Source organism: Heptranchias perlo, chromosome 7 (assembly GCF_035084215.1).
Source record: "Heptranchias perlo isolate sHepPer1 chromosome 7, sHepPer1.hap1, whole genome shotgun sequence".
NCBI classification, from domain to species: domain Eukaryota; kingdom Metazoa; phylum Chordata; class Chondrichthyes; order Hexanchiformes; family Hexanchidae; genus Heptranchias; species Heptranchias perlo.
Genome location: NC_090331.1, coordinates 46,568,179 through 47,144,894, shown reverse-complemented (window position 1 = coordinate 47,144,894; position 576,716 = coordinate 46,568,179). Strand labels below are relative to the sequence as shown.

The window sequence follows — 576,716 nt, the reverse complement described above, 5'->3', positions numbered from 1 at the left end:
GAAATAGATTTTACACTTTAGCACTGGGACCGTAAGAGCTCGGTGAGCAAAAATCCCTTATTGCAAAATCGGGCGCAACTGCTCATCCTGTGTGTCATTGGTTGTCCTGCATCTTGTAGCTAGGTTGTGATACAATGATTTGTTGTGTGAAGCACATAAAAGATATATATGTCCCAAGGTTTTCAGTACTAAGTTGTAAGTTGCAGCTGAATGGGAACCGCTGAAGTATCAGTAAACAGGGGGGGGGGGGGGGAGTAAAAGAGCTCAGTGAGGCTTTAGCATATGTCTGCAGTAAATGTTAGCCAGTTAACAGCTAACACTTTGTGACATGCATAATTGCACATTCCTTTGGTATATAACACTGTTGTGGACCCATATTCTGCAATGTGGGAACAGGCGAGGAAGAATATGGCAACCTTCAGATTTGACCTTGGCCACAATCTTCCGCTGGCCATTTGTACTGCTGTTTTCTGTGGAGGGTGCCTGGATTGTCAAACACCCACCTCATGCATTGTAGCACGTGCACTTCTCAGAGCTTATGATTTAATGCCTAAAGCGTACAGACAAAAATTTCAGAAGCAGTGGAGTACACCCTGAGCATATTTCCAGCCCAGATCCACCAGAAAACCAATGGATTGGTGTTGGAATTCAGAGGGCATAGTGAAGAAGGGAGCATTTTAGATTCCTAGGATGTTGCAACAGGTTGTAGGAGGAAGCTGTTCAGGTGGGATGGGCTTCACATAAACCAGATTGGTACCAAGTTCCTGGGGCAAAGGATAAATAAAGCAGTGGGGAGGATTTAAATGAGTAAGGCGGGGGAAGGGATAAACAAAACAGACCAAAACGCAAATCAAACAAGAAGATTTATCAAAAATACTATCGATTACACATTATGGCTACAATACTCAACACGAAACACTGCAACTTCATCTATATGCACTCGGATGTATTTCATAGTAGAACATAAAGACACTGAATATTTTTCAGAGTCATAAAGTATCCCTGATTTCCAAAAACTCAGCCTTTTGAAATTTTTGAGAAATTCTGTATCTGCTACTAACATTTTGTTCAGTTTGGTACATGTCAGATGTTGAAAAGGACAAATGTGGGAATCACTGAAACACAATTTCCAGTAACCTGGAACTGAAAATCACAAGAAGCTAAATTATTCATTGGGAGCCTAACAGAACTGTGGCCAAAACAAGGGTATTATAAAAACAGGCCATATGTCTCAGCTTGGTCATAAATTGGCCCAATTAGTTATCTGATGTGCGGCTTTCTGCTGTGCCATTTCTCAACTCTTCTTTTACGAGGACACCTTCTGACTTATGGGCAATAAAATAGAATGAAAGACAAAACAGAGTTGAGGGAAGACATAACTTCTCCATTGTTTCAACAAGGAAAAAATAACACTATCAGAAAAGCCTAGGGCAGTTACTTTTCTCCTGACAAAGTCCAACCAACCCCAGAGGGTAGTCTTGATGCCACAGACCATATCTGTGACCAACACCTGACCGCTAGCAATTGCCTCATCTTTTAGTAGCATTGGTAGGAAGCCTTTAAATTCAGAGCAGTTGCAGGTGCATGGTCTTTAATAGTCATCTTAACTCTTTAAATAGCACAATTTTACATGTATTCCCTCAACAAAATATTTACTGATGCAGTATCCCATTGATGTGGAATTGAATGTATTTATCAATATGAAATCTGAAACAAATGTATTTTGATTGATATTCTATGTGAAAATTAGAGATTGACACTGTTAAGGGACTAGAGATCAATGAATCGATACAAACCTTAAATGGCTTTCAAAAATTCAATTCCTTTTGATAGGAAACATTCCAGCTAGATAATATGTCCGAAAGATAATTATTTTTGCATTAGCCAAATAAATCACAAAGTTCAGTAAAAAGACATCTTTTTACTGAACATAAGGGAAATAGATTTGGAGCAATAAATCACACCGTCGACATGTCACTAGAGTCATTCTGATACAGTCTAAGTGACAGTGACAATATAAGCAGCGTTAACCCAGAAAATTAGACATCACCATTGAGGTCATGGTTGGGGGCGGGGAGGGAGCTATGAGAATGGAATACTCTGTTTTGGCGAGGTGCATGGTGGAGTGGCGCAGAGGGTCCCAGGAAATTTTAGCGCGGCGTATGTAATGGCCTGAGTCACTCACACCATCATTTCCTGGAAAATTAGGAATTTGAGCAAGTAAGTTAGCTGGCACGAAGGGTAGCTGTGGTACTAAGAATGAGTTGTGGGACCTCTGACCCTTTTGGTAAATATTGTTCTGTAAAGCTTTTGGGGGTTGGGATGATTACAGGAGAATGTAGACTTCTGTCTTATGAACAAAATCTTCAACAGTGAGGGAATTTGTGAGAGTGTGGTGGAGGGAACAGGTAGACGTGAAGTGATTTTATTTGATGAGTCAACATTTGTTTAAAAAGCAGTGGGCTTTCGGATGTGGCCTCTTTTCTCTGATTGTAAGCTGCCTTGTCCCATTACCTATCCTGTACATCCCCTTCATTCCGTGGGGTGGTGGGTCTTTTCACACCCTCTTCATCATCATTGCCTTCACCCTCTGGAAGCAGCAAGCCTTTCTTCATTGCTGTAAACAGCAAATTGACAATGATTTCTGAGACTCTTGCTGGGCTGAGTTTTTAAAATAGAACTTGAGAATTCCTATAGTCTGCTCTATGACATTTCTTGTAGTTGCATGGGCCTCATTATATCTATTGTCCCCTCTGTCTGCCAGGACTGCAGGGGAGAACTCTGATCACCAATTAACCATCTTGATACACGACTCAGAGTCATGAGGGCTGGTGTGGTGGATTGTCGTACAATGAAAGCATTATGGCAGCTTCCCGGGTATTTCGGAACATAGGAACAGGAGTAGGCCATTCAGCCCCTCGTGCATGCTCCACCATTTGATAAGATCATGGCTGATCTGTGATCTAACTCTATATACCTGCCTTTGGCCCATATCCCTTAATACCTTTGGTCCTCCCCATTCATAAAATTGAGGGAGTTGTCGTATAGGGCTATGAGTGGCATGTGTTCCATCAATTGCTCCTTGCACCGTGGAAACCCTGCCCATCTTTAGAACTGGATAGCTTTCTCTCTCTTTGTTTGCCTGCTTCCATTGGGAAGGTTATGAATTGTGCAGCCCTTCTGAATAAAGCACCTGTGACCTTCTTGATGCACTGGTGAATAACTGCCTGACTAATGTGGCAAAGGTCACCTGATGCTGCCTGGAAGGATCCAGTGACAAAGGAATTCAAGGTAGTGGTAACCTTGACTAATACAAGTGCAGTGGTTATGTTACTGGACTAGTTATCGGGAGACCTGAACTAATAATCCAGAGAACGTGAGTTCAAATCCCATCATCGTGAGAATTTGAATTCAGTTTTTAAAAATCTGGAAATAAAAAGCTGGTATCAGCAAAAGTGACCATGAAGCTGTCAGATTGTGTAAAAACCCAACTGGTTCACTGCTGTCCTTTAGGAAAGGAAACCTGCTGTCCTTACTTGGTCTAGCCCATATGTGGCTCCAGTCTCACAACAACATGGTTGACGCTTAACTGCTCGCCACTCAGTTGTCTCAAACTTTCTCAACTAGGGATGAGCGATAAATGCCAGCCTTGCTAGCGACACCCACATCCCAAGAATGAACAATAAAAAGATACAGACGGTACTGTTCTCCTGGTGGAAGTGGGCTACAGATCTTCAGTCAGCAGTTGACATATTTCCTCAATGACCCTTGGTGGGGTGGGGGGGGGGGTAGTATGGGGGGAAGCACAGCTTGTAAAGTATTGATGGACTGAAAAGTCTAAGGAAGACCTTCTTGGTCCGTCGCGTTAATTTAATGTCAATTACTGTTAAATTATGGGTAATTTTGTATTATGGCTCCATCAGAAAATGGGTTGAAACCACTGACAGCTAATGTCAGTGACAAAATGAGGGCAGAAATCCCATGGAACCGTTGCAGCAGGCAGCAGAGTAGAACTTCCACTAATGACCCTGTCCCAATAATCAGGTGGACATCTGTGCCTGTAGGAGCACAACAGGGGTGCCAGCCCCACTGAGGCAGATGAATGGCAGAGCAGCCCCTTGCCACTCCAACATGGAGAGCCTCAGGCTCTTGGGCGGGAGACAAAGAGGCTAGATATTAATTTTAAATTTATGGGAGTGCTGCACGGCCTCTTTGGGAATTTCAAACAATCCTTTTAGGATTGATTACCATTTTCCTTTGTCGATTCAGGCCCCACTTTTGGCCTGCAATGCTCCCAGTAAATGCAGGTCCCACTGGGCCTGTTAGGGGTGCTTCAGCTGGAATTCCTGGGGAAGCCTACACACGCCTTCCAGTACATCCCAAACTGATGGAGCAACATAATGGGGGTGGGTAGAAGAAACAGCCTCTCCTCTTGGAGCACAGTTTCTTTGACTTTTATCAATGGGATGGAAACCCAGTGGGTTTGCATTCTGCCCTGATTTATGCCCCTCCTCCACTGGAATCACACCCAATTGCAACACCCTCCCCTTTGATTTGTGCAATTTATTTCATCTGATTTTACCTTATCACTCTAGGCTGGATTAAAATTCAGGTCTTAGCAGTGAAATATATTTTCTGTTTTAATGCATCTTTGTGAACAAAAAACAGATGCTTGTTGCATTTCACAATGTGTTCACAGTACACACGTGATATATTTTTTATATCCTTTCGCGCTGCTTATTTTTTATGGTGTTCAGCTACTTCCAGCACTGATGATTTATCTAATTTGGTGAATGTATCAATTTAGGTTTTCCATTATCAGCCCAAAAATGACATCATTGTTTAAATCGGTCGCTGCGATGAGACTGCTGCTCAGTCTCCTGTTTGACCTAATTTGGGGCCATTTTTTAGCAAACCAGGGACTAGTTTTAAATTACTTGGTTCCCCGCCTGATCCAAAACTGAAGTTGGGGGGAGGCATAGCAAAACTGAAGGAACCTTATTTCAACCTACAATAAAAAAAATAAATGACTTGAGTAATAAGTTATATAGAAATTAATATAGTAAGACAGACAGAGAGCAAAGAGAAAAAACGGAATGGAGAAAAACCAAAGCAGCAGTAGAGCTTTGCAACATTTTCTTTTTATTTAAAATTCTTAACAATAGTTTGTTTCAGTATTATAAGATTTATATTATAGTACTGAAACTAATTTCTAACATCTGAGTAGCAATATTACTGTAACATTCTGATTTGTTTCAGTGTTAAAGTATGTGAGCTGACATAAATAAAAAATGATCAGCATTAAATTCCATGAATCTCTGACAATCTTAGAATTAATATTTTTTTTCTCTCCAGTGCAAGTTTATCATTAAGAATAAATTGAATTTTGATTCAAGTGATGAAGCATAACTAATAGTTAGAAGCCACATTAATCACAATTGCTGCAAAACACATTTTTTAGATTTTTACGGTTCTTGTGATAAAAGTGCGATTTGGAGCTTTAAAGGAAATGCAAAAAGATAAGAAAATATGTCGAGCATGATTTCACTGATGAAACTGACATTTTAAAAAGAGAAGGGATTCTCCACAAAGCAACCAGCTACAACATCTCCCCCATTAACACAAAGCTGGAACTCTTAACTGCAGCAGCAATAGAGGTTGTTTTCACTCCCTTAAGTAGATTATTTTAAAAGAATTTAAAGCACAATTTTAAACTGTTTACATTCTTCAATATTTGATTTATTTTGCTATTTACAAGACAGTACACAGGCTGGAGTGTGTTACAAGTCAGCAACATATTGAAAGTTCAGATAACATCACCTTAACATAGACATGTGTTGAGTCATTGAAATAACTTCAATTTGTGTTTTAAAATTTACAGCTTGAGCAGTTTTTCTCTTCTGGTGGAAACTAACAGAAACAGGCTCCCATGATTAAAACACATGATTTTAACTTCTGGTAATGGGGCCGCATTTTAGGTAAACAGTGAGCTTACTATCCTATCAGTGCCTTCAACCATTTGTTTTGCTTGTTTTTCACAGGGCTTAATCTTCTTATTACCAGCCCCTCAAATACACAGCAGATAACAGTAGGGAACTTCAAAAAATATACTTTTTGTCAAACCTTTCACAGCACTCCACAATCCTTTCTTCCTCGACCTTCGTGCTGTTTCTAAGTTATGCACCTTATTGTCTATCAAAAGTAATCTAAAATGAACCATTTTGGGTTAATTTCCTCAATCACCAAATGTAACCTGATTTGGATCATTCAGATTCACATGTCCTATCCATTTTTAACAAAGTGCCTGACTGCTACTTTTCTTATCTCAAATTTCCATATTGCCATGAGCTTGTAGGTGAGTGCCTATGGTCTGTGGTTGGACAAAGTTGTTATACTGAAAATAAAAGTGGACCCAGCACTGACTCTTGAAATATATCACTTACTGCCCTTCTCCAAATCAGTCAATACCCATTTACTCTAACCCTTTGTTTCCTATCTATCAACCAGCTTTCTATCCATGTTGCTATATTTTCTCTTATGAAATAACTCTCAATTCTTTTTAACAAGTCTCCTGTGAGATATCTTATTGAATGCCTTCTGAAAATCCATACATGCTACATCTACTGTGTTCCTTTATCTATACAATCAGTCATTTGTTCAAAAAACCATTAAATTTGTCAAACACGACTTGCCTTTAACAAATTTATGCTGGCTATCCTTAATTATCCCATGCATTTCTAAATTCTCACTAATTTGGCCTTGACTTATGGATTCTAAGAGTTTGCCCACAACAGAAATTAGACTAACTAGTCTATAGTGACCCGATTTATCATTCTTTCCCTTCTTGAAAAAGTTGTTAAGTTTCCTACTCTCCCGTCTCCCGGCACAAATTGCATATGTAAGGAAGTTTGAACATTTCTGGTCAGAGGTTTTGCTACCTTCTTTCTGATTTCCTTCAACAGTCTAGGGTACATGATATCTCTTATCCTGGAACCCGGAAGGCAACACACCATTTAGGACTTTTGGTTGCAGTTGGTTACAAGTGCCTATCTTTTCCCCTCACTATGGAATCCTCTATTGCCACTGTATTCCTGCAATTCACTTTCCCACTTTGGCATCCATTTGCTCCATGGGTGACATAGTTTTGCTCTTGGTTGCCCTTCTCCGGGTTGTTGTAATTGTCACAGGCATTCAGTATTGAATATTTGTTTGTCAATTTAACACTCTCTGGGACCCTGCACTGCCTCCCGTCTCTTCTTCCTACCCCAAAAGATGGTCTCCCGCTTGCCTTCCTTACTAATTTGCTCTGCCTTTTAGTTAATGAGGAAAGGAAGTAGGTAGGAAGAAGAGACATGAACTAGTGGAAAGGATGTGCATTACAAGACCTTGAATTTGAGCACAAGCAGTTAGATATAATTCCCGCATGTGTGGTCATTCTGGACACCAAGCATCCACGCCTCACACATTTCACAGGTACCACACATCACAGGCTTCAGCTGTATACTAAACTAAACTGTTATCTCTTAAGAGTTTCATAAAATCAAAGACAACAATTTAGTTAGCTCTTTAAATTTAATTGTAGGCCAACTGCATTTCAAAGCTGAACTCCTGGTAAGACTAAACTCTATGCTCTTTTGACCTTGAGTACTCCACTGGTCTCTTGCTGCTGAAGTGTAAGCTGAAGAATAAACTCAAATTTATACTTTCTTAGTTCACATAACAGCTCAACTGTCAGAACAAAATGGCCAATCAGCGAACAGCTAATCACATATTCAGGGAAATTCTTAATTAACTCATTACTGGCATAACCCAGCCCACAGGTAGGGTACAAAATAAAAAAGTTTAAGCAGTTTCTAATACTGAATAGCTAAAATGAAGTAAATTAAATAAATTAAAGTCAAAATACAATAAAATAAATCATCTTCTTACCTGTCATTGTCAAAGTCACCACTGCCCTCAACAACTTCTCCTTCGCATCCTTCCAGGGTGCCACTGGGGACATCGCCGACATCTCTCAGTCGTCTGCACAAGAGCCCTGCAAATACACCTACACCCACTCTGCAGTGACACAATGGGTGGCATCAGTTGTGGGTCTTCATAGTGATCCTCAGGAAAGAGCATTATTGCACAAACCAGACAAGATTCGCAAAGACATGGCAGTAGTGGTGCCAATATAATATGTAATGTGAGTTGATCAGAAATTAAATATAAGTAAACACCATGACAAACCCTAGGTAAGTACCTTCAATCAAGCTGCAATCGCGTGCAGAGCACCCCGATTTCACTGGGCGCATTACCCACGCGCCCAGTCGACCCCCTGCTGCCAACCCGCCGCCCTCCTAATATCAGGCCCCTGGTCTTTCACATTCCACTGGTCTCTCGCTGCTCAGTATGTAACTGGAATAAGTCCCTTTTGCATAAACAAAATCCATCACTGATTTGTTGTATCTTTGTAATAATAAATTATTCCAAAAGACAAATTACTTTTGGAAAAAATGTAAATAGTAAGACAAAAAATGTTGTTCTGGCTAATACATTCTTAGGTCAAAATAAAGTGCATAAAATATACCTCAGATTACATCTTTAAAAGGCACACTGGAAAAGTTCCAAAGTAATTCATCCACTAAAAGCATATGAGAATGACTTTGCCCCTCTCATATAAGACATTGTAGACAGAGGCTGTTTAGAAAGTGTTCCAAAATGAATTATTCTAAGCCTTCTGTCCAATTACTTATTCCAATTTTTAAAAAAGCTCAGTAGAAATGTATCTTTTGAGTCAGTGTTTTCTCCCAATTTGTTCAGTAAATCAGTAGTAACAAAACTGAAATGAATGAATTTGTAAAAAGTTTAGCAACTTTGTCTTTTCACAAACCTACAGCTTGTTCTTTGCCCTGTTGGCTGTGTTTGTGTGGTTAGGCTGATATGATACTAAAAATGAAAGCTTTGATGATACTGGTAGACTTCTATGGTGCCACTCACAGTAGTTCAGAGGAAATGCTATTTTGTAAGGACAGAAATATTATTCAATGTGATGCATAACATATTACTCTGCTGCTAAAGGGTATCTGTGTGCAAGTTAGTGTGTCCTTTAAAACTACACATTGTAATTGATGTGCCTTAGTCAATTAGAGGTTGATTTGTCTTAAGCTGCTTGGTCTTAGCAGATACTTGGGTCAATTAGAAGTCATATTGGATTGCTTTCCTTTTTATTACATTTTAAGTGTGACATAGAAATATGCATGTGTTACATCTGAAGTGTGATGAACATAGACATTTGCTAGATGCAACATTGTTACACATATATCAGTTATATATCAGTTCTCTTGTGACATTGCTCAAGGCGAGTCAGAGATTATGCAGTTGCAAGGGGAATGCTGGGGTGTGGAAGTGGAGAAGGATGGACAGCACCAATTCTGAGTGACAGCGAAGCAAATGTGTTTTTGATTGGTTCCTGGAAAATAAATAATTACTATTGTACTTAGATAAATAAGTAAATACGTACAATAGCTGCATAAATAAATCTGTTTGTGGTTTCTTAATTTTCAGAATAAATAAATAAGGCAGATGCTGTAAAACATTTAAAGGATATTAAAGAATATATAAAGGATCAACTCCATATGTGTCTCCCTTTCTCTGTGTCCTTGAGACAAAGATAATACAATGTAAACCCTTCACTAATTCTCTCACTGATATTGGACCTGGATCAGAGTCTGTAACATAAATTATACATTGGGTTTTGTAGGATTCAAAAGGAGTCTCCAGCCTCTATCTTGATGGCCACTGAAAAACGGCTGCAAGGCTGTCCAATCTTTGAGGTTCAACTAGGAACAAAAGAAACCAAATATGTACCTTTTAAAATCAAATAAAGCTGCCAATCATACATAGAATTAAAGACAAAGAGACTGTCTGCAGACATGGGGACTAGTCCCTGGATTATCAACAGATTCCACCTGATCTGTGTTAGACACTGACCCTATTGCTTTGACTTAACTGATTTTTGCAGAAAAAGCAAGCAGTTATCAGGAAGTACTTCTGGGAAATTCAACCAAAATTACTGGTAGGCATTAAGATTTCAAATTCAACGGGGTACAAATTGAACCGTGTTGCACCCGTTTTAGGGCGTAAAACAGGTGCAATGAGGGCCAATTTTGGGGACCAACATCCTGTGCCTCAAGGACGCCCGAAAGATGTTCACCCCACCCTCATTAACATATACAAGGTGCCAATGCCTGTTTTAGGTGGCTTCCAGGGATGAGTGCTCCCCTGACTCCACAATACTCACCATCGCCCCCCACCTCATTGCCGCTGCAAACCCCTCCCCTGCAAAACTTACCTTAGGGCCACTGTTGGTGAGGCAAGCAGCCCGACATTCATCTTTTTAAAATGAGTGACCTGCCTGGAGGAGGCGTGAGAGGCACCGGCAGCTCACCCAAATAATGTAAATGAGGCCCAAGGCCCAATTTTGGGCCAGCCTTGGGCCTTCCAGTTGGAGCACATGCTGACAACGCACTGCTGTTTATGTGCCTGAACATAGGAACATGAGGCCTTTCAGCTCCTTTAGCCTGCTCCGCCATTCAATTGGATGATCTGTACCTCAACTCCATTTACCCACCTTTGTTCCATATCCCTCGATAGCCTTACCTAACAAAAATCTATCTATCTCAGTCTTAAATACACCAATTGTACTAGCGTTCACAGCCTTTTGGGGGAGAAAGTTACAGATTTCTACTACCCTTTCCGTGAAAAAGTGCTTCCTAATTTTGCTCCTGGATGGCCAAGCTCTAATTTTAAGATTATATCCCCTTGTTCTTGATTCCCCACCAGTGCTCCTTCTTACTCCACAGCAATACAGCGGGCTGCTGCCGACCCAAGCTCAACCCCATCCCCCCTCCCATGTGTCTCCCCACCCCACTCCAGGACCTACCTGAGGGCTGCCGCCAGCATCTGTTCCGGCCAATCTGCCCGATTGGAGTCCGCATCTTTTCAATTTTATGGTAATGAGGCCAGAGGACCAATTAGGCCTGGTAATGAGGACTGTGGCGATCATCAAGCCTACCTCTTCGGGCGAGCGTTGCAGTCCCTCTGTCTGTTTAAGCTTGTAATTGGGCACTAACGCATTTCTCCCCTGTTATGTCTCACTTAGAGGCAGTTCTAAAATAAAATGGGGCAGTCTGTGTTCCAATTTGCCACGTATATCTTAAGGGTTCGATTCAGTAATTGGCAGTAACAATAGAACAACTGTGCATGCAGAAGATTTTGCTCATGTGTAGTTGGCCAAAAGGCATGAATGCTTCCTAATTCATGACATGGGGTATGTGCATTGTGCCATTTGACTGCCACTCATATCTGGTAGTTATTAATTTGAAGCACATTTAAATGTTACAACTCTGATTGTTAATTATTTTTCCCTTACTTATGGCTTTGCTTAGGAACAGTTCCCAAATATCACTGAGCTGAACTTAAAAAAAAAGACACTGCAGCAGTAATGGGAATTATTTTTAGTCTGAAATTCTGTTTTTCTTTGTTAATATATTCACTTATAAAGGGAATGAACTGAGGTTTAAAATGTTTATACCATTTGCAATGAATTTGATTGAATGTTCATATACTGCCAACGTATCAACACAAGGGAATTTAGAAATTAAGTTATTTGATTCATTACTTCTGACTGCATTGTGAAACATTCATAATTCACTTTCTAATTGAGCACCAATGATGTCTCCTCTTCAGCAATACTCAATATATTTAATGAATAGCCTTTCAACTTTATACAATGATATTACTATACAAACATAATGAATAGTATGCATGTAGACTATTTTTACTTGCCTGATTTACATAGCCACTGGAATGTTATTAAAATGCAGATAAGGTTACCTTTTATACTCCTTGGGTGGGTTATGGAATATATTTTCTCTTTTGGGAATACAGAATAATTTCAATGACTGAAACGTTAGTATAGCTCAAAGAAAATTAAATCTGATATTTTACATCAAATCAAAAGCAAAATACTGCAGATGCTGGAAATCGTAAATAAAAACAGAAGGGTGATCGAAGGGTCATCGACCTGAAACGTTAACTCTTTCTTTCTCCACAGATGCTGCCTGACTTGCTGAGTATTTTCAGCCTTTTCCAATATTTTACATATTTTGTATCTTTTCTATGGTCTACAATACAAAGAGGAATTGTTACTGAAAGAAATTATATGCTAACTTTGAACACGATGACCATTGTTACTGGACTGACATTATGGTTTCTGCCCCTATTCCGGGAAGTTATGCAGTATGAACAGAAGATGGAATGGTTCAATGGTGGCTCAGTGGAGTCCATGGGGTAAAAATTCATCTGAGCCCTTTATCAGGCCCAGATTCGGCATTGCGCCCCAAACAAGAGGCCCAAGGCCGGCCTGAAATTGGGCTTCGGGCCTCATTAACATTTAATGCGTGAACTGCCGGTGCCTGTCATATATCCTCAGGCAGTTTGCGCATTTGAACAGCACGGATTTCAGGTTGCTTGCCTTGCCGGCAGAGGCCCAAAGGTAAGTCGGGGGAAGGGGGATCGGTGGGAGAAGCCAGGGTGGGGTGGGGTGGGGGGTGGGGGATGGGTGGGGGTCGACCGCGATGACTGGAGTCAGGGGAAGCACTCCTGCTCCTCCTGCCTCCACAGGAAGGCTTTTACAAAAAAATTCTTTTAACAATAGTTACCTTTTGTTGGCAGCCGCTGCTTATGTCGCAATGGCTGCTGAAGAATCCGAGCAGAGCAGGCCACTATTATTAACCATTTTACCAAACATAACCAAAATGTTTGGTGAAATGGTTGATCATTTTACCACTTATACTAAACAGGATGTGGAGATGCCGGTGATGGACTGGGGTTGACAATTGTAAACAATTTTACAACACCAAGTTGTTCCATCGTTCACCTGAGGAAGGAGAAAGCCTCCGAAAGCTTGTGAATTTAAAATAAAATTGCTGGACTATAACTTGGTGTTGTAAAATTGTTTACAATTATACTAAACAGAGCAAACATATTATTATGTGACCTTCTAAATATTGCATCATTCCTGGACCCACAATGATATTGTAAAACACAATGCCAAATTTTATTATATAAATCTGGACTGTACACTTGGTGCAATAAACATTTTGAAAACATTTTAAATTCATTATTCTCATTTCCTATATTACAACAGTGACTACACTGCAAAAAGTACTTCATTGGCTGTAAAGTGCTTTGGGACGTCCTGAGATCATGAAAGGCGCTATATAAATGCAAGTCTTTCTTTCTTTCATTATCACCTCACCAATGTCTCTATACACTATGAATTATGACTTCTTGTGATCAGATAGCTTTACAGTACAAAGAATTTTATTGGACCTATAATGTTTTTGTAATGTTGATTGCATTTATATAAACCATGAAAAGGAAATAGAACTGAAGAAAAAGGAACAGCGTTCAATGAAATTTTCTTATAATCAACATAATTATGATGCAACTGCACATAGACCAGTGGTGCTGTTCTTATATCTTTGGAATCTGGGGTGAATCCACCCGAGTCGTAAGGCTTGAAAGGTTCCTGTAAGCCTGTTTCTGCCAGCTGTAAATGTATCGCCAGTCTCAACCTAGTTCCTAGCAAATAGGAGGCTGGTATAAATTACAACTCAATTCACAATCTCACCTAAAAATGGAAATGGTAGTCTCGTTTGGTTTTACTCTTGTGAGGTTTGAATAAGAGTACATTATTGGAGCACAGCAAAGGGACCTTTAATCTACATTTAACTCACGTGACCTGTAATTGCTTGATGCAGACACTGAATGCAAAAGATTGGAAACATATTTACTTCCCCGGGACTTATCTCTTTTACTTGTATGACCACAAAAATGCATATCTACAAAATGGATCATTTGGTTAATCTTCTAAAATTATTAAATAAAACTTGCACAAGACAAACGTCTATGGAAGGTAATGGGGTCTGAACACTTAACACCAGGACTGTAGACAGCAAATTTATAATTGTACATGTTCCTTTTGAATGTGAAGGAAGAAACTTCATACTCATGAGTTAAGAACTGGTAAGCTGTTATCTCACAATGTATTTTCAAGCCTATGAAATTTCTCGTGGAAATCAAAGGTAATCAAGCAAAACCTCCACTTTATTGATCTAACATTACGATGAACATTATTTAATCTTGCCTGGTTGCACTCCACAGATTATATTTTCATTATCCTTTCAGTGCAAGAACCATTGTACACAACACTGTGTTTAATCATATATGAGGGCAATTATACTGCACATTTCATGCCACTGCACAACAGTTTTGGTTTCACAGTGATGCAAAATAAGCAATATAATTACAGCTGAGCACCAGCTCAGGATTCCATGTTTGGTGTAAGACTACTTCCTTACTGCAACTGATACAAAGCTAGCCTTTTAACTTCAGCTTGCTGGGCTCCCATCCTGCACCTTTTGGCCACTAAATAACCTCCTACCACTGCTTCCCCATCATCATTACTGTGCCTCAGTCCATGATCTCTCCTTAACTTTAAAATGGTTAATGGGGGTAAACTTTAACCCCCAAGAACGGGTAGATTGGGGGCGGGTGGGGAGTAAAAATCCTCCATTTTAAGAGCAGGACTGCATCCCGGCACCAACACGCCTGCTTCTAGTTTAACCCAGGCAGGTTTGTCTGCGTGTGGAGAGCAAACACCAGGAAGTCCCACCCACCCCCCCCCCCCACTTAAATCTGGCAGGCCAATACTTAAAAGGGCAATGTACCTCATTGAGATGCTTGAGGTACATTGCCCTTTTGTGTATTGTAATGATAAAATAAATTTAACCTTACCTGTTCAGGTTTCCTATCGCTGGTGGAATGGGTGGACACATGGCAGATGAAATTTAACGCAGAGAAGTGCGAAGTGATACATTTTGTTAGGAAAAACGAGGAGAGGCAATATAAACTAAAGGGTACAATTCTAAAGGGGGTGCAGGAAAAGAGGACCTGGGGGTATATGTACACAGGTCATTGAAGGTGGCAGGGCAGGTTGAGAAAGCGGTTAAAACAGCATATGGGATCCTGGGCTTTATAAATAGAGGCACAGTGTACGAAAGCAAGGAGGTTACGGTGAACCTTTATAAAACACTGGTTCGACCACAATTGGAGTATTGTGTCCAATTCTGGGCACCGCACTTTAGGAAGGATGTGAAGGCCTTAGAGAGGGTGCAGAAAAGATTTACTAGAATGGTTCCAGGGATGAGGGATTTCAGTTACTTGGGTAGACCGGAGAAGCTGGGGTTGTTCTCCTTAGAGCAGAGAAGGTTAAGAGGAGATTTGATAGAGGTGTAGAAAATCATGAGTGGCCTAGATAGACTAGATAGAGAGAAACTCTTCCCATTGGCAGAAGGGTCGAGAACCAGAGGACACAGATTTAAGGTGATTGGCAAAAGAACCAAAGGCAACATGAGGGAAAACTTTTTTACGCAGTGAGTGGTTATGATCTGGAATGCACTGCCTGAGGGGGTGGTGGAGGCAGATTCAATCACGGCTTTCAATAGGAAACTGGATAAGTACTTGAAGGGAAAAAATTTGCAGGGCTATGGGGAAAGGGCAAGGAAGTGGGATTAACTGGATTGCTTTTGCAGAGAGCTGGCATGGACTCAACAGGTCAAATGGCCTCCTTCTATGCTGTAACCATTCTTTGATTCTATTCTATGATTCCCATTCACGTCAGGTGAAAGCAGGCCGGAAGGGCCGGATCATGTGGTAAGTGCCTTTATTGCACTGCTTGTGGACCCGGAGGATCAGGAGTGCTTCATCCAGGCCCAACAAGCTCACCTGGCTGACAGGACCACTGCGATCGGCCGACAGGACCCCCAATGACACCCCTGCCCCCGGCGGACCCCACCTACCTCCAACTCTTCATCCAACTTCCAGCGACCTCCGATCTTCTTCTCAGCCTCCCGATCTCTTCCTCAGCCCCCCGATCTTTTCCTCAGCCCCCCGATCTCCTTCTCAGCCCCCCGATCTCCTTCTCAGCCCCCCGATCTCCTTCTCAGCCCCCCGATCACCTTCTCAGCCCCCCCGATCACCTTCTCAGCCCCCCCGATCTCCTCCCCAGCCCCCCCGATCTCCTCCCCAGCCCCCCCGATCTCCTCCCTGGTTACCCCCCTGCCCACGATCTTCTCCCTGGCCTATGATCCCTCCCTCCCTCTGGTCCCCGGCTGCAGTCTGCTGCAGCAGGCCTTCCTGGCCGACAGCCAACTGCCTATCAATCAGGCTGGCTGCCGGGCACGAAACCCAGAAGTGCTATTGATGGGCCTCATTAAGATTGCAACCCACCCACTTACCGTCCGGGTTTCGCACCTGGAAAACTCCCCCCCCCCCCCACTCCCTTCCCAGCTTTCAGTTAAAATTTACCTCATGGAGTTGAAATTGATATGCGATGTGCCTGTTTTTCAGGCATAGAACAGGTGTAAAGCATACCAATTTAGTAATCGGATGGCCTGCACCCAATCTGTGCAGGCATTGGACCCCCTACTAAATTTGACGTTCCCATTTTTTAGGTGTCCCAGGCACATGTTAATTTTTTTTTATTCGTTCATGGGATGTGGGCGTCGCTGGCAAGGCCAGCATTTATTGCCGATCCCTAATTGCCCTTGAGATGGGATGAGGAGGAGGGGGAGGACAGAGATCTTCCCCCCGGCGGGCGGGAGGAAGCGGCCTCCCTCAGCCACCAAGAAGGCCTGGCTCGAGGTGGCAGAGAAGGTCACTTGTACCACCAACATATCGCCCACCTGCATACAGTGCAGGAGGCGCTGCAATGACCTAAGTAGGTCAGCCACAGTGAGTACACTTACTCATTCCCCTACACTCCGTCTGCCACATCACCGCCCCCACCCCACATCTCCTTCTGCACTGCCAACACTACTCTATCACATCACCCCTCACACCCACTAAAAGCTCATCCTCATCTTACCTGCACTTACTCACCTCGCCAGTACTCATCCCACCACTACCACTCAACCCAATCCTCATACAATCTCATGGCTCTATCACATACTCACCCTCTCCTGCATCTCTTTCACGGTCAGCCTCACCCACCCTGCCACTACCTGTGCTGCAGCCACAGGGCATGCATCACATATGTGCAGTAGGAAGCGTAAGGCAAATGTGTCGTGAGCATGAAGGGGTTGCACAAGGGTGTTTGAGGGTTTGTCATGGTGTTTACTTATATTTAATTTCTGATCAACTCACATAACATATTATATTGTCACCACTACTGTCACGTCTTTGCGAATCTTGTCTGGTTTGTGCAATAATGCTCTTTCCTGAGGATCTGGACACCGGGGTAAGTGTGCAAGTTGGTGAATTTTATTGTTAGGAGGAGGGTGGTGGAGGCCAAACTTTGTCCAAAGTGACAGAGTGGCCTCCTGCAATGAGTGAGGTCTCCCCCCCCCACACCTGTCAAATGGACCTTTGCAGCTGCCACAGGCTGATGGCTGCAACACGTCCATTTGAACTGGGAGTGTTTCCCCCAGTACGGGAAACAGTCCCAGTCAGTTGCAAAATCCCATCCCTGCTAAAATAACAGGTCAATCAGGTCTGTAAACAACCTGAAGTACCTGTTCAATTACTTTAAGTGGCACCCCGCCGGCTTTAATTGCGGGCGGGAGTCCCACATGTAGGGGCTGCGCGCGCACGTCAGCGCGTCAGTGGGGAGCCCGGAAATGGGGCGGGTTGGAGCCAGGCTCCCGACCCGCCCCAGGAATCCCCAATTTTCGCAGCCCCCCCGTCACCAACGCACCCAATCGCGGGTGCAAAAATCGAGCCCATAGAGTACAAAAGTATGGAAGTCATGATGAACCTTTATAAAACACTGGTTCGGGCCACAATTGGAGTATTGTGTCCAGTTCTGGGCACCGCACTTCAGGAAAGATGTGAAGGCCTTAGGGAGGGTGCAGAAGAGATTTACTAGAATGATTCCAGGGATGAGGGACTTTAGTTATGGGGATAGACTGGAGAAGCTGGGGTTGTTTTCCTTGGATCAGAGACAGTTGCGAGGAGATTTGATAGAGGTATTTAAAATCATGAAAGGTCTAGACAGAGTAGATAGAGAGAAACTGTTCCCATTGGCGGAAGGGTCAAGGACCAGAGGAGATAGATCTAAGGTGATTGGCAAAAGAACCAAAGGTGACAAGAGGAAAACCTTTTTTTTTTACACAGAGTGGTTAGGATCTGGAATGCACTGCTCGAGGAGGTGGTGGAGGCAGATTCAATCGTGGCTTTCAAAAAGGAACTGGATAAGTACTTGAAAGGAAGAAATTTGCAGGGCTACAGGGATAGGGTGGGGGAGTGGGACTAGCTGGATTGCTCTTGCATTGAGTTGACGCAGACTCAATAGGCCGAATGGCCTCCTTCCGTGCTGTAACCTTTCTATGATTTTATGATTCTATGTATTATAATGTAATAACTTGACTCAATAATATTCATTTTTAAAATGTATATAAATCAATAATAATGGAGTACATAACTCCTGAACCTTTTAAATTCATGGATTTTGATTGTCGCCTTCTTCCCCTCTCCCCCTTCCTCCTTCCCATCTCCCCTGTTCCTCCTTCCCCACCCCTCCCCTCCACACAATCCCTTACCTGTCTCACTCTCCTTCCTTCTTCCCTCTCCCAACTTCCTCTCCGTTCCCCTTCCCCATCTCCTCTCCTTCCCGCTCTATTCCTATTTTCTCCCTTTACTCCCTCCTCTTGCCTCCTCATCCCCTCCTTTCTTCTTCCCTCTTCCCTCATCCCCAACCCCTTAAACATCAGAAACTTCCTAAAATATTTGGAAGGCTGTGCAGGTGTTAAGATCCCATAGGATAAATTTTCCATTATGGGTATAGTTTACACCCAAGTGGTTAGAAATACATTTTGCAGTGACGTGTATGGAAGTGTGCTATTTTCATGCAATTTTCTGAGGTCAGCTCATTATCACTATTATTCATAGCTCCAGGTGTAGATTTAAACATGTGCAGGGAATAAACTAATGGTGGAAGTGCAAAACTACTTGTAAGTAAAACGGGATGGGGACAATTAAAGGGAAGTTTCACCATAGGATGACTAAAAAACTGAAAGTCTTTGGAAAGGCTCAAAATGCATCTCATCCCATTAGCAGCATTTACCAAGACCAAAAGGGGAAGGGATTAGGAAGTGACAGGCAAAATTAAAAGGAAAGGAAACTGAAGGGTACATATGTTAATCTGCAGGCAAGTGACAGAGCAGCCCAGCACTTGATGCCCTGCTTGCTGAAGTGAAGGTAGTACTGCATAAGGTGTTTGTAAAGAGGTTTCCTCTCTGTGGCACTCCTTGGCACCATCCCCATAGGTCAGCATTGCAGCATACCTGCAGGGAGGTGGGCCTAAGTTTCAGACCACAGTTGACTGTTACTGCCACTATATGTGCCAGCTCTATGCCTCATGATAGCTGTAGGTATCCTTGCTGCACATGGCACAGCTCTGCATCTGGCTCTCTGATGACCCAGACCCAATGGAGACAGTTCCTCATGGTTGTTGCCAGTTGCCACAGCCTCAAATATAGTTGGTAGAACTTTGATGGGTGTGGCCAATAAGGATTTGCTGCTAATCGACCATCTTCTTTCTTGCAGTGATGCTGAAAGCATAATATACTGATTGAGGTACTTCTGAGGAAGCATCCAATATTTTGATTAGTCATATCTCAGTGATGCACTCAGGTCTGTTTGGAAGAGGAGCCTCCATCAGCATTTATTGTCTGCCAAAGCGAGGTCTGTTCACCTCTGTTTGTAGGTGTGCAGGTACTGGTAGGTGGGCACAGAGTACCTCTCGTGCAATCTGACTTGCCTGACATCCCTTTGGTGGTCCTTCACTTCTTCTTCCAGATCCTTTGGTGGCAGTAGTGGTACTGAGGGCAAAGAAAATCAGAACAATTTGCACAAAGGCTCTTGAGAACTTTAATGCTAGCAGGAAAAAAACACAAAAACAGAAGAAATGCCTGAGAAACACTTAACATTGCTGTCTCCTTTCCATGGCCTTCCATATGTGCGGAATGTAGCAACCTTGGATGTTCATTTTTGAACATTGGGAAATAGTGTGCAGGATGTCCCCTCCCCCAAATGAATATTTAAAGTAAACTCCTGCTTGTTTGAGGCGGGTATTTCTAATGTCAGTTATTCACCTTGCCACAAGCGAGCTGAGATCCAGCATATCTGGATTGACTGTTCTGCCCGTGCACACAAGTCAGGTGTTCCTGATTGGAAAATCCCCACTTACATCTGAGAGGAACAAACTAACCATCGAAGTTAACAAAAATCAAATTTTTGATGTTTGTTAACAGCAAATAAGATGCCCTTTAAGTTTCCACCAGGATTTACATTTAATAAAATTATAATTAAGCAGCTTATTCCTCTGATTCTTTGTCTCTTCCTCCAATTTATTCCCTCGTCAGCTACTCATCTGACTGCAGTGATTCACACTGAGTGTGGTCCCAATGGTGCCAACAGCCCTCTCATACGTCACCCACATCATCATTCTTTACATCTAACTTGGACCAGTACTGTACTTGTGTATTTTCTGGCACAATTTATTTGACTACCATGCAATGCCTTTCATTTATGTTTGGTGAATCATTTCTGTTTTCATCTTTTTAATTGTTGTTAATATGTAAAGCTAAGAAATAAGCAGTTAGAATAAAAAGCAAACAACAAGTGCAATGAACCGATCCATGACAAAGGTTGTGAGATTATATCTGATCCAATTCAGCAGACACATAATAAATAAAATTACTTTTGAAATGCCAGTTTTATATAAATCTTTTTAAACCCACACGTAGAGTTACAGGAAAAATGAAACTGAAATGATACAACCCAGGAAAGCAGCATTAGTGACATGACACCTTGCTGGAGTCAGTCAAAGAGGCAGGTGAACAAGATTACTAACAGACACTGGGGGCAATTTTCAGGTAGTGCCCGAAATGGGCGTGAAGTTGGCGGAACGACTGCTCTGTCTACCCGTTCGTGCCGGCATGAGGCCTGAGCCATTTTGAGACCCAGTCCTCATTAGCATGCCACCAGCACTAAGTGGGTGCGGACTGTAGCTCGCCAGTTCTTGGAGCGTAGGAAATTGGCCAGCTCCCATACTGAGCCAGCCGGCAGGTGAGGCCTGGGAGGGGGTGGGGAGGCGATCCCAGGGATTTGGGTGGAGACTAGAATGGGCCAACACATTTGCTCGTTTCGGGCCCACCAAAGAAATAATTGAAAGTTTCCTGAGCTATTTTGTGGGTAGGATCTGATTTGTATAAACACATAGCCTTCCGTTTGTTTCAGGCAGGTAGGCTTCTCTCCCATTTAAAGGCTCACCTGAAAATCAGGCCGCATCAGACAGTCCCTGGGCATCAATGGGATGGCTGAGTTGGACTCACAATTTTCAATTGCTGGGCAACCACTTTTTAGGCAAGAAGCAGGTGGTTAGCCGTTGAAAATTGCTCCATTGCTTTCTTTCGAGATTTACTGCAGACCCTACTAGTGCAATCAGATAGTATATAGTGAGTTCTTTACACCATTAACTTCTTTTTGTAAATTAAGAAGAACGTTTTGTTCATATTTCCTCCCCTCAAAACAATCATCCTACTTGGGGCAGTATGCAGATTTTCTCATTAACATGTCAGTCATTGCCCTTTGATGAAAGGCAGTGGCTGAAATAACAACAACAACTTACATTTATATAGTACCTTTCATAGTATCATAGTAGGTACAGCACAGGAGGAGGCCATTTGGCCCAATGTGCCTGTGCTGGCTCTTTGAAAGCTATACAATTAGTCCTATTCCCCTGCTCTTTCTCCATAGCCCTGTAAATTTTTTCCCTTCAAGTATTTATCCAATTCCCTTTTGAAAGTTACCATTGAATCTGCTTCCACCACCCTTTCAGGCAGTGCATTCCAGATCATAACAACTTGTTGCGTAAAAAAAATGTTTCCTCATGTCGCCTCTGCCTCTTTTGCCGATCACCTTATATCTGTGTCCTCTGGTTACCAACTCTTCTGCCACTGGAAACAGTATCTCCTCATTTACTTTGCCAAAACCCTTCATGATTTTGAACACCTCTATCAAATCTCCCTTAACCTTCTCTGTTCTAAGGAACTTCTCCAGTCTTTCCACATAACTGAAGTGCCTCATCCCTGGTACCATTCTAGTAAATCTCTTCTACACCCTCTCTAAGGCCTTGACATCCTTCCTAAAGTGTGGTGCCCAGAATTGAACACAATACTCCAGCTGAGGCCTAACTAGTGTTTTATAAAGGTTTAGCATACCTTTCTTGCTTTTGTACTCTATGCCTCTATTAATAAAGCCCAGGATTCCATATGCTTTTTTAACAGCCTTCTCAACTTGTCCTGCCACCTTCAAAGATTTGTGTATGTGCATCCCAAGGTCTCTCTGTTCCTGCACCCCCTTTAAATTGTACCATTTAGTTTATATTGCCTCTCCTCATTCTTCCTACCAAAATGCATCACTTCACACTTTCTGCGTTGAATTTCACTTGCCATGTGCCTGCCCATTTCACCAGTCTGTCTATGTCCTCCTGAAGTCTGTTACTATCCTCCACATTGTTTACTACATTTCTGAGTTTCGTGTCATCTGCAAACTTTGAAATTCTACCCTCTATACCCAAGTCTAGGTCATTAAAATATATCAAAAAGCACATTGGTCCTAATACTGACCCCTGGGGAACACCACTGTATACTTCCCTCCAGTCTGAAAAACAACCGTTCACCACAACTCTGCTTTCTGTCCCCTAGCCAATTTTGTATCCACATTGCCACTGTCTCTTTAATTTTGCTAACAAGTCTATTATGTGGTACTTTATCAAATGCTTTTTGAAAGTCCACATACACAACATCAACCGCACTACCCTCACCAACCCTCTCTGTTACTTCATCAAAGAACTCAATCAAATTAGTCAAACATGATTTTCCTTTAACAAATCCGTGTTGACTTTTATTTAATAGCCCATGCTTTTCCAAGTACCAATTAATTTTGTCCCGGATTATTGTCGCTAAAAGTTTCCACACCACTGACGTTTGGGTTTATCGCTCTCCCCTTTTTTGAACAGGGGTGTAACATTTGCAATCCTCCAGTCCTCCGGCACCATCCCCATATCTAAGGAGGATTGGAAGATTGTGGCCAGAGCCCCCGCAATTTCCACCCTTACTTCCCTTAGTAACCTAGGATGCATCCCATCTGAACCCGATAACTTTTCTACTTTGAGTAGTGCCAATCTTTTAAGTACCTCTTCTTTACCTATTTTTATCTTATCCAATATCGCTACTACCTCCTCCTTTACTGCTACAATGGCAACATCCTCTTCTCTAGTGAAGAGGGATGCAAAGTATTCATTTAGTACCTCAGCCATGCCCTCTGCCTCCACAAGAAGATCTCCTTTTTTGTGCCTAATTGGTCCCATGCTTCCTTTGACTATCCTTTCACTTTTTATATGTTTATAAAGTCTTTAGGGTTCCCTTTTATGTTAGCTGCTAATCTATTCTCATACTCTCCCTTTGCCCCTCTTATTCCCTTTTTTAGATCTCCTCTGTACTTTCCGTATTCAGCCTGGTTCTCTACTGTATTATGAACCTTACATTCGTCATAGGCCTCCTTTTTCTGTTTTATTTTAATCCCTGTATCATTAGTCATCCATGGAGCTCTATAATGTAGTAAAAATGTCCAAAGGTGCTTCACAGAAGCATTATCAGACAAAATTTGACACCGAGCCACATAAGGAGGTATTAAGACAGGTGACTAAAAGGTAGGTTTTAAGGAGTGTTTTAAAGGAGGGGAGAGAGGTAGAGAGGCAGAGAGGTTTAGGGAAGGAATTACGGAGCTTAGGGCTTGGACAGCTGAAGGCACGGCCGCCAATGGTGGGGCGAAAGAAATCGGGGATGCACAATAGGCCAGAATTGGAGGAACGCAGAGTTCTCGGAGGGTTTTAGGACTGGAGGAGATTACTGAGATGGGAGTGTTAATTTATGACTTCTCTCCATAGATGCTGCCAGATTTGCTGACTGTTTCAAGCATTTTCTGTTTTTATTTCAGATGTCCAGCATCTGCAGTTTTTTTTTGTAGTTTTCTTACTTTTTTGGAAAACAATGGGAGAACACCAATGGCTACATTATAACAAAATTATAAGCAATATTTTCTATTATTCTATTTTTTCCTTACATTATTTACAAAAGTGTTGCTAGTGTAATATTTAAAATAGCAACATTGATTACAAATACAATACTCCAAGGACTAATTGACATATGCTCAAGATCTTTTATAACATTAAGCTGGAAGAGAAACCATTATCTATTCTAATGAATTTCACTGACTCACTTAAACAGCAAATCACTTTTATCCTGCCTGCTTAATTTGTTCCGGGATGCAAAGATTAAAGCCTGGCCCATTGCACATCACAACACAATGTGCGATGTGTGTCTCAGCTTGATAAGAAGCGACAGTCTGCTGACAGTGCTAATGAACGTGGCAATAGAGAGGAGGTTCGGGAAGGTCAGTGTACAATCTGTTTGTCAGAGAAGCTGACTTAGATCAGTGGAATGGTTTCCCATATAGAAAATATCTATATGGACACACCTTTTTTTTATTAATCTCCTATGAGATCTGGCAGACTAGCATAGGAGAATTTGTGACAATTACTTGAAATTAACATTCCTAACAAGCATAGAAGGTTGTGCAATGCAAACGTATTTACTCCATATTGCAATTTAAATAAGTCAAAATTAGTACTTTTTAAATCATATTGATTTTCAGGTTGATTTTCAGATTCCTTGGGCCGGACACCCCAAGGAAAGTAATTTTGAATCAGGAATGGGGACTCACCATAATTAACAAAAGCAAATTAATGGCACTAAAGAATGACAAATCCACAGGACCAAATGGTTTCCATCCCAGGTTTTTAAAGGAAGCAGATGAGCGAATTCCAGATGCCCTAACTATAATCTTCCAAAGTTCTCTCGATTCAGAGATCCTTCCTTTAGATTGGAAAATTGCACGTCACTCCGCTATTTAAAAAAGGTGAGAGGGGGAATCCAGGGAATTATAGAGCAGTTAGCCCAACGTCTGTTGTCAGGAAATTACTAGAGTCTATAATTAAGGATAGAATGACTGAACACTTTGAAAATGTTCAGCTGATCAGAGAGAGCCAGCATGGATTTGTAAAGGGTAGGTCATGCCTGATGAACTCGATTGAATGTTTTGAAGATGTGATTAAAGTAGTGGACAGGGGAATGTCTATGGATGTTGTTCATACGGACTTTCAGAAGGCATTCGATAATGTCCCTCATAAGAGATGGTTAGCTAAAGTTGAAGCTCATGGAATTGAAGGCAAATTATTGACCTCTTTAGGAAATTGGCTGAGTGGCAGGAGACAGAGAGTAGGGAAAATGGGCAGGTACTCAAATCGGCAGGATGTGACTAGTGGTGTCCCACAGGGATCTGTGTTGGGGCCTCAACTATTCACTGCATTTATTAACAACTTAGGTGACGGGATAGACAGCCCCATATCCAAGTTTGCTGATGACACAAAGATGGGCAGCATTGTAAGCAGTGTAGATGGAAGGATAAAATTACAGAGAGATATTAATAGATTAGGTGGATGGGTAAAACTGTGGCAAATGGATTTCAATGTAGGCAAGTGTGAGGTCATCCACTTTGGACCTAAAAAGGATAGATCAGAGTACTTTCTAAATGGTGAAAAGCTCGAAACTGTGGAGGTCCAAAGAGACTTAGAGCTCCATGTACATAGATCATTAAAATATCATGGACAGGTACAGAACATAATCAAAAAGGCTAATGGAATGCTGGCCTTTATATCTAGAGGACTAGAATACAAAGGGGGTAGAAGTTATGCTACAGCTATACAAATCCCTGATTAGAACACACCTGGAATACTGTGTTCAATTCTGGGCACTGCACCTTAGGAAGAATATATTGGCCTTGGAAGGAGTGCAGCGTAGACTTACTAGAATGATACCTGGACCCCAAGGGTTAAATTACGAGGAGCGATTACACAAACTAGGGTTGTATTCCCTGGAACTTAGAAGATTAAGGGGTGATTTGATGGAAGTTGTAAAGCTATTAAGGGGAATTGATAGGGTAGATAGAGAGAAACTATTTCCGCTGGTTGGGGAGTCTAGGACTAGGGTACATAGCCTAAAAATTAGAGCCCAGACTTTCAGGAGTGAAGTTAGGAAATACATCTACACACAAAGCGTTGTAGAATTTTGGAACTCTCTTGCACAAACAGCAGTTGATGCTAGCTCAATTGTTAATTTTAAATCTGAGATGGATAGACTTTTGTTAATCAAAGGTTTAAGGGATATGGGGCTATGGCAGGTATATGGAATTAGGTCACAGATCAGTCATGATCTCATTGAATGGCGGAACAGACTCAAGGGGCTAAATAAAATATAATGTAAATTTTAGAAAGCAAATGAAGATCGGGCAGTTGGGTGGCACAATGCATTTGAACCCCTTTGTGTAGCTCCACGGAATGGCGGGTCAGAATCGTGAGCCTGTGATTCCCAACAAGGATTACTTCTTGATTTCAACTCCACGATTGTGGGAGACAGGAAGCAGGGGCCAATTGCTTTCCCACAGGGCAAGGAAATTAGATGGCACCTACGCTGGGACCATATCGCAAACTCCCAAGTAGTCTTCTATAGGACAGCGTTGTTGGATGTCTGGGAGCAGGTTTACGGCCTGTGTTTGCCTGAAAAAGTTTCCAGGTGCTTGTGAACCATTCAGTGAGAATTTATTGAACAATACTGATATAGCAATGTATAAATATTTATATTATGTAGTTCATCCCAAGTAGTGGTGCTGATGGCAGAGAATTACAAAAATCTGGTCAAAGGCTTATGAGAACCTAAGCACAGGAGGAAAAAACAAACAAAATAAGAAAAGCAGGTTAAAAATGGCCTAAAAACTGCTGAATGACTCTACACTCTTTAAAACGACTCTGGTGAACTCTTCAGCTCCATCAGCCCTGGGCACCCATTTATATAGGAGGCATCATAACTGCACTTCTGTGTCATTGTGTATGGTAACTAAGCTCCTGTCTTTTTCAGGTGGGAGCTTCCTTCGAATGACCCCAGCCTGCAGAAATGAACATCATTCACATGATGGGTGGAAATCCAACATCACAGATGTCTGCCCCTTTTTCTGGTCCAGAATGCACACAGAGGCCCATGCAGACATGAAATTTGTCCCTAAAGTGTTTCAGACGTCCCTTGAGATCCTAACAAGTACTATATAATAACTCTGTAGCAGACTGTCTGCACTACCAGTAGAATATTCGACAGGGAAAAGACTTAAATAGATATAGTCAAAGCAGTAGACCAGTTTTTTCAGTGATTGAACTGACAGATTAATGCACGTATGAGATACGGTTTACTTTCCTACTGGGTATTAGTGCTTCAGGGAAGACTGTAGAATTTACAACAATGTTTTAACTGTCAGACAGAACATCGATTTGATGCAGAGAAATACAATTTTAAATTTGTGGATTACTGCAAGTTGTACAGTGGTACGAATTAAGACAAATCATTCTGGGAATCATGTAGAACTTAGAAATAGAGCTTTGCTTAATCATTCTGCTTCATATTTCAATTGCTTCTGCCAATCTTAACCAAAGGCATTTCTGGCCATAAAATCGTCACCAGTGCACCCTAATATGGGGCAAATCAAAACGCCTTTAATACCTGCCTTAAAGGGTGGAGTAGAGGCAGGGTGAGACTTCTGCCTTCCCTAACCCATTCCCCGGGGTATGTGGTTTATTAACAATTCATGGCAGTCTCCAAGAGGGAGTCCTGCCACCAAGAGGGATCCCACCAGTGATCTCATTGGGAAATGCCGGCACAGTTGCACCACGAGGGACAACAGCAGTGACAAAGGGGCAGAAGATCCCTGAAGATTGGAAGAAATGTCCCACCGAAGGACTCGGCCGACATCGCGGCCTTCAACCAGTGAGTCCTGGGAGCCTCCATAAGACCCTCTTTCTCCATCAGAGTACTTTGGCCATACTCCTGCCATTTCCTGAGGCTTACCGACAGCTTCCAGATGGCAGCTCTAGGATGTGGATGTGACATGGGCGGATGGGAAGGAAACCTGCCAGGGCCCTGCCCTCTCATTGACATTAGCATGTGGTGAGTAGGGAAGGAGTGACCAGCCAAGGTCCCGGCAAGGGTGGGGGGACGCAAATCCAGGTCAGGCGGCAAAGCGATGGTAGGCCTCACCACCCAAATTTTGGATGGCACTGCCGGGGAAAATTCAACCCCCAGTGTCAGTATTGAACACACCCAGGCTAGGTGTACCCCAAAAGAAATATATGGCAACGTTTCTTTCACTCAGTCCTAATCTCAGAAGAGCCCCTCTTATGCATTTGTTCCATTTCTCACACCTGTAGTCTCTCTAAGTGAAATTGCCATTTTGTGCATCTTTGTACTGTAGGACATGCCTATGGGAAACTGAGTCAAGATACCTCACACCCATTTCATGTAGGGGCTTTACAACCATCAGATATGTGAGCCTTTCATCCTATCAATCTGGGCTTAATTCAAAACCCAGGTCTCAGAGGCAATAGATAGGCAAGCTGACCCACTACAGCAACAAGACCCCTATGTGTAGTACATATATATATAAACAAAACACTGCTTTCTTGTTTAACTGAGAAATTATTTAAACTTTAAGTGTGATCTTGGTACAGTTTTCCTATTCCATCTCCCGTAGTTTTGTGGAAAAATGGGGTTTTTTGAAGAATTCGAGCATGTTATCTCAAGCTGTGGAAACTGAATTTGATAATTTTGCAATAAACTAAGGCATTCCAGGCTTGATGTATATTTGACAATTTGAGATTTCACTGATGACAGTATTTCATAATCCATTGGTGCCATTTTCATGAAACTATAGCTGATGAAATAGATAAAACATACTGGACCAGAAATCACAAAGAGCGGCGAGGCAATGCTCACCGCATCACCTACAAATTAAATTAACGAAAACACTTACTGTGGGCTCTGTGGCATTGAATTACTTGAATTTGAACTTTAAACAAAATGTGCGCTATCAACCCAGCCTCTGAGCAGCGTGAGTTGCTGCACAGCTGGAAAAGTCGGGGGGTGGGGGAGAGACACGCCCACTTAATCTGTCTGGAAGAGAAGTCACACCCACAGATTCAGGCTGTATTGCTCAAACGGCAAGCAGACTTCATTCATTTAAAGTTAGTATTCTGTATGTCATTTTAAATTTTAAAAAATATATTTTTTTATAAAAAGCCAAATAAATAATTGAATTAAATTAAAGAGATAGAAGGCGAAAGTAAAAAAAGTAATTTTTTGATATTTAAATTTTTTTATATGACCAAAAACTATTAAAATAATGTAATATGAAACTCCACATTTTTCAAAGTTAATTTTTAGTTGTTTGGCAGTCATTAAGACTAACTGCGCTGTTAAAACTTAGTTTGGACCTGGTATTTTTAAGCATACCTGTTTGGTGGTGTAATTAATTACTTTCCAGCTGGGCAGATAAGCAAGTTTGCACTTTTTCAATGATTTCTCTGATTGCAGCTTGCGATGGTCCTTTAATTTGAAACTGTCATATCGCTGGTGAACCACTAGGAGCAAGTTCCAGATTTCTGCTTTTCACTGCGCATGTGCAAACGCAGGAACTTGCTTCTTCAATTCACCATGAAAAACTGAGAGCACTGTTGAGCTCCCACGTTATTTTGGCAGCAATTTCTGGGCCATTATTATCTGAACACATGCATCATATCTTGTCCTGCATTTGTCCAAGGCAGCCATAGTTGAGGCATCATGATAATTTTACACTATACATCTCTCTCCTGTATAGTCTGCTGCTTCAGCTGTCCTTCATTTGCTGTTTGTCTGATACATTGTCTTCTGGTGCTACTGATGCAAGTATCAGTTGCACATATAGGCAATCGATCTGTAGCCATTTGTTGAACATGTCTCAACTACAATAGCTGCCTTGGCCCAATTCTGTTAACCAGAGTCATTTCCATATTGATTTGTTGTCTGCTGTCAATCATCATTGCAGTCTGCTTTTACTAAATTTCTTCCACAAACTGAACATTTTAAAACTGGGGATCTTATAGTTATCTTTTGCTTATAATGTCCATGCTTCACTGTAATAAAGAGTCACTGAGACAATGAGACATTGATAAGGCCTTGACTTCAATTGTACTATCCTTGCTTTTGGTTTCCAGGTGATAGCCATCTTTTTCAATTGTCCTCACCGATTGAAATTCTCAACTTGATATCTCCTGAGCTTCCATCCATCTCTATAATGAGCCCGTCCATAGACACATGCAAGCTCGTAGTTAACAATTACTTCAGTCTCTTTTTAACATTGGTTGTGTTATAATGAGATGTGAACTAGAGTGACCGTTCCATAACTACATTAAAATGAGCGTGTCAAAGAGAAGTTTCAGGAGCCTGATAAAAGATACAGTTGTATAACTGAAAAATTCATATTGAAACCAGAATACATAATATATGAAGTTAATTTCCTATTTATCTGAGAACTAATTTATGATTTCAGCAAAAACAATGATCATCAGAATGAAGATTTTGAAACTGTTGGTATATGAGCTTTATTTTTGAAAAAAACAATATGGTGAACTACATTTCAATTTGAATACCTGGTGCTAAACATGCAGTGATGCTATAGTTTATGATTCTATTGAATTTTCATTAATCTGGAACTAGCATTCAGAGATGTTGCCACAGCTACATATTCCCAGTAGCATTTATTCTCTCTGTAAAATTACTCATTGCACACAAACAATACATGTTGTTTTATTCTTTCCAGAAAATCTGGTGACACATGCTGGGACTGGTGGTGGGATGAAATAAGTAAAAATCTTTACTTGTTATGAGGAGATCACCATAAAGGTAACACCGAGGTCTAAATTCAACATCGTCGCGCCCGTTTTACAAGCGTTAAACGATGAGAAATCTACCAATGAGAAGTCCTGCGCCTGATTTGGCACTACCAGCCGATTATGAGGTCAACGTCAAAGCCTGGATGACATCTGATATTTTTACCAGATGGATCCAAAATTCAACTGAAAGATGACACTGCTTGGTCAAAAAAATAGCGTAATCAGTCAATAACTGCTCTGCTACCCTCATGTCAATGGGATACAAGTCATTCTTTTTTATTCCTCCAAATACCATTCCTTAATCCAGCCAATGGATCAAGGGATGATTCAGAATCTTAAGGACCACTACCGAAAACATTTGGCTCATAAACGTTGGCAGCCATCGACGCCAATGAAGAATTTACGAGAAAACCTACTGAGGCAATGCAAATTTTTTTTTAAAAAGGCCTCAGCATTGGTAAAACAAGAGATAATTTTAAATTGCTTTGAATGCTTTTTCTGTAACCTCCATGATAATGACCTTTGTGGATTCACAGCTGATAGTAATGAAGAAGACGCCGGTGATCAGCTTTTGTACGAAGCTCTTGGCTTGCAAAAAGAACAGTTCATAAATCTTGCTGTTAATGTGGATGCAAATGAGCAGTGTACTGTGCCACTGGCAGATGAAGATACCATCGTCTCAGTAAAGAAGGGGCAAGACGACTGCCAAGAAGAAGCCGAGGAACTTGAAAACAATGATGAAGAGTCCAACGATGCCAATATTTGGTGCGTGACGTGCAAAGAAGCATTTAGCTGGTGTGAAGGATTGCAGGCATTTATTTCTCAATCAAAAGAAATAGAAGCAGCAGCTAAGTATTTGGACAGGCTACAAGCACTAACCGAAAAGAACAAGTGTTGTGTTTGAAACAGGATACTCTTAAATTATTATTTTTGTAGTTAAGCTAAGGAAAATACATGTAAATAAATGTATTATATCTGTTAGTTACTTATGGGCATATTTCTCAAAGAATTAACTATTCTTTTTTTGCTTGTGTTGATAAAAGTGTGGGTGATCCCAAATTTATTTTGCCCAATTTCTTGGAACACAAAATCGATAACACGAACAATTGAAAAACAGAAAATCAATATATACCTGTAGTAATGCTCATTTTACACTTCTCAAGCAGTTAACAAGCAGTTTAACTACTATAAAAGACAAAAATGTAGTTAATACAGCTGTGTAGTGTGCAAAACATAAATGGCTGCATGTAAAGTTTGGAAAGCATGGTTACAGACTGGGATTTTGAAAAATGGGATCAGCTCCTTGGGCTGAGGAGACAGCCCACAGATGATGTTAGAAGGTATGCTGCAGGCCAATGCATAAGAGAATGGGTGAGCTCTGAATTAACTGCTCTGAGGACATGGAAGGAGAACTGACTTCCATGATTTGAAGATCAGCTCCAAGGTAAAGCAAGAATCTTACCGCAATATTATGAAGAGCAAATCTGATTATGAAAGTAAAAGTCTTGCTAATTATGAATGGTTGCATCAAACAGTGGGGGGGAGGGGAGTTGAAGTCTATGCCTTCAGTCTTCCCAGTGTTTAATTTGAGGAAATTATGGCTCATCCAGGACTGGATGTCGGACAACACAGAGGCAGTGGAGGGGTCAGTGTACATGTAGAATCTGATGTCATGGGGGGAATTTTAACCCCCAAGATTGGGTGGTTTGGGGGCAGGTGGGAAGGCAAAAATTGCAAAAATGTAAAACCCAACTAAAACCCGCCTCCAACCCACCCACTTCTGTTTTTAAGGAGGCGGGTCAGTCACTGAAATCTTTTAAGGAGGCTGCGGTTCTCCATTTTAATAGCTTTTTTATTTTTAACTCCTAGGGGCCGGGATTCCCAGAGCTCATGATTCTCACCAGGTTAAAGGAGGCGAGAAGGGCCGGATTATGAGGTGAGTGCCTTTGTTGCACTGCTTATAGGCCAGGAGGAGCAGGAGTGTTTCCTCCAGGCCAAACAAGTTTCACTGCCGCGATTGGACCCCTTCCCCATGTGCGATCCCTACCCCCCATGTCCGACCCCCATCTCCCGATGCCACCGACCCCCCAATGCCGCCAACCCCCCCCCCCCCACCCCGGTGTCTCCAACTCCCCCATGATGTCCAACCCTCCCCCGATGTCTGACCCCATCCCACGATGACTGACCCCCTCTACAATGACCATCCCCTCCCTCACTATGACCGCCAAAACCCCCGATTTCCGATTTACCTGGCATCCGCACCCCGGCTGCTTTCCTGCCCGACCGGCAGCCAGCCTGTCAATCTGGCTGGCTGTCGCACAAGAAACCTGCTGAAAAGAATTAAAAGACGTCCTGATGTCAAAATCGTCAGGATGTCCAGGAAACCCATACTTTCAGGTTTCCTGTCCGGAAATCCTCCCCCCAGCGCTGTCTACGGCTCACAGTAAAAATCCAGGCACAGGTCTTCAGATGATGTTGCCGAGAGCCAGCATTTAGATGAGAATTAGGAAAGAGTCAAGGATAGATCCTTTGGGAACTTCAGAAGTAACGGTGTAATACTTCAGGTGGTGCAGCACCCAGACTAGAATTTCTTGGCTGGGATCTTTTATGTGGGTGGGGGGAGGGAAGGAACATGCCACTAAAGTGAAATTGGTCCCATTGATCCTTTCTTTGGCAGTGGTGTGCCTCAGTGGTTGCAGGCTCCCTCTCCTCCATCTCTTACTGTATTAGGTATTAACCTATAATGCCCAGTGCTCCCTTACTTTTGGGCTCAAAATTCTATTGTACCAGTCACTTCTGTCAGTGCTCAGATGAAACTTCCAAATATTGCCCTTCATTCCGTTGACTAATGTTAGGTCTGAGTGGGAGTTTAAATCTCACTCCGTGTTTATATTCCCCCTGCCCCGCACAATTCTACCTGAGTTTCTCTTCAGTAGCCTTTAATGAGATATTATCAGACAAGGAATTACCCCCCCCTTTTTATAATGAACTCCCTTTCAGTTGATTTATAATGTGAGTAGAACATGGATTAGCGTTAGAATTTGATTATTTCTGCTTACTGCCAGTTTTGCTCACCTGTTTATGCCCAGAGGAAAATATAGCCCCTGCTGCCAACCTATATTGGGGCCATGAGCTGTTGCTATGCAAAAGGCTAGCACGTCATTGTAGTTAATTGCTCCCTCAAGACACAATGATGTATTCTAAAGAACAAACAACATTCAATGAAAGTGCCTTAGCCTTAATTAGCTATGTATGATACAAACTACCCATAAGGATGTATTATGGTAAAGTTGTTTGCAGGCATTCTTTGTGAATTCTTATATGAGGCCAAAACAATTGCTGCACTGCAAGGTTGCAGTAAACATTTACCTTTCTTTTCTCATTGATTTTTTTCCCCTCTCCTGAAGGACTTGATCTTTTTATAGTTCCATTTGGGCAATGTGCGTCCTCCAGTACCTTGCCATTATTCAGATGGGTGCCTAGGCAAAGTGCGTTCTAGCAAGTTATTCAGTCGGGGTATCGCAATTCAGTCCATTTTTTGATCTCGCCTGATATCCATCAAGACTTCAAGCAGGAGTCACTGGGTTACGGGAACCCTGCTTTATTTTTCCTTCTCTAACCCATGTGTGCTGAAGCTAATTGTAGTTCTGCTACAGCTGCCTGCCTGACAGCAGCTAAGCCAAAACTGAGGATCAAACCTGAGACTTGCCTCCTGTCCTAAAAGTGGTGACTAAAACTGGAGCAAGGTTTCACAGGTAGTCGCAATCCTTCACTACATGTACTAATGGCCAATAATGGCAAGTATCAGCAAACTATTCAATCATGGGGGCCATCATGTGTAAGCCCAACCTATTCTCACCTGGACATTTAAAAAGTGCACTTCCATCAAGAGTCACTGGATAGCAGTAAGGAGCAGGAGTCTCAGCTGATTTTATTTCTTTCCCAGCCAGGTGATCAAACCTGTGACTTCCTTGATGTTTTGGGCTTAGTATCACTGAGCTGTCAGAAGAACTTTAATAGGCAGATTTGTCTGAAAATTGTATCTGAATTTTGTTTGTTTCGAGAAGATTCTGTCAGTAGATCCATGTAGGGCATTATGACTGTAACTGAAGTAAATCACGTGTGTATGGATAGGGTACGCCACTGGCATAATGGGACCTTTCCGATCTAGCTAAAAAAAGTTACAAAAACAACAACTGAAAACTATCCTCGTTAAAAAGAGGAATAAAAGGGTAGGTTAATTGGGGTAAGTAAATTAATAATAGAGTATCTAAAGGGAGTTTAGAAAAAAAATGATTTCTAAATATAATGGACAGGCAGCTGAGACCCATTGCCTGTAATTCCTGCGCCATGTGGGAACTTCAGGATGCTTCATGTGTCCGGGAGGGCCACATGTGCAGGAAATGCCTCCAGTTGCTTGAGCTCAAGCTGAGGGTTTCTGAGCTTGAGGAGCAGCTGGAGTCACTGCAGAGCATAAGGAAGGCTGAAGATTTCCTGGATCGTACATTCCAGGAGGTGATCACCCTGCAGCCACAGAGAGTTCAGGATAGCAAGTGGGTGGCTATCTGAAAGGGTAGGAAGAGGCAGGCAGTGCAGGAATCTTCAGTGTGTGTGGCAGGTATTCAGCATTGAATAACAGTGAGGGTGACGACACCTCGAAGGACTGCGGTCCTGAGCATGACACCATGGGGCCAAGAACTGCACAAGGGAGTACAGTGAAGTGTAGAAATGCAGTAGGCATAGGGGTTTCAATAGTCAGGGGGACAGACAGACGTTTCTGTGATTGCCATAGTGAGTCCTGCATGGTGTGTTGCCTCCCTGGTGCCAGGGTAAAGGAGATCATGAAAAGGGTGCAGAAGATTCTGTGGGGGCAAGGGGAACATCCAGAAGTCCATGTGGGTACCAATGAGACACGAAAGAAAAGGGATAAGATCCTGCGGTTAGAGTTTCCAGAGCTAGGGAGGAAGTTTAAAAAGCAGGACCTCAAAGGTAGTGATCTCTGGCTTACTCTCAGTGTCACGTGCTAGTGAGTATAGAAATAAGAAGATAAGGCAGGTTAACGTGTGGCTAGAGACATGGTGCAAGAGGGAGGGCTTCAGATTCTTGGGGCATTGGGACCAGTTCAGGGGCAGGAGGGACCTGTTCAAGATGGATGCGTTGCACCTCAACAGAGCTGAGACCAATGTACTCGCGGGGAGGTTCACTAGTGGTGTGGGGGAGGGTTTAAACTAATTTGGCAGGGAGATGGACACCAGGATGTAGCATTAGAAAGGAGAAACAAGGTGCCCAAAGGATTGGGAGAGACAGATAGCACTAGAGTAAGAAATAATATAGTATTAGGTGGAATCAGACTAAGAGAGAATATGAGAAGATCTAAGATAGGTTTAGAGTGCATATGTATAAATGCAGGAAGCATAGTAAATAAGGTTGGTGAGCTGCAGGTGCAAATAGCCACATGGGAATATGATGTAGTGGCAATAAAGGAGACCTAGCTCAAAAAAGGGCAGTATTGGGTACTAAATATTCCTGGATACAAGGTGTTCAGGAAAGATAGGAGGAAAGAAAGGGGGTGGTGGTGGTGGCAGTATTGATTAAGGAGAATATTGCAGTGCTGGAGAGAGAGGATGTCCTGGAGGGATCAAGGATGGAATCTATTTGGTTACAGTTAAGAAACAATAGAGGTGGTTACACTATTGGGTATATTCTATAGGCCACCAACTGGTGGGATGGAGATAGAGGAGCAAATCAGTAGGGAAATTGCAAAGAGGTGCAAGGAGTACAGAGTGGTGATAATGGGGGACTTCAATTATCCTAATATAGACAGGGATAGTAATAGTGTAAAGGGCAAAGAGGGGGAGGAATTTCTGAAGTGTCTTCAGGAGAACTTTCTTGATGTGCCTGGCCCAATGAGGAAGGGGGCATTGCTGGATCTAATTCTGGGGAATGAGGTGGAGCAAGTGTCAGCGGGGGTACATTTAGCGAACAGTGATCATAGTATCATAAGGTTTAGATTAGTTATGGAAAAGGATAAGGAGCAATCTTGAGTAAAAATACTTAATTGGAGGAGGGCCAATTCCAGTGGGTTGAGAACGGACCTGGCCCGGGTAAATTGGAATCAAAGATTGGCAGGACAAACTGTAATCGAACAATGGATGGCCTTTAAAGAGGAGATGGTTCGGATACAGTCTAGCTACATTGAGGGGGAAAGGTAGGGCAACCAAAGCCAGAGCTCCCTGAATGACAAAAGAGATAGAGAGTAAGATGAAGCAGAAAAAGGGTGTATGACACATGTCGGGTTGATAATACAAGTGAGAACCAGGCTGAATATAGAAAGTTCAAGGAACAAAGGAGAAGTGAAAAAGGAAATAAGAGGTGTGAAGAGAGAGTATGAGAATAGAGTGCCAGCTAACATGAAAGGGAATCCAATAGTCTTCTATAAGCATATAAATAGTAAATGGGTAGTAAGAGGAGGCATGGGGTCGATTAGGGACCAAAAAGGAGATCTATGCATGGAGGCAGAGGGCATAGCTGAGGTACTAATGAGTACCAAAGAAGAAGATGCTGCCAAAGTCACAGTAAAAGAGGAGGTAGTTGAGATACTGGATGAGCAGAAAATTGATAGAGGAGGTACTTGAAAGGCTGGCTGTACTTAAAGTAGATAAGTCACCAGGTCCGGATGGGATGCATCCTAGGTTGCTGAAGGGTGGAAATTGCAGAGGTGCTGGCCATAATCTTCCAATCTTCCTTAGATATGGAGGTGGTGCCAGAGGACTGGAGAATTGCAAATGTTACACCCTTGTTCAAAAAAGGGTGTAAGGATAAACCCGGCAACTACAGGCCAGTCAGTTTAACCTTGGTGGTGGGGGAGCTTTTAGAAACGATAACCTAGGACCAAATTAATAGTCACTTGGACGAGTATGGATTAATAAAGGAAAGCCAGCACAGATTTGTTTAAGGCAAATCGTGTTTAACTAACTTGATTGAGCTTGTGGATGAGGTAACAGAGAGGGTCGATGAGGGCAATGCGGTTGATGTTGTGTATATGTACTTTTAAAAGGCATTTGATAAAGTGCCACATAATAGGCTTGTCAGCAACATTGAAGCCCATGGAATAAAAGGGACAGTGGCAACATGGATACGAAATTGGCTAAGTGATGGAAACAGAGAGTAGTGGACTGGAGGAAGGTATAAAGTGGTGTTCCCCAGGGGCTGGTACTTGGACCACTGCTTTTTTTGATAGATATTAATGATTTGGACTTGGGTGTAAAGGGCACAATTTCAAAATTTGCAGATGACACAAAACTTGGAAGTGTAGTAAACAGTGAGGAGGATAGTAATAGACTCCAAGAGGACATAGACAGGCTGGTGGAATGGGTGGACACATGGCAGATGAAATTTAACACAGGGAAGTACGAAGTGATACATTTTGGCAGGAAGAATGAGGAGAGGCAATAAAAACTAAAATGGTACAATTCTAAAGTGGGTGCAGGAACAGAGAGACCTGGGGGTATATGTGCACAAGTCTTTGAGAGTGGCAGGACAGGTTGAGAAAGCAGTTTTTTTTTTAAAAAAGCATATGGGATCCTGGGCTTTATAAGTAGAGGCATAAAGTACAAAAGCAAGGAAGTTATGTTGAACCTTTATAAAACACTGTTTCGGCCACAACCGGAATATTGTGTCCAATTCTGGGCACCGCACTTTAGGAAGAATGTGAAGGCCTTAGAGAGGGTATAGAAAAGATTTACTGGAATGTTTCCAGGGATGAGGGACTTCAGTTACGTGGATAGACTGGAGAAGCTTAGAGCAGAGAAGGTTGAGAGGAGATTTGATAGAAGTGTTCAAAATCATGAAGGGTTTAGATAAAGTAAATAAAGAGAAACTGTTCAGAACTAGAGGCCACAGATTTAAGGTGATTGGCAAAAGAACCAAAGGTGACATGAAGAAAAACTTTTTTACGCAGCAAGTAGTTATGATCTGGAATGTGCTGCCTGAAAGGGTGGTGGAAGCAGATTCAATTGCATCTTTGAAAAAGGATTGGATAAATACTTGAAGGGAAAATACGGGGAAGGGCAGGAGAATGGGACTAACTTGATTGCACTTACAAAGAGCTGGCATGGGCTCGATAGGCTGAATGGCCTTTCTGTTCTGTAACCATTCTATGATTCTATGAAATACAAGGAGAAAAATATAATCTAAAGTGAAAAGAAAATTAATATTTCTTTTTAAAATCACCAATAAGTAACCAGGCAGCTAAATTACAGGAAAGTAAATTGTATTGAAAGCATCTATTAACAGGGAAAGAAACACAAGTCCTTAAGCTAAATAATTAATTGTAGGATCCATTTCCCCATTCTTTGCACCATTGTGCATGCACATCGAGGTTTAGGTGAAATTACCAAAACCATTGTATAGGAAAATAATGAAAGAATAAAGAAACATTTTAATGATAGCAGAGCAGTAAAAGTAAAATGTACGAATCTGTCAGCTGATTTCACAAAACAGCGAATACATCAGAATCTGCAGAAACATTCATTGAGAATGACAATGATTTATGATTTTCTTCCCAGCCCTCCAGGGAACATATTTATTAGACAGATGAGTAGAAGAAGTAAGAAGCAAAAGCAAATAACACCAAACTGACACATAGGAAATAAATTACATTTAGGTTGATAAATGTCTTCATATTAAAAATCCACAGTACAACTAACAAGTCCAAAGTTTGCAAATAATATGTTGTGTACAGTGATAGGTTAAAAATCAGATGTGCCTTGCAGCCAATAGGGAGGTGTACCAGCTACGGCACTAGCAACATAGGGCTTGTACATGTCCAATGTAAAAGCACTGCAGCCATATCTTATATTTGTTAACACTCACAGTGCTTCTCAATTTAGCAGATTTTTATGGGTCGGTTCACTTCATATTCATTGGATGAGTGATTGGTGTAAATCCCTTATAGAAGGGGTGTAATGATGCTGGGTTGCTTGGAAATTAGATTGCAGCATTTCAAAAGCTGGTTCTGGCTGAGGATTGCAGCAGGTAAGTAAGGAACAGTGCTTGGCTCAGTGAGTTGACAGTCAGCTAGCTTGAATGGATGTCTAACCCTTTTTGTATGGTGAAGTTCTGCAGGACACAGCAGGCTACAACTAGTTATGACAGACAAGCTGGAAAATGGGCAGCAAAAATGATCTTTTAAGTCTTTCGATAGTCACTCTTGTAGAGGCACTTACCTTATTGTAGCAGTCGTCTGCTGCTGTTCGAGCCACTCTTGGTGGGGTCATTATCCATGGGAGAAGGAGGTAGGCTTTCTCACCCGAAAACCATGGCTTGATTTTCTTTCCTGAAAAGGATAAAGAGGGCTGAATTTTGAAGTATGAATGAATTGTGAGAACTTCCAGTATGTTGAGTTGTAATATCCTTTGCTTGTGTAAGATAAAAATGTAAAAAAATAAAAGTTAGCTAGCTTATACTAAAAAGTGCCCTGTGCACAAAGGGTAAAATAGAAGAATGGAATGTAAAAAACAAGAACTGGCAGTTCTGCTGATAAGAGATCTCTATTGATCAGGGAACAGATGTCGCCGAGACGGTCAGACTGTACAAAACAATTGTTAGCAATGTGTGTCCTGTACAAGGTAATTGTCAAATCAAAGAAACCAAAATATGTCTGTGCCTAGCAATTGACTTTCTATTATGTAGCTCGGGACTATGTGTTTACCCAGGAAAAAGTATAAGATAAGAAGTTTCACCAGCTCTGTCTTATCAAACAAAGGAAACAAAGATAATCCCATCAACTGTTAAAGGGGCCTTTGACCTTATTACTTGAAAAACAACAAACAAAGACAATCAGTCTGGGAAAGATCAATCAAGTACAGGGAAGTCACACTTCACTCTAAACAAGCAAACAGTAATCTGCATAAGATCTGTGGATGGGAGGAAATTCACACTAATTGAGGCAAACAAAGACATAGCAATCTTTGTAAGAAACAAGCAGTTTGAAGCCAAATCAAGCAAAGTCTCTCAATCTGTACATATTAGATGATTGTAAACAATTTTACAACACCAAGTTATAGTCCAACAATTTTATTTGAAATTCACAAGCTTTCGGAGGCTTCCTCCTTCCTCAGGTGAATGTGGAAATGAAATCCTCGAACCCTTCGCATTTATAATTCACAGAACAATACCTGGTGATTACAGATAGTCTTTCCAACTGCCCATTGCCAAGGCAATCACTGTGTGCAGACAGAGAGGTGTTACCTACATGGCCACCGAATATACAAACAACCAAAAAAAAACAGAGAGAGAGAGAGAGGCAGAAACATAGAAACATCCGGAAGGAAGAGAAAGACTGCAAATGACCCGTTATATTAAAAACAGATAACTTTTGTTCGCTGGTGGGGTTACGTGTAGCGTGACATGAACCCAAGATCCCGGTTGAGGCCGTCCTCATGGGTGCGGAACTTGGCTATCAATTTCTGCTCGACGATTTTGCGTTGTCGTGTGTCTCGAAGGCCGCCTTGGAGTACGCTTACCCGAAGGTCGGTGGCTGAATGTCCTTGACTGCTGAAGTGTTCCCCGACTGGGAGGGAACCCTCCTGTCCGGCGATTGTTGCGCGGTGTCCGTTCATCCGTTGTCGCAGCGTCTGCATGGTCTCGCCAATGTACCATGCTCTGGGGCATCCTTTCCTGCAACGTATGAGGTAGACAACGTTGGCCGAGTCACAGGAGTATGAACCATGCACCTGGTGGGTGGTGTCCTCTCGTGTGATGGTGGTATCTGTGTCGATGATCTGGCATGTCTTGCAGAGGTTGCCGTGGCAGGGTTGTGTGGTGTCGTGGACGCTGTTCTCCTGAAGGCTGGGTAATTTGCTGCGAACGATGGTCTGTTTGAGGTTGGGTGGCTGTATGAAGGCGAGTAGTGGAGGTGTGGGGATGGCCATAGCGAGGTGTTCGTCGTCATTGATGACATGTTGAAGGCTGCGAAGAACATGGTGTAGTTTCTCCGCTCCGGGGAAGTACTGGACGACGAAGGGTACTCTGTTGGTTGCGTCCCGTGTTAGTCTTCTGAGGAGGTCTATGCGATTTTTCACTGTGGCCCGTCGGAACTGTCGATTGATGAGTCGAGCGTCATATCCCGTTCTTACTAGGGCGTCTTTCAGCGTCTGTAGGTGTCCATCGCGTTCCTCCTCGTCTGAGCAGACCCTGTGTATTCGCAGGGCCTGTCCATAGGGGATGGCCTCTTTGACGTGGTTAGGGTGGAAGCTGGAAAAGTGGAGCATCGTGAGGTTGTCCGTGGGCTTGCGGTAGAGTGAGGTGCTGAGGTGCCCGTCTTTGATGGAGATTCGTGTGTCCAAGAAAGAAACTGATTCTGAGGAGTAGTCCATGGTGAGCTTGATGGTGGGATGGAACTTGTTGATGTTATCGTGTAGTCTCTTTAGTGATTCTTCGCTGTGGGTCCATAGAAAGAAAATGTCGTCGATGTATCTGGTGTATAGCGTTGGTTGGAGGTCCTGTGCAGTGAAGAAGTCCTGCTCGAACTTGTGCATGAAAATGTTGGCGTATTGGGGTGCGAATTTGGTCCCCATGGCTGTTCCGTGTGTTTGGGTAAAGAACTGGTTATCGAAGGTGAAGACATTGTGATCCAGGATGAAGCGGATGAGTTGTAGGATGGCATCTGGAGATTGGCTGTTGTTGGTGTTGAGTATTGATGCTGTCGCAGAATTGCCGTCGTCGTGGGGGATACTGGTGTAGAGTGCTGAGACGTCCATCGTGGTGAGAAGTGTTCCTGGTTCAACTGGTCCGTGGGTACTGAGTTTTTGTAGGAAGTCTGTAGTGTCGCGACAGAAGCTGGGGGTTCCCTGTACGATGGGTTTCAGGATGCCCTCGATGTATCCAAAGAGGTTCTCACACAGGGTTCCGTTGCCTGATACGATAGGACGTCCGGGTGTGTTGGCTTTGTGTATCTTTGGGAGGCAGTAGAAGTCTCCCACGCGGGGAGTACATGGGATGAGAGCGCGTAGGATGCTTTGAAGGTCTGGATCGAAGGTCTTGATCAGTTTGTTGAGCTGGTGGGTGTGTTCTTTGGTTGGATCTGCGAGTAACCGTCTGTAGTGTTCCTGGTTGTCCAGTTGTCGGTATGCTTCTTTGCAATCGTCCATTCTGTTCTGTATGACGATGGCTCCTCCTTTGTCCGCTGGTTTGATGACGATGTTGCGGTTGGTCTTGAGAGCGTTGATGGCGTTGCGTTGTGCTCGGGTGACATTCTGGACTGTCTTCTGAGTGCGGCTGATGAATCTGGCATTGACGCATTTCCTGACAGCTTGAGCATACATGTCAAGCTGAGGGCAACGACCCTCCGGAGGAGTCCAGTTTGACTCTTTCCTCTTCGGTTGCTGTACCGCGGATCCCTCTGTCTGCTGTTCCGGATCGTTGGTTGTCTCATTGGGTTCGCTGCTGAAATCTTTGGGCCTGTGGAAGAATTCCCGGAGCCTCATTCTCCTGATGAATTCCTCTGTGTCCGCCGCGAGACTAATGGGGTCCATTTTGGTGGTGGGGCAGAAATTGAGCCCTCGGCTGAGAACTTCGATTTCGTCTGGTTGAAGGGTGTGGTCGGACAAATTGACGATAGACTTCCCTGTGATTGCAACCGTGGTACCAGGGGAAGCTTGGTCGATGCTGGTGGTGATGCCGAGTTTCTCAAGCTTCCTGCTCTTGGTTTTCATGTAGGCAGCGTAGTTCCATTGCCTCGTCTGTTTGGCGGTATCTCGTAGCTAGTCTGCTGTGTCCTGAGTACAGGTTGAGAGTCTGGACTCTATCTTAGTTTCGAGGTTGCGGCGTCTGCTGTAGAGTTGGTGTACGAGATGGTTGCGGAGTGTGCGAGAGGTACGACGGCAGAGTCTCTCAGCGTAATCCGAGTTGTATGTGGACACAGTGGAAAGGATAGCCAAGAAGATCGCGCATATAGACACAGACATCAAGTTTTTACAGAGCTGCAAGAAAGCAGACAAGATCCCGAAAGGACTACAGATCACGAACCCACTCAAGTCAACCCCAGTCCATCACCGGCATCTCCATATCATATTAGATGAGTATCAGCTAATATAAAAAGTAAGCGTACCAAACAAAAGTATAGGAAACGGATAAATGAAAAAGCAAAAAAAATGTAATCAGAGCAGAGAAGAAGGTCTACCATGCTGCGCTGCTGTCCAGGGGACTCGGAACCAGGTAATACCAACCTTGTATTCTGTTATTGTCACTTAAATACTGTGTGTATTGATGATTCTGTTGATGTTACAATAAAGCCTTGTTACACTCAATTGGGACTGTCAAGTGAATTATTGGAAGGGTAATCTAGGGCTGAGTGCCCACAAAATGGGAACCCTGTCTCAAGCATAATCGGTATATTCATTCAAGAGGGAGCCCCTCTTGTTGAGGATGTTTCCTGTAGGAGGTCGCAATGCAATGTGGGTGCTGTCTATTGCATTCTGGACCTTGGAAAAGCCAGCAACTTTGTAAAACTGGATGGCCCTATCTCACTGCAGCCTTCCTGTGATGCCAAAGATGATAAACTTCCCAGTAAGCAACCTGGCTGATATTACAGAGAGCCACTGAGGTTGCCTAAAAGGACCTTGTGCCATAAAGGTTGAGTGTGGTTATCATCTTCATGGCTAAAATGTGGACAGATAGCCAAGGCTTCAGCTTTCCATGCAATAGGTGCCAAAGTTCCCGATTCACCTTTTTGGTGAAGTGCACTCTTCTTTTATACATTTTATTAAAGCGTTCACATGATCTGTCTACTCTATAAGTAGGGGTATCATGGAATCATAGAAAGGTTACAGCACGGAAGGAGGCCATTCGGCCCATCGAGTCCTCGCCGGCTCTATGCAAGAGCAATCCAGCTAGTCCCACTCCCCTGCCCTAGCCCTGCAATTTTTTTCCTTTTAAATGCTTATCCAGTTCCCCCTTGAAGGCCATGATTGAACCTGCCTCCGTCACCCCCCCCCCCTATCTGATGGGGTCCATCCTCCTTAAATGCTGCTTGACTCTCCTTTGCTCTTTCCTATGCTGCTCCTTTTCATCTATGATAATGGCATACAAGGATATGACCAAATCTTCCAGTGGTCTCACTCTCAGAAGTAGTCAGAAGCAAGTCCAGATCTGTGTAGGCAGAATGCCAGAAAAGCACTGCAAAAAAGTCTTTCCCAACTCCTGAAACTCTCCACTCTCTTCAGCCTCACAAACTCCTCACTTCAGCTGATCCTGACAACAGCTGCACCATATAATTCTCAGTCTAACATACTCCAAATGCAGTGTGGGTGTAAAAGCAGGAAATTCTGAGCTGCAGTACTAACGGCCCTCAATATATGTGAATCAGCTCACTTGGTACCTGGTGAGTGGATTGCAGGCGGGAAGGGCTAAAAAGCACTAGGGAACTTAGGGGATAGATTTTGGGGGGAACCCAGTGGGAGCGGCTTCTGCTCCATTTTGATGCAAAAAAAAAAATCCAAATTACTTGCCCCATTTATACACTGAAACTATGCCAAAAATGGATGGAATTTCAGGACATATTTGCCCAAAGTATTTCAAAGTTATTACTGCAAGAAAATCACAGTTTAAATGTAAAAAAAAATCAATTTCAAAGTAATTTGATAGACCACCACAATAGCTAGTCGCAATACATCATCTGTGTTTTTTCAGTATTACATTATTTAAGAGCCATTATAGCAACAGTCTCAGCATGAACATTACCAAGCCCATTACCAACTTAATTTCCAGACAGTCTTTTTACCATAGAATTCAGTCCACAGGTACCAGTGCAACAAAACATTAGCCTTCTCGAGACTGTTGCGTGTGAATATGTCTCAATCAAATGTCTTTATTAATCTACTGATCATTTGATGCTCTAGCTAAAAATGAGTAGTTACGTCTAATAGATTATTTCCTCCTGTAAATTTGAGCTAAAAGTCAAGGATCTGTAAAAAAAAATCTTTTCATTGCTTGAATAGAAAAAAGGAGAAAACATGGATAAAATCCAGATTTCCTGCCAGCAACAGATGGAGAAGGCTTTCAGACCTGGCATGTTACCAGAAAATGCAGATTCCTTGATGCTGTACAAAGATTCCAGCCCAAGTCTTTTGATGAGCATTGAATTCCACTGAATTCCAAGTCTTGGCAGAAGTTTGTTTTATCCAATTAAGATCTAACACATCCCAAATCACAGGGAACACTATAAATACTTCTGACGTCTGTACCACCATTTGAGCAGTTATTATAAATGTTAAATAAAAGTTATGAAAATTCTACACTCAAAATATCTATATTTCCAGACTCCCCCTCATGATTGACTTTCAGAGGTTTGTCTGGGCAACATCTTTGAAGAACAGAAAGAATCTGCGTGTTATGCAGTTTATTTGACCTTGACCTCTGACGACTTAAAAGAAAGATAACTTGGGATCATACACAAAAATGATTAGTCCTCTACTTAGCTTTACAGGTGGGACTGACAATGTTAGTAGGGACATTCAAAAAGCAGTTGGTGCCGAGAAGAAAGAATTTACAGGAATTACCTTTAATGGGCCAAATGGCCATTTCTCATTTTGGGCTTTTCTTATGCTCTTATGTTCTTAAAAAGAGGAGTCAATGTGGTTGATTTTTGTCTTCATGTGTAAGCCAGTTATAATTAGGTTAGCAATGCTTTGGGGACAATTAAAAGGGATTATTACAATGGGAGCCAAAAATTCAGAAAGCCTTTGGAGAGCCTTAAAAGACACCTCAATCCATCAGTCCCCTTTGCCAAGGTTGCAGAGGGTGAGGATTAAGAAGTGGCAGGTCAAAATTTAGGCAAAGGCAACCCTAGGTGCAGGCATGCAGACAAGTGATGGACCAACCCAGCAACCAGCTTTCTGTTCGAGCGCTGCTGAAGAAGTTGTGTTGCATGAGATACTTGCGAGGAGGGTTGCCCTCTGTGTCACTGCACAGCACCATCCCATAGAACAGCACTGCACATGCCTGAAAAAAGGTGCAGATAAGTTTCAGGCCACAGCTGTGTCACTGTCTCTGTGCATGTGCAAGCATTTTGCTGCATAGTAGCTGCAAGGGTCCTAGCAGCAGATGGCACAGCTTGGCATTTGTTTCTCTGCTGACCTGGAACCTGAGAAGATGGGTTCCTATGGTGACAGCTTGGACTTACAAGGACCTTCAGAAATGGTTGTGGCTTCTTTGTCAAAGAATGTTCTCCTTTAGATTCTGTTGGGGATGAGGGGATGAGGGTTGGAGGGGGTTAAGGGCATGTGTGAGGATGGTTTATCCTATGCCCTGGCCTAGGCTAGCATGTTATAAACAGGCATATTATAAAGGGACTGCTAAACACATCATATCATTGTATGGTATAGCACAGAAGGAGGCCATTCGGCCCATCATGCCAGTGATGGGCCATTTGGCCCATCTACCATATATCATGATATTCATCAAGGGATCGACATCAGATTTACTTGACTATTGTTAATTTAGCTATTATCTGATTGAAATAGTGCTGCACTAGAATATTATTATGAAATTAAAAATGGAACAAAATAAAACAATAACACTCCTATGCTTCACCATCTACTTGAACATAACAGCCTTTAGGACAATATTTTTTATAGTGAGGAAAGATGCCATTTGCTTGATCAAAAAGTGGGATTTAAGGAGGGTCTTGAAGGAGAGAAGGGTGGTGGAGAGGCAGAAGGGCACAGGTAGGTCATTACAGAGCATGGAGCCTGGTGGTACAAAGGGATTCACAGTCAGGTTCAGCCAAAAACAATGGCCAGGGAGGGGGATGGAGTCGATGGCTAGGGAACAGAGTTTGTGGCAGCTGTCAAAGATGATGGCTTTGCCATTCCCAAAGTTTAACTGGAGAAAATTGTGGCTCATCCAAGACTGGAGGGACGATTTTAATCCTGTCCGCCCAGCAGAAGCCTTTGACATCCTGTTCTCTCTCCGCAGGTTCTGATTTTAACTTGCTCTTCTGAGTAAGGAAGCGGCGGGGTCCTTTTTTTAGATATGCAGATAGAGCTCCGATGGCATAATTGCGGCCTGACTGCTATTTTAACCAAAGGACTGAGTGGGGAAGCCGTTGTAGCTTTCCCACTTCACCAACCTAGCGGGAAGAGGAGTCGGGGCCAGAAGAGGCCCAAAAGGTAAGTGTTTTCACTTTTTTTGACTTTCCTTGGGGGGCCAGGAGGAGCAGTCCTCCAGGTCCCATAAGGAAAGTTTGGGCCTCCCATGCCCCAGGCACCCCCCACTCCCCCAACTGTGAGGCCATTTACCTGAGTGCCAGGCACCATTCTGTCAGTCTCCAACAGTGGCCTCCTGCTGAACAACATTTCAGTCCTGTCTGCTGGCCAGCTGCTAGAAGCTGGTCCCTCTGGGATAGCTGCATCTCTGAGACGAGAAGAACAATCCCATCCACCCATCCCTCAACCTCCTTTCACTCAGAGAGCACCTTGTAGAAGTAGTAGACTGAGAACTCGAGCAAGTAATTAGCTGGCCCAATGGGTGGACATAGTGTTAAGAAGTAGTTGTAGTTAGGGTGAATGGATTTTCTGGAACCTTTGGGTGAATCTTATTATGAAAAGTAAACATGGCTTGAACACATAGAGATCTGAGTTTATTGTATGCTTACAATGTTTGGGAATAGAATGCTGGGAAAAGACATTTGGACTTCAGTCATGAAGGAAATTGGCAGAAGTCTTTGACAATGGGGGACTTGATGATGGAGTTGGGGGGTGGTGCGGAGAATGAGCAGATCTAAAATGCCTTTATTTGGTATATCAGCCTTTATTAATTGAAAACACTGAGCTGTAAGTTGTGCCCTTCTTTCTCTGGCTGCTTGTTGTCCTGATCCAGAGACTCCCTTTCCAGTGCACTCTCCTCATGCTCCGGAGATGGAAGCTCTTCTCCCCCATATTCATCATCATCCTTTCAGCTTCTGGAAGCAGAAAATCTTTCTTCATAACAATGCTATGTAGCATTCAGCAATCTACAATGCTTCTGGACTGCATTGTAGGGTTCCATCTGATTTATCCAGATACCTAAGATGAGACTTCAGAATGTAGTCTGTTCATTAGCATTTCTTGTAGTTCCATGGGCCTCATTATATCTGATGCCTCCCTCTGTCTGTGTAAGCATTACTGGTGCCATTAGCCATGACTGCGGGGGATAGCGCTGATCACCAAGCAACCATCCTGATACATGGCTTTTTGTTCTATTTCAGATTTCTACCATTTGCAGTTATTCTCTTTTTATCTAAACAAGTGTATTTATTTGTTGAGCTATAATGTGATTAAACACAAAGATACTCAGGTTCATTATTGATATCACAGCACACATCACCACAAATGCATTCCTCCATTTTAATGAGCAATTGCATTCTAAAACATAAAATATACTGACTTGTGAGACTTTAAGAGAAAACTCTCGAATGGTTACTAATATGGTACGGTCACTCTCTTCAAGATCACTGCACCTGTGAATCTGCACTGAAGTGACGCTGATGTTTAAAATGACTTTGCCCCACAAAAGAAGTTTCGTACAGCCTTCACATTAAGTTAGCACCAAATGCAGAACGTTTTCCCAACCCAATGTGCTGCTTCAAAGCCCTTGAAAATGTGGTATCCATGGAAACGTGATATAACGTATGTTTTAACTTTACTTTTGATTTTCCTGATCTTTCCGAAATCTTCATGAGTATATCAATTATTCCTTCCTTTATTCTTTCATACAGACAATTTGAAACTTGCCACTTAAATTTATTTTCATTTTAGTTTGATAAGTGACCAGTAAAAGGTCGCATCAAGTTGTATTTTGTCTCACTCTATAGATAGAATCAGTTTGTGAATTATCTTCTGTAGTTATTACATCTAGCAGTGGGTTACTTTGAAATGGAAATGCTTGATAATAGGTACATTTAATCTATTTTGTTTTATCTGAGTTTTTAATTGTTAACAAATAGGTTAGCATTGGTGTCTCATTTGCATAATACAAGTTGGTTAACGCTTTTTTTCAGCTTTCATTTACTTTGCCCGAAGATAAAGGGGCAATTTTCATGTCCCTACTACCCCGTTTGTACTTAGAAATGGGGTGGTACTGAGGCCAACATAGCACACTTACCAAAAATGCCTACTTACCATAGTGTTCCTGCCTGTGACGATTTTCAGGCAGATCCATATTAAGGCAGTCAGATTTCTTGTGAGAAACAGGAGGGAGCAACATTAATATATGCTAATCGGGGTCAAATTATCATCTCTGCCCATGTTGCTACCACCAGTTCCTACTCCTACCCACAAACCATGGGCGGTACAAGTCAGGAGGCGGTCATTTCCAGCAATATATAAAGAGATCCTCAGCCGTTCTCAGATAAAACTGTAGAAAGTTTTGGGCGACATTTTGCTTGCATTAGACAGTGATTTTTTTGTTGCTACTTAGATGATTTCAGAATGCTTATAGTTGCTGGTGGACCTTCTTAAATCTTAAGGAGCTTCTGGCGGTATATTTATTTCTTCATGGGGTCGTTATGGAATCCTACTATGGCAAGAGATGGAAGAGAAGCAGGAGCAAGAGGAAGGAACAAACAGAGCTGTAGTTGGAGGGAGAATAAATATTAGGAGGTGTGCTCACAGGAATCCTAACCTTCCCAACAGAGTTTATAGGAGCAGGACAATGTACCTGTAGTTTTCTATGGAACAAGGCACAAGGAGGCTTAACTCCTCATGGGAGAATGTGACAGAGTTGTGTCGCCTCCTGCAACAAGACCTGCACCCAATTGCAACTGTTAGCACAGCATTGCCTGTTACAGACAAGGATACTAATACTTGTGCCAAACACTCTTGCAGGGAGTGGTCAGCTGCAGCACCCCTTGTGGTGACCACATGCTCCACGGTTGACTGCTGAGTGCCGATGCTATGTGCCAGAACCCCACACAGGTTGGTGACTTCTCCATGCTCCTTGCTATGTTGCGCAAGCAATTGCTGGTGCACTGAAATCATCTTTCTGTTAAAGGCTGGGCCCACAAATATCTGTCCTCTTTAGCAGAGCTAGGATCTGAGCTGGCCCTCTGGTGAGCTGTTTCCTTTGTTGTACTTTCCATTTGCACCTGCTCATGTTCAGTGAATCCCCCAGTGCAGATCCCTCTAACTCACTATCTATGCTGCATCTGTGCCAGTTTCTGTACTTATTCTTGGAAGGTTAAGAGCAAATGATGGTGCATCTACTGAAAGGTTCTCCTCCTTGATATGTGTGACTGAAATGCCCAAGTCATCTGATGGTCTTGGAAAAAGGAGAGATGACCAAGGTTTAGCATGTAACGGCAAGGGTAAGCACCAGCAGATGAGTGGCAATGCAGTGCACCACCAGGATGTCATGCTGAATGTGAGTGCGTGACTGAGAGAGTTAAGTAGAAATATAAAAGGAAGGGAAGATGCCCAAACACCCTGCTGAGCCTGGCCTCCAACCTGGCCATCCTGATGCCAATAATGTTGTCAACAGCCTCTTTCATTGGTGTCAGTGTCTGTAGAGGGCCAGGACTTTCTCCTGTTCTGATAGTCTATCTCCTGTTGTGTGCCAGCTTCTCTTGCAAGAAGAGTTGTAGTGGGTTAATGTGTGCCCTGGGCAAGGACTTTCAACATGTATGAGACAGCATAGCATAGTGTGCATGATGACAGGAAGAAGCAGCTAGTGAGGCAAAGAGGGAGGAGTATTTGTGAGGATATAGCTGTGCATGCCCCACCAAACCGCCCACCCAATTTACGCTCCATTTGAAAATTGTCCCAAGGAAGTGGTAATGTTGTTTAAAATACTGTTTTTTTTTGATACAATGAAGAGACAGTAATTCTCTAAAACTGTCCAAATGTAACTGACCATGTTTGGTCCTTAAGTCTTAATAAATCTCGGCTGCACTCACCTATAGCATAGGCACATCTGCATTAGCAGTTAAGAGGGCTGGCCTTACTAAATTTTGCAAGGATAGCCCCTCCCCTCAATTGGTGTGAGGACAATTTTTTTTGACTGAAAATCTGTGCAATAAGGCATTGGTAAGCCCTCTCATTTTCAGAGAACTAATTGGAGGTTCTGCTGCAAGATGTGCAGGAAAACAGGATGGCCCTCTTTGGATCAATGGTACCCCACCCACATTATCAAAGCACAGGTGCAACTACATGGGTGGAGTTAGTGGAACAAGTTAATGGAGTCCCAAGTCCATTGGATCTGGGACCAAATGCAAAAGATGTTCAGTTGTATCAGAAGTACCAAGGTGGGTGTATGCATTTTTACAATGGGAGCATAAAAAGCATGTACACATGTAAAAATTGAGCTGTTGCAGCCTCAGGGAGATAGCATGCAAAGCACAGAAATAACCCTCCCTCCTTTTCTCCACACTCTTTTACTGCACAAAAGTTATTGGGTACATTTCATTTGGAGCACCCTAATACATTGCTCATAACAGTTCCAATTCTGCTCAGAGGGAGTGCTGCCACAACAGACAGCATGCATATTGTTTTGCAATGCCCTTGCACAGGAAGGAAGGTGGACTGGACACAATGGTGGTGTTTGGGATTCTCAGGCAGTTACTAATATCTTCATCAATTATGTGTGCCTCCAGGCCAAGACTGCCCACAACCAAAGAGAAAGGACCAGGACAGACTGTAGGCCTGCTATGTTAAAAGAACTGTTACAATTTGTGGATTATAATGCTTCTACCTTTTCTCTTCATATAGGTTCTTCCCATGATGATAATTGAAGACCAAGTGGCATCACAGATCCAGGCATGTCTCAGGAGTTTGCATCAAGCACTTCACATACCAACCACCAGCAAAGATGCTAGTGGTCCGGGGAATCTAGTATTGAGTTTGAGAAAGGAACATCAAGTGACGCACCACTCACAAGTGGAGGGGGAGCAAGTGGAGGTGGGAGGAGAGGAACAGGAAAGTCCAGGCCAAGCTGAGAGCCCAGCACATTTCTCTCCTGTATGCTCAAGGGTTTGGCACTCTTCTGGATCTGTCTTCAGATGGAAATTAATAGAAGAGCAAAAGGCCTCATGACATCCTTGAGTCCATCACAAGTGGCCTGCAGAAGATGTGTCAGAGCATTTCTGATGTTACTACAGTCAAGTCTGAGGGATTTAGTGAAATGCAACACAGAATGAGTGGCATTTTCACCTCCATTTACACAGGAGCCCCAAAGTCATCTCATGACTACATACCTAAAAGTTTAAAGCCACCACCATTCTTCAAGGGCTGCAATACCCAACAGAAATCTGCTTCCCACTCAGGGCACACTTAGATAGTAAATTACTTACTATGAGAAGCACATCTTATAGGGTTAGCAAGGGGAAGAATGGTACTAGTATTGAGAGAACTTCATGAATGTAAATAACACAAAACAAATTCTGATCACTTTACTACCATTTAGCGGCAGGCAGTATTTATTAGGAAGGGCCATGTAAGATAACAAATGATGGGAAGGGCTGTGGAGGAGATACAGGGTGGTGGGAGGGAGTTGCTGCTGCAAACAGTGAATGGCCTCCTGCTGAGAAAAACACTACAGTTACTTTTGCAGTTTGACCTGGGAACTGGTTGTAAGTTTTTCAAAGTGCTGACTGCACTTTTACTATTTTAGTCACAATGTAGTAAGCACTTTCAAGGACTTAAATTAGTTTAAGCATCAAGGTTGGGATTGTAGTGACAGGGATTTTTTACCAGGAGAGGTCAATAGTGGGCAATGGGGAAAATGTGTACTTGGGTCAGGGGCAGGAGGGAAGAGAGAAACAGAAAGGAGTGGGGAGGGAAGAAGGCATGAATGCTCGGGTGGGAATAGGAGACTGAAGGTGATTTAAAACTGTAAACTTTCCTCAATTCCTCTGCCCTAGAAGTCCTACAAAAGGGCTCGCCCAGCACTTAGCTTTTGTAAGTCGACAATTATAGTATAAGCATAGTTTACTGACAGAGGCTTCCCCAGCTCAGTGTTGGGGAAGGCTTTTAGGAATTATACCCCTACAATAAAGGAAGCTGAAAACCTATGTACCCAGCTGTGACCAGGAACCAGCTTTAAGTTGTTTAAAGTGTTTATTGTACTTTTACTATGATAGGAAAAAAACAGTAAACACTGGTTTAGCTTAAAGTCAGTTCCTGGTCATGTTCAGGGAATGTGGCTTTTCTCACTGCAAGGCATGGGAAGAAAGGGACTAACCGTCAGGGTCCCCAGGTTAAATCGGATCAGGGCACATGGGTAGCAACATGTGAAGAGGGGAGAGAGTCAAATCTGGACTCTAGGCAGCTGGAGTGGCAGCAGGTGCTGACATCAGATGCCAGGCCTAATTCGTACAGGCCTGAGGCAGGCAGTGTTCCATAAAACAGTACGACATTGCCATCTGTCTTGGTGTTAGAGCTGAGAGGATTCAATGGTAGGTAAGTACAAGATACAGGTACATTTAAACGTGACAGGCAAGCATAACGTACAGAAATAGTGAGTCAGAAATAGCATGACAGAATGGTGTTACAGGATATAAGTATGAAACGTAAAGAAAATATGTGCTATGTGCAAAGCTTTTAATATATCGTGAGCAAATCTCCCACAATGTCGTTCATGGTAAGTTGGAAGATATGTTATTTTATAACAGTAGTGTTTTATCAACAAAGTGTAATGAGGAAATTGTGATGGGAATATATGGTGGGGAAAGTGTGACAGGAAGTAAGTTTGACACTTACTTCCTGGAAAGTCAGGAAATACCTGACTTTTAATCATTACTAAGGCGTCTACTGTGGCACTGCTTACAGCAAATCAAATCATGGTGTTTTTTTTATTCGTTCGTGGGATGTGGGTGTCGCTGGCGAGGCCAGCATTTATTGCCCATCCCTAATTGCCCTTGAGAAGGTGGTGGTGAGCCACCTTCTTGAACCATTGCAGTCCGTGTGGTGAAGGTTCTCCCACAGTGCTGTTAGGTAGGGAGTTCCAGGATTTTGACCCAGCAATGATGAAGGAACGGCGATATATTTCCAAGTCAAGATGGTGTGTGATTTGGAGGGGAACGTGCAGCTGGCTTTGCTCCCATGTGCCTGCTGCCCTTGTCCTTCTAAGTGGTAGAGGTTGCGGGTTTGGGAGGTGCTGTCGAAGAAGCCTTGGCGAGTTGCTGCAGTGCATCCTGTGGACGGTACACATTGCAGCCACAGTGCACCAGTGGAGTGAATGTTTAGGGTGGTGGAAGGGGTGCCAATCAAGCGGTCTGCTTTGTCCTGGATGGTGTCGAGCTTCTTGAGTGTTGTTGGAGCTGCACTCATCCAAGCAAGTGGAGAGTATTCCATCACACTCCTGACTTGTGCCTTGTAGATGGTGGAAAGGCTTTGGGGAGTCAGGAGGTGAGTCACTCGTCGCAGAATACCCAGCCTCTGACCTGCTCTTGTAGCCTCGTGGCTGGTCCAGTTAAGTTTCTGGTCAATGGTGACCCCCATGATGGAATTAATATGACAATATTGGAATAAATTGGGTTCATTATAATAAATTGGGCTGAAATATTACATTTGATTATGATTAAGAGTGAGAGGAAGGGAATTGAAAGTGTGACAGAAATGTATAACAGGAAAGAAGTGTTATACCTACAGGAAGTGTATCATGTTTATTTATGATACATTTAAAAAAAAACATTTTTGAATTGCTAAAAGATTCTTTCACGCTAAAATAAAAATCAAGTTTTATGCTTCTGACAACTACTTTTAAAAAGAAAATTTCATTTTGTACTGAAATTAGACTGAATTTAGAAGTTATTAAAATTCTAACACATTTATTTGAATATATCATCTAATCCCAAAAGAAAGTTGATATGTGAAATAAACTGCCATAAGATGCAATAATAGTAAATCTGTTACATTTTATTATTTCAGTAGGATATAAGGGAATGGGATAGATGATTATGATATGGTTAGACAAATTGTGAGACTAGAGTTGAAAATGCTAACATGGTGAAGGAGAGGTAAATTGATTAAAATGTGTATTTATAACATTTCCCCACTGGACTGGATTACAGAAGAATTAAAGGGGAGAATTTTTTTTTTAGAAAAGGAATGAAGGCAAAATTAAAAAATAAATCTTCCCTATTTTGAATCTTAATAAAATTCTGGTTACACAAACTTATTTACAACTACAGCAAAATTTACCACCTTTAAAATGGAAAATGTCCCATGATATTTCACAGAGATATAAGGAAAAAATTAAGTGAAGGCAGACCCACTGAGATGAATAATGGAAGAGAGGCATTGTAGGAAGCAAAGTGATCAGTGGTGCCTGAAGCATTGTAGTAGCCCTCATATTATGAGGCATAGAGACCAAGGCCTAAATTCTTACTAGGAGCCAGGAAGATGGTGGGACGGGGGGGGGGGCGGAATTCCTGATGGGAAACCCGGAAGTGCGGGCTTCCCAGACGACGGTACAATTTTGACGTAAGGACATCTTTTATTTTTTTTGTGGTTGGTTTCCCGCCACTCAGGCCAGCCTGATTGAGAGGCAAGTCTCAGTTGGACAGGAGAAAAGGAAGGAAGTGGATGCGAGAAGGTAAGTCTTAGATGGGGAGAGGGTGGGGTTTGGTCATGGGGGGGGGATGGGATGGGGGTTGAGGATCATTGGGGGTCATTGAGGGATCCAGGTTGGGAGTCATCGGGGCCGTGGGTCATCGGGGGGGTCGAGGTCAGGAGTCATCGGGAGTCATCGGAGTCAGGTTCAGGAGTCATCGGGGGGTCAGGTCGGGGGTCATTGTGGGGTCGGTCGGAGATCGTGGGAGTGTCAGAGATCACGGGGGGGTCGGGAGATCGTGAGGGGATCAGAGATCATGGAGGGGGGTTGTAGATTGTTGGGGGGGGGTCACTGCAGGTAGGCTTGTTGGGCCTGGGGGAACCAATCCTGATCCTCTGGGCCCACAAGTTGTGCCATAAAGGCACTTACCTGCAGTTTTGGGCCTTCTCGCCTCCTCTCACATGACACGAAGCAGAAGGCCCGGGAATGCATCTGCCCATGACAGTATTGGTAGGAGTGACCACCGCACAGTCCTCGTGGAGATGAAGTCCCGTCTTCGCACTGAGGACACCATCCAACGTGTTGTGTGGCACTACCACCATGCTAAATGGGATAGATTCAGAACAGATCTAGCAGCTCAAAATTGGGCATCCATGAGGCACTGTGGGCAATCAGCAGCAGCAGAATTGTATTCCAGCACAATCTGTAACCTCATGGCCTGGCATATTCCTTACTCTACCATTAACAACAAGCCAGGGGATCAACCCTGGTTCAATGAGGAGTGTAGAAGAGCATGCCAGGAGCAGCACCAGGCGTACCTAAAAATGAGGTGCCAACCTGGTGAAGCTACAATACTGGACAAAATGCATGCTAAGCAGCGGAAGCAACATGCTATAGACAGAGCTAAGCGATTCCACAAACAACGGATCAGATCAAAGCTCTGCTGTCCTGCCACATCCAGTCGTGAATGGTGGTGGACAATTAAACAACTAACGGGAGGAGGAGACTCTGCAAACATCCCCATCCTCAATGATGGCGGAGTCCAGCATGTGAGTGCAAAAGACAAGGCTGAAGCGTTTGCAACCATCTTCAGCCAGAAGTGCCGAGTGGATGATCCATCTCCGCCTTCTCCCGATATCCCCACCATCACAGAAGCCAGTCTTCAGCCAATTCGATTCACTCCACGTGATATCAAGAAATGGCCGAGTGCACTGGATACAGCAAAGGCTATGGGCCCCAACAACATCCCAGCTGTAGTGCTGAAGACTTGTGCTCCAGAACTAGCTGCGCCTCTAGCCAAGCTGTTCCAGTACAGCTACCACACTGGCATCTACCCGACAATGTGGAAAATTGCCCAGGTATGTCCTGTCCACAAAAAGCAGGACAAATCCAATCCGGCCAATTACCGCCCCATCAGTCTACTCTCAATCATCAGCAAAGTGATGGAAGGTGTCGTCGACAGTGCTATTAAGCGACACTTACTCACCAATAACCTGCTCAGCGATGCTCAGTTTGGGTTCTGCCAGGACCACTAGGCTCCAGAACACATTACAGCCTTGGTCCAAACGTGGACAAAAAAGCTGAATTGCAGAGGTGAGGTGAGAGTGACTGCCCTTGACATCAAGGCAGCATTTGACCAAATGTGGCACCAAGGAGCCCTAGTAAAATTGAAGTCAATGGGAATCAGGGGGAAAACTCTCCAGTGGCTGGAGTCATACCTAGCACAAAGGAAGATGGTAGTGGTTATTGGAGGCCAATCATCTCAGCCCCAGGACATTGCTGCAGGAGATCCTCAAGGCAGTGTCCTAGGCCCAACCATCTTCAGCTGCTTCAACAATGACCTTCCCTCCTTCATAAGGTCAGAAATGGGGATGTTCGCTGATGATTGCACAGTGTTCAGTTCCATTCACAACCCCTCAAATAATGAAGCAGTCTGAGCCCGCATGCAGCAAGACCTGGACAACATCCAGGCTTGGGCTCATAAGTGGCAAGTAACATTCGCGCCAGATAAGTGCCAGGCAATGACCATCTCCAACAAGAGAGAGTCTAACCACCTCCCCTTGACATTCAACGGCATTACCATCGCCGAATCCCCACCATCAACATCCTGGGGGTCACCATTGACCAGAAACTTAACTGGACCAGCCATATAAATAGAGTGGCTACAAGAGCAGGTCAGAGGCTGGGTATTCTGCGGTGAGTGACTCACCTCCTGACTCCCCAAAGCCTTTCCACCATCTACAAGGCACAAGTCAGGAGTGTGATAGAATACTCTCCACTTGCTTGGATGAGTGCAGTTCCAACAACACTCAAGAAGCTCGACACCATCCAAGATAAAGCAGCCCGCTTGATTGGCACCCCATCCACCACCCTAAACATTCACTCCCTTCACCATTGGCGCACAGTGGCTGCAGTGTGTACCATCCACAGGATGCACTGCAGCAACTCGCCAAGGCTTTTTCGACAGCACCTCCCAAACCCGCGACCTCTACCACCTAGAAGGACAAGAGCAGCAGGCACATGGGAACAACACCACCTGCATGTTCCCCTCCGAGTCACACACCATCCCGACTTGGAAATATATCGCCGTTCCTTCATTGTCACTGGGTCAAAATCCTGGAACTCCCTTCCTAACAGCACTGTGGGAGAACCGTCACCACACGGACTGCAGCGGTTCAAGAAGACGGCTCACCACCACCTTCTCAAGGGCAATTAGGGATGGGCAATAAATGCCGGCCTCGCCAGCCAATCCCATATCCCATGAAAGAATTTTTAAAAATTCCGGCCCCAAGGGGTTAAAAACGAAAAAGTTGTAAAAATGAATGCCCTCAGCCTCCTTGAAAGCTTTTGGTGACCAACCCGCCTCCGAGAGCGAGTTGAGCACCCGCCCCTCGTCCTGCCTCCATTAAAACTGGAAGTGGGCGGGTCGGAGGTTGGGGACGAGTTCTAGATTTAAAAATTTTTTACTGCCCCACCCACCACTAACCCACCCGTTTTTTCAAGTTAAAATTTAGGCCCAAAGGCCTACTCTGTGCCTGCTGGAATAAACACAGGGCAATGCAGCTGGGAAGAAGTTAGGGCACTAATAGCCTATGTACCAATTGTGCATAACCCAAGAAGACCCCAAATACCATGCTAATTAGGCAGTGTCCCACGATGTGGCTGCAACTCCTGAGCAGCACTTGCTGAAGGACACTGAAGGGGAGGCCTGCTTAAAAAAAATCAGATTAGCGTCCTGGGTGACTCTTTGCTTCTTATATGTACATGTAGGTGAGGAATAGAGTTGGGCCAAGGAAGTAATCTTGGGGCACATTGTAAGTGACTGTGTGACACGAGAAGAGGAGCACTCACAAGTGACATGTTGGCTACATTGGAATAAGTAGGATTGGGAGCATGAGAGGGCATTGCCATTAGTGGATCATGCAGCACAGGTCTTGGAAGAGGATGGAGTAACATTCCTATGCACAATGATACATTGTGTATTACGTGGTATGTTGCTCATTATAAACCAGCATGTTCTATGATTCATCATGAGCAACAACATGGGAGATCCACCAGAATTCAATAATAAACAAATTATCTGGTAATATTAAAAAGTAGACATATAAATAGAGTAGATAAGATAAGATAAGAATACAAAGATGGCTCTGGATTAGATATGCTGTATAGTAGACTGAAGATAACGTCCTGGAAATATTAGGATAGTGGTTTAGTCTCTACATGTGATTCCTAAATTTTTAACGGGCATTTAATGTACAACACAAAGGTCTGATAAAATTCAAAAGTATTTCAAAGAAAAAGGAAATTTGATAGAGATGATATCAACTTTAGTTCTATGTACCTGAAACCATTACTTTCAACATCTTCTGTAAAAGCGTCAGAATTTAGAAAAATCATCTATTGCTAAACTAATTAATTTTGTCTGCAAGGCATTCATTTTAATAAGTGAAGAACAATCAAATTCAAAGATGTTGCTGATTGCATCTTCACATATTTTGGAATTTATTTCAATGTTTTATATACTTTAATTTTGTGTATATATATATATATATATATATACAAATTAAAATGATCAGCATTAATATTACACTGTAAAAAATATTATGAAAAGGACAAACCATTGCACTGGACTGGAATGAATTCACTTGAGAGCATCATTTTTGTTGGAATCTGCTTTCAATACAGAAGGCTAGCCCTGAGCATATGTCATTAATCCGAATGTCACAGGAAAAACAGTGATTTAAATTGTGGTAAATACAATACTAACCACAATGTGAACACTGGCATAGCTCCAGACCTTAAACGTACAGAAATAGTTTATGTAATTCATCATGTATGTTGTGTTTTTTATCAAATAGCTACAGCTTCTTTTAAATTATTTCAGATTTGAACCTAAATTCCATACACTAAGTTTTGTGGTATGCAGAACTGTGAAAATGCAGTTGAATAATTTGACATGTCATCTCGTAACTTGGAGCTGTCTTTTGTTGTAAACATCACAAGTTTCCTGCTTTAAACAGTACAGTGTGCATCCAGTGTTGAGATAGGAAAACCTATACATTCAGGTGCTGATTTGTTTGGAGTCAATGGTCCCAATTTTCAAAGGAAATTGCGGGTGCGTTTGGGGCAGGGGGGTTGTGAAAATTGGGGAAATCCTGAGCAGGTGAGGAAATCGGCTCCAACCCGCTGGCTTCCAGGTTCCCCACAGACGCATTGTGCGCGCGGGCCTCACGAATGCGGAAGTCCTGCCGGCAATTAAAGCCAGCGGGATGATAATTAAAGAACCAAATGTATCTCATTGAGGTACTTAAGGTACTTTATTTCTGACATAGTAGACGGTTAAAACAATTTAAAACTTACCTGGGCGGCTTTCCCACGGCTTCTGATTTACACCTGGTGAAACGCCAGGCAAAAATAAACAAAATAAATTAAATTAAAAACCATTGCACAAAGTTAAAAAACAAAATAAACCTACCTTTACACCCTGCTCCAATGTCTCCCTCTCTGTGTCTCCCTCTCCCCCCGATCCTCCCTTTCCAATGTCCCTCTCAGCCCCCCCACGATGTTCCTCTCCGATCTCCCTCTCCCCCACCCGATCTTCCACTCTCCCCTCCCCTGATCTCCCCCTCTCTGCCCCACCCCGATCTTCAGCGCCCTCCACTCTCTGTTCCAGCATTGGATGACGTCTCTTTCTCTCTCCCCCCACTTCGGCGTTGCAGCTCCTGTCGGCAGCCAGCCTGTCAATCAGGCTGGCTGCTGGGCGCGAAACCTGAAAACAAATTTAATCACCATCAATTACATCGCGATCGCGTCGGAAAGGGTAAGTTTTTTTTACTCGGGTTTGCCACGCGTACCTTCACCTCCACCCCCCCCCCCCTCACTGCTGCCAACCAGCCACCATTTCAAAATTGAGCCCAATTCCTTGGAGAGACCTGAGTCCACAAATACTAAATGGTGTCATCAGATTTTTGGTAAAGAGACCTTTTTCCAGAATATTGCATTTAATTTCAAACTGTCACCTTCTTGCAAGAAGGCAACCCCTTTGTACGTAATATATCATGCCATGTATCCTGAGGTTAAAAGTTCATCAGAAATCAAGGTTCTGACTTTTCCTGCAAGCTGCATAACAAGACTAAAATGTGACCATTAAAGTCTGAAATTTGTGCACTGAAAATGGAGAAAATTTCAGGTCAATAAACCGGGGCTGCCACTTGGCTGTTCTTTAACCCAATTTTTTTTTTTCAAATTAAAGCTGGTTACTGGTCAAAAGTTTTAACCTATAATACAATGAACGTTTTTTTGAGATTAATGTTTTCAACCATTTCATCCCAGGGATTTGTTTGCTGAACTTTCTCTGTTTCTTCACTCAGAGGGTGGTGAACCTGTGGAATTCTCTACCACAGAAGGCTGTGGAGGCCAAGTCACTGAATATATTTAAGAAGGAGCTAGATAGATTTCTAGACACAAAAGGAGTCAAGGGGTATGGGGAGAGAGCGGGAATATGGTATCGAGATAAAGGATCAGCCATGATCATATTGAATGGCGGAGCAGGCTCGAAGGGCCGAATGGCCTACTTCTGCTTCTATTTTCTATGTTTCTATGCCATTGTTTCTTTTCTTGCAATCGAACCCCTACATCTGCCCAATTACACTGACCTAAACCATGTTCCATCAAGCACGCACCCAAACTGTACCGCAGTCAATTGGAATTCAGGAATGGTTTGAGCACGATATCCTATGGTAAATAGATGGAGGCTTACAGGCCACTGTGAGCTGCCATTGCAAATAGCTAATTATAGGTGATCTTCCCATGTGGATGTTATTAAATACTAGTTATAGTTCGAAGCAGCTCATCTGGTGCCTGGTGTGTAGCTCAATTATATTTTTTATTTCAAAAAATTTTTATTTTCTTGGACAAAAGTACAAATTCAAGGCTGTGAAATCACAAATGGCTTGTGATGTAATGTGTTCATTACTTGCTTTGGTCAACAAAAAATAATTGTTTTGCACCAAAGAAAAGAAAGTGCAAAATCTTCTGGCCTTCAGCTATGGACCCTGCACCTCCTTTAAGGCCAGTTTCTTTCATTGCAGAAAGTGGTCACCTTACAGCAAATAGATTTGATGCCATCACCTTTTAGGTATATCGCTCAAGCTAAACAATGGTTGACAAAGTAAATACTTTATGGGTAGATTTTCTAATGTATTGAAGTAAATAAAAGAGATTAGGGGTACAAAACTTAAATGAAATTAATACAGATGTTAAAATTAATACGAAACAGGAGTTTATGTATATATGTATGCATTTAAAATGGCAATGTGTTACTCAATTCAATTACTGCTGCCATTTTCTAGGTGCATTCTGAGTTGAAGTAAATGATAATAGAAAAGATGAGTGCAAAACTGAACATGCAATTGAGGAAAAACAATAAAAAGAAATTGGAAGAAAGGACATTATTGTGCAGCCTTGAAAGCAGCAGGATAAAGACTGAAACACATTTTCCTACATAACCAATTAATTTCACCTTGTCTTTGAAGTGAAAAATCCCTCCCTGCAGATTTTGTCATTCTTGTACAATTTTGGGCCAATAATGCAACTTGGCATTCAGCACTATTACACATCTGGTGCCAGCTCCCTTTAGTATGGGGCTCTGAGGCCTGAGGCCAACAGAGGACCGAATGCGTGTTGTACAAACTAACCCAACTGAAAAACGTGTAAAAGGTTTACATAGAAATACATAAAAGTTACAATACAGAAACAGGACAATCAGCCCAACCAGTCTTTGTTGGTGTTTACCCCCGTGCGAGCAAATAGTTCGAGTCACATTTACCAACCCTGTTCCTATATACCCTTCAACCCCTTTTCCTTCATCCACCTATCCAATTTAATCTTGAATGTTGACATAAGAGGCAATTTTAAGCCTGCCGCTCTGTAGAAACCAGGTAGTGGGTAGTTAAAATTGTCCACGGGACTCACCCACCGACTTCCTACACCCATCCCAAAGCCTTCAATTTTAACCTGCCCTGAGCAGGAGAGAGAGACAACCGCTGGTGGGGGTCCTTCTACTATGACATCAGTTACTTCATCAGGGCCTGACTGCTATTTTAACAGTGGGCCTGATCGGGGAAGCAGTCGTAGCTTTCCCGCCAGGTCTACTTAGCAGGAAGAGAAGTCCAGGCCAGAAGAGTCCCAAAATGTTAAGTCTTTTTACTTTTTTTGACTCTCCCTGTGAGGCCAGAAGGAGCAGGATTGTTCCTCCAGCCCCCAAAAGGACAATTTAGGCCTCCATTGCCCCAGGCTACAACTCCCGATCGTGAGGCTCTCTCAAAAACTCCACCCCTGATCGACTTAGATGGATGTCGGGGACCATTCCTTTGGTCCCCCGAAGTGGACTTCTGCCATCCGACATTGCGCTCCCAACTGCTCACTAGCTGCCGCTTCCCACTGGTTTCAGGCGAGAAACTGGCCAGGGGCATGCAGATGAGGCCTGGGAGTTAAAATCTCCTAGGTCTTTTTATTTATTCATTCATGGCATGTGGACGTCGCTGGCAAGGCCAGCATTTATTACCCATCCCTAACTGCCCTTGAGAAGGTGGTGGTGAGCCGTCTTCTTGAACCACTGCAGTCCGTGTGATGAAGGTTCTCCCACAGTGCTGTTAGGTAGGGAGTTCCAGGATTTTGACCCAACGAGGATGAAGGAACGGCCTTAACACTGCCAAGATCAGGACGGGAGATTACGGGGCAGAAATTGTTCCTCGTTGCGTCCACAATTTGTGGGGGCAATACCTGAAAGACGTCCAACCCCATATAGAATCAGGCAATTTTTCAGGCGCACCTGGCGGCTGCCTGAAACAAGTGTTTGGCCCCTTACAGATGTAAATGAGGGGCTTAATGCCTGATTTGGACCCTCTGCTAAATTGGTTGACGCTAAGCGAAACAGATCCCGATACCAATAGGGCGGGTGGTGCACTTCCGGCATGGAATGTGCGTGCACGTGCCACCTGCCATATTTGACACTTTGGCACCCATTTTACACCTGTAAAATAGGCACAGCATCATCAAATTTCTGGCCTATATTTTTGCTTGCTGTCGCCTTAGATTTTGTGGTGGAGAGGGAATCCACAATCCTCATGCATAGCTGTGAATGTTGTTCTGACTTTTGTTAGGGCACGTAATCACCTTAGTTGTTCTGATTGTTTCAGACCTCTAAGAGACCCGAGCAGGACCGGGACCGATGTCCTCGCGGGGGTGTTTGCTAGTGCTGTTGGGGAAGGTTTAAACTAGAATGGCAGGGGGATGGGAACCTGAGCAGGGAGACAAAGAAGGGGGAAACAAGGATAGAAACAAAAGACAGAAAGGGAAGAAGCAATAGTGGAAGGCAGAGAAAACAAGGGCGAAAAACAAATAGGGCCATAGTGCAAAATAAAACTAAGATGACTAGCAATCTTAAAAAGACAAGTCTAAAGGCATTGTGTCGAAATGCGCGGAGCATTCGCAATAAGGTAGATGAATTAACAGCGCAGATAGATATTAACGGTTATGATATAGTTGCAATTACGGAGATATAGCTGCAGGGTGACCAAGGATGGGAACTGAACATCCAGGGGTATTCAATATTTAGGAAGGACAGGTAAAAAGGGAAAGGAGATGGGGTAGCGTTGTTAGTAAAGGAGGAAATCAATGCAATAGTGAGGAAGGATATTGGCTCGGAAAATCACAATGGGTGGAGCTAAGAAACACCAAGGGGCAGAAAACGTTGGTGGGGGTTGTCTATAAGCCCCCAAACAGTAGTGGAGATGTAAGGGAGGGCATTAAACAGGAAATTAGAGACTCGTGCAAGAAGGGTACAACAATGGGTGACTTTAATCTACGTATAGATTGGTCAAACCAAATTAGCAATAATACTGTGGGGGAGGAATTCCTGGAGTGTGTACGTGATGGTTTTCTAGACCAATATGTTGAGGAACCAACCAGAGAACAGGCGATCCTAGATTGGGTATTGTGCAATGAGAAAGGATTAATTAACAATCTTGTTGTGCGGGGTCCCTTAGGGAAGAGTGACCATAACATGGTAGAATTCCTCATTAAGATGGAGAGTGAAATAGTTGAATCCGAAACTAAGGTCCTGAATCTAAATAAAGGAAATTATGAAAGTATGAGGTACGAGTTGGCCATGATAGATTGGGGAACTTTACTAAAAGGGATGACGATGGATAGGCAATGGTTAATATTTAAAGAATGTGTGCAGGAATTACAACAATTATTCATTCCTGTCTGGCGCAAAAATAAAACAGGAAAGGTGGCTCAACCGTGGCTTACAAAAGAAATTAGGGATAGTATTAGATCCAGAGAGGAGACATATAAAATTGCCAGAAAAAGCGGCAAGCGTGAAGATTGGGAGCAGTTCAAAATTCAGCAAAGGAGGACAAAGAGATTGATTAAGAGGGGAAAAATAGAGTATGAGAGTAAACTAGCAGGGAACATAAAAACTGACTGTAAAAGCTTCTATAAATATGTCAAGAGAAAAAGATTAGTGAAGACAAATGTACGTCCCTTACAGTCAGAAATGGGGGAAATTATAATGGGAAACAAAGAAATGGCAGAACAATTAAACACATACTTTGGTTCTGTCTTCACAAAGGAAGACACAAATAACCTGCCAGAAATGTTAGGGAACCAAGGGTCTAGTGAGAGGGAGGAACTGAAGGAAACCAGTATTAGTAAGAAAATAGTGCTAGGGAAATTAATGGGGCTAAAGGCTGACAAATCCCCAGGGCCTGATAATCTACATCCCAGAGTACTAAAGGAAGTGGCCCTGGAAATAGTGGATACATTGGTGATCATCTTCCAAAATTCTATAGACTCTGGAACAGTTCCTACAGATTGGAGGGTGGCAAATGTAACCCCACTATTTAAAAAAGGAGGGAGAGAAAAAACAGGGAATTACAGACCAGTTAGCCCAGCGTCAGTAGTGGGGAAAATGCTAGAGTCAATTATAAAAGATGTGATAACAGAACACTTGGAGGACATTAACGGGATAGGACAAAGTCAGCATGGGTTTATGAAAGGGAAATCATGCTTAACAAATCTAATGGAGTTTTTTGAGGATGTAACGAGTAGAATAGATGGGGAGAACCAGTGGATGTGGTGTATTTGGATTTTCAGAAGGCTTTTGATAAGGTCCCACACAAGAGGTTAGTGTGCAAAATTAAAGCACATAGGATTGGGGGGAATATATTGGCATGGATTGAGAATTGGTTGACAGACAGGAAACAGAGAGTAGGAATAAACGGGTCTTTTTCCGGGTGGCAGGCAGTGACTAGTGGGGTACCGCAGGGATCAGTGCTTGGGCCCCAGCTATTCACAATATATATCAATGATTTGGATGAGGGAAATAAATGTAACATTTGCAGACGACACTAAGCTGGGGTGGAATGTGAGCTGTGAGGAGGATGCAAAAAGGCTTCAATCTGATTTAGACAAGTTGGGTGAGTGGGCAAGAACATGGCAGATGCAGTATAACGTGGATAAATGTGAGGTTACCCACTTTGGTTGTAAAAACAGAAAGGCAGATTATTATCTGAATGGTGATAGATTGGGAAAAGGGGAAGTGCAACGAGACCTGGGTGTCCTTGTACACCAGTCACTGAAAGCGAGCATTCAGGTACAGCAAGCAGTTAGGAAGGCGAATAGTATGTTGGCCTTCATTGCAAGAGGATTTGAGTACAGGAGCAGGGATGTCTTACTGCAGTTATACAGGGCCTGGGTGAGACCACATCTGGAGTATTGTGTGCAGTTTTGGTCTCCTTATCTGAGGAAGGATGTCCTTGCCATGGAGGGAGTGCAACAAAGGTTTACCAGACTGATTCCTGGGACGGCAGGACTGACGTATGAGGAGAGATTGGGTCGACTAGGCCTATATTCACTAGAGTTTAGAAGAATGGGAGGTGATCTCATCGAAACATAAAATTCTAACAGGACTAGACAGACTAGATGCAGGGAGGATGTTCCCGATGGCTGGGGAGTCCAGAACCAGGAGTCACAGTCTCAGGATATGGGGTATGCCATTTAGAACCGAGATGAGGAGAGATTTCTTCACTCAGAGGGTGGTGAAGCTGTGGAATCCTCTACCACAAAAGGCAGTGGAGGCCAAATCATTAGATCTATTCAAGAAGGAGATAGATATATTTCTTAATGCTAAAGGGATCAAGGGATATGGGGAAAAAGCGGGAACAGGGTACTGAGTGAGAAGATCAGCCATGATCATTTTTAATGGCGGAGCAGGCCCGAAGGGCCAAATGGCCTACTCTTGCTCCTATTTTCCATGTCTCTATGTTTCTATGTCACTGGTTTGACTGTTTCAAACGGATATTGCCATTCCTAATTGGAAAGACTATCAGAGTCAACTTTAGTCACCACAAAAGTCAGCTAGATGCTATTGTATCTTTTATTTGTCGATTGACATTCCTGAAGGGCTGCTTTGATCTTATGTAAGCAGGATGTGTTGGTGAGGAAGATCCCACAGGCTCTCTCTGTGGATGATAGACAGTTCCTTGTTCAGGCAGAGACATACTTTTGACTGTTTTCTCCAGTTCTTCAGTTCCAGTAGATTAATTGAGATAGGGACAAATGCTTAAACACTCTATGGCGGTTTGATGAAAACTCACATATAAGTTTTATGTTATGGACATTGGTGCAGGTTTATAATTACTGAAAGAGTTAACATTATGTCACGTTCTTTTTTTTTGTATTTGAGATGGTATAAATTAATAATTCTGTACCAAAGTGTTTTTAAATATTTAACCTTTACTTTGACTCAATCTGATTCATTGTTTACATCTTGTATCACACTGCCTGATTTGTTCTTCCACTACAAAGACAAGGAGAACATGAAAGGGCTTTGTCAACTCAGTGACCTAATTATTGTAAGGGTTTCTGTTCAACCCTTCAGTAATGCTACATTACCAGTACCTTGAAAAGAAGTATTCCCCCTAGACTTGCCTTCCTCTTCCGCTGGATGGAGAATGTCAGTGTGGTGGTGCAGTGCATTAGAACAATAAAGCATTGTGCCACAAGAGTGGGCTGCTGGTGCCTTCTGGCTGCTGGCTTACAAGCACCATTGATGGAGGCCTAGGAATAGGTCGAGTCACATCGAGTTACATTGAAACTACAGCACAGAAGCAGGTCATTCGGCCCAACTGGCTATGCTGGTATTTATGCTCCACACGAGCCTCTTTCCTCCCTACTTCATCTAACCCTATCAGTATATCCTTTTATTCTTTTCTCCCTCATGTGCTTATCTAGCTTCCTCTTAAATGCTTCTACGCTATTTGCCTCAACTACTCCCTGTGGTAGCGTGTTCCACATTCTTACCGCTTTTGGGGGTAAAGAAGTTTCTCCTGAATTTCCTGTTGGATTTATTAGCGACTCTTTTATATTTATGACCTCTGGTTTTAGACTCCTCCACAAGTGGAAACATTTTCTCTACGTCTACCCTATCAAAACCTTTCATTAACTTAAAGACCTTTATCAGGTCACTCCTCAGCCTTCTCTTTTCTAGAGAGAAGAGCCCCATCCTGTTCAGCCTTTCCCGATAAGGATATCCTCTCAGTTCCGGTATCATCTTTGTGAATCTTTTTTGCACCCTCTCCAATGCCTCCATATCCGTTCTATAATATGGAGACCAGAACTGTGCACAGTACTCCAAGTGGGGTCTAACCAAGGTTCTATACAAGTTTTTTTTTATTCGTTCACGGGATGTGGGCGTCACTGGCGAGGCCAGCATTTATTGCCCATCGAAAAGGTGGTGGTGAGCCGCCGTCTTGAACCGCTGCAGTCCATGTGGTGACGGTTCTCCCACAGTGCTGTTAGGTAGGGAGTTCCAGGATTTTGACCCAGCGACGATGAAGGAACGGCGATATATTTCCAAGTCGGGATGGTGTGTGACTTGGAGGGGAACGTGCTGGTGGTGTTGTTCCCATGTGCCTGCTGCTCTTGTCCTTCTAGATGGTAGAGGTCATGGGTTTGAGAGGTGCTGTCGAAGAAGCCTTGGCGAGTTGCTGCAGTGCATCCTGTGGATGGTACACACTGCAGCCACAGTGCGCCGGTGGTGAAGGGAGTGAATGTTTAGGGTGGTGAATGGGGTGCCAATCAAGCGGGCTGCTTTATCTTGGATGGTATCGAGCTTCTTGAGTGTTGTTGGAGCTGCACTCATCCAAGCAAGTGGAGAGTATTCCATCACACTCCTGACTTGTGCCTTGTAGATGGTGGAAAGGCTTTGGGGAGTCAGGGGGTGAGTCACTCGCCGCAGAATACACAGCCTCTGACCTGCTCGCGTAGCCACAGTATTTATATGGCTGGTCCAGTTCAGTTTCTGGTCAATGGTGACCCCCAGGATGTTGATGGTGGGGGATTCGGCGATGATAATGCTGTTGAATGTCAAGGGGAGGTGGTTAGACTCTCTCATGTTGGAGATGGTCATTGCCTGGCATTTATCTGGCGCGAATGTTACTTGCCACTTATGAGCCCAAGCCTGGATGTTGTCCAGGTCTTGCTGCATGCGGGCTCGGACTGCTTCATTATTTGAGGGGTGTATTTAACATAACTTCTCTGCTTTTCAATTCTATCCCTTTAGAAATGGACCCCAATTTGCCTTTTTTATAGCCTTATTAACCTGCGTCACTACTTTTAGTGATTTGTGTATCTGTACCCCCTAGATCCCTTTGCTCCTCTATCCCATTTACACTTGTTATCCAAGCAGTATGCGGCCTCCTTATTCTTCTTACCAAAATGCACCACCTCACACTTACCGAAATTGAAGTTCATTTGCCAATTACATGCTCATTCTGCAAGTTTATTGAAGTCCTCTTTCATTTTGATGCATTCTTCCTTTGTATTAACTACACCTCCCAATTCGGTGTCGTCCGCAAATTTTGAAATTGTACTTCTAATTCCTGAATCCAAATCGTTAATGTAAATTGTGAACAACAGTGGTCCCAGCACCGATCCCTGTGAAACGCCACTTCCCACCTTTTGCCAGTCTGAGTAGCTACCCTTAACCCCTACTCCCTGAGTAGCTACCCTTAACCACATTCTCAACTGCAGATGGTGCATGGTCCTGTCAGTCCTACACAGAGAGATAAAGGACTGGAAACTGGAGCAATTTTATACTCTTAATATCAAAACTGAGACATAGAGCTAGGTATCATGAAAATGAGTAGAAAGTGATTTGGTATATTGAAATTCTATGCTTGGACAAATCAACTGTGTAAATAATTCATCCCACATTTACATTGCAGAATGTTTGTTCAGCAGGTGTCAGATCTTCAAGGCACATATACAATCTACAAGATTGTGTTCCGGCATCTGAATTTTACACTTTGAACGATAGTGTAAAACGGGTGATAGCGAGTCAGCAGCCCGTTTTACATCTCTCCCGATTTTTATTTCCACTGAAGCCAATGAGTGAACATATTTACAAGTGTGTTGATGTAGCATTCCAAACATTACTAAATTCATCTACCAGATTATCAAGTCACAACCCAACACATTTCTGATCCATGACCTGATGCACTTTCATTGCATCAAACCAGGAGGAGCTGCTACAGGATTAGTTATGTTGTTGGAGCAAATGGAAACCTGATTGTGTTGGGGGTAGGTGGAGGGATAGTTAAAAATGTTAAAATAAGGTTGGAAGGTTTGCTTGTTTTACCTTTTGAAACCAGCCGGGATCCTTACCTCCATTAAAGTATGTCTGTGGTTAATCTTTTCAGGCTGCTGGGGTGCTTGTTGGGGTGGTTTTGGCTGGTTTGGCTGCAATTTCAATTTTTAAAAATATCTTTAATCTATGTTTTGGAGTTAAAGCAGTTAAATTGGCCCTGATTTTAACTCCCCCAACCTTGCAGATACCAGTTAAAATAAGGACAGGGACATATCTGCTGTGATCCTGCTGCCTTCCCGTTGTGTCCTGATATTGAACAGAGCAGGACAACTGCAGGAATTGGGCAGGAATATTGGGCACCCCGATACTGGGCCTCAGGCCTCATTGAGATGGCAAGCTCCCGAGAGCAACATGTAGCTCACAGGCAAGGTACTATTGAACATTGGACCACTGCTGGTGGCCCTCAGCTAAGTGAGGAAGGCAGTGTAAACAGAAAGCACTCCTGCTCCTTCCGGCTCTCCATTCAGGTAAGCATTTTTTAAAAGCTTACCTTGTTGGTTACCTTAAAGGGACTGCCTGTTGGGCCGCAGCTGGGGGCCTCAAACAGGCATTTGGTCCCTTATTTGCATATGCCAAGGGCCTAACACCTGTTTCAGCACAGAGGTTGGGAAAGACTGAGAGTGAACCTCCAATGGAATTTGGTGAGCGTGGGAATTAGATGCGGCGGGGAAGGGGGTGCTAAGTGATTTAAACCAAAGAACTATCGACTAAAACTGTGCAGAGCATCAAGGGAGCTACGTGAGGAATCAAAACAAGGAAAGGAGTGCCGACGGTAAGTCAGTAAGAATTTGGTTCATTGGTTAGTGTTTTTATATTTTAGTGGTTATTGGGGATAAAGTGAACGGAAGCGAAGGCCCGAGAGCAGAAGGAGTGGGACCAGCAACCGAGAGCAGTGCACATAAAGCTGAGACCAACTCAAACACAGGCAGAAGTTTGAAACAGTGATATCAGCGGACAGCAGGATGGTGAGAAATACATTTTTTGCTCTCTTAGCTAGGGGAGTGGTTTAAACTAGGAATCTATAACCTGCATAAACTAGATAAATTAATGAAAAAATAACTAAAAATAAACCATATGAATTAATTACATAAAAACTTTAAGTAGATAAATAAAACAAAGTTAGATTGGGGTGGCAGGGCAGGTGGTGTGCCGTAACTGCAGCATGTGGGAGTTTGTGAAGAACAGCATGATGCCAGGCAACCACATCTGCGTAAGTGTCTGTAACACAAGGAACTTTAGCTCAGAGTTGTTGAGCTGGAGTCCGAGGTGCAGACATTGCGATGCATCAGGGAGGGGGAGAATTACCTGGACACTTTGAGCCAGGAGGCAGTCACACCCCTTAGGTTAGGTAGTGGTTTAGATTTGGGTAGTGGTCAGGGACAGGAGGATGTGACTGCGAGTCAGGCAGGTAAGGGGACCCCAGATGCAGTGGTGGAGGAGCCTCAGCCTTTGCCCTTGTCGAATAGATATGAGGCACTTGCTACCTGTGTGGATGAAAACAAAGACTGCAGGGAGGATGGGCAAATTGGCCAAGGCATTGCGATACAGGAGGCCATTCAGGTGGGGGAAGCGAAAAGGAATGTGATAGTGTTAGGGGATAGTATAGTCAGGGGGATAGACACTGTTCTCTGCAGCCACGACCGGGTATCCTGAAGGCTGTGTTGCCTGCTCGGTGCCAGAGTTAAGGACATCTCCTCGCAGCTGGAGAAGAACTTGATGCAGGAGGGGGATGATCCAGTTGTCGTGGTCCACATAGGAACCAACGACAAGGTAGAACTAGGAATGAGGTTCTGCTGAGGGAGTTTGAGGAGCCTGGGTCCAAATTAAAAAGCAAAACCTCAAAGTTAATAATCTCTGGATTGCTACCTGAGCCACATGCAAATTGGCATAGGGACAAACAGATTAGATGGTTAAATGTGTGGCTGAAAGAGTGGTGTGGGAAGTAAGGGTTTCAATTCATGGGGGACTGGTACCAGTACTGGGGGAAAAGGGAGCTGTTCCATTGGGACGGGCTCCTCTTAAACCGGGCTAAGTTATTTGATTTGCCAGTGTACTTGACTTTTAGAAAAGATAGGCAAAATGGAAAAGATGAGGGTAGCCCTGATAATAAAGGATGAGATAAAGGCAGTAATGAGAAAGGATCTTAGCTCAAAAAATCAGGATGTAGAATCAGTATAGGTGGAGCTAAGAAATAACAAGGTGCAGAAAACACTGGTGGGCGTAGTTTATAGGCCCCCTAACAGTAGTTATAGTGTTCGATAGAGTGTAAAGCAGGAAATTAGAGGAGCATGTAACAAGGGTACTGCAATAATCGTGTGGGACTTTAATCTTCATATAGACTGGGCAAACCAAATTGGCAAAAGTATTTTGGAGGACGAGTTCATGGAATGCATCCAAGACAGTTTTCTAGAACAATATGTTGAGGAACCAATTAGGGAACAGGCTATTTTAGATCTGGTATTGTGTAATGAGACAGGATTAATTAGTAACCTTATAATAAAGGATCCGCTGGGGAAGAGTGATCATGATATGATAGAATTTCATATTGAGTTTGAGAGTGATGTAGTTAAATCCAAAACTAGGGTCTTAAATTTAAACAAAACCAATTGTGTAGGTATGAGGGCAAGTTGGCTAAGGTAGATTGGGAAATTAGATTAAAAGATATGATGGTAGATAAGGACTGGTGAACATTTAAAGAAATAATTCATAATTCTCAATGAATATATATTCCCTTGAGGAATAAAAACTCCATGGGAAAAATTATCCAACTGTGGCTAACTAGAGAAGTTAAGGACAGCATTAGTTTAAAAGAAGAGGTTTACAATGTTGCCAAAAAGAGGAGTAAGCCTGAGGATTGGGAGGGTTTTAGAAATCAGCAAAGGATGACCAAGAAATTGATAAAGAGGGAGAAAATTGAATATGAGAGTAAACTAGCACGAAATATAAAAACAGATTGTATGAGCTTCTACAAGTATGTAAAAAGGAAGAGATTAGTGAAAGTAAATGTGGGTCCCTTAGAGGCAAAGAGAGACAGGAGAAATTATAATGTGGAATAAGGAAATGGCAGAGACGTTAAAAAAATATTTTGTATCTATCTTCACAGTAGGAGACACAAAAAATATACCAGAAATAATGGGAAACCAAGGGTCCAATGAGAGTGAGGAACTTAAAGCAATTAAGATTAGTAAAGAAAAAGTACTGGAGAAATTAATGGGACTAAAAGCCAACAAATTGCCTGGACCTGACGGCTTACATCGTAGGGTTTTAAAAGAGGTGGCTACAGAGATAGTGAATGCATTGTTTTTGATCTTCCAGAATTCCTTTGATTCCAGAACGGTCCCCATGGATTTGAAGGTAGCAGATGTAACCCCACTATTCAAGAAAGGAGGGAAAAAGAAAACAGGGATCTATAGGCCAGTTAGCCTGACATCAGTAGTAGCGAAAATGCTAGAAGCTATTATTAAGGACGTAATAACAGGGCACTTAGAAAATCATAATATGATTAGGCAGAGTCAACACGGTTTTGTGAAAGGGAAATCATGTTTGACAAATCTATTAGAATTTTTTGAGGGTGTAACCAACAGGGTAGATAAGAGGGACCAGTGGATGCAGCATATTTGGATTTTCAAAAGGCATTCGATAAGGTGCTACATAGAGGTTGTTACACAATATTAGGACTCATGGGATTGGGGGTAATATATTAGAGTGGATTAAGGATTGGTTAACGGACAGGAAACAGAGAGCAGGAATAAATGGGTCATTCTTGGGATGGCAGCTTGTAACTAGTGGGGTGCCGCAAGGATCAGTGCTTGGGCCTCAGCTGTTTACAATATATATCAATTACTTAGATGAGGGGACCGCTTGTAATGTATCCAAGTTTGCTGACGATACAAAGCTAGGTGGGAAAGTAAGCTGTGAGGAGGAGGCAAAGAGGCTGCAAAGGGATATAGACAGGTTAAGTGAGTGGATGAGAAGGTGGCAGATGGAGTATAATGTGGGGAAATGTGAAATTATCCACTTTGGTAGGAAGAATAGAAAAGCTGAATATTTGTTAAAAGGTGAGAGGCTAAGAAATGTTGGTGTTCAGAGGGATTTAGGTATCCTTGTACATGAATCACAGAAAGTTAACATGTAAGTACAGCAAGCAATTAGGAAGGCAAATGGTATGTTAGCCTTTATTGCAAGGGGGTTGGAGTATAAGAGTAAGGAGGTCTTGCTGCAATGATATAGGGCTCTGGTGAGACCACACCTGGAGTACTGAGTACAGTTTTGGTCTCCTTACTTAAGGAAGGATATACTCACCTGAGATGGGATGCAACGAAGGTTCACTAGATAGATGAGAGGGTTGTCCTATAAGGAGAGATTTAGTAAACTGAGCCTATATTCTCTGGAGTTTAGAAGAACATAAGAACATAAGAAATAGGAGCAGGAGTAGGCCATTTGGCCCCTCGAGCCTGCTCCGCCATTCAATCAGATCATGGCTGATCTTCGACCTCAACACCACTTTCCTGCTCGATCCCCATATCCCTTGATTCCCCTAGAGTCCAAAAATCTATCTATCTCAGCCTTTAATATTCTCAACGACTCAGCATCCACAGCCCTCTGAGGTAGAGAATTCCAAAAATTCACAACCCACTGACTAAAGCATGAGGGGTGATCTCATTGAAACATATAAAATTCTTAGAGGGCTTGACAGAGTAGATGCTGAGAGGCTGTTTCCGCTGGCTGGAGAGCCTAGAACTAGAGGTGATAATCTCAAGATAAGGGGTCAGCCATTTAGGACTGAGATGAGGAAAAATTTCTTCACTCCGAGGGTTGTGAATCTTTGGAATTCTCTACCCCAGAGGGCTGTGGATGCTCAGTCGTTGAGTATATTCAAGATTGAGATGAATAGATTTTTAGACACTAAGGGAATGAAGGGATACGGGGATTGGGCGGGAAAGTGGAGTTGAGGTCGAAGATCAGCCATGATCTGATTGAATGGCGGAGCAGGCTCAAGGACGCCGATTTTTGGGCCATTACCAATATGGCAGGCAGCACACGTCCGGCTTGTAACGTGTATGCATTTCCTGCCAGCTATTTTGGAGGCTTATGAGACCGTTTAGCACTTGATAAACAGATGCTGTGCAACTGAATTTCTAGGCCATTGTTTTAATCTCGCTTAAGTCGTGGAAGCAATAGGCATGTTGAAACAGATTTCTCCAGTGAGTTTGACTTTCTCCTATAACATGAACAGTATTAATTTCCTGCTGATTGTAGCAGTAACTCTGTTTTTCCTTTTTCAGTGTACTGTCTGTAGAGAGCTATTATTAGGCTTGTGGTTTTTTTCTCTATTATAGGCAATTTGCTGGTGGTCAGCCAATGGTTTTCTCTTACCACAGTTTGTGACAGCTCCTTGACACATCTTGATGAAAACATAACACATTCTTGTCTTTGACAATCATCGTCCATTGGCAGCCATAGTGGGGGAAGGTCCAGAGAAAGAAACCCTAATACTTAAGTGATCTAGACAGACAGTAAAATATCTGGAGCGGAAGATTCTCATTTTGAGCAATAAGTGATTTTTTGCTGGCATTACTAGAAATAAATCTGCTAATAAGTCTGTCCACCCATGAAATAATCACATCAAAATATTCAGTTCCAGCAAACAAAGCTTCAGTTTAAAAACAGGTTTTAGGAAATTACAATATGGTCATTTTATTTCACAGTATATTCAGGGATGTTTTCTTTTCTACTCTCAAAAAGTGACAGGCCTTCACTCTGCTTGTCCTTTCAGTTTAATCTGTATTCAGCCTTAATTTTCTGTCAGTGCTTCTTGCTTATGGTTTCAGAATATAGAAAGCATACTTTATATAATTTAGAATACATTATTTGTTCATGAATAATAAAATAGCTTGTCATTAATAATTCAACACAATATCATTACAGGTACTTTCAACATCCATTTGAGCTTTATAAAAGTATAAAGCAAACATAATAAAGAGTTTATTTTCCAATGTACTTGCATTTTCATAAAACCAGGACTAGCATGTGCAAATTATAAACAGACGGTACAATATGAGCCAGAGATGTTAAAACGGGAGTTGGCTGTTAAAAAATGATGCCATTCATTTACTTTGGGAGATTAACTGGTATTCTATATGAATTCAGATAACTATTAATTTTCTGTTAATATATGCACAATGCTGCAAAATTAGCAGAGGAATTTAAACATTTTAAGATTCTATTTGAGCAAATTAAGAAAGTAAAAAAAACTATGTATTGCAAAGTTTCTTTACATAATAGCCCAAAATTGCGATTTTGTCAATTTCGGGTTCACACTCACCTGAGTGTGGGTGCACTCACATCAACAGTGGGGAGGCCTAGCCTTACCAAAAATAGAAGGCAAGAAATCAAATGGTCTCTACCAATATTTCCATATTAAAATAAACACGATGGCCTCGTAATTCCTTGGGGGTAATTCTGGTGGAAGCCCCGGGAAAAGAGCAGAGACTCACATGTGCTAGATCGCCACTGTTTCTGGGAGTTTCTTGCTGCCTTGTAAGGGGCAAGAACTCCATCCACCCAAAGCCGTGTGTTCCCCTTCCTCAGTCTGGGAAGGGACCCAGCATAGTAGTGGCAGCCCATGAGTGAACGGAGGTGACCAGCCTCCACAAGGATGTAGACTTCGACATTTAAAAAAAATGCAAAATTGTCCTTTTGCTCAGGGAGCTAATAGGACCATTGGTGCGGTTGGGGGATGCCATGGGTAACCCTTCCCTCTAGGACAGGTAAACAGGTGACTTTACATGGGCATTGGCCAGATTGGCACCAGAGATGCTTTCGCCTTCCCCATGCTAATGAGATGGCCTCTCAGTGAACTCTAGCAGGTTCAGCGCTGAAGTGCATCATCAGTTGATATCCCGATGTAACTATTGGGATTGCAATTGAATGAATTTTAGGGTTTGTTTCAAGTAAACCGGTTGGCAGTCCTATTTTGTAAGAACATAAGAACATAAGAAATAGGAGCAGGAGTAGGCCATATGACTCCTCGAACCTGCTCCACCATTCAATAAGATCATGTCTGATCTTCGACCTCAACTCTACTTTCCTGTCCTATCCCCATATCCCTGGATTCCCTTAGTGTCCAAAAATCTATCGACCTCACCCTTGAATGTGCTCAATTGCTGAGCATCCACAGTCCTCTGGGGTAGAGTATTCCAAAAATTCACAACTCTCTGAATGAAGAAATTTTCCCTCATCTCAGTCCTAAATGGCCAACCTCTTATCTTGAGACAATGACCCCTTGTTCTAAACTCTCCAGCCAGTGGAAACAGCCTCTCAGCTTCTACCCTGTCAAGCCCTCTAAGAATTTTATACGTTTCAATGAGATCACCTCTCATTCTTCTAAACTCCAGAGAATATAGGTCCATTTTACTCAATCTCTCATCGTGGAACAACCCTCTCATCCCTATGTTATGATTAGCAAAGGGCTGCCCTGTTGTAAATTTGCACCCAAGGTATAGTCAGTACCCAACATATTGGGTCTACCATCCCAGACATAACTACCAGGGAATGAATGAAGATAGTACCTCAGAAGCCTGGGGAGCTTCATAAAACTGTGGCAGAGCTGTGCCATCTCCTTAATAAAAGTTCACAAACATTATAAACGATTTGTATGATAGCTCCGGTGGCCAAATTTACCTCAGCACTCAATGTTTATCCATTTGGCTACTTAGAGCTGAGCAACGTCTGCAGTGTCACCAAGTTGACTGTCCACAGATGTATCAAATAGGTGCCTTCCACATTATACTGCAGACCAACAACTTCATCACTTTGGCCTATAACTAACAACTGAAACATAATAGAGCAACACAATTTTCTCTCTGTTTTTTCACTACCTGGCATTCCTTCCATGTTCTCACAACTTAGAATCGTAGAATCATAGAATGGTTACAGCACAGAAGGAGGCCATTTGGCCCATTGAACCCATTCCAGATCATAACTACTCACTGCGTAAAAAGGTTTTTCCACACGTCACCTTTGGTTCTTTTGCCAATCACCTTAAATCTGTGTCCTTTGGTTCTCGATCCTTCCGCCAATGGGAACAGTTTCTCATTATTTACTTTATCTAAACCCTTCATGATTTTGAACACTTCTATCAAATCTCCTCTCAACCTTCTCTGCTCTAAGGAGAGCAACCCCAGCTTCTCCAGTCCATCTGCGTAACTGAAGTCCCTCATTCCTGGAACCATTCTAGTAAATCTTTTCTGCTCCCTCTCTAAGGCCTTCACATCCTTTCTAAAGTGTGGTGCCCAGAATTGGACACAATACTCCACTTGTGGCCAACCAATGTTTTATAAAGGTTTAACATAACTTCCTTGATTTTGTACTCTATGCCTCTATTTATAAAGGCCAGGATCTTATATGCTTTTTTAACCACTTTCTCAACCTGTCCTACCACCTTCAAAGATTTGTGCACCTGTACCCCCAGGTCTCTCTGTTTCTGCACCCCCTTTAGAATTGTACCATTTAGTTTATATTGCCTCTCCTCATTCTTCCTGCCAAAATATGTCACTTGACAGTTCTCTGCGTTAAATTTTAATCTGCCATGTGTTCGCCCATTTCACCGGCCTGACTATGTCCTCTTGAAATCTATCCTCCACACTGTTTACTACACTTCCAAGTTTTATGTCATCTGCAAATTTTGAAATTGTGCCCTATACACCCAAGTCCAAGTCATTAATATATATCAAAAAAAAGCAGTGGTCCAAGTACCCGACCCCTGGGGAACACCCTGGGGAACTTCCCATATAACTTCTTTTATGCCCTCCATCTAGTAGATACATGATCCATATATGTTTTTTGGAGATCTAAATAATCCTTCTGATAGAAATCCACACAACAATATCAACATATGACATTGTCAGAATAGAAGATTTGAAACATGTGTGGATACATTCTGTTTAGTGCATATGAGGCGGGGTGGATGATTTGAGCTAACTGAGAATCAACCAAACCTAGATTTCTGCCCAAAACAGCTGATGGAAAATTGACCAAACCAGTAAAATAACCCTTAGAATGTTACAGTGCTGGAAGGGCACAGTCCACTTATTATTCATGAGAGTGTAAATTTGTTTCTGGGTAGAAGTAACGTTGGGGATTTAACTCTTAAAACTCTTAAGCAATGGAAAACATCAAAATAGGCTCAATATAGTGAACAGATAACATAAAGTCGAAATTGAAATTACATGATAAAGAGAAACTAAATCATTATAAATCTGAGAATGCTGGAATGTTGTGGATATGAATAAGTGAAATTCAATAAAATACAAATTGGAAAAATTGGAAGGATTTTGGACTTTTCAATATGGACTTTTGATACTTGTTTTAATGAAGACTAAAATAATGGACCTCTAACCCTCGATTTCATGGTAAAAGGACACAGAACTCTCAGCTGGACCAAAATCATGATGGTCTTTGCTTATTGTTTAGGATGTTTGGAGAGAGAAATGTACATGTCAGCAAGACTGAATGAAACCTTCGTAAGCTATAAAGCCTGAGCAACTGATAAGAGGAAACAACGCTGACAGTTGCAGCAATATGGAAGGAAGGCCTTCAAACTGATATGAGAATCTTTAATGTTTAAAACACCCCATATATGATATGATGGTCAAACAGCAGATTTGAAAGAAAACCATATAAAACTTCCCATTCTACAAGGGTTTTCGGGAGAGCTACATGTGGTGTCAGGACAAGATAGCGTAGGAAATGAACCTTCTTTTTCTCCTAAGACAAAGAGCTTGATCAGTTATTTGACTTGAGTTGGACTATCTAGAAAAAAGGTTGTATGAGAAACTACTACTTTCTTTCTGTAAAACCCGTCATGCTTGTATGTCAGATTAAATTCTTTAAAGTTAGAAAATAACTACAGTGTCTCGCTTGATCCTTGGCCTTTAGTAATCTGATCAAGAGATAAAAGAAATCCTACAGATTGGATCCCGTATTAGTGGTACCACTCATTACGGGAGAGGAGAATGAATATAGAGTCAAGCAACATGAAAGGGGTTCTCCGGCTAGCGATATACCAGAGACGGGGTTTCTGGATAGTGGTACAACGGAAGATGTATCTAGATTACGAATAACGTACATTTATCTCTCTCCATGATCAGTGGTCCCTACAGGTTGAACTTATGCTAAGGGATGGATAGAAGTAACCTTTTATCCCACAGATGCACCAGCTTTATCTACAAGAATATGGTAACATATGAAGCAACATATTTTTAATAATAAAACATATATAACCAATAATTTACAAATGGATTTATTGAAAATAAAATCAGCAGTGACCTAATGAAGCCTCACCTACTCCATTGTCTCCAAATAATGTTTTCTTAGCATCATAAGCTGTGTTTGTATGTCTAACATGGATTAAGGTTACACTATGAGAGTTCTTAATCTGGATTTACCAGAATTGCCTGGTTGACTGATAACACTGGAAAAATTCAGACAAGCTACTCCTATTCTTATTGATGACATTGCTGAAATGGAATTTCAAATTATCACTGAATGGGAAATTCTATTTTAAAAATGTGTATGCCATTGCCATTGCCGTTGATCAGCCATTTTAAATCACACAATGGAAATAAAGGGAGACTGTGAGACACCATTGACTGTACAGATATATTTCTTTATAAATTACCCCTTAATCCTATGTGTTATATTTTCTTTTAAATTAAAGGAAACCTTTATTCAAATTTGAGATGTCTTGGACTTATTGGCATATCTCTCTTGGAATGGTGGGGAAGGGGAAAACAAATGAAAAAGGAAAAGAAGACTACACTGTATCAATCATCTTCTAAGTCAGCAAAACTGGGTCCCAGAATTGTAGTCAGAATATTGGTGATGGCACAAGTTAATACCCAGACTTTCATTCCATAAGAGAAGCAATCATTGCTGCAACACAAGTTTGGGAGTTATTACCTTTTGATAATTATAATAGGATTGTCTCTATATAGTAATAAATACATCATCAAGAATTTTAAATAAATTGACCTTTGAGTGTAATTATCTGAGAACAAGGATTTCTCATTGTTGAAGTCATTTTTAAAGCCTACAGTGCCTGAGGTGTTTAAAGCACTGCAAACCATCTATTTTCTTATATCAAGTTGTTGTAGCATTTGATGAGTTTAAAGATTTGGAAGATGATGACATATTGTAATTTACTCTAATGAATAATTGCACATTATATAGCACAGTTCAATCTAATTTGATCCCCATCCATTTGCAAAACATGAATTTTCTAACCATTTTATCCCAGGGGCCCTTCAATGCAAAGCAATGGTCTTGGAATGTACAATACGTAACAGGCTGTGAAAAGCAGGTCGTGTTAATTTCAGCATTTACTGATTGGCATATTTATTTAGAAATTAATTATTATTAATCATAGAATCATAAAATCATAAAATGGTTACAGCACAGGAGGAGGCCATTCGGCTCATCAAACCCGTACCAGCTCTTTGTAAGAGCAATTCAGTTAGTCCCATTCCCCCGCCCTTTCCCCGTAGCCCTGCAAATTTTTTCCCTTAAAGTATTTATCCAATTCCTTTTTGAAAGCCATGATTGAATCTGCCCCCACCACCCCCTCAGTCAGCGCATTCCAGATCATAACTACTTGTTGCGTAAAAAAGTTTTTCCTCATGTCACCTTGGGTTCTTTTGCCAATCACCTTAAATCTGAGTCCTCTGATTCTCGACCCTTCCGCTAATGGGAATAGTTTCTCTTTATTTTAGAAGTTTTATCAGAAGGAAAGATATTTTAACAAAATATAGTTTTGAATTAAGGTTAAGTATGCCTTTCTATAGTGAAGAAAAGAGAGTACATATACCTTCACTGCTGCTTTGGATTTATACATCCCTGGGAAATGTGTTTGCTATATTAATCAGACCATGCATGGTGCTTGGCACACACCTTAATAACTGTGCAAAATATTGGTACTCACACAGCAACCGTCTTTTAAATGTCAGGAGCCCATGGCTCTGTGGCTGAGGATGGACATGAGCTGGCCCTCTGGCCAGCAGGTTCCTGCTCCTCCTCCCACCTGCTCACTAGTGCTCTGTGTTTCACCCAATAAACTCAGCTCATACTGCCTACCTAAATCCCCCAGCATGAATGCAGCTACACTGGTGTTTGCTATGGGTGGAGTGGGTATCGCTGAGTACTGTGGGGTGTTAGTTCAGGCCTGCAGCTTCTTCTTCAGGGTCCCCATAGAAACATAATAGCCATATGATACAATGGTAGCAGAGAAGCAGCCCATGAAACAGAGTTTACATAGCTAATATTCTGTGCATGGTATTTTGTTGCAATGTATGTACATTAATGAGAGAAAATGTCAGGGAGAAGAAAAGAACCAAGAAAAGGATAGTAACAGCATTAACTATTTTGCAGTCTTCCAGCCTTTTTTGGTGTCAGTCTTGGCTCAGTGGTAGCACTCTCACCTCTGTGTCAGAAGGTTGTGGGTTCAAATTCCACTTCAGTGACTTGAACACAAAAATTTAGACTGACACTCCAGTGTAGTACTGAGGGAGTGCTGCACTGTCAGAGGTGCCATCTTTCGGATGAGATGTTAAACCGAGGCCCCGTCTGTCCTCTCAGGTGGACATAAAAGATCCGATGGTACTATTTTGTAGAAGACCAAGGGAGTCCAACATTTCGCTGGATCCTTGGAAACATCATCTGTTGTCTGAGTACGATGTTGTGGAGTATTCTTTAACTACCTTTTGTTAAAAGGGAGAAATTTTAAGAACTTTCTTTCAAGTAATTAAATACATGGGATAGAATTAATAATAGGCCAGATTGAACATCTGCTAAAGAAGCAACAGGGCTTCATTCATTTCATACATTCTTATGTTCTTATTTTGATATCACCTTGTTGCAACATGAGATGGTTCTGGACCACTCTGATAAACTTTCTACATTAATCTTTGGTATAACATATCTCATCAAAATAGAATTGGCACATGCATATCACTAGCCTATCTGATACAACAATGTTCTCTTCTTTTTCAGAAGGAAGTGACCCCCAGCAGATAAGGGAAAGGCAAAGTATCTTAATAATAATCTGTTTTTGGGGAGAAATTCTGACAGATTTGTTTGTTGATTGATAGTCATATCACAAAACAGTTAATTATGTTTACCTACCTAACTTCAGTCACTGCACTCCAAGGTAATTCACTCTATGAAGTGCTTTGGGACTTTTCTAAAACATATGACACGATTTTATATAAATGTAAGTCTTTGTATTTTTCCTTTATACTATGACATTCACATTTTTAATAATATCTGTGTAAATGAAAGATATATAAGACATTGACATTTATTAAATTAATTTGTAATTATTTTATGTTTTGAAGATCTTCAGATATAAATCTATAGACCCTGAGGTGCCAATGGTTGGCACAAGGTCTAAAATCAGGATTTGCTGCCTGCCACATTTTGCAGTGTACAGTTTAGGGGGAGAAACTAGAAGCATGTGTGCTCCTGGATTAAATAGAATCATAGAATCATAGAATGGTTACAGCACAGAAGGAGGCCATTCGGCCCGTCAAGCCCATGCCGGCTCTCTGCAGGTGCAATCCAGCTAGTCCCACTCCCCTGCCCTTTCCCCGTAGCCCTGCAAATTTTTTCCCTTAAAGTACATATCCAATTCCTTTTTGAAAGCCACGATTGAATCTGCCCCCACCACCCACTCAGGCAGCGCATTCCAGATCATAACCACTCGCTACATAAAAAAGTTTTTCCTCATATCGCCTTTGGTTCTTTTGCCAATCACCTTAAATCTGAATCCTCTGGTTCTTGACCCTTCTGCCAATGGGAACAGTTTCTCTCTATCTACTCTGTCTAAACCCCTAGTCAAATTACTAAAATTAGTTCCCACACAAATCTCATGATTTGGACAGGACCTCATCCAGATAGAATGGGACCTGGCCTGTTCAAATAGGCTTCTTAAAGGGAGGTGACAACTTCTGTTGCTGGTAAAAGTGTTTGATTTGCTTGTGTTTTCAATTACATTTTGCTGTATTTTGTATTTGTTGGTTGGTATTCCATTTTTGCATTTTTGAGTTTTTTCCTGTTAGTGCTTTCCTTCATTATTCTTGGTTGTTGCTGGCATTTACGTTGCACCTCACAAACTGGTAAGAATGGGAATTCCATTGGGAATTCCAAATGCACTGCATGATTTAGATGAGGAAGAGAATTTATGAAGGGTCAACAAATCAAGGTGCAACGATACCAGAGACTTTGTCCACGCCTATTACTACCCCAGAAACCATGTTTATAGACCCCTCCACACATACATGGATGTGTCAGGGAACACCCGTCTACACTGCCTCTGCTTCACATGACAGGCTGTAATAAAATTATGCCATCTGCTGGCAGGATGACCTGCAGACAACATCTGGAACAGGGATGGTATTTCCTGTAGAAGTGAAGGTTGCCAGAGCATAAGTTTTCAAACTAACAGCTCCTTGCAAGTCATCAGGGAGACACATGCCACATCAGGCAGTTCGCAGTGCAAGTGTCAAACATTATACTTTCAAGGGACGACACCATCAAACACTTTACCTCTGGCAAGGAATCATCAGCTATACAGAGCATAAGGCTTACTCGGGTGGAAGGGTTCCCTTAAGTGTAAGGCTTGAAGATGTGAGCATTTGGATTCTTCATAAATCATAAATCCCATAGCCTACGTGAAAAGTAAAGATTTTGTGCTCAGTTATTTGTGGGGTCTGACCACAGAAATATATGCACATGAATGCCGATATAATAAAAGCAGCCATGATTTTGCAGCAGTCCCCTGTGGCCACAGTTTTTGAAGCAGAAGAAAGTCTGGGAAGATGGCTCTTTGGAGACTAGAATTAACCTCTGCATCCATCACAGTTTCCCTGCTGAAAACCTCCTAACAGCAGAGGAAAGCTTTGGGTTGGAAATCTGAGCATCTGTTTGCTGTTCTTCAGCTGCCATCTCATCCTCCAAGAAAAGTATATCATCCAGCTTTGGCTTAATGAAAGAGTGTATGCAAAGTGGCAGTGGTTGTGTACAATGCTTGAAATGGTGCCTTCCAGAGGGTGCAGGAGTTCCAAACTTTTGGTTAGTGCCACACTTAATGGACTCCACAAGAAATGTGGCAAAAATGCAGAGCGCATTCACTTTTATCTTTTTTCTGATACCAGCAAGTATTTGTTGCTAGATACAAGGGAGCTGTGTAGATGCGTTGATACAGTTGATGATCTCCCTGCTTGCAGCTTACATCTGAGCTTTTATTGGAGAATGGCGTTCGTAGGGCCACCCTCCTATGGTGCACCTCATGCAGCAGGACCACCAACTCTTGAGTAGAAAAGGAAGCAGTGTTGCTTAAATGTCAGCACTGGTCCACTTTTCTGTCACCATCATAACCTATCCTTTCTAAAGATTTTTTGTTTTGGGATTTTTGACTATTTGACCTAGGTAGGATATTGGATCAATTGAATGATGCTATTAAGTTAATTTTAGATCACAAGAGGTTAAATCCAAAAAATACAGCTTTTGGGAATGTGGATACAGGATTAGATCCAGACACACTTGCTAGAGAAAAGATATTTCCCACATATCACATCAGCTTGAGCCAATGACGTTTCTTTAAAACGTACCAGTGAACAATCACACATAATATGTTGGAATGGCTTCATTCGTGTGAGCTCAGTGGGAGTTACTTGCCAGGAAGCCATTCTTAGGAGGAGGATAGCTTACTTACTGGCCAAGCCTGGGCATGGAGAGCTGCAGAAAGGTCAGAGGTCACGCCTTTAGGTTGAAGCCCAGCTAAGAAAAAAAGGGAGATCCTGCAGAAATCTGGTAAGGATGTCAGACTTAGTAAGAGCTCCTGGTTCAAGTTTAGTGCTGACTACTAAATTAATTACTGAAACTTTGGGCCATGCTTTTGTTACTCTAAACATGGCTCTCCTGGCTGGCCTCCCATATTCCACCCTCCATAATCTTAAGCTCATGAAAACTCTGCTGCCCATATCCTAATTCACACCAAGTCCCATTCACTCATCACATCCCGAAAAATTGCGACCCTATATCCTCTCTATCATAAAGATCGCCTACTTCCACCTCCTTAACATTGCCAGCTTCTGCTCCTACCTCAGTCCATCTTTCACTGAAATCCTCATTCATGTGTTCGTCACCTTCAGACTCAATTACTCCAATAATCTCCTAGCTGGCCTCCCATCTATCACACTCCATAAACTCGAGCTCATCCAAAACTCTGCTGCCTGTATCCTAAACCGCACCAAATAGGAACATAGGAACATAGGAACAGGAGTAGGCCATTTAGTCCCTCGAGCCTGCTCCACCATTCAATGAGATCATGGCTGATCTGTGACCTAACTCCATATACCCGCCTTAGCCCCATATCCCTTCATACCTTGGGTTAACAAAATGTATCAATCTCAGATTTAAAATTAACAGTTGAGCTAGCATCAACTGCCGTTTGCAAAAGAGCGTTCCAAAATTCTACCACCCTTTACGGTGTAGAAGTGTTCCCTAATTTCACTCCTGAAAGTCCTGATTTTTAGGCTATGTCCCCTAGTCCGAGACTCCCAACCAACGTAAATAGTTTCTCTCTATCTACCCTACCAGTTCCCCTTAATATCTTGAAAACTCCCACGCACCCATCATCTCTGTGTTCACAGACTTACATTTGCTCCTGGTCGACCAACACCTTTAAAATTCTAATTTTTGTGTTCAAATCCCTCCATGGCCTCACTCCTTTCTATCTCTGTAACCTCCTCCAGCCCTACAATCCTCCGAGAACACTGCTTTCCTCTAACTTTGGCCTCTTATGCACCCCAATCCCTCCACCTTGCCATTAGTGGCTGTGCCTTCAGCCATTTAGGTCTTAACCTCCAAAATTCCTCCCCTAAATCTCTCTACCTCTCACTCCTCCTTTAAGACCCTCCTTAAAACCTACCTCTTTGACCAAGCTTTTAGTCACCCCTCTTACTATCTCCTTCTTTGGCTTGGTGTCAATTTTTGTTCGATTTACATTCCTCTGAAGCTTGGGATGTTTTCCTACATTAAAGGCACTATATAAATGCTAATATTGTTGATGTTATAGTGTTCTTAAACTATTACTATCTGCAACATGATACAAAGTGCCATTCCTGAGGTGTTATTAATTAGAGAAAAATCCTGCAAATTGCCCTTCTAAGGGGGTGATTTAACTATTAATGAAATTTATCAATGACCTGCAACTAGAAACTGTTGATAATTAGACTTTTCCAATATAAAGGCAAGAAAAGGTATTGATGTCACTGTTGAAAAGAAAAGCAAAAAAATATTTTAGCATATTGTATATAATGGAACATGTGTGTTTTCAAAGTCGCAAAGCAGATTTCGTATTTATAGAGTCAAAAGGAAAGCACACTTAATTGAAACATTTTAATTTTGTTCTTTAGCTGAAAGCCTAGCAGTTTAATCAAGTGAAAAACTATTAGATTATTTGGATTAGATATTTAATTTGTGCTGACTGAAGTTAAATTACTCAAGACTTATTTTGAAGTAGTATTTAGGTTCCGAATCCGTGAGTGCAATGTCTATAAAAAGTGAATTTCTGGTGACCTTTATGGTAGGGTACATTGATATATATAGTTTCAATTAGGCGCACATTTAATAATATCCCTACTATACTTTTTGATGTTAATAAATTATTGTTACAATGTTATTACAATTTTTGAATCTCAAGAGCTGTTATTAATGTTCCATATTTTCCAGTGGTTCTATTATGTTAGCAAAATGTTGAAGGATATCCAAATGTTCATGCATTATTTTTTCTGTATAGAGAAAAGAGTTTTATTGATAAGTGAAGAAAAATGACAATTTCCTTCCTAATCTGCTGGACATCCAATCAAACCATAATCTTTACAATATTTTTGATGGTTGCCACTGAAGCATGAAATTTCTCTGCTCTACCTCAACTCACAGACTCAATAAAAGCAATCAGCAGTGGGTGAGATGTTTCTGGACGAGAAACAGTGTGAAGAAAGACAACCATTTTGATTTTAATTTTTAATTAACTACTTATAAATAATTTAAAAGGGGCAAGTGTTTTGGAACATTTCTGTAGAAGGACTTCAATCTGGAGCCCTTTCCTCTTTCGGGTCTCCTACTGTAATGTCCACCAGATTGTAATGTTGCTTTAAGGATGTTGCGGCCTACGTATCTGTTACATCCGTCCTCTACTTGCTTTGCTTAAATCCATAACCAGCAAGCACAGGTTCAAACCGGTAGTTCTAAAATGAATCCAGAAAAGCATAGAGTGAAACATCCAAGCCCCCAAAAATGAAGCCTCTTGCAGTTTCTATATTGTTTGTATAAAAGACACATTAGGGGCGATTTTAATCCGGCCCGCCTGGTGACAACTGGGCAGTCTGGCAGTCAAATAATGCATGAACATTTGGACATCCTTCAGAAAGTACCCACCAACATCCAGCAGGTTTCAATTTTAACCTGTTCTTCTGAGCAGGCAGGAAGCACTCTTGCTGGAAACCAGGGGGCCCTTCTTTAAATATGCAGATCAGGCTCCGATGTCATCATCAGAACCCGACTGCTATTTTAACCATGGGCTTGAGCGGGGAAGGGGTTATGGCTTTTTCATCAGGGCAACCTAGTGGGAGCCGGGGCAGGGCGGAACTGGGGCGGGGCCGGGGGCGGGGCCAGGGCTGAAGCTGGGGGCGGGCCATGGCCGGGTTGGTGAGGGGGGGGTGCCGGGGCCAGGACTGGGGCCAGGGCTGTGGCTGGAAAGGTAAGTCTTTTTAAAAATTTTGTTTATGGGGCCAGGACGAGCAGGAGTGCTCCTCCGGGCCCCACGAGCAAAGTTTAAGCCTCCCTTGACCAGGGCTGCCCGCCCGAACCCCACCCCACCTCACCTCATCCCTCAACGCGAAGCCCTCCCAAAACCCCTGCCCCTCAACTTGCCTAAGTGCCGGAGACCATTCCTTCAGCCCACTGCGACTGTCTCCTGACATTGCGCTCTCACCGACCGGCCAGCTGCTGTTCTCGTCTGTTTCGGGCAGGCAACTGACCAGGGGCGTGCAGATGAGGCCCAGGTGTTAAAACCGCCTGGCCCTCCGCTGCCCAGGTCAGGACTATTTTCCACTCACTTCAGCTCCTATTCACCTGATTCCTGCCCCAAGTTAAAATCAGGACATTAGACACAGACAGCGCATCATCAGTGGAGAGCTGGACTTCAGTTCAGACAGCCACAAACATAGTGTTCAGCTAACATGAACCATAGGATTAGACAGCAACCACATCCAATAGAATCGTTTTCATTCAGAGAAATTAATTTTTCACACAGTAGTATCTTCAGGAAACATGTTACAACTCAAGTGAGAGGCTTAAAAGAGGTTCATAACAGTGAAAGTTACTTCTTACAGTAAAGTTCACCTTGAATAGATAGTACCATGCATCAAGTTACATCGAAACTACAGCACAGAAACAGGCCATTCGACCCAACTGGCCTATGCCGGTGTTTATGCTCCACATGAGCCTCCTCCTTCTATAATATAAAGGCATCGTTAAATGCATGTTATGTTCCTTAACATTGACACCAAAACAGCATGATTACAATTATAGGATTGTTCACCATCTGTTAAAATGTATTATTTTTTTTTGGTCAGCTGGGTGTCTGACATGCACAGAAACCTATCACCATGTTTAAAAGTCTTCAAACCAAGCTGCTGAGAAATCTATGTCTTTTGAATTTCTGTTTGCTTGATACGGAAGGTACACATTCTCCCCATAGAGACACATCCAACTTAGCTAAGCCTAGAGATCTGAGGCTCAAGTTGGCAGGTCTGAGGTTAATAACAAATAGTAAAAGTAAATTCTGGTTCTTATCCCTTACAGTGTCTTTGTACACATTAAGCCCCAGTTGTAATCAGCTGATATTCTGTGCTGCATTTCAGTATTGTTAGCCATGATTTATTGTGTTCTACAGCAGCTGAATTATTGTACAAATTACAAGTGAAAGCCTAATGGCATAAGTCGGCTGCAATTTGAGACTGCAGTTATGTTGATAAACTAATGGCTCATTCTGATTGATCAACCATTGAGCTCACACTTCCCTGGTAATGGTGCCTCTATAGACTCTACCTGCACTTGTTAAAATAGGATAAATTCTTTTAAGATTTCCATCTCAAGACGCCATGTGTATTAATGGGATTGTGTGCGCGCAAGAAGATGAGTGCAATGGTCTACTGCTGGAAGAAACAATACAGGGCCAGCTAATCAATCACTGAAATTATTCTATACCAAAAATGATAAAAATCTACTTGCTGAAAGCATTTCAATGACAGAGGCACTTCTAAAGGTCTAGGTTCCTGACACAGCTACAACCTGTTAGCTGCCAGTGAAAGTTTGTGCTGCAGCTGACGATGTAACTGCTTTATTGGGAACTACTGTAATGCAGCTATCTGATTCTCATTTTGTAAATTAAAAGTTTGATTGCTAATAATTAGTAACTAATAATTAGTAATGTAATTGACTACACAAATCCATCATTAATGTCCCAATGTATAATTGCATAGAATTACTATAGAAGCAGCAAATCCATACACACCCTTTTACAAAATTCAGAAAAGCTGACAAGCAGCATCAAAAATTTTAACATTGCCCCAAAAAGGCCAACAGCTCAAAAAATGATGTATAACTGAAAAACAGTCCTGAATAAAGGCCTACGGCCAAGGCCACTGCTTCAAGGTAACTTTTTATTACTTTGGATTTCAGGATCTTTATTAGTATTTTGGGATCAAATTCCACAATTGAGTTTGTGCTTCAGTGAAATACCGCTATTTATTCACTCCAACGTATACAATCTCTCAATCTCCCCATTATTACTCAGTAGCAGCTAAATTTCTCCATGATTGAAAGCTGAATGCTAGAGAAGAAGTTAGAGTAACAGCCCTCAACATCACGACAGCAAGTGTAGCATCAAACTGAGGTCAATGGGGGTCAAAGCGATAACCCTCCAATGGTTGGAGTCATATCTGACACAAAGGAAAGTGGTTATGGTTGTTCAAGGCCAATTATTATGCCTCCAGGACATCATTGCAGGAGTTCCTCAGGTAAGTATCCTTATCCCAACTATCTTGAGCTGCTACATCAATGACCTTCCTTCCATCATAAGGTCAGGAAAGGGGCTATTATTTTAAATGTTTTAATGCTTTTGCTAAAATAGCAGACAATGGAATCCCATATGAACATGTTAACCGTCTGTCTCCTAATATAGCCACCAGTAATTTCTAAACTTGTGGCTTTTAAAGTACGGACATTAAATAGAATTCAATGAAAAATTTAAAAACAAAAATGAAAGGACAAGAAAACTAAATCAATGAATTTTATTGTACAGTCAGGGTTTATTCTAAGGATATTTTAGAACTGCATAGACAGATGTCAGATTTCATTCATGCATTTTCTGAGATCTTTAATCATAAAGCTGGAGAAAACAGATAAGTTAATATTTCAGGTGTGGACCCTTTGTCAGAAATGCTAGGTTTTCTATTTCCGTTCCATTCCTGACAGGGCTAGTTACACCCTTTCAAAAACAAAAGGAGAAGAACACAATACTTGCTGAAACTGGAATTAAGGAAGAGAATTACATACTGTGGAAAAATGCTTAGATCAGATTTGGAATCCTGAAATCAGATTAAGTAGATTTTATAATACGAAATGCCATCGAAAGCCCACCAAGGCAATTACCTCAGAAGAGAGGGATGTATTCTGATTGCTTTGGCTGATGTGCAAGGTTTAAAATCTTCATCTGATGAACTCGGGGAGGTTATCTGTGGGATTAAGGCGGAGGTCTGGACTTTTAAACTTTAGCAATTAGTTTTCCTTATACAAAGGCAAGATCAGCAGGAAAGGTATTCCACATAGCTTGAGGTCTGGATATAAAAAGTGGAAGGCGAGTCAAGTACAGCAACAAAACAAGACAGTAAGATTGATGACCTGCAGAACCATTATCTGTGGAACAAGTTGATTAGAGTGTCTAAAACTATCAGCAATTCTCAGGTTGAAGTCCACCTTTATGGCTTTGTGGCAACCTTTATCAATGTATCCTCAAGGATATTTTTAAAAATGGAACAAAAAAGGGCCATTGAGCCCAACAGGTCTGCTCATTCTAAAGATCATGTACAATTTACCCTATCATGCAGTCAATTCCCCTAGCAACTATATCATTTTTCCTTTCCTCTTTCTAAAGATAATCCAGCAAAATTCCAGAATAACTTTTCCACATCTCCACTAAATAACCATGCCTTCTACAGATAGCATTTCCCTGGTTCCAGAAGCACAGGAACACTTTGACATGGAGGGAGCCTACAGGGAGTTAACTTGGAGGCCTAAAAATTTAATGGGCTCCATTCATCATTATCTGGACTATTTTTGGTATCAGCAAATCGTATCATAACACATTATAATGTAACACATGATAACAAAACAAAGTCTTTCATCTTATAATGTACCAAAATTAATCAAAAACTCTTGGAACTGCAACAAACTCCAGCCTTTAACCTCTTTGGGGTTAATCCTCTGCACCTCAATAATTCTTTTGAACAATATTCCATTCATATTGATAGTTGGCAATGCATCAAACAAATATATAGATAAATATGTTACGCAAGTGTGGAGCTACATAGAATTCACACTATATATTGAGAACAAACTATTTCTGTCTGTGGAGATCCAAACACAATTAACCAGTTCCAATCAACCAATGAAACAAACTACTTTGGTCCTTGGATCATAACACCCTATCTACTCTTTAGTTAAAATTTGTGACATCACTTTCCTTCCCAAGGAACTTTCTCAAGGGAGCAACTCATGTGACATCAACATTACCTGATCTTGAGTGCTATACAAGTGATACTCCAGTGAAGCAAATGCATATTTTTGTTGTGAGTTGAATTTAGCCATACTGAGGATTATGGTCAGAATATAAAATGTGTCCCTTGTAAGTATTATTGGTACCTCTATAATGTCCACACAACACCGATGCATTCTTGATTAGTGGCTGAACTTACTATTTCTTGTGTCAATAGCTTGTGGTTCAGGTAAATGACAAGGAACTCTTCCTTCACCTGTCATTCACCTGAATTGGCATCGTTGGAGGTAAAGACCAAAATCCCAATCACACTGACTGAAATGGGAACTGTGCACAGAGACTTTCCTTCAGCCATTTATAAGCATCCCTGTAGGTCTGTGAACAAACCACACATTCAGAAGTTGTTTTCTGGTGAAGCCTGTTTATTGGTGCAGGTTTGTTGCTCTACTTCACTTTCTGATAATAGATAGCTGAAGGGCATCACCATTATAAGATAGCATCCACTTTTATCTGATCAGGTTTATGTTTCACCCTCACCAATAGAGTTACTTGTTATGAATTCAGGTCTGCTATAGATACCTTATCCGGTTCAATAGTGTTCATCACCCCCATACGTGGTCCAAACACCTTATTTTTATGGGGGTTACCTCATTCTGCCCATTACCCAGGGACAGAACTAGAGCACCCCCTTGTATTATGGATTGGATAGTCCTGTCTTTTACTTCAGTGCCTTTCTGAAGGCAGGTCGAGTTAACACTTGGTGAGGTCAAGCTTGACATGAAAAAGTTAAGCTGCTTTACTCCACAGTAAGGTGAACATACAGAGCCACAGTTATGATCAAATTCACTCAATTTAACAACAACAACTTGCATTTATATAGCGCCTTTAATATACTACAACGTCCCAAGGCACACAGGACGGTTATCAAACAAAATTTGACACTGAGCCAAATAAGGAGATATTAGGACAGGTGACCAAAAGCTTGGTCAAAGAGGTAAGTTTTAAGGAGCATCTTAAAGGAGGAGAAGTAAAGAGGTGGAGATGCTTAGGGAGGGAATTCCAGAGCTTAGGGCCTAGTCAGCTGAAGGTAAGGCCGCCAATGGTGGAGAGATTAAAATCAGGGATACGAAAGAGGCAAGAATTGGAGGAGCACAGAGATCTCAGAGGTTTGTAGGGCTGGAGGAGGTTGTAGAGATAGGGAGGGGCGAGGCCAATGAAGGTCAACGAGTTCAGGGGTGAAGGGAGAACAGGACTTGGTGTGAGTTAGGATATGGGTGGCAGAGTTTTGGATGATCTCAAATTTATGGAGGGTGGAAGATGGGAGACCAGGCAGGACAGCATTGGAATAGTTGAGTCTAGAGGTAGTAAAGGCATGGACGAGGGTCTCAGCAGCAGACGAGCTGAGGTGGGGCGGAGACGGGCGATGTTACGGAGGTGGAAGTAGGCAGTCTTGGTGATGGAGTGGATATGTGGACAGAAGCTCTTCTCAGGGTTAAATAGGATGCTAAGGCTGCCAACAGTCTGGTTCAGCCTCAGACAGTGGCCAGGGAGAGGGATGGAGTTGGTGGCTAGGGAACAAAGTTTGTGGTAGGGACCAAAGACAATGGCTTCAGCCTTCCCAATATTTAGTTGGAGGAAATTTTTCCTCATCGGGTACTGGATGTCGGACAAGCAGTGTGACAAATCAGAGATGGTGGAGGGGTCGAGAGAGGTGGTGGTGAGCTAGAGCTGGGTGACGTCGGCATGCATGTGGAACCTGGTGTGTTTTCGGATGATGTCACCTAGGGGCAGCATGTAGATGAGAAATAGGAGGGGGCCAAGGTAGATCTTTGGGGGACTCCAGAGGTAACGATGCGGGAGTGGGAAGAGAAGCTATTGCAGGTGATTCTCTGGCTGCAACTGGTTGGATAAGAATGGAACCAGGCGAACACAGTCCCACCCAGCTAGACGATGGAGGAAAGATGATGGAGGATGATGGTGTGGTCAAAGGCTGCAGACAGGTCGAGAAGGATGAGGAAGGATAGTTTATCAGGGTCACAGTCACATAGGATATCATTTGTGACTTTGACGAGGGCCGTTTCAGTACCGTGGCGGGGCAGAAACCTGATTGGAGGGACTCAAACATGGAGTTGCGGGAAAGATGGGCACAGATTTGGGAGTCGGCAACACATTCATGGACTTTGGAGAGGAAAGGGAGGTTGAAGGTGGGGCGGTAGATTGCAAGGACAGAGGGGTCAAGGGTGGTTTTTTTGGGGGGGGTGGTGACAGCAAATTTAAAGGGGAGGGGGACAGTACCTGAGAGGGAACTGTTAACAATATCAGCTAAAATGGGGGCCAGGAAAGGAAGTTGGGTGGTCAGCAGTTTGGTGGGAATAGGGTCGAGGGAACAGGAGGTGGGTTTCCTGGTCAAGATGAGCTTTGAGAGGGCATGAGGGGAGATAGGAGAGAAACTAGAGAAAGATGTGAGTTCAGGACTAGGACAGGAGGGAACTTTAGGGGAAGTTTGGCTTGGTGGGCTAGGGGAAGGGAGGGACGCGGCAGAGGCAGCTGAACAGATGGTACGGTACGGGTACGGTAGCATAGTGGTTATATTACTGGACTAATAACCCAGAGGCCTGGACTAATAATCTGGAGTCATGAGTTCAAATCCCGCCACGGCAGCTGGGGAATTTAAATTCAAATAAATAAAATCTGGAATAAAAAAAACTAGTATCAGTAATGGTGGCCATGAAACTACTGGATTATCGTAAAAACCCATCTGGTTCCCTAATGCCCTTTAGGGAAGGAAACCTGCCGTCTATTACCCGGTCTGGCCTATATATGACTCCAGACCCACAGCAATGTGTTGATTCTTAATTGCCCACTGAAATGGCCTAGCAAGCACTCAGTTGTACAATCTTGCTAAGAAAGTCACAATAACCACCCGGCATCGGACCACTAGGCACCGGACACGACAATGGCAAACCAAGCCCAGTCAACCCTGCAAAGTCCTCCTCACTAACATCTGGGGACTTGTGCCAAAATTGGGAGAGCTGTCCCACAGACTAGTCAAGCAACAGCCTGACATAGCGATACTCACAGAATCACACCTTTCAGCAAACGTTCCAGACTCTTCCACCACTATACCTGGGTATGTCCTGTACCATCGGCAGGACAGACCCACCAGAGGTGGCGGTACAGTGATATACAGTCAGGAGGGAGTGGCCCTGGGAGTCCTCAACATTGATTCTGGACCCCATGAAATCTCATGGCATCAGGTCAAACATGGGCAAGGAAACCTTCTGCTGATTATCGCCTACCGCCCTCCCTCAGCTGATGAATCAGTCCTCCTCCATGTTGAGCACCACTTGGAGGAAGCACTGAGGGTAGCAAGGGCACAGAATGGACTCCAGATGGGGGACTTCAATGTCCATCACCAAGAGTAGCTCAGGAGCACCACTACTGATGGAGCTGGCCGAGTCCTGAAGGACATAGCTGCCAAACTGGGCCTGCGGCAGGTGGTGAGCGAACCAACACGAGGGAAAAACCTACTTGACCTCGTCCTCACCAGTCTACCTGTCGCAGATGCATCTGTCCATGACAGTATTGGTAGGAGTGACCACCGCACAGTCTTCGTGGAGACGAAGTCCCGTCTTCGCACTGAGGATACTATCCAACGTGTTGTGTGGCACTACCACCGTGCTAAATGGGATAGATTCAGAACAGATCTAGCAGCTCAAAACTGGGCATGCATGAGGCACTGTGGGCTATCAGCAGCAGCAGAATTGTATTCCAGCACAATCTGTAACCTCATGGCCCAGCATATTCCTCACTCTACCACTACCGAAAAGCTTGGGGATCAACCCTGGTTCAATGAGGAGTGTAGAAGAGCATGCCAGGAGCAGCACCAGGCTACAGCACTGGCATCTACCCGAACAATGTGGAAAATTGCCCAGTTATGTCCTGTCCACAAAAAGCAGGACAAATCCAATTCGGAAATTATCCCCCATCAATCTACTCTTGATCATCAGCATAGTGATAGAAGGTGCCATCGAAGTGCTATCAAGCGGCACTTACTCACCAATAACCTGCTCACCGATGCTCAGTTTGGGTTCCGCCAGGACCACTCGGCTCCAGGCTTGATTACAGCCTTGGTCCAAACATGGACAGAAGAGCTGAATTCCAGAGGCGAGGTGAGTGTGACTGCCCTTGACATCAAGGCAGCATTTGATCGAGTGTGGCACCAAGGAGCCCTAATAAAATTGAAGTCATTGGGAATCAGGGGGAAAACTCTCCAGTGGCTGGAGTCATACCTAGCACAAAGGAAGATGGTAGTGGTTGTTGGAGGCCAATCATCTCAGCCCCAGGACATTGCTGCAGGAGTCCCTCAGGGCAGTGTTCTCGGCCCAACCATCTTCAGCTGTTTCATCAATGACCCTCCCTCCATCATAAGGTCGGAAATGGGGATGTTCGCTGATGATTGCACAGTGTTCAGTTCCATTCGCAACCCCTCAGATAATGGAGCAGTCTGTGCCCGCATGCAGCAAGAACTGGACAACATCCAGACTTGGGCTGATAAGTGGCAAGTAATATTCGCGCCAGACAAGTGCCAGGTATCTCCAACAAGAAAGAGTCTAACCATTTCCCCTTGACATTCAACGGCATTACCATTGCCGAATCCCCCACCATCAACACCCTGGGGGTCACCATTGACCAGAAACATAACTGGACCAGCCACATAAATACTGTGGCTACAAGAGCAGGTCAGAGGCTGGGTATTCTGCGGCGAGTGACTCACCTCATGACTCCCCAAAGCCTTTCCACCATCTTCAAGGCACAAGTCAGGAGTGTGACGGAATACTCTCCACTTGCCTGGATGAGTGCAGCTCCAACAACACTCAAGAAGCTCGACACCATCCAGGACAAAGCAGCCCACTTGATTGGCACCCCATCCACCACCTTAAAAATTCACTCCCTTCACCACCGGCGAACCGTGGCTACAGTGTTTACCATCTATTGGATGCACTTCAGCAACTCGCCAAGGCTTCTTTGACAGCACCTCCCAAACACTCGACCTCTACCACCTAGAAGGACAAGGGCAGTAGGCATGGGAACACTACCACCTGCACGTTCCCCTCCAAGTCACACACCATTCCGACTTGGAAATATATCACCTGCCTTTCATCATCGCTGGGTCAAAATCCTGGAACTCCCTACCTAGCAGCATTGTGGGGGAACCTTCACCACATGGACTGCAGCGGTTCAAGAAGGCGGCTCACCACCACCTTCTCAAGGGTAATTAGGGATGGGCAATAAATGCTGGCCTTGCCAGCGACGTCCACATCCCATGAACAAATAAAAAAAATCTTAGAGACGAAGAAGTCCATAAGCTCCTCACACTTTTTGTTGGAGGTAAGGGTGGAGGCAGCTAGGGGAGGGTTTTAAGAGGACGGTTTGTAGTGAAGAAGAGAAGCCGGGGGTTATCTTTGCATTCCAGTATGACCCTGGAATAGCAAGCAGTTTTGACAGAGGAAAGCAGGACCCAATAGTGTTTATGTGGTTGAGCCAGGTCTGGCAATGAATGGCTAAACCAGTGGCCCGCCATAAACGTTCAAGTCTGTATCCCTTGGACTTAAGAGAGCAGAGATGAGGGCCATACCAAGGGAAATGACCACGGTGAGAGAGAGTAATGATTAATGGTAATCGTTTTAATGGGAGCAAGAGCATCAAAGGTGGAGGTGAGGGTGTGATTGAGCAGATCGGTAGCTGCAGAAATGTCGTGGTGAATGGAGGGCCAAAGGCTAGACAGTTGGGAATTTGAAAGTGCAGTTGTAAGTGACTTGGGGGAGAGCTTTTCCCAGGGGCGAACACAGAAGGAAGTGGGGTTGGGACGGGGGAGTGTGATGTGGATGGAGAGGGATACAAGGAAGTGATCAGAGGTGGCCTTACCCGTGACTGACACAATGGGAGTAGAGAGCCACATGAGATAGCAAGGTCGAGGGGGTGGCCATGAATATGGGTGGGGGAGTTTATATGGAGGGAGAGATTAAGGGAGGATTGGAGGGCACTGAAATTGGTAATTGGTAAAAATATTTTCATGCAATGATATAAAATGGACACGCCATGCCACCCCACTTCTGTGGGTTGTTATGCTTGATAATTTACTTTCCTAACACCTCTGCAATATTCCAACTGCCTCACAGCACTTGGTTGCCTAACTTTCATAACTCTCATTTTTAACAAAATCTTGCTGCTCATGTGTGGTTTATGTTCACTTCTTTCTTGACCTCAGAGGAAGTTGGGGCTGGATTTCTGACCCCTCGCTTTGAAACTAGCAGCTTATGAAGCTTAACAGGATGAGACATTCCATACTTCCCATGATTAGAATGTTTGTTGAGAGCCCCTGGGATGAGGTAATAAGTCCTGTATTGTTTCCGATTGCTTGGGCAATGGTGACAATGTCTGGCTTTAATATACTTTTGGTAAATGCCTGCAGCCTGTGGCCTTTCTTTTTAAACCTGTGTATGTTCACTTTATTTTTCAAACTCAACACTTCAAAGTAACTCCAAGTCATTTTCTGTGGGAAAATGGTAAAAAAAATCCTGAAACATGAGAGTGACCGTGATACAATCGGGCTGATATTAACTGCAGGTGGGCAGGGCAATCGGGCCGCCCACCCGATCTCATCAGTCTGAGGCTTGCGCCGTTTTGACAGTCAGGCCTCATTTAAATGTCAGTGGTGGGCTGCCCACGCGTTTCCAGCTGTGACTGGCAGCCTGTCCAATTGGTGGGTGGGATTTCCAGCAGGTTCGCCGACCACTTAAAGAGAGAATGCACCTCTTACAGCAAAATATCATCCAACTCAGTCCATTTCAGTGCTGGTACTCAGAGGCTTTTGCACATCAACATCACAGACAAGAACACCTCGCTTCTCAGATACATCAGTGGAGATGCTAATGGAGCAGGTGAGGGCACGCAGGCAGGTCCTGTACGCACCCCAGATAACAGGAAGGTGCCTAAACAGATGCTGTAGCAAGCCTGGAGGGAGATGGCAGACAATGTCAGCTCCTGCACTATGACTTCCAGGTTAGAACCATGGAACCATAGAACCATAGAAAAGATACAGCACAGAAGGGGGCTATTTGGCCCATCGTGTCCGCGCTGGCTCGAAGAACAACCAGATGCCCATTCTAATCCCACCTTCCAGCACCTGGTCCGTAGCCCTGCAGCTTACAGCACTATAGGTGCAGGTCCAGGTACTTTTTAAAAGAGTTGAGGATCCCTGCCTCTCCCACCAATTCGGGCAGCGAATTCCATACACCCACCACCCTCTGGGTAAAAAAGATTTTCCTCATGTCCCCTCTAATTCTTTCGCCAATCAGCTTAAATCTATGTCCTCTAGTTCTTGAACTCCCCGCTAGGGGAAACAGGTACTTCCTGTCTATTTTATCTAGGCCCCTCATAATTTTGTACATCTCAATCAAGTCACCCCTCAGCCTCCTCTGCTCCAAGGAAAACAACCCCAGCCTATCCAATCTCTCCTCGTAGCTGCAATTTTCAAGCCCTGGCAACATTCTTGTAAATCTTCTCTGCACTGTCTCCAGAGCAATTACGTCCTTCCTGTAATGTGGTGACCAGAACTGCGCACAATACTCCAGCTGTGGCCTTACCAGCGTTTTATGCAGTTCCATCATTACATCCCTGCTTTTGTATTCTATACCTCGGCTAATAATGGAGAGCATTCCGTATGCCTTCTTCACAACCTTATCTACCTGTACTGCCACCTTCAGGGACCTGTGCACATGCACTCCAAGGTCTCTCACTTCCTCTACCCCTCTCAATATATTCCCGTTTACTGCGTCTTCCCTTTTACTGTTTGCCCTCCCAAAGTGCATCACCTCACACTCCTCCGGGTTGAACTCCATTTGCCACTTTTCCGCCCACTCCACCAACCCATTGATATCTTCTTGGAGTCTACAGCTATCCTCTTCACTATCAACTGCATGGCCAATTTTTGTGTCGTCTGCAAATTTGTCAATCATGCTCTCTACATTCAAGTCCAAATCATTAATATATACCACAAACAGCAAGGGACCCAACACTGAGCCCTGTGGCACACCACTGGAAACGGATTTCCATTCGCAAAAACATCCATTGACTTTTACCCTTTGTTTCCTGTTACTGAGCCAATTTTGGATCCAATTCATCACATTTCCCTGTATCCCATGGGCTTTTACCTTTCTGACCAGTCTGCCATGTGGGACCTTGTCAAATGCCTTACTAAAATCCATGTAGACAACATCCACTGCACTACCCTCATTAATCCTCCTTGTCACTTCCTCAAAGAATTTAATCAGATTTGTAAGGCATGACCTTCCCTGAACAAATCCATGCTGACTATCAATCAGGTTGTGGGTTCAGTGCTGGAAGTGCATCAACAACCTGACCCAGGGAGCAAGGGTGAGTATGATTTCTCCTTATCTCTATTTCTTTACATTAGACCTGGCCTCAACATCCCTCCCACTCCTACCAGCACTCTAAACACTTTCTTCCCCCACTGCACATGCTTCTCCACCTATCACAAGAGGACACTGTACCTCCCACGTTCACATTCCAATCACCTGCTCACCTGTTGCTGCTGCCCTCACAACAGGCACCAACAGCACTCTGCTTTTGCCTGGTAGCAACTGCTCATCATTTCACTCTTCTGCTGACTGCTTTCACGTTTCACACTGGGGCCACTTCCTCGTACATGACCACCTCCCCATCCTGCTCATGACTTGCTGCTTCTCCCTCTCAGCCTGCACACTATATGAATCTGCTTCGTCCATCTGCACAACCATTTACAATAACTACTCACAAACCCACTCTCTATTTCTGCAGGAGAGTCTGGTTCACAATAACTGGCAGAGGACCAGAACCGGGTAGGGGCTAGCCTCCAACCAGGCCCTCACCGAGATGGAGGAGGAAGCCACAGACACCTTTGAGGCAGGCAGAGCAAGGAGCATTTATGCTGGCCAGGCTGGAGGCCATGTTCAGCACGGTGTCTGCTTATTACTTGTACCTTTCCTCTTTCCACAAGCAATCACACATTCAGGCAATTTAGCTGTATGGTGCCACATAGTACGGCCAAACATTCTGCTACTGCCCAGCCTTTCTGTGCCATGTTCCGCCTTGTCTCTCTGCCCTTTTTCTAGATCCATCTGAAGATCTGGGATCTGCAGAACATCACAGAGGAGAACAATCCTCCTGAAGAAGCACCAGCACTCAGTCCCATTTCTTCACTCAGAGGGTGGTGAACATGTGGAATTCTCTACCGCAGAAGGCTGTGGAGGCCAAGTCACTGAATATATTTAAGAAGGAGCTAGATAGATTTCTAGACACATAAGGCATCAAGGGGTATGGGGAGAGCACGGGAATATGGTATTGAGATAGAGGATCAGCCATGATCATATTGAATGGTGGAGCAGGCTCGAAGGACCAAATGGCCTACTCCTGCTCCTAAGTACATCCCTCCCAAGCACCAGCACATAAACTGGCATGCTGAGTTGGATGGATAACAAGTTAGAGGGATTGGAAAGCCTGCCTAGGAGCTGCCACACCTTGTCTGAGAGTATGGAGGAATCTGCTTCCAGCTGGTGTGGCATTCAGTTGCAAGGTATCAGCACTCTGAAGTCTACCATGGAGAATGTGGTCATCTCTATGGATGCTGCAGCTGGGTCCTCACAACTGGAGTTAGTGTCACCAGCCTTTGCAGCTTTGTTGGAAGCTCAAATTGGTGTCATTCAGGATTTGGGCTCCACCATCTCAACGGCCTTTGAAAGGCAGGGGGAACTCATCGATAGGGGCTTCAACCATGTCACAGATCTCCTAGAGTCCGCTCACCTGCAGATAAGCGGGAGCAGTTAGCCACAGACGCAAGGGAGTGGCAGTGGTGCAACAGGAATGGCACATGCTGCCCTCTCTCAGGATGACAGCCTGTCCTTCATTGCAAGAGGATTTGAGTACAGGAGCAAGGATGTTTTACTGCAGTTATACAGGGCCTTGGTGACACCACACCTGGAGTATTGTGTGCAATTTTGGTCTCCTTACCTAAGAAAGGATATACTTGCCATAGAGGGAGTGCAGCGCAGGTTCATCAGACTGATTCCTGGGATGGCAGGACTGTCAGATGAGGAGAGATTGGGTTGACTTGGCCTGTATTCACTAGAGTTTAGAAGAATGAGAGGGGATCTCATTGAAACGTATAAAATTCTGACAGGGTTAGACAGACTGGTTGCAGGGAGGATGTTTCCCCTGGCTGGGGGGTCTAGAACGAGGGGTCACAGTCTCAGGATATGGGGTAGGACATTTAGGACTGAGATGAGGAGAAATTCCTTCACTCAAAGGGTGGTGAGCCTGTGGAATTCTCTACCACAGAAGGCTGTGGAGGCCAAGTCACTGAATATTTTTAAGAAGGAGGTAGATAGATTTCAAGACACAAAAGGCATCAAGGGGTATGGGGAGAGAGCGGGAATATGTTATTGAGATAGAGGATCAGCCATGATCATATTGAATGGCGAAGCAGGCTTGAAGGGCCGAATGGCCTACTCCTGCTCCTATTTTCTATGTTTTTATATTTCTGATCCCTCCCTAACCCCCTCAACCAATGACCATCATGGTGCCAGAAAGCAACCTGGGCCGGACTGCCCCTGCAGCAGCTGAGGGCTACAGTCTGCAAACGAGATGATGCAATCTGCAGCCAGCTCCTCTTAGGCCTGAGCTCCTAAAGGTTGCCAACCACATGTCTCAAGGACCCTCATCTGATCATCAGCAGCCTTCCTTTACCTGTACTGAAGCCAGTGGGGAGCATCTCATAGGAGTGGTAAGATTGTCAAGAAGTTATTTACGAAAAGCACTATTGGCTAACACATAGATGAAAATATGATGTAATGGCTCTTCTGTCATCCATTTAAAAAAATCACAGCTTTTGACTGTGTGAGTTTGTCTACAGTGTGGTTCATGGTGGCTGCTGAGCAGGTGTGGTGTATATGAAAGGTGGTCAGAGGTTGGAAGTTCTTTATTGCAGGGTGAAAGAACTGGTAGAAGAAGTATTGAGGAGTATTTATGCAGCGGTGAGCAGGTGGGGGAAGCAGTAGATCAGCTAAAGCATTTGGTCAATCAACTGTTGGTGAAGAGCTCTGGCTGCAAATTTAAATAGAGAGCACATCAATGGTGAATTTTAGTTTCTGCAGCATCGGGAAGAGCTTGCTCCAAAAACTCATCGAGTGCATTTTGATGTTGGACAGAAGAAAATATTTTTGATGCATTAAATATTATTTATTCTGTAATATAAATTTTGGTATTACAGTTTTCAGGTAATCTCCAGTTTTTTTCAATTATCAGGCTATTCATATAGTTTCACTCCTCTACTTATTAACCTTCAGCATTTATGTATCATTTTAACGCTTTTGTGGTTTGTAACAATCCTATGATTGAAATGAATCAAGAATGTGATGAATATGATAATTACTCATTAACTTTGGTAAAAATCCAATAATACATTTTCATGTTGTTGAGATAGTAAAAACTACTGTAAACATAGTCATGGTCACACCTACTGACAGGCCACAGGAAGCCAAATCCAAAAATACCTATGGCCAGATGGGATACAATTACTGACCACATTTTTGATATCCAATAAAGATATTTAAGTTTATTGATCTCCCAGTGTTTACAGATACATCAGAATACATGGATTGTTTACAACATTCCAAAAGCAATGTATCAAACAAGGGGGAAATTGTTCAAAAACTTATATAGTGATTGGTTAACAGAAAATAACAATCTCAGATTATTATTAGTCGTAGTATTAGTATTTAAAAAGCTTGCTATGATAACCAGAATTGTTAAACTTTCAGTGATGATAATTACAGGCACCAACTAAGAGGATTATCGGCCACCAACAAAATAAAACCGTCCGTCGCTTCTGAAATAAATGTATAAAGATTAAAAATGCTAAATATATAGCAGCAGTTTAAAGGCAGTAATCTCATTTTGGGATTCAGATGATAGTTATAAAGTGATTGAAACTGGTTTTGATCATTTATGATATCACCCAAAACCTTTGATAAGATTACTGTCTGGATCCCAGATACCCATTATTGTTTATATAAAAATCTGACAAAATATTGTTGCAGATCCTAAACTAGAAGAAATGGAGAGTCAGCAGTGAAGTATGAATATCTTCTAATACCTAATGAATATATCACTCCTTTGTATAAAGATGATACAATTATCATCATTTATAAAATTAATTTAGTCTTTGTATTGTTGACAAAATAATTAGTTAGTGTTTTGGAATTCAAATAATCAGAAATGACCTATCAATTATTATTTTGTTAGGTAGTATATGGAGTATAGCTAACTACGGGGCCAGAAGTTACTGTCAAAATAATGGTGAGGCTAACAGCATTCACCGTTATTTATGCACAAATTGGACAGCAACTTCAGGAGAGGGCAGAAGCGCAGTTAATCGCGAAAATCCAGAAGTTGCTGTCAGATATGCGCCGTTTGCCAGTCAGCTTCGCGAAAACGGCATTTCGCTGTCTGACTCACCGTTCAGTGAAGTTCTTGTATTTGCATGGTATATACGAACTAAACTCGCCACAGAAAAGTATGGGCTTGTCCTTCAGTCTAAGTTCGCTTTTTAACGGCGTGATAAGTCTTAATTACTGCCAAACAACCACTCTGGCACTGAAAATTAACTATTACAAGTGGGGAGTCTCATTCCTTCAGCTTTTAATTGTTGTTGGAGATTGTGTGTCCTATATTTCTTAATCCAATTGTTCTTTCCCTCTCTTTATTGCACTTTCTGTACCTTTGACATTGAATTCACGATTCTAACTTACACTGCTCATTAATGATTCTTCAATCTGATTGGTTCAGGAGATACACAGTTGTTTGCCCTGTTCAGACAAGTCCCAGATGCCTTGTAGAGGGCGAGGCACCGTTTGGTTCTCTAACTTACAGCAACGTCCAGTGCAAAAGCACATGGAAAGTATATGGGTAAGGGAAAGGTTCGTTGACCGGCTACAGTAAATTCCGGCCCTATGTTTAGCCATTGGAATATATGCATGCAAACATAGCTGAACATTACCCAGTGTTGTTTGTAGACTTGGGTGAAGAACAATACAATAGTGAATAGTGCCAGTTATCGTCCTCTGGAAGCTCAGCCTGCTGTAGTGGATTCGAAATGTACTCTATGGTTTATAGGGTAAACTAACATGCTCATGCCATTTCAAACTACGTTTACAGTCGCTATGTTATAAACACTTTGCCCAATAACTAAAGTAGAATCTGCCGTGTGAGAACCTTACTACACTGAGAACTCATTTTAAAACCGCATAGAGTTTGCATTTATATAATAATAATCAGGACATCCCCAAACACTTCACAATGAATTATTTTTTGTAGTCATTTGTTTTGCAGGCAAATTCCGCAGCTAATTTGTGCAATGTTTTATTACAAACAATAAATAAGTAACCAATTAATCTTATTTAATGGTGTTGGTGAGATCAATACCGGCCAGAACATTAGGAGAACTTCCCCAACATTTCTTGGAACTATGCCATCTGAATAGGCAGACCTATATCTGTATTCACCCAGGAGTATAATATTACGATTATTATACAATTAACCGTTATTAATCTTACTCGTATTTGACCTACTGATGATCAATATTAGTGGAATGGGTGATCAATGCTGATTTACGGGAGCTGCTGAAAGGGATGACACCGGCTCCGGACTATTACTGTAGTTCGGATTGATGTCCTGGAGATCATTCCGGTCTGTTAAGGAATAGCCATTTAACAAAGTTTCCATTCAGGAAAGTGTTACAATGTTAACTTGTAAAAAAACTCCTGCACTCATCACTTGCCTGGGTTGGGCAAATAATACGACAGATTCAAAATCATGCAACGCTGACTTTAAAAGTAAAATAACACGTGATTTTAGACGAAGTGCAGCATTTAAGTCAATTTCGCCACTTAAAAACAGCCAACTTCCGGCTGTCATCAATTAAAATATGGAAGGATCCCGGTAGCAATCTTAATCCGTTTAATTGTTCCCCTTTGGTTTAAATACATACTGTTAAAAGTGCGAGATCGCTAGCTGAAATCATATTGAAATTTCCATATAAAGCGCCTGCCTTTGTTTCTGTACACAACGAAGTTTCTCCCTTCTATTGCAGCTGAGAGATTATTTCATTAGTATTACGTACTAGTGAATTGTGTATATATTCACCTAATATTTCCCCGACATTGATTTATATAAAAAAATAATTTGCAACACCTAAACTACTATACACACATATAGAGAAATAGTAATTTAGATTGTGCAAATGAGTTTTGCAGCATCCGCACCTCTGCCGCTGTGATTTCCTCGTCTTTGCCACATGAAACGTACCATGAAGTACTTACACTGCGCGTAGGAAGCGAAACTGGAAAAGCGAAGCAACAGCTGCGGGAAGAAACGAACGAAAATGCTTTCGCGAAGGTCCCGACTGTACATTTTATTGTATAACTGATCTTGTGTTTAATAGGAGAGGACGTTAACGGTTCGGTTCTAAGGACTGTTATATCCCTCTGTCGAGAACACCCCACTATAATTATTTATCGATTGAAGGGGGTTATTGGGAACTCAACGATCACTCTTAATTTTACAGCAATCTGCAATTTCCAACACGACAAACGTAAATCCAACGGTAAAGAAGCTCAGGAAATCAAAACCTTCACATAGTTACGCACTCTCTCTGCTGAGGCTTGATTCTATTTTTATAGCAATTTTATTCGAATGAGCTGCTTTCAGATAGCTGGAGAAATAGACTTTTACTCGATCAGCGCGCGATTAGTATCGGTATAGGCAACTGATTGTTTAATTCTTCCCTGTACAACTGTAGAAGTGATTTTCTAGATCAATATACTATAAGCAGCTCACGGCAAAATCTTTAAAAGGAGTTAACTTTATATAAATATTTCTCGTCATTATTTAAAATAATCATACTAAACCAAAGAATAAATGCATACATTTGAATAATATTTTAAAATACAAAACAGAATCGTTTTTGATTTTTCATAACACGTTTGGTACCCGTGTAATAATCAATGTTAAGGCTCAGTGACTGCAATGACAACCTGCCGTTCTTAAATAGAGGTTTCGTATTAAATTGTAGTTTATACAAAGAACATTAAAAAGACAATTTAACATTCACACGCTTTTGCAAAAAAAAAATGAAATGTTTAGTAGAAACATTGTAAGCAAGGGACTTCAAGATGCAGTTCTGTTTTCCAATAAAAGGGTAAGGACAAATATTTTAGAAAAATGTCAAAAGCGCAATAAACAAGACAATTATATTTACAACTAAACAGTCGGGAAAGTCGTGTCATGTAGCAAGTTTTGATCGGCTCTTATTTGACTTGTGCAATGATTCCTATACATTCTTTAATGATCTGCTTTGGCAACGAAAAGGAATTGGCAAATCGTTTCAGACAGGATCCAGTCAATGTCTAGTCATTACCATCAAAAGGGCCAACATCTCGCCGTCACGTTTCTGACCAAAGTCCAGTGTTGACCAGACAACAGATAGGGCAATCCCCACACCTTGGCTTCCTCGTTCCATTTCTAAAATACTGAGCTGCACAAAGGTCCCTTCATTTCTCTGGGGTTGGTGCAGGTCACGTCTACAGGAGTTAATGGCGAAGCCGTTATCAGGAACCTGAAACGCTACCATGACTTTTGGTGGTCGCTGCTAATAAGGACCGACCATAACCGCTTCTACCTCTTTGGACGGCCTCCTATCCTTCACCAAAAAGTTGATCATCCCTTCTGATTTGATGAGCAAATTGCAGCCGAGGAAAAATATCCCAAAGACGACAGTGAGAGATAAGACACACATCACAGCGATTTGGACCACTCTCATGATGTAAAGGTTTCTCTCATCGGGAGCGGTCAGCACGAAGCCGTCGTCTGTCACCACCGAGGAATAGTTATCGTTACAGCATCTGATCATCGTGTCCAGAGAATCGGTCCGGTTAAAGTACACCGCGCTCTCAGTCTGATTCACGAGTGTCGAATTCATTGCTGCCAACTTCTTGATATCGAGTCCCAAGTTGTGATTGAACAGGTGGCTTCTGCTGGCGCATTCGCCAATGTTCAATCCGACTGCTTGAAGTGGCAATCCCCCGACTCTCGATGGGAAAACAGACGCTCGGTCGGAAAGGCCGGTTCTCGTTTATCTGGTTTCATTCGGATAATGACATTTGCTTCATAGTGTTCGGCGTTTGCTCGACCCAAGTGGAAGCCAGTAAAGACTGCGTTTGCTTTGCTCTGGTTATTATACCTGTTTGGATGAAACCATTGTGAAAGAGGAGGGAATCACTCTCATCGTCACTACGACCAAAACCAAGTGCGCCCCTATCTTGGGTAGAGAGATCTGCTGAATCCAGGAAATGGACAGGAGCTGGAGAACATAGCGGGGGCTGGCAGCGGATTGGAACAAGTCACGGAGACAGTAGCATGAAATCAGTCATGTTTTTAAATGTTTTTTTTAGGTCTGTCTTTCATTATAAGGATGATGGCGGAAACATTTATCTTTTTATGTGAAACCGTCCAGCTGTATAGTTCGAATTGCAAAACAAGTGAAGAATTACTGGAATTTATACGGAATAATTTTGTTTCTTTGTTTAAAATGTATTCCTTGTTGTTTATCTTTACAAAAGAGGCAGAAATTATTAAAACGGGAGGACAGTGTGAATGCAGCGTGCCCAATTATTCTCCCCAATTAATACTGAACCCATAGAAGCAGATATTTATCATTTTTAAAGCTGGAAATACTCCTTGGTTATATGTTGACGTAGCTTACATATACAGTAAACAATGTACACGGCATAGTATGCATGATGTAGTGCGATAGTGGGGGATCCTTACTGCCTATATTTCTTTGAATGATTATTTCCTTCAGTTTCTCATCTTGCACACATGAATGAACGATGTGCTTTTCAATTAATCACTCAGCCGGTCAGGTCGGCATGGCTAGAGATTCAAATAAACTTAAAATTAAAAAAAATCTTCAACTTCTGCCGATGCTGCTGACCACACTACACTGCAGCAAGCGCTGCAGCCGTTTCCCTCCCCCAGCCGACAACTTGGCAGAGCCGGAAACATAATCAGGAACCCGTCAAATGTATTGAAATGACCCTGACCATGGGAATGTGCTGGGTCAGGGCAGAGGCGTACAGTGGGCAATAGTTTGCCGCACTTGAGAACAAATCAGAACATCGAAAACTATTAAGAAAACAGTTCCACTGTAGTTATGGATTTGTATTGAAACATAAGCGTTAGTTTTTAAAAAAACAAGTTACTTTATGTATAAAGTTTTGAAATTCATCCATCACACTTCAAGCGATACATATAAATTTCTATGTCACACTTTAATAATGTATAAAAAGGTAAGAAAGCTAATCATTTCTAATGCCCGGGAAACTTGTCTAACAAAAAGCACCATCTAATTGACTTCAGAAACCACAGTTCAGAACACAACATTTTTAAAAAGGAAAGGCCTTTGGACTTTTAATTGACTGAAGGAGCTGCCTAGAGACAATCAACCAGTAATTGACCTAAGGAAGGCACAACAATTACATTTCGTGGCATTAAAAGAACTCACTAAAATACACATAGCTGCATTTTAGCATCAGAGTAATACTTTGGGGCCGATTGTCATCCCCTCCGCCAGGTGGAAACGAGGTGGTAGCATGATGGAAATAGCAGAGCAGCTCTAAGCCCCCTTCCCATGATGTCCAGGTCTCTGCCATTTTGGTAGGGGCATTCAAACGGCACCACCAGAAACAGACAGGAGCTTCATTAGCCCATACAGATTGGGTTCCAATAGGACCTCGATTCAAATTTAAATTATCAGTAGGCAGTGTGGGCGCCACACATGCCCCACCTACTTGGCATTGACCAGCGATTCTTAAAGGGCTGTTTAAAAAATAGGGGACAGAAAGGTTTGTGAATTATTTTTGTACGACCAGTATTAATGGTCTTCTTGGCCTCACAAAAATTGAACCCCCATCAGTGCCTGGACCTCCACGGGCCTCCATCAGGATCGCTTCCACCTGATCTTTAACTTACCTGGACTGGCTGGGCTCCATCTACCCCATTGTGCATTACATAACATAAACTTCTGGTCCTTATAAAATAGCTTAAATTCTGAATTATTTGCAAATAGAGCCATGGGATCTGCTAGTATAAGACGGAATGACTGGTTCCTTCACGATGAGATCAAAAACGGCTAAAAATGTTTTTAGTTTTTATTTTGGACCTCACAGATGATATATTTTGCTGCAGTTTTTGTAGATAGAACAGGTTTTGCACTACTGTGCATATAAGGTGCATTTCTACAGCAACTAGCATCACTGCAAAATGGTTTCCACCTTTTAATGGCATTCATGTGACAGTATGGGCTATTCTTCTTTTCAGGATGGACCATAAGAAATAGGAGCAGGAGTAGCCATACGGTCCCTCGAGCCTGCTCCGCCATTCAATAAGATCATGGCTGACCTTCAACCTCAACTCCACTTTCTCGCCCAATCCCCATATCCCTTGATTCCCCTAGAGCCTAAAAAGCTGGTGCAGCTGGACTTCCACCTGATCCTCCATTTCCACCCCAACCCCAACCCATTTTCCCAGGACAAGGCTCATTACATATGCATGGCAGGCTCCTAGTGGGATCCCCACTGTCAAGAGCAAGCTCTCCGCTGCGCGCAAGGAAACTCTAGCAGTTTTAAATATTTTGAGAATGCGGGCATTTCCACCCACATATTGTAAACATTTACATTTTAACCATAGGGAGTGGACTTCTGTGAATACCTACAACTACACATGTGCAGAGTTGCCTCCTGGACAGAAGAATTGCAGTTTGAGATAGGCAGTGTAAATGGGGTACTGTCCCTGTTCAGTATCAATGCACCATAAATCCTTAATGTGCTTTTGGGATTATCGAGCATTATGGATTTATAGTGCATTTAGGGAAAACAAAAACAGAAAACGCCGGAAGCACACAGCAGGGCAGGCAACATCTATGGAAAGAATAGAAGAGTTAATGTTTAGGATGTGAATCCATTGTCAAAACTGAAGGATGTCGTAGATGAATATTATTTTAAATGGAACAGAACAAACGGAAGAGGGAAGGAAAAAACACACAAAAAAAAATAGAATGACCGGCAAAGTGCTTATGTGGAATGCAGGCAATGGTTAACCGGCAGTGATCATGTTAGCATGAGACAATAGAATCATAGAATGGTTACAGCACAGAAGGAGGCCATTTGGCCCATCGAACCCATGCCGGCTCTTTGTAAGAGCAATCCAGTTAGTCCTATTCCCCAGCTCTTTCCCTGTAGCCTTGCAAATTTTTTCCCTTCAAGTATTTATCAAATTCCTTTTTGAAAGCCACAATTGAATCTGCTTCCACCACTCTTTCAGGCAGTGCATTCCAGATCATAAATACTCGCTGCATAAAAATTTTTTTGCTCATATCGCCTTTGGTTCTTTTGCCAATCACCTTAAATCTGTGTCCTTTGGTTCTCGATCCTTACGCCAATGGAACAGTTTCTCTTCATTTACTGTATCTAAACCCTTCATGATTTTGAACACTTCTATCAAATCTCCTCTCAAACCTCCTCTGCTCTAGGGAGAACTACCCAAGTTTCTCCAGTCTATCCACATAACTGAAGTCCCTCATCCCTGGAACCATTCTAATAAATCTTTTCTGCATCCTCTCTAAGGCCTTCACATCCTTCCTAAAGTGCGGTGTCCAGAATTGGGGCACAATACTTCAGTTATGACCGAACAAGTGTTTAATAAAGATTCATCGTAACCTCCTTGCTTTTGTACTCTATGCCTCTATTTATAAAGCCCAGGATCTAGTAAGCTTTTTTAACTGCTTTCTCAACCTTCAAAGATTTGTGCACATAAACCCCGAGGTCTCTCTGTTCCTGCACGCCCTTTAGAACTGTATCATTTAGTTTATATTGCCTCTTCTCGCTCTTCCTGCCAAAATGTATTACTTCACACTCCTCTGCATTAAATTTCATCTGCCATGTGTCCGCCCATTTCACCAGCCTGTCTATGTCCCCTTGAAGTCTATTAATATCCTCCTCACTGTTCAATACACTTGCAAGTTTTGTGTCATCTGCAAATTTTGAAATTGCGCTCTGTACACTCAAGTCCAAGTCATTAATATATATCAAAAAAAGCAGTGGTCCTAGTACCGACCCCTGGGGAACACCATTGAATACCTTCCTCCAGTCTGAAAAACAACTGTTCAGCACTACTCTCTGTTTCCTGTCACTTAGCCAATTTCATATCCACACTGCCACTGTCCCTTTTATTCCATGGGCTTCAATGTTGCTGACAAGCCTATTATGTGGCACTTTATCAACTGTCTTTTGAAAGTCCATATACACAACATCAACTGTATTGCCCTCATCAACCCTCTCTGTTACTCATCAAAAAACCAAAAAACTCAATCAAGTTAGTTAAACACGATTTGCCTTTAACAAATCCATGCTGGCTTTCCCTAATCAATCCACACTTGTCCAAGTGACTATTAATTTTTTCTCGGATTATCGTTTCTAAAAGTTTCCCCACCACCGAGGTTAAACTGACTGGTCTGTATTTGCCGGGTTTATCTTTACACCCTTTTTTGAACAAAGGTGTAACATTTGCAATTCTCCAGTCCTCTGGCACCACCCCCATATCTAAGGAGGATTGGAAGATTATGGCCAGTACCTCCATAATTTCCACCCTAACTTCCCTCAGCAACCCAGGATGCATCCCATCCAGACTGGGTGGCTTATCTACTTTAAGTATAGCCAACCTTTCCAGTACCTCCTCTTTATCAATTTTTAGCCCATCCAGTATGTCAACTACCTCCTCTTCTACTGTGACTTTGGCAGCATCTTCCTCCTTGGTAAAGACAGATGTAAAGTAATCATTTAGTACCACAGCCATGCCCTCTACCTCCATGCGTAGATTTCCTTTTTGGTCCCCAATCGGCCCCACCCCTCCTCTTACTAACTGTTTACTATTTACTATATGCCTGCAGAAGACGTTTGGATTCCCTTTCATGTTAGCTGCCAGTCTATTCTCATACTCTCTCTTTGTTCCTCTTATTTCCTTTTTCACTTCTCCTATGTACTTTCTATATTCAGCCTGGTTCTCACTTGTACTATCAACCTGACATCTGTCATACACCCCCTTTTTCTGCTTCATTTTAATCACTATCTTTTTTGTCATCCAGGGAGCTCGGGCTTTTGTTGCCCTACCTTTCCCCTTCGTGGGAATGTACCTAGGCTGTACCCAAACCATCTTCTCTTTAAAAGCCGCCCATTGTTCAATTACAGTTTTGCCTGCCAATCTTTGATTCCAATTTACCCAGGCCAGATCTATTCTCAACCCACTGAAATTGGCCTTCCTCTAATTAAGTATTTTTACTCTAGATTGCTCCTTGTTCTTTTCCTAAATAATCTAACCTTATGATACTATGATCACTGTTCCCTAATTGTTACCCCACTGACACTTGCTCCACATGACCCACCTCATTCCCCAGAAACAGATCCAGCAATGCCTCCTTCCTTGTTGGGCCAGAAACATACTGGTCAAGAAAGTTCTCCTGCCCTTTACACTATTACTATCACACTCTACCTTAGGATAGTTGAAGTCCCCCATAGGGGGAATAGGAGACATAATGAGAGAAATCAAAGAAACAAAAGACATTAAAGACATTTACAAGACACAGCAAACACGTGAATAGCTGAAGGATGTGGGGGATGAGGGAGCTGGAAATGAAAGCACGAAAAACTGACAAAGTAGCCCACGAGCCTTGGAGGAGAGAAAAAGCAAGTTAACACCAAGGATGCAGACCATCCTGCCAGCCTTGTGTTCTGACAGAGGGACCTCCATCCTAAGTACCAACCTGCTCCCCCCCCCTCCTTTTTAAGTACTGTTTATCTGTAATATTCTCCAGTTTTGACAAAGGGTCCACACCCTAAATATTAACTCATCTGTTCTCTCCACAGATGCTGCCTGAGCATTTCCAGCATTTTTTGTTTTTGTTTCAGATTTTAGCATATGCAGTTTTTGCTTTTTGTGCATTATTGTGGCTGAAGACATGGTCAAAGAGGTAAGTTTAGTTGGGATGTTGAAGATGGAGAGACAAATTTCAAAGTAGTAGGATTGAGGAAAAGAGTTCCAGAATCTAGGGCCCCCCCAGTACAAGCTGACTCATTCAAAACTATCAAAACATCTTCAGCTGAGGTCTGTGGAATGGTCATCAGGATTGTTGTAGCAGCACAAGAAATTTCAACAAAAAATAATTCTAGTGTGAATAATTGGCATAAGCCAATAGAAATGTTATACTGCTCTAAAAACACAACACTACTTGTCTCAGCGGTTAGTAAAACAATGCAGCAGGCATTGCCTGTGAGTGTGCAGAGGTAGCATAGCATACCTATGTGGAGATTTACTGACGTTCCTTAATATCAGCGAGAGCAGCCAGCATAAGTAGCCCAATCTTCTAAGATTTGTTTTTTTAAGTGCCTTGGGGCGTTTTACAGCATTGAAGGCATTATATAAATGCAAGTTGTTGCTGTTGTTGTTGAAAGCAGAGCCCAGATGCAGTATTTTAGTGACATGATGAGTATAGCAGCAGCACATGAACCACATTATTATGTTTTGCCCCCAGACTTCAGTATGAGAAGAGCTCACATTTGGTAATCACAGTAAATGATAAGTTTCATAGTGACCCCTGTTCAACAGAGGCTATATCAAGAGTCTTTCGCTGAATCTTTCGATTTACTAATCTACTACTCCGCCTACTGGCGACATCATGAATAGTTGTCAGTGCTTCAAACAATTGATTTCCAGCCTTTCCTGAAATGAAGCTGCTTGTGGCACAATGAGCTTGAGTATAGTCATGCTGGCGTTTAGGTTCATTTGAAATAAAATTTGTGCAAATAGTACAATTCCCTTAAACAAAAAGCAAAAAAACTGCAGATTCTGGAAAATCTGAAACAAAAACAGAAAATACTGGAAACACTCAACAGGTCAGGCAACATCTGTGGAGAGAACAGACCATCCAAAACAGTTCCAAAAGAATTGAACCTGCAGAAATAGTCGACCTGTCACCAGGTTTTGTTGAAAACAGCTTGCAGATTACATTTTTAAAGTAACACAATTTAGAAATAATTGGATTGGGATATAAGATTTGTTCCCAGGGTTTTTATATGGGATGGCTAATTTATCTCTTAAATTATCCTGTATTGACAGACACCAATGATATGCTATGTCTCACTCGCCAACAGGAGCAAACTTATGGCTTAGTGGTAGCATTTCCATCTCTGAGTCAGAAGTTGCAAGGTTCAAACCCAACTCAGTCAGTCACAGCGAGTAGAGACTGGAGCTCTGGCTTTGAATTCTGGGTTGACATCCAGTGGGATACTTGCATCGAGTGAGTATGGGTGACCCACCCCCTCATTGTATGGGTTATGGGATCCCATAAAACTCTCCTGCTGCTTTGGTCTAGACACCCTATTGGTATAAAGATGGTTCTGGCCATGGAAGGAGCATTTACATTGTAGCCTGACAGACTGTTAATCAGCCTGTGATTCCTTCCAATACATCACATTATTGCCCAAGAGAAGAGTGTGAAGATACAAAAACAACAACAAATCACTAGCAGGAACAAAACATAAATCTGGTTAGATCTATTTAACTTTTATCTCAAAAATATCAAGAACTGAACATAATACTAATGTATTAGAAACAGCTATTTTATATCACTATTTCTACATAGTCAATGATAACATGATTGTCAATTTTATTATCACAAATAGAACAAGATCTTAATTTTACCATTTCAGTACAGATAGAATACAGGAAATATCTTCCCCCAAGGTGATGTAGAATCAGAAATGGCCAATGTAGCAGAGGGCACCTAAGCTGTCACACTGAGCTAGAATCACTGCAGTGAGTACACAATTATCTATGGGTAGCAGACACCCAATGTAATGCATTTGGAAAACAATGCTATCAGTAGGAAACTGGACTTTTGAGGGTTGTGGTAAGGTGTGGAAGGACATTATTTACTAACATAGCAAGTTCTTAATCTCAGTCATGCCATCAAGATAAATTGATGAATGAAACCCAGTCACTTCCCAGAAGGACAGGGGAAAAAAATCAAAGTGTAGATCACCCCACGAAGCTTCAGCAGAGGTCCAACAGCCAGTTACAGATTAATATTAGCAGAAGTCTAAGACAGGTCTCTGGTCCATCACCTCAACCAGTCAGATGTGTGGCTTCAGAGATAGTTAGAAGGAGGGGCTGCTGGAAAAAATAAATGATCTATTAAAAAAGTGGAGTGTGAAATTCAACTCTTTGTACAAGAGGAGCTCCAATTTTGGCTGCATCCAAAGAACACGTCAACAGAGAGGGTGACCATAGTGGTCTATTAAAGTAAATGTACAAAACCCAGACTGGTACTCCATCAACAACCCACCCATTTCACAGAGTTAACTAATTGGAGACATTCAAGAACAATGGAGTTTCCACTCAGAATTCTCTTGTTCCTTTGCTACGAGGAGGAGAAATTTGCGGAGAAGGAGGAAGAATGGATGCAGGCCAGGCTAACCCAACACCTTAGATGCCATCTAGCCCTTAGGCACAGATATCTGCCCACACCAGAGAGTGTATAGACAAAGATAATCTTTCTTGGATTTGTCTGCAAGGCAGTGTCTGAAATGGCTGTGTTTTCACTCCCTCTCAGTGGTGGTCAGCCACTTAGAAATGGGGATATTGCTCTCAGCCTGCTCCGAATATTAAATTAACTCTGTGCCAGGTAAATGGGGTGCAGTTACTGCAGCATCAAACTAGCAGGTGGATGTCCCTCTCCCATCGCACTTGTTGCAGGAAAACAGTCAAAGGAAAATCTAGGCCACAGCTTCACTGAACGGCATGGATCAGAATTATATCTGAACCCTTTGTTTTATGTCAAACTGGACATTTGACTATAAGTAAAGTTATTCTCACTATTCTTTTTCTATGGCACAGCATGGGATTGTAAGAATTAGACAATTTTGATCAAAAATTAATTTGCATTCAATCTATACTGCAAAGCCAGCTGCTGAGGCACAGTTGATGTTCTTTCTGGTAGACTGAAAAGCTAGTCACTTCATTTACTTCTTTTTAAACATGGTTGATACTCCCCAAAAATATTCCTTAAACCTGAATTAGGTTGGGTTGTTAAAATCTAACAATATTGAAAGCAGTAACTTAGTTTACATTAATCATTTTTTCAGCATTCCTACCGTTAAGAAGAGATGAACAATATACTGCCATGAATTGAGAGCTCTGTTTAACAAACACGGGCAGTTGTAAATTTAACTGGGTGGTATACTACATTGGTTGTATCTATTTTTCATGGGCATCATTCAGTTATTTCTTGTGGTATACGTTGATTTGCCCGTACAGAGGCTGGCACTCTGTTCCAAATGTAATTTGATGCTGCATGTACAGCAGGGGGCATTATTGGACCTGTTTGCATGAATATATTTCATTTCAAACATAGTCTGGAATCATATAGCAGCAACTCATCTTCGGTGAAAATGTGAGGCAAAATATTTTGGTGAAAGTATATAACATACATTAACATCCTGCAGTTTGGAGAAAACGGATGAAAACCTTTCATTATTACGATCAGTCTTACAGATATTTTAAACCAGCATTCGTAACATGTCCAGTTTACATCATGGCCATCCTCCAAAAGTAAATTGGTTGTGCCTATCTTAATAAGTCAATAAAGTAGTCTCTACAGATGAGAAATAGTACCTGAATAGAAACACATTTTGAAGGTTTCCTCCAGAATGCATTTTTATTAAATTCACTCAAAAAGATTTTGCATTTTGGACCACAAATTAATATTCTCGATTAACCAGTTATGGTATAGGATTGTAACATGGGTTTCAATAAAATAGTAACATGCTTCTACAATAGCTAAGTGAGTGAATGTCCTCTCCAGTATGGTACTGAGCCATACAATATGAGCCTGGGTTTGATTCCTGCTCTGTGCAAGTTAGCTGATCTCATTTGAGGCAACTGAAGTGGTGCCTCAATTGCCCCAGTCGGGTGGGGGTGCGTTTGCAAATGCCAAATGCGCCCTACATCATTAGTTTGAAGCCTGGGCTATTTTAACTCCTCTGTCTCCTTTACATTTGATTGACGGGCCGCACATGTGATCATGTCAGGATTCTTGGGGCAGGATTTCCGGCAGGCCTCCAGAGGCCTATTCAAAGCATGACTGCACTTCTTAAAAGGAAGGTTGCATTCTCTGCTGCCAGATTAATCTGATACTGCTGGAAAATGAAGATTCTTACCAATATCCACACCTGAGTGTCCCTTTAAATCATGCTTCCAGGGGTCCTCTGAAACCAGTACTGCTAGGTTTTATTCAGCAGGTTGGGCACTGGGCAGAACTTCTGTTTTTTTTAAGTTAAAAATGCCTTGGGGCCCTAAAGATATCATTGGACTTTGATTTGCATGTATTCATGAGGTGACTGCCTGATTTTGGAGGGCACCTAGGCCACCTCAAAAAAATGTATGGTTAAAGCGGAGGCAGGCAGGAACAGAGCCATGTGTTTTTGGAAGCAATTTTAACTGCAAGGACACCCCATTCCCACTGGGTGGGGTGGGTTAAAATCGCCCCATGGCTACAACACTGTAGGGTTGGTGAACTTATCCTGATGTGTAGAAAATACTGGAATTTAATGACTTACCAGATTTCACATTAAATATGATCCAGCAAAAATTACCAAGTATTGCTAAAGTGGCTGAATTTACAGTGCACAACACGAGCTAACAGTTAATGATTCATCGGTAATTAGGCTGATCAGCACCAAGATAACAATACAAGTTTTTTACAAAAGACACATGAATAGTACAGCAGGATATAAAAACAGAACATGCTGGAAACACTCAGCAGGTCAGACAGCATCTGTGGAGAGAGAAACAGAGTTAACATTTCAGGTCGATGACCTTTCGTAAGTAGGCAAATCTTTTTGACCACTGTGCCTACTGTTCTTTCAGTTGTGGACTTGAGAATGAATCTTGTTCATGTAGATCCATAGGTCCCATGAGATAAAATGATAACCTCTGGAGTCATCAGACACTATGGGATAGAAATTGGCATGTGTTGTGCCTGGATTTCGGGCATAAAATGGGCGCAAAGCATACCAATTTAGCAGTTGGACAGCTTACGCCCAATCTAAGCAGGTGTTGGTCCCACTGCTAAATTCGTGGGGCCTATTATTTCAGGTGTCCCTGGAAGGAATATGTTAATTGGGGCCTAATACGTGTAGAGGACTCCTTGGATAAATTAGTTTTCGATGAAGCCTGCCCTTCTCAGGATTCTTTGCTGGCCCCAGTTAAATGCAAGTATGGAATTTATTTTTTAAAAGCCTTCCTATGGAGTAGGTGTGCTCCACAACTCCATAGGCATCACAATCGTTCCTAAGCCCCTCATTACCCCACTCCAACCCCCCTCCCTCCTGGGACTAGCCTGAGGGCTGCTGCTGCTGGTGAGGCAGGTGGCCCTAAATTGAATTCTCCCATTGGGTGAGCTGCCTGTGGAGGTGCGACCAACGCCTGCAGCTTGCCCTGAGTATGCAGATGTGGCTCAAAGACCAATTCCTATCGATCCTTGGGCGTTTTGCTTCAGCTATCCGTTCGGGCCCAGATGAATTTTTACCCATATTATTTCTGTGGATGGTGGATCTATTGAAAGCTAAAGCCTTGAAATTACTGTTTGTGATATTACTGCATGAACATTAATCAACTTTAAATGCCATTCCTATCTATGCCATTTAAACAGAGTTGATAACCCATTAAAATAAATCGGTTAACACCTCTGTTTAAATAGCATACATAGGAATAAAATAAGTGGGTTGATGCTTTGTTTAAATAGCAGAGTAATGTCATACAAACACATTAAGTGTTAATATGTTAACACTGCAATAATTTCTAGCCTTATATATTTGTCCTAGACAAGCATATAATAAAAAGAAGAATTTTACCTAGTGATGGCTGTTAAGAGCTTTAAATTAAGTAATTTTGGTTGTAAACCTTGTGGACACGAGTTAAAAACAAAACTGTCCTCGGGAATGGCAGAATTGGCATTGGTTTAAAATATATCACACCAAGGAGCAGAGATGAATAATATGGAAAACATCCAATTCATATTGATCCAGTGGTGATTTAAAGACATTCTGGCCCATTGCAAATGGAATGCTACGTCACATGTGATTTATGCCATGGTTTGCTTTAAAAGTGCATGTTGGTGCTACAGGGTAAAATAGAGCAAAATACAGTATTTGAACTCTTTCTTCACCTTTATTGGTAACTGTACTCAAAAAGTACATTTAAAAACAGCAGTTACTAAAGACAAGTGAAAACAAATACGTTATCTTTCGCCTTTAAAGGAAACAAATGCTGGGCTCAGCAGATGGTGCTGTTCTATCAAACATTTTTTCCAAGTTACTATTCATAGCAAAACATCACCATTTGCTGACAAGAAAACAGTAGTGTATTAACAACAATCAGTTTTGGACTAAACAAGCATGACAACGATAATGATATGTCTTAAGAGAGGAAAAAAAATCACCAAATGCACAATTCTACATTAAATCTATGCCCAAAGAAATATAATGGAGCTCATGACTTGAGTAATGTCTGGCCCTCTGGGTATGTGTTATTAAAATTAAAAAATATAGGGCGCTAAATTGGGCCCTGTAGCGCCCGTTGTTTCGGCGCTACACGGCCTCTCCAAAATCCAAGATGACATCTTGGATGCGCACCTATGTTTCCTACGTGACGTGCACCAGGTGCCATCTTGGTATAGGAATTAGTACATGCGCAAATACTGGACGCTGGAAGCATGTAAAGTAGGGAGAAAATGCATGCAATCAGTGTGCAATGCTGATTAAAGTGATACACACCAGTTTCGACCTTAACGCTCAACTCAACGCACAGCCTTATCCCCGACCATCAAAATGTTTCTTAGAGTGCCTGACGGACCCCCCCACCAGCGCTATTTAAAGGGGCCGTGCAGGTGATGCTGGTTAGTTGCTGGATTATTACTTCTGGCTGCTGGAGGAGTAGGAAGTGTTTTTTGAAGCTCCCTGTTCTTATTCAGAGTTCCTACACTACTTTTGAGAGTGCTTTGGCAGGTACTGCCTTACGGGTTGGAAAGTTACAACCCTGGTGAAACAACATTTGTGCCAACCATGGGCGGTCTGCTAGGGCTCTCGCTGGGTATTGAGCATGACTGGGAGCATGCAGAGAGGCCACACTCAATAGGTCAAGCTGTGAGGAGACGGAGGACGAGGAGATGCAGGGCACTGAGCAGGAGGCCCTACCCAATGAGGGCCTTTCGGGACCAATTCTCTTACCTCAACATGACCAAGGAGGATTGCATCCAATGCCTGAGGTTCACCAAGGAAGCCGTCACCGAGATCTGTCAACTGGTGAGGCCAGAACTGCAGCCTCAGAGCAGGGCGAGGACAGCATTGCCTGTGGCTGTGAAGGTCACCATGGCGCTGAATTTCTATGGCTCAGGATCATTTCAGGCCTCTGCTAGCGACATGTACAACATCTCGCAGTATGCAGTGCACTGCTGCATAAGGGAGGTCACATACACACTGAACCACATGAGGAACAGGTTCATCACCTTCCCTCTCGACAGAGACAATCAGAATGAGCGAGCACGGGGGTTCGCCCGCATTGCTGGCTTCCCCATGGTGCAGGGTTCCATTGACTGCGCACATATTGCCCTGCGTGCCCTGCACATCAACTTAGCTGTCTTCGTCAACCAAAAGAGCTTCTACTCCCTCAACGTGCAGCTGGTGTGCGACCACACGCATCGCATCATGGAGTTTGATGCCCGCTACCCTGGGAGCGGTCACGACGCCTTCGTCATGCAGCAGTCCAACATGTCAGCTATCTTTCACCCGACTCGACAAGTCAAAGGCTGGCTCCTGGGCGACAACGGCTACCCCCTCATGCCGTGGATCATGATACCTGTCAGGAACCCATGCACACGCGCTCAGCAGGCCTATAATGAGAGCCATGCTACCACATGCAACATCGTGGAGCACACCATAGCCCTCCTCAAACAACGCTTCCGCTGCCTGGACCGGTCTGGAGGAGCCCTGCAGTACTCCCCTGAGCGGGTGGGCAGATTCGTGGTGGTCTGCTGCATGCTGCACAACCTCGCCATCATGAGGGACCAGTCTTTGCCACCAATGATTGCAGAAGATCCTGAGCCAGAGGTGGAGGTGGAGGAGGCTGAGGAGGAAGAGGCGGAGGAGCAGGAGGTGGAAGAGGCTGAGAAGGAGTAGGAGGAGGGGGTGAAGCCGGAACAGGAAGTGGAGGAAGACGCAAGGGTGCAGCAGGAACCACACGCCTTGTCTGCAAGGGCTCTGCGTACTCGCCTGATCCATGCCCACTATCAATAATTTGAACTACATCCCCCAACTCACCAACAGTCCTACATTCCCCACCTTTCTGCTCCCACAAGACAATAAAATCGCCCTCTATCTGATTACACATTGCTGTCCCTCTCAGCTCATTGCGTAAATAAAAACCACCACCAAATGCAAAATCAAACTCTCATTTATGGATGAATAAATGAAATTGTGCAAACATAACAGTACTATTCACCCTTGTGCATTCCCTTAGTGCCTGTTGTTCGTGTGTCTTTACCTTTCCTAGTGCTCCTACGAGGTGCTTCCCCAGTGGCTGGAGCATGGGTGGTGGAAGGCTGCTGGCCTTCAACGGAAGAACGTGCAGATGGCCTTGGAGGACGACCTCAAGCAGCTCTGGGCCTGGAGGGCCCGGCTTCAGACTGCACCATCGCAGCGTGGGCTGCAGCAGTCTGGCCTGGCTGGCCGAGAGGCAACAACAAGGGCATTGTTGGAGTGGCAGGGGTGGGAGCAGGAATGCTGTCGTCCTGAGAAAGGACAGCAGGTCCGACTGCCATGGCGCCACTGCCACTCTCTCGGGGCGGCGCCTCAGCACTCCTGGTGATCGGCTGGAGAACGAATTGCTGGAGTGCTGTGACACCCTGGAAGCCCCATTCCACAGTGGTCCCCAGAGCCACGATAGCAGCAGTCTGAGCTTCCAAGGCAGCAGTCTGAGCTTGGATGGCAGATGTTTGTGCTGCAATGGATGCTGTGACATCAGTCATCAGACGCTGCATCATGGTGGGTTCCACAGGTGTGCTGATGGAGGTGACCACCCGTTCCATGTTGGAAAGGATGGGCTCCAAGCTCTGTGCAAAGCCCTGCGCCAAGTTGGAGCTGGACTCCTCCATGCCCCTTCTCATTATGCACAGGCTTTCTGGCAGGCTTTCCAGTGCCCCAAGCATTTGTTGCTGTACATCCATCAGCCGTCTTCTGTAGCCTGGTCCATTGAAGTCCTCATCTGACTCTTCTGCAGTAGAACTAGTGAGCGACCTCTCCCTCCGGCGAGCTGACACCTGTAGTATCCATTCCCTCCGCCCCGCCTCCTGCGCACTTGTGCTCGGTGTCTCACCACATGCAGAACCCTCCTCTAACCTAACCTATAAAGGACGCACAGTGTCAGTATCTGAGCTGGTGGAAGCAAGTGTCAGATTGAGTGACGGTGTGGCTTCAGTGTCTTCCTCCTCCTCCTCCTCGGGTGCCGTCATGTGTTCTTGGGTATCTGCAATGACAAAGGGAAACAGGTTGAGTTGTGGATTCGGGAGAGGAGCAAGTAAGAGGTGTGTGCTGACAGCATGTGCAGGACATGAGTCAGAAAAGATTATAGGAGGAGGGAGATGTGGAAAAGGAGAAGGAGCATTAGATATGCAGAGACCCCCTTCACTGGGACCTCCAGCGCGGAAATTGTTATGGCTGCAGCAACGGCCCGCCCAATGATCCGGTCCACCGTCTCCTCTAGGGGGGTGAGGAAGTGCAGACGTGCCCGTCCAGCCTCAAGTCCCTCCTGCTGCCGGGTGTTATGCGCCTCCTTCTCCTGCAAGACAGAGGACAATGTGTCAGTGAGTTTCCTGCAAGGTGTGTGGGTGATGTGCCTGTCATGGTCGAATAGCTGCCAGTTTATGTGACTTGTGAGTGGTGGCTATGTGGCCTGCAAGTGTGGTACTATGTGCGGGTGAGATGCAGCATTGCATATGGATGGGCAGTGTTTGTTGGTGGGTGGGTGGGTGACGGGGGTGTTGTACATGGAGCAGTGGTGCAGTTGGTAGGATGTGCCACTTGACATTTGTATTCACTCACCTTGACCACTCATGTCAAATCATTAAACTTCTTCTGGCACTGCACCCACGTGCGTGGTGCAATCCTCCTAGCATTCACCTCCTGCGCCACAGCCTGCCAATGCCTATGCAGCTGTAGTCTGGAGGGTCTCCGGCCACCCTGCGGGTACATGCTTGCCCTCCTTTGTTCTACGCCTTCCACCTCGAAAGCATTGTTGGAGAAGTGTGGAGCCCTCTCTCTTGCCGAGCAGCTACTCTCACGGCCATTTTTCCTTCTCCTAGTTAGCTGTGTACCTGCCATTTGAAATGTGCCTGCACCTTTAAGTAGTGCAGGCTGCTGATGATGTGCGCTGTGCACACCCCATTTCCAACTTCCTCATTCTCCGTGCAGCCTCTCAGCAGCGAGAGCTGCACTTGTTGCACGGTGATTTCATGGTAAGTAGCAGGCAGCATGAAGTTCACGTGCTGCCTGCGTAGGATCTGTCGGGCACGGGGTTGTATGCGCTACCATCACCCAGAATGGACCCTTATCCAATTTTTCCCCCATAGTAACCAAATCAATCTTTATGTAGAAAATAATAAGTACTAGCAATGTGTTTCAAGGCAGTAATACATTGACAGGATACCATTAAACCATGAAAGTGAATCTTGAAGAGTTTAAAAATTCTTTACTGTGTTACTATTTTGAAACATTATTTATAATTCTAGCAGTCCTTTCATGGCATTGCTTACAGCTAATCAGAGGATATGCTGAAATCTATCTTCTGAAGTGTGATGGCTAATTTGTAAGTGTGATGCTTACAGGAAGTGTGTGCTATATACAGACTTTTAATATATGGTAAGTGTACAGAACATTAATTCTTAGCAAATTAATGCAATATTTATTATTGATGAATGAAATTGTCCAGTTTGGAATTAATTCCATTTCAGCTAAATAACAGGCTTCCCTGATTATATCTTGAATGACAGTGTGACATTTTTGTCTAGTTTTATTGTGGTAGCTGTCTCTTTAAGGCTCAGACATTGTACAGAGGGACTTTAACAGCCAGAGTCATGCACCTGATTTATCCCAATACAATGTTGTAAGGTTTGTTGTTGTGGAATCCCTGGTAACAGGCCTGAAGGTAACAGAAATGTTCGATATATACAGAGTTCAGGATTGCTTCAGTTTCTACTTGACTGCCATTTCCTTTTTGACCTGACAGGTCATCTATCCAAAATACTGCTTGTCCTGATTGGGACTCTTCTGTCTCTTCTGAGATATAAGGCAATTTTCTTTTGAACCTTCTAACTGTTTTGAATCAACAGTTAGAAGGTTCTCTCAAAAAAGGCAGTTGCTGGTTAGCTGTTTGAGCATCTCATCAAAGAAACAGTCTAATGCATAAAACAAGCATTACAAAGCCCAATTTCAGAGACCAACGTCTGCACCCCAAGGACGCCCGAAAAACGTCCAGTCCAAAATTGGGTCAGACCATTTTTCAGGCATCATTGGTGGCTGCCTAAAACAGGCATTATATCCCTTACATATGTAAATGAGGGACCTTAGGCCTGACATGGGCCGCCTCTGTGAAATTGGGCAGTGATGAGCAAGGCAGGTGTTAGACCTGTCCCACATAGGATTCTTCAGCGGCCTCTGTGGCCACCAACTAAAGGTAAGTTTTTAAAATCTAACTTTTTAAAAATACCTACCTGTGGATCCAGGAGTGCTGCCCAACTCCACAGTCATCGCGATTGCTCTCTCCCCCCCGCCCCCCCACCATTGCCTGCTCTAACCCCCATCCCGGGACATACCTTCGGGTCACTGCTGGCAAGGCAAGTGGCCTGAAATTTATGCTGCCAGTGATTGCATCCCAGGACCTGCCCTAGTGTTCGCAGCACTTCCTTCTCCAATGTTTCCAGAACCTTTGGGTCACATAGCTAATGCTCACAGGCCCATGGAGTCCATCTCAAAATATTGCTAGAAACAGTGACTCTGTCCCAGTATTGCCAGATCCCAGAGATATTCCCAATGCTGATAAACCAGTAACCCAGGTAATATTATTTTGAGTAACGCCCTGTTCTTTTAAAACCTCCAACTCACCTTGAGCACTGCCATGGGACATCCGCTAGTTAATATATGAAATTTAGTATGTGGGTCGCAAATTCCATTTAAAACTCCTATGTAAACCTCTTCCTATGGAAAATTCCATTATAAAAATGGCCACGTTTCTGTAATCCTTGGCTGTGATTCTACTAGTGGATGCTGTGAGAGGAGTTTCAATGTTAGAGATATCAGACCTTGCCTGGCATGTCACACTCTGAGTTTTTCAGGGTGATCATATCTTTCTTTAATGTACTAATCATTCAAAGTATTTCTGAAAAATTTTCATCCACCATGTTTTTCTCAGACTGAAATATATAATGGACAAAATAAGAGTTGAAACAAAAGCTCATTTTTAAAACATTCATGTTTCACAGTAACATTATTAAATTTAACCATTAAATTGTCTATTGATGCCTCATTAAAATTACTCCAAGAAGCTTGGGCTTAGACTCAATTGGGCCAATTTTAACACTCTCTGCCCAGCGAAATGGGAGTTTTAGCAGCCCAAAAGGGTATTACATCACATACCGCCCCATTTATGCTGCTGGTCCAACTGATCCCTCCAGTGCTGATCCACAAATTTAAAGAAAACATTTCCTCATCTTTGAGGGTCCAGGCCCTCTCTCTAGCCTTGATGCACCTGGTGGGACCTATTTCCACCCTTCTGGAAGCTGGACACCTCATCGCACTGGATGTCCCAGCTTCCAATGTTATGGTGAGTCCCTTATGGGCCAGGGATACGGGATCTCCCAGTGTAGGGAGCCCCCAATCCCACCCCATCCAGGTTCCCTCTCCACAGATCAAAAGGACTGCCAAACTCCAGAAGCTCCATTACAGTCATGTCAAACTCCATCCCAGTTCATACAAACCCCAGGACTGGGACTGCATCCGTTATTACCAAAGTACCGACTGCCCCCAAGTGCAGCTAAGTCCCTCTCCCCAGTACTGCTAAATACCAGACATCTACCTCTAACTGGTACATGTTCTATACCATCTTGCCGTGTATTCTCAGCTTTAAAAATGGTTAGGAATTAATAAGGCCATTTATGTACAGTTTTCATAGAATACTGGACAGCATTGTGGCATTCACTTCCCAAAACACCAAGAAAAATCAAAGAACACCATTTAATAAAAATGTTTTTTGACTTATTCAGTCACTCCAAATCAGTGGCCCTGATACTATCCCTTCCATGACATGAAGACCCTAATTATTACAAAACAGCGAATCCTCTGACTCACTGTGAGCAATGTCACGAGAGATCTACTAGTACACTTTTAAATATTTTTCAACTCTATCTTTAAAACTACTTCAAACATTATCTTAAATTTTCTATCTGTCACATCTTTGTCTTTCACTAAATAAAAGCAAGTGGCTTTTTTGGTGGGTGGGTAAATTGAGACATAAGGTAGAAAATATGTAGGTGTCCAACCTGCCTTCATCTTCCATTCAGTAGCTTCGTCACTTTGCAGAAATATGGAAATCGAGGAACAGGAGCATTAGGGAAAATTTCCAGCATGCATCCACTCCTCACTTTTTATTTTGAAGAGAAAGGTTTAAGATAACCATTAAACAACCTTTTCACTTCCTGTGTCCATTCTATCTAAAAACCACTTTAGCTCTCATGACAAATTATAGGCTTCATATGATCTGCATTCTACAAAAGACATTGTTTGCAGTCAATTCAGTTTTGATTGCAAAATAGTAATGCTGTCAGCCAACAGCCAGTAGTTGTTTACATCAAAGTAGGATTTTGGCAGAGTGCCAAGGTGAAAGAGATATATCCAACTAAAGCGTTTCCATGAGAAAGAGGTAGCAAATGGCATTCACTGCTTTTGATATGTTTTTCATCTTAAATTATTTTTCTTCCACTGCGTGAAAAATCCCTACAAGTATTCTTTATTAAACAATCAGAAGATGGACTTTATCTAAGCAAAATTATCTATTGCACCAAAGGCATTCCAATGACTGTCTCTTCTTGTAGATATCATAACCCAATGTACATTCCATGTGAAGAAAACAATTCAACTAATCTAAACAATCTAATTTAGATACCTGGAAAATGAATCAGAAAATCCATTTTTGAATAACTGGCCTAGAAATTCAGGCTAAGGGATCAGTCCCTGCACCTGAATGGTGAGGCCTGACGTGCCCCGGATATTGGGCTTCAGGCCTCATTTACATTGAACTGGAGAGCTGCAGAGAGTAGCAGGCAGCTTGCCGGCAAAGCATGAATGATGATTGGGCCACTGCTGGCGTCGCAATGGCCCTCAGATAAGTGAGGAAGGGGGAAGGAGGGCGGGGAAGGGGAAAGGGGGTGATGATCGGGGGGGAAGCGGTGATCTGGGGGATGTGCCGAATGGAGGCCGGGGGGTTGGTGGAGTAGCAGCTGTGTTCTTTGAATGTGGAGCCGGGAGCAGCAGGAGTAATTACATATTCAGTTAAGTAGTGGTGTTCCACCGAGATCAGTATCGGGGCTGTTGCTCCTCAGCATCTCTATCAACATATTGGATGAAGGCATCGGAGGAACTATCTGTAAGTTTGTGCATGATACGAAGATACGTGTGGGTGTAAAGACCTTAGATGTGATGGGGAAATGAGCCAGTGTCTGGCAGATGCTTTTAATATAGGCAATTATTGCGTGATGAACTTGGCTTGGGCAACTCCATGCTTTGCCATGTATATATCATGCAAGGTTGCATGTTCAAAGTTGCTGACCAGGAGAAGGACCTGGAGCTATAGGGAATGATTGATTGCAGGTCCATGACTAGAACTATGAGGGTATTGGAAAAGCAAATAGGGTGTTACGATGTATTGCCAGAAGAATTGAATGTAAAACAAACACTATCCTTTCTTTGTATAAGGCTATGGTCAGGCCACATCAGGAATACTATATCCAGTTTTGGTTCCCTCACATGGTTTAGGATATAGAAGCCCTGGAAAATATTCAGAAGGCTCTTAGTTATCCTGAAAGGTTTAGACAGCAGGGGCTCCTTACTTTTGTAAAGTGTAGACTTTGAAGATATATGATTGAGGTCTTTAAAATAATGGAAGGATTAGATTTGGTCCAAGTGGATAGGATATTTCTGCTAAATAGGTTAGGGAGGACCAAGAGACCCAAATATAAGTTACAAAAGAATACCACTAAGTAGGGTGCCAGGAGGTACTTCTTTTCGCAGAGTCATCAACTAAGTTGTTGGCAAATGCAGTGAGTGCAGATTTGCTGCAAGCATTCAGAAGGGAGCTGGATGAGTTCCTGAGTGTGGCAAACATCTCTACACATAGGTAGAGATGTATATTGGTCACTGAGGGATGAGCTCCCTATCACCGTGGTCTCCTGGAGTTTTCCTAAATTGGCCTAAGGTTTTTTTCTCTGTTTTTTGCCTCTCCAGGAGATTGTGTAACTGCCTGGAGGCAGGGAAGGGGATGGGATGATAGTGTGTGGAAGTCACACTCTGCAGGGATGGGACAGGCTCAATGAATCAGCTGGTCTTTTTCTGTTCATTTTTGTATGTTTGTCTATGCATTGTAATTTATCTGTATGAAACCAGAGATGCTTAAATCAATCTTCCTTTTCAAAATATGAAACCAAACTGCCTCAATCTATGAAAGGATTGGAGTAATTGCACTGACAAAACAGTCCGCTTGATCGGCACCCCATCCACCAGCTTAAACATCCATTCCCTCCATCGTGCAGTGTGTACCATCTAAAACAACTTTGGTCTTGTGCACTGACATGCTGGGCTTTGTCATGGCTGAGGATGGGAATGTTCATAGATCCTCTTCCTCTTGTTAGTTGCCTGGTTGTCCACTACCATTCTCAATTGGGTGTGGTAGAGCTACATCTGTTGGTTGTGGGACCACTTAGTTCTGTCTATAGTCTACTGCTTTTAGTGTTTAGCATGCAGATAGCCCCATGTAGTAGCTTCACTAGGTTTGTACCTTATTCTAAGGTACGACCGGTGCTGCTCCTGGCATGCTCTTCTGCACTCTATATATTGAATTAGTTTTGGGCTGCTAGATTTGTCCTTAGTCTGTCCCACTTAGCACAGTGGTAGTGTCACACGACAAAGACAGAAGGAACACACTGGACTTCCAGAAAGTAAGAGGAAAGGGCAGGAAAAAAAGGAAGGAAGTGAGTAATTATAAATCTAGGGTATCTAAAGACTAAGAGCAAAATATTGCCAGAAATCAGGAGAGATCATGTAGAAAACTAAGCAGTAAGGCAGGAAAGGAGGACAGATCAGATCAGAATGAGAATGAATTGAAAGAAACTGAGCAGATCATTGCTGAGATATGTGGGAAGAGTTACTTTATAGAGAGGCAGAGAATGAAGAGGAGAGAGGCACAGAGATTAGAGGGGAAATCAGAAAAAGAGCCTTGATAATAAAAAAGTAACCATCACTCACTAGAACAATAATGAAAAAACAACTTATCACATTCACTGGCCAGTCTTAGAGGAGATTCACTTAGGTGGTAATTTGGTTGATGTTTTTAATGCCAGTAGTCTAAAAAATATTTTTGGTGATAGTAGTAGACATGTACTTAACTAATCCACATGCTTTCCACTGTTGGCCATTTTAATTGAGGCCATATCAATTTAAAATAAATGGGTTAACTCCTCCGAAAAATCGCATAGACCTCCTCAGAAGACTAACACGGGACGCAACCAACAGAGTACCCTTCGTCGTCCAGTACTTCCCCGGAGCGGAGAAACTACGCCATGTTCTCCGCAGCCTTCAACATGTCATCAATGACGACGAACACCTCGCTATGGCCATCCCCACACCTCCACTACTCGCCTTTAAACAGCCACCTAACCTCAAACAGACTATCGTTCGCAGCAAATTACCCAGCTTTCAGGAGAACAGCGTCCACGACACCACACAACCCTGCCACGGTAACCTCTGCAAGACATGCCAGATCATCGACACAGATACCACCATCACACGAGAGGACACCACCCACCAGGTGCATGGTTCATACTCCTGTGACTTGGCCAACGTTGTCTACCTCATACGTTGCAGGAAAGGATGCCCCAGAGCATGGTACATTGGCGAGACCATGCAGGCACTGCGACAACGGATGAACGGACACCGCGCAACAATCGCCAGACAGGAGGGTTCCCTCCCAGTCGGGGAACACTTCAGCAGTCAGGGACATTCAGCCACCGACCTTCGGGTAAGCGTACTCCAAGGCGGCCTTTGAGACACACGACAACGCAAAATCGTCGAGCAGAAATTGATAGCCAAGTTCCGCACCCATGAGGACGGCCTCAACCAGGATCTTGGGTTCATGTCACACTACACGTAAGCCCACCAGCGAACAAAAGCTATCTGTTTTTAATATAACGGGTCATTTGCTGGCTTTCTCTGCCTTCCGGATGTTTCTGCCTCTCTCTCTCTGTTTTTTCTTCCTGTTTGTTTTTTTTTTGTTGAATGTATATTCGGGGGTTCTGTAGGTAACACCTCTATGTCTGAACACGGTGATTGCCTTGGCAACGGGCAGTTGCAAAGACTGTCTGTAATCACCATGTATTGTTCTGTGATTTATAAATGCGTAGGCTTCGAGGAGTTCCTGACATTTACCTGAGGAAGGAGGAAGCCTCCGAAAGCTTGTAAATTTCAAAATCGTTGGACTATAACTTGGTGTTGTAAAATTGTTTACAATTGTCAACCCCAGTCCATCACCGGCATCTCCACATCAAAGATACTAGACAGACAATGTCAAATTTGCATTAAATGTTCATAGGCCAATGGCACAAACGGTAATTTCTAAATTTATATTTATTATTACCTGCACCTTAATATTCTGATACAACCCATAGCATTGGGAGTATCACTGAATCCCAATGTTGCTGAAGAATTAACTTCCATAGTATTAATGGATGAAAAAAACAAGAGGCTGAATCTGAACTTTAGCAAAAGTGGGAACAACATATCAGCACGCCAATGTTATTTCCAGTGGCAGGGGATGGCAGAAAGTTATTCCAGAAGCTTTGTGAATAATACTCAAGTTGATATAAACAGAAAGACAGTGCAACTGGAAAATTTGAGTTTGATTATTTCTGATACTGAAAATAGTTCACCTGAGTAAGCAAAACTATTCCTTTCTACATGAGTGTAAATTTGGTTCCTCTACTTGTCTTTTCAAACATAACTTTATTACACTTTTCTGAACTCTGGGTTCTGACAGTTCATTGCAGAAAATACTTAACTTAATAAAACTTGCACACAGTGCACAACACATTCAGAGGACACATATGAAAGAACTTTGTCATGGAAGGAAATAACAGCCTGTCATTTCCAGAAAAGTGCTTTTGGGACTTCTCTTTCTGACTGGTAAAAGACGTTGAAGTGAACTATTATGGATTCAGTGATCTTGTATGCTGTGCCCATCACTTTTCAATCAAGTTATGCTTAGGGATGCTTAAGATAATTTTAATTCTCCTTGCTTGGCAAGAATGGAGCAGGCAATCAGTTAAAATGGAGTGGCTCCATTTGCTGCTTCATTACTGCCGATCTCTGATTAAATGCTACTGGTTTTGATGCCGCATGAGACTCCCACCAAACTCATTAAGTGCTAATCGGGGTCCTGTGACGTCAATAAGATCACAATAGCATTTTAACTAGGGCCTGAGCAGGGAAGCCGTGACTTCCCACCAGGCTGAAGCATGTTGGCAGCTGGTAGGAAGGACGAAGAGGCCTTCAACTTAAGTGAAAAGATTTCCATTGTGGGGCCAGGGTGAGCAAGAGGGTGTGATGTACATGAGGTTAATGTTGGAGGACTGAAAGATGCAGATTGGGGTGTAGGACTAGGGAAGGCTTCAGAAGTGGGAGGGGGCAAAGCCACAGAGGGATGTATAGACAAGGATGAGAACAAGCATTTGAATTTGGTGCATTAGGGGATAGGGAGCCAATGGAGGCCAATGTGCATGGGGTGATGGGTGAATGGGACTTTGTGTAGGACAGGATGCAGGTAGAAGAATTTTAGATGAGTTGGAATTTGTGTAGGATGAAGGTCAAGAGGCCAGAAAGCAGAAACTAGAGAAATCAAGTCTGGAGGTAACAAAAGCATGGATAAGGGTCTCAGTGGCATTGAAGGTAATATTGCAGAGTTGAAAGTAGAAAGTCATAATGATGGATAGGATGTGAGGTTTGGACCCATCTTGTTTAGCTTAAGCAGCCAAAATTAGCACAGGGAGACTGTAAAAGGGATGTGGATGGAACAGTAGACTTGTTCACTTTTAATTCCAAGACAATGTGGAGAACCAATTAAAAATGAAAATAGCATGTTGGAACACAGAGCCGGAACAGTGGAGTATAGGTCAACAGCGGTATACCGAGATTTCTTTAATGTACTAGTCAGACCACACTTAAAGTACTGTGCACATTTCTAGTCACCACACAGCCAAAGGAATATGCATGTATTGGAAAAGGTAGAGAGAAGAGGAAAATAAATGATATAAGTGTGAAGGGAACAAGCAATTAAGTAAAGTTAGCAAAGCTTCAGCTCTACAATCTAGAGATAAGGTGGTTAAGAGGGTGCTTTAATTGAGGTATGGAAAATGGCATAGATAAAATGAACTCAAAATAAAGTGAGGGGGCATAGATTTAAGGTGAGAGGGGAGAGATACAAAAGGGTCCAGAGGGGCAATTTTTTCACTCAAATGGTGGTGAGTGTCTGGAACGAGCTGCCAGAGGCAGTAGTAGAGGCGGGTACAATTTTGTCTTTTAAAAAGCATTTGGACAGTTACATGGGTAAGATGGGTATAGAGGGATATGGGCCAAGTGCAGGCAATTGGGACTAGCTTAGTGGTATAAACTGGGCGACATGGACATGTTGGGCCGAAGGGCCTGTTTCCATGTTGTAAACTTCTATGATTCTATGATTCTACTACTTAAAGTTAAGTCAAGTTAGTAGGACAAATAGGCATACATTTAATACATGAAAAGTAAATCTTAAATAGAGTTTTAAAAATCCTTATTCAAAGGGTGATGAACATTTGGAATAGTCTATCAGATAAAGTAGTGGAGTCCAGGACATTAGGGAATGGGTTCTGGGTTGGTTGAGTTTGGGGGCATTTACACTAGAACTTTAACATCACTGTGAAGCAGTTTCCACTCAAGTTAACATCAGTAACTGCAGACTTTTGGTATATCCTCATTTTCAAACCTGCTTTAATTTCTTACCTGACCCCTAGGTTTCCCATGTTTCCCATCTCTCTCATTTCTTCAGGCTTCCTACTTGCTTATCTATTTACTCACTGCTGTTTCCATGTCTTAATGCTTTTGTCCATTACTTGACTGAGATGATCTGTTAGATCATTCCACTCATGATTCCTCTCTAGGTTTGTATGCCTGCCTTTTTGTGATTCTGCCCATTTGCTTCCAATTCATCAGGTTTGAAAGAGTCCCCGCCCAAAACGTATCTATTCTCTCCACAAGTAATGCCTGTCCTGCTATGTGTTTCCAGCATTTTCTGTTTTTGTTTCAGAGTCACAGCATCTGCAGCATTTTACTTGTATTGTATACATACATTTTTTTATACATAGATTTTTGGACTCTAGGGGAACCAAGGGATATGGGGATCAGGCGGGAAAATGGAGTCGAGGTTGAAGATCAGCCATGATCTGATTGAATGGTGGAGCAGGCGCGAGGGGCCGTATGGACTACTCCTGCTTCAATTTCTTATGTTCTTACATGGGGTACTGCCTGACTGAAACTGGAGCTATCCATTGGAAGTTGATAGTTACAATACAAAGTGAGTACTGTACTAGAACCCTTGAGGGACGAGCTAGATGGGCTGATTGAAAGTTTCAAGTTTTTGACTTTTTATGTTCTTACATGTTGCATTAAACAAAATCGATCAGCGTAGGTTTATGATAATTTTATTGTACATTTACTTCGTTTAAGCTGTCAAACGTTACCATAGCTGCCTGTTGTAATGGAATGTGTCCTATTTACTTCTCTTTTGCCCTACTTATGGGACTGGATTGTCTCCACCCAATGCTACTGTTAGTATATTTCGCATCAGTCCAACCTTATACAAGAAATATCATTTTGCAGTTAGTATCAAAGTTGCAACACGAATCCGGGTTGGACGTGACCTGTGGGGAGGGGGGAGGGGGCGCACCAACTGCCTGCCTCTCTTCTGCAGCCTTGTCTGCGCCTGGGTGGCCTTGGAGAAGGAGCATGTAATATTTGCTGGTACGCAGGAGGCCTTCCACGACCGGTGGGCACCGCAGGGACTGGAGGGCATATTGGATACGGGTGGCAATATTAATATTTAGTTTGATAAGTTTCCTTTGTTTTTTTATGATTTGGGGTTAGAATCATAGAATAGTTACAGCTCCGAAGGAGGCCATTCGGCCCGTCGAGCCCGTGCCGGCTCGCTGCAAGAGCAATCGAGCTAGTCCCACTCCCCCGCCTTTTCCCCGTAGCCCTGCAAGGGGTTCTATTAGTTGTGCCCCTCTCTAAAACGGGGGCTCTTTCGTTTGATGACACTTGGGACAGCCCAGTGTCCCCTCTTGTTAATTAAAGGAAAAAGGCAACAGGAATCCAGCACCGCGACCTGGGACAGCTCCCTGCGCGGGCTCACAGTGCGGAGGCTGCTCTCCGGGAGATTCAGTTCCGATCCCCGTCCCTTCTCTCCCTCTCTCCCCGAGGCTGGGACCAGCAGCAGCTGCGGACCTCAAGCCCCCGCCCCCGGGGCTCAGCCTGGAGCCGCCGCAAAGGAGCTCGCGGGGCGGGGCGGGGCCCGGCGAGAACCGCGCCTGATTGACATTTCCTCGGACCAATGACCGGCAGGGCAGAGGCGGGACCTTCACTCGGGAACCCAATTGGGTCGCTTCGGTCGCTGTTAAACAAAAGAGCCAATGAGGTTGGTGTTGGGGGGCGGGGCTTCCTGCGGCTGCGCTGTGATTGACGGCCGCCTGGGAGCCGAGCTCCGGTCCCGTTCGAGCAGCGGAGCCAAGTGGGCGGTCCCCCCCCCCTCCCTCCCTCCCTCCACCGCCTCCCCTCCCCGTGCGACTGGCACCTGAACTGCGAGGCTGCAATCGGCGGCTGTGGCTGAGAATTAACCAGTCTCCCTGATAATAATAAATGTCCTTGTGAGCACCGCACGGGCAGGTCAAAGTAAATAGCAAACATTGTGAAGTGATGGCGGAGCCGCAGACTGCGGCTCTTGGCAGCGAACCCACAGCAGCGCAGTTACAGGAGAAAAACGGCAGCATCTCTCGGCTCCCATAATTATTATTGCACTTTACCAAATCTTCGCAGGATTTATTTATTTTTTTTACAAGCGCCGCGTTTCTAAGTGTTTGTAACAAGTGAATCGTCTCTGCTTGGTGTGCAAGAATGCAACAAGTTGATTGCAGCAGGGACTCTCGTATCTATTTGATGTCATAGCGTAAGTAAAACCATTTCGTTGACTTTAAGAGATAATATTTTGCTCAATATTTTCCGTGGGAGATTATAGGTGTCAATGCACTTTAAGAGGGCACAAATGTGCAATAGTGTCAGAAAAAAAGTCGAGTTAATGTAAAGAGTGACTGTACTGGAGAATGTTAAAGCAATTTTAAAGGCAACAAGTCAGAGTTCAAGCTAGACTGCAGTAAGTCTACTTTGAATTGAAATAATTTTAAACACACTGGTTAGATTGCCAACCCAATTCGTTTTTGTGTATCATTTTTCCATAGCTGAAATATTTTTCTCCACTTTTAAATTACATCGTCATGATGTGGAGATGCCGGTGATGGACTGGGGTGTACAAATGTAAGGAATCTTACAACACCAGGTTATAGTCCAACAGTTTTATTTGAAAATCACAGAAAGCCTCCGAAAGCTTGTGATTTTCAAATAAAACTGTTGGACTATAACCTGGTGTTGTAAGATTCCTTACATTTAAATTACATCAGACATCAAATAGAAACTTTCTCCCTGTGAGATTCGGATGTTGAGCAGCTGAATTGCAAATTTAAATTGATGTTCACGGGACGTTTTGTGGATATTTTATATAACGTGACTTATCAGAACTTTTCAAGTTAGTTTGAGATTTCGGCTGTGTAATGCACGCACTCAGACTTGATCTAAACTGTGGCAAGTGCGTGTTTATTAATTTAGTGGACTGATTCAGTAGGAAACACCTGACAAATGTTTTGTTGGTTGCTGGTCTGGTGTTTGCTCGTATTAGTGGGATTGGTAAAAGCCCCCCAGCCCGCAGCTTTCGATTGTAGACGCAGTGACGGCACTATTTCCTGCAGCATAATTATACATTTCCATCTGTGCTGCTTTCGCTAATTAATTTATGGAACAAATAAGACGCCCTGCATTTACAAGAGTCAGCATAGTAAAATGGTGGTATCCCATAGTACAAGAATTCTTTTCTTTACAGAGTATTATATATGTAATTAAAGCTTTCCTTGATGAGGCTGTTTTAATTTTGCACATGTAAGGACAGTTTCACATGGTGGATGTAGTACACCCGGAAGGACATGTGTATATAATACAGAAACACTCGGGTTTGTCAAACAGGCTCAACCAGAGCCAACAATAGTTACCTAGGTTCCCTTTCTTGCCATTATTTATTTAGATTCCTAACACAAGCTAAGGTACAGAATACTGAACACTACAAGTTACTATGCACCCCCAACATAGAATAGGTGTAGTGCAATACAGTGAGATGCAGAAGAAAAACTTTGATTCATCGACTTTAAGATATGGGGGTTTAATGTGTGTTAGAGAAAGAGTAGTCTGTTTTATATTATAGATATAAAACAAACAGAACCCATGGGTCATTCTATCCCACCCACTGGACTGAAAGAAATTACGGTAATGGTGAGGGATGTAGAACATAGCAAAGAATCTGTGTGGGCTAACATTTTTATTTTTCCATTTTACTTTCCCATTAATTAGATTTCTCAAATCACTTACCAACATAATTTGGGTGACAGACTAGCATGTTTCTGTAATGCTGTTTGTGTCTGTGACTAGTGAGTGTAGAAAAGCAGCTCAGAGGTAACTTTGTAGTAAGAAAAAAAGGATGAGGTATAACCATTCAGTCCATTGAAGCTCATTCATGTTAATAAGTGTTTAGCCTCCCTGTGGAGAATGCTTTGTGAAACCAAGTGCTGGAGATTTAAAACATCTAAATGATAAAATATAAGTCCATCTATTCTGGTATTTGGATCTCACTGAAAATCTTTTTGAAGAAATATGGTAAAGATTATGGTGCACTATATATAGCTGCATATTGTGGAATATGTTAACTGAGTGAAAAAGAATGTTTTGCTCTGAGTAACATTACAGTGGAGTGACCCTTCAATGACCTTGAAAAATATTATTGATATAACTCACTTCAAATACAGTTTCTAGTCATTTTTGGTGGGTCTGCATTGTTTCCCCCCTTTCTTACCATTGTGGATTTGAGTGCACAATGGTGCTTGCTGCCTGTCACTTCTGACATTAGAACATGCTCTCAGTCACCACTTAAATCAAATTGCTCAAAATATTTTTTTGAAATTTTTTGGCTGCCATTTTTTTTCTTCCAACCGGTCAAACATGAGCTCAAAATAAGTTTTCTTGTTAAAAATTATGTGGGTAAGTTTAATTTTGTGTCATTTTCTGTGTTTTTTGTTAGTTTAAAAGTGTAAATTTGATGACGAATCACTGCCTTGCTAGTTATGTATCTCGGTGTAAGGATGTTTTTATTTGAATAAAAATCTTTTGCTCCACCACTCTCCAAAACCCACCGTCCTCACTATTACCCACCATTACCCAGCTCCCATCTATTAATTTTCCCATATGCCAATAGTCCCTATAGTGTCCATTGCCCACTCTCCATACTGCCACTACTGCTCGTCCTTCTCGATGGTAAACGTTGTGGGGCGGGAAGTGCTGTCAAAAGTTTGGAAAGTTGCTGTAATGCACCCTGCAGATAGTACATACTGCAGCCACAGTATCCCGCTGTTGGGTTGGGGTGGGGGGGTGGGGCGTTGGTCAGTGCGACTGGGGGGGTTGTTTAGTGAGTCTAGTGGCAGGGGCACCAATCGAGCATACAGCTTTGCCTTGTACAATGTCGAGCTTCTTGAATATTGTTACGGCTGCACCTTTTCAGGTGAGTGGTAAATATTCCATCCCACTCCTGACTTGAACCTTGTAGATGGTGGAGAGCTTTGAAGGGACAAGAGGCGAGCCACTCTGTGCCCTGCTCTTGTAGCAACAATGTTAATATAGCTGCTCCAGTTAAGCTTCTGATCCATGGTGACTCCCAAGATTTGGATGTTTGTGACTGTTCAGTCCAGGTGCCACCTGCACCATTCTGACAAATCCCAGGTTCCCCATTAACAACGTTACCAGACCATGCTGCCAAACCCCAGCAGGTGTATCCCGATGCTGCCAAACACCAGCAAATGCATCTTAGTTCAACCAAATCCCAGGACCATTCTCCAGTGCTACCAAAGCACAGGATTGTCCCAGTGCAGCTGAACCATACTAGCCCTGCCCAGTACTGTTAAACACCAGAGCATGCATTTCCTTCATTGGTGAGATTGCCACTGGAAATGGAGTGGGGCAGGACTTATAGCCATCAGTCCAATCCTGTTGTGATGCTGTACCACTTTAGGTCTGGGTTAAGAATGTGTTCAGGGTGGCTTCCCAGTGCTGTGTTCGTCTTCCATTGGGAGTCCATCATTGTATGGAAGTGATATCTGGTGCAGCTGGTGTTTCACTTGCTGCAACTGCTTATAGGGGCAGAGCAAAAACTGAATAAAGTAGAGATGACTCCTAAATATTGACCTGCTTCAAATAATCCTTATGGGGAGCAGTAGAAGAGCACCAGGAATTGAAGAAACTTGAAGAAACATAATCATGTTTGTCACCTGGCTCCTGCCACTAAAAGACATTGACCATCGCAGGCATTCAAGTGTTGTCCCTGGAAGGTGGTGCTGGGGTGGGGACTGAGGAAAGCCAGAGCAAACCGTACTGTCCCTCTGTCATTTGGGGCAGGCAAGCAGTGGGCAAACTACTCTAATCCCTTAGGGGTAAAGGAAATTCCAACATATATTTTTGGGGTGGGGAAAATTTATGGGAGGCCACACTACTTCATTTTCTGACCAGTATTCAGGAGGAATATCCAGACCCAGATTGCCAACTCCAACTGGCATATCTTGTATACAATCTTGCTGCATTTTATCGGCCTTAAAACTGATGAAAGATAAAAATTAAATAACAACAACAAATTGAATTTATATAGCGCCTTTAACGTAGTAAAACATCCCAAGGCACTTCACAGGAGTAGTTATCAAACAAAATTTGACACAAGCCACATAAGGAGATATTAGGACAAGTGACCAAAAGCTTGGTCAAAGAGGTTGGTTTTAAGGAACGTCTTAAAGGAGAGCGAGGTAGAGAGGTTTAGGGAGGAAATTCCAGAGCTTAGGGCCTAGGCAGCTGAAGGCATGGCCGCCAATGGTGGAGCGATTAAAATCGGGGTTGTGCAAGAGGCCAGAATTAGAGGAGCGCAGAGATCTCAGAGGGTTGTAAGGCTGGAGGAAGTTACAGAGATAGGGAGGGGCGAGGCCATGGAGCGATTTGAAAACAAGGATGAGAATTTTAAAATCATTTTCGGACTGGGAGCCAATTTAGGTCAACAAGCACAGGGATGATGGGTGAACAGGACTTGGTGTGAGTTAGGATACGGGCAGCAGAGTTTTGGAAGAGCTCAAGTTTATGAAGGTGTAAGATGGGAGGGCAGCCAGGAGAACTTTGGAATAGTCAAGTCTAGAGGTAACAAAGGCATGGATGAAGGTTTCGGCAGCAGCTGAGCTCAGGTGGGGCATAGACGGGTGATGTTACGGAGGTGGAAGTAGGTGGCTTTGATGATGGAGTTGCTATGTGGTCTGAAGCTCATCTCAGGGTCATATAGGATGCCAAGGTTGCGAACGGTCTGGTTTGGTTTTAGACAGTGGCCACGGAGAGGAATGGAGCCGTTGGCTAGGGAACAGAGTTTGTAAGTAAAGGAATCTATCTTCAATTTATTTAAAATTCTTACATGGTTCACATGCTTCATTGGAAACTGCTATGTAAACAATTCCTAGAAGAATTTCGATATAAAAATGTCCACACTTCCCTGTGACTCCTGTAAGTGGCAGTGTAATAGGATTTTTAATATTAATCAGATCAATAACTTGTAATAGCTCTCTGTAACACTAGGTGGTGCTGTTATTTTTTTCAAACAAATGACTCATTAACAGCTTGCCTTTTTAACGTAGTAAAACGACCCAAGGCGCTTCACAGGAGCGTTATCAGACAAAATTTGACACAGAGGAGATATTACAACAGGGAACCAAAAGTTTGGTCAAAGACAAAAGCAAAATACTGCTGATGCTGGAAATCTGAAATAAAAACCGAAAATATTGGAAAACACCCAGCAGGTCAGGCAGCATCTGTGGAGAGAGAAACAGAGTCAATGTTTCAGGTCGATGATCTTTCATCAGAACACCGTTTGAGGTAGGTTTTAAGGAGCATCTTAAAGGAGGAGAGAGAGGCAGAAAGGTTTAGGGAGGGAATTCCAGAGCTTAGGGCCTAGACAGGTGAAGGCACGGCCGCCAATGGTGGGGTGAGGGAAATCTGGAATGCACAAGAGGCCAGAATGGGAGGAACACAGAGTTTTCGGAGGATTGTAGGGCTGGAAGAGGTTACAGAGATAGGGAGGGGCAAGGCCATGGAGGGATTTAAGCACAATGATGAGAACTTTAAATTCAAGGCGTTGCTGGACCAGGAGCCAATATAAGTCAGCGAGCACATGGGTGATGGACGAACAGGACTTGGTGTGAGTTAGGATATGGGCAGCAGAGTTCTGGATGAGCTCAAGATTATGGAGGGTGGAAGATGGGAGGTGGGCCAGAAGATTTTTGGCATTGCTGAGTCTGAAGTAACAAAAGCATGGATGAGGGTTTCAGCAGCAATGGACTGAGGCAGGGGCAGGGATGGGCTATATCACAGAGGTGGAAGTAGGCGGTCTTGGCGATGGAGAGGATGTAGGGTCGGAAGCTCAGCTCAGGATCAAATATGACGGCACGATGCATCAGCAGCATTTAACCAGCTAAACTGCTGGCATTTTTAAAGCTTTTATCAGTCGTTGCTTAATTGTTTTTCAGAGTCATTTGAAGTTTCAAAAAGTTCCATTTGAGTGGTTTATACTGATTGTTAGTTGTCTAGTTTAATTTTTAGTGGTTCAGTTTTCTTCCCCCATCCCAATGCTGATGGTTGAAAGTTGTTCTACAGTAAAGTTTTTAAAATAATTCGTAGAAAGATTAGAGGGGAACTGAGGAGAATTTTTTTCACCAAGCAGGTGGTGAGGGTCTGGAACTCACTGCCTGAAAGGGTGGTGGAGGCAGAAACCCTCATCACGTTTAAAAAGTACTTGGACATGCACTTGAAGTGCGTCAACCAACAAGGCTACCGACCAAGAGCTAGAAAGCAGGAGAGCTGGATAGCTCTTTTTTGGCCAGCACAGACACAATGGGCAGAATGGCCTCAGTCTGTGCTGTAAATTTCTATGAATCTATGAGTGTATTGTATAGTATCTCAGAAATTCTAGTTCGTTCCAAACGTCTCATAGCTGTTCTATTCTCCTTGAGCAGAACATATACATGGGCACATTCAGTACTAATTCTTTGACCCAGCATTCAGTTTATCACCTCAGAGAGAACACAACAGAAACTGACAAAACTTACTGGTAGTGGAATCTTGACCTTGGACACAGATCTACTAGTTGAGGATGTAATGTTCTCGCATTACTACTGGACTCCTCAGAAATTCATAATTCTGCAAAAAGGAATGGCAGTTAAGTGCATACTGAAAGTATATTAATTAAGTGTTATGTTTTCTACTAGTAATAATATGATACTAAATGTTTGTTTTTTTTTCAGTTTCAGCATGCTTTAGTTCGTTCATTCTACAAACTGGATTTCTCACACTGCCTCCCTTTTTTGCACTGTGATCTCTTTATCTGAGGAAGCATTTCTTGGTTGCCACCGTGGTTTACAGGAAAAAATAGTCATGAGGAGATTGGCTTGTTGCAAGGTTGTCTTGGCCACTTCTTTGGTCTGGGTGCTTCTGGATGTCTTCTTACTACTGTACTTCAGTGAATGCAATAAATGTGATGATAAGAAAGACCGATCCCTATTGCCAGCATTGAGAGGTAAGTGCTTACTGCTGCTGGATTTACCACCAAGTGTAAAATAACTGATTTTAGAAAATGGAAAATATATTACAAGGAAAAGAATCCATTTCCCCTTCCACACTACCAACACAAATTGTGATGGGTAAGTCTGAACTCAGTGTCGATCTTTCTCCACATGTGAAAATAATTATTCCCTGATAAGAGTATATTCACCCAAATCCGAGTTAGTTGTGTAAGATTAATGTGGTTTGCACTGACTATTTTGGGCTTGTAAGCAGTGGTGCTGACTACAGGGTGTGTACTTTTAAGGGTTGTTCTTCAACTTCTCAAATTTTGAGATTTTTCAAAGTTTTTTAACATGTCAGATTTTGGATTGTGATAGTGACATGGACGGGGTTCTTTAAAAATATGGCCAAGACTTTCTAAAATTTCTCTTGGGTGGCGGTAATGCAGCAGTGTTGTTTAAGCATTTTGTACAATGCTTAACCAGGTCTATAAACTGTATGGTGGCATTGTGACCGCCTTTATAAATGACACAACTGTAAACCTGAGAAAGCTCATCACAAGAGTATGCACTGCAGTGGATATAGGGTCTGCTGTGAACTTGCCGTGCTGTCTAACACAGCATTTGAGCAGAGTTTTCAGAAAACAGTGATCTAGGAACTCAGGTGGTTGAAGCCCTCATAATTAGGGAATTGAAGTTTAGATTTGAGAGGGGAAAATTCTGGTGGCAGATTGACAAAATCCTGTCCAGATCGGTAAACATTCACATTCCCCTCCCCCTCCTCACCATTGTATTCCAAATGTAAGGAATCTTACAACACCAGGTTATAGTCCAACTGTTTTATTTCAAAATCACAAGCTTTCGGAGGCTTTCTCCTTCGTCAGGTGAGTGACCTGACGAAGGAGAAAGCCTCCGAAAGCTTGTGATTTTCAAATAAAACAGTTGGACTATAACCTGGTGTTGTAAGATTCCTTACATTTGTCAACCCCAGTCCATCACTGGCATCTCCACATCATGGCTTGTATTCCAAGGCATGGGACTGGAAGGGAGCGGAGGGAACGAGAGACTGACACGTTTCTAGAGAGTGCCTCCTTTGAAAGGCCCAACTGGTATGATTAATATGAGGAAGTATTTGTGCACTTTTAACTACTTTCATATGTTTTGGTAAAACATGTAAGTCTTTAAATAAAAGGAGTAAAGGTCACAAACTAATTTAGTAAATGCCTGTAGTTATAATTTATCTATCCGAGATCTGCTAGTAATACGTTTAGCCGATTGCAGCAGCTTACTGTGCCACAGATTAAGTATTAAAATGAAAAGAATATATGCTGGTTTTCTGCTGCACTGCGTGATAATGATTTTTTTGGATTATAAGTTCACAATTGTTCCCCGTCTCAGTGAACACACAACAAAAATGTATTTTTGTGTAAATGTTAAAACCCTTGTATTGCAGCTTGATTTTGAACTATACAGTATATAATACCTTAGTGTGAGTGGCATCAATCAGCTTTATTAAGAGTAGTAATACTGTGACAACTAATCCACTTCCTTGCTCTTTTGGCTCTTCGTACCCCTCGCCCCACTCTTCAACAGTCATTTGCTGCTCTCAGGTTATCTTTTCAACCAGATTCAGCAAAATAGCTCTTCAACCTAAAGTGTTGTGTATATAAAATAAGAAGTGCATAAAAATGTACGCTCTTGAAATAATTTTTTGGTTTTGACATTAAAAAAATCTTTATTTTGAGTTTAAGATCCTTTGGAGCCTCCCCCGGCCTCCAATAGTATTACATCCATGTAACATGTTTCTAGGTATCTCAGTAACTGTTATTCTTATAAATTGTTACTCAAATCGTGCTTATTGTGTACAGGACTAAATGTTTTCCTTAATTAACTTTTAAACAGATTGTTAATGCCAAGATGTTATTATGAAACATAAAATTTCAGTTACAGTATTTGCGTAAATGCAGAAAACAGTTATAAGTGAGTGATTTAACACCATGTTACAATCTGTCCTTCCCTCTGGAGATGGGTAGCTTAGTTTTGAAAGCCTGGTTTTGCTTAGTGTTTTATTACATGGGTCTAACTTTTAAAATACTTTAATTGCACCTCAAAAAGAATATGAAATAACTATTATATAAACACTGCATCTGAACTGCCAAAGTCCCAAATAGGCACTCTTTGATATTTTATATTTCTAGATACTCGACTTCTGTTATAAGGAACCACGTGCAAGATAATCAGATTTCAAGGTTATGAAAGGCTAAGAATCCCAAATGTATCTGGATTGTATCCTGTATGGCAGTTTATCATTTGCAATATTTCAACGTATGAATGATTTCACTCGTTTAACTTTGGAGTGAATGCATAGCGCCTTGAGACACAGGAGAAAGATAATTATCACAGCAGAAACTGCAAAATTAAAAGGTGTGTTCATGTTTATCTTTTGTGTCATAAAAATAAATTTGACATCTTAAAAATGTTATTTTTCAAATTGACATTTTGATGGTGTTAAGATTCCCAATTGATGGGAATATGGTAATGATCTGCTTCAGCAAAATTTCACAGCGAAGGACTGTTTAACAGTAAATGTGTTTACAATATTTATAAAGTGCTTTACTGTGTTAAGTGAGGTTGGCTCTAAGTAGATGTTTCATATGGAAAAGCACAGGATTAGAAATTTGGCAGACTTGCTCATTAAATTCTTTTGGTTTATGTTCCTCTATTTTCCACCACCCCCCCCCCCCCCCCCCACCACAAAAGAAGATCCCAAATTGCAAGGATTAATTATAGCTGTTTAGCATTAGAAACTGTCACTTCATCATCAAATATATGCAGATGACTGGATTTTAAAAATGTAAGTTGCATTTTAAATTATTTGTCTACATTTTGTCACAAATCAGCATTAGAGTTATCAGCATCATTTAAGAATTATGAGTTGCAGACTATCTTGAATAGAACCTTGTAATATGGAAGACGAGTTTACTGCTGCTTGATAGTTTACATATATTTTATTAGCTTTAGGTGCAGTGGTGAACTTATAATTGGAATAACAAGGTTTGAATACTGCCTGAGTGTATTTTCTATGTTAATCTAATCTTGAGCAAGTGTGGTTGTATTAATGCTAACTTGAACTAGTACCTCACTAACTCTGCTGCAAGTTAGTCATGAAAATAAAATAATCAAAGTGCACTAAAGAAAGAAAGAACTTGCATTCATATAGCATTTTAGCATCACATTCAAAAGACAGTGCAGCATTCACTCAGTGATGCACTGAAATATCATACTAGATTATTTGCATGTCTCTAGAGTGAGACTTGAACCCACGACCTTATGATTTAGAGGCAAGAGTGCTACCACTTAGCCAAGGCTAAACCAGTTGAAATTTGTAATGTTTATTGATTGGCTGGTTTAATTTATGGTAATCAATGGAACTTAAACCTACATTTGTCTGCACTAATTTACATGTCTATTTAAATATTTAGAATTGAAGTAGCTTGAGACCTAAGACAGTGGAGCATTTGGATCTGATTCAGAAGGTAAAGAGCTGGAGTCTTTAGCTTTGCAAGTCCTTTGAACTTGTCTGAGTTGGGTGAGGTATTCCTGTTGTCAGCTAAGATGCTAGTTGAGACACAGTGTGATGGGTAAGAATTCCATGTCTTTGGGAGAGCGAAGAATCTGACTGTGGGGAGAATATTTAAAGTACTAAAAGGGCCAGTCACTATAAGTAACGTTTTTAAAAGGTAATTTTATAAAATCAAAGTTAAATAGGATTTATAGCACAGAAACAGGCTATTCGGCCCAACTGATCTGTTGGTGTTTATGCTCCACACGAGCACATCTTTCTATTCCTTTCTCCTTCATGTACTTATCTAGCTTCCCCTTAAATTCATCTATACTATTTGCCTCAACTACTCCATGTGGTAGCACATTCCACATTCTACCCACTCTCAGGGTAAAGAAGTTTTTCCTGAATTCCTTATTTGAGAAAAGAGCAAATATATTGGAGTTTAGGAAGAATGTCCAATTCCCATTTGCAGTACCTCTCACTATCATATAAACTGTACAATGTGTTATGGTAGCAATTTTACTTGATGGCAGCTGAGGACAGTGACATTTTCTTAATGTTGGGTAGGGGTATTACCACACCAATGGCTATGAAGCTATGGAACTAATAGGGTGGCTGCTTTGCAGTTGAGCACAATTGTATCCGTGTAGCAGATGCTTGCTGTTAAAATTAGAAGTTTATTAGTTAGTTCCATCAATGTTTAGACATAGTTTTAGCAAATGCATATAAATCATTTATCCTCTTTATGGAGTGGTTGTAATAGTGACCGGTTACAGTATCTGACTGATTTTAGGTGAACTTTTATGTTAGATTGTTGATTAAAAGTTTATGGACCATTTAATATAACCAGAATGTCATAGTGACCTATTTCACTGGTCATGTGTCACAAATATTAAATGAGTGTGTAAATTATTTTTATGAGCAACAAGCTAATCCACAAAGTAGGATGAGTGAAACAGATTGCAAGAGCTTACTGAACCTAAAGCTAAACCAGGTGGTTTATGATCGAAAATTATTTTGATAGGATTCCACATGGCTGGCATAAAAGCACAAGTTCTGTGAGAATGAGCATCAATATGGGTTGTGACAGACCTAATTTACCTTATTAGTTTACAGCAGGGTCCCCTATATAATCCCCCTGCCCCCACTGATGTGAATTTCCTTTCCTTAGCACACCTCTCCACCCCTTTGCCCACTCTCTTCTCCCTGCTCCCCCACATTGGTTCCTTATCCCCACACCCTCTAGCCCTGTCCTGAAAAATTCAAATTCCTCTTGACCACCTGTGTGCAACCCCACAGGAGATGATATAGTGTATAACTGAGTTCAGGGAGAATAGCAGAATGTCTTCTGCACATCTTTTTGAATTCAATCCTCTCAAAACTTAAATGCCTGCAGATGTGATGCAAGCTGCATTTCTGTATGATTTACATCTGATTTTAGAGCTGTCATGCATGCAAACATAAAAATAATGGCTTAGAAGCTGGGGATGCAAATTGGGAATCATTGCACCCACTTTCAGTTTGAACGCCTGATAACCCATTCACAGAGACAAAGTGCATCATCTATTCTAACCTGACGAATACTTTGAGCCACGGATGATGCTGACTGCTTCCTCGGATAGACACACCAGATCCTGGATGATTTGAACCCATGACTACAGCAGAGAGAAATGACCATTTTACCATGACAACCAATGTCTTTGTTTCACTGTTATAGAAAGCAAGGCTGTTGCCCAATGGAAAACAGAAGGGAATATTCCAACTCATTTTTTGTTAATTATAACAAAAGCACTGTAGTAATGCAAAAATAATTATTTGGCACTGTAAATGCCTCATCATATTTACAATGCTAGATTACATTATATATCAACAACTCTTAGATACCAAACCCCTTCCTGATCCTTCTTCCCCTTCACTTTCCTCTGACCCGATCCCTCCCTCCAATCTTACCCTTTGTCATGTTATTACTATCCCCCCGACCATCCCCTCTCTGACCCGAATGATCAGTCCTCAGCAAAGGCCTTAGCTTCATCCCCTAACGCCCCCACCTCAATGAATTTCGAGCTCAACACGATGCTGAGCTCTTCTTCCGTTGCCTTTGCCTCTACTGCCCACTTCTTTGACCAGGAGTCTCCCCTTCCCCCCTCCCCCCTCCCCTGCACTGCGGAGCTTTCTTCTTCAATATTCCCATTCCATCTGGACCCCTCCCTCTAGCCTCTTACCCTCTCTTGATCTTTTCATTGCGAACTGTCGGTGTGACATCGGCCGTCTACTCCCCTCACTCACTCTAACCTACCTCCCTCTGAACTTGCGGCACTCCGTGTTCTCAGGCTAAACGCCAACTCTCCACCAACACCTTCTCCCTCCTCCTGGACCATGATCCCACCGCCGAACATCAAGCCACAGTTTCCCAGACCGTCACTGACCTCATCTCCTCTGGAGATCTGCCTCCAACCTCATAGTCCCCCACTTCCGCACAGCCCGTTTCTACCTCCTTCCCAAGATTCACAAACAGGACTGCCCCGGGAGACCCATCGTTTTAGCCTGTTCTTGCCCCACGTAACTTATTTCCTCTATCTTGACTCTTTTTCTCCCCTTGTCTCTTCCGACCTACATCCGCGACTCTTCCGATGCCCTCCATTTTAACATTTTCCAGTTCCCCGTCCCTAACTGTCTCCTTTTCACCATGGACGTCCAGTCCATCTACACCTCCATCAGCTCAGCCTGCGGACCCAACCAGAGCTCATTCACCACCATCCTCCTCCGCCAGGCTGAACTTGTTCTTGCATTGAACAACGTCTCCTTTGACTCCACTCACTTCCTCTAAATAAAAGGTGTCGCTATGGGAACTCGTATGGCTCCTAGCTATGCCTGCCATTTTGTGGGATACGTGGAACATTCCTTGTTCCAGTCTTACTCAGGTCCCCTCCCTCACCTCTTTTTCCGTTACATTGATGACTGTATCGGTGCCGTTTCCTGCTCTCGTCCCAAATTGGAAAATTTCATCAACTTTGCTTCCATTTTCCACCCTTCCCTCATCTTCACATGGTCCATCTCCGACTCTTCCCTTCCCTTCCTCGACTTCTCTATCTCCATTTCTGGGGATAGGCTGTTAACCAATATCCATTATAAGATCACCGACTCCCACAGCTAACTTGATTACACTTCCTCTCACCCTGCTTCCTGTAAGGACTCTATTCCCTTCTCCCAGTTTCTACGTCTCCGTCGCATCTGTTCTGATGATGCCGCCTTCCAAACCAGTGATTCTGATATGTCTTCCTTTTTCCTCAACCAAGGATTCACCTCCACTGTATTTGTCAGGGCCCTTGACTGTGTCGGTCCTATTTTCTGCACTTCTGCCGTCACCCCTTCCCCTCCATCCCAAACCATGATAGGGTCCCCCTTGTCCTCATCTTCCACCCCACCAGTCTCCACATTTAGCATATCATTCTCCGCTGCCTCCAGCGCGATCCCTTCGCCAAACGCATCTTCCTTTGCCTTCCCCTTTTAGCATTCCGAAGGGACCGTTCCCTCCGCGACACCCTGGTCCACTCGTCCATCACCCCCAACACCCGCTCTCCTCCCTATGACACCTTCCCGTGCGAGCACAGAAGATGCAACACCTGCCCCTTCACTTCCTCCCTTCCCACCGTCCAGGGCTCCAAACACTCCTTCCAGGTGAAACAATGGTTTACTTATTGTACTTTCAATTTAGTATTTTAAAAAAAATTCATTCATGGGATGTGGGTGTGCATTTATTGCCCATCTCTAATTGCCCTTGAGAAGGTGGTGGTGAGCCTTCTTCTTGAACCGCTGCAGTCCGTGTGGTGAAGGTACTCCCACAGTGCTGTTAGGAAGGGAGTTCTAGGTTTTTGACCCAACGAAGATGAAGTAACGGTAATTTATTTCCAAGTCAGGATGGTGTGTGACTTGGAGGGAAACGTGCGCCTGTTGCCCTTGTCCTTCTAGGTGGTAGAGGTCATGGGTTTGGGAGGTGCAGTCGAAGAAGCCTTGGCGAGTTGCTGCAGTGCATCTTGTAGATGGTACACACTGCAGCCATGGTGCGCTGGTGGTGGAGGGAATGAATGTTTAAGGTGGTGGATGGGGTGTCAATCAAGCGGGCTGCTTTGTCCTGGATGGTGTTGAGCTTCTTGAGTGTTGTTTAGTTTAGTATACTGTGTTCGCTGCTCACAATGCAGTCTTCTCTACATTGGGGTGACCAAATGCAGATTGGGTGATTGCTTTGCTGAACACCTCCTCTCAGTCCGCTGGCGTGACCTTGACCTGCCGGTGGCTTGCCATTTTAATTCCCCGTACCACTCCCATTCTGACCTCTCTGTCCTCTGCCTCTTACACTGTTCCAATGAAGCTCAACGTAAGCTCGAGGAACAGGACTTCATCTTTTGATTAGGCACTTCATAGAATTATAGGTTACAGCATGGAAGGAGGCTATTCGGCCCATCGAGTCCGTGCTGGCTCTATGCAAGAGCAATCCAGCTAGTCCCGCTCCTCCGCCCTTTCCCCGTAGCCCTGCAATTTTTTTTCTTTCAAGTACTTATCCAGTTCCCCTTTGAAGGCCATGATTGAATCTGCCTCCACCACCCACTTGGGCAGTGCATTCCGGATCCTAACTACTTGCTGTGTGAAAAAGTTTTTCCACATGTCACCTTTGGTTCTTTTGCAATCGCCTTAAATCTATGTCCTCTTGTCCTTGATCCTTCCACCAATGGGAACAGTTTCTCCCTATCTATTCTGTCTAGACTCTTCGTGATTTTGAATACCTCAATCAAATCTCCTCGCAACTGTCTCTGCTCCAAGGAGAACAACTCCAGCTTCTCCATTCTATCCACGTAACTAAAGTCCTTCATCCCTGGAATCAGTCTAGTAAATCTCTTCTGCACCCTTTCTAAGGCCTTCACATCTTTCCTGAAGTGCGGTGCTCAGAATTGGACACAATATTCCAGTTGTGGCTGAACCAGTGTTTTATAAAGATTCATCACGACTTCCATACTTTTGTACTCTATGCCTTTATTTATAAAGCCCAGGATCCTGTATGCTTTTTTAAGTACTTTCTCAACCTGCCCTGCCACCTTCAATGATTTGTGTACATATACCCCCAGATGTCTCTGTTCTTGTACCCCTTTTAGAGTTGTGCCCTCTAGTTTATATTGCCTCTCCTCGTTCTTCCTACCGAAATGTATCACTTCACACTTCTCTGCGTTAAATTTCATCTGCCATGTGTCTGCCCATTTCACCAGTCTGTCTATGTCCTCCTGAAGTCTGTTACTATCCTCCACATTGTTTACATCATTTCCAAGTTTCGGGTCATTTGCAAACTTTGAAATTATACCCTGTATACCTAAATCTAGGTCATTAATATATATCAAAAGACATCCTTAACACTAATCTGTTTCCCTAGTAATTATCTGTCTTGGTTTAAATATAGCAGTAGCTTTGTCTACATTTGGTGCACTTTTATGCAGTGGCCCGTTTCTGTTATTAAAAGTATATCCAGCTAAGTTAAAATTTAGTGGGAATGTATTACAATACTGAGGTTTCAGAATTAATAACCACCAAGAGGTCCTGTAGATCACCCAATTGTAGTCTGAAAGCCACTAATAGACCTTACTTTTAAATTTAGAAATCACATTGGTACAGTTTAAGTTTTTTCAATTCTTTATTTTGCTCCATTCTCTGCATATTAATGCAGACATAGAGAGGGTATGAAATGGCTGGCAATAAAGTGCATAACAGTAATCCAGTTGAGGAATGCAGATAATATCTTAAACTGTTTAAAATGAAGCTCAAGCCATTTGTTCAACATCAGAGTTCCATAACTATATCACTGATTTTTAAATTCATTTATTGCATTATTTAGGAGAAATTGGATCTTTTTAATTGCATAGATAGACAGTGGCCAGTTAGTTTGTCAAGAGTGTTCAGTAGCACCACTGTAAGTAGTACAGTGAGATGTAGTATCTTGCAGGATACCAGATTATTGCTGACTACGAATTAAAGAAAAATTCTATATGCTTCATATATCAGAAATTGGGGTTATGGCATATTAAGGTGGAGTTAAAGCCGAAGCCTTATGATTCAATAAATTGTCATTAAATCAACCAAACACTAAAAGTCTTTGCACTAATCTATGTTATCATGAACTTGTCTGCTAAGTTCCTGATAACTGTAATACATCTCTAACTGTTTGATTTAGATAATAGGACATAAAGTGTAACCATTATGTCACACACAACTGGAATGTTATACTTTGTCCACAGCAAGAGGTAATGCTATCTGTTCTTGTGTCTTAATAAATGATAAACTGAATTAACCCTCATTACCCAGGCTTCCAGTACTTGGTTCACTAGGTGCAGATGAACTTGGCACTATTGTTCTTGCTTGAAGTACTTGTTTGGCTAATTCAATCGTGGATTAGTTGCAGTGATGCCTGATGTCCTGTTTACTGTTGTACTGGATATAGGATTCTTTGGATAAACTGTCCATACCCATGCTGGCATGTGAAATTTCCCTTCTCATATTCAGTTGGTTCACAAGCTGACATACCTGGAATTGGAATACCTGTCACTGCCTCCAACTGCCCCATCTTAATCATACAGTGATCTTCCACCGCCTTCCTTGGCTGTCATGTGGAGACTAGCAGAAGAAATCCTGGCTTAAAAAAAATAAACGTTCCAAAGAAAAAAAAGACTATATGCTTGATGCAGTATACATCTGCATAAACAGTGGTTTCCCCTCCATTTTTAGTTTCAATTTTGATTTCTCTGTGAGCAAGCAAGGCTTGAAGTGGGAAATTACTTTTGAGCAACTTAAACCAGCTATAAGACGATGGGAACTCTTTTTTGTTTGAGATTGTAGTGTGTAGGCTCTGTGCTGATTTCCTGTTCAGGACTCTGAAATGATCTATATTTCAGATATACAGTGATGCGAGTTGAGATGGATCCATGTTGGCCAAGAGTTTTGAAAATTTCCAAATACACACCTAATACTTTTAAAGTGTTTGCTTAATATGACCTGGTAAAGATATACCCATTAAGAGGCTTCACCTTTTACTCCATATTAATATGCATAACCCTAGTTTCTGATTGATATATTAGTTGATCTCCTATGGTGAGACACACAGGAAGAGAAGACCAAGTGCAATCTTCACGTCAAGCAGGATTATGAAGGTTGAGGGATAACTGGACCCTGATGTGAGGAGGAGGGGAGATTGGGGGAGGATGCTGATGGAGGGAGGTGGATGAGGAGGGAACAGGATGAAGGGGTGGAGGAGAGGACAAAACTGAGAAGGAGTGAGCAGAGGATTTGTTACTCAGTGTATTCAAGTAGAGGCAATCCGCTGCCTAGATTTTTAAAGATTTACGGCCAACCCTTGACCGCAGACAGACAGATCTAATTTATTTATCACTCACTGTTCTTTTTGGCCGAATCCTGGCGCTGCTGCAGCCTGCTTGTAGTCAGGATTGGATCTTTGGTTGCAGATGGTCGGTTCTTATCTAAGTAGCTGGCTCTGTGCTGCTCTGCCTGGGATTGCTGTTGCTGGCAATTTCATTGTGGCTGCTGTTGACCTGCAATCCTTTTCTTCTCCACCACTACCTGCAGCACACAGCTGTCACACCCTGTTCAGCAGCGCCCAGCTGGCTCATTCTCCATCACCGATTGTTTTCTCAAATCAATTTTATGGCCATACGGGAAGGAATGGCTGTTTTAATAAACAGTTACCGCCACTGTGCTGTTCGTTACCCGCAGCCTCCTCTATCCACTCCACATTATTAAACTAGAACCAGAGCTAAGACTTTTCGCACCAGCAGCGGTCGCTAGAGCGAACCGCAAAGGCCAAGTACTTTTCTCCTGGGTTGTAGTGGATAGGAGGTCAATCTTTCGTTTCGGTAGACTCCTGGACAATCCGGGAGCATTGGCAACTGTACCAAAATGCTGGGTGGAGAGACAAGATGCAGGGCTCAGTAACCTCAGCAACTATCATCTAGAGAAATCAAATGAAAATGAGGAAAGAAACTGCCTGCCTGCTTTTCTCTGTATTTGTCTTTTTTTCTCTCTCCCTCTGTTTTTCTTTACTCTCACTCTCACAGATGCACACACAGTCTTCTCTCTCTTTTCTTTATTAAAAAAAACACACACGTAATACAAATTTTGACCTTAGTAAAGCTTTTGAAATTTGTCCTGTTCTTCAAATTATTTGAAGAAAAACTACTGGGTGGAATGTGCTAGGGACTAAATAGAAACATCTCATCACTACAACTGACTGCACGGAACTGATGCATCCAGGTAAATTAGTTACACTGCACATGCCTTTTTGGAGAGGCTAAGGCTTTCAAGTAAAGACTTCAAAGAATGACATTAAATGACACAAAAGAAAATTAAATGGATAACTTCAATCATGTTATTGTGAAATGTAGATTTTTGTGTGTTTGTTTTTATGTTTAAATCTTTCCTGAGGGGGAAAATGGATGAAAAAAATTCAGAAAGCATTTTGAATGACTTGTGGAAATGCAGTGGCCAGAACATGTAATTAGAGGTTGATATATTCTCACTATAAATGATTTGGACATGGGCATAGAAAGAATAATAACATTTGCTGATGCCAAACTGAAGAAGAATGCATGAGACTACAGGTTGACATAGACAGGTTAGGGACATCGGTAAATATGTGGAAAATACAGTTCAATGAAGATAAATGTGAAGTACTACATTTTGAGGAAAAGAGCAGAGACTAGAAATGTGCCCTAAGTGGTAAATTTCTCAGTGGAGTGTAGGCTCAGAGAGATCTCGTGGCCGAGATACACAGATCTTTAAAAGCTGAATTGCAGGTGGGAAAAATGGCAAATGGGATTCTGGGTTTTCTACATAAGGACATTAAATACAAAAGTAAGGATGAGATGACAAATCTGTACAAGACATTGACTAAGCCATAATTGTGCAATTTTGAGCACCCATTTATAGAAAAGATAGTGGAGATATGGAAAAGGTGCTAAATACAGAGGAGATCTAAAAAAGGGAATAAGAGGGGCAAAGAGAGAGTATGAGAATAGATTAGCAGCTAACATAAAAGAAAACCCAAAAGTCTTTTATAAACATATAAATAGTAAAAGGTAGTCAGAGGAAGGATGGGGCTGATTAGGGGCAAAAAAGGAGATCTTGTGGAGGCAGAGGGTATGGCTGAGGTACTAAATGAGGTATCGGTCATTACTAGAGAAGAGGATGCTACCATGTAGCATAAAGGAGATGATGGTAGCGATATTGGATATGATAAAAAATAGACAAAGAGGAGGTACTTAAAAGATTGGCAGTATTCAAAGTAGAAAAGTCACCTGGTCCAGATGGGATGCATCCTAGGTTACTGAGGGAAGTAAGGGTAGAAATTGTGGAGGCTCTGGCTACAATCTTCTAATCCTCCACGGCATTGACAGAGGATTGGAGGATTGCAAATGTTATACCCCTGTTCAAAAATGGGGAGAGGGATAAACCCGGCAATTACAGGTCAGGCAGCCTAACGTCGGTGGTGAGGAAACTTTTAGAGACAATAATCTGGGACAAAATTAATTGGCACTTGGAAAAGTATTAGATTAATAAATGAAAGTTAGCATGGATTTGTTAAAGGCAAAGCGTGTTTGACAATCTTGACTGAGTTCTTTGTGTAGTAAGGGAGAGGATTGATGAGGGTAGTGCGGTTGATGTTGTGAATGTGGACTTTGAAAAGGCATTTGATAAAGTACCACATAATAGACTTGTTAGCAAAATTAAAGCCCATGGGATTAAAGGGACAGTGACAGCGTGGATACAAAATTGGCTAAGGGACAGAAAGCAGAGAGTAGCGGTGAACGGTTGTTTTTCATTAAAACATTGGGAAGTATACAGTGGTGTTCCCCAGGGGTCAGTATTAGGACCATTGCTCTTTGTTATATATTAATGATCTGGACTTGGGTATACAGGGTACAATTTCAAAGTTTGCGGATGACATGCAACTCTGAAATGGAGTAAACAGTGAGGAGGATGGTAACAGACTTCAGGAGGACATAGACAGACTGGTGAAATGGGCAGACACATGGCAGATGAAATTTAACGCAGAGAAGTGTGAAGTGATACATTTTGGTAGGAAGAATGAGGAGAGAAAATAGAAACTAAATGGTACAATTTTAAAGGGGGTACAGGAACAGAGAGACCTGGGTGTATGTACACAAATCTTTGAAGGTGGGAGGACAAGTTGCGAAGGCTGTTTTTTTTAAAAAAAAGCATACGTGAACCTAGGCTTTATTAATAGAGGCGTAGGGTACAAAAGCAAGGACGTTATGCTAAACCTTTATAAAACACTCGTTAGGCCTCAGCTTGAGTATTGTTTTCAATTCTGGACACCACACTTTAGGAAGGATGTCAAGGCCTTAGAGAGGGTGCAGCAGAGATTTACTAGAATTGTACCAGGGATGAGGGACTTCAATTATGTGGAGAGGCTGGAGAAGCTGGGGTTGTTCTCCATAGAGCAGAGAAGTCTAAGAGGAGATTTGATAGAGGTGTTCAAAATCTTGAACGGTTTTGATAGAGTAAATAAGGAGAAACTGTTTCCAGTCACAGAAGGTTCGGTAACCAGAGGACACAGATTTAAGGTGATTGTCAAAAGATTAAATATTATTATTGTCACCACTACTGCCACGTCTTGGCCATTTTTGACTGGCTTTTGTAATCAGTCCCTTTCATGAGGTTCACCATGAACACTCACACTTCATGCCACCCATTGGGTCACTCTACAGTGGGTGTATGTGTAGTTAGAACCATAGAACCATAGAAAAGATACAGCACAGAAGGGGGCCATTTGGCCCATCATGCCCACGCTGGCTCGAAAAACAACCAGGTGCCCATTCTAATCCCAACTTCCAGCACCCGGTCCGTAGCCCTGCAACTTACAGCACTTTAGGTGCAGGTCCAGGTACTTTTAAAAAGAGTTGAGGGTCCCTGCCTCTCCCACCAATTCGGGCAGCGAATTCCATACACCCACCACTCTCTGGGTAAAAAAGTTTTTCTTCATGTCCCCTCTAAGCCTTCCGCCAATCAGCTTAAATCTATGTCCTCTAGTTCTTGAACTCTCCGCTAGGGGAAACAGGTACTTCCTGTCTACTCTATCTAGGTCCCTCATAATTTTGTACACCTCAATCAAGTCTCCCCTCAGCCTCCTCTGCTCCAAGGAAAACAACCCCAGCCTATCCAATCTCTTCTCATAGCTGCAATTTTCAAGCCCTGGCAACATTCTTGTAAATCTTCTCTGCACTCTCTCCAGAGCAATATTTTGCATGACTATTTTGTGCAGGGGGCGGGGGAGGGGGCTGGTGTGGCCACTCCTCTGTCCAGGTGGTGAGGACTGGACTCTTCACACTGTCTGATGTTAGGAGAACCGTTCACATATCAGTGACTCCCTGGCCTTACGAGCAGCCAGGTGAGCCGCTGTTCTGCCAATAGGTTGCTCCTCCTCCTCTGCCTCCTCCTCCTCGTCCTCCTCTTCCTCAATGTGGGTGGCAGATGTGGATGGGGCTTCCTCAAGTGGCACCCCTCTCTGTTGTGCCATGTTGTGCAGGGCACAACGCACGACTATAATGCGTCCCACTATGTCTGGTGCGTATTGAAGCGCTCCCCTAGAACGATCAAGGCACCTGAAGCGCATCTTGAGCAGCCCTATAGCGTGCTCAGTTATAGACCTGATAACGATGTGGCTGTCGTGATATCGGCGCTGTTGCACGGTGGTGGGGTTCTTCAGAGGTATCATGAGCCACGTGTGCAGGGGGTATCCCTTGTCCCCGAGGAGCCAGCCCTTGTGGTTGTTCGGTGCGTGGAAGAGGGGCGGGATGTTGGACTGTCGGAGGATGAAGGAATTGTGGCAGCTGCCAGGGTATCTGGTGCAAACATGAAGGAATCTCTTGCGGTGGTCTCAGATGAGCTGAGTGTTGATGGAGTGATAGCCCTTCCTGTTGATGAACAGTCCTGGCTCGTGTGGAGGTGCTCGTATTGCTATATGGGTGCAATCGATTACACCCTGCACCCGTGGGAAGCCAGCCACAGCGTAGAATCCCACTGCCCTCTCCGTCTGGCTGAGGTCATTCGTGGGGAAGTTGATATTGTGCGAGGCCCTGCAAAACAAGCCGTCGGTGACCTGCCTTATGCAATTGTGTGCAGACGACTGAGAGACCCCGGCGATGTCCTCGGTGGAACCCTGAAACGATCCGGAGGCGAAGAAGTTGAGGGCAGTCGTGACTTTGACAGCGACAGTTAAGAAGTTGCTGCTCGGGCCAGCTGGGAGTAGCTAAGCATGAAGGAGGCTGCAGATGTCCGCGACTACCTGGTGACTGACTCTGAGCCTCCGTTTGCACTGCTCCTCAGAGAGGTCCAGGAAGCTGAGCTTTGGCCTGTAGACCCTGTGGCGAGGATAGTGCCTCCTTTTTTATTCGTTCATGGGATGTGGGCGTCGCTGGCGAGGCCAGCATTTATTGCCCATCCCTAATTGCCCTTGAGAAGGTGCTGGTGAGCTGCCTTCTTGAACCGCTGCAGTCCGTGTGGTGACTGTTCTCCCACAGTGCTGTTAGGAAGGGAGTTCCAGGATTTTGACCCAGCGACGATGAAGGAACGGCGATATATTTCCAAGTCGGGATGGTGTGTGACTTGGAGGGGAACGTGCAGGTGGTGTTGTTCCCATGTGCCTGCTGCTCTTGTCATTCTAAGTGGTAGAGGTCGCGGGTTTGGGAGGTGCTGTTGAAGAAGCCTTGGCAAGTTGCTGCAGTGCATCCTGTGGATGGTACACACTGCAGCCACAGTGCGCCGGTGATGAAGTGAGTGAATGTTTAGGGTGGTGGATGGGGTGCCAATCAAGCGGGCTGCTTTGTCCTGGATGGTGTCAAGCTTCTTGAGTGTTGTTGGAACTGCACTCATCCAAGCAAGTGGAGAGTATTCCATCACACTCCTGACTTGTGCCTTGTAGATGGTGGAAAGGCTTTGGGGAGTCAGGAGGTGAGTCACTCGCTGCAAAATACTCAGCCTCGGACCTGCTCTTGTAGCCACAGTATTTATATGGCTGGTCCAGTTAAGTTTCTGGTCAATGGTGACCCCCAGGATGTTGAAGGTGGGGAGATTCGGCGATGGTAATGCCGTTGAATGTCAAGGGGAGGTGGTTAGACTCTCTCTTGTTGGAGATGGTCATTGCCTGGCACTTGTCTGGCGTGAATGTTACTTGCCACTTTTCAGCCCAAGCCTGGATGTTGTCCAGGTCTTGCTTCATTATTTGAGGGGTTGCGAATGGAACTGAACACTGTGCAATCATCAGCGAACATCCCCGTTTCTGACCTTATGATGGAGGGAAGGTCATTGATGAAGCAGCTGAAGATGGTTGGGCCGAGGACACTGCCCTGAGGAACTCCTGCAGCAATGCCCTGGGGCTGAGATGATTGGCCTCCAACAACCACTACCATCTTCCTTTGTGCTAGGTATGACTCCAGCCACTGGAGAGTTTTCCCCCTGATTCCCATTGATTTCAATTTTACGAGGGCTCCTTGGTGCCACACTCGGACAAATGCTGCCTTGATGTCAAGGGCAGTCACTCTCACCTCACCTCTGAAATTCAGCTCTTTTGTCCATGTTTGGACCAAGGCTGTAATGAGGTCTGGAGCCGAGTGGTACTGGCAGAACCCAAACTGAACATCGGTGAGCAGGTTATTGGTGAGTAAGTGCCGCTTGATAGCACTGTTGACGACACCTTCCATCACTTTGCTGATTGAGAGTAGGCTAATGGGGCGGTAATTGTCCGGATTGGATTTGTCCTGCTTTTTGTGGACAGGACATACCTGGGCAATTTTCCACATTGTCGGGTGGATGCCAGTGTTGTAGTTGTACTGGAACAGTTTGGCTAGAGGCGTGGCTAGTTCCGGAGCACAAGTCTTCAGCACTACAGCTGGGATGTTGTCGGGGCCCATAGCCTTTGCTGTATCCAGTGCACTCAGCCTTTTATTGATATCACGTGGAGTGAATCGAATTGGCTGAAGACTGGCTTCTGTGATGGTGGGGATATCGGGAGGAGGCGGAGCTGGATCATCCACTTGGCACTTCTGGCTGAAGATGGTTGCAAACGCTTCAGCCTTTTCTTTTGCACTCACGTGCTGGACTCCGCCATCATTGAGGATGGGGATGTTTGCAGAGCCTCCTCCTCCCGTTAGATGTTTAATTGTCCACCACCATTCACGACTGGATGTGGCAGGACTGCAGAGCTTTGATCTGATCCGTTGGTTGTGGATTTGCTTAGCTCTGTCTATAGCATGTTGCTTCCGCTGTTTAGCATGCATGTAGTCCTGAGTTGTAGCTTCACCAGGTTGGCACCTCATTTTTAGGTACGCCTGGTGCTGCTCCTGGCACACTCTTCTACACTCCTCATTGAACCAGGGTTGATCCCCTGGCTTATTGGTAATGGTCAAGTGAGGAATATGCTGGGCCATGAGGTTACAGATTGTGGTGGAATACAATTCTGCTGCTGCTGATGGCCCACAGCGCCTCATGGATGCCCAGTTTTGAGTTGCTAGATCTGTTCTGAATCTATCCCATTTCGCACGGTGATACTGCCACACAACACGTTGGATGGTGCCCTCAGTGCGAAAACGGGACTTCATCTCCACGAGGACTGTGCGGTGGTCACTCCTACCAATACTGTCATGGACAGATGCATTTGCGACAGGTAGATTGGTGAGGACGAGGTCAAGTAAGTTTTTCCCTCGTGTTGGTTCGCTCACCACCTGCCACAGGCCCAGTCTGGCAGCTATGTCCTTCAGGACTCGGCCAGCTTGGTCAGTAATGGTGCTACCGAGCCACTCTTGGTGATGGACATTGAAGTCCCCCACCCAGAGTACGTTTTATGCCCTTGCTACCCTCAGTGCTTCCTCCAAGTGGTGCTCGACATGGAGGAGGACTGATTCATCAGCTGAGGGAGGATGATAGGTGGTAATCAGCAGGAGGTTTCCTTGCCCATGTTTGACCATATGCCATGAGATTTCATGGGGTCCAGAGTCAATGTTGAGGACTCCCAGGGCCACTCCCTCCTGACTGTATATCACTGTACCACTACCTCTGGTGGGTCTGTCCTGCCGGTGGGATAGGACATACCCAAGGATGGTGATGGAAGAGCCTGGGACGTTGGCTGAAAGGTATGATTCTGTGAGTATGGCTATGTCAGGCTGTTGCTTGACTCGTCTGTGGGACAGCTCTCCCAATTTTGGCACAAGTCCCCAGGCGTCTCTCTCTCTCTGTTGTTGCCCTCCATGCTGTTGTACAGCAGCCTGTGGCGCAGTACTGTGTTGTGGAGCTCCACGTGGCGGAGGTGAACGGCGTGCCTGGCGAGGCTGGTGATGTTGCTCGTCCTCGGATGAAGTGATGAATGCAGCTATGGCGCCCCCCATCCTGACGGTGTTAGTTTGAGGGGTTCTGCAAAGTTGGTAAATGTGTTTGCATGGCAGAGTTTGGGTATAAATGAATAATTTTGAGTGGAAAGACAAAGGTGTTGCAGCCAAAACTTTGTCTGAAGTGACAGAGTGCCCTGCTGCAATAAATGAGGTTTTCCCCCCACCTGTCAAATAATCCTTTGCATCTACCACTGGCTGCTGACTGAAACACGTCTGCTCCAACAGGGACTGTTTCCCACAGCACGGTAAACACTCTGAGGATCCTTCAAAGTTGCATCCCTGCCAAAATCTCCAGTCAATGAGGTCTGTCAAGTACCTCAACTACCTTAATAACAATGTAAATAATCATCCCACCAGCTTTAATTGCCGGTGGGAGTCCCGCATTCGGGAGCTGCGCGCGCACCCAAACGTGTCATTGGGGAACCTGGAAGTGATTGGGTTGGAGCCGGGCTCCACACCCGCTCCGGGATTCCGCCATTTTCAGAGCCCCCCGCCCCCAACGCACCCGCTTGGCCATCCGAAAATCGGCCCCATGGTGCTCGTTGCCAGTATCGCCATTGTGTCACCCCATAGGAGGACTTCTGTTGCTTTAAAAAATGGCAGATCCTGTATGACACCTTTTCTTTTTTTTATTTGTTCACGGGATGTGAGCGTCGCTGGCAAGTCCGGCATTTATTGCCCATCCCTAATTGCCCTCGAGAAGGTGGTGGTGAGCCGCCTTCTTGAACCGCTGCAGTCCGTGTGGTGACGGTTCTCCCACAGTGCTGTTAGGATGGGAGTTCCAGGATTTTGACCCAGTGACAATGAAGGAATGGCGATATATTTCCAAGTCGGGATGGTGTGTGACTTGGAGGGGAATGTGCAGGTGATGTTGTTCCCATGTGCCTGCTGCCCTTGTCCTTCTAGGTGGTAGAGGTCGCGGGTTTGGGAGGTGCTGTCGAAGAAGCCTTGGCGAGTTGCTGCAGTGCATCCTGTGGATGGTACACACTGCAGCCACAGTGCGCCGGTGGTGAAGGGAGTGAATGTTTAGGGTGGTGGATGGGGTGCCAATCAAGCGGGCTGCTTTATCTTGGATGGTGTCGAGCTTCTTGAGTGTTGTTGGAGCTGCACTCATCCAGGCAAGTGGAGAGTATTCCATCACACTCCTGACTTGTGCCTTGTAGATGGTGGAAAGGCTTTGGGGAGTCAGGAGGTGAGTCACTCGCCGCAGAATACCCAGCCTCTGACCTGCTCTTGTAGCCACAGTATTTATATGGCTGGTCCAGTTAAGTTTCTGGTCAATGGTGACCCCCAGGATGTTGATGGTGGGGGAATCGGCGATGGTAATGCCGTTGAATGTCAAGGGGAGGTGGTTAGACTCTCTCTTGTTGGAGATGGTCATTGCCTGGCACTTATCTGGTGCGAATGTTACTTGCCACTTATGAGCCCAAGCCTGGATGTTGTCCAGGTCTTGCTGCATGCAGGCTCGGACTGCTTCATTATCTGAGGGGTTGCGAAAGAAACTGAACACTGTGCAGTCATCAGCGAACATCCCCATTTCTGACCTTATGATGGAGGGAAGGTCATTGATGAAGCAGCTGAAGATGGTTGGGCCTAGGACACTGCCTTGAGGAACTCCTGCAGCAATGTCCTGGGGCTGAGATGATTGGCCTCCAACAACCACTACCATCTTCCTTTGTGCTAGGTATGACTCCAGCCACTGGAGAGTTTTCCCCCTGATTCCCATTGACTTCAATTTTACTAGGGCTCCTTGGTGCCACACTCGGTCAAATGCTGCCTTGATGTCAAGGGCAGTCACTCTCACCTCACCTCTGGAATTCAGCTCTTTTGTCCATGTTTGGACCAAGGCTGTAATGAGGTCTGGAGCCGAGTGGTCCTGGCGGAACCCAAACTGAGCATCGGTGAGCAGGTTATTGGTGAGTAAGTGCCGCTTGATAGCACTGTCGATGACACCTTCCATCACTTTGTTGATGATTGAGAGTAGACTGATGGGGCGGTAATTGGCCGGATTGGATTTGTCCTGCTTTTTGTGGACAGGACATACCTGGGCAATTTTCCACATTGTCGGGTGGATGCCAGTGTTGTAGCTGTACTGGAACAGCTTGGCTAGAGGCGCAGCTAGTTCCGGAGCACAAGTCTTCAGCACTACAGCTGGGACGTTGTCGGGGCCCATAGCCTTTGCTGTATCCAGTGCACTCAGCCGTTTCTTGATATCACGTGGAGTGAATCGAATTGGCCGAAGACTGGCTTCCGTGATGGTGGGGATATCGGGAGGAGGCTGAGATGGATTATCCACTCGGCACTTCTGGCTGAAGATGGTTGCAAACGCTTCAGCCTTGTCTTTTGCACTCACGTGCTGGACTCCGCCATCATTGAGAATGGGGATGTTTGCAGAGCCTCCTCCTCCCGTTAGTTGTTTAATTGTCCACCACCATTCACGACTGGATGTGGCAGGACTGCAGAGCTTTGATCTGATCCGTTGTTTGTGGAATCGCTTAGCTCTGTCTATAGCATGTTGCTTCCGCTGTTTAGCATGCATGTAGTCCTGAGTTGTAGCTTCACCAGGTTGGCACCTCATTTTTCGGTACGCCTGGTGCTGCTCCTGGCATGCTCTTCTACACTCCTCATTGAACCAGGGTTGATCCCCTGGCTTGTTGGTAATGGTAGAGTGAGGAATATGCCAGGCCATGAGGTTACAGATTGTGCTGGAATACAATTCTGCTGCTGCTGATGGCCCACAGCGCCTCATGGATGGCCAGTTTTGAGCTGCTAGATCTGTTCTGAATCTATCCCATTTAGCACGGTGGTAGTGCCACACAACACGTTGGATGGTGTCCTCAGTGCGACGACGGGATTTCATCTCCACGAGGACTGTGCGGTGGTCACTCCTACCAATACTGTCATGGACAGATGCATTTGCGACAGGTAGATTGGTGAGGACGAGGTCAAGTAAGTTTTTCCCTCGTGTTCGTTCGCTCACCACCTGCCGCAGGCCCAGTCTAGCAGCTATGTCCTTCAGGACTCGGCCAGCTCGGTCAGTAGTGATGCTACCGAGCCACTCTTGGTGATGGACATTGAAGTCCCCCACCCAGAGTACATTTTGTGCCCTTGCTACCCTCAGTGCTTCCTCCAAGTGGTGTTCAACATGGAGGAGGACTGATTCATCAGCTGAGGGAGGACGGTAGGTGGTAATCGGCAGGAGGTTTCCTTGCCCATGTTTGACCTGATGCCATGAGATTTCATGGGGTCCAGAGTCAATGTTGAGGACTCCCAGGGCCACTCCCTCCTGACTGTATATCACTGTACCGCCACCTCTGGTGTTTCTGTCCTGCCGGTGGGACAGGACATACCCAGGGATGGTGATGGAAGAGTCTGGGACGTTGGCTGAAAGGTATGATTCTGTGAGTATGGCTATGTCAGGCTGTTGCTTGACTAGTCTGTGGGACAGCTCTCCCAATTTTGGCGCAAGTCCCCAGATGTTAGTGAGGAGGACCTTGCAGGATCGACTGGGCTTGGTGTTTTGCCGTTGTCGTGTCTGGTGCCTAGTGGTCCGTCCGGTTTTATTCTTATTATGACTTTTCGTAGTGAGATTGTACAACTGAGTGGCTTGCTAGGCCATTTCAGAGGGCAATTAAGAATCAACCACATTGCTGTGGGTCTGGAGTCACATTTCGGCCAGACCGGGTAAGGGCGGCAGGCTTCCTTCCCTAAAGGACATTAGTGAACCAGATGGGTTTTTATGACAATCCGGTAGTTTCATGGCCATCATTGTTGATACTCGTATTTAAATTCCAGATTTTTAAAATTTTAATTAATTGAATTTTAAATTCGCCAGCTGCTGTGGCAGGATTTGAACTCATGACTTGGATTTTAGTCCAGGCCTTTGGATTACTAGCCCAGTAACATAACCACTATGCTACCGTACCCAACCTGTAGTTGGCATAACTCTCGACCTGCCTAATGGTTCCTAATCAAACTCTGCAAAATCATGCAGAGTAGCCAGATGGTTGCGAAGGTGATGAAGATTGGCCAGCGGGGATGCTGGCATTGGACCTACTGTAGGATTGGGAAGGGGAGAGGATATCGGGATGGGGGCCAGCAGTGGCCTGCAGTTTTAATGTGGAGACAGAAGGAGCACTTCTGCTCCTCCCGACTCCGCATTCAGGTGCGTAACATTTTTTTTACTGTGTTGGTGGCAGCCTCCAGCGGCCCCTTTTCGGTGATTACAGGGCGCCCTAACCAATATGGCGTGAGGTGCAGACCTGGAGCGGAATGAGTGTGCTCCTGCTGCACGTCTATTGGATTCTTCCATGCTCGTTTTCGCCTGAAAAATGGGTGTTTCGTGATCCAATTTCTAGGCTATGATGTTCAACACAAGTATGGCATTTCTCTAAGGAAGAATATACAATGCTACAATCAATATCACAAGTAATGTGGTCTGACTTGGTCGAGGCAACCTTGTTAGTTGCTGACTTAGATAGTCAACGGTTCAAATTGCATAGTATGAAACTTTTGAGTGTTTGTGCTAACAGCAATGCGCACCAAGCTAGACTACTCAAATGCACCACAAACAGGATTTTAATGCTGCTTCTTTATCTTCCATTCTTTTTTTGTATTCTAGTATAGTACTGATTTTTATTTTGTTCAATTGGTCCAGTTTCTGGACTCTGTCTCTTGCAAAAGTTCGCGTGGTCGTAGACTGTGTTGTCCCAATGCTGCTTTTTAAATTTTAAAAAATGAAAATGTTGCCGATCAAATTGCCACATTTCCAGGTCAACAACTTTGGATGTGACATATAGGCTGTCTTTTACTATCGTGATTTGAATGCGAATGGTTTTGGTCAAAATTTTTGGGGTTGCTAGAAGAGATGCTAATCAAGTTAGATTTCTGAAAAAATGTATATTTTATATTTTTGTAGATCTCAGCGTGGAATATTTCAGAATAACATTGTTATGAATCCTTTTTCTCTGTTAATTTTAGCATGTTTGGGCTACAAGGATAATCGGTTAAGTTGAAGAGACATTTTAGCGTATTTAAAATACTGCTGTACTTGTGTTTCTTGGATTCTAAGCAGCTAAGGGGCCAGGCAAAGGAAGATAAAGTATGCTCATTTTTTAAAAAGCAGTGCCTTGTCAGATATTAGAAGGTACAGACATAACAGTCTGGCAGTATATATCTGGCCAGAAAGAACTCAGTAGCCCACCTAAACACTATCAGTTGCTGACTCTTTCTATTTGTTGGAGTGTTGATGCTGTTCCAGCACAGTACTGAAGAAGTTGGTCATCTGTGAAAGGTAGAAACGTGAGTAAACTTCCCCTGTGTATGCAAGTATTTATAAAGAAATCTGTAGATTTGAGTTGGCAAACAGAATATTGCAGCTGTTTCGAGGGCATTTTCCTTCAGTTGGTTTGGAAATGTCTGTAGGAATGGGAACATAATCTTCAGCATTATTAACATTTATTAAAGAGAAGTCCATTAAGTGGAGGAATAAAACATATTTATTACAATATTCAAATGCATTACAGACAAAAAATAGCCAGCTCAAAGAAATGTACCTTTTCCATTCCTTTTCATTTTTGAAGTAAACAACCGCTTGCTGTCTTGTGCCAAATCATGGAGCAAGGAAGTGAAATGACGATCTTGCAAAAAAATATTTTGAATGAGTTAATTTCCCAGCAGGAGGAAAACACTCTCTTCCTGCAATTGTCTGTCTTAACTTTTCCTCATCTTTTTTATTCTAATTTTTTTTGGACTTTGTTTGTCTTCCACTCTGTCCTAACTCTGTCTCTTTTTTCTCTTTTTCTCTCTTTCTCTTGTTCACTCATTCTCATTCTTTTCTCTCTTTCTTGGCCTCCATCACGTATTGTGTCTATCTCGCGTTTCTGTCTCTTGCTTTTTTTTAAAACCCAGGATAAGCAACATGTGTCAGACCAGAGGTGTATACTGACTAAAGAAAACAGGTCATGTTTGACAAACCTGATCTGATTTTTGAATGGCGGATCAAGAGATCTGGTAGGCGTCATCTACTTGAACTTTCCAAAAGCTTTTGATGTAGTGCCTCATGACGGATTGTGTATGAAAATTAGAATCCATGCAGGATAAAATGGAAAGATGGATCGCATTGGCTAAGGGACCGTAAACAAGGGTGGTGTCAACCTTGGCTCGGGGTAGCCTTCTTGCCTCCGAGTGAAAAGGTCATGGGTTCAATTCCCACTCTAGATACTTGATTATATAATCTAGGCTGACACTGCAGTGCAGTACTGCTGCGTTGTCGGAGGTGCCATCTTTAGGGTAATATGTTAAACCAAGGCTTTGATTGCTCAGGCGGGCATAAAAGATCCCATTGCCCTATTTGAAGAAGAGCAGGGAAGTACTCATGGTGTTCTGGCTAAATGTTATTCCTCAACCAAATCCAGTAAAACAGATTGTAAGAAGAACACTGAGTTTTGGTATCCTGACGAATCCTTAACATCCTTGCTAGGAACTGTCTGGGGTTTACTGCCCAGCGTAGGCTTAGGAGTGAGTGGTGCCTGAGTTACAACCTCTCACCCCTTTTTCCTTGCCTTTTCACTGCCATCTGCCTGCCCCTTTGCCAAGAAGGATCCCACTTGTCTCAAGTCTCAATGTTGGAGTGAGTGCTCAGCCCCCCATGGATGCTTGAGTCCTTGAAGTTGGGCCCAGAGTTGTTTGAGGTTGTCTCTGTTCTTCAGCAGCCACAAGGATCATAAATATGTAAATGGAGTTTTCCAAGGCAGGCATTCTGGGAGCTACAGTTTATTGCAAGCTCACTTCAGGGAAGTGGCAATGGAAAAGCAACATCTTCTTGAATGTGTCATGAGCCTGGCAGCAAAATGCAGGATTGGGTCATAGAGGATTGTGGGAGATAGAGTTTCTGAATCCTTCTCTCCAATTTAGGGAGCATTCATAGATTCATCAACATGGAAAGCATGCCACCCAAGCTTGAGCATAATGACTGAAGCTCTGGAACAGAACAGAATAGAAAACAAAGCAAAGTCCAACGGTGAACAGAGATGGGAGGTAAGTTCAGGCAAAAGTAGAAGATTCAAGAACACCTGCCATTTCTTGCTCTGAAAAGGTGGTGATATTCCTTCTGTTTAGAAAAGGAAGGGAGGGTGCTGGCGGCTGTCATGTAATGGTAGGTAGAACCCGACTGTACTCAGAATTGCATAATGTTACGCTTATAACATCTTACAGCTACGCTACCATTAAAAGTTTGAGACCGCCCACCATTTTTAATATGTAATAGATTATGTTTAATAATGTATATGATTGTATGGTTGGAGAATCAACATGGTTCTGAAGGATCAGGGATTTGATTAGTTGTGTTTGGGTGGTTGCTGATTGTTAGTTGGTTGCTCTTCAGTTAATCACATTTTTTTCTGAAGCAATGTTAGTTTTTTTGATGGTTTTCTGATTGTCCCATTCACTGAAAAAAAAAGTTGTCATGTCTTGTATCCATATACTACGCACATCTTCTGACCTACAGATTTGCGCCAAACCAAAAATTTTCATTGTGTCAATTTTTCACAGTGTAAATTACCCCTGTATTTTCTTCAAATCTTAATGGACTTGTATTTCTGTTACCAATAAGATGAGTAGATAACCTTCTTCCTAAACCTTCACCAGTGCTGTTTTCAAGTCATCTGCAGTAGGTGCAAAATACCACCCTGGCATCTATCTTATTTGCTTCTTTCCCCCCCTCCCCCCTTCCTCCATTGCAATTGCTTGCTTCTTGCGTGGTATCTTTGAGGTTGGGAACTCAACAGATTGAGGGAACAAACCTGCATTCTTCAGCTCTATAGCAGTGAGTTTTATTTCAAAAAGCAAATGAATGTCAGCTTCACAAATCAACAGTGGAGTGATCTTGGTTTGTCATCTTTTTCATTTGTTCTCGGGATGTGGGTGATCCTGGCAAGGCTACATTTATTGCCTATCCCTACTTGCTCTGAGTAGGTGGTGGTGTGCCTTTTTAAATGGCTGCAGTCCTTATGATGGTGCTCCTGCAATGATGTTAGATAAAGAATTCCAGCATACTGACTCAGTGACAATGAAAGAAGGGTGGTGTCCAAATCAGGATGGCATGTGAGGAGGAACTTGCTGCTTTTGTCCTTCTCTGTGGTAAAGGTTGCAGGGCAGGGAGGTGGTATTGAAGTAACCTTGGTGAGGTGCTGCAGTGTATCCTGTGGATCATATATACAGTGCACCCGGTGGTGGAAGGGATGGATACGGAGTCCAGTGGCAAGGACCTCAATCAAGTGAACTGAGATTTACCATTAAATGGCATCAAGCATAGGTTTCAGAGTGGCACAATAATTAACCATGTAGCTGTGAATAGCTTTGCAAATCCTTTGCTTTCCAATTGCTGTGTTTGATGTCATTGGGAAACTTTGGAATTTTAGGCATTTACCCTCAAGAAGGCAGCTCTTCGCTGTATAGGACAAGATGTTGGCCTTGTGACAAATTGGAGTTGCTAATGACCTCTGTACTAAAAATAATCTAGTGAAGGCACTCCACTGCAAGAAGGAAGGAAGAAAGAATTTGCACTTACGTAGTGCCTTTCACATTCTCAGGATGTTGTAAAGTGCTTTACAGCCAGTGAATTACTTTTTGAAATGTAGTTACTGTTTTGTAGACAAGAAGGTTATTGCCAACTACAAAGCCTAGGATCGGATCTGTGTAACTGATATTAGGAATAGACTTGGCAGATGATGTGGCCAATGGTTTCTTTACCTCTGCATCTGAAGTCGTAAATAAAATTAAGTTAAACTCTGCTAGCCTGTCATCCATTAAGCAATGTCCTGTTGGGTAATAAAGGGAAACCAAATTGCTATTAAAGCAATATATCAAGCTTCTTCAGAGCAGTCAAAAGCCACTACAAAGGTAAAATATGATGCGGCATGCCATGAAATCAGGAAGGTGATTGGGGATGAAATGGACTCATTAGGTTGTGTTATCTGTGAGGCGTGCAATTACATAAATGTTCTCCTAAATAGTTTTTCTGTTGTCTAAAGTCTATCATCAATTCTAGACAGAAATGTTTTTCTGGGCTAGTTAAGTGCAGTACAGTAAAGCCATGAGGGCATCCTTGAATTATAGAGCCAGTACTATATTGAGTTGGTGTTTGACCCAACAGGCCATGGTAAGGACATGATGGCTTTCCCAACCTTTAGGCAGATACCGTGTTGCATAGATAGCAGAAGTTGATGAAGCAGTTTGATGGGAGGAAATCGACACTATCCTGTGAGACATAGCTAATGGTAAGGTGGTATTCATGTCAAATGAGAATGTGTGCCACATTTAAAAGGCACTGATCAACTGAGATTGGTTTTGGAGATTTTTGGCCTTATTTTGGACTCACTGCAGATATTCAAAAACAATGTTTCACTGTTGTACTCGCAGAATGTATTCTTGGAAAGTATTCTATTTCAAGAGAATTACTGATCTAATATATGAGGTCTCCGCAATAGGCTTTCCAATGGGAATCTCACATTACAAGATGTATATGCTGGAGGAGGAGAAGCAACAGGAGGCTGTAAGGGAAACCAGGTTAATCAGGCAGCATTAGAGAAGTGCCAAACCATCATCGCACTACCCATCCAGCAAGATGTACAGATCCAAATGTACTTTCCAAGACCTTTCCCAGGAATCTGTCTCAGGAGGCTGCATTGTAGGAGGAAGCTCTGATCGTTGCTGCAGCCAGATCTACAACCAAAGTCCATAGCACTTACAGCTCTGACTGAAGCAGAGAAAGTGACTACTGCTCTCAATCTTAATGCTGCAAGCTCATTCCATGCACCCTCGGGGGACTTTTGCCAGATCAGCCAATTTTCTGTGAAATCCTCCACTACAGGGCATGTCACCAATGCCGAGTTTGCTAGGGTACTTCAATGTATATAATTTAAGAGTGCTCATGGACAGATGACTGAGAGGATCATCACTTTTTTTTCAGATTTGGCAGATTCCCTAGGGTTATTGCAACTATTGATTGCACACTTGTGACATTGCATGTCTCAAGTGTTAAACCCTCATTTATATGAACTGCAAAAGCTTCCATTCCCAAAATTTGCACCACTCTTGTGATGACAGAGCTTCTTGCACATGAATTCATGACTTGCAGGGAGCTGTCGTGATGCTTTTATACTTTGCCAGTCCATTGTCTCAGCTCTATTTGAACAGCAGGGGCAAGGGACAGGATAGTTTGTGACCAGGGCTATCTGCTACTCCCATGGCTCATGACACCTCTTTGTACAAACAGCAGTGCTGTAGAGGAGCACTATAATGAATCACACATGAAGAGAAGGATAAGAATTGAGTAAGCCATTGGGATGTTAAAAGGAAGGTTCCAGTATCTGGATAATTGCGGGGTGCCTTGCAGTATGTGCCAAGCACCATCTCCGTAATTGTGGTAGCACGTTGTGTACTTGGCAACTTTGGAATCAGGAAAGTACTGATGAAGAATGTCCCACAGGTTGCCAGAAAGGCTGATGATACTGAAGTTCCAGCCCATGAAGAACAAGAAGCAGTTGCAGTGGCATCAGCTTTTAGACAAACTCTTTTTTGGCACAATTTCACAGATGAATAGAGCACAATAATTTGGAAGTCGGAGTTCATTAGGACTGTAAATGGAACCACGATCAGGGGAGGGGAGGGGTCTGTCTGCGATCGGGGTCGGGGGGGAAGCTCGGTGCAAGGGAGGCCCAAGGCTTCGTTGTGAGGCCTGGGGTAAGCACACCTACCCCTCCTGGCTCACGTGGAAATCTGAAAAATAAATTTTAAACTTACCTTTTGGGCATCCTCTGGTCCAGGATCCAGCTCCCGGCAGGTTATGCCTGAAGGGGGAGCCAACGTTGCCTCCCCTGCTCAGGCCTCTGGTTGATATTGCAGATCGGGTCTTGATGACATAATCGGACCCGATCTGCATATTTAAACTGGACCCCGCTTCCTCTCTATGGGTGTCTTTCTTGCCTGCTCAAAAGAGCAGGTTAATATGGGGACACATGAGAAAGAAGTGGGATTGGTGGGTGATACCTGGCAATTTTAACTGCCCCCGCCTGGTTTCCGCCAGGTGGGGGCTGTTAAAATCAGGGCAGCGACTTCCACATCTCCATCCCCTGGCCAGAGTTCAAGCTAACTATTGCCATTGCTTCTTCTTTACATGCTGTTTAAAGTTGTTGGCATGTCTTCCCCCAGAAGCCTGGTGTTCCCTTGCATTGTGTGTTATGTTCGCCTGCAGGAGGCATGAACACGGGAATAATATACTATTCTTTTTGTATGCCAACTTTTAAAAAAAAATGTAGCTCATCGAATTAACCTGTTACCTGTGGCTTTCAGTGCAGATGGAAGCAAAGGCCTATTTTAGAAATCTACTATGAAATTGGTGTACAAAGTGTCTGTTTTTTTTCTTCCTAGTAAGTTTTGGGGTGGAGTAAAAGAAGATAACTGTAGAGATTTTAAAATCAGTATTGTTTGAGTTCATGCTTGCAAATCTAGCTAAATCTAGTTGCTCTTTATCTGCAAATCTGGTAGCTGAAATTGAGAAGCTACTTGGTTGGGGGGCGTGGGGAGGAGAGAGATAGGGCTCGATATTAGCAGGGCGGCGGGTTCTCAGCGGGGCTCCTCTGGGCGCATGGGTAACGTGCCCGGTGAAATCAGTGTGCTCCGCACGCAATTACAGGCTAATTGGAGCCACTTACCTTTGCTTCCGGGATTCCTGCTGGTAAGGTGCGCCGCGGGCGGACTGCGCATGCGCAGCAAGGTCTGTCAGCTGGAGGAGCCCTAATTAAAGGGGCAGTCCACCAATGCTCCTCCTGCAGCAAACAACCAATGCTAAACCATGGAGCATGCCAGAGGGAAGGCTGCCCCAAGATTTTCAGACTCCTCACTCCAGCTGCTGCTGGATGGGTGAGGAGGAGGAGGGAAATCTTTTTCTCGTCTGATGGGAGGAAGTGCCCTCCCTCCACCACGAAGAAGGCCTGGTTGGAGGTGGCCGAGGAGGTCACCAGCTGCGGCAATGTGCCACAAACCTTGGGCCAGTGCAGGAAGAGATTTAATGACCTAACCAGGTTAGGCAAAGTGAGTATACTTACGCATTCCGTCTTCCACATCACCTCCATCACCACACAACCCCTTCTGCACTGCCACCACAACGGTCTCGCATTACTCCTCACATCCACTCAACTATCATCCTCACCTTGCCTGCACGTACTCACCGCCCCTGTCCCCATTCGAACACTACCACGCAACCCAATCCTCATACAATGTCATGGCTATGTTGCACACGCACCCTCCCATGCATCTCCCTCACGCTCAACCCCACCCACACCAATGCATGCAGCGGCTCACCATGCAACCATCACTCAATCACGCCTCTGTGTCTTGCCTTGATAGGAGAAGAGATGCCAGAATGCCCGGGAGAGGGCACGGACCGGAGGGGGCCGCCATACCAGGTGGTCCTAACGGATGCGGAGCAGCAGGCATTGGACATCAGCCGCACACTGGAGTGCCTGTCCGTGGCGGATGCCGAGGCTGGGATTGCACAAGCGGCCGGTGACAGAAAGCTAACACTCAGCACTCATGATAGCGAATGATCTTAGCATCACTTGGCATCTGCAGCACCTCAACATCTGTCCACATGCCTAATATTGCTTTCTGTTCTCTTGCAGGCCCATCTGCGAGTGCCGTGACTGTGGAGGGCGATTCTTCAGAGGACCCGCCGACCTCTGAAGGTCCATCGTCACATCTGAGCCATGCATCCACCAGCGCAGATACACACACACCTCGGTGGGTCCCCGCCCTCACTTAGTTGGGCTTGCACATCGTGAGTCACCATGCACATGTGATCACGAGCAGACCCTGGTGGCAGGGGCAGCCGTGGAGAGTCCGCGTTGGTGGGAGCACTCTTCTCCAGGCTCTGCTCAGCTGGACCCAGATGCTGAACCCTGGGGGCTAGCCATGAAAAGGAGAGTCATCGAGGGGCAGCAGCACATTGGCGAGGTACTGGAACAGGTGCCACACGCACTCTCCACAATCGCGCAGAGGATGGAGGAGTCCAACTCCTGTATGAGGGGAATGATGGCACAGGTACAGGAGGGTATCTCCGAGATAGTGTCGCAGGGATGTGAAGGCATCTCTGAAATGGTGTCACGGGTAGGTGCGGGAATGTCTGCGGTGGAGGAAAGGCTAGCTTCCCTCGAGCATCAAGCACGGCTCAACAATGAATCCATTCAGGCCCTGACAACGGCCGTTCGGATTCAACATTCTGCCGCCTTGAATAGGCTGATAGATACTTTATAGGTGGCCTTCCAAAGCCTCCAAACTGCCGTCCAGCAGGGTGGAAAGAGTGATGTGGGCCTGGGCCACGAGAGGGATGATGGTGAAAGGGGACATGGAAGTGAGGACGCCACTCAAAGCGCTCCCACGTCGCAGCCGTTGCCCCCCTCTCAACCAGTACCCGCAATGCTGCCCCCTCTCCAGGTGGCCGAGTCTACCCCTGCACAGGTGTAGGTGGAGCAGTCTTTGGAGGGGCCCTCATGGGCACTCAAACCCAGAGGGCGTCGGCCCAAAGCATCTCATTGGTCAGGGCATGGACAAGAGCAACCTGCCACTACCTCTGCTGAAGCCACAGGGGTAGCACCACGTAGGGGTTCCCGGAAACACAAGGTGAAGGTTTTGTGAGCACAAAGGTAATGCAGAAGGGTGTCTGACGATTTGTCATGTTTTTCATTTATATTTGTTTTCTTTCACATGCACAATAAATATTATTATTACCACCACTACTGCCACGTCTTGCCCATTCTTGACTGGCTTGTGGAATAGGTCCCTTTCATGGGGTTCACCATGAACACACACACTTGATGCCACCCATTGTGTCACTGCAGAGTGGGTGTAGGTATATTTGCAGGGCCGTTTTGTGCAGATGACTGAGAGATGCCGGCGATGTCCCTGGTGGCACCCTGGAAGGATGCGGAGGAGACGTTGTTGAGGGCAGTGGTGACTTTGACAGAAACAGGTAAGAAGATGGTGCTCGGGCCAGCCGGGAGCAGCTCGGCATGAAGGAGGCTGCAGATGTCCACGACTACATGTCGAGTGACTCTGAGCCTCCATGTGCACTGCTGCTCAGAGAGGTCCAGGAAGCTGAGCCTCGGTCTGTAGACCCTGTGGCAAGGGTAGTGCCCTCTGCGACACATCTCTCTCTGTGGTTGCCCTCCTTCCTGCTGTGCAGGTAGATGTGTCACTGCATTGCGTTGTGGAGCTCCACGTGTCAGAGGTGCACGGCGCGGCCGGCGAGGCTGGTGATGCTGTTCGCCCTCCGAGGAGGTCCTGACTGCAGCTAAGGTGGCCCCCATCCGGAAGTTTGAGGGGGTCCGCAAGGTAGGTACATGTGTCTGGACACCAGGGTAAGTGTGCAAGTTTGTGAATTTGATTGTTAGGAGGAGGGTGGTGGAGGCCAAACTTTGTCCAAAGTGACAGAGTGGCCTCCTGCAATGAGTGAGGGTCTCCCCCCCCCTCCCACAACCTGTCAAATGGACCTTTGCAGCTGCCACAGGCTGATGGCTGCAACACGTCCATTTGAACTGGGAGTGTTTTCCCCAGTACGGGAAACAGTCTCAGTTCATTTCAAAATCCCATCCCTCCTAAAATATCAGATCAATCAGGACTGTAAACAACCTGAAGTACCTGTTTAAGTGGCACCCCGCCGACTTTAATTGCCGGTGGGAGTCCCACATGCGGGGGTTGAGCGCGGATGTCAGCGCGTCACTGGGGAACCCGGAAGTGGGCGGGTTGGAGCCGGGCTCCGGACCCGCCCCGGGAATCCCGGATTTTCGCAGCCCCCCCCGCCACAAACGCACCCGCTCGGGGGTGTGAAAATCGAGCCCATAGTCACAAAGAATTGTGTAAAGATAGAAGTTATTTAGCACATTAAATAGCTACTGTACTACCAGTGAATACATTGTTCTATAACACTGTGCCACATGAAAAATATTTCATTTTTTATAAAGTTAAAATCTGCGCGGGCTAGTTACTTGTACTTGAACGTAATAGTATCTTGTCCTAAAGAAGCAGTTATAAAATTTGGGGATCCTGTACATAGATGTGGTTTATAAACCAAATTTTATGGTACCTCATCAAAACCAGGAGCTGCCAGGCCAGTTGTTCTGCATACTATGTAGGTATCTCTAACCCAAATCATTAGTCACTGCTTTGATCTGCTTCATTGAAAATGGATGTTTTTGTGGTAATTACATTTTTATTGGTTGGTTTACGGCCATGCAATGAAAGCTGTTTTGTGTGGATATTTTTAGACTTTGTGATCAGACTATTACCACTTACAAATAACTTTTGATTGATTATGTTAATCATATGTAGCCCTCAACTCTTATTTTGATAATTCAGCAGTTGAACTGCTAAACCACTGCTGAAAGGAAAGAATGGTAGCCATGATGTGGAGATGCCGGTGATGGACTGGGGTTGACAATTGTAAACAATTTTACAACACCAAGTTATAGTCCAACAAATTTATTTTAAATTTGTTGGACTATAACTTAGCTTGTGGAATTTAAAATAAATTTGTTGGACTATAACTTGGTGTTGTAAAATTGTTTACAGTCGAAAGGAAAGAAAGCATGGCACCACTGCTCCCTCTTCCCCCTGTTCACTGGACAGTATTTAAGAGCGTTCATGAAATGCTTTTGTTCACTTGATATTTGTCCCTTCCAAAATGTTACAAATCTTTCTTTTCCTTTTCTTACCGTCACATGAAAAATAAACCTTTGCTTCTTTCACTTCCAGTAATGTGTTAATTGCCAACCATGCACCTTTGTGCGATTCCTGTGCTACGTATAACCAAAAACATAAGAAATAAGAGCAGGAGTAGGCCATACGGTCCCTCAAGCCTGCTCCGCCATTCAGTAAGATCATGGCTGATCTTCGATCTCAACTCCACTTTCCCACCCAATCCCCATATCCCTTGATTCCCCTAGAGTCCAAAAATCTATCCATCTCAACCTTGAATATATTCAATGATTCAACATCCTCCTCATCTCAGTCTTGAATGGCTGACCTCATATCCTGCAATTATGCCTCCTAGTTCTAGAGTCTCTAGCCAGGGGAAACAATCTCTCAGCATCTACCCTGTCTAGCCCCCTCATATGTTTCATTGAGATCACCTCTCATTCTTCTAAACTCCAGAGAGTATAGGCCCATTCTACTTAACCTCTCTTCATAGAACAACCCTCTCATCTCAGGAATTAATGGTGTTATGGAAAGATGGTGTTATAGGTAATACAGGAATTATACAAAAATTGTGCTTGAAAATGAACATCTGACATCATTTGAAACAGTGCTGTAAAAGCATGTCTTTCATTTGAAGTGTTTGATTTTCTAAAAATCATATGTTATGGCGATTGTGAGCTTGATTAGCTCCATTGCCCGGGGGCCTAATTTTGTTGATTCACTCTGCTCATTTTAGAAGAATGCATAAACGTGATTGAAACCAGAAAGAAATGGCAGTGCGAAAAATACAGCCAGTCTGGCTCTATTTCTTTATATGATGTGGAGATGCCGGTGATGGACTGGGGTTGACAATTGTAAACAATTTTACAACACCAAGTTATAGTCCAGCAATTTTATTTTAAATTCACAAGCTTTCGGAGGCTTCCTCCTTCCTCAGGTACCTGAGGAAGGAGGAAGCCTCCGAAAGCTTGTGAATTTAAAATAAAATTGCTGGACTATAACTTGGTGTTGTAAAATTGTTTACAATTATTTCTTTATATACAGACTACCTTGAAGAGTCAAGTTGCAATGACGACAAAAGTAATGGAGCCACTCAAGATAAGCTGGAAGTGTCAGCATCACGTGAGGGAGATTTTCTTTTGGTTAGAGCTCAGTAGAAAGCTGCATTTTGTAATGGAGAAGTTATAACATATATAATTCTGCAGAATGTGGCAGAGTTAGAGACTATGATGGAAATGTTATCAAGGAACACATCGGTAAATTGGACATGGAAAATAATAGGGACCAATTGGTTGACCATGACAACCAGACAACAAAAGGAATTGGATAATTATCTTACTGCGGTAAAGGAGCTGATGTTTGAAAGTTTATTAAGACTGTTTGCTAAATTACTTAAGGAAGAAATTTAGCAAAGTATATGTGGCTGCTTATGAAAGATCAGATATTATGCTTTGCTGTTCCCAGCGAGGCTAAAGGAGTTTGATGAAAGTAAGATTATACAGACTATTCTGGAGGGAAGGTAACAATAAATTTGTAGAAACAATATTTTTTTAAAAAAAAGAGCAAATACCAGTCATTGGGAGCAAAGGTATAGCAGTTTGTGGCCACGAGGAATGGTCTGTGGCCGCTTGGAGCAGAGGCAGACTGATCCGCAGTCATCGGGGCAGAAGAAGAGCACTCCACAGTCAGCAGGTTTACATGGTGATATAACAAGAGTGAACATTGTCCAAAAAGTGCCCAAGGAATGGGTTTCGGGATGAGGGTATGCTGCTTTAGCTGATATCTGGCTGGTCGTAGATGAGCAATGTATTTTGGGAACTAGTCTAGTTTGGTACGATTCCTAGGACCTGTCTTTTTGAAATATTACAAGCTATAACTCCCTGTAAGGGGCTGAGCAATGGCTATGAGGCTGTGCATGCACATACAGCTGACAAAAATTGGCAAGGAAAGTTCAGAAGAGCAATCCAAGCTCATGAGAGAGAAGAGGTCTGTGGGGAGAAAGGTTGCATAAGCTATTTCAGTGATATGTTTATGGATATCATTTTGTTGATTATATATTTGCTACTTTAACATTTTTTTCTAGATCTATATCTTGGAGTTTGTGAGGAACCAAGATGTCTTTCAAAGTGTTTGGGAAAAGAACTGATTTTGTGTTGGTTGATTTTACAATATTTCCTGTTTTAGTTTTACCTACCTGTCTCATGAATGGAGAGTTTTGAATTTAGTCAACTGAATATTTGACCTGGTTAACATGGTTAACTTGCCCTAAATTCAAGACATTTTATTAGAAATATAGACAAGGACTTGGAGCTCTGTATTGTTAAGTATAAGACTGTATTAAAGTTTCTTATTGTTGGGCCTTTTCAACACAAAAGTAAGTCATGTTCAATGGCAACTCATATTACAATTATGTGGATAGAAATACAATTCTTTTGAATAATCAGTTGCCCATAGCAAGAAAAAAACGTTTCTTGGGAATATTGAATAAATGAATTATTCTTTACTTTTATATTATGAGTCAACGGAATACGTAACCTTGAAAATGTCAACGAAGGTGGGCAGATGAGCAGGAAATGAATTTCATGTGCTGTAATAGGAATTGTTTATAGCTGATCACATTTGTGTCAAAATACCTTTACAGAGGATTGATCAAAGTGTACTTATTGGCTTATACAATTAAGACCTAGGCTAAGTTTATACAACAATGAAGTATACAAAGAAAGGCAGACATTATTATAAATTATGATGCTCACTATTTTTCTGTTGTACTAAATGAGAAGTCTTATACAACCATTGTATTGAGTCCAACACAGCCATTTCAAGAAGTACTTTTAATCCTTGTTAAAATGAATAAGCAATGCTTAATTTATTTCAAGAACTTGATGTAAAATGCTTATCAAAGTATTTGTTTTTTTTGTGTGGATTAGTTGTCTGTTACTGGCTATCAGTTGAGAAATCAGCTAATTTCTCTTTTTTTTTTCCCCTTGCCAATGTTACCTCCTCTGCCCTGAAGATGATTTCTACCTGGGGTCATGTTCCACAGGCACTGGCTCTGGTACTCGCCCAAATGACTAGCGCTCATATGTGAGGCTTGATGGTGAGTGTCAGCAGGACATTCAATTATGGGTGCATCATAGCCGAGATTGAAACATAGAAATGTAGAAAATAGGAGCAGGAGTAGGCCATTCGGCCCTTCGAGCCTGCTCTGCCGTTCAATACAATCATGGCTGATCCTCTATCTCAATACCATATTCCCGCTCTCTCCCCATACCCATTGATGCCTTCGGTGTCTAGAAATCTATCTATCTCCGTCTTAAATATATTCAGTGACTTGGCCTCCACAGCCTTCTGTGGTAGAGAATTCCATAGGTTCACCACCCTCTGAAGAAATTTCTCCTCATCTCAGTCCCAAATGTCCTAACCCATATCCTGAGACTGTGACCCCTCGTTCTAGACCCCCCAGCCAGGGGAAACATCCACCCTGCATCCAGTCTGTCTAGCCCTGCCAGAATTTTATATGTTTCAATGAAATCCCCTCTCATTCTTCTAAATTCTAGTGAGTACAGGCCTAATCGACCCAATCTCTCCTCATATGATGGTCCAGCCATCCCAGGAATCAGTCTGGTGAACCTTCGCTGCACTCCCTCTATGGCACGTATATCCATTCTTAGGTAAGGAGACCTAAACTGCACACAATACTCCAGGTGTGGTCTCACCAAGGCCCTGTATAACTGCAGTAGGACATCCTTGCTCCTGTACTCAAATCCTCTTGCAATGAAGGCCAACATACCATTTGCCTTCCTAACTGCTTGCTGCATCTTCATGTTTGATTTCAGCAACTGGTGTACAAGGACACCCAGGTCCCTTTGTACATCAATATTTCCCAATCTATCACTATTTAAATAATACTCTGCCTTTCTGTTTTTCCTTCCGAAGTGGATAACTTCACATTTATCCACGTTATACTGCATCTGCCATGTATTTGCCCACTCACTCAACTTGTCTAAATTGCCTTGAAGCCCCTTGAATGGATGAACCTATTATCATCCAATGTCTGCACATCTACACCTCCAGCAGAGATAGAAATTAAGAGTTTTGGCTATTATTTCCACCATCCTAACCCAGGGATGCTGAGTTAATTGTAGAGCCCTTACTGCCATCCTGATTCAGCTCACATTAGAGATTGTTCAGGGGCATTCTTTATGGCTTAGCTACTCACTGATAAGCTCATGTAGCCCCTGTCATATTTTCTTAATGGTACACCTTAATGTAGTAAATTTGAGCTTTTTTTAAACTTAAAGTGGAGAAATAATACTATTTTGCCAAATACATTTGCTATAGATTACAAATAATGGTTCATATCTATTATGTTACTGGTTTCTTGAATATACCTGGATTTAAGCTCCCCATGGCTCAGTTGTAAATGCATTGCCCAGCATGGAACTGTAAAGTGCCTTGCAAACCAGGAAGTCCCCAGGGTAGATCCCAAGTCTGTGCTGAATCTGATCTCAGTCTTAATGGTGCTAAAACTGGCATCAACACTACAGAGTTAGGGAGGGAAAAAAAACAGCAAGTGGGTTTCCCACTCCTGATCACTATACATTGACACTTGCTGCAAACTATGCATGTCTGGTAATGACAGAATTGAGTTTGTCTGTAATGCCTCCTGTGGTGAATTGCCTGCTAACATTCGCTAGGTTCACACATGAACATGGTCACTTGGATGCAGTACCAGCTGATAACCGTAGAATCATGACCATACCCCAGCACATGTTGCTGCTTTCAGAAGAGAAGGGGAGCAAACTTGAGAGGGCAAGAAACATACTAGGCAAGAACAAAAATGCAGACTTTTTTTGTAACAGTATAAAGGGAGAAATCACGGGGCAAAGGCCAATGAAGATCCATTGTTGCCTTCTCCAGACAGAAGTTCAAGGATTTCATGTAAATACTTGTGCACTTTGCTGCTTAATAGAATGTGAGAGAACCATTCCCAATGGTTGAACAAGTGAGCTGTACAGACCATTAAGGTTCTCTGGTTCAATTCCTGTTCTGTGCTGAGCAAGCTAATCATAGTAAGGCCTCAGGGCCCATAGATTGATGAGAGGAAAACCAATGAGGGTTCCACTTCCGATCACTATCCAATGGAATCTGCTGGCTGTGCACATGTGTGGACGTCAGGTGAGCGCAAGATTTGGCTCGACTATTGTTGTCTCCCATGAGCAAATAGGCCACCAACTCTCATTGTCAAGGTTCACAAATGATTGATGTCTATTTGGTTGATGTACTGGAGAGTGCCTGGTGCCCAGGGAACTGCACAGCTACAGAGGATTAGAATAGACCGTTCATTCTATCAAACTTTTGAAACCTGAAAAGCACACCCAACTAAATATTCTGTCTTGTGTTTTATTATGTATTTTAGCTAGAAATCAGTAGGTTGAAATTTTAATTGTACACTAGCTGTTGCCTACCAAAATCACCTAAACGAGGGTGTAAGAACCCTAGTGTGGCTGAGCTCTTGCAGATTGAAAGTTTGAGATATTTTCCCCCCAAAAAATGACAAACTTCAAATACCTGCCTTGAAATATGTGTCTGAAGTGACAATACAGATCAACCCATCTTGTAAATCTGGATAGCAAGATAATAACTTCTCCAGGTCCACAGTTCATTGTGAAGCAATCAAAATTTGAAGACTAAAATGAAAACAGAAAATAGTGCAAATGCACAGCAGAAAATTAGGGTTTTGTTTTGGATGGGTCGCTTCTGTCAGTGAATTTCATAAACAAGATATGGTTCCTGCCTCTTTTGGATCTTTAGCTTTGTTGGGTATAATTGGACCAGGTTCAGGCCCTTCACACTAAGCTGTTTCTTGATGTGAATATGTTCCATTCAAATCATGGAAAAAAATATATTCCGCAACTTACAGCTAACATGCTTTGCTTCTTTATTATGCACACTCTAATTGCAAAATGATTGGGACTTGATCAATGCTTAAGAGATTGATGGCAGCTCAACTACAGGACAAACCTGAAGTTTAAGATATGACATTTTGTTTAACCTCTGTTGGTACAGGGTCTTACCGTCAGGGATCTAAATGATTTTCAATTTTTTGAATTACATTAATCAAAGTCATCTAATTTCTTGATTTCATACCAATGGTTCCACAGTGGGCTTTGCATTCTGTAGTAATTTTTTTCGCTGATTTAGATTGTCAGTTTTCAAGAGCTGCAAACTTGTTGCTGCAAATTGCTTAATTTTCTTTTCCTTAGGACCATGTGTATTGTTCTCAGTTTCTTTTTAAATTCCAATTTTCCGGTTTGGTCTCAATTTTATTTGCTTCAGCCACATTAACCCTAGAGATGATTGAACCATCACCATATAACGCTCACAGTATGATGGCACGTTAAACTCAGCCTGGCTTTTTCATAGAATCATAGAAGGTTATGGCACAGAAGGAGGCTATTTGGCCCATCGTGTCCGTGCCGGCAAAAAAGAGCTATCCAGTTTAATCCCATTTTCCAGCACTTGGTCCGTAGCCCTGTAGGCTGTGGCACTTCAAGTGCACATCCAAATACTTTTTAAAGAGTTGAGGGTTTCTGCCTCTACCACCTTTTCAGGCAGTGAGTTCCAGACCCCCGTCACCCTCTGGGTGAAAAAATTTCTCCTCAGCTCCCATCTAATCCTTCTACGAAATACTTTGAATCTATGTCCCCTGGTTACTGACCCCTCTGCTAAGGGAAATAGGTCCTGCCTGTCCACTCTATCTAGTCCCATCATAATTTTGTACACTTCAATTAAATCTCCCCTCAGCCTCCTTCGTTCCAAAGGAAACAACCCCAGCCTATCCAATCTTTCCTCATAGCTAAAATTCTCCTGTCCTGGCAATATCCTCGTAAATCTCCTCTGAACCCTCTCTAAGGCAATCACATCTTTCCTGTAATGTGGTGACCAGAACTGTACGCAGTACTTAAGCTGCGGCCTAACCAATGTTTTATACATTTCTAGTATAACCTCCCTGCTCTTATATTCTATGCCTCGGCTAATAAAGGAAAGTATCCATATGCCTTTTTAAGCACCTAATCTGCCTGTCTTGCTACCTTCAGGGATCTGTGGACATGCACTCCAAGGTCCCTTTGTTCCTCTACACCTCTCAGTATCCTCCCATTTATTGTGTACTCCCTTGCCTTGTTTGCCCTCCCCAAATGCATTACCTCATATTTCTCTGGATTGAATTCCATTTGCCACTTTTCTGCCCACCTGACCAGTCCATTGATATCTTCCTGCAGTCTACTGCTTTCCTCCTCACTGTCAACCACACGGCCAATTTTTGTATCATCTGCAAACTTCTTGATCAAGCCCCCCACATTCAAGTCCAAATCATTAATATATACCACAAAAAGCAAGGGACTTAGTACTGAGCCTTGTGGAACTCCACTGGAAACAGCCTTCCAGTCGCAAAAACACCCGTCAACCATTACCCTTTGCTTCCTGCCATTGAGCCAATTTTGGATCCAACTAGCCACTTTCCCCTGGATCCCATGGGCTTTTACTTTTTTGACCAATCTGCCATGTGGGACCTTGTCAACACCAGGGGCTGAAGGCCCCCTCCTGTGGAGTAATTTCTTGGTTTCCCCTCTTCACCTGCTTACGGGAGGTGTTCTAGTTCTTGGAACTTCTCATACAACAGCTGCTGGCGTGAAACCACGTGCAAAGATTCTCAACTACAGGGGGCCCAACCTTTATAAGGTAAATACAATAACATTGTTAATAGTCATGTGATCAGATGTCACGTGATCAGGTATCGCATGGTCAGATGTCGTGCTCAGAACATCACATGATCAAACCTCCAGGAATGCCTCCAGCCAGAGTTGGCAACCCTAACCCTGACTGGAGTATTCCATCTGGCTAATTGTTTTGAAAAATATCCTTTTGCTGATATCTGCAAAATGCTGCAGTACAGAGGGAGCTGGGTGTCCTTGTACATGAAACACAAAAAGTCAACATACAGGTGCAGCAGGTAACCCGGAAGGCAAACGGAATATTGGCCTTTATTTCTAGGGGGATGGAGTATAAAAGCAGGGAAGTCATGCTACAACTGTACAGGGTGCTGATGAGACCATGCCTGGAGTACTGCGTACAGTTCTGGTGCCTTTATTTAAGGAAGGACATCCTGCGTTGGAGGCAGTTCAGAGAAGGTTCACTAGGTTGATTTCGGATATGGAAGGGTTGTCTTATGAGGAAAGATTGAACAGTTTGAGTCTATACTCATTGGAGTTTAGAAGAATGAGGGGAGACCTTATTGAAACATACAAGATTCTGAGGGGACCCATTAGGGTAGATGCTGAGAGGATGTTACCCCTCATGGTGGAATCTAAAACTAGGGGGCATAGTCTCAGAATAGGGGGTCGCAGAATAAGATGGAAATGAGGAGGAATTTCTTCTCCCAGAGGGTCATGAATCTTTGGAATTATTTACCCCAACAAAGCTGTGGAGGCTGAGTCATTGAATACATTCAAGGCTGAGTTAGACAAATTTTTGATCAGCAAGGGAGTCAAAGGATATGGGGAAAAGGCAGGAAAGTCGAGTTGAGGTAAAAATCAGATCAGCCATGATCTCATTGAATGGCGGAGCAGGCTCGAAGGGCCAAATGGCCTACTCCTGCTCCTATCTCTTATGGTCTTATGGTCTATCTGGCTTTTGTCTTGTTAATGGCAGAAAAGATTCATTCTTTTCTGCAAACCTTCTAATTTGTCAACTGATTAGAGCTCATGGGGGTGAATTTCCTTGCCATTTTCAGAGCATGAGTGGTGCATTAATACTCCAGCTCATGCAGTCCTGAGCCATTCCTTTTATTGAGTCACTGTCATCTATCACCCATCTAGATTGGGAAATCAAATTAAAGGGCATGACGGTTGAAAAGCAATGGCAAACATTTAAAGAAATATTTCAATATTCTCAACAAATATACATTCCATTGAGAAGTAAAAACTCCACGGGAAAAGTGATCCACCTATGGCTAACTAAAGAAGTTAAGTACAGTATTAGATTAAAAGAAGAGGCCTATAATGTTGCCAAGAAGAGTAGTAAGCCTGAGGATTGGAGTGTTTTAGAAACCAGCAAAGGACAACCAAAAATTGATAAAAACAGAGAAAATACAATATGAAAGTAAACTAGCAGACAATATAAAAACAGATTGTAAGAGCTTCTACAAGTATGTAAAAAGGGAGAGAGTAGCAAAAGTAAATTTTGGTCCCTTAGAGTCTGAGACTGGAGAAATTATAATGGGGATTCAGGAAATGGCAGATGCGTTAAACAAATATTTTAAATCTGTCTTCAAAGTAGAAGACACAAAAAAATACCAGAAATAGTGGGGAACCAAGGGTCTAATGAGAGTGAGAAACTTAAAGTAATTATTATTAGTAGAGAAAAAGTACTGGAGAAACTAATGGACTGAAAGCCAATAAATCCCCTGGACCTGATGGCCTACATCCAAGGGTTCTAAAAGACGTGGCTGCAGAGGTAGTGGATGCATTGGTTGTGATCTTCCAAAATTCCCTAGATTCTAGAACGGTCCCAGTGGATTGGAAGGTAGCAAATGTGATCCCGCTATTCAAGAAAGGAGGGAGAGAGAAAACAGGGAACTACAGGTCAGTTAGCCTGACATCAGTCGTCGGGAAAATGCTGGAATCCATTATTACGGAAGTGGTAACAGGGCACTTAGTAAATCATAATATGATTAGGCAGAGTCAACATGGTTTTATGAAAGGGAAATCGTGTTTGACAAATTTACTAGAGTTTTTTGAGGATGTAACTAGTAGGGTGGATAAAGGGGAACCAGTGGATGTATATTTGGATTTTCAAAAGGCATTCGATAAGGTGCCACATAAAAGGTTGTTACGCAAGATAAGGGCTCATGGGGTTGGGGTTAACATATTAGCATGGACAGAAGATTGATTAACGGACAGAAAACAGAGTAGGGATAAACGGGTCATTTTCACCTTGGCAGGCTGTAATTAGTGGGGTGCCACAAGGATCGTTGCTTGGGCTTCAGCTATTTACAATCTATATTAATGACTTAGCTGAAGGCACCAAGTGTAATGTATTCAAGTTTGCTGACGATACAAAGCTAGGTGGGAAAGTAAGCTGTGAGGAGGACGCAAAGAGTCTGCAAAGGGATATAGACAGGTTAAGTGAGTGGGCAAGCAGATGGAGTATAATGTGGGGAAATGTGAGGTTATTCACTTTCGTAAGAGGAATAAAAAAACAGAATATTTTTAAAATGGTGAAACTATTAAATATTGGTGTTCAGAGAGACTTGGGCATACTTGTTCAAGAAACACAAAAAATTAGCATGCAGGTACAGCAAGCAAGTAGGAAAGCAAATGGCATGTTGGTCTTTATTGCAAGGGGGTTGGAGTACAAGAGTAAGGAAGTCTTACTACAATTGTACAGGGTTTTGGTGAGACCTCACCTGGAATACTGCGTACAGTTTTTGTCTCCTTATCCAAGGAAGGATATACTTGCCTTAGAGGCGGTACAACGAAGGTTCACTAGATTAATTAGTGGGATGGGATGGTTGTCCTATGACGAGAGGTTGAGTAGAATGAGCCTATACTCTCTGGAATGTAGAAGAATGAGAGGTGCTCTAATTGAAACATATAAGATTATGAGGGGGCTTGACAGGGTAGGTGCTGAGAAGCTGTTTCCCATGGCTGGAGAGTTTAGAACTAGGGACATAGACGCAGGATAATGGGTCAGCCATTTAAGATTGAGATGTTAAAAAGACAAATCTAAAGGCACTGTATCTGAATGCATGAAGCATTCATAATAAGGTAGATGAATTAACAGTGCAAATAGATGTAAACCGATACAATATAATTGCGATTACAGAGACATGGCTGCAGGGTGACCAAGGCTGGGAGCTGAATATCCAAGAGTATTCAATACTCAGGCAAAAAGGAAAAGGAGTTGGGGTGGCGTTGTTAGTAAAGGATGAAATCAGAACAATAGTGAGAAAGGATATTGGCTCAGAAAATCAAGATGTAGAATCAGTCTGGGTGGAGTTATGAAACACCAAGGGGCAGAAAACACTGTTGAGAATTGTCTATAGGCCTCCAAACAGTAGTGCTAATATAGGGGACGGCAGGAAATTAGAGATGCATGTAATAAGGGTATTACTGTAATCATGGGTGACTTTAATCTACATATAGACTGGCCAAACCAAATTAGCAATAATACTGTGGAGGATGAATTCCTGGAGTATGTACAAGATGGTTTTTTAGACCAGTACGTTGAGGAGCCAACGAGGGAACAGGCTATCCTAGATTGGATATTGTGCAATGAGAAGGGGTTAATTAATAATTTTGTTGTGCGGGATCCTTTAGGGAAGAGTGACCATAACATGATAGAATTCTTCATTAAGATGGAAAGTGAAGTAGTCTAATTCAAAACTAGGGTCCTAAATATAAACAAAGGAAATTACGACGGTATGAGGAGCGAGTTGGCTATGATAGATTGGGAAGCTTCATTAAAAGGCATGACCGTGGATAGGCAATGGCTAACATTTAAGGAACGAATGCATGAATTGCAACAATTATACATTCCTTTCTGGCGCAAAAACACAAAAGGAAATGCGGCCCGACCATGGCTAACAAAAGAAATTAAGGGTAGTATTAGGTCCAAAGAGGAGTCGTATAAAGTTACCAGAAAAAGTAGCAAGCCTGAGGATTGGGAGCAGTTTAGAATTCAGCAAAAAAGGACCAAGAGATTGATTAAGAGGGGAAAAATAGAGTTTGAGAGTAAACTTGCAAGGAACATAAAAGTGGACTGTAAAAGGTTCTACAAGTACGTAAAAAGAAAAAGATTAGTGAAGACAAATGTAGGTCCCTTACTGTCAGAAACGGGAGAATTTATAATGGGGAACAAGGAAATGGCAGAGCAATGAAACAAATATTTTGGTTCTGTCTTCACGGAAGAGGACACAAATAACTTCCCAAATGCTAGGGAACCAAGGGACTAATGAGAAGGAGGAGAAATTTCTTCACTCAGGGTGGTGAACCTGTGGAATTCTCTACCACAGAAGGCTGTGGAGGCCAAGTCACTGAATATATTTAAGAAGGAGCTAGATAGATTTCTAGACACAAAAGGCATCAAGGGGTATGGGGAGAGAGCGGGAATATGGTATTGAGATCGAGGATCAGCTATGATCTTAATGAATGGCGGAGCAGGCTCGAAGGGCCGAATGGCCTACTTCTGCTCTTATTTTCTATGTTTCTATGTTTCTATGAGATGAGGAGGAATTTCTTTACTCAGAGGGTTGTGAATCTTTGGAATTCTGTACCCCAGAGGGCTGTGGATGCTGAGTTGTATATGTTCAAGGCTGAGATAGATAGATTCTAGGGGAATAAAGGGAAATTGGGATCGGGCAGGAAAGTGGAGTTTCGGTTGAAGATCAGCCATGATCTGATTGAATGGTGGAGCAGGCTCGAGGGGCTGTGTGGCCTACTCCTGCTCCTATTTCTTATGTTCTTATCACCCTTATTCTCAACAATCCCTTAATATGTTTGGTTAACAAAAATCTATCAATCTCAGATTTAAAATTAACAATTGAGCTAGCATCAACTGCCGTTTGCAGAAGAGCGTTCCAAACTTCTACCACCCTTTGCATGTAGGAGGTTCCTAACTTCACTCCTGCATGTCCTGGCTCTAATTTTTAGGTTATTCCTCAATCGTGGTATCGAAGTATAGGAGACCTTCAAAAACAGATACCAAATGCATAAGCAGCCAGAAGCAATAATCCAGCAACTAACCTGTAACTCCTGCATAATCCCTTCAAATAGGGCTAGTGGGGTGGAGCTCCATGCTGTTTACAACCTGTACGAGGTTAAGACAGTGCTTTGGCTGGAGCTTTCAGTTCCAAAATCGCACCTGTCCCTTTAAATCAGCGTTACACACTGATCTACCGCATAGTCTCCCTACTTTGCATGTTGCCAGCGTTTGTTATCTGCACGTGTGCAAATGCCTTTGCCAAGATGGTGTCCAGTGCACGTCAAGCTGGAAGTGTGCGCGCGCATTCCGGATGCCTTTTTGGGTCCTTAGGAGGCCGTGTAGCACTGACAAAACGGGCACTACGCAGCCCAATTTACAGCCGTAAGTGTTCTTAGTTGTATAAAGAATTTTGTCTATTTGCACCAAATCGTATTTTCCACTGCTCTCTGCAACTAACAAAATAACAAAACAAATATTTTGTAGGATCCAAGAGTAAATTCCTCTTGGTAACACAACTGGAACAAATTTAAAAGAGCAGCACTGCATAGCTGTACAAGGTTACTAATGCAAGCCAAATAGAACAATGACTGAAGCCAGAGTTTGCAAGAAACAGTTTTGGCAGAAAAGATTAACCGTGCACAAAATCACAAGTAGTGTGGACATAAATTGCGCTGTTAATAGCAGCTTTCTCATTATTAGAGTTAAAGAGCGACAGAAGTTTACTTCATTTGTTCCATCGTTTGTGTCTGCTCTTTGCTAGAATAATCCCACTGCCTGCGCTCTCCCTGTGGCCTTGCATCTTCCTTTGCTTTAAATATTTATCCAATTTTCCCATAAAAGATACAATGATCTCTGCCTCAACCACTCCTGAGGCAAAGCATGCCATGCTCCAACAACCCTCTCCTCACTCTCTTAGTGATGATTTTAAATTGATGAACCCCATGTCGCTTACTCCCCAACTAGAGGAAATAGTCTTCTATTGAATCGATCAAAACCCTTCCTAATTAAAAAAAAAACTTCTCTTAAATTTCTTTTTAACCTTCACTGCTCCAGTGGAAATGATCCTAGTCTCAACCATGACTGTATTCTCTATTGACTAGTTTGACACTGCGACTGTACCAAGTGGGACAGACAGACCTAGCAGCCCAAAACTGGGCATCCTTGAGGTTCTGTGGGCCATCAGCAATAGCAAAATTGTATGCCACCACAATTTGTAACCTTATGGCCCAGCATATTACTTACTCCATCATTACCATCAAACCAACCCTGCTCAATGTAGAGTGTAGAAAGGTATGCCAAGAACAGCACCAGCCGTGCCTTAGAATCAAATCTGAGCCTAGTGAAGCTGCTACACAGGGCTGTCTGCACGCTAAACATCAAAAGCAGAAGGCTGTAGACAGAGCAAAGCCAACAGATCAGAGCAAAGCTCTGTAGCCCTATCACATCTGATTGAGAATGGTAGTGGACTACCAGGCAACTAACAAGAAGAGGAGGATCCATGAACATCTCATCCTTAACCATAGTGGAGCCCTGCATAAGTGCAAGGGACAAAGCTGAAGTGTTTGCAAACGTCTTCAGGGGTGACCTAATATTGGCCTTTAAGATTATGAACGGGTTCGATAGGGTAGATGTAGAGAAGATGTTTCCACTTGTGGGGGAGACCAGAACCAGGGGCTATAAAACAAGATAATCACTAATAAATCCATTAGGGAATTCAGGAGAAACCTCTTTAGCCAAAGAGTGCTTAGAATGTAGAACTTGCTACCACAAGGAGTAGTTGAAGCGACTAACATAGATGCATTTAAGGGAAAGCTAGATAAACACATGAAGGACATAAGGCCATAAGAAATAGGAGTAGGAGTATGCCATATGGCCCCTCGAGCCTGCTCTGCCATTCAATAAGATCATGGCTGATCTTCTACCTCAACTCCACTTTCTTGTCCTATCCCCATATCCCTTGATTCCCTTGGTGTCCAAAATCTATCGATCTCAGTCTTGAATATACTCAACGACTGAGAATCTACAGCCCTCTGGGGTAGAGAATTCCAAAGATTCACAACCGTGAGTGAAGAAATTTTTCTTCATTTTGGTCCTAAATGGCCGACCCCTTATCTTGAGACTATGACTCCTAGTTCTAGACTCTCCAGCCAGGGGAAACATCCTCTTGGTATCTACCTTGTCAATCATTCTAAGAATTTTATATGTTTCAATGAGATCACCTCTCATTCTTCTAAATTCCAGAGAACACAGTGCAGTTGGGAGCCTGATTTAAATTTAATGTTGGGGGTGGTTGCAATCGGCGATGTCCCCCCCCCACCACCCACCATGCCCTTATCCCACCTCCCTTCCCCCCCCCCCCCCAACAAAGCGCTGGCATAGACACAAAGGGCCGAATATTCTGTTCTGTAAGATTCTATGATTTTGATGCTAAAAATAGAAACTGGATAACACCAAAAAACCCAAGTTTTTAAATCGGTAATAAAAACTAACTTTAAAAGTCCTTAAGTAAAATCCAAATCTTTAGATGCCCAGTTTAGTAGCTAGTTTTTCTGAAGTCTCTATTCCTTTGCCCAATTTTTGTAGACCATTGCTTAGTTAGGGAATGATCCTGTGTGTTATTAAATTGCAAAATGATTCAGGCATTAATCCAAGGAAATCATACATTGCTAGTGGATGAGTTGGTCTCTGGCGCTTTCATATAAATGGATTCATATAAATGGATTCAATAGTAGGATATGCAAATCAATTCTCATTGCGAAGCACCATTTGGTTTTGTCGTAGTTTTATCAGCCATGCAGGCGGCTGTTCAGTTATTTATGTTTTGGAAAACTAATAGCGCAGATGTGCTGCACAGCAACTGACTAACAATTACTAGAGATTGTTACATTATGTCATGAGAATTTCCATATGATGTGAACATTTATGGTATCAATGTTCTTCTTCAAATGTGAATGCAAAGTCATGAGCTGATTGATCCATAAATGGAACAAAATCAGTCAATATGCATTAACAATGCAATGCTACCCGTGCATATTCAGAATCCAGCTCAGTGGAACTGCCCTCGCTTGGTTCCACTCTTACCCATCTGATTGTAGCCAGAGTATTTCCAACGATGGCTTCCATTCCCACCCCTGCAGTCACCTCAGGAGGTGCACAAAGATCCATCCTTCGCCCCCTCCTCTTCCTAAACTGCATGCTGCCCTGTGGTAACATCATCTGCTGACAAGGGGTCAGCTTTTCCATGTACACTAATGACACCCAACTCTATAACCACCTCTCTTGACTACTCCACTGCGTCTGTCTGACATCCAGTCTTCCTCCAGCTAAACATTGGGAAGACCAGACCCATTGACTTCAGCATCGAGCACAAACTCCATACTAGTGCCACTGACAAGATCTCCTCACCACTGACTCCAACCTCCTTTCTAGCCACTGTCCAGCTGAACCAGAGTATTTGCAACCAAAGAATCCTATTCGATCAGGAGTTGATTTTTAAACTCCATATCCTCTTGATTACAAAATTCATCTACTGCCACCTCCATAACATCACCCACCTCTACCTCTTCCCATCTGCCGCTGAAACCCTCATTCATGACTTTGTCACCTCCTGACTCACCTATTCCAATGCTATCCCATTCTTCACTCTCCACAAACTTCAGATCATCCAAAACTCTGCTGCCTGTATCCCATCCCCATTTACCCATCACCTTCATCCTTACTGACCTACTAGGCATCCTGTCTCTAAAGCTGTCTATTTTAGAATTTTCATCCTTGTGTTTAAATCCCTTCATGGCCTCATCCCTCCCTATCTCTATAACCCACTTAGCTCTACAACTACCTCCCATATCCCCAACTCTCAGTCCATCTGATTCTAGCTTCTTGTACATACCCCCTCATTTTGCCCTACCATAGGTGGCTGTGCATTCAGCTGCCTAAACCCTATGCTCTGGAATTCTCTCCTTTTAAACCCTTTCACCTCTCCACCTCCCTATTCCCATTTAAGAGCCTCCTTAAAACCCTTTTCTTTGACCAAGCTTTTGTTCACTCCTCCTGATCTTTCCTTCTTTGTCTTGACATCCATTTTTACACATACCCCTGTGAGCACCTTATATTGCGAGTGTGCTTGATCATTGGGATAAGTATTGGGCCAGTCATTCTTATTTCCTTGAGTAACAAGTGAAAAATTAGAATAAGGTGAAGGGATTGTAAATTTTTTTTTTGCAATTTTAATAACTTAAAAACCATGTCCTGCCTTAATAGAGATAAAAGGATGTGTTGCAGTAGGATAAGGTATGGATTTTATTTTACCATGAAATGAAGTTCCCAATCTCCACCAGTCTCTGTGATAAAGTGGCAAGTCCTTACCAGGTTCCTCTCCATGGGGAAAATCAGAGGAAGAGTCATTCCTGGGGCATTAGTTGAGAACAGCAATGGTGAACAGCTGGAACCAGATCATCCCATGGGATATTAATACCCTCACAAAAATTACATAAAAACAAACAACAGAAAGAACTTGGATGGCACAACCATTATGGTATTATTGCATGATCGTCCCTTGTAACAAGGATCAACAGAAGTTTTGAATCCACTGATGACTAATGAGCCTGATGTGGCAACTCCATGTTCTTTTTGCAATGATTGCAGTCTAGGATGGTTGGGTTGGAGTTAATGTATTGCTGCAGTCACAGTGTGGTTTGCTTTTGGCCTGCTTTTTACCTAACTTGCACTGGTATTTGGTTTTAAAATAAGAGATATACCTGTATACATAAGGCACTGTACCATCATAGCTTGTTCATTGATATCTTCTTCCAGTCATCAGTGGTGACATTACAGCCACTGAGGCTGTTTTTCAAGGTGTCTGTGCTATTTCTTCATCCAATACAGTAGCACTTGTGGCTTTTCAGTTTATAATAGAACGCTTTAGAAGCCCATTGTTCAGTACATGAACTATGTGGCAGATGAAACAAAGCCATGCTTTGATGAGCATAGCTTCAATGCAGGTTGTATTGGGTCTTGACAAGACTTCTATGTTGGTCATCTTGCCTAGTCATTTGATGGATAGTATTAATTGTAGGTGGCACGTGTGGAATTTGGCTTTCATGTGATGTCTGTAGCACATCCATCCCTGGCAGTTGCACTAAAGTGTTGCATGCACAACTGTATTATAGACCTACAGGATGGGCTTCAAGGTCCATAGGTGCCATGCTGACTCTATGCATATTAATATAGATGCCTGTAATGAGCTCCCCTCATGGATATGCACTTGTAATTCTCCATTTGTGAGCAGATTGTTGGAGAGCATATCTCTCAGATAGGTGAACTGAATGGCAGTGGTCAGCTCCATACTTGTAGGGAATTCCTTATTTTATGTGACTGGACAAATGGTCAAGCAAAGAAAGTCACCCTCACTCATGGTAGTTTCGTTAATCAAAAGTAATTATTTAATGATATTCATACGAGCATTCATGAAGCAAAATCAAACCATACATATGACTTTCTTCTATAAAATCCCATTATACACTTAATAATTCGCAATGGACTTAATTCATACACACATCAGGCAGATCATTAATACATATATAACCTTTAAACCAAGGATTTTACACATCGGGCCTGAAGGTTGATCAGTTCTTCAGAACTCGATGTTCTCTTCTTGCCTGATGTTCAACTGCAGTGTGCGTTCCTTGTTACTGCCGGGTGGTAAACAGAAGAGACTGTTCTTTTTATATTGTTTTTTACCAATAGGATGTAGGATTGGGGAGGGTCATTCTTTTTGTCCAATCGCTCCGTGCCTATGCTTCAATCATTAACATACTTCAATAATTGACAGTTTAGGCTTTGATCATGTGACTGGAGACCCTTTGATGTAGAAAAGTCTATAGGCTCAATTTTAACATTGAAAAACGGGTGGGTTGGGAGTGGGGGAGTGGGGGGGTGGGGCATTGAAAATTGCCACCATTTCAGACCCGTCTCCAAACCCACCCATTTCCGGTTTTCACCGGGGTGGGAAGAGGGTTGGGTGACTAACCCGCTCCTAAGAGGCAGGTCGGGCCGTAAAACCTTTCAAGGAGGCTTCAGGCCTCCATTTTTCTCGAATTCCCGATTTCAACACAGGAGGGCTGAGATTCTTGTGCTTTCAGGTTTACTCCTCGTGAAAGGAGGCGAGAAGGCCCGAGACTAACAGGCAGGTGCCTAAAAAGGCACAGCTTGTGGGCCCGGAGGAACAGGAATGCTTCCCCCAGGCCCAACAAGCCTACCTGCACCTCTGCCACCCCCCCCCCCTCCACAATGATCACAGACACCCGATCCCCGATTACGGCCCCCCTCCCACCCTGATTGCGGACCCCCGACCCTGAACCACTCCCCCGCCCCCCTCCCCCCCACTCCCCCCCACTCTAGTTAGTTACAAAATAAACTGGGCATGATTTTGATCCCGAGTCGGGAAGGGGTCGGCGGGGGGGATCAAATTGCGAATGGGAAACCCGGAAGTACTTACGTCCTTACGATTTTGATGTAAGGACATTTTTTTTGTTGGTTTGCCGTCCGACTGGCCGGCCTGATGACAGACTGGCCTCAGTCGGATGGGAGAGCAGCCAGGGAGAGGACATGTTCAGGTAAGATTTATTTCAGATAAGTCTTCGATTGTATGGGTGGGCACAGGGCGCTGGTGGGCATGGGAATCATGGGGGGAAGGATCATGGGGTCAGTCATGGAGGGGGATGTCGGGATCGGGGGTCCGCGCTCATTGCGGGGGGGGGGTTGTCGGGGGTCATTTCGAGGGGTCCGCGATCGTTGGGAGGAGGTCGGGGGTTTGTGATCGTTGGGGGGGTGTCCGCATTGGTTGGCCGGGGGTGAGGGGGGTCCGCAATTGTTGAGGGTCATTGTAGGTAGGCTTGTTGGGCCTGGGGAAGCACTCCTGCTCCTCTGAGCCCATAAGCTATGCCAGAAGGGCACTTACCTGCAGTTTCGGGCCTTCTCGTGGTGTGAAGGAGAAGGTCTGGGAATCCTGGCCCCCAGGGGTTGAAATTGCAAATTCTGTAAAAATGGAGGCCTGCAGCCTCCTTGAACGGTTTTAGTCACCAACCTGCCTCCTCGGAGCGGGTTGGTTTTCTGCCCCAGTGAAAACCGGAAATGGGCAGGTTGTGGGCAGGTCTGAAATGGTTGTGATTTTGAATGCACTCCCCCTGCCCCAACCCACCTGTTTTTCAATGTTAAAATCATGCCCACTATTTCTGATTTTCTCCTCCTCCTTGCTCATAGTGCATGCTCCTTAATGAGACTTGGAAAGTATAAGTGCCATGGCATTATTGATGATCTAATGTACTGAACTACTTAGATTGAATTTACATTTGGCAAATTAGAAAAAGTTTTCCTTTACTCAAAAACAATAATTGCATCCAATTGGCATAGACAAATAATGTTGGTGAAACTTTCCCAGTAACGCAATGCCTGTCACAGTATAAAAGAAAAATACCACTGAATCTTTATTTAAAAATGTTGAATATATTTATTTCCACTGTACCCGGCAGTACCCCTCCCAGCCCTCCTGTTATCTCTGGAAAGGACAGGCCCTCCCCAAACGATGCAATTGTGATTGAAATCTCACAGAAAGTTTCCAATGTATTTCTGTGTGTAAATTATATATCTCCAGAGGTAATGTACACTTATTCACCCTTATTCTGTGTGTCTGTATTACTACTAATACGTTATTATGTTAACCTGTACCATTGTTTTTACACATCATCTGCAACAGAGCCAGCTATTGCCTCGCTTCCCATTTTTCTGAAAGTGATCACAGTGGATTAGCACATTTTTTAGCTTTTGGTGGCAAAATGTTGGTGCATTTACATTTTAAAAATAATATTGAGTAGTTTATTTTGGAAACAGCCAGTCTACTGCTGAAAGGGAAGCTGGAGTGAAAATCCTGAGATCAAGTCTCTTGCCTGTCCTGTTGGTCAGGCAATGGTGTATGGCCTAGGGGACAAAAAAAGAGTACGAAGAAAAACGTGTTTCTAAAATATTGACTATCTTCATCAGTTTTGAATCCTAAAAAAATGTATGTTCAGTTAATGCAAAATGCATGAGGCAACTGTTGCAGAATTTAGGCCTAAATCTGCCCAATGTGATTACAGTATGTAGAGGAGATTTGGATATTATAAAACCTAGCGTACATCAAAATCCTTTAAAGATTTAAATTTTAACTGTTAACAGTGCTGAAGTGAAACGATTGTGGATCACTTTGGTACATGTATGTCCTGTGACTGATGCTGTGAAAGAAATGTAGGCAAGCAAGGCAGCAATATACAGTTACTATCTTAGTGCAGCAGGTTCTTCCTTAGAGACCTAACAAATCACTGTGGTTGGAGCACTACGGTAACAGAAATCCCACCCAAAGTTACTAATACTTGCTAAGAATCATTTCATTTATATAAAACCATATCAGGCATTCAGCAGTTACATTCTCCATATTGTGGTTTTGTTTAGTGATGTGCAAAAAAACATGACTTTTAATGTATTTGGACAGAACAGCCATGATCAATTGAGTCATAAATAAAGTGTAATGCCTTAAATGTTATCAGATTAATTTTCTATAAGATGTAGTTTTTAGATCATTTTAACAAAAATAACATTTTCCTGAAGTATGGAGCACCCTTACCAGTCCTTACAAATGGATGGGCCATGCAGCTTTAATTCAGTGTCAGGTAGCCAATATTGTTTATACTTTAACATTTGTGTCGGTTAACCTATATGACATTATTATAGCCAACAAAATGGAGTTATTAATCATATACAAAAAGTAAGTTGTAATAAATATGTAACCTCACTTATTTGATGTCGTATCTCTAGCAATACTTTTTTAAAAAGTCTGATTGTTTTCTCATCCGAAGAGAGTTTTATTAATTGCCTTTATGTGCAGTTGTAATGATTAATCCTCTGTTGTTTGAGTAAATTTGACAACATTTGAACTCAACAGTGAACAAAGCCCATGGTTTCCATTAAGCGAAGATGCAATAATGAAAATAAACTACAAGCTCAAGGATTTGTAAACCCTATTGAGATATACTGGTACTGTAGCGAAGCATTACTGGCAATCAATAATTGAAATGGTTTCTTTTCAAGCAACCTTGTATTATTGCCTAATATATTTTGAACACCATGCATGTTCAATATTTTATAGCTATGATGTATGAAAGAAAGTACATTGTTGGTTTTCCCAATGTTCGACTATCCTTTAGAACTGGAAAAATGGAAAGATTTATTGCTACTTACAAAATTCTGTCAAATTATGGTTTTGGTAATTTTTTCCCAACGTAATGATTAATCCTATCAGCCCAATTACTGAATGTAATATATCATACATCAATCTGACAAAGGCTTTAGATTTATAGCACTGCCGTTGTGTTAAAGATTTCAACTCCTAGATGAGAAATTCTTAAATCCATTTATATATCATTTTTTTAAATAGCAATTACTATGTCGGTGGAGGGTTTAAGTTTTATTCTTTGTTCATCACAGAGGGATGTTAGTGATTTGATTTAAGTTGTGAAACACAATTGTTTCCATGAATAAAGACTGTAATTTCTGCAGAATTATGATAGTAACTGCAGAAAAATACTTTTTTTTCTTTCTAGGTGGTTCTAGTAGTTATTGAAAATTGTACACATTTATTTTACAGCAACTTGCATTTTTAGAGCACCTCTCATGTAGGAGACTATCTGAATGTTTTACAATTGCCAGAGGAGGATGCAAAGTTGTTGGGAAAGATTTAAGGGGGAAGAGGACACTGTGCACAGAGAGAGGTTTTTATAATGCTTTTGAATGAAGGGAGAGAAACAGCCAGGTGAAGTGGTTTAGAAGAAAAATTCCAAAGAGCAAGTGCTCATTGACTGATGGTGGAATGGAGTGGAGAGGGGAATGAGTCAGAGGAGTGGAAGGTGTGGGCTAGCGGTTGTGCGAGTTTAAGAGACTGGTATGCTTTTATATTATGTTGGTAGAACAATCGATATTGTTGTGATTTTACCCGTCATTTCACAAAGCTTAGAGAAAACTTAGAATTTTCAGCTAGGTAAGATTGAGTGATCTGAATCTGTAGATTCCCACCCACCAGCTGCGTGACCCTATTTCTCAGGCAGCACGTGGTGCAGCGACAATGGTGATAACAGCTGGCACACCTGCCGCTGCTCTGAACTGGAAATCATACCAAAATAGGCAGGTGTGGCTGAGTTTGGAGGTTTGGAGCTGCCTTGTCTGAACCATTATCAAGATTCTCTTTATGGTTTACCAAAGAAAACAAATTAAAGTGTACTTTTTAAGCTCTGTTTTTGTATCTTGACACAGAAAATTGTGCCGATAGATAAGCTTCAGGTGATGTTGAAGAAAGAATCTTTTAAATGCGCCATTTTAGATACAGATCAGCAGGTATTGAACTTTTGGCCATAAATCTTGAGATTATTAGACACTGTATTTAAGATTTGAACATTTGCTAATCCTTATTAATTTTTCATAACCTGTCTTTTGTCAAATCAGGTGTCAATGTGCAGAGCTCATTGGTAAATTTCCAATCTTTTTTGAGGTTCACAAGAATTCTTTTTGACATTTATCTGGTGAGTATTTATAAAAGGCTCAAATATTTATTGTATTGAAATATTATACATTGATAAAGTTTTACATACTTTAGCACAGCTTAAGTTACTTATCATTTTGCTTGTTAAAAAAACCTTTGCTGTAGAAATGTATTAAAAAAACAGAGTGGTGCACATTATTACTGATGCTATGTTAATTATGAGAAAAGTACAGGAAAAGACTAGTTGAACCATCAGGCCTGTCCTGTCGCACATGCAGTCTTCTTGGAGGGGCAAAAAAGAGAACAAAACCTTAAACCAGTTTAGGAAGAAGAAAACTGGGAAATCTCTCTGACCCCCCCCCTAGGCGATCAAGCTAGCTCTAGGAGACCAAGGTGACTGGTACCACTATCCCCATCAACCCACAGGAGGTCATCGAGCTTTCTTCTGAAGGCCTGCAGTGAATTCACGCTCAGTGCACGTAAAGGCAACATGTTCCAGAGGCTGACATTTCTCTGCAAAAAGAACAACTTCCTGGCATCTAACCTAACTGTATGCTTTTGTAACTAGTAATAACCCCTTATTCTCCCCTGCCTATCTAGCCCAAGTAACCTATCCACAGGGACTGAATCTACTCTTCATAATTTTAAGGACTTCAAATATACCCTCTTGAAATCTATGCTTTTTCAAGGTACAAAGTCCCAGTTCTCTCAATGTGTCCTGATAACTAAGGCCTTTAAGCTAGGTATTAATCAAGTGGCCCTCCACTAATCCTTTTCCTGGGGCACAATATTTGTCACCATCTGAGTGGATCACAAACTGGACACAGTATTCTAGATGTAGCTGAATCCAAGGCCTATACAAAGTAAGGATTGTACTTCTAATTTTATATTTAATTGTCCGGGCTATGGATCCTAGCACCGTATTTGCTTTCGCAATACCCTCGCAACACTGATCATGGACCTTCAATGACTCATGAACTATAACCCCATGTCCTTTACCCATTCTGCTGCTTTGAGTACGCAACCCTCCATGATGTATACATACTTGGAATTGCTGCTGCCCAAATGCTTCATGCTGTATTTGTCTATATCAAAAAACATCTGCCACACTTGGCCCCATTCTCCCATTGTGTCCGAGTCTGCCTGCAATCTATTTTTCCTCACCTAAAGTCTTCGCACCTGCACATATCTTTGTATCTTCTGCAAACCTGTGAGTTGTTTCTCTGATACCTTCATCCATATCATTAATAAAATAATAACTAGTGACTGCCCCCCAGGTAGAGCCTGCTACCATTACTGACTATATCTTCTGTCTGTGTGAATGCAACCAATCCTTTATTCAGGCTAATGTCTTCCCTCCAATCCCATGAGATACAACCTTGCTTTGCAGCATTTTATGCAGAACTGAATCAAAGGCTTTTTGAAAGTCCAGATGCACACTATGAACTGGAATTTCCTCATCCACTAATTTTGTAGCCTGTTGAAAAAATTCAATCAAGTAGGACCTCCTTTTTCAGACGCCCTGCTGAGATTCCCAAATAGTCCCTGCTCTATCAAAATATTCATATAATGCAATTCTAATAATCCCCTCTAACAATTTGCCTAAAACTGATATTAAATTAATGCGCTTATAATTTCCTGGTTCAAAGTTATTTCTCTTTTTAAATACAGGCAGCATATGGGCCTCCTAGAGCAAAAAAGCAAAATGGGAAATGCTATATTTTTCAGTTGTCCGCACACATGAAATGGAACATTACAGCAATATAATATAGATAGATAATCAAATATTGTACGGAACTTGATGCTCCTTTTACTGCTAGGGCTAAGAAAATGTCATCAGTGGAAAGTAGCTGGCCAGAGTTGCTGTCATGCTGGTTAGATATGCTGGAGTTTTGGTTGGCTGGCTTTGTGGGTCAGAGAGAAATCTTGCATCTTTCCTTCAGAAGATCAAGTACATTTGTTAGAGACTTTAAAAGGGCAGATTGCACATGATTTGTGCAAGGAGCAGGTTTGATGGCCTTAAATGCCTTTTCTCATTCCTTGCTTTCAGATGTGATTCGAGACCTCTAACTTGGTGTTAAACCATTCTCCTCATTTACTCTAATACTAATCAACATTCACTCTGGTTAAGGTACAGGCCCTTCTATTTTATTATTGCTAATGGAGTTAAATAAGTTTGGTACTGTAGACTAATGATACTACTATTGTGCAAATACTAGTTTGAAGGTGGACATTGCAGTAAATACATAGAAATACATAGAAGTTACAACATGAAAACAGGCCATTCGGTCCTACCAGCCCGTGCTGGTTCTAATCACTTTTACCCATCCTGTTCCCATATCTCTTCAACCCCTTTTCCTTCATCCACCTATCTAATCTAATCTTTAATGTTGACATAGGCCCTGATTTTAAGTGAGGGACAGGAACGGAGCATGCGATGACAAAAGCGGGAGACGTGGAAGCCTGGCCGATTTTAACAGCCAGGCCTCATTTACATAAGGCTTCCGGGTTCCCTGGCTATCTGAGTCGTCTGCCGGTGCTCCGTTCACCCACATGACACAATCTCCAGTGGGCGTCGCAATCATTATTAAAGGGAGGCTGTATTCAGTTAGGGCTCAAATCTGAGTAATTGTAATTCACTATGTGCCTGCGTTTGTGCCTTCTCTGCTCCCATAGGGACGGAAGCTAGCTTGTCCAACTTGGGATATTCAGGTAGTTCACATGGCATGGTAGAGAGATCAGTTGTATTCCTTGATAGTGTAGCAATTAAGGAAAGAGAGCTTCAGACAGTCATCGTGCAGGACTCACTGCCTTTGAAGGAGGAACTTGATGACATGTTATCATGCACTGTTCTGATATGGAAGACTGGCTTCTGGCTTGCATTCCAATATCCCATCCCTGATGTCCCCTATTTAGGCCGTGGCTGGTGAGCATCAGTTCATGGCTGCCAGTGATCAGTCTTCATATATAGAATTAAAGGTATTGCTTCAGAGCTGACTACACTGTATTCTCAAGACTGTCATGCCCTGAGCAATTAGTTACTTGAATGACGGACCCTGCATTAGACATAGCACCGACTTCCTCACGTAGTAGCTGGGGCCACTGATCTCTTCCAACTTTTTAGGAAGAAGTTATTAAATTCCAAAACAACACAACACTAACTGTAAAGTCACAGCCCACATTGCAGTGAAAGACAACTGTTGCAGCTGTATTCTCATTGTGGCTCCTTTACATCCACCACACTGAACAGTGCCGATCCAATCCTGCCAGGGTTCCCCTAGTGATGTTCCAGATCTCCGTATTTCCCATGCTTCACCAATTAAAATAACGTTGGGGTCTAATTGCGTCATAGGACCTCGATTTACATATAATCATGAGCCTCCTGCCTTTCCATAGCGAGAGACTTGTCAACCCCGATATTCGCCTTCGTTAATATCGTGGCAGGTTGGGAGCGGGATCGCCGTTTCTGCCATTTTAATCCCTCGCCCAACCCTTTCCTACCCGTCCTGGGTGGGGTTAAAATCAAGGCCATAGTTTCTTCCTCAACGACCCACCTTGGAAGTGAATTCCACAGCCTCACAACTTTGTGTTATTAAAAGAAATTCCATTGCCCTCTGTTGTAAATCTCTTGCATCTGATCTTGCATATATGGCCCCTTGATCCTGACCCCTTAATGACCAGAAACGGTCTGCTTCTATCTATTCTGTTCCATCCATTCATAATGTTAAACACTTCTTTCGTATTGCCCTGTAATCTGCCTTGGACTGGATTGAGACTGCTCCAGCTCATTTCACACAGCAGACAGAGATGACCTAGGATGGGGCTGGTAGGAGAATTTTTTTTTTCTATTTTTGGAGTGAGGCCAGGCAGGAGAAGAGTGGGGCTGAAGCCCAGCCAAGCAGTCATTCTAAAATGGAGTGGAGCTAGAGGGGAGCAGGGCTGGAGAAATGTCATTCTAATTTTTACAGTGTAGTCAGAGTAGAATTTTTATTTTATTTATACTCATTGGAGCAGCGCCTGGCAGGAGGGGAACAAGGAAGAGGATGGGCAGGCCAAGCTCGGCAAATGGGACCGTCCTGGGGGAACAGAACCATGTGGGGTGGGTGGGGAATGGCGGAGAGGTGGTAAGTGAGAAAACAATGGAATAATAAATATAGCATTTAAGAAAACTTTAAAAACTTAGCTGCAGTTCAAGAAGAAAAATAAAATGGTGACAGATTTGGGAATGAGACTTCAGAAACTCACTTCACAGCACCCCCTAGAGGTTGGAGCCTGCAACTATACCATAACAGTTGACATGGAAAATGTTGCGGTTGCAATTTATCATTGTAAATATTGCTACAAGAGTGTGACCAAAAACTGTGGCAAGAAGTAGTAAGGTTTGTGGACAGAAAGTGTGTACCTTGCGCAATATTATTAATAATATATATAAATAGATGGCCTAAGGAATGAAAGATTTTACTGCCAATAAATGTACGGTTACGCACATTAGAACAGGAGAGATGCAAAGCTAAGTATAGTGAGATAAATATCAAGAGTTTATAATAAGTTGAAGTAAAAAATTCTAATCCTGAATAGATCATTGATCAGGCCAATAATGAAGTCAATTTTGAGTTTTGGGCAGCTGACCAGCAGATTGCCATCTGTCCTTATGGCAGAGGCGGCCACAATTTTGAGGCCTCGGCTTCATTTCCATTGGATGGATGAACTGCAGGGTGCCAAACAGGTGTCCCAATGCAGCTTGCTGTATTAAGGTTGGCCGATATCGGGCTGTCCCAGCTGGCAGCCAGGTAAGTGCATGGGGGTTGATTCCCGGGGTGGCAGTGACGCAGATTATTTTTTGTGGGGCCCGGAGGATGATTCCTTCTCCTGGCCCACAAAAGTAATTTCAAACTTACCTTTGCTGGGCCACTTCTCCTCTATTGCCTGTGGAACTGATCGGAGCATGCATGATGAACGTTTATAGAACCCTGATTTGCATATTAAAAGGGGCCTGCTACCTGAAATAGGAAGGCATTTCGGATGCCTAATAGTAGGTCTCAAAATGGCAGTGGACTAATTGCAGGGTTAAAAAGTATGCAGTTTTGTGCATCTTTCCTTTTAAAAATTGTAAACAATTTTACAACACCAAGTTATAGTCCAGCAATTTTATTTTAAATTCACAAGCTTTCGGAGGCTTCCTCCTTCGTCAGGTGAACGATGTGAAATCTGACGAAGGAGGAAGCCTCCGAAAGCTTGTGAATTTAAAATAAAATTGCTGGACTATAACTTGGTGTTGTAAAATTGTTTACAATTGTCAACCCCAGTCCATCACCGGCATCTCCACATCCTTTTAAAAAGACATTGGCCTGGATATTAACCTCCCCCCTGTGGCAGACAGGAGAGGTGTGGGGGTTAAAAATGAAAAAACAGGGAACATGTCCACAACCCGCCGTGTACATGTCCGTTGCCGTTTTTATTGCGGCGGGTTTCAAGGCGTCAGAGTGTCCCGCCGTGGAGACATTAACATATCAGGCTCCCACAGTGCAATTGGGACCTCGATTTTAAATTCGCTGCTGCGTGGGCTTGGGAAACCTGGTAATGAAGGGGAGGCGGGAGCACTTCTTGTGGGTCAGGAGGAGCGGGAGCGCGCTCCCCGGTCCCTCAAGGAAAACTTCAGCCTCATTTCTGCTGATCACAGCCTCTCTTCCCCCACCCCCCCCCCCCCCCCACCACCACCATTACCGACCTCCTTCCGCAAGCCCTGAACGCTGACCCCCCCTTCCCCCACCCCCCCACCCCCCAAACAATGGTGACCGTCCCCAAGGATCCCCGACTGCGGTCTCCTGCCACTGGTTTTCCCTCCTGGCCAGCGGCCAGGTTGTCAATTTGACCAGCTGCCCGGCGGGAAACGGAAGGAAGAATAGAAGTCCTGCCATATTCAGCCTCCCCCCCGCCCCCCCCCGCCCCGGCCCTTTAAATATCGGGGCCATTGTGTTGGAAAGGTTTTCAAGAAGAGCGACCAGGAAAACCTTGGTACTCGGACATCTTATTCCCGTTGGTCTCATAGTGGTATCTTTTGTTTTCCCTGGCTACAACAAGTTTACACTTACTTTCCCTGGTGAGCTAGTGGCAAACAGTCCATCAGGCAAAAGGATGGTTTTTATTAATGATTAGATGTTCTATCTATTCCTCAAAATCAATAAGGTTCTTGAAATACTGAGATCAAGCCTTCATGGATTTATTAAGCATACAGTACATGCAATAGTACTTAAACATACACTTAAAAGATGGTGCTTACAACCACACCTGATGGATGGGGACTCAAAACGCCTTACAGTTTTTCAGGTCTGACAAAACCAAAAGCTCATTATAAACTGCCACTTTTTATACATTTCTCTCACCCTGACTACGTAGTGATTTGCTTGTTTCTGCATCACAAAGTTACATCAAAAGGTGTCTTTGATTATGAATCATTCAACATTGATTTTATTTTATTCTGTCCTTGCAGATCCATGATACTTGTAAACTATTTTAAGATATTACAATTTAAGATGAATACTTCTCTACTTAACATTACTACAATATAAAGAAAAATCAATAGCAGTATTACACTAGTACACTTCAAGTCCGTCTGATTAACCCTTTTCTTACAGGGGTTGGGAGAATGGAGCGTGTTTGCATTTGACCCCTAATGCATGAAAGTAATTGTTTCTTCCCTTTTAATACCTGCTGGATTTAATCAGCTTCATTAATATCTATGTTTTAAAACACCCCAAATCCTTTTGAGAGCCATGACCATGTGAAACAAATTTAAGCATAAAACAAAATACCCAAAGAAATAGCACATGCACAAGTTTGAAATTATGTGAATTGGAAGGGCAGGGGTAATTAGGGTGTTCATAAATTGATCTCAAATTTGGGCATTTTCAGAGCAAAATTTGTGTTTAGGCCTAGCCAAGTATAGAGTAACCCTTCTACTTACCTTGGTGAAAGCACCAAAGACAGTGTAACACATTTCTTTTATATGATATTCTTGTAAGTGGTTTAATTAATGCCGTATTAATACAGCAGTAAGATAGGATTTTAATGTATCTACATCACTGATAGTAACCTTCCACTGTTGTGCCTGAGGTGATGACACTGCAGTAGTAAAGAAAAGTCTGCTGTCTTAAAGACTGTGGTGCAGTTGATAAATTTAAATTTTTGCTTTTGGCAGATTAAATTAGGCTTGTTCCAGCCTAGAACAATTATGTTGTTGAATAAAATAGTTTCTTCATTTACTCTATTGGCATAGCCAAAGGCATAATAGCAGGATGTTAATATAATTGCAAACCTGTGTCAGTACGGTAGCTTGTTAGATCACATGATTATTGCTGCATGTTTCATTTTACATGTAACTGTTCCCAGTTCTTTTTTGTTTTGCACAATTTATGGTTTAGTTTATGCTCTTTGCTTGCTATGGGTTTGGTCATTGATACATATTAGCAATTCTCCAGTAAATGAGAGATCATCCTCTGATATTTATCTGCACTGAGAGATGAAACAGAATCGTTTTTCCTATGACACAATCCATTACTCAAAGTTTTGTTTTGATGAGTTCTTATGCTCATTAAGGTGAGTGAGGGGTATTAATGCTGGGAAATAAAATAGTTTCATATTATTGGCACCTAGTATCAGAATTGAGCACTCACAAGTCAAGAATAGCATGGTCGGCTGTAGAGAGTAAAGTTCCCTCTACTGTGTATTTGTTTTCCCTTGGAAACTTTGTTGTCCTGCCAATAAGGTCTCAATAATCATGTGGCTAAACAGATTTCTTTATATCTAAACATTAAAAAGTTAAAGATGACAAAAATGTTTGATTATTTTTTTATATTTGTGCACTTAAAAAGGAAGGATGTAATTGCACACAGTACATGAGTTTTGGACTGGCTAAAAAGTCATTTGGCACTCATTGTCCAAATAATAGTAAGTACCCAAGGGAGCTACTCAGTGCTGCAAAAATGTGTATGTATGCTTATTACTTGCTAATTGGCTTAGTTGCCCTTGAATTGTTACTCTCCCAGTTTCATACATGCGCTTTATGCTGGCTTCCTAAGAATGCACTGTGGAGTTTCTTATCTTTGTAGTAGCTCCATTATGGGAAGCACAGTGAGAAATGAATACATTAAACAGTGATTTACAGTAAAAGCTCAGATACATCAGCAAGCAGCATATCAACAATTCATCATCAAGATGAATGTTTACAAGCAATTATTAGAATCTTACCCAGGTACTTCATTATTTGCTTGTAAATGGTATGCTAGCAAGTGAACAAATGGTATGCTAGCAAGCATTATTATGCTGCTGATTGGAAAAAAATGGAAAGCAGAGTGAGATTACTTTTGTTGTATTTGTACTGAATGTAATTTGGGGTGTCAGGGAAATGAGAACAAGCACCGGGTCATCACATAAACAATAGTGCTAAGATTATACAAAACTGAAAATCAAGGCAAACTTTTAAAACGTTATTCAAACTAGACCGGAGTTTCCTAGGAATGATCATTCAGCAACAGTAAATAAAATGATATTATTTTCGTGGTGATAATTGCAGTCATCCAGTTTTTGCATCATGCTTAAGTTCAAATTCATGCCAGATGCGATCATATCATTTCTTGAGTTGAATTTAAAGTTCTTAATTAAAATGGCTACGTTATAATACCTTAAGCTGGCCAGTTGAATATTAGCTTGGTGTCCTGCTACAGGTAGTGGCCTCAACTGGATATTGTAGAATGTGCTATGCAGATGGTAGATCTGTGTTATGTTCCTGGCTCCTATGTTGGTCTCTGCTTAGTGACACAGGAGCTGTGCAGATGATGAGTTTTGCTCACTGACCAGTGAAATTTTTAATGTTCGTAGAGCGTGTGGCATTTAAAAATTCTCAAACTCTTCAATGGACTGCCTAGAAACATTTTGAAATTCGGCTTTGCACCAAACTGCATCCACCGTAAAACCCAAGTGGTGAAAGATTACATTTTATAGGTGGTATCTCATTTCTTGGCTTTACTGCAGTCAGCAGTCAGATCACTGACTTGATTATGGAATTATATTAACACTTTTGTGCCTATGTGCATCTGAAACCATTTCACATCAACATGAAAAAAGCAGGGTAAGGAAGTATCAGAACTCCATAGTCTATACCTTTTGTGCCTGTTCTCTTGAATTGTGTATTTGTTAGTGTGGGAAAGAAGAAATCAAAAGGGGCTCTAAAAGGGAAATTATTATCTTCTCTTTGGTGTCCATTACGATCGTAGAATCTTAGAAATTTTAGTGCTTGAGTCAGTACGAGATTTTCACTAGAACTAACTACTCTAATCCCATTTCCCTGTACTTTCCCCATACCTTTTAGTTTTTTTCCCCTTTTAAATCTGCCATTATCACACCACTACTCAAAAAAAACCACCCTTGAACCCTCTGTCCTTGCAAATTACTGCCGCATCTCCAACCTCCCTTTCCTCTCCAAAATCTGCGAACAGGTTTTTGCCTCCCAAATCCTTCCCCATCTTTCCTGCATCCTTGCCCATCTTTCCCGCAACTCCATGTTTGAACCTTTACAATCAGGTTACCACACCTTCCAAAGCACTGAAACGGCCCTAATCAAAGTCACCAATGGCATCCTATGTGACTGTGACTGACCTGTCTGTAGCCTTTGGCAAGGTTGACTGCATCATCCTCCTGCAACGCCTCTCTTGTGTTGCCCAGCTGAGTGGGATTGCCCTCACCTAGTTCCACTCTTACCTTTCCCATCGTAGCCAGAGAATCTCCTGTAATGGCTTCTCTTCCCACCCCCACACCATTACCCCTGGAGTTCCACAAGGATCTATCCTTGGCTCATTCCTATTTCTCATCTACATGATGCTCCTGGGTGACATCATCCGAAAACACAACTCAGCTTCCACATGTACACTGATGACACCCAGCTCTACCTCACCACCACCTCTCTTGACCTCTGCACTGCCTCTGTGTTGTCAAACTATTTGTCTGACATTCAGTCCTGGATGAGCCAAAATTTCTTCCAATTAAACATTGGGAAGACTGGAGCCATTGTCTTCTGTTCCCCAGCTATCGATTCCATCCTGCTCTTTGGCTCTCTGCTGCTGAAACACTCATCCATGCTTTTGTTCCCGCCAGACACGGCTGTTCCAATGTTGTCCTGGCCGGCCTCCCATCTTCTACTCTCCATAAACTTAAGCTCATCAAAAACTCTGCTGCCCGTAGCCTAACTCGCACCAAGTTCCATTCACCCATCACTCCTGTGCTTGTTGACTTACATTGGCTCCGGGTACGGTAGCATAGTGGTTATGTTACTGGGCTAGTAATCCAGAGACCTGGACGAAAATCCAGAGTCATGAGTTCAAATCCCGCCACGGCAGCTGGCGAATTTAAATTCAATTAATTAAATAAAATCTGGAATTAAAATACTAGTATCAGTAATGATGGCCATAAAACTACCGGATTGTCGTAAAAACCCATCTGGTTCACTAATGTCCTTCAGGGAAGGAAGCCTGCCGCCCTTACCCGGTCTGGCCTATATGTGACTCCAGACCCACAGCAATGTGGTTGATTCTTAATTGCCCTCTGTTGTAAAATCTCGCTACGAAAAGTCATAATAAGAATAAAACCGGACGGACCACTAGGCACCGGACACGACAACGGCAAAACACCAAGCCCAGTCGACCCTGCAAGGTCCTCCTCACTAACATCTGGGGACTTGTGCCAAAATTGGGAGAGCTGTCCCACAGACTAGTCAAGCAACAGCCTGACATAGCCATACTCACAGAATCATATCTTTCAGCCAACGTCCCAGACTCTTCCATCACCATCCCTGGGTATGTCCTGTCCCACTGGCAGGACAGACCCACCAGAGGTGGCGGTACAGTGATATACAGTCAAGAGGGAGTGGCCCTGGGAGTCCTCAACATTGACTCTGGACCCCATGAAATCTCATGGCATCAGGTCAAACATGGGCAAGGAAACCTCCTGCTGATTACCACCTACCGTCCTCCCTCAGCTGATGAATCAGTCCTCCTCCATGTTGAACACCACTTGGAGGAAGCACTGAGGGTAGCAAGGAGCACAAAATGTACTCTGGGTGAGGGACTTCAATGTCCATCACCAAGAGTGGCTCGGTAGCACCACTACTGACCGAGCTGAAGGACATAGCTGCTAGACTGGGCCTGCGGCAGGTGGTGAGCGAACCAACACGAGGGAAAAACTTACTTAACCTCGTCCTCACCAATCTACCTGTCGCAAATGCATCTGTCCATGACAGTATTGGTAGGAGTGACCACCGCACAGTCCTCGTGGAGATGAAGTCCCGTCTTCGCATCTGAGGACACCATCCAACGCGTTGTGTGGCACTACCACCGTGCTAAATGGGATAGATTCAGAACAGATCTAGCAGCTCAAAACTGGGCATCCATGAGGCGCTGTGGGCCATCAGCAGCAGCAGAATTGTATTCCAGCACAATCTGTAACCTCATGGCCTGGCATATTCCTCACTCTACCATTACCAACAAGCCAGGGGATCAACCCTGGTTCAATGAGGAGTGTAGAAGAGCATGCCAGGAGCAGCACCAGGCGTACCTAAAAATGAGGTGCCAACCTGGTGAAGCTACAACTCAGGACTACATGCATGCTAAACAGCGGAAGCAACATGCTATAGACAGAGCTAAGCGATTCCACAACCAACGGATCAGATCAAAGCTCTGCAGTCCTGCCACATCCAGTCGTGAATGGTGGTGGACAATTAAACAACTAACGGGAGGAGGAGGCTCTGCAAACATCCCCATCCTCAATGATGGCGGAGTCCAGCACGTGAGTGCAAAAGACAAGGCTGAAGCATTTGCAACCATCTTCAGCCACAAGTGCGGAGTGGATGATCCATCTCGGCCTCCTCCCGATATCTCCACCATCACGGAAGCCAGTCTTCGGCCAATTCGATTCACTCCACGTGATATCAAGAAACGGCTGAGTGCACTGGATACAGCAAAGGCTATGGGACCCGACAACATCCCAGCTGTAGTGCTGAAGACTTGTGCTCCAGAACTAGCTACGCCTCTAGCCAAGCTGTTCCAGTACAGCTACAACACTGGCATCTACCCGACAATGTGGAAAATTGCCCAGGTATGTCCTGTCCACAAAAAGCAGGACAAATCCAATCCGGCCAATTACCGCCCCATCAGTTTACTCTCAATCATCAGCAAAGTGATGGAAGGTGTCGTCGACAGTGCTATCAAGCGGCACTTACTCACCAATAACCTGCTCACCGATGCTCAGTTTGGGTTCTGCCAGGACCACTCGGCTCCAGACCTCATTACAGCCCTGGTCCAAACATGGACAAAAGAGCTGAATTCCAGAAGTGAGGTGAGAGTGACTGCCCTTGACATCAAGGCAGCATTTGACCGAGTGTGGCACCAAGGAGCCCTCGTAAAATTGAAGTCAATGGGAATCAGGGGGAAAACTCTCCAGTGGCTGGAGTCATACCTGGCACAAAGGAAGATGGTAGTGGTTGTTGGAGGCCAATCATCTCAGCCCCAGGGCATTGCTGCAGGAGTTCCTCAGGGCAGTGTCCTAGGCCCAACCATCTTCAGCTGCTTCATCAATGACCTTCCCTCCATCATAAGGTCAGAAATGGGGATGTTCGCTGATGACTGCACAGTGTTCAGTTCCATTCGCAACCCCTCAAATAATGAAGCAGTCCGAGCCCGCATGCAGCAAGACCTGGACAACATCCAGGCTTGGGCTCATAAGTGGCAAGTAACATTCGCGCCAGACAAGTGCCAGGCAATGACCATCTCCAACAAGAGAGAGTCTAACCACCTCCCCTTGACATTCAACGGCATTACCATCGCCGAATCCCCCACCATCAACATCCTGGGGGTCACCATTGACCAGAAACTTAACTGGACCAGCCATATAAATACTGTGGCTATGAGAGCAGGTCAGAGGCTGGGCATTCTGCGGCGAGTGACTCACCTCCTGACTCCCCAAAGCCTTTCCACCATGTACAAGGCACAAGTCAGGAGTGTGATGGAATACTCTCCACTTGCCTGGATGAGTGCAGCTCCAACAACACTCAAGAAGCTCGACACCATCCAAGATAAAGCAGCCCGCTTGATTGGCACCCCATCCACCACCCTAAACATTCACTCCCTTCACCACCAGCGCAACATGGCTGCGGTGTGTACCATATACTGGATGCACTACAGCAACTCGCCAAGGCTTCTTCCACAGCACCTCCCAAAGCCACGACCTCTACCACCTAGAAGGACAAGGGCAGGAGGCACATGGGAATAACACCACCTGCACGTTCCCCTCCAAGTCACACACCATCCCAACTTGGAAATATATCGCTGTTCCTTCATTGTCGCTGGGTCAAAATCCTGGAACTCCCTTCCTAACAGCACTGTGGGAGAACCTTCACCACACGGAGTGCAGCGGTTCAAGAAGGCGACTCACCACCACCTTCTCCAGGGCAATTAGGGATGGGCAATAAATGCTGGCCTCGCCAGCGACGCCCACATCCCATGAACGAATAAAAAAAAAAACAACACCTCGATTTTAAAAATTCTCATTGTAGTGTTCAATTCCCTCCATGGCCTCACTCCTCTCTATCTCTGTAACCTCCTCCAGCCCTACAACCCTCCGAGATCTCTGCGTTCCTCCAACTCTGGCCTCTTGTGCATCCCCCACTTCCTCCGCCCTTCCATTGGCAGCCATGCCTGCAGCCATCTAGGCCCTATGTTCTGGAATTCCCTCCTAAACCTCTCTGCCTCTCTCTCATCCTTTAAGTTGCTCCTTAAACCCACCTCAGACCAAACTCTTGGTCACCTATCCTAACGTGTCCTTTTTGGCTCTCTCAATTGTTGTCTGATTACGCTCCTGTGAAGCATTTTACTATGTTGTAGGTGCAATATAAATACAAGTTGTTGTTTTCTTCCTCTAATTCCCTTTTAAGTGTCGTGATTCACTTGGCTTCAATAATCACATGTGGTAAAGCATTTCATACTCCAATAATCCTTTGTGTGTAAAAAATTCCTTCTGGTTTCTTATTTATGATTTTCGTACTAATCCTGAGTTTATGCACCATGTGACCAATTCATCAACCAGTGGAAATAATCTTTTTCCATTTACTGCCTCAGACTCTTTCAGAATTTTGAAGCACTTCTACTACATAGTTCTCTAACTTTCTTTGTTCCAGTAAGCACAGGCCTAATTTCTTCCATATCTTTGTTCCTCGTCTCATCCTAGGTAATCTTCATTGCAATTTTGAGGTATTTTTTGTAATAAATAAGATGAGAGTTATCTGTATAGGGATTGGAATATTTTACCATTCACTTCATCCCGAATCACTCATTTCCTCAACTCGGACCCAACAACTTTAACATGAATAACCTCTGCACCATTCTTCATTCATCTATCTTCCACGTACATTAGGATTAGGTCTGTCAACACATCGAGGTAAATCTTGAAACACTGCTTTTGAAAGCTTTGTTCACTTTGACCTTGGGAGAATCATGTGATCATCCCTTGCTCTCTCATTCTGAGAGGTGGTTTAAAGTCACTTCTTGATTCTTTTTCTTTCATCGGTGTTAGCACTTCCTCGCCTTTGCTCATTTTCAATTCAAACCGTATCCATGTGATATAACTTGCCCTCCGCACTAAAGTTTTTACCCTTGCCCCTCAAAAATCAAAGTCTTTGTTGGTTATATGTTTTAGTAAATCACACATAATTATAAACATGTAAATAAATTTATGAAGGTTTTTTTAATCCTGGGGTGGGGGGAGGGAGGGAAGTGCTCTTTGTTCGAGGACCAGCCTTAAAGGGCATTTTGTCTCACTGTATACATATTCTGATACCATAAAGGGCAAATTTAGCACTGGATAACAGGTGTGTGAATAAGTTTGATAGTTCTGAATATGAGACTATTGAGGTATTGTCAAAGGACTAATCCACTTGAAGTCTGCAATGTCATGATTTGCCGTTAATCCCTAAAGCATGAAAATAACCTGGTTAGCTTTTCAAAAGGTAGTAAATAAACATGTATTTGTCCATCATTTCCACAGTTTTTACCACACACCAGTGAGCTGTAAATATCTGTTCCTGAACACGTGAAAGATTGTGGGCTTTATTCAGAAGACCTACTCAGGCTATCTAATTCTGGAGCTTTTACACCACTTAGTTTTGTATACAAAGAAGTATAATGGCTAGAAACTAATTATGCATTATTAGTATACACAGGCTTGCTAATTGTCAGGCTGTTCCAGTATTGGTTAAAATCTCAATCAGACAGAAAATTATGGTCTGCCGTAGTTTGTCTGATTGCTTTGTATGTAATAGTTGGTTTGGATTGCATAGAAACCTTTCACCAGGCAAGATACCAGTCTAGAACTGACAAAGAGCACTGTAGCTATTAAGGAAGCAGGGACCAAACAATCTCTTATGCACATTTGAGGAATTGAGCTGTTTCATCAGCTTGTGTTATATAATATTTATTTGTACAGTACATAGAAGACTTCAGATCCAAACATGGTGCCCAAACTGAATTCTGTTCACTTAAGTTCTGTGGATTTTACAATCCAAGCAGATAGTTGTGAAATTATCTTTATAAACGCAGCACACTAAATATAGTCAATCTACTGCCAGATACTGACTTAGAGACAGCAGCCCAGAGTTCTATGCATTGTATTTATAAATTAAATCATTTTGTAACATTAATTATCATGAGGATATTATTGAATTCTATATAATGTATTTTTTTTATTGAAGCAAGTCCATAAGACCATAAGAGATAGGAGCAGGAGTAGGCCATTCGGCCCCTCGAGCCTGCTCCGCCATTCAATGAGATCATGGCTGATCTGATTTTTACCTCAACTCCACTTTCCCACCTTTTCTCCATATCCTTTGAATCCCTTGCTGATCAAAAATTTGTCTAACTCAGCCTTGAATGTATTCAATGACTCAGCCTCCACAGCTTTTTGGGGTAAAGAATTCCAAAGATTCACGACCCTCTGGGAGAAGAAATTCCTCCTCATTTCTGTCTTAAACGGGTGACCCCTTATTCTAAGACTATGCTCCCTAGTTTTAGATTCCCCCATGAGGGGTAATATCCTCTCGGCATCTACCCTGTCGAGTCCCCTCAGAATCTTGTATGTTTCTATAAGGTCTCCTCTCATTCTTCTACACTCCAATGAGTATAGACCCAACCTGTTCAATCTTTCCTCATAAGACAACCCTTCCATACCCGGAATCAACCTAGTGAACCTTCTCTGAACTGCCTCCAATGCAAGTATGTCCTTCCTTAAATAAGGGCACCAGAAAGTCCCCATCCCCAGTTGCAGGTTTGCTGGAGTGACAGATGTGATTATGTCTATCATTAGATCATGCACTACATACGAATCTGTGTTAGGTTCTGGTGGGTGGAAACTTACAGCCATTATTCATCTCACTCATCTGCAAAATGTCAATATTGCAGAACATTGAGTATATATTTTTATATCATTATCATCCAAGTTCTAATCCAGTGAGAAGGTTTATCGATCCTTCTCTCTATTTAAGCACTTGTATCATGTTCCCTTTAATCGTTAGGGTTCCAAGGTGGATAATATAAGCTCTCTCAATTGATTCTTATCACACTTAGGTCTAAGCCTTCTTTCTAGTTGCTGTTTTGTGCCCTTTTTTCAGTGTACTGTATCCTTCTTTTGAAAATAGAGACCAAAACTGGATGCAGTGTTAAAAGTATGGTTGAACAAATCCATGTACATTGCATCAGTTTCCAGATGAACACAAATAGACAGTAATTTTGTTGGGCAGAGTATGACTGCAGTCAGCAGTTCTCGAAGGGTAAAGCTGAATATATTTATACTTTAATGTTTTACTGTGGGAAGCAAAATCATAATGTATAGAGCAAGAATTCTGGAGAGAACTAAACTGGCTTATGAATGTTTAGAAGATTAACAGGATCCTGACATTCATGACATAGGAAAATGATTTAAAAATTTTTCAGTATTTAAATAATATCACTGGCCTATAATGAGATGAAGGTGCAGCCCAAATTTTGAGAGAAACTAACTTCTTGCATTTCTGTAGTGTTCCTCACGCATAGAAAAATATCATAGAGCATTTTATAGTATGAAGGCCAAAAGACAGATAGAGTAGGAGTAAAAAGCAGAATAGAAAAGTTGGAGGAAGAAAAGACAGTGTCGAAGAGAAGGGTTTTTAGGAGGGAATGAGGTGGTAAGGAGGATGTGTTGATTGAGTTCCAGAAGGAAGAAGCATAGTGATTGAAGGAGCAGCTACTGATGGGGAGTGGAGGGAGCAACAAGTCAGTCGGTGTCTGAAGAGCAAGGGGTTCATGTGGAGATGCATGACAGGAGGAGATCAGTAAGGAAGGATGATGTGAGGCTGTGGGTACAATTAAAGGTCACAATGAGGATCTTGAAATCAATTTTCTGGGGCACAGGGAGCCAGTAGAGGTTGGCAAGGATGGGGCTGATGGGAGTGTGGGACTTGGTCTCAGGGAGGACATGGGCTGTGATGTTTGGAATGAGTTGTAATTTGTGAAGGATGGAAGTGAGAAGGCCGGTAAGGAGAGCGTTGAAGAAAATTAACTTGGAGGTGAAGAAAGCATAGATCAAGGTTTCAGCAGAAGGAAGGGAGAGATAGGAGTGAAGGCAGGTTTAAGAAATGGAAGGACGTGGTTTTGGTAATTGGACGTGGGGGAAAGAAGCTGAGCTAGGGCGTTGAGCAATATACCAAGGTTCTGCATGTCTGGACTTAGTTTGAGGGGACAGCTAGGGAAGTTGAGGGAGTTAAGGCTGGTGCTATGTAAATCTAAATGCCAGTGAAGGATCTTTTAAATCACCTGGATTTTCATCTTTGAACATCACAATGACTTTGCTGATGGGGGGGACTAGAACCTAATTGCATCATCAGATGTCTGAGTGGTAGCCAGATTGAAAAAATTAAAAGGAATGGCAAGATCCAGAGAGACAGGCAGTGTCAAGAGTAATGTTGTTATAGCAGGAATAGATTGGCAGAAAACAGATAATAGAACCAACGTTGAACATCTCACCATCACTGCAGAGCAGAAGATTAGTTTCTTTTTTAAAAAAACAAGTGACTATTACTGATGAAACAAGGCTGGGTGCTGATACAATAAGTTTTAAGTTCCAATTACAATATATTTTTTTAAAATAGGTGTCTAGTGGTTAGCGATTTTTAAAAATTTGCCAAACTTATGTTACTGAGATCTTCAGACATTAATGTGCCACCAGTCCTTAAGACTCCATCCCTGTACCACCAAGCCCTGAGCCTCCTTTGCAGATCCCATGGCCACGTCTAGTGTTGATAAATGAGTAGTGTTGATATCAGTGGGTATAACATCACTTCTTTTGAAATCTCTGATTGCCCTGCAGCAATACCACAGGACGTCAGCTGGTGCTTGTTAAAATTGCTGACATGCTTTCAATGAAATGACCTTGCATTTTTGTAAAATGACATCTGAATGTATTTATTGTAGCAATACTAATACATTCAATATTACAATATATTACAGCAATCATTTTAACTGACATTATGAAATACTGAAGCAGTTGTAAAAAGGCATACTTCTGAGAATTCATAAAAGTGAAGTTCTTATTATGTGAAATGCTAATACCTTTCATATTTGGTTAAGATCATTTGTTCCATACCTTGTCAGCTTTTTGTTTTATAAAATCAGCTATGTTACTGCAGTGAATATAATTACATTTTTTTTTCTTGATGAGGAATATTTTGGAATATGCTGGACACATTTTACATCTAGATTGAAATTTGATTTTATAGCCTTTGCTTCCAAACATGAATCCAATATACAGTGCAAATTTTAAATGCAAAATTTAGCTATTTTAATGAGAATTTATTTTACAAAATTCCATCATTTCACCATGCAGAGATCTCTTTAAATTCTCAGTAAGTTTCACAAAGTACTTAGAAACTGCAGCTTTCAACAAGTAAAAGTGACTCCCAGCCAAACGGTATTACAGAATCGCACTCCTGCGTGACCGTTTACCTTCACTATCTGTCTCTGCCTATGGGGTATTATGCAAGCTCGGTACTGTTACGTTTTCAGTGGTGGTAAGTGGATGGAAAGAGAGAAATCTCGTTGCCGTACCCCCTTGTTTGATTTAAACGCAGTGAGCCGTGCTTCTGGTGGGTGGATCAGGATCACAGTGGTTAATTATGGGCCATTTTTAGAGGTGCAGTTTCCTTAGGGGGTCAGTAATCAGAGGACGCAGATTTAAGGTGATTGTCAAAAGGACCAGAGGCGACATGAGGAAACATTTTTTTACGCAGAGTTGTCATGATCTGGAATGCACTGTCTGAAAGGAAGCAGATGCAATAATAACTTTCAAAAAGGAATTGGATAAATACTTTAAGGGAAAAAGTTTACAGGGCTATGGGGAAAGAGCAGCTAATTGGATAGCTCTTTCGAAGAGCCGGTACAGGCACGATGGGCCGAATATGGCCTCCTGTGCTGTAACATACTATGATTTTACTTGTCAGACCATCTCTGAATTGCACGAAAATGTTTTTTTAAGGGAAATCCAGGCCTTAATCTGAAAGTAATCAAGCAAAATCTCCAAATATTGCTTTACAATTTACATTATTAAGGACTGACCTCTTTCATTCGACATATGGCATTTCTGTGATCCCAAAAAGTCGAGGAATTGGAACACTGATTCTCTTTACATGGAATTGAATGGGAAATCCTATATTGCTGCAACATGTACAGGTTCAACATATCTGCTGAGTCAGCAGGAGGCCTAAAAATAGTACTTTTACCTGGTAGCTTTTGACAAACTCGCGTAATTAGTCCATCTGTTGAATTTAAGTATTGCTGTGCATAGATTATTAGGTTTAAATATGTGAGAAATCATTGCCTATTTGTGCCTAGACTTATTTAAGACAATCATGCCAATGACATTTTGTAAAATTTCAATATGTTAATGGTTTCTTTACTTTTACTGTTGGGTAAGATAGTCTTTACCTTTTGAATTCTGCATTTTCTTGGTTTCTTCTTATAGTGCATACTTAAAATCCTTGAAATTTAGCTCACCGCTATTATAATGAGCTTCATCCATGAACCTTTTACTTAAGCTTGTAAATATCGCCATATGCTATGGTTATTTTCTCAATTACAGTAATATTTAAATTTTAAAAAGCATAAAAATGACCACTGCTGTATCATGATGTATTTGTTTACCTAAGCCACTGCACTTCAAAAGTAATTATGTGAAAAGCTTTGAAACATTTCAATGTGATAAGGCTCCATGTAATGCTAGTATTGTTTCAGCACTCAAAACCATACTTTGGCTGTATTGTTGGCAATGTCTGCTCTTTTCCTAAGTGTCTAGTGGCAAATATTTGCTCTTCCACTAATTATGCAGATATGGATGTGAACCCAAAGGTTCAGTTGCATAAAGAGAATATATTGCTTACTCCTCACCACTTTTTAATGCAGTTAACGCGATTGAATTGCGTTTATGAGCCCCATTGTACTTATTGAACATTTCTGCAGCGCTTTAATAATTGATATTTTTCTGGGCTATAGGCAAAATGTTGTGTTTCCAAACTGCCAGAATTAAAATGTCTTTAAAGTCATGAATTAATCAATGCAACCAGCTTCTGCTTGAGTGATTTAGGATTGAGTACATTAACCCCCTAGTGTAGCATTAAGATGTGCTGTTTTGGGTAAATATAATATGCCAGCTTCCGTTGTGTATGTATTAAAAAAAAAATTAGGTTATGTTTTGTAATACAACATTGTCGAAATGTAATTGTTATGGCTGCCTGATTATGAAGATGTAGAAAACTTTTAGCACTTGTATCGTCAAGGAGGTAGGAATAACTTTAGGAATAAATTGCAGGGGTCATTTTCTGATCCACATAATTGGTGCAATTGGTGTAGGGTTCCCAACTCTGGATGTATTCCTGGAGGTTGGATCGCATGACATTTGATCACATGATCACGTGACATTCAATCACATGACCACCCATAGGACCACCTTGTTGAAGGTAAAGGTTTAGTCAAATTCCTGTGAACTCAAAACACAGGCGATCAGAATAAGTATGCAAATAGAGTCAGACAGACCAGGAAGGTCAAAAGTTTGATCGCCGCTCTGTGCTGAGTTGGCTCATCTCAGCCAGAGTGGCGGTAGGGGTGCTACAATTAGCCTCAGCTCCCTTGGGCTAGGGAGGGGAAAAGCCAGCCAGGCTTCCTATTCCTGATCACTAGCTATGGCTTTAAAAGCTGAGGCCTAAGATAAGCTGCTATGCTCATTATAAGTTTGTAACCATTTGATTAGCCTTTGGCAGGGGTAAAACTACTTTTCTCTCACTTGCTTCTTTAATATCTGTCTCTCTGCTGTGCCCCCTCCCTCAGTCATCATCTGAGTGAAGAGCAACACTCAGTGGTCCATTTAAGGTTTGCACAATATCAAAATTGAATCATCATTTGACTTTACCATTGACTTAATCTTCACTCCCGTACTACCTATGGGCAGCAGTTAATGATTGCAAGTAGATTATTTTCATTTTAGAAGCTAGTACCCACAATATATAATTAGGTAATCAATGCAACTGTATAATTTGTTTAAACATTGCATTATTCCACAAGTTTTGAATCCTGTTTTTAAAAAAAAACGAATGAGTTCATCCTATAAAGAAAATAATACAGCGTGTATTCTATTTCACTGTGGAGAAGCTGTATTAACATCTGAAATGTAGCAAGTTGTATTGTAACAGACTCGACGTTTCCCCATTGCAGACAGAAGTAGCGTAAAGCCAATGAAAGATCCAAAGTGTCTCGGGAATTTATAAACCAGTAGCTGCAGCTGGCGCCTGGTCAGGTCCCTCGGGGACCGCTCACCAGCTGAAACCCCATTCACTCAACGGGTCTTCAGAGTCTTAAAAACTCTAGTCTAGCTCTTATCAGATAAACCAACTCATCTCACTGACTACATGCAGTTCTTCAGATGCCAAGACAAGACTTCTAACCACCACAGAAACTGGAAAGGGCAAGCCAGGCTGAGACAAAGTTCCTTAATACCTCATGGTAATAAATCAGTTTATCACCCAAAGAATACATTTAAATAGGGGTTCCCTCTTCACTCAAACATGGCAGCAATGTAAAGAAATAAAATTTTATTATTAAAGGAACCAGAATTTTCCTAAAATATAATTTGTTAGCATTAAAATACATGTCCTCATAAAAGGAATCAGAATACATTTTCTACTAGCTATTAAAATTAAGGCATTAATGTTACCGGTGTTTTAAAATGATGCACAATTCACTTCCAGCGTATTACTCGCCGTTCAGGGGTCTGAGGAGATGGTGAGATGCTGGCACTCAGTGATTGTTTTTTAATCTTCCCTCCTTCCAGCCTGACCTTCAGAGGAGATCAACAACAGGAATAGCTCTGTTGGTGGTTGTGAAGGTGACCTTTACAGCACCAGAACATTGAAAGCCAAATCATTCAATCAACAGTGCACTGATGCATACAGCAGGTGACCGGTGCATTGTTTGCCAAGATGAACACTTTCAGAATTTTCCTCATGTAACGCCTCAAGTAACATGAGAGGACGCAGCGCATTTTATTTGTGCCAAGTTTCTCCAAAGTGCAGGATATTATAAATGAATAACATGCATCTCTCAGTTATAGACCACCTTCACCATGTACAAAAATTAATCACATGCATGCCCACGATCCTGGTAGTAATTCTGATCGTTTAATGTTATGTTAATCCACTATTTTAAGACTACTTGCTGGATATAAGGGTATGGTAGCATAGTGGTTATGTTACTGGACTAGTAATCAAGAGGCCTGGACTAATAATCCGGAGTCAGTGAATTCAAATCCCGCCACAGCAGCTGTGGAATTTAAATTCAATCAATTAATTAAATATAAAATCTGGAATTAAAAAAAGCTAGTATCAGTAATGGTGGCCATGAAACTACCGGATTGTCGTAAAAACCCACCTGGTTCGCTAATGTCCTTTAGGGAAGTAAATCTCGCTGCAAAAAGTCATTACAAGACTAAAACCGGAAGGACCACTAGGCACCGGACACGACAAAGGCTAAACCAAGCCGAGTCGACCCTGCAAAGTCCTCCTCACTAACATCTGGGGACTTGTGCCAAAATTGGGAGAGCTGTCCCACAAACTAGTCAAGCAACGGCCTGACATAGCCATATTCATAGAATCATACCTTTCAGCCAAAGTCTCAGGCTCTTCCATTACCCTCCCTGGGTACCATTCCCACCGGCAGGACAGACCCACCAGAGTTGGCGGTACAGTGACATACAGTCAGGTGGGAGTGGCCCTGGGGGTCCTCAATGTTGACTTTGGACCCCATGAAATCTCATGGCATCAGGTCAAATATGGGCAAAGAAACCTCCTGCTGATTGCCACCTACCGCCCTCTCTCAGCTGATGAATGAGTACTCCTCCACGTTGAGCACCACTTGGAGGAACCACTGAGGGTAGCAAGGACACAGAATGTACTCTGGGTGGGGGACTTCAACGTCCATCACCAAGAGGGGCTTGGTAGCACCACTACTGGCCGAGTCCGGAAGGATATAGCTGCCAGACTGGGCCTGCGGCAGGTGGTGAGCGAACCAACATGAGGGAAAACCCAACTTGACCTTGTCCTCACCAATCTACCTGTCGCAGATGCATCTGTCCATGATGGTATTGGTAGGAGTGACCACCGCACAGTCCTTGTGGAGACAAGGTCCCATCTTTGCACTGCCAGGCGATCAATGAGGAGTGTAGAAGATGCATGCCAGGAGCAGCACCAGATGTACCTATGAATGAGGTGCCAACCTCGTGAAGCTACAACACAGAACTACATGCATGCTAAACAGCGGAAGCAACATGCTATAGACAGAGCTAAGCGATTCCACAACCACCGGATCAGGTCAAAGCTCTGCAGTCCTGCCACATCCAGTTGTGAATGTTGGTAAACAATTTAACAACTAACGGGAGGAGACTCTGTGAACATCCCTATCCTCAATGATGGCAGAATCCAGCACGTGAGTGCAAAAGACAAGGTTGAAGTGTTTGAAACCATCTTCAGCCAGAAGTGCCGAGTGGATGATCCATCTCGGCCTCCTCCTGATATCCCCACCATCACAGAAGCTAGTCTTCAGCCAATTCAATTCACTCCACGTGATATCAAGAAATGGCTGAGTGCACTGGATACAGCAAAGGCTGTGGGCCCCGACAACATCCCAGCTGTAGTGCTGAAGACTTCTGCTCCAGATCTAGCCGCGCCTCTAGTTAAACAGTTCCAGTACAGCTACAACACTGGCATCTACCCGACAATGTGGAAAATTGCCCAGGTATGTCCTGTCCACAAGAAGCAGGACAAATCCAATCCAGCAAATTACCGCCCCATCAGTCTACTCTCAATCATCATCAAATTGATGGAAGGTGTCGTCGACAGTGCTATCAAGCGGCACTTACTCACCAATAACTTGCTCACCGATGCTCAGTTTGGGTTCCGCCAGGACCACTCAGCTCCAGACCTCATTACAGCTTTGGTCCAAACATGGATAAAAGAGCTGAATTGCAGAGGTGAGGTGAGAGTGACTGCCCTTGACATCAAGGCAGCATTTGACCGAGTGTGGCACCAAGGAGCCCGAGTAAAATTGAAGTCAATGGGAATCGGGGAAAACTCTTCAGTGGCTGGAGTCATACCTAGCACAAAGGAAGATGGTAGTGGTTGTTGGAGGCCAATCATCTCAGCCCCAGGACATTGCTGCAGGAGTTCCTCAGGGCAGTGTCCTAGACCCAACCATCTTCAGCTGCTTCATCAATGACCTTCCCTCATCATAAGGTCAGAAATGGGGATGTTCGCTGATGATTGCACAGTGTTCAGTTCCATTCGCAACCCCTCAGATAATGAAGCAGTCTGTGCCTGCATGCAGCAAGAACTGGACAACATCCAGGCTTGGGCTCATGAGTGGCAAGTAACATTCGTGCCAGGCAATGACCATCTCCAACAAGAGAGAGTCTAACCGCCTCCCCTTGACATTCAACGGCATTACCATCGTTGAATCCCCCACCTTCAACATCCTGGGGGTCACCATTGACCAGAAACTTAACTGGACCAGCCACATAAATACTGTGGCTACAAGAGCAGGTCAGAGGCTGTGTATTCTGCGACGAGTGACTCACCTCCCGACTCTCCAAAGCCTTTCCACCATCTACAAGGCACAAGTCAGGAGTGTGATGGAATACTCTCCACTTGCCTGGATGAGTGCAGCTCCAACAACAGTCAAGAAGCTCGACATCATCCAGGACAAAGCAGCCTGCTTGATTGGCACCCCATCCACCACCCTAAACATTCACTCCCTTCACCACTGCTCACCGTGGCTGCAGTGTGTACCATCCACAGGATGCACTGCAGCAACTCGCCAAGACTCCTTCAACAGCACCTCCCAAACCCGCGACCTCTACCACCTAGAAGGACAAGGGCAGCAGGCACATGGGAACAACACCACTTGCACGTTCCCCTCCAAGTCACGTACCATCCCGACTTGAAAATCTATCGCCGTTCCTTCATCGTCGCTGGGTCAAAATCTGGAACTGCCTACCTAACAGCACTGTGGGAGAACCTTCACCACATGGACTGCAGCGGTTCAAGAAGGCAGCTCACCACCACCTTCTTGAGGGCAATTAGGGATGGGCAACAAATGCTGGCCTCGCCAGTGACGCCCACATCCCATGAACGAATAAAACAAAAAAGACTAGATGGATGCTTCCTTCCTTCAGCTTCGGCTAATGACACCTTTTGAATCTGCCATAAATGATGTGAACAGCAATAGACGAGGTGCAGGAAAGCCGACCATACAATTCGGATACGGAGCTTGCTAGAAAAATTAAAATGACTGACCTCGGAAGATATTATTAAAGCAGCCTTTATCGAATGCAATGCTTGTGACCTGGTCCTGTAGCCTGAGCATTGGGACTGGAAAATCAACTTTTCATCTGTAAACTTTTACCTTGTGTGAACATTTTACATGATGCTTGATTGTCTCTGGAGCTCGAATCGATTATTTTTCACAGCACAATAGTGACTCATTTTACTGTAATTATTTTAAATGAACCCAACCGTCAGACTTCAGGCTATGATGTCCTGGGTTTAATTTTATATTTTTTGCCAATTTTCTCTCCTCCTTGCTGTGATATGATTTCAATGCTGGCAGCCAACTTCTAGTATCTCATCCTAGTTACCATTATTCAGATCTGAGCTTTGATGGTGTGTGTCAGTGAGTTATTTGATCACTAGGAAACGTCATGAGCAGGAACTGTGGCACATTTTCCCCTTGGTTAATTGTAGGGCTCTACTGTCACCTTGGCTGACGTCCGCTAACTCAACACAGACAAGCGATTGAATGTGTGACCTTTTTCTGGTTTATATGGCTCAGCTACTCACTGGATAAACTTCTTGAGCCATCAGGTAGCCTGGGTTTATTTTTAGATGATCTGGTAATGAGCAACATTCCATATTTGACTGGAGGATTTAAATTCTGGTATTAATGCAAGCAAAGCATTGAAAGAAAGGATAATAGAAGTAAATGGTTTTGAATAAACTTAGTTTACAAAATTAGTAAAAGGCGGCAGTATAAAGCAATAATGTAGACTAAAATAGTCCTGATTTTTAAATTGTTTTCACCTATGTTATTCAGAAATGTTCAAGTATACTGAAAATTACATTGTGAAAGTTGAGTCCTGATTTTAACCTCTCTGTTCTTCCCTGATTGAGCCTCATCTTCCTCAAGCTGGGTTTCCTTGGTAGGGTGTGGAAGACAGTGAGTTGAATTGTTTTGGTTTTATTTATATTTTTTATAACTTTTGCATTGTAAAAAGTCATAAAATTACACAAAAACTTTACTTAGAAGGTACTTATATCGATGTTTTTGTTGAATCAGTGGCATTTACTTAGTGTTTCTCATTGCTGTCGATACTGTAGAAACATCATGAGTGTTTTTTTTTAAACATTACTTATCCTTAAATCTTTCTATTCTTTTGGGTTCTTTTTGATTTACAAATTATGCTGTAATTCATCTCTTTGAAATCTTTGTATTCTACAAAACAAAAAGACAGATATTTTATCCGGCACTTGATAGTGAGAACTCAACTAAGGTAAATGCAATAACATTGGCAAATGTCACATAATCAAATGTCATGTGATCAAGCGACGCCTGATTGAATATCACGTGATCAAACATCACATGATCAAATCTCCAGGAATATGTCCAACCAGAGTTGGCAACCATATGTTAGGGAAATATGTGAACTGCTGGCTGAACACCTGCAGTCCACTTCCAGCACGAGAACAGCATTGTATACCAGTCAAAGTCACCACTGTCTTGAATTTCTTACAACTGGGTCCTTGCAGGCAGCAGGTGGTGACCTCTGGTACACTAGTCGGGAAGCTGCTCACCTCATCTTGTGGGAAGGAGACCCTCCACCACCCCACTTTCATCATCATTGCCGACAGCTTCAGGAAGCAGCAAGCCTTTCTTCACTACAATGTTTATGTAGTATTCAACAAGCTACAGTGATTCTGGAGATTCCTGGACTGTATTGCAGGACACCACCATATTTATCCAGTACCGAAAATGAGACTTGAGAGTGCTGATAATCTGCTCTAACCCTGCGGTGTGGTACAGGGGGCCATTCAAGTGGGGGGAGTAAAAAGGAATGTGGTAGTGGTAGGGGATAGTATAGTTAGGGGAATAGACACTTCTCTGAAGCCTTGACCGAGAGTCCCGAAGGCTGTGTTTCCTGCCCAGTGCCAGGGTTAAAGACATCTCCTCGTGGCTGGAAAAGAACTTGGAGCATGAGGGGGAGGATCCAGTTGTCGTGGTCCATGTAGGAACCAACGACATAGGTAGAACTAGGAATGAAGTTCTGCTGAGGGAGTTTGAGGGGCTAGAGTCTAAATTAATGAGCAGAACCTCAAAGGTAATAATCTCTGGATTACTACCTGAGCCACGTGCAAATTGGCATAGGGACAAACAGATCAGAGAGTTAAATGCATGGCTCAAAGAGTGGTGGGGGAGACAGGGGTTTTGATTCATGGGGCACTGGCATCAGTACTGGGGAAGGAGGGTGCTGGTCTGTTGGGACCGGCTCCACTTAAACTGGGCTGGGACCAGCGTCCAGGCGAATCGAATAACTAGGGCTGTAGGTAGGGCTTGAAAATTAAAAAAAGTTGTGGGGGGAGGGGTCAGGTGAGGGGAAATTTAGAAATCTAATGAGAAAAGTCAAGGCAACAGAGCAGTGTAGTGATTTGGGTAAAGATAAGCAGAGTGTGGCAGTAAGGGATAGAGAGTTTACCGATAATAGAGCATCAACAAGTAAGGTCAAAGCAGGAAAAATGGTTTTAAAAAGTCAAAATTATAGGCTCCTTATCTGAATGCTCCATGCATTAGTTGCACAAATAGAGATATATGGGTTTGATCTAATAGCCATCATAGAGATATGGTTGCAAAGTGACCAAGATTGGGAACTAAATATTCCAGGGTACATGACGTATAGAAAAGACAGGCAAAATGGAAAAGGAGGGGATGTAGTCCTAATAATAAAGGATGATATAAGGACATCCTTATGGTGAGAAAGGATCTTGGCTTGGAACATCATGAAGTAGAATCAGTATGGGTGGAAATAAGAAATAACATGGAGCAGAAAATACTGGTGGGGGAGTAATTTATAGGCCCCCTAATAGTAACTACACCGTTGGACGGAGTATTAATCATGAAATAATAGGAGCTTGTAACAAAGTAGTCCAGTAATCATGGGAGACTTTAATCTTCATATAGACTGGGCAAATCAAATTGGCAAAGGTAGCTTGGAGGATGAGTTCATGGAATGCATTCGAGACGGTTTCCTGGAGCAAGACATCATGGAACCAACCAGGAACAGGCTATTTTAGATCTTGTATTTTGTTATGAGAAAGGGTTAATTAGCAATCTCACAGTAAAGGATCCTCCGGGGAAGAGTGATCATAATATGATGGAATTTTATATTGAGTTTGAGAGTGACGTATTTAAGTCCGAAACTAGAGTCTTAAACTTAAATAAAGCCACAATTACATAGGTACGAGGGGCAAATTAGCTAAGGTAGATTGGGAAATTAAATTAAAGGTTATGACTGTTGAAAAGCAATGGCAAACATTTAAAGAAATATTTCAATATTCTTAACAAATACACATTCCATTGAGAAATAAAAATTCCACAGGAAAAGTGATCCACCCGTGGCTAACTAAAGAAGTTAAGGATAGTATTAGGTTAAAAGAAGAGGCCTATAATGTTGCCAAGAAGAGTAGTAAGCCTGAGGATTGGGAGAGTTTTAGAAACCAGCAAAGGATGACCAAAAAATTGATGATGAGGGTGAAAATAAAATATGAAAGTAAACTAACACGAAGTATAAAAATGGATTGTAAGAGCTTCTACAAGTATGTAAAAAGGAAGAGAGTAGCAAAAGTAAACGTTGGTCCCTTAGAGGCTAAGACTGGAGAAATTATAATGGGGAATCAGGAAATGGCAGATGCGTTAAACAGATATTTTGTATCTGTCTTCACAGTAGAAGACACAAAAGGTATACCAGAAATAGTGGGGAACCAAGGGTCTAATGAGAGTGAGGAACTTAAAGTAATTATTATTAGTAGAGAAAAAGTACTGGAGAAACTAATGGACTAAAAGCCAATAAATCCCCTGGACCTGATGGCCTACATCCTAGGGTTCTAAAAGAGGTGGCTGCAGAGATAGTGGATGCATTGGTTATGATCTTCCAAAATTCCCTAGATTCTAGAATGGTCCCAGCTGGAAGGTAGCAAATGTAATCCCGCTATTCAAGAAAGGAGGGAGAGAGAAAACGGGGAACTACAGACCAATTAGCCTGACATCAGTCATCGGGAAAATGCTGGAATCCATTATTAAGGTAGTGGTAACAAGGCACTTAGAACATCATAATATGATTAGGCAGAGTCGACATGGTTTTATGAAAGCGAAATCGCGTTTGACAAATTTATGAATTTTTTGAGGATGTTACTAGCAGGGTAGATAAAGGGGATCCAGTGGATTTTCAAAAGGCATTCGATAAGGTGCCACATAAAAGGTTATTATGCAAGATAAGGGCTCATGGGATCGGGGGTAACATATTAGCATGGAGAGAGGATTGGTTAACGGACAGAAAACAGAGAGTAGGGATAAACGGGTGATTTTCAGGTTGGCAGACTGTGACTAGTGTGGTACTGCAAGGGTCGGTGCTTGGACCTCATCTATTTCAATCTTTATTAATGACTTGGATGAAGGGACCGAGTGTAATGTATCCACGTTTGCTGGCAATACAAATCTAGGTGGGAAAGTAAACTGAGGAGGACACAAAGAGTTTGCAAAGGGATACAGACAGGTTAAGTGAGTGGGCAAGATGGTGGCAGATGGAGTATAATGTGGGGAAATGTGAGGTCATTCACTTTGGTAGGAACAATAGAAAAACAGAATATTTTTTAAATGGTGAAAAACTATTAAATGTTGGTGTTCAGAGAGACTTGGGTGTCCTGGTACAAGAAACACAAAAAATTAGCATGCAGGTACAGCAAGCAGTTAGGATGGCAAATGATATGTTGGCCTTTATTGCAAGGGGGTTGGAGTACAAGAGTAAGGAAGTCTTACTGCAGTTGTATAGGGTTTTGGTGAGTCCTCACCTGGAGTACTGTGTACAGTTTTGGTCCCCTTGTCTAAGGAAGGATATATTTGCCTTAGAGGCGGTGCAACAAATGTTCACTCGATTAATTCCTCAGATGAGAGGGTTGTCTCATGAGGAGAGGTTGAGTAGAATGGGCCTACGCTCTCTGGAATTTAAAAGAATGAGAGGTGATCTCATTGAAACGTATAAGATTTTGAGGGGGCTTGTCAAGGTTGAGGCTGAGAAGTTGTTTCCCCTGGCTGGAGAGACTAGAACTCGAGGGCATAATTGCAAGATGAGGTGTCGGCCATTTTAGACTGAGATGAGGAGGAATTTCTTCACTGAGGGTTGTGAATCTTTGGAATTCCCTAACCCAGAGGGCTATGGATGCTGTGTCGTTGAGTTTATTCAAGGCTGAGATAGATAGATTTTTGGACTCTAGGGGAATCAAGGGATATGGGGATCGGGCAGGAAAGTGGAGTTGAGGTTGAAGATCGGGCTTTTGACAATGTCCTACATGGAAGACTGGTCAAAAAAGTAAAAGCCCATGGAATCCAAAGGAAAGTGGCTAGTTGGATCCAAAATTGGCTAAATGGCAGGAAGCAAAGGGTAATGGTTGACAGGTGTTTTTGCGACTGGAAGGTTGTTTCCAGTGGGGTTCCTCAAGGCTCAGTACTAGGTCCCTTGCTTTTTGTGGTATGTATTAATGATTTGGAATTGAATGTTGGGGGCTTGATCAAGAAATTTGCAGATAATCCAAAAATTGGCCGTGTGGTTGATAGTTCGGAGGAAAGCTGTAGACTGCAGGAAGATATCAATGGACTGGTCAGGTGGGCAGAAAAGTTGCAAATGGAATTCAATCCAGAGAAATGTGAGGTAATGCATTTGGGGAGGGCAAACAAGGCAAGGGAGTACACAATAAATGGGAGGATGCTGAGAGGTGTAGAGTAACAAAGGGACCTTGGAATGCATGTCCACAGATCCCTGAAGGTAGCCAGACAGGCAGATTAGGTGGTTAAAAAGGCATCCCGATACTTTCCTTTATTAGCCAAGGCATAGAATATAAGAGCAGGGAGGTTATGCTAGAACTGTATAAAACATTGGTTAGGCCGCAGCTTAAGTACTGCATACAGTTCTGGTCACCACATTACAGGAAAGATGTGATTGCACGAGAGAAGGTTCAGAGGAGATTTACGAGGATGTTGCCAGGGCTGGAGAATTTTAGATATGAGGAAAGATTGGATAGGCTGGGGTTGTTCTCTTTGGAACAAAGGAGGTTGAGGGGAGATTTAATTGAGGTATATAAAATCATGACGTGACTAGATAGAGTGGATAGGAAGGACCTATTTCCCTTAGCAGAGGGTTCAGTGACCAGGGGGCGTAGATTTAAAGTAATTGGTTGAAGGATTAGAGGGGAGTTGAGGAGAAATTTTTTCACCCAGAGGGTGGTGGGGGTCTGGAACTAACTGCCTGAAAGGATGGTAGAGGCAGAAACACTCAACTCATTAAAAAAGTATTTGAATGTGCACTTGAAGTACCGTGACCTACAGGGCTACGGACCAAGTGCTGGAAAGTGGGATAGGATAGGTCTTTTTCGGCTAGCACGGATACGATGGGCTGAATGGCCTCCATCTTTGCCGTAACTTTCTATGATTCTATGATTGGATTGAATGGCGGAGCAGGCTTGAGGGGCTGTATGGCCTACTCCTGCTCCTATTTCTTATGTTCTTATCACGCTTCTACTGGCAAGAACTTCATTAAATCTGTTGTCCCCCTCTGAATGTGAAAGCCCTACTGGAGCCATAAGGCATGACTGCAGGGGACAGCCCTGATCACCAATCAACCATGCTGATACATGGCTCCGAATCATGAGGACTGATATGATAGAATGATGGAAACATCTTGACAGCTTCCGGAATATTGGGGATTTATGTGCAGGATAAGTTGATTGTCATCGCACACCAGCTACACTTAATCAAAAGACAGATTAATCATAAAATTGAGGGGGATTGTAAAAATGGACAGCTCATAAAATTGAGGGGGATTGTAAAAATGGACAGCTCCCTTTTTGTTCTTCTGGTTCCATTGGGAAGGATATGAATTGAATGGCGCTCCTGAATTGATCATCAGTCATCTTGAGCCTTGTAGTTTGTGGAGAGGCATTGAGGATTCAGGAAGTGAACCCTCATTATAGAATACCAGCCTCTGCCCTACTTTTATAGCCACGGTGCTAATCTGGCTGACCCACTGAAGGTTCTAGTCAGGAGTAACCCCTAAGCTGTTGAGGGTGGGGGACTCAGCTTTGGTGGTGCCATTGAAGGTCTGGGGAGCTGGTTAGACATTTTCTTTTGGAGATGGTTATTATATGGCACTTACGTGGCATGACTGTTATCTGCCACTTGTCAGTCCAAGCCTGTTACCACCCAGGCAGCAAAGTTGAAAATTACTCATGTCTCGAAACCCCAGTAAGCTGTGCATGTTCTGCTGCTTCAATTTTACTTCGTTCTGACACTGATTTTTATTAGAATCCTTATGTAGAATTTCATGCATATCATACCATTATAATTTTTGCCACAGTAATACAGTGCTTCATGCCTGTAAAGATGTCAACTAAGTACTATAGTTCGATCTATGTCGCGTTAGATCCTGTGTGTAGTATTCCATTTGATAAAAGTTTTTCATCTCACTCTTATACCTCTGAGCATATGAACTCTGTGGCTTTTTAAAATAGTTTTATGCTCACTTTGTGTAGTCAGTCTAAGACCAATTAAGTTGCATGCAGAATTCTGTAAAGTTTTCTCTTTTACAAATAGTCTGTTGACCTGTTGTGTATTATCACATATCCTTGCAATGAGGAGAAAGTGAATTTATAGGCATGGTACTCAGTAGGGTCCAGTACACAGTAGAATGACATTTTTTTCCCATGGTGACTTCCCTTATAGTATTTTGTTTTAAACTTGAATGTATTAGGGATGGATTTCTTGAGCAGTATGTAACTGATCCTACAAGGGGGCAAGCAACCTTGGACCTGGTCCTGTGTAATGAGCCAGGATTAATTAATAATGTCCTAGTTAAGGATCCCCTTGGAATGAGTGACCATAACATGGTGATATTCCATATCCAATTAGAGGGTGAGAAGGTTGGTTCTCAAACAAGCATACTGAGCTTGAATAAAGGAGACTATGATGGTACGAGAGCGGAATTAATTAAAGTGGACTGGGAAAATAGATTAAAGGGTAAGACGGTACATGAGCAGTGGTGTTCATTTAAGGAGTTATTCTACAACTTTCAAAAGAAATATATTCCACTGAGGAAAAAAATGGTGTAAAAGAAATGACAGCCATCCGTGGCTAAGTAAAGAAATTAAGGATAGTATCCGACTAAAAACAAGGACATATAAGGTAGCCAAACTTAGTGGGAGGATAGAAGATTGGGAAGTCTTCAAAAGACAGCAAAAAGTAACTAAAGGATTGATTAAGAAAGGGAAGATAGATTATGAAAATAAACTAGCAAAAAATATAAACAGATAGCAAGAGTTTCTACAGTTATATAAAAAGAAAAAGGGTGACTAAGGCAAACGTAGGTCCCTTAGAGGATGAGACCAGGAAATTAATGGTGGGAAACATGGAGATGGCAAAAATGCTGAACAAATATTTTGTTTCAGTCTTTACGGTAGAGGACACTAAGAATATCCCAACACTGGACAAACAAGGGGCTCTAGCGGGGGAGGAGCTAAATACGATTAAAATCACTAAGGAATTGGTACTCAGTAAAATAATGGGACTCAAGGCGGATAAATCCCCTGGACCTGATTGCTTACATCCTAGGGTCTTGAGGGAAGTGGCAGTAGGGATTGTGGATGCTTTGGTAATAATTTTCCAAAATTCTCTGGACTCGGCAAAGGTCCCGGCAGATTGGAAAACTGCTAATGTAACACCCTTATTTAAAAAGGATAGTAGGCAGAAGGCTGGTTAGCCTAACTGGGTAAAATTTTGGAGTCTATTATTAAGGAGACAGTAACGGAACATTTAGATAAACATAATTTAATAGGACAAAGTCAGCATGGCTTTATGAAGGGGAAGTCATGTCTGACAACTTTGCTTGAGTTCTTTGAGGACATAACGTACAGGGTGGATAAAGGGGAACCAGTGGACGTAGTGTATTTCGACTTCCAGAAGGCATTCGACAAGGTGCCACATAAAAGATTATTGCTCAAGATAAAGAATCACTGGATTGGGGGTAATATTCTGGCATGGGTGGAGGATTGGTTATCTAACAGGAAGCAGAGAGTTGGGATAAATGGTTCATTCTCGGACTGGCAACCAGTAGCCAGTGGTGTTCCGCAGGGGTCGGTGCTGGGTCCCCAACTCTTTACAATCTATATTAATGATTTGGAGGAGGGGACCGAGTGTAATAGATCAAAGTTTGCAGATGATACAAAGATGGGATTGAAAGTAGAGAGTGAGGAGGACATAAAAAACCTACAAGGGGATATAGACAGGCTGGGTGAGTGGGCGGAGATTTGGCAGATGCAATACAATATTGGAAAATGTGAGGTTATGCACTTTGGCAGGAAAAATCAGAAAGCAGGTTATTATCTTAATGGCGAGAAACTGGAAAGTACTGCAGTACAAAGGGATCTGGGGGTCCTCGTGCAAGAAAATCAACAAGTTAGTATGCAGGTGCAGCAGGTGATCAAGAAGGCCAATGGAATGTTGGCGTTTATTGCTAGGGGGATAGAATATAAAAACAGGTAGGTATTGCTGCAGTTATATAAGGTATTGGTGAGACCGCACCTGGAATACTGCATACAGTTTTGGTGTCCATACTTAAGAAAAGACATACTTGCTCTCGAGGCAGTACAAAGAAGGTTCACTCGGTTAATCCCGGGGATGAGGGGGTGGACATATGAGGAGAGGTTGAGTAGATTGGGACTCTACTCATTGGAGTTCAGAAGAATGAGAGGCGATCTTATTGAAACATATAAGATTGTGAAGGGGCTTGATCGGGTGGATGCGGTAAGGATGTTCCCAAGGATGGGTGAAACTAGAACGAGGGGGCATAATCTTAGAATAAGGGGCTGCTCTTTCAAAACTGAGATGAGGAGAAACTTCTTCACTCAGAGGGTGGTAGGTCTGTGGAATTTGCTGCCCCAGGAAGCTGTGGAAGCTACATCATTAAATAAATTTAAAACAGAAATAGAGAGTTTCCTAGAAGTAAAGGGAATTAGGGGTTACGGGGAGCAGGCAGGAAATTGGACATGAAGCTGAGTTCGGATTGGTAAAGGCCCTGTGGGTGGCAGAGCGGGCCCAGGGGCTGAGTGGCCGGGTCCTGCTCCTACTTCTTGTGTTCTTTAGATTTGAGGTTAGGATCAGATCAGCCATGATCTTATTGAATGGCGGAGCAGGCTCGAGGGGCCGATTGGCCTGCTCCTGCTCCTATTCCTTATGTTCTTATGAATCATCAGCAGTGTGCTAAACTCAAAATGGATGCCAATTTTTTTTTTAAAAGAAAACTTAAATATACTTTAGAAAGCAATTGCAATCTTACTGTGAAAGTTTGTGCCAATATAAAAGATTTTTGAAGTGTAATATGGTCGATATACTCTATCCAGTTCAATAAATTCTTATGAAGTTTGACCTGAAGTCTTATCACACTTCAACATGAATTCCAATATGTACGTGCCTTGCAGCTTTACATTTTAGTGAACTGTTTTTATTGCGAAACCTGCTTTTTTGTTGGTTTTCCCTTGCAAAGGACAAATTGTTGTGAATTCCTATGGACTGTGTAACCTTTATGTCAGAAAATTGACAGGGTTTTTTTCCTCTGCAGGAATTTGTAACAAGCTAAGCAAGAAAAAAAACAGATGATACTTGTCTGACAAGATTGGTAGTGCCTTCTGCTGCTTCATCCTCATTTCTTCAATGACCTTCTGTTATTTTCTGGGTGCATAACTGTTTGACTGAAAAGACAATGAAAATGTCAGCTGATAAGCCAGTCCTTTGTAGCTTATTATACATATTACTGGAGTTCATTTTAGGTGCAGTAATGTAATACAAGTTGCAGTTTACTAACTGGTTAAATAAATTGCTTGCTCCAGTTGGCCAATAGTTAACCATTATTATGACAGTCCGATGACTTCATGGTTACTTTTGCAATCAACAGATTTGATTTGTCTTAAAAAAAATCTTGTTTTTCATATGCCATAGGTTATATTTTCTGATCTGGTTTGCCAATTGTGCCAGTATAAATTAAGAGTGGGGATGGGTTAAGAAATTGGGCGAGTAGGCTTTTTTTCCAATGGGTTCATACCCCATTATATTTACCAAGTGCCTTGATTCTATGCTCGAGTGTGCTCTCACATATTTCAGCAAGAGCCTCATTAAGGCCTTAGAATTTGTTAAAGTGTTTGAGGAAGTATCCAGTGCAATTCTCTGGCTTTTTTGTGGCCAGAATTGTGCTGTCAGCCACTCATTTTGAATGAGCTTAAGCTCCATGTACAATGGACCTCTTAAGGAGGCATAATCTTTGAATAGTTTTTTTTCATGTTATGTAGTATCATTTTAATGCTGTGTTTTTCTTAGCCTTTTTTCAGTGTGTTTGAAGTTTGTATGAGATATTTTATCGGGGATGATTTTTATTTACTTGTAACATTAAGTCTTTTTTTAAGCATCTGGAAAGCTCACTGTGTAAGTATTTACAAGACTTCAACAGAACAGGAACAGATGAAAAAAAGAGGGTTCCCGTGACAGTTGGCAAGTGATGGTAAAATTAATAATGGGGCTTGGTGTTATGGTGCCCCCAATACAGTATTTAATCACCCTGTGCACTTCTTCTATCTTGCGGAAGGTAGGCTGATGAGTAGTGAGACAAGGTCAATTGTAAATCAATCAACGACTTTATTTTCCAAGAAATATTTGATGGAATATAATACAGTTTTCTGTAAGATTCAATTAATTTGCTATCATTTCTTATAATATGGAAAATAATAAATCATGCAACTTTTCTCTCTGGTATGGGCCTAACTCATTTTATAGTTCATTAATCTGTGAACTGACTGTCACTAACTTAGAAAATGAGACCTCCATATCTTAACTCTGACTATTCCAGACAGAAACCTGTTGTAGACTGACCCATTAGCAGAGAAAAAGAAGACAGAGGTTTACCACTGACAGCCCCCTCAGCTCTATATACCGAAGATCGGCTCACTGAGCTGCCAATCAAACCTGTTATATGAAATGAGAAACCTCCATAGTTGATGTGGCAGCCATGGCAGCTATATTGTGCTAAGTCCTCTGCTGGGTTTCTCTGAATGGAAACCACTCTAACATTAAAGGTGCGAACGTCTCTAGTTGATGTTGGGTAACTCCCCATTGTCTCAAACTAACCTAGTTATAGTCCAGCAATTTTATTTTAAATTCACAAGCTTTCGGAGGCTTCCTCCTTCGTCAGGTGAACGATGTGAACGATTTTCACATCGTTCACCTGACGAAGGAGGAAGCCTCCGAAAGCTTGTGAATTTAAAATAAAATTGCTGGACTATAACTTGGTGTTGTAAAATTGTTTACAATTGTCAACCCCAGTCCATCACCGGCATCTCCACATCAAACTAACCTGTTGTGGGAGAGTCCACGGTTCTGAGATGGTTGTTATTCCAGCTAATTTGTTCTAAACATCATTTTAGTTAGCTCCTGTGGGCTTTATGAACTGAATCTAAGTTCAAAAAAACACCATAATATAAATTAAACCAAATCCATTCCAAGCCAAATAGGTTTAAAAAAATCTCAAACATACAAGGTGAGACTCCCATACACACAAGTGAGAATCCTTATACAGAAAAAAGTAAGTCCTCCTATATACAAAATTGTGAGCATGAAAATTTAGAAGCTGCAGGTTTATAAGTACCTGACTCAGGAGGACCGATAAAGACTTATTCCTGATTCCGGTAAAAAGACTTTTTCAAAGAACTGAAGGTGAAGTCGACTTTGCATTCAAGCATGCAAACAAGGGAACCAGCAAGGGCTTTACAGGCCAGATTAAAAGAACTTTAGGGCTGCACAGGGACTGTGGGTTGTGTCATGAACACCCCTGGCGTAGATAAGGTGAACCCAGAATATTACTTCGTCATCTCAAGAGGGCAAAAGTGCATTAATTTAGATTCATGAAAACTAAATTTAAAATGTATATCAGAAAAAAGTAATCCTTTACTCAAAGGATGATAAATACTTGGAATAATCTGCCAGTAGAATTAAAGACATTACAGATGTTCAAAATGCAGTGGAATTCTAGGCTGTGGGAGTTTAGTACCAAGACTGAAAGGCCTTTTCTCATGTGTCTTTCTCCTGTGTTCATTTTTGAAAATAATGGGAGTTTTTTTAGAAAAAAATTGTCTCTTGTGCGCAGATGAGGTTTCCCGTGTACACAATAGGTCAGTGAGTTCGCAGAATGCAACCTGTTGCCTACCAATGCTCTCACAATCAAGACTAGACATTACCTTCTCAGAGGCATTGCTGGGATAACAACTACAAAATGGCCACCAGTATAATTTTCTATTTGTTCTGGATATAGTCAATATTCATGCATGTGTTCATGTTCAAACAGTGTTTCTACTAGTGAAGAGGGGAACATTGAACCCATCTACTTATTTTAATCTAAGTGAAAAATTAAATTAAACAATCTGATTGCTGCCCAAACTTTTTTTTTAAACCATTGAAAGGATATTTCATATATTGACAAGACCAACTTTGCTACAAACTTCTGAAAAGGAGCTTTATAATTAGGAACATGTAGCGAACCAAAACATTTCTTAATTTACATTTTGAAAGTAAACGAAAGTGTTGTTGCCGTCCTCCGAGTTAGTTAGAGTACTTATCATTAAATAGTATGTATTCAACAGTTATACCAAATACCATTGCATATTCCTTTCTATGTACATATTTGTTATCATGTGCAACTGTTTTTACAACTGAATGGCTTGCTAGGCCATGTCAGAGGAATTAAGAGTCAACCATGTAATGTAGAAGTGGAGTCACTGGGGAAACATAGAAAATTTACGGCACAGAAGGAGGCCATTCGGCCCATTGTGTCTGTGCTGGTCGAAATAGAGCTAGCTGGCCTAATCCTACTTTCCACCGCTTGGTCCGTAGTCTTGTAGGCTATGGTACTTCAAGTGCATATCCAAGTACCTTTTAAATGGGATGATGGTTTCTGCCTCTACCACCCTTTCAGGTAGTGAGTTCCAGACCCCCACCACCCTCTGGGTGAAAAATAATTTCCTTAGCTCCCCTCTAATTCTTCGACCAATTACTTTAAATCAATGCCCCCTGGTTTATGACCTCTCTGCTAAGGGAAATAGGTCCTTCCTGTCTACTTTATCTAGGTCCCTTATAACACCTCAATTAAATCACCCCTCAGCCTCCTCTGTTCCAAAGAAAACAACCTCAGCCTCTCCAATCTTTCCTCATAGCTAAAATTCTCCAGTCCTGGCAACATCCTCGTAAATCTCCTCTGTACCCTCGCTAGTGCAATCACATCTTTCCTGAATGTGGTGTCCAGAACTGTACGCAGTACTCAAGCTGTGGCCTAACTAGTGTTTTATACAATTCTAGCATAACCTCCCAACTCTTATATTCTATGCCTCAGCTAATAAAGGAAAGTATTCCGTATGCCTTCTTAACCACCTTGTCTACCTGTCCTGCTAGCTTCAGAGATCTGTGAACATGCACTCCAAGGTCCCTTTCTTCCTCTACACCTCTCAACATCCTCCCATTTATTGTGTATTCCCTTGCTTCGTTTGACCTCCACAAATGCATTACCTCACACTCCTCCGGATTGAATTCCATTTACCACTTCTCTGCCCACCTGACCAATCCATTGATATCTTCCTGCAGTCTACAGCTTCCCTCCTCACGATCAACCACATGGCCAATTTTTGTATCATCTGCAAACTTCTTAATCATTTAAGTTTAAATCATTAATATATACCACAAAAAGCAAGGGACCTAGTACTGACCCCTGTGGAATTCCAATGGAAACAACCTTCCAGTCACAAAAACACACGTCAACCATTACTCTTTGCTACCTGCCACTGAGCCAATTTTGGATTCAATTTGCCACTTTCCTTTGGATCCAATGGGCTTTTACTTTTTTGACCAGTCTGCCATGTGGAACCTTGTCAAAAGTCTGGCTAAAATCCATGTAAACTACATCAAACGCACTACCCTCATCGACCCTCCTTGTTACCACCTGAAAAAATTCAATCAAGTTAGTCAGACACGACCTTCCCGTAACAAATCCATGTTGACTGTCCTTGATTAATGACTTTCTAAATGACGGTTTATACCGTCTCTCAGAATTGATTGCAGTAATTTGCCCACCACCGAGGTTAGACTGACTGGCCTGTAATTACTAGGTCTATACGTCTCTCCCTTTTTAAACAATGGTATAACGTTAGCAGCCCTCCAATCCTCCGGCACCACGTGTGTAGCCAGGGAGGATCAGAAAATGATGGTCAGAGCCTCTGCTATTTCCTCCCTTGCTTTTTGGGGTGGTAATTTCTGTCCCCTGAAAGACATTAGTGAACCAGTTGTCATTCACAACAAATTTGGCAGCTTTCCTGGTCATATTTGCAGCCTACAAATTACCAATTATCAAATTCAATTTCAGAACTCACCATGATGGGTTTTGAACTTGCAACTTTGGGGTTGCTAGTCTAGTGTCATAAGTATTGCACCACCGTACAGTATGCAGGTATGTTTTGTTATGAAAGTAAGCTGAATTCACTTTAGCTTTCAACAGTTCAAGTTAGCTTGATGACCTGATGTCACATTGCCCTCGAGCATTGGATACGGCATACAATAAGATATGTATTTTTTTATTCGTTCATGGGATGTGGGCGTCGCTGGCGAGGCCAGCATTTATTGCCTACCCCTATTTGCCCTTGAGAAGGTGGTGGTGAGCCGTCTTCTTGAACCGCTGCAGTCCGTGTGGTGAAGGTTCTCCCACAGTGCTGTTAGGAAGGGAGTTACAGGATTTTGACCCAGCGACGATGAAGGAACGGCGATATATTTCCAAGTCGGAATGGTGTGTGACTTGGAGGGGAACGTGCAGGTGGTGTTGTTCCCATGTGCCTGCTGCCCTTGTCCTTCTAGGTGCTAGAGGTCGTCGGTTTGGGAGGTGCTGTCGAAGAAGCCTTGGCGAGTTGGTACAGTGCATCCTGTGGATGGTACACACTGCAGCCACTGTGCGCCAGTGATGAAGGGTGGTGGATGGGGTGCCAGTCAAACGGGCTGCTTTGTCCTGGATGGTGTTGAGCTTTTTGAGTGTTGGAGCTGCACTGATCCAGGCAAGTGGAGAGTATTCCATCACACTCCTGACTTGTGCCTTGTAGATGATGGAAAGGCTTTGGGGAGTCAGGAGGTGAGTCACTCGCCGCAGAATACCCAGCCTCTGACCTGCTCTTGTAGCCACAGTATTTATGTGGCTGGTCCAGTTAAGTTTCTGGTCAATGGTGACCCCCAGGATGTTGATGGTGGGGGATTCGGCGATGGTAATGCCGTTGAATGTCAAGGGGAGGTGGTTAGACTCTCTCTTGTTGGAGATGGTCATTGCCTGGCACTTGTCTGGCGCGAATGTTACTTGCCACTTATGAGCCCAAGCCTGGATGTTGTCCAGGTCTTGCTGCATGCGGGCTCGGACTGCTTCATTATTTGAGGGGTTGCGAATGGAACTGAACACTATGTAGTCATCAGCGAACATCCCCGTTTCTGACCTTATGATGGAGGAAGGTCATTGATGAAGCAGCTGAAGATGGTTGGGCCTAGGACACTGCCCTGAGGAACTCCTGCAGCAATGTCCTGGGGCTGAGATGATTGGCCTCCAACAACCACTGCCATCTTCCTTTGTGCTAGGTATGACTCCAGCCACTGGAGAGTTTTCCCCCTGATTCCCATTGACTTCAATTTTACGAGGGCTCCTTGGTGCCACACTCGGTCAAATGCTGCCTTGATGTCAAGGGCAGTCACTCTCACCTCACCTCTGCAATTCAGCTCTTTTATCCATGTTTGGACCAAGGCTGTAATGAGGTCTGGAGCTGAGTGGCCCTGGCGGAACCCAAACTGAGCATCGGTGAGCAGGTTATTGGTGAGTAAGTGCCGCTTGATAGCACTGTCGACGACACCTTCCACCACGTTGCTGATGATTGAGAGTAGACTGATGGGGCGGTAATTGGCAGGATTGGATTTTTCCTGCTTTTTGTGGACAGGACATACCTGGGCAATTTTCCATATTGTCGGGTAGATGCCAATGTTGTAGCTGTACTGGAGCACAAGTCTTCAGCACTACAGCCGGGATGTTGTCGGGGCCCATAGCCTTTGCTGTATCCAGTGCACTCAGCCGTTTCTTGATATCACGTGGAATGAATCGAATTGGCTGAAGACTGGCTTCCGTGATGGTGGGGATATCGGGAGGAGGCCGAGATGGATCATCCACTTGACACTTCTGGCTGAAGATGGTTTCAAGCACTTCAGCCTTTTCTTTTGCACTCACGTGCTGAACTCCGCCATCATTGAGGTTGGGGGTGTTTACAGAGCCTCCTCCTCCCATTAGTTGTTTAATTGTCCACCACCATTCACGACTGGATGTGGCAGGACTGCAGAGCTTTGATCCAATCTGTTGGTTGTGGAATCGCTTAGCTCGTCTATAGCATGTTGCTTCCACTGTTTAGCATGCAGGTAGTCCTGAGTTGTAGCTTCACCAGGTTGGCACCTCATTTTTAGGTACGCCTGGTACTGCTCCTGGCATGCTTTTCTACACTTCTCATTGAACCAGGGTTGATCTCCTGGCTTGATGGTAATGGTAGAGTGAGGAATATGCTGGGCCATAAGGTTACAGATTGTGCTGGAATACAATTCTGCTGCTGCTGATGGCCCACAGTGCCTCATGGATGCCCAGTTTTGAGCTGCTAGATCTGTTCTGAATCTATCCCATTTAGCACGGTGGTAGTGCCACACAACATGTTGGATGGTATCCTCAGTGCGAAGATGGGACTTCGTCTCCACGAGGACTGTGCGGTGGTCACTCCTACCAATACTGTCATGGACAGATGCATTTGCGACAGGTAGATTGGTGAGGACGAGGTCAAGTAAGTTTTTCCCTCGTGTTGGTTCGCTCACCACCTGCCGCAGGCCCAGTCTCGCAGCTATGTCCTTCAGGACTCGGCCAGCTCAGTCAGTAGTGGTGCTACCGAGCCACTCTTGGTGATGGACATTGAAGTCCCCCATCCAGAGTACATTCTGTGCCCTTGCTACCCTCAGTGCTTCCTCCAAGTGGTGCTCGACATGGAGGAGGACTGATTCATCTGCTGAGGGAGGATGATAGGTGGTAATCTGCAGGAGGTTTCCTTGCCCATGTTTGACCTGATGCCATGAGATTTCATGGGGTCCAGAGTCAATGTTGAGGACTCCCAGGGCCACTCCCTCCTTACTGTGTATCACTGTACCGCCACCGCTGGTCGGTCTGTCCTGCCTGTGGGACAGGACATAGCCAGGGATGGTGATGGAAGAGTCTGGGATATTGGCTGAAAGGTTTGATTCTGTGAGTATGGCTGTCAGGCTGTTGCTTGGCTCTGCTGTAATTTTAAATCCTACTGATGATGTTTTCCAAATGCTTTGAGCAAAGTCTGATTTGAAAGAATTTGCTGTTCACACTGAACTAAGATATTTAGATTGAATCCAAATTCACATCATCCATGTATACGACATTTGCTGTTTACCACATAGCTGGATAGTTTTCCATAATCATGCAAAATTATGTTAATTGTATAGATAACAACCTAAATGCATAGTGAATCCATGTCTAAACTGTCAACCTCACAACATGAAACACAGCAGGCAAAATAAAAGTGTATTTAGGATTGTCGTATGTTATTTCAAAAGTGAATTGTCAAAAAGGTGTTAGAAATTGAAACAAGATTAGAAGGATGGTTTGGTGCACTGGATGGAATAAATAAATAATTCATCATATGGTAATTCTTTTGCTTCACCGCATTCTAGGATACATAGAATATCTTAATAATTTCAGAGGCAATAGAAGCAGTGTGTTTTGAGCTAAGCATTCAATATGAGCTCTGTTTTTATTAACGCAAAAAATAGATAAATTGAAACAGCAAGTTGCCAGATAGTGTCTAATTGCATGTGTGCACTCTGGAACTCTCCAGATAGGTATGGCAGACAGATGGGATGGGTATGATCACCTTTCTTACAGGTGTAACTTTCATTGAAAAGCACAGTGGATGGGGGGTGGATTTCCACACTGAGTTTTGCTGCTTTTATGCCAATGGAAAAAGATTGTGCCTGCTGGAGATGTATTTACATGAATTTCCTGGGTCAGCTCACTTACTTATCCATTGGAGTAGTGACTGGCGTAAATCCCATGTAAATTGTGTGTAACCTGCTGGAAAGCATGGAAATTTGGGTGTATCCTTTAAAACGACAGTGCTGACTGAACATTGCAGCATCAGAGTGGGGACAAGGAGGTAAGGAAGGAGCAGTGCTTGGCTCACTTACTTGACTTTCGACTAACTTCATGCATGTTTCATCAACCTTTTTCTCATGCTTTGCAAGAATGCTTACTGCAGGAGCACCTGGCGCACTCAGCTAAACAAGACAGTACGGCATGGTACAGAGTCACAAGAAAATGCAGGCCTCTGACCTGTAAGCCCCCCTCAAAGAAATTAACATCACTGCTGGTTGTCTGACAACGAACCTGCCAGAAGTGTAACTTGCGCCACAGTGCTAACCGTCACACCCCAGGACTGAATGCTGCACGAAGTTCAATGACCTTACCAGGACAGACTCGATAACTCACCAGACACTTTCTTTTTCTTCCTTGACCACCCTGGGCCTCAGCACATTCTTCATGCTCTAAAATGAACACTTGTGCAACTAACTCTTCACAATGCACTCTGATTAAGGGGGGCTCTAACTCGGGATCTCGCTTCTTCACTCCCACGCACTAGCTCAGATGCTTTCACCCAGGGGAATTAAATAGTGTTAGTGAAGATGTTGTACCAGGTGATTCACAGAGCATGAGTTAGCTGGCCGAGTGCAAAGTGGGTGAGGATGAGAATGGCGGCTCCCACGTTAGGGGAAATGTAAACTGTGGGATATATGGTGCAATGTACCGGCAACGACAGCAATGGTTTTGATGTAGAAGGGAGTCTGAGTGCTTCTGAAGGTTAAGTAGACCCACCACCCTCATCATTGCTGCACAATTACCTTTTAGTGGTTGTAGATCGCTTACCTCACAAGGGCCAATTCCAGTGATTGTTATAGGCCCCGTAAAATCAAGCATGTGCTCTTCCTAAGGATGCTGGGGTTTTGCAAGGAACAGCCACCATCAGTTCTTGCCTGCATTCTGGCATTATGTGCAATAAGTAAAATGATGACAAATTTCTAAATTGCACATTCTGGAACACAGATAACACTCTGCATACATTCTGTAATATGTTCCTTGGCCTAATTATTCTTCAATTGTTCCCTTATGTCTTGTGCACACTCCACACAGGATTTAAAAGATTAGCTGGCCTTCACCAACTGCATATGGGGAGATGCAGTCTCCCCATATATGCACCAAGTACTGAGCTATTTTAAATGCTGCAGGTTCCCATAGGTTAGTGGCTCATTCATTTTTAAATGTTGAACCCATCTCTTTATATAGTGTACCGCTGGGATAACAGTTTCGCTCATTTATTTTCCCTTAAGACATAGCCCATTTGTCAGCTGTGGCTATTGCAACAGGACTCTTATAAACCTATTGGCTGAACAGCTTATGATGCAGTACTGTCCAGAGAACAAGTTTCATCGCAATTGCTTACTGTGGTGCCTTTTTTAACATCAATAAACTGCACCTCCTTGATGTTTCTCCTGTTTTCCAATGCAGCAGTGACATGCCGTGTCACCTTTTCCTATGCACAGTCAGCTGGCCTTAACTTGCCCACCCGAGCATTTGCTGCAGGTGGGCCAGCACCTAATTCACAAGTACAGCTACTGCACAGTCAGTAAATCACACTTTCCTTGTACAGGTAACAGTCCTAATCTCTCCTGTCCCTTCATTCCCCACACCTATTTCTGTGGCTACAGTCGCTTTTATCACAATTATTAGGTATCTGACATCCATGCACTAACCTGAGCAGCACAAGGAAGTAAATTATTTCCCAGTGGTTGGCTTGGGTTGTATGTGGGTTGTGTTAGGAGTGGCTAAATAATTGCTTCATTAGTGGCGTTACCAGAAACAATTTGAAAAGCAGAGAAATTATCCCCAGATCTGTAGTTTCTCAAAAAAAAAACACCGTGACATTTAAAGTCATTCCACTGGAACTTAAAGGCAGCTTAAATTTTGATTAAATTACATGGACCAGTGACCGAGAGCTAGGTATGACCAGGAACTTTCTTAGGGTAGGGCCTAATACAAGAAAGATAACAAATCCTGTATCCGAGAGCCTGTCTTGAGGAGGAACCTCTGGTAGAAGATAGCACTAGAGTGAAGTCTGGTTTAGGAGGCAGCAGTGGTATGAAGTTGGTTCATGAGCCACTGTTGGAGCAAAGATTCAGCTTGGAGCCACCAATGGGATAAGGCCAATCCAGGAGCCAGTAAAGGAGCAAACTCTAGTTCAGAAGCCAGTAGATTAGCAATGTTTGATTCAGGAGCAGTTCAAAGAGTGGGGAATGATCCTGTAGCCATCTAAAGTGCAGAGTATGGACCACGAGCCAATGACGATTGGTCCAAAGGATTGGAGGAGGAGCGGAGTTTGGTCCAAGAAATTAGTGGAGCAGCAAACCCCTGCCCAGGAACCAACACTACAGGCCAGAAGCTAAGACAATAACTGCAGATAAATGACAGTTACCTTTTGGTGGCAGGCAAGACCTCTGGGTGTTGCAATAGGAAAAGACACCCAGGTGGTCCAGCAGAGAAACAGAGTCATAGAGTCATAGAGTTATACAGCACGGATAGAGGCCCTTCGGCCCATCGTGTCCGCGCCGGCCATCAAGCCCAGTCTAATCTAATCCCATATTCCAGCATTTGGTCCGTAGCCTTGTATGCTATGGCATTTCAAGTGCTCATCCAAATGCTTCTTGAATGTTGTGAGGGTTCCTGCCTCCACAACCCTCTCAGGCAGTGAGTTCCAGACTCCAACCACCCTCTGGGTGAAAAAGTTCTTTCTCAAATCCCCTCTAAACTTCCCGCCTTTTACCTTGAATCTATGCCCCCTTGTTATAGAACCCTCAACGAAGGGAAAAAGCTCCTTAGTATCCATCCTATCTATGCCCCTCATAATTTTGTACACCTCAATCATGTCCCCCCTCAGCCTCCTCTGCTCCAAGGAAAACAAACCCAATCTTCCCAGTCTGTCTTCATAGCTGAAGCGCTCCAGCCCTGGTAACATCCTGGTGAATCTCCTCTGCACCCTCTCCAAAGCGATCACATCCTTCCTGTAGTGCGGCGACCAGAACTGCACACAGTACTCCAGCTGTGGCCTAACCAGTGTTTTATACAGCTCCATCATAACCTCCTTGCTCTTATATTCTATGCCTCGGCTAATAAAGGCAAGTATCCCATATGCCTTCTTTACCACCTTATCTACCTGTTCCGCCGCCTTCAGGGATCTGTGAACTTGCACACCAAGATCCCTCTGACCCTCTGTCTTGCCTCGGGTCTTCCCATTCATTGTGTATTCCCTTGCCTTGTTAGTCCCTCCAAAGTGCATCACCTCGCACTTTTCCGGGTTAAATTCCATTTGCCACTGTTCCGCCCATCTGACCAACCCATCTATATCGTCCTGCAGACTGAGGCTATCCTCCTCGCTATTTACCACCCTACCAATTTTTGTATCATCAGCGAACTTACTGATCATACCTTTTACATTCATATCCAAGTCGTTAATGTAGACCACAAACAGCAAGGGCCCCAGCACAGATCCCTGTGGTACCCCACTGGCCACAGGCTTCCAGTCACAAAAACAACCTTCGACCATCACCCTCTGCCTTCTGCCACTAAGCCAGTTTTGTATCCAAAGTGCCAAGGCACCCTGGACTCCATGGGCTCGTACCTTCTTGACCAGTCTCCTGTGCGGGACTTTATCGAAGGCCTTACTGAAATCCATGTATACCACATCCACTGCGTTACCCTCATCCACGCGCCAAGTCACCCCCTCAAAAAATTCAATCAAATTTAGTCAGACATGATCTTCCCTTGACAAAGCCATGTTGACTATCCCTGATTAATCCTTGCTTCTCCAAGTGGAGACTAATTTTGTCCTTCAGAATTTTTTCCAATAATTTTCCTACCACTGATGTTAGGCTCACTGGCCTGTAGTTCCCCGGTTTTTCCCTACTCCCCTTCTTGTTCTCCAGTCCTGTGGCACATCCCCTGCAGCAGATAAGTTTAGGTGGAAGCAGAGATCTGGCATTGGAAGCAGATTCCAGGTAAATGGAAGAGCACTGGATTCGGGTTAGGTAATTCGATCTGGAGTAGGTAGTTTTCCTTTGTAGATTATTAAGATATACCCACTATTGTTGAGCAGCAAGAGAAAGGAGACTGGGGACAGGAGAGGCAAGGATGGCAGTAGATAGCCAAGGATAGAGCTGTAGAGAAGAGGAGCTGAGGTTTGGGAGCTACCAGTCCAGGTGCCAACTTGATCAGTTATGTAACAAAAGATGGCCATGTTACTTGTTAATAAAATCAGGGCTTCAGTTTTTTCCTTTCTGTACTTTGCAGACTGAATCTATTTCCAGAAATTATTCAGATTCAAGTATTCTGATCAGGCCACAGAACCATAAGGGACTCAAACCAGCCATCATTTTAATGGGAGCCCCCACACCCCCATGATTAAAAAAAATTAAAATTTGTTTATTGTCCCGATTTGGCTTAATTGATAGGATGGTCACAACTGAGTCAGAAAGTTGTGGGTTCAAGCTCTTCTAAGATTTGAGCATATAATCTAGATTTCAATATAGCTTTGTCAGAGTTTAAACTAAGGTTTTGTCTGCCAGTTCCAGTTTCAGGTAGATGCTAAAGATCCCACGGCACTATTCAAAGGAGAACCCAGGGAATTCCCTGTTTTGGCCAGTAGTTCTTCCTCAAATAATTGGTCATTCATCTCATTGCTGTTTGGGATCTTGCTAATTGACTGCCATTTTTACCTACATAACAACAATTACAATAGTTCAAAATAATTCATCATATGTGATATGCTTTGCGAGGATTCTGAGAGACATGAAAAGGTGCTATATAAATGTTTTTACAGTGCTCTTGTAAAATATTTTTCATACAAATTATGTAGACATATGTTTTCATATTTTTCTAATGAAGTTGGCTGTTATTTCTGTTAGCAATTAGAGTAACTGGTGAACTGTACGGTATGAACTTGTAAGAAAATGTTTATTTCATGCATATCACATACTTGCAGAAATAAGAGCTAACTTCATAAAAAGGAAAAAAAGTAGTAAAATACATATCTTGAGCAATTTGATAAAAGAAAGTTACAAAAGTAGGAACATAGGACAATACATCAATCAATGTCTTATTTGCTTTAAGTGTCTCGTTTACGGCAGTAAATTCTTTCTACTATTTGGTCTGCCATTTTCAGTAGTGTCTAATTGGATGCTGTTCTTTACACACAAGGGTAGTATAGTTGCGAACCATTTTTCAAGTTCACACAGGCAAAGCAAAAAGATTATCAGGAATGTGCCATTAAGGGAGCACATAGGCAGTAAAAGCATTGAGCCATAGAGAATTCTCTGACAGGCTTTTCACTGGCAAATGGAGAAGGTGAAGAATTAGATCAGCTGTGTCCCTTCACGATGTACAGATTATGACTGCATTCCATGTATTTGACATACCTATCACCAGATATGTTTTAGTGTACAATGTGTGCCTATATGCATTATAATTTATGACCTTGTATGAAGTGATTTCATTAAATCCGCTGATGGCTGTCATTCTCTAATGTGGTGTTCTGCTTCATGATTATCAATGTCATACGCAGAAAGTTCCATCAATATTCCATGGCAGGTTGCCATGTTATATAGAATACAATGGGCAACAAATAATTAATGGACATTAAGCTGCACAGTGATTTATTTTCTGTCTTTATTCCAGTGAAATCTAAACAATAAAAGTGCATCTTTAGTACCCCAGACATGCACTCTGTAAGCAGCTGTGAGGGCTTGGCTAGTCTGGCCACATTACTCATGTGTAGGGATTTGGCAATATGTCATTTAATTCACTAGTTGGAGGTTCTGGCTGTCACCTCTCACCTGAGTGTGCGTACAAAGCACAGGCCTTGTTGAGGCATATTATTCATTGAGCAGTCAGTGACTGAGAGTGGTGACTGGTCCAAACCTCAGATGATGGAATTTGCAAGAAGAAAGGAAATTGGGACATGTTTCTGAAGATATTACAGGCATTACGTACTATCGAGTATTTTGGTAGGTAATGTCTAATGTCCCCAGAAATATGCTTTTTGAAAATTATTTCATGCAGTAAAGGTGATTGGAGAGGCAGGTTGTCAATTACCATGACATTTTGTAAATCCTAAAATGTTAAACTCTTGCTTTGTCCTTCAGCGCTGTCTTGGGAGCTAAGGGAAGCAAATGAAACTGACAAAAATGGTAATTTTTGCTTTTATTTTTTATGATTTAAAATGGTTATTGTAAATCGATTTTTAAAAATAACTTGGAGTTTTTGAAAGAGTCCCTTTGTTCTGTGGCTGCATCGCAAATACATTTCATCTGACTCCTAGCTAGGGAATGATCTTTGATCTAATGGGAACCTTTACTTGTTACCCATTTGGGGGATGGGGTAGACATAAAAATTAATTTCCTCTTTGATCAGATTACAGCAGGGGAATTTATACCATTGAAAAGATACTTTTTTAAAACCACTAATGTATCGTCTACCATGATGTGTCTCTTAAGGACAAATCACCAATGCACTTGGCGCATGAATGATATTTACACTAGTTTGGATCTGAAAGATATGCCACATTCACTTTCACTGGCACTGGCAATGTATAATTTATGTGCACATTATAGTTCAAATCTTCTCAACTTCTTGCTTAAGATAATCAACATGTGCTTGTTAAGTCAAAATTTGCAGTAACATTGTGCATCTGACCAGTTTACAATAATTTGCATCTGTTGGATCCTTTGGGCTCGGCTCTGTTTTGCATGTAGGAAACTCTTTTTATGTGCAAGATGGGTAGGATTTAAAATCCCCTCTCTTTCCCCCCACCCTAGACCATGCAGCCTCTCAGTAAAGAAACCTGCTCCAAGACCTGTGGCTCAGTGGTGGTATTCTTGCCTCTGAGTCAGAAAATTGTGGGTTCAAGTCCCACTCCAGAGACTTCAGCACAAAATCTAGGCTGACACTTCAGTGTAGTATTAAGGAAGTGCTGCATTGCTGGTGGTGCCGTCTTTCAGATGAGACATTAAACCAAGGCCCTGTCTTCTCGAGTGGACATACAAGATCCCATGGCACTATTTTGAAGAAGAGCAGGGGGACTTCTCCTCAGTATCCTGGCCAATATTTATCTCTAACCAACATCACAAAAGCAAATTATCTGGTCATTATCACATTGCTGTCAATGGGACCGTCATTGAATGTAAAGTGCTTTGGTATCTCCTGAGGTCGTGAAAGGTGCTATATAAATGCCTGTCTTCTTTTCTACCAACATCTATTAAGCATGCAATAAAGACCTCCCAATCAAATTCCCTCTTGTTTTCCTTTGTTGGGTGAGGGTCAGCTTCATTTAAGTACCTCCTTAGAGCAGCAATATTGAGATTGAAGAGTGTCAGAGCTCAGTGTAATGGGAATGTCAACTATCTCCCACCAATACTGTGGCAGAGTGTGGTGTTGGTCCATTGTGCAGCCTCATGCTGTTGTACAAAAACAGCAATAGTGTGTCTAACACCCAGTGCTGAACAACTGATGCTCCAAATACAGAGTACATATCATTAGTAGTAATTGGAATAGAACCTTGAGCATGTGCTTTGGTATTGCCTTGGTTTGTTAGTAATGTAATCTATGTGATCATTCATTTCTAATTATCAATGTTATTTGTATACTTAAAAGATCAGAAAATGTCTTTTATAATAGCTTAATATGGAGATATCATATGATCAAATGCTTGAAATTATGAAGATGGTTTTACAAGTAATGACTGTAACTCCCCTTTGAATTATAGTAGTCAATCATCTAACATTTAGGTAATCCTTCATGGTGGTACTTAATAACAAACTTAGCTTTATTAATTCATAATTCAACTGCATGATTTTAAAAACATACAGTAAAATTGTACTCACTTTCACAATTCATGACTAGAAATTAGAAATGGTGGCATCATATCAAAATCTTCTATTTTGATCATATTAAGTGCGGGGGAGACCAGAACTAGCCATGAATACTAGATAGCCATTAATAAATCCAATAAGAAATTCAGGAGAAACTTCTTCACCCAGAGAGTGGTTCGAATGTGAAACTCGCTACTACAAGGAGTAGTTGAGGCGACTAGCATAGAAGCACTTAAGGGGAAGCTAGATGAACACATGAGGGAGAAAGGAGTAGAAGGATATGCTGATAGGGTTAGATGAAGTAGGGAGGGAGGAGGCTTGTGTGGAGCATGGACCTTTTGGGCCGAATGGACTGATTCTATGCTGTACATTCTATGTAAGTACTATAAAAAGATGGAGAAAAAATGAACAAACTTTGCGGTCAAATGAATTTTTGTGGATATCAAATATCTCTTGAATATAATTGCTTGACACATTGTGCATAGTATTGGTCAGTAAATAAGCTGTATTCCTGGTGAACATAGGAATAGGAGTAGGCCATTTAGCCCCTCAAGCCCGTTCCATCATTCAATGAAATCATGGCTGATCTGTGACCTAACTCCACATACCCGCCATAGCCCCATATCCCTTAATACCTTTGGTTAACAAAAATCTATCAATCTCAGATTTAAAATTAAAAATTGAGCTAGCATCAACTGCTGTTTGTGGAAGAGAGTTCCAAACTTCTACCACCCTTTGTGTGTAGAAGTGCTTCCTAACTTCATTTCGGTAAGTGCCGGCTCTAATTTTTCAGCTATGTCCCCGAGTTCGTAGACTCCCCAACCAGCAGAAATAGTTTATCTCTATCTACCCTATCAGTTCCCCTTAATATCTTGAAAACTTCGATCAGATCACCCCTTAATCTTCTAAGTTTGAGGGTATACAACCCTAGTTTGTGTAATCTCGCCTTGTAATTTAACCCTTGGAGTCCAGGTATCATTCTAGTAAATCTATACTGCACTCCCTCCCAGGCCATTATCCTTCCTAAGGTGCAGTGCCCAGAACTGAACACAGTACTCCAGGTGTGGTCTAACCAGGGGTTTGTATAGCTGTAGCATAACATCTACCCTCTTGTATTCTAGTCCTCTAGATATAAAGGCCAGCATTCCATTAGCCTTTTTGATTATTTTCTGTGCCTGTCCATGACATTTTAATGATCAATGTACATGGACTCCTAAGTCTCTTTGGACCTCCACTGTTTCAAGCTTTTCACCATTTAGAAAGTACTCTGATCTATCCTTTTTAGGTCCAAAGTGGATGACCTCACACTTGCTTACATTGAAATCCATTTGCCACAGTTTTGCCCATTCACTTAATCTATTAATATCTTTCTGTAATTTTATGCTTCCATCTACACTGCTTACAATACTGCCCATCTTTGAGTCATCGGCAAATTTGGATGTGTGGCTCTCTATCCCGTCATCTAAGTCGTTAATAAATACAGTGAATAATTGAGGCCCCAACACAGATCCCTGTGGGATACCACTAGTCACATCCTGCCAATTTGAGTATCTGCCCATTATCCCTACTCTCTGTCTCCTGCCGCTCAGCCAATTTCCTAACCTGGTCAATAATTTGCCCTCAATTCCATGAGCTTCAACTTCAGCTAACAGTCTGTTATGAGCGACTTTATCAAATTCCTTCTGGAAGTCCATATAAATAACATCCATAGACATTCCCCTGTCCACTACTTTAGTCGCCTCTTCAAAAAATTCAATCAGGTTTGTCAGGCATGACCTTCCCTTTATAAATCCATGCTGGATCTCTCTGATCAGCTGAAAATTTTCAAGGTGTTCAGTCACTCTATCCTTAATTATAGACTCCAGTTATTTCCCGACAACGGATGTTAGGCTAACTGGTCTATAATTCCCTAGTTTCCCTCTCTCACCTTTCTTAAATAGCAGAGTGACGTGCAATTTTCCAATCTAAAGGAACGGTTCCTGAGTAGAGAGTACTTTGGAAGATTATAGTTAGGGAATCTGCAATGTTCTCACCTGCTTCCTTTAAAACTCTGGAATGCAAACTGTCTGGTCCTGGGGATTTGTCACTCTTTTTAAAGCCATTATTTTCTTCATTGCTATTAATTTGCTTACATTAATTATGGTGAGTCCCCATCCCTGATTCAAAATTAATTTCCTTTTGGTGATCCTCTTCCTATACTGCGAGTACTGATGCAATGTTATTAATTAACTTGTCCACCATTTCCTTATTTTCATTTACAGTAGCACAATCCATCCAAATTGAGCATAGGTCTGTGGTAAGAGCAATGTGCTATCAGTGACCAGTTATTGGAATAAAAGCTCTTGGCAAGAATGACTGCATTTTATGCTGGAAGAATACTGGATGCCAATTTGTAAAGGCTTAGTTCCATTCCTAGTCTTAATGGACAGTTTTCATTGATCTTGATGGGCTGCTATGGTAGATAGAGCAGTTCCCGGGAGCGGGCTTCAGCAGGTTCTTTGCAGGCCTATGTAATAGTCTTAGTCTTAGTCTTAGTGTTCAAAGTAACTCGAAACCTAAGCTTTCCTTGTGGTCAAATAGTGTGCAGTGCACAGTTGTAGGAATCAAAATATTTGACACAAGTAGGCAGACAATTAGCACTTTCACAATGTAATTCAGGTAGCACAATTCCAAGCTTTGTGTAACAGCTCTTGGGTACATTTTCTCACACCAAACCTTTACTTTAGAGTAGGCCCAGAGAACCATTACATTTGCTTGCCTCTGTGTGTCACTTCCAGAAGTAGTAGCAGGGTTAGCAGCGTTCACCTTTACCTTCGCACCCCATCTTTCCCCCGACAATTTTGCTTGAAGCCATAAAATACACTTGTTTAACTAGGTATTAACAGACTGGTGTATTTAAGTTAACAGCCGCTGATCAATTATCTGAATATGTCTTCTCTGGGCAGCAAAGTGGTAATCTTTCCTATTATCACCTGATGTAAACAATAGTTACCAATATCATCGATTAGAAACAGCCGAGTCAGAATAAATAGTGTAAGATGGTCATTAATGTGTCAGAATATTGAATTTAGACAACGCAGCAGGAAATATTCCGTTATAGGACTTACCATAAGTGTAATTTTGTCCTGGCACAGAAGCACCCTGGTTCAAAGGGAAAGAAAACTGAGTATTCCGACCGCAGAAGAGCGTATGTGAGGTCATCTAAGTAAAAAACGAGGGTTGTATAGAATTTGCTCAAGCTATCCTCCTTTTAGCTAACGTAGGAAGTGTGATGGTAGTCTACTGATGGGTGATGTCAATACGAATATAATGAGGAGAGAGATGCTCCTATAAAATCTATCTGTATTTTACTTTATTGCAAAATTAGTGCTCTTTTGTTGAAAAGTCAGCTACTCCATTTTGCCCTTCAAAATAAAAACAGAAAATGCTGGAGAAGCTCAGCAAGTTAGGCAGCATCCGTGGAACAAGAAACAGAGTTAACATTTCAGGTCGAAGATCTTTCGTCAGAACTGGAAGATGTTCAGGGTTAAAGTTTTTGAGCAAGTACAGAGCCAGGGAAAGGGGGGGGAGGGATGGGTGGGGAGGAAAGAACAAAAGGGAAGGTCTGTGATAGGGTAGAGGGCACGAGTAATTTAAATGACAAAAGGGATGATGGTGCAAGGCAAGGAAGGTGGTAATGGGACAGGTTAAGAAACAAAAGATTGATCAGGAGTAGCTGTAAATGGCAGTAGCAGAACCACTACCTGCACTAGCTGACCAAAAAAATGGGAGCAGTGGCTATGATCTGAAGTTATTGAAATCAATGTTGAGTCCAGAAGGTTGAAAAGTTCCTAAATGAAAGATGAGGTGCTGTTCCTTGAGCTTACGTTGAGCTTCAGTGGAACAGTGTAAGAGGTTGAGGACAGAGAAGTCAGAGTGGGAGTGGGATGGGGAATTAAAATGGCAAGCGACTGGCAGGTCAGGGTCACGTTTACGGACAGAGCGGAGGTGTTTAGCAAAGTGATCATCCAGCCTGTGTTTTGTCTCCCCAATGTAGAGGAGACCGCATTATGTACAGCGGATACAGTATATTAAATTGAAAAAAGTTCAAGTAAACCGCTGTTTCACCTGGAAGGTGTGTTTTGGGGCCCTGGACGGTGGGAAGGGAGGAGGTGAAGGGGCAGATGTTGCATCTCCTGCGCTCGCACAGGAAGGTGCCGTGGGGAGGAGAGCGTGTATTGGGGGTGATGGAAGATTGGACCAGGGAGTCGCGGAGGGAGCGGTCCTTTTGGAATGCTGAAAGGGGAGGGGTAGGGAGGATGCGTTTGATGGTGGGATTGCGATGGAGTTGGTGGAAATGTGGGGGCTAGTGGGATGGAAGGTGAGGACAAGGGGGACCCTATCATTGTTCTGGGAGGGAAGGGAAGGGGTGAGGGCAGAAGTGCTGGAAATAGGACGGACATGGTCGAGGACCCTGTCAACTACAGTGGAGGGGAATCCTCGGTTGAGGAAAAAAGAAGATATAGCTGAAGCACTGGTGCGGAAGGTGGTATCATCAGAACAGATGCGACAGAGCCGGAGAAACTGGGAGAATGGTACAGAGCCCATACAGAAAGCGGGGTGTGAGGAAGTGTAATCAAGGTAGCTGTGGGAGTCAGTGGGCTTATAATAGATATTGGTTGACAGTCTATCCCCAGAAACGGAGATAGAGAAGTCGAGGAAGGGAAGGGGAGTGTCGGAGATGGATCATGTGAAGGCCAGGGTGGGATGGAAATTGGAAGCAAAGTTGATGAAATTTTCGAGTTCAGGGCGAGAGCAGGAAACGGCACCGTTACAGTCATCAATGTACAGGAAGAAGAGGTGAGGGAGGGGATCTGAGTAGAACTGGAACAAGGAATGTTCCACACATCCTACGAAAAGGCAGGCATAGCTGGGACCCATACGGGTTCCCATAGCGACACCTTTTATTTGGTGGAAGTGAGTGGAGTCAAAGTGAGTTGTACAACGTAAGACAATGGAAGGCGACGGAAGAAGAGCTCAAAATTTATTGTGGTGGGGACGTAAGGGGATGAAGCTAAGGCCTTTGCTGAGGACTTATCGTTCGGGGTCAGAGAGAGGAAGGTCAGAGGGGATAGTGAAAACACGACAAAGGGTAAGATTGGAGGGAGGGATGGGGTCAGAGGAAAGTGAAGGGGAAGAAGCAGGTCGCTTGCCATTGTAATTCCCCTTCCCACTCCTACTCTGACCTCTCGATTCTCGGTCTCTTACACTGTTCCAATGAAGCTTAACGTAAGCTCGAGAAACAGCACCTCCTCTTTCATTTAGGAATTTTACAACCTTCTGGACTCAACATTGATTTCAATAACTTCAGGTCATATCCACTGCTTGGATTTCTTTGGTCAGCTAGTGCTGGTAATGGTTCTGCTGCTGCATTTACTGCTACTCCTGACCAATCTTTTGTTTCTTAACATGTCCCATTACCACCCTCGTTGCCTTGCACCATCATCCCTTTTGTCATTTAATCACCCCTGCCTTCTACCCATCAGACCTTCCCTTTTGTTCTTTCCTCCTCTCCCTCCCTCCCTTTCCCTGGCTCTGTACTTGCTCAAAATTTTTAACTCTTTTAACATCTTCCAATTGTGATAAAAGGTCTTCGGCCTGAAACAGTAACTCTGTTTCTTTCTCCGCAGATGTTGCCTGACTTGCTGAGCTTCTCCAGCATTTTCTGTTTTTATTTCAGATTTCCAGCATCCGCAGTATTTTGCTTTTGCCCTTTAAATGCCTAATTTGTATTTTTTGATATACAATGCGATACACTTCCTTCTTTGTAAGTTGATGGCCCGTGAAATGCACTCTGAAGTGAACTACTTAACTCTAAATCGCAACATATTTATCACGGAAAATATGGCATGCAGAAAAAGCCTTGAAATCTTTCTAAATGAATAGCCTCAGAATAGAATGTTGGAAGAGTCTGTAACATGTAGTACTGCACTTTAGGACCTCAGTTGCACATTGTTAAAGACTGTTTAGTATGCTAATATCTTTTGGTACAATTGAAGCTCAGTTTTTAAACTAATAACAAAGCTTTTAATGTTTTTCTATACCTTCCCAGTGAAAGCAACTTTCTTATCAGTTGAGACATGCTGAGAACTACTGTACCGCATGGCGGCATTGATTACAGATACAAGTGCACAGTATATCGGTGGCACAATGCTACATGGTCAAGTTAACCAGTGGCGGAAGTTTAAAAGACATATATGTGGAATAGATTTCTATCACAAAACAGTTAATGTTAATGTCACTTCCAACTGCACTTTCAAATTCCCAATTGCCTCGCCTTTGGCCCCCCATTATCCATGATACCTCTGTCGATGTTGATTTCCCCAACTATCACCTTCACCTTTCATGTGCTTATCCTCAGCAAAAAATTCAGTGTCCCATTCTGGTTGTTCCCCCAGGCATGTGCTCCTACAAGTCCAAGGGGTGCAGACTTGCCTTAGCCGTCCATTACCAGAGCTAGCTGGACCACATCCAGCTCTTCCAGGCCTCGCTTTCTTCTTTCGAAACCACCCATTACTCTAGGATCATCCTGGAGCGCAAAGACAACTCCTGGCACCTTAAACCCCTCTCCTCTGCCCCCTCCCCCTTCATATCTAACAACAAGCTCATGGACTTCTTTGCCACCAAGATAGAGACCATTCTACATTACAACAGTGACTACACTTTAAAGTATTTCATTAATTGTAAAGTGCTTTGGAACATCCTGAGGTCATGAAAGGTGCTATATAAATGTAAGTCTTTCTTCTTTTTTCAGCCCTTCAATTGCCTCTGCTGCTTACCCCCTTTTCCTTTCCCAAAAAGACAAACCTCCCCCTAGGCCCCCCATCTTAGCTCTGAACCCTCATCTCTATAATTTCTCTCAAACCCCCTCCCTTATGCTCTCCTTAAGCTCAGTTTGTCCATGGGATTCATCTCTTTCTACATTCCCAATAACAGCTGACCACCCAACTTCCCTTCATGGCCCTCATGCTAACTGACATTGCAAATGGTTCTCTCTTCTGAGCTGTCCTCCTCCCTTTTTAAAAGCAGCCATCATCACCTCTCATCAAAAAAACCCACCCTGGACCCCTCATCCGTGCACACCACCACCCCATCTCCAACCTCCTTTCCCTCACCAAAGTTCTTGAACATATTGTCATCTCCAAAACCTGTGCCAAGGTTTGCCTCAACTCCATGTTTTAATCTCTCCAATTAGGTTTCCACACCTTCAAAAGTACTGAAATACCCATAATCCAAGTGACAAATACCATCCTCTGTGACTATGACCATGGTGTACTAATCCTTCTTGTCTTTATCGACCTCTCTGCTACCTTTTGACACAGTCAACCACACCATCCTTCTCCAGTGCCCCTCTTCCCTTGTTCAGTTCAGTGGGACTGCCCTTGCTTGGATCCACACTTACCGATCCAACTGTAGCCAGAGGAACTCTACTAATGGCTTCTCTTTCCACCTCACACATTCATCTTCAGAATCCCCCATCCTTGGCCTCCTCCTCTACATTCTGCCCCTGAATGACACAATCTGCAGACATGGAGTCCACATGTATTCTGATGACATCCAGTTTACATCGCAACCATCTAGCATGACTGCCTTCACTGCTTCTCTGCTGTCAGACTGCTTGGCTGACATCCAGTCTGGGATGAGCCATAATTTCCTCCAGGTAAACATTGGGAAGACCAAAGTCACCATCTTTGTCCCCTGTCAGATACTTCGTACTCTCGCCACCAACTCCAGCCCCCTCCCCGACCACTGTCTCAATCTAAATCACCTATTCGCAACTTGGGCATTCTAATTGACCACAAGGTGAACTTCTGACTCTATTTCCTCCCCATCACGGAGACTGCCGCCTTCCATCATGTTAACAACACCTCCCTCTGCCCTTGCCTCAGCCCATCTGCCGCTAAAACCTTTTTCTATGCCTATGTCACCGTCAAACTTGACTACTACAACGTTTTTCTGGCTGGCCTCCCATCTTCCACGTCCTGTAAACTTTAGTTCATCCAAAACTCTGTAGCCTATGGGTGAGTCCCACTCACCCATCACCCCGTCCTCCCTGACCTACATTGGCTCTCGATCCCCACAACACCTCCAATTTAAATTTCTCATCTTTGTGTTGTAATCCTTTCATGATCTCGCCTCTCCTTATCTCTGAAACCTTCTCCAGTGCTCCAAATCACCCCAAATGCTCTCTTCCTCTGACTCCAGTTTCTTGTGTTCACCCTGTCCCTTCTCCCCACTTTTGCTGGCGTTGACTTCAGCTGCCTAGGCCTCAAGCTCAGGAATTCCCTCTCTAACACCCTGTGCTTCTCCACATTCCTCTTCTCCTTTAAGACCGTCCTTAAAACCCACCTCTTTGACTAAGCTTTTGGTCACCCTTCTGAATACCTTCTTTGGTTCTGCATCCAATTCTTTCCTGATCTCTTGGGATGTTTTGTACATTAAAGGCACTAAAATTTATATACACACACATACACACACATCGTTGTTGACTTGCTCTTTTTAAAAAGGAGCTGGATTATTATCTGTACCTGTGAACAGGATTAAAGATTATAGGGGTAATCATTGACATAATGATCAAATTTTTATGTAACACTATTGTTCCAGCCCTGCTCAGATCGCAGGAGTGGTTTTTGTGGAACACAGCTGGTCAGTGTTGAACAATATAGGTTGTAGTGCCAGAATGATATCTTGGACTTTTTGTTAGATTATCTGAGATCAGGGAGAAATCTTAGAGCTATATCGTCTTAAAAATTGTTGCTGTGGTTATTCAACCCTGCTCCCCACCCCCTCCCAATGTGGAGATTAAATAAATTGAATGGAGTCCTTAATATGGCAAATTGGATATGGCCTCTTAATGGATCTATCAACACCAGGGATGTTACATTCGAAAACAGCAAATTCTGTCAGTTGCACCTGAAGTTGAAGTTGCATTTTGTGCAACTTAGATTGCAATTTTTCAAGAAATTGGAACCTAATTAATTAAAGGAACTAATTTAATAAGTAGATCTTTGTGAACTGATTGATACACAACAACTAATTTTAGTTTAAACTAAAACTGCATTGTGCACTTCTGTGTATTGACGTAGATAGAGAGAAGTCATGAATTAGGGTGGACATTTTAGATTTGTCTGAAAATACCATTAAGAATTTGGGATACAAAATGTTAAATTATAATAACTTGGCTTTAAGCATTGATTCATTGGTATCATAATACTGGAATTATAGCACACCATTTCACACTCATGACTTCATGTATGGGAAGGTGGCAAGTGTTTATGAGAGGTGTTCCATTAAAAAGGAATACAAGTTCAAAGTAACTAATTCTTGCAAACATGCCTGTGGCTAATTAACAGAGGCCTGCCAAAAAGTCACTCTTCACTCTTTGTTGAGTTTTTATGGGGTGTGAAAAGCTGAGGGAAATTGTGAAAAAAAACCTCAGAGTGGAGAGGAAGGAAGAAGAGATTGTTAATTGACTTATTGTAAATGATGTGGAGATGCCGGTGATGGACTGGGGTTGACAATTGTAAACAATTTTACAACACCAAGTTATAGTCCAGCAATTTTATTTTAAATTCACAAGCTTTCGGAGGCTACCTCCTTCCTCAGGTGAACGATGTGGAAAAGTTTCCACATCGTTCACCTGAGGAAGGAGGTAGCCTCCGAAAGCTTGTGAATTTAAAATAAAATTGCTGGACTATAACTTGGTGTTGTAAAATTGTTTACAATTATTGTAAATGCAGCATGTATGTTAAGCTGAATGACATTAGAGGACATTAGTCAATTGTCATGTTGTCCTCTGAAATTGCTCATTTACCTAGTACTGTCAAGTTTATTATCCATTGGGGATTAATAAGGAGCAAATCATGAAAATACAGTTGCTTTTCAGCAAATGAAATTGAAGACTATAATCCAAAGAAAATTACTGGCAGTCTTTTTTTCCTCAGGAGATTTACATTATGTAGGCATGAGATAATTAAGGTTTGAACAATAAATGCTAAAGGAACAAATATACAGCGACACAAGTGACCATTTATCAAGAGTAAAAAAAAATGCTGGTAAGAATTATCTTTTAGGTATTTAAATCCTTGGATCAACTACTTCATTTGTCTTCCACTTGAATATAAAAGTCACAACAGTGGCAGTGAATTGAATGAAGTGTAACATTGAGTTCAGTTGTTGTGTTAATGCAGTATAACAGTAGGGCTGATGTAGTGATCTATCTATGTAATGGCTAACTGGTGAGTTTTTTTCCCAAAAAAGTGTCATCAATTTAATAAAAATGTGCCCAGCCAATGTTTACCAGCAGCACTGGTAAAAGGCATTTGGTGTTGGGTCTTTCTAATATATGGGTGTTGCATAGGCTTTCAATAGGGAACATTTACGGATATATGGGATTTAATTTTGTTCTGTTGCTGGTAGTTTGTTGTTTGTTTTAGTGCTCAGGAATGTGATGATTTGGAATTATGGCTAATGGTATTTAATCTGGAATATTGTTTTATTTCTGAAGTTTTTTAGTGTAATTTAAAATGTAACTTTTCAAAAGTATTTCTGAATTATGATGTTTGTGCTATGTGTTTGACTTCTTACGGTGTGTACATGACTCCTTTCTTAACCAGTATGTGAGAAGCCCAACAAGAGAGGAATCACTGCTGGATCTAGTAATGGGAAATGAACCAGAACAGATAAGAAAAGTAAGCGTAGAGGAACATAGCAATAGTAATCATAACATAATAAGATTTAAAATAATGATTGAGAAAGACATAAGTAAAGCTAATTTTGAGGGGATGAGAATGGAACTGGGCAGGTAAACTGGAAAAAAATTTTGACAGACAAAGAAATCGAACAGCAGTGGGTAATATTTAAAATGATGGTCAATAGAGTTCAGGAGAAGTATATTCCTCTAAAAAGCAAGAACAAACCAGCCAATAATGAAACACCATGGATGAATAAAGAGAGAAGGGTAAAATTGAAACTAAAGAAAAAGGCAAACTCTAAGTGCATGGACAATAAAGGAGAGGCTAGGAAAGAAGTAAAAAAAAACAATTAGGAATGTAAAGAGGAAATAAGAGATTAAAGAGATCAAGGAATATAAAAAGAAATAGTAAAGTATTCTATGGACACATAAATAACAAAAGAAAAATCAGAATAGGGATGGGCAACTAAGGGATGCACACGATAAGCTTGCAGATAACGACTGTGAAATGGCAGAAATATTGAATAGTTACTTTGCCTCAGTATTTACCAGGGAGACTAACAAGGTGGGCAGAACGTTAGAAGAAGAGATCAAAAAAGATATCAAGACATTTAAGATAGAAAGGGGGGAGATCATTGAGAAACTAATCAAACTTGGGGAGCATAAGACCCCGTCTGGATGGATTGCATCTGCGAATACTAAAAGAAGTTAGGGAGGAGATAGCAAAGGCACTAAAATTCACTAGAAAAGGGAATAGTGCCAGAGGACTGGTGGACAGCTAATGTTATTCCTCTTTAAAAAGGGAGATCGAACAGGTCCAGGGAACTATAGACCAGTTAGCTTAACGTCATTGGTAGGAAAGATAATGGAATCTTTCCTCAAAGATGTAATAGAAAGACATCTAGAGAATAAAAATATAATAAAGAATAGTCAGCACGGGTTTCAGTAGGAAATTCATGCTTGACCAACCTTATTGAAATCTTTGAAGAAGTAACAGAAAGAGTAGACAAGGGCAATGCAGTAGATGTAATATATTTGGATTTTCAAAAGGCCATCGATAAGGTTCCGTATTGTAGACTCAAGGCTAAGGTGGAGTCAGGGGACAGGTAGCAGAATGGATAGCAAGTTGGCTACAAAACAGAAAACAGAGAGTAGTAGTTAAAGGTACCTACTTAGACTAGCAAAAGGTGGGAAGTGGTGTTCCACAGGGATCGGTGCTGGAACCATGGTTATTCACAATTTACATTAACGATTTGGACTCTGGAATCGGAAGTGCAATTTCAAAATTTGTGGAGGACACCAAATTGGCGGGTATAGTTAATACAAAGGAAGAATGCGTCAAAATGCAAGACAATGTTAATGAACTTGCAGAATGGGTGGGTTATTGGCAAATGAATTTCAATATAGATAAGCGTGAGATATTACATTTTGGTAGGAAGAATAAGGGGGCCACATGCTGCTTGGATAATAAGATGTTTTGATCTCCCTTAAATATATAAGTTATTTCAATATTTTTAAAACGATTGCTGTTTTACAGTAATCTTCTTGTTTTACTCCACGCTTGTTATTTCAGTGGGAATTTTTTTTTGAGTTGTGAAATTTGTTATGAATTTAATATCTATAAAATTGCAGAGGCTTAAGAGAGCGGTTTGACAGATACCAATTCCTTTGCAGTGTCTCCTTTGGTCAAAATAACTGAATATCACTCAACAAGTTATGATCTTATAGATAAAATAAGAGATTATCCTGTTGTTCTCACCAGGCAAAGTTTTAAAGGGACAAGTGTTCTGGGATTCCTAGTAACATGTTTCCCCTTGTACCTGGTATGTTGAACCTAATTGTCACTCAAAGGTGAATGACCACTCCATCTGAAGGTAAGCACCTCATTATCTCATAGTTCCCAGGAGTATCCTTTATTCATCCTTGTGGATGACTCTGATTTGATTCATTGATTGAATTGTGTAGTTGTATATAATTTTCTTTTGTAGTGCAGCCTAATTTAATTGAGGCACTTGGAATAGAAATGGTTTTCTATTCCTATTGATGGCTGTTCTGTTACAGTGAATGCAAAGTGAAAGGATGTACTCAAGTTAGAAGCCTGTACAGAGACTCAGAGTGCAGTTCTGATCCTGTTCAATGGCTTGGAACAGGTCAACGCAGTACATTAATTTTACACCATTTGGAGCTTTCCATCATCCTGCTAGCTGAACAGTATCTGAGTGTACTAATGGCACTGGATATGAGAACCATGGGCAATAACTAAGACTCTCTGTTGGTAGGTTTTAATTTGCTTACTACACTTAATATGTACACACCCAAATTTGATATCCAAGTGGCATTTTTTTTCTTTGTTAATGGGATATGGGCACTGATGGCACATCTCTTGTTGCCCTGCAATGGTGGTAGTGGGCCTTCTCCTTGAACTGGTGCAGTCTTTGTGGTGGTAATTCTCCCACAATGGTGCAAGGTGAGTAATTCCAGGAAGTTGACCCAGTAACAATGAAAGAATACATGTTCAAATCTGGATGCTGTATGATTTGGAGAGCAACTTAGAGATGATCATAGAATCATAGAAGGTTACAGCACAGAAGGAGGCCTTTCGGCCCATCGAGTCCATGCGGTTTTATGCATAAGCAATCCAGCTAGCCCCACTGCTCCGCCCTATCCCCGTAGCCCTGCACATTTTTTCGTTTCAAGTACTTATCCAGTTCCCTTTTGAAGGCCATGATTGAATCTGCCTCCACCACTCCCTTGGGCAGTGCATTCCAGATCCCAACCACTCGCTGTGTAAAAGATTTGTGCACATGTACCCCCAGATCCCTCTGTTCCTCTACCTCTTTTAGAATTGTGCCCTCTAGTTTATATTGCCTCTCCTGATTTTTCCTACCGAAATGCATCACCTCGTATTTTTCCGCGTTAAACTTCATCTGCCACGTGTCCGCCCATGCTACCAGAATGTCAATATCCTCTTGAAGTCTATCACTATCCTCCTCACTATTCACTACCCTATCAAGTTTTGTGTCATCTGCAAATTTTGAAATTGTGCTCTGTACTCCCAAGTCCAAGTCATTAATATATATCAAGAAAAGCAGTGGTCCCAGCACCAACCCCTCGGGAACACCACTGCACAAATCCATCCAGTCTGAAAAACAACCATTCACCACTACTCTCTGTTTCCTGTCATTTAGACAACTCTGTATCCATGTTGCTATTGCCTCCTTTATTCCATGGACCTCAATCTTAATAGCAAGCCTACCATGTGGCACTTTATCAAACGCTTTTTGAAAATCCATATACACCACATCAACTGCGTTGCCTTCATCTACCCTTGCTGTTACCTCATCAAAAAACTCTATCAGGTTAGTTAAACACGATTTGTCTTTAACAAATCCGTGCTGGCTTTCACTAATCAATCCACACTCATCCAATTCTGTCCCGGATTATCATTTCCAAAAGTTTCCCCACCACTGAGGTTAAACTGACTGGCTTATAGTTGCTGGGTTTATCTTTACACCCTTTTTTGAACAAGGGTGTAACATTTGCAATTCTCCAGTCCTATGGCTGCACTCACGTATCTAAGGATGTTTGGAAGATTATGGCCAGTACCGCCGCAATTTCCCCCCTTACTTCCCTCAGCATCCTAGGATGCATCTCATCCGGACTGGGTGACTTATCTACTTTAAGTGCAGCTAGCCTTTCTAGTACCTCTTCTTTCTCAGTTTTTAGCCCATCCAGTATCTTAACTATATCTTCCTTTACTGAGACTCTGGCAGCATCTTCTTCCTTGGTAAAGACCGATGCAAAGTACTCATTTAGCACCTCAGCCATGCCCACTGCCTCCATGAGTAGATCTCTTTTATAGTCCCTAATCGGCCCCACCCCTTCTCGTACTTCCCGTTTACCGGTAACATGTCTGTAGAAGACTTTTGGATTCCCTTTTATGCTGGCTGCTAGTCTGTTCTCATACTCTGTCTTTACCCCTCTTATTTCTTTTTTCGTTTCCCCTCTGAACTTTCTATATTCTGCCTGGTTCTCACTTGTGTTATCAAGCTGACACCTGTCATATGCCGCTTTTTTCTGCTTCATCTTATTCTCTATATCCTTTGTCATCCAGGGAGCTCTGGCTTTAGTTGTCCTACCTTTCTCCCTCGTTGGATTGTACTTTGTCTGTACCTGAATCATCTCCTCTTTAAAGGCCGCCTACTGTTCAATTATAGTCTTGCCTGCCAATCTATGATTCTGATTTACCCGGGCCAGTTCTGTTCTCATCCCACTGAAATTGGCCCTCCTCCAATTGTGTATTTTTACTTGAGAGTGGACAGAGCCCTTTTCCATTGCTATTCTAAACCTTATGATACTATGATCGCTGCTCCCTAAATGCTCTCCCACTGACACTTGCTCTATTTGGCCTGTCTCATTCCCTAGAACCAAGTCCAGCAGTGCCTCCTTCCTCATTGGGTCGTACTGGTCGAGAAAGTTATCCTGAACACATTTCAAAAATTCCTCCCCTTCTTTGCCCCTAATGTTATTGTTATCTCAGTCTATATTAGGATAGTTGAAATCCCTCGTTATCACCACTCTATGGCTTTTGCACCTCTCTGTAATTTCCCTGCAAATTTGTTCCTCTATATCCTTGCCATTAGCTGGTGCCCTATAGAATACACCCAGTAGTGTAATGGCACCTCTATTGTTCCTGAACTCTAACCAAATAGATTCTGTCCTTGACCCCTCCAGGACATCCTTTTTCTCCAGCATTGCAATATTCTCCTTAATCAACACTGCCACCTCCCCTTTTTTCCTTCCCTAGCCTTCCTGAATACCTTGTATCCAGGAATATTTAGTACCCAATCCTATCCTTTTTTGAGCCAGGTCTCCGTTATCGCCACAACATCATATTCTCATGTGGCTATTTGCGCCTGCAACTCATCAACCTTGTTTACCACGCTTTGTGCGTTCACACACATGCACTGCAAACCCGTCTTAGACTTTCTTGAACTCTCTCTTGGTCTGACCCCACCTAATACCTTACTATTTCTTATTGTAGGGCTATCCTTCTCTCCTGATCCTTTATGACCCTTGTTTCCCCTTTCCAATGCTACATCCTGGTGCCCATCCCCCTGCCAAATTAGTTTAACCCCCCCCCCCCAGTACTAGCGAACTACCCGCGAGGATATTGGTGAAGTTGTAACTCATGTCGTAAATGTTTAGGAATAATAATGGACATTAGCATAAAATTACGTGTGTGTTTGGAAAGGGAAGAACACAATTCCTTAAAATGGACTTCTAACATAACTGTTATTATTTTTCCACATTTGCACATTTCCTGCACTGTGCACCAGCCCTGGTATGGGGCTACACAAATGCCAGTCTGTAAGTGATACCTAGGACTATGTATGCCACAGTGCATCAGGGTTGGGCTTCACCCTAAGCCTAACACGGCCCTCTTTTTTTTTGTTGTTTTCACTTCATTTAGCACTTGCCCAGACAGCTAGGGTTACACCAATGTTCAGCTCTCCATCAATAAAATGTTTTTTTTTATTTGTTCATGGGATTTGGGCGTCGCTGGTGAGGCCGGCATTTATTGCCCATCCCTAATTGCCCTTGAGAAGGTGGTGGTGAGCAGCATCCTTGAACCGCTGCAGTCCTTGTGGTGAAGGTTCTCCCACAGTGCTGTTAGGTAGGGAGTTCCAGGATTTTGACCCAGCGACGATGAAGGAACGGCGATATATTTCCAAGTCGGGATGGTGTGTGACTTGGAGGGGAACGTGCAGATGGTGTTGTCCCCATGTACCTGCTGCTCTTGTCCTTCTAAGTGGTAGAGGTCGCGGGTTTGGGAGGTGCTGTCGAAGAAGCCTTGGTGAGTTGCTGCAGTGCATCCTACACTGCAGCCAAAGTGTGCCGATGGTGGAGGGAGTGAATGTTTAGGGTGGTGGATGGGTTGCCAATCAAGCGGGCTGCTTTGTCCTGGATGGTGTTGAGCTTCTTGAGTTTTGTTGGAGCTGCACTCATCCAAGCAAGTGGAGAGTATTCCATCACACTCCTGACTTGTGCCTTGTAGATGGTGGAAAGGCTTTGGGAAGTCAGGAGGTGAGTCACTCGCTGCAGAATACCCAGCCTCTGACCTGCTCTTGTAGCCACAGTATTTATGTGGCTGGCCCAGTTAAGTTTCTGGTCAATGGTGACCCCCAGGATGTTGATGGTGGGGGATTCAGCGATGGTTGTACTGAGGGAGTGCTGCATTGTCAGAGGTGCCATCTTTCAGATTAGACGTCAAGCCGAAACCCTGTCTGCCCTCTCAAGTGGAGGTAAATAATCCCGTAGTACAATTTGAACAAGAACAGGGGAGTTCTCCCAGTATCTTGGCCGACATTTATCCCTCAATCTACACCACAAAAAACAGATTATCTGGTCGTTTATCTCATTGCTGTGCATAAATTGACTGATACATTTGCCTGTATTACAACAGTTACGACACATCAAAGGTACTTTATTGGCTGTGCAGTGCTTTGGTGCTAACGGAGGACATTCTTTTTTTCTAGTAGTGCATTAATAAAAAGTAAATTCACGGTAGAATCACTCAAAGTTTGTAATGTCAAAACAATGAAAAGAACAGTTTGTATTAAATGCTTATAGCCAAGAAAGTGCTGTGAAGAATATTGTATGAATGCTTAATGCATTTGTTTCAAATGTGTTATTTTGATGGAGTCATTGATGCATTCAAGATAAACTGCCTAATGCCTTAGTTAAAAAAATGTATAAGGTATTTGGTACAAGCGCATTAACTGTTTGTATGATACAACAATTTCCATGTTAATACGTGGAAAATGTGGAAAATTGCCCAGGTATGGCCTGTCCACAAAAAGCAGGACAAATCCAATCTGGACAATTACTGCCCCATCAGCCTACTCTCAATCATCAGCAAAGTGATGGAAGGTGTCGTCGACAGTGCTATCAAGCGGCATTTACTCACCAATAACCCGCTCACCGATGCTCAGTTTGGGTTCGGCCAGGACCACTCGGCTCCAGACCTGGTTACAGCCTTGGTCCAAACACGGACAAAAGAGCTGAATTCCAGAGGTGAGGTGAGAGTAACTGCCCTTGACATCAAGGCAGCATTTGACCGAGTGTGGCACCAAGGAGCACTAGTAAAATTGAAGTCACTGGGAATCGAGGAAAACTCTCCAGTGGCTGGAGTCATACCTAGCACAAAGGAAGATGGTAGTGGTTGTTGGAGGCCAATCATCTCAGCCCCAGGACATTGCTGCAGGAGTTCCTTAGGGCAGTGTCCTAGGCCCAACCATCTTTAGCTGCTTCATCAATGACCTTCCCTCCATCATAAGGTCAGAAATGGGGATGTTTGCTGATGATTACACAGTGTTCAGTTCCATTCGCAACCCCTCAGATAATGAAGCAGTCCGTGCCCGCATGCAGCAAGACCTGGACAACATCCAGGCGTAGGCTGATAAGTGGCAAGTAGCATTCGCGCCAGACAAGTGCCAGGCCATGACCATCTCCAACAAGAGAGAGTCTAACCACCTCCCTTTAACATTCAACGGTGTTACCATCACCAAATCCCCCACCATCAACATCCTGGGGGTCACCATTGACCAGAAACTTAACTGGACCAGCTACATAAATACTGTGGCTACAAGAGCAGGTCAGAGGCTGGGTATTTTGCGGTGAGTGACTCACCTCCTGACTCCCCAAAGCCTTCCCACCATTTACAAGGCACAAATCAGGAGTGTGATGGAATACTCTCCACTTGCCTGGATGAGTGCAGCTTCAACAACACTCAAGAAGCTCGACAGCATCCACGACAAAGCAGCCCACTTGATTGGCACCCCATCCACCACCCTAAACATTCACTCCCTTCACCACCAGCACACTGTGGCTGCAGTGTGTACCGTCCACAGGATGCACTGCAGCAACTCGCCAAGGCTTCTTCGACAGCACCTCCCGAATCCGTGACCTCTACCACCTAGAAGGACAAGGGCAGCAGGCACATGGGAACAACACCATCTGCACGTTCCCCTCCAAGTCACACACCATCCCGACTTGGAAATATATCGCCGATCTTCATCGTCGCTGGGTCAAAATCCTGGAACTCCCTTCCTAACAGCACTGTGGGAGAACCTTCACCACACGGACTGCAGTGGTTCAAGAAGGTGGCTCACCACCACCTTCTCAAGGGCAATTAGGGATGGGCAATAAATGCCGGCCTCACCAGCGATGCCCACATCCCATGAACGAATAAAAAAAATCTGTTCCACCGATATTCCACTGGCAAATATTCATTACTAGCCCTATAGGCTAATAATAATGCATAAGCAGAAAACATAGTATTTGTACTCTCACAGTATAAAAGATCAAAGTCCATAAATAAGGCTCAGAAGAATGGAACTATTGCATTTGCCCAAACAAACTGGGAAATAAATGTTATTAATTTATTGTAGTCCCAAAAGCAGTAATTGGTATTTCATTCATTTGTATTAAATATGAAAAATTAAATAGAGTTGCAAACGTTTTGTACCAAAGCATGTGCAGTGCGGAAAGGTACAATGATCATTTTAAAGTTTTGGTTTATAGCTTTCAGCATGGAAGTTATGTTTGCCATAGTGAAGAACTGAGCTGGTAACTCAGTAATTCAGGGCATTTTTTGTGATATGATTTACTTAATCAATAAATCAAAACTTAAAATCGGAAAGGATTACTATCGATAGACAGAAAATGAATAAAGTGCAAGAATGAGTGGGGAGCACAAGTAAAATGATTATCTGGTTGCTGGTAATATATGAAGTCTTAGAATTTAGTAACTGGTATTATGAAAAATCGTGTGAACAAAATTGCAAACCTAAAATTACTTAATTGGACCATTTAATTTAAAGGAAAAAGGAAAGGACTTGCATTTATAGACTGCCTTTCACAACCTCAGGACGATCCAAAGTGCTTTACACCCAATGAAGTACATCCACATCCTCCTCTGGTATTCCTGCAGTCCACTTTCACCTTCCTTCATAAACATGGAGGTTTATTTAGCATTTCCACCATTCCCTCACTTTCAAATAAAAGACGGCCCCTTCATCTCAAATGGTCCCATCCATTTCTGCACATGAGCATGTGCTGGCTGCCATCATTTTATAACTTTAGCAATTGCCAGTAACATTCTAAATCAGGTCATATCCCATCATTGCAAGAGCACTGTAAAAAAGCAGGTTTGTGGAAATTATGTCTGTGTGTGGATTTAATGAAGTGTGCTCTGAATATGGGAACACTCTAATCCAATCACGAAAGATGTGTTTCCCACAGGCAGCCCACTGCCTGGGCTGGCGCTTTCCATTAATCTTTAATTTATGGCAATTTCCCGCTTGTTCTGGTGGGATTGGCCGTGCAAAACAAGTAAGCAGTATGTCTTGCTGTGCATCGTTCTCGCTGAAGCCAGGTGTTTTACTCTCAAATTCTGAATCGCAAGTGACATGAAATATACGTAGTTTACTGTGCAGAATATGGAATGGTGTTCAAAGGGATTTTTTCAATTAACAATTGGTGTATTTTGGATTTAATAAAATAAGGCTCTGTTGTTATGTATGTTTACATTCAGTATTCTAATCTATAACATTGTTTCTGTGTTCCAGCTGTCATATCCAGAGCACAAGAAGGTCCAGGTGAGATGGGAAAGGCAGTCCTTATTCCTAAAGAAGATCAGGAGAAAATGAGGGACTTGTTCAAAATCAACCAGTTTAATCTCATGGCCAGTGACATGATTGCATTGAATAGAACTCTACCAGATGTGAGATTGGAAGGGTAAGTCTTATTCAACTTTGAAACTTTGAATATATTGTCGTCTTCCCATTATGAAACAAATGATTTATGGCCAACAACACAAATCAGATTATTACTTCTGTTACAATTTGGGCTCACTCCCAATGTGTGCTATTCACGTTTACATCAAAATTAGCATCCATAGGGAGACCTGTGTTTCCTTTGATCTGAATCAGCCAACCTTACGCATGGAGTGAATGAATTCGTGTGTGTCAGGATTAACAATTGTCCTTTTTTTACTGAGTTATTCGGCACTGATGTTTCACATGAATTTCCCACGATGTGCTCCTGTCCTCTTGACAGGTGAATAACCATCACGCTGTCAGGCCATATAATTCAGGTTAGTATATCAGTCAAATTTATTACAAGAAAGAAATTCACACAGAAGCAGATATTATCGATTTCTATCTCCATGTCATGCTGTAGAAATATGGTTAGGTGAGCTGAAGATACTAGGGCTAAAGCTGAGCAATAGCCCTCATTTCCTTTGAAATGAAGTCCACATATTTTGAAGAACACTCCATTCCACGATCAAAGCAAGCCTTTCATTTCTTTAGTATTGATCTTGAGACAAATACTTCCGCTTTGATGAGCAGGTCCTGGCAAACTGTGCCTTTTGAACAATGGCTTATAATCACAAGGGTGCATGGGAAGGCGGAAGTCATGGAATTTAGGAAGGCTAACTCCATCCTATCCTAAATCAGTGATTTTATATATGGGTATATGTCCTGACATGACATATTTTCCTGAGTTGGGGGTCATTTGGCATATAGGATTGGTTTCCAGCAGGATTCCTACTGCCAAGAAGAGTTCACCAGTGCTGAAGATGGAAATGAAGCAGTGCTGCAGCACCCGAACAAGGTGAGGGACCTTAAAGGGACAGAAGATCCACAAAGATGTGGAAAGCTCCCAGACTTACAGGCCTCGGTCTCTGCCACGGCCTACAAAGGTAAATGTAGGACAAATCCAACCCGAACAATTACCGTCCTATCAACCTACTCGCAATCATCAGCAAAGTGATGGAGGGAGTCATCAACAGCGCTAACAAGCGGCACGTAATCACCAATAACCTGCTCGCTGATGCTCTGTTTGAGTTCCGCCAGGATCACTCAGCTTCAGACTACATTACAGCCTTGGTCTAAATATGGATAAAAGAGCTGAATTCCAGAGGTGAGGTGAGAGTGACTGCCCTTGACATCAAGGCAGCATTCGAATGAACGTGCATCAAGGAGCCCTAGTAAAACTGAACTCAATGGGGATCAGGTGGGAAAACTCTCCAGTGGCTGGAGTCATACCTAGCATAAAGGAAGATGGTTGTGGTTGTTGGAGGCCAATCATCTCAGCCCCAGAACATCACTGCAGGAATTCCTCAGGGCAGCGTCCTAGGCCCATTTATCTTCAGATACTTCATTAATGACCTTCTCTCCATCATAAGATCAGAAGTGGGGTTGTTTGCTGATGATTGCAGTGTTCAGTTCCATTCGCAATTCTTCAGATAATGAAGCAGTCCATACCCGTGTGCAGCAAGACCTGGAGAAGTGGCAAGTAATATTTGTGCCGCAAAAGTGCCAGGCAATGACCATCTCCAACAAGAGAGAGTCTAACCACCTCCCCATGACATTCAATGGCATCACCATCACCGAATCCTCCACCATTGACCAGAAACACAACTGGATCAGCCACATAAATGCCATGGCTACTAAAACTGGCCATGGGCTGGGTATTCTGTGGTGAGTGACTCTTCTTCTGACTCCCCAAAGCCTCTCCACCACCTACGAGGTACAAGTCAGGAGTGTGATGGAATTCTCCCCACTTGCATGAATGGGTGCAGTTGCAACAACACTCAAGAAGCTCATCACCATCCAGGACAAAGCATCCACCACCTTAAACATTCACTCCCTCCACCACCGGCGCATAGTGGCTGCAGTGTGTACTACTTATAGGATTCACTGCAGCAACTTGCCAAGGCTTCTCTGACTGCACCTCCCAAACCTTTGACATTCACCACCTAGAAGGACAAGGGCAGCAGATGCATGGGAATGCCATCACCTCCAGGTACCCATCCAATTCAAACTCCATCCAGACTTGGACATATATTGGTGTTCCTTCATTGTCATGTCAAAATCTTGGCCCTCCTTACCTAACAGCACAATGGGGAGTACCTTCACCACATGGTTCAAGAAGAAGGCTCACCATTATCTTCTTGAGGGCAACTATGGATGGGCAATAAAGGCTGGCCTTGCCAGCAACACCCACTTCCCGAGAAGGAATAACATTTTTAAAAATGTGTGTAGCCTGCATTGGAGGGAGAGTAGACCTCTTTGAGGCCCGCTCCCTCCATCTGCAAAATTTGGGGCTTTACTCCCATTAGCTCGGGCTTACCACCTTTCACCAAGCAGTCTCAGGTAGTGGCATTAAGAGGACTGGCCAGGAGCAAATTCAGTCAGCAAGTTGGGCCTGGGTCATCCTTCCACTTGGCAGGCAAAGAAAAAGCAGACAGCAGTGATCCCGAACGGGATTGGGAGGGCCATTGCCGGTGAGGCAGACAGCCCAAATTGGAGCACCACTAATGGATGAGCTGCCTCTGGAGATGCGACAGATGCTGGCAGCTCATCCCAATTCTTATATAAGACCCAATTTCGGACGAGCTTTGGCTCTCCTGGTTCGGGTGCGCGCCGTGCCCGAAAACAGACCATAGCGAATTTCCACCCGAGAGTCTATTTCGCATGTCTACTTTATATCTATCTCTCTGAGTGAGATCTGTTAAACAGTAGAGTAGCAAGAGAACACTACTGCCTTTATGACTCTTGCCGTATAGCTGAATTTCATGTGTTCTTATCAGTCAAATTACCTGTTGTGTTTTTTTTAACTTGAGAAATGTGGTTGTGTTATGCCTTCAAGATACTGTAACTCATCAAAATAGTATTATTTTCTACTTTCCAAAAGGAAGATGTTTGGAGAGAGAAGAGGACTTGGGCCAATTTTGTTACTGAACATTATTTGAAATTCCTAACTGTTCTCGGGCTAGAAATGTAGTTTAAATGTATTTTCCTATTTTAAAATATTTACTCCAATTACTTTATTATTAAATTCATTGAAACTTGATAGAAACTGAAGGATATTCCTCTTCAGTTATTACCCTCCATTTGATTTTATTGTGTATCAATTTTATTACTAAATTATACTATACTTAATATTTCAATAAATTGAAATGCAATTTAATGTAATATCATTGACTTATTGTCTTAATCTACATAATATTTGATTTTAATTTTGAAACTTAAAAGTGATGTATTTTTATATTATTGCACATTCATTAAAGCTGCAACGTCCTACAGTTGCTCTATAATATTTTTTTCTGATATCTAGGTAAAACGTTGCTCTCGTCTTGTTCATTTTTGGTATGATGTTTGAGTATAATATTTTTCATTGTAATGGTCAATTTCAGGAACACAGTGTGATTATTGCTCTATTCCCCCCCCCCCCCCCCACCCCACCCACCGCCTCCTTCAACTCCTGAGTTGTGATGCTTATGATCTGAAGTCATGCTTTTGTTTCTCCATTTCCTTCCTTATTTGGGTATCTGTTCCACACATCTGTCAGTGGGTGTTAAATGGAAATTAACACTTCAGTAAGAAAATATGTATTTCAGGCCCACTAGCACTATTGGGTACATGTGTTTAATCATTTCCTGATAACAAATGTACTGGAGATTTCAGACTTCTTATAGACTTCATGAAGTTTAAAGAGATACATCTGGAAGACTTACTATGAAAGACAGGAGTGGATACTCTTACCATTATTATCAGATTTGTTCTTCCATAGATCCTGTTTAGCAGACTTTATGGATATCAGATGCTTTTACAAATTGCTAGGAGTATTTATGATGAGCCTTGCGAATGTGGCATGCATGATTATCCTGAAATCAGCTGCTAGCTAAATCAAGTTAACTGCATGTCAGAAGCCATGGTGGGGATTATCTCAGAGCTGTGATTCTAGTAACAATTTCCTTAAATGTAGAATAAAATACGCTTCATTCCTACACTACCTTGATCAAGTACTCCTTTTGATGCAGGACAAAATCAGCAGGACAAAATCAGCAGGACAAAATCAGAAAGATGAGACCCGCTTATGCACTTCTGTTATTGCTTCTATGCAGGACCTAGAATTGTAGGTACCTCTTAATTTATGCACCTCTACCTAAGGTTTCTATGATGTGGAGATGCCGGTGATGGACTGGGGTTGACAATTGTAAACAATTTTACAACACCAAGTTATAGTCCAGCAATTTTATTTTAAATTCACAAGCTTTCGGAGACTTCCTCCTTCCTCAGGTAAATGTTCAGGAGCTCCTTGAAGCCTACGCATTTATACATATAGAACAATACATGGTGTTTACAGACTGCCCCTGCAACTGCCCGTTGCCAAGGCAATCACCGTGTTCAGACAGAGAGGTGTCACCTGCAGAACCCCCGAATACACATTCAACAAAAAAACAAACAGGGAAAAAAAACAGAGAAAAAAAAACAGAGAGGCAGAAACATCCGGAAGGCAGAGAAAGCCAGCAAATGACCCATTATATTAAAAACAGATAACATTTGTTCGCTGGTGGGGTAACGTGTAGCGTGACATGAACCCAAGATCCCGGTTGAGGCCGTCCTCATGGGTGCGGAACTTGGCTATCAATTTCTGCTCGACGATTTTGCGTTGTCGTGTGTCTCGAAGGCCGCCTTGGAGTACGCTTACCCGAAGGTCGGTGGATGAATGTCCATGACTGCTGAAGTGTTCCCCGACTGGGAGGGAACCCTCCTGTTTGGCGATTGTTGCGCGGTGTCCGTTCATCCGTTGTCGCAGCGTCTGCATGGTCTCGCCAATGTACCATGCTCTGGGGCATCCTTTCCTGACAGACAGGTAATTTGCCCCACCAGTTTACCTGGCCAAGTGATGAACTTGGAAATTACCCTTACCGTGTCTTGCTACCTGTTGCACACTTGCTTAATTATAATGTTGTATCTGTGTCCAATTCTCTTACTCATTGTTTCTCTCGCACTTTGTCTATTCTGTATGTCATCAGTGTCTACGACTTTCACATCTGTTTCCTTATTGATGTACTCTTTTTAATGCGCACTGCAAGATGGGAGCCAACACGTATTGGGTTAGAGGTTGGAGAAGTTGTCAGAGATATTGTAATAAGCACTAATGGATAGATTTGGAGACTTGAGGATGGAGGGGATTGGGGGATTTAGAGACTCGAGTTTGGGATTCCAGGAGAACTGGGAAGTATTGCAGTCTGTGAACAGTTATATTAGGTGCATTGCAGGATGGGCTGTGGATCAGTGCAGTTGGGATCAGGGGGGTGAGCTGGCATGTCAGAATGCTGTAGGTACATGATCTGTGGGAACATTGAGGAGTGAGATGGATTCTGGGAGTGCCTAGAGGAGAGTTGGGAGCTAGAAGCACTGAAGGTGTCTGAGCACAGAGGGGTGGAGAACCATAGATGTGCCATCTCACCATTGATAGTCTCCTCCTGGACCCTCTCTCCAACCCTGGATATTTTGGTGAGGTCAGCATTGGAGTTCTGCAGTGGGTTGAATCACAGCATAACTGCTGGGATTGTGCCCTTGTGGATTTTTAGGGCCAACATTACCACTGAGAGAAATTGGAGAACTTGAGCAATTTTATTGGTTGCTTTTGTACAGTTTGGCAGTTTGTCAATGGTAGGTTTTTCTACCTGTCCATTGGTTCATAATGATTGCTTTCACTACTTGCCTGTATCTGGACAAATTAAGTTAACATATAGCAGCCTTCGAGAAAGTACGATGGACACTTTGCATGTTTGATACTTTGAAGTATGATTTACAGTTTCCTATGCACTTTAAAAGTTCAAGACACATAATTTCAAGTCTTCCTATACATAGAGCAACAGCGCGTAATGTGATTTGATTGAGGTTTTCAAGATTTTGAAAGGAATTGATAGGGTAGATGGAGAGAAACGTTTTCCGCTGGTGGCGAGTCTAGGATAAGGGGACCTAACCTTAAAATCAGAGCCAGGCCTTTCAGGAAAGAAGTTAGGAAACATTCCTTCATGCAAAGGGTGATATAAGTGTGGAACACACCCCCCCAAAAAGCTAGCTGTCAATAATTTTAAATCTGAAATCGATAAATTTTTACTAGCCAAGGCAGGTGGATGGAGTTAGGATACAGATCAGCCAGGATCTCATTGAATGGAGAAACAAGCTCGAGGAGCTGAATGACCTACTCCTGTTCTTAAGTTCCTATAATGGTCTGATTTCCCTTTACTTTACAGCTAGGGAATGCTTATTTCATGGGCACAAAGGAAAGAAAAGAGAGGCAGAGATCCATTTTGCAGGGGGCAAAGATCCATTTTGTGGTGTTTTTTCTCCCTTTACGCTGCATGAATATGTCCAGAATTCTTCCGAGACAGGTACGGAACGCTTGCACCTAGATTGTTATAACGTGCAAAGTGAGGCCTTAGAGATATGACCAACATCTCATTTTCTTGGGTCTCCAATTGGAGTGATAAATGGGACTGCATTCACAGTTAGTGGAGTGGCCCTTACTGCCTGCTCTAGTCCCCTCAGAATGGTGAATCTGAGAGGGATAAGCGCATGTCTCGAAAAGGTAAGTAACTTTTCTTCTCTGGCCAAAATGATGACCAATACAGCAGCCAGAGGATCCTGATGTTGGCAGCCATTACCACTACTGCAGGCCCTTCCAGACCTCTCCTGTTTTGGGGTGCATCCCTGCCAAGGGAAGGGTCTGCACCAGAGAGGACAGCAGACCTGTGCACATAATCAGCCCCATAACATTTTATTGGGATGCAGAGTGTAGAAGGTGGGCACTAAATTAATGACAAATATTACATGCAAACACATACAGATTTTTAATTTTTATACTCAGCCAAAGATTACATTATACCACCTATACCAACTCTGATAAAATTATATGTACATTAAAATTATTCTAGTTCTTTGTAGTTATCCTGAAGAATACTCAGATGAGTTTTTAAAACATTGCTGGCATCTGTTATACTTGTGTGCTTTAGTTGCACATTTTTCGCAGTTAGTTATTATTAAATGTTATTGTGAACCAGTTGTGAGGCACAGTATGTAACCAGTATGCCCAGGAACACTATGCTTGCCTCAGGATTTCCATAAACTCCAGATTAAAAATAAGCAATTTCCAATCTTTGATCCACAGCTTGTTTAATCATTGATTCAACAATTTAATCTCAACACAAAAAGGAAAATTGCTTGCCAAGAGCTTAATTTATACAGTTAAATTCGAACCGTGCTATTGTCTTGAGATGAAATCTGACAGTGGACTTGACCGTATTTAATGTGCTGATAATTGTGAATATTTTGTGCTTGAATTAGGATTGTACATTAAACTTCAGTTGGGAATTCTATTGCCTGTGAATAAATGGGAAGCAGCTTACAGCATTGGAATTCTGCATTTAGATCAGCATGTATTTGTGTGGAGTCAACCTTAGCAGGCTTTTGAGGTAATTGAGTTAGAGGGAATGTCTATCATGTACTCGGCCTAATCTGCACATATAAATTAAGACTAATTAACTTCATAAAGATAGGACTGAGCAGTTTTTTTAAAAGTTCCTGATTAATGAACATGTAGAAAATTCATGCGGCTGATGCAGTTTCTGCAACACATCCTTACGCCACCCCCCCCCCCCCCCCCTCCAAAAACAATATTGGGGGTGATGTTCAATTCCTGTTCACCTGTTTCTCACCTGAAAAATGGGCGGATGGTAGTGGAGTATCGGGGTTGGGGGCATTGGGGGGGGAGAATGTTCCTCCTGACCCCACTAAATAAAAAACTGCAGTCTGCTGCCAGCTGCTGGGTGGGGCTCCTGGGTGAGCCTCCCCTCCCACCCCCCCTTTTTTCTTACTACTGACCGCTGACCTGGCTCACCCATGGAGCCACCTGATTTCCCGACCCCTGGTGTGCGAGCTGCTCACTAACACTCATTAAGTACTCAGCAGCTCGCCCGAATTATGCTGATGAGACCTGAGCCTGAAAATGGTTCGGGCCTCCTGACACTGGCTTTGGGCTTGTACAGCCACTCTGCTGACTTCACACTCGGTTTGGGCGGAAGATAAAAATGATCCTTTCTGTCTGGTTACAGAGGCAAAGTTGGAAAAGAAAGAACATTTAATTAACATCAGTTGAGGTTTATGTTTCTGTGATCCCTTTGATCCTTGAATGTGAGATTTGCCCAGTGCCAAGATTTAAAAAAAATGAAAACTTAACTTGCTGTGTCATTGCTTTTTATGTAGCAGTGATTAAAAAAGAAAATTCATCCTTTCTTCCATAGACATTGTTTCCTGGCTCAGTGGCTCAGTGGCATGGCGCAGGCAAAGCTGCCAGGATTTACATGTAAATTGTAAAAGCTCCCGTCACTTTGTGAATTTCAGCTACAAACAGTGCTGTTCTTCCGTTCAGAAAATTAATATAGCTGCTAAGAGATATCAATGGAGTTGTTTTAGCTGTCGACACAGCCAGTGCTGGCAGTGGTTGCCATTTGCAAGGCACCCTGCTCAGTAAAACTTGGCAGGGAAGAAGAGGCCCTCGAGGCAAGTCAAGAACTTTCTTTAGTGAGGCTAGGAGGAGCAGAGAGCCCCACAAGAAAAGTCTGGGCATCTGCCACCAGGGGTTCCCTCTCCCTTCCCACCTGCAAAATGGCTCCTTTCTCTTCTTCTCTCCCTCCCCCTCCCCCCCCCCCCAATATAACTTACCTTGGTGCGAGTTGGTGGCCGCCAGGACCCATGATTTTGACACCCTGTAGCTGGCCTGCTGCCTCTTTCGGCCCTTTTCAGGTGGACAGCTGGCTGACAGGATGTCAATGAGGCCCGATCCTTTCTCCACTCAATAATATACTACAAGATTGAAATTATTGTTGTTTTACTATTTGTGTAGTAGCACATGAAAGCAAAAACCATCTGCTTGCAACTGTGAACTGTTTAGATGACCAGCTTCCAATTGAAAGCAACATAAAACAAAGCAATCTCCTGCTAGTATTGATTTGAACTCATGAGAACATTGTAGGCATAAACAGAGGACAGATTCACGGGGCCAGATTTTGCTGTAGCAGGGCATCGAACGGCGTCTGCTGTTAGTTAAACTTGCCCCAGCACCCTTCAGCTTAAAAAAAATTCTGCCCACAAAGTTGCTGAAAGTGTGAGCTGATAATGAGGGAAACAGGGCATCTGGGACCTGAGTGAACAGGAGAACCAACAGGGTATCTCCTTAACCGATGAGATTTAAGGATTGGGAAATAAACAGCGGAAGGACTGAGAAGGAGGGTGAATTCATTGTCAAATCAGGTATAGAGAGGGTAAGAGAGAGAAAAAAGAGACAGAGAGGAAAAATAAGAAAAAAAAATTAAAATTTGACATTTTTAAAATTGCCCCAAAAAAGTCAAAACCTGAAGGAATGAGACGCCATACTTGTAATAGTTAATTTTCAGTGCCAGAGAAGTTGATTGGCAGTAATTAACAATTACCACATCGTTAAAAGGGTACTTGCACTTAATTACTAGCCCTAAATGTCTGCGGCGGATTTAGTTTGTATCTATCGCTCAAATACAGCAACTTCATGATATTCAATGCATTTCAATGGTGAGGCAGACAGTGAAATGCCATTTTCGCGAAGCTAACTGTGGAGCAGCACAACTCGGACAGCAACCTTTGGATATTCGCATTTAACCGCATATCTACTCCTCGCCTGAAGTTGCTGTACCATTGACGCATAAATAACGGTGAGCGTCATTAGCCTCACCATTATTTTGACTGAAAATTCTGGCTCATAGTTTAAAACCCTCCACTGTAGCTGTCATAATCCTCCTTTGCATCAGTTCTCAATATAAGTGAGGTATGACTAGGTGATTTAAAGTCATTCAACCTGGCAATCATAATAAGAACATAGAGCATTGCATACATTTAAAAAAAAACCTTGAAGTACCCAATATTAATTTATTTAGTCTGGATTAGTAAAGTAAAGTGATTTCTTCTTTTTCATCATGTCTCACTTATCGATGCTTCCTGATAATACATGGGATGCAGCCTAGAAAGGACTTGGTGTGTAACATTGTACCAATCCCCAATACAACCCAGCATGGTGCCTCAAGTGAAGCTATGGATATCCCTTCTGGGTTTCAACATTAATATGATTCTCTGATAAACTGGTTGTAGTTGTTAAAATGGGGATAATGATAACTACTATCACTTTAGTTCATGTTCTATCTCAGTCTCAGTTAGATGTTGCACATAATCTTGTCTGTTGTGTATAGAAACCTTTTGCTTTAAAGAAGGGGAACCCACAACTTCACAGGATCAAATCTAGGTTATTCAACATTGGAACTGATTAAATAAGGGACAACAGGTGGAAATGCATAAATACAAATATTAGTGAGTTCGTTTTTGAAGTGAGTGTGAATTATGTGCAGATGGGATTAAGAGCCAATGCTTGTGCCTTATATTCTCCAGCTGAGAAGAATGTCATTCTCCTGCCCTTCAGTGGACAGAATATGATTTGAGAAATCAATTGCACTATACTGGAGTTGATAAAGAACTGTGAGCCTGGCATTGAAAGCTGTGTAATGAGCAGTTTGCCTTCAATTGTATATTCCACAACCCAGAGCTTAGATTAGATTTAAGATTTTAAAGCTTCTTGATTATTTTAGTAGGGCAGCCTTTGGTACATTACTTTTGTAGTAAATCTACTGGCTTGCTTTTTGGTTTCTTTAACCACGTATTTTTAAGCTAGAGAAAATATAATTTATTTTTAGAACCCTATGGAAGTTTCAGTAAATACCAGTATATCGACCGATAAACAATGAAGGGTAAAAATAAACAAAGATTGTCATCAATTGGAAATGTTCAAAAAACATGCAGAAAATAATCTTCCCAGAAGAACTATCTTTTTGCCCAGAGAGTGGATTCCCCATCCCAAATTAGGCCACAGTGAACGTCACAGTGGCCTAATCATCTTTTTGCGACTTAGATGTCCTTATTATTTTCTTCCTAAAACAGGACCATAGATTATAATTTTCCTTTTTAAATTTCTTATGCAAAAAATCATACTTTTCAAGATTTGTAAAATTTCTAGTTGCCACTTATTAATAGTGGTACTTCCATCTCTCTTGAAGATTCCAGGGCACACTTATTAGTTATGAAGAGACTAAAGAGAATTTGTCCAGTTTTAGGTCTGGACTGGCTAACAGATATGTGTTCTTTGAGAAGTACAAAATGGGGTTGCTGGGACCAAACTATGAATTTTTTTTCTCATGAATTAAAAAACTCCCCTTTTCCATTCCTGAGGACAGAACGTGTGAATAACCTCAGAGCCAATGCAACAAAATTCTTTCCCCTGCTTCGTATCGTCAAATACGAAGACTTCTCACATTTCAGTACTCTGAAATGAATCAGTATGCTTTCCAGTCCACCCTAAGCCTTAACCTGGACTGGACTGGAACCCAGTTCTTCCAAGGTTCTAAAATCCAATTTCATCTGAAATCTTTTAAGAACTGTGGATGGAACACTAGGAGCAACATGGGAAATATGCTACATTTAAAGAGTGAACAATTTAGGAACATTGTTGTGAAAGAATATGTAGTAATTTTTGTTTCAAATTTAATGATTTTGAGGAGCTAGGATAACAACAAATGCAAGAAATAAAGAAAATTAATATGTATTGCTTGTCACTATAAATTCAAGTGTTTACCAATTACTTGGTATCCCTACAGGGACCACATGGTTAATTAGAGAGCCACGTACAGAAAATAGGTTTTCTAAATGTACTCTGTACTCACAGGAATAGGTTTCATAATAGACACCCAATGATGAAATGGCCTCTGGGTGGTATTAATAATTCAAACCTTAGTGGCAGATTCAATCTAGCTTTTTTTCATCAGTTACAGTTTCTATTTCTCGATTTTCTTCTTACTCTTCATTTCCACATTTACTGCTTTTCTCATTATTTCCATCCATCCTGATTTCTGTTCTAATCTCCACAGCTATTTTTTTATGCTGTGTGCTAAGTGACTGCTGATTGCAACGAAACTTCTTCAAAGATAGGTTATAATAAAACAGTTAATAATTAAAATGATCCATGAAAATACTTTGGAGTAACGGCACTTGAGAGATAGCTGTGGAGTTTAGAACTTAAATCAGGATTGATGAAAATAATGAGGGAAGCAGTAAATGTGGAAATGAAGAGTAAGAAGAAAATTGAGAAAAGGAAACAAAAATCACAAAATAGAAATAATTCGTGTTCACTAACAGTTTACGGAAAAGACTGAAAGAAATGTAGAAATGGGCAAATAAAGAATGATAAAAAAGATGACTGTTAAGAGATGAAATGCACATCTCAAAATGTCAAATATGTATTTAAAATTACACCAATTTAAATGTGATTTATTCCAAATGTGTTTTTTTGAAGATGCGTAGAAACAAGGACCCTACTAGACACTACTGTCATTAGACCCAGGACATTCACTTATAAATATTTGTTTTACAAATTGGTTGTCCACAAATTTGAGGGTAAGTTTTGCAGTGTGCTATCACCTTTATTGTTTAGAAACCTATCTGAAGGGACAAGGTCAAACAACAGAATTATTTACCAATCATTAGCTTTTTAAACTGACAGTCAGCATTTTAACTGATATCAGTTTCTCAGCATTTTACAAGAAAACGCAACTTTTTCACTGAGGTTGGAGTTTTTCAGCAAAAATCAATTAAATTGGTTGGATGGTGGGACTGAAAGTCGTTAGAAACAATCTAATCTAAAGACAAATCTAAAGGCACTGTATCTGAATGCAGGAAGCATTCGTAATAAGGTAGACAAAATAACAGCGCAAATAGATGTAAACGGATATGATATAATAGCAATTACAGAGACATGACTGCAGGGTGACCAAGGCTGGGGGCTGAGTATCCAAGGGTATTCAATATTTAGGAAGGACAGGCAAAAAGGAAAAGGCGGTGGGGTGGCTTTGTTAGCAATGGACGAAATCAGAGCACTAGTGAGAAAGGATATTGTAGAATCATTCTGGGTGGAGTTAAGAAGCACCAAGGGGCAGAAAACACTGGTGGGAGTTGTCTAAAGCCTCCAAACAGTAGTAGTAATGTAGGGGATGGCATCAAACAGGAAATTAGAAATGCAGGTAACAAGGGTACTACAGTAATCATGGGTGACTTTAATCTGCATATGGAATGGCCAAACCAAATTAACAATAATACTGTGGAGGATGAATTCCTGGAGTGTGTAGGAGATAGTTTTTTGTAGTAGAGATAGTACGTTGAGGAGCCAACCAGTGAACAGGCTATCCTAGATTGGGTATTGTGCAATGAGAAGGGGTTAATTAATAATCTTGTTGTGCGGGGTCCTTTATGGAAGAGTGACTGTAACATGATAGAATTCTTCATTAAGATGGAAAGTGAAGTAGTCCAATCCGAAACTCGCGTCCTAAATCTAAACAAAGGAAACTACGACAGTATGAGGAGTGGATTGACTATGATAGATTGGGAAACATCATTAAAAGGCATGATGGTGGATAGGCAATGGCTAACATTTAAGGAACAAACGCATGAATTGCAACAATTATACATTCCCTTCTGGCACAAAAACACAAAAGGAAAAGCGGCCCAGCCATGGCTAACAAAAGAAATTAAGGATAGATTTAGATCCAAAGAGGAGTCATATAAAGTTGCTAGAAAAAGTAGCAAGCCTGAGGATTGGGAGCAGTTTAGAATGCAGCAAAAAAGGACCAAGAGATTGATTAAGAGGGGATAAATAGAGTACGAGAGTAAACTTACAAGGAACATAAAAGTGGACTGTAAAAGCTTCTACAAGTATGTAAAAAGAAAAAGATTAGTGAAGACAAATGTAGGTCCCTTACTGTCAGAAATGGGAGAATTTATAATGTGGAACAGGGAAATGGCGGAGCAATTAAACAAATATTTTGGTTCTGTCTTCACGGAAGAGGACACAAATAACTTCCCAGAAATGCTCGGGAACCAAGGGTCTAGTGAGAAGGAGGAATTAAAGGAAATTAGTATTAGTAAAAAAATATTGCTGGAGAAATTAATGGGACTGAAAGCCGATAAATCCCCAGGACCTGATGATCTGCATCCCAGAGTAATAAAAGAGAGCCATGGAAATAGTGGATGCATTAGTTGTCATCTTTCAAAATTCTATAGATTATGGAACAGTTCCTGCAGATTGGAGGGTGGCAAATGTAAGCCCACTATTTAAAAAAGGAGGAAGAGAGAAAACAGGGAACTACAGACCGGTTAGCCTAACATCGGTAGTAGGGAAAATGCTAGAGTCTATTATAAAGGATTTGATAACAGGACACTTAGAAAATATCAACGGGATTAGACAAAGTCAACATGGATTTATGAAAGGGAAATCGTGTTTGACCAGACTTCTGGAGTTTTTTGAGGATGTAACTGGTAGAATAGATAACGGAGAACCAGTGGATGTGGTTTATTTAGATTTTCAGAAGGCCTTTGATAAAGTCCCACATAAGAGGCTAGTGTGCAAAATTAAAGCACATGGGATTGGTGGTAATATACTGGCATGGATTGAAAATTGGTTAACAGACAAGAAACAGAGAGTAGGAATAAATGGGTCTTTTTCAGGGTGGCAGGCAGTGACTAGTGGGGTACCGCAGGGATCAGTGCTTGGGCCCCAGCTAGTCACAATATATATCAATGATTTGGATGAGGGAACCAAATGTAATATTTCCAAGTTTGCTGACGACACAAAACTAGGTGGGATCGTGAGTCGTGAGGAGGATGCAAAGAGGCTTCAAGGTGATTTAGACAAGTTGAGTGAGTGGGCAAATACATGGCAGATGCAGTATAATGTGGATAAATGTGACGTTATCCACTTCGGAAGGAAAACAGAAAGGCAGAGTATTATTTAAATGGTGATAGATTGGGGACTGTTGATGTACAAAGGGACCTGAGTGTCCTTGTACACCAGTCACTGAAAGCAAACATGCAGGTGCAGCAAGCAGTTAGGAAGACAAATGGTATGTTGGCCTTCATTGCAAGACGATTTGAGTCCAGGAGCAAGGATGTCTTACTGCAGTTATAGAGCGCCTTGGTGAGACCACACCTGGAGTATTATGTGCAGTTTTGGTCTCTTTACCTAAGAAAGGATATACTTGCCATTGAGGGAATGCAGCGAAAGTTCACCAGACTGATTCCTAGGATGGCAGGACTGTCGTATGAGGAGAGATTGGGTTGACTCGGCCTGTATTCACACGAGTTTAGAAGAATGAGAGTGGATCTCATTGAAACATATAAAATTCTGACAGGGTTAGACAGACTGGATGCAGGGAGGATGTTTCCCCTGGCTGGGGGGTCCAGAACAAGGGGTCATAATCTCAGGATATGGGGTCGGACATTTAGGACTGAGATGAGGCGAAATTTCTTCACTGAGGGTGGTGAACCTGTGGAATTCTCTACCACAGAAGGCTGTGGAGGCCAAGTCACTGAATATATTTAAGAAGGAGCTAGATAGATTTCTGGACACAAAAGGCATCAAGGGGTATGGGGAGAGAGCGGAAATATGGTATTGAGATAGAGGATCAGCCATGATCATATTGAATGGCGGAGCAGGCTCGAAGGGCTGAATGGCCTACTCCTGCTCCTATTTTCTATGTTTCTATCAATCTGACATTACTTTCTCGGACTGTTACTTTTGCATGAACTTGAGGTAGAAATATTTTCAGATGAGCTGATGGTTTCTAAGAGGGTAATGTTAACCTCACTTGCCCAGTGGGAAACTGAAGGGATCAAATTGGCTGCCCGTTTTACACCCTGCCTTTTTTTACTTTCCATTGACTTCAATAGAAAATAAAGCAGAGCAGGGTGTAATAGATCGTTGAAGTGAGCATTCATGTTATCCTCTAGAAACTTAACTGCTACGAACTGGACGTGTTTATATATACCTAGTTTATCCCTTTTTAAACAGCGATGTTACATTGGCAATCCTCCAGTCCTCTGGCACAACTTCCATATTTAAGGACGTTTGAAAGACTGTGGTCAGAGCTTCTGCTATTTCCTGTCTCACTTCCCTCTGCATTCTAAGAATTGTGTCTCTGGTCCCAGTGCTTTTTCCACTTTGAGTTACAACAATTTTCCTATCACTGAACTTAAAGAATTGCCAGAATTTGAAAATAAAATAGGTAGCAAGGTTGGAGTGGTGGTGAGTTTTCCTTCATTTAAAAATATAAATTGCCTGAGAGTCCCATAGTTAGAATTTTACTACAGTGTATAATTGTGGTGTACGTGCATTGTAGTGGAAGTCCCTTTTGTTACTATGCAGTAACTAAGGAGAGAATCTGCATTGTTTGTATTAGAGCATTCAATATTCCTGGGGAAATGTGCAATGGTTTTCATTTCTAGTACAAGAAAATAAACCATCATGACAGAATCAAAGATGCAGTACGGATCAGAAAAGACTATCGGTGATATTGTAGCTTTTAAATATTTTAATTTCCCTCAAAGGAACTTTCTGGAGCATGACCAACATGAAGATTTATTTTCTACAACACCAGCTGAAGATGCCTTTTTGAGACAAGATGATTGTTCCTGCTGGGAATACATTAACAAGCTTTATTTGAGCATTCTTGTCAATACAAATCATGGACATGCCAGGGCTTGGGAGTAAACGGGGCAGGGTTGGAGTGGTGATGAGTTTTACTTAAACTTGGTACAATGTGTACCGTTGGCCTGCTTGTAGGTTGGTTATAGTCACTGTTCTGTAAATTTGAACGTAGTTTTCAGTTTGTTTATACACTCGTGGTGTAAGTCCCTTTCCTACTATGCAGTAACCATGGAGAGAGCCTGTACCATTTGTATTGGAATGCACAACATCTACTGCAAAATGTGAAGCGAGAAATTAATAATCAGTAAGAATGGATTGCCAGCTCCAAGCTGGCGATTGCCAATCTGAGAGTGCAAAGGGCATGTAAGCAATTATTTTTACATTTTGTTTTTTTAAAAGATTGTAGTATTCGAATGGAATTTATTTCCCTTGTAGAAAAATAAATCTTTTTTTACTGAGCCAAAAAAGAAATAACTGCTCAAAATTACTGTTGGTGATAATATGTAGGCAAATTTTTAGCATGTTTGAATTACTTTTCTCTGTCTGCTGTTTAATGGAGAGCATTAACCCATTGATGTTAAATGTGTAAATCCCTCTGTTAAAACAGCAGTCAGAAGAATGTCATATCCTCTATTATCACCAACTGTAATTTCTAGTCTTGTATATTAGAAATTGTTTGGAGCATCCAAAAGAGAAAAAAGCTGGTGAATATTTGGGTATGACCCCTTGTCCGAACTTGGTTCTAAGGTTTTCTTTCAACGAAATTGACTTACCCTTGTCCCACCTGAAACTACTTAAAAATAAAAGTTTCTTATTTAAAATAGTAATCAGCACATCCTTAATTCATGTAATGCCACGCCCGCCTCTAGGCTCCCATAGGGTCAGGGACAAGAACGGATGTGATAGTAAACTAGTTTTGACTAGTGAATGTAAAATGCACTACTGAATCTTGGGAACGTGCTCTTTTGTGTCCCTGCTTCCCTGCTGTTTTCCAGTGGCTGGTCCCATTGGGGAAACTGTGCCCGCCCATATGTGACTGAATATTTGTTAACCGTATGCAAATGAGGGAAACATGACCTCCACTGTGTTTCCTGCTATTTGTCCTATTTGAATTTTGGATACGGACTGCCTGTTGGGTGTGACCTTGCACAGGTCCCATTAGTGTAATTCAAAATTTTAACAATGAAGAACATTTTTGCACACAGGCAGTTTGGTGGCCACCTCTTTTTTTCCTGCTGTAGTAGCTCTCACTCCCATATTGGATCCAATAAAAAATATCTCGCTCCCATATAAAAGATTCCATGGCACTATTTTGAAGAAGGCCAAGGGAGTCTTCTCCGGTGTCCTGGCTAATATTTATCCCTCAACCAACATCACTAAAAATAGAATATCTGGTCATTGTCACATTGCTGTTTGTGGGATCTTGCTGTGCACAAATTGGCTGCCACATTTCCTACATTACAACAGTGACTACACTTCAAAAGTACTTCATTGGCTGTAAAGTTCTTCGGGATGTCCTGAGGTTGTGGAAGGCACTATATAAATTTATTTTCTTAGGCATCAATGACATTAAGATTCCAATTTCAAAAAGGTGTCTGTTAAATTATGTCTGGGGATAGTCAAAATTAGAATTTGTTGCATAGATTCTTAACTAAGTGGATGTTCTGATAAGGAACTGTGCAGTTTTACGTTTACTTGTTGAACCATTAAAAATTTAATATGACATTTCTATCATCAGTCTGTACTTGTCATGGGATGAAATGCAAAGTAGGAAAAACAACCATTGGATGAAATAGATATGTGGCAAAAAAAAAGCTTTTATCTGGCTTTCCAACTAAACATTGGTTAAAATATTTATTTTGACCAGTAAAGCTAGCATGACCAGTAAATTGTCTGCCAGATTGAAGTGGAATTACTCTAGCATATACTAGTGGTAGAAACTAGAAATATGACTTGCTGATAATGCTGAGTTAATGGAACTCATGTTATTTTTATAGTTTGCCATATACTAATTTGCAATGGTCTTGGTATTTTCCATTCTTATGTGCTTTTTCCTGATCTTCGTTATATATATATATATATTTTTCAGGTGGCCTTTGAATACAGGTCAAAGTTGTATGAGATGCAGGATGAGGCAGTGCTTTACCACCCAATTGGTAAAAATTTTTCCCAGTCTCATTCTTTCATGAGAATTTGTGAAGGCAGATCTACTTGATACTCAGCATTATGGGCTTTTCTTGTGCTTGAGTCTTGTTATCGGCAGAAGCACAGTTCCCATATCGGTGAAATCAAGGCATTTAATCTGTTGGTTCAAAACCCAGGTTGGTAAAGCAAAAGTTATTTATTTTGGGTCTATCAATTTGTTAAAAGCAGAGTGTGAATCACACCGCTAAAGTACACAAGCACCACATATTTTTGTCATATTCAGAAGTACTCATTCATTCTGTAGTCAATGTGTGAAACAAAGCTTCTATCTTGGCACTGTCTTGATCGTTGTTGATGTTATATATTTATATATACTTACATATTTTATATATTTATATATAAGTTGTATACAGTAGATCTAATGAATACAAACTTCATCTAAGATCAAAATTCAGGAGGAAAAAATAACTTCAGGCTTTAATTTTGCAAAAATAGCGAAATCTATGGTGGGAATGGTTGGCTGGCCCAGGCTAGCTCACAGCGCATTGAGGTGCTTTGGCCCAATTTTGTGGGGCTAGCTCATTTAAATAATTATCAGAAGCTCCCAACGTAGTTTTGATTTTAAGTCAGCCACTTGCCTACTGCGAACGCACAAAATCTGGCCAGCAGCTAAAAATTAAAGGCATGTGTGCACTTAAAGGTAATTAGCTGCACATGAAGCAAATGTTATTTTGTCCTCTCTAAAATGTCAAAATTAATTTTAACTATTTGTCAGTCTTTGCCCAGGCTTGAGGGCAGGTGGAAGAAATAGTACCAGGAAAAAGTGAAGTGAGGGGTAATCCAATGTAGAGACAAAAAAACGGATTCTATGGGCAAGTGACTGAGTGGTGAAGCACCTTGCCCCTTTTTTAATGTTTGGTGAAGCAGACGTGTTGCTGCATGAGGCAGTGTAAGGAAGGTTTCCCTTTTTGACACTTCAAGGCATACACCCCAGAGGACAGCAGGTGGCAGGAGACTCAATGGTCAGGATGCTGTCTACTATTCCCGACACTCTTGAGAACTCTGGTACCTGGGAAACGATCTGTAATCTGATGTGATGATGTCTCCAGTGAAAATGATAAACAAGTTACCCCTTACAAACAAAGCATCTGTTACTTGCTTTATGTATCTGTGGTCAGCTGACTGGCTGATTTGGCACATGTCACCAATGGTGGTTTGGAAGGATCAATAGTGTAAATGTTTAATTCCTAACCATGGGGAGAGCTGTCACTGTGGTGCAAATTGTCAGTAGGTTGGCCTCCAGGAGATGACATAGCTATGTAATGGCTTCTTTGTGAAGCAAAGGCACCAGAGATGTGCCCAGGAAGTATTTCCAGGTTATAAATGTGGTTTCTGGGGTAATGATAGGACCCCTTAAGAACTGCTCTTCCTCCTTCAAATCTAGGAGCACCATTGGCACCTCCAAAAGAATTTCTATCTTGGACATTTTTGTACTGCAAGAAGAATAGTGGTTGGAAGCAAGGCTATTTTACGAAATTAATTTAGAAATAGTCTTGCATTTCAAAAAATCCAAAATAAACAGCAACGAACATGCAACAATAAAATTGCAGATAAAGCAATATGATATGCAAAAATAAAACTTTGAAACGACAAAGTAAAATGCGATACTAATCTTTAGGTGGCATACTCCTACAAACCAAGTCATCTGTGTGCTGCTATACTCCATCATCATCATAATCATCATCAACAACAACAACAACAACAACTTGCATTTATATAGCACCTTTAACATAGTAAAATGTCCCAAGGGGCTTCACAGGAGTGTTCTCAAACAAAATTTGACACTGAGCCACATAAGACGATGTTAGGACAGGTGACCAAAAGCTTGGTCAAAGAGGTAGATTTTAAGGAGTGTCTTAAAGGAGAAGAAAGAGGTGGAGAGATTTAGGGAGAAATTGGCAAACTGCGCTGCCAGTGGAAAATGTTGAGAAATGCACAACGTTTATATGTTTTTAATCTGTACGGAGGTTGCTGTGGCCGTTAGCACAGGAGTGCCACCATTGTTCCATGCTGTAAAATGCTTCAAATCGAGCACACTGGGCTGTGCTCACCATTTCATGACCTGTGCTCCTGGCTACCAAGGCTCTGTGTTGTTACCAATGGAACCTGCCTAAATTGCATGCAGTAGGTGCAGAATTCACCTGGCAAACAGGCTACACTCTGTCTTCACTGTGCTGCTTTTTTATTTTACCTTTTCCCTTGTTTCCAGCAGAGACCAAATCCAGACTCACCAGATGAAAGAAAAATCAAATTAATTCTAACCTAATATGTCCGGCTGAAAACAGACACGATCAGATAGGCCGCCCGTTATATACCCCGCCCAATTGGGTTGTTCTCAAGGACATTACTTCAGAAATTAAAGAAAACAAACACTTAAAAAAAACTTATCTCACTTGTCCTTTAAAATCCAGTTGAGATGTTCCTGTCTCATGGGAGAAACTCAACATCCCACTACTTCATAGTATTTACCTTTCTGTAGATCTCTATTTGTGTGCTAAGCATGCACGTACATGCCAAGCTAGAACACTAATAAATGCTGGCCGCCAACTTCAACAAAGCTGACACATCCCCCCCCAAAAGCTGACGACTTAAAAATGCCTTGATTATGACGATATGATGTGAAAAGAAGTTATTCCTTTACTTGTATTGGAGAAGTACATGAAAGCCTGAAAGGAGAAATCAAAATGTTGAAGGCACAAAAGTGGATGTACATTTCTGGGAGAGGCCAGGGCATTTTTCCCATAAATTGTGAATTTTTATATTAAAAATTATGCATTCTAGTTAACTTTAAGCACTTTTATACTTCACTGTTAATAGATTTTTAATTTTAAAATAAAGTAAAATAAAGTGACATTTTGCTTTTCAATGGACCAAGTCCGGCCATCACTTTTCCTAAAATTAATTCAATAGTCATTCTCATATCCAACCCCTGCCCCAGTTCACAGATACACTGGACCCCATTCAACTCCCCACCCTTTCACAGGACACCCTCTCTACCAACCTTCCCCATTAATAGACATACTTCTCTCCCAATTCAACCTGACACTTTATCACCCACTCCACCCAGTTCCTTTACCTCTCCAGTCAAGCTAGTACTATTGACCCCTCCCCATTCAAACAGGCATTCTTTCTTCGCTACTCTATGACAAATGGAACTCTTCTTCCCCCTCCAGTTCAAGCTGGCACTCTTTCTCCCCTCCCACCACAAAATCAATTCTTCCTTTCCATTTCCAGTTAATGCTGGCACTCTCCTTCCTTCCCAATACATAGGACCACTTCCAACCTTCTCCCTTCTCTAACCCATGCATCTTCTGCCTCTTCCTTCTCCCATTCATTGCCATATCCCCTTCACTTACCTCTTATTCCTCTCCCTTTCATTGCCATTCACTACCACCTTCATTACAATCTATTCCCCTCTTTGTAGAAATCCATTTCCCCACCTCTTGATTACCACCCATTTCTCTCTCCCTTTCTCCTTATTACAGCTTCTACCCAAGCTCTGCTGCAAGCTGTGGGTAGACTGCTGCTCTCACGAGAATTGCTGTCTATATTATAAATAGCTGGGATCCCTTCCACTAGCAGTACCATTATCATTGAAGTGGCTCAGTTCACGTTCAATTTTGTTAGTTAATGCCAAAAAGCTGGGCCGAGCCCCCAAAATGCTGATAGTCAGTGTGAAGTGCTCATGTTTGGCAAGTATGCATGTAACACATAATGATTCAGTGGTTTCAATACAAGGAAGGAATGATTCACTTAATCTCAGACTGATATGTGAGTGCTCAGTAATCAACTTTCATATATTAACTTTCATAGATATGTAATTAATCATCAATTTACATCCATTTTCAAAAAAATGGAGTATGTCTGTCTTCGTCACCAGTTACAGTGGAGTACTGTCTTGGTTGGATTATCCTTGTAGGATTTTACACTTTCAGCTCATTCCTTTGTTACAGAATAGATAGCCTGATGTGCAAGCTGTCAGTCTAATATCTTCAAGCAACATGATATTTGCCATTTATGGTTATAGTGAAAATTTTAGACACACCAGCTGATAACAGGATTACTAGCTACTCGTATGTTTGGGCTTTTGCAGTAGAAATTCATTTGCTGGAGTGCTGTGCTATAAGCTGTTGCCAAGGCAGCAGAGGACCGGATAGAAGATCCATTTACTGCAGCACATAATTGTGGCAGAGGCCTCAGGTGCAACATTTGGAAGGGAAGCATTATTAGTAGTATTCATTATGCAGTAAAAGCATTCAAAATCACATGACCAATTTTTACCCTAGAATACAACTGTTATAAACTTTAAATGATATAGTTGTACTCCTAAAGGGCAATGATAAGGTTTACATTTCTAGAATTGGAAATATTTTGCAGGGGGAGATGGGGAATACATCAGAGCCATTGTTATTTGCTCAAGAAGTATTGAAAGTTCCTCAATGCTCACACCTTGGGTTCGATTTTTAAAACAAAAGTCCGGGTGCAATGGGGGCGAGGGCGGGGTGGGGAATGAAAATCGGCTTTTCGAGGAGCAGGCAGAAATCATAGCTCCAAGATGCTGAAGAACGTGCACGATCCAGAGCCATCTGGGTACATGTGTTGTTCCCAAACCCGGAAGTCCTGCCGGCAATTAAAGCCAGTGGGATGGTATTTAAAGCACTAAATCACCTCGTTAAGTCGTTAAAAAATGAATAAATGTAATTTACAATGAAGGCAAGCGATTTCAACGCTGCCTCAACGTGTTTCCCGTGCTGTGTGAAACACGGCATTGGGAAGTCCTTGGGTTTCAGCCGGCAGCCATTTGGACATTTAAAGCCCTGTTTGACAGATGGGGATAAAAGGTCAGTTATTGCAGCAAGGCACTCTTCTCTCAGACAAACTGAGAATGAAAATTCTTGGTTTCCACTCAGAATTGTTCTGTTTGCATATTCGGACCCCCTCAAACTGACACCATCAGGATGGGGGGCGCGACGGCTGCATTCACCAGTGCATCCGAGGACGAGGAACATCACCAGCCTCGCCAGGCACGGCGTGCACTTCTGCCACTTGTAGCTCCACAACACTGTGCTGTGCCACAGGCACCTGCACAAGATCACAGAGGAGAACAACAGAGAGAGCGACATCGCAGGAGGCATTACCCTCATCAGAAGGTCAACAGACCGAGGCTGAGTTCCTGGACCTCTCTGAGGAGCAGTGCATACGGAGGCTGAGAGTGAGTCACCAGGTGGTTGCAGACATCTGCTGCCTCCTTCATGCCGAGCTGCTCCCGGCTGGGCCTGGCGGCATCTCATTACCCATTGCAGTTAAAGTGACCACTGCCCTCAACTTCTTCACCACCGAATTATTCCAGCGTGCCACCGGTGACATCGCCAGGGTTTCTCAGTTGCCTACACAGAAGTGCATAAGGCAGGTTACTGACGGCTTGTTTCACAGGGCCTTGCAATATGTCAACTTCCCCCTGGATGACCTCAGCCAGACAGAGAGGGCAGTGGGATTCCACTCTGTGGCTGGCTTCCCACGTGTACAGGGTGCAATCCGAGCACCTCCACACGAGCCAGGACTGTTCATCAACAGAAAGTGGTATCACTTCATCAACGCTCAGCTCGTTTGTGACCACTGCAAAAGATTTCTTCACGTGTGTGAGATTCCCTGGCAGCTGCCATGATTCATTCATTCTGAGGGAATTCAACATTCCTCAGAATGGACCTCTTCCACGCACCGAACAGCCTTATGGCTGGCTCCTCGGGGACAAGGGATACCCCCTGCACACGTGGCTTATGACACCTCTGAGGAATCCCATCAGCGAGCAACTGCGTCGATAAAATGACACCCACATTGCCAGCAGGTCTATAACTGAACATGCGATAGGACTGCTGAAGATGCGATTTCGGTGCCTCGATCGTTCTGGGGGAGCGCTCAATATGCACCAGCGAGACTGGGTCACATTATAGTAGTGTGTTGTGTCCTGCACAACATGGTGCAACAGAGAGGGGTACCGGTTGATGAGGCCCCATGCCCTCATCCAGCATCTACATCTGCAGTGAACATTGAGGAGGCGGAGGATGAACCCATGGGCAGAGCAGCAGCTCACCTGGCTGCTTATGAGGCCAGGGAGTCACTCATATGTGACTGGTTCTCGTAAGATCAGAAAGTGAGAATGGTCCAGTCCTCACACCACCTGGATAGAGCATCGCGAACAACAGCACCCCCCCCTCCCCCCAACCCTGTGCACAAAACAGTCCTGCAACTACACATACACCCACTGTAAAGTCACTCACTGGGTGACATCAAGTGCCAACGTTCATGATGAAGCACATAAAAGGGCCCTATCACAAAAGCCAGTCAAGAATGGGCAAGATTTGGCAGTAGTGGTGAGAATGATCACATTTAATGTGACTTTAACAAAAAACAAATATAAATGAAAAACATGACAGTCTGTCAGACACTCTTGTGTATACCCTTCGTGATCACAAATCCATAGCCTTTCTCTTCCTCCTACTTCTTGTGGTGCATCCCCTGTGGCTGCAGCAGAGGTAGTGGCAGGTTGCTCATGTCCATGGCCGGACTGTCTAGATGCTTTCAGCCTACGCCCTCTGGGTTTTGGAGCCCATGAGGGCCCCTCCAAAGACTGCTCCACCTGCACCTGTGCAGGGGCAGACTCGGCCACTTGAAGAGGAGGTAGCATTGCAGATACTGATTGAGAGGGGCGCAACGGGTGAGATGTGGGAATGCTTTGAGTGGCATCCCCACTTCCATGTCCCCTTTCGCCATCATCCCGCTCCTGGGCCAGGCCCATGTTACTCCTACCACTCTGCTGGAGAACAGTTTGGAGGACATGTATGATGCCTTGGAAGCCCAGTTGTAAAGTTTCTGTCTGCCTGTTTAAGGCGGCAGAATGTTGTTCACCCTGAGTCCGAATGGTCGTTGTCAGGGCCTGAATGGACTCATTTATGAGCCATGCTTGAAGCTCAATGGAGGCTAGCCTTCTCTCCATCGCAGACATTCCCGCACTTACCTGTGACACTATCTCAGCCATTTCCACACTTACCTGTGCCACTATCTCAGAGATTCCCTCACGTAGCTGTGCCACCATTCCACTAATGCAGGAGTTGGACTCCTCCATCCTCTGCACGATTGTGGAGACTGTGTGTGGCACCTGAGCCAGTACCGGAGCCTGGAGAAAAGTGCGCCCGCTGACACGGACTCTCCACAGCAGCCCCTGCCACCAGTGTCTGCTCGTGCTAACTTATGTGTGGTGACTCACCAGGTGCCAACCAAACTAACTAACTACAAGGACTCACTGAGGTGTGAGTATCTGCGCTGATGGACGGTGCACCCTCAGGGGCCAGGAGTTCCTCTGAGGAATCACCCTCTCCCGTCACTGCGGTCATTGAAGGGCCTGTAAGAGAACAGAAGGCAATATTAAGCATCATCACAGATGTGTCATGTTGCGATGAGCATACTGAGGTGTTCAACATGCCAATCATTGTTAATTTCAATTCATGTTGTTTGTGATGAATGTTAAAGTTGTGTCACCAGACGTTTGTGGGGTGCCAGTCTTGGCATCTCTGACGGACAGGCACTCGAGGGTGCGGTTGATCTCCAGGGCCTCCTCCTTTGCCTCTATGAGGACCACTATTTGTCGTAGCCCCCCTCCAATCCTTGTCCTCTCACGTACATTTTGCTCTCTCTTCTAGAAGGGGAGAAAATACAGACGTGTGAGTGAGTGATGGCAAAGTGGTCAGCTGATGAATGCATTGGTTTGGGTGAGGCTGACCATGAAAGAGATGCAACAGAGGGTCAGTATCAGACAGAGACTTCACATTGGATCAGGATTGGGGTGAGTGGTAGCTGTGGATCACAAATGGGGTGGTGAGGAAGTGCTCAGGAAGTGAAGGTAAGTTGAGGATGAGCCTTAAGTGGGTGTGAGGAGTGATGTGATGGAGTAGTCTTGGCAGTGCAGAATGAGTTGGGGTTGGGGGGGAGGGGGATGTGCAACACGGAATGCAGGAAAATCAGTGAGTGTACTTACTTTTGCTGACCTAGTTAGGTCATTGAAACACTTCCTGCACTGGACCCAAGTGCGGGATATGTTGCTCCTGCTCGTGACCTCTTCTGCCACCTCGAGCCAGGCCTTGATGGCAGGGGCAGGTCGCTTCCTCCTGTTGGCCGGGTAAAATAGTTCTCTCCTCCTCCTCACCCTGGCCAGCAGCACCTGAAGTGAGGCATCGCTGAATCTTGGAGCAGCCTTGTCCCTGTGCTGCTCCATTGTGTCTTCTTGCTTCTTGCTCCAGAAAAATCCATTGGAGCAAAGGCCCTTTAAATCTAGACGCTCCAACTGACAGCAGGTCATGAGAGTGCGCAGCTTTTGGTTGGCAACCCCGGAAACCAGATTAATGGCCACCAATTAAGTCACGATAGCGCGGGGAACGGTAAGTTTTTATTATTCGCATTTGCCGCGCGCCCATTGACCCCTCCGCTGGCATCTCGCCGCCCTTTTAAAATTGTGCCCTTTGTTTCTGAAAAGCACAATTGATAGCAGCAAAATAAGTGATATTAATAACCAAATAAACTGTGAGCCATCCTAATGGCTATTAAAGAGGCTGCATTAGGAATGCTAGGACCAATTTTAATTTGGCGTACCCAGCATAAATGGGGCGATAAAGGAGTTAAAATAGCTGTGGTGAACTTAATGCCGCATTTTCGGTCTACCGCCATATTTACTGGGGCCTTCTGCTGCGTGGCCTAGGGTCCCGTTTGAATTGGGCGGAGGCTTCATACCTGTATGAAAATTGGGGTCTTGTGCAGTGTATTGTACTTGCATATTGGTAATTCAACACTAGAGGATCACCTGATGGGAGCAAGCATTATGTAGCAATTACACCCCAGGGTCTCCTTATATTGAATGTTATATCCAGAGAGAATGTTCCAGAGAGTCCGAAATAAAAGCAGGCATTACATTACTACACCAACTTGAGTATTTGTCAGACATGACAAAAATTATTTTTGTGGGGCCTGGAGGAGCAGGAGATCTCCTCCGGGCTACTCAAGAATAATGTGAGCAGTTGCTGCCCTAAGCTCCCCCCTCGTCGCACAGCCGGTGAGCTGCAGTGGGATGGCCATTTGGGCACACAGCTCGTTGGTGGCATGACAATGAGGCCCGGCTCTTGAAGTGGACCTGACATCTCGCCAGCAGGATCAGGTGTTCAGCCGGCCCACTCACTGCTGGCAGCCACCCAAGAGTTAAAATCTACCCTGTTGGCACACTATGTTCAAGAACACATTGATGAATTGGAGTGGGCTCAGAAGAACGATGACTGCGATTCTGGACTTGGGGCTCTTATATGAGGAAAGATTCAGCTAAAGGAGTTTTCGTTGGATCAAAGGAGATTGAGGAGAAATTTAATTCAATTCTTCAAAATGCTGAGAGGTATCAATGTATTTTTTTAATTATTTGTTTTGTGATGTAAGCAATGCTGACAAGGCTGCATTTATTGTATCCCTAGTTACCCTTATTTGTACAACTTGAGTGGCTTGGTAGGCCACTTCATAGGGCCTTAAGTGTCAACCACAGAATTTGGGCATGTAAGCAAGACCAGGTAGGATGTGGCAGGTTTTCTTACTTTATAGGACATTAGTGAACCATTTCGACTTTTACAACAATTGAGCAGCTATCATAGTCATTTTTTCCGGTGCCAACCCAAAAATTTACAGATTTATTGAATTCAGTTTCACAACTTGCCATGGCGAGTTTGTCATATCATAGAATCGTATGGCACAGAAGGAGGGCATTCGGTCCATCGTGCCTGTGCCGGCTTTTTGAATGAGCTATCCAATTAGTTCCACTCCCCTGCTCTTTCCCCATAGCCCTGCAAATTTTTCTTTTTGAAATATTGATCCAGTTCCCGTTTGAAAGTTACTATTGAATCTGCTTCCACCACCCTTTCAGACAGTGTATTCCAGATCATAACAATTTGCTGCGTTAAAAAAAAATTCTCCTCATCTCCCCTCCGGTTCTTTTGCCAATCATCAAGCAGATATCCTTGTCTTTTTTGCCTTTTCCCCAGAAGATGCTGACTTGTACTGGCATGTGGTTCAAGGGAAGGCAGCAACCCTCATCTACAGACTTCCACATGTATCTCCCCATCACTTCCTTGACCCATGACCATCTTCATGCCAACAGACTGTCAGTCTGAAATTAAGTTGTGGATAGGCCACAATTTCCTGCAATTGAACATCAAAGAGACTGAAACCATCATTTTTATCTCCACACCCTTGCCATCAACTCCATCCACCTTTCTGGCTGCTTGTTCCGGGTGAACAGACTGTTTGTAACTTTTGAATTCTGTTCAATCCAGAGTTAAGCTACAAATTCGGTATCCTATCCACTGCCAAGACTTCTTACATCCACCTCTGCAACATTGCAGGCCTTCACCTTTATTTTACCCCACTGCAGCTGAAACCCTTAGCCATACCTTTGTCGTCTTCAATGCCTTCCTTGCTGGGCTTCCAACCTTCACCCTCCTTAAAATCCAAATTGTACAAAACTCTGTTGCCCTCATCCTGTCCTGCATTAAACCATGCTAGCCCATCATTCCTATCCTCACTGACCTACATAGGCTCCCTGTCCCTAAGTGGATTAAATTTTAAATTGTTGTCCTTTTCTATAAATCCCTCCCATGGCCTCTGTTGACCGGAGGTCACCAGTTACGGTTATTGGCTTAGTACAAAGAGGAGAGAGTCAATTCTCTCTTAATTCTCAATTCACTTTATTAATGTTATTAGATCATGTACATATAGCTTATACGTCTGGTTAGATATAGGCATGCAGTTTACAGCAGGCTATACAGTTTTAAACACACACCCACTAGGTTTCTCTGACACTCCCTGAGTGGTCACAGAATAGAAAGGATATTATACTACCCGGAAAGGAGAGCTGACGCTGGCCAGGCGTTCCGTTCTCTCTCTCTTGACGTCGTCTCTACGTCCCTGACGTAGTCTCTACGTCCCTGACATAGGGTCTCCCACTTTCGTGATGATTAGTCTCCGGAGTTTTGCACACAAACACTGGCACCAAGCCTGCAATTCTTCAGTCTTATTTCCAAGTCTGTCTTTTCGAATAATGCTGTCTTTCTCCTGTTGGCTTAGATTTCCTCGAGTGGTCGGTGTCATCCCCTGATTGGCTCTGTTCCAAGGGGTTAGGTAGCATCACCTCATTACTCCTTTTCTAAATAAGGACTGGTGTCTCATCAGTCCCTTTGTCTCTTAGAAGCGTAACTAATTCAACCCGGTTCCGGCCAGCTCAGACCAGTGACTGAACTCCAGGTCACTTCAGTTCAAAAGTTAGTCTCTTTGCCTGAGTGTTAGCAATTTGAAATAAACTCAGTAGTTTTCTGCAGCCCCTGGCCAACACCTCACTCCCTTCCTCTGCAACCTTCTCCAGCCTTGATCCTCTCCCATGTCCTCTGATTCTGACTTCTTGTGCAACCTGCCTCCATCTGCTACCATCTGCTTCAAGAATACAAACTGTCAACCACCACCTTAGGGATGTCACTGCCAGTGGCAACCAAGGTCCTCAATTTTTATGCACCTGACTCTTTTGAACTTCTTCATCATCCTCCTTTCTGGCCTCTCAACCTCCATCTCCATAAACTCCATATCATCCAAAACTCTGCTGCTTGCATCCTGCCCTGCACTGACCCCCACTGGGCCATCACCTGCATCCTCACTGATATACATTGGCTCCCTGTCCTCCAACAGATTGAACTTAAATCCTTGTCCAGACTATAATCTGGCTCTGGCTCAGGTGATATGGGCAGTATCAGCCAATTTGCTGTCCATGAATGTATAAAACAGATGAGTGATGCATTGTTCAGCAAAGCTAACACCTTCATCTCCTTTCCAATTCTACAGTGGGATAACTCAGCTGCCTAATTTCAGCACACTGCTGAATTTCCTCTAAAGTGCAATGCAGAAAACGGTTATCTGCCATTAATGGCCTGCTTTCCAGGCAGCTCTCATTTTGCACCAGTCATCCATGCCAGTGTTATTTGAAAGCAAAGGTGACAAGAAGGATTGATCCTCAGAAGCCAAAATTACTATTTTCAGGCCTGGCAGATGATACCCTTGAGATGGCCACGGGCAGAGGCAGAGCACATATATGATGAGACTCATACAACTGCAAAATCATTATTGAACATATCCCTGGCATCTTGAAGCAGCAAGATGTATTACAATACAGCCCTCTCAGGATCTCCAAGACCATTATCGTCATTTGCTGCACAACTTCGCTACATAAGGAGGCCTAACCATGGAAGGAGGAGGCAGCCAACTGGAATTGATACCACAGTCATACATAAGCACTGATCAAGGTGACTTGGCTTCAGATACATCCATGCAGCCAGGAAGACTGGTGTTCAAGATTCATTGAGCTAAGTGCCTGAGCTGCCCCTTTGAGGAACCTTTTCGGTCCACATGCCATCAAGAAAATGGCTCCAAGCACTTTCTACAATATTGGGTTCTACACTTCCTCAGCTGCCATCAGTGGTCATCATTTGCTGCGTTGCCTTATTTTACACAATCAGAAACAAACTCTCTTGACAAAGTTTAAATAAAGTTACAACCACCTCACATCATGTGAGATTGTTTTAAGTGTCTGATGTTTCCTCTTCATGCTGGTATATTGTGTGCAACCTCTAATCCACAATATGGGACTTCTTCTAAGTGATTCCCCTGTGCAAGGTCTTAAGTGTTGTCGGCTGGCAGCTGGGTTTCAGTGGGTGCCATTTGGAACTCAAGTGGTCCAATGCATCATTGTGATGTTTTCTGAGATGACCTGCAACTGATTCAACCACATCTGCAGTGGCTAACTGGTTCTGGCACATCTGTCATCTGCACTGGAGTCCTGGATGTGGCATCGTCCTGAAAGAGAGCAGCCTTATTTGTATCTATTTGCAGGAAGGAACAGAGCTGTCAGTCCTAGGAGAAGGTGTCTGCTGCTCCTCTACCATACCACTTGCCCCACTTTATGCATGCACTGTGGTTCACCTGGTGCCACATCAAGTTCACTATGATGTGGCACCAGGTGAACCTGTGTATCTGTACTAATGCTTGCAAAAGTTCAAGGGGTGAAATTAAACATAGGCCGGGGTGCAAAATGGGTGGTACTGAATTGGCTGTCTGTTACATACCCTGTCCGATCTTCCTTTCCATTGATGTCAAGACAAAGGTAAATCAGGCAGAGTGTATAATGGGCAGCCTATTCGCTACCCCCTGCTCCACACACACTGTTTTGCGCCACTTCAGAAGTTGAATTCCCTTCCCCACCATGAGTGATGCAGGGTGCTGTGTGGTGTTGGCTTGCTGAGAGATGCTGATAAACTCTTCTTCCAGTCCTATAAAAGCAAAAGAGAATCATGTGGTATAATGGTGGCTCCAACTGATATCTTCAAACAGTGCTTGCATTGCAGTGTGCTGTGTATCATGTTTTAGTGGTTGGGAAACACCAACATGCTGTAAGGAATAGGGGATTAGTGCATAACAAGAGCTGGATTGACCTTGCTGTGAGGTTGGGGGTGGGGGTTGGGCGGTGAGGGTGCGGGGGCAATGTAGATTCTGTCTTTACCTTCGGCTGTCTGGTAGATCATAGGACCTGTCTAATTTCAATTCAGAAGAAATTCTATATTTTAACTTTTCATATGAACTTGTGGCTTGCCTTAGGCACTGCAAAGTTTGAAATGGAGCCTATTATTACTGTGATTGCTAAAAGTCCCTTCCTCATAGCTTGAAGGCCTGCAGGCATAGCACAATCTATACCTCTCTTTGGAAGCACTGTATGTTAATGGAAAATTTAAATTGGGCCTGTTAACTTTATTGTTAAAAAATAAGTCATTGATTTCTGAGTCAGAGAGGCAAATGCAAACCATCTAGGTTCTTGAATCTAATTAAGTGAGGCTCAGTTCTGGTTCAAGTTCTTTACAATTGTGGACATGCATTTACTTTTGTCCCTGGTCTGCCACCATAGGAAATTCACGTGAGTTAGTTTTGATTAATTGGTAAGAATATATATTTTTTATTTTCCTTTCTGCTAGCTTGTACTTCAAAGTCAACTGAGACCTAGAGCCAGACTTGGTTCTGCCTTGATCTTCAGTTTTCTATTTCACTGTGCCACAGTGAAGGTGTGGACTTACAGGGGCTGGTGAAGTTCATTTCTCGTGTGGAGCTTTTCATTACACGCCCAGACTTTAATTATTTTGGAACAGATGGTGTACAGTGTTTGTTACATTTATCTACTGATTCATCTGGCTTCTGTGTAATTTTTACTCAATAAATAGAAATAAGTAATTTTTAGCCTGGTGCCAGTTTGGAATGTTCTGGAGTACACAGTGTAGGCCAGTTTATTTCCTGTTCATAACCCAAGGGTAGAGGGTTCATTGTTTGTCTTGTGGCACTGCTATCCTAGATATTTTATACAAGTAAGTGCAAGCTGACTGTTATGGAAAATATGAACAGAATTTTGGGAAGTTGCTCAAATTTATAACACTCTACGAACATACAAAATTGATGGGCAGGAAAAGACCAACTGGTCCATCAAGCCTGCCCCACACATGATGGACGGACCATCATGGCTGAACACTTATTCCCTCCCCCGACCTTCCCCCCCCCCCCACCCCTGCAGCCATGTAATCTCCTGGGAGAGGCAAAAAACCCAGAAAAAACCCAAGGCCCATAAGGGAAAAAATACTCTGTAAAATTACTCTCCGTCCCCCTCAGGTAATCAAAATCAGTCCAGGAGATCTCATGGACCAAGTGTTATCTATAAAAACACTTATCTTCTATATGATGCGATCTCTGCCCCAGTCAGGAACCGGTCCAGTTCCCTCTTGAAGGCATAGAGAGAGTCAGCACTCATGACGCCAGCCAGCCAAGTATTCCAGAGGCTCACAATTCTCTGGGAAAAGAAGAACCACCTGACATCCAGCCTATTCCTACTCTTCCATAGTTTAAGTTTGTGTCTTCTGGTCCCCCCCAATCTGTAAAACTGGAATAATCCATCAATAGGGACGCTCACCAGCCCTTTAATTATTTTATAGACCTCTATCAGGTCACCTCTAATCTACACTGCTGTAAAGTAAGTGGACAAAGGTCCTTGAGTCTATCTGAGTAGCTGAGGTTCTTTAAGCTAGGAATCATTCTTGTAGCTCTCCTCTGGGCCTTTTCCAAGGTCACTATATCACCCTCCAGATGGGGGACCAAAACTGGGCACAGTACTCTAGATGCGGTCTGACCAGTGACCTGTATAGTGTCAAAATAGTCTCCTTTGATTCATACTGAATAGTTCTATTAACACCTTGTTAGCTTTAGCTACAGTTTCTTACATTGGTCATGAACCTTCAGTGATCTGCGCACAATAACACCTGGATCTTTTTCTCTTTCAGCCTCCTTCAGTATTGATCCCTGCAAATGATACGTATATTCTGTATTGACCCTACCAACATGCATTTATCTAAATTAAACACCATTTGCCAATGTGTGGCCTACTCCCCTAGCACATCTAAATCTTTTTGGATTTGATTGTACTCCTCTACCATCTTAACTCTTGCACAGATTTTGGTGTCACCTGCAAACTTACTTACCGTACTCCCAACACCACTGACCAGGTCATTAATAAAGACGGTGAAGAGTAGCGGGCCTTGGACCGATCCTTGGGGGACACCACTGGTAACATGTCTCCAAGTTGAACCACATCCGTTAACCACAACTTTTAGGCTGCAGCATTGGAGCCAATTCCTAATCCAGCGTTTCAAATTTCTACTGATTTCACAAGATAGAACCTTGTGGTATAACTTAATGTGGGGTACCTTATCGAAGGCTTTCTGAAAGTCCAGGTAGACAATGCCTCCAGGATTTCCCTCATTCACTACCCCAGCAACTTCCTCAAAAAAACTCTATCAAATTTGTTAGACACGACCTTTTTTTCCGGAAGCCGTGTTGTGCATTTCTAATGGCCCCTTCCCTTTCCCAGTGATCATAAAGGGCATCTCCTACGATCCCTTCTAGCAACTACCCAATAGTTAATGTCCGGCTGACAGGCCTGTAGTTCCTTGGCCCTGATTTGTCCCCTTTTTTGAAAATAGGAACTACATGAGCTAGCTTCCAGTCTAAGGGAACTACCCCTGACTTTATTGAACGATTGAAGATACGGGCAAGGGGCTCACAGAGCATCTGTCCCATCTCTTTAATCACCCTTGGATGGATATCATCTACACCTGGAGCCCTATCAATTTTGAGCTTTCCTAATGTATACAAAGTGACACTACTATCCATTTTAATATTACTAATGCTATTCAATACTAAGCACCCCTCATCTGGAACATAAGCATCATCTAGAGGAGTATAGACTGATGCAAAATAGTCATTTACCGCTCTGCCATAACCTGAGAATCAGTTTGAATCTGCCCTACAGTATCCTTTAGTGGCCCTATATGGTCCTTCGTGGTCTTCTGACTTCGGCCAGAATCACGCATCATCTTCTCTTCTAGAGATCTCTTGGTTAATCTTACTGCTGTTTTTGTCTCCCTTAATTGCATGGAATACTTTTCCCTGTTCTCCTGAGGGTTAAATGCTTTAAGTGTGTGGAATGCCTTCTGTTTCAATCGAATTTGCCTCTCCACATTCCTCGTCATCCATAATGGTTTTGTTTTATACCACATGCCCTTCTTTTAACCATTGGGATATACATGGCTTCATTCTGTTTGAGTGGTTTTAAATAGAACCCATTTGTCCTCACTACTTGATTGCCTATCTAGTAAGGTTGCCCAGTCAACTTTTGCCAGATCTTCAGCTATTTTTGTAGTTAGCCCTCTTAAAATCTGGGACCAGCATTAGATTGGCTGCAGCCTTCGATTGGCGAATAAGATTAAACCTAATGATATTATGATCAGAGCTGGCTAGATGTTCCCCCACATGGAGGTTTGATACAGCACTAGGGTCACTGCTAAAGACCACATCTAGAACTTGTTTATCCCTAGTTGCCTCACCAACATGCTGTATAAGGAAACAATCATTTATGGTGTCCTAAAAAGTCTTGGCTACTCTGCGGTCCCCACCATGCCTAATTCTTTTGGGGCCTCTCTGTTTTATTTTTCCCCCTGTTTGCTGAATCCACCATTCTAGAAATATTGACTGGCCAATTTAAAATCTTCTGACCTGTTGACTAATTACAGATTGCCTATTAACACCACCTGGCCTGCAGACTGAAGTACTGATCATTAATCCATCTGAAGCCACAAAAACCGTATGGCTGTTGTCGGGATCTGGGTGGAGCACTTCACACAACGTTGGCAGCAAGCATGTTGGGACCGGACCTGAATCAGCAGCGTGTGACAGCGCTGGGCCCCAGTCGGCAGGGTGTGACGGTGCTGGGCCCCAGTCGGCAGGGTGTGACGGTGCTGGGCCCCAGTCGGCAGGGTGTGACGATGCTGGGCCCCAGTTGGCGGCATGTGACGATAGTTGCTACCCCCGCCACCTCTACTGCCCGGGGCCACTCAAGCTGGTGACAGAAAAGAAAGGGGTCAAGTGCTACACCCACCCTACTATGACTATTGAGGCGTGTGTTAAGGCCATGGCTGAGGTTGTCGACCCCTCTGCCGTAGTTGCAGCCTTAAGAATGTATGGGGAGGCCATTTTCTTCCTGCGGACCAAGGGGGCAGTGTTTGCGGCTCTGAGCAGGGTCTTGAACATGGGGGGACAATTCCTGGAGACGACCATACAATGGATAATTTTATCCAACGTGCCACCATTTCTGGGTGATGAGCGCCTCCTGCTGCTGCTCCGGGAGTTGGGGGAGCCCAGTGCCTCCACAATAGAGGCACCCTCGATGCTGGGATGGAGAGATCGGTGATCCTGGATTCTGCGTTGGCCCCGAGAGACATCTCCCAGGATTTAACTCTGGACTCCTTGACGTCTCATGGCATCAGGTCAAACATGGGCAAGGAAACCTCCTGCTGATTACCACCTACTGGTGGGTCTATCCTGCCAGTGAGACAGTACATACCCAGGGATGGTGATGGAAGAGTCTGGGACATTGTCTGAAAGGTATGATTCTGTGAGTATAGCTTTGTCAGGCTGTTGCTTGACTAGTCTGTGGGACAGCTCTCCCAATTTTGGCACAAGTCCCCAAATGTTAATGAGGAGGACTTTGCAAGGTCGACTGGGCTTGGTTTGCCTTTGTCATGCCCAGTGCCTTGTGGTCCGTCTGGTTTTATTCTTAGTGTGACTTTCTGCAGCGAGATTGGAAAACTGAGTGGCTTGCTAGGCCATTTCAGAGGGCGATTAAGAATCAACCACATTGCTGTGGGTCTGGAGTCACATATTGGCCAGAACGGGTAAGGACGGTATGTTTCCTTCCCTAAAGGACATTGGTGAACCAGATGGGTTTTTATGACAATCTGGTAGTTTCATGGCCACCATTACTGATGCCAATTTTTTTAAATTCCAGATTTTATTTAATTAATTGAATTTAAATTCCCCAGCTGCCATGGTGAGATTTGAACCCATGACTCCCGATTATTAGTCCAGGCCTCCAGATTACGAGTCCAGGCCTCCGGATTACTAGTTCAGTAACATAACCACTATGCTACTGTACCCTAGACTGGGCCTGCGGCAGGTGGTGAGCGAACCAACACGAGGGAAAAACCTACTTGACTTCGTCCTCACCAATTCACCTGTCGCAGATGCATCTGTCCATGACAGTATTGGTAGGAGTGACCACCGCACAGTCTTTGTGAAGAAGAAGTCCCGACTTCACACTGAGGACACCATCCAATGTGTTGTGTGGCACGACCACCGTGCTAAATGGGATAGATTCAGAACAGATTTAGCAGCTCAAAACTGGGCATCCATGAGCCGCTGTGGGCCATCAGCAGCAGCAGAATTGTATTCCAGCACAATCTGTAACCTCATGGTTCGGCATATTCCTCATCACCATTATCAACAAGCCAGGGGATCAACCCTGGTTCAATGAGGAGTGTAGAAGAGCACGCCTGGAGCAGCACCAGGCATACCGAAAAATGAGGTGCCAACATAGGGAAGATACAACACAGGACGACATGCATGCTAAACAGCGGAAGCAACATGCTATAGACAGAGCTAAGCGATTCCACAACCAACGGATCAGATCAAAGCTCTGCAGTCCTGCCATATCCAGTCGTGAATGGTGGTGGACAATTAAACAACTAACTGGAGGAGGAGGCTGTGTAAACATCCCCATCCTCAATGATGGTGGAGTCCAGCACGTGAGTGCAAAAGAAAAGGCTGAAGCATTTGCAACCATCTTCAGCCAGAACTGCCGAGTGGATGATCCATCTCGGCCTCCTCCTGAGATCCCCACCATCACAGAAGCCGGCCTTTAGCTAATTTGATTCACTCCACGTGATATCAAGAAACGGCTGAGTGCACTGGATACAGCAAAGGCTATGGGCCCCGACAACATCCCGGCTGTAGTGCTGAAGACTTGTGCTCCAGAACTAGCCGCGCCTCTAGCCAAGCTGTTCCAGTACAGCTACAACACTGGCATCTAACCAACAATGTGGAAAATTACCCAGGTATGTCCTGTCCACAAAAAGCAGGACAAATCCAATCCGGCCAATTACCGCCCCATCAGTCTACTCTCAATCATCAGCAAAGTAATGGAAGGTGTCGTCGACAGTGCTATCAAGCGGCACTTACTCACTAATAACCTGCCCACTGATGCTCAGTTTGGGTTCGGCCAGGACCACTCAGCTCCAGACCTCATTGCAGCCTTGGCCCAAACATGAATAGAAGAGCTGAATTCCAGAGGTGAGGTGAGAGTAACTGCCCTTGTCATCAAGGCAGCATTTGACCGAGTGTGGCATCAAGGAGTCCTAGTAAAATTGAAGTCAATGGGAATCAGGGGGAAAGCTCTCCAGTGGCTGGAGTCATACCTAGCACAAAGGAAGATGGTAGTGGTTGTTGGAGGCCAATCATCTCAGCCCCAGGACATCACTGCAGGAGTTCCTCAGGGCAGTGTCCTAGGCCCAACCATCTTCAGCTGCTTCATCAATGACCTTCCCTCCGTTACAAGGTCAGAAGTGGGGATGTTCGCTGATGATTGCAGTGTTCAGTTCCATTCGCAACCCCTCAGATAATGAAGCAGTCCGTGCCCCATGTAGCAAGACCTGGATAACATCCAGGTGATTTGAACTGTACCCTCGGGTCGAGGGATTGCTTCGGGCCCCCCTCCCCCCCCCCCCCCCCCCCCACCCCGCGCCTGTCCGCAGTGGAGATCTTTGATGCGGCCAGAGCCGTACATGGACCACCACCGGGTGTGGATGGAGCTCGGGCCATCCCCGGGTGAGGATGGAGCTCGGGCCACCCCCGGGTGCGGATGGAGCTCGGGCCACCCCCGGGTGCGGATGGAGCTCGGGCCACCCCCGGGTGCGGATGGAGCTCGGGCCACCCCCGGGTGCGGATGGAGCTCGGGCCACCCCCGGGTGCGGATGGAGCTCGGGCCACCCCCGGGTGCGGATGGAGCTCGGGCCACCCCGGGTGTGGATGGAGCTCGGGCCACCCCCGGGTGTGGATGGAGCTCAGGCCATCACCGGGTGTGGATGCAGCTCGCTGTACTCCGTGTCTAGGTGGGGTCCGTGTACTGGCAATCTAACAACTGCTGTTGGAGCATGAGTGGTGCCGGGAGTTGTTCCTTCCATTCTGGATCCGCTGGAGAAGGAAGAAAGAGAGCTTCTCCTCCTTGAGGCTGTGGTGGGACATGGGCAAGACTCACATCCGTCTCTTCTGTCAAGAGTTCGCAAAAAGGTCAGGTAAGAGACGGGAGTCCAGGATCAACTACTTACTCGTTGGAAAAAAGACAGAGGCTCCATAAGCAGCTCCTTGGGCTGCTGACCGATGACAGATCCCATGTCACGGATCTGGAGGAAATCAGTACTGGGGCATATGCCTATTACGGGGCTCTGTTCTCTCTGGATCCGTACTTTGCCACCTCCTCTGCAAATTCATTTGTGACAAACATTATAGAGTCTTGGTAGGTCAAGGTGGACTCTCTGCCGGAGGAGCTCTGGCCCTTTGCTGGAGCACCACCCACCTTTGGTACCTGGGAGACTACCAAGGCCTCGTTCAGGAAGCATAGCCGGCGAACTGGCATGAGCTCGATACCAAAGTCACGGCTGACCTAGGGCGCTGGTTCAGTGAGTTGGTCACACCACAGATAAAATTTACTGAGGGAGATAGTGAATGGGTGACCAACAGACAGAGGAAGAGTAGGAAGGCAGTGCAGGGGTCCCCTGCGGTCATCTCCCTCCAAAGCAGGTATACCGTTTTGGATACTGTTGGGGGAGATGGCTCACCGGGGGAAGGTGACAGCGGCCAGGTTCATGGCACCATGGCTGGCTCTGCTGCACAGGAGGGCAGGAAAAAGAGTGGCAGAGCTATAGTGATAGGGGACTCGATTGTAAGGGGAATAGACAGGCGTTTCTGCGGACTCAACCGAGACTCCAGGATGGTATGTTGCCTCCCTGGTGCAAGGGTCAGGGATGTCTCGGAGCGTCTGCAGGACATTCTGGAGGGGGAGGGTGAACAGCCAGTTGTCGTGGTGCATATAGGTACCAACGATATAGGTAAAAAACGGGATGAGGTCCGACAAGCTGAATTTAGGGAGTTAGGAGTTAAACTAAAAAGTAGGAACTCAAAGGTAGTAATCTCAGGATTGCTACCAGTGCCACGGGCTAGTCAGAGTAGGAATGACAGGATAGCTAGGATGAATACGTGGCTTGAGAGATGGTGCAAGAGGGAGGGATTCAAATTCCTGGGCCATTGGAACCGGTTTTGGGGGAGGTGGGACCAGTACAAATTGGACGGTCTGCATCTGGGCGGGACTGGAACCAATGTCCTAGGGGGAGTGTTTGCTAGTGCTGTTGGGGAGGGTTTAAACTAATGTGGCAGGGGGATGGGAACCGATGCAGGAAGTCAGTGGGAAGTAAAGTGGTGACAGAAACAAAAGGCAGTAAGGGAGAGTGTACAAAACATGACCGAACAGATGGTCTGAGAAAGCAGGGCAAAGACCAAGGGAAGTCTAGATTAAACTGCATTTATTTCAATGCAAGAAGTCTGATGGGCAAGGCAGATGAACTCAGGGCATGGATGGGTACATGAGACTGGGATGTTATAGCTATTACTGAAACATGGCTAAGGGAGGGGCAGGACTGGCAGCTCAATGTTCCAGGGTACAGATGCTATAGGAAAGATAGAGCAGGAGGTAAGAGAGGAGGGGGAGTTGCGTTCTTGATTAGGGAGAACATCACGGCAGTAGTGAGAGGGGATATATCCGAGGGTTCGTCCACTGAGTCTATATGGGTAGAACTGAAAAATAAGAAGGGAGAGATCACTTTGATAGGATTGTACTACAGACCCCCAAATAGTCAACGGGAAATTGAGGAGCAAATATGTAAGGAGATTACAGACAGCTGCAAGAAAAATAGGGTGGTAATAGTAGGGGACTTTAACTTTCCCAACATTGACTGGGACAGCCATAGCATTAGGGGCTTGGATGGAGAGAAATTTGTTGAGTGTATTCAGGATGAATTTCTCATTCAGTATGTGGATGGCCCGACTAGAGAGGGGGCAAAACTTGACCTCCTCTTGGGAAATAAGGAAGGGCAGGTGACAGAAGTGTTAGTGAGGGATCACTTTGGGACCAGTGATCATAATTCCATTAGTTTTAAGATAACTATGGAGAATGATAGGTCTGGCCCAAAAGTTAAAATTCTAAATTGGGGAAAGGCCAATTTTGATGGTATTAGACAGGAACTTTCAGAAGTTGATTGGGAGAGTCTGTTGGCAGGCAAAGGGATGTCTGGTAAGTGGGAGGCTTTCAAATGTGTGTTAACCAAGGTTCAGGGTAAGCACATTCCTTATAAAGTGAAGGGCAAGGCTGGTAGAAGTAGGGAACCTTGGATGACTCGGGAGATTGAGGCCTTAGTCAAAAAGAAGAAGGAAGCATATGACATGCATAGGCAGCTGGGATCAAGTGGATCCCTTGAAGAGTATAGAGATTGCCGGAGTAGAGTTAAGAGAGAAATCAGGAGGGCAAAAAGGGGACATGAGATTGCTTTGGCAGATAAGGCAAAGGAGAATCCAAAGAGCTTCTACAAATACATAAAGGGCAAAAGAGTAACTAGGGAGAGAGTAGGGCCTCTTAAGGATCAACAAGGTCATCTATGTGCGGAACCACAAGAGATGGGTGAGATCCTAAATGAATATTTCGCATCGGTATTTACGGTTGAGAAAGGCATGGATAGTGATGTCTTGAGGAGTGTACATATTACAGAGAGGGAGGGGCTGGAAGTCTTAATGCGTATCAAGGTAGATAAATCTCCGGGACCTGATGAAATGTATCCCAGGACGTTACGGGAGGTTAGGGAGGAAATTGCGGGTCCCCTAGCAGAGATATTTGAATCATCGACAGCTACAGGTAAGGTGCCTGAAGATTGGAGGGTAGCAAATGTTGTGCCTTTGTTTAAGTAGGGCGGCAGGGAAAAGCCTGGGAACTACAGACCGGTGAGCCTGACATCTGTAGTGGGTAAGTTGTTAGAGGGTATTCTGAGAGACAGGATCTACAGGCATTTGGAGAGGCAGGGACTGATTAGGAACAGTCAGCATGGTTTTGTGAGTGGAAAATCATGTCTCACGAATTTGATTGAGTTTTTTGAAGGGGTAACCAAGAAGATAGATGAGGGCTGTGCAGTAGACGTGGTCTACATGGACTTTAGCAAAGCCTTTGACAAGGTACCGCATGGTAGGTTGTTACATAAGGTTAAATCTCACGGGATCCAAGGTGAGGTAGCCAATTGGATACAAAATTGGATTGACGATAGAAGACAGAGGGTGGTTGTAGAGGGTTGTTTTTCAAACTGGAGGCCTATGACCAGCGGTGTGCCTCAGGGATCGGTGCTGGGTCCACTGTTATTTGTTATTTATATTAATGATTTGGATGAGAATTTAGGAGGCATGGTTAGTAAGTTTGCAGATGACACCAAGATTGGTGGCATTGTGGACAGTGAAGAAGGTTATCTAGGATTGCAACGGGATCTTGATAAATTGGGCCAGTGGGCCGATGAATGGCAGATGGAGTTTAATTTAGATAAATGTGAGGTGATGCATTTTGGTAGATCGAATCGGGCCAGGACCTACTCCGTTAATGGTAGGGCGTTGGGGAGAGTTATAGAACAAAGAGATCTTGGAGTACAGGTTCATAGATCCTTGAAAGTGGAGTCACAGGTGGATAGGGTGGTGAAGAAGGCATTCAGCATGCTTGGTTTCATTGGTCAGAACATTGAATACAGGAGTTGGGATGTCTTGTTTAAGTTGTACAAGACATTAGTAAGGCCACACTTGGAATACTGTGTACAGTTCTGGTCACCCTATTATAGAAAGGATATTATTAAACTAGAAAGAGTGCAGAAAAGATTTACTAGGATGCTACTGGGACTTGATGGTTCGACTTATAGGGAGAGGTTGGATAGACTGAGACTTTTTTCCCTGGAGAGTAGGAGGTTTAGGGGTGATCTTATAGAAGTCTTTCAAATAATGAGGGGCATAGATAAGGTAGATCGGCAAAATCTTTTCCCAAAGGTAGGGGAGTCTATAACGAGGGGGCATAGATTTAAGGTGAGAGGGGAGAGATACAAAAGGGTCCAGAGGGGCAATTTTTTCACTCAAAGGGTGGTGAGTGTCTGGAACGAGCTGTCAGAGGCAGTATTAGAGGCGGGTACAATTTTGTCTTTTAAAAAGCATTTGGACAGTTACATGGGTAAGATGCGTATAGAGGGATATGGGCCAAGTGCAGGCAATTGGGACTAGCTTAGTGGTATAAACTGGGCGACATGGACATGTTGGGCCGAAGGGCCTGTTTCCATGTTGTAAACTTCTATGATTCTATGAATTGCTCTGCGTGCGGTATCACTGGGGTCGATCACTGGTCATAAACCAACTGGTGGTCGCTATGCTATGGTACCGGTCGGTCACTTTGATCCCTCCCCCTGAGTTTTTCACCAAGATTCAGAAGAAGCTCATTGACTTCTTCTGGGACAACAGAAAACATTGGGTTTCTGCTGCAGTTCGGAGTCTCCCGCTTAGGGAGGGCGGTCAAGCACTGGTGTGCCTCCGCACCCAGGTTGCAACTTGCCACCTTCAGACCCTGCAGAAATACCTGTCCATTGAGGATCATTCTCAGGTTCTGGATAATGGTTGCCTTCGGTAGGAACTCTCCTCCATCAGAGGCAGCAACTATCTTGGCGGAGCCGCTACTCCGCAATTGACACTTTCGCTTGGCTGGCTTGGGCGACACGTGACTGACGGCGCAGAGGGCCCAATCTGCGAAGCAAACTAGTGCCAGGGACGTAATGGATGACGGCGGAGCGGGTTGGATGTCGCCAGAGGCGTTGGTGCGTCAGATGTTCTAGCGCTGCGCCCGGCCCACGGCTAAAGCCATCCAGGCATTGACGGTTGCGCTTGGCCCTGACTCCGTTAGGTGTATCGAGGTGGCTCGAGAGTATGGAGCGATCCCTTCTGATCTTACCCCCGATCAGTTGGAATTTCTCATTGGCACAAAGCCCCAAAATCTCCCCAGGGAACCTGCGCCTCACAACGGAAATTGCCTCCGTGCTATTCTACACCGTGCAGAGGGGGTTTCCTTTACAGGCTACTCCTGCACGCTCTCCACATCCTCATCCTCGTCTCGCGTCCATGGCGTGTAATCTTGCTGTCCAGCAGAGGTGGGGGGCCCCAATGGAAGGCTCTCTAAGCAGGAGTCATTTGGATCTGGGGTGGAGGGTGTTGCACAGAGCAGTAGTGTGCAACAGTTTTTTAAGCACCATCACGGACTCCCAGGCCGCATGTGATTTTTGAGGCCTTGATGAATCCATGGCCCATATATATATTCAGTGTGAGAGTTTACAGCCCCCGTATAGTTATCTATAGTGGTTGCTTCTCAACTTTTGGTTACACTTTATTCCCACGTTCCTAATCTTTGGCTGCCCAGTGCAGAGGAGGGGGTTGGGTAGGCTGGATGATCATCTCGTGGGCATGGCTAAAACAGCAATTTGTAGATCCAGGATGGGTGGGTCGCTCTGGCTGGCTGCCTGCCTCCCTTCCTTGGTTTTGTCAGTGCCTGGATGGCCCTGGAAAGGGAGCATGCGGTGTCCACTGGTACACTTGATGCCTACCGTGACCGATGGGCACCGCAAGGTATAGTGTCTTATAGACACTGATAGCATTTTAATTTAGTTGGGAAGGTTCCCAGTGGTTTTGTTGGGACTTTGTTGCTTATTTTGGCTTCTTTTAGTTTGATTGGACCACATGTTTCTTTCCTATATTAGTGGTGCCCTAAAAGGGACACTTGTTGCGCTGATGCTTGTTTGGTGAGCAACCCAGTGTTTGGGGCAACCCAGTGTCACTCACATTGGTCCATCAAAAAATACCCAGGCTGGAAGCCTTAGCAATTTGTTAACAAAGTTCCTCATCAGCTAGGGATGCCTGTCCTGGAGGTCTATAACCAGTGCCAATCATAAACTTAGGGCCATTGGCTTGGACTAATTGAATCCAAACCATTTCAGCTACTGCTGATGTGCTAATATCTCTTGCCACAGCAGGCAGATTGTCTCTGATAAATAAGGCTACACCTCCTCCCTTCCGACCTATTCTATCTTTCCTAAAACTGTTATACCCCTGAATGAGTGTCAAGGGATTGTCATTTTTGGGCACTCCTTAAGTCCAATTCTGTGCCATCATATCTTACCAGTTTAATGTAACCATGACAGACGTGCCCATTCTGCAGCCAATAAATGAATATGTATCATTCATCTAGGTTGTGCTAGAAGGGTATGCTGTGTGCCGCTCATTCAAGTTTTAGTGTTACAACTGTTTCACATCTAAGTTGCAGTTTGTATTTGCGCCATACCGCAGTATAGCAATGAATGGTAAACATTCAGTGGGCTGTAAAGTTGTTTGAATGCTTTGGATCGAACAGCAGAAAGTGAATAATAGGTTATCATGGAAGAACTTTATAGCATGCATATTTGGGCCAGCTATTTACCATAGAAAGGTGTTCTGTAGCCTTACATTGGCAGCTCTCTCAGGTCTGCCATCTTCTTCCGCATTTGGATCTAAATCTTCTGGGTGGTGTAGAGAGCATCAGTTCTATCGGGTATCTTCTTCCAGGATTGCTGCATTGATCATTTCTGTGGAGGGCGCTTTTCAGTCCCAAAGAAGGATAGCTCTGCTTTCCCTCTTCCTGTAGCATCAGCTCCAATGCAACCATCATCAAATCTGGTGCATCATAGATGAAAATCCTCCATTTTCTTGGCATTTTTCAATGTATATCCCTTTCCTGCTATCCCAGGTGAGGTTTAACTTAATTCTGCCTAGGCTGTTCGTGCTCCATTGAACTTGCTGTGCAGATGGAAACTCGCGAAAAACATGATATGCAAATCCCAAATATCGGAGGCAAATTGCCTGGAAGACTATTCACCAACTTTCAGTGCATCATTTACCCCTGTTTTATGCAGGATCTGAAAGTTCCAGGCTATACTGACAAGTACTAAACAGAATCCTAGCCCCCTCAATGGCTCAGCCAATTATACACTATGTAACTAAGATGCACAGGCCAGAATGTCCCACGTTAATCTCTAATTTGCACTAAGTTAACTAATCTCGCCAATTGGCTTCAACATCCCGGGTTTGGGTAGGCGAAAATTCAGCCAGAATTCCCGCTCCTAATTGACAGCCAGTGTCTGCTGCTGGCAGCCGTGAGTGTGTGGATGTTGGGTCAGGACAGCATCAGGTTTGTCTGCAGTGCCCTCTGAGGTTGAGTAGCCTGCCAACACTCACTATCAAGACTCTCATGAAGAATGATCAGAAAGTACCTGGGTCCTTACCATAGCAAAGGATGGAAAAAAATTGTTGTGGATAAAAAGAACAAATCATTTTTCCAAAGGAACCTATATTATCGGTAACTGTTTGAAAAAAGAAAAACCTGTTTAAAGGGAAACAAAACTCTTTAATTGAACAGTTGAATGATTACATTACCGTGCAAAATCATGGGGGTGAAATTGGACTTCGGCGATAGTGTGAAATGGACAATAGTGAATTGGCAGCCTGTCTTACACTGCACTTGATTTTCTTTTCCATTGACTACCGATTCACTATTGCTCATTTTGCACTTTTTTTGAAGACTAATTTCATCTCCCTTATGTCTTCACACGCTTCTTGTCTACAAAACCTTCCTGTTCTCAACTTTTGCCATTATAAATTCCTTTGTCACATTAGTAATGGAAACTGCCTATGTAAACTTGTCAGACTGTAACAACAGATTCCCACTAATGGTTGCACTGTAGGACATCAGTTTTGCATCTCACAGTATCTCAGCCTATAATGCAGAGAACTACTAAAACTACTTCTGTTTTCCAAATTCCAACATGTTTTGCAATATAACTATAATTTATGATAAAACATCAAAGTACATTATAAAAATAAGGACAGAATGTTTCACTTTAAAATCTGAGTTACGCCTGTGTGCTCGGGTCCAATTAATCCCTGGCATCTAACCCTGCTTCAACTGAAGATTACACTTGGTCTTGACTCCTCTGTGCAACACCATCGGAGATCAACTAGCAGTCAATTAATCTGTTCGTTTAGTAGAATAGTACCTTTTTTATTTTTGTAAGACTGTTTGACCATAAGTGTGAATAAGATTTAATCATACAACTACATTACAATATATATTTATCATACCAATACTCATTTACACCTGTAGTCATCTGCAAAGGAATATCCTCAGACTGGAAAAGATCCCACATTTTCTGTCTGTACTAGGTTTTAAAGTGGAGACAGGAGCAGCTCCGAGGAAATTCCCAACCCTGGTCTCCTTGTGATTAATTTTTACAAAATGTCTTGTATTATAGTAACTGTACCATAATTTGCATAAATAATGTATTGCCCTTTTGCTTGCTGCTTACGGAGTGACTTCTTAGTCTGTTGTAGCTGCTGCTTGAGTTCTTGATTTAAAGTTAATAGTAGACCACTGTCTCTTTCTGTTCTTACTTTCTTCCAACTCTTTATTAATAGTTGGAGCTATAACTTTGCCATTCTTTACACTTGATCATTCTGTTTTGCTATCTGAGGACTTTAATAAAAGGAACATTTAAAATGTTGAATAAAAATGAGATGCACTGTATTAGTTAATATGTTAAAGTATTTCATTTGATTATCATTGCACTCGAAGGGCATTTCAGTGGAATTTAGTTGCATATAGATTGTGACCAGCTTTATTTATGTCCTGAAAATTACATTAAATGGCTTCATATGTAGTAAACTTTAACTATTTTTGCTTTCATACTAATGAGAAACTCTGAATGAAAATTACTTCATATTCATGGAAAATAAATTGCACTAATTTAAATCTAAATTATGAATTGCAATTTAAATTAGTAGCACTATATATTCAATTGAATTATAGTATGAGATGAAATAGTGTAATTTGGAGTCAAATGACACATTGTATCACAGTAGTCAATCCTTGTTCAGTCAGACTTTTAATGTTACTAATTGTTTGAGTCAGTGCAGCCACATTAGCTGTTACCTCAGCAGTGGCAAGTGGGATAATGATGTATTGATTATTAGTTTGAATCAAACTATTTAGTCCATCTGCCTTGCTGTTACTAGATAATCAATCTAATCTAAATCTTTGGCATAGTAACAACCCAGCCTTTCAAAATTGTTTATATACTTTTAACAGCTTGTAAATATGGAAAGCTCAGTTGAACCCTGCTCTTTTTGCTTACTATTGGGAAAATCTAGCTGCCTTTGCCCAATTTTTTCTGAATTCACTCAGTTGTAAACATGTTTCATTACAATAATCTGACACTTTGAAACTGTAACATTGTGTAATGTATAAAAACAAATTTATCCTCTAATTTCTGAAAATTCTATCATTGTAATTTGCTTGTTTTAGGTTGCGATAAATAAGTAGGTTTCCTGTTATTTGTCCCTTTGACATGAGATTTCCATTATAGTGCTGTTATCTTTGTCACAGGGCAATGGTATTGCATCCTATAGAAGTGCCAACAAAAAAATTCTGATTCTGCCTTGAGATTTTTTTGTAGTTTAAAAAAAACTCCAATAGGGTACACTATAGGAAGTATGCTATTGCTTGAACTTCTCAACACTTCCCAGAAGCAGACCGAGTCACCTATGAATTGAAACCTATGGCCCTTATACATTCCTTGTGCAGGATAGTGTGCCATGGGTTTAACAATTATCCCTTAATTATTCAAAACTCTGCTGCCTGTATCCTAACTTGCACCAAGTCCCATTCTCCCATCACCCTGTGCTCGCTGATCCCCCGGTCTGGCAACACCTTGATTTTAAAATTCTCATCCTTGTTTTCAAATCCCTCTATGGTCTTGCCTGTCCCTGTCTCTGTAACCTCCTCCAGCCCTACAACCCTCTGAGATCTCTGTGCTCCTCCAATTCTGGCCTCTTGTGCATTCCCGATTTTTAATCACTCCACCATTGGCAGCAGTGCCTTCAGCTGCCTAAGCCCTAAGCTCTGGAATTCCCTCCCTAAACCTCTCTGCCTCTCTACCTCTTGCTCCTCCTTTAAGAAGCTCTTTGACCAAGCTTTTGGTCACCTGTCCTAATATCTCCTTATGTGGCTCAGTGTCAAATTTTGTTTGAAAATGCTCCTGTGAAGTGCCTTGGGATGTTTTACTATGTTAAAGGTGCTATATAAATGCGAGTTGTTGTTGTTAATTATGGTAGCAACCACTGGAAATCATAAGAGATACCCAATACATTGTATTGTCTCTTTCAAAAGGTAGAAAACAACATACTGCCAAACCAGTGTGTGGAGGCTAAGGCTAACAGATGTATTTGCAGGTAGAGTAATGTACAGAAGCAGTGAGGAGTACAGAGAGTATAATACATAGAAAACATTAAGGACAAAATCAGTCAACAACAGCTTGCATTTATATAGCACCATTAATGTAACAAAATAAAAGGAGCTTCACACAGGCATATGGAAAAAGAATATGCTGAGCCAAAGGAGATATTAGAACAGGTGACTTGGTCAAAGACTTAGAGCTGGATGTCGTCAGCGTACATGTGGAATGTGACATTGTGTTTTCAAATGATGTCGCCGAGGGGCAGCATGTAAATGAGAACTAGAAGGGGACCGAGGATAGATCCTTGGAGGACTCGAGGCAACTCTGCGGGAGCAGGAAGAGAAGCCATTGCAGATGATACTCTGGCTATGACTGGATAGATAGAAATGGAACCAGGTGAGGGCAGTCCCACCCAGCAACCCTGTATATTGGAAAGTATGTCACAGCTGGGATTTTTTTTTTACTGGGAAGCCATTTTATTATATAGCGAGCACTGGAGATTGGAGGAATATTACCAAGTTTTAGAAAAAATAGAATGTTATAAGTTGAATATTTGGTGAATAAAACAAGCCTATACTTCACAAATATGACGCAAGATTACATAAGTCAATGAACTGTTGAAATATTGCATTAATTTAAGTGCTAAACTTTGAAACTAGTGCCAGCACTCAAGGAACCTAAAAATATCGGGATTCCCAGTGAGTGAGTGAAATTTCTGTATGCTGGAGTGAGTGATGTGGCAAAAAAAGCAGTCAGGTAAAAGATAAGTTGAAAAAAATCTGACAATAGACAATGACAGTAACTGACTGCTGTTCCAAACTTTCAATGAGAAAGTCTTGTGAGGGCTATCATTTCTATATGAAGTTAGCAATAATGGTTTATGCTGTCCCTACAGAGTTGTTGACTTGACATAGAGTTTGAATTTAAGATAGCTGTTAGAAGCTGTATGGGGAATCATGATCAACACACAAAAATTTGAAATATTTCCTGGCATATTTTCTCATAGGATAAGATATTTAATGATCCTGAAATGCAAGGGTAGAAAGGAACAGTATACAGAGAAGCTCTGATGGTGATTTGGGACTGCTGACAGTCATAGAAGTAGGTCTGTTTGATATTGGATAAAGAGATTAGGGCCAGTAATGACCTGCAGTGCAGTGACAATGAAATACTGCTCTTCAGACACTGCATGCACCTGTAGTGTACTGAGCTCTCCTTATGCTATAATTATGAGGTCACCTCATTAACATGACATGCTGGGAACACATTAGGGTCAGGGGCAGGTTATCTAGTGCCAGCTATTTGTGCTTAAAGTTGTCTTGCTACAGAAGATGGGGAGAAATGGCTGGAGCAAGGTCAAGAAGCAGAATCACTACATTCAGTGAAGCAGGTTTGGAGGTACTTCTGCAGGAGGTTCTGGAGATAAGGCTGGTTCCTTATTGAGGCATTGGGCTTTCAGTGAAAAGAAACACCAGAACAGCATAAATGGAGATGGCAGAATGAGTCAATACCATTTCTCCTGTGCATAAATACTGGGAGCTGGTGAGGAAGAAATATTGCTGGTCTCGAGGAGGTTGCAAAGATGAGTACTGCTCACATTTTGCTTAATTTTACAATGTTGCCTTGCAGTGCATCTTAACGGGATTCTGACAGCTGTTTATGTACTTTCCAAATACATAGACTTGCTCATGTTTCACCAGGGCACTCTGCACTGCTTCTATAACAATGCATTTGTTCTGTGGCTCATTAAATGTCTCAAGCAACAAACTCCAAGCATGCTGCATGTTCAGACACGTGTAAGGTAGTTGCTGGCCTGGGCATTTGGTAGGCTTATATCTTCTCTATTATTTCTTATTCCAACCTATCTCCCTTTCTGTCTTGTTTCAGGATAAAGAAAGAACTTGCATCTGTATAGCACCTTGTCACATCCAAATCCTCAGGATGTCTCAGAGTGATTTACAATCAATGGATTACTTTTAATGTGTCGTCACGGTTTTATGTCTGCAAATGTGGCAGCCAATTTGCACTTAACAAGGTCACACAAACAGCAAATATATAAATGACCAGTTAATCTGTTTTTTCGTCGGTTGAGGAATGAATGTTAGTCAGGATACTGGAAGAACTCCCTGCTCCTCTTCGAATAGTGCACAGGATCTTTTGCATCCATCTGAGCCACTCCATCAGGTCGAATTAGACCATGTGAAACCCTATGGTGCTGTTTAAACCAGAGCTGAGCTTCAAATTTCACATCCTATCCATAATCAAGACCACTGACTTCATCTTCCTTGTTTTTCATTCTTTCTCTCCTTACTTATTCATTCTCTCACACATAGTCGTACACTGCAGCATTGCAACATAACACCCTAGAATGTCTTGCCATGCAAGATGTGTTTCAAGGAGCATTTTAATGCCAGCATTCCACTCCTGTATATACCCAAGAAGAAGGGACGACCAAGCTCAATGTACAACTTCATCCGAGCACCTTACACCCTGTGCCACTCACTGTGCAGGGAAAAGCACCAGCACAGATATATCGACTCCAGGGGAGGAGGGGATCATTTAGCGAGTTGCAGGACAGCATTTCAGGAGTCGGTGAGCATGAATGAATAGGAGCAAGAGGTGAAACTGAAGAAGCCACAACCTGCAACTCAAGGACTGTTTCTGATGCTGAACTCAACAATTCAGACCTCACAGGGTCTGCTTACAAACACAGTTTGATAGTTCAGCACCAGTGATGCATGCAGTGTTCTCCAATCTACAGTAGGCGGTCTTTTGTGTGTCCAACATCGGGGAACAGACTCATTGCTGCCCATCAGTCTAATCTCACTGGTCTCTGGCCATACTGAGGTAGTGCCCAGAAGTACAGGAATGGCAGCAGCTGACACGGATGAGGGAGCAACATTTGGATCACCTAGCAACCCTGCTCAAATGACTACAGGTGTATCACTGAACATAAAGGCCCTGGCAGAAACCACAACTATTCCCACGGTGCCTGTAATTGCAGCACCATATACTAAACCTGCATGGAGGCATTAGAACAACAACAACAACAACAACAACAGGCACTTCTCTGGCTCGAATGTTACTTGCCACTTATGAGCCCAAATCCAGGACTTGCTGCATGCGGGCACGGACTGCTTCATTATCTGAGGGGTTGCGAATGGAACTGAACACTGTGTAATCATCAGCAAACATCCCCATTTCTGACCTTATGATGGAGGGAAGGTCATTGATGAAGCAGCTGAAGATGGTTGGGCCTAGGACACTGCCCTGAGGAACTCCTGCAGCAATGTCCTGGGGCTGAGATGATTGGCCTCCAACAACCACGACCATCTTCCTTTGTGCTAGGTATGACTCCAGCCACTGGAGAGTTTTTCCCCTGATTCCCAATTGACTTCAATTTTATTAGGGCTCCTTGGTGCCACACTCGGTCAAATGCTGCCTTCATGTCAAGGGCAGTCACTCTCACCTCACCTCTGAAATTCAGCTCTTTTGTCCATGTTTGGACCAAGGCTGTAATGAGGTCTGGAGCCGAGTGGCCCTGGCGGAACCCAAACTGAGCATCAGCGAGCAGGTTATTGGTGAGTAAGTGCCGCTTGATAGCACTGTCGACGACGCCTTCCATCACTTTGCTGATGATTGAGTGTAGGCTGATGGGGCAGTAATTGGCTGGATTGGATTTGTCCTGCTTTTTGTGGACAGGACATACCTGGGCAATTTTCCACATTGTCGGGTAGATGCCAGTCTTGTAGCTGTACTAGAACAGTTTGGCTAGAGATGCAGCTAGTTCTGGAGCACAAGACTTCAGCACTACAGCCGGGATGTTGTCGGGGCCCATAGCCTTTGCTGTATCCAATGCACTCAGCCGTTTTTTGATATCACGTGGAGTGAATCGAATTGGCTGAAGACTGGCTTCAGTGATGGTGGGGATCATGGGAGGAGGCCGAGATGGATCATCCACTCGACGCTTCTGGCTGAAGATGGTTGCAAACATTTCAGCCTTTTCTTTTGCACTCACGTGCTGGACTCCACCATCATTGAGGATGGGGATGTTTACAGAGCCTCCTCATCCCGTTAGTTGTTTAATTGTCCACCACCATTCATGACTGGATGTGGCAGGACTGCAGAGCTTTGATCTGATTCGTTGGTTGTGGAATCGCTTAGCTCTGTCTATAGCATGTTGCTTCCGCTGTTAAGCATGCATGTAGTCCTGTGTTGTATCTTCACTATGTTGGCACTTCATTTTTAGGAATGCCTGATTCTGTTCCTGGCATGCTCTTCTACACTCCTCATTGAACCAGGGTTGATCCCCTGACTTGTTGGTAATGGTAGAGTGAGGAATATGCCAGGCCATGAGGTTACAGATTGTGCTGGAATACAATTCTGCTGCTGCTGATGGCCCACAGCACCTCATGGATGCCCAGCTTTGAGCTGCTAGATCTGTTCTGAATCTATCCCATTTAGCACGGTGATAGTTCCACACAACACATTGGATGGTGTCCTCAGTGCGAAGATGGGACTTCGTCTCCACGAGGACTGTGCGGTGGTCACTCCTACCAATACTGTCATGGACAGATGCATCTGCGACAGGCAGATTGGTGAGGACGAGGTTGAGTAGGTTTTTCCCTCACCACCTGCCGCTTGCCCAGTCTGGCAGCTATGTTGTTCAGGACTCGGCCAGCTCATTCAGTACTGGTGCTACCGAGCCACTCTTGGTGATGGACATTGAAGTCCCCCACCCAGAGTACATTCAGTGCCCTAGCAAACCTCAGTGATTCCTCCAAGTGGAGCTCAACATGGCTGAAAGGTATGATTCTGTGAGTATGGCTATGTCAGGCTGTTGCTTGACTAGTCTGTGGGACAGCTCTCCCAATTTTGACAGAAGTCCCCACATGTTAGTGAGGAGGACTTTGCAGGGTGACTAGGCTTGGTTTGCCTTTGTCGTGTCCAGTGCCTAGTGGTCCATCCGGTTTTATTCTTATTGTGACTTTTTGTAGCGAGATTGTACAACTGAGTGACTTGCTAGGCCATTAAGAATCAACCACATTGCTGTGGGTCTGGAGTCACATTTGGGCATACTGGGTCAGGACGACAGGTTTCCTTGTGAACCAGATGGGATCTTACGATAATCCGGTAGTTTCATGGCCACCATTACGGATTCTAGTTTTTTTTATTTCAGATTTTATTTTATTAATTGAATTTAAATTCCCCAGCTGCCGTGGCGGGATTTGAATTCATGACTCCGGATTAATAGTAACGTGACCACTATGCTACTGTACCTGCAATAGTCAAGTTATTGCATCCTTACATTTTCAGAGGCAGACACTGACACCTAGCAGCCATCCACCTTATTTTTCCTCTCGCTCAGGGAGCAATTAGAAGGAGCATATAGTTAAGTGGAAGACATTCACTATACACTTTGATTAAGTGGAATCACCAGGGAAAGGATCAGTAAATACACTTACACTCCACACAGTAGGGATTTATAAAAGTTGGGATGACTCGTACTGTAATGTGTTCTGACAATTCTTTTGGTATAAGATAGATTAATGTACCCGTGGAGAAATTATGTTGTATTTGTAGTCTCTCTATCTAGCTGGAACTTATGGAGGCGTTGCTATATTTGGCAAGTGGAGTACTGTACAGTAGCATAGTGATTATGTTACTGGACTAGCAAACCAGAGCTTGTAAATTCTAATCCCATTATGTCAAATTGCAAACTTGAATTCGAAAAAAATCCACTTTTGTAGGGTGCGAACAAGGGACAAAAATGACCATGAAAGGTTTTTTTTTATTCGTTCATGGGATGTGGGCGTCGCTGGCAAGGCCATCATTTATTGCCGATCCCTAATTGCCCTTGACAAGGTGGTGATGAGCTGCCTTCTTGAACCGCTAGAGTCCTTGTGGTGAAGGTTCTCCCACAGTGCTGTTAGGTAGGGAGTTCCAGGATTTTGACCCAGCAACGATGAAGGAACGGCGATATATTTCCAAGTCAGGATGGTGTGTGACTTGGAAGGGAACGTGCAAATGGTGTTGTTCCCATGTGCCTGCTGCCCTTGTCCTTCTAGGTAGTAGAGGTTGTGGGTTTGGGAGGTGCTGTCGAAGAAGCCTTGGTGAGTTGCTGCAGTGCATCCTGTGGACGGTACACACTGCAGCCACAGTGTGCTGGTGGTGGAGGGAGTGAATGTTTAGGGTGGTGGATGGGGTGCCAATCAAATGGGCTGCTTTGTGCTGGATGGTGTCGAGCTTCTTGAGTGTTGTTGGAGCTGCACTCATCCAGGCAAGTGGAGAGTATTCCATCACACTCCTGACTTGTGCCTTGTAGATGGTGGAAAGGCTTTGGGGAGTCAGGAGGTGAGTCACTCGCCACAGAATACCCAGCCTCTGACCTGCTCTTGTAGCCACAGTATTTATGTGGCTGATCCAGTTAAGTTTCTGGCCAATGGTGACCCCCAGGATGTTGATGGTGGGGGATTCGGCGATGGTAATGCTGTTGAATGTCACGGGGAGGTGGTTAGATTGTCTCTCGTTGGAGATGGTCATTGCCTGGCATTTGTCTGGCACAAATGTTAGTTGCCACTTATGAGCCCAAGCCTGGATGTTGTCCAGGTCTTGCTGCATGCGGGCACGGACTGCTTCATTATCTGAGAAGTTGCGAATGGAACTGAACACTGCAATCATCAGCGAACATCCCCATTTCTGACCTTATGATGGAGGGAAGGTCATCGTTGAATAGTGAATCGCCGCAAGTTGCTGGCCGATTTGCACCGCTCTGCTGTTAGCTTCACGAAAACGCCACCTCGCCCTTAACATCCCTGTGATTTTCATGATGTTGCTGCATTTGCACATTAATTGCCCTTTAAACTCGCCACAGAAAGTTTAGTGATTAACAGTATAAGTACTTTTTTTCACCATGATAATTGTCAATGGCAATCAACCTCTCTGGTCCAGAAAGTGAACAATTGAAAGTGTGGAGTCTCATTCCTTCAGGTTGTGAATTGTTGTCGGAGATTTTAAAAATGTCAAATCTTCAATTTTTACATTTTTTTTCCTACTTTTCCTTGCTGACACTTTTTTTTCTCTCTCTCTCTTAATCCAATCTTTCTTTTCCTCTCTTTATTGCTCTTTCCGTACCTGATTTGACATTGAATTCACCCACTCTTATCCACCCTCCTTCTCAGTCCTTCCTTTGTTTATTTCTCTATCCTTTAATCTCATTGGTTAAGGAAATACACTGTTTGTCCCATGGTTCACCAAGGTCCCAAATGCCCCGTTGCCCTTACTGCGCTGTTATCAGCTCACACTTCCAGCACCCTTACTGCGCTGTTATCAGCTCACACTTCCAGCACCCTTACTGCGCTGTTATCAGCTCACACTTCCAGCACCCTTACTGCGCTGTTATCAGCTCACACTTCCAGCACCCTTACTGCGCTGTTATCAGCTCACACTTCCAGCACCCTTACTGCGCTGTTATCAGCTCACACTTCCAGCAAGTCGAAATTATCAGCTCGCACTTCCAGCAACTTTACGTTATCAGCTCGCACTTCCAGCACCCTCACGTTATCAGCTCACACTTCCAGCAACTTTACGTTATCAGCTCACACTTCCATCAACTTTACGTTATCAGCTCACACTTCTAGCAACTTTACGTTATCAGCTCGCACTTCTAGCAACTTTACGTTATCAGCTCGCACTTCCAGCAACTTTACGTTATCAGCTCGCACTTCCAGCAACTTGAAATTATCAGCTCGCACTTCCAGCAACTTTACGTTATCAGCTCGCACTTCTAGCAACTTTACGTTATCAGCTCGCACTTCCAGCAACTTTACGTTATCAGCTCGCACTTCTAGCAACTTGAAATGATCAGCTCGCACTTCCAGCAACTTTACGTTATCAGCTCGCACTTCTAGCAACTTGAAATGATCAGCTCGCACTTCCAGCAACTTTACGTTATCAGCTCGCACTTCTAGCAACTTGAAATTATCAGCTCGCACTTCCAGCAACTTTACGTTATCAGCTCGCACTTCCAGCAACTTGAAATTATCAGCTCGCACTTCCAGCAACTTTACGTTATCAGCTCGCACTTCTAGCAACTTGAAATTATCAGCTCACACTTCCAGCAACTTTACGTTATCAGCTCGCACTTCCATCAACTTTACGTTATCAGCTCGCACTTCCAGCAACTTTACGTTATCAGCTCGCACTTCCAGCAACTTGAAATTATCAGCTCGCACTTCCAGCAACTTTACGTTATCAGCTCACACTTCCATCAACTTTACGTTATCAGCTCGCACTTCCAGCAACTTTACGTTATCAGCTCACACTTCCAGCAACTTTACGTTATCAGCTCACACTTCCAGCAACTTTACGTTATCAGCTCGCACTTCCAGCAACTTGAAATTATCAGCTCGCACTTCCAGCAACTTTACGTTATCAGCTCACACTTCCATCAACTTTACGTTATCAGCTCGCACTTCCAGCAACTTTACGTTATCAGCTCGCACTTCCAGCAACTTTACGTTATCAGCTCGCACTTCCAGCAACTTGAAATTATCAGCTCGCACTTCCAGCAACTTTACGTTATCAGCTCACACTTCCATCAACTTTACGTTATCAGCTCACACTTCCATCAACTTTACGTTATCAGCTCGCACTTCCAGCACCCTTACGTTATCAGCTCGCACTTCTAGCAACTTGAAATTATCAGCTCGCACTTCCATCAACTTTACGTTATCAGCTCACACTTCCAGCAACTTGAAATTATCAGCTCGCACTTCCAGCACCCTTACGTTATCAGCTCGCACTTCCATCAACTTTACGTTGTCAACTGGCACTTCCAGCAACTTCATGGGCAAAAAATGTTAAAACCTAAACGTGCACGAACTAGTCTAACTAACAGGGCATGCCATGAGATGCCCTGCTCCAGCAAAACCTGGGCCATTATGTTGCACCTGCACATTAGGTGCTGAGCAGACTTCAGCTCTCAATGCCCCATAACGTATGTTATTGGTCCCCAATGCACAGTTGAATTATAGGCACTAAATATTGCATTTTCGGCCCCACTGTGTTTTGTTCTCGTCCCTGGTAATATTATTGAAGTTTATCTGCTTTGAAAAGCATTAGTTTCGCTGCTGACGATTTTCTGATCAGACACTAGTACCTTACAATAACCCCTACCTCCAAGGATTGTAATATGAAAAATATTAGCATTTAAGTAATGGTACATCAAAGAGTTGTTGTACCCCAAATTTAGACCCAATAGAAATTATTTGACTCAAACAAATTTATGATCTTAAAGCAAATCTCAGGTAATTAATCAAAACTTCTGAAATTAATTATGTTGAATGGCATATGCATTATCATGCTTGTTCCATTCGGTCTATATATGCTTCCCTCTTCAGATGATTATATCTACATCACCAGTGAGGATTATAGAGCATATACACTTCCAGCTTGGCTCTGTTGTAACACTCTTGCCTCTGAGCCAGAAGGTGTAGGTTCTAAGCCCCAACTACTATGGATACTCAGGAGCTTTTTCCCTTCGTTGAGGGTTCTATAACAAGGGGGCATAGATTCAAGGTAAAAGGCGGGAGGTTTAGAGGGGATTTGAGAAAGAACTTTTTCACCCAGAGGGTGGTTGGAGTCTGGAACTCACTGCCTGAGAGGGTTGTGGAGGCAGGAACCCTCACAACATTCAAGAAGCATTTGGATGAGCACTTGAAATGCCATAGCATACAAGGCTACGGACCAAATGCTGGAATATGGGATTAGATTAGACTGGGCTTGATGGCCGGCGCGGACACGATGGGCCGAAGGGCCTCTATCCGTGCTGTATAACTCTATGACTCTATGACTTCAGCTGATAATCTAGGCTGACTCTTTAGCGTAGTACTGAGCCTTGGGATTCTTTACTACATTAAAGGTGCAATATAAATGCAAGTTGTTGTTGAGGGAATGCTGCATTGTCATCTGATGAAAGAGTGCCATCTTTCAGATGAGACATTAAATCGAGGTCCTGTCTGCCTGTTCAGGCGGATGTAAAAGATCCTAAGGCATTTTTTGTGGAGTTCTCCGAATGTCCTGACCAACATTTATCCTTCAACCAGCACCACCATAATAGATAACTGACAATTTATCTCACTGTTGTTTGTAAGACCTTAGATACAATTGCCTGGGAAGCACTTTGGGATGTCCTGAAAGGTGCTACTTAAATGCAAATTCCTTCTTTACCATTAATCTAAATGGTTCTCAGTGAGTGGTCATGTCTGCTAGATTGATTGTTGAGTGAGGCATGTTAAATTTAACAATCAATCTTGTGCTCAAGCACATAAGTTATAAACTAGCAGATTTTCCATGCAAGATGGATAAAAAAATCTTTTCTAGCTCTTTTGGCAGGGAGGAATGGGGAGGCACAGTGTAGTTTTGGAGAATTTTATATAAAATGTGCATTGTTGTCATATTCCCTTGCTGTCTCTGTATTCCCAGTTTCCATTTATTCTGATCTCTGTTTATGGTCTGCCTCCTGCCTGAACCTGTCGGTATCCATTATCTCACAGTTGCTGCTTGGCTTTCACTGTCCTCCTGGTATTGCATAACTGGGAGACGATTGGTGCATTCCTGATTTCCTTTCAACATTAAATATTGCTTTTATAAATAATTATTCAGCAATAAGCTGGTAATATGTGAACATTTAAGAAAAGGTAATACAAGGTATAATTCTTGAATTGGATATTGAAAATGTCGCCTGTGATTAATTGGCACATCTATTATGATTTCAGTAGGTTTCATTTTATAATTGAGTAATGGCTACCGCATTCACAACTGAAAATTCAAGTGAGTAATGCTGCGTGGCCTTCATTACAGCAGAAGAAACAGGAGAGTAGCCGTGAAGAGTTACTGAAAGTAATCATGCTGTTCCTTGCAGCTGTTACTGCTGAAATCTTGAATACACTTACAATTGAAAGAGAAAAAAAATCACAAGGACAATGCAGACGAGGAGGGCCATTTGGTCCATCTGGATTTACTTTTACTGTTCTTCTTAGGCAGGGGGCAATTTCCTCGGGGGTTCTCTTGTTCCACCACCATAACTTTGGTGGAAATTTGTCAGAACAACTTGCATTTATATTGCACCTTTAATGTAGTAAAACGTCCCTAGGCGCTTCACAGGAACGAACGCAGACAAAAATTGACAATGAGCCAAAGAAGGAGACATTAGGACTGGTGACCAAACGCTTGGTCAAAGAGGTAGGTTTTAAGGAACATCATAAGGGAAAAGAAAGAAGCGGAGAGGTCTGGGAAGAAATTGCAGAGATTAGGGCCTAGACAGCTGAAGGCACGGCCGTCAGTGGTGGAACAAAGGAAGTGGGGGAATCACAAGGCCAGAGCTGAAGGAACGCATAGTTCTCAGAAGGTTACAAGGCTGGAGGAGGTAACAGAGGTGGGGAGGAGTGATGCCATGGAAGGATTTGTACATGGGGATGAGAACTTTAAAATTGAGGTGTTGGTGAACTGGGAGCCAATGTAGCTCAGCGAGCACAGGAGTGATGGATGAATGGGACTTGGTGCGAGTTAGGATATGGGCAGCAGAGTTTTGGATGAGCTCAAGTTTATGGAAAATTAAAGATTGGGAGGCCATCCAGGAGGGCATTGGAATATTTGAGTTTGGAGGTAACAAAGGCATGGATGAGGGTTTCAACAGCAGGTGAGGTGTGACAGGGACGGAGATGACCGATATTACGGAGGTGGAAGTAGGCTGTCTTTGTGAGGGAGAGGATATGGGGCTGGAAGCTCATCTCAGGGTCAAATGAGATGCCGTGGTTGAAAATAGTCTCGTTAAGCTGGAGACAGTGGCCAGGGAGCAGGGAGGAAGGTGAAATCGGTGGTTAGGGAACGGAGTTATGGTGGGGGCCGAAGACTTTGACTTCAGTCTTCCCCATGTTTCATTGGAGGAAATTGCAGCTCATCCAGAACTGGATATTGAACAAGCAGACTGACATGTTTTTGGTTGATGTCATAGAATCATAGAAAGGTTACAGCACGGAAGGAGGCCATTCGGCCCATCGAGTCCACGCCAGCCCAATGCAAGAGCAATCCAGCTAGTCCCACTCCCTCGCCCTTTCCCCGTAACCCTGCAGATTTTTTTCCTTTCAAGTACTTATCCAGTTCCCTTTTGAAGGCCATGATTGAATCTGCCTCCACCGCTCCCTTGAACAGTACATTCCAGATCCTAACCACTCGCTGTGTAAAAAAGTTATTCCTCATGTCACCTTTGGTTCTTTTGCCAATCACCTTAAATCTATGTCCTCTGGTCCTTGACCCTTCTGCCAATGGGAACAGTTTCTCTCTGCCTGGACCCTTCATGATTTTGAATACCTCTATCAAATCTCCTCGCAATCTTCTCTGTTCCAAGGAGAACAACCCCAGCTTCTCCAGTCTATCCATGTAACTAAAGTCCATCATCCCTGGAATCATTCTAGTAAATCTCCTCTGCACCCTTTCTAAGGTCTTCATATCTTTCCTGAAGTCCGGTGCCCAGAACTGGGCACAATACTCCAGTTGTGGCCAAACCAGTGTTTTATAAAGGTTCATCATGACTGCCATACTTTTGCACTCTACGCCTCTATTTTGAACAAGGGTGTAACATTTGCAATTCTCCAGTCCTCGGGCACCATCCCGTATCTACGATTGTTTGGAAGATTATGGCCAGTACCTCTGCAATTTCCACCCTTACTTCCCTCAGCAGCCTAGGATGCATCCCATCCGGACTGGGTGACTTATCTACTTTAAGTACAGCTAGCCTTTCAAGTACCTCTTCTTTATCAATTTTTAGCCCTTCCAGTATCTCAAATATATGTTCCTTTACTGAGACTGTGGCAGCATCTTCTTCCTTGGTAAAGACAGATGCAAGTACTCATTTAGTACCTCATCCATCCCCTCTGCCTCCATGAGGAGATCTCCTTTATGGTCCCTGATCGGCCCCACCCCTCCTCTTACTATCCATTTACTGTTTACATGCCTGTAGAAGTCTTTTGGATTCCCTTTTATGTTGGCCGCCAGTCTATTCTCATACTCTCTCTTTGCCCCTCTTATTTCCTTCTGAACTTTCTATATTTTGCCTGGTTCTCACTTGTGTTATCAACCTGACATCTGTCATATGCCCCTTTTTTCCGTTTCATCTTACTCATCTTTGTCATCCAGGGAGCTCTGGCTTTAGTTACCCTACCTTTCTGCCTCGTGGGAATGTGCCTAGACTGTACCTGAACCATCTCCTCCTTAAAGGCCGCCCACTGTTGAATTACAGTTTTGCCTGCCAATCTTTGATTCCAATTTAACCAGACCAGATCTGTTCTAATCCCATTGAAATTGGCCCTCCTCCAATTGAGTATTTTTACTTTAGAGTAGTCCGTGACTTTTTCCATCGCCATTCTAAACCTTATGATACTGTGATCACTGCCCCCTAAATGCTCTCCCACTGACACTTGCTCCACTTGGCCCGCCTCATTCCCTAGAACCAAGTCCAGTAATGCCTCCTTCTTCGTTGGGCCGGAAACGTACTGGTTAAGAAGGTGCCAGTACTGGTTAAGAAAGTACCAGTACTGGTTAAGAAAGTTATCCTGGATAGAATTAACAGTCACTTGGACGAGTGTGGATTGATTAGGGAAAGCCAGCACGGATTTGTTAAAGGCAAATCGTGTTTAACCAACTTGATAAAGCTTTTTGATGAGATAACAGCAAGGGTAGATGAGGGCAATGCAGTTGATGTGGTGTATATGGATTTTCAAAAAGCGTTTGATAAAGTGCCATGTGGTAGGCTTGCTATTAAGATTGTGGCCCATGGAATAAATGAGGCAATAGCAACATGGATACAGAATTGGCTAAATGACAGGAAACAGAGTAGTGGTGAGCAGTTGTATTTTGGACTGGAGGAAGGTGTGCAGTAGTGTTCCCCAGGTGTCGGTGCTGGGACCACTGCTTTTCTTGATATATATTAATGACTTGGACTTGGAATACAAGGCACAATTTCAAAATTTGCAGATGACACAAAACTTAGAAGGGTAGTGAACGGTGGGGAGGATAGCGATAGACTTCAAGAGGATATAGACACTCTGGTGGAATGGGCGGACACGTGGCAGATGAAGTTTAACGCAGAAAAATGCGAGGTGATGCATTTCGGTAGGAAAAATGAGGAGAGGCAATATAAACTAGAGGGCACAATTCTAAAAGGGGTGGAGGAACAGAGGGATCTGGGGGTGTATGTGCACAAATCGTTGAAGGTGGCAAGGCAGGTTGAGAAAGCAGTTAAAAATGCAAACGGGATCCTGAGCTTTATAAATAGAGGCATAGAGTACAAAAGCAAGAAAGTCATGATGAACCTTTATAAAACACTGGTTCAGCCACAACTGGAGTATTGGGCTCGATATTGCCAGGGCTGCGGGTTCGCGGCGGGGGGGCTATTGGGCGCGTGGTAACGCGCCCGGCGAAATCAGTCTGCCCCGCGCGCGATCGCAGCCCAATTGGATCTACTTACCTGGTCTTCCGGGTTCCCCACTGCTGATCTGTGCATCGGGCGGACTGCGCATGCGCAGTAAGCTCTGTCAGCTGGAGGAGCTCTATTTAAAGGGGCAGTCCTCCACTGACAGATGCTGCAACAAATAGGAAAAATTACAGCATGGAGCAGCCCAGGGGGAAGGCTGCTCCCAGTTTAATGATGCCTCACTCCAGGTATCATTAGATGGGGTGAGGAGGAGGGGGAGGACAGAGATCTTCCCCCCCGGTGGGCGGGAGGAAGCGGCCTGCCTCTGCCACCAGGAAGGCCTGGCTCGAGGTGACAGAGGAGGTCACCTGCACCACCAACATATTGCCAACCTGCATACAATGCAGGAGGCGCTCCAATGCCCTAAGTAGGTCAGCCAAAGTGAGTACACTTACTCATTCCCCTCCCCTCCGTCTGCCACATCACCGCCCCCACCCCACATCTCCTTCTGCACTGCCAACACTACTCTGTCACATCACCCCTCACACCCACTCAAACCTCATCCTCATCTTACCTGCACTTACTCACCTCGCCAGTACTCATCCCACCACTACCACTCAACCCAATCCTCATACAATCTCATGGCTCTATCTCATACTCACCCTCTCATGTATCTCTTTCACGGTCAGCCTCACTCAAGCTGCCACTACCTGTGCTGCAGCCACAGGGCATGCATCACATATGTGCAGTAGGAAGCGTAAGGCATACGTGTCGTGAGCATGAAGGGGATGCACAAGGGTGTTTGAGGGTTTGTCATGGTTTTTACTTATATTGAATTTCTGACCAACTCGCATCACATATATTGTCACCACTACTGCCACGTCTTTGCGAATCTTGTCTGGTGTGTGCAATAATGCCCTTTCCTTTGGATCACAATGAAGACCCACAACTGATGACACCCATTGTGTCACTGCAAAGTGGGTGTAGGTGTATTTGCAGGGCTCTTTTGTGCAGACGACTGAGAGACGTCAGCGATGTCCCCGGTGGCACCCTGGAAGGATGCGGAGGAGAAGTTGTTGAGGGCAGTGGTGACGTTGACAGTGACAGGTAAGAAGGTGGTTCTCGGGCCAGCCGGGAGCAGCTTGGCATGAAGGAGGCTGCAGATGTCCACGACTACATGTCGAGTGACTCTGAGCCTCCGTGTGCACTGCTGCTCAGAGAGGTTCAGGAAGCTGAGCCTCGGTCTGTGGATCCTGTGGCGAGGGTAGTGCCCCCTGCGACGCATCTCTCTCTGCGGTTGCCCTCCCTTCTGCTGTGCAGGTGGATGTGTCACAGCACTCTGTTGTGGAGCTCCACGTGTCAGAGGTGGACGGCTTGGCCGGCGAGGCTGGTGAAGCTGTTCGCCCTCCGAGGAGGTCATGACTGCAGCTACGGCGGCCCCCATCCGGAAGATGTACATCTGATGGGGTCCGCAAGGTAGGTACATATCTCTGGACCCCGGGGTAAGTGTGCAAGTTGATGAATTTTATTGTCAGGAGGAGGGTGGTGGAGGCCAAACTTTGTCCCAAGTGACAGAGTGGCCTCCTGCAATGAGTGAGGGTCTCCCCCCTCCCCACCCCACACCTGTCAAATGGACCTTTGCAGCTGCCACAGGCTGATGGCTGAAACACGTCCATTTCAACTGGGAGTGTTTCCCCCAGTATGGGAAACAGTCCCAGTTGTTTCTAAAATCCCACCGCTCCTGACATAGTCCCTTAATCAGGTCTGTTAATGACCTGAAATACCTGAATAAATACTCTTAAGTGGCACCCCGCTGGCTTTAATTGCCTGCGGGAGTCCCACATGCGGGGGCTGCGCGCGCACGTCGGCGCGTCTGTGGGGAACCCGGAAGTGGGCGGGTTGGAGCCGGGCTCCCGACCCGCTCTGGGATTCCCCGATTTTCGGAGCCCCCCCCCCCCCCCCCCCCCCCGCCAGGAACACACCCGATAGCGGGTGCTAAAATAGAGCCCATTGTGTCCAGTTCTGGGCCCCACACTTTAGGAAGGATGTGAAAGCTTTAGAGAGGGTGCAGTGGAGATTTACTAGAATGATTCCAGGGATGAGGGACTTAAATTACGTGGATAGACTGGAGAAGCTGGGATTGTTCTCCTTGGAACAGAGAAGATTGCGAGGAGATTTGATGGAGGTGTTTAAAATCATGAAGGGTCTAGACAGAGTGGATAGAGAGAAACTTTTCCCATTGGCGGAAAGGTCATGAACCAGAGGGCATAGATTTAAAGTGATTGGCAAAAGAACCAAAGGTGATATGAGGATAAGCTTTTTTACACAGCGAGTGGTTAGGATCTGGAATGCACTGCCCGAGGGAGTAGTGGAGGCAGATTTAATCATGGCCTTCAAAAGGGATAAGTACTTGAAAGGAAAAAATTTGCAGGGCTACGGGGATAGGGCGGGGCATTGGGACCAGCTGGATTGCTCATGCATCGAGCCGGCGAGGACTTGATGGGCCAAATGGCCTCCTTCTGTGCTGTAACCCTCTATGATTCTGTGATACATTTCAAAAATTCCTCTCCCTCTTTGCCCCTTATTATTGTTATCCCAGTCTATTTTAGGAAGGTTGAAGTCCCCAGTTATTGCTACTCTATAGCTTTTGCACCTCTCTGTAATTTCCCTGCAAATTTGCAAATGTCGTCGAGGAGCAGCATGTTGATGAGGAGTAGGAGGAGGCCAAGGATGGATCCTTGGGGAACTCCAGACATAATGGTGTGGGGTTGGGAAGAAAAGCCATTGCAGGAGATTCTCTGGCTATGACTGGATAGGCAAGAGTGGAACCAGGACAAGGGTAGTCCCACTCAGCTAGACAATGGAGGAGAGGCGATAGAGGAGGATGGTGTCAAGGACCTCAGACGGGTTGAGAAGGATGAGGAAGGATAGTGCACCACAGTCACAGGGACTGTCATTTGTGACTTTGATTAGGGCCATTTCAGTGCTGTGGCAGGGGCGGAAACTGCAAAAGTTTTGGCAGTGAGAGAAGCCCTGAGAAAATTCACCCCCTTGGTTTCTTATATTTATATAACCTCCCCTCTCATTCACATTCTTTCAAAGCTGAGGTCCCAAGTTTTCTGCACCATTTTGAGGGATTGAATGTTCCTTTTTCGCATCAACTGGACATAGAAAGTGTCTTTTAATGCTCACTCCTAGCCAATTCAGCACCATTCATTGACTATTTCTCCCATTTTTTCTTCTAATACATAACAACTTGTACTTATCTGTATTGTATTTTGTTTGGCCTGGTTCTTCCCACTTGCAAATTTTGTGTAGATCCTTCTGTAGTTCCTTGGCTACTTCATCAGACTTGACTACTCCCCACCCCCCCAAATTTTATGATCATCAAATTTGACTTGGTATTGCAGTTTTGAATCCAGAAAACAGAACCTATCCATGAGACAGTCCATCTCTGTCACGCAGTGTCTCTCCGATATCTAACTGATATCTGCGACTTCCTCTCATTTAGCCCATTCCTTTTCTACCACCAAGCTTTAGTTAGGATAGCCACTGTCTTATGTAGCAGCCTTTAATGTGGGACTTAATGAAGGCTTTCTGGAAATCCAGATACGCTATTCCATTGGACTTTGCAGTCTTCACTTGGGATGCATCTTACTGAAAAAAAAAGAGATTAGACAAGAAGGATCACCCCCTTCTGAAATGATATTGACTGCCATGTACGTATTTTTTATTTTGAGTTCAAGTATGTTTCTAATGATCAGTTCCATTATCTGCAAGTTATTGATATGAGGCTTAATGGGTTTGTAGCTACTTAGTTTGTTTTATCAATCTTTTGAAATTAGGTTTAATCTTGACTTGTTTCCACGTCAACATTCCCTGATATAGATAGGTGTGAGGTGGTACATTTTGGTAGGAAGAATAAGGAGGCCTCATATTGGTTGAATAATAAGAGTCTAAATGGGATGGGGGGGGGGTGCAAAGGGACCTAGGGGTATAAATACACAATTCACTAAAAGTAATGATGCAGGTTAATAAGACCATTAAAAAAGGCAAACTAAGTACTGGGGTTCATTTCTTGAGGGATAGAATTGAAAAGCAAAGAAGTTATGGTAAACTTTTATGGAATCTTGGTTAGACCACACTTGGAGTACTGTGCACAGTTCTGGTCTCCATATTATAAAAGGTATAGAGGCATTGGAGAAGGTGCAAAAAGGATTCACAAGGATGAGACCAGAACTGAAAGGATATACTTATCAGGACAGGCTGGGGCTCTTTTCTCTAGAAAAGAGAAGACTGAGAGGTGACCTGATAGAGATCTTTAAGGTAGTGAAAGGGTTTGATAGGATAAACATAGAGAAAATGTTTCCACTTGTGGGGTGTTCAAAACTAGAGGTCATAAATATAAGATAGTCGATAATAAATCCAGTAGCGAATTCAGGAGAAACTTCTTTATCCGAAGAGTGGTAAGAATGTGGAATGCGCTACCACAAGGAGTCATTGAGGCAAATAGCATAGATGCATTTAAAGGGAAGCTAGATAAGCACACAAGGGAGAAAGGAATAGAAGGGTATGCTGATAGGGTTAGATGAAGTAGGGAGGGAGGAGGCTCATGTGGAACATAACCACCGGCATAGACCAGGTGGGCCAAATGGCATGTTTCTGTGCTGTAGACTCTATGAAACTCTCGTGTTCAATGACTCCTTCATAATAACCATCAGCACCTTGTAGATTTTGACCCTAGTCTCCTTTAGCATCCTCGGGTAAATAGCATCCATCCTTGGAGCTACATTGCTTTTCAGCCCTTTAAGATTGTCTGGGATCTCCATTTGAGTAAAAGTTAATAGCCTGGAATTTTTGTGGGTTTTTTCTGGTGGGAGATTGTCGGAAACCTGGAGAAAGAATGTAAAGGGCTGAAAATGGACATTTACGCAGTTTCTCTGGGGGTTCCGTTCATCTCCTGGCAAAGTTACAATGGGAGATTGGGACATCCTTAACGGAATTTCAGGCCACTAGCTTTAGTTATAATTTTTAATTTGTTTTTGGGATGTGGACAATACTGGCAAGGCTGCATTTATTGCTCACCTTTATTTCCCCTAAAAACCAGGTCACTTCAGAGGACATGAAGAGTCAACCACATAGTGTGCACTGGAGTCACATATGGGCTAGGTTTAAGGCTCCCTGCCCTGAAGGACATTAGTGACCCAGTTGGGTTTTTAACCACAAAACAGCAACTTTCATGGTCATTTTTTCTGGTGCTAACTATATTTACCAAATTTATTAAATTCAATTTTATATGGTGGGAGTTGAACTCACGACCTTGGGGTTGTTAATCTAGTACCAAAACCAGTAAACTGCTTTTTGAAATCCGTTATAATGGGTGATATGCTATTTGTGTTTTACTTAATGGCTACTACCAGGAACTAATCATTTAATATTTTAACTATTTTTGTTCATCTTCAGTTTCGACCCTGTTATCGTCCATGATAACCTTTTTTCTGTTATAATACTAGAATCATTTCTAACTGTTGCATTTGGCTTCTAGTTCTCCCTTTGACTGCCTTTTCTTTACAGTGGCTTCCCTCACCTTTCTCCCCAACCTTTGAAGAATTTGTTTTTCATACTTATTTGACCTTATATTGTCCTGTTAATCCACTTATAGCCACATTTACTTAATCTGCGCTTACTAGTTCTTGGATATATTTTTCGTGCATGCCCGATAGCTTGCCCTTTAAAGGTGTTTGTCCTGAGCTGAGGTTTTCTTGAGCGCTACATATATCAGCTTAGCTTAGTTGGTAGCACTCCTGCTGTGAGTTTGTGGGTTTTAAGTTCCACTCCAGGACTTGAGCACACGAGCGTAGGCTGACATTTCAGTGAAGTACTAAGCAAGTGGTGCATTGTCGAGGTACCATCTTTCAGAAAAGGTGTTAAACTGAAGCCAGTCTGCCTGTTACTGTGGTTTAGGTGTTCATTGAAATCCCATGTCACAATTTAAAGAAGATCAGAGTTCTCCTGGTGTTCTAGCCAGCATATTTTTTCAATCAATACCACCAAACACAGACTCATTGGTCATTAATCTCATTGCACTTTGTGGGACATTGCTGTGTGCAAAATGGTTGCTGTGTTCACCTGTAAACAATTATGACTGCAGTTCGGAGCAATTCATTGGATATGAAGTGCTTTGGCATGTCCTGCACAGATGTAAGATACTATATAAATGCAATTTCTTTCTTCTTTCTTTACTATGACCCAATTGAGCTTATTAAGCTCTTCCTTCATTCCGTTGATGGGCCCTTTTAAAGTTGTATGCCTGTGCACTGATTTATCCCCAGTCATGTCAAATTTAAATATGTTATGGTTGCTGTCACCAGGAGTGTCAGTACTTCCATTCTCTGTTACTTACGATAAATTCCTAAGATGTGCTTGCTGCATTATTAAAGGTGTGCTGGACAGCCTGAATCAATACAAAATGAAACAGGAAATAGTGAATTCAGACTTGGTGATCAAAGGAAGTTTCTCAGACTGGAAGGATGTGGTGATTAGTGTTCCACAGGGATTTGTATTGGGCTGCTCTACAATAAGTGATCTGGATTTAGGAATTGGAAGAAAAATATCAAAATTCACTGATGACACCAAATTAGGAGGTTTGGCAAATTGTGATGTGGATTGTGAAAGACTGTGAAAGACTAGATGACATAGGCTAGCAGGATGGGTAGAAAGGTGGCAGCAACAATTTAATTCAGAAAAATATGAATTAATACATTTTGGAAATAAGAATAGAGGTGGGGAAAATACTTTCATGATAAGATTTTAAATGAAGTAGAGGAGCAAAGGGATATTAGTGAGCAGATCCACAGGTCATTAAAGGAGACAGTGCAGAGAAAAGCCAAGAAGTAATCCCTGGTGTCAAGGACCTGAATTATGAGGAAAGACCAGAGAGACCAGGGATTTTCATCCTGGAAAGGAGACATCTGAGAGGTGATCTTAGATAGTTATATAAGATAGTAAATGGTATGGGAAAAGATAAATCTGGAATATTGCTTTAAATTAAATTGTGGGAGTAGGACAGGAGGCATGGGTTCAAACTGGTAATAGGTAACTTTAAGACTGATATCAGGAAATTCTTCTTCATGCAGAGAGTGAGCAACACTTGTAGTATAGCAGAGGCAAAAACCCTAGATGCATTTAAGAAACAGTTGGATTCTACTATGAGGGGTCTGTAAGGTGCTTCTGGATGTTTGCATTAAGACTCCCCATTTGCAATTATGTTGTGATCTTATGATTGTGATATACATAAACATAGCTTTTCAAGCAGAAGGTATATCTTCAAATATTTTGCACCCCTAGTAAAAGTGGAAATGTGCTGGAAGAGTCAATGGAATTGATAAAGGTTGAGACCGAGGTATGGGAGTGGAGAGGGGGATTATATGTTGCACTTTATTCATTCAGCAAAAAACAACTTCAATTAGCAAAATATAATTTTAATTTCCTTTCAGCCCTGTTAGTTTCTTTTACCAAGGTCCTGAAAGCTATGACATTCTGTGGAGGCCTGCTGTTGTTTTGATGTTCCTTGCTATTTAACAGTCTGTACACATCTTTGATTCCTGATCTAATACATTAGGAAAAAATGGATGAAAGTCAATAAATAAAGTTAAAAGAATGAATAAATTCAATAGTTCAGATACCAGCATGAAAAATCGCTACTTCTCTCAATGACTTTGAAATCAGAGCCAGTAGATTCAGTGAATAATGATGCAGTAAGTCAGTAAAGTAATTAACATAAAAATCAAACAACACAATCCCATTTCAACCAAAACTAACTTTTTTTTAAGAATGACCGACATTTTAAAAAAATCTTAAAAATGTCACATATTATGTTAGATTATATATATATATAATATTAGAAAATCACTTCAAGGCCTGTTTGCAAATGATGCCTATCTAGGTTTCAGGTCCATTTTTCAATGTAAACTTACATATTTTTCGTAAAAAAAGATGGTAATTTGGGAAGATTAAATTTTGATATTGGAAATTGGAAAAGCTGTAGTGGTATAAGACTGTCATTTAGTAAAACATAATAGCATTTAACTACATTTATCAGCTCAAAGAAATATGAATTGCGTTTTCTGTGTATTGATACATTTGTGTAATTTATAACAAAGTAATAGTATTTTGATTTTCTCTGAATGTGAGAATTAGAACAGTGATTATTAGATCCACTATGTCTTCATTTTTATGGTGGAAAATATGTCAGAACTGCTCTTTGAACTGGTTATGGTTCATACATTGAATAACTAGTGAATCACTACCGCAGTAATGAAAGAAGATTTGTAATAGCGTTGTTTATTCAATTTTATTTCAAATTAACAACAACAACTTGCATTTATATAGTGCCTTTAACGTAGTATAACATCCCAAGGCGCTTCACAGTAGCGCTATCAAACAAAATTTTACACTGAGCTACATAAGGAGGTATTAGGACAGATGACCAAAAGCTTGGTCAAAGAGGTAGGTTTTAAGGAGCATCTTAAAGGAGGAGAGAGAGGCAGAGAGGTTTAGGGAGGGAATTCCAGAGCTTAGGGCTTTGGCAGCTGAAGGCATGGCCGCCAATGGTGGAGTGATTAAAATCGGGGATGTGCAAGAGGCAAGAATTGGAGGAGCGCAGAGATCTCGGAGGGTTGTAGGGCTGGAGAAGATTATAGAGATAGGGAGGGGCCATGGAGGGATTTCAAAACAAGGATGAGAATTTTAAAATCGAGGCGTTCCCGGATCGGGAGCCAATGTAGGTCAGTGAGCACAGGGGTGATGGGAGTACGGGACTTGGTGCGAGTTAGGATATGGGCAGCAGAGTTTTGGATGAGTTCAAGTTTATGGAAGGTGGAAGATGGGAGGCCAACCAGGAGAGCATTGGAATAGTCCAGTCTGGAGGTAACAAAGGTATGGATGAGAGTTTCAACAGCAGATGAGCTGAGGCAGGGGTGGAGATGGGCGATGTTACGGAGGTGGAAGTAGGAGGTCTTGGTGATGGAGCAGATATGTGGTTGGAAGATCATCTCAGGATCAAATAGGATGCCAAGGTTGCGAATGGTCTGGTTCGGCCTCAGACATTGGCCAGGGAGAGGGATGGAGTTGGTGGCTAGGGAACGGAGTTTGCGGCAGGGACCAAAGACAGTGGCTTCGGTCTTCCTTTCTAATCTCTGTGCTTCACTTGTCTGCAGGGAATTTTTGGTAGTGTATCTATCTGATTGTGAACACTAACTTGGCACCTCAAAAATGCTTCACCTGATATGAAATCAATTTCACATGTATCATCCCTTCATCAAACACTGTTTTTCTGAATGAAGAGTGTATAAATCTGTCTGTAAGAAGAGAGTGCAACGTGGATCAAACAAAATAATGCCAGGTCTTAGGAGTGGGGAAGTTGGGATTGTTCTCATTGGAAAAGCAGAAACTTGGAGGAGATCTAAGTTTTCAAAATTAAGAACAGAATTGATAAAAAAATTGATACAAATAGGAAATTAGGAGCATTTCATCGAGGTGATGGTTAGAAGACAATCAATGGATATCACACACATGAATTTTCAGAAGGCATTTGATAACATTCCACAAACGAATTGGGGGGTATAGTTAATACTGAAGAAGACCGCGACAAAATACACAAAGACATTAATAAACTTGCAGAATGGGCATGTAATTGGCAAATGAATTTTAATATAGATAAGTGTGAGATATTACATTTTGGTAGGAAGAATAAGGAGGTCACATATTGCTTGGATAATAAGAGTCTAAATGGGGTAGAGGAGCAGAGTGATCTAGGGGTACAGATACACAAATCACTAAATGTAGTGACGAGGGTTAATAAGGCCATAAAATAAAAACAAACCAAGCACTGGGGTTCATTTCTAGAGGGATAGAATTGAAAAGCAGAGAAGTTATATTCAACTTGTATAGAACCTTGGTTAGACCACACTTGGAATACTGTGAACAGTTCTGGTCTCCATATTATAAAAAGGATATAGAGGCACTGGAGAAGGTGCAAAAAGATTTACTAAGATGGTACCAGAAATGAGAGGTTATACCTATCAAGAAAGATTAAGCAGGTTGGGGCTCTTTTCTCTAGAAAAGAGAAGACTGAAGGGGGACCTAATTAGAGGTCTTTAAGATTATGGAAGGGTTTGATCGGGTAGATGTGGAGAAGATGCTTCCACATGTGGGGGAGATCAGAACTAGAGGCCATAAATATGAGATAGTCACTAATATTTCCAATGGGGAATTCAGGAGAAACTTCTTTACCCAGCGTGGTTAGAATGTGGAACTCGCTACCACAAGGAGTAGTTGAGGCGACTAGCATAGATGCATTTAAGGGGAAGCTAGATAAACACATGAGGGAGAAAGAAATAGAAGGATATGCTGATAGGGAGAGTGGAGGCTCGTGTTGAGCATAAACACTGGCATGGACCTGTTTGGCCGAATGGCCTATTTCTGTGCTGTGCATTCTATGTAAAATTACATAAGACATTGCGAGCTAAAATTGAAGTACTTTGAATTTGAGATAGCCTCATAGCATGGATAGCAAACTTGTTTGGATAAAAGGGATATTCTTGGATTGGAATACAGTAGCAAGTGGTGTCTTCCAGTGATTGGTGCTGCAGTTCCCACCTTTTTGCTACATATGTTATGAATAGTCACTGATTTCTTTCCAAGGTTAGTATATCCTTCTTAAAGTGGGACAGTCAAAACTGAACACAATACTCTAAATTATATTAAAAAATCTAGGGGTTCAAATGCATAATGCGCTGAAATGCCGTGTGCTGTTACATAAAGCCATAAAAAAAGGCCAATAGAGTCTTGGGTTTTATAATTAGGGGCACAGAACGCAAGAATAAAGAAGTAATGATAAATTTGTACATAACATTGATTAGGCCAGAGCTAGAGTACTTTGTGCAGTTTTAGACACTCCATTATAGAAAGGGCATTAAACCAATAGAGGTTACTGCATAGATTCACTAGGGCGATGCCAGGGATGGGAAACTATATGAGGATAGACTTGAGATACTATGACTATTAGTACTCAGTCAAAGAACACTATGATGAGATTTAATAGAGGTTCTTAAACTTGTGAAGGGTTTTGTTAGAGTGAATAGGTAAACACTATTTCCTCTGGTTGGGGAGTCAGAAACACCGGGTCATTCACTTAAAATTGTCACTGTTAGGAGAAATTTATTCACAAAAAAGATTGTTGGAGCATGGGATGGTTTGCCACAGGGAATAGTTGAGGCAGAAACCATCACTTTTAAGCAAAAACTGGATAAATAGTTGAAGCAGATGAAGATATGGGACTATGGGGAGAACGTGGGGTCAGTGGGATCAGTCATGTATTGTTCTAGCAAAGTGCATAGGCATGATGGGCTAAATATTCTCCTCATGTGCTCTAAACCACTATGGTTGTATATTGAAAAGCTTCGCTCCAGCACCAATATAAAATGAATGGGAGTATATGTAAGTTTGCAGATGCTAAGCTAGAAGGTATAGTAAATTTTTAATAAGAGAATAGGAAATTGCAAATGGATATTGTTAGATTAAATATGTTGGCAGATACAGCTTAATATAACAGGATATGATATAGTACACTTTGAATATAAGAGTGGAATTTAGGAATATAATGTAAATGTGAAAATTGGGGAAGGGACTGGATGAACAAGGGAATTCAGGGATCCAGGTAAATAAGTCGTTAAAAGATCACAGATGTTAAAAGCAATCAAAACGGCTTATGGGATGTTGGGTTGCATCACAGGCGTTTTCGAATATAAAAGCAGGAAGTACTATTATAATTATACGTAGCTCTGGTCAGATCTCATTTGGAATATGGTGTTCTGCTTTGATCGGTCCACCTTAGTAAGGGTATACTGGTCTTGGAGAAAGTTCAACAACTATTCACCAGGTTGATACCTGGGATGAAGGGACTGATAAATAATGAGAGACTGTGTAAAAACTTGGGTTATATTCCTTGGACATGAGGATGTTAAGGGATAATCTGACTGAGGTGTTTAAACGAATGTAACGAATCAACAGATTTTTGAAGAGGTGACTAAAGTAGTGGTCAGGGGGATGTAAATGGATGTTATTTATATGGACTTCCAGAAGGCATTTGATAAGGTCCCACATAAGAGACTGTTAGCTAAGATAGAAGCCCATGGAATCGAGGGAAAAGTACGGACTTGGTTAGGAAGTTGGCTGAGCGAAAGGCTACAGAGAGTAGGGATAATGGGTAGGTACTCACATTGGCAGGATGTGACTAGTGGAGTCCTGCAGGGATTTGTCTTGGGGCCTTAATTATTCATAATATTTATTAACGACTCTGATGAAGGCATAGAAAGTCTCATATCTAAGTTTGCTGATGACACAAAGGTTGGTGGCATTGTAAGCAGTGTAGATGAAAACATAAAATTACAAAGCAATATTGATAGATTAGGTGAATGGGCAAAACTGTGGCAAATGGAATTCAATGAAGACAAATGTGAGGACAAAAGGATAGAACAGGGTACTTTCTAAATGGTAACAAGTTAAAAACAGTGGATGTCCAAAGGGACTTAGGGATACAGGTACATAGATCATTGAAGTGTCATGAACAGGTGCAGAAAATAATCAACAAGGCTAATGGAATGCTGGCCTTTATATCTAGAGGACTAGAGTACAAGGGGGCAGAAGTTATGCTGCAGCTATACAAAACCCTGGTTAGACCGCACTGGAATACTGTGAGCAGTTCTGGGCACCGCACCTTCGGAAGGACATATTGGCTTTGGAGGGAATGCAGCGTAGGTTTACTAGAATGATATCCGGACTTCAAGGGTTAAGTTATGAGGAGAGATTACACAAATTGGGGTTGTATTCTCTAGAGTTTCGAAGGTTAAGGGGTGATCTGATTGAAGCTTATAAGATATTAAGGGGAACGGATAGGGTGGATAGAGAGAAACTATTTCCGCTGGCTGGGGATTCTAGGAGTAGGGGGCACAGTCTAAAAATTAGAGCCAGACCTTTCAGGAGCGAGATTAGAAAAGATTTTTACACACAAAGGGTGGTAGAAGTTTGGAACTCTCTTCTGCAAACAGCAGTTGATACTAGCTCAATTGCTAAATTTAAATGTGAGATAGATAGCTTTTTGGCAACCAAAGGTATTAAGGGATATGGGCCAAAGGCAGGTATATGGAGCTCGATCACAGATCAGCCATGATCTTATCAAATGGCGGAGCAGGCACGAGGGGCTGAATGGCCTACTCCTGTTCCTATGTTCCTATAGAGAATATTTCTTCACTCTGTTAGGGGAATCCAGAACAAATCTCCAGAATTTTAGAATTGGAGGTAAGGCAATTAAAACTGAATCTTCACCCTCAGGGTTGTGAGAATGTGGGATGCACCACCCTAGAAAGCCATGTATGCAAAATTAATTGCAGTGTTCAATTTCACTATCTATCTATATAAATCAGTGAACCATTAGTTTTCCTTGTCTCTGTGATTTATTACTACTTCTTGTAATAAAGCTAGAGGCTTTCTACTGATGGTTTCCTGTTGCTTGTTATGTGTAATCGGTCTGTTTGTAGATCACTGAAAACCTGAAAATTTTATGTACTGTTAGTGGTTGGATCTTATCCACTGAAACTAAAAAGGAAGCTGTTAATCTCAGCTTTTGAAGTGTTCTCAGTAAACAAGGTGGTGGGGTTGCGGGGGTGGGGGGTAGGAAGAGAAAAGAAACACAGAAGCCAGTACAAGGATTAAGCAGGAAAAGCAAAACCCGTAGGGCAGTGGGTGAAACACTATTTGGACATTTCAAGATATGAGTTAAATGTCAAAACAATGAAATATGACAGGAGCTCATATTGCTACAGTTTCTCCACCAAAATTTTGTTTTCCAAGCCTGAGAAATGACTGAGGTGGAAAAAGCTTTGCGAGTGCTGTAGCATTGCATTAGAACTAGCAGATAGAACAGAATTTAGACACAAACACATTTACTGCATGGGTGATAAAGCAGAGGATGTACTTGCACCGTTCAACATGAAAGTAAATGATGAAAGTAAAAAGCACAACAGAGTGATGAGAAAGTTCAATAGACATCTCACCATTAAGGAAAATGCCAATTATGAAAGGGCTAAATTAGATAAAATAAAACAGCAACATAAGAGAGCCTGCATAAGCATTCATTATTCATGTTTGCTGATTAGCACAATGTTGTGAATATAGGTAAATGTTCATGGAAGCAATTATCTGGATTTAGAAATGCGAAGTAAGTTGGTCACATTGGCAGATGATACTGAAGTGGGGGACCAATCAAGCCTGATGAAGCAGCAAAGGAATTACACAAGGATCTGAAAAATATTTGCAAATGGACAGAACTATGACAAATTAAAAGCAATATAGATAAGTCTTGCATAATTATACAATTCTTAAAAAAAAAACTAAACTTTCCCATGAAATTGGTCACTAAATGTTAGAAGTCCAGCAGGACAATTCCACAACATAGGCTGCTGGCTCCTTCTGGAGCTTAAGACTTCGGTTGAAAATTTCACCTTGGCCTTGGTTGCCAGGCATTTCTAGCTGCTGTGAATAAATAGATGTGTCACAAGAGATGTTTTTATCTTGATTCTGTGATTCAGAGTGTACTGTGACAACTATGCACAAAATTTACAACTGAGAGGAGCAAATTGCAAAATAAACATTAAAACTAAAAATTTAATTTAAAAAAATTTGATTCAATTTTTGAGCTAACACTGGTGTTTAGGATGAGGTTTTTTTGTGTCACAAATGGGGACTGATATTTGCATTGGGGCCAGAGAGGGATACTTATGAAGTGCTTTGATCCTGACCTCAGACATTGTTGCTAGAGTTGGTCAGTCAGCTGGACACAGACAGTGACAAATGAGCACCTGTTCAGGTGCCAGCCATCAGCGGCTCAGCAGTGATAAAAGCCTCCCTGGACATTACTACAGCAATTACAGCTTCTGCAAATGCTATAAATCGACTGTAGGAGTAAAGAGAAAGAAGAAATATCATTTGTAATTATATAAGTAACTGAGAAAAAGGGAGGGAGGCTTTTAGGAATAGATAAGTGAAGAACAAACAAAACATTCTTGCATTGTAAGCAAATATGACAAATCCATTGTGGGAAGTAGAGCAAAAATATGTTGTAACTTGGGCTGTCAATTAATCGCAGTTAACTTCTGCAATTTACGCGTTAATATTTTCAACGATTAATTTTTTAGCGCAGGTTAATTCCAGAAGCTACATAGAGTACCTTGGAGCTGCCTGCAGCCTTCAGTGCACTCTGCATGCAATTCTTTATAATAATGTGGAGTATAACTCCAGTCTGGTATGAAGTTGGGTCTTAAAAAGTGCACAAGTGGACCATTTAATCTACTGGGCTCTTCATAAACTTATTGCAAATGCTTTAAATGTTACGAGGAAGCAGATGGTCCTATCCACTCTCTTCCTAACATTAAAAAGTAGCTACTGGTGGAGCAGAACTCCATGTATGTGTGTGAGCATGCATTTGCAGAACACTGTCTTGGTGAGCAGATTGTAGTTCACAGCAAGACATAGCCATCCAAATAACTTGTGTTGCAGGCTGAGCTTTCCACTGTACACCTACCAGTCTTTGATCAGTACTGCAGTGTAATTCATACCTAAATTGCATTTTGAGTGTACTCCTGGGGTGGTCAACAACTGACTGCAAGATTGTGTTACTGTTGCAAACTTATTTGATTTTCTTAGGGCAGCTGAGGTTTTCAGTTGAGCACAAACATCTTCATTCACCCTCCTTTGTAGTGTTATGTTTGTCATATGGTCCATCTACAATCCTTACCCTTCATTATCAGGCCCTTTAAGAGCTGAAGAATTTTGGCATTGTTTGACAACATGAAGCAATCTGCCAGCAGCTCTGACAGTGATTGGACCAGCTTCATTCTTTTGTACAAACATCAGTAAAGCTAAAGATAGCTGTGTGGGGATGATAGCAGGTGGAGAAAAAACACTTTCAACAATGGCAGTTATAATAAATGGGTTAACAAAGGAATGTCACGCAAGCATGGTAGGTGTTCCTCAGCCTGTATCGCCAACAGTAATTTCTATCTGTCGCTTTCTTATGCTGAGGAATGTTCTTCAGCATCAGAATATGGCCTGCCAGTCAAATTTGTGTCGATAACTGATGAATTCCTCTTCACCTTGTCTGGTTGAATGTTAAGCATGCTGCTGGGTTGTAAACTGCCGCGTGATAATTGGCAGATATTTTAAGGACGATTTTAACCTTGCCCACCCGGCAGAGGGTGAGCAGCAGTTAAAATCACCCGTGGGACTTGCCTGCCTGGGTCCTGCTCTCTTCCCACAGGTTCCCTGTGTGTGAAAAGACCATAGAGGTTTACAGCACAGAAGGAGGCCATTTGACCCATTATGTTTGTCTGATTTTTTGCTAGAGCAATCCAAAACTAATCTCATTGCCTGCTTTCTCCCCATAGCCTATATCTACTTTTGCTTCAAACATTTATCTACTCTTCCCTTAAAAAATAGCCTCTACCTCTAAAGAGTTCCATGGTCAAACAGCTCTTTGTATGAAGAATAACTTAATGCATAAAGAAAAAGAATAGAAAATACAATCTAACTATTTCATTTGACCTCAAAAGTTTTTTCTTTGGCAGGGTGTAAAATGGGTTAACATATGGGTACTTCTAATCTAACCGGCTGGGCGGGAAACGGGTGAGTTTGGGTCGAATGCCCATTTTATGCCACGTTCGATTTTACTCTCCATTGACCCTGTAATTATTGTTACAGTAAAAGAAGAAAGCCATTTCCTCAGTTCTGTATAGTCTCCACACCTCTGTTCTTTCAGCCAGATACCCTCCATTCATAGGTTTTTTTTGGAGGTGGAAGTGAGGTGGTACTGTAGCTGTTGAAAGAATTTAAACATTTTCATTTAAAAGCAGTGTGACGGCTTAAATCTATATTCTTTTGTACTCATCCTGGGCAGCAGGTTGCGAGTTCTGTTTATTTTAATTGGCCCTTGCATTATCTCCCCAAAAATACTGTTGGTTCTTCAGTTAACGCCTCAAAGTTCCATGATTATTTACTAAACCATAAGTTTGCAGTTACGCTTCACCTACCAGTCTTAGAGTGGTGCCTGTAGATTATGATGTGTAGTTGGTAGACTGGATTTATACTGACGACAGCAGATTGTGCTGTGGATAATTGTAGTCTATCTGGGATCTGAGTCCTGAGTTACACTGCCACTTGACTGATGTGCACCCCAACATCTCTGACGCAAAAGTGGCATTATAACTGCGCCCTGTAAAATACACAATTCACTATACACCAGTTCATCCTCGATTTCTCACGCACTGATGTAAGGTTCTTGAAACTGAGGATCTGAACCCTGAACAAACCTGTATTACATTTCTGCAATGTGCTAATTGAGAGGCACATATGCAGATTTTTGGTACTGGTTCACCCAGTATGCTTTTCCCAGTCTTATCTGAATGATTTGTTCAGGTTTAGAATAACTCTTCCAAGAATTTTGTTCCAGACCAGCAATCTTTGGATACTTGGATAAAACAATACTTTTGTCCTGTAACTATTTAATAATTGATAAAGTAGTTTCAGAACTCTGCATTTAATATAGGTGTTTGGGTTGACCAAGGTATTTTTTGTATCTCTGATTTCAATGTGATTGACACCATTAATCTATCTAAGCCTATCTCTACAGAACTGCTGTGCAGATTAATCCTTTAAAGTCTGTACTGTAAAAGGAACAACTTCAGCATTTGCAAGTTACATTGGTAATCCATCCACCCAGGCAGAGCAGGGCTTCGTACTCAACACCGCCCCCCCCACCATGCTTGTCAGAAATGAAAGAGGAAACCGGGAAATCAGGGGGCGATTTTCAACTGTCATCGCAGTGTTAGGTGGGAGGATGTTTGAATATGCAAACTGGGATGTTACACAGTTGTAGGATCCTGATTGCAATTTTGATGTATAAGTGGGTGGAATGTGCATGGCGCATCCTCTGCCCACTTCTGCTATGCTGTGGGTGTCCTAACCAGCTGGTACCCAGCTGTTATTTTAGCCTCCCACCTGCCCCCCACCCACCCATTCTTGGGGGTTAAAATTTACCAAATACTGATCAAAAAATGTAGCAAGACTTCCTGTCAAAATGTGTTTAGTATTCAAATTCAATATTTCAAATAATATTTTATGTTTTACGGACACTGAAATGTGAATCTTTAGTTAGTGATCCATTCCACAACTCAAAATAAGCAGGGAAAATCAAAAAGCATAGCGATAGCAGTTTTGCATTTTTAAATTTTTTGTTCAAATTACATGCATACCACTGTACATTTAGTTTGTTGAACTCTAATAATTATAATGATATTAATTACTTATAATGGCATTTGTTGCTGAGGAACACCATTGAGGCTAAATCTTATTCCACTAAGTTGAAATTTAAATGCAGACTTTATCCCATTATCATTTTGTTTCTGAATTCTCCTTTTCACAGGTTTTTATATTGGGCTGGATATTGCTCCGAGCGGCGAGCCAGCAGTGGTCGCGCTCATTAGATTTAAATTCACCCACTAAGTTACTGCGTACTTTTTGGCGGCAACTTCCATGAACTGCGAGTTCAAAAAATATCAGTGTTCTTTCCTGGGCTGTGAGAGTCGTGAAAGGATCACGAAGGCCCCTCAACCAATCAGCTTGAATCAAGCCAGGCTATGAGAACCAGGAAGTGCAGTTCATAGACAAACAGCGCAGACTAAAAATCCAGATGTGCCCGATAAGGTATTATAAAATGACATAGAGAAAACAAAATAAAAGGAGGATAAGATTATAAGACTGAGATAAAAGAGACAGAAGGAAAAAGTATAAAAAAGTTAAATTTTTTAATTATTTTTTTAAATGTCCAAAAGCTATTAAAATCAGGAGCAATGAGACTCCATGTTTTAAAAGTTAATTTTTAGTGCCAGGGAGGCTGTTTGGTAGTCATTAAGGCTTACCATGCAGTTAAAACTTAGTTTAGACTTAAAAAGTGAGATTAGTTTGTTTCCAGCTGGGCAGGAGAGCAAGTTGGCGCTGGTCTGTTGATTCCATTGATTGCAGCTGGTGAATTCCCTTTAAGACAAAGCTATCACATCGCCGGCGAACCAGGAAAAGCAAGTTCCGGATTTCCGAGTTTAACTGCACATGTGCGGTCGCCGGAACTTGGTCTTCGATTTTGTCCTTAATAACGGTGAGCGTTATTAGACTCACCATTATTTTAAAAGCAATTTCTGTGCCATTGTATTTAGTAGATTTATCAGAACCTACCTGTCATGGTACCACTTTTCTCAAATGAACTTAGTACTTTCATTTTTGTTTAATACCAATAGTGAAATCCTCAATACTTATGTATTGCTGCAGGAGTTCCTTGGGGCAGTGTCCTAGGCCTAACCATCTTCAGCTGCTTCATCAATGCCTTTCCATGATAAGGTCAGGAACTCCCTACCTAACAGCACTGTGGGAGAACCTTCACCACACGGACTGCAGCGGTTCAAGAAGGCGGCTCGCCACCACTTTCTCAAGGGCAATTAGGGATGGGCAATAAATGCTGGCCTTGCCAGCGACGCCCACATCCCATGAAGGAATAAAAAAAATGCCCTAGCCATTTGGTTTCTTTTCAAATAAGCAGTACTTTAAATTTATTTCTTCATATCCCATTACATTTCTACAAGACTTAAGTGATGCTGATTAGTTCTATGACAGATAATAAGATACCCAGAAGGGCAATTACAATGTAATAATTTTTAATCACAATCCCTAAACTTTAATATTCAGTCATAAAAGCTTAATAATCCCAAATTTGAAGAATAATGTATCATTCAAAGTGAAATAAAGGTTTTAATATTATTAGATGGCTTATAGGGTTAAAAAAAGTTAATTAAAATTATAAATTAAATTGAAAAAGCAACAAAATTACAAATATTAAGAAACATATTCTCTAGATTAACATAAACCACATTGTACTATATACCAAATTTAATGCCATTTAATATTTGTGGCTAAATGTGGCTTTATTGATGAAATAAATTTAAATGACTATATTTTATCCAGAGCACATTACTTCAGAAATGGAAAATCCTTAGATTGAAATGGCATGAGCTCACAGTTTAGTCAGTAGCTGTAGAATACACTGAATAGCTTAGTACTGAAGTTCTTGTTACTTTTCTTTCGGTCTTGATCCTCGCAAAAGTAAATATCATTGTGATATTCTAGATATAAATAAGGATTATTATTAAAGGGTAACTATTACTATAACGGATCAGAATTCTGTCCTGTTTGATATTCACTTTATGTATCTTTTTTGGGGGGAAGATTTGATATAAATGTGTCAGTATTGTAACTACTTTAAATGGGTTACTTTATTGCTGGGAATAACCTGCCTGGCTAGACTAGACATATTATTTAGACCAGACGCCAGCATCAGTGGTCCCTTAGCTAGTATTCAGTGGTGCCTTTAATTACATTTGAGGAAATATGTAAGACTGGTAGCAAATGGAAGTTCTTTTGCCATATTGTTCAACAAGTATAAGAAGATTAATTGCCCATGCAGATGGTAGAAATAATTAACATTGATCGCTGAGCTGAGTTCCTACATTTATAGCCTTTGTCATTTTCTATTGAACCAAGCCTTCGAAGAACCATTGGCAGTGGCATCTGTTTCAGTAGTGTCTTTGCAGCTCTGCTTTGTCCTGAAATTGTGGGAATGGCCGGAGAATTTCTAAGGTGACTGTCCTAGTACTTTAAAAATCCATTTTGATTGACAATTCTGTAGCCAAAGGTTGCCTGAAGCTTGGTATCAGTATAACCTGGTTTTGCTAGTTTACCAGTTTCCTTCTCACTATGCAGGCAGAGGTTAACATAGGACTCTGTGAGTGTTTAGTCTTGTGTGAAACTTCTTATAGGCACCTGATCCAAACTAGGAGTAATACATTGATAATTGATAGAGCTTCCAGATCATTGTTGTTTTGAAAGAGACACTGTAAATTAAGTGAAATGTTGTAAACTAACTAGAACTGCATTTTTATTTAATCTTCCTTCTGTTAATAATTGTTTCTTAAGTAATTTGATTCACAGTTTTTACTCTGAGATATATAGTCCATCAAAGTGTTATTTGTCCATCAGTTGCAAAGGTATAATGGCCTTGAGATAAACCCCCACCCATGATGGGTGGGAGAGGGTTGGGGAGGGTGTGGGTGGGTTTAAATGGTCAATTACACAAAATACAACCCTAACTCTCAGTGCACGCGCCTGTTGCCTTTTTTATGCCGGCAGATATCAAGGCATCCAAGTATCTCGCTGTGGAGAGGTGGGTCCATTATTAACATGTTTAAATCAGGTTCCTATAATGCGATTGGGAGCCTGATTTGGAATTAATGGCTACCACATCGATTTCCCGGGGATCTGGAAACTCGGCAGTGAAACCGAGGCGAGGTTGAGCGACACTTAATCCAGGTGGTTAAAGGTCAGGAGACCCGATCTGAATAAAGATTTAGTGCTCACAGCTGCTTTCTCAGTTCCCTCTGGGAAACGGTTTGGTGAGAGTACCTGTTGTGAGAGACTTATTTATACAGTTTGGAGGCGTTGACACAGAGAACATCACGATGGGTAGCGTGATGGGGTGAAAAGCACCCATGGCTGCTTTTGATTGGACTTTGGACGAGGAAGAGAATGAGCATCATCAGGAGCAAGGGCATGCTGTGGAGGGAGCTGCAGGTGGCCAGCAGAGAAGGGAGCAACAGAGGGGTTGAAGTCGCAAGAGGCACTACCCACCTAACAGGGTCTGTAGATAGAGGCTCAGCTTCATTGACCTCTCGGAGGAGCAGTGCTGCCGAAGACTGAGATTGCCACATCAGGTAGTCGCAGACATCTGCAGCCTCCTAGAAGAAGACCTGCTGCCTGGTGGCCACGCATTACCAGTGGCTGGTGAAAGTCACCATTGCCCTCAATTTCTTCCAGGGTGCTACCGGAGATATATCAAGGGTCTCATAGTCGGCTGCACATAAATACATCAAGCAGGTAACGGATGGATTGTTTGTCATGGCTGTGAGGTATATAAACTTCCCCTATGATGACAATAGCCAGAATGAGCAGGCACTCGGATTTGCGTCTCTGGTTGGTTTCCCACAGGTACAGGGTGCCATTGACTACACATACATGGCAACCCGAGCATCCCCGGATCAACCAGGAACATTCGATCAATGTTCAGCTGGTGTGAAACCACAAAAAAGGTTCATGCAGGTCGGCGCCAGATTCCCTGGAAACTGCCATAATGGTTTCATTCTGTGGCAGCCCGACGTTCCCGACATGTTCAGACCTGGAACCAGCTTTAAAGGGTGGCTGGTAGGTGATGAAGGATAACACTTCTGAGGAACCCCACAAATGAACCCAGGAGCGGTACAATGCGAGACATAGGACAATGAGTTGTGTCATCGAGCAAGCCATCGGCATGCTCAAGTTGCACTTCAGGTGCCTGGACAGGTCTGGATGCGCCCTTCAGTGCTCATCAGCAAGGGTAACCAGGATAATCATGGCGTGCTTGCATTCTGCACAACATCGCGCAGCAGGAGGAACAAGCTGCTCAGCACTCCTCGTTTAATGAGGATCCCAGTGGTGAGGAGGAGGAAGATGGGGCGCACTCTGCCAGACCAGCCAATCTCGAGATGCCAGGGATGCCCTAATAGCTCGAAGGTTCAGATAGTCACTCATACCGGATCAAAGTAACTATAACATCCCCCGCACTTGGCACTCGCCTTCAAGAATGGGAAACACGGGAAAGTGGTGCAAAGTAATAAATTTAATGTGACTTAATAAATTAAATATATCAACAAATTTTCAAAAATACCCATGAGCGTACCCTCGGTGAACTATAAAGCTTTTCTCTTTCTCTCTCTCGCACTTCTGCGTGGTGCAATCCCTGTGGCTTCAGCAGAGGTAGTGGCAGGCTGCTTTGATCCCTGCTATAACTTTTGAGATGCTCGCTGCCGATGATGTCTGGGTGTTGGAGGCCGTAAGGGCCCCGCCAAAGACTGCTCCACCTGCACCTGTGCAGGGGCGGACTCGGTCAGCGGGAGAAGAGGCAGCAGGTCGGGTTGAGGGGGAGGGGGGCACGCTTTGAGAGGACTTTGTACTTTCATCTCCCCTATTGTCATTGTCCCTGTCCTGGGCCAGCAGCACATCACTCCTACCTGTCTGCAGGAGAGCAGTTTAGAGGAGAACAGTGATGCCTTGGAAGCCCATGTCTAATCTGTCTGTCAGCCTGTGTAAGGCGGTAGACAGGTTGCCGTTCAGAGTTTGCAAGGCCGTCGTCTGGGCCTGCTGGAACTTATTAGTGCACCATTATTTAAGTTCCACAGAGGAGGCCAGTCCCTTAATGGAAGATATCTTCGCAAGGGCCTGTGACATGACATCACTCCACGAATGTTTGAGCTGAACTCCTCCATTTTCCGGGACATTGTGGACAGTGTACTTGGAAGTACCTCGCATAGTTGCTGCTGATGCTCTATCATTCCCCTTTTCATTGATGGCTCCGCGGGTTCAGCATCTCTGTCCAGCTGAGCAGAGCTTGGAGAGGAGTGCGTCCTCTGATGTGGACTCTCCACAGTTGTCCCACCACACTCTGCTCGTGCTCACTTGTGAGGCATGATTCACCTGGTGAGATCCCACCTAACTCTAAGAGGACCTACCGAAGTGCTCATATTTTTGCTGGTGCCTGGCACGCATGTGTCCTGTGATGGTGCACCCTCAGCAGGAATGAGGAGTCCTCTTCATCTCCGGTAGGGGCTGTTGTTCTTCGCGTGATGGCCCTGGCGGAGAAAAGAGACAGATATGATTTAGTCATGGGAATGTGCAAATGTTGAAATGCACATGATTAAACTAGAAGTAAAGGGAATTAGGGGTTATGGGGAGCGGGCAGGAAATTGGACATGAAGCTGAGCTCGGATCGGTCAATGCCCTGTGGGTGGCGCAGAGGGCCCAGGGGCTGTGTGGCCGGGTCCTGCTCCTACTTCTTGTGTTCTTTAGATTTGTGGTTGGGATCAGATCAGCCATGATCTGATTGAATGGCGGAGCAGGCTCGAGGGGCCGATTGGCCTACTCCTGCTCCAATTTCTTATGTTCTTATGTTCTTATGTTCTAAACTGATCATATTTCATTAAGTGCTGAAGTCAAGTCAAGATGACTTTGTCTTGTAGGAGACGTGGGTTTGAGAGATTAATTCTGTCACCCTGCAGCAACGCACTACCAGTCTTGCCATCACCGATGCTGATGGAGGCAGAGATGCTGCTTATCTCCAATGCCTCCTCTTCCGTTGTGGTGAGCTCCACGATCTGTGGGGATTCGCCTCCAGTCCTTGCCCTCTCCCTTGCGTTTTGTGTTCTCTTCTGCAAGGGTGGCATGACAGACCAATGAATAGCTGTACGGCCGTGCATTCTGAGAGGGTGACAATCAGGCAGATGCAATCATGAGTGGCACTGGAATGCATTTGAGGAACATGTTGACAGTGCCATTTGAGGACGTGTGCTGAGAATTGGAGGAGCTGACTGAGGTGGTATCAGATTACATGAGGATTGGTGTGAGTGGCAGTGGTGGATGGAGGAAGGGGGGAGATGAGGAAATTGAAACGGAACAATGGGTGCTGTTGAAACTTAAGTGAGCTTGAGGAGTGATGTGAATAGAGAATGCTTGAATGCACTCCCATAGCCTGATTTAAATACGTTAATGAAGTGTCCCACCTCTCCAAGGCAGGACACTCACACACCTTGATACCCACCGCCGTAAAAACGGGTGGGTTGGGAACGCGTTTCCCGTTTCTTAGTGTTTAACCCCCACCCCGACCTTCTCCTATCCATCGTGGGTAGGTTAATACCGAGATCCATGTTTCTGATGCTTTTTATTTTAAAAAAGCACAACAATTTTATTATTCCCAAGCTGCTAGTGCTACCCCTGTATGTTAGAAGCTGGAAAACATTTCAGCAACACATTCCTACTTCCATTCTCATTTCTTTGCATTCCTTTTAATTCTACTTTACAAACACCAGAGGGCTTTGTTTTTAGTTTAACGGCATGTTTATTCGCAATTTATACTTCCCAGATGCATTTTCTGTTCTCCCAACAACTGTAAAGGGCAAACTATGATTTTCTCTAGTGAAAATTGATACATAACTAACATAAAACCATGTTTCACCACACTATTCTTGTCTCACTTCTATCAGGGGCCTTGTTAGTTTTTTATTGCTTAATATCAACAAACCCAGAAAATCTCCAATTCCCTTTCATACCCTTTCCCAGTATGTCCTACAGTTTTTTTTCTTGAATTTTTAATTTTTCACCCTGGATTATTTCTGAAATAATTTTTCTTTTTTTTTTAACATTTTCCAATAAACTTTCTTCCAAGCTATCTTAAATTTTGTATCATTCCTAATACTGCTTTTTACTGCTTTCTTCATGGATGCTTGATGAGAAATGCACAGGTTTGAGAAGACGTTAAGTATTATTGTCAGTGATGTTATCATCCGATCCCATTATGCGCTCATGTCAAATTTCTCTCTCTTATTTCAATGAGTTAATACCTCCATTAAAATAGTAGAGAAATTTGGTACAAGCGCATTAAATGTTCAGATAATAGCATCGTCGACAGTAAGTTTTACCTTATGGTCTAATGAAAAGGTATCATTCGGAAGTGTATATTTGACTATACCAAATGTATTAGCATATTTTAATGTTGTTATGATTCAAACATGCTCCAATTTCTTTATTGCTGCATCCAATACAAAAGGCCTTTTGTGCAAATTAATCTGGGATAAAGCATGCCCCAGACAAACAATGAACTTGTTTACCATTGATATATGAACTGAAAACAATATAGGATATTACCAAGCACTTTGGGCTCGATATTAATGCAGAGATGGGATCGGAGTGAGGGGGGCCGATAGCAGATGACAAACGTGCAACATCATGGGACCTGTGGGAATGTCCGATTTCAACAGGGATGCCTCATTATAATTTTATTTCTGGGTTTCGTGTCTGCACTGCGCGTGAGCGGGCGTGGTGTGAACCTGCATGATCCGATTTCACCTTGACTAGTTAAAAGCCCAGTTCACAGATGCAATGGTGAAGGGGTTTGGAGTTTGTACATTATCTTGAGAGAAGTAGAAGCAGAGTAATGGAAGCAAGGAGGGCAAAGGCTGTGCCCAGGTTCAACGAAGCGTCCCTGGATGCACTGCGCTGTGCAGTAAGGGCGAGGAAGGGGGTCCTGTTTTCCAGCAATGGGAAAAAGAAACCTGCAGCTACAACAAAGAAGGCGAGGCTGGAGATGGTGCAAGAAGCCAGCAGCAGAAGAGTCATCATGCAGATATGGATCCAGTGCAAGAAGTGTTTCAATGACTTAACCAGGTCACGAAAGGTGAGCAAAGTTGCAGATTCACCTACATCAGTTAGTGCACCCCACCCCCCTCACTCTGTCTCGTCAACCAATCCCGAGGGTCCTTGGCTGTGGCCTCCTGACGCTGGTTTTCCTGGAAAACAAAGAAAAAATTATGAAGTCCTGCCGTTAAATTCGGCAGGACCTCCGCGTTCCTGGCCTTGCATCCTCCCCAACACCCGATAAATATCAGGGCCATGATTGCGGGGCAGGATGCAGATTGGGGCTTGGGGTCGGTTGTGATCGCGGGAAGGAGGAAGAGAGAGAGGCCATCATGTGTTTTGCGGTGGGGGGGGGGGGTCAACGATGGCGGCAAGAGCTAGAGAGAGGCCGCATTCGGCAGTAGGGAGGCCGAAGACTTCCTTGAGAGACCGGTGGGAGCACACCTACTCCTCTTGGCCCACGAGGAGTGCTATAAAAAGCACTTACCTTCTTGAACCGGCAGATTCATTTCGCTGCTGGATTTCCCGAGCCTGAGGAGACCCAGCCGCCAGCAGTTAAATTTAAATCAGGCTCCCAATTGCACTGTGGGCGCCTGATTTAATTATGATAATGAAGTGTCCCACCTCTCCAAGACAGGACACTGGCACACCTCACTACCCACTGCCGTAAAATTGGCGGCAGGCGCATCCGCGTTGGTTAAGCATTTAACCCCTCTAACAACGGGTGGGAGGAACTCGGCCCACGTGGTCCCAATCCTTGGATTCATCAGCTAAGGAGGACTTGAGATTGCCCTTCTAGCCAGCAGCTTTTTGCTCATCCACTGCCACCACCTTTGTTCCCCCTCACTTTTGCTCCATGAGTGACCTAATACTTCCCCATGTAGCTCACCACCTAAATTCCTGGATATGAATTTACCTGTTGGAGGTTTGGGGACACGGTGGGCATTGCCCTCTGGGTTTTTTTCCTCGTGGGCATTCAAACACCCTTCAAACCAAGCTTACGTGGCAAGATAATGTGTGCTTTGTTAGCGTGGTATAATTTTTGCCTGTGTATCAATGAGTGAATGAATAAGGGGAGAAAGAATAATAAGTAAAGGATGGTACTAACACTGAGCTTGGGGAGGCCTCTGACCTCTCCCTCCCTTTATGGCCTCCATTTCCATAATTTTAAGGACAGTCTCCTTTATAGTGAGTCAATGTGCGATAGTTGGGAGGATTGCTGTTTTGTCCATAGTTGTTTCTGTCTGTTATGTTCATCTTTTTCCTGTAAGCAGATACAAAATGTACAGATGCTAGAATTTGGGAGATCAGACACTTGTTACCCAAGTGCCAACCTACATGTATGAGATCATGAACATTAGGTTTCTGTTGGCAGCAAGCTTGTGGGTCCCAACTCACATGACTTAGGTCTGACATTAATTCATGTCTCAGTGCCAGAAAGAAAGTCTGCACTGCAGCAAAACCCGCAGGCATGTCAAAGAGCTGAACCTTCGGGGAGTACTCGCATTCAGTTTAGTGAAGCTGTACCGGAGAGAAAATACTCTGTGGCATGCATCCTACAGCCATCTACATTAGATCAGGCATATTCTGGGAAATCTTAACTGTGGTAGTCTTATTGAATCTAGAAAACCAGTTTTTCCAATTGCTTCCGTATTTTATGGACTTGGGAGACAGCATTTACTCGCTTGGCCATTTAGGCTCAGGCATTTCAAACACTGTGATGATAAAAGGGTGACCCTCAGCTCTGAAGAGGCCAATCCTGCTTTGTTGTATCTAATGGAGCAGCACCTTGATGGAGCAGCACCTCACTCCTTCCCTCTGTTCTCCGCAACTTAAATCTTGTTTTCCACGTCGCCAGTGCAACTCCCCATTAATTGCAAGCAGCAGGTCTTTAAGAGCTGCTGCTGTCACCAGATGGCCCAACCATGCCTGAAGCATACTCCCTGCACCTGGAGCAATGTGTTTAGGAAGCAATACATGCTATTACAGTGAGTTTGAAAAATCGCTCAAGGTCGGCTTCTATGGCAAAAAGTGCAAACGACTCGATCTGGTTCCATTGGCACTGCGATGGAAGTGGATAATCAGCCCAATAGTGCCATCTTGTGGGGTTCTTTCTCAAGGCAACTTTGTGTCAGATAAATTTGCAACTTTATTGCAGTTCTATGTTTAAGAAGAGCAAGGCAGCCCTTATCTTGCTATTTTTGATCCTCTTTGATCTAACTCAGACCTCCAGAATAAATTCACAAGACGAAAAGTTTGAGATTAACACAGCATTGTTTCGAAACCAGCTAGTAGTCTTTCCACCTCAGATATTTATTTTCACAACCATAGAATTGTTACAGCACGGAAGGAGGCCATTCGGCTCATTGAGCCTGTGCAGGCAACTTCAGAATACCATAGGAATACTATAGGAAGTGTTTAACTTTTCAAGCCTCAGATTTTCATGTGTACCCCTAAATCAATGATTGATTTATCTGCACGTACTTCTGATGATGATCAGTCTGTGTCAGTTAGTATGAGCATTCACATAACTGGATCTTCTAGTGAGTATGAAGAAGTAATTGTCGTTTGTCAGGACATTATTTTTTTGGGCTAAGGTTCCTCATGCTTCTAGACAGAGTTCTGCAAGAGGACTTAATCCTGTGCATCTAACACTCAAGAATTTTCAAGTCAAAAAGAAAAGAAAATAAGGGAGAAATACAAGAAGGCCAAATATACTGTAGATTTTGACATCACCACAGCTGAGAAGGTGCTAATCTGATCCTTTGGGAGGGAACATAGGAATTGCTAGATGTAAAAAGACCAAGGTCCATCTCGTTCACCTTCTACCATCCTAGTAGTCACATGGAACACTGATAATAGAGTTGTTGATTAATCATAGCAATCAATCTCTATCTATTAGTCTATAACAGACCATACGTGATGCGAAGAAAACCCCAGTGGTGGCGAGCTTCAGAAACCATAGATCCAAAGTCACCTATTGCTCCCAAGCTTATTAAACTTACTGCATGCTTCAAATTACTCAGATATTGTCTCCCAAATGTCATTTTCTGAAAGAAATCTATCTAATTTGCAATTGAATGAATCACTACTAACTGCACCCACCATCTCCCTAGGGAGCCTGTTTCATAGATTGACTACTCTCTCACTGAAATATTGTTTCTGCAGATTAGTTTTGAATTTACCCCCTTCAAGTGCAGGCCATGTTCTCTGGAAGGTATCACAAAACCGATTCCTTTCTTTTCACTAGGTCAGAGAGGTTGGTTTTGTTGTCACTTTTTGAGCAGCTGTGAAGTAGTTTGCCTGTTCCTCCCATTTATATGCTGCCACAAACAGTTTTATTAATACTCAATCCAGAGCACATTGAGGCATTGCATTCTTCAAAGTTAAATTACTTTCTCTATATTATTATGACAATGAAGTTATTGTAATTGTTAAGAGCTCCAAGTTGGGAGATTGAGTCTTTGCCACCATTGACGCATCATACTTGTGGGAGCATAGATCTGACAGCTTCATTTTGAGCGGCTTCATCAAACAACAGCTCTGGGACCAAGTGACTCGGTAATGATGGGAGGGAATGTCAATCTTTCACTTCAAATTTTACAATTACTTATAGTAAGTGAGGTCTTCATTTTGGCAAGAAAGAGAGCTGAATGGTGGTGGTGGCAGTTGTGGGGGGGGGGGGGCGGTGGAAATACTGTAGAGCAGCTAGGGGACGGTACTTTAGGAAAGGCAGTGAAAAGAGAAGAGGTGTGCTTTAGACTGAGCAAAATTAGTAACATATTTATACAGTTAGTTAAATGAACATTTTTGTAGTTTTGTAATTAATTCCTGTACAGTCCATAGAGATTTCAGTTTGACTTCCGTGTGCTTGGTTCAGTTCTTGTTAGATCGAATGGAGACTAGATTGTTCATTCCTATTATCCCTAAGGTTGCCAACCCTCCAGGATTGTCCTGAGGTTTCTAGAAATTTAAAATTAATCTACTGGGCACTGCTGCTAGCAACCCAGGAGAAAAATCAGCTGCTAACACAAGATAAACCCCCAAAACATTAACCTGGCTTTTCTCTTTACAGATGTTGAATGACTTGCTGTGTTTTTTAGAATTGTCTGTTTTTATTTTATCCTTTAGTTTCTTTTCCAGAACTGTACTTATCAGGAAAGGCTGAACAGGCTGGGGCTCTTTTCTCTAGAAAAGAGAAAGCTGAGGGGTGACCTGATAGAGATTTTTTAAGATAATGAAATGGTTTGATAGGGTGGATGTAGAGAAAATGTTTCCACTTGTAGGGGAGTCCAAAACTAGAGGTCATAAATATAAAATAGTCACTAATAAATCCAATAGGGAATTCAGGAGACACTTCATTGCCCAAAGAGTGGTAAGAATATGGAATGTACTGCCACAAGGAGTAGTTGAGGCAAATAGCATAGATGCATTTAAGAGGAAGCTCGATAAGCACATGAGGGAGAAAAGAATAGAAAGGTACGCTGATAGGGTTAGATGAAGTAGGGCGGGAGGAGGCTTGTGTGGACCATAAACGCCAGTATGGACCAGTTGGGCTGAATGGCCTGTTTCTGTGTTGTAGACTTAATGTAACCCAACATTTTGCATTGTGCAGTGTAGCTTCCTTTTTAATTCTTTTCTTTTCATCAGTTTCAAGAGCAAAAGAGCTGAAAGATGGCAACTTTTTCACTTTACTCCTAGAGACCACATACAAAGCACTCCCAGACTATGATATACAGAATTTGCGCTGTTAGCCTCCTTCGTACTGTCTGAACAATACACTCCAACACCTGCCTCAGACAGGAACCAAGCTTTTCATTCCTCTACTATTGACAACTTTCATGACTTCACAAAGCTGATAATCAATTCCACTACAAACTGATTTAAAGCTGCTGTAACTTAGTTCAATTGTGACCCTTAGGAGCAGTGGAAAGAGGAAGCTTATGGTCCCCTCTACCTGGATTGCAATCAAGGCTAAGCCATAAAAGTGAGTGTGTTGAAAAAAAGTTCACTTTGTACTCGCTCTTTAAGAAAATATCAAAGTCTGTACTTCAGTTTTGCTTTACAGGATATTACAATAATACATTATTTGCTGGTCATTGTTGTACATTGTGCAATGTGTGATCATCTGTACTTTATAAGCCCCGATTTTAACACTGGGCAGGAATCTGTCCACCCCCACCCCCAAAGCATGATGCCCGGGAGAATTTAACTCATGGGTCTCATTCTCATGCCCTGACATTGACTACCGCCTGAAGTTGGCGGGGATGATGTCAAAGTTGGTGGGCGAGAGTAAAAACTCGTGGGGGTCAGGCCACCGGGGAAACCACGGAAATGGTCCCTGGCAAAGTTCAGAATCGGGGGGTGGTGGTGGAGGGGGTGAAATCTAGGCATACCTGCTTCTCCTGGCCCACAAGGAACCTATAAAAAGTACCAAAAAAATTACAAGGGCCTCCTCTGGCCAGGATTATGCCGGCTGCCAGCTTTCGCTGGCGGGTCCAAGATGGTGCAGTCCTTAGTCGGCCCGTAATTAAAATGGTATGCGGGATGCAACTTCACCATTTCAGTTAGGCCTCCATTCCTCTGGGACGGGTGACCTTCCTGTGCTTGATTTCAGGTAAGGTGAGATGGTGGGGGATGGGAACACAGCGCAACCATCCCGCCATCTTAATCGCACCTTTCCACTGGGTGGGGGGGGGCGGGGGAGATGTTTGAAATACCCCATCAGGTAGTTTCAATTACAAGTGTAGCTGTTTTTCAAGTAGCTGCTTGATCATAGAATCATAGAAAATTTATGGCACAGAAGGAGCCCATTCGTCCCATCATGTCTGCACCGGCTGAGAAACGAGCCAACCAGCCTAATCCCACTTTTCGGCATTTGGTCTGTAGCCCTGCAGGTCACAGCTCTTCAGGTGCACATCCAGGTTGATTATAAGTTACATTTTTATTTAATTATGTTTACTTATTCACTAGTACAATTACCAGCTGGATTGGTCAGTAAAGTCCTGACTAACAATTGGCACAAGCTGGCTTGTTCATTTTTATTCCAGCAGCCTACAGCCTGGTTCCTTTTGTGTCCTGCTCTCTGACTTCTTTAATGCCTTGGCACATTTTATATCTCCTTTAATGTCCCACTCCCTTCAATATCTGTACCTGCTGTCCAGCTTTTTAAATTCTTCCTCACTGGCTCCTTCTGTTCCTGGGCTGATTAACAGACCTATCAGTTCCCATTTTTCCCATGCTGCTGCTCACAATCTCCCAACATGGCAGCTCCAACGTTAGAGGGAATAGAAAACTATTGAAGAGGCAAAAAGATTTTAAAAAAGGGAAAGTAAAAATTAAGGAGAGAAAGAGTAAAAAAAGTGGAGAGAGAGGAAAGTAAAGGATGGGAGAGACAAAGTGAAGGAGAGCAAAACAGAAGTGAAGGAGAACAAGAAATATAGAAGTAAAGGAGGAGAAGGAAAAAAAATGAAGGGGAGAGAGAGAGGAAAGTAGAAGTGGAGGAGAAGAGAGAAATTTCTTTTTGCAGATTTACCAGGACCAGCATCCTTGGCTAGAGGTGTATGAGAGGCTCATTATTTGCTCAACAAAATTTGAGAATTACTGAATCAGATAATTTTGTTGAAATCTAAAGTCAAGAATGACAGTTGGTTTGAGTGAACCTTGAGTGATGGTGTCTGAGTGGGCCTATGGTGTCTCTATCTTTGGTCAGTCGGTGCGTCTATGATGCAGACCAAATAGACTTGTGTGCTCTGTGAAGTTAAGTAAAGAAGGTGGTAGGTGTAATTCTTTATCCTGTCTGCTGCTCCTCCTCATTCTTCTTGTCTTCATTCTCCCTTGTCCTCTTCTTCCTCATCCTCCCACTCACCTTTCTCTGTTTCCTCCTACATGTATAGTTGCCCCTTAGGCCAGTATAATATTGTATGAAAGTGCCTCAGAAAAAGTACATTGTAGTTGCATCACAGCCAGCTTCTTGTTTTAATAAAGGATTTTAGGTAATGTTGTACAGTTCACTAACTCATGATGAAGGTGGAGACCTTGTATGAATTATATCTTAAAAATTCTTGAGCTAAAATGAAGGTTTGAGAATGTTAGAATGCGTAAAACAAGAAAATTGTGGTATATTTTGCGGTGTAAATTTAAAGAACAAACCTTTTCAAAACTCAAAAGTGAAATACTGCGGCCGCTGGAAACCCTATGAGGAACCCCTATCGATTTAAACCCAGTTGAAAAGATGCAGCTCTAATACCTAATTCACTAGGCGGGGACTTGAGGTTCTCCTTAGAAAACTGGTTAATACCTCCATTAAAATAGCGGAGAGAGGAACTTAAGATATGAGCATTTTAAGTGTTTGTACAATAACTTCACCAACAGTGATTTCAGCCAATGGTAATGTAAACTCTGACATTTCGCCTTATTTTAATTGCTCCCTCTATTGAAGTAGCAAATAAAAATGAGGGCAACCATGACTTTGACTGCCACTGGCAGAGAGTGACCAGCAAGCAGAGAAGGCCGTAGATTCTCCTGCAGGAGGTTGCACAGGTCTGCAACTGTCCGCTGGGAGAAGCCGAGCCTCGTTGCACTTTGCTCCTCTGTGAGATCCTGGAAACTGATGCTAAGTCTATAAGGGTAGGGTTGCCTTCATGCAACTCCCCAACCCCCTGCCAACGTGGTGCTCTGACAGCACCTTCTGCAGCCCCAGCATGCTCTCTTTACTGCTCCTGCTGCTGGCGCTGCTGTTCATTTTGCCCCTCCTCCTCCTCCTCTTCCTCTTCTGCCCAGAATTGGGTTGCTAGAATGATTCTCATCCTTCCTCTCCTTGCCCACCCTCCCTGAAGCAAAGAATAAATTTTGCCAACAATTGCCAAAATGCCTCAGTCTTGTAATCACTGCTCAAGTTGCAAATCCTTCCACAGCAATGAAATATCAGTAACAGCAAAAGTTCTGACCAGTTTTCTCTGCAGCTGCTTTCCTCATTAAATACTGCTCCTAAATGCTGATTCCAGTCTTCACCACCAAGGATTGATGATCGGGTCCACCCCTCGGCGCTACTTCCTTTTAGGAGCGTAAAAATTACATTCGTGTCCCAATCGCGTCATAGGACCATGATTTGAGTATCATTGTTGGCCTACCACCGCGTACAGGGTGGCTAACCTAAGGACCCTAGGAAAATGGCACCGGAGCACCATCAATGGAAATCGGGCAGTAATTCTTTCCCTGCGAATTTGGAGGCACTAGTGCCCAGGTTTTACCGGGCAGGAGCCCCGAAAATTCAGATCTAGTTGAGGACAGGATTGGGCTCAGTTTTGATACCTTCCACAGTCCTTAGACTGCAGAGCATTGCCAACTTGCTGTAGTTAATACAGAGACATTCAGTAAAATTTGACTTTCCAAATTTTCTTGTAATTCTCGAGTTTCTAAAGCTGCTTGCTTTGGTGGGAAGTGTGTGTGTTGGGGGGAAAGACGAGATTGAGCTTACCTGTGATGTCCTTGACCGCCAAATAGCCGGTTGATACTCGCTTTCTAGGTTCATTTCGGTGAGGTACTAAGGGGCACTTGTGGAACTATACCTCAGCAAAAACTATACCTCAGCAAAAATCAGTGCCTTTAGGGGAGGAAAAATGCACAGACGTGACAGCAAAGGATACAGGTTTGCACCTGTGGTTTCCCACAATAACAATAACTTGCATTTATATAGCGAGTTTAACGTAGTAAAACGACCCAAGGCACTTCACAGGAGCAATTATCAAACAAAATTTGACACTGAACCACATAAGGAGTTATTAGGCCAGGTGTCCAAAAGCCTGGTCAAAGTGGTAGGTTTTAAGGAGCGTCTTAAAGGAAGAGAGTGGGGGAGAGGTTTAGAGAGGGAATTCCAGAGCTTAGGGCCTAGACAGCTGACGGCAATGTGAGTTACAGAGTAGGACTGGAAAAAATACATCATTTTAGCCTGGATAAGTAATGAAATAACAGAGGGTAAAGGAACAAAATGTGAAATAAAGCACAAAATATATAAAATGTACACATTTTGGCATTATCCTTATTATAGACATCTCTTATTATAGACATTTTATAGGCTATTCTTTTCCACTGCAAATTTCATGATGTACTGTCTGCAAATCAAATTAAATCTAACATCTAAAGAGCAATATTTGACTTAAAACAATTTGCCAGCTAGCCAAACCGTCTTATTCCTGTATAATGATAATATTGTACTCTAAGCACTAGGCAAAAAGCTTAAACCTTTGTTCCTAGAATGATATTACTGTAGCCTTGGATAGCACTTATAACTTTCCTATCAGAAAGGTACAGGGAAACATTTTTGAATGAAAGTCACTTTAATCACAAAGGAAGCCCTTTGGAGACAGAAAATTGCATTTGGACTATCTTGGATTTTCCATTGGCCTCATTCTGTCATTCCCTTGACTTTCAGAAAAAAAGCTAATTCAGAGTGCATGAATAACCTCTATACTACTGCCAGTCAGCAGCTGCAGAATACTGTTTTACAGCATTGATGCAGTCTTTCTGTTAAAGTATTTCTAAGCTTACTGGCCCTATTGGCCACCAAAGAATACTAATACTGCTGTTGTGATTGTACAATTCAATAAATCTCTGAATATTTCAGCCATTTACTATGCATCAACAGAATATTTTTGAATTCTATGATTTACCAATTGTTTAATTTATATAGAGAATTGTTTAGGCATGTAATTTTTGTGCTGAGTGGACTCTATTTCCTTAACTGTCTAAAATTCAGTAGTACTGCCAAATATGGTTAATGCTGATTATTTCAAATAATCTAATTTTGGAGACACTTCCAAGACATTAAGTGGTTTTAAAAATGAATAGAGAGTGGGCTGCTTTACATTAATCCTAATTTTCATGTTACAGTGTAATTAAGTACTATTTTACAAAGTATGTGCAATAAAGAATGAAATTAACAATTTAATGTGTAAAATGGGTTCAGTAATTATTTCCAGTCAAACATGGTAACGTGGTGACCTCGTTCATTAGCTAGGTCATTACATAAGAAGTGATGCCAGAATGCATCATCTCAAGCACTTCTCGTAAATGATGGTGAATACTAAAGTGACACATTTTGGGTCAAATTAAGTGCTATATAAGGTAAGATAGCTGATGTATTTTTGACTACTGATTCACATATTATTAGAACAAGCCCTCTTTTTCCTTTTGCAGGTTTTAGGTTTGGCTTAGTTTTTCTTACAGTACAACCAAGTAATCAAGATGACCTAAGTTCATGTGAGGCATAATGCTAGCAAGTAAATGCCAGCTGTCACCAAAGACCAGAGGGAAAGTAATGTTGGAAGTGGCTGCTGAGCCCTATTGATCATGCGCAAGTTCAGCTTCAGCATGGAGCGAGCAGGTGGATGCCAGCTGTGGCCAAAGGCTATTTTGGGTGTTAAAGATTAGCAGAAATGCCAAAAAGCTCTCCAGAGTGAAATCACGACATAAGTTGCCATTGTTCAGTTAGCAGCAGTGAATGTTTTCATCTTAACATTAGCCATGAGAAGCATGTTCCTTACATAAACTTAACAACCTGAAGGGTTTTACCAAAATGTGAAAACAGCCTGATTCATCCAGGTTCCTGGAACCAGACTGTTGTCTAATTAGTATACGTTGAACAGTATGGCTCTGCACAAAATAATTATTCTTCCAAATGAGCAAAAGTTTGTAACAATTTTATTTTCCATCTTCCATACAGATGCAAGACCAAAGTCTACCAAGATAATCTTCCAGACACAAGCGTTGTAATTGTTTTTCATAATGAGGCCTGGAGCACACTGCTTCGTACAATTCACAGCGTGCTCATTCGTTCCCCCAAAAAGGTACTTGCAGAGATCATCCTAGTGGATGATGACAGTGAAAGAGGTAAGAACAATTTCCTTTACATAACAATAAATATTGTCATGAGATTATCATTGTATTATAACAAGGAAACACTATTTCTTTTTAATTCAATATTTGAAGCAAGCTTTATATGACAGATGAGATTATTTGGCCTGTTGGCGAAGGAAGGTATTTGCAGTGCGCATTGTACAGAGTTCTGCATTTGCTGCCCCCAGGCTGAACTTTGGTTGGAATCAAAATTTGACAACCATTCAACATGATCAACCCTGTGTACGGTCTATTGACTCCAATTTGCTTCAGTTTATCTCATCTGTTTATAATGACACATGCCATATTAGCATAGGTTTTCTGCTAGCCAACACCAGATTTTGTGGTGCAAACTGTGGCAGTTTGTGTGTATGCAGAGAGTTAACAAGTTTGAACAAAGATGAAGAGAAACATAGACAGAGGAAGGAATGTCAGTCTGCTGCGACTACACTATCAACTGTGTCTTTCATATGTCAGTTTTGTGGTAAAGTATATCTCACTAAGATTGATTTACAAAGCTATCTAATTGCTCACCAAAGACATGGCCAATCTTAAAACTTGAATCATAGAAAGTTACGGCACAGAAGGAGGCCATTCAGCCCATCGTGTCTATGCCAGCCGATAAAGAGCTATCCAGCTTAATTGAATCTTTTTTTTTCTTTTTCTTTTCATGTTGAGAAAGAATCTTACTCAATTGTTGAGGGATTACCGAAGGAAGGGAGGAAGGTGTGACTGGTTCCCCCATACTTTGCCTGACTTGACAAGGTTGTTAAACAATTTTCGAATACGTGGTTGCCATGTATGGTATGTTGTCGTTAGCACTGAGTGCCCTGTCCACATCCTTCCACTTCCTCTGTGCATCTCTCCTTGGGGAGTATATCTTTCTGTTCCAAATACTCTCCTTCCTCTGCTGACAACATGCAGCAGCACATTGACAGCTGGATGACCCAGTGAATCTAAGGGGCTGCTGCCCTTTTTTCTATTATCCATTCTTGGGATGTGGGCATCGCTGGCAAGGCCAGCATGTATTGCCCATTCCCAATTGCCCTTGACAAGATAGTGGTGAGCCGCCTTTTTGAACTGCTGCAGTCCACGTGGTGAAAGTACTCCCACAGTGCTGTTAGCTAGGGATTTCTAGGATTTCAACTCAGCGACGATGAAGGAATGGCGATATATTTCCAAGTCGCGATGGTGTGTGACTTGGAGGGGAACGTGCAGGTGGTGTTGTTCTCATGCGCCTGCTGCCCTTGTCCTTCTAGGTGGTAGAGGTCGCGGGTTTGGGAGGTGCTGTCGAAGAAGCCTTGGCGAGTTGCTGCAGTGCATCCTGTGGATGGTGCACACTGCAGCCACGGTGCACCGGTGGTGGAGGGAGTGAATGTTTAGGATGGTGGATGGGGTGCCAATCAAGTGGGCTGCTTTGTCTTGGATGGTGTCGAGCTTCTTGAGAGTTATTGGAGCTGCACTCATCCAGGCAAGTGCAGAGTATTCCATCACACTCCTGACTTGTGCCTTGTAGATGTTGTACATTTGGCTTTGGGGAGTCAGGAGGAGAGTCACTCGCCGTAGAATACCCAGCCTCTGACCTGCTCTTGTAGCCACAGTATTTATGTGGCTGGTCCAGTTAAGTTTCTGGTTAATGGTGACCTCCAGGATGTTGATGGTGGGGGATTCGGCGATGGTAATGCCGTTGAATGTCAGAGGGAGGTGATTAGACTCTCTCTTGTTGAAGATGGTCATTGACAGGCACTTGTCTGGCGCGAATGTTACTTGCCACTTATCAGCCCAAGCCTGGATGTTGTCCAAGTCTTGCTGCATGCGGGCACGGACTGCTTCATTATCTGAGGGTTTGCAAATGGAACTGAACACTGTGCAATCATCAGCAAACATCCCCACTTCTGACCTCATGATGGAGGGAAGGTCATTGATGAAGCAGCTAAAGATGGTTGGGCCTAGGACACTGCCCTGAGGAACTCCTGCAGCGGTGTCCTGCGGCTGAGATGATTGGCCTCCAACAACCACTACCATCTTCCTTTGTGCTAGGTATGACTCCAGTCACTGGAGAGTTTTCCCCTGATTCCCAGTGACTTCAATTTTACTAGGACTCCTTGATGCCACACTGGGTCAAATGCTGCCATGATGTCAAGGGCAGTCACTCTCACCTCACTTCTGGAATTCAGATCTTTTGTCCATGTTTGGACCAATGCTGTAATGAGGTCTGGAACCGAGTGCTCCTGGCGGAACTCAAACTGAGCATCAGTGAGCAGGATATTGGTGAGTAAGTGATTCTTGATAGCACTGTCGACGACACCTTCCATCACTTTGCTGATGATTGAGGGTAGACTGATGGGGCAGTAATTGGCCAGATTGGATTTGTCCTGCTTTTTGTGGAGAGGACATACGTGGGCAATTTTCCACATTGTCGGGTAGATGCCAGTGTTGTAGCTGTACTGGAACAGCTTGGCTGGAGGCGCAGCTAGTTCAGGAGCACAAGTCTTCAGCACTACAGTCGGGATGTTGTCGGGGCCCATAGCCTTTGTTGTATCCAGTGCACTCAGCCGTTTCTTGATATCACGTGGACTGAATCGAATTAGCTGAAGGCTGGCTTCTGTAATGGTGGGGATCTTGGGAGGAGGCAGAGATGGATCATCCACTCGCCACTTCTGGCTGAAGATGGTTGCAAACACTTCAGCCTTGTCTTTTGCACTCACGTGCTGGACTCTGCCACCATTGAGGATGGGGATGTTCACGGAGCCTCCTCCTCCCATTAGATGTTTAATTGTCCACCACCATTCACAACTGGATGTGGCAGGACTGCAGAGCTTGATCTGATCCATTGGTTGTGGAATCGCTTAGCTCTATCTATCGCATGCTGCTTCCGCTGTTCAGCGTGCATGTAGTCCTGTGTTGTAGCTTCACCAGGTTGGCACTTCATTTTTAGGTATGCCTGGTGCTGTTCCTGGCATGCTCTTCTACACTCCTCATTGAACCAGGGTTGACCCCTGGCTTGTTGGTAATGGTAGAGTGAGGAATATGCCGGGCCATGAGGTTACAGATTGTGCTGGAATACAATTCTGCTGCTGCTGATGGCCCACAGCACCTCATGGATGCCCATTTTTGAGCTGCTAGATCTGTTCTGAATCTATCCCATTTAGCACGGTGGTAGTGCCACACAACACAATAGACGGTGTCCTCAGTGTGAAGACGGGACTTCGTCTCCACAAGGACTGTGGAGGTGATCACTCCTACAATAACGTCATGGACAGATGCATCTGCGACAGGTAGATTGGTGAGGACGAAGTCAAGTAGGTTTTTCCCTCGAGTTGGTTCTCTCACCACCTGCCACAGCCCCAGTCTGGTAGCTATGTCCTTCAGGACTCGGCCAGTTCGGTCAGTAGTGGTGCTACCAAGCCACTCTTGGTGATGGACATTGAAGTCCCCCACTCAGAGTACATTCTGTGCTCTTGCTACCCTCATTGCTTCCTCCAAGTGGTGCTCAACATGGAGGAGGACTGATTTAATCAGCTGAGGGAATGCGGTAGGTGGTAATCAGCCGGAGGGTTCCTTGCCTATTTTTGACCTGATGCTATGAGATTTCATGGGGTGCACTCCCTCCTGACTGTATATCACTGTGCCACCACCTCTGGTTGGGTCTGTCCTGCCGGTAGGACAGGACATACCTAGGGATGGTGATGAAGGAGTCTGGGACGTTAGCTGAAAGGTATGATTCTGTGAGTATGGCTAGGTCAGGCTGTTGCTTGACTAGTCTGTGGGACTGCTCTCCCAATTTTGGCACAAGTCCCCAGATGTTAGTGAGGAGGACTTTGCAGGGTCGACTGGGCTTGGTTTGCCTTTGTTGTGCCTGGTACCTAGTGGCCTGATGCCGGCTGGTCCGTCTGTTTTTATTCTTATGTCTTTTAGTAGTGGGATAGTACAACTGAGTGGCTTGCTCGGCCGTTTGAGGGCAGTTAAGAATCAACCACATTGCTGTGGGTCTGGAGTCACATATAGGCCAGACTGGGTAAGGACGGCAGGTTTCCTTCCCTAAAGGGCATTAGTGAACCAAATGGGTTTTTATGACCATCCGGTAGTTTCATGGTCACCGTTACTGATACTAGCTTTTTATTCCTAATTTTTTATTTTAATTAACTGAATTTAAATTCCCTAGCTGCCATGGCAGGATTTGAACTTATGAGTCCAGATTATTAGTCCAGGCCTCTGGATTACTAGTCCAGTAACATAACCACTATGCTACTGTACCCTGTACTTGCAGACTTGACAGATGTTATTTTGCCAGTATTCTTAACGCTGTCCTTCCAAGCCACTTATTTGGAAGACTGCCCCTTTAAGCTGATGTGGAGATGCCGGTGATGGACTGGGGTTGACAATTGTAAACAATTTTACAACACCAAGTTATAGTCCAGCAATTTTATTTTAAATTCACAAGCTTTCGGAGGCTACCTCCTTCCTCAGGTGAACGATGCCTTCAAATATTGCAGAGGCATGTTAGTTTTTCCCCAGTGGGCAAGCTCCAATCAATGTTGCTCCTGACACCTGGAGTTCACGTTGATTACACAAATTAGGCTGAGTTCAGAAACTTCAATGGTGTCAGCCCATTTCACATGTATAACCATTCAATGAGCTACAATGAAATTATAACAGGCACCGGCCTATTTATGATCAGGATTTCGTCCAGGTAGAACATCCAGGCTTTTTTTATACTTCCAAAGTTAATGCCTTCTCCCCTGAGGTAGTGTTGACCAGCAGATATCATTTATTTGAATGAAAAATCAGGTATTTGACCACTATAGCCATAAGCCCAAATCTGAGTAAGATAGTCAATTTAGCCAACCTAAATTTAATAATCAGGCTAGGCTCAAACCAAGGTTTTCTTGTTTTGGGGTTGGATATGTTCATATTTCTATCAGTTTTGTGGTGGCATGTTTTTATTGGTGTTATATTTTAAAACCTTTAAACATGTTTTATGAGCACATATTTCTATTTTTTCTTCTCAAAGAAGGCATACCTGAACACTCTGGTGCTAATGAAGTCCATGATGAAGACTAAGTCTGACAATATTGTGGTACAGGCCAATATTTCAGTATCTATACTGTTGTGTTAATATAATGAAGTACTGTCATTGTGGACTCCGAAGCAGGCATTGCTTTCTGTTCAAGGTCACATTTAGATGTAAGATAGACTGCATCAGTTCCCAAGTCTTCAAAAGCTGCTGATGGAGAAGGAAAAGGTAATCTTGCCAGTACTGAGATATGCCTTTGAGCAAATACAAAAGGGAAGACAGTTCTCCTGTTTGTATTGTGATATCAGCGCTGCTATCTGTACCTTTTTCTTTTTGTGATCCAAGTTGCACCCCAAGGTAATTTAACACAACTGCAGACACTACTGATGTGTAACTTATAGAACTTATCATTCTGGCACTTTTTTCTTCATCAGGGGAGAAAGAAGTTTCTTTCTGTTCATACTGATGGTAGAGTAAAATAATACACAGAAAATAAAGCTTGTATTTAATGCAGCTTCTTTAACAATTTAATGTATAACCATTCAATGAGCTACAATGTAATTATAACACTCTAGGTCAAATTTTAAATTTTCAGATTCAAGTACTTTATCTTCATTTAGGAAATTAAGGCCCCGATATTAGCGGGGAGACGGGATGGCAGTGAGGGGGGGGGCGGTGAAGGTGCCCATGGCAAACCCGCATGAACCAAACTTACCATTTCGGACGTGATCGCACGTTGATTGATAGTGGTTAACGTCCTCCCCGGGTTTCGCGCCCGGCAGCTAGCCTGATTGACAGGCTGACTGCCGTCAGGAGCTGCAACGTGAGGGGGGGGGAGGGGCAAGAAAGAGAGAGAGCCAGACGTCATCCAGTACTGGAACGGAAGACCGGGGGTATGGGGGGGGGAGAGGGGAAGATCGGGGGGGGGGAGAGGGGAAGATCGGGGGGGGGGGAGAGGGGAAGATCGGGGGGAGAGGGGAAGATCGGGAGGGTGAAGAGGGGGACATCGGGGGGACATCGGGAGGGTGAAGAGGGGGACATTGAAACGGGAGACATCTGACATTGGAGCAGGTTTCAAAGGTAGTTGCATTTGGTTTTTCACTTCTTTGCATGTTTTTTTATTTAGTTTCTTTTTCCCTGATCCGGCCCTTCAAAAGCGGTGGCAAGCCACCCAGGTAAGTTTAAAAATCTCCCTAATCTCTTCATCTGTCACAGGTAAAGTGCCTTAAGTACCTCAATGAGGTACATTTGGCCCTTTAACTGTCATTCCGCCGGCTTTAATTGCCGGCAGGACTTCCGTTTTCGGGTCACCCGTGCGCACACAGTTGGGTCCCTGGGAAACTCGGAAGTGGGCGGGTTGGAGCCGGCTTCCGAACCCGAACGGGATTTGCGTGATTTTCGGAGCCCCCAACGCACCCGCATTTGCCTCCTAAAATCACACCCTTAAGAATCAGTTGAAAGTCGTCCCACACAATTTCAGTGAACTTGTTTGCGTCCTGGACCAGGAAATATACTCTCACATGCACACAAATGTTTAATGGAGTATAACGCAGATTTAGAAAAACTATGACAAATAAATAAAATAGTACAAATGTATGTTGTGGTTAAGAATACACTCTTGTAGAAATCAGTTTATAATGACATTTATATACTTCTGTTTACTTTATTCTCATGACATTTTGACAGATTTTCACAAACTTTTGTAACGCACCTTTTGGAGAATGAATGATGGTATCGTGAGCCAAGCTAACACTCCCAAGATTAGAAATCACAGTTGGTGATATTAGTAGATAAACACTTAACCTGTTACTATAACATTCCTCTGTCTTCTATTTTAACAGAGATGCTAACCAGTTTAAAGTAACTAATGTGGAGCTGGGTGACACAGTGGGTTGGACAATGGCCTTTCACCTCTGAGGCTTGGTTCAAATTCAGTCCAACCTGCTGGTCTGCTGGCTGTAAGGGTTCTACATGAAATGAGTTTGGGAAGTCTAATTCCAATTCCTAATGGGTGTGAATGGACAGCACAAGATTGCCTATAATTTGGCACTAATTAGCACCATCATTCAGAAAGGCCAATGATGGCCAGCCTCCCATTCTCCACGCTCTATGAACTTTAACTCATCCAAACCTCTGCTGCCCATATCCTATCTCGCACCAAGTCCCACTGACCCATCACTCCTGTCCTCAATGATCTACATTGGCTTCCAGTCCCCCAATGCCTCCAATTTAAAATTCTCATCCTTAAATTCATTCATGAATTGACTCTCTCTATCTCTGTAACCTCCTTCAGCCCTACAACAGCCGCCCCCTCCCAAACTCTAAGTTCCTCCGACTCTGGCCTCTTATGAATTTCCCTATCCCTTTGTCCGACCGTAGGCAACCATACCTTCAGCCACCTTGACTCCATGCTCTGGAATTCCATCACTAAACCTCTATAACTCGATCTCCTTCTTTAAGATCCTCCTTAAAACCTACTTCTTTGACCAAGCTTTTGGTCATCTCAACTACATTCTCCATCTTTGGCTTGCAGCCCATTTTTTTGTCAGACTGCACCTCTATGAAGCACCTTGGGACTTTTTTTCTACATTAAAGATGTTAAGTAAATGCAAGATGTTCTTGTTACCTACTTATTGGCTTGACCAGTTGAGCTTTTGGAGGAGTATAAAGAAGTTTCTGGGATGCCTTGATGTTAGAGACTTGAAATCACTTTCTTTCTGGTCTGTCCCTATTTTAATACTTAAATTATAATATTTAAATTAGTGTAATACTATTAGAGAAACCAGTTTTGGAGTTGTTGTCTCTGTGCCAGGGATTAAGGTTAAAAATGCAGGGACTTAGTTTTACAGATTTTTTTTTAGAGGAATGATACTCTCAGACAATGCACACGGGGAAGCAAAGGCTGCGAAGGACCACAGGTTACATTTGTTGAGCTCAAACTGCAGAGTGACCAACCCTCGGTCTTCCTAACTTCTTTACAATGGTCTCACTTCTTAAGCTCAACCAAAAGGCCATTTCATCACCTCCTCCATGGCCTTCCCTCTTGGATTTACCTTAGGTGTTATCAGTGCAACATACCAAAGATTCACTGTCTCATGGTATCAGGAGGTAAAAAGCTCCACAGCATGGTCTCAGGACATAATATAAACTACCTTATCTATCTACACGTATAGAAAAGAATAAACATTTGTCCATTAGACCTTCCAAATCTATCTTGGATGCAGACTGTGGTACCAATCTTCCAGATTTGACTGATACTAGCTGTTTCAGCAAATCTCTGAAGAAGCTTCCTCTTACCCACAAAATGGAGTCTTTAATTCAAATGGAATCTGAATACAACTTCATCTTGCATAGCTTCTATAACAATATGATTGACTTTGTTTGTCCCTCATTAGGTATGTTAGTATTACCATCTTTAGCCATAGTTCCATGCCAGGGATCTCTGAGGTAAAGGTGCTGGAGATATATTGGCAGTTTTTGAAAGCTTTTGTTACAGGCCAGGGTTTTTCCAACACTATTTCCTTGTATAAATGGCCTGATATTTTCTGTAAGTGGACTGCGTTACTTGCATCCGCTGCCATACTGAGCTAGCAATTACTCTGTTCTTCAGTAATATTGAACACTGGAAAGTTTGTAGAATTCCCACTGTTTCCTGTCAAACCAGGTGGAAAATATCAAATAATAGATGCATTTTGTACAGACTAAACCAATTGGATGATTTACTGAAGCTAAGGCATAAACAAATACTATACAGCACAATTACAATACAAACAACTAGATTGACTGTTTAAATAGTTAAATACTTAATTGTTCTCCCAGCTCTTGACAAAATGTTGAAATGACACAATCTCTTGTACATGTCAGCTACCTGTTTATGGAATTAGAAACACTCAACCATATATTGGCACTGCCAGAATTACTAAACACTGAAAGAGTCTTGTTTTTATATCCCCAATTCCTTGAAAGACAGGACTTTCAATTAATATTGAACAAAGGAACAATACCATCTATTAAATTAATATTTATGTGATGACCTCATGGAATGACCATTAAAAGTAAACACACTATGTTTGAACCTAAGTTTTTATGTATTTCAAGTAGACATTATCGATAAAATACACACTGAGAATACCTTTATATCAGACATCAACCCATTTACAAGATTATTGTGAACAAACCTCAAGAGGTGCAAATATGTTAGCATGAGATTTTACACCATTGCAATTTGTTGCATTTCAAAGTAGAAGGAGGGGAATTAGGTAAAATCAAAGGAAGCCATTTGAAAACCTGAACAAAGTGCTTAACCTCATTAACTCATTTTAGAACATTAAGCTGTGTGTGCTTAATGATCATTTATTGGATATGTAATATCCAACGTTAACTCCAGGATCTGTGGGAGAAGCAAGAGGATCACTCTCTCCCCTGGGAGGGGCAGGACTGGCAGCTGGGAGGGGCAGGACTGGCAGCTCAATGTTCCAGGGTACAGATGCTATAGGAAAGATAGAGCAGGAGGTAAGAGAGGAGGGGGAGTTGCGTTCTTGATTAGGGAGAACATCACGGCAGTAGTGAGAGAGGATATATCCGAGGATTCGCCCACGGAGTCTATATGGGTAGAACTGAAAAATAAGAATGATGTGGAGATGCCAGTGATGGACTGGGGTTGACAATTGTAAACAATTTTACAACACCAAGTTATAGTCCAGCAATTTTATTTTAAATTCACAAGCTTTCGGAGACTTCCTCCTTCCTCAGGTAAATGTTTACCTGAGGAAGGAGGAAGTCTCCGAAAGCTTGTGAATTTAAAATAAAATTGCTGGACTATAACTTGGTGTTGTAAAATTGTTTACAATTGAAAAATAAGAAGGGAGAGATCACCTTGATAGGATTGTACTACAGACCCCCAAATAGTCAACGGGAAATTGAGGAGCAAATATGTAAGGAGATTACAGCTGCAAGAAAAATAGGGTGGTAATAGTAGGGGACTTTAACTTTCCCAACATTGACTGGGACAGCCATAGCATTAGGGGCTTGGATGGAGAGAAATTTGTTGAGTGTATTCAGGATGAATTTCTCATTCAGTATGTGGATGGCCCGACTAGAGAGGGGGCAAAACTTGACCTCCTCTTGGGAAATAAGGAAGGGCAGGTGACAGAAGTGTTAGTGAGGGATCACTTTGGGACCAGTGATCATAATTCCATTAGTTTTAAGATAGCTATGGAGAAGGATAGGTCTGGCCCAAAAGTTAAAATTCTAAATTGGGGAAAGGCCAATTTTGATGGTATTAGACAGGAACTTTCAGAAGTTGATTGGGAGAGTCTGTTGGCAGGCAAAGGGACGTCTGGTAAGTGGGAGGCCTTCAAAAGTGTGTTAACCAGGGTTCAGGGTAAGCACATTCCTTATAAAGTGAAGGGCAAGGCTGGTAGAAGTAGGGAACCTTGGATGACTCGGGAGATTGAGGCCCTAGTCAAAAAGAAGAAGGAGGCATATGACATGCATAGACAGCTGGGATCAAGTGGATCCCTTGAAGAGTATAGAGATTGCCGGAGTAGAGTTAAGAGAGAAATCAGGAGGGCAAAAAGGGGACATGAGATTGCTTTGGCAGATAAGGCAAAGGAGAATCCAAAGAGCTTCTACAAATACATAAGGGGCAAAAGAGTAACTAGGGAGAGAGTAGGGCCTCTTAAGGATCAACAAGGTCATCTTGTGGCGGAACCACAAGAGATGGTGAGATCCTAAATGAATATTTCGCATCAGTATTTACGGTTGAGAAAGGCATGGATGTTAGTGAACTTGGGGAAATAAATCGTGATGTTTTGAGGAGTGTACATATTACAGAGAGGGAGGTGCTGGAAGTCTTAACGCGCATCAAGGTAGATAAATCTCCGGGACCTGATGAAATGTATCCCAGGACGTTATGGGAGGTTAGGGAGGAAATTGTGGGTCCCCTAGCAGAGATATTTGAATCATCGACAGCTACAGGTGAGGTGCCTGAAGATTGGAGGGTAGCAAATGTTGTGCCTTTGTTTAAGAAGGGCGGCAGGGAAAAGCCTGGGAACTACAGACCGGTGAGCCTGACATCTGTAGTGGGTAAGTTGTTAGAGGGTATTCTGAGAGACAGGATCTACGGGCATTTGGAGAGGCGGGGACTGATTAGGAACAGTCAGCATGGTTTTGTGAGAGGAAAATCATGTCTCACAAATTTGATTGAGTTTTTTGAAGGGGTAACCAAAAAGAAAGATGAGGGCTGTGCAGTAGACGTGGTCTACATGGACTTTAGCAAAGCCTTTGACAAGGTACCGCATGGTAGGTTGTTACATAAGGTTAGATCTCACGGGATCCAAGGTGAGGTAGCCAATTGAATACAAAATTGGATTGACGGCAGAAGACAGAGGGTGGTTGTAGAGGGTTGTTTTTCAAACTGGAGGCCCGTGACCAGCGGTGTGCCTCAGGGATCGGTGCTGGGTCCGCCGTTATTTGTTATTTATATTAATGATTTGGATGAGAATTTAGGAGGCATGGTTAGTAAGTTTGCAGATGACACCAAGATTGGTGGCATTGTGGACAGTGAAGAAGGTTATCTGGGATTGCAACGGGATCTTGATAAATTGGGCCAGTGGGCCGATGAATGGCAGATGGAGTTTAATTTAGATAAATGTGAGGTGATGCATTTTGGCAGATCGAATCGGGCCAGGACCTACTCCGTTAATGGTAGGGCGTTGGGGAGAGTTATAGAGCTAAGAGATCTTGGAGTACAGGTTCATAGCTCCTTGAAAGTGGAGTCACAGGTGGATAGGGTGGTGAAGAAGGCATTCAGCATGCTTGGTTTCATTGGTCAGAACATTGAATACAGGAGTTGGGATGTCTTGTTGAAGTTGTACAAGACATTAGTAAGGCCACACTTGGAATACTGTGTACAGTTCTGGTCACCCTATTATAGAAAGGATATTATTAAACTAGAAAGAGTGCAGAAAAGATTTACTTGGATGCTACCGGGACTTGATGGTTTGACTTATAGGGAGAGGTTGGATAGACTGAGACTTTTTTCCCTGGAGAGTAGGAGGTTTCGGGGTGATCTTATAGAAGTCTATAAAATAATGAGGGGCATAGATAAGGTAGATAGTCAAAATCTTTTCCGAAAGGTAGGGGAGTCTATAACGAGGGGGCATAGATTTAAGGTGCGAGGGGAGAGATACAAAAGGGTCCAGAGGGGCAATTTTTTCACTCAAAGGGTGGTGAGTGTCTGGAACGAGCTGCCAGAGGCAGTAGTAGAGGCGGGTACAATTTTGTCTTTTAAAAAGCATTTGGACAGTTACATGGGTAAGATGGGTATAGAGGGATATGGGCCAAATGCAGGCAACTGGGACTAGCTAAGTGGTATAAACTGGGCGACATGGACATGTTGGGCCGAAGGGCCTGTTTCCGTGTTGTAAACTTCGATGACTCTATGACAACCAATCAGATTGCAGCATTTTTGACAAGCTGCAAAACTGTTTCTGCAGGCTTGGAACATTAAATCCAGGAGGTGAAAGGTACAACAATAAAATCATCAGTTATAGACAGTGAAAAAAGAGAGGGTAAGAAATAATTGAATTAAGTAAAAGAGACAGAAGAAAAAAGTAAAAATCAACACATTAACATTTTTAATTAATTTTTTTATGACTAAAAACTATTAAAATAAAGAGTAATGTGACCCCACATTTTTAAATGTTAATTTTTGGATGTTTGGCAGTTATTAAGATTTACCGCACTGTTAAAACTTAGTTTTGACCTAGTATTTTTAAGCATACCTGTTTTGTGGCGATATTAGTTTCTTTCCAGCTGGGCAGATGAGTAAATTGGTGCTGGTCCCTTGTTTTCACTGATTCCAGCCAGCGATATCCCTTTAATTCAAAGCTGTCATGTCACCAGCGAACCAGTATGAGCAAGTTCCAGATTTCCGCGTTTCACTGCGCATGTGTGAACTCCGGAACTTGCTCTTTGATTTTGCCACTAACAAGGGAGAGTGCTGTTGAGCTCACCATTCTTTTCAAAGCAATTTCTGGGCCATTGTGTTGCTTAGTATTTTGTATGTAATTTTGTTTTTATGAATCATTTTTAATTGTGAATAAATGTGGACTATTCTTTAGCCAAAACAACAGTTTGGTTTTCTGATAGTTTCCATCATTCAAATTGGCCCAAGAAGAAAAAAACAAACCCTACATTTATAAAGCACCTTCAATATCCTCGGGATGTCCAAAAGCACTTCACAGCCATGAAATTACTTTTGAAGTGCAGTAACTTTTTGTGTAGGCAAATGTGGCAGCCAGTTCGCACACAACACGCAGCAATAAGATGAATGACTAGTTAATCAATATTTGTTGAAGGATAAATATTGGCTAGGACACCGAGGGAACTCCCCTGCTCTTCTTCAAATAGCACCATCGGATCTTCTACATGAAAAGCAGGCAGGCAGAGCCACAGTTGAAAGATTCATCTTCAACATGCCGCCTCAGACAATGTAGTACAGTCCCCACCACTTATAGTGGGTGCATTCATGCAAACGCAATTTGCCCGCTATACACGATTGCCGATATAACGTTTGACAGACTATATGGTGAGCATTATCGTCAGATAATGAATAGCCGTGAAATTAAAAACTGATATATTTATAACAAAATGAGAAAATGCATTTCTGACCAAAAGGTGAAAACAATTAAATTGAATAAACACTTTAACAGATCTCACAGAGCAGTCGGAATCTTGGAGACTCTGGGCTCGATATTAGCAGGGCGACGGGTTCTCAGCGGGTGGTCGACTGGGCGCATGGGTAACGCGCCCAGTGAAATCAGTGTGCTCCGCACGGAATCGCAGGCTAATTGGATCCAATTACCTTTGCTTCCGGGTTTCCCGCTGGTAAGCTGCGCGGTGGGCGGACTGCGCATGCGCAGCTCGGTCTGTCAGCTGGAGGAGCCCTATTTAAAGGGGCAGTCCTCCACTGACTGATGCTGCAGAAAATAGGAAAAATTACAGCATGGAGCAGCCCAGGGGGAAGGCTGCTCCCAGGTTTAATGATGCCTCACTCCAGGTATCATTGGATGGGGTGAGGAGGAGGGGGAGGACAGAGATCTTCCCCCCGGCGGGCGGGAGGAAGCGGCCTGCTCCTGCCACCAAGAAGGCCTGGCTCGAGGTGGCAGAGGAGGTCACCTACACCACCAACATATCGCGCACCTGCATACAGTGCAGGAGGCGCTTCAATCACCTAAGTAGGTCAGCCGAAGTGAGTACACTTACTCATTCCCCTACACTCCGTCTGCCACATCACCGCCCCCACCCCACATCTCCTTCTGCACTGCCAACACTACTCTATCACATCACCTCTCACACCCACTCAAACCTCATCCTCATCTTACCTGCACCTACTCACCTCGCCAGTACTCATCCCACCACTACCACTCAACCCAATCCTCATACAATCTTATGGCTCTATCTCATACTCACCTTCTCATGCATCTCTTTCACGGTCAGCCTCATTCAAGCTGCCACTACCTGTGCTGCAGCCACAGGGCATGCATCACATATGTGCAGTAGGAAGCGTAAGGCAAACGTGTTGTGAGCATGAAGGGGATGCACAAGGATGTTTGAGGGTTTGTCATGGTGTTTACCTATATTTAATTTCTGATCAACTCACATAACATATATTGTCACCACTACTGCCACGTCTTTGCGAATCTTGTCTGGTTTGTGCAATAATGCCCTTTCGTGAGGATCACTATGAAGACCCACAACTGATGCCACCCATTGTGTCACTGAAGAGTGGGTGTAGGTGTATTTGCAGGGCTCTTTTGTGCAGACGACTGAGAGACGTCGGCGATGTCCCCGGTGGCACCCTGGAAGGATGCGGAGGAGAAGTTGTTGAGGACAGTGGTGACTTTGAAAGCGGCAGGTAAGAAGATGGTGCTCGGGCCAGCCGGGAGCAGCTCAGCATGAAGGAGGCTGCAGATGTCCACGACTACATGTCATGTGCACTGTTGCTCAGAGAGGTCCAGGAAGCTGAGCCTCTGTCTGTAGACCCTGTGGCGAGGATAGAGCCCTCTGTGACACATCTCTCTCTGCGGTTGCCCTCCCTCCTGCTGTGCAGGTGGATGTGTCACAGCACTGTGTTGTGGAGCTCCACGTGTCAGAGGTGGACGGCGTGGCTGGCGAGGCTGGTGATGCTGTTTGCCCTCTGAGGAGGTCATGACTGCAGCTACGGCAGCCCCCATCCGGAAGATGTACATTTGAGGGGGTCCACAAGGTAGGTACATGTGTCTGGACCCCGGGGTAAGTGTGCAAGTTGGTGAATTTTATTGTTAGGAGGAGGGTGGTGGAGGCCAAACTTTGTCCAAAGTGACAGAGTGGCCTCCTGCAATGAGTGAGGGTCTCCCCTCCTCACCTGTCAAATGGACCTTTGCAGCTGCCACAGGCTGATGGCTGCAACACGTCCATTTGAACTGGAGTGTTTCCCCCAGTACGGGAAACAGTCTCAGTTAATTTCAAAATGCCACCCCTCCTAAAATATCAGGTCAATCAGGTCTGTAAACAACCTGAAGTACCTGTTTAAGTACTTTAAGTGGCACCCCACCGGCTCTAATTGCCGGCGGGATTCCCACATGCGGGGGCTGCGCGCGCATGTCAGCGCGTCAGTGGGAAACCCGGAAGTGGGCGGGTTGGAGCCGGGCTCCAGACCCGCCCCGGGAATCCCCGATTTCCCCGATTGCGGGTGCGAAAATCGAGCCGTCTGTCTTTCATGCACCTTATGAAAAGTCATGTAGTTTATTTTCCCTGTGTTTGTAGCTCCTCTGCTTTAATACTGATTGTTTTATTTACTCCTTCAATCACTGAGCAGGTAACACTCTTATTCTAGTTTAATCTAATGTGGTAACAGTGGCTAGTGCCAGGCTGGTGGGCTAATTATTGCCTGGTCGAGCATATTATTTGCCGCTTTATAATGAATGGAAATAGCAAAGCAGCTAGTTTTTCTCGATAATCACAGTCTATGTGATGTAATTTTATTTTAACATTCAGTTCACCTTCACGAGGTGCAAGCTAGTGAGTAAGCACAGCTGTTTCTGTCCAAAAATAAATGGAACACTTAACATGCTATAACCGGCAACTGACGTTAATGAAAATGGAAAATGGTTACTGATTTTTGACCGATATAAGCGACTGCCCATTTTAAACATGGACATTTTAAGTGATGGGGACAGTACTCCCTCAGTTCTGCACTGAAATGTCAGCCTAGATTAAGTGCTCAAGTCCTACTCTGAGGCTTGAACCAATGACCTTCTGACTTAAAGGCACAAGTGCTGCCATTGACCCAACCTGACATTTGAAGGAGAAATCGCCAGGAGACTTTGTGGGCTTCCTATGTATTCTCTCGTATGCAATTTACCAGGATCGAGGTTAATTGTTAGGCTGGGTCCATGCTAAATCAAATATGGCAGAGAATACAGGTGCATGTTTGAGTACATAGGAGACTCACTCTGCTTATGGAAACTTTTTGCCAAGTTGTTTACATGACAAAAAGGTATTGGAAAAAGTCAGACAGAAGAACTATCACCTTGGTTTGTCCAGCTGGCAGATGTATTTTTTTTTCCTTTGCTGATAAAACAAAAGTTAATAGATGTGCTGAAACCATTGTTTGAAGTGATGTTGTAATCACACAGGCAGACCTTGATTCCCTTTCATTACCAAGTTTGGATAAAATGTTAGACATAGACATTTTACAGTACAGGAAGCCATTTGGCCCACCACATCCATGCTGGCTCTCTGAAAGAGTTATCACTTAGTTTCATCCCCTTGTCCCTTTCCCTGTGTCCCATTTAATTATTTTTCTTTTTCAAATATTTGTAATGTAGACCATGACAGGCTGTTTCACCTTGTGCAGAACCAGAGGACACGGCCTGCGCTTAAAAGGGGGGTAAATTCTAAACTAGTGAGTGGAAACTTTATTTCAGTGAATGAATGGTCAATCTATGAAATAGGCTCCCTAGGGAGACAGTGGAAGCAGATAGTATTGATTCATTCAAATGCAATTTTTTTTTCAGAAAATAGTATTTTGGGATACAGTGCATGAGTAATTTGAGACATAACAAATGGTAAGTGTAGAATGCTTGGGAGGAACAGGTGACTTTGGACCTATGGTTCCAAAAGCTCTCCACCACCAAGGTTTTCCTTGCCTCAATCTGGGTCTGTTGTAAAGTAATTGATAGAGATTGATTGCCATGATTAGTCAACAACTCCATTATTGTATCATGCGACAACCAAGATGGGAGAAGGTGAACTAGATGGAACTTGGTCTTTTTTCATCTAACAGTTCCTATGTTCCTATGTTTATCCATTTTCTGGTAAGACACTCCATGTCCAAATATCCTTTGTATAAAAAAAAACAAATCGCCAATCTTGCCCTTCATTTTTTTGGCAGTGATCTTAAATTTATGCCCTCTAGATACCAACTCACCAACAGTAGAAATAGTTTTTCCTGAGCTTCCTTACCAAAACCCCACATAATTTTGAACTTCATATCAGATCTCCTCTTAACTTCCTTGCTGTATGGAAAAAGCTCCAGTTTCTCTAGAATCTCCTCATAACTAAAGCCTCTCATCCTCAGTATTATCGAAGTGAATTTCTGCTGCACTGTCTCCATGGCCTTGACATCATTACTAAAATAAGGCACCCAAAACTGGACACAGTAATCCAACTGTGGCATAACTGATGTTTTGTATAGGTTTAACATTATCTCTTTTCTTTTGTGCTCTATACCTCCCTCTATAAAACCTATGATCCCAAACAATTTTTATTGCTTTATCAACTTGTTCTTCCATTGTTTCAGATTTGTGTAGATGAGTCTGTCTGCTGCTCTATTCCTTTTAAAGTTTTGCTATTTATATGTCCCCTCCTTATCCTTCCTCTCAAAATGTATCACCTCACATTTCTCCTCATTAAATTTCATCTGACATCTACTTACCTAATCTACTACCCCTCTGTGTCCTGCTGAAGTTGCTTACAACCTTTTCACAGTTAATTGTGCTCCCTATTTTGTGTCTGCAAATTTTAATATTGCACTCTCCATACCCAAGTCCAAATCATTTCTATTTATATTGAGGCAAACAATGGTCCCAACATTGACCCCTGGGAGGACATTGTTTACATCCCTCCAGTTCAGAAATATCCATTAGCCAATACCCTTTGTTTTCTCTCCATTAATTAATTTTCTATCCATGCTGCCACCTTCCCTGTAATACTATGGCTTCATTTATTAAAACAACTCCAGTGTGACACAGTATCAAACATCCACTGAAAATCCACGTACACAATATCCACTGCATTTCCTTTGTCAGTACATTACATTATTTCCTCAAGGAACCCTATTAAATTTGTCAGGCATAACATGCCTTTTACAAATCCATGTTGTCTGTCCTTAATTAACCCATATCTTTCTAGATGAGTATTAATTTTTTTCTCAAGCTAGTACCTCTAGAAGCTTATCCACGACTGATGTTAGGCCGACAGGCGTATAGTTACCAAGTTTATCCTTTTACCTTTTTAAAATGGAGCAATACACCAGTCCCTTGGAACAATTTCACTATCCAAGGATGCTTGAAAGATTGTGATCAGAGTGTCTGCTATTACTCTATGACTTGCCTCAGCATTCAAGGATGGATGTCATCAAGGCCTAGTGCCTGTCACACTTTGAGTTCTACTAACTTTTTCAGTACTTTTGTGCTGAGGGTAAGATGAAAGCAATCTACTGAATCACAGAAAAATATGTTATTAGTCAGTACAACAAGCTGCATGTTATGCTGGAATCATAATCAAGAATGTATGTAATTGGGATGCTTCAGCAGGCTCCACTTTGCAATTACCTCAACAAGGCAAATTAAGCCAAATAATTGCTCCACTTTCAAGCATAGTAACATCTGATGTTACTGGCATGGATTCTACTTCACTATCCAGATAAACCTCACTGAATCTAGCATACAATTACTTTTTCTCAGTACCTGATGCAGCTGGGGTCGCAGAAAGAGCAATTCACATCTATAAATGAGAAAGATTTTCAGGCTGTACTCTAATTATACCAAGTGTGAGGACCCTTTAAAAGTGGTTTCCTCACTCATTGACCATTATATTTTGCCCATTATATTTTATAGCCCATTGCCATAGCAATGGCGAGGAAGTGGGTCAGGGATACCTAACTTATAATTATCTGACAACATAAAGTGACCACCAATGAGCTCTTAGCCTCATTGAACGCAGGATTTCTGTTTTATCTGTGTTACTGTTGGCATTTCTTCATTGGTGTAATACTATTAATAACATGGTACCTGGTAAAGGTATTAGTTCACTTTCACCAAAGATTAGGTTGACTGCTTCTTCTGCATTTTAAATATTCTGTGCCCAAAATTCCTCGGGGGTTCAGTTGTTCTCCTGCTGTAACTCTGACCGGCAGAACCCCTCGGAAAACGGCGGAGTCCCAGCTGTGGAGGCCCTCACCAGTTGTCTGTAGTTTCCAACTCGCCTTATAAGAGGTGAAACCAGATCCCCTTACAAGGCAAGTATGGTAAGGGGAGCGGAGCCAGGAGTAGGGTATGTCTACATGGAGAATTCCCGCTAGCTGGCTCAATCAGGACACAATATATCTGTGGAAGCCAGTATGATCAGTGAGTGCCAGCCTCCAAATGGGCGAATGTGAGCCTCATCTTGTTCAGGACACACCCACAAGTGGAAACAGTTTGTCCACGTCCACCCTATGGAACCCCTTCACAATTTTAAAGACTTCTATCAGACCTTCTCTTAGTCGTCCCTTTTCAGCCAACTCAATCTTTCCTGATAGTTGCATCCTCTCAATTCTGGTAACATATTTGTAAATCTTTACTGCACTTTCTCCAGTGCTTCAGTATCCTTTTTGTTGTAGGGAGACCAGAATTGAGCACAGTACTCCAAGTGTGGTTGAACCAAGGTTCTATATAAATTTAACATTACCTCCCTGCTTTTGTATTTTGTTTCTTTAGAAATTAACCCCACTACTTTGTTTGCACCCTTTAGGGTCCTGTCAACATGTATTGCTGCTTTTAGCAATTTGTGTATTTTCCAGGTTAGGTTAAAATTACCTCCTTACCTGCCAAGGAATAAATCCTACCAAAATGAACCACCTCATACTTTGCTATATTGAATTTCATTTGTTATTTATGTGCCCACTGTGCAAGCCTCTTTATGCCTTCCTTGTATTTTGGTGCAGTCTTCCACATCATTAGCTACATTCCCTAATTTGGTATCAACTGCAAATTTCAACACCATACCAGCTTTGATGAGTCAACCTAATGCATCGGTATGGTTGATTAGTGATCAGGAATATCTCCTGCAGTCATGCCTGATGACTTCTATAGGCATCCACACTCAGAGAGTGACAACGTATATAATTAGGCCCATTGTCAACAAGATTGTAATAGAACAGACCATTGGAATTCTCAAGTCACGTGGACAAATCTGCTGAAGCCGTCCAACAATGCCCAGTCAGAGTGACAGGAATTATTGTAGCTTGCAGCATGTTGTATAACTTCACCATGTAGAAAGGCTCACTCCCTCCAGAAGCAGATATGGATGGAGAAGAGAAAAAGGGAAATGCCCCTCCATCCCCAGATCATAAGGATATTGGACAGGAGGGAGAAGAGGTGTTACAAGATACTATTCAGCCCAAGAGAGGAGGCAGCAAATCATCTCCAAATGCTTTCAATAAGTTATGCAGAAGAAACAAAATAAACACATTATCCATCACTTTGATCCTCAACATAGCCCCAGCATTACAACAGTTCTCAAACACTGCTGAACCATGTCCCATTCATGAATATTCCCAATCTCACTGTCTCTCCTCTTAGACCACAAAGTTGCATACATTTAAAAAATTAGATTCTTCACTCAAAGTGCCAAAAAATTTTTAAGGTTACTTCAAAATTTTATTCCCATTTAACTTCAGCATTCTTCAGCACAGCTACAATGGGCTGAATGGCCTCCTTCAGTGCTGTATGTTTCTATATCGACTCAATCGACACCTACCTCTTACCATCGTTTCTACCCCTTGTGCCCACTATCTTACTAACTCAAAATCATAATCTGTGTGATTCTCTGGAAATGATAAGTTTGAGAGGTGGGCGACTGAGATATTTCCACTGAGCCTCTGAAGACTGAGGTGACATTCTTTTCAATGAAGCTGCTGTTCCTGAAGGACCCATCTCTGGCTTAATCCCTCTTGTGTTTGCAAGGATTGCTGAGCCCTGGCGTAAAGTTCTCTCATGCGTTGGCATTAGAGGGAGTCGAAATGATAGTACATCAGCATTGCCATCCTGAGAGTTAGAAACATCTGTTACCACTCTTTGCAACCCACTGGTGCTGGGCACAAGCCAAGTTGAATAGGCTGAATAGACCCAATTAAGTCCTGAAATCCCTGAACTGTGCTGCTGTTAAAGGTGCAAGTAGTCAAATAAAGCAGTTGTAGCTGTCACTCCAGAAGCCACAACTGCCCTCAGAACTCCCTCCTGACACCTGACACCCAGTTGCCGCAGACATCTCCTGGACTACCATACTCTCCTGGATGGACTGCATGGCCTGGCATACCTCCTGCAAAGTTTTGCAGATACAAGTAGTGGACTCTCTCAAGTTATCCACCAGCTCCACGACATGTGTGGAAATCAGCTCCACAGCCTGGACATGTGATCAGTGCTACCTCTTGAAAACCAGACCCCTAAGATTCAGGTCCCCAGGTTCTTCAGCTGGGGTAGCTGGTGCTACTCCTTTAGGGAAGATCCTTCTGGCTCCTCCCCTTCTCCTCCCCACTCCTCTTGCTCATTGGTGCTTGGTGCATCACCCTGTGGTATCACTTCTTGTCTCACTATTCACATCCTCCCGAGTGGGTATATCAAGGTTGGCGCTCGAGTAAGTAAGGTGCCATGATGGATTTGGTGAGTCAGTTGTTGGAGTGGTTGCTCTGGAGCTGCCAGGCCGCTCCTGACACTAGTTATATTCTATATGTGCGACACCTAGGAGGGTTACAAAGGGAATCTTTTAGGAGGGTGGACTAATGTAATTTTTAAGGAATAGCTGACCATCGCAATAAGATGCACATCTGGAAACTATAACCACTCACTGTACTGTACAGATGATCCCTGATGTTACCAAACTTGTTCCTGGTAGCTCTCCTCCAAATTCCCTATCTTCCACTGCTTCTCTGGTGTGTCTGTGAAGGAGTTGAGCATCTTGTGTGCAGTAAGTGGTCCAATTGAAGCCATTCCTCTGCCCCCACTCGCCCTCTCCCCTGTGGCATGCCTTGGCTGCTGATTTTTTTTTTTACTCGTTCATGGGATGTGGGCGTCGTTGGCGAGGCCAGCATTTATCGCCCATCCCTAATTGCCCTGGAGAAGGTGGCGGTGAGCCGTCTTCTTGAACCGCTGCAGTCCATGTGGTGAAGGTTCTCCCACAGTGCTGTTAGGTAGGGAGTTCCAGGATTTTGACCCAGCGACGATGAAGGAACGGCGATATATTTCCAAGTCGGGATGGTGTGTGACTTGGAGGGGAACGTGCAGATGGTGGTGTTCGCATGTGCCTGCTGCTCTTGTCCTTCTAGGTCGTAGAGGTCGTGGGTTTGGGAGGTGCTGTCGAAGAAGCCTTGGCGAGTTGCTGCAGTGCACCCTGTAGATGGTACACACTGCAGCCACGGTGCGCTGGTGGTGAACATAGAAACATAGGAACAGGAGTAGGCCATTCAGCCCCTCGTGCCTGCTCCGCCATTTGATAAGATCATGGCTGATCTGTGATCTAACTCCATATACCTGCCTTTAGCCCATATCCCTTAATACCTTTGGTTGCCACAAAGCAATCTATCTCAGATTTAAATTTAGCAATTGGGCTAGTATCAATTGCCGTTTGCGGAAGAGAGTTCCAAACTTCTACCACCCTTTGTGTGTAGAAATGTTTTCTAATCTCACTCCTGAAAGGTCTGGCTCTAATTTTTAGACTGTGCCCCCTACTCCTAAAATCCCCAACCAGCGGAAATAGTTTCTCTCTATCCACCCTATCTGTTCCCCTTAATATCTTATAAACTTCGATCAGATCACCCCTTAATCTTCGGAACGCCAGAGAATACAACCCCAATTTGTGTAATCTCTCCTCATAACTTAACCCTTGAAGTCCGGGTATCATTCTAGTAAACCTACGCTGCACTCCCTCCAAGGCCAATATGTCCTTCTGAAGGTGCGGTGCCTAGAACTGCTCACAGTTATCCAGGTGCGGTCTAACCAGGGTTTTGTATAGCTGCAGCATAACTTCTGCCCCCTTGTACTCTAGTCCTCTCGATATAAAGGCCAGCATTCCATTAGCCTTGTTGATTATTTTCTGCACCGGTTCATGACACTTCAATGATCTATGTACCTGAACCCCTAAGTCCCTTTGGACATCCACTGTTTTTAACTTTTTACCATTTAGAATGTATCCTGTTCTATCCTTTTTTGATCCAAACTGGATGACCTCACATTTGTCTACATTGAATTCCGTTTGCCACAGTTTTGCCCATTCACCTAATCTATCAATATCGCTTTGTAATTTTATGTTTTCATCTACACTGCTTACAATGCCACCAATCTCTGTGTCATCGGCAAACTTAGATATGAGACTTTCTATGCCTTCATCTAAGTCGTTAATAAATATTGTGAATAATTGAGGCCCCAAGACAGATCCCTGCGGGACTCCACTAGTCACATCCTGCCAATGTGAGTACCTACCCATTATCCCTACTCTCTGTCGCCTTTCGCTCAGCCAACTTCCTAACCAAGTCCATACTTTTCCCTCGATTCCATGGGCTTCTATCTTAGCTAACAGTCTCTTATGTGGGACCTTATCAAATGCCTTCTGGAAGTCCATATAAATAACATCCATTGACATTCACCTGTCCACCACTTTAGTCACCTCTTTAAAAAATCAATCAGGTTTGTCAGGCACGACCTACCTTTCACAAATCCACGCTGGCTCTCTCTGATTAACTGAAAATTCTCGAGGTGTTCAGTCACCCTATCCTTAATTATAGACTCCAGCATTTTCCCCACAACAGATGTTAGGCTAACTGGTCTATAATTCCCTGGTTTCCCTCTCTCTCCTTTCTTAAAAAGCAGGGTGATGTGCAATTTTCCAATCTAGAGGGACAGTTCCTGAATCTGGAGAACTTCGAAAGATTATAGTTAGGGCATCCTCAATGTGCTCACCTACTTCCTTTAAAACCCTGGGATGGAAACCATCTGGTCCTGGGGATTTGTCACTCTTTAGTGCTATTATTTTCTTCATTACTGTTGCTTTACTTATGTTAATTTTATCGAGTCCCTGTCCCCGATTCAATATTAGTTTTCTTGGGATTTCCGGCATGCTATCCTCTTTTTCTACTGTAAATACTGACGCAAAGTAATTGTTCAACATGTCCGCCATTTCCCCATTGTCAATGACAATATCCCCACTTTCAGTTTTTAAGGGGCCAACACTGCTCCTGACCACCCTCTTTTTCCTAATATAACTATAAGAGTTCTTCGTATTGGTTTTGATATCCCTTGCGAGTTTCTTTTGATACTCTCTTTTTGTAGCTCTTACTATCTGTTTTGTGACCCTTTGTTGATCTTTGTATCTTTCCCATTCACCAGGATCTGTGCCATTTTTTGCCATTTTGTATGCCCTTTCCTTAAGTCTTATACTGTCCCTTACCTCTTTAGTTGTCCATGGCTGTTTTTTTTGGCAAGTAGAGTTCTTACCCCTCAGGGCTATAAACCGATTCTGTATCACGTTAAATGTTTCTTTAACATTTCTTTAAACATTTCCCACTGATCATGAAGGGAGTGAATGTTAAGGTGGTGGATGGGGTACCAATCAAGTGAGCTGCTTTGTCCTGGATGGTGTTGAGCTTCTTGAGTGTTGTTGGAGTTGCACTCATCCAGGCAAGTGGAGAGTGTTCCTGACTTGTGCCATGTAGATGGTGGAAAGGCGTTGGGGAGTCAAGAGGTGAGTCACTCTCCGCAGAATACCCAGCCTCTGACCTGCTCTTGTAGCCACAGTATTTATATGGCTGGTCCAGTTAAGTTTCTGGTCAATGGTGACCCCTAGGATGTTGATGATGGTGATGGTAATGCCGTTGAATGTCAAGGGGAGGTGGTAGACTCTCTCTTGTCATTGGTCATTGCCTGGCACTTGTCTGGCGTGAATGTTACTTGCCACTTATCAGCCCAAGCTTGGATGTTGTCCAGGTCTTGCTGCATGTGGGTACGGACCGCTTCATTATTTGAGGGTTTGCGAATGGAACTGAACACTGTGCAATCGTCAGCGAACATCCCCATTTTTGACCTTATGGTGGAGGGAAGGTCATGGATAAAGCAGCTGAAGATGGTTGGACCAAGCACACTACCCTGAGGAACTCCTGCAGCAATGTCCTGGGGCTGAGATGATTGGCCTCCAACAACCACTACCATCTTCCTTTGTGCTAGTTATGACTCCAGCCACTGGAGAGTTTTCCCCCTGATTCCCATTGACTTCAATTTTACTCGGGCTTCTTGGTGCCACACTTGGTCAAATGCTGCCCTGATGTCAAGGGCAGTCACTCTCACCTCACCTCTGGAATTCAGCTCATTTGTCCATGTTTGGACCAAGGCTGTAATGAAGTCTGAAGCTGAGTGGTCCTGTCGGAACCCAAACTGAGCATCGGTGAGCAGGTTATTGGTGAGTAAGTGCCGCTTGATAACACTGTCGACGACACCTACCATCACTTTGCTGATGATTGAGAGTAGACTGATGGGGCGGTCATTGGCCAGATTGGATTTGTCTTGCTTTTTGTGGACAGGATATACCCGGGCAATTTTCCACATTGTCGGGTAGATGCCAGTTTTGTAGCTGTACTGGAACAGTTTGGCTAGAGGCACAGCTGGTTCTGGAGCACAAGTCTTCAGCACTCCCGCCAGGATGTTGTCGGGGCCCATAGCCTTTTGATTGTGGGTGACCTTTTCCTTTTCATGTAGAATGCAGATTGAGAAAGGTATTTAATTTCACCTAGGTGTCTGGACACTCCATGGTAAGAATGCTTTCAGGTGCAGGCTATGCATGAGTCTCTTTTCTTTTAACTCTGTCACCCTTGGATTGAAACTAGCTCCTTGATGCCTGATAATTTATCCAGTGAATAGCTGAGCCATACAAACTCGGGAGGCCCCAGATTTGATTCCTCATCTATGTTGAGTGAGCAGATTACAACTGCGAGGAAAGTGAAAGTACTGCAATTGGTCTCAGTATTCCTAAGTTAGGGAGGGGAAAATCGGTCAGGATTCCCACTCCTGATTGCTATCCAGTGACCCTGCTGGAAATTCACTTGTGTGAATGTTGGATGAGGATAGGATCAGGCTCAATTGTTAACCTCCCTATCATGGCCAAATAGTCTTGCAGCACCCATGGTCAAGGCTTACTGATGAATAATGGTCCTACAGCTAAGATAACAAGTGGTGAGCAGCACCTCCTCAGGTACCTTGTTGGTATCATAACAAGGGGTCAATGCTTTCCGGAAAGAAGAGGAGAAAATTGGTAAGAAAAGGGAAACAGCACCTAAACTTAAAGGCACTGCCAGGTGTAAGCTGTGCTGCCTTAGCTGATCTCAGCCAAGGCTGCAGTTAGTGTGCTTCAACTGGCCTCAATCCTTCAGAACTAGGAAGGGGAGAGATTGGCCAAGATTCCTGATCATGATCCAGTTTCATCTGCTGGTAGTTGTACATGTGTGGTGAGGAATAGATCAGGCTTGACTGTGATGCCAACCACAATCAAATAGCATTTTAGATTTCTGTAGTAAAATAACATCTCGTGCAGTATGGCATTCACAGAAGGATATTAAGTTTGTGACATAATTACAATTGGTTTACAAATGAATGATTTGCAGTTGATTACAGCAAAATTGTACTGAATTTGACATCTATATTCATAAGGGCAGATATTCATTTTACTCTGTATTGCCAGAAGGTTAGACTTTCATTTGCTTTGTATTTGCTAAAGTCTTTTAATTCAGCCAAAAGTTATGATTTATCAAAGTCAGTTGCTTTTCATTATAATTACATTAAAGTTCAAGTGTCAGGATTAACTTTCATGATTAAAGTGTTGAATAATATATAAGGGCCCTCATCCATTATTGACTCCAGATTCAGTAAAGAACAAAAGTTTCAGAGCTTTCCATATTCTGTGTTATGGTAATAAACCTCTCCTAATTCAATTTTTTGTAGTAGCAGAAACTCAGGCTTAATTGGTTCTGGTACTAAAATTGAATGACAATCGCACATAATCTATACTTAATATTAACAGGGGATAGCAATGCAAAAGAACAATTGCTTTACTAAAATATTTAACAAATTGCACCATTTAACCCTTTTATTTATATGCTTTACTTCAGAGTTTTATCAGATTTCACCTAGATTTCTTTACGATTGGTGAATTTAAAAGGTGTATTTCAAAGAACTCGACATCTATAATGTGGTTATTTCTACAGACAAGAATAGATAGAATGTCATGTTTCACAGGGAGGTTTGTGGGATCTCCCAATGCGTTTTTGGGCTGGGCGCCTCATGATATCCAGCAGGTTTGTGCACTTGATGCTGCACAGCCCCCATAGGTTAATCAACTGAACAGGAATCAAGCAAAAAATTGCTGGATGTATAAATGCATTAGTGTGAGAGCATCCACTGGTTGTGTGATTAGATTTAGGGATAAACATGGTCAATTCCAATACTTTATTAAATAACTGTAATTTATCCATCTATTTATCTATATCTATAATATATTAAAAATCTTATGTCAGCATGGATTTTCCATCTACACCGCTTGACTTTCTGTTGTCACATTTTTGTTGTACTTTTTGTTTCCTGATTGTTGTTTTGGCTACACCCATCCAGATGAGTGGTGAGTATTCCTTCACACTCCTGACTTGAGCCTTGTACGTAATGGAGACACATTGATGGGTCAAGAGTGTGAGCCACTTGTTGCAAATTACCCAGCCTCCTCCCTGCTCTTGTAGCCACACATTGTTGAAATGGCTGGTCCACTTAAGCTTCTGGTCATGGTGACCCCCCCGTAATGTTATTGGTGGGGGACTCAGCAATGTTGGTGCCAGTTAAGGGTAAATGGTTGGGCCTTGTTTTGTCGGAAATGATCATTGCCTGCACTTATATGTTGCAGTTGTTACCTATCACTTCTCAGCTCAGGAATGGATTTTGTCCAGCTCCTGCTGTAGACTGGAATGGGCTGCTCCATTATAGTTGTGAATGGAACTGAACATAGTAAAATTATCAGCAAATTGCCCCCTTTGGCCTGATGACAGAGGGAATGTTGTTGATAAAGCAGCTGAAGATGGTTGGGCCAAGGAAGCTGCTCTAAGGATCTCTAGTAGCGATGTCCTGGGGCTGCACTGATTGGCCTCGCACAAAGACAACCACCTTCCTTTGCATCAGATATGACCTCAGTTTTGTTAGGGCTTCTTCATGCAATACTCAGTTGAATGCTGCCTTGATGATGAAGGTAGTTTCTCTCGCCTCGCATCTGGAATTCATCTCTTGCATCCAGTTCTGGATCAAGGTTGTGATGTGGTCAAGAGCCAAGTGGTTCTGGCAGAGCTTAAACTGACCAATTGCATAGCAAAGAGACTGGGTAGTGGTGGTGCATATAGATTTTCAAAAGGGGCTTCATGAGGTATCTCACCAGAAGTTTGTTATAAAAATTCAGATGTATGGTAGAAGGGGAAATGTAACAGCACAGATAGAAAATTGGTTGATAGCCAGGAAGCAAAGAGGTAGGGTTCATAGGTGTTGCTCAGATTGGAGAGGTGTTAGAAATGGTCAATGCTGTGTCCACCTTTGTTTTCAGTCTATAAAGATGATTTGAACTTGGGCGTATGGAGCATGATGTCGAACAAAAGTAAGGGGTTTGACAGAGAGGAAGACTCCAAAAGTCCTAAGGAGGACTTAGACAAGTTAGTGGGGTCAGTCAGGTGACAGATACAGTTCAATGTGAAGAAGTGTCAAGTAATACATCTTAGGAGGAAAAACAACAAATAGGATTATGCACTGGGTGAAAACACTGAACGGTGTGCATGAACAAAGAAACTTAAGGGTTCACATTAGCAACATAGGAACAGGTGTAGGCCATTTAGTCCCTCAGACCTGTTCTGCCATTCAATGAGATCGTGGCTGATCTGTGACCTAACTCTATATAAACCTGCTTTAGTCCCATATCCCTTAATACCTTTGGTTAACAAAAATCTATCAATCTCAGATTTAAAATTAACAATTGAGCTAGAATCAATTGCTGTTTGCGGACATTAAGGGCTCATCTGCTATAACGTCAGAGGTTTCCATAGCTCTTTCACCAAAGTTATGGCTGATGAGTGGGAAAACCCAAGCAGAAATTCACCCCCATAATTCTGTGAAAGTATGAATGCAGGTAAACAAAGCCATAAAAATGGCTAATAGAGGGTCTTATAAATAGGGGCATAGAGTACAAGTGTAAAGTTGTAATGATCACGCCACAGTTAGACTACGCCCCATGTAGTACTGACATTAAAGCCACAGAGAGTGTACAGTGATACAGAGGACAGAAAAAATAGATGAGAGGAGAGATGTAAGATACTGGGAATGTTGCCACTGGAGCAGATAAGGCTAAGAGAAAATTTAATTGAGGTTTTCAACAATTATGAAGGATTTTGATAGGCTGCTGGAGAGTCAGTGATGAGAGATTCTCAATTTAAAATTGTCAAGAAGAGAGTAAGGAGAGACGTTAGGACAAAATATCTTTACACAAAAGGTTGTTAGAGCATGTTTTGCTCTCGGGAGTGGTTGAAGCAGAGAACATTGCATCTTTTAAGCAATAATTGGATAAGTATTTGAAGCAGAGGAAGATGCAAGATATGGGGGAGAGTGGGACAGTGGGATTAGTTTTAAATTACTGTAACAAAGAGCCAGAACTGACACGGTGGGCAGAATGGCAGTTTCTGTGCTTTAAACTTCTATGGTTCTAACACAAAAATAGATAGTATACTGTGCATACTAATTACATATTACTAACAATAGTTATTGCCAAGCTTTGTTGAAATAAAAAAGGTGTAAAACAGTCAAAGTGTAGAATAAAAGCCAAATGGCTCATAGGGTTTGTGATAACAAAGCATGTTTATCTAACCAACAGGTTGTCCTTGGGCATAGGGGAATAACTATTAATTATGGCCTTATAATTATTTGATTTAGAAAAATCTAAATGAAACAACTGTCAGTGACCAACAAGCTTCTTTGGAACTCCTTCTTCAATTTGCATGCTTTTAAAGCCCAACTTTGGCACTTCTTAAATATAAATTCTTCATTCATCTCATTTTCTCACCTGCTTTTCTCAATCTTGGTGGCATCCTGCGCTATCAACCTTGGCCTTCCACCCTGTTTTCTCAATTTAAAAAAAAGCTGGAGTGTATATTTTGCCTATATTTGCATACACTTTGATGAAGTAACAGAGAGGGTTGATGAGGGGGAGTCTGATTGATGTGTATATGGACTTTCAAAAGGCATATGATAAAGTACCACGTAATAGATTTGTTAGCGAAATTAAAGCCCATGGGATTAAAGGGACAGTGGCAGCATGGATACCAAATTGGCTAGGGGACAGAAAGCAGAGAGTAGTGGTGAATGGTTGTTTTTCAGACTGGAGGGAAATATATAATGGTGTTCCCCTGCGGTCAATATTAGGACCACTGCTCTTTTTGATATATATTAATGACCTGGACTTGGGTATAAAGGATATAATTTCAAAGTTTGCAGATGACACAAAACTCAGAAATGTAGTAAACAATGTGGAGGATAGTAACAGACTTCAGGAGAACATAGACAGACTGGTGAAATGGACAGACACACGGCAGATAAAATTTAATGCAGAGAAGTGTGAAGTGATGCATTTTGGTAGAAAACATAGAAACAGAAAAATTTACGGCACAGAAGGAGACCATTCGGCCCATCGTGTCTGTGCCAGTCGAAAAAGAGCTACCCAGCCTAATCCCACTTTCCAGCATTTGCTCCATAGCCTTGTAGGTTGTGGCACTTCAAGTGCATATCCAAGTACTTTTTAAATGTGATGAGGATTTCTGCCTCTACCACCCTTTCAGGCAGTAAGTTCCAGACCCCTACCACCCTCTGGGTGAAAAAAAAATTCCTCAGCTCCCCTCTAATCCTTCTACCAAGTACCTTAAATCTATACCCCCTGGTTATTGGCCTCTCTGCTAAGAGAAATAGGTCCTTCCTGTCCACTCTATCTCGGCAACTCATAATTTTGGACACCTCAATTAAATCACCCCTCAGCCTCCTCTGTTCCAAAGAAAACAACCCCAGCCTATCCAATCTTTCCTCATAGCTAATATTTTCCAGTCCTGGCAATATCCTCGTAAATCTCCTATGTACCCTCTCCTGTGCAATCACATCTTTCCTGTAATGTGGTGACCAGAACTGTACGCAGTAGTCAAGCTGTGGCCTAACTAGTGTTTTATGCAGTTCTAGCATAACCTCCCAGCTCTTATATTCTGTGCCTCAGCTAATAAAGAAAAGTATCCCATATGCCTTCTTAACCATCTATCTACCTGTCCTGCTACCTTCAGGGATCTGTGGACATGCACTCCAAGGTCCTTCTGTTCCTCTACATCTCTCAGTATCCTCCCATTTATTGAATATTCCCTTGCCTTGTTTGACCTGAGGAGAGGCAATATAAACTAAGTGGTACAATTTTAAAGGGGTGCAGTAACAGAGAGACCTGGGGATGCACATACACAAATCTTTGAAAATAGCAGGACAAGTTGAGAAGACTGTTAAAAAAGCATATGGGATCCTGGGCTTTATTAATAGAGGCATAGAGTACAAAAGCAAGGAAGTTATGCTAAACCTTTATACAACATTGGTTCGGCGAAAGAGCCAGAGGTGACATGAGGAAACATTTTTTTACGCAGTGAGTTATAATGATCATAATGCACTTCCTGAAAGAGTGGTGGAAGCAGATTCAATCATAACTTTCAAAAGGGAATTGAATAATTACTTGAAGAGAAAAAATTTACAGGGCACTGAGGAAAGAGCAGGGGAATGGGACTAATTGAATAGCTCTTTCAAAGAGCCGGTACAGGCACGATGGGCTGAATGACCTCCTCCTGTGGTGTACCTACTATGATATGGAATACAAATTGTAACAGTGAAAGTCTGTTCAAAGTGCAGTAACCTTTATGATGTACTATAGTATATAAGAACTGCATTGTTTCTTTTGACAGAGAAGCCAAATAAATCCCTTTGTCAAACACTTCTTGCTATATTGCATTTTATTTAGAATTTGCTGGAATACTTTGCAGATACCACTTTCAAAGTAGACACTTTTTTTGGCAAAGTTATTAAGAAAAGTAAGAATTGATCATTTAATGAATTTTTTTATGAATCCATAGGTGGTGCTTAAAATAAACTCCAGCTATTCTTCAGATGTTTTTCTTGTTGAGTAAATTGGTTTTGAAACTCTTCTCTGCAGATTTCCTGAAGAAACCTTTAGAGAATTATGTCAAGAATTTACAAGTTCCAGTGAAGATAATTAGGATGGAGCAACGATCCGGATTGATTCGTGCCAGGCTCCGTGGTGCAGCTGCTTCAAAGGGCCAGGTCATTACTTTTCTAGATGCACACTGTGAATGCACTGTCGGCTGGCTCGAACCCCTACTGGCGAGAATAAAAGAAAACAGGTATATTCTGCTGCTGTCTCCATTAGAAAAGAATAATACATCCGCCGCATGTGATTTTTTTTTTAAACTACCGTTTTGAATCTCATTTAGTTTCAAAGCAATTCTGTGCTCGATCTCAGTTATTGTCCCACAGGTCAGAAAAGTAGATTTTGTTTCTACAAAGACATAAGGTATCGGGTGTGCTTGCAATTATAGAATGTTATCAGGTCTTGATATGGGCCTGACAAAGCATCATATTTAAGCTGAGAATAAATTGAGTTATTTCAGTTACAAATAATCATTTTCTAAGATTACCAATATTTGAAATGTAATATGGTACATATCTACTATCTGAAGCCCCTTGCATTTCCTTCCCCATTTAACTTGAAACTTTACCTTTATTCCTGCAAAAGGCACATATCATTGTGAAATATTTGAAGAATTTTGTCAATTCAAACTTTATTGAAATTGCCTGGTTTGAGAAAGCTGTGTGAAGGAGAACATTGCCACCTGCTTCAGTTGGTTTGATTATAACTGAAATAAACCTTCTGGAGGGGCTGATGAGAATATATCTAGCATTGGTGTGTATGTATGTACAGACACAGCAAAATGAAAATATCAATTTTATCTGTGGCTGTTGAGTGTCAGCATATGTGTTGAATTGCATAGAATTGTCTTGAAACTAAACCAAATATCTGGCAGAACAGATTTCAAAAACAAACATTTCGAAAAATGAGGGTATTGGCAAGTAAAGCTTCTTTAACTTTTGTGTCTTAGATTTTCTGGTCATATTGTTATTATGTTATTCTTTTGGCCTCTATTTAAGATAGTTAATAATCTAATCAAACAAAGCCAACTAGGGTTTTTTTTTAAAATGAAACATAATTTTATTGTGAGAGCCTTGCAATAAATTTATATAAGTAGCATTCTAATTAAGTTACTTCTTTGAATTATTACTGCAGAGAATAATTAAAAGAGGTTTTCATTATACATTCTCTGGAAAACAAATGTTTGGCAGCTAATAAAGGAGATTTTTTTTTCAGTAACAGCAAAATGTCCATGTAGTGGAATGATAATTTAGCTTTCAACAGCTGCAGTACTTAATTATAGATTGGAAAACTTTTGAGACTGAGTTGGATTCAATGATAGCCACCATTTGCTGCTGAATTCATGTTTGGGTTGGGACTTATTTTTTATGCTACAGATTTTGGATGAATGATATAATTTCCTGTCCCTCTGATTTTCTGTGACTAATAATGCCTCAGTCTGTGTTTATGCTGCAATGTAGCACCCAATCTGGTCCCAGAATTGGTTGCTGTGAATCTGACTTCAGTGAGTGTCCTATTTACACTGTGCATTTTCAGGATGGTTGCCTCTGGACTGCTTCCACTAGAACCTAGGGAAGTGAATTTCTGTGGGAGTGCTCCCGAATGGCCATTGCAGTGGAGGAGCCTTGGAAACTCCGGAAAATGCCATTTACTCCGTTTTGCAATGTTTGCTGCAGTTCTTTTGCCAAAGTTATAGAGGGTGAGCAAGAAAAACCCCGTGGAAATTCACACCACAGAAACTGTAATTGTTGCATACGCCCAACTGCTGTATGCTGACCCTGGAACTTCTGCACTTTGAGGGTGAATTTCCACAGACACAGACATTATTCAACTCCCAACAGAGCCTTTGGGCCTATTTTGATGTGATAGTTACATAGAATTGCATAGAATTATGTAGAATGTACAGCACAGAAACAGGCCATTCGGCCCAACAGGTCCATGCCAGTGTTTGGGCTCCACACGAGCCTCCTCCCTCCCTACTTCATTTAACCCTATCAGCATACCCTTCTATCCATTCCTTTCTCCCTCATGTATTTATCTAGCTTCCCCTAAAATGCATCTATCTTAGTCGCCTCAACTACTCCTTATTGTAGCGAGTTCAACATTTTAACCACTCTCTGGGTAAAGAATTCTCCTGAATTCCCTATTGGATTTATTAGTGACTATCTTATATTTATGGCCCCTCGTCCTGGTCTCCCTCCTCAGTGGAAACATCTTCTCTACGTCTACCCTATCAAAACCTTTCATAATCTTAAAGACCTCTATCAGGTTACCCCTCAGTTTTCTCTTTTCGAGACAAAAAAGCCCCATCCTGCTCAAAATTTCCTGATTGGTAAAACCTCTCGGTTCTGGTATCATCCTAGTAAATTTTTTTTGCACCTTCTCCTGTGTCTCAATATCCTTTTTCTAATGTGGAGACCTGAACTGTTCACAATACTCCAAGTATGGTCTAACCAAGGATCTCTATAAGTTTAACATAACTTCTCTGCTTTTCAATTTTATCCCTCTAGAAATGAACGCAGTGCTTGGTTTGTTTTTTGTATTGCCTTATTAACCTGCGTCCTAGCAGTGATTTAAAAAAAAAAATTCATTCATGGGATGTGGGCGTCGCTGGCGAGGCCAGCGTTTATTGCCCATCCCTAATTGCCCTTGAGAAGGTGGTGGTGAGCTGCCTTCTTGAACCGCTGCAGTCTGTGTGGTGAAGGTTCTCACACAGTGCTGTTAGGAAGGGAGTTCCAGGATTCTGACCCATCGACGATGAAGGAACGACGATGTATTTCCAAGTCGGGATGGTGTTTGACTTGGAGGGGAATGTGCAGGTGGTGTTGTTCTCATGCGCCTGCTGCTCTTGTCCTTCTTGATGGTAGAGGTCGTGTGTTTGGGAGGTGCTGTCGAAGAAGCCTTGGCGAGTTGCTGCAGTGCATCCTGTGGATGGTACACACTGCAGCCACGGTGCACCGGTGGTGGAGGGAGTGAATGTTTAGGGTGGTGGATGGGGTGCCAATCAAGCGGGCTGCTTTGTCCTGGATGGTATCGAGCTTCTTGAGTGTTGTTGGAGCTGCACTCATCCAAGCAAGTGGAGAGTATTCCATCACAGTCCTGACTTGTGCCTTGTCGATGGTGGAAAGGCTTTGGGGAGTCAGGAGGTGAGTCACTCGCCGCAGAATACCCAGCCTCTGACCTGCTCTTGTAGCCACAGTATTTATATAGCTGGTCCAGTTAAGTTTCTGGTCAATGGTGACCCCCAGGATGTTAATGGTGAGGGATTCGGCGATGGTAATACTGCTGAATGTCAAGGGGAGGTGGTTAGACTCTCTCTTGTTGGAGATGGTCATTGCCTGGCACTTGTCTGGCACGAATGTTACTTGCCACATATCAACCCAAGCCTGGATGTTGTCCAGGTCTTGCTCCATGCGGGCTCGGACTGCTTCATTATCTGAGGGGTTGCGAATGGAACTGAACACTGTGCAATCATCAGCAAACATCCCCGTTTCTGACCTTAGGATGAGGGAAGGTCATTGATGAAGCAGCTGAAGATGGTTGGGCCTAGGACACTGCCCTGAGGAACTCCTGCAGCAATGTCCTGGGGCTGAGATGATTGGCCTCCAACAACCACTACCATCTTCCTTTGTGCTAGGTATGACTCCAGCCACTGGAGAGTTTTCCCCCTGACCCCCATTGACTTCAATTTTACTAGGGCTCCTTGGTGCCACACTCGGTCAAATGCTGCCTTGATGTCAAGGGCAGTCACTCTCACCTCACCTCTGGAATTCAGCTCTTTTTCCATGTTTGGACCAAGGCTGTAATGAGGTCTGGAGCTGAGTGGTCCTGGCGGAACCCAAACTGAGCATCGGTGAGCAGGTTATTGGTGAGTAAGTGCCGCTTGATAGCACTGTCGACGACACCTTCCATCACTTTGCTGATGATTGAGAGTTGACTGATGGGGCGATAATTGGCTGGATTGGATTTGTCCTGCTTTTTGTGGATAGGACATATCTGGGCAATTTTCCACATTGTCGGTTAGATGCCAGTTTTGTAGCTGTACTGGAACAGCTTGGCTAGAGGCATGGCTAGTTCTGGAGCGCAAGTCTTCAGCACTACAGCCAGGATGTTGTCGGGGCCCATAGCCTTTGCTGTGTCCAGTGCATTCAGCTGTTTCTTGATATCTGTACCCTCAGATCCCTCTGCTCCTCTACCCCATTTCGACTCTTATTATTCAAGTAGCTATAGACCCCTTATTCTATCAAAATGTAATACCTCACACTTATTTACATTGAAATTCATTTGCCAATTATACGCCCATTCTGCAAGTTTATTAATGTCTTCCTGTATTTTGTCGCAGTCCTCTTCGGTATTAACTATACCCTCTAATTTGGAGGCATCCACAAATTTAGAAACTGTACTTACGATTCCGAGTCCAAATCGTTTGTGTAAATAGTATGCAACAGTGGTCCCAGCACCAATCCTTGTGGAACACCACTTCCCACCTTATGCCAGTCTGAGTAACTACCTTTAACCCCTACTCTCTGTTTTCTGTTTTGTAGCCAAGTTGCTATCTATTCTGCCAATTGTTCCCTGACTCCACATGCTATGGCCTTAGTCATGAGTCTACTATGCAGTACCTCATCGAAGGCCTTTTGAAAATCGAAATATATTACATCTACCCTTTCTGTTACTTCTTCAAAGAATTTAATAAGGTTGGTCAAGCATAACCTTCCCTTTCGAAATCCGTGCTGACTATTCTTTATTATATTTTTGCTTTCTAGATGTTTTTCTATAACATTTTTGAGTAAGGATTCCATTATCTTTCCTACCACGGACGTTAAGCTAATTGGTCTATAGTTCCCTGGATTTGTTCTGTCGCCCTTTTTAAATATAGGAATCACATTAGTTGTCCGCCAGTCCTCTGGCGCTATTCCCTTTTCTTATGAATTTTTATATGTATGTCATGGTGCCTCTGCTATCTCTTCCCTAACTTTTAATTTGCACGGATGCAATCCATCCTGACCAGGGGTTCTATCCTCCCTAAGTTTGATTAGTTTATCAATTATCTCCCCCCCTTTCTATCTTAAATGTCTTTATATCCTTTTTGATCTCTTCTTCTCATGTCATACCCACCTCAGGGTGAGCCTGACACCCAGTTGCTGAAAGCAGTTGGAGTCCCAAACCATTTAGGGATTTTCTGGGGTTACCCTAGGCACGGCAAGCTACCTGCTCATTTGGAGCAGCTCCTCCATCCGGGGAGGGGATGGGGGGAGGAAATCCAGTGGCTCCACTGTGGAGTCGAGCTATTTGAGTTAAGTTAAAGAGGCAAGGGAAAGCAATCTCAGGCGAGGGTCGAGCATCGGGCGGGTCGATTATGGGGTCAGGAGAAGCATTACTACCCAAAGAATTGCTGTTCACCTGACAATGATACATTTTTGACATATATAGTTGCACTTTAAAGAAAAATTCCTCACCCGACACAATGAACATGATCTAGTTTTAAAACATCTAATTTTATAGCCTTTTAGTCCCATGTTGATCCAAATATCTTGATGCACGTTCAGCTTGACTTTGTTAACAAAAAAAAAAGCCCTTTTAACTATACCACATTGCACAGTATAGACATTGTTAGGCATAGTTAGATTTTGAAAGAAAGCTCCCTGCTACCAGCTCTGTCAGTTTGTTGTTTTATTTCCTCTCCCCATTTGCTTCTTGCTGTTATTAGTTGAAGATCTATCCTTCGTTTTACTTTAGTTAGGACTGGAAACATTCTGTTTTGGAGAAAAAAATATTTGCACAAACATTTAATAATTTGTTGCAACTTGATACAAGAATCTTGTTCAAATTTGAAATTTCCCTTAATTTGTTCTCGTTCAGTCTCATTCTTCCAAAATGCTGCAAACCTGTGACTGTGTCTGAACACTTCAATGATTTATCATCTTAATTTCATTTTTTAGTTTTAGGTTCCAAGGTTTTAACAAAAAAAAATGTACACTTAATAAATTCCCCCTTTGCCTAAATTGAAGAGTGGTTGAAATATTTGCACATTGCAGATAACTTGTGGGTCTGTGTGGTTGTGAGCACCATTAAGTTATTTCAATAATACTTTAACTATATTTTCAACAAATTTACTTTCAGTAAACATGATTATTGATTATGGTTCATTACATAAAGAGGCATGGTGCTTTAATGAAATAAAGCATTTGCTAATTGATTTTACTTACAAAAAGGAAACCCAGTGTCTGGAAAATATGTGTAGATTTTCCGGTCCCAGCTCAAGATGATAGCTCATGGAGTGTATCTCCTGTGACATTCTGAGGTCTATTTATTTACACGAATATTAATGGTTCCCTGCATAGATTCAGACCTGCGAAGGGAGCAAACGTGAAGTAGGGATTGGATAGCCAGTTAATAAGGAGCTGCTGCTATTTAAAAGGGTACTGGAGCATTTGGAGTCGGTTGTTTTTGGGGGTGAAGTTCGTTCAAGACAAGCTGAGTACAGCTTCTGATAGAAGTCGGAGAGGGAGGACAGCTCCTTTTTAGATCCAGCCTTGCAGGTTCTTCTGGAAGAATACAACAAAAAGGGGACTGGGGACACTTTTCTCAAAGTACAACTGTCCATTTTGCCTGGGAAAAGGCCACAGAATATTTTCTCCCATATCCAGAGGTCCACTGCCCTTAAGGACATTTTCCGAGGTAAGAGTACACTGCATTTACCTGCATCAAATGTATCAGCGTGACATGCCTTGAACAAAATCTTTCTAAACCAGCTGCATTTTGCATCTGGCTGCAGGCTGATTGCTTGTGAAACATTTAGCCTGTTTCACATGTTCATATACCTACCCACATCTTCCAGCTGCCAAGGAAAGTACAACAGGTGTTGCTCACTGATCAGAAAAATTATACCCACTAACATAGGTTCCACTAAAAGCTAGGTGCATTCTGCATGCTCATTGCAGGATGGAGTTTGGCCATTTGCATGGCAATGTCAATGCTCTTCAGACTTCCAGAAGTTCATCATTTGATATCTGTTCTCAGGAAACAGCAACCCAAAACAGATGGGAACGGCACAGAACTGGTGGGAAACCCTCTGAGTATTAAAACCTTTAAGCTGGTTGGAAGAATTGACCTTTGAGAATATGGACTCCGATTCCATTAAGGAATTTGGAATGGGTCCTGGAAGAGAGTTTCGTCAAGCTTCAGGCTAGTACTAATCATTGCTGATTATTCTTCCTCCGCCATTTACTCACATGCTCAGTTCTTCTGTCTTCCCCAAACATTTTGTGCACCACAACAGCACAGTACATGGTATATTGGCAAGTGAATGATGCCAACATTGTTTTCATTGTCCCCAAGGAGCCAACAACCATCTCCAAAGGTGGCGAACAACCCCCAGCATCAATCACTCCACGGAGCACTGATTGTTGCACAAAGCACAAGCGAGGAAGAGCACATGAAGGTTGAAGCAGAGGAACAGGAACTTGCTAACTTGAGAGTCAGGTGGATTCCATCCTCAGCTGTCGAACCCATGGATTGGTACCTCACAGGGCTTGCATACAATAGAATGCTGCTTTCTCAGGGCTATTATATGTCATCGTTATGCAAATCACCAAATATGACTGCAAGTGCAGAAGGTCCATCAATGGCAACTACACAGTAGTCTTTGACCATTTCTCAGAACAACAGTCTACTCTTGAATATGTGACATTTCCAAGACCACCTGCAATGCAGTCCCTTAACAGAGATTCTAAGTGCAGCCATGCATTCTTTTGGGAATATTCCAACTGAGGCTTTATAGACTTTGGGTTCCAATGTACAGGATTCTGTCTTGTCTGGATTCCCCATGCTGGATAGATCTGTGAACCAGGTTATACCAGCCTCAATTCAGACCAGTGATCTGTTGCCACACAGATCACTGGGCATACTAATAGAGTGTACAGCTGCAAGGGCATGTCAGCCCCATTCAAATGACACAATCTGAGCTAGAAAGCAGGTCATAGCAAGCAGCCACTACAACATTGGATGGGACATCAGCAGTTTTTGTGCCAATTCATGACCTGGTGCAAGGAGGTGGTGCACATACATGCCAAGAAGATCATATTGACAGCCAGCAGTCAACCACTTCACTTCCTTCTTCCTGGTCCTCCAGGAGCCATCCAGCAATGTGGCTCATCCTTGAAATAACAGTAGCAAAGAAGATCGCCATGGAATTGAAGTGTTGCTGTTTCCTGGGTACTTGACGCTTGCTTGCATGCTTTGGTGCTGATGCCCACACATCATTGGGATGTTGATAGAATGGCAGCCCTTCCTGTTCGTGCTAGCCATAGCCTTGTTGTAATGTGCCTCAGTGGTCACATGAGTTCCATTGACGAGGCCTTGCATTCTTGGGAAACAAGCCGCTCTGGAAAAAGTGCCACACCCTCTTCTGCTGCTGCTAGCTTTCCATTGGTTAAATTGTGATAACATTTGTCCTGGTAAACATGGCAGCAATGACCTAATGTGTGCAGCAGAACAGCGCAGACTAGCTGATTTCACATCTGTCACCTTAGGCATCTTGAAATGAAACAGTCCATAAAGGTTCAAGGCTGTGGTTGCTTTCACTGACACAGAGCTGTCCCTGCCCATGACAGCTTGCAGGCCATAGCATACTGGAGGAGATGGCATACCTTGGAGACTGCCACCAGAAAAGGTAATTTTCCTTGGAGATGCCCAGGTAGCTCTGGCAGGGTCTATAGAACCACGCTTTTGGGTAATAGTGGTCTGTGCAAACTACATCCAATTCAGGTAGAGCTGCATCTGATCCTTCCTCTGAAATGCCGCTGCATCCTCAAGCTCACAGTGGAACGTCCATTCTAACAGCTTAGGGTGCTTAAAATATGTATAAATCTTCCTGAATTGCTATGTGTTGACAAACAGGAAAACAAAAAAGTAAATAAGAAGGGCAAAAACAGGAGAATAAACAAATATATCCAAGCTAAATCCAAAAAGTTGGAACCCAAAAAGTCCAAAATGCAAGAATAAAAGACTCTATCAGAAAGCAGCACTTCACACATTTAAGAAACTAACTAACAAAGGCCAAAACATAAGTTCTACAGTATGCCCATTTTATAGTGGCTTAAAGCAACATCAGCACATTTCCTAGGCAATCTTTGTAAAATTGTAAATAACACTGATTCCATTGCATGTAAATAATTTTTAAACCATTGCCGAGACTCTTGCTCACCACTAAGAGCCTCCCAAGACACTTGAGTGCCCTGTCTGGAAAATACTGGGCTTTATATAGTAGGCGTAAGGCCTAAACACCCAAACTTTGAAACGCTCCCAGTGATGTGCTCAATGGCATTGATGGCAAACCACATCAGAAAATCTCCCCCATTTTTTTATTATATCATAAAATGAAGATCCATTTGTTGTGTAAGTTGATTGAAAGCCTATGAGTACCAGGGCATGTTTCAGCGTGTCTGTACAACTACATAGTTCTGATCAAATAACTCTGGATTTCATTTTCCCTCTGCAGTTGATGAGAATAAAAATCTAGCAATAGACTTTTTCCTTTTCTCTTTTCCTTATCTGCTGTTAGTTTGTACAAAGAGATCATTGTAAATTTACTTTTACGTTTTTGATATAAGTGTACCTTTTGGATAACCTGTCAGCATTTACTGGTGTTGGAGCTTCTGACAGGCCTGAAGTACTATCTATGAATACTTCTTAATGAAGCATGCAGTAAAGGAGACGACATCTGTGTGATCTCTTTTATTGGAACTGCAATATAAATGGCAGGGACCTACCTATATTCTAAGCATGGGTGGCAACCTCCCACCCGCAAGTTATGGATAGAAGTAACCTTCGCAAGAGAGCAAAGTACTTTTGACTATGCTACCATCTGCTGGAGCATTCATTTTTCAATCCTAGATGCACCTCAACAGCAACCTCAATTATCAGCATAAGGACTGGTGAAGAAGTGAAAAAATATACCATGACCAAGCTCTGCATCCTTGACAGTTATTAAATGCTTCATCTAGAGGTTGGTTGCCCAACTAGGTTATAAGTTTCTCTCGCTCAACAGTGGCAAGACCAAAGCCATTTTGTTCAGCTCCCATCTGAAACTCTGCACCCTACTGCCTGATTGTAATCCCCCTCCCCCCTCCTCCCTCGGCTGCTCATTCAAGACTGAGCCCAAACATATACAACTTTAGTGTGCTGATTGATCCTGAACTAGGCTTCAAACAATATATTTTCCCCATCACCAAGATTACCTATTTCCACTTAATTAACATTGGTAATCTCCATCCTATTTCACTATCATGGTCACTGGAATTCTCATCTAGTCCTTTATCTTGACTTCTCCAGTGCTGTCTTTCCTGGTTTCCTGAGCTGTAACGTACACGTGCTCCAAAAGGTCCAAGACTTCACTGTCTGCATTCTGCTTGTATTAAGTTCTGCTTATCAAGCATCTGACCTTCACTTGCTACCCATCTCCCGATGTATTGATTTCAAAATCCTCATCCTTATTTACAAATCCATCCACAACCTAGCCTCACCCAACCTCTGCAACATCCCCAAGTCTTACATCTCAGCTCTGATTCTGGCATACTGTGTGCCCTCTGCCCTCATCCTGCTCCACCATTGGGGGCAGGGCTCTCAGCTATTGTGGTCTTGCACTCTGGAATTCTCTTCTTAAAGCTCTTCACCTCACTACGTTTCTATCCACTTCCAAAACCATGCTAAAAACCTATCACTTCTTTCATCTCCTCTAACTCCTCACTTAGCTCCTGCTCTTTGTTTATTCCCCTCACCTTTTCTGGAGCACCTTGAACGTATTGGTACATTAAAGGTGCTATATAAATGTAAGTTGTTGTAATGCCTACTTAGGTCTAGGCTGATATCCCTGATCATTTGAAAGCATTTGGCATTGCACCCTTTAGTTTCTATCTGAGCACCCTTTCATTGGTATATTGAAAGGAATACCATTCGTAAGGTTTGTTTGGATGGTCAAGCAATTAAGAATAGTCTTGACTAAGAGGTTGCTGCTTCAGAATCACATTGCATCTACTGGTCAGGAGCTCTAGCCTTCATTCTTGTGCAGATCAGGCAGTTCTATTTAGCTTTGTAGAGTGCCATTTCACAAAAGGAAACAGTTAAATATTGGCAACAAATCACAGCAGTCGTTTAATGAAATTTGTGCTGAAGCAATAGCCAAAAAGTGGAATTGCTTCAGTAGACGGTAAACATAAAGGAATTTCCTGGAAGGTTTCGGCATTTCTACGATGTAAGAGCACAGTTGCACCAAAACAGCGCTACGCCCGAATTACCTCGATCATTTGCGCCGCCCCAAGTTAGATTTGCCAAAACCCCAATTAGCTGATTAACATAGCTCCGCCCCTGTGCAAAAGACCACAGACTGCGAGCTTCCTGTATTTAGCCAGTTCTGAACTGGTGTAAATTTATGCCCTAAATTTTAGGCACTGCAGGACCCAAAGTCCTTCTGCTTCAGAACTGGAGCATTTCCCTCAGTGCTCAACAAGAAATTATAGGAGTACTGTTAAATATTTTAGAACCTTCAATAGGGAATGGCATGTTATACTTATTATCTTGCGTAAGTTATTGAGCTAGATAAACAACTGCAGAGGATATAAACGTTGGGTAGTGATAAATGAACCTTTGCCATCTTAATACATCACTTAGATAGGATTGCATTAAAGTTGCATGTATGGGCTTCATTAGTAGCCTAATGAATATAATTAAAAGTAGTGATGTTTGCTTTGTTGCTGGCACTGTCATCCACAGAGTGTCTGAAGGACAAGTATCAGCAGAATCAGTGCACAGCATTATAGACCAAATCCGATAGTGGGCAAATCTTCAGTGCTGAGAAAAGAAAGTCAATGGGCCTGATTTTAGCAGGCCTGCGGGTTTCCGGCGGGTTGGGTTTCGGGTGCGTGGCCTCCGCGCCCGGTGAAATTAGTGGGTTGCCCGCGCGATCGTAGCAGGCAGTCCACTAATTGGAGCCACTTACCTGCTCCTCCGGGGTCCGCGCTGCTAGTCTGCGCGTCGGGCGGGCTGCGCATGCTCAGTACGATCTGTCAGCTGGAGGCTCTCTAGTTAAAGGGGCAGTCCTCCACTGACAGATGCTGCAACCAATGGAACAAATTACAGCATGGAGCAGCCCAGGGGGAAGGCTGCTCCCATTTTAATGATGCCTCACCCCAGGTATCATCAGATGGGGTGAGGAGGAGGGGGAGGACAGAGATCTTCCACCCGGCGGGCGGGAGGAAGCGGCCTGCCTCTGCCACCAAGAAGGACTGGCTCGAGGTGGCAGAGGGGGTCATCTGCACCACCAACATATCGCCCACCTGCATACAGTGCAGGAGGCGCTCCAATGACCGCAGTAGGTCAGCCACAGTGAGAACACGTAGTCTTTCCCCTACACTCCGTCTGCCACAACACTGCCCCCACCCCACATCTCCTTCGGCACCGCCAACACCAGTCTGTCACATCACCCCTCATACCCACTCAAACCCCATCCTCATCTTACCTGCACCTACTCACCTCGCCAGTACTCACCCCGTCACTAACACGCAACCCAATCCTCATACAATCTCATGGCTCTATCCCATACTCACTCTCTCGTGCATCTCCCTCACGGCCAGCCTCACTCAACCTGCCACCACCTGTGCTGCAGCCACAGGGCATGCATCGCATATGTGCAGTAGGCAGCGTAAGGCAAACGTGTCGTGAGCATGAAGGGGATGCACAAGGGTGTCTGAGGGTTTGCCATGGGTGTTACCTATATTGAATTTCGGAGCAACAAACATCACACATTATATTGGCACCACCACTGCCATGTCTCCGCGAATCCTGTCTGTTGTGTCCAATAATGCCCGCTCCTGGGTATCACTATGAGGACCCACCACTGATGCCACCCATTGTGTTACTGCAGAGTAGGTGCAGGTGTATTTGCAGGGCTCGTCCGCGCAGACGACTGAGAGACATCGGCGGTGTACCCGGCTGCACCCTGGAAGGATGCGGAGGAGAAGTTGTGGAGGGCAGTGGTGACTTTGGCAGCGACAGGTAAGCAGATGGTGCTGGGGCCAGCCAGGAGCAGCTCGGCATGAAAGAGGCTGCAGATGTCCACGACTACATGTCGAGTGAATCTGCGCCTCCGTGTGCGCTGCTGCTCAGAGAGGTCCGGGGAGCTGCGCCTCGGTCTGTGGACCTTGTGGCGAGGGTAGTGCCCTCTGTGACGCGTCTCTCTCTGCGGTAGCCCTCCCTCCTGCTATACAGGTGGATGTGTCACAGCACTCTGTTGTGGAGCTCCACGTGTCAGAGGTGGACGACGTGGATGGCGAGGCTGGTGATGCTGTTCGCCCTCCGAGGGGGGCATGACTGCAGCTACGACGGCCCCCATCCGCAATATGTACATCTGAGGGGGTCCGCAAGGTAGGCACATCTCTCCGGACCCCAGGGTGAGTGTGCAGGTTGGTGACTTTGGCCGTCAGCAGGGGGGTGGTGGAGGCCACACTTTGTCCCAAGTGACAGAGCGGCCTCCTGCAATGGGTGAGGGTCTCCCCCTGCCACCTGTCAAATGGACCTTTGCAGCTGCCACAGGCTGACGGCTGCAACACGTCCACTTCAACTAGGACTGTTTCCCCCAGTGTGTGAAACAGTCCCATGTTTCCCCAAAATCACACACAGTCCCTTAATCAGGTCAGTTAATGACCTGAACAAGCAAAATAAATACACTCAAGTGGCATCCCGCTGGCTTTAATTGCCTGAGAGATTCCCACCAGCGGGGGCCACGCACGCACCCCCGCACGTCATCGGGGAACCCGGAAGTGGGCGGGATCGTGGCGCGATCCGGTCACGTGACTGGATATCGGGATTTTCGGGGCCCCCCCGCTGGAAACCCACAGGAAACCTGACGGTAAAATCGAGTCCAATAACTCTATTAAGAAAGCTGGACCATGTTTGTGTCTTCCCATCTTTGTTATATATAAGCGCTGCAAATTGCAAACTCAAAAAAAACTTAACCCTACTTACCATCAGCAACAGTTTCAATGTTCTATAAAGTTTATATCCACATTTTGATCTGGTGGGGAGGCCAAAGCAATAAGGTTTGGTATGCATCAAATAATATTTACATAAAATATATAAGATGAGAAATCAAAGGTGTTTGAAAAATCAATCATTTGTGATAAAGAGCTCATGATGTGATGACCTAGTTTTATTCTATGGTTCATTAATCTTTATTCTGTTTCACTTAACCTGTGAAAGATTAATCCAGTGAATATATTAACTTGGGTTAAAACATGCTTTTGGTGACACTGGTAGAAATTTTGTACACAAATGTACAAATATAACAAGTTAATAATTGTATTCCCTGCATCTCTCTAGTTTCACTTTAGATTTCATGTTGATGATCTGCATATATTTACCAGAACATTTTTTTTGCGGATGGTTTGTAATTGTGCCTATGTTGAATATTGTGAGTGGACCATGTTGTAAAAAGGGTTAAATAAAGTAGAGCATTTCAAGATTTTTCCCTTTAATAATAATTTCTTTTCTTATGCAGAAAAACTGTGGTTTGCCCAATTATAGACGTAATTAGTGATGATACGTTTGAATACATGGCTGGGTCGGATATGACATACGGTGGCTTTAACTGGAAATTGAACTTTCGTTGGTATCCTGTCCCTCAGAGAGAGATGGACCGCAGAAAAGGGGACAGAACAATATCTGTTAGGTGAGTACTGGAGGAGGATAACGCAGTCTTCACCCCAACGTCAAAATTCTAAACAGAAATATATGATCATTTTCAGGTTTGAAATTAGAAATGATGTAGATGAATCTTAATAACGCTACTTTGCTACTTGCCTGAATCTTTCTAGGAAAAGGTAATTTCCCTTGTTAGAATTGTACTATTTAGTTTATATTGCCTCTCATTCTTTTTGCCAAAATGTATCATTTTGCACTTCTCTGCATTAAATTTCACCTGCCATGTGTCCACCTGTCTGTGTCCTCTTGAAGTCTATTACTATCCTTCTGACTGTTTATTACACTTCCAAATTTTGTGTCAGCTGCAAATTTTGAGATTGTGCCCTGCACACCCAAATCTAAGTCAATAATATATATCAAAAAAAGCAGTGGTCCTAGCATCGACCCCTGGGGAACACCACTGTATACCTTCCTCCAAGCTGAAAAACAACCATTCACCACTACTCTCTGTTTCCTGTCACTTAGCCAAATTTGTATTCATATTGCCACTGCCCCTTTTATTCCACAGGCTTCAATTTTGCTGACAAGCCTATTGTGTGGCACTTTATCAAACACCTTTTGAAAGTCCATATACATAACATCAACCACATTACCCTCATCAACCTCTCTGTTACCTCATCAAAAAACTCAATCAAGTTAGTTAAACACGATTTGCCTTTAACAAATCCGTGCTGGCTTTCATTTATTAATCCACACTTGTCTAAGTGAATATTAATTTTGTCCCGGATTATCGTTTCTAAAAGCTTTCCCTCCACCGAGTTTAAGCTGACTGGCCTGTAGATGCCAGGTTTGTCCTTAGTTATCCTTAAACTTTGCAAAGTTATGAGGTGAGGCTGACAGAATTGAATTTGTCCATTGGAGAAAAGATGATTAAGAGGAGACATGACCTAGATCTTTAAAATACTGACAAAACATTGGCAATCTAACAAGTTATTCAACCAGTACTGTATTTGGCAAGAATCTTCCAATTTCTAGTCAAATTAGGCAAGGTAATCAATCCCCTCTGAAATTGATTACATTATTCTAGTAAAGGTCTGGGGCCTTCAGAGGACCTCAAAGTGACTTACACTATCTCTTAGCTGATGTGAGTTTTACTGAGGCCTTTCAAGGGCATAAAGGGATAGGGGACTAATACACAGGCAAAGTGGAGGTAAAGGAAATCCAGAAGGGAAGGCATGAGTCTACAGGCAATTGACAGTCCAGCCCAGCAGAATATTTGACTAGAAATTGGAAGATTCCCCCCCACCCCGCTCCCCCTTACAGAGACTAAGTAGTTGAAATATACTCCTCATAAAAGCAGTTAATGCTTTGGTTAGTTGTGTCCTGATGTTGGTGTGTTGTGAACCACCTCATGCAGCACACCTCCACTTCAGCAGCCATCAAACAGAAGTCAGGTGCTGGGCTGGACTGTCAATTGCCTGTAGGCTCATGCCTTCCCTTCTGGATTTCCTTTACCTCCACTTTGCCTGTGTATTAGTCCCCTATCCCTTTATGCCCTTGAAAGGCCTCAGTAAAACTCACATCAGCTGAGAGCTAGTGTAAGTCACTTTGAGGCCCTCTGAAGGCCCCAGACCTTTACTAGAATAATGTAATCAATTTCAGAGGGGATTGATTACCTTGCCTAACGCAGAATGATTCCACTGGAAGAATAGGAAGTAAACATTTTTTTTTCAACTTCATTGGGTCTTTGGGGGAGAGGGAGACCTCAGGCAGTGCAGGACAGGGTCTCCAGCCTGGGGATAGTAGAGGAGGCCGTTGGAATTACAGGCTCTCTGTCCAGCATGCTGCAGAGTTTCTTTACAGATTCCAAGATCTGGATTAGTCAAGGTCAGCTGATGAATATGGTTAGAATATATGCTCCCTGCTTGCTTTTTATGAGCACAGGGGTTATTAATGACTAGCAGGGGACATAATATATGAGAGAAGCAGCTCTTATAAGGCTTCTGTTCTCTATTCAAGCAAATGTTTCTTGCCTGCAACAAATCTCAGACATCAACAATGAAAGGTGGGCAAGGGTTTGTGTCCATAAATGCCCTGTTTGATGAAGAAAACTTGGATGTTCTCCTGGAAGAGGTGCAGCAGAGGAGGGTAGCCATATTGCGTATCAAGTGTAGGTCATGGGAGCAGATGAGAAAAAATGGTATCTCGCCCAAAGAAGGGTACGAGTATAAGGCTGGCCACAATTTACCAACTCTATCTAAGTCTATGTACAACGTATCCATTGCCATAAGGACTGTGCTGCAAACATGGTGTTGCATCAGCTAATGAACATAGGAAGCATTGACACAAACCTGTCAGATCTCTTGCACCCTCACTTTTACGTCACTCGTGTTACAAATTGAACTTTGTGGCTGACACTTAAAAATGCTTCTAATTTAGTACATAACTTTTGTATGTTGTGACACCAAATCAATCTGATACCTAAAACTACTTGCATGTTGCCATGTCATGTATTTGCACAAGATGGAATGTAGGTTGAACACTTGGGTGGCACTCTTTGCTTTTCCAAATACTGACAGCTGTAAGTTTTGTCTGGTTTTAAAGAAAAAGGCTGGCACCAACCAAAGGGAGAAAAAAAGACTGCAGGAGCCCTGCCATCCCAGTTATCGTGAGGAGGCAGCCCTGCAAGAAGAGGCGATTGAGCCAGGGACAGCTTGCTGGTTTGTTGCCAGCTGAACAAGGCGTGTGTCGTCTTGTACTTAATCTTCCAGCTCCTCCTTCAAACTCACTGACTAACTTATTAAGACCCAAGCACATTCTACACGACAGCAGTACAGCACTCAGTGTATTCACAAGGTGCACTCTGTGCACAGCCATTTCATACAGGCACTATGGTAACAAATATTCTGTTTCTCTTTTTATAGGAGTCTCCTAAGATGATGGTCCTAGCACCAGAGTAGATCAGGTCCATGTCTGGACCATCCATGACACACACCTGATCGCACAGACACCAGCTCAGATATATCCACTTTGGGAGATTCACATAGTCTGGGTTAGGAGGGAGCACCTGGTGAAGTAACCAGCACGTGAGGAGGAATTAGTGGTGGGATCAACAGAGGAGCAGGAAACTGCAGAATAGACACCTGGCCCAAGTGTTTCTGTGCTGTAGGGACCATGGATTCTTACCTTAGCTGACTATTGAGCTTATGAGCAGAAAAGCTCAGTGCAATCTATTGACATGTTCAGAGCATGCTATATGATATATTAAGAGACTGTAGAAGTGCTGATCCAACATCATTCCTCTGACATGACTGCAACAATGCAGGAGTGATACAGAAACATCCTGTCCACCATGGAACGAATGGAACCTCCATCAGTATCTGCAGGGGAGCTCCTGAGGACAGAAGTTCAAAGTGAAGATGCTTTTTCTCTCATGAATGGTTTGACTGAGGTTACTGAGACCTGGGGCTCTAATTTACAGGAGGTCCTCAATCATGGATTGAGCAGACAAGGAGTTAAGATTGAGATAACCTTGGTGTTAGGGCTCACACTCTTCAATGGTAGCCAATGATCTGTTCTCAAACAGATCACTGAATATCTGGGACAAATGTGTAGCACCAGGGACATGACAGGAGGAAGTATGGATGAGACAGGTATGTCACATCCATTCAACTCAGCTGAAAGGATTCACAAAGTACTAGTGAGTAGGAGCAGCCAGCCAGCACAAGGTCTGAATTTCTGGCAATAGTTGCAGGGCTATCTCATGATCCAGCACCAAGAACTACACAGCCATTGGCATCCTTTAAGGGCCTCATTGAAGAGCAGCAGGTTATCAGCACTCTTAATCCTTCCGCTGAGGTATGATAGGTAGAAGATAAACACTGAAACACTGCACACTGTTACCAAGGGAAGCACCAGGGAAATAAATGGGTTGCATTTTATGTCAGAGTAGTCAGAAAATTACCTTTGAAAAGAGGGATAATGACAACAACAACTTGCATTTATATAGTGCCTTCAACATACAAGACAACTATGGCACTTTAGAGAGTAGCAGTTAGAGGAAATGTTGAGGTGGGAAGAGCATTTTGGAGGGGTGTGTGAGGCTTGGATGAAAAAGTGAGTTTTGAGAAGGTTTTTAAAGGAAGAGAAAGAAGTAAAGAGCTAGATGAGTTTACTTAGAGATCCAGAAAGTAGAGTCTAAGCAGCTGAAAATTCTGTCACAAATAGCAATATATCATAGAGAAATATAATTATTCAGTGATTATTACTCTTCATCGTATCATAGTATGATACAGCTCAGAAGGAGGCCATTCGGCCCATCATGCCTGTGCCAGCTCTTTGGTAGAGCTATCCAATTAGCCCCATTCCCCTGCTCCTTCCCCATAGCTCTGTCATAAATGCAAGTTGTTGTCTCATGATATCTATCAGTTACCAATGATTCTTGGTAATTTTGTTAGTCTAGTTGATCTGTCAATTACATTTTTGCTTCCTGTCAAAAAATGATTTCCACCTGTGAGAATAATTGATGTGAGATACAGATAACTTAAATTCAGTGTAGTAAGAAGGGATTCATTTTAACGCCAATGTAGCATCTTAAAGGGCACCAGAACGAGATATGTAACAGACGTAAGATGTACAACAGCAGTTTCATTAAAAGTTATAGCGAATTACAAATAATAATAATGTAACTAAGAGAATAGTTGAGGGAAAAGTTCTGTTTTGGGGTGGTAGAAATGTGATGTGATCCTGGCAGGGGAACTGCAATTTTGAGTCGATCCGGTTCTGCTGGGTTTCTGCCCGTTACTTCTTCCCCTTGCGTCTAGGGCCAACTTTGGAGGCATGTCTGGACGTATACTGGAGTACTCTGGGATTTCTGCCCTTATCACCCCAATAGGTCCAGCAGGGCTTATGCCTCCTGAAATCCGGTGTAGGTCCCATTCTGAACCAAGGGAGAGCCCCAACAGCTTTGAAGAGAATGGTAATCAATCCTATTGAATAAATGGCCAGGAGGTCTGATAAGAAGATTTACATATTTTTTACTCCTATCCTCTTCAGTCCATTTCGGGCATCAGGCCTCCCCTTTTGGAATGATGAGGTGTCATTTCAACTTCTGCCTCCTCAGCATGGTGGTTGTCTCTGTTGTGCCACGATAGGCGTATTCAAATGACCCCAACCTTGGGATTTGGGATTGTAGTTATAGAGTGGACTCAAATCTCAGTCTTCCGCATTTATGGCCATTGAATGGGTACACAGTATTAGAATTATAGAATTATATAGCTCAGAAGGAGGCCATTCGGCGTGTTGTGCCTGTGCCGTCTCTTTGAAAGAGCTATCCATTTATTCCCATTCCCCTGCCCTTTCCCCATAGCTCTGCAAATTTTTCCCCTTCAAGTATTTATCCAATTCTCTTTTGAAAGTTATTATTGAATCTGTTTCCACCACCCTTTCAGGCAGTGCATTCCAAATCATTACAACTCGCTCCATAAAAAAATTCCTCCTCGTCTCGCCTCTGGTTCTTTTGCCAATTACCTTAAATCTGTGTCCTCTGGTTACTGACCCTTCTGCCACTGGAAACAGTTCCTCCTTATTTACTCTATTAAGACCCTTCATGATTTTGAAAACCTCTATTAAATCTCCCCTTAACCTTCTCTGCTCTAAGGAGGCTTTTATTCCTAACTGCTATATGTCTAACGAAAAGTACAGCTGGGGGATAGATACAGTGAACAAACTCAATTTCCTGGTTTCTCCTTTTTCTAGTAAAGGATAAGATTTAATTAGGGTACTATCTAACAGTTACATTTAACAAATGTTACTCTGTAAGGCAAAACTGTCACTTTACAATGACTACCATCTGTTAAGTTGATCTGTTGGCCTTTATTACAGTATGGAATGACATTGATATTGTTCACAGTTTTGAGCCTCAAAGGCATAGAAGAAGGCATCGCTGAACCTTAATGGTCTCTATGGAGAAATGTCAAGCAACTTCTTACCTCTGCTGCAAGCACAGAATGAAACATAATGGATATGGAGCTGTAACTGCTGTACCATTGGCATAACGTGTCACTTATTTGATGTCCTGGAGATGGTGTTTTAAGTATATTTACATATCAAATGAGAGATTTAATTATTATTATTACATAATTATGGACTAAAACAGGCTCAGATTGCAAAGAAGCATACATTTCCTGTACTTTGAAAGTGTTCTTTTGGATACAGTAGAATAGCAATGTCCTGAATTTGATTTGTTTAAGAATGGAAGCCTTATCCTGTATTTTCCTGGAGTTTATTATACATGGGCTGTTACCGGAGGTGATTTTGTTTTGCAATTTGTCAGTGTTTGAAGTGTGTTTAGATAACATATGCATGACTCCACACTCTGACTGTATTTTCTAAGCTGAAATGAATCACTAAATGTTGCAGGATCATGCTGGAATGCAAAGATAACCCCTTGCTTCTTTTCTCCACAACCAAGCATCTCCTTAAACATCTCTCTCTTGCCCCCTCCACCCTCACCTCCAACAACAAATGCGAGGAGCTTATAGACTTCACTAAGATTGAGACCATCTGTTCAGCTGCCTCTGCCACATTCCCCTTTCCCCTTGCCCAACAAGTTAAATTTCCCCCAAGGTTCCCCCCTGTTATAGCCCTGCCCTAGTTTCTCTCCCATCTCCCTCGAGCTCATCTTGCCCATGTGACTCACCTCCTGTTCTCGACCCTATTTCCATTAAACTGCTGATCACCCAACATCCCTTCCTGGCCCCCACGCTAGCTGATATTGTAAACGGTTCCCTTTCCTCGGTTATTGTCTGTGACTGTGGTGCACTATCCCTCCTCGTCCTTCTCGACCTCCTGCTCCGCTCTGCCTTGAGTCCATCTACTATACTCCTAGTCTAAATAAGCCCACCTTGAGTCCTCCAGCTCTGCTCACCAGCCAGACAGGCTCACATTGAGTGCTCTGACTCAACTCCTGAATGGTCCATGTGAGCAATGCCACAGGAGATAGCCAAGTAAATAGGAATAAACTGCCTGAAATGCATTGCTAAAGGTTTTGTTTTTACTAAAATTGTAATATTTAACTTGTTCTTTTTTGACAAAATTCCATAAATATTCTGTCCTGACCTGTATCAGTATGATTTTAATGTTTAATGGATAATGAGTGGAAGAATTCTCCACTGATATTGATAATTCTTAAATAACAGACATGTAAATCCAACCAACATTCTCAATTCAGAAAAATAGGTTTCCTTGCTGTTAAGGTAGATTTCTAAGTATCAGTACACTACAAAGAAGTAAAAACATCTGCTCCAGAAGCTTAAATCACTAGGGTTTCTTTGAGGGACTTCACAAATACTTTGACCACTAAACCAGTAGATTTACCATGAATTGCAGTTGTCTGTACTGGGGGACCAAATATGAGTTCTCGTCTTTCTTTTAGGACACCTACCATGGCAGGGGGCTTGTTTTCCATTGACAGGGATTATTTTGAAGAAATTGGAACATACGATGCAGGGATGGATATTTGGGGTGGAGAGAACCTGGAGATGTCTTTTAGGGTGAGTAAATGGTTTATCTTACTACTAATGTTTGTGTCAAAATGATACATTTAATCTTAAATATTTGCATAGAATTTGTCAACAAAATAACTTATATAAAAAAATGTTATCAAAAATTGATTTTTCCAGCTACTCATTAACTATTGGTTTAGCACATAGTGCATAGTTTTGACTGAACTTTAAAGAGGATGATTTGCAAAGTACAATAAAAGCAAAATACATCAAATAAGGAATTGACTAATAGTTTGCTGGAGAAAATTCTAGTGATAAGAAAATGTGCTACTGAAGTAAGATATGTTATAAGAACATAAGAAATAAGAGGAGTAGGCCATAGGCCCCTTGAGCCTGCTCCGCCATTTAATAAGATCATAGCTGATCTTCGACCTCAACTCCACTTTCCCGTGTGATCCCCATATCCCTTGATTCCCTTAGAGCCCAAAAATGTATCGATCTCAGTCTTGAATATACAATATACTCAACAACTGAGCATCCACAGCACCCTGGGTAGATAATTCCAAAGATTCAAAACCCTCTGAGAGAAGAAATTTCTCCTCATCTCAGTCCTAAATAGCCGACCCCTTATCCTGAGACTATGCCCCCTAGTTCTAGACTCTCCAGCCAGGGGAAACTGCCTCTCAGTATTTACCCTGTCAAGCTCTCTCAGAATCTTATATGTTTCAATGAGATCACCTCTCATTCTTTTAAACACTAGAGATTATAGGCCCATTCTACTCAAACTCTCCTCGTAGGACAACCCTCTCATCCCAGGAATCAATCTAGTTGCACCGGCTCTAAGGCAAGTACATCCTTCCTTAGGTAAGGAGATCAAAACTGTAGACAGTAGTCCAAGTGTGGTTTCACCAAAGCCCTGTTCATTTGCAGCAGGACTTTTGGTAGATCGAATTGGGCCAGGACCTACTCCGTTAATGGTAGGGCGTTGGGGAGAGTTATAGATCAAAGAGATCTAGGAGTACAGGTTCATAGCTCCTTGAAAGTGGAGTCACAGGTGGATAGGGTGGTGAAGAAGGCATTCAGCATGCTTGGTTTCATTGGTCAGAACATTGAATACAGGAGTTGGGATGTCTTGTTGAAGTTGTACAAGACATTAGTAAGGCCACACTTGGAATACTGTGTACAGTTCTGGTCACCCTATTATAGAAAGGATATTATTAAACTAGAAAGAGTGCAGAAAAGATTTACTAGGATGCTACCGGGACTTGATGGTTTGACTTATAGGGAGAGGTTGGATAGACTGGGACTTTTTTCCCTGGAGAGTAGGAGGTTTAGGGGTGACCTTATAGAAGTCTATAAAATAATGAGGGGCATAGATAAGGTAGATAGTCAAAATCTTTTCCCAAAGGTAGGGGAGTCTATAATGAGGGGGCATAGATTTAAGGTGAGAGGGGAGAGATACAAAAGGGTCCAGAGGGGCAATTTTTTCACTCAAAGGGTGGTGAGTGTCTGGAACGAGCTGCCAGAGGCAGTAGTAGAGGCGGGTACAATTTTGTCTTTTAAAAAACATTTGGACAGTTACATGGGTAAGATGGGTATAGAGGGATATGGGCCAAGTGCAGGCAATTGGGACTAGCTTAGTGGTATAAACTGGGCGACATGGACATGTTGGGCAGAAGGGCCTGTTTCCATGTTGTAAACTTCTATGATTCTATGACTTCCTTATTCTTGTACTCTAACCACTTCAATAAAGGCCAATATACCATTTGCCTTCCTGATTGTTCTAGTCTTCTATGAACAGGGTTTTAATATGCTGCACAGCTTTTCTTAGGAGACCATGGGTTGGATTTTGCTCTGTATTACCACTTATCTTCTGGTGGTATTAGGGTGGTAAACAGTAAAATGGGTTGGTAATGCCTCCCACCTCAAAACTGCCAGTCTAAAATTGCACCAGAATTATTCTCCCAAAAAATCTCCAGTCCCCTTTAAGGCCTGCCGGGAGCCTGCTCTGCCACATTTAAATAGGGTCAGGTGGATGTATCTACCCCTTCTGACACATTTTCCCCAACTTCTGCTCCAAATTATTGCCGCCACTATATAAGTGGTAGTCAGATACTGCATTTAGGAGGCCATTTTGTTTGCTGCAACTGAAGGTTGGAGTGCAAATTAGCTTCAGAAATAATTATAGGTTGGCAAAGAAACAGAAGAGAGAGTTTTTTTATATCCATCAGTAAAGCCATGGGAGATATACTATATTGTAATGCATTGTGTATTACATGGTATAATTCTCCTGTCAAATGTAAATATCAACAAACTTGTATTTATGTATCGGCTTTAACATTATGAACATCCCAAGGTGCTTCATATAAGGGAGATTGAAAGCTGTGACAAAAATGGAGCAGTTCTTTCTTGTTTTAGTTTGGTAAAACAATTTCTGCTGTAAATATATGTATGACTATATGACCCTAAACTAGGAGGGGACAGTAAGTAGTGCAGATGGGAGCAGAAAGTTGCAAAGGGACATAGACAAATTAAGTGAGTGGGCAAAACTATGGCAAATAGAATTCAATGTGGGCAAGTGTGAGGTCATCCACTTTGGACCCAAGAAAGACAAATTGGAATCTTTTCTAAATGTTGAGAAACTGAAGAGGAGCAAAGAGATTTGGGAATCCAAGTACACAAACCATTAAAAGCTAGTAGACAGGTACAAGAAGCAATCAAAAAGACTAATGGAATATTGGCTTTTATCTTAAGGGGTTGGAATACAAAGGGGAAGAAGTTATACTTCAGTTGTACAGAGCCTTGGTCAGACCCCATCTGGAGTACTGTGTTCAGTGTTGGGCACTGAACCTCAGGAAAAATATAATGGTCTTGGAGGGGGTGCAGCGCAGATTCACCAGAATGATACCAGGGTTTAGAGGGTTAAATTATGAGAACAGGTTGCATAACTCAGGCTTGTATTCCTTTGAGTATAGAAGATTAAAGGATGGTCTGATCGAGGTTTTTAAAATGTAAAAAGGATTTGATAGAGTAGATACGAAGAAACTATTTCCTCTGGTGGAGGAATCAAGAACAAGGGGACTTAATCTTAAAATTAGAGCTAGGCCATTCAGGTGCAAAATTAGGAATCACTTTTACTCAAAGGCTAGTCGAAATCTGGGACTCTTTTGCCCCAAAATGGGGCTTCTAGTACAATTGGAGCTTACAAGTCTGAGATAGATAGATTTTTGTTAGGTAAGGGTATCAACGGATATGGAGCAAAGGTGGGTAAATGGAGTTGAGGTGCAGATCAGCCATGATTTAATTGGATGACGGAGCAGGCTCGAGGGGCTGAATGGTCTAATTCTGTTCCTATGTTCCTAGATAAAACAGCTGCTGTCATCAATGTACTTATGGAAACTGATTCTATATCTGCACATCATTTCTGAGACGAGGATCACGTAAATGAGGAAAAGCAGGGGGTGAATGATGGATCGTTGGGGTTAAGGTGCAGGGTGGGGGTGGAAGGAGAAGCTGATGCTGGAGATATGCTGGCTACATTGAGACAGGTGGGAGTGTAATCAAGTGAGGGCTATCTTCTGGAAGTGGGCCACAGATGTGAGATGATGGAGTGGTTAACTGCCAAATGCTGCAGGAAGGTCAAGGAGGACAAGAAAGGATTATGCACCACAGTTGCAGTCATAGAGGATGTCACTGATGTTTTTGACTGGAGCAATCTTAATGGACAGGGTGGAATCTGGATTTGAACAAGGGGTTTTGGGAAGGGTGACATGTTGATGGATATTGGAAAGGAAAGGGAGGTTACTGATGGGATGGTAAATAGAGAGGATGAAGTGATTCGGGGTGTTTTTTGAGAAAAAATATGAAAGAAAGACTTATATACACCTTTCGCGACCTCAGGACGTCCCAAAGCGCTTTACAGCCAATTACTTTTGAAGTGTAGTCACTGTTGTAATGTAGAAAATGCAGCAGCCAATTTGTGCACAGCAAGGTCCCACAAACAGCAATGACCAGATAATCTGTTATAGTGATATTAATTGAGGGGTAAATGTTGGCCAGGGCACCAGGGAGAACTTCCCTACTCATTTTTAAAATAATGCTATTGGATCTTATATGTCAACCTGAGAGGGCAGACAGGGCCTTGGTCTAATGTCTCATCTGAAGATGGCACCTCTGACAGTGTAGCACTCCCTCTGTACTGTATCGGAGTGTCAGCGTGGATTATGTGCTCAAGTCTCTGGAGTGGGATTTGAATCCACAACTTTATGACTCAGAGGCGAGTGTGCTACCACTGAACCACGGCTGATACCAAAGGAGAGGTGATGGCAGTTTTGATTGAGAGGCGAACATCGGAGAAAAGACGAGGCGGAGCAGGAAGGATAGCATGCCACAGTTGTAGTTGCAGAGAATATTATGCCAGTACAAATGAAAATTCTGTTTAGGCATAATAGCATCTGTGCAAAGGGAGTCATCTATGATGTTGGTGAGCACCTCCATTTTACCTTTCTAAAAGATATTAAAATATTTACAAGAACGCTCATAATCTTCTATGATAGTCTTTTTAAACATGTAGTTCAAGCATGGAGCAAAATGATAGGTAGTAAAAACGTTTCTGATCAGTAACTGAGATCAACAATTTTGAAAATCAACATTCTGAGTTTTGGAAGCTCAATGGAAAAGTCATGATTACATAGTAAACAAGTATAATTACAGATTTCTGGAACTTAAAATTTTGGATACAGAATTTGGCATTCCCAACTTGGCACAAAGAGTATCAGACTTTTCATTGTCAGAACAATTTGGAAAGGAAAAGTGTATCCTAGATTTAATATCCTATCCAGAGACTTAATGGAACTCAGTCTCCATCTGTCAGTACAATGCTTGTACAACTCGCAAATCTCTCCCATTGGGATTTCAAAGCAAAAGAAATTACAAAATTGTGGTGCACGATTTTTATTTGTACTGGCATTAAATCCTGGTGGTATACCAGCTCAAAAATTGTACCTTTTAATGTTTGGTCCCACCCCAAGCCAATTCTAATTTTTTATTAGTTAATCAGAAAAATGAGGCAGATAAATCAAGGAGGTTGGTGTATAATTATTTGGTGTTAGAGTCATTAAAGTTGAAATATAATAGTTGATGAGTAATGCAACTTTAAGCAGTAGCCCATCTGTCTTCCTTCTAGAAATGGTTATCCTGAAGGACAATATTAAATCTATTCTGTCACATTGAGCACACATTGGAGCTTGCAGTTATCTCCCTGAAGTGAATTGGTTTCTCCGAAACACGATTATTTTTCTCACAGCTTCTTCAGCAATATGGAAATGTTACCTGCTTAATTTGCTCAAATAAAAAGTGATGTTCGAAGCAAGAAATTGCCATGCGTGACATTACAATGACACCCAAGGCTAACCAGCAGATACTACGAATAGTTTCCATGGAAACTATGGTTTACCTTAAATTTACAAAAAGCAAAGCAGATTTGACATTAAGTAGAAACCCATAAGTAAATGAGGTACAATGAAGTATGTCTCAAGGTTCAAATCTCCATCTAATCGTCCATTGGGTGTGTGAGTGCCAACTTGTAATCTGTGGCATTTCACAGCCTAATAGATAATGTTTAGTATTAACATCAATGTTTCAAAAATTGTGGAACAAAAGGAACTTAAAAAAATATTTAATTTTGAAACCATTGTGTTATCCCACAATAACAGCCAGTCAGCCTAACCTCGTTGGTGAATAAATTATTGGAAAAAATTCTGAGGGACAGTATAAATCATCATTTAGAAAGGGACGGATTAATCAAGGACAGTCAGCATGGATTTGTTAAAGGAAGGTCATGTCTGACTAACTTGATTGAATTTTTTGAGGAGGTAACAAGGAGGGTTGATGAGGGTAACACATATGATGTAGTCTACATGGATTTTAGCAAGGTTTTTGACAAGGTCCCACATGGCAGACTGGTCAGAAAAATAAAAGCCATGGTATCCAAGGGAAAGTGGCAAGTTGGATCCAAAATTGGCTCAGTGGCAGGAAGCAAAGGGAAATGGTTGATCGGTATTTTTGTGACTGGAAGGCTGTTTCCAGTGGGTTCTGCAGGGCTCAGTACTAGGTCCCTTGCTTTTCATGGTATATATCAATGATTTAGACTTAAATGTAGGGGGCAAGATTAAGAGGTTTTCAGCTGATACAAAAATTGGCCATATGGTTGATAGTGAGGAGGAAAGCTGTAGACTGCAAGAAGATATCAATGGACTGGTCAGGTGGGCAGAAAAGTGGCAAATGGAATTCAATCCGGAAAAGTGTGAGGTAATGCATTTAGGGAGGGCAAGCAAGGCAAGGGAGTACACAATAAATGGTAGGATACTGAGAAGTGTAAAGGAACAGAGGGACCTTGGAGTGCATATCCACAGATCGCTGAAGGTAGCAGGACAGGTAGATAAGGTGGTTAAGAAGCCATATGGGATACTTTCCTTTATTAGCCAAGGCAAAGAATATAAGAAAAGGGAGGTTATGCTAGAATTGTATAAAACACTAGTTAGGCCACAGCTACTGTACTGCATACAATTCTGATCACATTACAGGAAAGATGTGATTGCACTAGAGCGGGTACAGTGTAGATTTACGAGGATGTTGCCAGGACTGGAGAATTTTAGCTATGAGGAAAGATTGGATAGGCTGGGGTTGTTTTCTTTGGAGCAGAGGAGCCTGAGGGCAGATTTAATTTGGGTGCATAAAATTATGAGGGGCCTGGATAGAGTGGATAGGAAGGACCTATTTCCCCTAGCACAGAGGTCAATAACGAGGGGGCATAGATTTTTTAAAAAAAATTTATTCGTTCATGGGATGTGGGAATCGCTGGTAAGGCCAGCATTTATTGCCCAACCCTCATTGCCCTTGAGAAGGTGGTGGTGAGCCGCCTTCTTGAATCGCTGCAGTCCGTGTGGTGAAGGTTCTCCCACAGTGCTGTTAGGTAGGGAGTTCCAGGATTTTGACCCAGTGACAATGAAGGAATGGCGATATATTTCCAAGTCGGGATGGTGTGTGACTTGGAGGGGAACGTGCAGGTGGTGTTGTTCCCATGTGCCTGCTGCCCTTGACCTTCTAGGTGGTAGAGGTCACGGGTTTGGGAGGTGCTGTCGAAGAAGCCTTGGCGAATTGCTGCAGTGCATCCTGTGGATGGTACACTCTGCAGCCACGGTGCGCCGGTGGTGAAGGGAGTGAATGTTTAGGGTGGTGGATGGGGTGCCAATCAAGCGGGCTGCTTTGTCCTGGATGGTGTCGAGCTTCTTGAGTGTTGTTGGAGCTGCACTCATCCAGGTAAGTGGAGAGTATTCCATCACACTCCTGACTCGTGCCTTGTAGATGGTGGAAAGGCTTTGGGGAGTCAGGAATTGAGTCACCAGCCACAGAATACCCAGCCTCTGACCTGCTCTTTTAGCCACAGTATTTATGTGGCTGGTCCAGTTTAGTTTCTGGTTCATGGTGACCCCCAGGATGTTGATGGTGGGAGATTTGGTGATGGTAATGCTGTTGAATGTCAAGGGGAGGTGGTTAGACTCTCTCTTGTTGGAGATGGTCATTGCCTGGCACTTGCCTTGCGCGAATGTTACTTGCCACTTATCAGCCAAAGCCTGGATGTTGTCCATGTCTTGCTGCATGCGGACACGGACTGCTTCATTATCTGAGGGGTTGCGAATGGAACTGAACAGTGTGCAATCATCAGCAAACATCCCCATTTCTGACCTTATGATGGAGGGAAGGTCATTGATGAAGCAGCTGAAGATGGTTGGGCCTCGGACACTGCCCTGAGGAACTCCTGCAGCAATGTCCTGGGGCTGAGATGATTGGCCTCCAACAACCACTACCATCTTCCTTTGTGCTAGGTATGACTCCAGCCACTGGACAGTTTTCCCCCGATTTCCATTGACTTCAATTTTACCAGAGCTCCTTGGTGCCACACTCGGTCAAATGCTGCCTTGATGCCAAGGGCTGTCACTCTCACCTCGCCTCTGGAATTCAGCTCTTTTGTCCATGTTTGGACCAAGACTGTAATGAGGTCTGGAGCCGAGTGGCCCTGGCGGAATCCAAACTGAGCATTGGTGAGCAGGTTATTGGTGAGTAAATGCTGCTTGATATTGCTGTCGATGACACCTTCCATCACTTTGCTGATGATCGAGAGTAGATGATGGGGCGGTAATTGGTCGAAATGGATTTGTCCTGCTTTTGGTGGACAGGACATACCTGGGTAATTTTCCACATTGTCGGTTAGATGCCAGTGTTGTAGCTGTACTGGAACAGTTTGGCAAGAGACGCGGCTAGTTCTGGAGCACAAGTCGTCAGCATTACAGCCGGGATGTTGTCGGGGCCCTTAGCCTTTGCTGTATCCAGTGCACTCAGCCGTTTCTTGATATCACGTGGAGTGAATCGAATTGGCTGAAGACTGGCTTCTGTGATGGTGGGGATATTGGGAGGAGGCCAAGATGGATCATCCACTCGGCACTTCTGGCTGAAAACGCTTCAGCCTTGTCTTTTGCACTCACGTGCTGGACTCTGCTATCATTGAGGATGGGGATGCTCATGGAGCTTCCTCCCCCTGTTAGTTGTTTAATTGTCCACCACCATTCATGACTGGATGTGGCAGGACTGCAGAGCTTTGATCTGATCCGTTGGTTGTGGAATCGCTTAGCTCTGTCTATAGCATATTGCTTCTGCTGTTTAGTATGCATGTAGTCCTGTGTTGTAGCTTCACCAGGTTGTCACCTAATTTTTCGGTATGCCTGGTGCTGCTCCTGGCATGCTCTTCTACACTCCTCTTTGAACCAGGGTTGATCCCCTGGCTTGTTGGTAATGGTAGAGTGAGGAATATGCCGGGCCATGAGGTTACAGATTATGTTGGAAAACAATTCTGTTGCTGCTGATGGCCCACAGCACCTCATGGATGCCCAGTTTTGAGCTGCTAGATCTGTTCTGAATCTATCCCATTTAGCACAGTGTGGTGCCACACAACACGATGGACGGTGTCCTCAGTGTGAAGACGGGACTTTGTCTCCACAAGGACTGTGCGGTGGTCACTCCAACCAATACTGTCATGGACAGATGCGTCTGCGACAGGTAGATTGTGAGGACGAGGTCAAGTAGGTTTTTCCCTCGTGTTGTTTCACTCGCCACCTGCTCAGGCCCAGTCTGGCAGCTATGTCCTTCAGGACTCCACCAGCTCGGTCAGTACTGGTGCTACCAAGCCACTCTTGGCTAATTGGTAGAAAATAATTGGTAGAAAGATTAGAGCGGAGTTGAGGAGATTTTTTTTCATCCAGAGGGTGATGGGGGTCTGGAACTCACTGCCTAAAAGGATGGTAGAGGCAGAAACCTTCAACTCATTTAAAAAGTACTTGGATATGCACTTGAAGTGCCGTAACCTACAAGGCTACAGACCAAGAGCTGGAAAGTGGGATTAAGCTGGAGAGCTCTTTTTTGGCTGGCACAGACATGATGGGCCGAATGGCCTCCTTCTGTGCTGTAAATTTCTATGATTCTTTGATAACAGCTTCTTAAAGGTCACCATGCTTAGTGCAGATTTTTATCATTTCCTCCTCACAGAGGATTTTCTTAGTTATATTGTCAAACTGACAATATAACTAAGAAAATCCTCTGTTATAACTACTGTCCCTAGTGCAAACACAATGTATGTGTTTTTAAATTTGTGCTAAGAAGGAGAAGCTGCAATTTTTAATCTGTACAAGTGAGATGGCTGCTCAGAAGCTCTGTGACTCTGTGCTAATGTTCATTTTCTTTTTTCCCTTGGTGAAAAGCAGGAGTTTAGATGCAATGCACAAATTAAGCACATAAAGAAACTTAATTTTTTACCTGATTTTCTGCCAGCCTGTCTTGAAGACATTGACTTTTGGTGGGATACAGTTTTGGATGTGCCAGGTGCCCAATTTTGCCCAATTAGCCATTCTTCATGTGTGAACTGAGGTAATGAGTGTCAGCGGGCTTTTTACCCATAGAGGGCATTGCAACTAAACCAAAACTTATCCTCATCCGATATCCATACTTTCCAAGAAAACTAGTGAATGGCAATGAGGAGTACAAAACCGTGTCTGATTTTGTAAAAAACCTTTTCAGGCCAATTGTAGAATCCCAATTACTGCCTCAGCAAAGATCAGCTTGCTCAACATAGACTGAATTAGTTGGCTTTATGACTTTGGGCATTGTATTCATTAGACCATGAGGAGAGTTGTTTCATTTTTTAAAAATAAATTCTGTGGAAAGAGAATTATTTTTCCAGACTCTTATTTTACAAAGCTCCAACATGTTTAAAATTTTGGGTTGCGAGGATAGGCTGTGCAGCATTGTTCCCTCTAAGCTGCCTGCATGTGCGGCCGCGCAGCAGTCTGTTGTGTGCCGCACACTTAACCTTTCCGTCCGTGCCCCAAACCAGTGCTCTCTGCCCCTGTCCCACACTCGCCAGACCCCAGGCTCCTCTCCCATACTGGCCAGTGCCCAGGCCCTAGGCCCTTCTCCAGCTCTGCCTCCCCGATCTCCAGTGCTCCAGCCCCAGGCGGGCTGCTCTGCCTCTGGTGCTGGGGAGGGTCCAAGTGTCCGATCCAGCGGCTCCGGCCTCAGCCGCGACATTGTTTATCGCATTGCAAGGAAATGCAGTCAGTGAGCAGCTGATTGGCTACATGGAAACCAGGCCAGGAAGCATAATCTAAAACGGATGCGTTTATCAGTGGCCAATCACAGTCCGGACCTATCCACCCAATCACAGACCAGGCACCTCCATCCAATCACAGACCAGGCACCTCCATCCAATTACAGATGATGGGCCCATGACCAATCTGCTCCCTGCGTTACGTAGAAGCAGCCAAAACTAATGAGACCTGCCAGATGTACAATTTTAATGCAATCATTTTTTAAACCCTGCTGAGGAGTCAATGGAGTGGTGGGGGAGAGGGAGAGTTCTAATTAAACTGTTCCCGATCCCCAAATTCACACTGACTGATTTGACAGCTGTTTTGAATTTCTGACTCAATTTAAAAATTCTGATTGCACACAACTTATTTCTGTTTGAATCAGAGTCATTAAGATGATTTAACAAAAAGCTGATTGGAATTGTTCCCATCAGATAATTTTGAATAAAATAAAATGAGACTGGTCTGCTCAATCCTAATGCTACTTAAGAAACCCATTTCATAAAGCATAGACATTTATCAGTCAATATAACATTAAATTGTTACAATTACCCATTATTTTGAATATTTGTTCTGTTTGTTGTATACCCTGAATCATGTTTTCTAGAAAGATGTTCTATTCAAAGTTGTGTTTTTTTTTATGGTGGTGCACACAGCCTTTATAATGATGCACAAACCCAAGTTCATCCCGCACATGGCCGAAAAAAATTAGAAGGAACATTGCTGTGCAGTTGTCTTCACCTTGTTTTATTTTATTAATGGAGTCTGAAGAGAACAAAGGCATGGATGAGGGTTTGAGCGGCAGATGGGCTGAGGTAGGGGTTCGAGACATGTGATGTTACGGAGGAGGAAGTTGGTGGCCTTTGTGGTGGAGAGGATATGGAGTCAGAAGCTCAGCTCAGGGTCAAATAGGACACTAAGTTTGTGAACAGTCTGGTTCAGCCTGAGGGGAGGGGATGGAGTTAGTGGCAAGATTGGATATGGAACAGTCTGACAACACAGTGGCCGTGGAGGGGTCAGGAGTGATGGTGGAGAAATAGAGCTGGGTGTTGTCAGGATGCATGTGGAAGCAGACCCCATGTCTGCAGATGATAATGCCAAGGGTCAGCATGTAGAAGAGGGAGAGGAGGGGCGCAAGGATAGATCCTTGGGGAACTCCGGCTATAAAAGTACAGGGGCAGGAGGAGCAGGAATTGCAAGAGATGAATTGGCTATGATTGGATAGATAAGAGTGGAATCAAGTGAGTTCAGTTTTACCTTTTTGTGAAGACTATTTTGAAATAATGGGCGGAACGTTTAACATTGGCAGGAGTGTAAAATGGGCGGTAGCGGATCGGCTATTGAAGTCAATGTAGGGTGTATAATAGGCAGCCGATAGACTACTGCCCATTGAAAGTTTTGCCTAATGCGTGTAGTTTTAGTTGCCTTAACTTAGGTATTTTTAATTGATTTGTTACAAATTTCACCGTACAATGTCAAATTACAAAAGTTTGAATAATATCAAAGTATTGTTGTTATATGCAAATAATCAATTTATACTGAATAGTATCTTTCTAACTGAACGTTTAAGATTTTCTTAAACTGACAGTCTCTGACCGTCTTAATGTCCTTTAGTTGCAATTCTGAACTCTTGATTATTGAACATATTTTGGTACATCAGTTATATATTCTGTATTTGATAAAGGGTTTTCTCAAGAAAAAGTAAACAATTAAAATGACTGTATGATTGTAAATTTAAAAGCAGTACCATAACAAATGTGCAGACATGCTTGAGCCACATTGTGGAAGGCATTAACTTCCTTTTATATTGGGGCCACTGAAAATAGTCAGACTCTTGCTTTCAAAGACCTAGTAGTCTGAAACTCTGAAATAATTGCTAATGCTACAAGTCTTTTGGAGCCAGAGTTTGGGATAAGTATTTGGTTCAGAATTGCAGGTAGAGTCAATGATTTTTTTAAAAAAAGTAAATGTAATCCTTAAGCTGAAAATCTAGATGTTAGCATTGTTAATTGGCATGGTTGATCATTTTCTTGCCTATGAAGTGTAAGGTTTTAGATTCAAATTATACATATTATAGATGCTCAACACAGTGTTACGGGAGTTTTGCATCTTTCTTTAAATTAGATGTCAAACTAAGATCCAGGGGTCGATTTAGCAGTGGTGGCAGGTTGGCAGCGAGGGGGGGGGGCGGTGTGAAGGTGCACGAGGCAAACGCATATGAACAAAACTTACCGTTTCCGATGCAATCACAAGTTGATTGCTGATGATTAACGTCCTCTCTGAGTTTCGCACCAGGCAGCCAGCCTGGTGCTGGACTGGAAGACCGGGGATGGGAGAGTGGAAGCTCTGGGGGGAGAGTGGAAGCTCTGGGGGGAGAGTGGAAGCTCTGGGGGGAGAGTGGAAGCTCTGGGGGGAGAGTGGAAGCTCTGGGGGGAGAGTGGAAGCTCTGGGGGGAGAGTGGAAGCTCTGGGGGGAGAGTGGAAGCTCTGGGGGGAGAGTGGAAGCTCTGGGGGGAGAGTGGAAGCTCTGGGGGGAGAGTGGAAGCTCTGGGGGGAGAGTGGAAGCTCGAGGGGGGAGAGGGGAAGATCTGGGCGGAGAGTGGAAGATTGAGGGGGGAGAGTGGAAGATCTGGGGGGAGAGGGGAAGATTGAGGGGGGAGAGGGGAAGATTGAGGGGGGAGAGGGGAAGATTGAGGGGGGAGAGGGGAAGATTGAGGGGGGAGAGGGGAAGATTGAGGGGGGAGAGGGGAAGATCGGGGGTGAAGAGGGGGACATCGGGGGGGGGGTGAAGAGGGGGTTATCGGAGAGGGAGACATCGGAGCAGGGATTCACCAGGTGTGAATCAGAAGCGGTGGGCAAGCCGCCCAGGTAAGTTAAAAATCATTATAATCACTTAATCTGTCACAGGTAAAGTGCCTTAAGTACCTCAATGAGGTACATTCGGCTCTTTAACTGTCATCCCACCGGCTTTAATTCCCGGCGGGACTTCCGGTTTCGGGTTGTCCGTGCGCACACAGTTGGGTCCCTGGGAAACTTGGAAGTCGGCGGGTTGGAGCCGGCTTCCGAACCCAAACGGGATTGCCGCAATTTTTGGAGCCCCATTGCACCTGCAATTGCCCCCTAAAATTGAGCTCCCTATCTCCATGTTCTGCTGGATGATAGGTATCCCCAAAATAATAATTGAATACAATTAAACAAAAGTAGAGGGTACTGTGGTATCATGGACTGTACTCCATCCAGAAAATGTTCTCAGTATGCTGCTTTACTCCCATGTTCTAAGACTCCAGTGTAAATTAAATGTTCAGCATACCAGATTGCCTTCGGTTAAATATTTTTAAATGATTTGGCTGATGAGCCATTTTTAGTGCTTCCTACTTAGTTTCAGTGGGCAATAGAACAAAAAGTTTCCTAGCATCCACTGTCATAAAACCGTTAATAGTTTTTATTAAATAAACTTGCTTTGAAGTGATTGACTCCTTTACAGAACTTTGCAGTGACATAGGGCAGGTAGACATTTAACATTTACAGCACCCTAAGGGAAAGGAATAATCTTACCTCCTCCTTCCTCTCCCCTGCCAAAGTCATTGACTATATGCAAGAATTTATATTCTTCTAGACGCTCATGAAATGTTAACTGTTGCTGTAGACTGTGGGTTCCTCCATACTAATCTTTGGCTATGTTTCTAATTCTTTGACTCTAAAATTTCTAACAGTTAACAAAGAAAAGTAGTGGATGGAGGTTGTAATGCTGCTGCTTTGTGAGTACAGAATAAAAAAATCAGGAAAATTGAGGAAACCTCTAACCAGTCTGACATGACACTTGGAAGGCACTGAAAGTGCTTCTATACAATTATCATAGTCAGTCTCTACAATTACTGTCATACCCAAACCTGAAGGCTAGTTGATTGTGGATCAAGCAAAAACTAACATGGTTCTTAAACATCTATGGAAATCCTTTTAAAATAAATGTAAACCTGGATTTAAAAAAAATCTTTTGATTAGTTTTTCATCACAATTTGTACAAGCTGATAAAAGCAGATTGTACTTACAATTCTACCCTTGGAGATAGGGGAGAAAAGGGCTTTGCAAGGGACGATTGAAAAGCCTCAGATCTGAATGGCTTTCGAAATGAAGCTTGTAAAGATCCTGCTTCACATTAGAAAACCTTCTGTTAGATGTTTTTAACTGAACACTCATAGATGGAACCCTCTCTGATTAAGCAGGAATGTTGATTTTGGTAATATAAAAGGACAAAGATCCTAACAAGTGACAAAACTAGATTGTTTTGCTTAACAATGCAAAATGTTCTTAACAAAGGTTTAGCTTTAGTATGAGAAGGGGCAATCTTAGAAAATTGCATAGGTTTTGTTAAACATGGCTTATTTCACAATGTAAATATTTCCATCTGATGTAAAAAGTACAATAATTATACTACCCAATATTTCCACTGCAATTGCATCCCTAGAACACGTTGACCAGACTTGGTGAACACAACTGCTTTTTACACATTTGAAAAAATTTGTATTCTCCTCCTTTTGCCTTCAGCGGATCGAAGCAATACACACTACACTTCTGACCTTGGCCACTATCTATTTTGGTTGCATGTAGACTTATATTTCTAATTGATTCAGATAATTACATTTAGTCCATTACATGCCAGATTGTATGTTTTGCTTTGAGGTCAGAATATGAATAGAAACAGAAAAAAAATCAGTAACGTTCCTCATGAATAACTGATGTCCCGTTCACCCATCACCTCTGTGCTCGCTTATGTACATTGGCTCCCCTTAGGGTGCTGTAAATGTTAAATGTCTACCTGCCCTATGTCACTGCAAAGTTCTGTAAAGGAGTCAATCACTTCAAAGCAAGTTTATTTAATAAAAACTATTAACGGTTTTATGACAGTGGATGCTAGGAAACTTTTTGTTCTATTGCCCACTGAAACTAAGTAGGAAGCACTAAAAATGGCTCATCAGCCAAATCATTTAAAAATATTTAACCAAAGGCAATCTGGTATGCTGAACATTTAATTTACACTGGAGTCTTAGAAAGACATGGGAGTAAAGCAGCATACTGAGAACATTTTCTGGATGGAGTACAGTCCATGATACCACAGTACCCTCTACTTTTGTTTAATTGTATTCAATTATTATTTTGGGGATACCTATCATCCAGCAGAACATGGAGATAGGGAGCTCAATTTTAGGGGGCAATTGCAGGTGCATTGGGGCTCCAAAAATTGCGGCAATCCCGTTTGGGTTCGGAAGCCGGCTCCAACCCACCGACTTCCGAGTTTCCCAGGGACCCAACTGTGTGCGCACGGACAACCCGAAACCGGAAGTCCCGCCGGGAATTAAAGCTGGCGGGACTTGATTTTAAAATTCTCATCCTTACTTTCAAATCCCTCCATGGCCTCGCCCCTCTCTATTTCAGTAACCTCCTCCAGCCCTACAACCCGCCGAGATCTCTGCACTCCTTCTATTCTGGCCTCTTGTGCATCCCGGATTTTTATCCCTCCACCATTGGCAATCGTGCCTTCAGCTGCCTAGGCCCTAAGCTCTGGAATTCCCTCCCTAAACCTCTCTGCATCTCTACCTCTCTCACCTTTTAAGATGCTCCTTATAACCTACCACTTTGACCAAGCTTTTGGTCACCTGTCCTTATATCTCCTTATTTAGCTTGGTGTCAAATTTTGTTTGATAACGCACCTGTGAAGCGCCTTGGGATGTTTTACTACATTAAAGGCACTATATAAAGGCAAGTTTTTGTTGTTGTGTCCGGTCAGACACTGAAGATCTTTATGTACAATGTGTATCACATGGTATGCCTTGGTATTAAAATAGTAACATAACTTAAAAGAATGTGATCTAGGTAGCTGACAGAAAATGTCATGTGCTTCCTTCATTTGTGCAAACCATAGCTGAGACTATTAAAAAGAAAATAATGTTCCACATTAACAATATTGTCTCTGGAGATTCTACTACTGTAATGTCTCAATTTATTGTAGTATTCGAGATTTAATGGGAAAGAAAGATGCTCAAAACAGCTTTGTCAAATTGCCAAGAACTAAACAGAAACTGACTCAGCTTATCAGATTTCACGATGTAATATGAAATAAATTCTGTACTCAAGTACAACACTCCATTATGCATTCAGTACCAGCTTTTGATGTAACTTGTGTTATGTGCTTTCATTTCTAATATGCATCAGAATGGCACTTTGTATTGCTCAACTTATTTGCACGAATGCATTTTGTTCAAAAGTACACAAACTATTTTGGCTCCAGTCATTTCAAAGAATCGTTACAGCACAGAAGGAGGCCATTCGGCCCATTGAGCCTGTGCCATTTGGTCATTCTATTCTATTTGAAATTATTTAATTTTTTTAAGTTACATTCTCTATGGCATGGTTTAAACCACTCTGAACTAGTATAACAAAATTGCAGATTATAAATGGCTCTTTTTCTGATGGGGCTTTGTGAGCAATTTCACAATGTTGAGTAGTATTGTTAAAAAAAAGTCATCAACATATTCAGTATTTGGGAAAGGAGGGGAGTTCACTAAACGGGTGGCTGGGAGCATGGTGAGAGAACAACAATGTTACCGTCATAATTAACTGGGAATCCTTCCAAAATAAAAAGGACTGGTACAGGAAAGACGGGCTACATTTAAACCGTGCAGGGACGAAGAGACTTGCAAGGCACCAATAGAAAATCCTTTAAACTAGAGACATGGGGGGAGGGAAGAAACAGAATCCCAGATGAGAGAGATCGAAGGGTAGAGGGCGGTAAACAGGTAGGTATGGACATAGATATCCAGAAAAACACACGTGAAGTGAGGACCAGAAATAGTCAGATAATGGGAGATGTGAGAAGAGGCAAATCTACAAGATATATATGCATGAACGTTAGAAGCATTAGAAGCAAGATGTGGGAACTAAAGTCTGTTGTGGCAATAAGGAACTATGATGTTGTAGGATCTTCAAAGACTAGGCTATGGTAATGAATTTAACATTCATCGGTATAGAGTGCTTAAAAAGACAGAATGGACAAAAAGGGTGGTGTCATCCTGTATATCAGGGGCAGTGGGGATGCAAAAGAAGTCGATCTTGTGGGAGGTAGAAAGCTACAAAATGAATTACTCTGATAAGCCATCTCTAATTAATAGAGGACTTGCTGTTTGTAAGCCCCATTCCCTTACAGCCGAATGGAAAAAGCAGGTGAGGTAATTGTGTTTTGTACAAAAAACAGATAACAGTGTCTTCTGAGGTAAATTGTGGAAATGTTTGATTGATAGCAAGACTGGCCGTTCATCGAGGTCACTGTTTGTAAACCTCTTCTCATGTTCAACTTTGTAAGAGATATAAACATTGCTGGAAGAAAGTTTGCTGGTTGAAATGAATTTTTTTATTAAAGTATTAAAGACCGAGCTGGCCGAGTCCTGAAGGACATAGCTGCCAGACTGGGCCAGCGACAGGTGGTGAGCGAACCAACACGAGAGAAAAATTTACTTGACCTCGTCCTCACCAATCTACCTGTCGCAAATGCATCTGTCCATGACAGTATTGGTAGGAGTAACCACCGCACAGTCCTCGTGGAGACGAAGTCCCGTCTTCGCACTGAGGATACCATCCAATGAGTTGTGTGGCACTACCACCGTGCTAAATGGGATAGATTCAGAACAGATCTAGCAGCTCAAAACTGGGCATCCATGAGGCACTGTGGGCCATCAGCAGCAGCAGAATTGTATTCCAGCACAATCTGCAACCTCATGGCCTGGCATATTCCTCACTCTACCATTACCAATAAGCCAGGGGATCAACCCTGGTTCAATGAGGAGTGTAGAAGAGCATGCCAGGAGTAGCACCAGGCATACCTAAAAATGAGGTGCCAACCTGGTGAAGCTACAGCTCAGGACTACATGCGTGCTAAACAGCGGAAGCAATATGCTATAGACAGAGCTAAGCGATTCCACAACCAACGGATCAGATCAAAGCTCTGCAGTCCTGCCACATCCAGTCATGAATGGTGGTGGACAATTAAACAACTAACGGGAGGAGGAGGCTCTCCAAACATCCCCATCCTCAATGATGGCGGAGTCCAGCACGTGAGTGCAAAAGACAAGGCTGAAGCGTTTGCAACCATCTTCAGCCAGAAGTGCCGAGTGGATGATCCATCTCGGCCTCCTCCCGAAATCCCCACCATCACAGAAACCAGTCTTCAGCCAATTCGATTCACTCCACGTGATATCAAGAAACGGCTGAGTGCACTGGATACAGCAAAGGCTATGGGCCCTGACAACATCCCAGCTGTGGTGCTGAAGACTTGTGCTCCAGAACTAGCTGCCCCTCTAGCCAAGCTGTTCCAGTACAGCTACAACACTGGCATCTACCCGACAATGTGGAAAATTGCCCAGGTATGTCCTGTCCACAAAAAGCAGGACAAATCCAATCCAGCCAATTACCGCTCTATAAGTCTACTCTCAATCATCAGCAAAGTGATGGAAGGTGTCGTCGACAGTGCTATCAAGCGGCACTTACTCACCAATAACCTGCTCACCGATGCTCAGTTTGGGTTCCGCCAGGACCACTCAGCTCCAGACCTCATTACAGCCTTGGTCCAAACATGGACAAAAGATCTGAATTCCAGAGGTGAGGTGAGAGCGACTGCCCTTGACATCAAGGCAGCATTTGACTGAGTGTGGCACCAAGGAGCCCGAGTAAAATTGAAGTCAATGGGGGTCAGGGGGAAAACTGTCCAGTGGTTGGAGTCATACCTAGCACAAAGGAAGATGGTAGTGGTTGTTGGAGGCCAATCATCTCAGCCCCAGGGCATTGCTGCAGGAGTTCCTCAGGGCAGTGTCCTAGGCCCAACCATCTTCAGCTGCTTCATCAATGACCTTTCCTCCATCATAAGGTCAGAAATGGGGATGTTCGCTGATGATTGCACAGTGTTCAGTTCCATTCGCAACCCATCAAATAATGCAGCAGTCCGAGCCCGCATGCAGCAAGACCTGGACAACATCCAGGCTTGGGCTGAAAAGTGGCAAGTAACATTCGCGCCAGATAAGTGCCAGGCAATGACCATCTCCAACAAGAGAGAGTCTAACCACCTCCCCCACCATCAACATCCTGGGGGTCACCATTGACCAGAAACTTAACTGGACCAGCCGTATAAATACTGTGGCTACGAGAGCAGGTCAGAGGCTGGGTATTCTACGGCGAGTGACTCACCTCCTGACTCCCCAAAGCCTTTCCACCATCGACAAGACACAAGTCAGGAGTGTGATGGAATACTCTCCACTTGCTTGGATGAGTGCAGCTCCAACAACACTCAAGAAGCTCGACACCATCCAAGATAAAGCAGCCCGCTTGATTGGCACCCCATCCACCACCCTAAACATTCACTCCCTTCACCACCGGCGCACTGTGGCTGCAGTGTGTACCATCCACAGGATGCACTGCAGCAACTCGCCAAGGCTTCTTCGACAGCACCTCCCAAACCCGCGACCTCTACCACCTAGAAGGACAAGAGCAGCAGGCACATGGGAAAAACACCACCTGCACATTCCCCTCCAAGTCACACACCATTCTGACTTGGAAATATATCGCCGTTCCTTCATCGTCGCTGGGTCAAAATCCTGGAACTCCCTTCCTAACAGCACAGTGGGAGAACCGTCACCACACGGACTGCAGCGGTTGAAGAAGGCGGCTCACCACCACCTTCTCGAGGGCAATTAGGGATGGGCAATAAATGCCGGCCTCGCCAGCGACGCCCACATCCCATTAACGAATAAAAAAAAAAGCTATGTGCTTATTTACTGTTTCAGAGAGTCCAAAACATAAAGCGCAGACTTCCTATCTATTTATGCAGCTATGTTATTCATTTTCTTATTTATGTAAGGAAAACAGTATTCATTTTCCAGTAAGAAATCAAAATCATTTAATTTAGTATTTCTGGGGAGATCTCTTACCAACTTATAAACAAGTGTTGCCAACCCCCTGGACCCCCTTCTTCCAATGCTGTCATTGCTGTGGCCTCCCCCCAGTGCAAACAGATTTCAGGAATCCTGCAGTGAACCAAGCCCCACATTCACTTCCCAGTTCTTCTAGACCCTAGATTCCCCCTCTACAGTGATGCCAAACTACAAAAGCCTCTCCCCATTGCTGCCCAGCATTCCCACTCTATTGCTGTGAAACCCATGCAGCTAAATCCCAAGACCCACACAGCAGTTCTGCAAAACTTCAGGACTAGCCTGCCCCCATCTTATCTAAGTCCAGGACTCGCTGAATGCTACTAAACACCAAGAACACTGCATTCAGCGGCGCGAAGTACCAGGGCCCTGAAAATTTACAGCCGTACTCCCGTCATGACTTCAGCTGGATAATGACTAGGACATGGATACGTTGAGTCCTAGCCTTGCAGTGAGTTTTGCACGATGATCTGTTAGAGGCAGAACTTCCGGCTGCTGCATGTATAGCCATTGTTGTAAGGGGATATAGGGCTTGAGCTGGGAACTCCTTAAGCATATCATCAAAAGTGGGGATCACCAGGAGATCCAAGCCTAGAACATGGCCTGCACCCCTGAAGATTTGAGGAGCAATTTTTTTTGATATTTAAAGCAGTCCCCTTTCAACAAATAATACTTTTCAGAATGGAATGACCTGGCACCTTCCCAATAGACTGGGTGCTAATCAGCTAGACCTTCCACACATCCTGGTATGCAAATTGCCTCGTGACATAGGCTCCTGCTATTAGTAGTCAAATTAGGGGAGTTACCCAGGACCCCGGACCGTCTGCCATAGTCAGAGGTGGAGGTTTCCAGTGGGTACATTTCAGGAGGAGATATACCCATTGTGGACTTTCAGGGCCCAGGTACCTATCTGGGTACATCTGGTACATCTTATGTACCATCATTATATACATCCTGGACTTTAAAACAGTTAAGAAATAGAAATTAAATACATAGCTAAAGGAACATATATAATAATAATCAAGGCCAATGCTACAAATTTTTGAGTCTGCACTCGATATTTTCTTGGGTTCAGCATCACTAGTTTATTGCATACTATCACTAAATCTATTATGATAGTAGGATATTACTTAACTAATATTAATCCAGCATAGACCATCTATCCATTAAGTTTTAGAAAAAGGGATCCCAAAGACAGAGGAGGCAGAAACAGAAATTTTGCATATATTTTTCGTTTATATATGTAATGCTCATTCATTTACAAACTAGATGATAGATATATATGTTTTACTAGCTAATAAGTTGAGAATCTCATGATAGCACTGGTTTAATCGGACGTAAAGTCTTTCTTCTTTACACCACGGCTTCTCCCCAAACTATTTTAACTCGGTATAGGACCAACTATTTGTAAAGTTTAGAAAAAGGATCGATAGCATTGATTTAATCATTAGTTTTTTTCTTATTTCTTCTTTCTCCCCTCAGGCTAGGTACAATCTTTTGATATTTATTCCTTCGGAAGATCTGGAGCTATGGTGTTGGCAGTAGGATGGATAGCTCTATATATGCCCCATCTATTTATTACAAAGTTCTGACAACCTAGATAGCTGTTATTTTTTATTCCTTAGAGCAGATATTTATGTGTTAATTTTCACAATTTCAACAATAGACTTTCGGGAGTCCTCCTTATTAGTCTTCCTCAATATTCCTTTAAATACACTCATGGCTTTGTAATGTTCAGCTTTTCTTTCAAGGTTATTTCCAGAAAGCTTTTTAGGGTTACCAATTTTGTGGATTCCTGCAGTTTACAACTAGCTTTAAGTAATAAAATTATATTCAGCAAATACAAAATACAGCTTCATTAGGTGTTAAAATCATGATACAGAATACAATCATACAACAAAATGGTCTCTCCTATAAGCAGTCTCCACATCCCTTATGATAAGGAGTTTTTCTTTACTTCCCAGTATCTAGTTCTGGGAAATGGCAGGGGGTAGGGGCCCTGACAATGAAACCCCTTGTTTTGTGCACTGGATATTGTAATAAAGCATGTGTCCCCAGGTGCTTTTCTCCAATTTTCCAAGAGGGAGACAAGGTTAGACAAGGTTAATTATAAATCAGGAAGGTGCTTTTTTTTTCATATAATACGTGAATAATTACAGGGAATTTGAACTTATTTTGTAACATTCCTCGTAACATAGTAAATAACAAAGTACACCACGCTGTCCCTGTTGGTGGGATAAATGCAACTTTTTTGACCAGTAATTATCCTGAAGCAGATTAGCTCTAAGCTTGAGCGAGCCCATTCTCAGTCCATATCTCTTAGCAGTTCAGACAGACTGACCATCTAGGCTGTCTTTTTTTTTAGCTGGACAGGAAGCCAGAGACTTGACCTCTAATCCGTCCCCTGCTTCCTGCGTCCAGGGATTGGCCAGTTGAGTGCCAATCAAACTGGTTACCACCGTCCTTACACCCAAAATGTCCTGCCAATCTCATTAGCGTACACCAGAACGTAAAAACCAGCATAAGAGAAAATTAGTGCAAACAAACAATTCCCAAGGAAAACACAAAACATATGTAATATTCCTTCTTTAAGTCCCTCATTATGAAAATTAAAGTTTGAAGCCTTCAAACCTTCATTTATGCACATTAGGCACAACATGTTCAAGAAAATGTAATCATGTAAGGATTTCAATTTTTAATGTAACACTTTCTCATGCCGTAAAAAAGCATTTAAAGATATAGAAAATATGATTTAGGTATAGTAAGAAAAAATATTTTAAAAAGTTGCCAAAAAATTCCTGTAAAACTCCACAGGTTTTGGTCCCTGCTGTGCCTAAATATATTGCCCTAAATTTACACCTGCACCTGTTGTTGAGCTTTATATCTTTTTTTAATCATCACGTTTTACTGAGCGGAGTTTCCATGGTGAAAGCTCTGCCCTGATTTGCATAGATTAATGAGGCTCCTGCCTGTTTCAGGCAGGCGCCTCAGCTGCCCGATAGAAGACCCCGGGAAATATGGCATCGGAGAGGGAATGGGGTGGTAAGTCCACTACCTTCATTCTAACTCTGCTACAGTCCCGTTGCCGTGGGCCAGAGGTATTTAAAACTACTCCCACTTTCTCATACCCATCATTAGCGAGGCCTCAAAAGTGGTTGACAACACCTGCTTTACTGCAGGCTCAGGCTGATCCTGCAACTTTTCCTCTAATGTAATGGAGCTGCTAAAAAAGTACTTCATCACTTGTCTTGGCCAAAGATTAATCACACTCACCCATTGAGGCCAAGTGAGTTAACTTGTTAGTTAAGGCCTTGTAGCTACCAGTTGGTGGCCTACTACTGGGGCCACTTCCTAAACTTAGGAGACTATATTTTCCTCACAGCCCCAATGGGGGTGGATTTTTGCAGAATGAGACTTACACCAGTCCCTTGCTTGTAACCTTGATCCTGGTCCATTTCCTGTGATGAGACTTATTATCATATTAAATGTGGAAGTTGGGCCATTTATGGTGCAGCTGCTACACCTGCTTCAGGTTGGTGGTGGGAAATTCCTATGGTGTCTTCTTTCAGTTTAGGTTGGCAGGCAGTGGCACTAAAATTTTGTTGGTTTCTGCTATTTAAGTTATTATTTGGAAAGCTCTTCACTAAAGATTTCAAATTGTTTTTAAAAGTTTGAAGTTTTTGAATTCAACACTCTGCAATTGATTGCCTTAAGCTAAGTGGCCATTCATATTTGAACTCCTCCCCCATGACCCATAACAATACTGTACCCCAAGAATGCTCAGGCATCCCTTGTACACAACATTTCTAGGGCACAGTGACAGGAAATATATCATATGGCATCCTCTCGTCACTTACCTCCAATTATAATATGCAAGCCCGTATCTGGGCAGACAAAATACTCTCTCTATGTCACTTCCAGCAGAAAATCCCACAGGCGTTAGTGGGTGGAAAGGAGCCAACAGAATAGATCTGATTTTCTTCTCCCTGCCTGCCCAGGTCAGGGCCATGGTTGTGATTCCAAGTAACCATGTAAAAATGACTGAAAAAAAGTGCAATTTGTTAGAAATAGAGAAATAATTTCTACAAAAGCTTATCGTGAACACTTGTACAGTATAAATTGATTTATGCTTTAATTATTGATCCAGTGATGTTTTTATAAGTCTCCAGGGCCAAAATACCCTACTATTACTGTCACTACAAGTTCTATAAACTTCATTATCTTGGTCTTTCTGGCTAAGAATGCAAATCCTTTTGATCAGAACACCATCTATTGTATTTCTAGACTGTCTGTTATTTTTTTTTAACTACTTGGCTTAGTTATATTCATCTTATTGCTTCCTGCTCTCTTCATTTTGTTTTCATCAAATTATCTTTGCCTTTCTCAGTTCAACCAGTATTCTCAGTCTTTTGATCTGGTCTGGTTACATTCTTGTCCTTACTGCCCTGTCTTCAGTTTGTGAAATAGGCACCAGTTACATTTCTCAAGTGGCTTTTGCAGCTGCATTGTGCAGTTTTCAGTTTTCTCTTGCATTTCTCAAAGATCTGCAAGTTATGAAATGAGGAAAGAAAATTAATATTATATAGACTTACACAGCAGTGAGGAGAAACAGTACTGTAAACAATCACAAAACAAGAAATAACTGCATTTTTATCTTACTGTATTTTTTATTCATTTATATTTATTGATGTATGTTTTCAGTTAATCCTGTATTTCTGCATTAAACAGAAAAATGCTAAAATTGTCAGTTTAATTATTTGGTCTAAATTACGCTATTAAATTAATGGAGTGGTACCAAAATTTGTTGGTTTCTGGCCGTTAACTTATTATTTGGAAAATTTTTGAGTAAAAACTCATCTTCCAAAATTCTAATAGATTATGGAACAGCTCCTGCATATTGGAGGGTGGCAAACGTAACCCCACTATTTAAAAAAGGAGGGAGAGAGAAAACAGGGAACGACAGACCAGTTAGCCTAACATCAGTAGTAGGAAAAATGCTGGAGTCCAATATAAAGGATGTGATAACAAGACACTTAGAAAATATCAACGAGATTAAACAAAGTCAGCATGGATTTATGAAAGGGAAATCGTGTTTGACAAACCTACTGGAGTTTTTTGAGGATGTAACTGGTAGAATAGATAAGGGAGAACCAGTGGATGTGGTGTATTTGGATTTTCAAAAGGCCTTTGATAAAGTCCCACATAAGTGGTTAGTGTGCAAAATTGGTGGTAATATACTGGCATGGATTGAAAATTGGTTAACAGACAGGAAACAGAGAGTAGGAATAAATGGGTCTTTTTCGGGGTGGCAGGCCGGTGACTAGTGGGGTACCGCAGGGATCAGTGCTTGGGCCCCAGCTATTCACAATATAGATCAATGATTTGGATGAGGGAACCAAATGTAATATTTCCAAGTTTGCTGATGACACAAAACTAGGTGGGACGTGAGTTGTGAGGAGGATGCAAAGAGGCTTCAAGGTGATTTGGACAAGTTGAGTGAGTGGGCAAATACATAGCAGATGCAGTATAACGTGGATAAATGTGAAGTTATCCATTTCGGAAGGAAAAACAGAAAGGCAGCATATTACTTAAATGGTGATAGATTGGGAAATGTTGATGTACAAAGGGACCTGGGTGTCCTTGTACACCAGTCACTGAAAGCAAACATGCAGGTGCAGCAAGCAGTTAGGAAGGCAAATGGTATGTTGACCTTCATTGCAAGAGGATTTGAGTACAGGAGCAAGGATGTCTTACTGCTGTTATACAGGGCCTTGGTGAGACCACACCTGGAATATTGTGTGCAGTTTTAGTCTCCTTACCCAAGAAAGGATATACTTGCCATAGAGGGAGTGCAGCGAAGGTTCACCAGACTGATTCCTGGGATGGCAGGACTGTCGTATGAAGAGAGATTGGGTCGACTAGGCCTGTATTCACACAAGTTTAGAAGAATGAGAGTGGATCTCATTGAAAAGTATAAAATTCTGACAGTGCTAGACACACTGGACGCAGGGAGGATGTTCCTCCTGGCTGGGGGGGTCCAGAATGAGGGGTCACAGTCTCAGGATACGGAGTAGGACATTTAGGACTGAGATGAGGAGAAATTTCTTCACTCAGAGGGTGGTGAACCTGTGGAATTCTCTACCACAGAAGGCTGTGGAGGCCAAGTCACTGAATATATTTAAGAAGGAGATAGATAGATTTCTAGACACAGAAGGCATCAAGGAATATGGGGAGAGAGTGGGAATATGGTATTGAGATAGAGGATCAGTCATGATCATATTGAATGGCGGAGCAGGTGCGAAGGGCCGAATGGCATATTCCTGCTCCTATTTTCTATGTTCTATGTTAAAAATAATATTTTCTTTTAAAATGTCCATAATGACAAGAAATTGATGTGGGTTGCCTGGAAGCATCAACATCTTTGCTTCAACATCTTCAGTTGAATTTCATGGACCAGTTTTTTGCAATTTAAAAAAATTTCCTTCAATGTAAAAAAAATCACATACGTATATTTAATTATTACAGATAATGACATTTTTTTTTAGTCATAACACAACAGTACTCATTGCTTACATATGTAATGCATCTTTACACCTCTAGATACCATCAATGAAATACAATGCAATGTTAAGGTCCAACTATTAGAGTGCAAAAGGGTACCATTGGCTTTGATGAGATAGAGTACTGATGCCACATTTAGTCAGGTGATTTTGGTAACTTGATAGTAATGAAGAAAAAAATCTACTTTGTCTTTTCCCAGATATGGCAGTGTGGTGGTTCCTTGGAAATTGTTACTTGTTCTCATGTTGGCCATGTGTTCCGTAAGGCAACCCCGTACACTTTCCCTGGTGGTACTGGACATATCATTAACAAGAACAATAGACGCCTGGCAGAAGTCTGGATGGATGACTTCAAGGACTTCTTCTACATTATATCACCAGGTACATTTCCCCTTTAAGAGAAATAATTTGTTTTGGACTGGCCTTTATTAAGTGTATTACAATATAAAGTGATAATGATTTCTTTCACACAACCCATTTCTGAAAACATAAGTTCCTTCCCGTTATATTGTGTATATGAGTTAGCATGTTTTCAATTGCTATCAGGTTGCTTGTTGGCAGAAGCAGTTTAGGCTTCACTGGTAAAGCTTATTGTATTGAACTTTTGCCAGAACCCTTTTTGGTTTTAAAAAAAAGTAGCCCGTTGGGAGTTTAGGATTATTTTTGAAGATAGCAGTATGCCAACATAACCTGCTTATTGCTCTTGTGTCACAAAATGTGATTTTCTTCTGTATTTGTCTCCAATAGTAGACTTATGTAGTTTTGTTCTATATGTAATGATTAAAGTCTCGGGGCAAACTTATGTTATTATTTATAGCATAGCAAATTAATTTGCTGTTCTAATGATTAGATTAATAGCTATATCATAGCATTCCCTAAATTATTAATTGATTCATTATGATTGTGTAGTGGTTATGTTACTGGACTAGTAATCCAGATAATGTGAGATCACTGCCTGAAAGGGTGGTAGAGGCAGAAACTCTCATCGCGTTTAAAAAGTACTTGGATATGCACTTGAAGTACCACAACCTACAAGGCTACGGACTAAGATCTGGAAAGTGGGATTAGGCTGGGTGGCTCTTTTTCGGCCGGTACAGACACGAAGGGCCGAATAGTCTCCTTCTGTGCCGTAAATTTCTATGATTCTATGAAATCCCAACTTGGACTTTGAGAATTTGAATTTGCTTTAAAAAAATTTGGGAATATGAAAGTCGGTATCACTAAAGTGACCATAAAGCTGTCAGTTTATCGTTAAAACCCAATTGGTTCACTAATGCTCTTTAGGAAAAGAAACCTGCCGTCCTTACCTGGTCTGGCCTTTATGTGACTCCAGTCCCACACCAAAATGATTACACCCACTTAACTGTCCTCTGAAGTTGCCTAGAAAGCCACTCAGTCGTTTCAAACCATTATATCACATGGACTGCAGCCGTTCAAGAAGACCCACCACCATCTTCTCAGGGCAACTCGGGATGGGCAATAAATGCCAGACTTGCCAATTACACCCACATCCTCAAATAAAATTTTAAAAAGTACAATTCTTAATATTGTGATGAACCTTTTTGTGTCATTCTTATATTTTGTTTGATAGCAATAATGCATGCAACATTTATAAAACAGAAGTTTAATGTTTGTGAATTACAAAATGTAGCTCACCAATTTTGCCAAACCATAATGAACAATTAGTAATGACTTGTTTTTAATAATTGTAGATTTACTCATTATTTAAGAAGATTTTAGGAATTTAGCAAAAGCTAAAGAAACAGGCAAGCTTGTTGTTAACACTAGTGCTACAATTGATTTTGTGTAATGTAAATTCAGTAGCAGGAACAACAGAAACTTAACTAATCACAAGACACATTTGTAATCCTCTTTTTATACTTCTCTGGTATCTAATGAGCTACTTTACTGCTATAAATGATGAATCCAGTTGTGGTGAATGCAAATTTAGAGTAATAGCTCAGTGAGAAATACATAAAGCAATTTAGCTGAATGTGGTACAGAAGACCTTGTGGATTATATAATGCAGAAATGGGGCTACTTTTTTAATCAAGCACAACAGCACAGAAAGCAAAAAAAATGGAGAGCAGCTTGTCATTGCTCATTGAAACATCCCAAAGCACTTTAAGTATAATGAATTATTTTGAAATGCAGTCACTGTTGTTATGTAGGCGAACACAGCAGTCAATTTGCACACATTAAGGTCCCACAAACAGTAATGAGATGAATTATCATATAATCTATTATTTTGGCTGTATTAGTTGATATTGGAACAACTCCCTGCTCTTTGACTAGTGCTGTGGGGTCTTTAATGTCCACCTGAACCACTGGAACGGACCTCAGTTTAACATCTCATCTGAAGGAATGTGTGCTGAAATAAATTAATTTCTATCATGATTTCACATTGTGTTTTAAAATAGCTAGAGAAAAAATGAAAGCTGTCTTTCCTTAACAAATTGCAAAATGAAGAGTGGAGCCTGGCTTACTTTGAAAACTATTCATTTTAACCTGTGGATGTTGGTCTGACAGTGTGGTATTTTCCACCTTTCAGAGGAGACAATAAACATAGGGGGCACATAGCACATTATTCCACTCATGGGGCCCGATATTAGGAGGGAGGTGGGTTGGCAGCGGGGGGTCGACTGGGCGTGTGGGTAACGCGCCCAGTAAAATCGGGTGGGTTTGGCACGTGATCGTAAGTAAATTGAAGCCTCTTACCTTGGCTTCCGAGTTTCACGCTGGAAAGCTGCGCAGCGGGCAGACTGCGAAACTGCATCATAGGCTGTCAGCTGGAGGAGCCCTATTTAAAGGGGCAGTCCTCCACTGGGGAGCCCAGGGGGAAGGCTGCTCCCAGGTTTAATGAAGCCTCACTCCATGTCTTACTGGATGGGGTGAGGAGGAGGAGGAGGAGGAGGAGGGAGATCGTCCACCCGGCGGACGGGAGAAAGTGGCCTGCCTCTGCCACCACGAAGGCCTGGCTTGAGATGGCAGAGGTGGTCACCAGCACCATCAACATATCACGCACCTGCATACAGTGCAGGAGGCGCTTCAATGACCTAACCAGGTCAGCCAAAGTCAGTACTCTTACTCATTCCCCTACACTCCGTCTGCCACATCACTGCCCTCACCCCACATCTCCTTCTGCACTGCCAACACTACTCTATCACATCACTCCTCACACCCACTGACCCATCATCCTCATCTTACCTGCACTTCCTCACCTCCCCAGTACTCATCCCGCCACTACCACCCAACCCAATCCTCATTCAATCTCATGGCTCTGCCTGATACTCACCCTCTCATGCATCTCTTTCACGGTCAGCCTCACCCCACCTGCCACTACCTGTGCTGCAGCCACAGGGCATGCATCACGTATGTATAGTAGGAAACGTAAGGCAAAAGTGTTGTGAGCATGAAGGTGATGCACAAGGGTGTTTGAGGGTTTGTCATGGTTTTTACTTATATTTGATTTCTGATCAACTCACATTACATATTATATTGTCACCACTACTGCCATGTCTTGACCATTCTTGACTGGCTTGTGCAATAAGGCCCTTTCATGAGGTTCTCCATGAACACCCTTGATGCCACCCATTGGGTCACCCTACAGTGGGTGTACGTGTAGTTGCACGACTACTTTGTGCAGGTGCTTGTTGCGCAGCACTGTGTTGTGTAGCTCCACGTGGCGGAGGTGGACGGCATGCCTGGCGAGGCTGGTGATGTTGCTTATCCTCCAATGGAGTGATGAATGCAGCTATGGAACCCCCCCCCCCAATCCTGACGGTGTGAGTGCGAGGGGGTCCGCAAAGTAGATAAGTGTTTTTGGACAGTAGAGTTTAGGGTATGATGTAATAATTTTGAGTGTGGAGACAACGGTGTGGCAGGCAAAACTTTGTCTGAGGTGACAGAGTGCCCTGCTGCAATGAATGAGGTACTCTCCCCAACTATCAAGGAATCTGCATCTCCCAATGGCTGCTGACTGAAACACGTCTGCAACAACAGGGAGTGTTTCCCACAGCATGGGAAACACGCTGAGGAGAGTCCAAAATCACATCCCTGCTAAAATCTCTTCCCAATGAGGTCTGTGGACGACCTCAAATACCCTCCTATCTAAACTGTCATCCCGCTGGCTTTAATTGCCGGTGGGAGTCCTGCATGCGGGGGCTGCGCGCGCACCAATTCGCGTCATTGGGGAACCCGGAAGTGGGCGGGTTGGAGCCGGGTTCTGGACCCGCTCCAGGAATCCTCAATTTTAGGAGTCCCCCCGCCACGAATGCACCCGCTCGGCCATCGAAAATTGACCCCATGGTATGTATAAGGATGTAGGTTTTGATTCATAGGAGATTCGGTCTGCTTATGAAAACTGTCTTTTTATTGTGAGCACAGGACACAATGGTATGATCAGGAATGCACTGCTTGAAAGGGTGGTGGAAGCAGATTCAAAAATCACTTTCAAAAGGGAATTGGATAAATACTTGAAGGTAAAGAATTTACAGGTCTTTGGGGAAAGAGCAAGGTAGTGGGGCTACACCTCTTTCAAAGAGTCGGCACATGCATGATGGGCCGAATGGTCTCCTTCTGTGCTGTAACATTCTATGATACTATGATGCGATCTATGCCCTGGTTCTTGACTGGGGCAGAGATTGCATCATGTAGAAGGTAAGTGGCTTTTTAGATAACACATGGTCCATGTGATCTCCTGGACTGGTTTCGATTGCCTGAGGGGGTTGGAGAGGAATTTTCCTGAGTATTTTTCCCTTATTGGCCATGGGCTTTATGCTTCTCCCAGAAGTTTACATGGCTGTGGGGGGCGGGGGGTGGCCACAGGTGGGGTGGGTCTCTAAACGTGATGCTGCAGCCGTCATGAGCGTGGGGCAGGCTCGATGGACCAGCTGGTCTTTTCCTGCCCATCAATTTCGTATACTGGTGCTAGGCATAGATAAAATAGATGGTAAACTCATCTGGCTTTATCTTGCTGGAATGACTATTTTGCTGTTCCATGAACGACCAACAATCTTAAAATTATGAATGTAATTGAAGGTATTTGAATCTCAACTTCAGAAGCTTCCTACTTGCTGAAGTACCCTTACCATACAAAAATCTATCGATCTCAGTCTTGAAAGCTCCAATTGTTCCAGTATCCACAGCCTTTTGAGGGAGAGAACTACCCTTTGTGTGAAAAAGTGCTTCCTAATTTCCCTCCCTGGTCTAGCTCTAATTTTAAGATTATGTCCCCTCGTTCTTGATTCCCCCATCAGAGGAAATAGTTTCTCTGGATCAACCATAACGAATCCTTTCAACATTTTGAACACCTCGATCATCACCCTTCAGTCTTCAATACTCAGGGAATATGATACATGGAGTCGTATTACATTGAGTTGCTTTCTCTTTACACCAGTTATTACAGTTCCTTCACAAACTAGGGCCTCGTAGCTTATTAATTACTCATATTACCCAGTTTTTCTGTGCATTGATCCAGCTTACTTTCCTAAGCTGTTGAAGTGGTATCATACAGTCTGAGCTATTTATAAAACTCATTTACTTCTCCAGTTTGATTTTTTTTGCCCTCCTGGGTCAAAGACTGATTAGGATCAGCAATTGAAATTTACTGAACTAAATATGTATGGTATAGAATTGTACAAAATTAACGGCAGAGAAGGAGGCCATTCAGCCCACCGTGTCCCCGCCGGCCGAAAATGAGCCACCTATCCTAGTCGCACTATGCAGCACTTGGTCCATAGTCTTGTAGGTTGTGGCACTTCAAGTGCATATCCAAGTACATTTTAAATGTGATGAGGGTTTCTGACTCTACCACCCTTTCAGGCAGCGAGTTCCAGACCCCCACCACCCTCTGGGTGAATTTTTTTTTTCTCAGCTCCCCTCTAATCCTTCTACCAATCACTTTAAATCTATGCCCCCTGGTTATCGACCTTGGATTCCATGGGCTTGTACTTTTTTGACCAGTCTGCCATGTGGGACCTTGTCAAAAGCCTTGCTAAAATCTATATAGACTACATCAAATGCACTACCCTCATCGACCTTCCTTGATACCTCCTCAAAAAATTCAATCAAGTTAGTCAAACACGACCTTCCCTTAACAAATCCATGCTGACTATCCTTGATTAATCCGTGCTTTTCTAAGTAACGGTTTATCCTGTCCCTCAGAATTGATTCCAATAATTTGTCCACCACCGAGGTCAGACCGACTCGACTGTAATTACTTGATCTATCCCTCTCTCCCTTTTCAAACAACAGTACAACGTTAGCAGTCCTCCAATCCTCTGGCACCATGCCTGTATCCAGGGAAGATTGGAAAATGATGGTCAGAGCCTCTGCTATTTCCTCCCTTGCTTCTTTTAACAGCCTGAGATACATTTCATCTGGGCCTGGTGATTTATCTACTTTCAAAGATGCTAATCCCCTTAATACTTCCTCTTTCACTATGTTTATCCCATCCAATATTTCATAATCCTCTTCCTTAACTGCAATGTCTGCATCGTCCCTCTCTTTTGTGAAGATTTATTAGCAAGTATTAGCAAGTAAATTGAACACCAAGGCTATTGGCATGTAGATAATTGTCCTAATGTAGCAAAACACAAATGTGCTATAAAATTAAATTATGGATTTTTGTAAAATTTTAATATCATCACACTGGAGTTAGATTTGCTTCCTTGCAGTGTTGGATTAAGTGGGGTTAAGTAAGTACACAGTCTGCAAATGAGTGAATGTTTTAGTATAATTACATTCACCGTGGTGGTGGATTTGCATCTAGACTACAATAGCAATCCTTTGGAACCTGCACATTTCTTTTCCAACTGATGTGTACGTGCTTGTTTGCAGCAATGTTCATTTTTAGTTAAAGTAGATATTTTCTGCAAGCAGAGTGCTTGTACATACCATATTATGAAAAAAATAACTTGCATTTCCGTAGCACCTTGCACGACCAAAGGACGTCCAAAAGCACTTTATAGCCAATGAAGCACTTTTGAAGTGTAGTCGCTGTTATAATCTAGCAGCCAATTTGTGCCTAGCAAGGTCCCACAAACAGTAATGAGATAAGCATTAACAGACAATGAAAAGCACTCTAATAATGAAAGCTTAAAATCAGAGATTGTTCAGATTCCTTCTAAACAAATGATGAATTCTTCCAGATTAATCAGTGACACAATGCTGTAAAAGGATACTAAAATCCAACAGTTTAGTCCAATGGTACTGTTCAATAAAGCTGGTTTGAATTTTACGCTTCTGTTTCATCAACAGGCCCCAATGCATGACCCGCTCATCACCGATGAATTTTCAGCAGGGGTCCTTTAACGGTTATTAGGCTCCTAATTTACATATTTAAGGGGCCTAACGCCTGTTTTAAGCCCGGAATGCCTAAAAAAAAAAGTCCCCACGAATTCAGCAGTGGGACCAACAACTGCACAGATTGGGGGCTTGTCATCTCACTGCTAAATTTGTATGCTTTTCACCTATTTTACGCCCGAAAAACGGGTGCTCGCATACCAATTTCTACCCCTAAGCATCCTTCTTTGTTCCAACAATGTAATAACAGATTATAAGTGCACCACCTAGTGCATCAGTGTGTCCATTTACTACTACAGCTGTCTTTATTGTCTATCTGAACGAGATTGTGAGTTCCAAACGAGTAACTACAGCAAATGAGGTTTTATATGGAGTATCATGGTATGTTACAGCACAGAAGGAGACCATTCAGCCCATCGTGCCTGTACTGGCTCTTTGAAAGAGCTATCCATTTAGTCCCATTCCCCTGCTGTTTCCCCATAGCCCTGTAAATGTTTTCCCTTCAAGTATTTTCCAATTCCCTTTTGAAAGTTATTATTGAATCTGCTTTCACCACCCTTTTAGGAAGTGCATTCCAGATCATAAGAGCTCACTGCGTAAAATAATGTTTCCTCTGGTTCTTTTGCCAAACACCTGAAATCTGTGTCTTTTGGTTACCGTCCACTGGAAATAGTTTCTCCTTATTTATTCTATCAAGACCGTTCATGATTTTTGAACACCTCTATCAAATCTCCTCTTAACCTTCTCTGCTCTAAGGAGAACAACCCCAGCTTCTCCAGTCTCTCCACATAACTGAAGTCCCTCATTCCTGGAACCATTCTAGTAAATCTCTTCTGCACCCTCTCTGAGGCCTTGACATCCTTCCTAAAGTGTGATGCCCAGAATTGAACACAACACTCCAGCTGAGGCCTAACCTCGGTATTTATGTTATGTCAGCAAATGAAAATTAAATAAACTTCCAAGTGTTTTCGGAGCAGTGATGAGTGAGCCTGCCCATGACTTGAGCCATGTTGCCCATTCCTTGCCAATAGCACTAACTCCATCTCCTTGCCCAAGCATAATAACCCTTGAAGGAACAACACTAACACTGCAGTCTCTTATGAATCGTACTCATAATGTGGTAAAGTGAAATAAATAACCTATGCTTGTGCTGTGCAAAAAAAAACAGGCTGAACCAATCCTGGTTTTGCCATCTACTCAGAGCGTCGTCCGCTATAATGAAACAGCAGTTGAAACTCAACCTCATGATATTTGTAACGACTGTCGATATCCCTGAATAACGAACCAGTTGCAAATTGCTAATATCTCTCCGGGTATCAATATAAGCAAAAAGCGCAACAACTGGGGCCCGATGTTAACAGGCCTGCGGGATTCCGGCGGGTTGGGTTTCGGGTGCGTGGTCAACGCGCCCAGTGAAATTAGTGGGTTTCCCGCGCGATCGTCGCAGGCAAACCACTAATTGGAGCCACTTACCTGCTCCTCCGGGCTCCGCGCTGCTGGTCTGCGCGTCGGGCGGGCTGCGCATGCGCAGTACGATCTGTCAGCTGGAGGCGCTCTATTTAAAGGGGCAGTCCTCCACTGACAGATGCTGCAACCAACAGAAAAAATGGCAGTGTGGAGCAGCCCAGGGGGAAGGCTGCTCCCAGTTTAATGATGCCCCACCCCAGGTATCCATACATGGGGTGAGGAGGAGGGGGAGGACAGAGATCTCCCACCCGGCGTGCAGGAGGAAGCGGCCCGCCTCCGCCACCAAGAAGGCCGGGCTCGAGGTGGCAGAGGGGGTCACCTGCGCCACCAACACATCGCCCACCTGCATACAGTGCAGGAGGCGCTCCAACGATCTCAGTAGGTCAGCCACTGTGAGTACACGTAGTCCTTCCCCTACACCCCGTCTGCCACAGCACTGCCCCCACCCCACATCTCCATCGGCACTGCCAACACTACTCTGCCACATCACCCCGCATACCCACTCAAACCTCATCCTCACCTTACCTGCACCTACTCGCCCCGCCACTACCACGTAACCCAATCCGCATACAATCTCATGTCTCTCTCTCATACGCACCCTCTCGTGCATCTCTCTCACGGCCAGCCTCACTCAACCTGCCACCACCTGTGCTGCAGCCACAGGGCATGCATCACATATGTGCGGTAGGCAGCATCAGGCAAACGTGTCGTGAGCATGAAGGGGATGCACAAGGGTGTTTGAGGATTTGTCATGGTTCGTACGTCTATTGAATTAAAGCACAACTCACATCACACATTATATTGGCACCACCACTGCCATATCTTCGCGAATCCTGTCCGGTCTGTGCAATAATGCCCGCCCCTGGGTATCCCTATGAGGACCCACCACTGACGCCACCCAGTGTGTCGCTGCAGAGTGGGTGTAGGTGTATTTGCAGGGCCCTTCTGCGCAGGCGACTGAGACACATCGGGGATGTCCCCGGTTGCAGCCTGGAAGGCTGTGGAGCAGAAGTTCGGGAGGGCAGTGGTGACTTTGACAGCGACAGGTAGGAAGATGGTGCACGGGCCAGCCAGGAGCAGCTCGGCATGAAAGAGGCTGCAGATGTCCACGGCTACATGTCGACTGACTCTGAGCCTCCGTGTGCACTGCTGCTCAGAGAGGGCCAGGAGGCTGAGCCTCGGTCTGTGGAACGTGTGGCGAGGGTAGTGCCCTCTGCGACGCATCTCTGTCTGCGGTAGCCCTCCCTCCTGCTGTACAGGTGGATGTGTCACAGCACTCCGTTGTGGAGCTCCACGTGTCAGTGGTGGACGGCGTGGATGGTGAGGCTGGTAATGCTGTCCGCCGTCCGAGGGGCTCAGGACTGCAGCTACGGCGGCCCCCATCCGCAGGATGTACATCCGAGGGGGTCCGCAAGGTAGGTACATGCCTCCGGACCCCGGGGTAAGTGTGCAGGTTGGTGACTTCGACCGTCAGGAGGAGGGTGGTGGAGGCCAAACTTTGTCCCATGTGACAGAGCGGCCTCCTGCAATGGCGGAGGGTCTCCCCCCGCCACCTGTCGAATGGACCTTTGCAGCTGCCACAGGCTGACGGCTGCAACACGTCCAGTTCAACTGGGACTGTTTCCCCCAGTGTGTGAAACAGTCCCATGTTTATCCAAAATCACACACAGTCCCTTAATCAGGTCATTTAATGACCTGAACAAGCAAAGTAAATACACTCAAGTGGCATCCCGCTGGCTTTAATTGCCTGCGGGATTCCCACCAGCGGGGGCTGCGCGCGCAGCCCCGGACGTTAGCGCGGAACCCGGAAGTGGGCGGGATCGTGGCGCGATCCGGTCCCGCACCTGGACTTCGGGATTTTCGAGGCCCCCCCGCCGAGAACGCACCCGAAACCCAGCGCTAAAATTGGGCCCCTGTTCTTTTCTCCCACTAGTAATTTTTAAGCAGATTTTGAAATCCCCCCATTAACACTTAAAGGCAATAACCCTGACATTCCAATCAAAATTGTTACCTCCTCCACCACCCCCCTCCATAATAAGAAGTACCACACCCCTGCCCCCCACTGTCACGTAAGGTGTAGCTTTCTACACAACCAATCGCCTCTTGCTCAGCTGAAAAAACAATTCTGGACACCTCCTCCTTTCCATCCCTCCCCAGCGCCCAAGAACCATAGATCAAACTTCTCGGCACAACCTCTTTCCCCATCCCGTGAAGTATAAAATCAAGTTGTGGGTAACCCCTCCCCAATTGAGTTGAACATCATAGATTTCACCAACCCCCATTGACTAAGAATTCCTACCTCCCACCACCTGTGAACAAGAATTGATGTAGATGTGGAAGTCCTCCACCAAGAAATCCTACAGCTGCACGCTCCAACTTCCACCTCTTCCCCAGCTCATTCCTAGCATGTTGAGCCCTGCTGGTGGAGAGAGTCCGCAGACAAAGCAGCGCAGGGGCTGCCATGCTGACTCAGGCCATTCTGCAGCAGAAGCTGCGGCACTGGCAGCAGGACAAGAGGGAAGCAGGGAGTGGAGTGCCAGGGCTAGGAATAAGGGACTGTAAAAGGAAGCTTTCAAACTCGAGCCTTTTAATAGTAATGCAGTAAAGAAATGGGATGGGAATTGTGATGGCTGATCGTATTTGACTTTGCAGCATTCCTGAAACAATTGCACTGAGTGGAGTTGAAGACATTAGAATGGTACTGGAGAACTATGGTTGAAAAAAGATCCAACTGAAGCATTTGAAAAAGACAAGAGCTATTAACACAGGAAGAACAACAGTGAATAGCAAACATATCACAGCAGAAGACGTCTCGCTGCTCCATTGAATCCTTCATGGGTAGACTATAGCAGTAATACAATCTTATCATGCAAACACATCCTTTACTGTATCGAGTCACCTGGAGAAGCCTGATCCAATGCTCCGAGCTGAAGCGAAATTACAAGTAAACAATGTTGTCTTCACCCTGGAGTTTGTGTAAAACAAAATCTGACACCAGATGGAGCCCGGTTATAATTTCATACTGTACTGTCCCTTTGGTTGGCAGAGTTCAGTTATAATTTCACACTGTACTGTCCCTTTGGTTGGCAGAGACCAGTTTTAATTTCGTAGTGCACTATCCCTTTGGTTGGCAGGATGAGAAATGGAGATAAAACACAGATCGAATAATGGCCATAATATCCCACTACAAGTCCTTATTTGGCTACCATTTTGGGTTTTCTGAAATAAATTTAATTCCAGGGAAATGCCATGTTTAATGCACCATTTTAAAAAATTTTAACAATAGCTTGTTATGTGGAGGAATGGCAAGTCATAGAATCATAGAATGGCTACAGCACAGAAGGAGGCCATTCGACCCATTGAGCCCATGTCGGCTCTTTGTAAGAGTAATCCAGTTAGTCCCATTCCCCAGCTCTTTCCCTGTAGCCCTGCAAATTTTTCCCCTTCAAGTATTTAACCAATTCCTTTTTGAAAGCCACGGTTGAATCTGCTTCCACCAGCCTTTCAGGCAGCGAATTCCAGATCATAACTACTCACTGCGTAAAAAAGATTTTCCTCATGTCGCCTTTGGTTCTTTTGCCAATCACCTTAAATCTGTGACCCCTGGTTCTCGACCCTTCCGCCAATGGGAACAGTTTCTCTTTATTTACTTTATCTAAATCCTTCATGATTTTAAACACTTCTATCAAATCTCCTCTCAACCTTTTCCGCTCTAAGGAGTACAACCCCAGCTTCTCCAGTCTATCCACGTAACTGAAGTCCCTCATCCCTGGAAGAATTCTAGTAATCTTTTCTGCACCCTCTCTAAGGCCTCAGATCCTTCCTAAAATGCGGTGCCCAGAATTGGACACATTTCTCCAGCTGTAGCCGAACCAATGTTTTATAAAGGTTCATCATAACTCCCTTGCTTTTGTACTTCTTGCCTCTATTTATAAAGCCCAGGATCCTGTATGCTTTTTTAACTCCTTTCTCAACCTTTTCTGCCACCTTCAACGATTTGTGCACATATGCCCCCAGGTCTCTCTGTTCCTGTATCCCTTTAGAATTGTAGAATGGCGTATCAAGATCTTGAAATCTGGAATGCCCCCTCCTATTTGCAAGTACTCCCTTCTATCGTGTGTTTCCTTTGCCAGCAGTCATAAATAGAGCATTGAAATGCTGATGTTTCCTGAAACCTGTTCAGAACTGTGCAATTGGCCACTGTTGTCCCCAAAATAAGAGTGAAAGAACACCCAGTATGCAAGTGGGCACTGGGGAAGTTGTTAATGGCCATATTCGCCATCAGTCAAAGTTTCCTGTGAGGGTGAAAGTTGTATCATGCATGAAATAAGTTGCCTTGTGCTTATGATAGAAAGACCAGGGGATATATAAACAAAGCATCTCGTGTTGAGTATGCAGATGGTTGAGGGCAAAGTATGTGTGTGTGTGTTTCAGGCATGCCATTTCAGAACACTGTTAAGAGATATGTGCAGGACTCACTGATCTATGAAAACTTCACCGGGAGATTGAATTTCTTCTTCATGTGTTTGGGTGATCTCTATGCTACAGACACTGCATTGACCTGCTCGACCACTTCTTCCCAGGCAGCCCTGCCAGCAGCTTGCTTTTGAGGGTGGCCCTCACACTCAAACATGGCACATCTTGCCATCTCCTCCCTCAGCATGACATGTGGAACTATTTGTAGACCTCTCCACTGTGAATTGGCAGACTGCTGACTCCTCTTAGCACAAAATGAAAGAGCATAATTCAACTTTTTTCAGCCAGCAGGGAATGCAGATGCTGCTTCAAGGAGCTGCATAGTCACATTTATGCTCATGCCCAGGAACTGTCGCTCCTCCCAGCGCAGGGTGTAAATCATGCTGGCAGTGTACTAGCATTATGGGGGTAGCAAAATAGGGCAAACATGCTGGCAGTGCTAATGCGCTCAGAGCAGAATTTCCGCCCCTAAATTACAAACATTGGAAAAAGTGTTGCCAGTGCAGAGGAGTTGTTCTGTAGATCGTACTTACATACTTAAATACATACTTAATGTTGGCTATTTATGCATCAGATCCTCTAACTTAATTGTACTTATCTAAGGAGACTATTCCAGATCATACAACTACCCTGCAGTTGGACAGAATTGAATGGTTAGATAATAGTGAAAGATTTCCACCTTTGCCCTGTTTGTACACAATAGCTTAAGAGTTCTAATGAGATGCTCAGAGTAGAATTGTGTGATTAACTCACCTTTAAGCATCTAATTCCCCGGGTCTGAACAAGAAGTCAGAGAATGGCAAGAGATTCTAAAATGCCAGTATGGTTGGTTGGAGTGAAGAGAGCTAAAGTAAAGGTGGAAGCAAGAAACAGAATTGGAGAGGGAGAATAACAGAACCAATGGGAAGAAAATAATTTGGTACACTGCAACACAACCAGGGATAAGAAAGATTCACTAAAGGCACAATTGGAGAGAAACAGAGTGACAGATGGATTGGTAAGAGAGAAAAGATTGAACTAAAGTCACTTATTATTAACTTTGGTATGTTACAAGTGATTGAAATTTAGGCTGAGAATTTCCTCGGAGGTGCTCCAGCTCTACTATTGTAACTTCGCCGGAAATTACTACAGAAACTCCATTTATATGTGTAAACACCACAATTCTGGCAAAGGTACAGCAGTAGAACAACAGCAGCCCTCAGGAAATTCCTGGCCTTGATTTCATTACAGAATATGATTATAATAACCTTGTTATCATTGTTTTCCTGAGCAAAGAGCTCCTTGTGCTCTAAGCATTGCTTACAGGCTCTAGAGTTGAATCCACATTTAAAACAAGCTACTGGAATTTTCATTACTTGAAATTTGATTCATCATCTAGAACATTAAAGGATCTTTTTTAAGTTTTTACAGTTAACAATTGAGATGTGCAACATTTGACTAGTTATTTTAGGATAAGCATATCTACCTCTCTTAAAATAGGCAAGAGTTATATACAATTTTACTGCTAAGACTTTGAGCAAATAGGATTGAATCTGGTGGATAACTTGTGAATATGTATCAAAGTTAATTTTAAACATTAAATGATGATGCCTAGTATAAGAATTGCATCGGTTTGACATTTCCACCTGGTGAAAATTGGTGGTATTGCAGGCAAAGGAATTGTTTTTTCAAATTTAAAATATCGTCCTCACCACTTATGGCGGGCACGTTGGTGTTAACTCAATCAGCCCGATATATGCAGTGAATGGTGTGTTGTCTTTAGAGACACTGAGAGAGAACGGGAACAGGAATTGACTGAGGCCAGGATTGAAATAACCATCATTACAGATGCAGCAATCTTTGCCATTATGTCTTGGATTAATAAAGTAAATAAGTTTGTTTCGCCAGAGGAGATGCTTCCCTTCACAGAGAGTGAGATTCTCTCTAAAGTCAGTGTGCTCTGCCCTGTGTTTGACTATGTCCATCTGGAACTGATCACTTTGTTCATCTCCAACATTGGGGGAAATGCCGCCTCCTACATCTACCAGCTGATGCTAAAATCTACAACCCTGTTGACCACCAAATCTAATTCTACAAAATCTGCTGAGACCTAAAAAGACAGACACAAGCACAGAATGATCCATGGAGGGATTTAAATACAAATGTAATAATGAAATGGGAAAGGCTTATTGAATTGCGTGTTATAAGCGACGACTTTGTAATTGACTTCAGTGGAAATGGCAAACGGTTAGTGTCATTTGCCCGATATAGGTGGCCGCCTGTAAGCATGGATGGTGTAAGTGGTGGGGACTGTACTGTGCCATGGTATATGTTTGTAAACAATTTTACAACACCAAGTTATAGTCCAACAATTTTATTTGAAAATCACAAGCTTTCGGAGGCTTCCTCCTTCCTCAGGTGAATGTCAAGAAATCCTCGAACCTTTTGCATTTATAAATCACAGAACAATACCTGGTGATTACAGATAGTCTTTCCAACTGCCCGTTGCCAAGGCAATCAAAGTGTTCAGACAGAGAGGTGTTACCTACAGGGCCACCGAATATACAAACAACCAAAAAAAAACAGAGAGAGAGAGGCAGAAACATAGAAACATCCGGAAGGAAGAGAAAGACAGCAAATGACCTGTTATATTAAAAACAGATAACTTTTGTTCGCTGGTGGGGTTACGTGTAGTGTGACATGAACCCAAGATCCCGGTTGAGGCCGTCCTCATGGGTGTGGAACTTGGCTATCAATTTCTGCTCGACGACTTTGCGTTGTGTGTCTCGAAGGTCGCCTTGGAGTACACTTACCCGAAGGTTGGTGGCTGAATGTCCTTGACTGCTGAAGTGTTCCCCGACTGGGAGGGAACCCTCCTGTCTGGCGATTGTTGCGCGGTGTCCGTTCATCCGTTGTCGCAGTGTCTGCATGGTCTCGCCAATGTACCATGCTCTGAGGCATCCTTTCCTGCAACGTATGAGGTAGACAACGTTGGCCGAGTCACAGGAGTATGAACCATGTACCTGGTGGGTGGTGTCCTCTCGTGTGATGGTGGTATCTGTGTCGATGATCTGGCATGTCTTGCAGAGGTTACCGTGGCAGGGTTGTGTGGGGTCGTGGACGCTGTTCTCCTGAAAGCTGGGTAATTTGCTGCGAACGATGGTCTGTTTGAGGTTGGGTGGCTGTTTGAAGGCGAGTAGTGGAGGTGTGGGGATGGCCATAGCGAGGTGTTCGTCGTCATTGATGACATGTTGAAGGCTGCGGAGAACATGGCGTAGTTTCTCCGCTCCGGGGAAGTACTGGACGATGAAGAGTACTCTGTTGGTTGCGTCCCGTGTTAGTCTTCTGAGGAGGTCGATACGATTTTTCGCTGTGGCCTGTCGGAACTGTCGATCGATGAGTCGAGCGTCATATCCCGTTCTTACGAGGGCGTCTTTCAGCGTCTGTAGGTGTCCATCGCGTTCCTCCTCGTCTGAGCAGACCCTGTGTATTCGCAGGGCCTGTCCATAGGGGATGGCCTCTTTGACGTGGTTAGGGTGGAAGCTGGAAAAGTGGAGCATCGTGAGGTTGTCCGTGGGCTTGCGGTAGAGTGAGGTGCTGAGGTGCCCGTCTTTGATGGAGATTCGTGTGTCCAAGAAAGAAACTGATTCTGAGGAGTCATCCATGGTGAGCTTGATGGTGGGATGGAACTTGTTGATGTTATCGTGTAGTCTCTTTAGTGATTCTTCGCCGTGGGTCCATAGAAAGAAAATGTCGTCGATGTATCTGGTGTATAGCGTTGGTTGGAGGTCCTGTGCAGTGAAGAAGTCCTGCTTGAACTTGTGCATGAAAATGTTGGCGTATTGGGGTGCGAATTTGGTCCCCATGGCTGTTCCGTGTGTTTGGGTAAAGAACTGGTTGTCGAAGGTGAAGACATTGTGATCCAGGATGAAGCGGATGAGTTGTAGGATGGCATCTGGAGATTGGCTGTTGTTGGTGTTGAGTATTGATGCTGTCGCAGCGATGCCGTCATCGTGGGGGATACTGGTGTAGAGTGCCGAGACGTCCATCGTGGTGAGATGTGTTCCTGGTTCAACTGGTCGTTGGGTACTGAGTTTTTGTAGGAATGTTTCTATGTTTCTGCCTCTTTTTTTTTGGTTGTTTGTATATTCGGTGGCCCTGTAGGTAACACCTCTCTGTCTGAACACTTTGATTGCCTTGGCAACGGGCAGTTGGAAAGACTATCTGTAATCACCAGGTATTGTTCTGTGATTTATAAATGCAAAAGGTTCGAGGATTTCTTGACATTCACCTGAGGAAGGAGGAAGCCTCCGAAAGCTTGTGATTTTCAAATAAAATTGTTGGACTATAACTTGGTGTTGTAAAATTGTTTACAATTGTCAACCCCAGTCCATCACCAGCATCTCCACATCATGGTATATGTTGGCTTTTAAATTGTTACATTTTTGGAATTTTATACTAATATTTTTCTCAGATTCAGCATCTCTGATCACTGCCATAGGCAGGCCCTCCTCCCATTGACCCAGAGCATGCCTTTACCTGCCTTGTATCTAGGAAATCAGTAGCAAATCTAGGGATTGAACTGAAAATCCTTGTTACTGTATTTCAGCTATTGATTTCTCGCATGCCCTCACATGAAAATCCTTGACTTTGAAAGGTGGTAGAATTCACACTTAACTAGACCATGGCTTAGGCTTTAAACTTACAATCAGATTTATTAACCAGTAAATGGTTAAGTGTACAGAAACAGTGGCACACTTCTGATTGTCAGTAGTTACAAGTTGCTTGAGTACTAATCTTCACATGCCATTTTGTTGCTAACCATGCACAGAGTATCTCTCTGACATCTCTCTCTCCCTCTAACTCTGATGGATTCAGACAGAATATTCATTTTTTACAAAACAGCCTGAGAAAGATTGGGACTAAAAGCCTAAATGGTGTTTCTTGCACCCAAAAAGAGCTACTAATTAATTATATATCTATATATTATTAAAATCTGTATGTTTTCCCCTATGTAAACATTTCCTATGGAGGTTTCAATGCCTTGCATGTCCACACCTTCCTGTTATGTTTGCAGTTCCTTGTGATACTTGTAGGTGACGTAAAAAAGCTTGCACGGTTTAGTGCATTTGCGTTATGTTTTGGTTATCACAAAACCCCTATGATGCTATGCAATTCCCCTGTGAAAACAACTCCTTTTAAGTCTATGTAAAGTTTTAGGTTGGACATTTTTCGGGAGATTTCTTCACATGACCTCCCACCTCCATTCGCCCTACCCCCACGCTCCTGCCATTTGTTGCTCAACATGCCCACTCTCATGGAGCACTGCCTTCCTACGCCAATTGGAAAGCAGACAGACTCTTTGTTACCCAATTGGATGATTTTTGATGGTCACTCAACTATGGAGGAATACTAATTCATCAGCTAAGGGAGAGCTGTAGGTTGTAACCCCCAGGACGTTTTCTTGCCCGTGTTTGACCTGAAGCCATGAGACTTCATGGGGTCCGGAATCAATGTTGAGGACTCCCAGGGCCATACCCTAATGACTGTATACCACAGTGCCTCCACCTCTGGTGGGCCTGTCATGTCGGTGGGACAGGACATACCCAGAGATGGTGATGGAGGTGTCTGGGACATTGACTGATAGGTATGATTCTGTGAGTATGACTGTTGCTTGACTAGTCTGTAGGACAACTCCTCCAACTTTGGCATCAATTCCCAGATGTTAGTGAGGAGGACATTGCAGGGTCGGCTGGGCTGGGCGTGCCTTCTTCGTTGCCTGATTTGATGCTTAGGTCACATCAACTTCTCTGTCCGGTTTTATTCTTGTTATTCTTTGAAGTGTTTTGTTAGAACTGAATGGCTTTCTAGGCCACTTCAGAGAGCAGTTAAAAGTCAACCACATTGGTGTAGGACTGCAGTCACATATAGACCAGACCGGATAAGGATGGTGGATTTGCTTCCCTAAAAGACATTAGTAAACCAGTTAGGCAGTTATGACAATCTTCATGCTTCATGGTCACTTTTACGGATGTCAGCTTATTTATTTCCAGATTTTTGTAAACTGAATTCAAATACTCAAACTGCCATGGTTGGATTTGAACTCACGTTCTCTGGATTATTAGTCCAGTAACATAAGCCTCTATTTTAATTTAATTCATCTGGCGGGAATGGGGCAGGTTTCGGTTGGATGTCCGTTTTTCATCCCATCTGATTTTACACTCTGTTGAAGTCAGTAAAGAGTAAAGTCGGACGAGATGTAAAACGGGTGTTGGACCTGAAGCTGTCCGGTTCCCACCGAGCATCTTAGGTTAAAATCGGGGCTGTAACCTCTACACTACCATACCCCTTGCTATAACTTCAGCGGGAGACTGGCAAAACCCCCAGATTAACACCTTTTATGCTATATTTCCCCGAGCGATCCACGATCTCCCGCTGGAGAACTCCTGAGGATATTCCTGGCGAGTGTATTTAGCCACAGAATTGCCTATATTCATAACTCTTTTCAGTTTCAATATTTCTCCAATTCCCCTGACTATATCAGTATCTGCTGTGGTATTAATTTCTGTTATTCTCAAGGAAAGCCTTTTCTCTGCCCTGTATCTCACTCAATTGGTACCAGTTCCACCTCTGAAATAATACTCGCATGGGTAATCCTCCTTACTGCAGCCTTCCCCAAAGCCATAGCTTTTACAGCCTTAAATATTTTTCTTACTGAACTGCTTTTATCGTTGTACAATTCAGTTCCTTTGTCACCTCAGTAACCTTGTCAAAGACACAAAAATCTGCTTTTCCTCGTCATTAGCCTCAGTGCTTGTTCAGATGTAAATTCTTAATTATTGCCTTTACTACCTCTCTTAATATGTCTTTGCCATTGCCAAGGTTCAGGATTCTGTGACCATTATTTTTCACAAATAGGACGCAGATGAGCTTTCCTAATGTGTACTTTGGGCAGAAGCTTGCCAGAAAGGGAGTTGTTTTCCCATACGGCCCTTTGCTGGGTTGGCCATCCATCGATAGACAAGAGGGGCAGTTCTTTTGCACAGAACCCAAACAATGGCCAACTTGTTAGCAATGGCTGGTCATTCAGGAGACACCTAGAACCTTGGTGTAGGCAGTGACTGACCTCTGCGAGTTTTTGAAGGGAGGCTTTCTAAGAATCAGTGTGGAAACTCAAAGTCAGGAAAGGCAGCAGAAGGACTGTGAGGGAAAAACTAACAGCTTCTGCACTATTGGTAGGACAGGTAGCAGAGTAAATCTATCTTTCTGTATAATAAAAGGATCCCCTCCACCTAAGTGGACTAGTGGGTGCATATTCATCACTTTTGTAATGGTACACAAACAGAAGTTGAATTGATTGTGCTAAGTCACTTTAATCATACTCAGTATTCCATATGTTTTGGCTATAAAATAGCTTACAAACCAAACCAGACGATGCCTCGCCTGCAGTGACCTTGGTCCACCTTTGGAGAGATTAAAGGAGTACACATACATTAGACACAGAGATCTGGTCCAGATCACAAGGAAGTTTCATTGTTACACTCCCAGCCCCTGGTGCTAGCAGATAAAAGGCAACGGTAGTCAACTTCTGTAAAAGAAAAAGCAGGCAACTGGACCACTTAAGGGAGCAACTGACACCATTGAACCCGAGTAAAGACTTGTGGCAATCTCGAATTTGTAACAGCCATTCTCAACTCAAGATTATCCAGTATATTACTTTGCTTGCCTTCTTTAGTTGCCAGGACAGTAATTGGCCATTTGATGTCATCTATAATATCTGGTTGTTGCTTGAAACAGAATGTATTTAGCCACAAAATTGGCTGCACAAAATTGTTTATATCGTATCTCTTCTCAGTTTCAATATTTCTCTAATCCTTTGACCATATCTGCTGTGGCATTAATTTCTGTTACTTTTTTTGCCTTCTATCTGACCCAATTGATATCAGTCCCACCTTCTGAGTCAGCAGGTTGTATACTCAAGTCCTACTCCAGAATTTAAACATAATCTAAGCTGACACTCCAGTGCAATGCCGAGGGAGTGCTGTATTGTTAGAGGTGTTGGGGTAATTTTCATCTTCACTGCTTGGGCATTATAGAAACTGCCTGATTTTCATTTCCCTAGTGGCACGGGTGCCCGGTAATGGTATGCTAATAGTGTGACCTCCCCTTGACCCCGCAAATTCCAGCCAAAGATTTTCGGCCCTAGTGTTTTTAAGTAACTTAGCTACTACGTCATGGACTTTGAAGTTGAAAAGTGCAGAATGTATATATTTTAAATGTTTTCTACTTGTCATTGTAGAACAGTTAAGAATTCAGTCCGATTTTCTCATTAGCAGTGCTATACTTAGCACTAAACTATCACACATATCTGCCAGATGACAAGCAATTTATTATGTAATGACAATGTACTCTTAATAGTTGGAACCAATGCATCACTAATGAACATTTCTGTGTGATGACTTATGGTATTACTTAAATAAGTTTGACACAACTTGACATAGATTTGAGTTAGCGGCCCCAGGAGTGTAATGCTCAAACTGTTACCTGCAACCTTCCTGTGATGCTCTTTCCTATATACCTTTCTTTTGTAGTTGCTCAAAATTGAAGCTTATTGTACCCTGTAAACCCATAATTGATGAGCAGACGGTAGCAAAAATTCTGACTCCATGGGCTCAATTTTCAAAGTGAAAAACGGGTGGGTTGGGGGTGGGAGGCATTGAAAATTGCCACCATTTCAGACCTATCCCCAACCCACCTCCAACCCGCCTATTGCTGGTTTTCACCGGGGTGGGAAGAGGGGCGGGTGACCAACCCACTCCCAGGAGGCGGGTCAGGCCTTAAGACCTTTTAAGGAGGCTTCGGGCCTCCATTTTTCTGGACTTCACAATTTCAACCCCGGGGGGCCGGGATTCCCGGGCTTCCTGTTTTACGCCTCGTGAAAAGAGGCGAGAAGGCCCGAGACTAACAGGTAGGTGCCTACAAAGGCACAGCTTGTGGGCCTGGAGGAGCAGGAGTACTTCCCCCAGGCCCAACAAGCCTACCTGCACCGACCCACCCCCCCCCCCCCACAACGATTGCGGACCCCCTCCCCCCGATCCCTGACCCCGATCCTCCCCCCATTCCGATCCTCCGACCCCAACCTCGATCCTCCCTCCCACCCACACCCATCCTCCTCCCCCGACCCCGATCCTCCGCCCCACTCCGATCCCCCCCCCCATTCCGATCCTCCGACCCCAACCTCGATCCTCCCTCCCACCCACACCCATCCTCCTCCCCCGACCCCGATCCTCCGCCCCACTCCGATCCCCCCCCCCACTCCGATCCTCCGACCCCGATCCTCCCCCCCAACTCTGATCCTCCACTCCCTGACCCGATCCTCCGACCCCCAACCCCGATCCTCCCCCCCACTATGATCCTCTGCCCCTCGACTCTGGTCCTCCCCCGATCCTTCCCCCAACACCGATCCTCCCACCCCTGACCCCCGATCCTCCCCCCACATTCCGATTCTCCAAACCCCGACCCCCGATCCTCCGACCCCTGATCCTCCCAGTCAACAATCGCGGACCCCTGCGATGACCCCCGATCCCAACACCCCGCCCGCCCCGTGACTGACCCCTGATCCCATCCCACATGACTCACGATCCTGTGCCAACCTATGCCCACCCATGCCAACCTATGCTCAACCACACCCTTGTGCCCACCCATGCCCCCCACCACCCCGTGTTCCCCCCATCGATAAAAACAAAGACTTACCTGCAGGCTTACCTGAACACGTCCTCTCCCTGACTGGTCTCTCATCAGACTGCGACCAGCTTGGCAATCAAGCCGGTCAGTCGGACAGAAAACTGACAAAAACAAATTAAAAGATGTCTTTATGTCAAAATCGTAACGACGTCCGGGAAACCCGTACTAATGGGTTTCCCAACCTCAATTTGACCCCCCTGCCCCCTTCCTGGCTTGGTTTTAAAATTGAGCTCCATGAGTTTAGATTGAAATGAATAGTGGCTTGTGAGACAGATGAAAATGCATCATCGCTACTGAAGGGTACTGTGTGTAACTGAATACTGTTGTAAGCCACCAGTATTTTTGAATCGTAACATCTTTAAGCTCCTAATTTTGTTTCCCTGGAAACCCAGATTATATGCTAATGAGACACCATTTTTTCTGGCTGGAAAAGGAAACATTGGTGATTTCAGGTGAAGAGAATTTCATAACATGTTTGTTTACATCATGCGCCTCATGATTCAAGTCCAGTCAGTGCTGAGATTGAAAGATTAAAGGGTTCAAGGTGGGCAGAATTTGACAATTTAGAGATTGTGTTATTTTCTAAATGTTTTTCTTCAAAAAACCAATAAATCTGTTCTGCACTTTACTCATTGTATTTCTGTGGTACATTATATCGATAGAACTCAACTTGTTTTCTGCTTCACATTTTCATTTAAATATGAATCAATACATTTAGTTGCTTTTATCCGTAAAAACCTGTAATTGTGTTTGATATTCTGCCAATCTAAGGAGAGTTGGATTTTAACACAAGACTAATACACAATTTACTGCAAATAATGTTGTCGTTAATCTGATGACCCATGCTACTCTACAAAGGCAAATTATAGAAAGGTACAGCTTCTGAATTGTAGGAGACGTAGGAGTAGAAATTGATACGCACTGCACCAGTTTATCAGGCTTAAAATGGGTGGAAAGCATACAGATACAGCAGTGGGATGGCATGTAACCAATCTGTGTAGGCATTGGTCGCACTGCTAAATTCGTGGGGCCCATTTTTTTTTAAGACAACCCGGGTGGATGCCTAAAACAGGCGATAGTCCCTTAAATGTGTAAATCAGGGTCTAACGCCTGTTACAATCCCCTTTTCAAAATTTGTTGGAGTTGAGTGGAGCCAGCATTGGGCCAGGATTCTTAAAACAGGCATATTCCTAGAATATTCAAGGGGCTTAACACCTGTTAAGGGACTCCTTGCAGGAATGCTCCTCCCGGCTCCACAGTAGTTCCGAAGACCATTGCTGGCACCCACTCGGCCCCCTCCCGATCGCCCCCCCATCCCCTCCGAGGACCTAGCTAAGAGTTGGTACCAGTCGCAACGGTCCAGAATTGATGTCCACTTCGCCGGCGAGCTGCCTGGGGACGTACAGCAGGCGTCTGCAGCTTGCCGGTCTAATTTACCTCGGGCCGACCTGTTCCAGCACAGAGATGATTCTGCAGGAATGAATTTCGGGCCGCCTGCCTCGCCAGCAGCAGCCCTCCGGTTGGGGGAGGGAGTGTGGGGCTGATTGCAGTGGAATGCTGTGGAGCCAGGGGGACACTCGTGCTGCTCCTGGCTCCATGTGAATTGAAAAACAAAATCAAAACTTACTTTTCGGTGGCGGACGATCCCTTTCTTGGCACAAGGCGGGTGCAAGATGAAAGTACAGTTAACAACAAAAGCCTTACTGAGACTTTTAAAGGCAGGCAAAGTTGTGACAAGTCAGAGGTGCTGCGGAGAGAATTCCAGAGAGTAGAACATAGTAGCTGAATGAATAGCCACTGATACTGGATTGAAGAAAGCAGGGAACTAGTGGAGTTGTTGAGGACTTGGTTGATGGGAGTATGGAGCGTCTGAGGACAGGGGTAATGGGGATGTGGGCAATAATGTGAGCCATGACCTTTTAGCAAGTTGTAGTTTGTGGAGGGTGGAGACAGGGTAACTTTGAGATAATAAAGGTGGGATAAGGGTTTCAACAGCAGAGGGGGAGAGGTAGGAGTAGGGGTCGAGGTGGACAATGTCATGGAGGTAAAAGAAAAGTTTTGATAACTCAATGAATGTGGGGGAGGAAGCTGAGCTTTGAGTGGAGCAATACACCAAAGTTTTGTAGTCCAGGTCTTAACCTGAAGTAGCAGCCAGGGTTGATGGCAGCTAACATTGATGGTATCAAGATCAGTGATACGTGGGTGCTTGTATGAGTCAAAGAAGACGGCTTTAGTTGTGCTGACACCTAGTTGGAGGAAGTTTTGGCTCATCCAGGTCTTAATGTTAGACAGGCATTTGGAGAGAGTGGCAATAGCCTATTCCCAGAGCAGCTCTTACAAAGTGAAATCACAGTGCAAGTGCGGTATTTGTATTTCATTCCTGTCTACTTTTTCCTGATATTTACGGACTTGAAACACAGAAGAAGTTTTTCATTTGTTATAGTCTATAGGGATGATTTTGCAATGGTGTGCTCATCTAACGCTCTGTCAGTGTACTATGCAGAATCGAGCAAGTATACCTGAACAGGGGATTTGTAAGATCCCAAAAAAGTATTGATTTTGGAGGCCTCACCCAGAACAAACATGGCCCCCATTAAAGCGTCTAACTGCAGTCAATCCTACATAAACTAGACCCACAATAAATTCCACCATTGTTTTTCTGCTCACATTTTTAGTGCTGTTCACCCATTTAAAATTAATGTTTGAGTTTAACCTCCTCTAGCCTTCATTGTTAAAGATTTAAATGACAGGTTACTGAAGTATTGCAGGTCGTAAAGGCTAATAGAATATTGACCTTTAGCTTAAGGGGGTTGGAATACAAAAGTGAGGAAGTGTTGCTTCAGTTGCACAGAACCGTGGTCAGACCCCATCTGGAGTACTGCATTCAGTTTTGAGTACCTCACCTCAGGAAAGATGTATTGGCTTTGGAGGGGATATAGCGCAGATTCACCAAAATGATATTATTGATTAAAGTGTTAAATTATGAGGACAGGTTGCAAAAAATGAGTTTAGAAGGTTGAAGGGTGATCTAATAGAGGTGTTTAAAATGATAAAGGGATTCAATAAGGTATATACAGAGAAATTATTTCCTCTGGTAGGGAAGCCAGAACAAGGGGCATAATCTTAAAATTAGAGCTAGGCCATTTCAGAGTAAAATCAGGAGGCATTTTTTTTACACAAGGGATAGTAGAAATCTGGAACCCTCTCCCCAAAGGGCTGTGGATGCTTGAAATTTTCAAGATTGAGATCAATAGATTTTTATTAGGTAAGGATCTCAAGGGATATGGAGAAAAGGTGAGTAAATAGAGTTGAGGTACAGATCAGCCATGATCTAATAGAATGGTGGAATAAGCTCGAGGACCTAAATGGCTTACTTCCTGTTGCTATGTAATCTTTTTAGACTTTCAATACTACAATTTCTACATTCAAGTTGCAGATTTCCAGCAACTGTAGTATTTTGCTATTTGTTCACTGACATGTGGTGGACTAGGATGTGCCTATTATATTTGACACTTCTTTGCTCATATATTGTATCATCTGCTCCCATGTTGTGAATTTTCATTTCACACCAAACCTAGTGCAACTTCTGTTTTGCTGCCTTTTTGCTGTCCTCAGTGGTTTTGCACTTCCATTGCCATTGCTGAACTTTGTTCAATTTGCTCTGCTGTCCATGCCTTTTCATTTGAAATTACCTGTTAATTCGAATTGAATCATGTCCCAAATTTGCTGTTTAATTTGAACTTCTTAAATTGAATTATTGGTTAATTCAAATTTGAATTGCACCCCAAATGGGCCTGACCAGTTTTAAGCAGTAGGTTTTAATTCAGAGCAGTTTACATTGCTGAGCTATCCTGGGAGAAAAAGTGAATGAATTCATCAAAAAATTCAGAACTGTGGTAACCAACTGTGCACAGCTAGGTCCCACAAGCAGCAAATCAGATGAATAACCAGTGAAACCGGATTTTTATGATGGTGTTGGGTGAGGGAGGAATGTTGGCCAAGACACCCAGAGAACTCCCTACTCTTCTTTGAATAATGCCATGTGACTTTTTAATGTCCACCTGAACAAGCAAATGGGACCTTGGTTCAATATTTAATTCGAAAGCTGGCACCTATGACAATGCTTCAATCTCTCAATACTGCACTGAAGTGACAGTCTAGATTATGAGCTCAAGTCCTGGACTGGGGCTTGAGCCCACAACCTTCGGACTCAGAGGTGAGGGTGCTACTATCTGAGCCAAGCTGACATTTACATAATGGTAAAATGAGATTTATTGTATATTTAAAGCAGCATTGACAGTTGTTCTAGTTATATAGCACACACAAGCTGAAAGCAAAAAGAATAGGTTTTGAACACAGACTTTGTCCTATTTCTAGCAAATAGAAACATAGAAAATAGGTGCAGGAGTAGGCCATTCAGCCCTTTGAGCTTGCACCGCCATTCAATATGATCACGACTGATCCTCTATCTCAATACCATATTCCCGCTTTCTACCCAAATCCCTTGATGCCTTCTGTGTCTAGGAATCTATCTCCTTCTTAAATATATTCAGTGACTTGGCCTCCACAGCCTTCTGTGGTAGAGAATTCCACAGATTCACCACCATCTGAGTGAAGAAATTTCTCCTCATCTCAGACCTAAATGTCCTACCCCGTATCCTGAGATTGTGACCCCTCGTTCTGGAACCCCCAGCCAGGGGAAACATCCTCCCTGCGTCCAGTGTGTCTAGCCCTGTCAGAATTTTATACGTTTCAATGAGATCCCCTCTCATTCTTCTAAACTCGTGTGAATACAGGTCTAGTTGACCCAATCTCTCCTCATACAACAGTACTGCCATCCCAGGAATCAGTCTGGTGGACCTTCGCTGCACTCCCTCTATGGCAAGTATATCCTTTCTTAGGTGAGGAGACCAAAACTGCACACAATACTCCAGGTGTGGTCTCCTCTTGCAATGAAAGCCAACATACCATTTGCCTTCCTAACTGCTTGCTGCACCTGCATGTTTGCTTTCAGTGACTAGTGTACAAGGACACTCAGGTCCCTTTGTACATCAACATTTCCCAGTATATCACCATTTAAATAATACTCTGCCTTTCTGTTTTTCCTTCCGAAGTGGATAACTTCACATTTACCCACATTATACTGCATCTGCCATGTATTTGCCTACTCACTTAACTTGTCTAAATCGCCTTGAAGCCTCTTTGCATCCTCCTCACAACTCACAATCCCACCTAGTTTTGTGTCGTCAGCAAACTTGGAAATATTACATTTGGTTCCCTCATCCAAATCATTGATATATATTGTGACTAGCTGCGGCCCAAGCACTGATCCCTGCGGTACCCCACTAGTCACCGGCCTGCCACCCCGAAAAAGACCCATTTATTCCTACTCTCTGTTTCCTGTCTACCAATTTTCAATCCATGTCAGTATATTACCCCTAATCCCATGTGCTTTAATTTTGCACACTAACCTTTTATGTGGGAATCAGAAGGCCTTTATCAAAGGCCTTCTGAAAATCCAAATAGACCACATCTACTGGTTCTCCCTTATCTATTATTTCACTTACATCCTCAGAAAATAATAATATATGATAAAGATTTATCATATGCAAGACACATACTTTGTTTTTTTTTCAATCCTTAGTAATTTATCGAGTTTTCAATTTATTGCTTTTGGGCGTGGGGGTAGGGAGAATGGGAGATTACCACTAAAAAGACAGGACATTTTGTACAAAATCTCTGAAAGGAGATATTCTCATCTGTCCCTGTCAAAAAGCAACTATTGAAGGTTCAGTATCTACTGGCTGGAAAGAACTTCTTAGTTGCATCTCATCTTCAGATGGATGGAGTTACATTACAGAGGTTTTGGGATTCGATGTCAGTCCCAAAATCAGTTTAAAGTTCAGAACCAGCTCACTACAAATGGGGATTTCTGCTTTTTATATCTTTGTATCTTTGTATTTTTTGTTCCATGGATCCACTAGTCTCAAACTAAAGTTTCCATCTCATTTTATCTGTGCCTCTGTACTTCCAGGTGTTGTTAAAGTGGATTATGGGGATGTGTCAGCCAGAAGAGGCTTGAGAGAAAGACTGAAGTGTAAATCTTTCTCATGGTACTTGGAAAATATTTATCCTGACTCCCAAATTCCACGACATTACTACTTACTTGGTGAGGTAGGAATCATGAGCATTTTTCTTTTTCCTTGTTAATCATTACAGTATTAACTTGTTTCTCGTAATAAGTCAGAATTTTTTTTTTAATTCTGTGAATTCAGGCAAAACACTAATATTGTTCTGGTCTAACATACTTGTCCCAGGACATGTTTTAGGATTGTTTAGTGTTCCAGCTTGAAAAATATAGAATTACATAGAATTTACAGCACAGAAGCAGGCCGTTCGGCCCAGGTTAGCTTTGCTTCACACGTTCTTTCCACATCTGTTATGGTTTGCTCTTCTTTCAAAGTTAACATTTCCACATTTTTTATCTGGATCTATCCAGTCACCGTCACGTGTGTGAAGGCTTTTCGCCAACATTTTTTCTGCTTCCATTGAAGAGGCTGGAAATCGGAGAGCTGTGGGCGGCTCGTTACAGGGAGAGAGAGAAAATAAACTTTCTTCAGGCGTTATACTGGCTATTATGTTGGACAAGGGGTCTTCATTTGTACAATACAATTCTTTCCACATCGCAGCAAAGCTAATGCAGGCTGGGGGAACAGAAATTGGAAAGACTTTTGCAGAAAAAAGCTGTGGCCTTTACAGTGCCAATAACTGGCAGTGCAACACTGCAAAGTATGCCAAACTAGAAGACAAAACTGGATGCAGAGGTGGATTTAATAAAAGATAAACCTTAATGAGGTGCGAACTAGAAAGTAAGCACAGCTGTTTCTGCCCAAAATAAATGGAGCACTAACCAGCAACTTTGAATTAGACGTTAATGCAAATGGATACTGGTTATCGCTTTTTGGCCAATATAAGCGACTGCCCGTTTTAAACGTGGACCTTTTAAGTGGTGGGGATTGTATCACACATTGCTTTCTTTTTAAACATATACATGTTTCCACATTGCAACTTGACCTTGCTTTTTGTGGAAGGGGGAGGGAGAGTGCGCGGGGGGAGGGAGGAGAGTGTATGTTTTCATACGCTGGAGCCTATTTGGACATCTCGCCCTCTACATATCCTTAGTATAGTACTACAGTTGGAGTATTGTATGCAGTTTTAGGCTCCACATTATAGGAAGGATTTTGAGGCCATAGAAACAGTACATCTCAGACTCACTAGGATCCTGCCTGGTATGAGGAAATACAAATATGAAGACAGATTTGAAAAATCGGTGCTGGTCGCTTTAGAATATAGGAGATTAAGGGATGATTTAATAGAGGCATTTAAAATAATGAAGAAATGGGACACTCTTGATAGGAACAAACTGTTTCCAGTGATTGAGGGGTCTAGAATGAGGGGACATAGATATAAGATTAAATATAAGAGATTTAAGACAGGAAGTATGGAATCATACAGCACAGAAGAGGCCATTCGGCCCATTGTGCCTGTGTCAGCTCTTTGAAAGAGCTATCCAATTAATCCCACTCCACTGCTCTGTCCCCATAGCCCTGCAAATTTTTCCTTTTCAAGTGTATATCCAATTCCCTTTTGAAAGTTACTATTGAATCTGCTTCCACCACACTTTCAGGCAGTGCATTCCAGATCATAACAACTCGCTACCTTAAAATAAATTCTCATCTCCCCCCTGTTTCTTTTGCCAATTATCTTAAATCTGTGTCCTCTGATTACCAACCTTCCTGCCAGTGGAAAAAGTTTACCCTTATTTACTGAATCAAAACCCCTCATAATTTTGAACACTTCTGTTAAATCTTTTTTAGACAGAGGGTTTTGAGGCTATGGAATGCAATACCAAACAATTAGTGAAATGCAATGTCACCATTTAAGAATAGGTCAGATTGATGAGTGAAGGAAAGGGGAATAAAGGGAAATGGGGACATGGTAGGCACATGGGATTAGGACAACTGCTCATGTGGAGGTTAGACACCAACATGGACTGGCTGGACCAAACAGCTAATTTCCACGTTGTAATTTGTATGTAATTTAATGTTCTAAATTCAGGGAGAGGCTAGCTTCAAAAAATTCAGCAAGACCAAGCCTTCCCACTGCCAACAGAGGCAGATATGCATCAATTTTATTCATGTCACAATTTGGGTTTAGTAGCATGCCACCCATCATAGGAGGCTCTAGTAATAAACTTAATGTCCTTGATATTACTTGCATAGACATTCTAGATAGCCTTGAAGGTTTCAAAGCCATTTTTCTTATCCAGAACAAACTCGAAAATTAACTATCCTAAAATAACCTAGTAAATGGCAGTCAACACTATTTTGAAGGGACAAAAGCAAAATACTGCGGATGCTAGAAATCTGAAATAGAAACAAAAAGTGCTGGAAACACTCAGCAAGTCAGGCAGCATCTGTGGAGAGAAAAACAGAGTTAGCACTATTAGTCCAGTAACATAACCATTATGCTACCGTACCCCTATATGTAAAATCTATTAAACAGTAAATGCATCAAAACATTAAGAACTAATCATAAGAATAAAAAAATTAAATGAAAAGTGAAAAAAAATAAAGTTAAAGGATTTAATGTACAGTTTTATACATTCCTTGTGGAAGCTAAGCAAAAATATCAAAGTACCAGTTTAGTTGGCAGCGACATCACCGAAAACTGCTGCACAGATACCCATGATTGTGCAATCAGCATGATAAGTTTACATGGACATTTTCTATTCTAAATGTGGACATGGGAATTTATATTGGATAGATTTCACACAGTGTGACAAAAATGTGACAACAGGAAGACAAGTGGCACAGATGTAAGATTTTTAATATATTTTGGATAGATACTTTAATGAGTAGCTCAAGAGGAACGTTATTAGTCCAGGCTATTTTAGATGACTATAAATTGAGTTTTGCTTGGTCTTTATATTTTCTTGGACTTTGTGTCTAATAATAAAGCCAACATGTATATTTGTCACTAATGACCAGATAATGCATGTAGTGAACAGATACAAAATTAAACCAGGCAAATTTGCCCTTAAGTTCCCTTTCATTAACGTTTTCAAACTCCGAAAATATCCAAATTACAGTTAATAATGGTTTTAACTAGTAAACTTCCTTAATTATTATTTCAGAGCACACATTTTTGCTTAGCACAGATAATCAGAACAGCATAACAGTCTTCATCTTCAAGAAAATAATTGAAACTTTCTTTTCAGAAGTGGATACATCACTTTCTAAAGCATTTTTAACAAATAAACAATTTCCAGTTCAATTAATGCATTTTGAAATATGTTGTAAGGTTTAGGTTTAAAATCGCTTTGGTTTATATTATCACCATTTTGGCAAAAACTCTTAATTGCATCAGGGAATATAAAGACCATAACAACATAAAACATGGGAAGGGATATCCCATTAAACCCATTCCTTCTGTAAACAATGGACAAAATGTTGTATCATGGACTCTTCCTAACCCATTTAATCTCTTGAAGAAAGGTTCTGCAAATTTGTCCCCTTCCCTAAAGTTCAATGCAGAAAAACCCCAGAATATGTATCTAAGCTTCATATCCTACATTATTCATCCTTGATAGTTACCATCCTTGCAATGACGTTTCCATAGTTGCAGCAATTCAGAAGCCATGACACTCCACACAGCATTTTATTATCTCTGTCAGAGTTTATCCTTGTTGCCTTCAATCTTGTAATCCTGTTCCTAATCATCATATTTGTCCTTTTTTAAAGGTGTTAATTACATTAGATGGGTGTTTATATCACATATCCACTACTCAGTGAGAGGAAGGAGTGGAGGCGAGAATTTCTTCTGATCTTAGCTTTGCTTGAGGCTAGTTTTGTACTTGTGTCCTCCAGTTCTGTGTATCTGGGTATATATAATATATATGTATTTCATTTCTGGAAAATTTGAATCCACAGTGATTTCAGCCTGAATGTGTTTGTCCATAATTACTCCTATCTGGTTATTTTCAGATTAGAAATGTTGATACAAACCAGTGCCTCGATAATATGGGGCGGAAGGAAAATGAAAAAGTGGGCATATTCAATTGCCACGGCATGGGGGGAAACCAGGTAAGACATTATTGGATTATTGGTCAGGGGTTACTTCCAAGTTTATGGAAGTTAGCTCTATTGGTTCTAGAATCACAGTTCACATGACACGCAGTGCAAATTGTTAGATACTTTTAGAAAATAATTTCTTTATGTACTACAATAACATGATATATTTTGGGGTCTGTGAAGCCTAAATAAATGAAAATGTGATGCAACTCTAATTTGTAACATAATGGAGCTGCTTTTCCTTGCCCTGCCTTCTGTCCTCCCCCTGTATGGATGCAAGTGAGGTGGGGCACCTAAAATGTGCTCCACCTGGCCTGACCTGTACCCACTCCTGTTTACAGGTTCAGGTCATGATCTTAGGCCCAATGTACCCCAGGCGCAAACATGTCCCTTGGTAGGGCCTTGAACCTTTCAATGGAGGTCTGCAGTAGTGATGATAGCCACCAGCTATGGGGTATTCTGGCTGCTATACAAAAACAGAAGGTAGAATGCCTCCAGCCCCGAAGAATAGCGAAACCAGAAAACACAAAGGCCGCTTCCCTTGTCAGGGTGGGCATAATTAATACTGCAGATTTGAAAAAGGATTTGGGTACCATCGGCAATTTTATGTGTAAATAAAACGACACTAGCAAAGCAATCTATACAATTATCATAATCTGGGGCTGAAAATCTGTGGGCCTTTGATGGTCCTAAATGCTCGTATCTACCTGCTGATCACCTCTGTCTCTGGCCTCGCCAGAGTTTGTCGGGGCAGGGGGAGGTCAACTCGTTTGAATGACCTGGGCAGGCACCTGCACGCCTAGGGCCCATCTGCAGTGTCTGGCCATCAGAGAAGCTGCATTCTTCAACAGAAGTGACTGGATTTGGATGAGATATCAGGTTCCCCCCCCCCCCCGCCGACATAAAAGATGAATTTCTGGCCCCACGGTCCACGAAGGCTGATAATTATTCTAAATTCTATCTTTTGAATCATCGGGGGTGCAGGCTGCAACCCATGCCTGGATGCCAGGTGGTCTTATTTCTGCCATGGAGGCAGGTGGTGCACCTGTTCTCACCAAACATTCCACCACCAAAAATACACCAGGTCCCTTTGAGGGCAAAAGTCACGGGATCTCCCAAGGATTTTCGGCCCTTTATTGAAATCTGAAATATCTGAGATGTGTAAATATTTGGCAAAATGAAAGCTGATTATATTGGATAAATCGTGAGGATTTCTACAGTGGCATGGGAGACTTGGGTGCTAAGGACAAGTGTACATAACAGATGATAGCACTGTGATGATGTACTGCAGCTGACAATGTAGTGTGACCCACGGTTCTGAAGAACTGGATGAGTACCAGTATTTGTAGCCTCCTTTGGCTTTTCAATGTTGCTTCATTCCTTGATCTTAAACCTGTTCATTCCCATGCATAGATTTGTAGCAGGCTATTTTTAAAAATAGGAAATATTACATTATGATCCTCTCACAACAGACTTTGAAAAACAAAGTAATAAACCTACTTAAAAGGTACTGTAGAATATACTAGAACCTTCATAAAACAAGGAGTGAATCAAAATTAACTGTAATTTAACTTTGCACTAGGGTCATCATTTCTACCATGCTGAAAATAGTTGTTCATATCGCTGATGGGGACACCCTGAGGCTGAAACAACAGCTGCTGGAGGCTGGGTGTGTGACTGTGCTCATATATCCACAGTTCAGTGCCTACCATGATGGGGTTGCAGAGAGGCAACTGCACCTAGGCCTATCGGCAGTTGGAGCTACCATTTGATGGGGTGTAGTATGTATCCATGTTGTGATCAGAAGGATTGTTGGCAATGCAGTCACGAATTTTATAGTGAGTTTTGCTGCGCACCATGCCACTTGGGAGGAGTTCTTGGTACCTACTGTTCACTGATTGAGGGCCACGTCCAGACTCATCAGTTGTTTGATGGTCACTGTTAACTGGCCTTGTGGAAGGAAACAAGTGGGTATGTTTGCGGCTGGCTCTGAGATGAAATATCTGGTGATGGGAGAGCGGAATTGAATTAACTGTTTATGGCCGACTTGATAATCTGATAGGCGAGCCAGGTGGCCTCTTTGTACTCATGTTTTTTTTAAGCTTGACCAGCCAGCCTAGCTTATCAATGGGAGCTGGAGTTTGGACCTCTCACTGGGGGCTGGGATTGTTTGCATTTAGCTGTAGATAACGCTGCTAACCTTAAGAGCTACAATGGTGCTAGCTGGAAAGCAGCAGGAAGCTCTTCAGTGCTTTGTGCTGATAAACATAGAAACATAGAAAATAGGAGCAAGAGTAGGCCATTCGGGCCTGTTCCGCCATTCAAAATTATCATGGCTGATCGTCTAACTCAGTACCCTGTTCCCGCTTTTTCTGCATATCCCTTGATCCCTTTAGCATTAAGAAATATATCTATCTCTTTCTTGAATACATCGAATGACTTGGCCTCCACTGCCTTCTGTGGTAAAGAATTCCACAGATTTACCACCCTCTGAATGAGGAAATTTCTCCTCATCTCTGTTCTAAATGGCATACCCCGTATCCTGAGACTGTGACCCCTGGTTCTGGACTCCCCAGCCATCGGGAACATCCTCCCTGCATCTAGTCTGTCTAGTCCTGTTAGAATTTTATATGTTTCGATGAGATCACCTCTCATTCTTCTAAACTAGTGAATATAGGCCTAGTCGACCCAATCTCTCCTCATACGTCACTCCTGCCATCCCAGGAATCAGTCTGGTAAACCTTCGTTGAACTCCCTCCTTGGCAAGGACATCCTTCCTCAGATAAGGAGACCAAAACTGCACATAATACTCCAGATGTGGTCTCACCAAGGCCCTGTATAATTGCAGTAAGACATCCCTGCTCCTGTACTCAAATCCTCTTGCAATGAAGGCCAACATACCATTCACCTTCCTAACTGCTTGCTGCACCTGAATGCTCGCTTCCAGCGACTGGTGTACAAAGACACCCAGGTCTCGTTGCACCTCCCCTTTTCCCAATCTATCCCCATTCAGATAATAATCTGCCTTTCTGTTTTTACAACCAAAGTGGGTAACCTCACAGTTATCCACGTTATACTGCATCTGCCATGTTCTTGCCCACTCACCCAACTTGTCTAAATCACATTGAAGCCTCTTTGCATCCTCTTCACAGCTCACATTCCACCCCAGCTTAGTGTTGTCTGCAAACTTGGAAATGTTACATTTAGTTCCCTCATCCAAATCATTGATATATATTGTGAATAGCTGGGGCCCAAGCACTGATCCCTGCGGTACCCCACTAGTCACTGCCTGCCACCCGGAAAAAGACCCGTTTATTCCTACTCTCTGTTTCCTGTCTGTCAACCAATTCTCAATCCATGCCAGTATATTCCCCCCAATCCTATGTGCTTTAATTTGCACACTAACCTCTTGTGTGGGACCTTATCAAAAGCCTTCTGAAAATCCAAGTACACCACATGCACTGGTTCTCCCCTATCTATTCTACCAGCTACATCCTCAAAAAACTCCAGTAGATTTGTTAAGCATGATTTCCCTTTCATAAACCCATGCTGACTTTGTCCAATCCCCTTAGTGCCCTCCAAGTGTTCTGTTATCACATCTTTTATAATAGACTCCAGCATTTTCCCCACTACTGATGTTAGGCTAACTGGTCTGTAATTCCCTGTTTTTTCTCTCCCTCCTTATTTCCAGGGCCACTTCCTTTAGTACTCTGGGATGTAGATTATCAGGCCCTAGGGATTTGTCAGCCCTTAGCCCCATTAATTTCCCTAGCACTATTTTTATACTATTACTGGTTTCCTTCAATTCCTCCCTCACACTAGGCCCTTGGTTCCCTAACATTTCCGGGAGGTTATTTGTGTCCTCCTTTGTGAAGACAGAACCAAAGTATGTGTTTAATTGTTCTGTCATTTCTTTGTTCCCCATTATGATTTCCCCCATTTCTGACTGTAAGGGACGTACATTTGTCTTCACTAATCTTTTTCTCTTGACATATTTATAGAAACTTTTACAGACAGTTTTTATGTTCCCTGCTAATTTACTCTCATACTTATTTTTCCCCTCTTAATCAATCTCTTTGTCCTCCTTTGCTGAATTCTTAACTGCTCCCAATCCTCACGCTTGCCGCTTTTTCTGGCAATTTTATATGTCTCCTCTTTGGATCTAATACTATCCCTAATTTCTTTTGTAAGCCACGGTTGAGTCACCTTTCCTGTTTTATTTTTCCACCAGACAGAAATGAATAATTGTTGTAATTCCTGCACACGTTCTTTAAATATTAGCCATTGCCTATCCACCGTCATCCCTTTTAGTAAAGTTCCCCAATCTATCATAGCCAACTCACACGTCATACTTTCGTAATTTCCTTTATTTAGATTCAGGACCCTAATTTCGGATTCAACTACTTCACTCTCCATCTTAATGAGGAATTCTATTATGTTATGGTCGCTCTTCCCTAAGGGACCCCGCACAACAAGATTGTTAATTAATCCTTTCTCATTGCACAACACCCAGTCTAGGATTGCCTGTTCTTTAGTTGGTTCCTCAATGTATTGGTCTAGAAAACCATCACGTACACACTCCAGGAATTCCTCCCCCACAGTATTATTGCTAATTTGGTTTGACCAATCTATATGTAGATTAAAATCACCCATGATTACAGTTGTACCCTTCTTGCATGCATCTCTAATTTCCTGTTTAATGCCCTCCCCTACATCTCCACTACTGTTTGGAGGCTTATAGACAACCCCCACCAATGTTTTCTGCCCCTTGGTGTTTCTTAGCTCCACCCATACAGATTCCACATCGTGATTTTCCGAGCCAATATCCTTCCTCACTATTGCATTGATTTCCTCCTTTACTAACAACACAACCCCACCTCATTTCCCTTTTTGCCTGTCCTTCCTAAATATTGAATACCCCTGGATGTTCAGTTCCCATCCTTGGTCACCCTGCAGCCATGTCTCCGTAATCGCAACTATATCATAACCGTTAATATCTATCTGCGCTGTTAATTCATCTACCTTATTGCGAATGCTCCGCGCATTTCGACACAATGCCTTTAGACTAGTCTTTTTAAGATTGCTAGTCATCTTAGTTTTATTTTGCACTATGGCCCTATTTGTTTTTCGCCCTTGTTTTCTCTGCCTTCCACTATTGCTTCTTCCCTTTCTGCCTTTTGTTTCTATCCTTGTTTCCCCCTCCTCTGTCTCCCTGCACAGGTTCCCATCCTCCTGCCATTCTAGTTTGAACCTTCCCCAACAGCACTAGCAAACACCCCCACGAGGACATCAGTCCTGGTCCTGCTCGGGTGTAAACCGTCCTGCTTGTAGAGGTCCCACCTTCTCCAGAACTGGTCCCAATATCCCAGGAATCTAAATCCCTCCCTCCTCCACCATCCCTGCAGCCACGCATTCATCTGATCTATTCTTCTGTTCCTATACTCACTAGCATGTGGCACTGGTAGTAATCCTGAGATCACTACCTTTGAGGTCCTGCTTTTTAATTTATCTCCTAACTCCTTAAATTCACCTTGCAGGACGTCATCCCTTTTTTTACCGATGTCGTTGATACCGATATGGACCACGGCTACTGGCTGTTCACCCTCCCCCTCCAGAATGCCCTGCAGCCGCTCCGTGACATCCTTGACCCTAGCACCAGGGAGGCAACATACCATCCTGGAGTCAAGTTTGCGGCCGCAGAAATGCCTATTTGTTCCCCTTACAATTGAATCCCCTATCACTATAGCCCTGCCACTCTTATTGCTCCCCTCCTGTGCAGCAGAGCCATCCGTGGTGCCACGAACTTGGCTCTTGCTGCTTTCCCCTGATAAGCCATCTTCCCCAACAGTATCCAAAGCGGTATATCTGTTTGAGAGGGAGATGGCCCCAGGGGACTCCTCCTGCACTACCTGCCTAGTCCTTCTACCCTTCCTGGCGGTCACCCATTTGTTTTCTTCCTGCATAATCTTTACCTGCGGAGTGACCACCTTACTGAACGTGCTATCCACGATATTCTCAGCATCGCGTATGCTCCACAGTGAATCCACCCGCAGCTCCAGCTCCGAAATACGGTTAGTCAGTAGCTGCTATGTTGCATAGTTTTTGCCAGTGACACCCCTAAGTACAGATCCAAGTCTGTGCCTCTGCCAAACTGTGAATACATTCTCTAGCGTAAGTGAGATACGCTTAGAAAGAGGTGAACTGAAAGTTGAGACGTGGTTTTCTCAGTAGTTTGATTTGTTTTGCAGATTGTCATGCATGACAATAGGATTTATATTAGACAAATTTGCTGACCAAAACAAAAACCTTTTACACTCTATGTGTTATAGCAGAAACTTACCCTTGAAGAATGACAGTTACTCAGTATTAGTAGATCTCAGTAATCCACCATTTTCTTCCAGTGCCATAATCTGAATGTTTTTCTTTCATTTTTATTATATTATTGAGTTGTGCATGAACTTTCATGCTTTCTCGAGGTAAAGTAAAACAGAATAACAGAATACATGTTGCTTTGTCGGTAGCATGATACTTCTAAATACAAACTGAATTAAAATGGAGTATTTTGTTCATGGTTTATTTTCTTCCTTTTATTTACAATATTTTAAAATTTAAAATATGTTCTCTTAAAAGTACCATACACAAACTGGAAACTTGACATTCATTTAGCCAGTATATTGGGATAGCAATAAAAACTCAGTGGCAAACCGAATAATTTTCAATATGCTAATACTTTGATTGCATAGTCATGATAACAAATTATGTTCACCTAATCTAATCAGAGAGTCAGCTAGCTTTGAACCAGGTGTTATCAGAATGCATCATTGACTTAGACCACATGTGATTTCTATTTGCAATTCTTATCAAACACAGCAAGTTGCAATCTTCTTTCAAGTTGAAATCAATCGAGAAATAAATTGCAGGCCTTGCACCTGTTATTTTCCAATAAGCTGGCTGCTACTTGCAATGCCCTCTTGGTGGCCTGTGATATCAGACCTCAATGCCCTATTTTTGTAAGTGGTGAATGTTTTGAGTAGTAGATGGCTATAGCCTTTGTCCTACAGGTTGACTTCTCAAAGATGAGACCATATTTCGAAGGATTTTATGAGTGTAAGGATCATACACTTTTGATATATTGGTTAATTACAATTTTGACCGACTGAAACAGATATAGGGCAAAATGTGGCTCTGTTGGCAAGACATCAATAAAACCCCAAGAAAGACTCAGGATTGGCTGGATATTTCAGTATTTGTCTATTGGTTGAGAGATCTGCAAAAGAAACCATACAAAAGAAACTCAACAGACTAATTCAGTTGTTTAACCCTTTACGAACTGTAGTTACCTGATTTCTCCCTCCCTCCCTTCTTAAATAATGGAGTGGCATTGTAAGGGGTTTTGTTTCAGGGGCTTATTGTAGATCAGCCAGTTATGTTTTCCTGAGCTGCCCTGCCCGCTGTGCGGTTTCGAATCGCTTTCCCCTTCTTGATTCTGAGCTCAGGACTTATCGAATGGTAATAAGGACAGACGAACAGACCAGTGGATTGGTGCAAGGAAAACCAATGTTTATTAATGAGAAAACTAAAACTACAAGTTAAACAGTATTATACAGAAGATAAAAGGAATCGCTATGGATGCAATACAGTCTTACACTTAACGCGGTGGAAGAAACGGACACATCGAGGGAAAATTCTAAAATCACAATTTTAGCAATACCCCTTTAACTCCCACCCTTACACCTAGCTAGGTTGTCTTGTGGCGGCCAGAAAAAAAAATAATGCTCACCGTGAAACTGCTTTCCATTGTTCCGAATATTCCTTAATGGGTTACCTTTAGTCCTGGGATAACTCCTGCTCGAATTTTGATGTGTAGGCCGGCAACGGTGAAGACTTGCCTCAGGGCGTGAATGCAACTGCATTGTTCAAAGAAACCTGTCTGAAACACGGAGCCTGCCAAGCTGTTAGAGAATCCAATTTCAAATCTGCCGGCCCTTGGCCATGTGACTGACCGCAGCCATTTTGAAAGACCCTGGATTTTTTAAAACACAGTCACACCAGGGTTTCTTTAATAACTCCAATAAATCTTCGGAGGGGGGGGACATGTGAAATTTTGCGAATCCCTTCAGTCCCCCTTGTGGATACTTAAACTTGCTTGAAGTGTCCATGCAAGGTGAGCAAAATTTTCTGACCATCGCAAACAACCCTCCCCTTTATTTACCTATCCCTAATCCCTTGACACATACATTGAAGTCGGCCTTGCCCAAGTCTAGAATCTTAGCAGCTGATTCACTTTTGTCCCTTTCAAACACTACATTGAACTCGATCATGTTATGATCACTAGTGGATAGATGTTCACGCACAGTTAAGCCGTGAACTAAATCTGGTTCATTACTCATTACTACATCCTGGCTGTAATGCTGAAGATTTGTGCTGCAGAACTAGCTGCGCCTCTAGCCAAGCTGTTCCAGTTCAACTACAACACTGGCATCTACCCGACAAAGTGGAAAATTGCCCAGGTATGTCCTGTCCATAAAAAGCAGGACAAATCCATTCCGGCCAATTACCGACCTTCAGTCTACTCTCAATCATCAGCAAAGTGATGGAAGCTGTCGTCGACAGTGCTATCAAGCGGCATTTACTCACTAATAACCTGCTGAACGATGCTCAGTTTAGGTTCGGCCAGGACCACTCGGCTCCAGACCTCATTACAGCCTTGGTCCAAACATGGACAAGAGAGCTGAATTCCAGAAGTGAGGTGAGAGTGACTGCCCTTGACATCAAGGTAGCATTTGACCGAGTGTGGCATCAAGGAGCCCTAATAAAATTGAAATCAATGGAAATCAGGGGGAAAACTCTCCAGTGGCTGGAGTCATACCTAGCACAAAGGAAGATGGTAGTGGTTGTTGGAGGCCAATCATTTCAGCCCCAGGACATTGCTGCAGGAGTTCCTCAGGGCAGTGTCCTAGGCCCAACCATCTTCAGCTGCTTCATCAACGACCTTCCCTCCATCATGAGGTCAGAAATGGGGATGTTCGCTGATGATTGCACAGTGTTCAGTTCCATTCGCAATCCCTCAGATAATGAAGCAGTCTGTGCCCGCATGCAGCAAGATCTGGACAACATCCAGGCTTGGGCTCATAAGTGGCAAGTAACATTCACGCCACACAGGTGCCAGGCAATTACCATCTCCAATGAGAGAGAGTCTAACCACCTCCCCTTGACATTCAACGGCATTACCATTGCTGAATCCCTCACTATCAACATCCTGGCGTTAACATTGACCAGAAACTTAACTGGACTGGCCACATAAATACTGTGGCTACAAGAACAGGTCAGAGGCTGGGTATTCTGTGGCGAGTGACTCACCCCCTGACTCCCCAAAGCCTTTCCACCATGTACAAGGCACAAGTCAGGAGTGTGATGGAATACTCTCGCTTGCCTGGATGAGTGCAGCTCCAACAACACTCAAGAAGCTCAACATCCTCCAGGACAAAGCAGTCTGCTTGACTTGCTATATGGATTTTCCCCTCCCATCTCCCTACCTGGTTTAAATCTTTCCCCACTGCCCTATTTACCCTTTCTGCAATTGGAATATGTTGAATCAATTAAGAACGGTAAATTAAAGAACATTGTGAGTGCTCTTGGCTAAATTGAAATATCAGACAAGATCAATATGATTAAGCACACATTTGAGTGAGGTCTCTGTAAGTACTGATGTAATTACTTGAAAGTGCAATGTATTACTGAGCACCTTTTGCTGAATGAAATGCAGGATATCTTGCACCATATGATTTGTTCACTTTTCCTTTGTTGTGGAGCTGGTGAGTTGGAAACTTCGGGCTGAAATTGCATCCTGTGATGCCCACAGCTCTATTATGTATCAGGCACTCTGGTCCCATATTACTGGGTCTGAGGCCTCACTCAGCACCTGAAGCACTGAGTGCAGTTCAATATGGGAGGGAGGCCTGCTCTCCATAATGTGACTGGTGCACCTGAGACAAGTCACTTGGTGCCTGATGTAAATGTGCAATTGGAGGAAGGGCCACAGGAAAACTTTTCTATTTTGTTCCCCTGGGTGGTCCTAAACTTCCACAAGGATCACCCAGCTTGCCTTCAGCTACACTGTTAGGCCATGAGGCTGATTTTGCTCCCCCTGCAAAAGTCCTGTTGCCCTGTATAGGCCAGCAGCTTCTTGCGTGCTGCTGACACTGGAAAACTTGCCCCTGTGATTTTGGCAGTCTCCCAGAGTGTTATGGCCAAAGCAATGGAAGCAACATTAAAATATTCTAATCAGCTGTCCTCGCTTTATTGTGTGAGGTTAGTTTATTTGTGCACAGATGCACACAGCACCTAAGGAGCATTGAACCCAGCCACACTATGCTGAGATTGTATTATTGGTCCTATTTAGTTTTCAGATTCCATTGTGCATCACCTTGTGGTATTCTAGCAAAGGCAAAAGAAGGTATTGTGATACTTTTATGTCACAAGCATAGGCAGTCAGCATAAAAAACTAAACTAAAAGCAGATCGTGGTTTGTTATGTACGTTCGTTAAAATCTTTATACCATGTCAGATATTAAATATATCTGCAGCTACTTAAAATAGGTAATATTGCATAATTTTGGTACTGAAAAAGACTTGGCTGGCTCTTATATTTTTAACATTTAAATAACTGCATTTGTAATTTGTTGCTAAAACAACATTGGTAAAGGAATTTATTTGAAAAAAGCAAGAACAATGCAATAATTACTTAAAGCATAAGTAAAGTTATTGGGGTAGAATTTCGATAGCACCGCTAAGCTGGCACGAACTGGGTGCAGGGAACCATGTCGACCTGAGTCCCGATCAATACTGGTCCTCCGAACTTATTTTAATAATTTTGGCAACTTGCTGACGCCTACCACACATCCCCAGGCAGCTCACTGGCAAAACAGAGGTCAGTTTCAGCGGCCCTCAGGTAAGCCCCAAGAGGAAGAGGAGGAGAATGGAAGTGGGGCCGAGCGCAGGCCAGCAGCGGCCTTCAGGACTACTGTGGAGCCGGGGAGAGCACTCCTGCTCCTTCCAGTGCCACAGAAAGGTTAGTTAAAAAAATTAATTCACATTTTTGGTGGCAGCCTACCTTTAAGGACAGCTGCCTAGGCTGCATGTAGAACCAAAATACTGAGGAAAAAGCAGGTCCAACCCTGCTCCACTCAGCGCTGACATATTTCCCGGAAGGGTCCTTAAATATGCATTGGGCTCTTCTTCATCATATTCAAGGAGCCAAAAGCCTGTTTAAGGTGGCCGCCCATGATGCCTGCAGAACCCCTTTAGCAATACAGTAGTGTCTGTATCGCAGGTACTGATTGCGCCCCGAAATTGGTTCTTTTTGTTCCGATTCACCGCCTGGAAAACAGGTGCAATGAAGACCGATTTCTACCCTATTGTTTTTATTGATTAAAGCTTTATTAGTTTTAGACTTTCCAATATATGTGCAAAACAGTGCATAATGTTAAAAAAAACTTATTTGGGAAAACAAAACATCAATAAAAACTAGGACTGATTCCCCATTGAGGTGTTTCCAGGGAGGAGCAGCGCTGGCAAAGAATCCCGGTTGGGAAATCGCCAGCACGCAACCCCTGATTTTCTACCCATGATTTCCTGACCAGCACTCCCTGCAAACGTTATTTCTTGCCGAGAATTTCTGATTAGGCAATTAGTCCTAACAAAAGTTTTGAAGTTACGTGTAGCCATTCCAGTCTATAAGATGATAGAAAATGCACAGAACACACATTGTAATGATAATAACTACAACCTCTGAGTTTAGGATCAGTAAGAGGTTTTCCATTTACGAACCAAACTACTTCATGAAGCTATTTTGCGGTTTCATGACAATCAGGCCCACCATAAAACTACATGTCAACAGGCAAAAATGTGCATATTTCAGGTTTTTGATAAAACATACCCATGATTACTGTATGCAGTGCACTTAATCTAATCAAAATTTTTAAGTACACAAAATTTTTAACAAGCAACTGGGAGTAAGGATGATGATGCTCCTTCTGGCTCCACATCAAACTTTAAAAAAAAAAGTAATCACTTTTTTGTTCGCGGCCGCTGCTTAATCGCAGCAACCGCTGAAGATTCCTGAGCAGAACAGGCCATGCACGCGTCAGCCATTGAGCAAGAGGTCCTAAAACAGCCGTTAGGCCCCTCCTTTACACATTGAAGGGGTCTAATGCCTGTTTTAGGCGGCCACCAGGGACGCCAAAAAATCGAAGGTTCACTAGATTGATTCCTGGGACGAGAGGGTTGTCCTATGAGGAGAGATTGAGTAGAATGGGCCTATGTTCTCTGGAGTTTAGTAGAATGAGAAGTGATCTCATTGAAATGTATAACATTTTTAGAGGGCTTGACAGGGTAGATGCTGAGAGGCTTTTTCCCCTGGCTGGAGAGTCTAGAACTAGGGATCATAGTCTCAAGATAAGGGGTCAGCCATTTAGGACCAAGATGAGGAAAAATTTCTTCACTCAGAGGTTTGTGAATCGTTGGAGTTCTGTACCCCAGAGGGCTATGGATACTCAGTCGTTGAGTATATTCAAGACTGAGATTGATAGATTTTTGGACACTAAGGGAATCAAGGAATATGGGGATCTGGCGGGAAAGTGCAGTTGAGGGCGAAGATCAGCCATGATCTTATTGAATGACAGAGCAGGCTCAAGGGGCCGTGTGGCCTACTCCTGCTCCTATTTCTTACGTTCCTATATACAGAAACAGGCCATTCGGCCAAATAGGTCCATGCCAGTGTTTATGCTCCACACGAGCCTCCTCCCACCCTTCTTCATCTAACCCCATCAACATATCCTTCTATTCCTTTCTCCCTCATGTGTTTATCTAGCTTCCTGTTAAATGCATCTATGCTAGTCGTCTCAACTACTCCTTGTTCCACATTCTAACCATTCTCTGGGTAAAGAAGTTTCTCCTGAATTCCCTATTGGATTTATTAGTGACTATCTTATATTTATGGCCCCTAGTTCTGGTCTCCCTTGCAAGTGGAAACGTCTTCTCTACTTCTACCCTATCAAACACTTTCATAATCTTAAAGACCTCTATCAGGTCACCCCTCAGACTTTTTTCTAGAGAAAACCAGCCTGTTCCTAGGTGTGTTCCTGGATGTGTCTAGGGACCTATTTTCCATTACATTCACTATGGGAGAAAAACAAAAGAATTTTTATTTTAAAAATCTTTGCAGCACTTCGAAGTTTGTAAAAAAAATTTTCACAGATGTATAATATTTGTTTTTTTCAAATATGCTATACTGGGAAAACTGTTGTATCTATAAATGTGTAAAAATGAATACTACATTTTTAAGACAATCTAATGATCGCAAAAGCTGGAGGACTTTCTTGGTATGAAGCAGAAGTACTATGCTGTGTACGATTTTGTCATTTTTCTCCTCCCTCCAGGTATTCTCCTACACAGCAGATAAAGAGATCAGGACAGATGATCTATGCCTGGATGTGTCTAGGCTAAATGGTCCAGTTGTGATGTTGAAATGTCATCACATGAGAGGGAACCAGCTGTGGGAATATGATGTACAGGTATGCTTGTTACTTAATTAGTCATGATTTATAAAGCATGTTCAGAGTCCCACATTTATCATCATGTTCATGCATTAGAAAAATATTTAAACATTAGTGACGCAAATAACACAGAGAAAAGGAACATTTCTCGCTCAATGGAATACAAATATACTGTTTAAATCATTACACCTCACTGCAATTTTTACCTGTATTTAAGTGGTATAAAAATGAATATTTTATTGGCACTGCATTTCAAATCAATACTTTTGAAGGAAAATATTGTATCCAGCAACTGGGATCAAAATGCTGCTTTAAATCCTGACATTTATTCATTATATTCCATAAGATTTAGACCAGATAGAGGTCATAAACTTAACCATGGTATTTTTCACAATCTATACATTTGTGTATCCTTAATCATGATAAAGGTGCTTAAGTTCATTTACAAAGAAAAAGTGAACTGCTTAAAACTAAAGAATACATCATTTAACAATACAGACACTCCAAATATGATGTTTTATACTGCAGTTTTCATACCATTATCACGCATAGTCATGGAAATTATAGCAGAGAAGGAGGCCATTCTGTGCTAGGTTTTCAGATGGAACTCTAAGCTCATTTCCCTACCTTTTTCCCATACTCGTTTTATATTCTATTTCAAATAATTATCCAATTCCATTTTATAGTTTTAAAGTCTCTACCTCAATAGGTACTTCTCATAAAGCATTCCATATTTTAACTTCTGTATGAAAACAAATTTCTTCTAACTTCTCACTTTATTCTTCTAGTGATAATTCTGGGTCTACACCCACTTGATACCAATTTGGCAACAAATGGAAACAATCTTTCACTGCTTATTCTTCCAAAAACATTCCTAACCTTGAAAATCTCTATTAGATCACCTCTTAACCTCTTCTGCTCGAGGGAAAAAGCCCCAGTTTTCTTCATAACTATACCCTTTCATTCTACTGAGTCTTCACTTTACCCTTACCATGGTTCTAAATATCCGACCAATAACAGAATTCCCAAAACTGCACGCAACACTCATACTGTCACCTTACCAATTCAATATTGCGTCTTTACTTTTTTATTCAATGTCCTTATACCTAAAATTCAGAAATCTATTTGCCATTTTTATGGCCTGTTCTATTCTCACTCCTATCTTTAAAGATCTATGTATCTGCACTTCTAGAACTCTCGGTCCCTCCACTTTTTTAAGAATCGGTTTAGGTTATACTTTCTTTCACTGTTCTTTTTCCTCCAAATGTATCACTTCATCTTCCTCTATATTGAACTACATCTGCCAGCTGTGCACCCGCCCCACTAGCCTGTCGCTGTCCTCCTGCAATCGTCTACATTCTTCATCATTCTTCTTCAATTTGCCATGTTCCCTAATTTGGTATCAGCAAGCATCTATATCACTGTTGTCTCTCTGTCCAAATCATTTATAATATTGAAAACAAAAGAGGTCCCAGCACATATTTCTGGGATACACCAAATATCCATATTCTGCCAGTCTGAAAAACATTTATTTACTCCTTGTCTAGTTTTAGTTCTTTAGCCATCTCTCAATCCGTGCAGCTACATAACTTTTAATACTGTGTTATTGTTGGTCTTGCTTTTCTCTCAACATTTACCATTGTAAATTGCTATACTGTATCAACATTTCCCAACCAATTTTGCTATGTCAACTCCCATAATTTGGTTGCAGGTTCTGACCACTAAATGGCACATGCGCAGTGAGTTTCTAAAGTATCACTCCAACTTCATCACCCTCGTAAATATAAAAAAACTTATATCCATCAACGGACCATGGCAACAATACGGGCCATTTTTTACATGTGTATATATTATTGGGGCTAAAATTGCCCAGGGACACAATTCCAGCAGTTGCACTGGTATCGCACCTGCCAGTAATCTTCATCATTGACCCCTTCATCTATGATGCGCACCTTCCTCCTGAGGCTGCAAAATGTGGCGCTTGTTGGACTGGGGTCCCCCAGAAACAAGGCCACTCTGGTCCAGGACCTAGCATTTCTGGCTTCTGGTGGAGTTTTCAGCCGTTCTGCCCGAGTCCTGCTGGAAGCCCCAGTATCTTTGTTCCTTACGCTGCCACATCCCCCACACTGAGCATCTATATCTTTCCCCACATTGTCGGCCCATCTCAAGAAAACAGCTATCACTGCACTTTCGTTAGCAACACCCTGACATCCCCTCCTAGTAAATCCACACCCAGCAATCCTCTTCCCCAATACTCCGACATCTCATCATTGTTATCCCACTGCTGCCATACCTCAAGTCCACCCTCCCACCATTGATTCCTTCAGCATTCCTTTCCAGTGGTACCATAGCCCAACACCAGACCACCCCCCAACAGTCCTTAGAGCCAATTCCCACCACCCACAACAAACCCTCACCATGACCCAACAACCCATAACTTCCCTGCCCCCCTCCATTCTCCCAGGCCGCTTGCAATCCTTTCCCCGGTGGTCCCATTTCCCACACTTGGTCCCAAACACCAGGACCATGCTCCAAAATGACTAACTCACATGCCCCTTACTACAACTCTCCATAACTCCCATATGTAGTTCCTACACCCTTCCATTTGTGACAATTTGCAATGTTTCTTGCCATCTTCTGCTTTATCCTGGGCTTCTATAAAATGTAAGAGATTAAACTACTGATTTCCAGTTTCAGTCCAAAAATTGCAATCCAGCACCTCCTCTACCTGCTGAGCAACATTTGCACTCTGCCCTTGCTCATTGAGGCAAAATCACCCACTGGACCCCCATTCCCCCCCCCCACTGAGGCAAATGTTGACCCTCCCTCTTCCCACCTGCTTTGTTTCCTGTGGCCCCTTCCCCCTTCCAATCCCCTCATCCTGTGGCTCATTTCCCTCTCTCCCTTCTTTCTTCATTCTGTCCTGTTCCTATCCCCCCTTCCCTCACCTCTCCCCCCACGTCCTCTCCAGCCCTGTGCTCCCTGCCATCTCTCCACTCCAGCCCCTCTTCCTTCTCCCTCTCTATCTAATTCTCTATCTCTCTCTCTCTCTCTCTCCTTCTCCCCCTCTTTCCCTCTCCTCCCCTTCTCCTCATCCCCAGTCACCCTCCCCCATCCTTACCCTCTCCGCTCCTCTCTGCCCTCCTCTCCCCCCACACTCTATTCTCCTTCTCTTCCCTCCCCCTTCACCGCTTCACTTCTCCCCATCTCCTTTCTTTTTCCCCATCTCTCCTCTCCTGTCTACTCACTCTGTACTCAGTCCCACTCTCCATCTGCCCTCTCCCTCTTCCACTCTCCTTCCTTCCCCTCCTATTTGCCTCCTCTCCCCTTCCCCACCTTGGTTCAGTGCTTGATCTGAAAAGTGACTGTGGCCTTGACTCCCTATGTGCAATGCCGGATGATCGACTAGTATCTAATGTATATCTAATGTAGTCTAATTTTAAATATTTTAAAATATACTTACTCACTTTCAGCCTTCTTTTTCCCAACTTCTTAATATATTGAAATTTTAATTTTTGAAAGTGTTAATTTTTCAGCCCTCTTGCCATCTCCCTCTCAATTTCGCCCAAGGACGGAGAGAGAAATATCAGGGGGACAGACAGTGATTGAATAGGGAGAGCGCAGAGTGAGAAAAAGGAGAGGGAAATCAGGGGACAAGGAGAGAATTAGGTAACAGTGGGAGATTGGGGTCAGAGAGATTGGTGACATTGCAGAAGAAAGAGATGGATAAAGAAAACGAGAGGTTAGTGCAAGAAAGAGACAGAGGTACGGAGAGGTCATGGCAACAGAATAAGGAAGACACCAAGATCAGGTGAGGACAGGACTTACTGTGAGCAAAGGAACAAAAGATCCACTGGTATTTACAAATCTACATATAATCAGTAAAGCTCTCACACCTCAGTGCTCTCATCCCCAGTCACCTTAAATACTCCAAACCCCTATCCCCCTGAATTCCTCACTGTCCCAACAGCAGCCACTGCAAACCCTTAAACACCCCAGTCGGTTCAAAATCTCCTCACCCAATGCCAGAGCATATTCTCGTACTCACCACAAGCAGCAACACAGGAGATATGCCTATATGTGTTTTAAATGCTGTAAATGTGCAGTTACAAAAAGCTTACTGATCCATCTATTTGCAAACTATATGGTTGAGCCTATTTGTTTTTCTAAAATTGTTTGGTTTCTGTGTTGCCTACAAGGTTAAAATTAATTAGCTGAGCTCCTATTTCTCATCTACATGCTGCCCCTCGACGACATCCAAAAACACATCAGGTTCCACATATACGCTGATGACACCCAGCTCTACCTCACTACCACCTCTCTCGACTCCTCCATTGTCTCTCATTTATCACACTGCTTGTCTGACATCCTGTGCTCGATGATCAAAAATTTCCTCCAAATAAATATTGAGAAGACCGAAGCCATTGTCTTTGGTCCCCGCCACAAACTCCGTACCCCAGCCACCGACGCCATCTCTCTCCCTGGCCACTGAGGCTGAACCAGACCGTTTGCAACCTTGGCGTCCTATTTGACCCTGAGATGAGCTTCTGTCCACATATCCGCTCCATCACCAAGACCACCTCATTCCACCTCCATAACATCGCCCGTCTCCGCTCCTGCCTCAGCTTATCTACTGCTGAAACCCTCATCCATGCCTTTGTTATCTCTACACTTGACTATTCCAATGTTCTCCTGGCGGGATTCACATCTTCGTGATAAATGTGAGCTCATCCAAAACTCTTCTGTCGGTATCCTGACTCGCACCAAGTCCCATTCACCCATCACCCCTGTGCTCGCTGACCTACATTGACTCCGGTCCAGGAGTGCCTCAATTTTAAAATTCTCATCCTTGTTTTCAAATCCCTCCAAGGCCTCATCCCTCCCTATCTCTGCAACCTCCTCCAGCCCTACAACCCGCCGAGATCTCTGCGCTCCTCCAATTCTTGCCTCTTGCGCATCCCTGATTTTAATTGCTTCACTATTAGCAGCCGTGCCTTCAGCTGCCTAGGCCCTAAGCTCTGGAATTCCCTCCCTTAACCTCTCTGCCTCTTTACCTCTCTCTCCTCCTTTAAGACGCTCCTTAAAACCTTACTCTTTGACCAAGCTTTTGGTCACTTGTGCTAATATTTCCTGATATGGCTCGGTGTCAAATTTTGTTTGACTACATTTCTGTGAAGCGCCTTGGGATGTTTTACTACGATAAAGGTGGTAAGTTGTTGTTATAACAAACATACTGTTACTGTCATTTAAGTTATTTACAGCTATAATGAGGAATGAATTACTGTCGTAAATCAAACAGGAAAAGTATTATATTCCACCACCAGATGGAGCTAGCTATACATATACATTCATTTTGATCTTTGAGCTGTTCTGTAGCAAAATATTGGTAGGCAAAAGTTAGTTTGACATTTCCATGCTGAAATTTTACATTAGTTCATTATTTTATTTCAATTAAATCATTGGATGATATATATATCAAAAATCATCTCCAAATTTCAGGCTAACGACTGATTGTAAACAAACTGCTGTGATGGTGTCAATGCAAAATTATATATTCACCACCACGTAGATATGTAGCTCTTGCATGGAGTTTAGTGCTTCTGCTGCTAATATGAGTTAAACTGATATTAATTGCACTTTTGTAATTGCTGCCACACTTTCTCTACCCCTCCCTCCCCCGATTGTTCCGCCCCGAGATTGCCTCTCCCCTCCCCCCGCTTCACGCATGCATTTCCATCACGGCTCCACGGAGAAGCTGCTGGATTTGCTGCCCCACCCCCCGATCAGCAAACTGCCTGTCAGCATTTATTGAGCGCTAGTAGCTTACCAATATTATGCAGATAATGCCATTGGGCAGGTGTAGCGGACACCCCACCCACTGCCCGCCTGATTTGCACCACAGTTGAATAACAGCCCTGCACTGATATTCTTAACTCTGTTCTGAAATATTCTCCCGCACTGCAGAACTACGAGGTATTAGCTGAGCAATTCTTGTTTATGGAAGGGGCACTCAAGAAGGAATTTTCAGCAAGGAGTTTAAATAGTTCCATGATGCAATATGATAAATATTTAAAACTGAACAAAAGTGATTTGGTGACTCGGTGGGTACAACACTACTTTAATCTCTGCTGAATCTCCTCTCTACCTGGCTCCAAAGTGGTATAGATCACAGCACTGAACTGTCCACAATTTACTAGCAATTAGCAATAAATTGAGAGTCTCATTCGAGCAAAAAGGATGACTGGTGTGGGAAATAAAAATATCATACGGGGCAGGAGGGGCTACTCTACTGAGGCTGAAATTAAGGTACATGGTTGGTGTAAAGTGAAGGAAACATTACACCACATGTGACTCACAATGATACCTGACCTGGGAATGCTTTGTTTGAGCACTGGCTGGCAAAATTGGAAAAATGTTCTGTTCTCCAGTATTCGCATTTGTTCCTTTGATGAATACAAAGCAATTCATCCAAATAAATATTGAATATGTGCTGAGGTACTAGAAACAAGCTCTAAATCTGGTGCAGGACTGAGGTTACTATGGAAACTGAAAATTCTCTGGTTAAGAATGTCTATTCCAGGTATCTTAGTTTGTCTCCTGACTTAATAAAATGGATTCCTGAACGCGAGCTGTGACAACTTATCGTCAATAATTATATACTAACAATTTTATTTCAAATGTGTTGTGTTATACTGATGGTTTGTGTAAATTTTAATTCTTAGATTTTCTAAAATATAACCTCGGCCATTTTTACTAATCTGATTTTTATAACTTTTTTTTCTAACAAAGGGTAGATGAGTGTATTTGATGCTTTGAAATAAAAAATGGAAATCACTTGAGTATTCCATTGGAGCATGGCATCAAATGGAAATCAGGTTCCACTTGGAAAGAAAGGAAAAATCAAAGGGTGGGTCATTGTAGTAAACCTTCTAGTAACCAGAAGCATTACAGCATTGGCAAAAGCCTGGGAGGATGTTATTTAGCCTTCCTCTTTTCTGGGAGAAAGATGCATGAGATACATAGGTGATTAAAAACAAAATAACTTACCAAAAGAAAAAAAAGAAACTGCTCTTTAACCATCATAGTTTGTAGGATCTAAGCTATTAGGCCATAAGTAAAATATTCTTTATGCAACAGAGGTTTTGCGTTGACTCGTGGCTTTTTTTTATTCATTCATGGGATGTGGGCGTCTCTGGCAAGGCCAGCATTTATTGCCCATCGCTAATTGCCCCTGAGAAGGTGGTGGTGAACCTCCTTCTTGAACCGCTGCAGTCTGTGTGATGAAGGTTCTCCCACAGTGCTGTTAGATAGGGAGTTCCAGGATTTTGACCCAGCGACGATGAAAGAACAGCAATATATTTCCAAGTCAGGATGGTTTGTAACTTAGAGGGGAACGTGCAGGTGGTGATGTTCCCATGCACCTGCTGCCCTTGTCATTCTAGGTAGTAGAGGTCGTGGGTTTGCAAAGTGCTATCGAAGAAGCTTGCACTTGGTGTGTTGTCTTCACAAAGCCACAAGTGCAACTTTGGTTTAGAATAACTATTGGGACAAAAAAGATTTAATTTTTTTAAACGTCCACTGTTGACATGTGCTCTCAAATCATTGTAAATATATTTATTTTAAAAGTAAAATTCTCAGACAACAAATACTGAAACTGATTGCTGGAAATTCTTTTTCAAAAATGGCAGATGAGAATTTAATTCACAGCAAAAATATTTCCATTCACTCTTTCTCAAAACAACAGTCTACAAAGTGATTTGATTTTCAAAAGTCCATTACACTGTAAGGTGGTGATTCGGCACTGAGCTTCCAGCAGTCACAGAGGACTGTAACGGCAACAATCTCAGAATCATTACTGGTAGCCAACCAACTGCTTCATAAATTTAGCTCAAAACTATTAGCATATTTTATTGAATCTTGCAAATATACAGAAAAGCACTCAGGACATGAAGATCTTATTCACAATGCATGGTCAATGTAGCTGCTGTCAATCTGTCATTTCCACCAAAGGATAAACTGTCATTTGTCCTTTGGTTAACATGCTCATAGTCACAATCTTTTGTTTACAAAGTTTGAAGCTTGAAGACCTTTGATTACATATTTGAGCTAGGTTAATTTTTTAAAAAATTGTTACAGATTATCACTTGGGCGTAATCTGTGATCGTGAAACTGTGCCCATATTCTTGATTTAAATCTGCAGATGGGTACCCTTAGTTTAAAGGCCTCTTGTTGCAGGCCTCCCTGAAGTGAATGTTAACTACAAAACATTAAGGGAAGCATATGGCTGAATTAATTTATGGGCAGTGCGTTGAATGGTTAGGTAATTACCTTACATTGAGTCCCTAGAGAGGGTTTGGGTTGTAAAATGATGTCCTATTATTTTGAAATAGTAATTGCTTCTGCTAAGTAGAATTTAATTAATACAACATATGTACGAAGCTCTGGTCATTTTCGGATTTGTAGAGAATGTAATCTCTGACCAGGAGAGCGATGATAACAATTGAGATTATTGAGTCTTTATGCTTCTTCAGTAATAGAACACAGGCACATGGGATTAAGATTTTGAGGTAAATTTGTTGTGAAATCACCCCCATTACCTGAATATTTGTTTAAATGTTATACAGTACCTTTAACTCTGCACAGCACTGAAATACTAGTGCACTGCACACTTCACCACCATTTTATACTTTTTCAAGTATCCTAATAATGACTATTCAAACTCATTTCTATTAAGCTTCATACAGTCATGAATATTTCATGTTTGGTTACTGGTATTCAGCATAATCTGACAAACATAGTGTATCTAAGTATAGTCAATGACAATCATAGAGAACTGTGACTGTCATAAGAAGTTTTGATTAAAATCCCTATTGATCAATCAAATTTACTATTTTCACACTGCCAGTACAAAAAAAAGTTGTAAAAGATACATTCAGGTCCATAAATGAAAATATTAAAATATATATTTATTCAGAATATACCATATAATCCACAAGAGCATGAAGCCTTTATGCAAACTTAACTTATCAAAACATGTCTCTTGGAATAATAAAATATATTATATAGTAGGCTATGTTTTTTTTTACTCAACTCATAACATAATACTGTGGCCTGCTTCATAATGTGTGCTTGCACTTAGCTGTAGCAATTAGATTAGTTTGGTAGTGAAATTACATGGCTTTATGCCAAAATTATTTTAGATTTTGTCATTTTCCCATTATCTGATCACTGTGTGTCTACTACAATAATTGATCTTGTAGGTAATCCTCTTTCTATTTACATATACAATATCTACATTATAGTTACTGGGATTATTCCTAGTAATATATCCTGGCAATATATAATTTTATGCAAATTTATTATAACAGAAATACTTCACTTCCAGCTGATAGACCAAATTTCAACATTTTCTTACACGATACTTAGATTTTTAAAAAAAGATTAATTTATTTGTGTGAATGTTTAATATAGAGTACGTGACTTAAATTCTATATTGCTCAATGTAGCCACTCATTCACTTTCAATTTGTTTGGGTTCTGCTTTACAAACTGTCTGTGAGGTTACTAATTTTAGTATTTGTTTACATATGCAAGTAGTGAACCACTATCAATATCAACTGTAAAATGTGTATATTTAAACCCATGCATGCACACATTTATTTTGTAAATTCAATTGTAAAATATATCCTACCATGTGCAATTTTATATAAAAGAACAGATGTAGATTGGACCAAAAGGAATACACAATAAATGAATAGAACTACTGGGGAAAGAATTCCTCTTTGTGTTTAATAGATTAGTACTAAAAGATGTGTAGCGACATCTTTAGAACATGTTAAATTTTCTAGTAATACTGAACCAAGGAAGCCTTCACATCGCATTCATAATGCAGCCACACATAACGACCAGAGGAATTTTAAACATACTAGGTGAGAATAGAAGCTATCCATCTACGCTTAATCATGTATCAGACCTCTGGAACGGAGACTACTTAGAAAGTTCATTGCATCAGTCTTAAAAGATATCAGTAATAAATACAGAAAATGCTGGAAACACTCAGCAGGTCAGGCAGCATCTGTGGAAAGGGAAACAGTTAACATTTCAGGTCGATGATCATTCATCAGAACTGATATCAGACTGCTCTTGGTGTAGCAATGTTTTTATAATATGTTTCTGGTAGCCCCAGTAGCTTTGTCACTGACTTTCCAAGTCATCTGCCTCTTGAATTCATCAGCCACAGTTTAGATCAGTTTTATCAGGGTATTCAAAGGTGCATCTCACAACAACTGAATGCTATATGTGTGGGCAGGATAACCTGAAATTGTCTTCAGTGTGCTATATGTATTTGTGGCTGGGTTATAAGGCAACCTTTCTTAGCAGCTGAAGGCCATTTGAAGTTGAGAGATGGGGAAAGAGTTTTTTAAAAGATTTTGTGACTTAGTAATAGTAATAATACTTTCTCATTAGGTATTTTAGCCATTTCTGTTATTTTCAATAGGATTTCCCAACCATTTTAGTTTATTCTTAATTACGTAAACCTGTGTATTGATGATTAAATGTACAGGTTTACAGAAATAAAGAATTAACCCAGAGATATCTGCAGCACGTACACATAATTTAATTCTCTACAGAAACTATGGAGTGAAATCGGAATTGGGCGGTCATGCAAAACTGGTGACAGTCAATCGGCAGCCGGTTTTCCACTCTACCTGATTTTCTTTTCCAATGGAGTGAAACAGACTGCCGATTCACTAGTGCCCATTTTCCACTGGCACCCAAGACAAATTTAACCCCTTATGTATCTTGTAGGCTGCTGCACACAAAGAAGAGTTTAGAAGGTCTTGGTCTTTCAGCAAACTTGGCAGTAACATGCAGCAGACCCTTGCTGACATACTCGACATCTAGGTAAAGTATGTCAAAATAAAACCAAAATGTTCTACGCATATAAATGTGGTTTGCAAAATTATTTCTGCACAGATTTTCAGCAGGAATGTATTGTGGCCATTAAGCACTAAGTGCTTCTGACACTTGTATTATGCAGTACATAGATAACTGGGTTATTGATTGGCTATTATTTATGGAAGACATATTATATGGGCTTTGTTTATTTTGATTATAGCTTAATGTTATATACTTCTAATTGTGGCATTACACATTCAGTAAGCTTTTGCCAGTGATTGACTCACTATATGTGGAAAGTGCCAGATTCGACAGAACAGCAATACTGCAGGTGGACTGCAGTAAATGAGTTATCAATGGGGATGTCACAATAGTATGCATGGACTCCATTAGACACAAATTATCAATAGGGATGCCACTAAACCTAATAGGTTCTCCAAATCATTATCTAATAATATAGTTTAGGTAATACAGGTTTCACTGTAAGTACTAAAAACATCAAATAAATATTTGCTTAAAGAATTTTGGACTTTGTAGTGAGAATCTTTAGCTGCTATATGGAAAATATACACATTGGCTATGAAGCGCTTTGGTGTATCCTGAGGTCTTGAAAGTACTATAATTGCAAGTTATTTCTTTCTTTGTTAGCCCTGAAATTCTGTGGGAGTTACACTAGGTTTCTGCCATTTCCAGGACTTTCCCTACTGCCTTCTAAGGGCAGAGCCTCTGTATGCCCTTTACAATGCAAATAACAGGAAGGAGTCAGGGCCAGTGGTGGAGACTACCTCAGCCAGAGTTACCACTCCAGTTCCTCAGTTGGGACCAGGCATTTGTGTGGCAACCTGTATTCTGAGTGATTAGAGGTGCACTGGCCTCCATAAGGACACATGGGCACCAGCGGAGTCCAGGTCAAGCAAACAGCCTGGACCCCCCTCAAAGACTTAAAAATTCTTTTTTAAAGTTAACCAGATCAGCCCCTTTGCTTGGGGGACAGTAGGAACATAGGCAGGGCAGGGGGTCTACACAACCCTCTCTCCTCACCACCATAGGCAAACAAGTGCCAGAGAAGCACCCAAAATGGCTCTTGTAGCCATTTGGCCATATGAAAATGAGTTGCCATCTGTTGACCCAGTAAAATCCAGCAGGGTCAGCGTTGGAGAGAACAGTTGGGTGCACTTCCAGCATATCCTCTGGGATCGTGACCTGAGGAATTTTGGAGCCATTGCTTTTCATTTATATGTCACAGTATAATTAAGGGATGCATAATAGTTTATTATTAAATTGGCTCGCTACACTTAGGTAAATTTTAATTCATGCTTATCCATTTCTCATTGTAAATGGTTTAGTGCTATGCCTTTCCAATTGCATATTTCTGCATGTTCTAGCTCTTCATTTCTTTTCTGTCACACAGAAGCACATACTTGTTCATATAGATAGCCAATTATGCCTATCAACTAGGAAACTGGACAATGGGCGATATGTTCCTGCTGTGGAGAGCTGCACTGACAGCCCTTTGCAAATGTGGATCCTAAGGAACTACACTCGTCGAGAAGTTTTCAGGAATATTTTTTACAGCCCAACTGATTATTTTCTTTAAGATAACCTAAAAGGTAGAGGTCAGTAATTTAATCATGCTTTGTAAAACTGTGTTGTGGTAGCTAATTAGTATTTATGGTTATAGTATTGATTAGAATTGAGTCATATGTCTTTTTACAATGATATTTTGATTTACGTATGGAGAACATGCATGTCAGAAACTGTTAGTAAATCACTCAGTGACCCTGGCTGCATAATTCAAAAGTTATGTTGCCAATAAGGGTTTGCTTTCTGTAATCCACCGATTCCCAATGTTCATCTATTTATCAAGTTTTCACTATATTAAGGGGACTGAAAATCAAAAATAACAGAACACCTGTTTTTCTCCATAATTAATAAGAAAATCATATTCTCAGAATGTACACATTTCAAAGGCAGCATTCCTGCAACTTTTTCGGTGGGTCATTGGTTACAGAGAATAAAGGGCATTCTCCCATTTTTTTGTTACAAGAGGTATTTCACTCCCAATTTGTCTGATTGCTGCGGACTAATACATACTGTGAGCATGTTCTTGTTGCATGTTGTGGTTGTATGTTTGACCCTGTGATGCTCCAAACAAAAAGTTCTGGTGATCACTTGTGGAAAGCATAACAGTTAGGCAATCTGAAGGTTGTATGTATTGCATAAACGTTCTCATTCTAATATACTTCTCAATAGCAAAATAACATACAGGACCATGTCACAGAATATCAAATATTTCAAATAATCCAATAGTTAGACTGAGTAGGATTCCATATATGAACAAGTATGACTATAAAGGATGGTTCAGGAACCTCTCACAAGTGAGAACCAGGCAGAATATAGAAAGTTCAGAGGGGAAGTGAAAAAGGAAATAAGAGGGGCAAAGAGAGAGTATGAGAATAGACTGGCGGCCAACATAAAAGGGAATCCAAAAGTCTTCTACAGACATGTAAACATTAAACGGGTAGTAAGAGGAGGGGTGGGGCTGATTAGGGATCATAAAGGAGATCTACTCATGGAGGCAGAGGGGATGGCTGAGGTACTAAATGAGTACTTTGCATCTGTCTTTACCAATGCAGAAGATGCTGCCAGAGTCTCAGTAAAGGAAGATATAGTTGAGATACTGGATGCCTAAAAATTAATAAAAAAGAGGTACTTGGAAGGTTAACAGTACTTAAAGTAGATAAGTCATCCAGTCCGGATGGGATGCATCCTAGGTTGCTGAGGGAAGTAAGGGTGGAAATTGTGGAGGTACTGGCCATAATCTTCCAAACATCCGTAGATATGGGGATGGTGCCAGAAGACTGGAGAATTGCAAATGTTACACCCTTGTTCAAAAAAGGGTGTAAGGATAAACCCAGCAACTATAGGTCAGTCAGTTTAACTTCAGTGGTGGAGAAACTTTTAGGAACGATAATCTGGGACAAAAGTAACAATCACTTGGACGAGTGTGGATTGATTAGGGAAAGCCAGCACGGATTTGTTAAAGTCAAATTGTGTTTAACTAAACTGAGTTTTTTGATGAGGGCAATGCAGTTGATGTGGTGTATATGGACTTTCAAAAGGTTTTTGATAAAGTGCCGCATGGTAGGCTTATCATCAAAATTGCCGCCCATGGAATAAAGGGGGCAGTAGCAACATGGAAACAGAACTCGTTAAGGGACAGGAAACAGAGTAGTGGTGAACAGTTGTTTCTCGGACTGGAGGGAGGTGTACAGTGGTGTTCCCTAGGGGTCGGTGCTGGGACCACTGCTTTTCTTGATATATATTAATGACTTGTACTTGGGTTTTCAGGGCACAATTTCAAAATTTGCAATGACACAAAACTTGGAATGGTAGTAAATAGTGAGGAGGATAGTGATAGACTTCAAGAGGATATAGACAGGCTGGTGGCACCAGTACTGGGGAATGAGAGAGCTGTTCCGTTGGGACGGACTATACGTGAACTATGCTGGGACCAGAGTTCTAGCAAATCGAATAACTAGGGAGGTAGATACGGCTTTAAACTAAATAATGGGGGGAGGGTCCCGGTGGAGAGAAATCTAGAATGCTAAAGAGAAAAGACAAAGAAGCAGTGCAGGATGGTGATTGGGGTAAGGAAACCAGATTGTGTCAGGAAGGGACAGAGCGTACAAACAAAAGAGTGCACTAACAAATAAGGTCTGGGTAAAAAAAAAATGGTAATAAGACAAACAGGGCCATAGTACAAAAATTTTTTTAAGATGTCTAAAAATGTTAAAAAGACAAATCTAAAGGCACTGTATCTGAATGCACAAAGCATTCACAATAAGGTAGACAATTAACAGCGCAAATGGATGTAAACCGATACGATATAATTGCAATTACAGAGACATGGCTGCAGGGTGAACAAGGCTGGGAGCTGAATATCCAAGGGTATTCAATACTCAGGCAAAAAGGAAAAGGAGGTGGGGTGGCGTTGTTAGTAAAGGATGAAATCAGAGCGATAATGAGAAAGGATATTGGCTCAGAAAATCAAGATGTAGAATCAGTCTGGGTGGAGTTAAGAAGCACCAAGGGGCAGAAAACACTGGTGGGAGTTGTCTCTTGGCCTCCATACAGTAGTGGTAATATAGGGGACGGCATCAAACAGGAAATTAGAGATGCATGTAACAAGGGTACTACAGTAATCATGGGTGACTTTAATTTACATATAGACTGGCCAAACCAAATTAGCAATAATACCGAGATGGTTTTTTAGACCAGAATGTTGAGGAGCCAACCAGGGAACAGGCTATCCTAGATTGGGTATTGTGCAATGAGAAGGGGTTAATTAATAATCTTGTTATGCGGGGTCCTTTGGGGAAGAGTGACCATAACATGATAGAATTCTTCATTAAGATGGAAAGTGAAGTTGTCCAATCCGAAACTAGGGTCCTAAATCTAAACAAAGGAAACTACGACAGTATGAGGAGTGAGTTGGCTATGATAGATTGGGAAGCTTCATTAAAAGGCATGACGGTGGATAAGCAATGGCTAACATTTAAGGAACGAATGCATGAATTGCAGCAATTATACATTCCTTTCTAATGTAAAAACACAAAAGGAAATGCGGCCCAACCATGGCTAACAAAAGAAATTAAGGATAGTATTAGATCCAAAGAGGAGTCATATAAAGTTGCTAGAAAAAGTAGCAAGCCTGAGGATTGGGAGCAGTTTAGAATTCAGCAAAAAAGGACCAAGAGATTGATGAAGAGGGGATAAATAGAGTACGAGAGTAAACTTACAAGGGACATAAAAGTGGACTATAAAAGCTTCTACAAGTATGTAAAAAGAAAAAGATTAGTGAAGACAAATGTAGGTCCCTTACAGTCAGAAACGGGAGAATTTATAATGGAGAACAAGCAAATGGCAGAGCAATTAAACAAATTCATTGGTTCTGTCTTCACAGAAGAGGACACAAATAACTTCCCAGAAGTGCTAGGGAACCAAGGGACTAGTGAGAAGGAGGAATTAAAGGAAATTAGTATTAGTAAAAAAAATATTGCTGGAGAAATTAATGGGACTGAAAGCCGATAAATCCCCAGGGCCTGATAATCTGCATCCCAGAGTACTAAAAGAGGTAGCCATGGAAATAGTGGATGCATTGGTGATCATCTTCCAAAATTCTATAGATTATGGAACAGTTCCTGCAGATTGGAGGGTGGCAAATGTAAGCCCACTATTTAAAAAAGGAGGGAGAGAGAAAACAAGGAACTACAGACCAGTTAGCCCAACATCAGTAGTAGGGAAAATGCTAGAGTCTATTATAAAGGATGTGATAACAGGACACTTAGAAAATATCAACGGGATTAGACAAAGTCAACATGGATTTATGAAAGGGAAATCGTGTTTGACAAAACTACTGGAGTTTTTTGAGGATGTAACTGGTAGAATAGATAAGAGAGAACCAGTGGATGTGGTTTATTAGGATTTTCAGAAGGCCTTTGATAAAGTCCCACATAAGAGGTTAGTGGGCAAAATTAAAGCACATGGGATTGGTGGTAATATACTGGCATGGATTGAAAATTGGTTAACAGACAAGAAACAGAGAGTAGGAATAAATGGGTCTTTTTCGGGGTGGCAGCCAGTGACTAGTCGGGTATCGCGGATCAGCGCTTGGGCCCCAGCTAGTCACGATATATATCAATGATTTGGATGAGGGAACCAAATGTAATATTTCCACTTTGCTGACGATACAAAACTAGGTGGGATCGTGAGTTGTGAGGAGGATGCAAAGAGGCTTCAAGGTGATTTAGACAAGTTGAGTGAGTGGGCAAATACATGGCAGATGCAGTATAATATGGATAAATGTGAAGTTATCCACTTCAGAAGGAAAAACCGAAAGGCAGAGTATTATTTAAATGGTAATAGATTGGGAAATATTGATGCACAAAGGGACCTGGGTGTCCTTGTACACCAGTCACTAAAAGCAAACATGCAGGTGCAGCAAGCAGTTAGGAAGGCAAATGGTATGTTGGCCTTCATTGCAAGAGGATTTGAGTCCGGGAGCAAGGATGTCTTACTGCAGTTATACAGGGCCTTGGTGAGACCACACCTGGAGTATTGTGTGCAGTTTTGGTCTCCTCACCTAAGAAAGGATATACTTGCCATAGAGGGAGTGCAGCGAAGGTTCACCAGACTGATTCCTGGGATGGCAGGACTGCCGTATGAGGAGTGATTGGGTCGACTAGGCCTGTATTCACACGAGTTTAGAAGAATGAGAGGGGATCTCATTGAAACATATAAAATTCTAACAGGGCTAGACAGACTGGATGCAGGGAGGGTGTTTCCCCGGCTGGGAGGTCCAGAACGAGGGGTCACAGTCTCAGGATACGGGGTAGGACATTTAGGACTGAGATGAGGAGAAATTTTTTCACTCAGAGGGTGGTGAACCTGTGGAATTCTCTACCACAGAAGGCTGTGGAGGCCAAGTCACTGAATATATTTAAGAAGGAGCTAGATAGATTTCTAGACACACAAGGCATCAAGGGGTATGGGGAGAGAGCGGGATATAGTATTGAGATGGAGGATCAGCCATGATCATATTGAATGGCAGAGCAAGCTCGAAGGGCCGAATGGCCTACTCCCTTTCCTATTTTCTGTGTTTCTATGGGCGGACACGTGCAGAAAAATGCGAACTGATACATTTCGGTAGGAAGAACAAGGAGAGGCAATATAAACTAGTGGACACACTTCTAAAAGGGGCATAGGAACAGAGAGATCTGGGGGTATATGTGCACAAATCGTTGAAGGTGGCAGGGCAGGTTGAGAAAGGGGTTAAAAAAACAAATGGGACCCTGGGCTTTTTAAATAGTGGCATAAGGTACAAAGGTACAGAAGTCATGATGAACCTTTACAAAACACTGGTTTCGCCACAACTGGAGTATTATGTCCAGTTCTGGGCACCACACTTTAGGAAAGATGTGAAGGCCTTAGGGAGGATGCGAAGAGATTTACTAGAATGAATCCAAGGATGAGGGACATTAGTTACATTGGTGGACTGGAGAAGCTGGGGTTGTTTTCCTTAGAACAGAGACAGTTGCGAGGAGATTTGATAGAGGTATGCAAAATCATGAAGGGTCCAGACAGAGTAGATAGAGAGAAACTGTTCCCATTGGCGGAAGGGTCAAGAACCTGAGGGCATAGATTTAAGATGATTGGCAAAAGAAATAAAGGTGATACGAGGAAAAACTTTTTTACACAGCAAGTGGTTAGGACCTGGAATGCACTGCCCGAGGGGGTGGTGGAGGCAGATTCAATCATGGCCTTCAAAAGGGAACTGGATAAGTACTTGAAAGGAAAAAAATTGCAGGACTACGGGGAAAGGGCAGGGGAGTGGGACTAGCTGGATTGCTCTTGCATAGAGCCGATGCGGATTCGATGGGCCGAATGGCTTCCTTCCGTGCTGTAATCTTTCTATGATTCTATCTTAAGAAATGCAGTAAAACACAGATTTGTGAACTAATGGTAGAATTAAATTGGAGAGAGCATATTTAATCTGCGCTTTATTGTTTCCCTTGCAGCTGTTGACTGTACATCTCATTCTAATGGACCACTGAACAGCTTGAAATAACAAACTCACTTAAGTTGTTTCAAAATCTTACTGAACTACTAAGATACAGGCCTCAAAAATTCTTGGGTCCTTGATCCATTGCCGGAAGTCCAGCGTGAAGGGATTTGCAGCCACCAACTGATCCCAACATTAACCTCATCAAAAATCCCAGGGTCTGCTAATTTGAATATTGTTGGGTGGCACAAGGGCATAAGTCCTGCCAGCAATTAGTCGCTTGCACCAGGCGTGCCCAGAAAACTCATTAAGGGGTGGGAGGAGTGCTCAGACCCAGTGCTACCTGCAATAGTTTATAGGGACCAGTGGAATGCAGACTCAAAGTTAAATTGGCATCTGGCCAGGTGTAAAACGGAGGTCTGCAAACATTTCCAAGCAAGCTGTGGAGGTACTATTAACCGAAATACGTCAAAGGAAGGATGTTACACTTAGTGGGGGTGGCAGGAAAACAGTTTACTCAACATTGTGTGTAATATAGAAGGAGGCGGCAGTGACTGTTGGTGTTATCATCATGATTCCTAGGACAGCCCGGCAATGTAGGAATAAGTTTAGTGACTTGACAAAGTTAGCTTAGGTAAGAGATGAGTCAACCAAATGCCATGAATGCTCTGTCAAACCCTATGTGCCTTGTTATTACTTCTTGCCCTCAGTGTTCAGTTGTCCTTCAGGGCTGCAAAGTGCACCATTGATCCATGGGCCTTTTCATCTCTCACATATCACTTGAAAATAGGCCTTCCCTTACAATTTTCTATATATACTGACCCTTTGAAGCCTCACCTCCCATATTATTGCTCCCTACCAGCTGTTATTATCACCTTCCATGTTTTGAATGCTGAGAGCATAGTTTAAGATTCTCAGCAGCTCACAGGCAATTCACACTCTCTGCATTCTTCTTGTAGGAGAAAACCATCCATAATGTGAGAGAGACGTAGACCATGGGGTGAGGCCCCTAACATTCTTGTTCTAATCTCACCAGGCACTGCCACTTCTGGAAAGCACTAGCTCATGTGGGCGATGGAGAAATGGGAGGCTCTGTGCCCACAGTTAGTTTGTGGTGATAATCTACAGCTTGTTTCTGCTCGTCAATGAAAGAACAGATTACTATCCTGTAATCATACTTGTGTAACTAATTTCAACAACAACATCTTGCATTTATATAGTGCCTGTAACATAGAAAAATGTCCCAAGGTACTTCACAGAATTTAAGGAAAATGGTCGCCAAACCAAAGGAGAGATTAGAAGGAAAGACCAAAAGCTTGATCAAAGAGGTGAGTTTTAAGGAGGGTCTCAAAAAAAGGAGGGAGATGGAGAGTCAGAGGGCTTCAGCGAGGGAATTCGAGAGAGTGTGACAGAAGGGAGAGGGAAATGTACAAGAGGCTGGCATCAGTGGAATGAAGAGTACGCAGCTGGGGAAGATAAGGGAGGGGCAAGACCATGGAGCAATTTAAACACATGGCTAAGAATTTTAAATATGCAGTTCATCTCTGAGGGCTTACAGGATTTCCAGAGTATAGTCTTTCGGCTTACAGGATATCGGTGTTACCATTGGGTCAGACCTTCTGCTAATCAGTGGGTAACTGGAATGTGGATCCAGTACCAGTGGGATGGCAAGAGTGAGAACACATGATGTTGCACTCCTTTAGGCTATCAGCACCTCCCAGTCCCCTTAGATGCCTTCACAGGTGGCAGCGAGAAGGCAACACCAGACACCAGAGAAGAAGCCTGCCATGGGTCCATTCCAGGACTCTGTGGCCCTCTTAGTGAGGTAGCTTAGCTGTCTACCTCTCAGTTCCCTGGCTCTCAGGTGGCACCTAGATGAAGCGCCAGAAGGATGGTGAAGTGTGTGACTTGGAGGGAAACCTGGAAGTGATGGTGTTCCCCTGCATCTACTGCTCTTGTCCTTCTGGGTGGTTGAGGTCACGAGTTTGTGAGGTGCTGCCGAAGGAGCCTTGACGAGTTGCTGCAGTGCATCCTGTAGATAGTAAACACTGCAGCCACGGTACACTGATGGTGGAGAGTGTGAATGTTTAAGCCAGTGGATGGGATGCCAATCATGTGGACTACTTTGTTCTGGATGATGTTGAGCTTCTTGAGTATTGTTGCAGCTGCAGCCATCCAGGCAAGTGTAGAGTATTCCATCACACTCCTGTCTTGTGCCTTGTAGGTGGTAGAGAAGCACTGGGGAGTTAGGAGCTGAGCCAGGTGCCGCAGAATACCCAGCCTCTGACCTGCTGTCATAGCCACAGCGTCTATGTGTCTGTTCCACTTGAGTTTCTGATCAATGGTGATGTAATTTTGTGGGTTGACATATTGGGCTTGGCAGGCAACATGAGCCCCATCTATCGCCACTGGAACCCTTGGAAAGCCAGACAATTGGAAATAAATTATTGCCTTTTCATTTAGCTGCCTGCTGCTCGGGTAAAAATGCACAATCTGCAAACCTGAGTAAAAGGGCATTGGTGACTTGCCAAATACAGGTGTACACTGCAAACTGGCTGATATTACAAAGTCATCTATCGCATTTGGGAAGAGCCAGGAATGTAAAAGTTGAGGCTGTTGTCAGCTTCTTGCCAATGTAAGTAGTCCACTTGATCGGCACCCCATCCACTGGCTTAAACATCCACACTCTCCACCACCAGTGTACCGTGGCTGCAGTGTGTACAGCTCTGGCTGTAGCACCAGGCGCAGCTCGTCAAAGGCTTCACAGCTGAATCTGAGCCTCCTCAGGCACAGCATATAACTAATATCCTAAATCTTAGAGACTGAGTACTGATGTTAGCAGACATGCCTAGCTTCTTGAAGTGCCTCTTGTTCTTCTTCATTTGCATCTTTCATCATGTGAGTAGAATGGGCCTATACTTTCTGGAGTTTAGAAGAATGAGAGGTAATCTAATTGAAATATATGAGATTATGAGGGGGCTTCACAGGATAGATGCTGAGAGATTGTTTCCCCTGGATAGAGAGTCTAGAACTAGGAGGCATAGTTGCAGGATAAGGGATTTATTAAGACTGCCATTTAAGACTGAGATGAGGAGGAATTTCTTCACTCAGAGGGTTGTGAATCTTTGGAATTCTCTACCCCAGAGGGCTGTGGATGCTGAGTCATTGAATATATTCAAGGCTGAGATAGACAGATTTACGGACTCTCGGGGAATCAAGGGATATAGGGATTGGGCAGGAAAGTGGAGTTGAGGTCGAAGATCTGCCATGATCTGATTGAATGGCGGAGCAGGCTCAAGGGGCCATGTGGCCTACTCCTGCTCCTATTTCTTATTTTCTTATGTGACCATGTATAATGGGATTCCCATAAGGAAACACGAGGTAGAAATTGGTTATGACCCATTCTCGGATGTGCCGATAGCGCGCGCCCCAAACGAGAGGCCCGAAGTTGGCCCGAAATTGGGCTTCATTAGCATTATTTGTATGAACTGCCGGTAGCTTGTCGATAGCTCGTCGGCAGCAGCCCGGTGGTGAGTCCCAGGACCTGTCCACTTATTGCAAACTAATTTCCTAGAGGGGTCCTAAAACATTAACATATGCAAGGGGCCCAACACCTGTTTAAGGCAGCTGCCCGGGATGCTTAACAAAAGGGCCCCACGAATTTAGCCATGGCCCAAACACATGCGCAGCTCATGTGCAGGCCTTCCCACTGCTAAATTCATCATCTTTATGCCTGAAAAATGGGCACAATGCATACCAATTTCTACCCCCCATGTTTAAGTCTCTATAGTCTTTTGTAAAGTTCCCTTGTGACCTCACCTACTCCAAGGTGCTGCCAAGGTTTCAGGTGTTCAGGAAAAAAAGTTTCCAGTTCAAATAATTATTCCAAATTATCCCAGAAATTTCCCCTTTTAACAGCCTTCCACCTTGTTCACAGCTGGTCCTGATAAGCAAATCTATTTTATACAGCCGTACAAAATGTCTGAGAAGGTGGAAATGAGTGAATTTATGGTTGATGACATAATTATTCCATCAGCTACCTATGCCCAACAGTAGGAATAAGGCACCGCTTGTGCCTGCCTCCAGTTCGATGAAATTTGTTATGGAGCACAAATCAGGCTGTAAGCTAACAGATCCATGGTCCATCCCAAATTCCACCACCCCCCCAACATTGGCAATCCGCCAGAGATAGACCCTTCTCTCCCCTCCCCCCCGATCCAATAAATCTCAGGGCCGTATAATTTTCTTTGTGGTGGGATGAATCCTTCAGGTTGAAGTAATTGTGAGATCTATGAACTATTTTTAACTTGTTTGTAGGTAGGTAAATATGGGCTCTGATTCTTGTACAAACAAGAGCCACTTTTTAAATTTGCTTATTTCCAATGTTGATAAATGTTAGCATTTAAGAGTTTGAATCTCATGCGACAGGTACAATGGCAAACGGTGGAGTTCCTTCTCGAATGTGGTATTTATGTCAATTCATCTTATTAATATGTGATTCATTCCTTTGCATTGAGATATAGGTTTTACTCATTCTCTCTCTCCCTCCTCCTTTTTATATTTCATTTCAAGTAAGAGATTGGTCAGATTTTGTAGGGTTGTGATCTCTCTGGGGTAAAACAGGCGCAAAGCATACCAATTTAACAGTGGGACGGTCAGCGCCCAATCTGCGCAGGTGTTGGTCCCACTGCTAAATACATGTGGCCAATGTAACAGACTACATATTAAAACTACCTTTGTCATACAAACATCAAAAAGAACTATAGGACGAGATTCAGCTGTTGTGTCCGACGCTCCACACACCACAACATGATCTTTGTCATCAGATGTTTGGCTCACAGTAAAGATTACATTTGGTAATGTGCTGAAATAAAATAAACTAATTTTTGAGGAATACTACATCATGGAAATGTATTTATTTTGGTCAAAATATTTTGTGCTGCTTTTCATTACAAAGATGGTGCCATTTTTCATCACCTTCCCTCACGTACCACCTCCAGCATTCCCAAGGCTATCACTACTAGTTGATGCCTGCTTATGAAAATAAAATCAGCAAACAAATCAATTTCTACAGAGTTGTTCGGGTAGAAATTGGACCTTGTGGCACTTGTTTCACGGGTACAATGGTGGGCAATATACCAGGCCCTATCAGCGGCAGGGGTACTGGCAATGTCATATTGGTATAGGCAGCTTCCCAGACACCTGTGCTGCCCACCTGAAGCCAGCATTAGGCCTATTACATATGTAAATAAGTGGCCTAACATCTGTTTCAGGATCCGTGTACTAAATTGATGAACGATGAGCAGAGCAGGCCTAGGATTCTTCAGCGCTTCCAGTGACCTAAGCAGTAGTGCTCCTCCACGATCCACAGAACTCCTGATGGCTGCTGCCAATCCGCGATCAGCCCCCCTCCCATTGTCCATCCCCCCCACCTGAAATTGGAATACTGACAATGGGCGAGCTGCCTCTGGCGATGCGACAGGCACCTGCAGCCCAATTATTGAAATTAAGCTCAAAGTCCGATTTTGGGCGAGGCTGGGGCCTCCCAGTTGGGGCATGTGCTGGATACACACTGTTGGTTATGCACCTGAAAACTGGCCATAAGCAATTTTTTAAAATTTTAATTCTTTTGAGAGTTACGTATCCAACAGCTGGGATGGATATATCCAACTAAACATTCGACACTATGATTTCCTTTGCTAAAGCATGTTGCAAGTGATAATATATGAAAATCACTACAGAGACGTTGTTCTGATAATTTACCCTTTGACTTGTACTGGGATGTTTTTTTTTATTCTCAATGGGAATTGGGGAAAACTCTCCAGTGGCTGGAGTCATACCTGGCACAAAGGAAGATGGTAGTGGTTGTTGGAGGCCAATCATCTCAGCCCCAGGACATGGCTGCAGGAGTTCCTCAGGACAGTGTCCTAGGCCCAACCATCATCAGCTGCTTCATCAATGACCTTCCCGCCATCATAAGGTCAGAAATGGGGATGTTCGCTGACGATTGCACAGTGTTCAGTTCCATTCGCAACCCCTCAGATAATGAAGCAGTCCGTGCCCGCATGCAGCAAGACATGGACAACATCCAGGCTTGGGCTGATGTGTGGCAAGTAACATTCGTGCCAGACAAGTGCCAGGCAGTGACCATCTCCAACAAGAGAGCATCTAACCACCTCCCCTTGACATTCAACGGCATTACCATCGCCGAATCCCCCACCATCAACATCCTGGGGGTCACCATTGACCAGAAACTTAACTGGACCAGCCACATAAATACTGTGGCTACAAGAGCAGGTCAGAGGCTGGGTATTCTGCGGCGAGTGACTCACCTCCTGACTCCCCAAAGCCTTTCCAACATCTACAAGGCACAAGTCAGGAGTGTGATGGAATACTCTCCACTTGCCTGGATGAGTGCAGCTCCAATAACACTCAAGAAGCTCGACACCATCCAGCACAAAGCAGCCCGCTTGATTGGCATCCCATCCACCACCCTAAACATTCACTCCCTTCACCACTGGCGCACTGTGGCTGCAATGTGTACCATCTACAGGATGCACTGCAGCAACTCGCCAAGGCTTCTTCGATAGCACCTCCCAAACCCGCGATCTCTACCACCTAGAAGGACAAGGGCAGCAGGCACATGGGAACAACACCACCTGCACGTTCCCCTCCAAGTCACACACCATCCTGACTTGGAAATATATCGCTGTTCCTTCATCATCGCTGGGTCAAAATCCTGGAACTCCCTTCCTAACAGCACTGTGGGAGAACCTTCACCACACGGACTGCAGTGGTTCAAGAAAGCAGCTCACCATCACCTTCTCAAGGGCAATTAGGGATGGGCAATAAATGCTGAACTTGCAAGCGACACCCACATCCCATGAATGAATAAAAAAAACTGGATTGATCTTACTAAGAGCTGGCAAGGGCTCGATGGGCCGAATGGTGGCCTTCTGTGCTGTAACCATTCTTTGGTTCTATTGTATGATTCTATGTAATTCCATATCCATTACAGCATAATAGAACACTTACTAACCTTCTCCCTGGGAAGTTGTAACATATGCTTGGCTGTATCTTTAATCATAATACATATTTTAAGCTTTATTACTTTATGGTTGTTAATTTTGATTGAAGGAATCACTTCCCTTGGGACTGAAGATGAACTGCTTACATGCTGAAAGCAAAAACAAATGCAATTTTGCAAATGAATCATGATTTTTCTTTTCTTTAAATGAAACAGTAACTTACTGGAGGTTTGTGCTGAAGGTGAGTAGGAGACCTTGAGGACCCTACAGACACTGGCAGAGTATCAATACACCAAGATTACAAGTGATGCTTTTGGGGCTGTTACTCAGATGTTATGATAATCATATAGATGTATACCAAATCTAATTTGCTATAAACAAAGGCGGGTAGGCAAAGAGAAGTCAAGCGTCTGGAGCTTGGAAATGTAGACTTCAAGAGCTGGAGTTGGACTTGACAAAAGGCCAGTGTATTCACCGTGGAAAGGGCCAGTAAAGTGGACCTGTAGGATAGGAATCTCAAGGCATAGGCAATGACAGAATAAAGAAGTTGATCGGCTGGGAGAAAAGGGGCCTCTGAGTACGACAAGCAGAAAGTTTATATAAAAAGACCGGAAGCAAAATAGGAACTAAATGCAAAACAACAACAACTTGCATTTATATAACACCTTTAACGTACGAAAACATCCCAAGGCGCCTCATAGAACTATAATGAGAGAAGAATTCACACAGCCTCAAAGAAGGAAATATTAGGAAGGGTGACTAAAAGCTTGGTAAAGAGATAGATTTTAAGAAGGTTCTTAAAGGAGGAGAGATAGGTAGAGAGGCAGAGAGATTTAGGGAGGGAATTCCAGAGTTTGGGACCTAGATTGCTGAAGCCACAGCCACCAATGGTAGAGTGAAGGGAGTGGGGAATGTGTAAGAGGCCAGAGTTGGGGGAAAGCAGAGTTCTTGGAGGGTTGTAGGGCTGGAGGAGGTTACAGAGATAGGGAGGGGTAAGGCCATGGAGGGATTTTCACGTGGATGAAAATTTTAAATTTGTTGGATTGGGAGACAACATAGCACAGGGGTGATGGGTGAGTGGGACTTGACGCGAGTTAGGATACGGACAGCAGAGTTTTGGATGAGCTCAAGTTTATGGAGGGTGGAGAATGGGACATCGCCAGGAGAGCATTGAAATAGTTGAGTCTGGAGGTGGTAAAAGCATGGATGAGGGTTTCAGCAACAGATGGGCTGAGGGTCAGAGACAGGCGATGTTATGGAGGTGAAAATAGGAGGTCTTTGTGATGGAGAGGATATAGGTTGGAAGTGCAGCTCGGGGTCAAATAGGACGCTGAGGTTGTGATTAGCCTGGTTCAGCCTTAGACAATGGCTGGAGTGAGGGATGGACCGGTGGCTAGGGAATAGAGTTTTTGGTGGGGACCAAAGACAGTGGCGTCAGTCTTCCCAATGTTTAACTGAAGGCAATTGCAGCCCAATCAAAACTGGATGTTGGACAAACAGGCTGAAAACACGAGGCAGTGGGGAGGTCGAGAGTGGTGGTCGAGAGATAGAGCTGTGTGTTGTCAGCGTATATGTAAAGCCTGATGTCCTGTGTTCAGATGATGTTGCTGAAAGGCAGCATATAGATTAGGAATAGGAGGGGAGCAACGATAGATCTTCGGGGAACTTCAGAGGTAATGATGTGGGTCCAGGAAGAGAAGCTTTGCTGGGGATTATCTGGCAACGATTGGATAGGTAAGAGTGGAACCAAGAGGGGGGCAATCCCACTTGGCTGGACAACGGATGAGAGGCGTTCGAGGAGGATGGTGTGGTCGACCGTGTCAAAGGCTGCAGAGAGGTCAAGAAGGATGAGGAGGGATAGTGCACCACAATCACAGAGAATGTCATTTAAGACTTTTATTAGGGCTGTTTCTGTGCTATGGCAGGGCGAAAACCTGAATAGAGAGGTTCAAGTATGGAGTTGCAGGAAAGATTTAGGATAATAAAGCATAGATGTTAAAACTGAGGATTTCCTTTGAGGTCCCTGATACCATCAGATTTCTAAATTTTACTATATTATTATCTGTATTAATACATTATTTTTTATTGCTATATTAATGAAACAATTTCTGCACTATTCCTTTGGGCAGCTAACATTACCCTAAAATTCACATCAATGGTGATATTGGTGACGAACGCTCCCCAATCCTCCAGTGGCAAATTCACACCACAATTTGCTGCAAAAATAATTAGAATACGCTGCAACAAGCATAGCAGCGGATCAGGAACGGTGCAGTCAATGTCTGATACACATCCAAGGTACCGGGGCCCAACACAGAACGGAACAACAGGTTATTTAAAAGGGACTCGTTTAGGAGCAATGGCTCTGATAACGTGGGGATGGGTTGCAGTATGTACGGAGAGAATGTCCAGGTCAGGTTTAATTTGATTGATGAGTTTATAAATATATAAATTGGCGTTACGAAGGGATCCGTATACATAGGGTTGACCCCCCAAACTGCTCTCGATCCCTAATCATATTTAATTACCAAATCCATGCTTAGCGCACAAGCTCAATATAAAAATAATATCAGTTAGGGAAAAATCAGTACATGCTTGGCTATCAAAAAACTTATTTTATTACTTAATTGAGATTTTGAAGTTTCTAGAACAAGTCAGTGAAGATGTTACCCTCAGGCAACCTGCTGAGTGATTGAATACTGATTCGGAGCCCTCCAACGCCATTCTGTTATGGTCTAAGTGGCTGTGGCAATCATAGCAGCGTTAATCCAGCAAATTTGACCTCGCCATTGATTTTAATAGAGGGGCAGAGCTATGATAATTAGCTGTTCAACTTTTTCAACCAGGGTCTCTGTGGAGCAGTGCAAAAGTCCCAGGAAATTATGGCGTGGTGTACGTAATGGCATAAGTTACTCATACCATAATTTCCTGGAATTTCTGCATCATAATGGCGTGCGCCGTAGATGCGCAATTTTTCAGCAAACTCAGGCCCAAAATAATCTTTTTGAAGTTAGGACAGAGAATCCTTGGGAGCATGTTAATATTTGCTGGGAGTCCTCCACAAAGACAAGTTTGCAAATTGCTGTTAAAAGGTTAAGTACAGATATAGATGATTGACTAATCTGTGAAATGTGGTTCCAGAGCTGCTGGGACCATGGATTTGTTATGCCAAGAAAGACCATGATAAGGATGAATAATGTAGGAGGTAAGTTTAGCTGTCTCTCTTGATGTATCTTTAGTGGTGGGAATGTGGGAGCACAGAAAACTTTGTAGAGCCATTTCTCTGAGAGCAGTGTCATGTATTGGTTAGAGTTTGTGATAGAGTGGGATGCAGTGGCCTATGGAAGGAAGGAGCATTATGGACAGAATAGCGTGTGGAAGGAAAATCTGGAGATCTGTGTACTGCTCCGTGATATGATGCTTTCTGCACAATGTTTCTTCCAAGTTACAAATATATTATTTTTTGATATTTTAGCCTTTATTTTGAGGCTTATATTGTGCTGATACCTTGGTAAGATTTGTAGTTAATATGCTTTTATAATGGCTTAAAATAAGTAGTAGAGTTCCAAATATATAGGGCAGCATAGTAGAACAAAAGGTCGTGCACCTTTCCCCAATGGTATATTCCCAATGTTTTACTATCTAGTAGGAGTGGAGGCCAGGCATTTCTCTAGCTTCAAAGATTGGTCACATAGTTGGCTGAAGAATAGTGAATGACACAATAAAACATATGGGGAGGGAGGAAATAAATTGTAACAAAAATGGTGAAGGAAAATATTTAACACTTACAGATTACGACATGTTATTATACAGAATAACAGCATTTACCAGCCTCCTTCTCCTAAAATTAAATAGCAGAAGGCTAAATGTTGCTAAGGAAGCTCAGTGGCTCTTTGCTCACCAATTTTTTTTTCAATAAACGTGATGGCAGTTCATCTACAATCCAAAAACTGATTAAGTTCTGCAATCAAAATTATCTGCCAGAAGGTAAAGGCATTTAAAGGAGCAGGAGAGAAAAGGACATAAGGTGAACAGAAATTGCTTTTTGCCGTGTGTGGTTTTTTTCATATAAAAGTTCGTAGACCTTATAGACCGTTGTATTTAAACATGTGGATATTTATGTCAGTTGACTTCTAAGTATTGAGCAGTTACTTTTCATAAGTGAACATGGATTTTACAAGTATAGGCCTACCTTTTGTGTTTATATACATTCTTTATATTTTGTGCTGTTTATATTTTAATGAATTGGCTATCACAGACATGTAGAGGAATTGCTTACACTACAATTCTATGATGAGGGAAAATCTGTCTTGACACCATCCAGTGACCTGCTAATATGGCCCAAACCCCCTCCTACCCAATGCTTTCAAAATGTCTGATAAGATGGCAAGAGAAAAAGGAAAGCAAAGCAAGCTTGAATTTTAAAAAAAATGTAATCAAAGGATTGGACCTCCTAGGTTACTGGATGGTTAGCCTTGCATCATAGGCCAGGAAACTTCCAACTTAACAACATATTGTCTAGTTTGGTACAGTTTATTAGGCATGCATGTGAAATAAAATTTTAATTTTGACCAGCAAATGGTTTTCTTTCACCTTTAACAGATTTTCACCATAGTGAATTGGTTGATCCAGTTCTAAACTGTATTTATTCAATAAATAATGTTAAATAACACATTTTCTTTTATACTATAACCCATAATCCTGAGAAACATACACTCAATAAAGCTTAGAATTCACAAGTGAAAAGTTTCTGTACACTTATATAAGAACATAAGAATAGGAGCAGGAGTAGGCCATTCGGCCCCTCGAGCCTGCTCCACCATTCAATAAGATTATGGCTGATCTTTGACCTCAACTGCACTTTCCTGCCCTTGATTCCTTTAGTGTCCACATAACTTTGAAAAAACATTTCTTGAGTGTTACCTATCAGCATACTTTTGTTTCAAGGAGATTTTAATTTGTGTGTACTCTCTTTTCTAAACCCACTCAGAAGAAGAGAACAATGTATACAACTTCATTAATAGTCAGCATTATACTGTGATGCTTGAGTGTACATTGTCATTATTATAAGCAGCTTAATGGGTCCTTGGACCCATTTTCTTTAACAGAGACCAATGTCATGGCAACCCACAATGAGAACCATGTCAGCATTTTTTCACTAGGGGATCTTGCACAATTTTTTTACATGGTCCCAGTATCAGAAAGAAGGATTTTCAGGCTGAAGGCTGGTAGTTGCCATATCTGGGAGGGGGCACGGGACTGGAGAATGGCGGCTGGAGTCCCTGAGGCTAGCTGTAAAGAGCAGAGCAGGTGCAGTTACAGTTTGTCTGAAAGGAAGGGAGTGGAGCAGGGCAGACCTGGAGCACACAGAAAGAGGGAAGAAGCAGATAAAATGCCCAAGGTCTAGGATTTACAGAGGAGAGAAGAAGAAACTATTATGGTAGCTGAAAATAGATTTTATTTGCAAAATCTGAATGGTCCTTGATGTCATGTGGTTAGCATCGACCAATTAGCAACATTAGAAACTCACTTGAATACTACAGTCACCCAGTATTACACACACACGGTTTTTAATAATGCAGATTTATCTTTCTCTGTTCAGTGTGTATCAGAAAAGGAATGCCACTTCTTCTGAATAGTTATTTTAGGATGGACTTTTCTGAATTGCATGAGAGCAAAGAATTATTTCATTGCATACAGTATGGATTAATGCAGCAGTGTGAGTAAATAGCACATGATATCGTAATATTTATTTAAGATGAGTGAAACTAACTTCAGGTAAGCAGAGAGATTATGAGAGAATATGAATTTAATTTCGTAAATGTGTGCAAATTGGCTGCCGTGTTTCCCTACATTACAACATTATACTTCAAAGGTACTTAATTGGCTGTGGAGTGCTTTGGGGTATCCTGAGGTTGTGAAAGGCTCTATCTTGAATACTGTACCAATTTCCTTTTTGCAGGGTCTCACTTAGAGAGAGCGTCTATCAGGAAGTTGCAGGTGTGCGCCCCACAATTTTCCATCCAGTAAAATTAATGGATAGAATAACATGGAGTTGCGCCTGTAACTTCCCAACAGGTGAAGCTCTGCATCAGGAGCCCACATTCCTAAAATTGTCCCTTTTGTGTCATAAGACTTCTGCAAAAGGATCCTTCCCATTTCTTTTGCTCTATATTAAAAAAGTAAATTTGAAACTATGGAATATTTATTTGGTTTTGCTCAAGCATTTCTAATGATACAAAATGGCTGCCGTGTTCCATAGTATATTAACTGAGATGCTTATTATCAGCAGTAGCATGTTCACAAAGGACACTAATGGTTTTTCTTCAAATTGAGGAGAAACATGAAGTTTTGCAGTATTATCTATTCAAAACTGCAGCATTCTAACAGAAAATGAAAAAGTTGTGCTGTGCAAAAAAAATACTTAATCAATTTTGGAGACTTGAAACAAGAATATCAATCTGAACATTTGACATACTAGAAATGATAGAAGCTACAATGATGTGACAATCAGTGATGTATTGGAAAATTAATTAAATGGAGGTGTTTTGAAATTCTTAGCATCTAATGTACGTAACACTTTTTTTGTATTTTTGGTATAAGTTCTAGAAGTGTATTTTCTTGAAATTTAAATTTAAGGATGCACTGCCAATATAATGCAACACCAACTAAAAAGTGAATGCAGGGATTCAATTTCAAATTTTCAAAAACATTTGAAATTTGAATTTCATCTGGACTCTACTAGTTGCTGTCATGCTTGAAAATGTAGTCCTCGTTACAGAAATCAAATTAATGTACTTTTTAAAATATCTGGAATGGAGAGAATCTCATCACAGGATGGAAAGAAAAATAAATCGGTTACATTTTTGAAGCTGAAACATAATATTGTGTATGTGCCTTGGGACGTTTTACTACATTAAAGGCGCTATATAAATGCAAGTACTAGTAGTAGTAGTTGTTGTTGTTGTATATGTGCCATTGTGCAGGAACCCTTCCATTGTAGCGAAATAGAATGCACTAATAGTAACACAGCTGTTGGAGATTCCAGATGTTCTTGATGTTGTAAACTTGAGCTCATCCAAAACTCTGCTGCCCATAACCTAACTCGCACCAAATCTCGTTCACCCATCACCCTTGTGATCGCTGACCTACATTGACTCTTGGTCCGGCAATGCCTCGATTTTAAAATTCTCATAATTGTTTTCAAATCCCTCCCATGTCCTCGCCCCTCCCTGTCTCTGTAACCTCCTACAGCCCTCCAAGAGCTCTGTACTCCTCCAATTACGATTTTCTTTGCTCCACTATTGGCGGCGGTGCCTTCAGCTGCTTAGGCCCTAAAGCTTTGGAATTCCCTGCCTAAACCTGTCCGCCTCTCTACCTCTCTCTCCTCTAAGACGCTCCTTAAAACCGACCTATTTGACCAAGCTTTTGGTCACCTGTCCTAATATCTCCTTATGTGGCTTGGTGTCAAATTTTTGTTTGATAATGCTCCTGTAAAGCACCTTGGGCTGTTTTACTCCGTTAAAGGCACTATATAAATGCAAGGTATTACTGTTATAAAGTAAATGCAGTTTTTAAATATATTTCTCAGCTCATTGTTTTCTTCTCCCCCCTCCACCCACCAGAGATTAACGCTGCGACATGTAAACAGTAATCAGTGTCTGGATGAGCCATCTGAGGAAGATAAAATGGTTCCTACCATGAGGGACTGCAGTGGAATCCGATCGCAACAGTGGGTGCTCCGCAACATGACACTGAGTGCCTAAAGGTGGAAGAACCTTCTCTGAGGCATCAGTTTCTTCAGCGCTCCTATTGCTAATCTTCACTTTGTATTTCTTTTAATATAAAATCTACGAAGAAATCTTGGCCTTCTGTGATCTTGAGTGAACTAAAACAAACTTTGGGAGCTTTTGACTGAACAGTTGGAAATACATTAGGAATTGCTCGTATCTCAACAACATGGCGTGTCTGCACATGCCCATTCTTAATTTGCATTTACTTTGGTAGAAAGCACATTAGAAACTATAAATAGCATGATGAGTGCTATTGCTAATACTATAAACACTTGAACTGCAACAGTTGATAAACATCCTCACAGTCTTAAAAGTAATAGCACTGAAAACCAGATTACCCAATAATATCAGTACAGAATCACTAAGAAATTGATATGTGCACAGATGCCTTAAAAGAATAGTTCAAGAACGATAATGGTATTTTAGGACAGCAAAACAAAGAAATCCAATTACTGTTCTAAATGTTTGGATTAGCCCTTCACTGAAGATAATCTGAATGTTGTTTACTTCTTGTGGTAGGTTTTAAATGGTATTGTACCAGAAACTCTATGAGCCACTTTTTTTTAACAGCGATAAAGTGAATACACCTGATTTAATGTTACTACAGAGTCTTTGTGGCCACAGGGAGTATATTATTGATACTTTTGGAAATGTGAGTAACAATTATGTATCCTACATGGGTAAATATAGGGAAACAAATTAGAGACCTTGCTGAACTGGTCAGATATCCAATAAACTGTATAGAAAGTAATTAATTTGCATCTAAATGCTATTTGAATATCAGTCACTGTTTAGTGAGAATATTCAAACATCACAACATAGATTATTGGAAAATAGAATATATCAGAATGTATTACTGACAGTTTTATATTTTTAAGTGGGACCCCTGTTTTTAGGTTGTAAATCTTGGTATTAATGTAGCAACAGTTCTGATTTTAAGATTACATTTTCAAAAAAAACAAAAGAATTTTAGGGCAATTGAATATGTGGTGTAATAAAACTGAATACTGATTGGCCAAAAATAACCTATAGCTATTTTTAGCTGACACCATTGGCATTGGCCAACTATGATAGGTAATTAACTGAAATCATCCTTTGCATATTTTGTTTTTATGTCACATTAAGTCTGCGTTTGGAATGCTTATGATGTAACCTGCCTCCTATGTGCTGTGTTTTGGAGCTGGATGGCAGCAGGTTTTTAAAACATTGGCTTCCTAAGGGAGCCATGGGATGACGCTGTTTCAATCTGTACAGTATGTGTAATATCAGTTGATGCCATAGCAGCTAAACTGAAAAACTTGGCCAGTGTTCATATCATATGTGCTCTGTTGCTTCTTTAGCAATAGCCTGCAGGTGGTGTAATTGTATTCTTCGCTGTAAATTGAGCCATTTGTACATTTTTGTAGAAATTAAATTTTATGAATAATAATTCCAGCATAATATCATTTTGTTTTAATAATTATCATTTGCAGAACTTGGCTGCAAATGGCCTATATGTATTTGAATTTTTACAATGTGAATGCAAGAGTGAATGCTTAAAAGTTTTATTATATTATAAAATTTCTTTTATTCTGCAGTAAAATGAAGGGAAACAGGTAATTTTCAGCTTAGGCTCTCTAAACAGAAAAAGCCAGTAGCTACGGTGAAGGACAAATCCACAACAAAAAAAGAATTAGATCAATTTGGTTTAATTTAACTTTTGCTTCAGTTTGACACTTCAGTTTGGAGGTGCTACAAGCATGTAGCAGAGGAAATATCATAGGGCAGATTACATTCAGGTATCTCTCCAGCTCCTTGTAGCAGTCAATTCAACGGTATCATTGACAGAGAACTAATTTCAAGTGTATCCCCTCAACTGGGGATGGAAGAAAGATATCCCACCAGGCATTGTGATGAGGAAATTCAGACCTTATGGGCTCAATTTTAAAACAGAGCCAGGAAGGAGGCGTGGGGGTCATACTGGGTCAAACCCCATTAGTACGGGTTTCCTGGACGTCCTTATGATTTTGACATAAGGACGTCTTCTATTTTTTTTGTCGGTTTCCTGTCCGACTGACCAGCCTGATTGACAGGTCAGGGAGAGGACGTCTTCAGGAAAGTCTTTGTATGGATTGGGGGGTGGGGGGCATGGGTGGGCACAGGGTCTCAAGTCATGCGGGATGGGATCAGGGGTCAGTTACAGGATGGGGGGGTGTCGGGATCAGGAGTCATCGCGGGGGTCTGCGATCTTTGAGGGGGAGGGTCGGGGGTGGGAGGATCGGAGTGGGGGGGGAGGATCGGGGTCAGGGGATCGGGGTTGGAGGAGGAGGATTGGGGTCGGGGGGTCCACGATTGGGGTGGGGGAGATCCGTGATCAGGGGTTGGGTGTCCGCAATCTTTGGGGGGGGGGTGGTCAGTGCAGGTAGGCTTGTTGGACCTGGGGGAAGCACTCCTGCTCCTCCAGGCCCACAAGCTGTGCCTTTCTAGGTACCTGCCTGTTAGTCTCGGGCCTTCTCGCCTCCTTTCACGAGGCGTAATACAGAAGGCCCGGTAATCCCAGCCCCCCGGGGTTGAAATCGGGAATTGGAGAAAAATGGAAACCTGAACCCTCCTTGAAAGGTTTTAAGGCCCGACCCGCCTCCTGGGAGCGAGTTGGTCGCCTGCCCCTCTTCCCGCCCCGGTGAAAACTAGAAATAGGTGGGTTGGAGGTGGGTCTTAAATGGTGGCAATTTTCAATGCCCCCCCCCGCCCTCAACCCACCCGTTTTTTACTTTGAAAATTGAGCCCTATGTTTTTTCTCCTGGTGGTAGAAAGATGAGTTAACATCCAATTTCCGAACAATGCAGTATGGTGGATGCCTTTAAGGCTATTTTATGACTTGCATGTCATTAAGAGGATGGGACCTTTTAGTTTAATGAATATATATATTTAAGTCCTCTAAAATAACACTTTATCTCGCCCCCCCCCCCCCCCCAACTCACCCAGATGAGTATAAACTTGTATATCCAGGATGGACAGGATCCATGGGGGGAGTCACTCTGGCTGCCTGCCTCTTTTCCGTGCCATTGTCCGTGCCCAGGTGGCCCTGGAGAGGGAGCAACGCGGTGCCCTCCAGTACGCTTGAGGCATTCCGCAACCGGTGGGCACCGCAGGGTATAGATTGCATCCTGAATGCTCATAACATTATGATTTAATTATTGTTTGAGTTACATCGAAATTACAGCCATTCGGCCCAACTGGTCTATGCCAGTGTTTATGCTCCACGTGACCTCCTCCCTCCTTACTTCATCAAACCCTTCTTTTCCTTTCTCCTTCATGTGCTTATCTAGCTTCCCCTTAAATGTATCTATGCTATTTGCCTCAACTACTCCTTGTGGTAGTGTGTTCTACATTCTTACCACTCTTCGGGTAAACAAATTTCTCCTGAATTCCTTATTGGATTTATTAGGAACTACCTTATACTTATGATCTCTAGTTTTGGACGCCCCCAAGTGAAAACATTTTCTCTACGTCTACCCTACCAAACCCTATCATTATCTTAAAGACCTCTATCAGGTCACTCCTCAGCCTCTATCCTCTCAGTTCTGGTATCATCTTTGAGAATCTTTTTTGCACCTTCTCCAATGCCTCTATATCCTTTCTATAATATGGAGACCAGAACTGTGCACAATACTCTTAAGTGTAGTCTAACCAAGGTTCTATACAAGTTTAACATAACTTCTTCCCTTTTCTGTTCTATCCCTCTAGAAATGAACCGCAGTGCTTGGTTTGCCTTTTTTATGGCCTATTAACCTGCGTCACTACTTTTAGTGACTTGTGTATCTGTACCCTTAGATCCTTTTGCTCCTATATCCCGTTTAGACTCTTACTATCCAAGTAATATATGGCCTCCTTATTCTTCCTACCAAAATGCACCACCTCACACTTATCTATATTGAAATTAATTTGCCAATTATATGCCATTCTGCAAGTTTATTAACGTCCTCTTGCATTTTGACACATTCTTCCTTTGTATTAACTACACCCCCCAATCTGGTGTCGTCCACAAATTTTGAAATTGTACTTCCGATTCCCAATTGTTAATCTAAATTGTGAACAACAGTGGTCCCAGCACCAATCCCTGTTGAACACCACTTCCCATCTTTTGCTAGTTTGAGAAGCTACCCTTACCCCCTAGTCTGTTTTCTGTTTTGTAGCCAGCTTGCTATCCATTCTGCTACCTGTCCACTGACTCCACATACACTGACCTTAGCCATGAGTCTACAATACTGTACTGTATCGAAGGCCTTTTGAAAATCCAAATATATTACATCTACTGTATTACCATTGTCTACTCTTTCTGTTATTCTTCAAAGAATTCAATAAGATTGGTCAAGCATGACTTTCCCTTCTGAAATCCATGCTGACTATTCTTTATTATATTTTCGTTCTCTAGATGTCTTTCTATTACATCTTTGAGTAAAGATTCCATTATCTTTCCTACCACCGACGTTAAGCTAACTGGTCTATAGTTCCCTGGATCTGTTCCATCTCCCTTTTTGAATAAAGGAATAACATTAACTGTCCGCCAGTCCTTTGGCACTATTCCCTTTTCTAGTGAATTTTTGTATATATATATATATATATATATATGTAATAGTGCCTCTGCTATCTTCTCCCTACCTTCTTTTAATATTCGCGGATGCAATCCATCCGGACCAGGGGTCTTATCCTCCATACTTTTGATTATGAAATTATCTCCCTCCTTTCTATCTTAAATGTTTTAATATCTTTTTCGATGATCTCTTCTAATGTCCTGCCCACCTTGTTAGTCTCCCTGGTAAATACTGAGGCAAAGTAACTATTCAATATTTCTGCCATTTCGTTGTCGTTACCTGTGAATTTATCTTGTGCATCCCTTAGGGGCCCTATCCCTAGACTGATTTTTCTTTTGTTATTTATATGTCTGTACCTTATTGCTTTTTATGTTCCTTGATAATTTAATTTTGTAGTTCCTCTTTGCTTTCCTAATTGTTTTTATGACTTCTTTCTTAACCTCTTCATATTCCTTTTTATCGTCCGCTCCTTCATTGTCTACATACTTAGAGTATGCCTTTTTCTTTAGTTTCAATTTTACCCTTATCTCTATTCATCCATGGTGTATCATTATTGGCTAGTCTGTTATTGATTTTTAAAGGAATATATTTCTCCTGAACTCCATTAATCACCGTTTTCAATATAATCCACTGCTGTTCTATTTCTTTGTCAAAATTTTTTCCAGTTTACCTGTTCTAGTTCCATTCTCATCCCCTCAAAATTGAGGTTTATCTTTGTTATTATTGTTCATTTATTGTATTTGTGGTGCCCTAGGGCTCTTGCCATAATGTTTTTTGCTTCCATTCGGTCACATTGAGGCAATGCAGTGTCACCCCTCCCCCACAGATCTACCAAAAAAGGCCTCAGATGAGTATAGCCAGAACATTTGAAGTTGGAACTCCTATTAAATGCTTCATGCTGTTACTTGGCTGTGGAGTGGATCTATTGAGGGCGAATTTGAGGCCTCCAGCCAGCACAAGAGGGGTTGTAGCACCTCAAAAATGGTGGGAAGTGACTTACTGCTCCGTTCCCGATGATGGTGTGACCGTCCTTATATTGCCCAGGGCCTACCGCAGGGTGGCCTGAGCCTCAGCTGAGTCAGGTGGTAGGCACGTTTAATATGACGTACATAGGACTCCGACTGCCATTTTAGGACAGTACTGGGCGGAGCAACGCCATACATGCTCTGCAGAGTTTCAGCTGGAGATCCAGGTGAAGAAGAGCCCAGAAGGCAAGTTTTTATATATGTTTTTCTGGGGCCGGTAAAAGCATAAACAGTAGACAATGTGTACATCATGCCGTAAAGGTTGTGTTTAAATATATAAATGTGGTTAGTAGTAAAATTTTGGAAAATAAAGGCTGGATTCTCCTCTAAATTACCACCCATTTTGAGGTGTGTTACAGAGTAAAATGGGTTCTTAAAGGCTATTGCCTCAAAACCGCTGCTAACAAACTGCACCAGAATTATCATGTCATTAAGACCATGATATAAGTGGCAGTATGAGCTGCAGGAATATCCTGATGTACTGACAGTCACATTTAGAAGTTGCTATAAAACCCTACTTGCAGACCAAAGTGCCAAATGTGATTAAGGTGATTAATTTAATTCCCACCACAATAATTGCCTTCAATTCATTTCTCCTCCACATGTCAACCCAGGGTGCCTTCCTTATAAGAAGGTTTACTAACTCTACTCCTCCTACGAGATGCTCCACTCGTGGCCTCGGCAAAGCTGGTGGAAGGCTGCTGTTGCTCATGTTGGGACCCTCGAGATGCTCATGGCCAATGACTTATGGGAGCTTGAGGCTGTGAAGGGATGGCTGCAGACTGCTACACCTTGGCTGCTGCCTGGGCAGTCTGACCTAACTGACTTCCTAGTGGGTATTGGTTGAGAGGGTGGTGATGGAGCAGACGCATTGACATTCTGAGAGAGGGTGATACCTACTGCTCCCATATTGCTGTTGCTATTCCAATTGGGCTGGGGCTCATCACTTCTACTGATCTGGAAGAACAGACTACAAAAGATGAGTGACATTTGTGCTCTGTGAATTATCCTGTGCAGATCCCTCTAACACACTGTCTGTACCTCGCAGGATGCCAATTTCTGTGCTGGTGCTTGGAAGGGAATGAACGAATAATGGTGCATCTTTGGGAGGGTTATCACCCTCTGTCTGTGTGGCTGCTTAAGGATGTAGAAAAAGAGCACAGGCACAAGTCTAAGCACGTAATGACAACAGTAAACAGTAGCAGATGAGTAGCAGCGCAATGAAGCACCAGGTTGTCATGATGTGTATGTATGGGCAAGGCAGTCAAGTAGAAAGAGAAAAGGATGGGAAAATGCCCAAACATCCTGCTGTGCATGCCTCCAGCCAGGTCAACTCCAATGCTTCATGTCCTCTCTGTACCAATGATGACGATGGCCACATCTTTAATTGGTGTCAGAATTTGCAATGCAGCAGGACCTACTCCTTCAGTTATGTGCCAGCTTTTCCTGCAAGAAGAGTGTGAGTGTGTTAGTGTGTGCCCTGTCATAGAGTTTTGAGAATGAGTGAGGCAGCTTAGCATAGTGTGTATGCTGAGAGGGAGAAGCAGCAAGTGTGGACAAGAGAGGGAAATAGTTCTGAGGGCAGTAGTGGGTCTTGAGTGTGTGAGTGCAAGCAGAAGGAAGTGTAGTGCAGTGTCCCATTGTAATGGGAGGAGAGGCTTGTAAAGCGGGGCAGGGAAGGATTGCTTGTGCTGTGGCTAAAGTAGTGTTGTGTGGCTGTGTAGAGAGTATGAGAGATGCGAAGAGGAGTTTTACCTTGATAATCCTGGTAAGGTCATTAAATTTCTTCCTACACTGCAGCCAGTTCATAGGAACTATGCTTTTGGCAATGACCTGCCCAGTCACCTCTCCACTGCTGCTGGCTAATTTGACGTGACACCTGTCATTCATTTGTAGGAAAAAGGACCGCCTTCCAGTTCTCCACAACTGTATCACCTGCTGACATGACACGATCAACCCCGCTATTTCTTGTCAACCAACCTTGTAGGTAAATCTCTCAGATTACAGTTAATCTGGATTTAAAAATAATATTTGCCATAACAAAGCTCTGAATGAAAATGGTCATTCTCTGAAAATGAGCGGAAATTGTTTAATTGACCTGTGACAGTGCTGAGGTCCAGAAATGAGCAGTTCCAAGTTGGAAGCGATATACTGAGTTAAACTGGTGAAAAATGTTATGTTATGGTATGTGGGCCGTGACCCAAATGAGGCCGGGGAGTTAAAATAGCACGGGCATTAAACTAATGATGTTGGGCAGGTTGACGCTCACCCTGTCCGGCCCCGCCCTTCCCGAAACCCGCTCCGAATTATAATCTCCCCCACTACTAATTTCCTAAAAGATGGAAGACAAAGGATAAAATCAGGATTGTGTAGATCACAAAGTTGCATTAAATGAAATTAATGGGGTGGCTCTGCAAAGCATGGGCTGTTGCAACAAATGTGCATGGAGCGTGGAGGTAATTTTAACCTATCCTGCCTGGCGGAATATCAACAGGACTGGGTCGGTCTCCTGTTTTATACCCTGCCCAATTTCAAAGACTTCAATGGGGAATAAAATCAGGCAGGGTGTAAAACAGATGGCTGACTCAATCCCATCAGCTTCCTGCCGGGCGGGTTAAGTTAAAATTATCCACTGCAAGTCACCTCAGAACTCAGAAACATTATGGACTCCATATCCAACACCTCTAACTGTTCCGATCACAACAAAACAACCAACACTGTGTATAATTCAATGCGATAGAATATATATCCACATCAGCACAAGCATAAAACAGAATATAATCATATAAATCCCTGTGTTCCAGCAGTCCGCTTAAGTTACTTCTACTAATACTTAAAGTACAACTGACTTGCATTTTTTAATAGTCTCATCTACGGGGAACACTTATGAAGAGCAAAAAAACTGAAAGTAAAGGAACTATGAAGTCAGTGGCCATCAATGTTCTACAAGCAATTAATCAATTAGCTATATATTTAAATAAGGAAACTTGATTGATTGGAATGTCAAACATGGAAATAATGATTGTTAAAATTAGTATCAACTGAGCTTTCAATTCAAAAAAATTAAGTTGGGATAAATCATCGCAATGCTTATTTAATGCTTATTTAATCAATATAATGAACACCCATTTGAATTTTTTAAAGATAGCTTTGAAGTGGTTCTTTTAGGTAATAGAATTGTTGCTGCATACTTAAGGTTCTACAACAGGTCCAATTTTAATAACGATTAGCATGTGAACAGTCAAGTTATTCTGTGAGACCTATCTGCATTTATTAAGAAATAGTTATTGACTTTTTATAATCTAGCTTTATGCTCAATCAAACTAATCTATTTTGTATACATGAAAATGATTCCTCCAAAAATAGAAGTGGCCACTGATTAAAAGCAGCATTGAAGAATTTAATTTTACTATATAAATGCAAGTTCTTTCTATCATTTCATTATCAACATGAAAGCAAATATAAATGTTACAAAGCAAAAGTCAACCTTACTTTAAACAGTAGGCACTTAATAGGTGTTAGCACTAATATTTGATGCATAAAGTGTGAATTATTGAAGATTTTGTTTGTAAAAACAAGTATATGATCACCTCAAAGGTTTGAGGGAATATTTTGCAAGATAATTTTCTGAATTGTGTCCATAGGGAATTATAAGTAATTTGAAGTAAAAATGTGAATTCATATTTACTTCAAATTTCATTCAAATTACCCAAACTTATTTTTAGACTCTCAACAACTATCAGAGGGAATGGCTATGCGTATTCCATCTGCTTGGATTGGATTCAAACCTGATTATGTTTCCATTTAATCTCCTCCACAATGCAATATATTTATTATGTATTTATAAAATAATGTATTGTACCAATGCTGCCACTGCTATATCAGCAATAGAATGCAATATCTTGAAATCTCTAAATAGTGGAATGTAGAAATTCAAGGAATTAGCACCAATGAGATGTGGACTGGAATATAGTAATGAATGGCACCTGCAATAGTTTTATATAAAATAGATACTACATGCATTTTAAATATTGTTGCCTCATATTATAACACCCTTAACAAGCAAGCCAAGAATGTCTTTACAATTCAATTTGGGCAAAATAAACCTAGATCCTACTATATCATTTGAACTCAATTCCATTACATTGCAAATATTTTTGTGTTTGAGGTGTAGTTCATTTTTTTTGTAACAGAGGTTATCAGACTGAATCTTGGGTTGGTAGTGCCAAGGTAGTCAGGCCTGTATGGCATTAATGTCAATGTGCCCTTTGCCTGATCTAAAAGTTCTCGTTATTGTTATACATTTAAAAAAGTTGAAAATTTAACCTATTGCAATATCCAGTCAGTTTCCATTCTAATGAATATGGCATCCATATTGTATGGCTTTCAAATGTCAGTCAATTTTGGCAGTGAGGGAAGATGCAAAGTATTAGCAGCTGTGTACTACATACTTTTCAAATGTTCATTTAAGTAAAAGCAAAATGAGAGCAGTTGTATCAGTGTTGAATTTCTTTTGTAATGTCAATCCAGATATGAATGACATGTAGAAAGATGAAAATAGGAACACTTAGGCCTGGAAATTCCTAGCTCGTGCAGCAATTACGCTGAACTTGCTGACGGGAACTTACACTCAAATTTCCTGCGGAGCTCATTTGCCTACATCAGGACATAAAAACAAACTCATTCGATGGTATTATCTCACATTCTAATTTCTATATTCTAAATGGCAGTACAGAGGTTTAAATTAATAGCATTGAAGATTTCTTTAAATAGTCAAACTTGCTAATAAACTAAACTTTGTTCTTCACTATGTTGGTCCTTGACATGTGGAACTAATTCAGGAAGCCTAAATGGAAATTTTTAGAAAATCAGTTTTGAATTGTAGCTACAACTGGATCACATGGTTTCATGCAATTGCCTTTATAATTATATTGCTGAATTGGACCAGCATTTATTTTGAGAGATGTGTGCAAAATTTCTCCAACCCAAAGCATCAATCTCTATTTCAGCAAATCACATAATAATGAAGAAGTAATTCTAATTCACAAACTCTGCAGTTGTACTTTAGAGGGAATTTTGACTCTCCCCATTGGGCGGGAAAGGAACAATCAAGCAGTTAAAATGGAATGACTCCATTTCCTGCTCCGTTCCTACCAATCTCCGATCAAACGCTATTATTTGGGTGGTGGATGAGGCCCCCCAATGGACTCAGGTGGGAACCTTATGCATAAATGCTAATCATGGTCCTATAATGTCAATAGGACCGCGGTGGCATTTTAACTGGGGCCTAAGCAGGAAGGTTGCTGCGGCTTTCCCGCTGGGTGGAAGCATATCTACAGCTGGTCTGCAGACAGAAGAGAGGCCCTTCGTGTAAATGGTAACATTTTCCTTTGTAGGGCCAGGAGGAACAGAAGTACTCATCTGGGCCCCACAAGGAAAGTTGGGGCCTCTCCTGTCCCGGATTCCTTTCCTTCCTTTCGTGAGACCTTTCCAAAACCAGCTACTTTTGCTATATTCCTAGAAGCCGGCAGCCAGCTAATTGCCACCTGATCTTCACCTGCCGGTAGCCACACTACGCCCTCTTCACGTCCCTTCCGGGTGAGAAGTACACCAACAACATCTAAATAAGGCCCTAGAGTTAAAATACTGCAGCCCTGAAACAGACCAGTGAGCATTGCCCCATCCCTCTGCACGTGAAACCTGCACTGGGTTAAGATTGACCCCTTAGTTATTTACAAATCATAGGTGGTAGAATGAAACTTCATGACCACAGTTCTTTAGAAATTACACATGCACTAATACAATCCAATGTAGAATGCTCAGGATCTTGTAATTTATGTATTCCAGTTGAATGTTCATTTGAATAAATTGATAGTGCATTGTAGGAGAACTTGAATCTTTAAAGAAAAAGACAGAACTTGCACTTATATAGTGCCTTTCACAACCTCAGAATGTCCCATAGCACTTTACAGCCAATTAAGTACTTTTGAAGTGTAGTCACTGTTGTAATGTAGGCAATGCGGCAGCCAATTTGCACATAGCAAGCTCCCACAAACAGCATTGTGATAATGACCAGGTAATCTTTTTTTAATGTGATGTTGATTGAGATAAATATTGGCCAGGACACCAGGGATAACTCCCTTGCTCTTCTTCAAAATAATGTCATGGGATATTTTGCATCCACCTGAGAGGATAGATGAGGCCTTGGTTTAAAGTCTCATCTGAAAAATGGCACCTCCATCAGTGCAGCACTTCCTCAGCACTGTGCTGGAGTGTCAGCCTAGATTTTTATACTCAAGTCTCTGGAGTGGGACTATGAGCCCACAGCCTTCAAACTCAGAGACAAGAGTGCTACTCGCTGAGCCATGGCAGACACTGCAGTTTCTATCTACAGTTAGAATTATTTATATGGAAGGAAATAATAATGATATCTTGAACAAGGCCGTGTCAATAGTTATAAAAGTGCCTCTTTTCAAAAAAAAATTAAAGCTTCAGATCTGAGAAATGCAGTTAATCCTCCAAATATGCTGATATCAGGTGCCTTTGGGTCCTGCTATGCCTAAGTTTTGGGGAGTAAATCTACGTTAGTGCATTACTGACGTAAATGCAAGAAACTCTCATGAATTGCTCTTTTTCATGAAGGAGGTGGAGCTATGTAAATGAGCGGCAGAGGATGTTGATGGACATATCTCAGAAGCGGTGCAAATAATCGAGGAAATTCATGTGTAGTGATGTTTCGGCATAAAACCAGCATAGATCAGTTACATGCAAATTTGCTTAGGAAAAAACAGCGCAAATCAATTTACAAGCTATTTCAGAAATGCTGCTGTGATCTCTTTGATATTTCAGCAATCCCAGCAAGTGTAAACTACACGATAAAGAATACTATTGACATAAGCTTGTGAACAAGTGAAGCTATTAAACAGTAGTCTGCTAACATGATAGATGATCTTGGCAGGAACTTGGCAAAACACACTGTCCTTTTCATCACAATAGGTTACAAAGAAGGAGCAGAATTCTACACACTGGCTTTAGACACTTGTCTTCATTTCTGAAGACCTAAGAGTTAAACAAACCCACAGAGATGTAATGAGAGTTACCTTAGATTTTGTACTCCTTTCTTTTATGTCACAAGTAAAACGTGTTCTAGATTGATTCCTGGGATGAGAGGGTTGTACTATGAGGAAAGATTGAGTAGAATGGACCTATGCTTTCTGGAGTTTAGAAGATGAGAGGTGATCTCATTGAAACATGGGAGATTCTAAGAGGGCTTAACAGGGTAAATGCTGAGAGAATGTTTCCTCTGGCTAGAGAGTCTAGTACTAGGGAACATAGTCTCAGGATAAGGGGTCAGACATTTAGGACTGAGATGAGGAGGAATTTTTTCACTCAGAGGATCGTGAATATCTTGCAGTGAGCAGTGGCTGCTCAGTCGTTGAGTACATTCAGGACTGAGATCGATCGATTTTTGGACTCTAAGGGAATCAAGAGATATAGAGATCAGGCGGAAAAGTGGGGTTGAGGTCGAAGATCAGCCATGATCTTATTGAATGGCGGAGCAAGCTCGAGGGGCCATATGGCATACTCCTGCTCCTATTTCTTATGTTTCTTATATTCATGGACAGCTTGGTAGCTCAAGCAACTGAACATTTGTGGAAAATTGCCCAGATATGTCCTGTCCAAAAAAGCAGGACAAATCCAATCCGGCCAATTATCGCCCCATCAGTCTACTCTCAATCATCAGCAAAATGATGGAAGGTGTCGTCGATAGTGCTATCAAGCGGCACTTACTCACCAACTGCTCACCGATGCTCAGTTTGGGTTCCGCCAGGACCACTCGGCTCCAGACCTCATTACAGCCTTGTTCCAAACATGGACAAAAGAGCTGAATTCCAGAGGTGAGGTGAGAGTGATTGCCCTTGACATCAAGGCAGCATTTGACTAAGTGTGGCACCAAGGAGCCCTAGTAAAATTGAAGTCAATGGGAATCAGGGGGAAAACTCTCCAGTGGCTGGAGTCATACCAAGCACAAAGGAAGATGGTAGTGGTTATTGGAGGCCAATCATCTCAGTCCCAGGACATTGCTGCAGGAGTTCCTCAGGGCAGTGTCCTAGGCCCAACCATCTTCAGCTGCTTCATCAATGACCTTCCCTCCATCATAAGGTCAGAAATGGGGATGTTCTCTGATGATTGCACAGTGTTCAGTTCCATTCGCAACCCCTCAGATAATGAAGCCGTCCAAGCCCGCATGCAGCAAGACCTGGACAACATCCAGGCTTGGGCTCATAAGTGGCAAGTAACATTCGCGCCAGACAAGTGCCAGGCAATGACCATCTCCAACAAGAAAGGGTCTAACCACCTCCCCTTGACATTCAATGGCACTACCATCGCCGAATCCCCCACCATCAACATCCTGGGGGTCACCATTGAACAGAAACTTAACTGGACCAGCCATATAAATACTGTGGCTACAAGAGCAGGTCAGAGGCTAGGTATTCTGCGGCGAGTGACTCACCTCCTGACTCCCCAAAGCCTTTCCACCATCTTCAAGGCACAAGTCAGGAGTGTGATGGAATACTCTCCACTTGCTTGGATGAGTGCAGCTCCAACAACACTCAAGAAGCTCGACACCATCCAGGACAAAGCAGCCCGCTTGATTGGCACCCCATCCACCACCCTAAACATTCACTCCCTTCACCACCGGCGCACTGTAGCTGCTGTGTGTACCATCCACAGGATGCACTGCAGCAACTCGCCAAGGCTTCTTCGACAGCACTCCCAAACCCGTGACCTCTATCACCTGGAAAGACAAGAGCAGCAGGCACATGGGAACAACACCACCTGCACGTTCCCCTCCAAGTCACACACCATCCCGACTTGGAAATATATCGCCGTTCCTTCATCGTCGCTGGGTCAAAATCCTGGAACTCCCTTCCTAACAGCACTGTGGGAAAACCTTCACCACATGGACTGCAGCGGTTTAAGAAGGCGGCTCACCACCACCTTCTCAAGGGCAATTAGGGATGGGCAATAAATGCCGGCCTCACCAGCGATGCCCACATCCCATGAACGAATAAAAAAAAAAAATTGACTCCCAACCAGAAGGTATGATCTTGTGGCCATTACAGAAACATGGCTGCAGAGTGACAACGACTGGGAATTAAATATGCCAGGGTATTTAACAATCAGGAAGGACAGGCAGGAAGGAAGGGGAGGTGGGGTGGCTATGTTAATAAAGGAAGGAATCACTGTAATACAGAGAAATGATATTGGGACAGAGGATCAGGATAATGAAACAGTTTGGGTAGAGATAAGGAATAATAAGGGGAAAAAACACTAGTGGGCGTAGTATATAGGCCTCCTAATAGTTGCAACTCTGCTGGAAGAAGTATTAATCAGGAAATAGTCGGGGCATGTAATAATGTAATAATTATGGGGGATTTTAACTATCATATTAACTGGACAAATCAAATTGGGCAGGGCAGCCTTGGGGAAGAGTTTATTGAGTGTATTAGGGATGGATTTCTTGAGCAGTATGTAACTGATCCTACAAGGGGGCAAGCAACCTTGGACCTGGTCCTGTGTAATGAGCCAGGATTAATTAATAATGTCCTAGTTAAGGATCCCCTTGGAATGAGTGACCATAAAATAGTTACATTCCATATTCAATTAGAGGGTGAGAAGGTTGGTTCTCAAACAAGCGTACTGATGATGGTATGAGAGTGGAATTGATTAAAGTGGACTGGGAAAATAGATTAAAGGGTAAGACAGTACATGAGCAGTGGTGTTCATTCAAGGAGTTATTTTACAACTTTCAAAAAATATATATTCCACTGAGGAAAAAAGGGTGTAAAAGAAATGACAGCCATCCGTGGCTAAGTAAAGAAATCAAGGATAGTATCCAACTAAAAACAAGGACATATAAGGTAGCCAACTTAGTGGGAGGATAGAAGATTGGGAAGTCTTCAAAAGACATCAAAAAGTAACTAAAGGATTGATTAAGAAAGGGAAGATAGATTATGAAAATAAACTAGCAAAAAATATAAAAACAGATAGCAAAAGTTTCTACAGTTATATAAAAAGAAAAAGGGTGACTAAGGCAAACGTAGGTCCCTTAGAGGATGAGACCAGGAAATTAATGGTGGGAAACATGGAGATGGCAAAAATGCTGAACAAATATTTTGTTTCAGTCTTTACGGTAGAGGACACTAAGAATATCCCAACACTGGACAAACAGGGGGCTCTAGGGGGGGAGGAGCTAAATACGATTAAAATCACTAAGGAATTGGTACTCAGTAAATTAATGGGACTCAAGGCGGATAAATCCCCTGGACCTGATTGCTTACATCCTAGGGTCTTGAGGGAAGTGGCAGTAGGGATTGTGGATGCTTTGGTAATAATTTTCCAAAATTCTCTGGACTCGGCAAAGGTCCCGGCAGATTGGAAAACTGCTAATGTAACACTCTTATTTAAAAAGGGTAGTAGGCAGAATGCTGGAAATTATAAACCAGTTAGCCTAACATCTGTGGTGGGTAAAATTTTGGAGTCTATTATTAAGGAGACAGTAGCGGAACATTTGGATAAACATAATCTAATAGGACAAAGTCAGCATGGCTTTACGAAGGGGAAGTCATGTATGACAAATTTGCTTGAGTTCTTTGAGGACATAACGTACAGGGTGGATAAAGGGGAACCAGTGGACATAGTGTATTTAGACTTCCAGAAGGCATTCGACAAGGTGCCACATAAAAGATTATTGCTCAAGATAAAGAATCACTGGATTGGGGGTAATATTCTGGCATGGGTGGAGGATTGGTTATCTAACAGGAAGCAGAGAGTTGGGATAAATGGTTCATTCTCGGACTGGCAACCAGTTCCGCAGGGGTTGGTGCTGGGTCCCCACATCTTTACAATCTATATTAATGATTTGGAGGAGGGGACCGAGTGTAACATATCAAAGTTTGCAGATGATACAAAGATGGGAGGGAAAGTGGAGAGTGAGGAGGACATAAAAAATCTACAGGGGGATATAGACAGGCTGGGTGAGTGGGCGGAGATTTGGCAGATGCAATACAATATTGGAAAATGTGAGGTTATGCACTTTGGCAGGAAAAATCAGAGAGTAAGTTGTTATCTTAATGGCGAGAAACTGGAAAGTACTGCAGTACAAAGGGATCTGGGGGTCCTCGTGCAAGAAAATCAAAAAGTTAGTATGCAGGTGCAGCAGGTGATCAAGAAGGCCAACGGAATGTTGGCGTTTATTGCTAGGGGGATAGAATATAAAAACAGGGAGGTATTGCTGCAGTTATATAAGGTATTGGTGAGACCGCACCTGGAATATTGCATACAGTTTTGGTCTCCATACTTAAGAAAAGACATACTTGCTCTCGAGGCAGTACAAAGAAGGTTCACTCAGTTAATCCCGGGGATGAGGGGGCGGACATATGAGGAGAGGTTGAGTAGATTGGGACTCTACTCATTGGAGTTCAGAAGAATGAGAGGCGATCTTATTGAAACATATAAGATTGTGAAGGGGCTTGATCGGGTGGATGCGGTAAGGATGTTCCCAAGGATGGGTGAAACTAGAACTAGAGGGCATAATCTTAGAATAAGGGGCTGCTCTTTCAAAACTGAGATGAGAAGAAACTTCTTCACTCAGAGGGTAGTAGGTCTGTGGAATTTGCTGCCCCAGGATTTAAATTTAAAACAGAAATAGACAGTTTCCTAGAAGTAAAGGGAATCAGGGGTTATGGGGAGCGGGCAGGAAATTGGACATGAATTTAGATTTGAGGTTAGGATCAGATCAGCCATGATCTTATTGAATGGCGGAGCAGGCTCGAGAGGCCGATTGGCCTACTCCTGCTCCTATTTCTTATGTTCTTATAGAAGGTCATGAATACATGGCTGTCTCTTGGAAGATAAATGCTAAATCCCAGAGAACCATATAAGTTTACAGTATACAAGGAGGCCATTTGACCTATCATATGAATGTCTTTTGCTAGAGCAATACAAATTAATCCAACTGTCCTGCTTTCTCCCCATAGCACTGTATCTTTCTTTGTTTTGAATATTTGTCCAATTTTCCCTTAAAAGATGCAATGATTTCTGCCTAAATCACTCCCTGTGGTAAAGTATTCCAAGCTCCAACAACTCTCTGCATAAAGACATTTCTAATTTCTCTCACTCTCTTACTGACAGTTTTAAATTGATGATCCTCATTACTGAATCCCTCACCAGAGGAAATTGTCTTTTCCCATTCACTCGATCAAAACCTTTCAAAATTTTAAAAACCCCTATTAAACCTCCTCTTAGCTTTCCTTGCTTCAGTGCAAATAGTCCCAGTATCTCTAGTCTCTTCACAAAACAGTAATTTCCTATCCATGGCATCAGCCTGATGAATCTATACTGTACTTGCTTCATGACTTTAATGACTTTTCTATAATGGGGTGCCCAAAATGGAGCATAATGCTCTAAGTGTGGCCTAACAATTTCTTTGTACAAATTTATCATGACTTCATTATACCTGTACTCTGTACCCACATGTGCAGTCAAACACGGAAATCCAGAACTTGCTCTTCGTGGTTCGCCAGCGATCTGACAAGTTTGCATTAAAGGGATATCGCCGGCTGCAATCAATGGAATCAGCGGACCAGCGCCAATTTGTTCTTCTGCCCAGCTGGAAATTAACTAATATCACCACAAAACAGGTACACTAAAATATATCAGATCTAAACTAAGTTTTAATAGTGTGGTAAGTCTTAATGACTGCCAAACAATTGAAAATTAACTTTTAAAAATGTGGAGACATTTTACTCCTTATTTTAATAGTTTTTGGTCATTAAAACTTTTTTTTAATATAAAAACTTTTTTTACTTTTTCATTCTGTCTCTTATTTAATTTGATATTTCTTACCCTCTCTTTTTTCGCTGTCTATAACTGTTTTTACAAATGATTTTATTGTTGCAGCTTTCACTTCCTGGTTTTTACGTTGCAACTTGTACTTCAAGGGTTTGACTCTTCACGGCTTTTCAAGGATGCTGCAATCTGATTGGTCGAGGGGAGAGATCGATCCTCTCGCGTCTTCCACGGGTCCTACTTCATTGGAGTTAACACTGGGCTCTTCTATGGAGTACAAATCTATGGAGCGGTGAACAATGTACCATTTGGAGAGGTAGAGAAGAGAAAAGTTCAGACCTCCTTGCCCATTCCATCAGGGTCTCATATTGAAAATATTTAAGGATACACAAGGAGGTCTGTGCTTCTGTTTCATGCCGCAATTTGAATTTGTGAATGTGTTACTTTACACCTAATTTTCAAAGTGTATTTTTAAGCTTTGTTTCTATAAAGTGGTAATTTTAAACATATTAGTGTGAAATCCTTGCAGAACCATCACCTTTGCAACTTCTGAAGCCAGAATAAATGTAACAACCCCAATTATACAATGACCTCTAAGGTTTATCCCATCTGATAATTTTCATGAGCTCATTCTTATGGAATTAGTTTTTCCTTTGTATGGACATTTTGGGCACTAATAGTTTAACTAGTTATCCATTAAAATACAAATGATGAGATGGGGTGGCATATTCATTTAGAACACTCCTTCCACCTTTGGGTGTTGGTTCCCAGACTGATGGACTGAAGGTCTTCTCTTCTCTCTCTCTGAATTGAAAGAATCTTATCTGAACTAAGCTTGAATCATCTTAACTCAGTTCCTTGTTCATGCAGGTCTACAGCACAAAACTGATAATATGTTAGCACAAATTCACACAAAGGGTTGCCTGTCTCAAAAAAATCATAAAGATAGCTAGCATGGAAATAGAATGAATTACACAAGTATTGTAGAAGGTGCTCCTTTGAGTTGATATTGAGATTGCTTGAACAGACTAGAAGGAGCTTTACTCTGCATATGTCCAAACAGCAGCTGACTTGGAGGTGCTTAATATTGACAATGGATACTAAAAAAGGAAAAATATTCTGAATTACAGCACTGACATCTCACACCATGATGAGCACAAAACTTCACCCAAATATTTAGAACCACAGACACTTAATAAAGTGTCTCAGAGGGGGCTTGCTACAAAAATTCAGGCATATACTATAACAGGCTACGTAGCAGCATGGATAAAGGATTGGATGGTGGATAGTATAGACAGGGTAAATGAGTATTGCTTAGAATGGGGAAGGGTTAGAAGTGATGTACCTCGGGGCTCAGTGCCAGGTCCACTTTGGTTCTTGGTGTATATATAGATGGTTTGGAGTAAAGTCTGGAAATTTGCTGATGACACAAAAGTAGGGAGTTTAGCAAACAATGAGGAAGACATAGATAGGTTAGTGGAATGGGCACATATGTGGCAGATGTAATTATTTGTAGAAAATTGGGAGTAAAAACAAAAAATAGGAGTATACAATCAATGGAAAGATGCGAAGAATGTGAACGAACAGAGAGACCTACGGGTTCAAATAAATAATTCCCTGAAAGCGCAAGTGCAGTTCGAGAAAGCCATAAAAAAGGCCAACAGAAGTTTATGTTTTATAAATAGGGACACAGAGTGCAAGAGTAAAGAAGCAATGATAAATTTGTACAAGATATTGGTTAGGCCACAGTTAGAGTACTGTATGCAGTTTTGAGCACTCTTGTTATAGAAAGGATATTAATTCCATTGAGAGTGAACAGCATAGATTCACCAGGATGATGCCAGAGATGGGAAACTATAGTTAAGAGGAGAGACTTAAGATACTGGAACTATTTCAAATGGAACAGATGAGACTAAAAGGAGATTTAAAAGAGATGTTTAAAATTATGAAGGGTTTTGATAGAGTGAATAGGGAAAGACTATTTCCTCTGGTTGGGGAGTTAGTGATGAGGGGTCATCAATTTAACATTTCAGTAAGTGAATGAAAAGAGAGGTAAGGAGACATTTCTTAACCCATAGGGCTCTTGGAGCATGGAATGCTTTGTCACTGGTTGTGGCTGGGGCAGAAATCATTGCAGTGTTTAAGGGAAAAGTGGATAAATATTTGATGCAGAGGAAGATACAGGGCTATGAGAAGACAGCAAGAGAGTGGAATTAATATTAGATTGTTTTATCAAAGAGCTGCCACAGACACAATGGGCCGAATGGCTTCCTTCTGTGTTGTAAACTTCTATGGTTAAACCAAGGGAGGCTAATTAAAGTCTCTATTCACATATAACTCAATAGGGCACATAGGAGAAAGGTCAGGAGAGCAATAGTGATAGGGGGTTCAATGGTTAGGGGAACAGATAGGCGTTTCTGCGGCCGCAGATGTGAGTCCAGGATGGTATGTTCCCTCCCTGGTACCAGGTTCAAGGATGTCACTGAGCAGATGCAGAATATTCTGGGGGGGAGGGTGAACAGCCAGAGGTCGTGGTCCATATCGGTACCAACGACATAGGTAGAAAGAGGGATGAGGTCCTGCAGGCAGATTTTAGGGAGCTAGGAAAGAGATTAATAAGATAGACCTCAAAGGTAGTAATCTCCGGATTACTCCCGGTGCCACGCGCTAGTGAGTATAGAAATAGGAGGATAGAACAGATGAATGCGTGGCTGGAGAGATGGTACAGGAGGGAGGGCTTTAGATTCCTGGGACCTGTACTGGTCGGACTGGTTGCACCCCAACAGAGGACCAATGTCCTCGCGGGGAGGTTCAGTAGTGATGTGGGGGAGGGTTTAAACTAATTTGGCAGGGGGGTGGGCACCAGGATGTAGTATTGGTGCCACAAGGTGCGCAAAGGATTTGGAGAGAAAGTGAGCACTAGAGTAAGAAATAGTATGGTACTAGGTGGGATCAGACTAAGAGAGAGTACAAGAAAGTCTAAGATAGGTTTACAGTGCATGTGTATAAACGCACAAAGCTTAGTAAACAAGGTTGGTGAGCTGCAGGTGAAATTTGCCACATGGGAATATGATGTCATTGGTGATAATTCAGACCTGGCTCAAAAAAGGGCAGGATTGGGTACGAAATATTCCTGGATACAGTGTGTTCAGGAAAGGTAGGGAAGGAAAGAAAGGAGTGCAGGGGGTGGGGGCTGGCAGTACTGATCAAGGAGAATATTGCAGTGCTGGAGAGAGAGGATGTATTGGAGGGATCAAGGATAGAATCTATTTGGTTAGAGTTAAGAAACAATAGAGGTGCCATTACACTACTGGGTGTATTCTATAGGCCACCAACTAGTGGGAAGGATACAGAAGAGCAAATTTGTAGGGAAATTACAGAGAGGTGCAAGTGCCATAGAGTAGTGATAATGGGGGACTTTAACTATCCTAATATAGACTGGGATAGTAATAGAATAAAGGGCAAAGAGGGGAGGAAATCTGAAGTGTGTTCAGGAGAACTTTCTTGACCAGTACATTTCTGGCCCAAAGAGGAATGAGGGATTGCTGGATCTGATGCTGGGGAATGAGGTATGGGATGTAGGGTATGGCAGCATAGTGGTTATGTTACTGGACTAGTAATCCGAAGTCATGAGTTCAAATCCCGCCACGTGCAGCTGGGGAATTTAAATTCAGTTAATTAAATAAATTCTGGAATAAAAAAACTAGTATCAGTAATGGTGGCCGTGAAACTACTGGATTGTCGTAAAAACACATCTGGTTCACTAATGCTGTTTAGGGAAGGAAACCTGTCATCCTTACCCAGTCTGCCATATATGTGATTCCAGACGCACAGCAATGAAGTTGATTCTTAATCACCCTCTGAAATGGCCGAGCAAGCCACTCAGTTGTACAATCTCGCTTAAAAAAAGTCATAATAAGAATAAAACTGGACTGACCATTTGGCATTGGACCACTAGGCACACCGGACACAACAAAGACAAACTAAGCCCAGTTGACCCTGCAAAGTCCTTCTCATTAACATCTAGGGACTTGTGCCAAAATTGGGAGACCTGTCCCACAGACTAGTCAAGCAACAGCCTGATATAGCCATACTCACAGAATCACACCTTTCAGCAAACGTTCCAGACTCTTCCATCACCATCCCTGGGTATGTCCGGTCCCACCGGGCAGGTTAGACCCAACAGAGGTGGCGGTACAGTGAAATACAGTCAGGAGGGAGTGGACCTGGGAGTCCTCAACATTGACTCCGGACCCCATGAAATCTCATGGCATCAGGTCAAACATGGGCAAGGAAACCTCCTGCTAATTGCCACCTACCGCCCTCTCTCAGCTGATGAATCAGTCCTCCTCTATGTTGAGAAGCACGGAGGGTAGCAGTCTGGGTGGGAGACTTCAATGTTCATCACCAAGAGTGGCTCGGTAGCACCATTGCTGGCCAGGTCCTGAAGGACATAGCTGCCAGACTGGGCCTGCGGCAGGTGGTGAGCGAACCAACACGAGGGAAAAACCTACTTGACCTCGTCCTCACCAATCTACCTGTCGCAAATGCATCTGTCCATGACAGCATTGGTAGGAGTGACCACCGCACAATCCTCGTGGAGATGAACTCCCGTCTTCGCACTGAGGATACCATCCAACGTGTTGTGCGGCACTATCACCGTGCTAAATGAGATAGATTCAGAACAGATCTAGCAGCTCAAAACTGGGCATCCATGAGACGCTGTGGGCCATCAGCAGCAGCAGAATTGTATTCCAGCACAATCTGTTACCTTGTGGCCCAGCATATTCCTCACTCTACCATTACCAACAAGCCAGGAGATCAACCCTGGTTCAAAGAGGAGTGTAGAAGAGCAGCACCAGGCGTAGCTAAAAAAGAGGTGCCATCCTGGGGAAGCTACAACACAGGACTACATGCATGCTAAACAGCGTAAGCAACATGTTATAGACAGAGCTACGTGATTCCACAACCAACGGATGAGATCAAAGCTCTGCAGTCCTGCCACATCCAGTCGTGAATGGTGGTGGACAATTAAACAACTAACGGGAGGAGGAGGCTCTGTAAACATCCCCATCCTCAATGATGGCGGAGTCCAGCACGTGAGTGCAAAAAACAAGGCTGAAGCATTTGCAATCATCTTCAGCCAGAAGTGCCGAGTGGATGATCCATCTTGGCCTCCTCCCGAAATCCCCACCATCACAGAAACCAGTCTTCAGCCAATTCGATTCACTCTACGTGATATCAAGAAATGGCTGAGTGCATTGGATACAGCAAAGGCTATGGGCCCCTACAACATCCCGGATGTAGTGCGGAAGACTTGCGCTCCAGAACTAGCTGCGCCTCTAGCCAAACTGTTCCAGTACAGCTACAACACTGGCATTTAACCGACAATGTGGAAAATTGCCCCGATATGTCCTGTCCACAAAAAGCAGGACAAATCCAATCCGGCCAATTACCGCCCCATCAATCTACTCTCAATCATCAGCAAAGTGATGGAAGGTGTTGTCGACAGCGCTATCAAGCACCTGCTCACTGATGCTCAGTTTGGGTTTCGCCTGGACCACTCAGCTCCTGATCTCATTACAGCCTTGGTCCAAACATGGACAAAAGAGTTGAATTCCAGAGGTGAGGTGAGAGTGACTGCCCTTGACATCAAGGCTGCATTTGACCGAGTGTGGCACCAAGGAGCCCTAGTAAAATTGAAGTCAATGGGAATCAGGGGGAAAACTCTCCAGTGGCTAGTCAACACAATCAAGGACAAAGCAGCCCGCTTGATTGGCACCCCATCCACCACCCTAAACATTCATTCCCTTCACCACCAGCGCACCGTGGCTGCACCGTGTACCATCCACAGGATGCACTGCAGCAACTCGCCAAGGCTTCTTTGACAGCACGTCCCAAACCCACGACCTCTACCACCTAGAAGGACAAGGGCAGCAGGCTCATGGGAACAACACCACCTGCATGTTCCCCTCCAAGTCACACAACATCTCGACTTGGAACTATATCACCACTCCTTTATCATCACTGGGTCAAAATCCTGGAACTCCCTACCTAACAGCACTGTGGGAGAACCTTCACCACACAGACTGCAGCGGTTCAAGAAGGTGGCTCACCATCACCATCTCAAGGGCAATTAGGGATGGGCAATAAATGCTGGCCTTGCCAGCAACGCCCACATCCCATGAACGAATAAAGAAAAAGGTGGGCCAATTGGAGCAAGTGTCAGTGAGGGAACATTTAGGGAACAGTGATAGGAACAGGAGTAGGCCATTCAGCCCTGCTCCGCCATTTGATAAGATCATGGCTGATCTGTGATCTGACTCCATATACCTGCCTTTGGCCCATATCCCTTAATACCTTTGGTCGGCAAAAAGTTATCTATCTCAGATTTAAAATTAGCAATTGAGCTAGCATCAATTGCCGTTTGCGGAAGAGAGTTCCAAACTTCTGCACCCTTTGTGTGTAGAAGTGTTTTCTAATCTCACTCCTGAAAGGTCTGGCTCTAATTTTTAGACTGTGCCCCCTACTCCTAAAATCCCCAACCAGCGGAAATAGTTTCTCTCTAACCACCTTATCTGTTCCCCTTAATATCGTATAAACTTCGATCAGATCACCCCTTAACCTTCTAAACTCTAGAGAATACAACCCCAATTTGTGTAATCTCTGCTCGTAACTTAACCCTTGAAGTCCGAGTATCATTCTAGTAAATCTACGCTGCACTCCCTCCAAGGCCAATATGTCCTTCCAAAGGTGTGGTGCCCAGAACTGCTCACAGTACTCCAGGTGCGGTCTAACCAGGGTTTTGTGTAGCTGCAGCATAACTTCTGTCCCCTTGTACTCTAGTCCTCTAGATATAATGGCCAGCATTCCATTAGCCTTGTTGATTATTTTCTGCACCGGTTCATGACACTTCAATGATCTATGTACCTGAACCCCTAAGTCCCTTTGGACATCCACTGTTTTTAACTTTTTACCATTTAGAAAGTACCCTGTTCTATCCTTTTTTGATCCAAAGTGGATGACCTCACATAGGGGAATGGTACTGAACATGGGACAGAGATGTCAGGGGGCAACAGCCATGAGGAAAAAATTGGCACAGGGATATTGAATGAGGCGCCAGGGTTTTTAAAAGAACTGAGGACTCCCTTTTAGTGCCTGTTTCAAACAGGCGCTGTGCAGTTGGAGTGTTGCTTAAGTGCTCCAGTTGCATTATGGGATGGCCCCTAATTTTAATATTTTTCAAGGGCATAATGAGCCTTGCACACAACTTGTGCAGATTGTCAGCACCATCAATGCTAGCCACCTACACTGCAGCACTCCAGGTGAGTCAAACATGTTACAGGCCTTCGCACCCAACAATACAAGATGCTTTTTACCAGCACTTGCGGTCTCATCACTAAAACTGTTTTTGAAGTTTTTTTTGTAGCTAATGAAATCACTCTTCTGACAGTTGATACTTAGGAATGCCGTGTGCTCTTCCAGTTTCTTTATCATTCCATTAAAATGATTAAAAAGTATGTTTTTCAGCTGTTTTACTACCTAAGGGAATGTTGACCCTTCACTTGCTAATTTTGCATATGAAGAATAGCTAATGTAATGGAGGTAGACCAAAATGTACTGGGACATCCAAACCCCAGGAAGGATTCCAATCATTATTGGGGGTGGGGGCAAAAGACAATTGAAGGGAAAATGAAGAATGTGTTCCATTGTGTGTGATTTTTCATCTTGACAACAAGAACTTACATTTATATAGTGCCTTTAACATAGACAAATATCCCAAAGTGCTTTACAGAATCATAGAAAGTTACGGCACAGAAGGAAGCCATTCGGCCCATCGTATCCATGCTGGCCGAAAAAGAGCTATCCAGCTTAACCCCACTTTCCAGCATTTGATCCGTAGCCCTGTAGGTTACGGCACTTCAAGTGCACATCCAAGTACTTTTTAAAAGAGTTGAGGGTTTCTGCCTCTGTCACCCTTTCAGGCAGTGAGTTCCAGACCCCGACCACCCTCTGGGTGAAAAAAATTCTCCTCAGCTCTGGCATTCTGCAAGAGAACACTACCGAGGTAGTAGAATTTATCCGTGACCTTAAGTGGTATTTTATTGATTGTAACCACAGTGGGTATGACTGGATGACTACGTATGGGCTGAACCATGACCTCAGTCTTTTTAAAATTGATTGCAAGGCCAAAACACTGCACTGCCTGAGCAAAGCAGTGCTTAGAATGTGGATCTTGCTACTACATGGAGTAGTTACCCAGAGAGTGGTTATAATGTAGAACTTGCTACCACACGGAGTAGTTGAGGCCAATAGCATAGATGCATTTAAGGGGAAGCTAGATAAGTACATGAGGGAGAAAGGAATAGAAGGATATGCTGATGGTGTTAGATGAAGAGGGGTGGGAGGAGGCTTGTGTGGAGCATAAACACTGGCACAGACAAGTTCAGCCGAATGGCTTGTTTCTGTGCTGTAAATTCTATGTGAGACAGCAGTTGAATGTCATTGAGAATGTGGGCGAGTAATGTGTAATCATTGGCAAAAAACATGCCGCAAACGATTATCTGCTTTACTTTCATTTATGCATGCAGCCATCGAAGATGCCACCTTCTGTGTGGTATCGAATATAGATTCCCCTCTTTCAGTTCTTGGATGACTCGAGCATTATCGCAGCAAACAGTATGCTGAACAGGGTTGGGGCAAGAATGCAACCTTATTTGAAGCTGTTAGAGACAGCAAATGGTGACACGCAACCTATTACTCAGTCGTTGGACCATCATACCAATATGTAATTGTCGAACAATGTTCACGAATCTGCCAGGGCCTCCGAACTTTAAAACATAAAGGTTAACACCTGTGTTAAACCAGTGCATTGGGTCCTTGCCCCAACTCTACTTCCCTGATCTCATTTGCCTTGTGGTGGGTGGAAGTGTGAAGGTGCATCAGAAGCTCCCAGAAATGGTGGAGTCCTGGCGCAATCCCGATGGAATTTCAGCCCCAATTTTAATTTTCTCTTTGCGTCAATGGCCAAGTAGATGCTGTCAAATGTGACACTGTTCTTTTCCATTATTGTGTACAATGGTTAACTCTCATTCTAAAAAGACAAGCAGTGACTAAATCACTCAGGTAAACATGGATAGAAATGCAGTGGGCTGTCAAATGGTTTGTCATTTTCAGTGCTGATGAAGCCATCTCTGTAACCCTGCTGGGAAAATCTGACTGTAACATTGTCCAGCCGCCTTTCCTCTGAAGAGTGCCAAGCTCACTCCACTTACAAACATCCAAATCTTCCGCTTCGTAATCATACCCAAGCTGTGTCAAATGGCTGAAAAAACTTGTAGAAGAGTGGGAATGCTTAAGAAAACACAGTTATAATTTTGTTAAAATGGTCACTCTTGGTGTTCTAAAAAGCCAATATCCTCCCAAAGTTTGAATATTGTAATGCTGGTCAGGTAGATTACAGAGAATACACATATTTTGCTCCTCAACTCAGTACCTTTCAAACCCATGCTGACAAGTGTATCAGATGAGATAGTCTACTGCATGACAGAGTCCATTTGTACAACGAGTCAGAGATAAAGCTTGTCTGTCATCTTTAACAAGATTATGACTAATACAGCACACGAGTTCCTAATGCTTACAGCAGCCCTTCAGGTTTCTGCCTCAAACTCAAAGATTTTCTGCATTTTTAAAAATTCATTCTTAGGATTTGGGCATCGCTCTTAAGGTTGGCATTTTTGCCCATCCCTAGTTGTCCTGAGAAGGTGGTGGTTGGCTGACTGCTTGAACCGCTACGCTCACCCAAAAGTCTTTACAGATTGCCAACAGTGGAACTTCACAAAATGCTCCTCCTGCTTGTTGAATTTGCTCCCAAACATAGCACCTGATACATTGCTCCTTATAAGAATAAACTCAAGCACATAACGAATTATCACGTGCCTGAACTGGAGCTATTGGATCACACATTTGGCTATCAAAACAGAATGAGCAAAGTGATTTGCCGACCACCACTGAACCTACACCCATCCCCCAGCCTGCCTCTTTCCATTTCATCACCTGGGTTTTTAGTCCTGTCCAGCACTTGCCATCACACACAATATTATGCTCTGGGTGTAAATCAGGTCAGAATTTACTCTCACCAGAACATCTTTTCATTTCTTTTTATTCAAACCTTTATGGATATATGTAAACTTTCCATCATTAGTGACTTAAAAAAAATGTGGAGTGTGCTTGTCTCATTTTAAGTAGTGTTTAAAAGGGGTTCTTTGTACCTAGATTAAGAAAATCTCACTGATTTGAATTGCTAACGGATGCATCAATGTAAATAACAGAATTTCTTGTATCCCGAATGAGCTGGCAGTTTATAATAACATGGTGACATTTTGGGCAGGAGAAGACAATTAGCCGATCTAACCAACCTTTTCAAACTACCTCATCAGTTTCCTTATTGGCTAATAGCTCTGCATTTCCTTTCCTTTTAGGAATTCATCCAGTCCTTTTTTTAAAAACTGCCATGGCTTTCATTTGCTTCCATTTGAACCGTATTTGAAGCGCTTAGTTTCACCTTTCACCTATCATGTCTTCACATTATTGCTGATCACTGGGGAATAAACACAAAGTCAAGTTGAAGGACAAATTGTACAGTGACTTCCTTCAAAACTGAGTGGGTTGAATTCCTGTGGGGGTTCATCTGATCTCCCACTATAACTTTGGCAGAAGATCAACAGAAACCCCGAAGAAATTATGTAAACAGCCATTAAAGCTGTTTCTCTGGGTTTCCCGATGATCGATCTTCTGCTGAAGTTATGGTAGGAGATTGGGAGTTCTCCTCAACATTTTAAAAATATATAGTGGAAGAAGTTCTGCAGGGGTTCACCATAACTTCGACGGAAGTGTGGCAGAAACTCGGAGAAACGGAATAGTGACTAATTACGCCCTTTTCTGGGGTTTCCCCTGATCTTCCGCAAAAGTTATGGCAGGAGATCAAGAGAAGCCCCGCAGATATTCTAACCCGTATGAGTAGAAACACCCCTGTCTGCTTACACCAGTAGACCCTGCCCATAAGCGGGCAAATGCATTACATACCCGACTTCACCTGGGTGGGTGGGAACTCATTCTACTGGCTCCCTGCCCCTCAATGTGTACTGTACTGTATTGTTCTGACTTGCAAAAGGCTCCACGTGCTTAGATCACATTTGTTGTAGGAGTTTATGAAGATGTGTTTGTACCCGAAAGTTTAACTTGTCTGTTCTCTCCTCAGATGCTGACTGACCTGCTGTGTGTTTCCAATACTTTCTGTATTTGTTTCAGGTGTCAGCACATACAGTATTTTGCTTTTTACTTTTGTTAGGTGTTAGATTGTGCCACTACAGGATGCATCTTCTTGCTACCAAGGCAAATTCTGTGTGAGCTTGTGAGACGCTCCTGCTGGCAGTGGACTAAGTATGCATTATCTTGGCTCCAGAGGGATGGTTAGACCTGTAATCAATTTAGTGGCCTTGAGTACCTCTGTCCAAAAAGGCTGAACGGTGAGGCAGGACAAGAATGTGTACAGGAGAGTGCCCTTCTGGCCATGGTTCTGGCAGCACTCATCCCTCTAGGTTGGGTGCAGTTTTGTAAGTTTGTGCAGGATGAGGAATGTGAGTTGAACAATTCTGAGTTGACCTTGTTTCAGCCTGTTACAGGTGTTGGTTGTGAAGGACAATCACAATGCCTTCTTCCATCTTCTCTTGAGAGCAAATGTCCTAAGTCATATTCCCTGGAGCCATGTAGGTTTTCTGTGTTTAATATTTTTATCTCATGTTAGTCTTACGATATATTATATCATTAAGTTTTCTGTATTATAGCAATGAGCAATTTGCTGCTGCATTTATGCTGTAAGGGGACAGCAATAAACATCATAAACTACTTCAGGTCTTGGGTACCCATGAGCAATACCAAGGGAAATCTAGAGACAGAGTTCTAAAATGAAAAAAATCCTTGTAATGTGATATAAACAAAATATACAGTATTTTCACATGTAAGAGATTACCAAATGTGACCCACATGTTGCATTTTTTTAACTCAATCATGCATGAAGTGCTTGTGAATTATGTAGCCCTTGCACTTGCTTAGTTTTTCAGAATCCACTACTTCGCTATATATGTCCCGAAAGTAAGTACTGTGATGTGAAACTGGTCTCCATTCACTCCAGTAGAAAATAATTAATTGCAAACCTGCTTAATTATATACAAGTATTCAATTAGGAAGAAAGTACTGTGTATTGACAGGAGTAAATAAAAGGGCAGGTGGAAGGATAAAGGCCAAGAAGGAGGAAAAGAAAGATGCTTTTGGGCTACCTAAAGAATGGGAGATCATTTGGAGAATTGGAGAAGGGAGAATTGAGCCAGATTTTGCCTTGATGATGATTTATTTTGCTCTGCTAAATCTGGGTACACTTATAATTTCAAAATGTGGCCTGTGATAAAATGGCAGCACTCTGACTTCATCAGTCTCTATCACCTATGTCCTCGTTCCAGCCTATTTATTGGATTTCTAGTATTGGTAAAGTCTAGACCACAGACTTTTATGGAGCTGAAATGACATCAGTCATGGGCTGACTGTCAGAAAGCCTGATTCAATTGCAGTGAAGAAACCAATGTCAATGTTTGCTTTCCACCCAATATTGAACACCTGGGCCATTTTTAACTGTTGCCGCCTTTTTCTGGATGGCCAGTAGTTGAAAATCGGGGGGGGGGGGGGGGTGGGGGGGGAGGCACCACGGCCCAATACCCAACTGTAAATGAATAAGGCATAAGACTGCTTAAATATACAAATTGGGGTCACACGCCGGTTGTAGCGCCCTGATTAAAATTTTCAAAGTACAAATGGATAGAGTGTGCTCTGCGCAAGCTCCATATATTTGTTGAGTGGTCTAACCAGTAGTCCTTAAATGGACTGCTGGAGGCCACTTGCAAAACAGCCCAGGAAATTTTTAATTTTTACTTTGGGGACAGGAGTGCTCCTTCTGGGCCCAGAAAAATATTCCAGCCCACTGCAAGCCCATTTAAGCCTCCCCACCACCCACCCCAAGCCCAGGATTGCTTCCCTCCTCCTTCAGATCCGACCTGCTGGCCGGCTCAACATGGGAGCTAGCCGATTTTCTGTCTCCCACAAGTGTTGAGCTGCAGTGGCGTACCCATTTGCCGCCCTCAGCTTTCTGGCAACATTTAAATCAGGCCTGAATCTGAATATGGTTCTAGCTTCTTGACTCCAACTTAAGACAGGTGGCACTGTTGACTTTGCGCCTATTTTAGGCGGTAGTCGAACTTACACCCCCCCCCCCCCCCCCGTTTGTTAGCATACAACTCTCCATATAGCAGAAAATGCTGGAAATATACAATGGATCCATCAGCATCTGAAAAGAGATAATATGTGTTGAGTGGAGATCCAGAGATCATTCATCAGAACTCCTATTTCTGATGAAAGTTTGTCTACGAGAAATGTTAATCTGTATTTTCTCTTTTCAGTTGCTGATTGACCAGCTGTATATTTCCAGAATTTTTTGTTTTTATTTCACATTTCCAGCATCTGTTTTTGAGCCCCATCTGGCAGCCCAGAAAGCACCAAGTAAATGCATTTTACAGAGACAAGCAGGTCTTAATGACAGACGGACTATGGGAAATTAATTTGTCATTAGGATGAATGTCAAACCAAAATTTCAAATTGAAATTTAAGGCACAGATTACATACTCTCAAAATTTCTCAATTTGTTTCCAGTTAAAAGTCATTCAAATTTTGTTTGGCCAATTCCCTTAAATAAAATAATGTTGGTCTTATACTGGGGGAAAAAATAAGGCCTGAAAATCCACCGGCCCACTGCGCTAGCATAAGTGCAACAGAGTGAGAATGCTGCTCCACTGTATAGCTCTGCTCCTCGAACCACTAGAGTACCTGGGGTCAGAGCAAGCTCATCCGATTTAAATATTTTTCACCTGCATCTGTGCCAGTATGGGCACTTCTCCAGTGCCCTCTAGTGGAGGGGTGCAAGATGCTGCATGGGGGTGCCACTGCAGGCCCCACAAAAGGATGCAGCACTGCATGTGGCATCCCCTGCCTTTGTACAAGAGGGCCAAACAAAAAAAATGGAGCAGTCAATTCTAGTTTCTTCCAGGTCCACTTCCACCCCTACAAGGGTCTGGACATTGATATCTTCCCAGCATGCAGATTGCTGGCTGAAAAGGAGACAAGAACTGCAGGTAATCTGGTGGGGGAAGCCCTCCCATCATCCTGCTTCCTTGCCACCTCTGGCTTTGTATAGGGTGGAGAGAACTTCCACCCACCCAGGCCCCACTGGAAACTCAGAAGCATCACACTTCTAGATGGAGACACAGTATTTCTCGGTCCTACCCATTTGTCCTCCCCTCACTGGGCTTCTTGCGTTCAGTTTGTCCCACTCCCATTGCACCCCAAACCCCAAGGAATTTTGGGGCCGCAGTCTTTTCAATTATTGCTAAGTTTTTTTTTTGTTAAGTTGTTGATTGTTTAATGGGAGGAGGGGAGAGATGTGAAACATATTTCTGGATGGTCTAATTGAAGAATACATTCAGTTTTCCTTGCAGTTTAGTGTTTGTGTGTGTGGTGGGGAGAGGTGTTTTTTCCAAATTCCCAAGTGCCATTGTGTGAAGTGCTGTGTTCAATGTCATTATCAAGTGGTGTTGGGGGGCGGGGGGCGGTGAGGGAGTATATCTCTTAGTCAAGCCCCTTACATGAGCAGCTATGTAGTTGGTGACAGGTAAAGCTGCTGCATGGCATTGGACTTGGATATCTGGAGCAATGAGATGGCTAGCACATCACAAGATTTCCTGCACAGGAACTGATAAGTAAACTTTGAGGCTTGGCATGGCAAGTGCTAGAAGAAGCCTTGGTGAGCTGCTGCAGTGCATCTTGTAGATAGTACACACTGCAGCCATGGTGTGAGAGAATGGATGTTTAAGGTGGTGGATGGGCTGCTGATCAAGTGGACTGCTATGTCCTGGATCGTGTTGAGCTTCTTGAGTGTTGTGCAGCTGCACCCATCCAGGCAAGTGGAGAGTATTCCATCACACTCCTGACTTGTAGATGGTGGAGAGGCTTTGGGGACTCAGGTGAGCCACTCACTGCAGAATACACAGCCTCTGACTTGCTGTAGTATCCACGGCATTTATGTGGTTGGTCCAGTTGAGTTTCTGGTCAATGGCGACCCCCAGGATGTTGACGGTGGGGGATTCGGCGATGGTCATGCCATTGAATGTCAAGGGGAGGTGATTAGACTCTCTCTTGTTGGAGATGGTCATTGCCTGGCACTTGTCTGGCGCGAATGTTACTTGCCACTTAGGAGCCTAAGCCTGGATGTTGTCCAGGTCTTGCTGCATGCAGACACATACTGCTTTATTATCTGAGGATATCTGAGTCCTCCATTCTGTGTCTGAAGGCAGCTGGCACTGTGCCCCACAGTGCCAACCTCCAGAGGCCTTCTCAAATCAAGCATTTAATCAACCCATGCTCCATGCTGCCTCTGATGCCACCCCTTTCCCTGATTGCCTCCCTGGTGCCTCCCTTAACTCCAAGCCCTGACCCCACCATCATTTTTGCTACCTGCGCCAAACTTTGACCTAACTACCCCCAGCGGCAGTCACTATGCCCTCCGTGAACATAAGCTGCAATCCTGGCCAGGAATCGGCTTTAAGTTAGTGTTACAAATTTGGATCTAGGCTTAGATATTCTCCCAGGTACAGTGGTGCTGGTCATTCGCATAAGTGATATATGTGTCTTACATTTAAGGGTCTAACTGTACCATCCAAAATATAACAATAGGGGTGTAACAATATTTTTTTTGGTGCTAAAAAATCTATTTCAAGGCTTTGGCGACCTGTTGTCAAGGTATTCTGAGAAACTGTTTTCAAGCTTGGATGCTCGAGAATTGTAAAACAGTCTTAAAAATAGAACAAGCTAACCATTTATTGTCCTGGTGCTCTGACTTGCAATAATTCAAACTACACAAACTCTTTCTTCTTAATAGTTCCTAAGTATCAAACAAAATTGAGTTTAACTCCTATCATATCTTGTTGTATTCACTCCTATTTTCCCTAACTTGCAATGATGAAAGGTTCAATACATTTTTCAACTTGCAAGGTTACTTCAGCCTATCAAGTCATTTAAATTGGTCATGCTATTTTTAGTTACAATCCAAATAATCTTGTAGTATAGGGTCATAATAAATACAAATATAGCAATCTACAGGTTACATAAATAAATTAATAAAATTGTCTTAAATTAGAGCACACTAGTACAAGTAAAAAGTGCATGACACATACATAAGAATATCAAGGTTATTGATTACACATGGATAAATGTCAATTACATTGATTGGAATTGAAAAATCATATGCAGGCATACAATAAACTAATGTTGCATTTCACATAGTAACATTGATCCATTATTCACTACACTAGCTACGCAATGCATTACATAAGTATGGTTTTGATAATTCAATATCCAGTACCATTTTCCAAAAGTATTCATAAAATTAACAATTATGATTGTTTATCTTAAGTTGGGCTTTTCTTTTCATATTTTACAAAATTATC

At 42.8% G+C, this 576,716-nt stretch overlaps 2 protein-coding genes across 2 annotated transcripts; one reads left to right on the top strand and one right to left on the bottom strand.

Annotated features, from left to right (window-relative positions):
- Window positions 1-109,643: 109,643 nt before the first annotated feature.
- Window positions 109,644-111,056, bottom strand: rprma (reprimo, TP53 dependent G2 arrest mediator candidate a). The gene is given in 2 exon segments (XM_067987445.1): window positions 109,644-110,728; window positions 110,730-111,056. Coding segments are annotated over 2 exon segments (393 nt in total). The 5' UTR covers window positions 110,787-111,056; the 3' UTR covers window positions 109,644-110,392.
- A 28,062-nt stretch (window positions 111,057-139,118) lies between these two features.
- galnt13 (polypeptide N-acetylgalactosaminyltransferase 13) lies at window positions 139,119-543,052 on the top strand. Its single transcript, XM_067987444.1, has 12 exons — window positions 139,119-139,476; window positions 146,000-146,271; window positions 277,835-278,003; window positions 379,489-379,655; window positions 412,270-412,477; window positions 426,839-427,009; window positions 434,417-434,534; window positions 461,914-462,094; window positions 490,719-490,858; window positions 494,731-494,829; window positions 508,256-508,390; window positions 541,488-543,052. Exons 2-12 carry the CDS (start codon window positions 146,130-146,132, stop codon window positions 541,626-541,628), a joined length of 1,671 nt encoding a protein of 556 aa, XP_067843545.1. The 5' UTR covers window positions 139,119-139,476; window positions 146,000-146,129; the 3' UTR covers window positions 541,629-543,052.
- The last annotated feature ends 33,664 nt before the right edge of the window (window positions 543,053-576,716 follow it).

Coding starts and splice junctions, on each gene's coding strand:
- galnt13 (XM_067987444.1), top strand. CDS start 146,130: ATGAGGAGATTGGCTTGTTGCAAGGTTGTCTTGGCCACTTCTTTGGTC. Junction 278,004..379,488: donor CCAGATGTGAGATTGGAAGG/GTAAGTCTTATT, acceptor TCTTCCATACAG/ATGCAAGACCAAAGTCTACC. Junction 508,391..541,487: donor TGTGGGAATATGATGTACAG/GTATGCTTGTTA, acceptor TCCACCCACCAG/AGATTAACGCTGCGACATGT.